Source organism: Geotrypetes seraphini, chromosome 1, assembly GCF_902459505.1.
Source record: "Geotrypetes seraphini chromosome 1, aGeoSer1.1, whole genome shotgun sequence".
Classification (NCBI taxonomy): domain Eukaryota; kingdom Metazoa; phylum Chordata; class Amphibia; order Gymnophiona; family Dermophiidae; genus Geotrypetes; species Geotrypetes seraphini.
In genome coordinates this window covers 44,274,529-44,851,244 of record NC_047084.1, presented here as the reverse complement: position 1 = coordinate 44,851,244, position 576,716 = coordinate 44,274,529, and the positions used below count along the sequence as shown (strand labels likewise).

The following is a 576,716-nucleotide window of genomic DNA, read 5'->3' as shown; positions in this document are numbered from 1 at the left end:
CTCCCTGCCTGTCTTTCTCTCCCTGTACCCCCCAAGCCATAGCGCTGATTTCTCCACTTCCCCAATTCTCTCTCCCTGCAACCCCCCTCCCCAAGCCACCACGCCGATTTCTCCCTGCTTCCCTGAGCTAGGCCTGGCACGTACAAGCACTGGGTCCACAAGCCTTCCCCACCCCTCCCTGACATCAGAGAGGAAGTTCCAGGCCAGCTAGGCGATTGGCTGGCCCAAAACTTCCTTTCTGATGCCAGAATTGACGTCGGAGGTAAAGGCTTGTGGGTCCAGCACTTATACGCGCCTGGCCTGGCTTGGGGAGGAAGGAAAAACAAGATCGACTCGCGTTGCCTTTGCAATCTACTGGCCGATTACAATCGACAATTTGGGCACCCCTGAGCTATGTACTAGGGTTCCACCAAGAAAGTTATTTTAAGATCATGAGCTATTCCAGATGTTTCTTTCATACCCTAAGAAAGCCATCATCTTGCATGTGGCACATTCATCTGACATGGAGTTTACTGATCATAAATGAACTGGGAAATTTGAAGGGAAGCTACCAGATGTGTGTTGTCTGCAAGAAGTTAAAATCAGTAAACTCTGTGAGATGAATGTGCCACATGCCAGAAGATGGCTTCCTAAGGCACAAGATCATCATCTGGAATAGATCATGATCTTAAAAGAACTTTCTTAGCAGAACCCTGGTACATAACTCATTTTTTGTTTTGTGTCAATAGCCAAGACATTGATTCATACTGGACTCTTGATGAAGGCAACTTCCAAAACACTGTCAATGTTGGGTCTTTTTTGCTTTACTATAATAAAGAGCTAAATATTTCATATCCCATTCATATGCTTGATTTGTTCCCAGCTGTATTCTGCTGCTATCACCTTGGTGCTACCAAGGATACCACCTTGGGAAAATCTCTCCTTAAAGGCAGTTAATAAGTCCCAATACATAAGACCATCTACAGAAGGAAAGTTCAAACTTCAGCATTGTCTATTTTCAACATTTTGTCTCCATCAAGATACAAAACAATAAGGGAGTAATTCTACACCTGGGCAAACAGTAGGAGCATATTCTATAAGGGCACCTGGGTACCCTGATTAAAAAAAGAACACTAACGTAACCTGGTATCAGTGTGCTTAATATTTAAGTGCCAGCAGTTAAATCAACCACAGATCTAGGGTACGTGCGAGTGCCTAAATGTGGCAGGGACATGCACAACTTATATTACCGTGTTTCCCGAGAAATAAGACCTACCCTGAAAATAAGACCTACCCTGAAAATAAGCCCAGCTTCCCTTCCCTCCCTCCCATCACTTGTGCAGCAGAATCCTTGAACGAGCACCCCCCCCATAAGCCCCTGCCGCTCTGCCGAAACCCCATCCTTCCCTCCCATCGGAACCCCGCCGTGAGCCCTACATACCTCCCTAAGCTGTTTTGGGCCAGCAGCACTCTAAACAGACTGCTTCGGCCTTCTGCCATGTTACTGATCAGCAACGCAGCAGAGTGAATTCATGGGTGCTCGTTCAAGGATTCTGCTGCACAAGTGATGGGAGGAAGGGAAGGGAAGCTGGGCAAGGGTCCTGCTGCACAAGGGATGGGAGGGAAGCTGAGCAAGGGTCCTGCTGTATGAGGGAGGGAGGGGAGGAAAGATGCTGCACATGTGGGGGAGAGAAAAGAAAGAGGAAGAATTGAGGTGAAGGAGAGGAAGGGAGAGATGATCATGTACATACCCCAAAAATAAGACATAGTGTGTTTTTGGAGCCTAAAATTAATATAAGACACCATCTTATTTTCGGGGAAACACATTATTAAGAACACAACTGAGAATCTGCCATGCCCCAGCCCCTGCATTTATGTGCTATGTAAGTTATATGTGCCATTACAGAATATAGTTTAGGTGACCTGCTGGCACTTATGTGGGTAATGTACACTTATGCATTCTGTACATTAACATAAGCAAAGGGCATGTAAATATGGGCACCTTTTAAGGATTCAGTAGCCAAATATATGGATGTAGAATGCACCATTCAAAACAAGCAACAGTTGACTTTATACTGGTTTAAATTTCAGATATGCGTCTATGAGGTCTATTTTGTTTTTTTAAGGCATTTAGAATATCATCTCATTTCCTTTATGTTTTATGTCTATATATTACCTTTAAAAGTTGACTAGCACGGCTACCACTCCATTTTACTCAAAAATACATAAGAAACTAATTCATACAACTCAAGTAATTTTACTATTTGTTTAAAAGCCTTTACTAAAGCATTCCACCACCAAACTGAACTGCTAAGCAGAAATCATGATTGTTTTTAACATTCACTTTATAGAATAATCATCAAATCAGCAGCAAAGCTCAAAATTAATAAAAGCAAAGATAATTCCAGATTGATAATTATGCTCAAGCAGGGCAGAATCAATAAATAGAAGCTGATTCTTATTTAAGAAGCCATGTATTGTATGGGACTAAATTTCAAGGCAAATCCACAGTGGTCAGTACACTTATTGCTGCCAAAACTGCCGACTAGAGGATCTGAATATAAAACTGCCGACTAGAGGATCTGAATATAAAACAATCAATGCAAGCATTTGCACATGCTATAAAAAGAATCAATTCAGTCTTCTTGGGCAGTTAGAAAGAACTGGCAGATAGATAATAGATCCTGCCACCATTTTTGTTTTCTAGAAGCTGACAATTACCCTGAATGGATTCTTCATCTTCCTTCAAGGAAACCAAAGACATAAATCCTGGACAGTATGCATCATTACAGGATTGGCAGTTAGAAAGCAGAGCATCATGGGTTGGCATGGAGATTTCATGGAGTGTGGGCAAGTAATGTACAGACTGTGATCTGTTCTGCTTTCCTACAGAAGTATATCTCATGTGTTCTTGTTCAAATGCAAAATTATCTACCGAAGCAAAATGGGGGAAAAGATGTTTTTTTTCCAGTTTACCAACATCAGGCAGAGCTTCTAAGGAAGAAAGGCGATAAGTGGAGACCCAAGGATTGAGAAACTCATCTCTAAATCCCCTGAGATTTTGAAGACTACCACCATGATATATGTTATCTTCTGAGAATAGAACTGAAGCTTTCCGCATATTAAATGATGCACATTGCTGAAGAGAAGGCTGATAAATTGAATGCTTGTTACTCTGTTCTTGGTTAAAATAAGGAATGAATTGAGTAGAATTTGAGGACAAAAAATATTGTGAAATGGTTGTCAGGTCTCTCTCATCTCGTGTTTTCATGCAATTCATATCCAAATCTGATCTTTCTAACAGTTTGGGAATGACATCAGGATAGTCTGGTTTTCTTTGTTTCCTGCTCAAGCTCAGCATCAGGCTTTCAATTGACATTGAAGAACTAAGCACCAAATTTCTCTTCTCATTTTCACTGGAGTGCTGCTGTATATGAAGAGGAAATTGTTGAGAGTTTTCCTTTTGTGCAGATTGAACAGGCAATGAAACAAACCCTGACAATGCTGCATTATGATGGAAAAAATAACACCAACAACAACAAAAAAAAGAAGAAAAATTAGAAACCTATTTAAGTTACACATACATAGAAAAGATTAAGGTGGGAAGTAACCAAAGTGGGCTACTTTTATTTTACTGTTAACTTGGATTTTAATAACTAGGTCTCACTGCATAAAATGGGACCTGTGCTAATACAGCATGAGTTAGTGGTAAAATAATGTCTTAACAGTAGCCCACGCTGATAACTAAACCCCTAATGACCAGGTGGTTCAAAGAAAAAAAAAAGTCAGTGTAATTAAGATATGTAGCATTCATGAGAAAAAATACTTTAAGAAAAATATCAAAAAGTTATGAGAATTTTATTAATAATTGCTCTGATAATGTTTATATTAGAATACAAATATATTGAAACACTCAGAACATGGTTGCCTCAGAATTTCAGACACTTAAACCTCTCCCCTCATACCTCATCACTATCACTGGTTCTGTAACATCTGTATAGGATATCAACATCTGTATAGGATATCAACAAGAGAGGAAAATGGGGACACTCCCCGACAAGTAAGTGTATTCTGCTCACAATTAGAAATGCAAAACAAGTAAACATAATAACAGTGCTTAAGTAGAAACAGCATGCACTGACAGAAGGGGGCACCCTAACTAGGGACCCCCCCCCCAAACTGAGTGCTAAACCCAATCAGATGGCACTTTACAAAGACTGGTCAGAAAATAGAAATCCAGCTTACCAGTACTTGAAAGGCAGACAAAATCGGCAAATCAAGAAAATACAGAGCAGATTCCCGGAATAAAATGTGGATTTACAAGAAAGAACCTAATCTTTCATTCTTGTACAATCCCAATTTATTCTGGGACCAGTGGGACATAACAGAGCAGTTCTGGAGAATCAGGGTGGTACTGAGCCAACTGCAAAACAGAGGCACCAAAAGCATCATCCTGCTTGGTTGCCAAATCGATCCTGTAAAACTTGGTGAATGGATGCAAAGAAGACCAGGTAGTGGTCCTGCAAATCTCATCCAGAGGAACTGCCGATGACTCTGCCCAAAAATACGAAACACCTCTGTCTGGTAGAATGAGCCCACATCGCAAGGGGGGGTGGGAGGCTTCTTTCTGGCTGCCACAAAAGTTGCAGAATCGGCCATACAGATCCACCTGGAAATATTGGCCTTAGAAGTAGGCCTACCCTTGCAGGCAGGATCCACTAGAACAAACAGGTGGTCAAATAAGAGAAATTCAATGGTGACTTCTAGATACCGCAACAAAAACCTGTGTACATCAAAGGACCGCAACACCCAGTCCTGCTCCCTTGAACCAGAGGAAGCAAAAGCAGAAAGTTGGACTTCCCAATTCACATGAAAAGTGGAAACCACTTTCGGAAGAAAGAAAGTAACAGCGAGCATCACCACACTAAATCTGCAATATGCATAAAAGGATCTCGGCAGGAGAGAGCCTGAAGCTCCAAATTTCTACGGGCTGAGATAATAGCCACCAGGAAGATTGCCTTGATCATAAGATCCATAAAGGTCGCCTGCTCCAAAGGCTCATATGGCAGACGAGGCAAAGGGCAGAGAACCTGAGTAAGATTCCATGTAGGACAGGGAAGGCACAATGGAGGCCTAAGTCGCAGAGCACCTCACAGGAAACAAGCCACATCCTGATGAGCTGTCAATGAACCCTGCAAAGGAGGGCCCATACACAAAAGAAGCAATCTGCACCTGGAGTAAAGCTACCAGTAGGCCCTTCATCAGACTATTCTGCAGAAACTCCAGGACAAGAGGAATCAATGGAACAAGACGGGTCCACCTTACTCGGGGTGCACTAGGCAAGGCAACAACTCCAAGTCTTCACATAGGCTGCCCCTGTGGGCTTCCATTTGCTGTGAAGCAATGTGTCAACCACAGCTGAAGAATAGCCCTGGCTAGTCAAGACTGCACACTCAGAGATCTGGATCCTGCATTGCAATCGAACCCTCTGTGAGAAGGTGAGAATGACAAGGTACTGGAGCCTCAGATTCTGCTGGAGCTGAACCGAGTTGGCATACCATGGATGCCTTAGCCAATCGGGTGCAACCAGAATCACCGGACCATAGTGGGCCACTATCTGCCTCAACAGACATCTTATCATGGGCTACAGAGGCAAGACATAGAGGAGACCTTCCTGTGGCCAGGGCTGAACCAGAGCGTCCAGGCCTTCGCAGTCAGCCTCTCAACTGAAGAATCGATTATCTTTCTTGTTGGCCACAGTCACCATTAGGTCAAATGTGAGGCACCCCCACTGAGCTACTATGCTATCAAACGCTCTTTGCGATAGGGACCACTCTCTGGTGTCAGACTGATAAAATCTGCTTGAATGTTGTCCATTCCTGCTACATGTGCCGCTGACAGCGCCACAAGGGTCTCTCCATCCACTAGAAGAGAAGCTGAGCCTCCACACTCAGGAAGGGACTCCTCATGCCCTCCCTACCGATTGATGTAAGCCACTGCTATAGCATTGTCCAAGAAGAAATAGACGGCTCAATGACAGGGACGACCCTTGAAGTGGATAAGAGCCAGATGAATCGCCCGAAGCTCCAGGCGATTAGGGCACCCACTGATCCTAAACAGGGACGGTTATATACATTGCTCCCCAGCCTTTGAGACTCGAATCCGCAGACAGAATTACTCAATCCAAGATCCAGAGGGGAAGGACCCTGGAAAGCGAGAGGGGTCATAACCACCATGCAAGACTTTTCCGTGCCAGAGTTATCCAGGCCAGGGGTGCATATAATGGGTCCCACTAGGGATTCCAGCGTGAAGGCAGAGCATCCTGCAGCAGACACGGATGAGTTCTGGCTTAAGGGACCACATCATAGAAACATAGAAACATAGAAGATGACGGCAGAAAAGGGCCACAGCCCATCAAGTCTGCCCACTCCAACAACCCTACCCCCTTGAATTTACATCGGTCGTTGATATCATGGTCCACAGCTGTCGAAGCTTCTCCTGAAGGGACATAGGCAGGAACACTTTGTTCTGTTCCATGTGAAATTGAACTCCCAAATCCTGCGTTAGCTCAAGGTGACCCTTCCTGAAGTTGATCACCTAGCCCAAGCACCATAACAACTGTACTACCTTATGCCCCACAGACAGTGAGGGAACTCTGATCAGTCAGTCATTCAGATACAGATGAACCAGGACACCCAGGGTGCGAAGATGGACTGCCACTACCGCAAACTGGAAATATTGCCCCAAGATGTGGAACCGCAGATACTTCCAGTGGCCTGGGAAAATGGGAATGTGGAGATACACCTTCGTCAGATCCAGGGAGGCTAGAAACTCCCCTGGCGCCACTAATGCTATCACTGAGCGCAACATCTCCATGCGGAAGTGAGGCACTTTCAGCGATGCATTGTCTTCCTTGAGGTCCAGAATCTGTCTCCAATTGTTGGATCCTTCTTTTGTAACGATGAAGCATATTGAGTATCTCTCAGAGCTTGGGTCTCACTCTGGTACAGGTTCTATGGCTGCAATATCCAGAAGTCTGTGGATTGTGGCCTACACTCAAACCACCTTTTTGGGGTGGCCCACAGGTGAATGCAGAAAGCACTCAGTCAGAGGACTGAGAAACTCCAATTTGAAACTATCCATAAGAACCTTCAGGACCCAGCGGTCGGAGGTAATGGCCTGCTATTTTGCCAAAAAAGCCAACAATCACCCCCCAATGCGCAGGGGAGGAAATACTGGTCTGGCGATAGAACTATTTCTTTTGCCTAAACCTCTGGACAACTCCCCGTGGACAGCTGACGTCGAGACCCACCAAAGCACAGTCTGGCAGACAAAGAACCGTTGTCCTGTGGAAGAGCCCGAGTACAGACAAGAGTGCCAGAAAGAATGAAAATTAGGATGCCCCAAACGCCTGGAAAGGCAGGATCTATTCAAAGGCAGCAACTTGGGCCTGCAATCCTGCACATGGCCATAAGGTCATCCAGACCCTAGATGAACAGCAGCTGTCCCTTAAAGGGCAACCGGCTCATGGTCGCTTTAGAAGAAGGATCACCAGACCACTGCCAGATCCAGAGCATCCTGAGAGCTGAAATGGAATAGGTGGAAAGCTTAGCAAACACTTTCAAAATGCCATACAAGGCATCAGCCATATAATCCACTCCTGAAATTATAAAATCCAAGTTACGAATAACATGCTTGAGCCACAAAGTAGAACACCAGTGGCCGCCAAATCAAACAGACGCTTAAAGGGCAAACCCTTTATTCCAGACACCCTACTGCTCAGATCTCTCTCTAACACCTAACACCTAACTTTTCAACTTTACTTCTACCTTACCCCTCAGAGGCACATAGTCTATACTATCTCCCATACTATCTCTTATACTTTCAACTTTACTTCAACCTTACCCCCTCAGAGGTCTTAACCTCACATACTCTTATACTACCTCTCATACTATCTCTCATACTCTTACATTTACTCTCTCTCATTTACTCTCTCCCTTTTTGTTATGGCAGGGCGGACGAGGAGTGTGAAGACTACAAGCAAGGTTGGCATCTCCTGCACTGAGGTGATCCGGGAGATGAACTCGGCCTACGCACAGACAGAGGAGAACACAGCCCCGGGAAAGGACGTCTCCACGCAGACCGAGGCCATCCAACAGCAGTATATCACGGCCTCTACACAGACAGAGGAGGTCGGTCAGCGGGATGAAGACATCATGCAGGAACTAAGAAGCCTTAGGGAGGAGGTGAAACGTCTGAGAGGCATTAGAGAGGATGAGGCCTACATCGATGGGATAGTGCAGGAACTATCCCAAATCACAGAACGGGCCCGTGACGGATCACCCATGATGACTCCAGGGCCGCCGATAAAGAAACCAACTGTTGCAGTTCAAGAGATGGATGGAGACACTGACTCCTGGCAGTTAGTGACCTCCTCCACAGGTAAACGTAGGAACCCCTCCCCCCCCCATTTACAATCTCCTCACCTTCTCACTCTTTCTCTCACCAGGGCAGCTCCACATCGACTCCACAGCTGAGCCTGAAGAACAGATTCCAGGTCTTGCAGGAAGAGACTACCGACGTGGACCAGGATCAACACACTTCTCCATCTCTGGGGACGATGGATCGACACCCCCACAAGAAGCGTAGAGTGATAGCCATTGGGGACTCCATGTTGAGGGGCACCGAGGGACCAATATGCAGACCGGATATGCAGTCGAGGGAAGTCTGCTGTCTGCCCGGAGTCAGAATAAGAGATGTGACCACCTGTCTTGATAGACTTCTCAGGCCCCAGGACCACTTCCCCATGCTACTCATCCATGTCGGAACAAATGACACTGCCAAGAACACCCTGGAGGACATAGCTAGAGACTTCGGAGCTCTGGGAAAGAGGCTGAAGCAGATAGGAGCACAGGTAGTATTCTCTTCCATTCTTCCTGTTAGGGGCAGAGGAAGGGACAGGGAAGAACACATCCTGAAGACGAATGAGTGGCTACAACGATGGTGCCAGGAGATGAACTTCGGATTCCTGAATCACGGAGAGACACTACAGGGACTACAGGGACCAGACGGACTACACCTGACCAACAGAGGTAAGAATGTCTTCGGACACAGACTAGCCCGCCTACTTCGAAGGGCTTTAAGTTGGGGGTGGGTACCCACTTTTACACCGAAGCAGTAAGTAACAATCCAGATGTAGCGAACCAAAATTACGCTTCTAGGTCTGAGGTAAGTACCCTTACTGCAAACGAATCGCTAGGAGACAATTTGACTCAAAAGGGTGGCTCACAACAGGAGCTTAGCAAACAGAAAGAGTGGAGAGCTATGTATGTTAACGCACACAGCCTAGGGAATAAATTTCTAGAACTAGAAACAGAAATAGTTAATGCAGACCTAGACAGTAGCAATATCCGAAACATGGTTCACAGACTCTCTTGGGTGGGATATAACCATACCAGGATACAACCTGATTAGACAAGATAGAGAGGGTAAGTTAGGTGGTGGGGTAGCACTTTATATCAAAGGGAACATTAAGACAACCAGGAACACAGATGTCAAGTATACCGGGGAATCCATCTGGGTAAACTTGGCCAGAGGTGGAGAAAAATGCCTGTACCTTGGTGTGGTATACAGACCTCCGAGACAATCGGAGGATAAGGATGCAGAATTAATTGAAGACATTGAGAATATCACCTTACGGGGGGAGGCTGTTCTGTTAGGAGACTTCAACATGCCTGATGTAGACTGGAACACATTATCAGCGACAACTTGTGATAGCAGGAGGATATTGACATCCATGAAGGGAGTTCGGCTCAAACAAATGGTACTAGAGCCCACTAGGGCCCAGGCCATCCTGGACCTGGTACTTACGAATGGGGAAAGCGTCTCGGTGGGAGAGACGCTAGCCACCAGTGACCATAACATGGTATGGTTTAACCTTAAGAAAGGCTTCCCTAGATCACAAACAAAAACAAGGGTACTCAATTTCAGGGGCACTGACTTCGCACGCATGGGAGATTTCGTCTACCAGACGCTGCAGGTTCAAGAAGTAACTGATAATGTGGAAGCTATGTGGTCAACCTTGAAATCGATCCTTCATGAGGCAACTATCCGCTACATAAAATGGGTAACCAAACAACAAAGAAAAAGGAAACCTCAATGGTTCACAGATGAGGTATCATACCTCGTCAAGGAGAAGAAAAGAGCATTTCTCTCATTAAAACGCATGGGGGAAAAAGAAGCAAACATTGAATACAGGGCAAAGTCTGCAGCGGTCAAAACAGCAGTCAGGGAGGCCAAACTTCATATGGAAGAAACTCTAGCGAAGAACATCAAGAAAGGGGACAAATCCTTCTTCAGGTACATTAGCGACAGGAAAAAAAACACAAACGGGATAGTACGCCTTAGAACGCCAGACGGGAATTATGTGGAAACTGACTCCGATAAAGCCAAACTACTGAACGATTACTTCTGTTCAGTCTTTACCTGCGAGGCACCAGGGCACGGGCCTCGGCTGGATGCAAAGCAATGCATGGACGACCCATTTCAAAAGTTTGAGTTCACACCAGCTGATGTTTATAGAGAACTGTCAAGACTCAAGGTGAACAAAGCCATGGGACCGGACAATCTGCACCCAAGAGTGCTCAGAGTGCTATGCGATGTCTTGGCGGAACCGTTAACCATGCCCTTCAATCTCTCCCTAAGTATGGGGAGAGTCCCCCTGGACTGGAAAACTGCCAACATTGTTCCTCTGCACAAAAAGGGTTGCAGAGTGGAGGCTGCAAATTACAGACCAGTAAGTCTCACATCAATAGTGTGTAAACTCATGGAAACTCTACTTAAAGGGAAATTAGACACGATATTGGATGAGGGAAATCTGAGGGATCCCTGTCAACATGGACAGGGGCAGGTCATGCCAATCCAATCTTATCAGCTTCTTTGACTGGGTGACAGGAAAGCTAGACTCGGGAGAGTCTCTGGACATAGTGTACTTGGATTTCAGTAAAGCGTTTGATAGTGTCCCACACCGTAGACTATTAAATAAGATGAAAGCGATGGGGTTAGGTGAGAAGCTAACGGCATGGGTCAATGATTGGTTGAGTGGAAGACTTCAGAGGGTGGTGGTCAATGGCACCCTCTCTAAGACATCGGAGGTGACTAGCGGAGTGCCGCAGGGCTCAGTCCTGGGACCATCCCTTTTTAACATATTCATAAGGGACTTGACCCGAGGGCTTCAGAGAAAAGTAGCGCTGTTTGCCGACGACGCCAAACTGTGTAATATAGTAGGTGAAAGCGATCTCAGGGATGGTATGGCGCAGGATCTGATCAAGTTGGAAAATTGGTCCTCAACATGGCAGCTGGGCTTCAACGCAAAGAAGTGTAAGGTGATGCATCTCGGCAGCAGAAATCCATGCAGAACATACACCTTGAATGGAGAAACACTAGCTACGACTTCAGAAGAACGGGACTTGGGAGTAATCATCAGTGCAGACATGAAGGCTGCCAAACAGGTAGAGAAGGCCTCATCCAAGGCAAGGCGAATGATGGGATGTATCAATAGAAGCTTCGTCAGCCGTAAACCTGAAGTCATAATGCCGCTGTACAGAACCATGGTGAGACCTCATCTGGAGTACTGTGTGCAATTCTGGAGGCCACATTACCGTAAAGATGTACTTCGAGTTGAGTCGGTCCAGCGAATGGCCACTAGGATGGTCTCCAGACTCAAGGGTCTCTCATACGAGGAAAGTCTGGGCAAATTGCAGCTCTACTCTCTAGAGGAACGCAGGGAGAGGGGTGACATGATTGAGACATTTAAGTACGTCACAGGTCGTGTCGAGGTGGAAAACGACATATTCTTTCCTAAGGGACCTTCAGTCACAAGGGGGCACCCGCTCAAACTCAGAGGAGGGAGATTTGGTGGTGACACCAGGAAGTATTTCTTTACAGAAAGGGTGGTGGATCATTGGAACAAACTACCGGTGCAGGTGATCAAGGCCACTAGCGTGCTCGACTTTAAGAATAAATGGGACATCCACGTGGGATCTCTACGTGGGTCGAGCAGCACTCTGACTTAATGGGGTGGGACAGTAGAGTGGGCAGACTTGATGGGCTATAGCCCTTTTCTGCCGTCATCTTTCTATGTTTCTATGTTTCTTAAAGACAAAATCCATACTGATTTGTGCCTGGTGACCTGCACTACCGAGGAATCCACCTTCGGGGAAGCAAAGCACTTGTTATAGGCATCTGCCAGGGAATAAAGCTGCTCCATGGCATGAGCACAGCGCAAGGGACCCTCAGGAGTCTCTTCAATGTCCGTATGAATCCAAACAAGGTTAGGATGATCAGGAAGAGGCGGATTGTGGCCTTCGGTCACTCATGAGGAAACATTCTGCAGTGACAGGCAGCTCAGATGCAGCTTTAATGTCTGTACAGATTCAGAGATCAAATCCACAATAAGCATGTGCTTGAAAAATCTGTGCACGGTGGAATCCTACCCCAAATTAGGGACTACACAGTGATCCGGATCCTAGAGAACCGCCAGATTTGCCACAGCTGAAGCCCTCATGCGAAATCAGAGATATGGAGAGTGAATTTGGCGCAACCGCAGGCACTATCTGTATACCTGCCGGCATCCCCTAGGGGAGGCAAGAGAAAAGATCCTGGACCACAGTTGCAGGGGTCCCTGTGCCTTATATTGAGGCCGGCAGAAGGGAGACAGGCAGAGACTGCCCCCCCTCAATTATGCCTGATAAAGCATATCAACAAAATCCAGGGAAAACCCATCCTCCGCAGTGGGAGCTGACCCCTGCGCTCCAGTTGGGGACTGTTTGGAGGATTCACCAGGTTCATCCCCCAAGATGCGCTTCAGTTTCATTGTAGCTTCACCTGGGAACTCACCAGCCCCCACCTCCCCGGACACTATTTTCATAGGAGTTGGGACAGAAGGCACTAGAAGACCCTCCACAGAGGTCGAAGACACCGAATCCGGGCAAGTCTCTCACCCCTCATGGGCTGCAGCGCACATGGAATACGGCTGCGCAACTGACAGCTATCCACCGCAAATGAGGCATGAATCCATGACATCCTACTCTGGGGAGGTCATCTATGTGGTTTTCTTTCAAAAATGAAGCTAGTAAGTATAAAAAATAACTTTAAAATCAAATCTGGAAAAATTCAAGATGGACGATGAAGGCCTATTTTGACAAAAAAATAGCCTGGGAAACCAGAGAACCCTCAAAAATAGAGATTTTAGGGGTGGGGGTATGCAGGGAAACTACCTAAAACCTCCTTTTGAAAGACCCCCCCAAATCTCTGATTCAAGCTATTAGTTGGTACTCACAGAAACATGTGCTGACAGGGAAAAACTGCAGATGGAGCTAAAACAGCTCACAAAGAGATCTCTCTGCCTCAACTTGCTAGAAAGCTGAACTTTGAATCTTGACTGCCCCACCAGCCTGACTTCCTGGGCCGGTCACCTCCGCCACCCTCTGACACGCCGCGCAGCACACCTGGCAGAGGAATGCAGTCTGGTTCCGATCCCGGACACGCTTTCATTGAACCACGCAGCCTGCGCTCACCCCCCTATCAGACAAAGCTGGGATGAGCTAGCTCCCAAGGGAACAGTCCCTGAGCCCCGATCTGATGTGCAGGCTGTCCAGAGGGCTTATTAACAAGCAGGGAACCCTCCAGAAACAAACTTTTCCCAAAGGTCTGCGATCTCCTGCTGTTGGAGCGGTCCCTGCAGGGAACCTCTGCAGCATGAGGGTAAAAGCTGTGAACACAGACTGAAATTACATGAAATAAAACACAAAAGGCAAGCTCCTACAGCCTGGCTTGTAGGAAGAAAGACTGATGTTTATAGAACCAGTGACAGTAATGAGGTATGAGGGGGAGGGGTTTAAGTCTCTGAAACTTGAGGCTTCCTACGAAGTGCTGGTGGGTAGACAGAAATAGCCCACTGGTCCCAGAATAAAGTGGGATAGTACAAGAACTTGGATATTGCACACACACACATTCCTCTATACAAGTATATTCCTTTTTGTAAAATGGGCCACAACTATACAGTATTTATTCATTTCTTTTTATTTTACAGATATTGAATAAGTAAAATACAGTACTGAACGATAAGTAAAAGCAAAACGATGTAATTGATACAAAAACTTCACACAGATGTTATTCATGACACCGGTAAAAATAAAAAGAAATAATGAATAAATATTGCATACCTACTTTTAGCCCACCCTGTACTTGTAGATTTTAGTTTGAGTCAAGTTCCATCAAAATCACATCCTCCTAAAATTTCTACATGGTGTTGGTCTCTTTATAAATTATGACTTTCTAAAATTGCTGTTTTCATGTATGTGATATACACTCCTGCCCCGTGCAGAGCTATAAATAAAAATGGCTGTTATGAGTTCCTGTGGTCTTCTAATTGCCTAATAGCTAGATTTTATCTCCGCTCCCATCTCCCATGCTTACCTCTAGTAAATACCATATCTACCTATCTCTCAGCCACTTTCTAGTCCATATTGTTATCCTCTGTACTCATCCGCTCTCCAGCTTCATTTACTTCTACCTCTCATCCCATCACTAACTCCAGTTCCTTCCCTTTGACTCATCCCCTCTTACCCCTTTATTTAGGCTTCCATTTCCCCCTTCTCTCACCTCCCTAAAAATCTATCCCCTTCCTTGCTTTCTTCTTTTCCATTTCCCTATTTCTCATATATCCCTAGAATCCATTCTCTGCCTCTTCTCCAGCATGTCTTCATACCTATTCATTTGCTCTTCCCAAACATCCATTCCTATGTTCTTCCATGTCCAACTTCCCCTTTATATGCTCTTGTTTCTCGCCCCCCCCCAATACTATTATTGTCCTCTTCCTTCTCATTCTTCCTCCTCCCCATATCAGCACCCTTCTTTAACTGCCATCAAATCCTTCTAAAAAAAATCAGCCCCAATCTTCCAATGGAACTCTCAGTCACATCCTTCCCTCATCAACACTGTCTCCAGTTAGCTCCCTTCTCGCATTACCAAGGCTTTCTAGCCCCAGGATCAGATCCTTCTTTTAAGGCAATATCCCCTTCTTCAACCCTACCACTTGCCAATAAAAGCTTCCTTGTCTCTCACTCACTTCCAAGCCAGCTTCTCATATGTCTCCTATTTCCTCCTCTGTGCCAAACATCTCCTTTTTCTTTTCCCAGTTCTTTCCTACCCTGCACCTCCTAGTCCCACTTTAAGAACATAAGAGTTGCCATACTGGGACAGACCGAAGGTCCATCAAGCCCAGTATCCGGTTTCCAACAGTGGCCAACCTAAGTCACAAGTAGAGGTCTGGACGGGGATGGGGATCCCCGCCCTCGAGTTCAGCGGAACTCCCACAGGAACCCCTCCCAGGCCTACGGGACTCCCATGGGGATGGACCCGGGATTCCTATCCCAAGACCTACCTAATTTCTGGTCCGAATCCGGCACCATGCTGAGCTCCCGACAAATCAGCATCAACAGATTCTGTCACGTAGGAAGTGAGCTCAGCACATAGGCAGCCTATGTGCCTATGTGCTGAGCTCACTGCCTACGTGACAGAGACTATTGCTGCTGATTCATCGGGAGGTGTCACATGCAGGTTAGAGGAGCCTGCATAATGCTAGAGCGGGAGGACAGAGTCCTCCTCCTCCCCCTGGAACAAACCCTAACTAATAGGCATCCAATATTACGATCCTCCATTGAAGATTTGAATTTAAATGCATTTGAGTATGAACATGGCAATTGTCCTCGTGTTTCTACCAGCAACTGACAAGAGGCTTCAAGCTGCAGTTTTAGATGGCTCATAGCCTTTTTGCATGACAACTGAAGCACTTAGAGGTAACTGTCCTTAGAAAGATATTTGAAAACACATTTATTTGCACAGATTTTTTACTTTGAATGCATAGTCAGATAGTTTGTGCGGTACTGTGAGCTGTTGCGAGAGGTCGTGGCTGTGCTCCTGCCCCCAAAGACCCCTGCTTGACCATCAGGTATGTGGGTTGGTCTGAGGGGGGGGCTACCTACAAATTAGGAGGTAGTAACCAGATTGAGAGGTCTTTAATTACAGCAGGGGTGCAAAGGGGATAGGTAGTGAACTGCTGCATGAACAGAAAGCATCAGCACCTGACTGCTCAATCAGAGCACAAGCTCCGCCAAAGTAAGTCTATTATTAGTAGGAGTAGTATTGTTTATTGCCTGTTTTCATCTTAACCCCCGACCCCCACCCCCTGATTTGTATACTGTAAATACACGGAAGCTTTTCAGAGCCTCTTCTGTTTGCCTAAGGCTTGATGGTTCCCTGGGGAGAGCAGTGCAGTGCACTTTCTCTCCTATGAATTTTTGCAGTGATTTGCAAACCTTTTTTTTTTTTTTTCAACCATGAAATTTGCTTCAGTTAGTTCTAACTAGAAATTTTAAGTCATAGGCTGAGAGGAGAACAGCATCTGATCTGTAGTGTATCTGTGTTCTGTATGAAAAGGACTTTTCTTTTAGCGTTGACTGTGCAGGATCGATCTGTATTAATCTGGCTTCAGTTTAACAATGGGTATACAGTGGAACCTTGGTTTACGAGCATAATTTGTTCCAGAAGCATGCTTGTAAACCAAAATACTCGTATATCAAAGCGAGTTTCCCCATAGGAAATAATGGAAACTCGCTTGATACGTTCCCACCCCCCTCCCCTGAGGCCAGCGGCACTGCTCCCCCCCCTCGCAAAGCCCCCCCTGCGCAAACCGTCACCCACCCTGCCTGAACAACTTGAAACTTACCCCCCATCTGGCACCGGCATGCAGCCCACAGGACGTGCCAGTGCCGCTTGAAGAACTTCCTGCCTCTGCTCACTCGGTTTGCGAGACAAGTTTTGCGAGAATGTTTTGCTCGTCTTGCAAAACACTCGCAAACCGGGTTACTCGCAAACCGGGTTACTCGCAAACCGAGGTTTGACTGTATTGGTGTTATAATGCTCACTGCAGTGTTTGTGATGCTGCCTTTTCCTAGGTGCACCCTTGCTGTGTGACTCATGGATTATTACTAAAATTATTTTTTTTATAGAGAGGAGGGGGGTGTTAAAAAAATGATTGTATTTTATTGTTGGGTTTTTTGGTGGGTTGTTTTTTTTTTTTAAATAAATTTTTATTCATTTTTACAACTTACAAGTGTGTCAGGAAAAAACATTTGGACTCGAAATCATCACTTGATTTTCTATTACAGTCATCTTAATTTAGTAAAATTTCCCCCCCCCTCCCCAATCCTACCAATTCATATGCATTCACTTATATTATATAATATATTCTTTTCCATTAATCCAAATATTTAATACAGAATCAGAAATCCCCCATCCCTACCCCCTTATTTTTAATTGTATTATTAAGGGAAAAATGATATCTACTCATTACAATAATCTGTCAATGGCCCCCAAACATCCTGAAATTTATTAAAATGTCCTTTCTGTGTGGCTATTATTCTTTCCATTTTATATATATGGCACAAAGAATTCCACCAGAAATTGTAATTCAATCTGCTCCAATTCTTCCAATTAAATGTAATTTGTTGACTGGCAACTCCAGTCATAATTAGCAAGAGCTTGTTATTATTTGAGGATAATTGACTCTGCCCTCATTGACATGCCAAATAAAATAGTATTATATGATAAGGCCACCGGATTCTCTAATAGACAATTTATTTGGCCCCATATTGATTTCCATATTTTATTGTTGGTTTAAATAAACTAAGACTTAAAAAAAATCAAAACTTTCTGAAGTAATTGCTGCTTTTTATGGGGACAGATAACTTTTATGGGGGAGACAGGTGGGGACGGAGGGGATTCCTTGCTGGGATGGACGGGGACGGAGGGGGATTTCTATCCCTGTGCAACTCTCTAGTTGGCAAGATCCCAGGGAGAAAAAATGATTTTATGCTGCATATCCTAGGAATAAGCAGTGGATTTCCCCAAGCCATCTTAATACTGGCTTAGGGACTTCTCTTTTAATGAAATTAAAACCCCTTTTTAAACCCTGCTAAGCCAACTGCTTTCACTACATTTTCCAGCAATGAATTCCAGAGTTTCCTGTTGAGTGAAGAAATATTTTCTGTGGTTTGTTTTAAATCTACTACTTAGTAGTTTCATTGCATGCTTCCTAGTATTTTTAGAAAGAGTAAACAAGCGATTCACCATCTACTCGTTCCACTGCACACAATATTCTATAATCCTCTTTCATATATCCCCTGAGCTGTCTCTCAGACATTCTTTGCTCCCATTGCAGTTGAGCGGTTAGAGGAGAAAATGGGTCATGGATCCTCATACACAAGTGCTTTACTAGTCCCACCCACTCTGATGTACATTTTCTGCTGCTTTGAAGGTAGAATTGGTACAGCTCTGCAGAGTGCTTATGTGCAAGGCTCTTAGTCAATTCTTTTTTTTACTGCTGACAGTTGAGCCATGATGGCATAAAGAAGGCCTGAGTGAAGGAATAGACTGGAGACAGAAGAGTGTTTTATGTTTGTGTTTCATGATGTCCCCCTTTACTTTCCCCAATCTGTGTTATTTTATTTTTTCTATGGCATTTCTTTTTTTTTTTTTTTTAATTCTTTATTCAGTTTTAACTCTTGCAACAAGTGTACAAAATTCAATCAGATAATGCGTACAAATCACTTGACATTCTAACAATTATTGTCAAAAAAGACCTCTCCCCCACCCATCCCATTCATCAGGAATAAACCCATTAAATCACATAACATACCTCCCCATCCCCACATTAAATATAGTCCTATGTAATAAAAAGGCATTTCTTCGTTTGATAGCTGAAGTGTGGGAGTTGGTTAGTGATAAAGAGGGTGCTACCATCTTTTGAAGGTGAAACTGGGTAGCCAAGTGTATACCCTGTTAAACATGTATGCTCCCAATACTGATCACAGAGCCTTTTTTGCCCATCCTATTAAGAAATAAGGCGGAGGAGAAAATGATTGTGGGAGGACTTTAGTTTATTGTTCTATATTTTATGCTATTTTATTTAATGATTTTTGACCACTTTAGATGGCCAGCAATGGAATCTGGGAGGAGAGTAAAGCACAATTACTTACCGTAACAGGTGTTATCCAGGGGCAGCAGGCAGCTATTCTCACATATGGGTGACATCATCAACGGAGCCCCGATACGGAAACCTCGCAAGCAGACTTGCTTGTAGAAACTAGAAGTTTTGAGTCAGCTGCACCATGCATGCGCGAGTGCCTTCCCGCCCAGCACAGGGCACGTCTCCTCAGTTCAGATAGCTAGCAGAGAAGCCAACCCAGGGGAGGTGGGTGGGATGTGAGAATAGCTGCCTGCTGTCCCTGGATAACAACTGTTACGGTAAGTAACTGTGCTTTATCCCAGGACAAGCAGGCAGGTATTCTCACTAATGGGTGACCTCCAAGCTAACCAGAATGGGATGGTGGGAATGTTGGCAACTTAGGAGAATAAATTTTGTAATACTCTCTGGCCAAAATGGCCATCCTGTCTGGAGAAAGTATCAAGACAATAGTGAGAAGTGAAAGTATGAACCGAGGACCAAGTAGCAGCCTTGCAAATTTCCTCAATAGGTGTAAATCTGAGGAAAGCTACTAAAGCTGCCATTGCTCTGACCTAATGGGCTATGACTCTACTCTGTAGGGGTAATCCAGCCTCGGCATAGCAGAAGGAAATACAAGTAGCCATCCAGTTGGAGATGGTACGCTTAGAGATAGGAAATCTCAACTTATTTGGATCAAAGGAGACAAAAAGTTGAGGCGCAGTTCTGTGTAGTTTGGTACGTTCCAAATAGAAGGCCAAAGCACGTTTACAGTCCAGAGTATGAAGAGCTGATTCTCCAGAATGAGAATGAGGCTTTGGAAAGAACACTGAAGTACAATGGATTGATTGAGATGAAATTCTGAAACCACTTTAGGTAAGAATTTAGGATGAGTACGGAGGACCACCTTGCCATGATGGAACATAGTGAAAGGTGGATCAGCAACTAAAGCTTGCAGCTCACTGACTCTTCGAGCAGAAGTGAGGGCAATGAGAAACACCACTTTCCAAGTGAGATACTTCATATGAGCCGTAGACATTGGTTCAAATGGAGGCTTCATCAATTGAGTAAGAACAACATTGAGGTCCCAAACCACTGGAAGTAGTTTGAGAGGAGGTTTGACATTGAAAAGTCCTTTCATGAATCTGGAAACCACCGGATGAGCAGAAAGAGGTTTTCCTTCAATAGACTGATGGAAAGCAGCAATTGCACTGAGATGGACTCAGATCGATGTAGACTTGAGGCCAGAGGTGGATAATGCAAAAGGTAGTCTAAAACAGAAGATAAGGAGAAATGTTGAGGCTCCTTATCGTGAGAAAAACACCACGTAGAAAATCTAGTCCATTTTTGGCGATAGCATTGTCTAGTGGTAGGCTTCCTAGAAGCCTCTAAAATGTCTCTTACAGATTGAGAAAACTGAAGAGGAGTTATGTTGAGCAGTACCAAACTGTCAGGTGTAGAGACTGCAGGTTGGGATGAAGCAGAGATCCCTGACTCTGTATAAGCAGAGATGGAAAAACTGGAAGAAGGTATGGCTCCCTGCTGCTAAATTGAAGGAGAAGGGAGTACCAAGGTTGTCTCGGCCACCGAGGAGCAATCAGAATCATGGTGGCATGGTCGTTCTTTAACTTGACAAGAGTCTTGAGAATGAGAATGGAGGGAATGCATACAGGAAGAGATTCATCCATTCCAAAAAAGAAGCATCTGCTTCGAGGCGATGAGAAGAATAGAACCTGGAGCAGAACTAAGGCAGTTTGTGGTTGTGGGGAGCTGCAAAGAGATCTATCTGAGGCATTCCCTACTGTGAAAAAATGTGATGAAGAGGCGAGGAATGGAGTGTCAATTCGTGAGGTTGCAGAAAACGACTCAAATTGTCCGCCAAGCAATTTTTTGCCCCTTGGATGTAGACAGCTTTGAGGAAGGTGTTGTGGCGGATTGCCCAGTCCCAAATCTTCAGAGCTTCTTGACAAAGGGAGGAAGATCCCATCCCTCCCTGTTTATTGTGACCAGCCAGGCATTGTGCCTGCCAAGGTCCCAGAGAAAGCTAGAAGGAAGGATAGGAAATCCCGAAAGGAAATGCCCAGGACCCAGTCTAGTCACTATATGGATTTCCCCGGGCCTACTAACCAGTCAGAGTCAGGGGCTAAGAAAACTTGGCACACACCTCAGGAACTCAGCAGAACCAGAAACTCACAGGGAAAACAGTATCTGGGTCACCACTGGGGGCACCCAAGAGAGGTTAGGATCCCTGCTGAATCAGGCAGAGCAGGGCGTGTCCCTTTACTAGAAAAGCCAGCAGTTTGGAACAAGCAGGCAGGCAGGTTAGGGAAGAAGCTGAGGTGATCCTCACTGAGAATCTGCCTGGCTTAAGTAGAGGTAATGGCTGTGACCCGATGGAGATTGAGGAAGCAGGAATGTCCTCAGATTTGCCAGTAGCTGAAGAAGAGGCTGCCATGGAGGTACAAATGGAGCTTCCTCCTGGAGAAGTATGTGAAGCCATGGAAGTGGGAATAACAGTTCGTGCAGCCTGTGCTGAGTCGCTGTGAGTTTTGTTTTCCTTATTTTTGTGGCTAGGTTCTTTTCTGCTCCTAGTCACTGGCAAAGACTTTTCAGGACTGTACAATTATTGTTTGAAACTAAGAGTGAGCGGGGAGAAGCTTGCCAAGACCTGGGAGGGAAGTTTGAAAGCGATTTTGTATGCTTTTGATGGCAAGCTTAATAGTCTCCTCTTTGCCCAGCCCTGTTACAGATTTCAAGCTGGAGGCTTTATTTTTGTGTATGTTTGACCAGAGAGTGGGAGTGAATAAGATTATCTCTGGGAATCATTGAACACTATGAACTTACCTGAGTGCTGCTGAGGAGCAGATTTTTTGGAAAAAGAAAGTTGTAAAATAAAGCTGCTCTGTGAAAGTGCAGGTCACAGAGAGAATTGTTTGTTTGGAAGAATACAAATCCTGAAGGCTGTCAAGAGTTTTCTTCTGAATTGATTTTGTTTCCAGTTGGGACATTGTAATGTAATGTAATGTAATTTATTTCTTATATACCGCTACATCCGTTAGGTTCTAAGCGGTTTACAGAAAATATACATTAAGATTAGAAATAAGAAAGGTACTTGAAAAATTCCCTTACTGTCCCGAAGGCTCACTTGTTTATTTTGAACTGTATGCCATTCTTTTAAAAAAAAAATAAAAAAAAATCTTTATTCGTTTTCATATCGTACAAGTGGGTAATAGTCAATCAAAAATAAATTTATGTATGCCATTCTTGACTTTTTAATTTTGAAAAAGTAAAAGTTTTCACTTTCGCCTTACTACCCACTGTGTCTGAATCATTGATTAAGTTTTGTGGAAAACCTGCAGGGTGACTCTAGCCTGGGTCACACGCTATTGTACTTTCGTCGGTAACCTCAGAGGGTGCTGCTGAGCCCCGGTCTAGGGCAGCAGTGTGGTTACATTGTTGACATAATACATTGCGACTTGGTTGTCCGTCCGAATGAGGACTACCTGATCTTGAAGATGTTGAAAAGCTTTGAGAGCCTTGAAAATCGCTCTGAGTTCCAACAGATTGATGCGACACTGATGATCTGTACTGGTCCAGTGGCCCTGAGTACAAAGACCAGCGAGATGAGCGCCCCAAGTGTAAGTCAAGGAATCTGTTGTGAGGACATCTGATGAGGGGGCATTTGAAACATCAAGCCTCTGGAGAGATTGGAAGAAAACATCCACCAGCGGAGAGACTGTCTCAATGAAGGTGTGACTGCAATGTGTCGAGAAAGTGGTTCGCAAACCTACGTCCACTGAGATGCCAGGGTCCACTGAGGAATTCTGAGGTGAAGTCTGGCAAAAGGAGTCACATGTACTGTGGAGGCCAAGTGACCCAGGAGTACCATCATGTGTCTCGCTGATATGGAGGAGCAGGAAGACACTGTATGATAGAGTTGAAGGAGGACTTCCAGACGTTGTTGCGGAAGGAATGCTCTGAGTTGGATAGTATCCAGAACAGCTCCGATGAATTGTAGATTCTGAGAGGGTTGAAGTTGGGATTTGGGAAAGTTGATTTAAAATCCCAAACTCTGTAGGAACCACGTAGTCCATTGGGTCGCTACAATAACCCCTTGAGATGTTGAATCTTTGATGAGTCAATCATCCAGGTAGGGAAATACCTGAAGACCATGGTTTCTGAGAGCTGCAGCTACCAGGCACTTGGTGAACACTCTGGGAGCTAAAGCCAGGCCAAAGGGCAGAATCTTTATTGATAATGCAGATTCCCCACCCAAAATCTGAGATATTGGCGATAGGCAGGATGAATGGGAATATGAGTTAAAGCCTCCTTGAGTTCCAGAAAGCATAACCAGTCGTTCTGATCTAGGATGGTATAAAGGGATGCCAGGGATAACGTGAAATTTTTCTTTGACTAAAAATTTGTTGAGAACCCTGAGATCCAGAATGGGCCGCAGATCGCCTGTCTTCAGAACAAGGAAGTAACGGAGTAAAAAAAACCCTGTTATGCTGTTCCAAAGGAACTGGTTCGATGGCACGGAGACGAAGCAGAGCTTGAGCTTCCTGAAGAAGAAGGGCAGTCTGGGACGGACTGGAAGGATACTCTCTTGGAGGAAGCTCTGGTGGAACCTGAGTGAAATGAAGAGAGTATCCTTCCCTGATGATTGACAGCACCCAGAGGTCGGATGTGATTGTCTCCCATCGGTGATAAAAATAATGAAGACGACCTCCAATAGGGGGAAGATAGTTCAGAGACAGAACAGTGGAGGTTATGCTCTGTTTTAAACAATCAAAAAGGCTGCGTAGCCTTAGGTGCAGCAGAAGGTTGAGATTTCTATTGCTTCTGATTCTGCTGTTTCTTGGGAGGAGGGCGAGTGTAATGAGCTGCTCTCGGAGCAAAACGCCTCTGGTAAATAGGAGGAGGGTGTGCAGGCTTGGCAGGAGCTGGCTTTGGCTTAGATCTGATAATAGAAGGAAAGGATTTTTCATATTCAGACAATTTCTTGGTGGCTGCCTCAATAGATTCATCGAAGAGGTCATTGCCTGCACATGGAATATTAGCCAAGCATTCCTGAAGATTAGGATCCATGTCAATGGTATGAAGCCAGGCAAGGTGGCACATTGCTACAGAACAAGCAACCGCCCTGGCAGACAACTCAAAGGCATCGTAAGAAGACTGAAGTAGATGTAATCTGAGTTGTGATAGAGAAGCTATGACTTCTTGAAATTCAAAGTGCTTTTAAGTATCTAAATAACTGAGAAATTTAGGCAAAGGAGCAATGAGGAACTCAAAATAAGTGATAAAATGGAAATTGTAATTAAGAACTTTAGAGGACATCATGGCATTTTGATAGATGCAACGTCTGAAGTTGTCCATAATTTTCCCTTCCCTTCCAGGAGGAACAGTAGCATAAACCTTGGAAGGATGGGACCTTTTCAAGGATGACTCCACAAGTAGGGATTGGGGAGATAACTTTGAATTCTCAAATCCTTTGCAATGGAGAGTTTTATATCTGGAGTCTAAGTTGCCTGGAACAGCTGGAATTGCATAAGGAGTCTCCATGCATCTGGTAAAAGTCTGAGACAAAAGCTTGTGAAGAGGAAGCTTAAGTGACTCTGCTGGAGGTTGAGGAAGATGCATGACTTCGAGATACTCCTTAGAGTATTTGGAACCAGCATCCAATTGAAGGTCCAAGTCAATAGCCATCTGACAAAGAAAAGAGAAGAAAGATAGCTGATACGCCAATGCCTTGCCTCGAGAAGGACTCAATGTCATCAAGGCAGCCTGGGTTGAAGATGAAGCTTTGGCAGGAAAAAAGGTATCAAAAGAATAGGGAGACTTGGACAAAGCAATCGAAACCTGAGTCCTCGAGGTGTGGAAGTAGAGACCTTGATCAAGGAGTCAGTGGTCTAGTAGAACTGGAAGGTGTAGATCGAGGCTTAGTTGAAGAAGGACGCTCTTTGGAAGAAGAGCTATGCCTGGAAGTATGTCTCGAGGAAGGCCTTGATCGTCAGTGAGAATGGTGCTTGGAAGCAGATCTCGAAGATTGAAGAGACTTCGCCTCAGAGATGGAAGCAGTCGATGCCATCAAGGAATGGATAGGGCTGGAAGCTGTGGATCAAAGCTCCAGAGGCTTGATGGAGGAACCTCAATGCACTCCCAAAGACTCTGCTCCTTCTATGGAGTGTAAGGATTCCTGTCGAGGCACTTGCAAAGAATCTGCTCCTTGCTTCACGTGCATAGATGCCAGACCAGACACTCGCAGAGACTCTGCTCCCTGCATAGAGTGTGTAGGCTCAGACTGAGGCATAGGAAGATGGAGTCTGCAGAATGCCCAGTCTGGAGTAGAGTAACAAGCTTCGGTCCCATATTAGTGAGGAACTGAATGAATTGCTTCTCTAACATGGTCTGGAAAGAAGCCGGCAAGGATGGATCCGCGTCTGAAACCGGACCACCTGCTTTGGCTGGAGGTTCCACAGAGGCAGTGGAAATGTGCTTCGATTTGGAATCTTAGGCACCTTAAGCAACACCACTGGAACTTTCTGCTGAGCTATCTGACCTGAGGATATAAGGGAAGATAAAGCAGACGTCGTCGAGGAAAGAGCTGCTGTAAACGAAGAAGATCTGATGAGGCTCGAGGTCGAAGCAGTGGAGGCAGGAGGACTCTCGGTCGAAGGTGAGACCGATGTCGGCTTCGGAGTCGAGGAAATGATCGAATCCATCCCGAAGAGCTTCTCCACTGAAAGTAGATGACGTTTAAGGGCTCGAGGTTGAAGAATAGCACAGCGCTCAAACGACTTCGGCTAATGGTCTGGCCCAAGGTACTTGAGGCACCTACTGTGTGGGTCCATGAGAGAAATCGCACATTGACACTAGCTACACTTCTTGAAGCCTGTTGCTGGCCGGACATAGGAGGAAAAACAGCCGCCGCAAAGTTGAAACCCCTGGGCTGTGGCCGTGCGACTTGCCCCGGCAGCCGAATGGAAGAAATAAAAAAAATTTTTAAACTAGAAATAAAAGAAATACAGTGATTCGTGAAAAAAAAGAACACAAACCGCGGTGAGAGAAGGCATGAAGTATAGTAAGTTGAACGCAGAGAGTCAAAGATGGACTTCTCGGCTTTGCGGAAAACTGAGAACTGAGGAGATGCGCCCTGTGCTGGGCGGGAAGGCACTCGTGCATTTGCGGTGCAGCTGACTCGAAACTTCTAGTTTCTACAAGCAAGTCTGCTTGCGAGGCTTCCGCATCGGGGCTCTGTTGATGACATCACCCATATGTGAGAATAGGCTGCCTGCTTGTCCTGGGATAATAAATATTTTAATAAAATCAATTACTAGGACAGTTATATTTAAAATATTCATCTGGCATAAAAGCTGGCTCAGAATGAAAATGAATATAGAAGTAAATTGTCTGAATTTAAATTTGTCCTAAGATTAAATTGAACTAATGGGAAAGCAACATAAGCCGTTTTATCTGTGGAATCATTGGGTGGATTTTCATTGCAAAGCAATTTAAGCAGCATAAAGTCTTTTAATATTGACATTATGAGAGTAATTGTTAGTTAAATTGCCATAATGGAAAATTAGGTTCTTACCTTGATAATCTTCTTTCTATTAGAAGAAATAGGAGAATTACCTCTGGTTGCAAGTTGCTTGTTAAACACATCTTTCAGCATCTCCCCCTTCACCAGTAGAGTATAGCACCCACTTCAGTTTGTAACAAAGCAGTCCAGTTCCATTATGAAAAAAGATATCAGAAGGAGGGGCACAGGGAACTTCCCACAATACATTTCTGTTCTACTCTGTAAGTCATGAAAGAAGAATAATTAGAATGAACTTACAACATTTATGTACCAACGAACCAACCTGCTGTGTGCAACTAGCCCTAACACAGAAAGGGTGCAAAACTCAACAAATTCATTACTTTATTTGCAATTTATTTGTACATGTTCATCCAACTAACATGAGAAAAACTCCAGTTTTGGACTAGAGATTTGTCTGAGGCAGAAAGCAGGCACATTGAAAAACTGACAGAACGGGTTCATACAGACTCCTATCTCTTCTAATAGAAAGAAGATTATCAAGGTAAGAACCTAATCTTCCATTCTGTTGCAAAGACATAGGAGTCTGTACTCTAGGTGACATACCAAAGCAGTGCCAGATGTCTAGGGTGGGACAAGTGAGCCTGCAAAACCGAAGACCCATAAGAATCATTCTCCTGTGCTGCCACGTCCACTCTGTAGAACTTTGTAAAAGTATGAAGAAAAGACCAAGTAGCTGCTCTACAAATCTCCTCAGATTGATCTGCCTGAGCCTTTGCCCATGAAGATGCCACACTTCTGGTCGAATGAACTTTGATAGAGATAGGCAGCTGTTTGCCACAGCCTATGTATGGCAACAAGATTACCAGGCAAATCCATCTGGCAATAGATGCCTTGGAATCTGGTTTGCCTCATCTTGACTGACTGATTAAAACAAACAGATGATTGGAAAGGCGAAAGTCATTGGTCCTTTTCAGGCAATGAAGTAAAATTTTTCGCACATCCATCCTTTGCAATATCCTATCTTGCTTAGGTGTTCCCCACAGACTGAATAGTGGGTAAAAGAACCTCTTGGTTGACCTGGAAGGCTGAAACAATCTTTGGCAGAAAGGAAAGGACCATATGCAAGGAAATTCCAGCATCTATGATCCTGAGGTATGGTTCGCTTCATGAAAGAACCTGTAATTCCAAGATCCTTCTCATGAGACTACTGCTATGAGAAATACTGTCTTCACTGTAAAGTCCAAGAGGGATGCCTCTTGCAGGGGGGCTCATATGGAGGCTAAGACCCTTCATGATGATATTAAGATTACATGAATGAAAGAGTTGGTGTATTAGAGGCTGCAACCTGAACACCCCTCTCAAAAATCTGGTTACATTTGGATGAGATGCTAGCGGTACCTTCCCCTCTAACTCAGAAGCATGAGAGACCAGCCACTTGATCTTTGAGAGATGCTACTGCCAGGCTTTTTTAAAATCTACATGATCTTTGACACACCAGAACTGGAAAGTCTTCCAGATCTTTGCATAGGCCACCACTGTTGAAGGGTTATTAGCCCGGAGAAGAATAGCAATTACTTCCGAATAACCTTTGCATGCCAAGGCTGTGCGCTCAAGAGCCATGTCGTAAGACCAAAGTGATCTGGGTTTTCCATGGGAAACAGACTCTGACTGAGAAGCACCGTGTGAACTGGAAGCTTGAGGCATCTGCCTTGTTGAAGACCTGATGTTTTCAGGATTTCTTGATTGCACTTTTTCAGAACAGGTTCAAGGCGATTCACAAGATGAGAGGCCCATGCAGTATCATGGGGAAATATCTACAGTTTAAATGTGGAAGAGGGTAACATTCTTACAGAAGGAAAAAAGTTTACATCACAATAAGGAGGGGAGATACACTGTTGCAGAAGAGGAGCAGCCACACTACACTGTGGAGGACAGCAGTATTACAGGGAGAGAGCTGGGACATTACATTGAAAGAAATTTGTCAAACAGGTAAGTTTTCAATTTGCTTCCTGAAGGTGAGGTGGTGTAATTCAATTCTTGTGGATGTTGGAAGGGCATTCCAGGTTATTGTAGTAATGTATGTGAAGAGGATGTTGAATATTTGCTTGTACTTTACTCCCCTGAAGAGGAGATGATGAGCTGATGGGTGTTATGAATCCTGAGGTGAAGAGGGAAGACGAGAATGGGTGGGTTATTTCTTCTGGTATGTTGGTGCCTAGCGCATGGTGTACAATGCATGACACTTTAAACAGGATGTGGGCATTTATAGGCAGCCAATGGAGTATGTGGTAGTATGCAGTGAAATGGTCATACTTTAAGCCAAAGATCAGCCGGATTACAGTGTTCTGGATCAATTGGGGTTTGTGCATTTGGGAGGAGGATAAGCCTGCATATAGGGAGTTGCAATAGTTAAATTAAGTTAGGACACTCATTTGTACCAGAATAGCAAAGTTGTTGCAGTGAGATTAAGATTTGATCAATCTCAGTTGTCTTAAACTGTAGAACCTTTTATTTCCTGAGGTTGGAAAGTTGGGGTTTGTAGGAAAGCATGGAATCAAGCAGGAGGTCTTCTCAATGTTCAATGTCTCGCCAGTGGATAGGGTCAGGACCGTGGGTGTTGTCTGTGCAGTGGTGTGGAACCAAAAAAGCTTGATTTTGGTGGTATTTAGTTTTAGTTTGTTCAAGACTGTCCCGAAGTAGATATTTTCAGTGCTGTTGGAAACTTTTTTGCAGGACTCCCTAGTGTTGGAATAAAGCGGGATTAGTAGGAATATATCGTCTGCACAGGATAGCAGAGATAGCACAGGATAGCAGAGATCAGCAAAAGCGAGAGTACTCAGGGTGCTCATAAACATTGCAAAGTACTGGTGAGAGCAGAGACCCCTGAGGTACCCCACAGACATACTAGATCCGCATACCAAAGCTGGTGAGGCCAGTCTGGGGCTACAAGAATCATAAGGCCCTGTTGAGACGTGATTCTGTGGATAATCTGGCCTTCTATGAGCCACAGTGGTACATAAAATGGCCTTTTTTCCAGTCAGGGCTGAGCCAACGCATCCAACCCTGTGCTGCCTGGTTCATCTCTTCGGCTATAGAAGCAGTTTGCTTTCACGTTTTTGGCTGAAGTCATCAAATCTATCGTCGGCCTTCCTCAATGTCGCATTATAAAACGCTCTTTGTGACATAAACCATTCTCCCGGGTCTATAGTCTGCTGGCTGAGAAAGTCAGCCTGCACCATTTCTACTCCCACTACATGAGATGTGGAGATCGCCTGAAGTCAGCTTCCGCCCACTTGAACATCTGAGCCTCCAGTCATAATGGAACACTCTGGGTGCCTCCTTGTCTGATCACATAAGCCACCACAGTAGCATTGCCTGAGAACACTAACTGCCTTGCCTTCCAGGCAGGTCTCCAACATCCTTAAGGCAATAGCCTTAATGACTCAAATGACTTGCAGCTTCAAACAATTTAAGGACCATTGGCCCTGTATCGGATGATCATCACAATGGGCTCCTCAGCTGAATAAGCTGGCATCAGTCTTTAGGATCACCCAAGAGGAGATTCTGAGAGATATGTCCTTCAACAGAGTCCTCTCTAAACCACCAGCTCAAGCTGTTCCTCGCTTCCCATTGCTTGATCCAGAGCATTCAGCAGGCAGAAACAGCATATGCTGACACCTTGCTCATGACTCTGATGTCATATAGACCGTCCGCCAGATAATCCACCCCCTCTAGCACTAGCTGGGGGCACACGTCCATGTCCCCTGAAACCTGGTGTGGCAGGAAAGTGCTTACAAATGAAGCTGCCACTGAAGCCTTGATTCCCAAAGCTAGACCATCAAATAGTAATTTAATGGACCACGTCTACCTAACGATCTTGTGCATCTTTTTTAACATCATGCCACCCTCACAAGGGAGGGATATATGTTTGGTTACTTCAGCCATGGAGGAATCAATCTTCAGCTGACTAAACAGCTGCTGAAACTCAGAAGCCACAGAGAAAAGTCTGGACATAGTTTTGGCCACCCTTAGGGAGCCCTCCAGAGACTCCCAGTGGTTTGTGACGTGCAAGGTGATATCTGAATGCACGGGGAAAAAAGGTGGTCTGAGCATCTGAGCTGCTCATGACTATGCACTGAGATATCAATGGCTGTTGAGGTTTCAGCTTCAACTCCCTGAGCACATCCGTTACATGTGTAACAGAAGCAGACTTAAAGAGCCAGAACACAGATGGATCTTCTCCCTGGTCAAGAGCCGCTATCGCCTCCTGACTCCTAGTCCCTGCAAGGGAACTGGAATCCCCCAAGAGAAAGCTGTGCCTTGTGACAGTAAAGGCATGGAGTCTGACCTCCAATCCTCCCAGTCCTGTTTGTTTGGGTCACCTAGGCTAGTAGCTGGATCCCTTAGCTGCAGGGAGGTTTATTGGGGCAGGATCACTCCCCAGTCCACAGCTGTTGCACTCGCAGGCAGTACAGCGCATTCTGGAGCTATACAATAAGTTTTCCATATGAGATTAACATAAAACAGGGGTAAACCCCTGGACTGGCAGCCTCTGTAGGTCCTTGGATTGGCTTCTTTTGGGCTCCGTAGCACCACGCACTCACAATTTGTGCCATCACTGAAAATGGGCTCTAAGAAAGGATTTTGTCCCTGAAAATTGGGTTCCCTATGGTTCCTCAGCCCTAAAGGACTCAGAGGAGGCTAACTCCATGGCTCTTGCCTCTCCCTCACATGCTCTGAGGCACACAGACACTCCTCGGCCAACCATCCAGCACAAAACTGGCATGATACAGGGGTAGAACAGCCTGAAGAGTTCATTCCAGTCAATTTTGAATCAAATTGAGGGGTTTTCTGGCAGCTAGAAACTTTAGAAAAAAAAATTGTTTAAAATCCAAAATAGCTGTCACCAGTGATTTTGCATCAAAAATGGACTGTGGGGATTCCCCTCAAGTTAAAAAAATTCAAGGAAGGGGGTTTTGGAGGAGAAGGACTCTATCTCTGGCCCCAGAAACCCTGAAAAAAGCAACTTTCAGACCCTCTCACCCCTATTTTTCCTATAGGGAATAATGGGCTGTACTCACTGTGCTGTGCTGGTGCCTACCTATGTCAACTCTGTAGCCTTTCTGAAAGGAGAAGACTTTATGCCTCAAAACTGTTCCAGAAAAAATCCAGAACTGGAGATCTTCGGGCCGCCAGTCAGTCTGGCACCAACTGTGAGCTCAACCCCCACGAATCCTCAAGGCACAATGCAGGGAGATTAAAATGCAGCCGACTTCCTGAAACACCAAGGGATTAACACAGGGGCCCCATAGCCTATGCTCATGCCTCTAAGGCAATCTAGTTCCCAGTGGAATGGATCCCAAGCTTCAAGCATACACAAAGCAGGCTGGCTCAGCAGGTGTTCCCAGGGGTTGCCCCTGCGGAGTCTGCATCCTCTTCCAGGTAGAGTTGCCCCACATGGGGGACCTCTGGGCACCAAAGCCTCACAAATTGGATGAAAAAAACCTGAAAATAAGAAAATACAAACAGAGCAGATCAGAACACACTTTCTCAACTCCCTTTCAGAAGGAAAAACTAAAGAGGGCACTATACTCCACTAGTAAAGGAGGAGGAGCTGAAAGATGTGATTAACATTCTTCTGCAAGCAAATCGTGGCCAGAGGTAATTCACCTATGAGTATAGGCTCCTATGACTTTGCAACAGAATTATTCATGACATAGCATTATTTGAATAGCATTTTAATAAATACATTAATTATAAGTAGCAATATACCTTGAAAACCCATTGGAGGTCCAATCCAACATAAAATGAAAAACTCTCACAGCATGCATTTTCACACAGAATGTACTTCACACTTTATGGCACTTACCCAAAACATTTACAAAAGCATCAAAAAGTTGGTATGTAAGAAGAGGTTCTTTCAAATAGCTATGGTAATCTGCTACGGTCTTAAAGACATCCTTTTCAAAACCCACATACATTGGCTGCTTCAAATCTGAGCAATTAGGCCCTGAAAAAGGAAAACCCACAATACTTAAACAATTATCTCTGTATTAGGCAACTTAGTTTTGGTTCACACAAAAATAACATGGAAAGTTGCTAATTGCTTAAAAAAAAAGAAGCATACTTGAGTGCTGTATAACAGATGTACCGTATATATTAAAATATAAACCAAGATTTTTGAGCCCAAAAATGGCCCAAAATGGGTGCTCGATTTATATTCAGGTCAGCGCCCACCCAACTTCCTTCATCCTGGACCTGTTTGCAGGCCTCCACTGGGTCTGCCGTAAGACCTGATAGTCCAGCGGTGAAACAGGACAGGAAGGATCTCTCCTACCTCCTGTCTCGTTGACTTACGGCAGCCATTCATATAGTAGCTCTGCATGGGGCAGGAGAGTAGGAAGATCGCTCCTGTTCCAGTTCACCACTGGACTACCAGGGATTTTAAAGGTATGCTTTTTTACTAATTGGGGAGGCGGGATGGAGATGAGAGTTGTTAAGGGTCGGCTGGGACAGGAGGCGGAGGAATCCCTCCTGCCTCGGCCCATCGCTAGACCAGCAGGGCTTACGGTAGGCTCAGTGGAGGCCTGTTAAGGACCGGGAGAGAGGGGGTACAGGGTGCAGAGCCTGACAGGGCAGGGAGGCAATGAGGGAGAAGGCTGGGTGCAGGGACTGGCAGGGCAGGGCACTTGAATATAAACTAGAGAATGACAATGGGAAAAATTTTATCATGGTTCCCGCCCCATCCCTGCGAGCTCAGTCTCCGTCCCCGCGAGCTCAGTTCCCGTCCCTGTCCCATCCCCACCTCCACCCCACAAATTGTTAGATCCCACCCGCACAAGCCTTGAACAGTTATGATTTTATAATGAGCTTATTTTATTAAAGTATAAAAAGAGACTATTCTGTACAACTGTCATTTTATAAACACAAACAATACAGAGCAAGGATCAACAAAACCCCTGTCTCCCCTCCCTTTCACAAATATCTCCTCCACTATTATGAAAACTGAACAAACCAAATTACTACATAATTGCTACATAGAATGCTACATAGAAAAATCAAGCTAATAGAATACTTCAGTCACACGTGGCAGGAATAGTGTTAGGGAAGAGCAACTAGGGCAACTACCCCCCTGGTCAGAGAGAGAGCCCTTAGCCAGCTAGAAGCTAAAGAAGCTTTACAGTTCCCAGTTATGTCTAATACCAAACTCTAGCAGGATACATATTTCAAATCTAAAATATTCTAATCACAAAATATAAAATACATTTTTTTTTCTACTTTTGTTGTCTGGTAATTTTATTCTTCACATCACATTGGTCTCAGGCTTTGGTTTTGGGTTCCTTCTGTCTTCATTGTGGCTCCTGAAGGTAAAATAGGCCCAAGAGGAGCTGGGGAGGAAATGCTGAGTTTGACACGGGCGCAATTTTTTTTACCACAGGAGCAAGACTTTTCACCGCTTCTACAGGGCGGTGAAAGGTCTTGTCCCCATTACTGTGGATTTACTGCGGTGACCACAGTTTACCGCGGTACACGGTCCCCATGTCATTCTCTAATATAAACCCTTATATTCAAGTCAACCTTTTATCCTCCTTTTGGTGGGGGGGGGAAGGGAAGAAAGGTTACCTTGGTTTATATTAGGGTTGTATTATATTTGAGCGTATACGGTACATTTCCTTATTGAACCCATTAAAATGGGCTCTTGCAGTGCTGGCCCATCCACAAGGCAGATGCCTAGAACTCCATTTAAGGGAGTGGCATTGGAAATAGGTCTCCAGATTCCCTCTCCATTTTAACTCCCTCTGTCTACCCTAAAGTGTTCAGGGCTTACCTACCCTCCTCTGGGGCAATGAAAAAGCAGCTTCAGAAAATGCATGGTGACTGGTGCATGGTCTTGAGTACTGGCACATGCTTAACACCTGATGGTTCCCAACCTCTCTGAAACAAGAAGTTCAGAGGGAGTGGGGAGGGGGAAGCTAGCAGGCCTTGTGCATATATTGAAGCTTAAGTTCCCACATTGGATATGATGCAACTCCTGCAACTGCTAACAGCTGCATTGCTGCCATGGAGAAAAGGAGACAAGCCCTGAACTCCACATATTGAAGGAGTGGGAGAGCTGGAAGGAGGGATGCTAGAAACTGAGATATAAGGGGTGGGGGCCTTGAATTAGCCCTGGGTTCATGACTGTCGATACAACATTTTTGAATAAAAAGATCATCAAATATTTCAATAAAGTCCTACCTTCCTGAGTCTTCATGAACAAACATTATCAAAATTTAAATTTTGGTAAAAAGCATCATATCAAATAGAACAGGTAAGGGAGATACAGGGTATTCCGCATTCAGATAGAGAATATAAATTATCAGCATATGCGGATGATATTTTACTTTATTTGAGAAATCCGGAAACAACTATTCCAAATTTGCTTGAATTAATTGAAAAATTTGGAAAATTTTCAGGTTATAAAATAAACTGGAATAAATCAGAAGTGCTTCCACTCAATGTACATTGTACAAAAAGTTTATTTGACTCATTTTCTTTTATTTGGAAAGAAGAAGGATTAAAATACTTAGGAATTTGGATTACAAAAACTGTGGATGAGACTATGAAAATTAATGAAAAAAATTTATTACAAAAAGTGTCAGAAATGTGTGAACAATGGAATCCTTTATGCATATCTTGGTGGGGGAGAGTGCAAACTGTAAAAATGATGATATTACCAGTAGTTTGTTACAAATGGGTATGATACCAATTTTTTTTCAGGGGTCTTTTTACAAAAAATTGGATAAGATGTTAACAAAATTTATTTGGCTTGGAAAAACCCCCAGAATTGCTCTAGTATCTTTACAAAGACCAATTGCGGAGGGAGGGGTAAATTTTCCAAATTTTTATAGGTACCATCAAGCCTATATTATGCGTCAGGGTATGTATTGGATCCTCCCAGAGCCCATTGAACATATACCAGATTGGTTCTGGTTAGAATGGAGATTAATGTTTCCTTTACGTCTGAGTCATGTAATCAGTATTCAAATGCCAAGGTTATATAAGGCTGAGTGGGGCTGAGTCCCCACATTGAGTTCTTGATTTCCATCTTGGAATCTGAGCACCACCGGTTTAAAGATTTTTTGAAGTAGTTGTACTGTTCCTTTATTAGTTTGGTTCTTGTTATGAACATTTAGGAACATTCTTTATTTTTGAATTTACCCAGTCGTTTATATAAGGTTATATAAGGATCACAAAATATTTGTTGATACTTGGAAAACTATAAGATATATAAGTAATCTAACTCCTATTCCAATAACTAAATCAACGACTCAACCAATATGGCTCAATCCAAAGATCAAAGTTGGCGGTTTTAAAATTATCTGGAAACATTGGATGATTGCTGGAATTCATATTTTAGAGGATGTAATGAATAAAGGTAAACTGCTTGAGTTTTCACAATTGCAAAATAAATTCGGTTTGAATAAATCACAATATTTCAGATGGATGCAATTGAAGCAGGCCATTCAGGTAGGGTTCCCTGAATGGAAAAATCTTAATAACTATCATAGTATGGAATTCTTATGTTTTCAGATAGACTCCATGGGTCACCAGGCCGCAATGTGGTATAAATTAATATCTGGATTCGTACATAAAAAGAAAAAAAATGGTCTTAGAGATATTTGGAGCATTGAGATTAAGCATCAGATTAATGCATCTCAATGGCCACGACTTTGGTCTTGGAGGTTAAAATGCACATTGTCAGCTTCTATGAGACAAACTTGGTTTTTTATTTTACATAGAGCTTTATGGACCCCCACACGTTTACATAGAATAGATAGCTCTAAGTCTAATAGATGCTGGCATTGTCATCTTGAAGCAGGGACATTAGATCATCTTTTATTCTATTGTTCATTCATATTAATATTTTGGAAATCAATTTGGCCTCAAATTAATAGGATGTTAGAAAATCCGGTAGCCTTGACATATGATACGATTCTGTTTGGTACTGCAATGAGAGCTCGAAGTCAAATTTCATCAAATAACAATAAACTTTTATTTATATTGACTGGAGTAGCAGTACAGCAAATTACACATAATTGGAAAAATTATGACAGATTGAACTATAATTTTTGGTGGAACTCAGTTTGCCATTTATATAATATGGAGCGTACATTTGCAACACAAAAAGGATATATGGATAAGTTCAAGAAAATTTGGGGACCATTAACAGATTTTTGCAATGACTGATTTTAATTTTTTCCCATAATAAGATAATGGTTAAAGAAGGGAGGGAGGGAAGGGGTAAAGAATTTATTCTCTTTATTATACATTATAAAAAATATATCATAATGAATGAATGATAGTCCTATGAGAAATTAATGTGATAAAGGGAGAGAAAAGGGTTCATAATTAAATAATAATTGATAAAATCATTACAATATATATGTTATATAAATTCATAAGAAAAATAATATAAAATATGGTTTATATAAAATACATTATAGAGATATCAAGTGTATTGTTAAGATAAATGTATGGAAAATTTATAACACTTGTTGATATGTGAAAAAATCAATAAAAAACTTAAAACAGAAAAAAAAAATAAAAATTTTTTATTTCAATATGTAAGAAAATTTTATTTTTTTTCTTGAATAATAAGTACAGAAAATGGCTATCATTTCCCTCAAACTTTGCTTTTCTGACCAGGACATTCATATTTTGAAATTTACCTTTTTTGCAAAACATTCCAGACTAATTCCAAGCTAAGTAAATTCAGGGGACCTTTTGACATCTAGGCTCAAGCAGTGGAACTTTTTGGATGAAAATGTGCAAGTCACAGATCAGAGAAAGCATCGCCAAGCTTTTTCTACCTTCTTCACCCATCAAGATGGGTTCTGCTTTTGCCATTTTGTAACCAGTCTGTTTGTGGCGATTGGAATCACTTGTAACCCGAAGAATGGTGTCTCTTCATTGACAGCTCATCCAGGAGCATCAAAGTCATGCTGCTCCATAACAGGAACAGGTACTCATCTGGTCTTCAGGACATTTGGAGCATTGAGATTAAGCATCAAATTACTGCGTCTCAATGGCCACGAATTTGGACTTTGAGGATGAGATGTACAGTGTCTGCATCTATGAGACAAACTTATTTTTTTTCTGTTATATAGAGTATTTTGGACCCCAGTTCGTTTACAGAAGTTGGATAGCTCTAGATCTAATAGATTCTGGCAATGTCATCTTGAAGTAGGGACTTTAGATCATTTGTTATTCTACTGTCCATTGATTTTGGCTTTTTGGAAATCAATATGGGGGTCAAATAAATTGTTTATTGGAAAATCCGGTGGCATTATCATATGATACTGTATTGTTTGGCATGTCAATGAGGGCTAAAAGTCAAATATCTTCTAGCAATAATAAGCTTTTACTTATTATGACAGGAGTTGTCATACAACATATTATGAATAATTGGAATAGATTGAATTATAGTTTCTGGTGGAATTCTTTGTGTCATATATATAAAATGGAAAGGGTAATAGCCACACAGAGGGGTATTTAAGAAAATTTCAGGATGTTTGGGAGCCTATATCAAATTATTGTAACGAATGAATACTATTTTTCCCCTTAAATATGCATGTCTAAGGTGGGGGGGAGGGTAGGTCGATTTTGGTTTTTGTATAAATGTATGGAATGTAAGGATGGGGACTATAATATGTTTTTATGTGTTCAAAGATTATTATTGATTAAGGGGGAGGGGTGGAGATAAATTCTAAATTGATTTTTTGCAGATTATTAAGTGTTGTATTTAAGTTAAAAATTTTATATGCTTATACACTTATTGTAAGTTTGAAAAATGAATAAAGAATTAAAAAAAAAGAAAAAGGTCTATTTTTTTTTCCAGTTTCTATATATATGTCCAGGATCAAATCAGTAAGACCAAGTGCTTTAAAGGGCAATGGAGAATTATATTATTGAAGTTATGATACTCACAATTTGCTAAACACTTCATTGCTGACAGCACCCAATGAGGGAGTTCCTCTGTGCAAAAGTAGAAAAGAAAGAAATAAAAGAAATAATAATAAAAATTATTTCAGTAAGAATAAAATCATGTTCACGTTTACCAGTTTAATTTAAACATTCAGAGGAAAAGTACCCTGGGATGTACATGGAGAGACCTAAGGCCCTGATTGGCTCAGATGCCTAAGGTCTCTCCCAAAAAGGGAGGAGCGTTGGGCATCTAAGCCAAATGTGGCAATAGGCCCCTTCCTGTGTACCCAGGATGCACCCAGGAAGGAGAAGGCAAGCAGGAGTTACTTTACTTCTAAGTGAATATGTACAATAGAATTCTACATCTGTGTAGGAGGAGAGATACTGTAACTTTTCCCCTATGTACCGGGGCAGGGGGGTCCAAGTCCAGATTGGCTCAGATGCTCCATGGGAGGGGCCCTTAAGCATTTGAGCCAATCAAAGCTTAGACCCATATCCCTGTTCATCCTGGGAAACACAGGGAGGACCTAAGGCCTCAAAAACCTAGAAGTCCAGAGACAGGTTGGAGAGGACCTGGTAGTGACCTGAGAAGTGTCTGGAGGGGCCTGGTCATGTGTATGTGAGTGAAGTGTGTTTTTAACAGTGGTGTTGTTTTCGCAGAGTCTGATGTTGAAGGAGAAGAAAGAAGACCAGAAGTGCCTGGGAGTGACGAAGTGATGGGTGGTGACCACTCAGCCGATCACCCCACCCTACCGACTTCCCAGCTTTTCTTGCACTTCCCCATCTGAGGCCCATATTACCTTGGAGCACCGAGAAGAATAGGTTTTTGATATTTTTCATCTTCAAAGTGTTTTTTTCTATTTATTTCTCTTTGTTGATCTACTCAGAATGGGGAAACTTAAAGCAAAAACTAGAGTTTCTACTCCAGTGACAGCAAGTCCTATGGACTGGCATGTAAATTCTACTGGTTTGTTGAATTTTGGTAAAGATCAGGAGTTTTTGCCATTGGAAGGCTCTTTAAGGCCTCCAGAACATATTCCTCCAACCCCCCACCCCCACCCCAGGACTTTGCAAGAAGGGATCCCCAATGGCAGGTCAATCGTCAGAGATGGGAGACTGGAATGAATCACAAAATGGTTTAAAGGTGCCACAAGTTGTTTCATTGGTGGACTCCCAACCGGTGGTGTCTGAATCTGATACTTAAGAGTACCTTAAAAGATTTATGGAACATAAATCAACAGATGGAGATGTTAAGAACTATTGTTTTTCAGAAATCAGGCTTTTTCACAGAGAATAACTGATAAATTTGTGAATGTGGACTTAAATATCTAACTTTGACTTAAATATCTTACTATTGGACAAACATCTTAATGTGGTAGGCTTTCTGAGCCTCAGCAATTAAAGATTCTTATAAAATTCATTTTAAAATGAAATTGCTTGATATGCAAATAAGAGCTAGGAATCATATATTTACTTTCACCTGAGATCCTTTTGAGGAAACACCTCAAAGAGTTTCTAGTTATGAAAAACACTGCACAATTTCTTTTTGAAGTGTTACATGCTCTCAAAAAAAAAAAAAAGCTCCCAGGTGAACGAGCAGTAGACCATTTGGTATCATCCGAGGTTGATTTTACTGCTTTCCTAGAAGATTCCCAGGATGTAATAGACAAGGTCTACTCTCTTTGTAACTTGTCTTAATGAGGGAGATAAATCCTTGATAACGAGTTTTCTGTAGAGCTAAGATAATGATGATATTTCCCGATGTAGCATGGGAACTCAGTTAAAACGGAAGGCTTTTTTTTTAGCTCTGAAGTCTAGAGTTGTGGCCCTAAATACTACAATTTTTCTTCAATTTCCTTGTAAATGTTTGCTTACCTATCAGAATAGGGATTATATATTTAGGGACCCATTCCAATTAAAACACTTTCCTAAAGGTAATGAGAACAAACAGCCTTTATAGGAATGCTCAGCTTTTTGTCTCCAATATTGTTTAATGTTATGGGTAAGGCACTTGAAAACCATAATGTATTCAGTTACATTTATGAAGATGACATCAGTATTCTCTTGCCTTTTAATAATGATTCCAATTGGTCTGCATTAAAGTTAGTTCTTGATATTGCAGGGAAATGGGTTACAATTCATAAGTTAAAGATAAATATAGACAAAACTAAGGGCTCCTTTTACAAAGAAATACTAGGGCAGGAGTAGGGAACTCCGGTCCTCAAGAGCCGTATTCCAGTCGGGTTTTCAGGCTTTCCCCAATGAATATGCATTGAAAGCAGTGCATGCAAATAGATCTCATGCATATTCATTGGGGAAATCCTGAAAACCTGACTGGAACACGGCTCTCGAGGACCGGAGTTCCCTACCCCTGTGTGCTAGGGCCTTAACGCGCGGAATAGCACGTGCTAAATTTCCACGTGCACTAGCCACTACCACCTCCTTTTGAACAGGCAGTAGATTCTCGGCTAGTGTGCACTAATTTGGTGCATGCGTTAAAAACGCTAGCACACCTTTGTAAAAGGAGCCCTAAGTTTCTTTGGCTAAGACCACAGGATCAGGCTAGATTGGATCTTTTACCACACTTTGACCAAAGTATTTACACTTTTGATGTGCAAACTAGAGTTGTAGGCATTCAATTAGATAATTTATTGAGCTTAAAGCATCAAGTTAATCTGGTTAGTAAAAAATCATTTTTTCTTTTAAGGAAATTACAGGTAGTTCAATCGCTTATTCTTTCCCAGATGAGACTACTTTAATATTGTTTATTCAGGATGTGCCAAAGGATTATTGACAAGATTACAAACTGTGAAGAATACTGTGGCAAGGATAATTTTTTCCATCTCTAAAGAATTATACCATATTTCATTATATTACATTGGTTGCCAGTAAATGCAAGGATTTATTTTAAGCTTTGTATTATGGTTTAAAATATTCTATATGGCCAGGTGCCATATTATTTAGTGGAATTGATTTCATTACTAGCAGGAAGACAAGGTCATATTGTATGGAAGCAATTCTATCTTCAAGTTCCCTCATCAAAGACTATTAGTTCATTTGTTCAATGAAGGCATCCTTCTTTTACCAGGCTTCTTTAATTTGGAATGAGCTCCCTATTTTAATAAGATCAGTAGGTCAATATACTGTTTTTAGAAAACTTTTAAAGACAGTCTTGTTTAAAAAATTTTTATCTTGAAATTTATCATCTTCTATTGTTAATGTTCTATTTGAATATTTGTCATTGTGTTGTTTAATTGGGTTTGCTCCCAGTAAAAGAAATATATTGTCATCCGCCATGAACTCATAAGGGCTTTGGTGGAATATAAGTTAGAATGTAATGTAATGTTTAGTACTTCTTTCCATACCACATGATGTCTAACCAATGGGCTCCAGTTATCTTTGTATCACTGTCCATCCCTTTCCTATCTTTCATTCACTTCAGCTCTGTTCTCCCTTTTACATTTTATGTCTTCCCTCAGCCTCTCTTCCCCTAACAACCCCTTACCCACACTGCAGCTTTTCTGATTTCACTGCTGTTAGTGCATTCCTCAGACATTCTTTAGGCAGCCAATAAGCTTCAGAGGAAACAGGACCAATATGCTGAGATATCAACCTTAAGTCCTGCTCTTTCCTGCAGCCTATTGGCTGCCTAAGCTTCCTTAGGAATGTCTGACAAATGGGCTGCAGGGAGAGGCGGGAGTAGTAGCTACAGTCACTGCCTTTTGGGAAAATCCCCTGGGTAACCCCCAAAATGAATTTTGCTGAACTCCAGACCAAGCTAAATCAGTTTCTCGCACCTGAAAACATTAGTTCACCTTATTTCATTAAAATCCTTAGGGCCATTTTCCTCATCCAAGTCAGCAACAAACATACAATTATTGTTCTCCTTATACGTAGGATAGAATAAATATCCTTGTTTTTTTCTGTTAGGTTTTTTTTTTCCCCCTGTACAGTACCCCCTCTGAATCCATGGTTTCAGTACCCACAGATTTGGTTATTCGCAATTTTTTATTTTAAAGAAACGCTGCATCCCGAACCTTTCCCAGATGTTACCTGGTGGTCTAGCAGCGACACGGGGTAGGATCGATCGTCCTACGCTCCTACCATCATCAAAATGGCTGCCGTGAGTTCCCATTGTGACTACAATGGGAGCTCATGGCAGCCATTTTGATGACAGCTCTGCACGGGGCTGGAGCGTAGGACGATCGATCCTGCCCCGCGTCACCGCAAGACTACCAAGTAAGGTCTGGGGAAGGTCCAGGACACGGGGGTAGGTCAGAGCCGACTCTGAAAGTTATCCGCAATATTTCAATATTCGCGGGCCGGCTCTGCCCCCAACCCCCGCGAATATTGAGGGTCTGCTGTATTTTTTATGTAAAAGCTTCTCTCTTAATAAGGGCCTGACAGATTGCTTGAATTGTTGTTACATTGTCTATATTTGTTATAGTGATTTTCACTTTCCTTTAATTTCTTATGGAATTGTGTATGCAACTGAAAAAAAAAAATTATTCAGAAAGAAGTAAAACTTTAAAAATAAACATGGAAATTACAGTAATTTTTGGAGTAGAGAGTTTTAACTAAAAGTTGTAAAGCACTTACCCGACTTATCTTCCAAGATTACAACTCCCTGCTTATTGGTGCTATACACACTATGCATTATATGCTTGGGATTTACAAGCTTTGCATCTAATACATCATTCAGCGAGTCCAGTCCAAGGATCTTCTGCAAACTAATTGAGAAATTCTTATATTATATATGCTATGTATACTGTGCAAGTAGTAAAGTACCTGCCTTATATAGTAATTAATACATCAACACCAACTGTATGTAAATTACAGAATTTGTGGCACAATTCTGGAAGCAGCTATCTATGTTCAAGCATGAGCAAAAAATCAGTTCACACCTGAAAGCACAGAACAAATTAAAGAGTGATACAATTTGATGACTGTTGCAAACATGGCTACACACAAATAGACTGCTTAGAAGAGTGTTTCCTCTGTAGTTTAGGACTGTTTTCATTGTGTTACCGTTCCCATCACTTTCATGTTTTCTGTTGAACAGTCATAACACATCCATATCAAGGCATTCTCTGTCCCTACTGTTGTACCGCTGCTGAAATCTGTGATTAATATTATTATTATTCTTTTAGCCGCATTTCTGTGTTTTTATCAGGTTTCTGTATATCATATGCTGCAGCCTATTACCCAGACCTAATATTCTACCCTTTTATTATCATGTGTTTCAACTCCTACACCCATTGAGTTATCCATTACTATTATTTATTTAAAAATGTATATACCGCATACAACTATGTGGTTTCCATATCACATACATAAAATCTTGTTTCTCTGTGATTTCCACATATAACATAGACATGTCTGGACAACATCATAAACATACCCCCAATATAAAGTGTCAGTATATCAAGGCATAACAAAATTCACCAATAAAAAAAACCAAAAGACGTCAGATCAAATGATCAATTCCAAAGTAGATAGCCAAACCAATTCACATTTGCATGCAAAGCAACTCAAATTCCAACATGCTTTAAATCATACATTACTGTCAGGGAAATCTAGATATGGATGTGTTATGACTGTGTTCAATGGAAAACATGAAAGTGATGGCAACGGTAACACAATGGTACAAGTTAACAATTGGGGAGTAATAAAATGAAGGGTTACACCAGGCTGTGAATGAATAAGCATAATGAATGCATGAATTGAGGAGCGGATGAGATAGCTCCGATTTGAATGGCCATTTTGTGAGCTGCCGATTCAAGTGAGTGGTTATTTTATGGGTGGAAAAAATGATTTGAATAAATAAAGAATTAAAAACTTATTTCTTATCCCACTAGATTATTCACTATATGTCCCATACCCTGATGAAGCTGAAGCGAAATGCGGGCTTGCCTTCGTCAGCAGTGGACAGTTATCATCATTGAACATTCAGCGTTCTTAAAAAGAAACAAGCTAAGTACTTGAAAAGAATGATTTAAATGCTAAGATATATATTTATTAATGTATAAGAAAAAAAAGTTAAATTAAACAATAAGTATCAATAGGGATTGGTGGTTTTTTAACCAATGAGGATTCTTCCTTCTAAGTTTGCTGGCAAAGTTTGTTACTGGCGGCAAACGGAGATCAGAGTTTTACCTCACAGGCTTTATCCTATTTCGAGATGACATTGAATGCTTGAGTGTTTGGAATGCCATTGCTAGATGACTACATCAAAGTGTGCGTGTTTAGCTATTAGCGAAGTATGGTAGATTTCTGTTATTTTCCACAAAAAAGTGCAGCTATTGAAGACTGATTTAATAAAATACTACTAGATTTTTTTGTATAATAACATAAGAATAGCCTTACTGGGTCAGACCAATGGTCTACCTAGCCCAGTATCCTATCTTCACGGAGGCCAATCCAAGTCTCAAGTGTATCTGGCAAAAACCCAAATGTATCATTACTGAGTGTGAAAAACATAAGTTATACCAATAAATTTGCTCAATTAAGCAAAAAGAATAGGAAATTTTAAAGAAAAACAGAGCTTTGTATAATCAGTGGCTTTTAGTGACCCTAGGATGTGCATTAAAAATGTTTTAAAAATTATTTTCTGATCAAGCATAATCAAATTTATGGGAAAAACATCAATTCATACAGTTTTTCTGGACAAACTTTACTGTGCAAACACTGGCTGAGAAAACTTACTTTGCAAACACTGGCTGAGAAAACTTACTTTGCAAACACTGGCTGAGAAAACTTACTGTGCAAACACTGGCTGAGAAAACAGCAGGGAGAGCTCTCGCCCACGGAGCTGAAATGTGGGCTTTCAAAATGGTCACAAGTGCCAGAGACTGAGTTATAAGTTTGATAGTTTGGGGTTACCTATCCAAGAATATGTGAACAGCAATAAGGATTGAATGTTGAGGTTGAATGCTTATGTATGTATGTATGGAAGCTGAAATCATTTATGATAGGGCTCAGTTTAACGCTCTCTATCTCCACCTGCTGGTAGATGGTAATAACAGATTGAAGGAGAAAAAGATGGCTTCGCGGAAGACCAATGAGAAGCAAGTTGCACTATTAGCACAGGCAAGAAATGATGTGCGTGTGGATGAGAGTCTTGGCTTAGAAAAGAAAGGCTGGATTTTAGCAAAGCTGTAAAGAAAGAAATGATAGGCTTTGTCAGTCTGTTAGATATGTGATGAGAAGGAAAGATATCAGTCAAAGATGACCCAGAGGACGAGCTGACAAGTTGGGGAGGATGAGAGAGTTATCCAAAGTGAGGGAATCTGTGGGACCGCTGGATGATCAAGGTGCGCTCAGGGAGGATAAGACCATAGACTGAATGAATTCTTCGTTTGGTCTTTACAGAAGAAGATGTAAGATCTACCTGAAACAGAAGTGGTTTTCAAGGTTAATGTGGAGGAAAAGAAATCTTGGTGAATCTGGAAGATGTACTAAGCCAAATCGACAAGTTAAAAAGTGATAATCACCTGGTCCGGATGGTATACATCCCAGGGTACTAAAATAACTCAAACATGAAACTTCTGACCTGCTGTCCATCAAATCCAGTAGCCCGTTCTCGCAGTGGCCAATCAAGGTCACTAGTACCTGGCCAAAACCCAAAGAATAGCAACATTCCATGTTACCAATCCAGGGCAAGCAGAAGCTTCCCCCATGTCTTAATAACAGACTATGGACTTTGCCACCAGGAATTTGTCAAAACCTCTCTTAAAACCAGCTACGCTATCCACTTTTACCACAACCTCTAGCAACACGTTCCCAATCTTAAATATTCTCTGAGTGAAAAAATATTTCCACTTATTGGTTTTTAAAGTATTTCTCTACAGTTTCATTGCGTGCCCCCTAGTCTTTGTAATTTTTGACGGAGTGAAAAATCAGTCCACTTGAACCCATTCTACTCCACTCAGGATTTTGTAGACTTCAATAATATCTTCCCTCAGCCTTCTCTTTTCCAAGCTGAAGAGCCCTAAGCTTTTTAGTCTTTCCTCAAACGAGATGTGTTCCATCCGCTTTATCATCTTGGTCGCTCTTCTTTGATCCTTTTCTAGTGCAGCTATATCTTTCTTGAAATAAGAAGACCAGAACTGAACGCAATACTCCAGGTGAGGTTGCACCATGGAGCAATACAGAGGCATTATAATATCTTTAGTCTTGTTAACCATCCCTTTTTAATAATTCCTAGCATCTTGTTTGCTTTTTTGGCTGCCCCCACACATTGGGCAGAAGGTTTAATCATATTGTCTACAATGACACCCAGATCCCTTTCTTGGGTGCTAACCCCCAAGGTGGACCCTAGCATCCAGTAATTGTGATTTGGGTTATTCTTTCCAATATACATCACTTTGCATTTGTCCACATTAAGGGCTCCTTTTACTAAGGTGCGCTAGCATTTTTAGCGCTACGCTTCTAGAACTAACGCCAGCTCAATGCTGGTGTTAAGGTCTAGCATGTGCGGCAATTCAGCACGCACTATTCCGCGCGTTAAAGCCCTAATGCACCTTTGTAAAAGGAGCCCTAAATTTCATCTGCCACTTGGACACCCAGTCTTCCAATTTCCTAAAGTCTGCCTGCAATGTTTCACAATCCAAATGTGTTTTAACATTACATTATATTACAATGTACTTGTTAATAGCATTACCAAAAGTTCTATGTGGTTTACAAAAAATTATTAATTATAACATATTACATAGAAAGAATGGATTAATTAGTCAAATATTTAAGGAAAAATAGGTTTTCAACTTCTTCCTGAAATGTTTGTAAGAATCAGCGGAAAGCAGCAATGAATGAAATTCCTTTTCATGAGAAGCTGCCTGGAATGCTAGGACATGATCAAGGAATTTCTTACTTTTACAACATTTTACGGGAGGGAAATTGAACAAAGTATGTGTTGGGGGCGTGGCTTGGAAGCGCATCAGCACGGTCGGGTAAATGGTGAGCTCCATCCCGATAGACCTTTCAAAAGATAAATAGGTTACAAAATTTGTTTTTATCCGGCTCAAAAAGGAGGATTTATTAACCTATGGCGACTAGAAAGCAAATAAAGGCTGATTCAGCTTTCGCAGCAACAGGAAGTGCTAAAAGAGTGATACCCGAGCCAGCGACCCCTTCGAAAAATCTAACAACAAAAGACAAATTGGATAATAACGAGATCCTTTTTGAGCTCCGTGCAATTAGAGAAATTGTATCGGATAACTCAAAGAAAATTCAAGAGGTGAAGGAAGAGATTTCTATTCTTAATAAAAAAATGGAGTTAGCTGAAAACAAAATGGAGAACCTGGAGAAAAGTATGGAGACAGTTGAAACAGAAGTAATTCAAATGAAGCCTCTTCATAAGAAAATTGAGATACTTACACAGATGCTGGAAGATTGCTGTAATAGGGAGAGAAGGAGTAATTTGAGATTATTAGGGCTTCCGGAAGGGGCAGAGAAAAACAATATGACTTCCTTCTTAGAGAACCTACTCCCTAAAATCCTGCCAATTAAAATGAAGTATCCCTTAGAAATAGAAAGAGCCCATAGGATACCTTCAAAAAGGATTGACAGCCAAAAGGGACCGTGTCCAGTAATCTTCAAGCTTTTAAGGTACCAACAAGCGTGGCTTAACGCGAACACAGGATGGAGGTGTGATCGAAACGCTCCTCTTCAAACAGGCAATGATTTAAAGATAATTAATCCCTTTACTGCTGGAAAAGAAAAAAAAAACCAAATCTAATGAAAATTGAAAATGTGGTAACTGAAATTGACATTCTCGACTGAAATCGGTGCAGATTCTGAGAGGAGAGAGCCGAAGTGAGTTTGCCGGTTTTTTTTTTTTCTCAGTGTTAGATTGGCACAGCATCGGGCTAATAACTGACAGGAAAAAAAAAAAATCTAATAACGGAAAATCTACATAGTATTGAGAGTGACAAGCAGTGAGAAGTATTTGAGAACTGACAGATTTGATTTTTCATTCTTCGAAGTTGTGAGAAGACCCGTGAAAGTGAAATCAAAGAAAAAAAAAAATTTGTCGGATTTCTCAATACTGAAACGGCAAGGCACCGGGGGTGAGTAACTGACAGAACCGAGAGAATTGATCTGAAAGAGATTTGTGTTGCCGTGATTGAACTTAAGTGAAGAGAATAAAGGATTGCAAGTTGTCTTCCTACACTGAGGCTGAGAGCGTGTTTGTAGAGGAAAAAAAAAAAACAGAGACAAAGATTGCTGATTTCTTTCTTTGGTACTGAAACGACGAGGCACTAAAAAAGATAACTGACATTAAGAAGAAGAGGGGCTAAGGAAATATAAATTGCTGAATAAGATTGACTCCTGATGTATGGACGTTGTCAGTAGAATTCTTAAATGTGACGGTTTGAGGCAGCCATTTCCAGTTCGGTGAAGAGACTGAGCCCTGAGTGATTGATTGATCTTTTGTCTGAGGCCAATATACTTGTTTGTTTTCCCTTAGTGCTGGATCGGCATTGAGGTGGATGACAAAAAAAAAAAAAGGAGGATTCATTTATCAATTGAGACAATTTAAAATAACTCAAAATTAATTGAAATAATTGATTACTTGAGTGAATTTCGCTCTCCTCTTTCACAGCTGCGATTGGGCTTGTGAGAGGGGAGCTGCAGGAGGATTGTGAGGCTGCTGACGGTTGATTGTGAAACTGCGACAGTTTAATACAGCCTTATCCTGCCAGCGCTGAAAAAGGCTGATAAAAAATTTTTTCCCTCTGTGCTAAAACGAATAGATATTGGGAGAGAGTAAAGCTGAACGGAACTAGAGGGGAAAAGAGCTGACAATATATGTGAAAGCCCTTCGGTGACGACGCTGAAAAGGGGGATTGATTGAAGAAAACTGAGTGAAAGGAATACAGGCGTTTTCTCTCAGTGATTGAACACTGAGACGCTGAAGACAGAGAAAGAATATAAACTTACTAAATAAACAAAAAACTGAATTGAAATTGCTTTTCCATTATAAAGCTGCGATTGGGCTTGTATGAGAGGAGACAGAGGAAGGGGATAAAGGAACTTTTGGAAAAAAGCTGATGTGGCAAGACATTGAGGCAGTTGAGAGACGCTCGTTGAATTAAATCTGTGGAAGAACCCGACAAGTCTGCGAAAAATTTAAGGAAGGAAATTCTGTTGGATTGAATATCCCCCTCTTTCATTGAAACAGTGAAGGGGCTTAAAAGAAACCTTTTTACCAATATTAAAGAGATAAAGACACTAAAAAAGGAGTATATAAGATTGAGACAGATAACTGAGAAAGAGAAAAGGAAAGGGAAAAAAAGGCAAAAAAGGAAAAGAAAATTTTTACTTTAAAAGATAAAAATAAATTTGGAAGAAAAGGGATTAAAAAACAACAATATGGCAAGCACAAGACAAAACAAAAATGAGGCTGGAACATCTGCAAAAAGACAGAAACAAGATCAAATAACACCTAGCAAGATACCACTTCCTATTGATGAACCAGACATATTAAGCAAAGCTGAAGTCATGGAAGAATTAAAACAAATCAAACAAATGCTTAAAGAAACTATCACTAATATGTCTGAAATGAAAGAAGAAATTTTAAATATACATAGACAAATGGAAGTTAACAACAAAAGAACAACTGAACTAGAATCAAAAATGGAAACTATAGAATGTGAATCAAAAAGATGTAAAGACGACAGCCTGGAATTAAATAAATTAAAAGATCAACTGGAGGATTACGAGAATAGAGGAAGAAGAAAGAACATCAAACTCTTTGGAATACAAGAAAATCTAGAGGGAAAAAATACTATCCTTTTCCTTGAAAATTTAATTCCAAAAATTCTACAATTAGACTTGAAACAACCAATTGAAATTGAAAGGGCGCATAGAATCCCAATTAAAAATTTAGAAAATAAAAACAGACCAAGACCAATCATTTTCAAAATGTTGAGATACCAACAAGCACTAGAGATACTAAATGCCGCAAAAAAAGATAAAAACTTAAATTATAAAGGATCAAGATTATGGTTTTTACCAGACTTCGCCAAAAACACAGCAACTAAAAGGAAAAGACTTCTAGACATGAGACCTCTACTTAAAGAAAAAGGATTTAAATATGGTCTATACTACCCGGCGAAAATGAGAGTGTCATCTGGAGACAAGTCATTATATTTTGAGGATCCCGAAAAACTAAAAGAGTTTCTCTCTAAACCAGAACCTATGATATATTAACATAATATACTAAGATGGTTTTGAAGAATTTATGAAAAAACAGAAAATATAACATATCGAAATATTTGAAGAAATGGAAGAAAACAATACAAAGAAAAGACAATAATAATTATATGAAAGAAAGAACAGAATACAGGAAAATTATTAAATAATACAATGCATATATGTTTAAAATAAATATATGTTGAAATCATAATACTAAGGAAATACAAATTAATATATTGTTAAATGGAAAATGATACATTGATAAAATGTTATGGAAAATATTTAAATAAATATAAAAGATCAATATAGATAGATAGAAGGGAAATTTGTTTAAACAATTGAATATTGATTGCCTGGAATGGGGAGATTGTTGGGATTACAACTCCAATGTGTATCCTTAAGCAGCCAATGTATTGGGTGGGAAAGGGAGGGATAAGTAGAATATTTATTAGAATAATTAAGGGAGATACATTAGGGTTAAATATGTGTGTCATGAAGAAAATTTTTTGGATATTAAATATGAAGGAGGAAGGGAGGAATAAGATAATGAAAAGTATTAAAATATATAATGTCTCTTAAAATATATTCTATTAATGTCAATGGCCTGAATCACGTAATTAAAAGGGAAAAAATATTAACATTTTTAAAAAAACAAAAAGCAGATATTTACTGTCTGCAAGAGACCCATCTTAATAAGAAGGAATCACAGAAATTATCAGGTGGATGGATAAAAGAATGTTTTTTTGCTCCAGCAGTGGGTAAAAAAGCAGGGGTTGCAATCCTTATAAATAAAAAATGTATGGCCAATATAAAAGTAAAAAATTCAGATCCACATGGAAGATGGATACATATCGATATAGGTATGGGAAATGATACCCTGACGTTATTTAATATATATGCCCCTAATTCGAATCAATCAGAATTTTTCAAAAAGCTACAAAATATGTTATTACCACTGGCTGCCTCTAATTTAGTGGTGGCTGGAGATTTTAATGCTGTAATGGATCCATTATTGGATAAAAAACCAGGTAAAAATATTAAATCTTTAGGTCTAGATAATTTGGTTCAATCATGTGATTTGAAAGATATATGGCGTATTCTTCATTTTAATGATCGGGAATATTCATTTTGTTCACAGGTTCATAAATCATTTTCAAGAATAGATTATATTTTTGTTTCAACAAATAAAGTGCAACAAGTGATTAAAGCCTCCATTGATCCTATTATCATTTCGGATCATGCGGGAATATGGATAGAATTACAATTAGATCAATTAGAAAATAATAGACCTCTTTGGAGATTTGATAATGCATTGCTTGTGGATGACAAATTTTTAGAAAATTTTAAAACACAAATTAATGAATTTTTTCAAATAAATTTAGTGGAAGATACATCTATAGAGAATGTATGGGATGCATTTAAAGCAACTATGAGGGGTAATATCATATCATATTCAGCTTTTATTAGGAAACAAATTAAAAAACAATATATAGAATTAGAAAAAGAAATAAAAATATTAGAAGCTAAATTGATAAGTAAATGGGAATATGAAGTTTTGCAAGCTCTTTTGAAAGTAAAAGGTAAATATAATGAATTAACTTCAAAAATGATAAGAAAAGATTTGTTTTCCAAACAAACGGTGTATTATGGAAATTCTAATAAGGCGGGAAAATTATTAGCAAATTATCTTAAGGCAAAAAAAAGAAGAACTAATATTAATGGAATAAAAGATGATAATGGTATAATAACAAATCAAACAAATATAATATTAAAACAATTTTTAAATTTTTATAAGGATCTATATTCTTCCGAACCTTATTTGGGGAAACAAAAAGATGGAAAAAAATTTTTAGATTTAATAAATGGACCTAAAATTCCTGATCATATAAAACGAAGTTTAGAAGAACCTATATCATTAAAAGAATTAGAAACAGCATTGAGATCTCTTAGAGTTGGATCCGCTCCAGGTGGTGATGGTTACACAGTAGAATTTTATAAAACATTTCAAAATATCCTCTCCCCACATTTATTAAAATTATATCAGACACAACTTATAAAAGGTAATATAAAAGGTACTATGGCTGAATCAATAATAATTGTTTTACCTAAGCCAAATAAAGATCCTACTTTGGTTTCAAACTACAGGCCTATATCTTTGATAAACGTTGATAATAAACTTTTGGCGAAAATTTTGGCTTTGAGATTAGCCAAAGCTCTCCCACATATTATAGATATGCATCAAACGGGTTTCGTTGCTAAAAGACATTCCTCCAATAACTCTAGACTATTATTTCACATGCTAAACTTATCAAAAAAAATGGATGAACCGGCATTTACAGTTTCTTTAGATGCCGAGAAAGCATTTGATAGGGTAGAATGGAACTTTATGTATCAGGCTTTAGAATGGTTTGGTATAGGTTCTGGATTTATACAAATGGTAAAAACATTGTATAGCTTCCCGATTGCAAGATTAAATATTAATAATAAGATATCTGATGGTTTTCAATTGCAGAGGGGAGTTAGACAAGGTTGTCCTTTATCTCCTTTGTTATTTGATGTTGTATTAGAACCCTTATTGTTAGCAATACAGCAAACGAGGGAGATACAAGGAATTCCATATTCAGATATGGAATATAAAATTTCGGCTTATGCTGATGATATTTTACTTTATTTGAGAAATCCAGAGTCTACCTTATCTTCTTTATTGGAATTAATTGATAAGTTTGGCAAATTTTCAGGTTATAAAATTAATTGGAATAAATCTGAAATTATACCCTTGAATGTTTACTGTGTAAAAGGATTATTTGATACTTTTCCATTCATATGGAAAGAAGAAGGATTTAAATATCTAGGCATTCAAGTTAAAAAAACAATTGAAGATACTGTAAAAGAAAATGAAAAATATGTATTAAAAAAAGTAACGGAGTTATGTGAACAATGGAACCCATTACATATATCTTGGTGGGGCAGAGTTCAAACTATTAAAATGATGATGTTGCCTGTGGTTTGCTACCAAATGAGTATGATACCTATTTATTTTCAGGGGTCCTTTTATAAGAAACTTAATAAAATTTTAACAAAATTTCTTTGGCTTGGTAAAACACCTAGAATAGCTTTAGTAACCTTACAAAAATCAATTAAGGAGGGAGGGGTAAATTTTCCAAATTTCTATAGGTACCATCAAGCCTATATTCTACGTCAGGGTATGTATTGGATCCTCCCAGAACTTATAGATAATGCACCAGATTGGTTATATTTGGAATGGCGCCTTATGTTTCCCCTAAATTTAGTTCATTTACCAAGTATTAATATACCTAAAAGATACAGAGAAAATAAAATAATAATGGATACTTGGAAAACATTGAGATTTATTGATAAATTAACATCCATCCCAATATATAAATCAACTAATCAATCCATATGGATAAACTCCAAGATCAAAGTAGGCGGAGCCCAAATCCTTTGGAAGAACTGGATTAATGCAGGAATTAGATCTCTAGATGATATTATTTCAGAAGGTAAACTACTGGATTTTTCACAATTGCAACATAGATTTGGTCTTAATAAAACACAAAGTTTTAAATGGTTGCAATTGAAGCAGGCCATTCAGGTTGGGTTCCCTGAATGGAAATCATTAAACAATCAATATAGTTTAAAGTTCTTATGCTTTAAAGCAGACTTCCTAGGACATCAAGCCGCATTGTGGTATAAATTAATATCTGGATATTTAATTAAAAAACCAAAAAATGGTCTAAGAGACATTTGGAGCATTGAGATTGGACATCAAATTAATGCATCTCAATGGCCACTAATTTGGTCTTGGAGAATGGGATGTACAGTGTCAGCATCTATGAGACAAACATGGTTCTTTTTATTACATAGAGCTTTTTGGACCCCTACTCGTTTACAAAAACTAGACAGTTCTAAGTCTAATAGATGCTGGCACTGTAATTTAGAACCAGGAACATTAGATCATTTATTATACTACTGTCCTTATATTAAAATATTTTGGAATTCAATTTGGCCACAAATTAATAAATTAATGGAAAATCATATTGCAATATCATATGATACAATTTTATTTGGAACAATGATGAGAAAAAAAAGTCAAATTTCACCAGAAAATAATAAACTTTTATTAATTATGACAGGGGTTGCCATTCAACATATAACTAATAATTGGAAAAATTATAACAACCTAAACTACACATTTTGGTGGAATACAATATGCCATGTTTTTAAAATGGAAAGAACAATATCAATACAAAAGGGGACATATAATAATTTTATAAAAATATGGGGGCCATTGACAAAATACTGTAATGATTAAATAATAGAATACTTTTTCTTCCTTTCTTCTTTTAGAGATTTTCTTATGACACACATATAGGGGGGGTAAGGAAAACAATTTATATATAATATATTATAATATATGATACAAAATGTAACAAATGATTAAGAGATAATAGAAGGGTGGGGGGAGGGAAAATGAATAAAATTTATCCAGAATATATTATTTTAGATATAAATATGTTATTGAATAATTATCAATTGTATCCTAATATGTTATATACTTTTATAAAATTTGAAAATATTATATTAAAGTGGTGAAGGGGTGGGGGGAGGGTGTAGGGGAAAATCAAATTCAGACATACATTGTATTAGATATAAAAGTGATACCATGCATATATCAAATGTATTTTATTATTCTGTACACTTTTTATGAAATTTGAAAATAAAAATATAATGGGAAAAAAAAAAAAAGGTACCAACAAGCATTAGAATTATGTCGCCTTGCAAAAGAGAATAAAAATTTAAAATTTCAGGATTCCCGTATTCACATCGCGCCAGACTTCAGCTAAAAGGAAGAGTTTTCTGGATTTAAGGCCGCAACTGAAAAACATCGGAGCAAAATACAGCTTGATTTACCCCGCAATTATGAGGATGACATACAGAAATAAAACTAATTTCAAAGAACCAGGAGATTTGCAAGAATTTTTAAAACAACTGGAAGAACCAATGACTTTATAAATACTTTTATTATGATATATGTTACCTAGGAAAATGAGTTAGGTCATATAACTTATTTTAGGTGGTAATAGTACACATTAGACATTAAATTTATAACAGTTTTAATCTAAAGGTTTAACGGATCATCAAAGGAATGTTGATAATAGAATGTTGGTATCTGCATGTGTAAGGAAACGTTACCGTGACAAAGGATTTCAAAAACGGAAGCAGAGAAAATTTGATATGAGGTATTAGGATAAAAAATACAATGGAAGACACAATGAAAGAGAATGAAAAATTTTTATTAAAAAAAGTAACAGAAATGTATGAGCAATGGAATCCTTTACATCTCTCTTGGTGGGGGAGAATCCAAACTATTAAAATGATGATATTGCCTGTGGTTTGTTATCAAATGAGTATGATACCAGTTTTTTTTAAGGGTCCTTTTATAAAAAGCTAAATGGTATTCTTACAAAATTTGTTTGGTTGGGTAAAATGTTTAGAATTGCTTTAGTATCTTTACCAAAAACCAATTGCGGAGGGTGGGGTAAATTTTCCAAACTTTTATAGGTATCATCAAGCCTATATTTTATGCCAGGGTATGTATTGGGTCCTCCCAGAGCTCATAGAAAATACTCCGGATTGGTTGTATTTGGAATGGCGACTTGTTTCCTCAAAATTTATCTCATATTCTCAGTATCAATATGCCTAGAAAATATAAAGAGAACAGAATATTGATGGATACATGGAAAACATTGCGATATGTCAGTAATTTAACACCTAAACCAATAAATAAATCAACAAATCAATCTTTATGGATAAACTCCAAGATTCAAATTGGCGGATTTAAAATCGTATGGAAGCATTGGATTAATGCAGGTACACGGACTTTAGATGATGTTATTTCAAATGGTAAACTGCTTGATTTTTCACAGTTGCAACATAAATATGGTCTTAATAAATCACAAAGTTTTAAATGGTTACAACTGAAGCAGGCTATTCAGAAGGGGTTCCCTGAATGGAAAAATCTCAATAATCAGTATAGTCTGGAGATCTTATTAGAGGTCTGCACGGGAACGGGGATCGCGGGGATCCCGCGGGTTCCCCCCCTGGCCCACGGGACTCCCACGGGGACGCCCCCTGGCCCACGGGACTCCCACGGGGATGCCCCCCCTGACCCACGGGACTCCCACGGGGATGCCCCCTGACCCACGGGACTCCCACGGGGATGAAAACAGCCTACCTAAATTCTGGCGATGCAGGCATGCAGCTTACAAGTCCGGCGTCGCGGCGGGAAATAGTCATGCTGAGCAGTGAGCTCAGCACGTACACAGATGAAAGCCTTGCTTGCTGATTGGTCCGGCGGCCCCGCCCCGCCGTGCCGCCGGACCAATCAGCAAGCAAGGCTTTCATCTGTGTACGTGCTGAGCTCACTGCTCAGCATGGCTATTTCCCGCGGTGACGGCGGACTTGTAAGCTGCATGCCTGCATCGCCAGAATTTAGGTAGGCTGTTTTCATCCCCGTGGGAGTCTCTCTCGTGCGCTATGGCTCTAAGTCAGGGGTGCCCAACACGTCGATCACGATCAACCGGTAGTTCAGGAAGGCAACATGAGTCGATCGCAGAGCCCATCCCGGGCTCCGTGATAGACTCGTGTTGCCGTCCCGATCTACCGGGCCTATCAGCCTTCCTCTCCCCGACGTCAAAGACGCCGACGCGGGCATTAGGCTGTTTTTGTCATTTCGGGTGAGGGGTGGCAGCGGCAGCAGCAGCCTAAAAAAGAAATCATCCTGGCTGGGGTCGGTGTCATGCTCCGGAGCTTCTACAGCCTTCCTGTCTCCCTTCTACCTGATTACGGCCACACCATCTGCTCCGCAGCTCTCTTCGGCAACTCAGCAGCAGCGATCGACACAAGCTTCTGACGTCGGGGCCTACCCTCTGCGAGTCCCGCTTGTTTCAACTTCCTTTTTCCACAAAGGCGGGACTCGTAGAGGGAAGGCCTCGATGTCGGCAGCTTGTCTTGATCACCGCTGCTGACGAGTTGCTGAAGAGAGCCGTGGAGCAGGGGGGTGTTGCCAGGTGCAGGTAGAAGGGAGAGGGCCAGATGCAGGACTCGTGGGTGAGGGAGGAGAAGAGAGAGAGAAAGAGAGAGGGGAGGGAAACAAAAGGAAATATTTCATACTGGGCTGGGCCAGAGTGGAGGAAGGGTGGAAAGATTCTGGCTACCGGGTGCAGTAACAAAGGAAAAGGGGGGAAAGCTGAAAATGGAGATAGTGACACAAAGAAGAGAAAGAGTAAGCAGGATCTACTGAATAAGGATAGAGATACAGAGGGGACATGAAGAGGAGGTGAAATAGAGACATAGAAGTAATGCTGAAAAAGTGGTGGGGGGGGAGATAAAGACATTGAAAGGGCAAATGGTGAACATGGGGTAAAGACAAGGACAGAGACAAATGAAGATTCTGAAAAAGTGGTGAGATAGGGATATAGGTGAGATGGACACAAAGAAGGGTGATGCTGGAAAATAGGTGGAATGGTAATTCTGACAAACACAGAAGGGAAATGCTGGATCAAGGAGAGATGGGGCTCAGCCTGGATGGAATGAGGAGAAATGCCTTGTTGGCCCGGAACTTTCTCTCCTACGTCAGAATTGACGTCAGGGAGCGGAATGCTGGTCAGCGCGACGCTTCTGCAGGGAAAGCTTGGGACAGCGGTGGCTTGGGGGCTATTCCCCGATGGCGGTGGCAGCAAACCGAGTGGCTTGGGGGAGGGCACGGAGAAAGAAAGAAAGGGGGCAGACAGGGAGACAGAAAGAAGGGGGAACAGGGAGACAGAAAGAAAAAGTTGGGGGAGAGAATGAGGTCTGGAGGAGAGGAAACATACAGGAGGCTGAAAGAAAGGAAGAAAGATTGGATGCACAGTCAGAAGAAGAAAGTGCAACCAGAGACTCATGAAATCACCAAACAGCAAAGGTAGGAAAAATGATTTTATTTTCAATTTAGTGATCAAAATGTGTCTGTTTTCAGAATTTATATCTGCTGTCTATATTTTGCACTATGGCTCCCTTTTACTAAACCGCAATATCATTTTTTAGCGCAGGGAGCCTATGAGCATTGAGAGCAGTGCGAGGCATTCAGCATAACTCCCTGTGCTAAAACCTACTATTGTGGTTTAGTAAAAAGGGAGGGGGTGTATTTGTCTATTTTTGTATTTTGTTACCGAGGTGGCATTGCATAGAGTCATCTGCCTTGGGAAATGTATATGGCAGATATCTTTGTTTTGTGTTCAAAAGAAAAGGAAATGCATTTCTGGTTTTATTTCTACAGTGTTGAAGTACTTGTTGGCCCTTGCTGTGACTGGTGGGGATCCCCAAGCACCGCCAGAAGAGGACCTCCTCTAGAGATGGTCAGAACTCCCCTCCACCAAGCGCAGCAGTCGCTGGCAGCATCCATGAGCCACTGAGGTGCCAGCATCTGTGACTCAGGGACGCTACTGCTGCCTGCCAAGCTTGGCAAAAGGGACCCCAGGCCAACTGCAAAGGAAGTCCTCAGCTGACAGTTTGTGGGTTCTCATCAGCTGAATATTTATATTTTATATTTACATTAGAGGTTCTGGTAGAAACCCATTTACAAAGTATGTATTCTTCCTAATTAATATTTCCAAATTAATAAAGTCTCTTTGCTTATTTGTAAATGGGTCTCTACCAGAGCCTTTAATTCAGTAGCATAATTAAATAAAATAACTATTTCTGAAGTTTATAGGGAAGGATGGTGACGGAGGGGATTCCTCGCGGGGACGGGTGGGGACGGAGGGGATTCCTCGCGGGGACGGAGGGGATTCCTCGCGGGGACGGGTGGGGACGGAGGGATTCCTTGTGGGGACGGAGGGATTCCTCACGGGGACGGGTGGGGACGGAGGGATTCCTCACGGGGATGGGTGGGATTTTGGCGGGGACGGGTGGGATTTCTGTCCCCGCGCAACTCTCTAGATCTTATGCTTTCAGGTGGATTTTTTGGGACACCAAGCCGCACAATGGTATAAATTGATATCTGGATTTATGAATAAAAAAATCAAAGAATGGTCTTAGAGACATTTGGAACATTGAGATTAAGCATCAAATTTCTGCATCTCAATGGCCATGAATTTGGTTTTGGAGAATGAGATGTACAGTGTCCACATCTATGAGACAAACTTGGTTCTTTTTGTTACATAGAGCATTTTGGACCCCAGTTCGATTACAAAAGTTAGATAGTTCTAATAGATGCTGGCATTGCAATCTGGAAGCAGGGACCCTAGATCATTTAATATTTTTTTGTCCCTGTATCATGGCCTTTTGGAAATCAATTTGGTCTCAAATAAATTGTTTATTAGAAAACCATGTAGCATTATCATATGATACAATTCTGTTTGGTATGTCAATGAGAACAAAAAGTCAAATTTCATCAAGCAATAACAAACTTCTATTGATTATGACAGGAGTCGCCATGCATATTGCCTGGTAATAATTGCATGGTAATTGCATGGTAATATTCACATCGTGCCAGACTTCACGCCAGCAACTTCAGCTAAAAGGAAGAGTTTTCTGGATTTAAGGCCATGCATATTATCAGTAATTGGAAAAATTACAATAATCTTAGCTATACATTCTGGTGGAATTCGTTGTGCCACATTTACAAAATGGAAAGAATAATTGCTTTGCAGAAAGGGAATTATAATAATTTTAAAAAGATCTGGGGGCCATTGGCAAATTATTGTAATGATTAGACATCATTTTCCACTGACAATATATTTATATATAGGGGGGAAGGGGGATGGTATAAAGTTCTATTTAAAGGTTAGTCAATAGATAAGATTAAATATTTATATGATATTTTTGATTGAAATATTTGAGGGAAGGGTGGGTGGGGAGGGAATAAATTTATGTATTTACGATGACAATAGAAAGAAATTCAAATGATGTGTAAAAGTTTTAAATGATTTAATATTGTGTACTTGTTGTAAGATGAAAAAATGAATAAAGAATTTAGAAAAAAAAGAACAAAGTATGTGTTTTCCTACTATTGTTATGTGTAGCTATAATGAAGCCCAAAGTTGTGAAAAATATGTTACAAAGTTAACTTTATAATTTCAATGCCTAAGTGAAGGAAAAGATCTTAGAATACCACCCCAAGGATCATATTGCTATTCTCCTTTGGTTATTCGATGGCAGAGAGTATCGTTCATCAATCAAAGAATAACAATTTGGTCAGCAGATCTTCTAATAGCAGCAGTTTAGGGAATTTTTTTTAGCCCAAAGTAACAATCAAGGCAAAAGAGGAAATATAAGAAACAGATGGAACCAGAGAGGTCGTCCACAGACAAGATCACAATATCAACAGTAGTAAATCAATTGGTGGTTGTAAATTTATCACGGAGGATGTTAAATGTACATGAAGAACAACTTTTGAATTATTGTCTTTCTTTTGTTCCATCAAGAAATTCTGACATTTTTCAATTTAACATTGATTTAGAAAAGTCTATGAGAAAGCTTTAAATTAAAATGAATTGATATCCACCCAGTCCGATGGACAACATTTTGACAATTTTTAAACAAAGAGTGCTTAAAGAAATTGAAGCTAAACATATTGAAGATCAAAAGGGTTTCAATAATTTGAACAAAGATATGGGGAAACCATTACAAGATCTGGCGAATGATGACAATATTGTTATAAGAAAAGTGGACAAAGGGGGTGCTGTGGTCGTCTTAAATAAAGTGGACTATCTTGAGCAGCTGTCTCAAACTCAAACCCTTTGCAGAGCCACATTTTGAATTTGTAGGTACTTGGAGGGCCACAGAAAAAATAGTTAAGGTCTTATTAGGTCTGAGCTGAGAGAAGTGTTCAGTACTGGTGTTGTGCAATGATATCACCCCCCACTTGACGGATCCAGTCTTCCTTGTCAACAGAGAAAGCAATATTGGTTAACCAAGTTTAACTCTAACAGAACATACTGCAATAATGTCGTGGATTTCCATATTTCTTCTATGTCCGCATTCAACAATTCTCTGCGATGAATCAGTCTACATGCAGGAACTTCTCCAATTGCAATACTGTGTCGTTTGTACCACAAATCAGAATTCTATAAATCAAAAATTTTAACAGAGTATTAAAACTTGTTCATTCAATTAAAAATGTAAATACTTTAATCTGAAATAGATGAGCTAAACTAAAATCAAATCCATACTGAACAAGAAGTGAAAAATTGTATTTTAACTTGAGAGAAGTAGAGATAGACCAAATGACTTCAAGCAAGCAGGCATGAATATATCAAAAGTTTATTTCCAAAGCACTGAAAATTGAAAAAAACCCAACAAGGGACCATGTTTCGGCAGTGAACTGCCTGCTTCAGGGGTCTAGATGCTCTGTAAAATTGTAAAAAATGCTGAGGAAACACATAGCTACAGTGTGGTAGGTCACAAAGGAATACTAGAAAATGCAACTGCTATTCATTTGTGGCCATCCAGATTGCTTGAAGTTCCAAGCGATGGATGGACCAACTGTTGTCCAGCACTGTCCACCAACCCTGCGCCGGCACAGTTCTGTAAACTGCCCTCCCCCCAACCGGACAGGCTTGCGTCCACTGTCAGGGTCACCTAGTCCAGGACCTGCAGAGGAAGCCCTCTGTCCAGCGGCACAGAATTCAGCCACCACTGCATGCTGCCGCCAACCAAGGCAGTTTCACACCCAGCGAATCCTGTTGGGGGTTCTATCGAGCCAGGAGAAACAACCGAAGAGGACAATGTTGTGTTCTGGCCCACGGAGTCACAGCTATGGTCGAGACCATGAGACCCAGGACTAGCAGGTACTGCCAGGCCGTTAGCGCCTGAACTTGCAACAGGGCCCGAATGGCACTCTGCAGCTTGAGCTTCCTGGAGTGCAGCAGAAACACCTGGTTCTTGCCCTTTGGTAGCCGGACTCCCAGATATTCTAATTCCTGTGATGGTTCTAGATGGCTCTTTATGGTGAAAGTCTCGGCTGGGTGACCAACAATTGCAATACCTGTGAACCGTCCGGCAGCCCTCCTTCATTGAGGGGGCCCTGATCAACCAGTCATCTAGGTATGGATAGACTACCACTCCCTGCAAGCGCAGGTGGCCAGCCACCACTACCATGATTTTTGTGAAGGATTGTGGCGCTGTTGCCAGCCTGAAAGGTAGAGCTGCGAATTGAAAGTGCTGACGGAGAACATGAAATCATAGAAACCTCCTGTGCTCCTGAAAAATTGGGATGTGGAGGTACGCTTCCATGAGATCCAGGGAAGCCAAGAATTCCTTTGGCGCTATTGCCGCCAGAGCTAAACGCACCTTTCCATCTGGAACTCGGAGAAAGGCATTCATGGACACCAGGTCCAGAATAGGCCTCCAATCTTTGGAAGCTTTTTTTTGGAAAGATGAAGTAAATCGAATATCTCCCTGAACCCAAGTCTTCATCCTGAACTGGTTCTATTGCTGTTAGATCCAGCAACCTTCAAACCATGGCCCGCACGCATCGGGCAGGTTCCAGAGCTCCCGTGGGCGAGGTCAGGAAGAAATCCGATGGGGGTCGTAAAAACTGCAGTCGGAGACCCTCTGAGCACTTTCAGTATCCCATCAGTCCAAAGTCACCCTCTGCCACTCTGGTAGGTAAGCCGAAAGTCGCACCCGACCAAGGGAGAGGCGCCAGAAGCCAAGCGTCAGAACTGCTTCTTAGAGGGGACAGGAGGATGTAAATTGGCGTGCTGGACCGCCAAATCGAGGGCTGGATGTGGCACCGAAAAGTCAGCCTGTTGCCGGGGTCTAATTGCTGACGAGGGCACCAACAGGGATGAAAAATCTTTTGGCCCGAACTTTGGGCTGAGTGAGGCTTAGAACTAGGTAGCACTCTCGGCTCATGGTTCTGAACACAGGTCATGAGGTCATCCAGACCCTGACCAGACAAGAGTAAACTTTTGCAAAGCATCCTGTGTAGCGGACCCTTAGAGAAAAATTACAGGACCACTGACTGATCTGCAAAATTCATTGTGCAGACACTGAATAAGCTTCAACCCCGCAAAATACTTTCATCATGTCATAGAGGGCATCCGCCCAACAATTCACCCCCGAAAACCAGGAGATCTGGTCCTGAAGGACAACCTCCTCGGGATCTTGGTGCAAGGAGGTGAAACACACCCAGTCAACAAAGAAGGTGGCTGCGGTATATCTCACTGCTGCCACTGCAGAAATGCAAAAGGTGCTTGAGGATGAAATCTACTCACCAGTCCTCAACATCCTTTACGACATCTGAGGGAAAGAAAGGGCGCTGAGCGACATGTGCCATAGACGAAAACACCGTTGGTAGAGCCAGGGAAGTGAATTCCCGGTCCCTGGAAAACAAATGCGCCAAGCCTCTAGCACCTGTAAGGGGTCCCAGACCTGAGAGAATCCGAGCCAAATCCAGATTGTCCGGAAAGGAATCGGACAACAGACGCTGATCTCTCATGAAGTGGTCTGAAAACAGGTTCAGGAACCATAGGATTCAGAAATAAGGTCAGGACTGCACACAGTCAGGGCAGGACCAAGGACCGTGAACCCTCTGGCAGAGGAATCCCGAAGATCCACTAGAGTAGCCACATCTGCAGATACTGCCGAGGAAACAACCCTGATGAGTTAGTAGTGGGGTAGGAGTGATCGCTGGATGCTACTGCACTATTATTAAGCAAATGGGGGTGGGGGGGAATTTTTTTTTCCTACAACCAGAATACTCAATAGACTAAAAGTTTATTTGAATGAAAAATGAGAAAGAAAATCATACCATTGAGATGGGCTCCATTGGAATATACTCTCTGGAAATTTCTGGTTCATTATCCCCCCAGCCTGGGAATTTAGGTGGGTCAGATCTATACATGGGCTTCTTTGGATACGATTTCAGTGGTGAGGAAGGAGGAAACCTTTATTTTAAAAGACAGCAGTTAGACTTATGAGAAAATAGTGTTTCTTTATTTTTATTAATGCCCAATACTAATATACAGACTAACATTCTAAAGACAGAATTATAAACTTACATCTACAACTCATGACTTTCCAAAACTAGGTTAAAGTGAAATGCAGTCTTACCAGCTAATTTCCTTACTCTGAGTCTTGCTAGACCAGTCCAGACTAGTGGGTTGTGCACCCCGACTTGAAGATACAGACATTAACTTTCAGAGACACCAAGGGCATGATTCTCTAAAAGTGCGTCCCAATTTTAGGCAGCTGTAGGCGTCCTACAGCTGTCTAATCAGCCAATCGGGATGCACGTTTTTTTAAAAAAATGCTCCCCAGGCAGGCCGCCTATATTGAAGGCGAGGCCCGCAAGACACCTAGGCCCTGATTCTGAATAGGACGCCCGGGAGAGGCGTCCTATTCAGAATCGGCCTAAACTAAACCCTGATTCTGTAACCGGCGTCCATGTTACAGACGCGGGTTAGAGAAACGGGTTAGATTAGAAACAGCCCGCTACACTTATCGCGGCAAGGGATCTCTCTGCCGCTATAAGTATAGCGGGCCGCAGCCCCCTGACCAGGAGGGTGCCCAAACCCTCTGCCTGGAGATGCAACCCCCCCCCCGACACTACCGACCGCCCCCCCCCCCGACATTACCGATCCCCCCTCCCCCCCAGACAATATCGATAGCTGGCAGGAGGGTGCCCAATCCCTCCTGCCCGAAGACGCACCCCCCCGGCGCTAACCCCCCCAAACCTCCACTCCACCAAACCTGTTCTTAGAAGGGTCTTGCACGTCTTGAGCCGGCAGGCACGCTTCATTGAAATGAAGTGGGCCCGCCCCTTCCCGCCGAAGCCTAAGGCCTGATTGGCCCAGGCTCTAGAAGACTGGACCAATCAGGCCTTAGGCATAGCGGGTCCGCCCATTCCCACTAAGTCTAAGGTCTGATTGGCCAATAATGCAATCCGAGCCGGCCTAGCAAAAACCCTGAGGCTGCCCAGCCTAGCGGATGCTGGACAGGGGGAGCAGGGAAGGGGTGCTTCTGGATGGGGGGAGGTAAAAGGAAGGGAGATGGGCTACTGCTGGACAGGGAGAGCAGGGAAGGGTGCTGCTGGACAGGGAGGAGGTAAAAAGAAGGGAGAGAAACAGAAAGAAAGGTAAAAGGGAGAAAGAAAGAAAGCCAAGCCCAAATCTACACATCTATTCTAGCACCTGTTAATGTAACGGGCTAAAAAATTAGTTTTTAATAAATTGTTATTGCCCTAAAGGTTGATGTGTATAGTCCCTTCCCCACTTGTTTTTTGCTCTGTTCTGCTTTGCATGGGGTTGAGTTTTCCTGTCTCTTGTGGAGTGTGTTGGTATATAGTCCTCATTTTGCAAGTTACCCATGACCTAATTAATATTCTTGAGCTCTATGCAACAATGGACACACTTCAGCAGCCTTAGTCTTTTGGGATTTACATTTGTCTAGCAGTACTCAAGGAAAGAAAACTAAAATTTCATCTTTCTTACCCTGCTAGATCAGTTGAGACAAGTGGGGTATACCCAAGAGTTACTTACCTAGCTAGGAAGACACAGCACCCTCCAGAACTGTCTATCAGAGGAAGGATCTCTACAGGAGAATGCCTGAAACTCTTGAGATGAGCAAGGCTGAGGTAATGGCCACCAGAAACACTGGCTTCAAAGTAAGATCTTTCAGGGAAGCCTTGAGAAAGGCTCAAAAGGAGGCTTCTGCAACACATTGAGCACTAAATGGAGATGCCATCTTCTGGACAAACAGCCTTCAGAGGAAGGTTCAAATGATTGACCCCTTTAAGGAACCAGATGACATTCAAGTGAGTTGTCAAAGAGGAATTCTGCAGAGGACTCTGGAAACAAGTGAACACCACCACCTGCACCTTAAATGAATTAGGTGCCAATCCCTTTTTAAATCCATCTTGCAAAAGGATAGAATCTGGGCCAGGGAAGAACAAAATGGGAAATGTCCTGCTCCTCGAACCAGTGTCCAAAGATTCACCACACATTAGCATATGCCATAAATGTTGACCATTTGTGTGTTTGAAGAAGGAGTAGTAAGCACTTCCTTGAAATAACCCCTTCTCCTCAACTCTGACCTCTCAAGAGCCAGGCAGTAATACTATAGCAAAGAGGGATCTTCTACTAAAATTGGACCCTGAGCCAGAAGGTCCCACTAAGGTGGAAGATGAAACAGAGGTTCCAAATGGAGCCATACCAAGTTCTCATACCAGGGACTCCTAGGCCAGTCCAGAACCACTGGACACTGGGAATGAGCAATGCAGTGGAGCTGCCTGGCCCACCATAGGTCACAGTGGAACACATACAGCACACCATTTGTCGGCCACACCTGAAGAGCCTCCAACTCCTCCAACCTGTCATCCCTGTAATGGCTGAAAAAACGGGAAACCTCAGCATTGCTCCTGGTCACCATGAAGTCCAGGATTAGTAATCCCCCATCTCAAGGCAATGAACTGAAAACCTCCAATAATAGCTGCCATTCCCCAGATCAAGTCTGCCTGGGTGTTCAAGGCCCAGCAGAAGAGGAGGACGATCTTCGGGCACCAGCATCAAGCACAGGACATGCCGGTGCCCAGATGACTGTAAGAAGCGGTGGGGGGGTGCCCGATTGCGTTGGGGGGTGCGCCGGATCGCGGAGGGAGGGTGCTGGATCGCTGGGGGGAGAGTGCTGGATCGCGGGGGGGGGGGGGTCCCTCGTAAATCGAACCACGCTCTGTTTCCGAGGCGCCGATTTTGCAAATGTTTTGCTCGTCTTGCAAAACACTCGCAAACCGGTGCACTTGTAAACCGAGGTACCACTGTATATTAGTTGTGTTGATAAAAATTTATAAACAAAGCCCTTCCAGCTGAACATCTCTTTTTCTAGTTCAGCAGCCAGAACTTTGATTTATAAGGAAGGAATAGCTAAATATTGTAGTACTAAGGCTTATATGGATGCTGCGGGGACGGTGACGGGGCGGTGAATGGGATGGCAGTGACGGGGCGGTGAAGGGGATGGTAGTGACGGTGAAGGGGATGGAGGTGAAGGGGACGGTGGGCTGGGAACGGGGCAGTGATTTTTTTCCCGTGTCATTCTCTAATTATGTTATCAAGCAGCCCCAGCACCATTATCTCCCTCACCAATTCATGCTCTCCACTAAGAACTAGATCGAGAATAGCTTCACCTCTTGTTGGTTAATGAACAAGCTGCTCCATAAAGCAGTCCTTCATTTCATCAAGGAATTTTATCTCCCTAGCACGCCCAGTCAATATCAGGATATTTGAAATCACCCATTATTACTGTATTACCTAGTTTGTTAGCCTCCTTAATTTCTGATAACATTTCAGCATCTGTTCGTTCATCTTGGTTAGGCAGATGGTAGTAAACTCCTACTACTATCCTTTTCCCCCTTAAACAAAGAATTTCTACCCATAGGGATTCCAAAGGTCTTTCAGTTAACAATAGTGCCTGATTAGACTCCAGAACCTTCCACTGCACCAAAATGATCTACTGCATATAGAAGGACCTGCGAGGCTTCCTAGTCCCAGACATAATAGAAGTAAAGGACAGAAGAGTCTGAACTGAAAGTATGGAAATATTCAAATCCTCCAAAGCTTTACTGCTAAGTGCAGAAAGATCCTCCCTGTAAAAAAGCCTGGCTGCATTGGCCAACACCTCTGCCACTGTGTAGCCCAACAAAGAATGACCAGACATCCCAGACAAGGCAGATACTGGAGGTATGGCCTGAAACAAGAGAAACCTCATCCATGTCCCTCATTTGCTCCTTTACAGACTGAGAACCCCCCCATGAGGTAGGCCTGTCTGTTCCTTGCCCTAATGGAAGGGCCTCAGAGTGCTAGAAAGAAACAAGGGAAGAATCAGAGTTTGGCTCTGCCCAAGGAGCTATCTTGTATGCTGCCCTCCCACCACTCCCAAAGCAACCGCAGACACACAATCCTGATCCACAGGAGAGGAACCCACCAAAACTTTTTCCAAAGTGGCGACTTCCTGGACCCATTTGGGACAGTCAAACCTCCGTGGAATTGTCCAGTGATTTGGCCTCCCCCTCTCTAAGAGTACATAATACATTTCCCTCAAACTGAGTGGTGTCTCCCACTCTGATAACAACATTTAGCCGACTCTACTGCCATGACCCCAAAGGTTCTACACACCCAACTCACTCAGAGCTGCAGGGAAGCTGCATAGCTCCCAGGCACTAGAAACCAGCAGTAAGTCAGCAGTTCAATGCCAAACAAGAAACCTTAACGGCAGAAGCTACTACATCTACTATCATTTCTGTAGCACTACTAGGCATACGCAGCACTATACACATTATATGCAGGTACTATCTATGTCCCTAGCAGGCTCACAATCTAAGTTTTGTACCTGAGGCAATGGAGTGCCAAGTGGCCTGCCCAGAGTCACAAGGATGCTATGGTGGGTGCTTTAGGATGAGGGGGTTATGAGTTAAAAGCAATTTGAAAAGTTCTCGGGGATGGGGTGGGGTCTCGCATATCGAGTCAATGCTCGGTTTGCGAGAAAGTTTGAAGGAGTGTTTTGCTCGTCTTGCAAAACACTCGCAAACCGCGTTACTCGCAATCCAAGGTTTGACTGTACTTCAGTTACACATTCATTTATTTATTTATTCAATTATCTATACCATTCTCCCAGGAGAGCTCAAATGGTTTACATGAATACAAGCATACAATCTATCTAAAGCAGTGTTCTTCAACCGCCGGTCCGCAGAAAATTCCTACTGGTCCGCACAGGGCCGGCGAGATCGGTGCACAAAATTCTTGCAGGTCTGTCCACGGCCGGCGAGGGCCTCCGACAGTAGTTTCCTCCCCTCCACTCCCCTCCCAGCGGCTCTCAGTACTTGCCTGCAGCAGCGATTCACTTCGGCAGGCTTGGGGCTTTTGCTGAGTCGCGGCCTACCTCTGATAATGCAGCGCGAGCCTCAGAGGCAGCGCAACCCATGAAAGGACCCAAGGCTGCCTAAGTGAATCACTGCTGCAGGCAAGTACTGAGAGCTGCTGGGAGTGGAGGGGAAGGGAGGAAGCCACTGTTGGAGGCTGGGAAGCTGCTGGATAAAGGAAGAGCTGGTACTGGACCTGGAGGAAGGGAGATGCTGCTGGGAGGGGAGGAGGGAAAGGGAAGAGAAGAGAGTTACTGTTGGATAGGGGGAGGCAGGAAGGGAGAAGGAAAAAAGGAAGGAAATAGCTGGCAGGGAGATTAAAGGAGGCGAAGGGGTCTGGGTGGAATGGAGAGATCAGATGAAGGAAAGGGGAGAGACATAGCAATAAGAGAGAGATTGATGCTGGAAAGGGGGTCAGCAGAGAAATAAGGAGAGAGGGACAAAAATGCTAGATCTGGTATAGGAGAGATAAAAATGAAGAGAGCAGTGAAGCTGGAATGAATCATGTAAAAAGGAGAGAGGGGGTGCAGGCTGGAAGGAAAGAAGAGAGGGCATAGAAAGAAGGCAGATACTATATGGAAGGGGGAGAGGGCAGACAATGGATGGAAGGGGTAGATGCTGGATTAAAGAGATAGAGAGGGCAGACTCTAGAAGGAAGAGAGTGAAAAGAAGATGAAAGCAGAAACCAGAGATGACAAAAGGTAGAAAAAAATAATTTTATTTCTATTTTGTGATTAGAATATATCAGATTGAAATATGCATTCTGCTATAGCTGGTGTTAGACATAACTGGGGACTGCAAAGCCCAGTCAGTGCTTTTTTAGCTTCCAGCTGGCTTATGGCTCTCTGACCAGGGGGTAGTTGCCCTAGTTGCACTCCTCTAACACTGTTCCTGTCATGTGTGACTGCGGTATTCTGTTAGCAAGATATTTCTGTGTAGCATTCTGTAATAATTTGGCTTATTCAGTTTTCTTGATAGTAGAGGGGATATATGTGAAGAGGAGGGGGAGACAGGGGTTTTGTTGATCCTTGCTCTATATTATTTGTATTTATAAAATGACAATTGTACAGAATATTGTTTCTTTTTTATACTTTAATAAAATGTGTTCAATATAAAATCATAACTTGAGGTTTGTGCGGATAGGTTCAGATGCTTTGCAGGGACCGAGCTCGCAGGGACGGGGTGGAAATGTTTTTTTTTTTATTTCCATCTTAGTAGTCTGCCGGTCCACAAAATAATTATTTTATTTCCGCTGGTCCATAGGTGTAAAAAGGTTGAAGAACACTGTATCTGGGGCAATGGGGGTATTAAGTGACTTACCCAGGGTCACAAGGAGCAGCTGTGGTTATCATTAGTTCTTATGCTTCGATTACAGCTAAATCATCACAGCTTTCAAAAAGCTGCCATCCCAGGCAACCACTTAATCTAACGTTTAGCTGGTCCTGTTCCCGATAGAAAATCATAGAAAAATGAAGGCAGATAACGACCATATGGCTTACCTAGTCTGCCTATTGTCTGGCCAACACTATACCCCCAGGTGTTCCACCATGAGCATAGCCTTGAAAAACACATCTTCCCTTCTAGATAATTTCCCTCTCACCCATTATGTGGTGCTATAAAAAAGTAGTGCCACTTAGTGAAAGGTTTATACCATTCACTCAAATTTTGCCTAGTTAATACACTTTAAACCCCATAACACACAGGATAATTTTAATACAGTAAAGTGCAGGACTCACCCCTTTTTTAAAATTACATAGCATAGATTCACTTACAATGCTGCCAAGTATCTTGGGCCCCAATGCCTACATTATACTGCACGGGGAAAAAAATCTGTCCCCGTCACCGCCCCGTCCCAGGCTCACCGTCCCCTTCACCGCCATTCCCTTCACCGCCCGTCACCGTCATCCCCTTCACCGCCCCGTCAAAGTCACTGCCATCCCATTCACCACCCTGTCACCATCCCCGCAGCATCCATATAAGCCTCAGTACTGCGAAACACCATGAAGACAGAAGAGAGTCCTGCCACTACTACTGCACTGAGAATCTGTTTCAGTGCCTCTGCCCTGTAGTAAAAACAGAACATAAATCAATTGACTTGTCCTCCCTTGCAATGACATGTCCCCCATGTTCACCTATAGCTCGAATCAGGTCAATTGTGCACACAAAAATGCCCACTTGTGCACATAATCATGCAGATGCTGCAGTACAATAAGCAACAGGAGGATCTGGAATGTGAGCGCAGGCAGGCAATGATACAAAAACAGCAGACACCCGACCGATTGCAGCGTTCCGCCATCTCCCTCCCTCCACCTCACCTTAGATGTAGAGTATGCCGGCTTTCTTTTTTGCCCAGCCGCACGCACGGCTGCTCATTTGTTCAATATTCTCCTCTGACGCAACCGGAAACAGGAAGTTACAGGAAAGGAGAAGATTGATCAACTCGAGCAGCCGCGCGTGCAGCTGGGCGAAAAAGAAAGCCGGCATACTCTACATCAGTGGTTTTCAACCTTTTTACACCTGTGGACTGGCAGAAATAAAAGAATTATTTTGTGGACCAGCAAACTACTAGGACTAAAATTTAAAAACCCTGTTTCCGCCCCATCTCCGCAAGCTCGGTCACCTCAGTAACTATAGAAAAATAGACAAATATAGTGCAAAATATAGACAACCGATATAAATTTTCAAAACTGACATGTTTTGATCACTAAATTGAAAATAAAATCATTTTTCCTACCTTTGCTGTCTGGTGATTGATTTCATGAGTCTCTGGTTGCGTTTCCTTCTGTCTGTGTATCCTTTCTTTCATTTCTTTCTTTTTGCACTCAGGCCCAAGAATTGTCCCTTTCTATTCCCTCCCCCTTTCCTTTCTATGTCCTTAGTGCCCCCGTGCCTCCTTCCCATGTCTTTAGTGCCCCCAGTGCCTCCTTCCCATGTCTTTAGTGCCCCTTGCTGTTTTTAGTGCCCCCAGTGCCTCCTTCCCATGTCCTTAGTGCCCCTTCCTGTCTTTAGTGCCCCCAGTGCATCCTTCCCATGTCTTTAGTGCCCCCAGTGCCTCCTTCCCATGTCTTTAGTGCCCCTTGCTGTTTTTAGTGCCCCCAGTGCCTCCTTCCCATGTCCTTAGTGCCCCTTCCTGTCTTTAGTGCCCCCAGTGCATCCTTCCCATGTCTTTAGTGCCCCTAGTGCCTCCTTCCTATGTCCCTCTCACTGCCTTCCACACTTTGTCCCACCCCCACCCCCGAAGCCTGCCTATCTACCTCTGACCCTCCCTCCCTAACCAAAGCCAGCCTGCTGCCTCCCTGCCGCTCAAAAAAAAAAAAAAAAGCCTCCTTCCTTTTCCTCTGCTCTTACCGCCATGCTGCAGCTACTAAAGCCGACAGGAAGTCTTTCCGACGTCAATTCTGAAGTCGGAGAGGATGTTCTGGGCCAGCCAGGCAGCAAATGGCTGGCCCAGAACATCCTCTCCGACGTCAAAATTGACGTCGGAAAGACTTCCTGTCGGCTTTAGTAGCTGCAGCATGGCGGTAAGAGCAGGGGAAAAGGAAGGAGGCTTTTTTTTTTTTTTCGCCTGTCCATCTTGCCGGCCCTGCTCTACATCAAAGGTGAGGTAGAGGGAGGGAAATGGCGGAATGCTGCGATCGGGCGGGTGGGGACCGCGTGATCCTTGAAAGCCTCACTGCGGAGACAAGTCCATTCACCGCTCCACAGGGCGGTGAATGGCCTTGTCCCTGTCCCCGCAGAGACCACTATTTTTTCTTCCCCGTTTCGGCGGGTTACCCGCAGCTACTCGCGGCTAGCCGCGGGTAACAACCACCGTGTCATTCTCTAATTTAGGGCTCCTTTAACTAAGCTGCGATAGCGGTTTTAGCGCACGCTTAGCGCGTGCTGAATTGCCACGCGCACTAGACCTTAACGCCAGCATTGAGCTGGAGTTAGTTCAAGCCACGTAGCACAGGTTTAGTGTGCGCTAAAATTCTGCTTGCACTAAAAACGCTATCTCAGCTTAGTAAAAGGATACCTAAGTGACTTGACCAGGGTCACAAGGAGCAGCATGGGATTTGAACCCACAACCTCAGCTTGCTGAGTCTATAGCTCTAGCCACTGTGACACACAGTCCCCATATTATATTTTTTAATTTAGTAGAAGTTGAATTGACATATAAATAAGAGAGAGTGATCCTTGCATAGATTCTCTCATCTCAATAATCACCCCTCCCCAAAAAATCTTTTGCCTCCTGCTTTCACATCTTCTCTCTTTTCTCACATCTCAGTTAATAACAAAGACTTCATTTGGAGAAGGAGCAATATCTTATAAATGGATAAACTGTAGAAACTGAGATATCTCCTTGCTGCTTGAACAGCAATAACTGATCAGAGCAGGCAAGCTAATCTATAGCCATCTACTATTTTATCATTAGCTCCCACTTCCCTTTCAACCCTACCTTTTCTTTCCTCTTCTTCATTAAGCATATTTCCTGAAGCACAATGCCTCTCAGAACACATACTCTAAGCCAGGGATGCCTAAATGGTTGATCGCGATCGACCAGTAGATCACAAAGGCAACGCGAGTCAATCGCATTGCCTTTGCGATCTTGTTTTTCCTGCCTCCCCGAGCCAGGCCAGATGTGTTCAAGCGCCGGACCCACAAGCCTTCACCTCCGACGTCAAGTCTGACGTCGGAGAGGAAGTTCTGGGCCAGCCGATCGCTGCCTGGCTGGCCTGGAACTTCCTCTCCGACGTCAGAAATGACATCGGGATTGGGGGGGGAAGGATTGTGGGCCTGGTTCAGGGAAGTAGGGAGAAATCGGCATGGTGGCTTGGGAGGGGAGCAGGGAGAGAGAAAGAATCAGGGAAGTGGAGAAATCGGTGCGATGGCTTGGGGAGGCAGGGGGAGAGAGAAAGAGAGACAGAAATAAAGAGAGAGGCAAGGGGAGAGATAAATAAAGAGGGGGCAGGGGAAGAGAGAGACAGAAATAAAGAGGGGGCAAGGGGAGTGAGAAAGAAAGGGGGTGTGCAAAAATAAATAAATATTGGATTTACAATCAGAAGAAGAAAGTGCAACTAGAGACAAATTAAATCACCAGACAACAAAAGTAGGAAAAATGATTTCATTTTCAATTTAGTGATCAAAATGTGTCCGTTTTGAGAATTTATATCTCCTGTCTATATTTTGCACTATGGCCCCCATTTACTAAACCGCAATAGTGGTTTTTATTGCAGGGAGCCTATGAGCATCGGGAGCAGCGCAGGGCATTCAGCGCATCTTCCTGCACTAAAAACCACTATTGCGGTTTAGTAAAAGGGAAGGGGGTATATTTGTCTATTTTTGTATAGTTGTTACTGAGGTGACATTGCATATTTTAAAGTCATCTGCCTTGACCTCTGAAAAAACCCACAAATACAAATGCTAATTAACATTTTCTCTGCGTACAGTGTGCTTTGTGTTTTTTAAAATTTTATTGTTGGTAGATCATTTTGACTTGGTCATTTTAAAAGTAACTCACAAGCCAAAAAAGTATGGGCACCCCTGCTCTAGGCTATAGTTTCACATGACAATTTTTAAGTTGCTTGACAAGTTTAGACTGGTATAAATTTTTTAAAACAGTTCAATATCCAGTTAATAAAATTATGTGAAGTTCGTTTAAAAAAATTGTCTGAATAAATTTAGGGTTCCTTTTACAAAGCCGCGTTAGCAGCTGCTGCTGCTGCGGTAATCACTCTGACATCCATAGGGATTTAATGGGCATCAGAGAATTTTCTGTGTGGCAGCTGCTACCGTGGCTTTGTTAAAGGAGGGATTAGTGCCAAAGCACTCTAACAATATTTCAAGTAGAACCATATTGAACTCTTACCTATATAAGCATCCATTGTCTTCAAAATCTTCTGTACCCCATCTTCCTTTCACATCTTCAATTACATGATTTTTCAGAAATTTTTTTAGAAGCTGGATTGTCTGACTGTGAGATACATCAGGTCCAAAATTTTGGTTGCATCGCAGCAAATCATGCAGGTATTCTATTGCTTCAGATGCAGAAAAGCATTTATCATAACTTCTGAAATGAACACGGTGCTTCCGCAGTGACATACCAGCTCGAAACAGCTCAATAATTTCATTCCACTGTTGAATTAAAATATTATTTACTATGCAAGATGATTTAATATGCAATATGGAAAATGGTATGTGTATGAACAAAGAATTAGAGATAAAGAGAGTCAACAGGTGCTTGTAAAACAATATGCATAGATATTGCCTTGAAGACAATGAAGTTAAGCAGAAGAGTCTGCACAAACAGCAGATACAGCTGACCCTTAATATTCGTGGGGATTAGGGGCAGAGCCGGCCTGCGAAAAGGGAAAATTGCGAATAATTTTGGGGCCCAGCTCTGACTCACCCCGCCTCCCTCCTGCATCCCCGACCTTACCTGGTAGTCTAGTGGCGGCACGGGGCAGGAGCGATCTTCCTATGCTCCTGCCCTGTGCAGAGCCGTCAACATGGCTGCCGTGAGTTCCCATTGTAGTCGAGACTACAACGTAAGTTAGCCTGCACATTTTCCACTCCTAGTATGTGTGCGGCCAAGAGAGCTTGCAAGTGAGCTTCTGCCCACCGGAAGAGGAGTTGAGCTACTAGGCACAATGGGGTGCTTCTGGCGCCTCCTTGCCTGTTGACATATGCTACTGCTGTTGCAACGTCCAAGAAGACTAACTGCCTTGCCTTCCAAAGATTTCTCCAGTGCCTGAAGCACTAGACGACTAGCTCAAAGTTCCAGACAATTTATGGACAAGTGCCGCTGAGCTGGAGTCCAATGCCCCTGGACTGGGTGTCCATTGCAGTGACCCCTCACCAACTATAAAGGCTGGCATCAGTTGTTAGTATAAGAACATAAGAATTGCCGCTGCTGGGTCCATCATGCCCAGCAGTCCCTCACGCGGTGGCCCTCTGGTCAAAGACCACCACCCTAACCAAGACTAGCCCTACCAGCGCACGTTCTTGTTCAGCAGGAACTTGTCTAACTTTGTCTTGAATCCCTGGAGGGTGTTTTCCCCTATAACAGCCTCCGGAAGAGCATTCCAGCTTCCTACCACTCTTTGGGTGAAGAAGAACTTTTTACGTTTGTACAGAATCTATCCCCTTTCAACTTCAGAGAGTGCCCTCTCGTTCTCCCTACCTTGGAGAGGGTGAACAACTTGTCCTTATCTACTAAGTCTATCCCCTTCAGTACCTTGAATGTTTCGATTGTGTCCCCTCTCAATCCCCTCTGTTCGAGGGAGAAGAGGCCTAGTTTCTCTAATCTTTCGCTGTACGGCAGCTCCTCCAATCCCTTAACCATCTTAGTCACTCTTCTCTGGACCCTTTCGGGTAGTACCGTATCCTTCTTCATATATAGTGACCAGTGCTGGACGCAGTACTCCAAGTGTGGGCGCACCATGGCCCGGTACAGCCGCATGATAACCTTCTCTGATCTGTTCGTGATCCCCTTCTTTATCATTCCTAGCATTCTGTTTGCCCTTTTTGTCGCCACCGCATATTACGTGGACGGCTTCATCAACTTGTCAATCAGAACTCCCAAGTCCCTTTCCTGGGAGGTCTCTCCAAGTACCGCCCCAGACATCCTGTATTCGTGCATGAGATTTTTGTTACCGACATGCATCACTTTACACTTATCCACGTTGAACCTCATCTGCCATGTCGATGCCCATTCCTCGAGCCTGGTTATGTCACATTGTAGATCTTCGCAATCCCCCTGCATCTTCACTACTCTGAATAACTTCGTGTCGTCCGCAAATTTAATCACCTCGCTCGTCATACCTATGTCCAGATAATTTATAAAGATGTTAAAGAGCACGGGTCCAAGTACCGAGCCCTGTGGCACCCCACTGGTGACTCTCTTCCAGTCCGAGTATTGTCCATTTACCCTCACTCTCTGTTTCCTATGCTCCAGCCAGTTTTTAATCCACGTGAGTATTTTACCCTCGATTCCATGGCTTGCAATTTTCCAAAGTAGTCGTTTATGCGGAATCTTGTTCAACACCTTCTGAAAATCCAGATATACAATGTCGACCAGATCGCCCTTGTCTATCTGTCTGTTTACTCTCTCAAAGAAGTGCAGCAAGTTCGTCAAACACGATCTGCCTTTGCTAAAACCGTGCTGACTGGTCCTCATCAGCCTGTGTCCGTCAAGGTGATCAATGATGCTGTCCTTTATCAGTGACTCTACCATCTTTCCCGGTACCAAGGTCAGACTCACAGGTCTGTAGTTTCCCGGATCTCCCCTCGAACCTTTCTTGAAGATCGGCGTAACATTCACCATCTTCCAGTCTTCCGGAATCTTTCCCAATTTGATCGACAGATTAACTATTAGTTGAAGCAGTTCAGCTATGGTCCCTTTCAGTTTCTTGAAGACCTTCGGACGGATGCCATCCGGTCCCGGGGATTTATCGCTCTTAAGCCTATCAATCTGCCTACACACCTCCTCTAGACTGACCGTCAATCCTGTCAGCTTTCCGTCTTCGTTTCCAGCATATAGCCTGATGGGTTCCGGTATGCTGTGTACATCTTCTTTGGTAAATACAGACGCAAAAAATGTGTTCAGTTTATTGGCAATTGCTTTGTCCTCTTTTAGCACTCCCTTTATTCCATGGTCATCCAACAGTCCCACCGCTTCCTTCGCAGGTCGTTTCCCCTTAATATATCAAAAGAACGGCTTGAAGTTCTTTGCCTCCTTAGCTATTTTTCCCTCGTAGTCTCTTTTGGCCCCTTTTACCGCCTTATGGAACCTGCGTTGATGTATCTCCCAGGAGCATCCGCAATTCACCCCAGAGAGGAGCTTTTAGGGATCTTCCCTATCTGTCTGGTCTAAGGCCCGAGACAGGCGAGTGCAATAAGCACGTGCCACAAAAGGAGACAGGGCTGCCGCCTTAATCTAAAAAAACAAAGCTTCAAATTGTTACTTGAGAAGTAAGTCCACGTTACGATCCTGAGTATTCTTTAACATCACCCCTTCTTAATTAGGCAGGGAGTTTTGTTTAGTGACCTGCGCCACCAGCGAATCCACTTTCAGCTGAACTGCTGCTGGAAATCTGGTGCCATCGGATACGGCTAGGCCATAGTTTTAGCCAGGGCTGTGGAGTCGGTAGATAAATGTTCCGACTCCGACTCCTCAGTTTTTTGTACTTCAGACTCCGACTCCAGGTACCCGAAATTTTCTCCGACTCCGACTCCACAGCACTGGTTAATTTTCAGATCGTTAAAATGGAATGTCAAGTTGAGAGAAATGAGCATTTTCGACACCACCTTCTTTTTGCTTTTAATCAAGGTTCTAAGGCCACAGAAGCTGCTCGCAACATTTGTGCTGTGTATATAGTGGGTGCTATAGCTGAAAGAATCGCTCGTGATTGGTATGCCAAGTTCAAAAATGGAGTCGGTAGATAAATGTTCCGACTCCGACGCCTCAGTTTTTTGTACTTCTGACTGACTCCAGGTACCCAAAATTTCCTCCGATTCCTCGACTCCGACTCCACAGCCCTGGTTTTAGCCACTCGAAGAGGTCCCTCTGGCAACTCCCAGTAGTGAGTAACCAGCTTAGTGATGTCCGGATACGAGGGAGAAAACGTAGTTGGAGCCACAGAACTACTCATAATTGAGCACTGAGAAGAAACTGGTAGGACTTCCAACTTTAACTCTTACAGTATTTGGTTTTATATCCCATCCTCCCAGGAAAGCTCAGAAAGGGTTAAAAGTTTACATACATATTAAAGTGTATTTATACAAAGTGATGACAAACATGGCATGGCAAGACATTGACTGACAAAGACAGCAAAACATAGTTAAAGCATAGTAAAATGTAACATGACAAAAACATGGTATGGTGAGACACAGCATGATGGGCATAGTACGGCAAAACACAGCAAGGCAAACATAGTATTACAAGCATGGCTGACCTAGTATGACAGGACGGTATGACACGTAACATGACAGAATCTAGTGCGATAGATATAGGATGGCAAACATCATATGGTAGACATAGCATGAGAATTTGTAGCATGGTAGACACAGTATGGTAGATATAGTAGGAAAGATATGAAAAATAGTATAGTACTGTGTGTCCCTAAAAATAAGACACTGTCTTATATTAATTTTGGGCCCACAAAAGGCACTAGGTCTTATTTTCGGGGTAGGTCTTCTTTTTTTCATGTACAATGATCATCTCTCCCTTCCTCTCCTCCACCCCAATTCTTCCTATTCCTTTCTCTCCCCCACATGTGCAGCATCTTTCCTCCCCTCTCACCCATCCCCTTGTGCAGTCTTTCTATCCCTCCCTCCCATCCCCCTGTGCAGCAGAACCTTTGCAGCTTGTATCCCTCCCTCCCCTGCCCCCCGCTGCGCACCCCCCTCTCCCCGCCGACCCTTCCATCTCTCCCACCGACTGCGAGACCGAAATACTGTACCTTGTAACAAATGACAGCATCGCAGCAATGTAGACAGGCTGCTTCACGGCCTTCTCCAACCCTGGGCGTTCCTCTGCCACATCATTTACGGTGGGATCTTGCACATTGGCGGCTATACATTATACCACCGAAGGTGATTAGGTAGGGTGGAACATTATATGATGGGCAATATAAAAGTGCAACGGGATATATCACTTTTTCTCTGGTGTTGCTTTGTGGCTTCTTAGGGATTCAATTTATTATTTTTCTACGTGTGTCTATTTTTCATTTGTGGTTAGTTATTCTATAATGTATGAGGGTCTGAATTTTGCACATATGAAAGAGACAGCTTTCTGTTAGCATTAACTATTCAGGATGGATCTGTACTGATCTAGCTTCTTTAGTTTTCCACGAGGTTTACTGATATTCTAGGTATGAACTACAGTGTTTGGTGCTGTGTTTTCTTAAGTAGTGTTATGTGACTTGTAGATGCAGGGCAGGATTAACCAATAGGCCAAGTAGGCATGTGCCTAGGGCCTGAAATGGTCAGGGGCCCAATGAAGGAGGGCATCAACATTGTTTTTTTCAAACGGCGATGGACCCCTCCAGCATCGATCGGCAACACGCCCCCCCCCCCAGGGGCCCTCAATGAATTAATCCTGCCCTGTGTGGATGTTACTGCTATTATGGTATGGTAGAATAATAATAAAAACAGTTTATATACCGCAGGACCGTGAAGTTCTATGCGGTTTACAAAGATTAAAAGATGGTACAAATTGATTGAACTTAACAGGGTGAAAGCTAGTGATTAAAGAATAGCTCTGGGTGATATTTATTGCGTTCTATATTACTTCACAGTATGCCCGTTACTGGATTTTGGATTTAGATCACACCTGTCTCAGTAATAGCTTAAGGCAAGTGTCATTCAGGTACAGTAGGTATTTCATCATCCTGGAGGGCTTACAATTTAAGTTTTGTACCCGATTCAATGGATGGTTGAGTGACTTGTCCAAGATTTCAAGGAGCAACTAGCAGAGCTGAAGGCTGTGGCCATTTGGCAACCTACCAAAAATACTAAGGTTTATGGTTGCTAGTTACCTCAAGATTTTTGGTTAGTACTGCTGAAATATCACCATTTACATGGCCACCAGGAAGATACTGGGCTGGCAAGATAAGTATTAAAATACCCCCATATATTTCCAGAATACTGCAATTATTCTTCTGTTCAATGTTGTTTTTCTGCACATTGTTTTGATTTATTTTTTGATACATAATTCCCTGGATTGCATAAAACAATCAGTAACAGAAGTTTTTAAAGAGTGGTGCTCAAACAGGGGTGAGCAGTATTCTTTATAAGCTGCACTAAACATCCAGTATCTGAATTTTATTCAGAGTAGCTATAAACTTCATGCGAATAGGTAGGGAAAGCGTGCATTCTTCCCAACTTCCCTGCGAGTGTTTATATAGATATATATAGGCTTCAAATGTTTATTTGCACTAAAGCCTGTAGTATAAACTTATCTTTAATAAGGCTGAGAAGGAAAAAGGAGCGCCTTCCCACCGACTCAGAGAACAAGTGCGAGCCACTAAAATCATTACGATACGACCACCAGATCCTCAGGATGAGACGAAGCTTAAACACCGGGGCATAAAGAAAGGAATTTAGCCAATATACTCACCAATTTCGTAGCCCGGTAAGGCCCGGGACCAATTATTTTGTGCTCCATTGAATCTGATCGCCAACCTACAGCCAAAATCCCATCTCGGTTCAAGCCCTGCTCCCCACCACAAAAGGAGTGGGGGGGGGGAAGAATCACTATACGAATCACCTAGGAAACACGCGACTCCTTCGAACTTCCTTCTGTAGTTTGAATTGCTCGCCCTGCCAACACTCAGCTTTGATTGGAGAATGGAAGCTCGACGTATGCGGAACACCAACCCGTGTGTGTAACCTGCCGCGGGACAAACAGGCAGGTGAGGACTGTTAACGGAAGTCGCGTGTTCGTAGGTATACTCTGAGAATCGGCTTTGTTAGAAGGACAGCTAAGAAGTGGCTTGGTTTACTTTGCGGAGTGGGGGAATGTAAAAGTGGGTACGGAACAGGAAGGTTTAATGGGGGAAAGGGATTTAAAGTGTACGAGTGAAAGGAAGGGGACAATGGGTATGAGAAAGCTGGGATGTCCTACCGGTAGCTGAAATGACTGATAGTTACATAAGAGCCTCAGTCCATAGCTGGGTATAAATATAATTTTAATAGTTTATATCCTAAATAAAATCCTTGAATTGACTTTAACTTATTTGTGAAATGATCTGGTTTGGCTGAGAGAAAAAAACAACTGCAGAAGCAAAGTCATGCAAAATGTCCAAGATAATTCATAGAAATCGCATTATGAACTCTTCTCCTGTTCCCTTTGTTCCTGCCTGTAGAAACGTACATATTCCCATACTTAATGCAACACCTAGGAGTACTCTCTCTTTTATTCATCATTTTGATATATTGTAATTCAAATACAACGCGAGGTCCGTCAGGTCCGCATTTTACCCCTTCCCTTGAGCCAGCTTTTTCGGAGGAGGGCCCCCACCCCACGTCACACCAGAACACGCACACACAAAAAAGGAGTACTGATTGATGAGATTTTCTTTAATGATTTTGCTCAGTGTAACACACAGTCCTGCACATGAACTTAGGCATAGGCCAGGGCTCGCTGTGGTAAGGCAGAGGATGGGCATTTCCAGGGGTTTCACTTCACCCACTCGAACTATCTGCTGAAGTGACAATCCAAACTGTTAATGAACCAAAACTGAAACTATTGAATTAGATTGTAGAACAGCCTTTATTTACAATGATCTCAGCATGAAGGCAAACACTATGGAAATGTAGTACAAGGTCATTAATATTAAAACAGTAGAATAAAGGTCATTAATAAATAAGCTCCCCTGGAGAGTCTCCCTTTACTTGAAATAGGGGTTGATATTTACCTTGCAGGATCTGAGCTGTCATAGCCTTATTTTCTTGTCAGTACCTGAACGCAGGAAAATAAAACAGCCCAGACCCCCTGCAGAGCCCAAAAACAAGTCTGGTGGTCTAGTGCCCTCCCCCATCCCATCCTTTCAGAGGGGCCTTAGGTGCACTCTGGATACACCAAAGGCCTCTCCCAAGGAAGGCCTGCACCAGGAAGGAGATGGCATGCCATTTTGAAGAGGCAGGCAGGGACTTGCTGCTGCCAGTCTTCTAAAAAGGGGGAGGGGCAGGCTGGTCCACTAGACCACCAGAGTTTCTTCTTGGAGGGCTTGGGATGGTAGGAGGTTGGCATGGGAGGGTATGCCCTCCAACCCTGCAGCAGGAGGTAGTGGGCTTCACTCCTACTGATCTTTGGGGGGAAAAAAGTACCCCAATGTCAGGGATGTGGGAGGCTTCCAGCTCTTGTGTATATAGTGTGCATGCACAACAGCTGCCCCCATTAAAAAAAGCAGCTCCTGTTCTCCCTTCTTGCCAGCTTAGGCAGGGGCTGGGTTTTTGGGTTTTTTTGGGGGGGCAGGCAGGTGAAGCTATGCTAGCAATTGCTCTTCTGAGCAGGCACTAGACAGTTTCTCTCCTCTTGTACCAGTGATTCTCTGAACAAATATCATGCATATAATTTGCATTCTATTGTGCTAAGAAACATCAGTAAAACAAAAATTGCTCTTACCATGGTGTTTGAGCTTAAAAAATCTTGCCCTGAGTTTCTCCCGATCACTCTCCCCTGCCTCCCACCTACCTAGCACCAAAATTTAATCTTTGGGCTCACCAGCAGCAGGATCATTCTCCCGAGAAAGCTTCTGGAGCAGGCCAACGGCAGCAGGCTCACCTTACTGCTGCGGGCCAAGAGGCTGCAAGAAATGTACTTGATGTAATCAAACTAGTTCAGCATCTAGATCCTTACCATTGTGGCTTTTGTTATGACCACTTTCTGCATATGCACAGCCCAATAACTTCAGTGGAGGGAATGAGGGAAAGATGTGGAAGAGGGAACAGAAAGGGATTAATTGCTGGGCATGAGTGTCTGCATGAGAGGGAAAGAGATAGTGCACATGGGGAAATGAAGAAAGAGGATTATTGTTGGGCATAGGGAGGGAGAGAATTATTGGATATGGTGATGTGAGAGGGGTGAGGTAGAGATGGATGGGGAAGAGATGAAAGGGAGAAATGTTGGATGTGGTGGAGAGGGAACAGTGGGACATATGGAAAGGGATGCAAGAGGGGCCTCGAGAACATGGGAAGAATACTAGGATCAGACTGGGAGGGAAAAAAACATTTTCTACTACTCTATGTTCAGAGGGAAGGCTTCTGAATCAGCCGGGGGCCTCATGTAGGAAACGCTGCTCGCAAGCTTTATCACCCTATCACTACCTAACTTAATTGTTTTAATTGGTGTTAACCTGCGCAGTAATTGAATACATCATTTAAATGTAGGAACCCACAAACACCTCCAAAAAAAAGGATGCTGTAATCATGTTTACAGAGGCATCTAACCGCCAAAAGTCAAAGTAGGTGCAGATTATGCCAGAAATTACCTTAAACTGTAAACGTTATTTTTGTCAAACAGGCACCGTGCTTACAAAACCCTGGCCTACATTACCAGTATATGTGTTAAGACGTAAGACGCGATTCTCTTAATGTCACCTATGTGTGACCGACACAAGGCTGGTGCTGTTTTTGGAGGTGCCGGCCTATGTAGGCACCATTACTAGAATCCAACCCAAGGTGTATTATGTAGGAACACTACATAAATCCCATTAGCAGCATGTACGTTTTTTGATATAATGTTCTTTAGCGTTGGGACATTGACATAGGGGTCCTTTTATCAAACTGCGGTAGGGGTTTAATGCGCATAATACTGCATGTTAAACCGCCTGCCACACTAGCCACTAACGCCTGCATTGAGCAGGCGTTAGTTTTTTAGCCAGCCGCGGGGGTTAGTGCGTGATGAAATGTCCGACGCACTAACACTGCTAGCGCGGCTTGATAAAAGGACCCCATAGTGATTTGGATTATGTTCAGCACAATAGGAAATGCATTTTTTTTTTTATTTCTCCCAGTGTTATAATATATGCCAAGTCTGACTTCTTGAGGTTCCCAGTTCAATTATTGGCTTCATATTTCTATTTTGTGAACCTTTGTTCTGTATTTGGTGAGGGTGTTTCTGTGTTTTGCATGTGACTCAGGTGTGTTCTGTTTGTATGTAGTTAATGTGTAGAGATCTGTAGTAATCCCATGTGTTCTGTTTTACTTGTAGTAGGTATGTTGGTATTAGGGCCCAATGTAATATTTCTAGTGCTGCCTATTCATAGTTTTTTTGGTTCTAATCCTATGATTTATGTATGTTTGCTAGATGTACAAGTTGAGTTAGGATTTTTTTTTCAGGTTTTGTATTTCATAATGTGCCTGCCAAGGAAAAGATATACAGTATTTGCTACTGATGACTTCCATGGAGAAAGATCTTGCTTCTGCTCCTGTTGTGGGAGAGATGCAGAGGTTGGATTTTTGTGGATATAGAAAACGTTTATGTTTAACTCATAAGAACTGCTGTTATGTGTCAGACCTAAAGGTCTGTGAGATCTTCTACTCAGTGTGTCACATGGGCAAGCATTATCTGTCTAGTGCAGTGTATCGCAAACTGTGTGCCATGGCACACTAGTGTGCCATGGTAGATTCCAAGTGTGCAGCGAGGCACCGGCTGACTGCTTACTGGACATGCCTCTCACAGCGAGAGGTACGTCCTATAGGCTGTCAGCCGGCACCGACTCCTTTCCTCCACCAGCAAAGTGACAGGTTCAGGGTCGGGCCGGAGGGCCTCCGCGAATGCATTGTGATGACATCTTGCTTGCGCGTGATGTCATTACATCAACATCCGCGCACTTCCAGGTGCCTTCCGGCTGCGATACCAGGTTTAGTGTGCCTCAGTGCCGAAAGGTTTGTGGGACACTGCTCTAGTGTGTCTTAACTGAAGAAAAATTGAGAACTATTGTACTAGAACCTCAACAGCATTTAGGGGCTGATTCTATAAATGGCGCCAGCCATATGTCAATCACACTTATGTAAAAACAGACGCTTAAAATGTAGGCGAGGGTTTTAACGGCTTACATTTCAGGCATCTAAGATTTTGGAGAATCGTGCTTAGCCAAATCAAGTCATGCTCTGCCCATAGAAACACCCACTCAGGCGTTAGGCACTGCTAAGCACTATGTGATAGGTGCCTAAAACACAATTATCGCATTTTCCCATGTGTAGGCTGTGGCTTATATATCGATTTTGCAAACTGGCCTAGTAGGTGCAGCTTGCTTAAATGGGGCAGCCTATCTTACAATCATCATCCTCTCCCCTTGAATACCTCCCTTGCCGGATGGCTGCCAGCTTCCTCCTCCAATCACACTGTGCCGGGCAGGAGCAATGTTTTCAATCTCAAGTCTTGCCCTGCGCCGCTGCCTGAATGGCTGCCGTCATTAGAACTAACGGCAACCATTCAGGCAGTGGTGCAGGGTGAGGCTGAGATTGAAAACCGCTGCAGAAACTGGCAAACTCGCTACACCGCTCGTCTGATGCTATGCAGATGGGGAGCAAAAACATAAATGAATACATTATAAATCTTGCTTTTCCTTGGTAGGAAAGACGACTATCAAGACAGAATGAAAAATAAAGCCTTTAGATAAAATCACGCTGTGCACATACAAATCGATGTGCAGGGCAGGAGCGATGTTTTCAATCTCAAGCCTCGCCCGGATGGCAGCAATTCAGGAAGCTGCACGGGGCAAGGCTTGAGATTGAAAACATCACTCCTGCCTTGCACAGTGTGATTGGAGGAGGCAGCCAGCAGCTATCCAGCGAGGGAGGTATTGACTGGCAAGGGAGTTATTTATGATTTCAAAAAAGTACAGCTACTCCAGTAACACCACGGCTTATCTAATGGGGTTTAAAATGTAAATCGGCATTTTCTACTGCCTATACAATGGGGCAGCCTATACATGGGGAAATACAGTAATTTTTTTTTAGTGATTGAGGCTATTAATGGTATTTTGCCAATTAAGTTACTGGTAGGTGCCTAACTTTAGGTAACCTTTATAGAATAAGCCTTTTAGTGTACCTGAATATAACTCATATTGAGCTACTACATAGAGTCACTGCCTCTCTTCCTCTCCCTCTTAAAATGTACAAAGATACTTTAAAGGCTGCGTCCCTCCTTCCTATTTTTTAAAAAATGTTTCCCATGGACACCACCCTCCCTCTTTTCATATTTTAAAATATATAAAACTACCCCTTACTTATTGCATAAATATGAAGGGGGTGTGGCAGGGAGGACACAAAGAAGTGGTGCTGACTGCAGTAATTGCTGGTCTAAATTGGATGCACTTGAGAATGAATATAGAATGCATCTCTCTGATGCCAATGTTTATGGCAGTTATATTTAAATAATTTTAAGAGATTAGAATACCTACTACTGTCATTCAAACATTCTGTTTGGTAATTCAAAAATTACTTTGCTGTTTCTTGGAGAAATTTTTCCCTGTGCCCAAGCATTAAACTGAAAGCTTTACACCCATCTTATATTACACCTCAAGATCTAAACACTGATCCTTTTCAGTATGTAGAAGTTCCCACGTCCCAAGCAATATATAAAAAAAGGATAATTAAAACAAACAAAGCCATTTAAATATAAAGAAGCCTTTTGCGATAAAGTTTTATCTTTCAATTATTTTAATATGAAATTCTAAAGCATTGGTTCATAACCCAGTCCTCAGAACACAACCAGCGAATCAGGTTTTCAGGATACCTATAATGATTATGCATATGAGAGATTTGCATTCAGAGGAGATAGTGTATATTCATTGTGGATATCTTGAAAACCTGATTGTCCAGGTGTGTCCCTAAGACTGGGTTGAGCACATCTGGTCTAAACTGAGACTTTACAGTAAGAAAATTGTGTGTAAATTAGTAATGCCATTAATCCCAAAAACCATATCAAGTGCCTACCAACCTCATCCATGCAAACTGGCAACAAAGCTAGGCAACCAGTTCTTATGGGTATTAATTTTACTTTTAATAGTAAATTCTGAGGCTTTATCACAATCATCATGTCTTTAAGGAAGGCAACAAAAACTATGAGGGTCATACTGAAATTATCCCCCTTTTACAAAGCTGTAGCACAGTTTATAGCGCCGGCCGCATCAGTAACGGCTCCGACACTCAGAATTCCTATGAGCATCAGAGCTGTTACCGCCACGGCCAGTGCTAAAAATCACGTAACAGTTTTGTAAAAATAAAGGTGTGGGGGTTAATGGGTAACCATTTTTAAAAAATTAGAATTTATTAATAAACAAGTACATCTTAAGGTACAGACTTTTCTTCAGTTTTCAGCATAGTTGCCATTTCTCTGCACACATTTTTCCCATTTTTCTGCAAGCTTGAAAATTCCCTTGCGGTAAAACTCCGTTCCAGCTGCCTGAAGACACAGACGAACTGCTTTCTGGACGTCCTCCACTGTCTTGTAATGTTGGCCTTGCATTTGTTCCTTCACAAAACTGAAAAGATGATAGAGTGCGCCAAGTTGGGACTGTAACCAGGGTGCGGAAAATCATCTCCTTCATTTCGATATCTCTGAAGAAGGTTTTGAGCGATGATTTTTCTCTGAACTTTGTGGTTTTCAGTCAAGAAATGTGGGACTCAGCGGGCACAAACTTTTCAGTAGCCTAAGATTTCAATCATTTCCTGCACTGTGTCCTATTCAAAGTTTTGCTGTGATTTCATTCACAGTCATGACTGTCTTCTTTAATGATGTCATCAACCCTATCCTTGTTGCGTTCAGTGTAGGCAGGGCGAGGACAACCGCTATGAGGCTGATCTTTGAAATGTTTCACCCATCTTCTAACACTGCTAGTGCTCACATCCAACTCCATATGCACGCTGAAGTCTTTGGAAAATTTCTGCAGCAGGGTTTCCTCTAACAAGGAATTCAATGACAGCACATTAATGAAACATCAGTGTCGGCCATTTTGTGACTACTGCCTGTGGTCATGTGATAGAAGCTAATGATGTCACAATACCTCAATGCGTAGTGTAAAGTCTGTACATTAAGATGATGTACTTGTTTTTCCTACAGTAATAAATTCAGATTTTTATATGAATTTCAGTATGGCACTCGTATATAATTTGAGAAAAGGCCCTTCTGGGGCTGTAGCCACTAACTTCTCAAAGTGGAGAAAAAAAAAAAAAGACAGACACATCAGCTCCCTCCTATTACTTCTGTAATTCAAAAGCAGGGGCCAGAATACCATCATTCATCAGAAAAAGGAAGGAAATCATGCTTCCATTTACCAAGCTTCTATTTGTAACCTGCAAGCTCAGCAGCTCCATGCATTAATTTGCCTAGTCTACAGTATATTTCTCATAGTGCTCAAAGTATATATTCAAAGTATATGTACATACTTATCATATGCATCTAAGAGTTAAGTGGCTTGTTGCTTATCAGTACTTCATGTGTTGGGGGAAGGAATTTACACAGTACAAATAGGTGATCAAGTCTTACATGTATGACAAATAGCTTACAGAACCCACAACTATTTGTATCAGTACATTCTCCTATCTTTAAAACCCCCAATAACTTATGGTAAAAATACATGGTCTTTGTTTTGAAAAAAAAAAAGTACAAATATACGGTGTATTATAGTTCTAAATATTTTGATTGTCAAGTAGTCCAAGGTACCAGTGTGTATTTCTTACAAATAGCCTTCATAGTAAAGTCAATGACTTTTGGTCTTGTTGAATTCACTTTTTCCATTCTTTGGGAGTCGCTGCCCTTTGGTATAAGCATGATACCAAAAGTTGAGAAAAAGGATTAAAAATTGTAATGAATATGCCCAAATAACATACAGGAAGACTGGAAACTGGTACTGGCAATTTTCCATAAAAAAGAACTGGGCAATATGAGTGGTAACCATCACAAACTGGATCTGAAAAAAACAAACAAGACAAAACTGTTAAGCACCTAGATTTTACCATTAAGAAATTTATAGATTTATTTCAGTTACATAAAGTAAAGTGTGTTCTACAAGAAAATTTATTCCCATGACGATCACATATGTGACTAGATGAAATTAGGTACATCATATAGCCTATACACACAGTCTATATTGATTTATGTGAGTTCTCTTTACATAATACAGTATTCATCCAATGCATTAAATAAAACAAAATCCCTTGGCAGGAAAGACTGAGACAGCTATTGTCCGATTTATTACTCATTTCTTCCATCTAGTGGCCACTATTCCCTTTGAAATTCCATTAATTTCTCATGCAGTATGAAATGTCTCATAGGAAAGAGGATTGCATTTGTGTGTTAATATAAAGGTACTGTTAGAGATCAGGGAAGAAATAAAATGACTGAAGACATTCTCTGCTGGCTAGTAAATCTAATATAATAAAAGGCTAAGCCGCGCATGCGCACTCCCATCGCGTGTTCTGTTTTCCGTGCGCTGTAGGGCACCTCAGGTAGGAGTGCGCATGCGCGCAAAACACTCTCTCTCCTCCCCCGAGGAGAATGTCAGACGCGGCGGCTGTCGGCCATGCTGTTCTTCGGTGTGCCCTACTCCTGCGAAGAGGCACCGCCGCCGCGTCTTTCAACTAAGGTAAGGAGCTGGGTAGACCGATCCAGGGGAGCTTTTAAAATCTTCAGGTGCGAGCAGCGGCTTGCCGCACGCGCCCCGATCTCCAAACCCCCCTGCCGCCATCTATTTTTCCCCCTCTTCCCTCTCGACTACTCACAGTGTTAACCACTGGCCTCACTCTCTTCTCTCCACTGCGGCCCGCCCTCTCACAACTTCCTGTTTCCGCTAGGGTTGGCCGCAGTGTAGAGAAGACACCGAGGCCAGCAACAGCGCGGTGCAGCGCTTTTCTTTGCACAGGGGGAGCAGATGCACAGGGGGAGCTGATGGACGGGGGAAGGGAACAGGGGGAGCAGGCAAGGGGTGAGTGCACAGGGAAGGGGGGAATGCTGCTGCTACACAGGGAAAGGGGGCAATGTTGCTGCTCAGGGAAGGAGAGAATGCTGCTTCTGTACAGGGAAGTGTGGGGGAATGCTGCTGTACTGGGAAGGGGGAATGCTGCTGCACAGGGAAGGGGGGAATGCTGCTGTTGCTGCACAGGGAAGTGGGGGGGGAAAGGGAAAGGGGGCCAGGGAGCAATCTTGGTTTGCTTTGGGGGGAGGGAGACAAAAGAGGGCCAGGCAGGCAGCGCGCACGAGAATGAAAGACACCAGGCAGGAAGAGAGACAGAAAGAAATAAACACAGACAGACAAAGGGGGCCAGGGAGAGAGACAGACAGAAAGACAGACAGACAGACAGACAGTGGGAGGGAGAGAGACAAAGAAAGGAAGAAAGAGACAAGGGCAGAGAGAGACATAGAAAGAAAGAAAGACAGATAGACATTCTAGCACCCGTTAATGTAACGGGCTTAATGACTAGTCTTAAATAATAAAATGCTAGCCGCGCATGCGCATTTGCCTCGCGTGTTCCCTGATCCCTTTTCTGTCGGGATGTGGCAAGACAAGTGCGCATGCGCGCTTATTACGTCACTGAGAGCAGCGAATACAGGAAGCGGAGTAAAAAAAAAAACAACCAAGCGAGCTAGGCCGCTGAGAAAGCGCGGGAGGCCTGGCCCGGGCTGCAGACGTGTAAACAGCTGGGGCAGTGAGCCTTCCCTGCGGCTGAAATGGAGCCTGGCCACCCTCCGCGACAGATCACAGGAGTCTGAGTCCTTTTCCGCTCACCCCCCTTCCCGCGGACCTGACTACCTTGGCGATTCAAGCAGCGTGTGCACCAGTCTTCACACGCTGCTTCGGGCCCTTCTACTTTCCTGATTTGCTCTGCCGCGTCTCTGATGATGTCATCAGGGACGTGCCAGAGTAAATCAGGGCAGTAGAAGGACCCAAAGCAGCGTGTGAAGACTGGTGCACACGCTGCTTGAATCGCCGGGTAGGTAGTCAGGTCCGTGGGAAGGGAAGGGGGGGGCGCAAGGACTCTGGGGAGAATGGCAGACACCGGCCCTGTACTAACTCCCGTGGACAGGGGGAGCAGGAAGGGTTGCTGATGGACAGGGGTGGGGGAAATGAAGGGAGGCCTATTGCTGGACAGAGGGAGCAGGAAAAGGTGATGATGGACAGGGGGGAAAGGAAGGGAGGCTTATTGCTTGACAGGGGGAACAGGAAGAGGTGCTGATGGACAGGGGGGAAAAATGAAGGGAGGCCTACTGCTGGACAGGGGGAGCAGGAAGAGGTGCCGATGGACAGGGGGGGAAATGAAGGGAGGCCTACTGCTGGACAGGGGGAGCAAGAAGAGGTGCTGATGGACAGGGGGGGAAATGAAGGGAGGCCTACTGCTGGACAGGGGGAGCAAGAAGAGGTGCTGATGGACAGGGGGGGAAATGAAGGGAGGCCTATTGTTGGACAGGGGGAGCAGGAAGAGGTGCTGATGGACACGGGGGGGGGGAAATGGAGGCCTACTGCTGGACATGGGGAGCAGGAAGAGGTGCTGATGGACAGGGGGGAAATGAAGGAGGCCTACTGCTGGACAGAGGGAGCAGGAAGAGGTGATGATGGACGGGGGGGAAAGGAATGGAGGCCTATTGTTGGACAGGGGGAGCAGGAAGAGGTACTGATGGACACGGGGGGGGGAAATGAAGGGAGGCCTACTGCTGGACATGGGGAGCAGGAAGAGGTGCTAATGGACAGGGGGGAAATGAAGTGAGACCTACTGCTGGACAGAGGGAGCAGGAAGAGGTGCTGATGGACACGGGGGGGGGGAATGAAGGGAGGCCTACTGCTGGACAGAGGGAGCAGGAAGAGGTGATGATGGACACGGGGGAAAAATGAAGGGAGGCTTACTGCTGGACCGAGGGAGCAGGAAGAGGTGCTGATGGACAGGGGGGAGGTAAAACAAAGGGAGAAGGGCTGCTGCTGGATAAGGGGAGCAGTGAAGGGGTGGTGGTGGACACAGGGGAGGTAAATAAGGGAGAATGGACAGGAAAAAGCGGCTAAGGAGACAGAGAGAGAAAGAAATAAAAACAAACACACATATATTCTAGCACCTGTTAATGTAACGGGCTATAAAGCTAGTATACAATAAAGCTCTACTATCCATGGATTTGGAGTGGAGGAGTAGCCTAATTGTTAGTGCAGCACCTTGAGTAGAGGCTGACTGAATTTCAGTTTCAGTGCCAAAACTGGCCCCAAATCCTTTTTCTGCCTGGTTTCAGGTTCAGCCAAAAGGTTGTAGCCATGGTTTCAATTTCAGCCAGAACTGACTGTTTCTGTGGAAGCTGAAAGTTTGTGCTTTGTCCCATTTGTCTTCCTCCCTCTGGACAGGAGTTGCTTTTCCCCTCTGCTCACCTGTAGGTGTCCCCTCCCCCAGGCCTATTTTACAATCCCTGGCAATCTAGGGATATAGTGAGAGCAGGATTGATCCCCAGTTGCTCCTGCCCATGTTGGCTCTGATTTCAAAATGGCTACCATGACCTCTAGTGGCCATCTCACATGATTACTGCAAAAAGGTCACACCAGCCATTTTGACAGTAGAGGTGACATGGGAAAGAGCGATTAGCGATAACTTCTGCCCTGACTACTCCACTAGAGCACATGGAATTGTAAAGAAGTCTTGGTGGGGTGGGGGGGGGAGAGCTACTGTATGTGTAATGCAGTTCTGATCTTGCATTGTAGTTTATATGTTAAATAGAATACTCTAAATTAATGCTTTTGATACAAACATTTAGCAGGAATTTAAGATAGTAGAGGTTTTTAGTGTGGGTCGGCAAGGTAAATGCTCCGACGCTCATAGGAATTCTATGAGCGTCAGAGCATTTACCTCACCAGCCCACACTAAAAACCTCTAGTACCGTTTAGTAAATGGAGCCTTAAATTATTATTATTATATTCCGACTTGGATATGATTTGAGTGATTCCAAATAATTTCCAGGCTTTTTGTGATGAAGCATTTTAATCAATCAATCTTGTGGCATGCAGAAGCTAGATTCTATGAGAAAGGATTCTGCAGTGATTTTTTCAAGCACAAGTACGGGCCAGCTTATAGTATTAGTAAGGAAATAATATCAGAATGAAAAGGAATTTATACAGTTACACGATCCTTTATCCAAAATTCTACAAACCAAAAGCTCCAAAAACCAAAATTTATATTTCTAATGTTGTTACACTACTAATTTGTACAAAAAAGCTTACTTTTAGCATCAAAATTGAAACCTAGCATCAAAAGTGAAACCTGGCCTCAATGTCACCTTAGATTTTTCATCTTACCTCACACTGGTGTACCTTCGAGGTGTTGATGGTAGCCAACGTGATTCATATTTGTTGCCTGCTACAGCCCCACATGCTTCTCTCTGTTGCAGCCAGGAAGGAAAGAGGAAGTGATGTCAGCAAGGCAGGAGGCAGAAGAGAGAAGCCTGCAAGACTGTAGCAGTTGCTGAACATGAATCGCTATGGTCACTGGTGATACCTTTCCCAAAACTGAAAAATTCTAAAATCCAAAATGTCTCTGGTTCCAAGCATTTTAGATAAAGGATCACGAACCTGTATTTGAAAACTTGTGAAATGTATTTATTTATTTTAAAAATTTATAGACTGCATAGGTCTAAGTGGTTTATATTAAAAACACAATGTTAAAACACATGACATATAGCTCAGATATTACAGGAGAAACACATGACATATAGCTCAGATATTACAGGACAGTAATAAAGCGATGCAATAAAGCATGCAATAAAGTAACAATATCAAATTTAAATTTCTCCCTTCCTTTACATCTCTCAATCACAGAATCTCACTATTATCATATCAATCTTGACATCCTCTCATCATGTATTAAATGAAGGCTTCCACAAACAGTTGAGTTAACATTTTCTTAAAAGTCAAACGAACCGGACATAATCTTAAAATTCCAGGTAGCATTCCAAAGTTTAACTCCTGCTATTGCTTTTGATTTTTCTGAGCATAAAAATATAAAAGCATGACAGCAGATAAAGGCCAAACGTCCTATCCAGTTTGCCACCCATAGCATCCATCATCTCCTCCTCTCCCTAAGAGATCCCACATGCCTGTCCCACACTTTCTTGAATTCAGATAGATTTGTAGAATAGTCTCCTGGTAGAAGTGTTGGAGACAGACTATCACCCAGTCTGTAAAAAAGTATTTTCTTAGATTACTCATGAACCTGTCACTTAACTTCATTCTATACCTGCTCCATCTGGAGTTTTCCTTCATTTGAAAAAGACCCCCCTCCTGTACATTAATGCAACAGAGATATTTAAACTATAATTTCCCGTCTTTCTTACAGAGTATACATATTAAAAGGTCTCAATTATTTCTAGAGTGCTACCAGACATACACAGCGCTGTACAGAGTTATGAATGAGACTGTCCCTGCTCTAAACATACAAGACAAACAGGGTGGGGGATACAGTTAGGGGATGGTTAATCTGCTGGCTAGAGTGGTAAGCAGTGGGGAGTAGGGTTATGGATTTAAGGCTATATCAAAAAGGTGGGTTTTCAGACTACTTTTAAACAAGGTATGTGAAGGGGCATGACAGATGAATTCAGGTAGTTTATTCCAGGCATATGGGGCAGTTAGAAGTCTGGAATTGGCAGTGGAGAAGGGTACAGATAAAGCACAGTTAGTACTGTAATAGCTGTTATCCAGGGACAGCAGGCAGATATTCTCACATGTGGGCGATATCATACATGGAACCTGGTACTGACAGTAAAAAGTTTACTGTCACTTTAAATTTCAACGTAGCTTCACAACTGCCCACACCACGCATGCACAAGTGCCTTCCCGTCTAATGTTAGTTCACGGTACCTCGGTTCTGTAAACCAGCTAAGAAACCAACCAGGGTGGAAAGGAGAGAATATCTGCCTGCTGTCTCTGGATAATACCTGTTACGGTAAGTAACTGTGCTTTATCCTAGGACAAGCAGGCAGCATATTCTCACATGTGGGACTCCCTAGTTTAACTGAAATGGGATGGAGGGAGTGTTGGCCTTTAAGAAGAAAATAAATTCTGAAGTACTGCTTGGCTGGAATAGGTTTCCAGACAATAGTGAGATGTGAAGGTACAAATTGAGGATCAAGTAGCTGCTTTACAAATATCTTCAATGAAAGTGAAACGCAAAAAAAACCCCACCGATGGTTCCATAGCTCAAACCTTGTGTGCTGTTAACACGTCCCTGAAGCTGCAGCCCAGACTGAGCATAGCAAAAGGAAATGCAGGCCACTAACCATGTAGAAATAGTTTGTTTGGTCACAGGCAGTCCTAATCTGTCAGAGTCAAAAGAGATGAACAGTTGAGCTGAAGACCTGTGTGGCTTAGTCCTCTGTATATAGATAGTAAGCTGAGGCACGTTTACAGTCCAATGTGTGAAGAACCATTTCTCTAGGATGAGTATGAGGCTTTGGAAAGAAAACGGGTACCACAATGGATTAAGTTGAAATTCTATGACTACTTCTGGAAGGAATTTAGATTGAGTTCTTAGAACTACCTTGTCGTGATGAAAAACTGCATATGATGGGTCACAAACCAGCGCTTGAAGTTCACTCACTCAACGAGCAGAAGTGATACAGATCAAGAAAACCACTTTCTAAGTGAGAAACTTAAGATGAGTAGTTGCAAGAGGTTCAAATGGAGACTTCATGAGAACAGTAAGAGCTACATTGAGAGCCCAATAAATGGAGGCAGTTTTAGCAGAGGTTTTGAAGTTAAAGAGTCCTTTCATAAACCAGGAAACAAGTAGATAAGTAGAAAAAAGTTTATTATTTAAAAGGAGCAAAGAAAGCTTTAATAGCACTGAGATGCACTCTGACAGAACTGGTTCTAAGTCCAGATTTGGATAAATGGAGAAAGTAGTCCAACACTGAAGGGACAGAGGATGTGGAAGGATCCAGGTGATAGAGATTGCACCATGAAGTAAAGCATGTCCACTTGAATCAATAGAATTGCTGAGTAGAAGGGTTTCTGGAAGCAGCTATAAAGGCCCATACTGTGGCAGAGAGATTAAAATCTGCTGAAGTCGGGTTGAGAGGTACCAAGCTGTTAGGTGCAGAGATTGCAGATTGGAATGTAAGAGAGAACCTTGACTCTGAGTGAGTAGAGATGGAAAGATCTGTAATGGAATTGGATCCTTGGCATTCAGCTGAAGTAGAAGGGAGAACCAAGGTTGTCTGGGCCACTGAGGAGCTATGAGAATCATGATGGCTGATTCTTGTTTGAGTTTGACCAGTGTCTTCAGAACTAGAGGGATTGGCGAAAATGCATACAGGAACTTATGTGATCAATCCAGAAGAAATGCATCTGCTTCCAGATGATGAGAAGAGCACTGTGTGGAGCAGAATTGAGGGCATTTGTTGCTGTGGGGAGACACAAACAGGTTTATCTGAGGAGTCATCCAAAGTGAGAAGATATAGTGCAAGACTTTTGGAGTTGAGAGTCCACTCATGCATCTGAAGAAATCTGCTGCATTCTGCTTCCCTTGTATATATATATATATCGCCTTGAGAAATATATTTTGAGAAATTGCCCAGTTCCAAATGTGAAGGGCTTCAGTCTGTTCTGAGAAGGAGGACTAGGTAGATAAGACGATCCTGAAACATTTTCAGGGCATTTTGAATTGACCAAAGCTCTCGAGTAGACCACAGACCCTGAGTTCAGAGACCATCTAGGTGAACTCCCCACATGGATGCATCCATCGTGAGTACTTTCTGATGTGGAGGGATGTGAAAGGCAAACCTCTGGATAGATTTGCCGGTTGCAACCACCATTGGAGAGATTGACGGAAAGGTGGGGAGACTTTGATCCAGTGGGATAAAGGATCCGTGACCTGAAACCACTGAGATGCTAGCTTCCATTGAGCTTATCCAAGATGAGGTTGGGCGAAGGAGTTACATGAACTGTGGATGCCATGTGACCCATGAGAAGGCTCATTTGTCTTGCTGAAATGTCCCACAGAGTAGATACATAATTGCAAAACTGAAGCAAGGAGTTTTCTCTCTGCTTGAGCAATAAAGCTCACAAAAGATTGGTGTTGAGCACAGCTCCTATGAACATCAATATTTGAGACAACTGAAGATGAGACTTTGGACAATTGAGTTTGAATCCCAGAAGTTCCAGAAGAGAGATAATTGCCCGTGTAGCTGACTGGATTGCTCGAGGCAAAGTAGCTTTTCTCAACCATTCGTCCAGATAAGGAAACACTTGAAACCTGTGTGTATGAAGGGTTGCCGCAAGCATCACTAGGTATTTTGTGAACACTCCGAGAGGAAGCAAGGCCAAATGGCAGAACTTTGTATTGAAAATGATGGTGACCCACATGAAAACAAAGGAACTTTTGATTTGGATGTATAGGAATGTGTATAGGCCTATAAAGTACCACCAATCGTTTCATTCTGGAAGTGGGTATAGAGTCCCCAGGGATAGCATGCAAAACTTCTCTGACTAAATATTTGTTGAGAGCTCAGAGGTCGAGCATAGAATGAAGACCTCCCGTCCTCTGTGGAATCAATAAATATTTTGAGTTGAAAATTGAAAGAGGACTCTCTTGTAGAGTTGTTTGGGGAAATTAAAATGAAATGAATAACCCTTCCGTATTACTTTCAAGACCCAAACATCTGTTGTGACGAGAGTTCAAGGCTGATAGAAAAGTCTTGAGGGCATTGCAGATCACCCAAAGTTTAAGTAAAGTAATGTGTAGAGTCCGCCGTCGAGTGGACAGTCTTGAAGTCTGTTACTGAAGATGACCCCCGATAGGTTGTGGAGGGGTTAAACTGGGAAAGACTGAGCCCATGCTCTCCAGAAGCACGTCAAAAAGACTGAGTTGGATTTTTGAGGAGCAGATGGATGAGCCTTTTGAAGTGTCTTAGAAAAGGAAGAAGTCACGGGAGAACATCTCTTGGGTGGACAAGATGGTCTGTGGTAAGTCTTAGAAGATTGAGACTTGGAATACTTGGTAGTAGAAAAAGTAGTCATACTCTGCTCATGGAGTTAGTTTTTGAGTAGCTTCTTCTACTTTGCCTCCAAAAAGTTCCACACCCAAGCACACCGATATCGGCATCAGAGACTCAGAGCCAGGTTAATCATCTCATGGTGATGGACATGGCTGATGCCCTGGATGTTACATCAAATGTATCAAACACAGAACGGGCCATGAACTTCCTGGTTTGGAGTAGATTAAGAGTTGTTTCCTGAAATTCTGTAAAACGATCTGAAGGGATATACTGCTCATAAACAGCAAGGTGTTTTATCAGTTGTTTAAAGTAGAATGTAAAACAAAATCTTTTCCAGAGAAAGGAAAATGGTAAAACCAGAGGGCATAATTTGAGGCTGAGGGGTGGTAGACTCAAGAGCAATGTAAGGAACTTCTTTACGGAGAGGATGGTGGATGCCTGGAACGCGCTTCTGAGAGAGATGGTGGAGAGGAAAACGGTGACTGAGTTCAAAAAAGCGTGGGATGAAAATTCATCCAAATATCTTAACCCCTCCTCTTTTACCTCCAGAAGATTCACCTACCTTCAGATAACCTTCCCCCAAATTACCCACCTTAACACCTTCCAATTAAACAAATACCATAAATAGATTGTAACCTACCCTCTCTAACTGCATTCCATATGTATTTTTCATACAGTTCTTCACTGTCAGTTTAATTTCCATCCTATAAGTTCACATAGAATTTTTCTTTTTTCAACCATCTTTATTTTCTCTTCTTTATTAATTTCCAGGTACTTTAGTTAGATTGTGAGCCTTCGGGACAGTAAGGGAATTTTTTAAGTACCTTCTTACTTCTCATTTATAATCTTAATGTATATTTTCTTCAAACCGCTTAGAACCTAACGGATGTAGCGGTATATAAGAAATAAATTACATTACATTACAGAGGATCTAGAATCAGAAAAATAATAGTAAATATTGAAGAACTAAGGCCAGTACTAAGGCAGACTTGCACGGTCTGTGTCTGTATATGGCCACTTGGTTGAGGATGGGCTGGGGAGGGCTTCAATCGCTGGGATGGTGTAGATGGGTTGGAGTGAGCTTTGACAGAGACTTCAGTAGTCAGAACCTAAGCACAGTACTGGGCAGAGCTATGGATTCTTGCCCAGAAATAGCTAAGAAAAAGAAAAAAAATTTAAATTGAATCAGGTTGGGCAGACTGGATGGACCATTCGGGTCTTTATCTGCCGTCATCTACTATGTCATGAAATAAGTATAACAGAACTCAACTTGCGAGCATGGAATTTTGAAATAGACTACATCCAAAGTTATCCAATGTGCAACTTTCTCTGCCCGGTGGCACACTTGCATAAACATGTGTACTGGAAAACTTATTGAGAATCGACTCAACCAGCAGAGAGTGGTGCTTACATTGTGGCCTATCAAAGCCTGGGCATGAGTGTACTCAGTATAGAGTCAATTCAACTGGGAGCCTTAGATAGTGCAAGAGGAGTCTCCCAGTTTTTGAACACGATTTCCTTTAATAGATGGTGAAAAGGAAACAAGTCCTTGGGTACCTCATCAAAGTTTAAAGCCTGCAGGAGTTCCGCCCTTGGCTCAGAATCTGCCTCCAGTTTGACTGACAAGGTTTTTCCCATTTGTTTATGAATTTTGTGAATGACAAACCTTTGGGTAGTGACCTATGCCTGTGACGCTTGCTGGGAAGAAGTTGACTTCTTAGCCAGTTTACCCAATGCCAGTACTGACTCCAATGTTGAAGGAGGCGTTGATGCCGGTACCACTGGTGTTGATGTCTTGTCCTCCAGTGATATGGATGTAAACGGTTCCCCAAAATGTTTCTCCTGCTGAAGGCATTGAGCTTTAAGGGACCGTGTCTGCAATGTAAGGCATTGGGTACAAGAGTTCACTCGATGCTCCAGCCCAAAACACTGAATGCACCACTTGTGCTGATCAGTGAGAGAAATGACCCGGTTGCAACAAGTGCACTTCTTGAACCCGCTAGAAAGCTTCAACATCAGAGGAAATATTTCAGAAGCAAATCAATTGACTCAATGGCTGCGCCATTGAAAAGGGGAGAGAAAATCCGTCGAAGTCGACACCCAAAGGCCAGCCTGGGACAAAAGGCCTGAACTGAAGGAAAAATTTTAAAAAGTACCGAAGTTGAAGCAAGGTACACTTAAAGCAACAAGAAGAGAGGACCCCCCCTCCACCCCCCCACCACCACCACCAAAGGGAAATAGAAAAAAATAAAAGCAACTCTTATGGACGAAGTCCAAAACAGTTTCTTTGTAAAGAATGAAGAATCAAGGTACTGTGAAGCTAACATCGGGCGGGAAGGCACTCATGTATGCATGGTGTGGGCAGTCACAAAGCTTCGTTGAAACTTAAAGTGACAGTACACTTTTCAGGAGACACCTGAAGTACTTAGGCAGCTGATTTGTACAATCTCTCCCACAATAACTGATATCTAGAGCTGTTAGTCACTAGTTTTTAACTTGTTAGTTCTACTCAATTTGAAGTATTATTAATCACTGTAAACCACATAGAACTTCACAGTCCTGCAGTATATAAACTATTATTATTATTATTACAGTATTATTATTATTTTCACTGTCCATACCAGGCTCTCTGGATGACACCACTCATATATGAATATGCTGCCTGCTTGTCTTAGGATAAAAGCAGCTAGCTGAAGAACAGAGTTCCTGGGGAGGCGTATAAGGAGAGATAAGAGAGGAGAGATACTGAGTGGCTGTGACATGAACACACTGGTAGGTTAGGAATAGGAGTTTGAACTGTATGTGGAGGCAGATAGGGAGCCAGTGAAGTGTTTTGAGGAGAGGAGAGGGGTAAGGTGAGTGTAGCGAGGTTGGCAGAAGATAAGTTGTGCAGCTGAGTTTTGCACTGATTGCAGGGGGGGGGGGAGATGGATCAGCGAGAGATCTGTTAGAAGTAAATTACAGTAGTCTAGGCGCGAGGTTACTAATGTGTGGACAAGGGTCCGGATAGTGTGCTCAGACAGAGAGGAAGGAGCGACAGGCTTTAGCAGTCTGTCGGATGTGCATAGAAAATAAGTCGAAGATGACTCCAAGGTTGCGAGCAGAGGAGACTGGAACAATAATATTATTTACAGAGATAGAACATGTTGACGATGCATAAGAAAATTGCAGAATTGTTCTTGATGACCAAATTGACATCTCCAGGTCTTTATAATACATTTAATCACTTTGTCATACATTTATTGTACTCAACAAGATCCCTCATTCTACATATGGTGATACCACCCTGTGTTAATATTTCCAGGCCTAACATGGTCCAAGCCAAACATATCAACTTAATCTAGATGTGAAAAAATTGATGCAGATAAAATTGTTTCTCCCTCATGTTAATTGTCCAAGAACTGACAGATAAATAGCAGCCACCAAAAACACATAGAATCCATTAATAGAAGCAGATGGGTGTTTTAAAAGGAGTGATTGGAAGCTACTTACAAGCTGCATAGATGTCAAATGTTTTTTCCACCATAGGTATTTCTGATAGGCCGGTCCCAGGGCAGACAGTCCATAATAGGTATACATGATTATATGTACTAGACAGTTTATTAAAGCATGGAATGTACCCAAACCACCTAAGGAGCAGAAAAAAACCTGTCAGATTTAGAGAAATATTTCAATTGTAATAGCTAAACAGAAGGTTGGGGTTTTTTTGGATTTTTTTTTTTTTTTAATTCTTTGCTTTGCAGACCTATCCCTTTTATTTTGAGTTGATGCAATTCTGTATATCACAATATTTCTCCCCCCTTTATGAAGTCGCTTTAGGCTTTTCTCCCAAGCCATGGAGATATTAGCTCTGACGCTCATAGAATTCCCATGAGCGCCAGAATTAATACTGCCACGGCCAGCGATATAAAAGCCTAACATGGCTTTATAAAAGGGGGGAGTGGGTTATGCATAAATCTGGAAATAAAGTTATTATAAGCCGTTTTTGTGAACTCAAAGGTTATGCTGCCCTGAGCCAACTTTTTGCATACCCATTTTGTGATCATATACAGTATGTAGTAGAAAATGTGCAGATTTTGGTTTTGATCCTGTGAGAACAGCCTCACGCCAGGAGGTACCTTATTTTATTTTTCCAGTTGGCTAGGTCTGGTCTCTGCCACTTCTTCATGTTAGTTTTTCCTATGCCCTTTTCCATGATTTAATTTCCATTTTCTGTTTCTTCCCTCCCCCTGCCTTCTTCCTCTATACCTAATGTGACCATTATTTTTTTCATCAAAACAGGACATTATTAATATTCAGTCCCGCCCCCCAATCCTGCCCTAGCCCCACCCCCGCCCCCAATTTCTTCCATTCATTTTCATGTACACACAATATCTTATTAATTCATAATGGTAAACATAAAATATTTTAAAAACCACAAAGCACACTGTACGCAGAGAAAATGTTAATTATCATTTACGAGTTTTAGGGTTTTTTCAAAGATGTCAAGGCAGATTACTTTAAAATATGCAATGTCACCTCAGTAACTATAGAAAAATAGACAAATATAATGCAAAATATAGACACATTTTGATCACTAAATTGATAAAATCATTTTTCCTACCTTTGTTGTCTGGAGATTTCATGAGTCTCTGGTTACACTTCCTTCTGACTGTGCATTCAACATTTCTTTCAGAATCCAGCCCCATCCCCTTTGGGTCCAGGTCTCTCTCTCTTTTCCCTCTGTTACCCTCCCCAGATTCAGTGTCAGTTCTCCTTTCTACCTTTGTTCCAGGTTTCCCTCTCTCTCCCCCTCTGTTTGAACCTCCCATAGTCCTGCATCTGCCTCCTGTCTTTCCACTTTCGTCCAAGCCTTTTTCTCTGTAGTCTTTCTAATGTGCTTACAACCCCCCCCCTTTCTCTGCCTCTTTCTCTCCTTCTTTCCTTCCTCCCTCCTTCCCTCCCAGCAGATTTTAGCATATCTCTCTCCTCCTTTTTTCCCCTCAGATCTAATATCTGTCTCCTTCCTCTTTTCCTCATCCCAAGTCTGATCTGTCTCCTCTCCTTCCCCCCTGTTCTGGCATCTCTCTCTCTCCGCTCCCTTCCTCCTGTTCTTCCCTGGTCTTCCTTCTCAATTTATTTTCTGCCTCAGTCTAAATTCTTTTTTACTATTCAGTCCTCAATTTCCCTCTTTCACAATGTCTACCTATAGCTTGCCACCTCTTTCCCTTACTCTTTCCAGTAACTAACTCTATCCTCTTCCCTGAATCCTGCATGTGCCCTTTTTTTCTTTCTCCTCCCCACTTCCTTCCAGCATCTGCTCCCCTTTCCCTCACACTTCCATTCAGCAGCTGTCCCTCCTCTCCCCCACACTTCCATTCAGTGTCTGTTTCCCTATCTCTACCCCTTCCATCTACTATTCACCCTCTATCTCGCCCCTTCCATTCACTGCCCTCTGTGCTCTTTCCATCCAGTGTCCACCCTCTCTCTCTCTCTTCTATATGGCATCTTCCCTCTTTCTATGCTCCTTCCATAAACTATCTATCCCGTGCCCCTTCTCTCCTTTGTACATGATTGATTTCAGCTCTGTCACCTCTCCGTTTTTCTCTCTCTGTCACCACCCCCTCCCCTATGCTCTGGCATCTCTCTCTTCTCCTTTCTTTCCTTCTCACCCCACGGTCTGGTATCATCCCTTCCCTAATTCCCGGCATCTCTCCTTTCCTTTTCTTCCATCTCTCCCTCCCCCTCCATGCTCCAACATTTCCTCCTTCCTTTCCCTTGGTCTGGCATACCTTCCTCCTTCCCTCCATGCCCTGGTGTCTCTTCTTCCCTCCAAGCCCTGGCATCTCCTTTCATTCCCTCTCTCATCTTCCTTTTCCCTCCAGTTGGGTACAGCAACACTTTCCCCAATTCTCTCCTCCTCTGCTCCCTTTCCTCCTTCTGTCACCCAAGGCCTGGTGTCCTGAACTTCATCGGGCAGCAGCAGCATTCACAATTCACTGCTATTGATGGCTTCAGGCCAGCCTCTCTGTCTGGTCCTGTCTTCATGAAAACAGGAAGTAGGTAGGACCCGGCAGAGAGGAAGGCCTGAAGCCGGCAACAGCAGCGAATTGTAAACGCTGCTGCTGCCCGAAGAAGGTAATGGCGCTAGGACTTGGAGCACCCGAGGCAGACCGCTTCTCCCCCCCCTCCCAGCCGAACTTCCGCTGACCCTCCTATCTCTCCCTCCCAAGCGAACCCTTCCGCTCAAAGGTTCCGCTCCACTGAGCTGGCCTGAGGGATTTTGACAGGGAGTAAGTTGATCTTAAGGATGTATAAAGACAGGATGCGTGAAAATCCTGTCAGTCAATGAATCAAAAGAGAGAAGATATGTATATCAGATCAATTGATAGCCCTATTGGAACAGAATAAATGAATGGGGTTCTAGATTCCTTTAAAGGTACCGCTCCACTAAGCTGGGAAGAGGGATTTTGGCAGGGAGTGAGTTGATTGCAGGGATCTTTAAGCTGGGTTGGGTGAAAACCCTGCCTGTCAATGAATCAAAAGAGAGATGAAGTGTATATTAGATCAAATGATAGCCCTACTGAAACAGAATGAATGAATGGGGCTACATAAACCTTTAAAGGTACTGCTCCACTGAGCTGGGATTAGTGATTTTGGCAGGAAGTGAGTTGATCGCAGGGATGTTTAAGCCAGGTTCGGTGAAAATCCTGTCAGTCAATGAATCAAAAGAGACAAGATGTGTATATTTGATGAATTGAAAGCCCTACTGAAACAGAATATATGAATGGGGCTATATAAACCTTTAAAGGTACCACTCCACTGAGCTGAAAGGAGGTATTTTGGCAGGAAGTGAGTTGATCTCAGGGATGTGTAAAGCCGGGTTGGGTGAAAACCCTGTCAGTCAATGAATCAAAGGATGTGTATATTAGATCAAATGAAAGCCCTACTGAAACAGAATGAATGAATGGGGTTCTAGAAACCTTTAAAGGTACTGCTCCACTAAGCTGTGAAGAGGGATTTTGGCAGGGAGTGAGTTGATTTTAAGAATGTGTAAAGGAGAGGATGGGTGAAAATCCTGTCAGTTAATGAATCAAAAAAGACAAGATGTGTATATAGATGAATTGAATGCCGTACTGAAACAGAATGAATGAATGGGGCTTAATAAACCTTTAAAGGTATCGCTTCGCTAAGCTGGGAGCAGGGATTTTGGCAGGAAGTGAGTTGATTGCAGTGATCTGTAAAGCCCGGATGGGTGAAAATCCCATCAGTCAACGAATCTGTGGAGACAGGGCTGGTGAGGAAAGAAGAGAGAGAGGCCTTTAATAATACAGCATTATGAGAAATAGTCAAAATTCCAAATACTATTTAAAAAGTACAAAAACACTTTTACATGAAAGAGAGAGAATTACAATTCAATGAGGCACAGAGTATATTACCAAAAAAAGACAAAGATGTGTATATAGATGAAATGAAAGCCCTACTGAAACAGAATGGATGAATGGGGCTATATAAACCTTTAAAGGTACTGCTCCACTGAGCTGGGAAGAGGGATTATGGCAGGAAGTTGAGTTAATTGCAGGGATGTTTAAAACGGGTTGGGTGAAAACCCTGTCAGTCAATGAATCAAAAGAGAGAAGATTTGTATATTAGATCAAATGATATTAATTCAATGTAGAGAAATGTAAAGTATTGCATGTGGGAAGCAGAAACCCGAGGTACAGCTATACGATGGGAGGGATGTTATTGACGGAGAGTACCCAAGAAAGGGACTTGGGGGTAATAGTTGACAAGACAATGAAGCCGTCGGCACAGTGCACAGTGGCCGCTAAGAGAGCAAATAGAATGCTAGGTATAATCAAGAAGGGTATTACAACCAGAACTAAAGAAGTTATCCTGCCGTTATATTGGGCGATGGTGCGTCCGCATCTGGAGTACTGCGTCCAATATTGGTCTCCGTACCTTAAGAAGGATATAGCGATACTCGAGAGGGTTCAGAGGAGAGCGACGTGTTTGATAAAAGGTATGGAAAACCTTTCATACACTGAGAGACTGGAGAAACTGGGGCTCTTTTCCCTAGAGAAGAGGAGGATTAGAGGGGATATGATAAAAACATAGAAAGATGACGGCAGATAAGGGCTACAGCCCATCAAGTCTGCCCACACCATTGACCCACCCTTTAAAGTCTACTGGCCCCCTTAAGTCAGATCATACTGCCACTCTACTGACCCGCTCTATTAAGTCTATCCCTATTCATTGGTATGACCTTCGCAGGGATCCCACATAGGTATCCCATTTATTCTTGAAGTCTGGGATGCTGCGGGCCTCGATCACCTATACTGGAAGCTTGTTCCAATGCTCTATCACTCTTTCCGTGAAGAAGTACTTCCTGACGTCTCCACAAAACTTCCCTCCCCTGAGTTTGAGCGGATGTCCTCTTGTGTTCGAGGGTCCTCTGAGAAGAAAGATATCATCTTCCACCTCGACCCGTCCCGTGATGTACTTAAATGTCTCAATCATGTCTCCCCTCTCCCTACGCTCCTCGAGAGTGTAGAGCTGCAATTTGTTCAGTCTTTCTTCATACGAGAGACCCTTTAGCCCCGAGACCATCCTGGTGGCCATCCGCTGAACCGACTCAATTCTGAGCACATCTTTACATTAATGTGGCCTCCAGAATTGCACACAGTAATCCAGATGAGGTCTCGCCATGGCTCTGTACAATGGCATCATGACTTCAGGCTTCCTGTTGACGAAACTTCTCTTGATACAACCCATCATCTGCCGTGCCTTAGATGAAGCCTTCTCCACTTGAGTGGCAGTTTTCATGTCTGCACTGATGATCACTCCCAAGTCTCGTTCTGCCGTAGTCCTGGTTAAAGTTTCTCCATTCAAGGTGTAAGGTCTGCATGGATTTCCATTTCCGAGATGCATGACCTTACATTTCTTCGCGTTGAAGCCCAGCTGCCAGATAGAGGACCAACTTTCTAAAGTACGGAGGTCCTGTTCCATAGTATCCTGTAGATTGTAGCCATTTACTATATTGCATAGTTTGGCGTCATCAGCGAATAAGGTTACCTTACCTTGAAGCCCTTGAGTCAAATCCCTAATGAATATGTTGAAGAGGAGTGGACCCAGGACTGAGCCCTGCGGCACTCCGCTGGTCACCTCCGACGTTTTAGAGAGGGTACCGTTAACCATCACCCTCTGAAGTCTGCCACTTAGCCATTCTTTAACCCATGCAGTTAGTGTTACTCCTAACCCCATCGATTCCATCTTGTTCAGCAGTCTGCGGTGTGGGACGCTGTCAAAAGCCTTGCTGAAGTCTAGGTATACGACGTCCAAGGACTCTCCCAAATCCAGCCTTCTTGTTACCCAGTCAAAGAAGCTGATAAGATTGGACTGGCAGGACCTACCCTTGGTGAATCCATGCTGACTGGGGTCCCGGAGATTCCCCTCAGTCAAGATCGTATTTAATTTATGCTTAATTAGTGTTTCCATGAGTTTACACACTATTGAAGTGAGACTCACCGGTCTATAGTTCGCAGCCTCAGCCTTGCAACCCTTTTTATGCAGAGGAACGACGTTGGCTGTTTTCCAGTCCAACGGAACTTTCCCCGTACTTAGTGAGAGATTGAAGAGCACGGCCAATGGTTCCGCCAGAACATCTCTCAATTCTCTAAGAACCCTGGGGTGTAAATTGTCCGGTCCCATGGCCTTGTTCTCCTTGAGCTTTGTCAGCTCGCTGTAGACGTCTTCAGGTGTGAACTCAAAATTCCGAAACGGGTCTTCCGCAATTTGTTTTGCCTTCAACTGTGGTCCGTGTCCCGGTGCCTCACAGGTGAAGACTGAGCAGAAATATTCATTTAGTATTTCGGCTTTTTCGGAATCTGCCACCGCGTAGTTTCCGTCCGGTCTTCTAAGGCGTACTATACCGTCTGTGTTCCTTTTCCTATCACTAATATACCTGAAGAAAGATTTGTCCCCTTTTTTAATATTTTTTGCCAAAGTTTCTTCCACTCGAAGTTTTGCCTCCCTAACTGCTGTTTTGACCGCTGCAGATCTGGTCTTATATTCTACTTTAGTTTCTCTTCTCTGCGTACGTTTGTAGGAAAGAAATGCTTTTTTCTTCTCCTTAATGAGATGCGATATCTCCTCAGTGAACCATTGGGGTTTATTGTTTCTTTGCCGTTTGTCTACCGATTTTATGTAGCGATTAGTAGCTTCATGTATGGATGATTTCAGGTATGACCACATAGCTTCCACATTACCGGTCTCTGCTTGGTCCTGCAGCGTCTGATGGACAAAATCTCCCATGCGTGTGAAGTCGGTGCCCCGGAAATTAAGTACCTTCGTTTTTGTGACTGATTTAGGGCATAGAGAAAGTGTAAAGGGACAGATTCTTCAAACTTTTGAAAAATACAAGAACAAGAGGGCATTCGGAAAAGCTGAAAGGGGACAGATTCAAAACCAATGCTAGGAAGTTTTTCTTCACCCAGCGGGTGGTAGACACCTGGAATGAGCTTCCAGAGGGTGTGATAGGACAGAGTACGGTATTAGGGTTCAAGAAGGGATTGGACAATATTCTGAAGGAAAAGGGGATAGAGGGGTATAGATAGAGGACTACTACTACACAGGTCCTGGACCTGTTGGGCCGCCGCACGAGTGGACTGCTCGGCACGATGGACCTCTGGTCTGATCCAGCAGAGGCACTTGTTATGTTATGTTATGACCCTCCCAGCGAGATGACTAAGCAGCAAACCTCCCTCCAGTAGCATCGGCAGCCGCAGCATGAACAGGCTGCTTTGCAGCTTTCTCCTGCATCAGTGACGCTTTCTCCTTTCATCAGTGACGCTTCACCGGTAGGAGAAAGCCACGAAGCAGCCTGTTTAGCGTGCTGTGGCTCCTGACGCTACTGGAGGGAGGTGCGCTGGGAGGGTCGAAAGGGTTCGCTTGGGGGGAGAGATAGGAGGGTCAGCAGGGCCTGACCGATGATGATGCTGCTGCCGAATCTAGGCTGCGATCCCCTGTCCCGTTGTCCCCACTCACATCTTCGGGACGCCCTCTCTGAAAACGGGACATTTCGGCATCCCGAAGCTGTGAGTGGGGACAACGGGATAGGGGATCTGAAAAAGGGACTGTCCCATTCAAAACGGGACGTATGGTCACCTTATCTATACCTGTCTCCAATTTTGAATCTTCCATTTTTCTCATTTGCCTTTCATCCTTAGCTCCTCCGCCCCTTCCTCCCTTAATACATATCACCTTTTTTTTCCATTCTTACTTTCATTCCTTCCCCAGCTGTCTCCTCCTTTCTAGTCTCCCATTTATATCCTAATCTCCTCCCTAGCCTCCTCTGCTTTTCATCCCCTTATCTACCCCATGCCTTTCCTCAAAAACAATCAAAATGGTTTACATAAAATCAATACTAAAAAGAAAAAGGTAAACAGAAAGTAACCCAGAAACCTTTTGCAGGTGCCATTTCTCCCCCCTCCCTACATCAGTTATCATAAGGAAATGAAATGTTTTAACACCAGTGTTAAATTTTGAAAACACCGTCTTGTTCTTAAGGTATTAAAGCAGTGAAGTCCACAGAGCCAGTGCTAAATGATAGAATCTAGGTTGATGGGTACAATCCAACCATGCCCTACAAATGCGCTCCCGAAAGAGGTGGTGGAGAGGAAAACGGTGACTGTGTTCAAAAAAGCGTGGGATAAAGACAGAGGATCTAGAATCAGAAAATAATAGTAAATATTGAAGAACTAAGGACAGTTCTGGGCAGACTTGGATGGATGAAATTACTATCTATTTTGCTCTTGAGAACATAGGGTTCCCCCCAGAAGATAAGATGTCAACAGATCAGACAAGTATATTGGTAGGTCAGTATATTACACATTGAGGGGCATTTTCAATATGATATCTAAGTCTGAATTGTGATTTTTGATGAAAACATATATAAAAAAAGGTCTAGATCACAGCCATAATCAAACCAGAAAAATGTCTAAATTTCTGGTTCAATTATGGCTTTGAGTTTAGACATTTTCATGCTCAACATGTCCATCTGTAAGGGGATCCATAAGTTTTGTTCCTAAAAATTTCATCTCCCCCTCCCCAGTACATTTTACCTCCATACCTTTCACCCCTGGGTATTTTTTGCTCCAGTAAATTTTAACCCAGTTATAGTAAAACCAGAGTGAAATTTTCATTTTCATTAAAAAAGTCCAAAAATCACAATTAAAAACAGAACGATCAAATAAAGTCAAAAAAAGACAAGCATAAAAATCACCACACGACGCAACTAGAACTAAAAATTTATTTATTTTATTTATTCAATTTTCTATACCGTTCTCCCCAGGGAGATTAGAACAGTTTACATGAATTTATTCAGGTACTCAAAGCATTTTTCCCTGTCAGGACTTTTAATGTACTGAAAATAAGGAGCAAAAATTTCTGAGGTTTCTTTTTCTCCACTTTTTTTGAATTGTGTAAATCTATATGTGCAGGGTTCTTTCTGCTATAGATGTCTGATGCTACTATAATAATGTATACATATATGTCCAAGTTTATTATATAATTTGATTAATCGCCTATTCCAAGTTCTAGGCGATGTACAATTGCTAAAATAGCCAAATATGGATAAAAAATCACAGAGACATTAATCCAAACAAATTAAAATGACAAATACAAACATTCCTGTACAAAGTTTCAATCAATTAAATTAAGTAACTGATACATACAATACCAAAATAAGAGGGAAAATAATTAAGGGATTACAATCAGTGTTAAATTCAATATATTTAGGGTAAAAACATTAGGAGGGGAAACAAATATTAGATAAAAAGAAACAAAAGCATTATGTTTATTCATTAAAAGCATCTTTAAAGAGAAAACTTTTAAGTTTGGTCTTAAATTTGTCCAAATTCTTTTCCTCTCTTATATATAATGGGAGGTCATTCCAGGACTGAGGAGCGGTTATAGAAAAAATAGTGTGACGCCTCGTGTTAATAACTTTTAATGAGGGGATGGCCAGTAAGTGTTGGTCTTGTGATCTCAGAGATCTAGAGACAGAGTAAGGAATTAAGACTCTAAAAATAAAAGCAGGGGTTTTGAATAATAGGGATTTAAAAGTAAGCAAGCATAGTTTAAATAAAATACGATGTGCAACTGGGAGCCAATGTGCCTTTTTAAGTAATGGAGAGACATGATCAAATTTTTTGGCTTTGTAAATAATTTTAATAGAGGCGTTCTGAATAATTTGAAGACGTCTAATTTCTTTTTGTGGTAAACCTTTTAACAAGGCATTACAATAATCGATTTTAGAGATTACTAGAGAATGAATTAATATATTCAAGGACTTTGCACATAAAAATTTGGCCACAGAACGAATTTGGCGAAGTCTATAAAAAGTAGATTTGACCACCTGGCTTATATGATCGTGGTAAGATAGTTTGTTATCAAATATTATTCCGAGGATCCTAATATTTTGAGCCGTCTGCAATGGAATGCCTTTAATAGAGATGGGAGAAAGAAGTCTATAGTAGTCCTTCCATGGAAAGAGCATGACGTTTGTTTTATTAATATTCAAAGCATATATATTGAGACATAGAAACATAGAATATGACGGCAGACAAGAATATGTAGTCAGTTTACACACAGGTGGTGGAAGCATAAGCTGTGGGGCATCGCTGCTTCTTTCTGGGCCTCCTTAACCTAGCTCCGATTTGGCCTTTCATACTTCTTGGGCCATGTCCTCATGGCTTCACCCCTCCTGTGTCATTTCCCCCTTGGGCTGAACTAGGGTTTCAAAGTGGCTCTCATACTGTACGAGAGTATTTGTAAGGGGAAATGGCAGCATCCAATAGACTCCCTCACACTATGATTATTGTATTTAATTATTTTAAGTAAATTATAGATCACAAAATTTGATAAAGGCAAATTGTGCTCAAAAAGCTCCAGACCAATAATGAACCCAAGGTGCCCTTGAACCAAGCTATGAGCTTTGGGCACAGGGACATTTGAGGTCCTTCCCCTCCATTTCTGATATCCATCAATTTGATTTTGTGTTCATACTTTTAAGCCACCTAAACAGTCTCTAATTGGTGGTATATCAAGCTATAAATAAACTTGAACAACAAATCTTTAATATGGCACATTTCTCAAAGAAGAGATGCAACTATTATTCACAGTTAGTCCTTATGCCATATGCATCAATTTATGCAACATAAGAAAAGTTGTGCTGAGTCAGACCTAGGTCCACTGAGTCCAGCATCCTGTTTCAGATGATGGCAAGTCTAGGTCACAAGTATCCAACCAATACTAAAATGTAGATCTCTTTATAGCTCATTTCCAGGGAGAAGCAACTCCAAGTATATCCTCCCCTTTTACAAAACCACGATAGCAGTTTTTAGTGCAGGCTGGCGCGCTGAATGCTATGTGCTGCTCCCGACCCTCATAGAGTTCCTGTAAGCTTCAGGAGCAGTGTAGAGCATTCAGTGTGCTGGCCTGTGCTAAAAACTGCTATTGTGGTTTTGTAAAAGGGGGAATATTTAGCTATTGTTTTAAGGATTTTTCCACCAGAACTTGTCTAAACCTCTTTCTGCTAGTCACCGTTCACATTCCCTAGCATCAGCACTGCATACATTTAGTTGCACTATAGAAATGATAAATAGTAGTAGTAACAACAGATTCCACATCCTAATTATGTACTGCATGAAAAAATATTTTCTATAATTATTTTGGTCTCCTGTTCATTAGACTCATGGAGTACCATATATACTCAAATATAAAACGACCCGATTATAAACAAAGGTACCGTATTTTCACGCAAATAACACGCACCCGTATAAAACGCGCACACGTGTATAGCGCGCAGAAATCACGATAAGCACAAAAACTTTGGTATAACGCGCTCACGATTATACCGCGCATGCTGCCCGACTCTCCGTTCACCCCCCTGACTTCCGTGCACTGCCCCGCCTCTCCGTGCGCTGTCCCGACTCTCCGTTCACCCCCCCTGACTTCCGTGCACTGCCCCGACTTTCCGTGCGCTGTCCCGACTCTCCGTTCACCCCCCCCTGACTTCCGTGCACTGCCCCGACTTTCCGTGCGCTGTCCCGACTCTCCGTTCACCCCCCCTGACTTCCGTGCACTGTCCCCCCTTGAAGGTCTGTCCCCATCCTGAAAGCCTGATGCCCCCCCCCGACGTCCGATACATCCCTCCCCCCGAAGGACCGCCGATTCCCCAACAATATCGGGCCAGGAGGGAGCCCAAATCCTCCTGGCCACGGCGACCCCCTAACCCCACCCCGCACTACATTACGGGCAGGAGGGATCCCAGGCCCTCCTGCCCTCGATGCAAACCCCCCTCCCCCCAACGACCGCCCCCCCAGCCGACCCGCGACCACCCTGGCGACCCCCACACCCCCCTTCCCCGTACCTTTGGTAGTTGGGCCAGAAGGGAGCCCAAACCCTCCTGGCCACGGCGACCCCCTAACCCCACCCCGCACTACATTACGGGCAGGAGGGATCCCAGGCCCTCCTGCCCTCGACGCAAACCCCCCTCCCCCCCCACGCCCGCCCCCCCCCAAGAACCTCCGACCGCCCCCCCAGCCGACCCGCGACCCCCCTGGCGACCCCCACGACCCCCCCACCCCCCTGCCCCGTACCTTTGGTAGTTGGCCGGACAGACGGGAGCCAAACCCGCCTGTCCGGCAGGCAGCCAACGAAGGAATGAGGCCGGATTGGCCCATCCATCCTAAAGCTCCGCCTACTGGTGGGGCCTAAGGCGCGTGGGCCAATCAGAATAGGCCCTGGAGCCTTAGGTCCCACCTGGGGGCGCGGCCTGAGGCACATGGTCGGGTTGGGCCCATGTGCCTCAGGCCGCGCCCCCAGGTGGGACCTAAGGCTCCAGGGCCTATTCTGATTGGCCCACGCGCCTTAGGCCCCACCAGTAGGCGGAGCTTTAGGATGGATGGGCCAATCCGGCCTCATTCCTTCGTTGGCTGCCTGCCGGACAGGCGGGTTTGGCTCCCGTCTGTCCGGCCAACTACCAAAGGTACGGGGAAGGGGGGTGGGGGGGTCGTGGGGGTCGCCAGGGGGATCGCGGGTCGGCTGGGGGGCGGTCGGAGGTTCTTGGGGGGGGACGGTCGTTGGGGGGGAGGGGGGTTTGCGTCGAGGGCAGGAGGGCCTGGGATCCCTCCTGCCCGTAATGTAGTGCGGGGTGGGGTTAGGGGGTCGCCGTGGCCAGGAGGGTTTGGGCTCCCTTCTGGCCCGATATTGTCGGGAAGTCGGCGGTCCTTCGGGGTGGGGGTGCGAGTGGTCCTGCCGGGGGGGGGGGGGATGTATCGGACGTCGGGGAGTCGGCCGGGCAAGAGGGCTTGGGCTCCCTCTTGCTCCGATCGTGGATGCGGGTGCGGGTGGGAGCGCGTGCGAGCGGTCGTTCGGGGTGGGGGTGCGAGTGGTCCTGCCGGGGGGGGGGGGATGTATCGGACGTCGGGGAGTCGGCCGGGCAAGAGGGCTTGGGCTCCCTCTTGCTCCGATCGTGGATGCGGGTGCGGGTGGGAGCGCGTGCGAGCGGTCGTTCGGGGTGGGGGTGCGAGTGGTCCTGCCGGGGGGGGGGGATGTATCGGACGTCGGGGAGTCGGCCGGGCAAGAGGGCTTGGGCTCCCTCTTGCTCCGATCGTGGATGCGGGTGCGGGTGGGAGCGCGTGCGAGTGGTCGTTCGGGGTGGGGGTGCGAGTGGTCCTGCTGGGAGGGTGAATCGGGCGTCGGGCGGGGTGGGAACTATGTTTTAAAACTTTTGTATACCGCGCTCACGCATATAACGCGCGAGGGGTATGCGCGGTAGGTAAAAACGCGTATAACGCGCGCGTTTTATGCGTGAAAATACGGTAATCTTTTTTCCTCCCCCAAAAAAGGAGGAAAAAAGGTTGACTCAAATATAGACCGGTGCTTTGCTGTGCCCGGCTCTGCACCCTGTTCCCCCCTTTCTCGCTACTCTGCCAGGCTCTGCATCCAGCCCCACTCCCTCCCTGCCAGGTTCTGTAAACTGTTGTCCCCCACCCTCCCTCCCAATAAGTTGCAGGCCTCCACCGGGCCTGCTGTGAGACCTGGTGGTCTAGCGGTGGCCAGGACAGGAGGGATCCCTCCCACCTCCTGTCCAGCTGATTCTAAGAATTTTTACCTCCTACCCTCCCACCTCCCCTACGTACCTTTAGTATCCCTGGTGGTCCAGCAGTGAATCATGGCAGGAACGACCTTCCTTTGCTCCTGCCCATGCAGAGCCACTAGCTGATTGGCAACCACAAGAATTCTGTCCCTGTCACCACTGGACCACCAGCCCCCTCTATTACTAAGGTGCGCTAACTGATTAGCGCGCGCTAAACGCCAATGTGTCCATAGACTAACAGGCACACGTTAGCGTTTACAGCACGCTAATTGGTTAGCGCACCTTAGTAAAAGAGGGCCTAAGTCTCACGGTAGGCCTGGCAAAGGCCTGCAACAGGTAAAGGAGGGAATACAAACTGACCCCAATTTTTTGTCCCAAAAATCTTGGTTTATATTTAGAGTATATACAGTAGTACTGCCCGATTCGAATCGATTCACTTTGGGAGAATCAATTTGAATCAATTTACTAAAAAAAAAAAAAAAAATCAGCCTCCCGATTTGGTGGCTGAACTTCCCCCATCGCCTTCTAAAGCTCAAAGGATGCACAATATAATAATATCCTTCGATGGTGATCACAGAAATAGTGAGACTCAAGGTGCAGCTGAAACAAACTCCCAAGTAGAGCTGACAGAATTCATCCCCGATTTCCACCTTGCAGAAGACCATAGAGCTGGCCACCATCCAAGTTCCCAGGGGCATGACAGTGAGAGTGGCCAGAGTGTCGACAAGGCACATATGCACCACAAACACAAACTTCCTAAGCTGAGGGGTCTTCACGATCACTACAGTGACAGCCACGTTGCCCATGATCCAGGAGCAGCATCAGGAGCACATCCAGGAGCAGCATGAGGAAAAGCCCCATGGCTTCACGCACGATCTCTGGGTCCCTCGGGGCTCCACTCCCGGCACTTGAGGCAGTGCCAAGGCTGGAGCGCGGGCAGATGAAGGAGCAGCTGCTGCTGCCATTCCAGAGTTTGGTAGTGGTTTGAAAACCGCTCATGCTGTAGGGGCGAGAGGGGGAGGGTCAGTCAGGAACAGCCATTCGGGGGGTGCAGGTCTTCAGAGGGTGCAGGCCTTCAGGGGAGGGAGGCCCTGGTGTAGAAGTACATGGAGGGAGGGGGAAAGGGGTGTTCAAAGAGACATGCATATGCCAGATTTTTTTTTTTGGGGGGGGGAGAAATAATGGGTCTAAACACAGAGCAGAGGGAGAGATGGTGGACAATGGGATTTAGGGAGGGAAGGAACAGAAAGGGAGACAATTTAGACACAAGGGATGGTATAAAGGGGAGGATAGATATACTGGATAGGAGGGTAGTTGGGAAGAGAATGGGAGAGATGGTGAACCCTGGGGTGGTGGGGAAGAGGGAAAGATGCAGGATGAAAGGGTAGTTAAGAAAAGGAGAGATGGTGGATCTGGGGATGGTGGGGTCCATCGCTGCAGCTGCGGGGATGGAGACAAAAAAATGGAAATATGTCATACCTCTGGGGAGGGGAAGGGAAGGGAAGGGGAGGAAAGAGATAGATGGTTAGCATGGAGAAAGAAGCAGACCCTGATCAGAAGACAACCAGAGCCTGGGACCAACATGGTTTGAACAATGACCAGACAACAAAAGGTAGAAAAAATAATTTTGTTTACACCACAGCACCAGTGTGGGTAGGAGAGGCTATAAAAGGGGTGAAGAGGCTGTAAAATAAACCCACCAAGATGTTTGAAAAAAAAAAACACCCAATTGGGCAGGAAAATCGAATCAAAAAAATCGATTCAATAGGCTGAATCGAATTGAAATGTTTTTTTCCTGAATCGGGCAGCACTACCAGTAATATACAGTATCTTCTGATTTTAATGTGTTTGAAAGAAAAAGCAACCATTCCCTATTTAACCATTTTGCCCACTAATGATTTTATAAATTTCTGCTATATCCCATATCTGCTGCTTTACTTCAAGCTGAAGAGCTCTAACCTGTTTATTCTTTTTTCATAAGGGAGGTGATTTCTTGCCCTTTATCATTTTTGTTACTCCTTCTCTGAACTTTTTCTAGTTATGCTATATCCTTTTCGAGACAGGGTGACTAGAACCATACACACAATACTTAAGGTGAGGTAGCACCATAGACTTATATAGAAACTGATTATCAATTTAGTCTACAAACCTTTATGAATAATCTCTAAATAAATATTCTATTTGCCTTATTGGCAGATACTACATACTGGGCTGAAATTCCAACATTTTACTCATAATGTCTACAATCTTTTTCATAGGTAGGGCATTTTGTACTTGTAGTTGGAATTATTTTTCCCACATGCATCACTTTGCATTTGCCAAAATTAAAAATTTCACCTGTCACTCCCAAGATCCTTTTGTAAATACTTACAATTCTCTGTCATTTTAACAGCTGTTGAATAATTTTGCCTCAACTTCAGATATGATTACCTCAATCATTACCTCCAGATCATTTATGAATATAACTAGCACAAGTTCCAGTGCAGACTTGGAGCATTCCACTACTGACACTTTTCCAAGCCGCTAATTGACCAGTCTTACTCTGTGTCCTGTGTTTTAGCCAGTTTAGAAGCCACAAGACTACTGCCTTCCTATTGCATAACTAATTTTCTAAAGCAGTTCCTTATGAGGGACTTTGTCAAAATGCCTACTGAAGATTAAAATATATTATATCAATCAGTTCACCTTTATCCACATGTAAACAAGACTTATGTTTGCTGAAACCATATTGGTTTGTTACCATTACCATAGGAGCCATTTCTGTGAGTGCTTGAGTAAATTGTGTCCAGGGCAGGGTGATTTCCAATAGGTTTAGCACCCCTAATCCTTTGAAAAAGATGGCTCTTAAGCCAAATAAGCCATGTTTATCTATTATGGTCCATAGTTATGGTTTTGTTTTTTTAATTGTAGCTTCAATCATTTTATCAAATACAGCATCAGGCTGGTTGGTGTATAGTCTCCCAGAGTCCTTTATAAAAACTGGTGTTACAATGGCCACTGTCCAAGTCTTTGGATATTGTGGCCATTTTAATTTATAAACTCAATATAACTAACAGGTTAGCAATTTCATGTTGGAGCTCTTTCAGGACTATGAGGTGAAAACCATCTTTTTCTAGAGATCTTTTGCTCCTGGGTTTGTCAATTCGGTCTATTATATTTAATACAGTGATGCCACAAATCACCAATGACATTTTCCAATATGGCTGTGATCCTTTGCAATTTTTCTGAAGCCCTTTTCTGGGATTTTTTCCATTTTCTGTTCTCTTTTTCCTTATCTTCTTCACTTCCTCCTCTTCCTTTTATATCTTTTCTTCCCATTTCTCTCCCCTACCTCTGTACCCTCCCTTAGGTAAATTTTACTTCTCATCTTCTCTTGCCATCTAGTTCTCAGTTCAGCTTTCTAAACCCCACTTTCTGGTTCACTCATTACCCCTGTCTCTTATACCTCCTCCAGTATTCTATTCTTTTCTTTCACCTACTATCAAGCCTCTGACTGCTACTTATCCACCAGCCTTCATCTTCCTTATCTTGTCTCTCTTCTCCTTATCTGCTTTGGTTAGCTCTGTCAGTCATTCTCTCCCCGCCATCAGCCTCTTTTCTGTCTCTAATCTCCTACCATCCCATTCATTCCCTTTTTACCTTCTGCATTACCACCCTCTTTATTCCCCCCAAAGGCCCATTCTCTGCCTCACTTCTCTCCACAGTCCCCTACCATTTTCTACTGCCTTTCAACCCCTCCCCCTACAAACCCTCAAGGTTTTGCATACTCTCTCCATTTTTAAAGTCCCATACCTTCACAGTCCCATACCACAGAACACATTTAATATACCTCTAGTCATACTTTTCCTACTCTAATAACAGTCCTCACCTTCTCCTTAAGTCTCCACATTCCTGTGCTATTCATCTAAACCCAGAGTCCCCATATTCTATTCAATCCCAATCTCACATCCTGCTCTTCTCTCTCTCATTTTCTGCATACCTACCTCTAATCCCTGCTCTCCCAACACCACATGAGTAATGTTAAGAAATTATTTTTCACAGAAAGGAAGATTGATACCTGGAATTCCCTCCCAAGGGAGATGGTGGAAGGGAAAATGGTGACAGAATTCAAAAAAGCATGGGATGAACACAATGAATCGCTAGTAAATGAATTGCATTAATTGAAGAAAAAGGGCCTGTACTAAGCAGACTTGCACAGTCTGTGTCCCTTATATGGCAATTTGGTTTAAGATGAACTCTCCAATAATTCAGAACATGAGGAAGGTGCTGGGTGGATTTATACGATCTGTATCCTGCAAATGTGATGGTTTGAATAGGTTGGAATGAGCTTCGATGGCAGCTCCAGTAGTTGGAACCCAAGCTATCAAGCTTTAACAGTAACTCCAGTAGTTCCAGGCAGACTTCTATAGCCTAGCACCCAGTAAAATAAAAAAAAAAGATGATTCAATTTAAACAAAAATTTTTATAATGAGTGTAACTGTTGGGCAGACTGATGGACCATTCAGGTCTTTATGTGCCATCATTTACTATGTTACAATGTTCATCACTTGAAAACCATTGTCCATGGGGAGATTTCTTCAAAACTCAGAATAGGAAATAATCCAAGGGAGCCAAGATCAGAACGGTAGGGTGGATGGTTTAGTTGCTGAAACCACATTCTCATATGGCAGCCTGTAATTGTTGTGAAGAAGCAGCACACCTGCTATGAATTTTCCTAATCTTTTCTCCTCGATTAACTCCTGCAAAGCAATCGTTGTTTTGGCATAACTCTCCCCGGTTATGGTTGTCTTGTGTAGCAAGAACTCCAGAAGCAAAATCCATCATCCCAAAAGACAATTGCCATAACTTTGCAGATTATTTTGTCGAACATTTTTGGGGTGGAGGATGACTTGTGCTTCCACTGCATTTTAGACTCGGGTCAATTACTGAGATCCTAAGTCTCATCTCCAGCCATCAAATGATGAAAACAATTAACTAGGTCTTCACAAAGCTTCTCCACTGGAGTATCAGCACCGGAGCCTCCTGTCCTTCTGACATGGTGTAAGCATTCTTGAAACCCATTTTACACTAACCTTGGACATGTCCAACTTTTCATGAATTATTTTCCAAACTGTACCTACCAAGATGCCCATTCCTTCAGCTATTCAGGAAACTTTAATTTGTCTCACAAAATTAAATCCTCAGCTTCCTTCCTGTGTGAGGGTAATCTTCAATGGACTTGCTACCCCACTTAAACTGCTTGCTCCAAAATTTTACTTTTTAGGATGATAGGGCAGACTCACCATAAACTGCCCTTGGGGGGTAGCCTAAGGGATCTGGCTAATCGGAATTTTAGGCCACTCCCAATGCATCCCAGAATGCACTGTGAATTGGGCCTAAGATTCTGGTTGGCCCAGGTGCCTAAGGCCCCTCCTACTTAAGCACCTGGGCCAATCAAGGCCTAAGGCCCCTCCCCAGTGCATCCCACAATGCACCGAGAAGGGGTAGGCCCGCCATTCTTGAGAAGGCGGGCCAACCGGCTGGAGGCAGGAAGGATGCCTCCCACCGGCCAATGATTTAAGATAGGAGGGTCTGGGGGGTGGAGAGGGTTCCGGCAGGAGGAACTGGGCATCCCTCCTGCCGGTGATGTACTGGGGGCATGGGTGGTTGCTAAACTTATCGTGGCAGGAAGATCCCTTGTCGTGATAAGCTTAATGGCAACCCGATTCTCTAACCAGCACCTATAACATGGACATCGGTTAGAGAATCAGGTTATTAGGCAGGCTTAGGTGCGATTCTCTATAGGATGCCCATGTGGGATTCTCAAAAGTCACTTAGGTGGCTTGTGAGACTGGGCATCCTATACAGAATCTGGGCTATAGTGAATAACAAAATAAAGATCATCATGGGCTTAGCTGCCTTTTTCCACTCCCTTCCCTGTGCCCTTGGATTATCACTTAGGTTTAGAAGACTCCAGTAGTATAGAAGATCATTAATGAATTTTAACTCTCAGTTTGACTACCTGGAGCAAACTTGACTCCAAACCACCAGGTCCATGGCATAACAGAGTGATGGTACACATGCAGGAATGTTATCTGGCTGTTCTTCTTACGCAGAACAAAAAATATCTAAAACACATTAAAAAAAACATTTTACATTATATAGCACCATATATTTTTCCAAGACATGCTATTTCTAGGTTGCTTCAATCTTTTCTGAAACTTTGTATGGCCACCTTTCCATTTTAAGTGAAATAACAATATTGGTCTAATATTCAGCTGGTGGCAGGCAGTGCTTTGACTGCTCACTGCCAGCATTCAGTCCAGATATCCGATGTTGGGCTGTTTCCGGCAACTAGTGGCATTGAATATCCAGTTTCACTTTTGTCCATGCATGGCAACTTAACCGGTTAAGTGCTTAGCAGTTAAAGATAAGACTGTGTAAATAGTAGGCCTAACTACTAAACATAGCCAGTTTGGCACCAAGTATCCATGCCTAATAAGCTATATTATATGATATAGCTGTTTAGTGATTAACTGCAAATAACTTCCCAGTCAATTTACAGACTATGCTCGTTGTGTATACAGTTTTTATTACATTGTTTCGCATTTTTAAACTTGTGGCTCATAGTAAGACCGGACCCCGGAAGAAGGTCATTGTTACGACAAACACAGCCCATGTCGGGTTTATGCCACATTTGTACAGTGTTTTTTTATGCTATTGTACATTTTATTGTATATACTTCTGCACCATTTACAAATAAATTATATTATAAGATCATCAGTTCCACTTTTTTTTGTCTTTTGCCACCACTGCCATCTGGTAACAGGCCCCAAAGCCGCCACCGCCCCAAGCTCTCCCTGCTTCCCTGCGTCAGGCCGACCAGCATTCCTCTTCCCGACTTCAATTCTGCCGTCGGAGAGAAAGTTCCAGCCCAGCCAGGCAGCGTTTGGCTAACCCGAACTTCCTCTCCGAAGGCAGAATTGACGGGGAGAGGAAGTCTGATCGGCCTGGTAGATCGCCAAGGCAAAGTGAGTCTATCATGGAGCCCGGTATGGGCTCACTTTGCCTTGGCGATCTACCAGTCGATCGCGATCGACCTATTGGGCACCCCTGGTCTATTTTTCTATAGTTGTTATTGAGGTGACATTGCATATTTTAAAGTCATCTGCCTTGACTTCTTTGAAAAAAAAAAAAAAAAAAAAAGAATACAAGTGATAGTTAACATTTTCACTGCATACAGTGTGATTTGTGGGGTTTTTTTAAATTTTGTGGTTATCATTATGTATTAATGAGATTATATTGTGTGTATATAAAAAATGAATGGAAGAAATTGCATTACAATTAGTACTATTATGGGGTGGGGTCAGGGGAGGAGCTTGGGCAGGGGTACTTGGTTGATATATGTTAGACTTAAGAGGGTACTTGACTTAAAGAAGTTGAGAAACACTGCCTTATAGAAGCATGATGGCAGATAAAGGACAAATGTCCCATCCAATCTGCCCATCCACTGTAATCATTATCTATTTCTCTCTCCAAGAGATCCCACATGCCTAACTCAGGCCCTCTTGAATTCAGACACAGTCTCTGTTTCCACCACCTCTTCTGGGAGACTGTTCCATGCATCTACCACCCTTTCTGTAAAAATGTATTTCCTCAGATTACGCCGGAGCCTATCACCTCTTAACTTCATCCTATGCCCTCGCATTGCAGTTTCCTTTCAAATGAAAGAGACTTGACTCATGCACATTTATATTACGTAGATATTTAAACATCTCTATCATATCTCCCCTCTCCCGCATTTCCTCCAAATTATACAGATTGAGATCTTTAAGTCTGTCCTCATACGCCTTATCACGAAAGCCACTCACCATTTTAGTAGCCTTCCTCTGGACCGACTCCATCCTTTTCATATCTTTTTGCGGCCTCCAGAATTATACACAATATTCTAAATGAGGTCTTACCAGAGTCTTATACAGAGGCATCAATACCTCCTTTTTCCTACTGGCCATACCTCTCCCTATGCAACCTAGCATCCTTTTCAGCCTGTTTGGCCATCTTAAGATCATCACATACAATTATACCCAAGTCCCGCTCTTCCATCGTGCACATAAGTTCTTCACCCCCTAAACTGTTCCCTCGGGTTTTTGCAGCCCAAATGCATGACTCCACCAGGTCTTTTTTCATGTTATTCACACCATCCGGCATGTCTACTCTATTACAGACTTTGGTATCATCCGCAAAGAAGCAAATTTTACCTGACAACCCTTCAGCAATATCATTTATAAAAATGTTAAAAAGAACAGACCCAAGAACAGAACCTTGAGGTACACCACTGATAACATCCCTTTCCTCAGAGCGATTGCCATTGATCACTACCCTCTGTCACCTTCCATTCAACCAGTTCCTGACCTAGCCCATTACTTTAGGGCCCATCCCAAGGGCACTCAGTTTATTTATTAGATGTCTGTGTGGAATACTGTCAAAGGTTTTGCTAAAATCCAAATACACTACATCTAGCGCACATCCTCTATCCAATTCTCTGGTCACCCAGTCAAAGAAATTGATCAGATTTGTCTGACAAAACCTACCTCTAGTGAATCCATGTTGCCTCTGGTCCTGTAATCCATAGGATTCCAGAAACTTGACCATTCTCTGTTTTAAAAGCATTTCCATTAATTTGCTTACCACAGAAGTCAGACTTACCGATCTGTAATTCCCTACTTCTTCCTTACTTCCACTTTTGTGGAGAGGGATCACATCCGCCCTTCTCCAGTCCTCCAGTACCACTCCTGACCCTAGAGACTTGGTGAACACTCTGGGAGATGACGCCAGGCCAAAGTGTAGCACTCTGTATTGATAATGTAGATTCCCCACCCGAAATCTGAGATATTGATGGGAGGCTGGATGAATGGGAATATGAGTATAAGCTTCCTTGAGATCCAGAGAGCATAACTAGTGGTTCTGAGCTAGAAGGGAATAAAGTGACGCCAGGGACAACACGCAAAATTTTTCTTTGACGAAAAATTTGTTGTGTATTTTATTTGAAATTATAAATAAATAATAATAAAAAAATTTGAGAGCCCTGAAATCCAGAATGGGTCGCAGATCGCCTGCTTTCTTTGGAACAAGAAAGTAATGGGAGTAAAACTCCCTGTTCTGCTGTTCCAAAGGAAATGGTTCGATGGCAGGGGACGAAGCAGAGCTTGAGCTTCCTGAAGAAGAAGGGCGGTCTGGGATGGACTGGAAGGATACTCTCTTGGAGGAAGCTCTGGTGGAACCTGAGTGAAATGAAGAGACTATCCTTCTCTGATGATTGACAGCACCCAGAGGTCAGATGTAATTATCTCCCATCAATGATAAAAATGATGGAGACAACCTTCAATGGGGGGAAGAGAAGGCAGAGACAGAACGGTGAAGGTTATGCTCTGTTTTAAACAGTCAAAAAGGCTGCGCAGCTTTAGGTGCAGCAGAAGGCTGAGGTTTCTGTTGCTTCTGATTCTGCTGTTTTTTGAGAGGCGGACGAATGTAAGGAGCCGCTCTCGGAGCAAAATGCCTCTGTAAGATTGGAGGAGGTCGTGCAGGCTTGGCAGGAGCTGGCTTAGGCTTTGGTCTGACAATAGATGCAAAAGATTTTTCATGTTCAGATAATTTCTTGGTGGCAGCCTCGATAGATTCATCGAAGAGGTCATTGCCTGCACAAGGAATATTAGCTAAGCGGTCCTGAAGATTAGGGTCCATATCTATGGTGCGAAGCCAGGCTAGGCGGTGCATTGCTAATGAACAAGCAGTCGCCCTGGCAGACAACTCAAAGGCATCGTACGAAGACTGGAGAAGATATAATCTGAGTTGTGACAGAGTAGCTATGACTTCTTGAAATTTGAAGTGCTTTTGTGTATCTAAATAGCTGAGAAATTTAGGAAGGAGATCAATGAGGAACTTGAAATAAGTGGCAAATGAAAATTATAATTGAGGACTTTAGAGGGCACCATGGCATTTTGGTAAAGGCGACGTCCAAACTTGTCCATGGTTTTCCCTTCCCTTCCAGGAGGAACAGTAGCATATACTCTGGAAGGATGGAATCTCTTCAAGGAGGACACCACAAGCAGGGACTGATGAGACAACTGCGAATTCTCAAATCCTTTGCAAAGGAGAGTTTTATACCTGGAGTCCAACTTGCCTGGAACAGCGGGAATTGCATAAGGAGCCTCAAGGCATCGTGTAAAAGTCTGAGGCAAAAACTTATGAAGGGGAAGCTTAAGTGACTCTGCAGAAGGTTGAGGAAGATGTATGACTTCAAAGTACTCCTTAGAGTATTTAGAACCATAATCTAACTGAAGGTCCAAGTTAACAGCCATCTGACAAAGACAAGAAGAGAAAGATAGCCGATTCGCTGATGCTTTGCCTTGAGAGGGACTCGAGGACTTCGAGGCAGCCTGGGTCGAAGAGGAAGCTTCGGCAGGAAAATAGTCATCAAAAGAATAAGGTGTTTTGGACGAAGCAATAGAAGCTGCTGAGTCCTCGAGGTCTGGAAGCGGAGACCTCGATCGAGGAGTTGGAAGTCCAGTAGAGCTGGAAAGTGTCAATCGAGGTTTAGTTGAAGAAAGACGCTCCTTAGAAGAAGAGCTATGCCTGCAGATATGCCTCGAGAAAGGCTTCGATCGACGACGAGAGTGGTGCCTGGAAGCAGGTCTCGAGGATCGAGGAGACTTGGCTTCGGAGATGGAAGCAGATGTTGCCACCAAGGAATGGATGGGGCTAGAAGCTGCCATCTCTGGTCCATCAAGTCCGGCAAGCCGCCCACGTGGAGGCCCAGCCAGGTGTAACCTGGCGAATCCTTAGTCACCCGTATCTTTCTATGCATCTTGCGAGGAGATGTGCATCTAACCTGCCCTTAAATCCTAGAACGGTGGGTTCCGCAGCAACCTCCACCAGGAGAGCATTCCAGGTGTCCATCACTTGCTGTGTGAAGCAGAACTTCCTGGCATTTGTCCTTGGCTTGTCTTCCCCTCAGCTTCAGTCCATGATCTCTTGCCCTATTTACATTTGACATCGTAAATAATTTTTTTTCCTGCTCTATTTTGTCGATTCCTTTTAGCATTTTGAAAGTCTCAATCAGATCCCCTCGCAGTCTCCTCTTCTTAAGGGAGAACAGTCCCAGTTTTCTAAGTCGTTCTTTGTAGCTCAAGTTCTCCATACCTTTTACTAGCTTCGTTGCTCGCCACTGCACCCTCTCCAGCAGTTTTATATCCTTCTTTAGGTAGGGAGACCAGTGTTAGACACAATATTCCAAGTGTGGTCTGACCATTGCTCTATAGAGCGGCATTATAACCTGCTCTCATCTACTCGTGATTCCCTTCTTTATCATGCCCAACATCCTGTTTGCTTTATTTGCTGCCGCCGCACATTGTGCCAATGGTTTCAGGGTCCTATCAATCAGTACACCCAGGTCCTTTTCTTGTTCGCTCTTACCCAGTGTTACACCTGACATTCTATACTCGTCCGCCTTGTTCTTTCTGCCCAAATGCATTACTTTATATTTTTCCACATTAAACTTCATCTGCCATTTCTCTGCCCATCTCACTAACTGGCTCAATTCTCTCTGGAGTTCCTCGCTGACCTTTTGTGATCTGATCGCCCGACATAACTTAGTGTCATCTGCAAACTTGATGATTTCACTGGACGTTCCTTCTTCTAGGTCGTTGATGAAAATATTAAATAAGATGGGCCCAAGAACCGAGCCCTGGAGCACACCGCTAGTTACTTTCTCCCAATCCGAGAGCTTCCCATTTACACCCACCCTCTGCATTCTGTTTTCCAGCCATTTGCCTATCCACCTTAGAATGTCTCCCTCTATTCCATGGCTTTGTAATTTCCTGAGAAGCCTTTCGTGTGGAACTTTGTCGAACACTTTCTGGAAGTCCAAGTATATTATATCCACTGGTTCTCCGCTATCAGTTTGTTTGTTCAATGTCTCAAAGAACTGAAGTAAATTTGTCAAACATGACTTCCCTTTCCTGAAGCCATGTTGACTGGCTCTCATCAGGTCATGAGTATCCAAGTGCCGGACTATGCTATCTTTAATCAGTGCTTCAACCATCTTTCAGGGACAGATAGACTCACAGGTCTATAGTTGCTCAGTTCTCCTCTTGATCCTTTTTTGAAAATTGGGGTGATGTTCGCTATCTTCCAGTTGTCTGGTATCTGTCCGGTTTTAATTGACAGGTTAGCAAGGTTTTGCAGTAGTTCTCCGATTTCTACCTTTAGTTCCTTTAATACTCTCGGGTGAATTCCATCTGGTCCAGGGGATTTGTCACTTAAGTTTGTCGATCTGGTAGTATATCTGGTCCAAATCCACTTCTACTGTGACGAGGATGTCCTCTATTTCTCCCTTGAACACTTTCACTGTTTCAGGTATTGATGCAATGTCCTCTTTGGTAAAGAGGGACGCAAAGAAGGAATTTAGTCTGTCTACAATTTGTTTGTCTTCTTTGATGTACCCTTTTCTTCCTTGGTCGTCTAGCGGACCCACTACCTCTTTTGCAGGTTTTTCCCTTTTACGTATCTAAAAAAGGGCTTGAAGTTTTTGGCCTCTTGTGCTATTTTCTCCTCATAGATCTTTTTGGCATCCCTCACCGCCTTGTGACATTTCTTCTGATCATCTTTGTGGCTGCTCCAAGCTTCGGTTGTTTCCTTGCATTTCCATTTTTTAAAGGAGTTCTTTTTTTCTCTTACGGCATCCTTCACCTCTTTAGTAAGCCATGCTGGTTCTCCTTTGCTTTTATTTTTCCATCCTTTGGATATCTGTGGAATGTAGAAATTTTGTGCTTCCGTGATAGTATTTTTCAGTAGAAACCATGCCTGATCTACCATTTTAATTTTGTCTACCCTTTTTTTAAGCCGCTTTTTTACTATGGCTCTCATGCTGTCATATCTTCCTTTTTTAAAGTTGAGGGTCGTGGTTAAAGTTTTGGTATGTTTCCCCTTCCCGATGTCAAGTTTAAAGTTGATCATGTTGTGATCGCTCATCCCCAGCGGGACCGTGATTTCTACTTCTTTTGTCTGACCGGTAATGCCATTTAGGACCAAGTCTAAGGTGGCATTCACTCTTGTCGGCTCTCCCACCATTTGTTCTAGAAAGCAGTCCCCTATCATTTCCAGGAACTTTGTCTCTTTGCCGCAGTTTGAGGTTCCCAGGTTCCAGTCTATCCCCGGGAAGTTGAAGTCTCCCATGATCATTACATTGCCTGTCATACATCCTTGTTTGATTTCCTCTATCATTTCTGAGTCTGGCTCCTCCGTCTGTCCCGGGGGTAAAGGCCTATCTGTACCGTTGTGTCTAGGAATCTTGATCCGGAGGGATTCCAGCTTCTCTTTCCCCTCCGTCTTCACCTCTCTAACAGATTCTACTCGTTCCTGAACATATAGGGCAATACCTCCCCCATTTCTGCCCTGTTCTGACCCTTCTATATAGCTTGTATCCCTGCAGTATTGTATCCCATTCATTTTCATCATTCCACCATGTTTCTGTTATGCCAATGATTTCAAGTTCATCGCGTCTTACTATTGTCTCTAACTCTCCCATTTTGTTTCTCAAGCTACTAGCATCCGTATACATACATTTAAGTTCCCTTTGTGATCCCTTCTTGGACTTTCTAGGCTTTGCAGCCCCTACTGTGTCTTTTGTGGTAGCTGTCTGTGTTCCAACATTGTCTCTCTCATTTGCTTTGTGCTATTCTCCCCCTATGTCTGAGTGGTTGTCTGTAGTTCCTTCTTCGGGGCCTTCTGTCGCCCGGGCCATCAACTGGTTTTTAAGGGGGAGCCCGGGCGCTGACACTGCCTCTGACACAGTGGGGGTGGGTGGAGCTCCCTCTCGCCGCTACCCCAAGCTGCCTGCCTTCAGCTTCCTCCCTTCTGCCTCTCCTTCTCCCTTTCTCCTGCTCGCACATGGCTTCTTGCTGCTGTAGATCGAAGCTCAGGAGGCTTGGTGGAGGAATCTCGAGGCACTCCCAAAGACTTTGCTCCTTGTATGGAATGTGAGGATTCCTGTCAAGGCACTTGCAAAGAATCTACTCCTTGCTTCGAGTACATAGATGCCAGACCAGACACTCGCAGAGACTCTGCTCCCTGCATAGAGTGTGTAGCTTCAGTCGGAGGCATAGGAAGAGGCTTGACCTCGCGGGAGTCTGCAGAATGCCCAGGCTGGATTAGAGAAGTTAGCTTCAGTCCCATATTAGTTAGGAACTGAATGAACTGCTTCTCTAACATGATCTGGAAAAAAGCCGGCAAGGATGGATCCGCGTCTGAAACCGGACCACCTGCTTTGACTGGAGGTTCCAAAGTGGTAGTGGAAATGTGCTTCGACTTGGAAGTCTTAGCAACCTTGATGACCACCGCTGGAACTTTCTGTTGAGCTATCTGACCTGAGGAACCAGGGGAAGATACAGCAGATGTACTCGAAGCAAAAGCCGCCACAAACGAGGAAGGCTTGATGATGCCCGAGGTCAGAGTCGTGGAGGCAGGAGTACCCTTGGTAGAAGGTGGACCCGAGGCCACTTTCGAAGATGAGAGTGTGAAAAGCTTCTTCACTAAAATTTGCCGACGTTTACGAGCACGAGATTGAAGAGTAGCACAGCGCTCGCATGCCTTCGGTTGATGACTCGGCCCAAGGCAGTTGAGGCACCGATGGTGTGGATCCGTGACACGCTGACACTGGCTACACTTCTTGAAGCCCGTTGCTGGCCGGGATATAGAGGGAAAAATAGCCGCCGCAAAGTCAAAGCTCCTGCGCTGCGGCCGGGTGGCTTGCCCCTCAAGTTGACCGGAAGAAATTAAATTTTTTTTTTTTAAACTAGAAATAAAAGAAACAAAAACACACAGCGATTCATAAAGAAAATTAACACAAACCGAGGTGAGAGAAGGCACAAAGTAAGAAAGTTAAATGCAGAGAGTCAAAGAGAGACTTCTTGGCTCTGTGAAAAACTGAGGAGACTTGCCCTGCACTGGGCGGGAAGGCACTCGCGCATGCGCGGTGCGGCTGTCTCAAAACTTCTGAGTTTCTACAAGCAAGTCTGCTTGCAAGGCTTCCGCATCTGGGCTCCGTTGATGACATCACCCATACGTGAGAATAGGCTCCCTGCTTGTCCTGGGATAACACCTGTTACACCTTTATCCCAGTACAAGCAGGCAGCATATTCTCACGTATGGGTGACCTCCAAGCTAACAGAAATGGGATGGTGGGAGAGCTGGCCTTTAGGAAAATAATTTTTTTAATACAGATTGACCGAAGTGACCATCCCATCTGGAGAATGACTCCAGACAGTAGTGAGAAGTGAAGGTATGAACTGAGGACCAGGTGGCAGCTTTACAGATTTCCTCAATGGGAGTAGATCTGAGGAAAGCAACAGAAACTGCCATAGCTCTAATTTTGTGGACTGTGATGACTCTCCAGTGCCAGTCCAATCTGAGCATAACAGAAAGAGATACAGGCCGCCAGCCAATTGGAAATCGTTCTCTTGGAAACAGCATGCCCCAACTTGTTTGGATTGAACGAGATAAACAGCTGGGGAGATGTTCGGTGAGGTTTTGTCCAGTCAATGTAATAGGCCAAAGCCCATTTACAATCAAGTTTCAAGTTTCATTCAAGTTTATTCATATTATTTGATTGAACGCTTTACCAAATTACAAAGCGTTGTACAAAAAGTAAAAATATGATTTTAGAAAAATCACATATACATAATTCGTTAACAGACCTACTTGGGTATTTGCTTTTTAAAGCCACGGGAAACAGTAGGAAAGAGGGGAGGAAATACAATTTTAAAGAAAAAGTACATAAAAGGGAAGTACATAAGGAGGATAGGAAGAAGAGGATTGCTGGCGGAGGTGGGGTCGAATAAGAGAACTATTAAAAATCTTGATTTGGAGATGGCTGAAATCGTAAAGTATTACATCTTGGTTGGACATTGTATTTTCAGTTAAAGGCTTCTTTAAAAAGAAGGCTCTTTAAACTACTCTTAAATTTCTGCAAATCTTGTTTGAGTCTACAGAGCGGTTTCTCCAGCATGAGAATGAGGCTTAGGAAAAAATACTGGCAGAACAATCGATTGATTGAGATGAAATTTAGTGACAACTTTTGGAAGAAACTTTGGATGTGTACGTAGAACCACCTTGTCATGATGAAAAACTGTGAAGGGTGGATCTGCTACTAAGGCTTGTAGCTCACTGACCCTCCTGGCAGAGGTGAGAGCAATACAAAAGACCACTTTCCAGGTGAGAAACTTGAGATGAGCTATGGCCATTGGTTCAAATGGTGGTTTCATCAAACTGGAAAGAACCACATTAAGGTCCAAGATGACAGGTGGAGGCTTGAGAGGTGGTTTGACATTGAAAAGTCTTTTCATGAACCTGGAGACCAAAGGATGAGTAGTAAGAGGCTTTCCTTCTACTGATACATGATAAGCAATAATAGCACTGAGATGGACTCTAATGGGTGTAGATTTAAGTCCAGAGTCAGATAGAGAAAGTAAATAAACCAACACCAACTCCACTGCCAAGGAAGTTGGATCGTGATGATGAAGAAGACACCAGGAAGAAAACCTAGTCCACTTTTGTTGGTAACATTGTTATGTGGCTGGTTTCCTGGAGGCATCGATAATGTGACATACAGACAGAGAGACATAATTCAGAAGAACTCAGCCCGAGAGAAACCAAGCTGTCAGGTGTAAAGATTGCAGGTTGGGATGTAGAAGTGATTCCTGATTCTTAGTAAGTAGAGTAAGAAATATTGGAAGAGGTATGGGCTCCCTGGAGCTGAGCTGAAGTAGAAGGGAGAACCAATGTTGACAGGGCCACCATGGAGCAATGAGAATCACAGTGGCTGCTTCTCTCTTGAACAGAGTTCTCAACATGAGAGGAATTGGAGGGAATGAATATAGAAACAGGCCCGTTCAATCCAGGAGAAAGTCATTTGCTTCCAGACTGAGAGGAGAGTAAAGACAGGAGCAAAACTGGGGCAACTGGTGATTGTGATGTGCCACAAACAAGTCTACTTGTGGAGTGCCCCATTGAGCAAGATGGACTGGAGAGTTACAGAGTTGAGAGTCCATTCGTGAGGCTGAAGAATTCTGCTGAGGTTGTCTGCTAGGAAATTCTTCTCCCCTTGAATATAGACAGCCTTTAAGAACAGGTTGCGAGCCATTGCTCAAGTCCAGATATTTTTGGGCTTCCTGGCATAATAGGTGAGAGCCCATGCCCCCTTCCTTGTTTATGTAGTACATTGCTACTTGATTGTGTGAAGGAGGAGGACTTGAGGGCAGAGTAGATGATGAAAAGTCTTTAGGGCATAAAACATCAGTCTGGGTAATTAGGAAATTGATGTGAAATTTTCATTCCCTGGTGGTCTAAAGACCCCGAGTCTGAAGATCATCCATATGAGCCCCCTAGGAATAAAGGGATGCATCTGTCATGATGACCTTGTGATGAGGAGATAAATGGAAAAGGAGACCATCGAAGTGACTGCAGAAGAGATAATGTCACAGATATGTTGTGGGAGACGATCTGTCACTTGAGACCACTGAGAAGCAAGGGTCCACTGAGGAGTGTGAAGATGTAGCCTTGCCAGTGGTGTCACATGAACAGTGGAAGCCATATGGCCTAGAAGAACGATCATGTGTCTGGCAGAGATGGATTGAAGAGGAAGCAGTTGCTGACACAGACTTTGAGAGCATGAAGGCGATCTGGAGGAAGAGGGTGGTGTCTAGGATGACCCCCAATAAACTGCAGACATTGAGTCAGAATGAGATGTGATTTGGGAAGTTGACTTCGAATCCTAGAACCTGAAGAAAAGAGATGGTCTGAGATGTTGCTTGGACCACTTCCTGAGATGACACAGCCTTGATTAACCAGTCGTCCAGATAAGGAAAGACTTGAAGGCCATGTGAATGGAGAGATACGGCCACCACAATCAGGCACTTTGTGAAAACTCTGGGAGAAGATGCCAGGCCGAAAGGAAGAACCTTGTACTGGTAATGACACTGATTGATTTGAAACCGGAGGTACTTCCTGGAAGCCGGATGAATTGGAATGTGTGTGTAGGCTTCCTTAAGGTCCAGAGAACATAGCCAGTCGTTCTGATTGAGGAGAGGATAAAGCAGGGCGAGAGACAACATCCTGAATTTCTCTTTGACTAGAAATTTGTTGAGAGCTCTGAGATCCAGGATGGGTCTCAGTTCTGCGGTCTTCTTTGGAACTAAGAAGTAACGGGAGTAGAATCCCCGCTGCTGCTGAGAAAGGGGAACTTCCTCGATGGCATTCAGCAGAAGGGATTGAACCTCCTGCAGAAGAAGGGAGAACTGTGCAGGGTCCAAAGCAGACTCTCTTGGAGGATGGTCTGGTGGTAGGGTGTGGAAATTGAGAGTGTAACCCTGACGAATGATGTTGAGGACCCAGAGGTCTGATGTTATGAGCTCCCAGTGAGCTATGTAAAATTGAAGATGGCCTCCAATGGGCTAAGGCAAAATCTGTAGAATGGTGGCATTTGCTATGTTCTGAAGAAACACGTCAAAAAGGCTGAGTAGTCTTTTGAGGAGCAGCCTGTAGTTTTTGCTGCTGCTGACGTGGTTGTTGCTGTCTCTGTCTCTTTGGTTGAGATGGAACAGAAGCTGTGGACTTTGCATCAAACCTTCTACGATAGGAAGATTGTGGTCTGAAAGGACGAGAAGGAGGAGGTTTCTTTTTGGGCTTCACCAGAATGTCCTACTGGGTTTCATATGTAGACGATTTCTGGGTAGTGGCATCAGTGGAAGCACCAAAAAGCTCGTCCTCCAGACAAGGAGCATTGGCCAACCTGTCCTGATGATCGACGTCCAGCTCAGAGACTCGAAGCCAGGCCAGATGTCTCATGGCAATTGACATTGCTGCAGCCCGGGAAGTGAATTCAAAAGTGTCATAAATGGAACAAACCATATACTTACGAAGCTGTAGCAAGTCAGCCATGAAAAGTTGAAAAGCAGGAAGCTTACGTTCTGGAAGGTATTTATGGAACTTGGCAACTTGCTTGACCAGATGTTTCATGTAGAGAGAGAAATGAAAAGTGTAGTTACCAGACCGGTAGGCTAACATAGAATTTTGGAATAGCATCTTGCCAAACTGGTCCATGGTTAGACAAGTTCCTACTGAACCAGAACGTATGCAGGTAAGGCTAGTCTCAGTCAGGGCACTTGTCTTTGGCCTAAGGACCGCCACGTAAGCGGACTGCTGGGCACGATGGACCACTGGCCTAACCCAGCAGCGGCAATTCTTATGTTCTTATGGTTTTGCCCTCTCTGCCAGGAGGGACAGAGGCGTACACACTAGACCCCCGAGGATTTCTTTAAGATATATTCTACCAGGAGAGACTCAAGAGGAAGTTGGGCTTTATCAAATCCTGGAATTGGGACTACCTTATACAAAGAGTCCAACTTACGAGGAGCCACTGGAATGGTAAGTGGTGTTTCCAAATTTTTGTAAATGGTCTCCCGTTCCTTAGGTGGCTGATCATAATCTAAAGCATCCAGAAACTCTTTAAGATTATTTAGAATCAGCTTGAAGGGGAATAGACATTGTCTTAGACATTTCTCGTAAAAATTTGGAGAAGGAAGATTTCTCAGTCAAAAAAGGAATCTCTTGAGAAGGCTGGTGAATAGAACCCTCCTCTAAAGAACCGTCATACTCAGATAGAACAGATTCTTGATCTGAATCCTCAAAAAGGTCTGAATCTTGCGTTGTCAGAAGTTGGTGTCGAGTAACCGGTACTGAGGGTTTAAGGTGTTTCAACTTCTGCAATACTTTTCCAGACCTCACCAGCGTCGAGTCAGGTGATGTCTGAGTTGAAAAAGACCAGTGCCGGTGACTTGTAAGTGTCGGTTCCTTCACAAGAAGTGGCGGCACCGATGGAGTGGATGAACAGGCCCCACCGGGCCGAACCCGCAAAAGGGAAAACACAAAAATTTTAATTTTAATTTTTTTTTTGCTTAAACTAAATTAAAGAAAGAAAATAAAGACAAAACTGACTAAAAAGTAAGAAATCTGCAAGAGCAGGAAGGCAGCAGAGAAAAAGATTTCAACAGCCGTTGAAAAGCACAACTTCTTAACTCCACGGAAACTAAGAAACTGAAGGACCGCGCAACCACGTCGGGCGGGAAGGCACTCGCGCATGTGCAGTTCGGGCTATCGCAAACTTTCTAAAGACTTAAAGTGGCGATACACTTTTAAAGTGGTCCGTACTGGGGCTCCATTGGTGACATCTCCCATACGTGAGAATATGCTGCCTGCTTGTCCTGGGATAACAGATTATAGCCTGGTATAACTACATCCCAGTCATGGTTCTCCGTAAACCATGTCTCCGTGATCGTCACTATATCCAACTCCTCTTCTTCCATCACAGCTTCTAGAGCCAGGTATGTTGGAGATCACCACAAAAGTAGAGCTAGGAAGTGAAAGATGGCCACTTGTTTTTCCTTGGCATATGCATGCAATACAAGATTAAAACCACATACATCTTTTTGGTGTGATCTAGTGTCCATATGTTTGGCCATTCTCTGCTCAGGATTTTTGCATACTGAAACCACAATTTCCATCTGGAAGCCATGAGAGTGAGCAAGGTGTCAAAGCTTATGGTTTCAGGTTTGTTCCTGGAAGGCAGGATCCACACAGCATGGCACTCAATAGTTCAAGCAGAAATGGCCTGAGCTGCATAATCAGTATCGTACCTGCACTTGATCTGTGCGACTGGGATTTCTAGTATAGTGAAACCCATACTATAAAACGTAAATATAATAGAGTCTCAGTTAACTGGGACTCTCACACAACCAGCAAAAAATAAATATATATATATATATATATATATATATATATATATATATATATATATATATATATATATATATATTGCCAGTGGGGGGGGGAGTGTACCCCAAAGCACCAGCAGCAGTGGTCCTGCGTCCCAAACTCCCTTCCCTCCCTCAAGCCCCAAAAAACTACAAACGGCGGCAGTCCTGAGTTGTGAACCCCACCTCCTGACCCGAAGCACCAGAGTGGCAGTGAACTGAGCTGCAAATCCTCCCTTCATAGAAACATAGAAGATGACAGCAGAAAAGGGCTACAGCCCATCAAGTCTGCCCACTCTGCTTATCCACCCCCTGTCTATGCCCTAATGACCAAGTTTACTTATCTTGACCCTCATAGGGATCCCACATGGGTATCCCATTTATTCTTAAAGTCTGGCACGCTGTCTGCCTCGATCACCTGCACTGGAAGCTTGTTCCAATGATCAACCACTCTCTCTGTGAAGAAATACTTTCTGGTGTCGCCATGAAATTTTCCGCCCCTGAGTTTGAGCGGGTGCCCTCTTATGGCCGAGGGTCCCTTGAGAAAGAAAATATCATCTTCCACTTCGACACGTCCCGTGAGGTACTTAAATGTTTCAATCATGTCTCCCCTCTCCCTACGTTCCTCGAGAGTGTAGAGCTGCAATTTGTTCAGTCTCTCTTCATACGAGAGACCCTTGAGCCCCGAGATCTTCCTGGTGGCCTTCCGCTGAACCGATTCAATTCTGCGCACATCTTTACTGTAATGTGGCCTCCAGAATTGCACACAGTACTCCAGATGAGGTCTCACCATGGCCCTGTACAACGGCATTATGGCTTTCGGCTGACGAAACTTCTATTGATACAACCCATATCTGCCTTGCCTTAGATGAAGCCTTCTCCACTTGATTGGCAGTTTTCATGTCTGCACTGATGATTACTCCTAAATCTCGTTCTGCTGAAGTCCTAGTTAAAGTTTCTCCGTTCAAGAAGTACGTCCTGCATGGATTTCTGCTTCCGAGGTGCATGACCTTACATTTCTTAGCATTGAAGCCTAGCTGCCAGGTTGAGGACCAACTTTCCAATGTAAGCAGGTCCTGCGCCATATAATTCTGTAAACTGCATTCACTTACTATATTACATAGTTTGGCGTCATCGGCGAATAGTGTTATTTTACCTTGAAGCCCTTGAGTCAGATCCCCTATGAATATGTTGAAAAGGAGTGGACCCAGGACCGAGCCCTGCGGCACTCCACTGGTCACCTCCGATGTTTTAGAGAGGGTACCATTAACCACCACCCTCTGAAGTCTGCCACTCAGCCAATCATTGACCCATGCAGTTAGTGTCTCTCCTAACCCCATCAATTCCATCTTGCTTAGCAGCCTGCGGTGTGGGACACTGTCAAAAGCTTTACTGAAGTCCAGGTACACGACATCCAAAGACTCTCCCAAGTCCAACTTTCTTGTTACCCAGTCAAAGAAGCTGATGAGATTGGATTGGCAGGACCTACCCTTGGTGAATCCATGCTGACTGGGATCCCGAAGATTCTCTTCATTCAAGATCGTGTCCAATTTGCTTTTAATTAGTGTTTCCATGAGTTTGCACACTATTGATGCGAGACTCACCGGTCTATAATTCGCAGCCTCATGTCCCAAGCCACTATGACCCCCCCCCCCCCCGAAGCACCAGCACGGCAGCGGTCCTAAGTCACAAAGCCCTCCTCCCCCCCTCAAGACCCTAAGTGGCAGAAGCAGGCGGCAGTCCTGAGCTGCAAACTTCCTCCCTCCCTCTCTCTGTCTTCCTTACCCGAATCACAGTGGTCAGAATGAGGCAGAGCTTCGAGTAAGGAAGAGTGAGAGCATGAGGGAGAGTGACTCAGAACCACTACCTGCTTCTGCCACTTTGGGGCTTGAGGGAGGGAGGAGGGCTTTGTGGTTCAGGACCGCTGCTGTGCTGGTGCTTCAGGGCGGGGAATCGCATGTGTGTTAAACAAGGTTTCTAACACACACTCTAACTAAAAAAACCAGTTATCTGGTTTCCACCAATTCCTGTGTGTATATTTTTAAAAATTTAAATGACATGACAGAATTATGTTTTAGTCCACTTTTGGGTGTCTCTTATTTGTAGGGTTACCAGACATCCAGATTTCCCTGGACATGTCCTCCTTTTCGAGGACATGTCCGTGGGCCAGGATGGCTTTTCTAAACCGGGCATTTTGTCCAGGTTTCGAAAAGCTTCCAACTAGCAGCGACATCGGGACAGCATCTGCGCAGACGCAATGCAGTGATGTCACGTGCATACGTACATGCCTGACGTCATCACATCACACCAGCGCATGCGCAGATGCCCTCCCAACAAGCAAACAGGTTGAGGGGGGGGGGCTGGGGCAGACTAGGGCGGGCCTGGGGGCAGGGTTCAAATCCCACACTGCTCCTTGTGACCCTGGGCAAGTCACTTATTCCCCCATTGCCCCAGGTACATAAGATAGAGTGTAAGCCTGCCAGGACAGATAGGGGAAAATGCCCGAGAACCTGAATATATACCACAGGTTATAAGTGTTAAAAATAAATGAATTGGGAGGGCCATGTGTTTGGATTTTCATTCTGGAAAATCTGCTAATCCTCCTTACTTGTATGTACGCTGCATTATTGATGCAAACAAGTTAGTGATTTTTATCCATCATGTGGTGGATATACCAAATGTAAGAAATAAATACCCAGTTACTTACGGTGTCTAATAATTCAATAAACTTGGAGAAGAAAAACAGCCAGCAGGTCCATGCCATCTAAATGGGGGAAAACACATTGAAACAACTACTTTACTTCCTCATTTGCTTCACAAGTTGTCTATGAATGCAGCAAAGGCAGCATTCACTGTCCCACAATCCTTCCCTCTCCCCCTCTACCGCTGTGGGGGAGCGGAAGAGTCTGTTATCACTCAAGACAGCAATACCTAGTAGCCAGATTCAAGGCCTAAAACTTCTAAAAGTACCACTTTTTTATTGATAATTCTAGGATTGAAAGTAACTTGTTTTGCAAGACAAGCAAAACATTTTATTAAATTTTAACTTGATAAACAAGCAATGTCTTGCAATACAAGTACATAAAGTATACACACATCACATCACAATTGAGCCAATGGTTCTTCTCTCTCTCTGACACTGCAATATAGTGACTGTTCTAAACAAGTTAAGGTCTTGCAATATGAGTACATATAGTATACATGTGTCACATCAGCACAACTGAGCTGATGGTTCTCTCTCTGATGCTGCAGGAGTGTAGCGACTGTTCTAAATGAGCGAGGTTGTGCAATACAAGTACAAACAGTATTTTGTATAAAAGTTTTTGGGTTGTGGAACGAATTGCCTGATTTTCCATTATTTTTTATGGGGAAATTTGCTTTGATATACGAGTGTTTTGGATTACAAGCATGGTTTCAGAACGAATTATGCTCGCAAACCAAGGTTTTAATGTACATTGTGGAAAGAAATAGGGATGATAAAAAAAAGGTGTTGGGGGGGTGAAGAATCCTTAGGTAATACAATTGGAGGCTTGAGTCCAGAATTCCAGATGTTGTAACCCAGAATGCCAGATGTTGTAACTGAGCTGGAAGTATGAGGGAAGCAGGAGAAAACTTCCATGACTGGGGAGAGACATGAGTTCTACATCTTTAACTTAAAATCACTTAAGTTCAAATTAAAAACAAACAAACATCCAGTTATTAACAAAAAATAATTATTTGTCATTTTGTCATGTTTTTAAATATGACAAAAAGGACAGGATAGTGGCAGAAGATGCATATTAGAGAATGACACGGTGACGGTTTACCCGCGGCCACCGCATTTAAGCCGCGGGTCACCGCCGAAAACGGGGAAGAAAACTAGCAGTCGCTGCGGTGACGGGGACAAGGCCATTCACCGACCGCGGAAACGGTGAACAGGTTTGTCCCCGCGGGCCAATGTACCCCCTTCTAGGAACCGCTATTTACCGCCCGACGCCCGATTCACCCCCCCAGCAGGACCGCTCGCACCCCCACCCCGAACGACCGCTCGCACGCGCTCCCACCCGCACCCGCGATCGGAGCAAGAGGGAGCCCAAGCCCTCTTGCCCGGCCGACTCCCCGACGTCCGATACATCCCCCCCCCCGGCAGGACCACTCGCACCCCCACCCCGAAGGACCGCCGACTTCCCGACAATATCGGGCCAGAAGGGAGCCCAAACCCTCCTGGCCACGGCGACCCCCTAACCCCACCCCGCACTACATTACGGGCAGGAGGGATCCCAGGCCCTCCTGCCCTCGACGCAAACCCCCCTCCCCCCAACGACCGCCCCCCCCAAGAACCTCCGACCGCCCCCCCAGCCGACCCGCGATCCCCCTGGCGACCCCCACGACCCCCCCACCCCCCTTCCCCGTACCTTTGGTAGTTGGCCGGACAGACGGGAGCCAAACCCGCCTGTCCGGCAGGCAGCCAACGAAGGAATGAGGCCGGATTGGCCCATCCATCCTAAAGCTCCGCCTACTGGTGGGGCCTAAGGCGCGTGGGCCAATCAGAATAGGCCCTGGAGCCTTAGGTCCCACCTGGGGGCGCGGCCTGAGGCACATGGGCCCAACCCGACCATGTGCCTCAGGCCGCGCCCCCAGGTGGGACCTAAGGCTCCAGGGCCTATTCTGATTGGCCCACGCGCCTTAGGCCCCACCAGTAGGCGGAGCTTTAGGATGGATGGGCCAATCCGGCCTCATTCCTTCGTTGGCTGCCTGCCGGACAGGCGGTTTTGGCTCCCGTCTGTCCGGCCAACTACCAAAGGTACGGGGAAGGGGGGTGGGGGGGTCGTGGGGGTCGCCAGGGGGGTCGCGGGTCGGCTGGGGGGGCGGTCGTTGGGGGGAGGGGGGTTTGCGTCGAGGGCAGGAGGGCCTGGGATCCCTCCTGCCCGTAATGTAGTGCGGGGTGGGGTTAGGGGGTCGCCGTGGCCAGGAGGATTTGGGCTCCCTCCTGGCCCGATATTGTTGGGGAGTCGGCGGTCCTTCGGGGGGAGGGATGTATCGGACGTCGGGGGGGGGCATCAGGCTTTCAGGATGGGGACAGACCTTCAAGGGGGGACAGTGCAGGGAAGTCAGGGAATTTATATTAATTAATTTTTTCTCTGCGTGTTTTGTTTTTGTATAGTTATTAACTAATATTTAACTAAGTTTTAAAGTTTTAAAGAATGTTTCCTTTATACGTAAATAAAGAAAAGTGAATGGGATTGCAGTGGCGGTGACGGGGCGGTGAATGGGGTGGCAGTGGCGGTGACGGGGCGGTGAAGAGGATGGTGAGACGGGGACGGGGCGGTGACGGGGATGGTGAGACGGGGACGGGGCGGTGACGGGGATGGTGAGACGGGGACGGGGCGGTGACGGGGACCAATTTTTTCACCGTGTCATTCTCTAATGCATATTCAGGGCTCAATAAAACATAATTAAGAATCTTTCTTCGAGATAGAACTTCATTCATGAAAGGTACACTAATTTAAGGCTACTCAATTCTGATCCTTGAGGTTTACAAGCAGGCCAGATTTTCAGGATATCCACAATGAATATGCATGAGAGAGATTTGCATGCACTGCCTCCTTGGTATGAAAACCTGGCATAGGCATAAAAGTGAGATTTTTTTAAAAACGCTCTTACTTAAAGCTCTAAAGCGTATAAAACTAGGTTTCCTGAAATGACCTTGTCCTCTTTTACCTGTAATGATGCTGTTGTCATTGATTAACGCACTCGCATTAAGTGTGCTGAAGGTGAAGCACATCCATGATCTAAAGCATTAGCAGGAAGGCCATGAAATCAATCAATCTAGCATAAAAATTAGCATCAGTGAAATTACTTACTCTCATAGCCTGAGGTGATCTGGAGTAGTCAACAATGTCACATTGGAATGAATAACCTGTGGCCCAGCCTGACATAAGGAACTTGAAGGACCAAGAAAAGAAAATACAAAAATCAATTAGAGCTGCAGGCTGGCTGAATAAGTGTGTCAATGATTATAAGAGCATGGAATTAATTGAATCCCTCTAATTATTCTTTTGATTAAAAACTTTTGAGATTTTGATTTTGAAATCCAAGCAGATCTTTGCAAATTTATATATACACACATTTTTCTCTTTCAAAATGTTAATACTAAACAGCAAATAGTAAATAGTTCAGTCCAGAGAGAAAATTTCAAAGATTTTTGGTATATTGGAGCATCTTTTATTAGACCAGAAAAAGCTAAAGAGAGCTCTGTAGTTTCATTAATGTAGAATAGGCACTTGATTATGGTGGCAGAATTGTGAGGGTGGGAAGGAACAGCACATTTCAAGCTGCTGCGAGTATGGCACGGAGCTTTCAGCACAGGCTTCATACCACACAATGCTTACTATATCCAGCCCCCTCCAACAGGAATTTGAAGTTCCTGTGCTGTGCCAACTTTCTTTTTATTGAGCATTGGGTGCAGAAAAGGAAATTGAAAGATGCTGGATATGGGAAAGGGAAGGAGATACTGAACTATATGGTGCGGGGGGAGTCCAGAAGTGGTATGAGCCACTACTTGGCTAAAGATATATGCTTAGAGCATCAAATGCCCTTGGTTCTGCCCTATATATGGCTTCAAAACCTTGATTTGAAAAAGATTAATGTTGGCCCAATAAAAGGATAACAGCCTGGAATTAATTAATTAATTAATTAATTAATTAAAATCAGGAGTTGATATTTAAAATGTTCAACCAAGCAGGAAAGACTCCTCCCCAGTTAAGTCATGCTGGGTAGCCTAGGAACCACTAATAAGATTGTGCCACAGCACTTGCTGTTTATTGCTGGAGCTGTCCAGGGGTGGAGTTGAGTGTGGGCACTGGTGATAATTCAGTGCCAATTCCCACAAAGCTAACTAGGCATAGAAGACTAAACTTTGCCCAGTTCACTATTTGGGTGTGTACTGAATACTGGCTTTACCCACAGCATTTCTGGGAAACAAAGACCTGGATGAATATTGACTTGTTGATTTTCTGCAACATTGATATGAGTGATGTTGCTCTACTCCAGGGATGCCCACACTTTTTGGGCTTGCAAGTACTTTTAAAATGACCAAGTCAAAATGATCTACCAAGAATACAATTTTATAAAACACAAAGCACACTACACAGAGAAAATGTTAATCATCATTTATATTCTGGGGGGTTTTCAAAGAGGTCAAGGCAGATGACTTTATGCAATGTAACCACAGTAACAACTATACTAAACTGTGATATCGGGTTTTAGCGCAGGGAGCTGCACTGAATGCCCCACGCTGCTCTCAACTCTCATAGGCTCCCATGCGTTATAAACCACTATTGCAGTTTAGTAATAGGGGGCCATAATGCAAAATATAGATAGCAGATATAAATTCTCAAAACGGACACATTTTGATCACTAAATTGAAAATAAAATCATTTTTCCTACCTTTGTTGTCTGGTGATTTCATGAGTCTCTGGTTGCACTTTCTTCTGACTGTGCATTCAATATTTCTTCCCTTCTTTCAGCCTCCTGTATGCTTCTTCTCGTCCAGACCACATTTCCTCCCCCAACTTTTTCTTTCTGTCTCCCTGTCCCCCTTTTCTTTCTCCCTTCTGTCTGTCTTTCTTTCCGTCTCGCTGCCCACCTTTTGTCTTTCTCTCTCCATGCCCCCTTTCTTTCTTGCTTCCGTTTCCCTTCTTTGTCTTTCTGTCTCCTTGCCCCCTTTCTTTGTCTCCCTGCCCCCTTTTCTTTCTGTCTCTCTCCCTGTCCCCCCCTTTCTATTTCCCTTCTGACTTTCTTTCTGACTCCCTGCCCCTCCTTTCTTTCTTTCTCCCTGTCTGCCCCCTTTATTTCTTTCTCCCTGCCCTCCCCCAAGCCACCACCGCCTCCGTCAGGGAACAGGCCCCCAAGCCACCGCCACCAAGCCCTGAGCTCTCCCTGCTTCCCATCGCGGTAAACAGAACGCAGAAGCACCGGGCCGACCAGCCTTCCTCCTCCTGATGTCAATTCTGACGTCAGAGAGGAAATTCTGGATCAGCCAGGCAGCGATTGGCTGGCCCGGAACTTCCTCTCCGACATCAGAATTGATGTCAGGAGGAGGAAGGCTGGTCGGCCCGTCGCTTCTGTGTTCTGTTTACCGTGTCAGGAAGCAGGTGGAACGCGAAGGGAACGTGAGTCTATCACGGAGCCCGGGATGGGCTCTGCGATCGACTCGCTTTGCCTTCGTGATCGACTGGTCGATCATGATCGACCTTTTGGGCACCCCCTGTTCTACTCTGTATTAGGGTTCTAGCGCTCATATTGATATTGCAGAAAATTGACAGGTCAATATCCAGCTGGCTGCAGTCTATTTTCTATAACTGCTGAATCCCCAACTAATTTAGACTGCATATTTGTCATTATATACAATGCACCATCTCCTATATTCTAAGTACATAAGAAAAGCCATCTTGAGTGAAATCAAGGTTCATCTTGCGCTATGGCTAGTCTAGATTATAAGCACCTGACATAACTATCGTGACCATTAATTTTTTTTCTACAAAACTGGACAGGCCAACCCCCCCCTCCCTTTTTTTAATGCCTCCTGTCCTAATGTCTTCCGTCAGTGTGGCACACAAGGCAGGCACGAGCTTTTCGCGTGCCTGCCTGGTCCTGCGCTGCTCACTGAACGGCTGCCATCAGTTCTCGCGGGACTCATGAGAACTGACAGCAGCCATTGTGACAAACCCACAGTGGGCTCTGACTTTGTCCCAGGGATTAGGGAAAGTAAAGCAAGGCCCCTGGTCAGAAGAGCTGACCAAGTGAACAATAAGGAATTAGATTGGGCTGACTATCCTTCAAAACCTGAGTCAATAAATGAAAGGCAGAAGTATAATGTTCCACAGCACTAATGTGCCTCCAAGGTTTAAAAGCAGTAGAAAACCTGGTAGGGTTTATTATGACAGGAATTGGAGACATGCTCCTTTAAGGAGATTTCAGCCCTAGTTACTCAGTAGGAGTAATCAATCTCAGTACCCGGATGAGCTGGAGCCAAGCTTCTTTCCTGGGACAGAAGGGCAGGGGTTGGGTCCATTTAAGCTTAGTGCTCAGAGAAGGGAGAACTGGCAAGACAGACAGCAGGAGTGCAGACCTGAAAAAAGGGCAGAAGTCAAGCAGGAGGTGGAAGGGAGGAGTCATTCCTCTCATACAGGCAGTGGCCAGGATGTAGAAATGACTGAGGAACTTGCCAGGCTTGAGCTCAGTCCCTGTTCCTATTTCCATAGAGGAATTAATGGATACCTCTAACCCTTTTGGGGAAATACATGCTGATTCAGGTATGGATACCAGTCCTTAATTCAGTAGTGTCTATGAGCTATCAAGTGAAGCTTTGCCTTGCTAGCAATACATTTGTTTTCCTGCGTGGAGGGAACTGTGTGCAGGTGACTAATTAAGGAGCAAAAGGGAGATAAGAGTTTCTCTATCAGAAACTTCAAGAGGTTTGCCTAGCTAAAGACTGAAAACTATTCTCAGGTACAAATGACCTACTGCTTCTATAAATGTGTACCTAATCAAGACTCCCTGCTGTGTTATTTGCTTAAAAGTTTATGATAAAGCCCTTGAACAAAAGCTGGGCTGAGCAGTGTCACTGAGCTCACAAGTTCTGAAGCTGAGGATTAAGGGATAGATTCACTAAGCAAACCGATCGGTTTGTGAGCCCTTTGCGACACAATTTCCTCCAACACGATTCACTAACCTGTGTAGCGACCCTCTTCCGATCCGTGCATGTAAATGAGGGGAACTGCATGCAAAATAGGCAGGGACACTATTCACTAACCATTTTTTCAAATCTGACTGGGCTCAGAAAAAGCGACTGCTGAGGACCAGTCGCAAACATCTTTCCTACTCTCCTGCTCCATAGAAGCCCAGCTTACAGCCCTGCTCTCTGCTGCCCTGAATCTCTCCTGCCTGCCAACCTGATGTTCTTCCCCAGATCTTTTCCTGAATCACCGCCCTGCTCTCCCCACATCTCTCCTGCCTGCTTGTCCCGACTCTCTCGCTCTCTACCGCCCTTCCCCGCAGTGCAAGCCCATGGTTTTAAAGCGGACCTGCACTGCAGGGAATGGCAGCAGAAAGCATGAGAGTAGGAGGAGCCAGAGAGTCAGGGCTGGCAGAGAGCAGGAGAGTCTACAGTAGCTCACCCACCAGCCCGACAAACCTCCCCCCCCCCCCCGGGATCAACCCCAACGAGTCCACCGGCCCCATCGCCTAACCCACGACAGCCCACCCCTGGTCTAGCCAGGTGGCTGGGCCCTGCCCACCCCCTCAGTGTACCTAACAAATCGTTGGGTGCAGGAGGGGTGCCCGGTCCCTCCTGCTCCTTAGGCCTCCCCGATCCACATCTTCGGGAGAAGGAGGAAGTGCAAATTCCTCCTGCTGCTCCACCGGCCGCTACGCCATAGCGGCCTTAGGCCACACCTGAAGACCCTAGGCCTTCAGAGATAAACCACTCAACTCTCCTTATGCTGGTTCAAATAATATGAATTTAATAATCAAATATCAATAGCTTACAGGAACAAATCACACAGCATACAGAGTGATAGAGCATACACCAGACAGGCCAGGCTGATGGAGAACCTCCGATGAGTTCTGAAACCATGGTTCAGGGAGCTTTCTTTTATATGATTCTGACAGCTCTGGCCAACGTTGGTGCATGTTACATTTCACACTTTCATTGGTTAATTATATTCATTATCTCATATATTAAGCTATGGATTGGTTAACATAAATTGAGTGATTCTGTGTCACGCCTCTTTCCATTTGCTCCTCTCTTACTTCCCCCTTAATGTCCTGTTAATATACCAAGTTCCTCTTTTGAGCACCTGGGCCTAACGGTTTTTCAGCTCCGTGGTTAGCCTTCTTGTATACTTATGTCCGTGGTTCTTCTTTCCTCTGGTGAAAGTTACTAATTATACTTTCCACCTTGAATCTCATGTACTGACATAATGTATCTTTATTGTAACCCACCTGCACCCCATGTACTGACAAAACGTATCTTTATTGTAACCCATGTACCGACTAAATGTATCTTTATTGTAACCCAACTGTATCCCATGCACTGACAAAACGTATCTTTATTGTAACCCAACTGTATCCCATACACTGACAAAATGCACCTTGATAGTAAACCATTTGTATTGTAACCCACTTGCATCCCATGTACTGACAAAATATATCTTTACTGTAACCCACTTGTATCCCATGTACTGACAAAATGAATCTTTAATGTAAACCACTTGCATTCCATGTACTGTCTAAATGTATCTTTATTGTAAACCGTTTCTATCCCATGTACTGTCAAATGTATCTTTATTGTAAACCGCTTCAAACTTCACGGTATAGCAGTATATAAGAAATAAATTATTGTTATTATTAAATTATTATCATGTTGCTTGTCTTTTCTCTGGTGAAAGTTATCATGTTGCTTATGTTTTTCATCAGAACTGTTTGTCTCTATAACTACACTCGCTGTTTCTAGGAAAAAGCAGAAGTGTCTTTCACGGTTCACAGCTGCTCTCAAGAGTTGACAATTTTCTAGTCAGAGAGTCCATTTGCTTTTTCAGCAACCATTTTAGGTCGTAGCTGTACTGGCCTTACTTTGGCCTGCTATTGCTGTGACAGGGAAATTCTCGGGTGTCTTCACCTGAGCTTACAGTACTTTCCCCTCCCCCTCCTCACACCCTAGCGCATCATCTGATGCACAGGGAGGGGCCTAAGGCCCTGATTAGCTGAGGCACCTCAGGCTCCTCCCTTGGGAGGGGCCTGGGGCATCTCAGCCAATCAGGGACTTCCTTAGGGAGGAGTCCTTAGGGAAGTCACTGATCTGAGTGGTCTAGATGTCTGCTAAATATACAAATATTTGGTATATTGAATCTTAATGGTATGGCAACATGAGTGGTCAGGGACTATTATCCTTAAGTATCCCTAAGAGGGGGCACTGAAGGAGGAGAAAAGGATGGATGCAAATGTAAACACTGGCCCCAGGTGCTAGAGTTATATAGTATATTACTGTCCAGTCTGCCTAGCTGCCCCCACCCACGGAACTAGCACATTTGATACTTCCTGCTCTTTTTAATAGTCCCCTACCACCACCCAGTCATTAGCCATAGAAGTTGCATCACCTGCAAGAAGGTCACAGCTTAATCAAGGAGTGGGTAACCACAGTTCAAGGGCCACAAAATCTGTTTTACTCTTGGAATCCTACAAGGTGGTACCCGTGGTGACCATATTTTTACATCCCCGTCTCGACGGGTTACCCGCGGCTAGACACAGGTAACAGTCACTATGTCGAGGAACACAGAGAGAGGGAAGACATGATCGAGACGTTCAAATATGTCACAGGCCATATCGAGGTGGAAGAGGATCTTTTTTTCCTTAAACGACCCATGGCAACAAGAGGGCATCCGTTGAAAATCAGGGGTGGGAAATTTCATGGCGACACCAGAAAATATTTCTTCATCGAAAGGGTGGTTGATCGCTGGAATAATCTTCCACAACAGGTAATTGAGGCAAGCAGCATGCCAGATTTTAAGAAAAGATGGGATTGGCATGTGGGATCTCTTCATGGAGGTAGTTAGGGGATGGGCCATTAGTGTGGGCAGACTAGATGGACCGTGGCTCTTTTCTCCCGTCATGTTCTATGTTTCTATGTCATTCTCTAGACAAGAGTAATAATATATAAGTAGTATAATTTATATAGGTTTTACTGTTTATATACAACTTATAACCTAAGTAGTGTACATTCAGGAACTCAAGCATAATAGGTATATCTCATGTCAAACTGATTGACAGGAGAGATAAAATAAGGATTATCTAATCAGCATTCACTTCTGGGTTAAACCATGCCTACACCATATCTATGCCCCATTCATACCATGTCTACTCTCCACCCATGCTCTGCCCATGTCACACCCCTCCCATAGGAGTAAATGGTGATAGCTCTGCCCAGCCCCACCCACTGCCTGCCCCCAGAATAACACCCCTTGTTTTTGTCACTGGAAATATACTCCGATTTATTTAAAAATTATTTGTTACCTGCCTATCTACAAATCTAGGCGAGGAACAGTCAGAACAAACAAAATCATTAAACAACAAACAAACATTCAATAACAAAAAAGTAATAAAACATAATAAAAACACTTAAGCATCTATCTATACACAGTCATTCAGAATGATGATGTCATAAGAAATAATCCCAGATGCTTTTTGATGACATCAGCGGAAACAGAGGGTTAACTGATGTGCCGGAAATGCATATTCTGATGACATCAGCTGAAAGAGTAACTGATGTGCTAGAAATACACTTGCTGATGTTAGCGGAACAGTTTTTGTCTAACCCCAGAAATGATGTGACCGGTAGCAAATAAAACATCTAAGAGGAAAAAATGTGGCTATTTTTTGTCAGCCTTTTAGTTAAAAAACAGAGGTTTTAATATTATTAGTTATGTGAACCTGAGAAAAGCAGTGTCCATGTTAGGATTTTATTTTTTTACAGCTCACAAACCACATAACCATTCAGTTACAAATGTCTTAAAAAAAAAAAAAAAAAAAAAGGCACATCAGAAGTCTTGGTTAAGCCCTGGTTAATGTTTGTGGGGGTAGCAGCCCTGTTGTCATAGTGATAACATAACAGTTGATAAGATAGAGAGGGTAGTTAATCATAAATTTTGGTTTTAAACATGGAAAGAACAGTCTGAACAAGTACCTGGTGACTGTTTGGGGTGTTGTCATGGTAAGGACTTAAAGAAAATGATGTGGGTAGATACAGGTGACATGGGACAACCACTAGATGATCTTTAACAAACTAACAGACAGCAGAAATAAGAAATTCTTGCACAGAAAAATATGAATCTCTAACAGAGAGAGCAGAAAAAAAGACTTCCAAGAGGGTTCATAGAATGAGTTACTTTCTTAAAGATCGTGATGCAGAAAAAGCCGATTGAATCACCGAGTTCGATAGATATTGGGGAACAAATATGCAAATTAACAGACTTTGAAATTCTAGAACTCCCAGATACATAAAAGTTGTACAATTCAGACAAAGAAAACATGGATCCCTTTAACAGACAAGCAGGAAAAAAAGGTCTTCCAAGAGGGTTCATACAATAAGTTACTTTCTTAAAGACCTTGATGCAGAGAAAGAGGGTTACCCACTGTCAGAAAATCTGATTGAATAATAGAGGAGTCTGACAGATATTGGGAATTGACAGATTCTGAAATTCAAGAGCTCCCAGATTCACAAAAGGTGTACAATTCAGACACAGAAAATGAAGATGCAACCTTTGAACTACCACATGGCCATGCCATGGAGGCATTTGATAAGGAATTATATCAAGCGGTGGTGTTCGAAGCAGCATTTTTGTTGGAAAATCCAGGCTCTTCTTGAAACAAACAAAACTCCAACCATAACAAATTTAGTAATAAACTCAATCACATACCCCACTCAATCCACCCTAAGACTTCTGGGAGTGATGATAGACAGAAGCTGTACCATGAAACCACTAATCAACAAAATACAGAAGTCATTCGTGGTCATAAGAAACTTAAGGCAAATCCAAAAAGTCTCTGACAGAAAACAATTCCAGCTCATGGTCCAATCCCTAGTCCTAAGACATCTAGACTACTGCAACATCTTCTATCTCCCCTGCCCTGAAGTCATGATAAAACAACTACAAACAGTACAAAACACAGCCCTGAGACTTATTTATTCACTGAAGAAATACGACCACATCACCGCCACATACCTCGACTCACACTGGCTCCCAATAACAAGCAAAAATACAATTCAAATTTTACTGTCTACTATTTGAAGCAATCAATGGAGACAACCCAGCCTACTTGAACAACCGCCTTATCCAAACTGACACAACCAGGCAAAGGAGAACCCAAACACCATTCACGCACCCCCCCAATCAGAGGCGTCAAATGCAAAAAAATGTACAATGGCCTATTGGCCACACAGGCAACGAAACTTCTGACCACCAATTATCCAATCTACTGATGACGACACCAGAATACAAAACCTTCAGAAAAGAGATTAAAACCCTTATATTCAAGAAATCCATCAAGACAAACTAACTCCACAGGAAGTTAATCCCCCAAAGTAAACCTCTCAACTATGTAATCTACTCTGGAATTGTCCAGATAACATCTAATGTAATCTGCCTTGACCCGCAAGGTAATGGCGGAATAAAAGTCACTAATGTAATTTAATGTAAGAAAGGCACTTTTCATTGTCATGGGCAGATTGGGAGTTTTATGAAGTTGAATGTGCTCATGTGTTTTAAAAAAGTGTTGTGGAAGAGGTAAATTTATTTCTGTGGGGTTTTTTTTTTTAATGTAGGGAAATGGTGGATCTTCACATCCACTGGAATCCGAGGACATGGTGTGCATACCGGTACTTTTTCTGCTCGTTTCAAAGAGAACCAACGGGGGTTGAGCATAACCTAAGAATATTAAGGCCTGAAGATTTTAGTTGGTGAACTGACATAGGACATTTAGATTAGTTATAAGGGTAATTGTATACTGCATTATTTAAATTTTTTAAAAAAGCCTTCATGGCGTGTAGGAGGAAGACTGGCTTGTTTAATACAGGTACCTTGGCAAAAATATCATGATTGCATGATATGGGGTTATAAGGGTAACTGTATACTGCATTTAAAAAAAAAAAATGCCTTCATAGTGTGAAGGAGGAAGACTGTGAGGCTTATTTAATACAGGCACCTGGGCAAAAATCACAATTGCATGATGTGGGGGCAAAAAGATATACAACAGAAACTCAGGAAGACTTGTGACATGCTGTATCTGAAACATGTGGTAAAATGTAGTCACGTTAGTAGGTTATAAGATGGAAATACTGCTGCTTTGTAATGAAAGCATTAATATAATAATTAATTTCATCAGAGATATTAAGACATCTATAAAAGTGGCAAAACTACTCAATGGTTTAGTCAGCTTCGTAAGAGATAACTATATAGAGATATGGATGGTTTAATCTGGGTCATCAATTAGAAATCATTCTTCAAAAGAAATTATTTTTAAAATATATGTTTTTATTCTCAGGGTTGGGGAAATATAGATTGATGTGTGTTTGATTTTTTATTTTTTTTTACAAAGTTTTAAACATGTAACTTGCAACTAAAATATTACAAGCTGGTGTGTTTTAGGAATGTGTCTGGTGTATTTTAGGAATTGCTAATAACGTGAATTAACACCCCAAACTAAAACAATAAAATACCCCAAACTAAAATAAAACAATGCTGTAAACTCGTAGGAGTCAATTTGATATCTAAAATGACTAAGACAAACAAGAGCTACATGGATCTTTAGCATGGGCCACAGACATACAATAAAGCCTCTATAAATAGATAACCCACCAAAGAATTCTGTAGAAAGTTAAGTGTAGAAAAATATAGCTAACAAGACCAGCCAGTGTGCTGGTTTTGTGGAAGTTACATTGGACCCCCCACCCGGATACTTCAACCACCAACATGGTGAGTAGAAGTGGATTTTTCTTTAATGGATAATCATTTTTTTCTGTCTTTAAATCTATAATTGTGTTTAAAAATAGGAGCAGGATTCTGATTGTAGAAATACTGTCTTACCAGAAGGAGAAAACAGAGATTGTTAAAAAGTAAATAATGGTTGTATTTTCCAAAATGTATGCTGTTTAAACATCAAGGAGTTCTAATCATCAGCCAGTTCCTTACCAGAAGCCAAAAGAAACAAAATAGTAAGTATTCTGGTTTTATAAGGATTTTAAGACTAGTATAAAAAAAGAAAGAGTCTATTCCTTTTTTTTTTTAAATTGTAGATCAAGAAAATGTTAGAAAGGTACAGACAGAGCCAGCAATCTTGTCAGAAAAGTCTAAGAGGGAAAGGGCACATAGCGAAAGTCTCTCAGACGGTGAACCAGAACCCAAAGGTGCTTACTGGAAACCAAAAGATAAGCGAAATAATAAGTATTCTGGTTTTGTAAGGTTTTTAAGACTAGTATAAAAAAAAGTCTATAGTTTTGTAATTATAGATCAAGAAAATGTTAGGCACAGGCAGACCCCCCCAGGCCCCCCAAAGAAATGTGTATTAATGGCTATACTTTTTTTTTTGTAAATTGTAGATCAAGAAAATGTTAGAAAAGCACAGACAGAGCCAGAGATTTTGCCAGAAAAGTCTAACAGGAAAGGGGCACATAAGAAAAGCTTCTCAGATGGTGAACCGGAGCCTGCCTGAGGAGAAGATGGAGAGCGCAATGAAGTTGATATTCCGATACCAACAGCGTATCAGAGGACAGGACAAATACTGGTGCATTAGGCCCTTCTGAAGATTCAGAACCCGTTAGCCATGTCCAGTTTGTGAAAAGATGGGAACAAACTGGACGAGTTTCATGGTGTATTTTATTCAGAAGCATTTCACTTCATTCATTTAGACAGAATAACTTAATTACCTGAGGCTCAAAATACCATTTAGCAAGGCATTCAACATATCCTGAATGAAGTTAGCGACAAGAGTTCAGTTGGTGATTACGTACAGCTGCATCTACATTCATCGCTTTTTCACAACTCCTTGTATTCTGGTAAATTAAATCCTGAAGCACTAAATGCTGACTTCTTAGACTAGGGGCTAAATTCACTAAAGTCAGTGATCGTCGCTAAACCTGTAACGATCGCTGTTAACCAACCCGATTCACAAAATGGGCTCACCATGTGTTTTTCTCCTCAATCGCCCATTTTCCAATCTGGCCATACAAATTAGTAAAACCCCATGCAAAATAGCCAAGCAATTGATTCACACATTGCTTGGCTATTTAGTATCGGATTTTACTAATCCTAAAACCCGATTTCTGTAAACCTGCCGGTAACTGTTACCGACAGATGTGCCTGGGTTTTTTTTTTCCATGGCACAGATATTTTGTATGTATTACACAAGCAAAATATCTGCTCATTAAAAAAAATTTGAAAAAAAATACCCCACCGCTGCCATGGCCCTCCCCCAATGACCTCCAATAATCATGGTAACCCTAAAACAAATGGCAGGAAGGATGCCCACTCCTTCCTATCACGAAGGTGCTCACTCCCTCCTCCTCCCCATGAAAAAGACAGCAGGATGGATGCCCACTCTCTCCTGCCCAGAAAGACCTCCCCCTCCCCGAAAAAAAAGGCAGGAGGGATAGCCACTCCCCTCCCCCGTACCTTGAAGTTGGGAGCAGGAGGTATTGATAACACCTCCTGCTCCTCCCGTGATGACACTGAGCATTAGGCCCCTTCCCGGTGCATCACTGTGATACACAGGGAGGGGCCTAAGGCCCTGATTGGCTCTGATGCCTCGGGTATCTGAGCCAATCAGGGACTTAGGCTCCTCCCCATGCATCACATGATGCACCGAGGCAGGGCCTAAAGCCCAGTGTCGTCATGGGAGGAGCAGGAGGTGTTTTCAGTACCTCCTGCTTACAACTTCAAGGTACGAGGAGGGGTGCCAGAAGGAGAAGGGGGCAACCGGTGGCAGGAGGGAGTGGGCATCTCTCCTGTCTTTTTCTTTGGGGGGAGGGGAGGGCAGATCTTTCCAGGCAGGAGGGAGTAGGCATCCCTCCTGCCATGTTTTTGGAGTTCGGGGGGGGGGGGGGGGGGAACAGGGTGGCTTGGGAGTGCTAGCGCGGGGGGGGGGGGCTTTTTTAATGGGACAGATGGCACTTAGAACATCTGTTCCATTTTTTTTAAAAAAAGCATAAGCCCTGACAGCAGTGACCGGAGGCTGCTTCCCTTGTCACTAATGTTAGGGTTCTGCATTGTGTCAATCACTCACTGAGCAATTGAGTCAATGGGTTTGCATGCAAATGATTTGCACGCAACCTTTTTAGTGAATCAATTGCTGTTGGAAAAAAATCAGCTAGAGAATCAGCCAACAGCGATTGAGTCGCTATCTTTAGTGAATCTAGCCCTAGGTCACTAAACTCCTTCAAAGTCACAGAGAAATATAGGTCTGTGATATAGTCCGTGTTGCGTTTGTAATAAGAAACAAGGGTGGTGTGGCCCTCAGGGTCTTAAAGTCTAAACCAGTGGTTCTCAACCCTGTCCTGGAGGACCACTAGGCCAGTCGGGTTTTCAGGATAGCCCTAATGAATATGCATGGAGCAGATTTGCATGCCTGGCACCTCCATTATATGTAGATCTCTCTCATGCATATTCATTAGGGCTATCCTGAAAACCCGACTGGCCTGGTGGTCCTCCAGGAGAGAATTGGGAACCACTGGTCTAAACTGTTTAGCCAAATTTTGCACATAAAAATAGCCAATATCATCCAAAATGTAACAACCACCATAGGCAATAATCTCTGTTTTGCTGGTAGTCTTACAGCACTCGTATCTCTGGTAAAACTCACAGAAGCTGAGCTGTTAACAGGTGCTGAAAAGCTACAAAACAATTTGGGGTGGTCAATACATAACAAAGTTGTGCTCACTGATATAGCAACAATTGAACATTTAAAGATAAACATATGAGTTGTGTTTTATACAAACTTATGGTGTTGCTTTAAAACATCAGATCAACCCATTTTCTTGTTGCTACAAGATGACCATTTGTATGGTATAACCAATGTCAAAAAATTCTACGGGGAACCTAACTTCTATACTTTTTGCCAGAAACCTTATAGTCATGTCCACTCTTGTACATTATGATATCATCTTTGTTTGACGAAGACATGAGTGAACAATGCTGGTGTACAACAGAGATTGTCTAAATCAGTGGTCTCAAACTCGTGGCCTGGGGGCCATGTACTATTTTGTGGCCTGCAGTGTGTACTAGTGCTGTCTGCTCTTTGCAGCGTCCTCCGAAGCCGGCCCCCCCTGGCCTCCTGCTCTTACCTTCAGATAATTACCGCAGCTTGCAGAGAGGATTGCCGGTGCTATAGTGATCCATGCAGGCTGCCGTCGTCCTCAGAAGCACGTTCTCTCTGTCGCGTTCCTGCCCTTGATGTCAGAGGAGGGGCGGGACCACGGGAGAGGGAACGTGCTGTGGAGGCCGATGGCAGCCTGCAAGGAACAATACAGCACCGGCGATCCTCTCCAAGGTGCCCAGAACCAAAAGATAAGAAAATCACAAATTGGGGACACGCCCCTGTAAGTAAGTGTTTTCAGTAGTCTATCATTGCACCATCTTCAATCGGTAGAACGGTTTTAACTGTGTCTGAATAAATATTTGGAAAGTGTTCATTTCTTTATGAAAAAAGCAGACTCCAATAAGTTAAAGTACAAGTTGTTTTGAAAAAAAACAGCTTGAAATGAAGGTAAGGTAGTTAGGAAGTTGTCTCACTGCAGCGGGTCCTGACGCGTTCACCAGTGGCTTCCTCAGAGAACCCCCTCACGCTGGCTGTAACAAGTGAGTTAAACTCCTTCCTTACTCTTCGCCCATAATTACATCACTTCCTGTTGACACCTCTTTTCATAAAGAAATGAACACTTTCCAAATATTTATTCAGACACAGTTAAAATCTTTCTACGATTGAAGATGGTGCAATGATAGTCTACTGAAAACACTTACAGGGGTGTGTCCCCAATTTGTGATTTTCTTACCATCTTTTGGTTCTGAGCACCTTCTCAGTTCTAAGGATTTATACCTATTATAGCCCCCCTTTTTTGGTTTGTTGATTTGTTCAGAACTTTGGGGACATTTGTCGTCAAACTCTTACCCAGTAGTGTGATTGGGAGCCCACTTCATCTTAGCCATATTTTCAAAGTCTCAAGGTTAAAATGGTTGCAGTTGAAGCAGGCCATTCAAAAAGGGTTCCCTGACTGGCGCAACTTAAAAAATCAGTACAGATTGCTGGGTCTATGTTTCCAGACAGATTTTCAAGGACATCAGGCTGCCAAGTGGTATAAATTAATAACTGAATATTTGGTGAAAAAAACCTAAAACAAGCTTAAGAGACATTTGGAGTATAGAAACAAAGCAGCATATTTCTGCTACGCAATGGCCACGGATTTGGACTTGGAGAATAACATGTACAGCATCAGCATCTACGAGACAAACTTGGTTCTATTTGTTATATAGAATATTTTGGACCCCAGTTCGTTTACAAAAGTTGGATAATTTAAAGTCTAATAGATGCTGGCACTGTCAACTTGAAGTAGGGACATTGGACCATCTGCTATTTTATTGTCCATTGATACTTAATTTTTGTAAGTCAATTTGGGCCAAAATTTTCGGGACATTGTTGAAACTTAATAGTCCAATTGACAAACATCAAAACAGACTTCTTCTTATGACTAGGGTGGCCATACAATTAATAACTAGAAATTGGAAAAATTGGGATAGGTTGAAGGCCGCAAAGCAGCCTGTCTAGATTGCTGCCGGTTTGTTATAAGGTATTTATTTCGGTCTCGCAGTTCGGATGGGAGAGAGAGATGGATCGAGTGGGGGGGGAAGCGCTGCTGCCGCCGCTGGCAACTAGGGCTTTTTGGGGGAGTAGGGCTTATATTAAGACCTACCCCGAAAATCATGCTAGGGCTTATTTTCGGGGAAACACAGTATTACTTTATCCTAAAGCAAAGTCTGGTTTCTGATTTTCTCAGCACCACTCTCTCTCCCCCCTCCCATCCAGTGTTTGCTCCCCTTTCTATCCTTCCCACTTTCTTCTAGCATCTGCTCCCTCTCTCTCTACTTTCAGCATCTGTTCCTCTCTCCCCTTCCAACCAGCATCTGCTCCCTCCTCCCTCCACTTCCCTTCAGCACCACTCTCTCTCTTCCCTCTCATCCGTGCACTTCCCTTTCTATCCTCCCCACTTCCTTCTAGCATCTGCTCCCTCTCTCTCTACTTTCAGCATCTGTTCCCCTCTCTCACTCTCCCCTTCCAACCAGCATCTGCTCCCCCCTCTCCCGTTCACCGCCACTCTCTTCTTTCCCATCCAGCGTGCTACCCTTTCTTTCCTCCTAGCGTCTGCTCCCTCCCTCTCCACTTTCAGTGTCTGTTCCCCTCTCTCACTCTCCCCTTCCAACAGCATCTGCTCCCCTCTCCCACCATCAGCGCCACTCTCTCTCTTCCTTCCCATCCAGCTTGTGCTCCCCTTTCTTTCCGCCGCACTTCCTTCTAGCATCTGCTCCCTCTCTCTCCACTTTCATCGTCTGTTCCACTCTCACTCTTCCCTTCCAACCAGCATCTGCTCCCCCCTCTCCCACCACTTCCCTTAAGCGCCACTCACCTCTTCTCTTCATTGGGTCACCTTCCTCCTTTCCCCTCACTTTCGTGGGCACTCTTAAGACATTTTTCTTTCTGGGTGTCTGAATGTGGTAATGTTCTCACAAGTCCCACGTGACTGTCCCAAAGCTTCTCTGACGCAAACAGGAAGTGAGCCAGAGGAGAAGCTTTGGGGCAGTCAAGCGCAGGACTTGTAAGAATGGTTTACCATGTCTGGACACCTCAGAAAGAAAAGAAAATTCTGAACAGCACCGGGAAGGTGAGGGGATGGGAGGGAGGTGGCTGGATTAAAGGAAGAGATGCCCGAAAGGGCTTTTTTTGCCACTGCGAGAGGGAGCAAGTAAGCAATCGTGATGAGGGCTGGGAAGGGAAGCAACGCGGCAGATACTTTAGTGTGGAGGACAAGGCCATTCACCGGTCCACGGGGCGGTGAATGGCCTTGTCCCCATACTTGCAGCAACCAGTTTTTTTTCTCCCCGTTCTTGCGAGTTACCCGCAGGTAACAATCACTGTGTCATTCTGTAGCGTAGACTTCCTGGCTGGAGCAGCATTACTGCAACCCTTGGTCCCACAAGATGTTCTTTTTGGGGGTAGAACAAATGCTGTTTGTCTATACTACAATTCAAAACCTGGGAAAAAATACACTACTATGATTTTACCAGTCTATACCCTTTTGTCAATAAAACAAAGGAATACCCAACAGGCCATCTGCAAATCATTTATGACAAATTTGGTCCTCCCACAAGTTACTTTGGCTTTATAAAAGCAAAAGTATACCCTCCGTAAAAGCTCTTTTTCCCAGTATTACTCATAAGGGTAAGTGGTAAGCTTATGTTTCCTTTGTGTCGTACATATGCGGACATATGGCAACAGGAAATGTGTGCCCATACAGGTGAGGAGAAAGCTTTTGTGGGGACTTGGTATACTGTGGAGATGGGCATAGCCATTGCAAAAGGGTATGTGGTTGCTGAAATCTGGCATGTTGAGCAAAAATCTGATGGTCTCTTTCCTGAATACATCAAAATGCACTTCTATCAAAAACAAGAGGCTTCTGACTACCCCCGGTGGTGCAATGATAACAGAAAAACAAAACTTGTACATATCTGATTTCTAAAGAAAAGAGAGTGTACTTTTGTGTGCGGACCAGATTAAGCTAAACACTGCTAAATATCAAATAGCAAAACTTTTCTTAAATTCTCTGTGGGGGAAATTTGGTTAAAGGACAAACTTGCCTGGCACTAGCATTGTCAGAGAACCCAATGGTCTCTTAAAAAACCCATTTTCCCCTGAATTTGAGGTTTTCATCATGCGACTATCGATCATGAAACAGCCTGCCGAGAGTTTGAGTATCTTTCAAAGAATGAAATTAAAGTTGCAATCTGCTTTTGCATGGTACGAAATTAAATCCCTTTAAATCCAATTTTCCTGTGTTACATGTTTCAGGAAAAAATACAAAGCTTACTGTCAGTTTCATTCAACAATGGATTTAGAATGAGCCAAATGCACCATTATCAAGCACAAATGATTTTAGCAAGTAGGCACACATCGCCACATTCAAGCATTACTGTCCAGTGAAAAATAATTAGTTGCTTGTTGAAATCTTAAACAGTAGAAGCTTAGAATCTAGGAATTCATTCCTTACATATTTTTTTTTTTTTTTTTTTAAAGCTCGTTGGCGTGGAAGTAGAATAATTAAGCACAGTATTGCAGAGTCCTAAAACGGGTTATGTTTTATTCTTACTGAATATTTTTTCTAAAAATGAACTGAGGGGGGAAAAAAACCCTTAAACTTTGCAAAGTAATGCATTTGATACATTTTAACACAAAAGGGCAGTTCAAATTGCGGTACACTGTCTACATTAAGGCCTTGATTCTGTATAGGACGCCCGGGAGAGGTGTCCTATTCAGAATCGGGCCTACACTAAACCCCGATTCTGTAACCGGCATCCATGTTACAGACGCTGGTTAGAGAATCGGGTTAGATTAGACACAGCCCGCTACACTTATTGCAGCAAGGGTTCTCTCTGCCGCTATAAGTATAGCGGGCCGCAGCTGCCTGTCTGATTGCCGGCAGGAGGGTGCCCATACCCTCCTGCCAGAAAATGCCCCCCCCCCCCCGACACTACCGACCGCCCCCCCCCCCGACACTACCAATCGCTGGCAGGAGGGTGCCCAAACTCTCCTGCCAGAAGATGCCCCCCCACCGACACTACCGATCACTGGCAGGAGGGTGCCCAATCCCTCCTGCCCGAAGACGCACCCCCCTCCGCACCCTCCCGCCCTGCGCTAACAGCCCTCAAACCTCCACCCCACAAAACTAACCTTTTCTTTTGGCCAGACGGGTCTTACCCATCCAGCCGGCAGGCCCGCCTCATCGAAATGGAGCGGGCCCGCCCCTTCCTGGCCCATCCCGCAGAAGCCTAAGGCCTGATTGGCCCAGGCTCTAGAATTCTAGACCAATCAGGCCTTAAGCATAGCAGGTCCGCCCATCCCCACTTAATCTAAGGCCTGATTAATCTAAGGCGCCTGATTAATCTAAGGCGCCTAGAGCCTGGGCCAATCAGGCCTTAGATTAAGTGGGGATGGGCGGACCCGCTATGCCTTAGGCCTGATTGGTCTAGGCTTCTAGAGCCTGGGCCAATCAGGCCTTAGGCTTCGGCAGGATGGGCCGGGAAGGGGCGGGCCCGCCTCATTTCGACGAGGTGGGCCTGCCGGCTGGACGGGTAAGACCCGTCTGGCCAAAAAGGTTAGTTTGGTGGGGTGGAGGTTTGGGGGCTGTTAGCGCAGAGGGGGGAGGGTGCGGAGGGGGTGCGTCTTCGGGCAGGAGGGATTGGGCACCCTCCTGCCAGCGATCGGTAGTGTCGGTGGGGGGGGGGCATCTTCTGGCAGGAGAGTTTGGGCACCCTCCTGCCAGCGATCGGTAGTGTCGGGGGGGGGGGCGGTCGGTAGTGTCGGGGGGGGCATCTTCTGGCAGGAGGGTTTGGGCACCCTCCTGCTGGCAATCGGACAGGCAGCCGCGGCCCGCTATACTTATAGCGGCAGAGAGATCCCTTGCTGTATTTTGAGGTCATTTATTCATCATCATGAAATATACACTTCCCCCTCCGTATTCACGGGGGTTAGGGGCAGAACCAGCACGTGAATATTAAAAAACCGTGAATAATATTCAGGCTAGTTCTGCCCCTAACCCCTGCTTCCCTTGGCTATTTTAAGCCATGTAAGCCCCCCCCCCCCTTAAGTCTTACTTGGTCGTCTAGCGAGTTTTCAGGCAGGAGCGATCTTCCCATGCTCTTGCCCCGTGCAGATCACTCACTGGAAATGGCTGCCTTTAGCGCCCATAGTCTCTCGAGCCATTTCCTGTGAGCGATCTGCACGGGGCAGGAGTGTGGGAAGATCGTTCCTACCCCGAAAACTCGCTAGACCACCAGGTAAGGCTTAAAGGGGGAGGGGGGGGCTTACAGGGCTTAAAATAGCCTGAAAAATGAAAATAAATTTTGTGGTTTAAAACCATGAATAGGGGGTCACGTGATGACGTTGAGCTGAGCGGTGGCTCCCTGCTCGTGCTCCGACCCTCTCATGCTATAATCTTCGCTTTTTTCAGCCATCCTGCTTTGCCTTTCTTCTTTCGTGGGCTTCTGGTGGAGCGGAATGCTTTGGCTTGCTAGCGGCTGCTTCGGCGGCTCTCTACAGCGGCTTTCAGGCGAGTTATGCCCATAAAAACCCTGCAGCCAACTCGGGCTCAGCGCGTGCACGGGGCTCTCAAGATGGCGTCCGGATCTGCGACCCCGCTGAGAGTGCTGCTTCAGGATGACGCGGTCAAGGAGTTAACATGGACCATTTCCGCGGCGATTGATGAAAGACTCACTAAGCTCCAGGCAACTGTGGAGGATGTTCGGGATTGCCTGGAGCGTCATGGTCAGCGTCTCCAGACCGCGGAGTCCCGCATAGCTACCCAGGAGGATCGTACTGGGACGCTGGAGACGCAAATTCAGGCCCTGCAGGCTCAGTGTACGACTCTCCACGAGCGGCTTGAAGATCAGGAGAACCGCGGCCGCCGCAACAATATACGTCTGGTGGGCCTGGCGGAAACCATCCGAGACGCTGAGCTGCGTGAGCTGGTGGAGATGTGGCTGCCTGGAGCGGTGGGCTTTACCCCGGAAGGGTCGCGCACCTTGGTGGAGAGGGTGCATCGTCTGGGTCCACATCGGGAGGGCGCGGGCAGGCCACGACCTGTTATAGCCAGATATATGAACTTTGCTGACAAGGCACAGGTCATGGCTCTGTACAGGAAAAAGGGCGCGCTGGAGCATGCGGGCACTAAGATCCTGCTTTTCAATGATTACTCCGCTGAAGTGGCTGCTCGCCGGCGCGCCCTGGCGCCTTATTGCACCGAGCTCCGCAACAGAGGCCTCCGTTTTGTGGTGCAATATCCTGCACGGGTCCGGGTCTTTGAGGCCGGGGGACCGAAGACCTGCGAGGACGTGGAGGCGCTGCAGGCATATATAGGATCTCTGGCGCCTGTACCTCCGGTGCCCTAGAACGATTTGCTTAGGGTTCCTTAAGACTCTCTTCAGATTTTGTCTCCCTAGAGCCCATGGGGCTGGACCGGGGGCTGGACAGTTTTGAGCCTTTGCCCTTTGCTTCAAATGTTGTGGGGTCTTTAGGGCTCTGGGGCCAGACTTGATTTTTTGTCAGTTTTATGGCTGCCCTGATTGCTGTTTTTGGGGGATGCATATGCTTGGTCCTGGGATCTGGGCTGCCTCCTTGTCTGCCGGGCTGTTGTTCCTGGCCCTTTTTGGGGGGGAGTTTACAGGTGTAGGTATTGTGTTGTGCCTGCTGCTCTTTCCGCTTTGACACCTGCACAGGACCTTTCTATTCGGGTCCCTGGACTATGATGCTGTTTTCTTTTTTGATCTCAGGGTTCCTGAATTTTGGGAGTCTGATGTTTTGACCTCTGCCCCTTTGTTTGTTTGTTTTTTATTTTTTTCTGGACAAATGCCGATTCTGTTGCCCTTGGGCGTGTTTATGCTGGGAGGTTTGCTGCTGGGGGCGGGGTGGTGTTTGAGGCTTTCTGGGTCTTTTTGCGTGAGGGGGTTGGGGGGGCTTTCAGTACTATGTTTTTACTGTGGGTAGGGAGGGGATGGATGGGATGCTGGTTGGGTATGGGAGGGAGGAGTAGGAGGCTGTACGGGTGGGGTAGGGTATGTCTGGTGGGCTGTGGTTTGACTGTGTGGGGTGTGCATGGGTGTGGATGCTTGTGTGGTGTTGCTCTGGGGCGGGGAGGGGGGTATGGCTGCGGGGGGGTGGTTCTCTAGTTCAGTAGAGGGATAGGGGCTCTATTGAATGTTCTTGGGGGTCCGGCTGGGAGACCCTCAGGGATTGTGTGATGTTTCGTTGGGACCGGGAATTGGTGCTGGGTACTTCCCATGGCTATGGCTGACTTGGTGTGTCTCATGTTGAACGTGGCAGGCATCAACTCTCCTGTGAAGCGCACCAAGGTCCTGTCGTTCTTGAAGAAGGAAAAAGCCTCTGTAGCTTTTTTACAGGAGACTCACCTCACGGCCTGTGAACATCAGAAGTTGCAGCGTGACTGGGTGGGGGAAGTGGTGGCGTCCTCTTATTCATCTAGGCAGAGGGGGGTGGCTATTCTCATCCATAAAGCGGTTGTAACGGTCACCCACAGGGTTATCCGGGATCCTCAGGGCCGCTTTGTTATCTGGGCGGGGACTTTGACTGATAGACCTGTGGTGCTCTGTAATGTTTACGCTCCTAATGTCTACACTCCCTCTTTCTTCTCTACTCTCTTGGCCCACTTGATAGCATTACCGAATTATGAACTCCTGGTGGGTGTGGATTTTAATATCACTAGCGACCCTTCCATTGATTGCAAGCCCCCGAGACCAGTGGCGGCGGATAATGAGCGTAGGGGGGTGAATTTCCTGATGGGAGAGTTGGACCTTCAGGATGTGTGGAGGGTTTACCACCCTGGGGAGGTGGATTTCACCTTTTTTTCAGGGGTTCATCACTGTCACTCCCGTCTGGATTATTTTTTACTCCCCTCTCGTTCTATTGGACGGACGGTCTGTACCCACATATTGGATGTTCCTTTTAGTGATCATGCTGCTGTGACATTATCTCTCAAGTGGGGGAGCAGTTCTCTCGTTGATCGTATCTGGCGCTTTAATCCCTCCCTGTATTTAGACGAGGAATTCTCACACCTATCTCATCGAGGAATGGGATAAGTATAAGCAGACGACTGAAGGGACCGAGGTCTCGGATACCGTGTTTTGGGAAGCAGCGAAGGCTTATCTCCGTGGTTGTATTATAGCCTACTCTATTCGCAAGCGTAAGCTGCGGGATGCTGAACTTACGTCGCTGGCGAAACAACTGAGGGAATGCCGGTTATATCATCTGCGGCACAGCTCTGAGGAAGCTCGACAGTCGTATCTCCGTTTGCGTAAACAAATTGACGCCCTTCTCTCTGGCGGGCTTTAACTCAACTTGATGTTTACAAGTTTCAACTTTATAGGTGGGGCAATCGCGCGGGGAAGCTCCTGGCAAACCTGGTTCGACTATTCCGCCGCGCAGCGTGCATTTCCCATATCCGGGATTCCTCTAATGTGTCGCATCAGACGGAGGAGGATATCCAGTCCCAATTCATACGTTTTTATAGCGACCTGTACAGCGCGGGCGCGTATGACACTGAGGCTCGGGACCTTTTCTTTTGAGACTTGAATCTCCCACATGTCTCTGAGGCACACCGCGAATTACTCAATGCCCCTATTACTTGTCAGGAGATTTCTACGGCTATCGGACGTTTGAAACTTGCTAAGGCTGCAGGACCGGACGGCATGGGGCCTGAGTTTTATAAGATCTTACAACATCATGTGGGCCCTGCCTTATGCGCTATGTTTGGCGATATGCAGGCCTCGGATAGAATTCTCCCGGAGCAGAACCATGCTCACGTTGTGGTGCTTCCTAAACCGAGCAAGGATCCCACATTGGTGGGCTCTTACAGGCCCATATCCTTGCTTAACCAAGACATGAAACTTCTTACGGCTATTTTGGCTAAGCGTCTGGCTCAGGTTGTCCCTTTGCTCGTACACCCTAATCAGGTGGGTTTTGTGCCTGGTCGTTTTTCTTCGGCTAACATTCTCAAGGCACTGGTGGCTCTGAGGGAGGGCAGGGTACGCCCTGGGGACGACTTATTGGCTAGTTTAGACGCCGAAAAAGCCTTCGATAAGGTTGTTTGGCCTTATCTTTTCTGGGTCTTGCGGCGCTTTGGCATTACCGGCTCGTTCCTTGACTGGGTGGTCCGTTTATATACGGCTCCTACCGTTCAACTCCTTATTAATCGACAGCGCACGGCCCCTTTTCCGTTGAGGAGAGGGACCCGGCAGGGGTGTCCTTTGTCACCGTTATTTATCCTTTCGCTTGAACCGCTGGCGGCTAAGATCCGAGGCGCCCCGGGAATAGAGGGCATCCAAGTGGGGGCGGAGCTCTGTAAGATCACCATGTTTGCGGATGATATGCTGCTCTTTGTCGGCAATGCCCGGGTTTCTATCCCTTGCATAACTTCCTTTATTGACTCCTTTGGGGCTTTTTCCGGACTGTGTATCAATTTCAGTAAGTCTGAGGCGCTCCCTGTCACTTCGCCTTGTGCATCGCGAGCTCTGCCCGCTCTCCCTTTTAGATGGGCGGTGGGGGAGCTTAAATACCTAGGGATCTTCCTTAGCGCTGACTGGACTGTGGTTTATCGGAGCAACATTGTGAATCGCCTTGCTCAGCTTCAGGATGCTTGTCATCGATGGGGAGACCTCCCTTTGTCACTCTTTGGTCGTATTGCCTTAGTGAAAATGGTTCTGCTGCCCAAGATTCTTTATCCTTTACAGATGATTCCTCTGTGGCTGCGGGTGACGGAGGAGAGGGCCTACAGATCCTTTGTTGGTTCTTTTATCTGGCGGAACCGGAGGGCTCGCGTTGGGTTTTGGAGACTTACACAGAGTAGAGATCGAGGTGGTTTAGCGCTTCCGGATCTCCGGTTATATAATGTGGCGGCCCTGATGCGCTGGGTGCATGAACTTTACACGCTAGGTCATTGATTTGCCCCTCCGGGCCTGTTTGATTCTTGGGTGGCTCCTCATAGCGCGCTGGCTTGTCTTGACGTCCCTTGGTGGCGGCGCCCCAGGACGGGCTGTAATTCTCTTTGGGTGGATCCGCTGCGGCGTGCGCTGCTTTGGTGGCGCCGCTGCTCGCACATTCCTGGATATTCAATGCCAGTACCCAGATATGGAATTCAAAGATAGAGAAACGGATCTTTCTAATCAAAATCCAACCCAAAAATGAATTAATTACAAAGACTATCCTTTAACCCTAGTCTTTGCAAGTACCCAGATATGGCCCAGTGTTTAGTATTCAGGCATACCAACAGCAACAGCCAAAAAACTGCTGACCACTGCCTACTGCAGAATCCCACCTGCAGTAAACCCCTTGGTGTTTACTAAAGTCACATATGAGTGACTTTAGAAAACACCAAGGGCTTTAGAAAAGGGCTGGTTTTAAAGCACTGAGTGTATTACAGAACATATTTTGCACAGTATTAGATGGCACTAACTTTTTGCTCTGTTTTCTGACAGTCCCTTTCATTACCATTTCTCATTTGATGATATAAATTGTTATCACATAAAATCAGGCTATGGCTAAACAACAAGCATTTTTCTTTCCTTCCATGATGCAAAATCTTTTGCGTCCTCAAGCTCAGAAATAGAAAATTATCTTTTCTGTGGAGAGATTCGACAGACCACTTAATCATTCTTGTGACCCAGCTATCAGAAAACATTATGATTAAACCTCAGCTTTGAAAAGCTCTCTTTTGACCAGGAACCCAAAATATTACTGCTGAATTTTTCATACTATTAGAATCAGCAGCTTATTGAAGCAAAAGTATCAACAATGCTTAGATTTCATCATCTTTGAGTTAAGTTCAAAATACTTTTCCTCTATTTTCTTTCAATTTTGGGTCAATGTTAATTTCACTAGTCATAATGAATGCATCTATAACACTTTTAGAAGAATTTATTTTATTGAAGATTCTAAATTGAACAGCTACATCAAAGTTACATACTACAGTTCTACAAAGCTTCACTGTGTGAAGAACTACTCATTTCAAATCTACTAGAATAATTTTGTACCCTGTTTTAGGATATTATGAATAATCAGCTTCAAAGGACATAGTTAATGCTTTATGCTTATGCTTATTAGTCATTTGTTACACCACCCTTCAATATATCAGCAGAGCCGTTTACATACTAATTGTTGTAATGGACCCTCTATTTCTGTTACGTTTCAGAGAGGGGTTTTATGAGGGGGGTGCTGAAAAGTTCTCAGCTCAATTAACTTCCTAAATGCTAAGTTTTATTTTGCCACTGTAGCTGAAGAGAACATTATTTTATTTTGCAAAATGCCAATTTGCAGAATCGTACTGCTATGTTTTGACATTTATTTATTGAACCTTGTCAAAGAAAAGTGTGGAATTTAAGTGTGGAACGCCAAACCATTATGAAGTTCCTATTCCTGCAGAAGAGAACTCCAAAAGAAATCCATGAATATATGATGCAAACATTGAGTGGCAAATGCCCATCATACTCCCCAGTGAAGAAGTGGTGTGCAAACTGCCAGCATGGCGATTTCGAGACTGAAGATACAGCAAGGTAAGAGAGGCCACAAATAACATCAACTCCTGAAATTGTTGACCATGTCCATGACCTGATTTGGCAGATTGGCGAATATCAGCTAAAATAATTGCTGAGACACTACAGATATCCAGGGTATATAATCCACGAGCAGGTGGATATGCAGTAATGCTGCCCAATTCATCGATTTACTTCAATAGGGCAGAAAGTGAAGGATTCAATGATCCAATATCCCCCCACCCCCGATGAGATCTAATATACTTCCGGGCCTCTAAAACAGCAGTGACGGTGGCCGGCCGACAGAGGCAGCGCTCTGAACAGGAAGCTTGCAACCTGCCCTGCCGGGGCCTTCCGCCTTCCGCGGTACTAATGACATGATAGAGGGAAGTCCTGGTAGGGCAGACCGCAAGCTGCCTGTTCACAGTGCTGCCTTTGCCAGCCATTCACCGCCACTTTAGGAGGCCTGGAGATATATCAGATTTCACGGGGATGGGAGGGAACACTACTGCACAGGGGGATGGGTGGGAGGAATTGTTGGACATAGGGTAGAGGGCAGGGAAAGATGGTATATGGGGAGAAAGAAATGTTGCAGGTGATAATGGAGGGGAGGAAGGGAGAGATGTTGCATGGAGGGGAACAGAGAAGTTTGACCCAGGGCACAAGGGGGGGGAGGGAGAGCGAGAGAGAGATGGTCGATGGTGAGAAAAACAGAAATGTTGGATATGGCAGAGGAAGGTAGAAATTTGAAATGTATCCTGTCAGAGCTAGTGTTAGCAAGCATAAACTAGGACTTATCAGAGAGGAAAAGTCTTTTTGGTTTATTTTGTTTGCACTACAGCGCCAGCGTAGGGTTAGAGAGGGTGAGGTGGGTGAAGAGGCTACAAAATAAACCCGCAAAGACGTTTGGAAAGAAAATTAATGCATGCTTGGGTGGGGAAAGTGAATCGAAATTTAAGAAAAATTGATTTTAATAGGCTAAATGGAAAAATTTTTTCCCTGAATCGGGCAGCACTAGTATGTAGAAGCTATGTGGCATAAATGTGCATGAGTCGAGTCTCTTTCATTTGAAATGAAGCTCTGAAATGAAAGGGCATAGTATGAAGTTAAGAGGTGATAGGCTCAGGAGTAATCTAAGGAAATTTTTTTTTTTTTTACAGAAAGGGTGGTACATACATGGAACAGTCTCCCGGAAGAGATGGTGGAGACAAGAGACTGTGTCTGAATTCAAGAAAGTATGGAATAGGCACGTGGGATCTCAATGTTAATTGAGGAAGAAATATGGTTACTGCGGATGGGCAGACTGGATAGGCCATATGGCCTTTATCTGCCATCATGTTTCTATGCGACACTCAGTTCAAAAGACTGGATAGCCCCCATCTTGCTGCTGGACTGCTGCCTGCATCTTAATATTGGTGATTTCTTTTTTAAGTTGTTATGGGAGCTGGAATATGTACACTAAAGTTCCCCTAAGATTGCTTAATTATATATTAGGCTATGGCAGGGGTAGGCAATTCCAGTCCTCAAGAACCACAGGCAGGTCAGGTTTTCAGGATATCCACAATAAAAATACATGAGATAGATTTGCACCACATACATTGTGGATAAGTAAGATCGGCAATGCGGTGCTCAACACAAAGCTTCCCCTCCGACGCGAACTGCCCGGATGGAATCTTACTTGTTGCTGATACCGGGGAGCCCATTGCCGATCTTATAAGTGTCGCTGATGCTGGAGTGGGGGGAAGCGTAGCTCATCATAAGTGGGGAGGAGGGCCCCTAGCCGATCTTAACTGCTTGAGGGGGGGCCTTAGCTGTTTACAAAAAAAAGGCGAGGTGAAGGGAGACGGTAGGGCAGCTGCTCTCTGCCCTATTAAGTGCCGTTGATGCCGGAGGGATGGGGGCATTGCTGCTCTTAGGGGGGGGGGGTGTATTTCTGATCTTACTTGTCCCCGTTTGAAAAAAAAAAAGCGGAAACATAGGTGAGTGGTGACCTGCAAAGGGGAGGGGAAGGGAGGGAGATGGGCCTGGGGTAGAGGGAGAGAGAGAAGGGGGCAGACAGATATCAGTTCAGAGGAGACAGCAAATGCTGAATGGAAGTGGAGAAAACACATTCTAGATGGAAGGATGGGATAAAGAAAAAGGGCATATACTGGATGGGGGAAGAAGAGAGTTAGTGAGATAGTGGCAGGGTGAAGGAAAGGGGTGGCAATCTATGGGTAGACACAATTAAAAAAGGGAAACTGAGGACTGAATAATAAGAGAGAATTTAATTTAGACAGATGCAGAAAATAGAGAAGAGAGAGATGCCAGAGCATGGGGAGAAAGGGGGAGGGAGACAGAAATATCAGATCTGAGTGGAGGAAATGAGAAGAGAGGGGGAAGGAAGGAAAGATGGAAGGAGAGCGATGCCAGACCATAAGGGGAACAGAGGGAAGAAAATGGATGCCAGACCAAGGGGGCAGGGGGAGGGCAGGAGGAGAAATGGAAAGACGAAAGGAGGTTGGCGGACAGTTTCTGGAAGGCGCAGACAGTGGATGAAGGAAGAAAATGACAAGATGAAGAAAGCAGAAACTGGGAGACAAAGGTTGTTAGGTCCCATCAACTTGTGCTCGAGTCCTAGTCCAATATTAGATGAATATTGGAGAAGAGCAAAGAATACCAAAACTCCCATACCTTTGCTTCATTGACTACATCAAAGCTTTTCACTGTGTGGATTATAATAAACGATGGAGAACGCTAGTGCAAATGGGAAGACCCAAACACATAATTCAGCTGAAAATCAAGACAACAAAAGGTAGAAAAAATTTCTATTTTTTAATTTTTTTGCTATAGGATAAATAGCTGTGTTGATAAATGTTGATAAATAGAAAATGCAAATACAGCGATTGTTTTATTGGACTAATTTTAATAAATTTTTGACTAACTTTTAGAGACCAAATTCTCCTTCCTCAGGTCAGGTCAGATCAGGATACTGTAATACTTTACTGACATAAGGAAAGAGGGTTTGACCTCTGAAAGCTAATTAAAAAATGTATTAGTCCAATAAAATGGTATGATCTTATTTTCCATTTTTTGTTTTAGTTTTATTTGTTAATTTGTAAAGTGATTTGTTATTTCTCTTTTTTCAAATTTACATCTGCTATCTTTATATTTTATTCAATATTGGGGGATATGCATCACTGTTTCTTCACCCCCTAAACTGTACAGTTCCTTCGGTTTGTAGCACAAGCCAGCATGCTGAATGCTCTGCACTATTCCGATGGTCACAGAATTCCTATGAACGTCAGAACAGCGCAGAACATTCAGCCCACCAGCGCTAAAAACCTCTTCCGTGCTTTTGTAAAAAAAAAAAAAAAAAAAAAAAGGGGGGGGAGGAGGGTATTCTGTGATTACTTATTCCATACTGGATGAGGGTGGTTCTGTGTCCTGTGTGTATGAAAGACATGGTTTTCTGTTAGCATTGACCAGCTTTGTTTGGCGAAATGCATCAGGCATGGCTCCTGGGATCACCTTGAATAAACTTGATTTCAATCTCCTTATTGTCTGCTGATCTTTTGTTCCACGTTGGATTCTTTGATAGATCATTTGCCTTGTTGTTTTGTTACAAATTACCATACATGGAGTGGAACATACCAGAGAAGTTACAGATTTGGTTGTTTATACATACATATGGATTAAAGTTGGACAACATAGAGTGAGGCAGTTGAGAGGAGTTGCAAACTTGGTGATTAATACAGACTTATGTTTTGGATAGTATTATTGCTTTACAATGCATTTGAACACTTTTGTATACGTATGGAAAGGGTTCAGAGTTAAAGTCCTGGGCAATAGGTGGGAAGGAAGGGGGGATTTGTTCAAAGATGTTTGGGGCTTGCATAGAACTAAAACTGTACACTGGCACTGGTATGGTAATCTTTGTTGTTTTGAATTTTATAATAAAAGAATAAAGAAATACAAGTGGAAAAAAGAAGTAAATAAGAAAACAGGTAATTAAATGAGGGCGGGGCATAGGCAGGTAGAGGTGGGATGTGGGCGGGGCAGGGCTGGGGGGCCTAGTGCACTTGTATGCCTAGGGGCCCTCGAAGAATTAATACTAGCGAATGAAATTAAAATAGTGAAGCACCACTCCCCACTGGCAGCAATACAGTTGGAGAGCTGCTCAGCTTAGAGCAGTGGTCTCAAACTCAAACCCTAACCCTTTGCAAGGCCACATTTTGGATTTGTAGGTACTTGGAGGGCCTCAGAAAAAATAGTTAATGTCTTATTAAAGAAATGACAATTTTGTATGAGGTAAAACTCTTTATACTTTATAAATCTTTCCTTTTGGCTAAGTCTTAATAATAATATTGTAATTTATAGCTAAAGAGACATATGATCAAGAAACTGTTTTATTTTACTTTTGTGATTATGATAAACATACCGAGAGCCTCAAATTAGTACCTGGCGGGCCACATGTGGTTCCCGGGCCACGCATTTGAGACCACTGGCTTAGAGGGAACAGTAACCCCCCCAACACTACCTCTCCTGAGATAGTGGGAACTTGGGGAGGGGGAGATGTCCTTAAACAAACCCTGCAAAAGCGCAAACATACTGTACCTGTCACAGTAATAGACACTAAAATGCAAAATATTGGATATGCACATTTCCCAAAGCTGACATAATAATTTATAAAGTCAAACAAAAAATACTTTTTTTTTTTTTTTTCTTTAAACCTTTGAGCATTTCTTTAGTCCCAGTGTATTTTTCTCTATTGTCTCTAGGGTCTCTTGTACTATTGACACTACTTCTCTATGTTCATTATCCATCTTTCCTCAGCAGCCCTATCCATTCTGTCCAGCCTCTGTGTCACTATCCCTAACCTCCCTCATGTTCAGGAACTCTTTTCTGTATCCCTATCTTACTCTGTCTAGCATCCCCATCTGTGTCACTATCCCTCCCCCTTATATCCAGCATCGTCCATATGTCCCTGTTTCTATGGCCAGCAACTTATGTCAGTAAAATGCGGGAGCAGTATATCAAAAATCTTAATAAACAAACATCTCTTCAGTCTCCTTGTCCCTCCCCATGCACAGTTTCTCTCCATTTCCTCCTGCACCTCCCACCCCATGATCCAGCATTTCTCCCCCATTCCCTCCTTGGTCCAGGATGTCTGCCTCTCTCTATACCCCCTCCTTCTTTGTCTAGGATGTTTGTCTCTCTCTATCTCCCCTTCTCCCTACTCTTTCCCTTTGCTTCCCCTCACCCCTGGTGAGCAGATCCAGCATTCTCTGCCTCTCTGATGCAATTTCTCATGGGTGGGACAATGCCAGCCAGAGAGGCAGCTTTCTGTGTTGTTTCTGCTGCAACCCACAGCAGCATTTGGAGAACCATTGGATAGTTGAGGATCTGGAAAGATGTTGGATCCAGGACGGAGAGAGAAAGGGAGGGTTCAGCTGCAGATGGACCCCTGCCATTGGCTTGTTCAATGGTAGCTATAGCCCTGACTAATGTCATGCCTCCCTTAAATTTATACAGGTAGCTCCTGGACAATTAAATGTATTTCAAATATTATATTATGAGCTACATGTTTTAAAATAACTTACCTCATAAAAAATATAGGAGGAGAAAAATACTATGCTGAAGTTATAAAACACCATTGTTTTCTTGAGATCAAAAGGTTTCCTGTTTTCCATGAGCTTTGGCCCTAGAGATGTCACAAAGTAAATGTAGGCTCCAATGATAATGGTCTGTGACAGAGGAGAGGACATGAATAGCCAATCTTCTACTCTGGGATCTGGAAGAAAAACAGCAGCTACTTAACCTGAGCCAACACTACTATGTTACAAAAATGTTTAGTGTTCCACGTAAATTCATAAATTTATATTTGTCTAGCCTGTGCATCATCAAAAGTATCCTTCTGTACGTGTTAGGGAATGGTTTGGCAGAAATAGGGTCTCCACTTTTACAAGCGCCCTTTCTTTCTGCCATCTAACCTCTGTACTCTGCATTGTTAATTCATTACAGATAATATTCAACTTTATTAGTATGTGTTTTAACTTTTTCTGATTTTATCATCATGGTTTTCTTAGACTTAATGTTTTGCTTTTATATATTTTAAATTTCATATATAGTGCTATATTTTTAAGTGGTTTTGTGTACCACTGAATGGTCTTAAACAGTGGTCTCAAACTCAAACCCTTTGTGGGGCCACATTTTGGATTTGCAGGTACTTGGAGAGACACAGAAAAAATAGTTAATGTCTTATTAAAGAAATGACAATTTTGCATGAGGTAAAACTCTTTATAGTTTATAAAAAAACTTTCCTTTAACAGTTAAAGGAAAGATAGATAAACGATAAAGAGTTTTACCTTACGCAAAATTGTCATTTCTTTAATAAGACTTTAAATATTTTTTCTGTGGCCCTCCAAGTACTCTATTTTTTCTGCAGCCCTCACATTTAAAGTTTAATAACTTTTCTTTCTCAAAACTGACACATTTCAATCACTATATTGAAAATAAAATCATTTTCCCTACCTTTATTGGCTAGTGACTTTATTTTTCTGTGCTTTTAACTATGTTTCCAGGGCCTTCTTGTCCTTTGACTGTTTTTCTCTCCATCTTCACTTTCTGCCTCGCATCCATCTTTGGCATTAACTTAATATTAAATTTTTCTGCCTTCTTTTCAAAATCTACGTTTCCATGTCTTCCCTTCCTTTCCTATCTCTCTCTTCTTCCGTCCTATTTCCATGGTCTGACATCTCTTTCCTTCCTTTCTCTCCCTCCCTCCTTCCTTCCTTTCCCCTGGTCTGGCATCTGTCTCCTTCCCTCCCCCATGCCCTAGCATGTCCCCCTCCATGGTCTGGTATCTCCTTTCCTTCCCTCCCTTGAACTTGGCTTCTCTTGTTACTCTCCTCTCCCTTCTCCTTCCTTCCCTCTCTTTCCCCAATTGGATGCAGCAGCAACAGAAGCAGCATTTCCCTTTCCCCTTTCCTGTGCATCAGAAGCCTTTCTCTTCCCCTTTCCCTCCTCCTCCCTTTCCCTGTGCAGCAGCAGAAACAGCATTTCCCTTCCCCCTTTCCTGTGCAGCAGAGGCATTTCTCTTCCCCCTTCCCTCCCTCCCCTTTCCCTGTGCAGCAGCGGCAGCAGCATTTCCCTAGGGTCCCCCTTTCCTATGTAGCAGAAGCATTTCTCTTTCTTCTCCCCTTCCGTTCCCTTCCTTGTGGAGCAGCAGCGTGTCTGGCTGGCTCCCTTGCTCAGTCGATCGGTCCGTTCAAAGCCGCGGGTGGCGGCTCCTCGCGAGATCCGCGCCTGCATCTGAAGCCTCTCTGATGTTGAGACGTCAGAAAGGCTTCCAATGCAGGAGTGGATAGCGCGAGGAGCCGCAACCCGCGGCTTTGAATGGAACGATCGACTGAACAAGGGAGCCAGCCAGACATGCTGCTGCTCCACAAGAAAGGGAAGGGGGAAGAGAAATGCTGGTGTGGATGGCGCGAGGAGCCGCCGCCGGCCGCAGCTATGACCAGAACAATCAACTGCAGCAAGGGAGCAGTTGATCATCGCTTTCAGACCGCGGGCCGCAAAATAGCACCTGGAGGGCCACAAGTTTGAGACCGCTGGTCTTAAGTAAGGTAGAGAGAACGAGAGGGCACTCTCTAAAGTTGAAAGGGGATAGATTCCGTACAAACGTAAGGAAGTTCTTCTTCACCGAGAGAGTGGTAGAAATCTGGAACGCTTTTTCAGAGGCTGTTATAAGGGAAAACACCCTCCAGGGATTCAAGACAAAGTTAGATAAGTTCCTGCTGAACCAGAACATATGCAGGTAAGGTTAGACTCAGTTAGGGCACTGGTCTTTGACCTAATGGCCGCCGCATGAGCGGACTGCTGGGCACAATGGACCACTGGTCTGACCCAGCAGCGGCAATTCTTAAAAAGCAGCAGTCCCAGCACTGACACTTGGTGAACCCAACAATTTAAAATAATACAAAAAAGAGAAAGATTAACCACAAATAACTAGATCCACAAAAGGTTAATCAACTGAGAAAAGACCCTTATTAAGATAGGATTTACTTATACATATAAATGAAGGAAAGAATCTCAGAATTGCCACCCCAAGGATCATAATAATATCATCCATATAAGGAATCGTGGCATGGGTATCTTTCATTGATCCAAAACCTTCATAAGTAACCGTAACGTAATCTTATCACTATTTAACTAATAAATGCCTTCACTACTCAATGAGTTTAACATGTATCTGACCTATTAAATTTATTTAAATTTTTTCTTTATATCCTTTTTCTTTTTTTCTATTCACTATTTAAAAAACTTAGTCACTATATTTGAAGAACAGAACTGTGCAAATAGCAAATCATAGAACTGTGCAAAATAGCATGTCTAAAGTGCAAAAATGCAAATAAGCAGAATAAATTATTTGTGGCTTAAATATAATATCAGTCAAAGCTTTAATTTGCTTATTTGCACAGTTATTGCATTTTTGCACTTTAGACATGCTATTTTGCACAGTTCTGTGATTTGCTATTTGCACAGTTCTGTTATTAAAATATAGTGACTAAGTTTTTTAAATAGTGAATAGAAAAAAAGAAAAAGGATATAAAGAAAAAATTTAAATAAGTTTAATAGGTCAGATACATGTTAAACTCATTGAGTAGTGAAGGCATTTATTAGTTAAATAGTGATAAGATTATGTTACGGTTATTTATGAAGGTTTTGGATCAATGAAAGATACCCATGCCACGATTCCTTATATGGATGATATTATTATGATCCTTGGGGTGGCAATTCTGAGATTCTTTCCTTCATTTATATGTTATAAGTAAATCCTAGCTATCTTAATAAGGGCCTTTTCTCAGTTGATTAACCTTTTGTGAACCCAACAATTTACCCTTCTCCATCAAGAATATTGACCATTTAAACCTGCTCTCTGTTTTTCAACCAATTCTTAATCCATAATAGGACATTACCTCCTATCCCATGACACTCTAATTTCCTCAGAAATCTTTCAGACATACTTTTGTCAAATGCCTTTTTGAAAATCCAAATACTTGATATCAAACCTGGCTCACTTTTATCCACATGTTCATTCATCCCTTCAAAAGAAATACAGAAGATTGGTGAGGCAAGATTTCCCTTGATTAAATCCATGTTGGCTTTCTCTCATTAATCCATGCTTATGTATATGTTCTGTTATTTTGTTCTTTATAATAGTCTCTACCATTTTGCCCGGCACCAACATCAGACTCACCAGTCTTAACTTTGCTCAATTTCTTGTAGTCAGGTATCTCTGTATCTATCGCCGATACATTAGCAGCTCTCCTGGGCTAGACATCTCTTGGTCCTTTTATATAATTTCATCTTTATTTGAAGCATCTGTGTCTGCCTTCTTGCTTTGACTACAATTTCTTATATGGCTTCCCTAATTAACCCATAACTTTCTGTACTTCACTATGCTTAAAACATTGTTGCTCAATTACAATGAAATATACAATAATGATACTCTTCTCCCCCCTCCCCCCCGAGATCACAGACTGTTTTCTCTTTTTGGATCCAGCATAAAATAAACTAATCTTGTATTCCAGTACTCACCAGCATCTTTAAACCATTCATCATAAAGTATTACTGCTCTTGATGTCAGATCTTTGAAGGCCATTATCTCTGGAATTTCTTGTAACTATGGTTTTATTCTGCCCTAAAAATAAAAAAAAAGACCAAGATCGTTATCTATTAAACAAAGAAATATTTAAAAGTATATTAAACAATCCTTAGTGTTATGGAATTGTTTAAACAGAGAATAAAACTTCTTAAGACTTGTCGAAGCACCACAGTTTTTAGCAGTATTGACCTCCCAAGCTTTATTAGGGGTGTCCAACCTGCGGCCCGAGGGCTACATGCAGCCCAGTGAAGTATTTTGTGCGGCCCTGTTTGAGGACGATGCAGTGTTTTCCTCTTCTGCCCCGGGTGTTTACTGTCTTGCCAGCTCCCTCCTCTGTCTTGCTGTAGAGTTTGCACGTTTGTGCAGCCCCAGAAACATTTTTTTCGACCAATGCGGCCCAGTGAAGCCAAAAGGTTGGACATCCTTGCTTTAGATTATATAGGGGTCCTTTTACTAAGGCGCGCTAGCCATTTTAGCTTGCGCTAAATGCTAACACGTCCATAGACTATAATGAATACGTTAGCATGTAGCATGCGCTAAAACAGTAGCGCGCCTTAGTAAAAGGACCCCGTTGTGATTTGCCAAAACAGATATAATGGCCATGTCACTGTTTTCTTTTGACCGAGTCCCTCCCAGTGCGGCAAACCTAAGGATCTCAGAAACATACAGGGTAGAAGCAAGAAAAATTATAAAACAGTCTAATACTTGATCTTGGAAATAGAAACCCAAATCAGCTTCTCAATGATTCTGAATATTACTGCCCACTTCTCCTCTCCTAGTATATAAATCTTGACTTGCTCAACATTAAGTATGTTCTTGCATGATAAATCTCAAAATTGTAATCTTCACCGAGCTGCTTCTGGATTACCTTTTATTCTTCATTTTATTTTTTTTTATATTTTAGGAATCTTATTGCTTTCACGTTCTTTGTATATTGCCTAGAGCTACTTGGGAATTTAGGCAATTAATAAGTAGAATAAATAAATACAATCTACTAGAGAACAGGAATTACTGCTGATGGCATGATTTTCAAACATTTAAAATGTACCACCGATTTAATGCGTTTACAAACACCGTTGATAAACTATTTTAGCATAAACCATACAAGTGACTTGTTAGAAGCTAGACAAGTAAATCATAGGCACGGAACAGAAATGATTAACCCAAGTATCTACTTACAAACATAGGGGGAAGATTCTCAAAACTAAAATGTGCCTTTAACATGCTCACTTTCCGCCGTCATCGCCCAACTCCAACCCACACACACAACTCCTCTTGTGCTCCCCAAAGACCCCCACCTACCTTATTCAGCAAGTCTAGCCAGAGAGATGCCTACCTGCTCCAGAAGCGGCCTTAAGCCACTTGGGCCAATCAGAGCCTTAGGACCCTCCCCGGCGCATTCGAAGATGCACCGGGAAGGGGAAGGCCCGCCAGAGCAGATAGGCATCCTCTATCCGTACTTCCTAAATAAGGTAGAGAGGAGGGTCGGGCAATGGCGGGAAAGAGTGAGCATCTTTCCTGCTGCTTGGGGGGGGGGGGGGGGTTGGGCGATGGCGGGAGAGAGTAGGTATGTCTTCTGCTGCCAGGGGTGGGTGTTGGGAGGTTGTGTAACGCAGTGGGAGAGAGTGAGCATTTCTCTCAATGCCAGAGGGTGTTGGGTGGTTGTGCAACACAGCAGGAGAGTGGGCATCTCTTCTGCCGATCTTTGGTGGGTTTTTTTTATGTGGGTGTATTATGCACCTGTCATGATGTTACCACCAGTGACTCATCTCAAGTAAATTTAGCAAACCTATGCTCCGCGAACCTCATTTGCATGCGCTGGTTTTGGAGCATGACTAGCCTTAAAATCATTACAAGAATGGCTTGGACAGCAGCCCGTTTTGTTGGTTTTTTTTTTAAACCAGGAAGCTTTGATAATCTTCCCCATAGTGTTTCCAACAGTCAATTTTACAGCTTAGTCTTGTGGTTCACATGCCAGTGTAGTGATCTTAATTTGAGATTGAAGGGTGGGAAACTCAAGAGCAATGTAAGGAAATTATTTACGGAGAGGGTGGTAGAAGCCTGGAATGCGCTCCCGAGAGAGGTGGTGGAGAGGAAAACTTTGACGGAGTTCAAGAAAGCATGGGATGAACACAGAGGATCTAGAATCAGAAAATAATAGTAAATATTGAAGAACTAAGGCAGACTTGCACGGTCTGTGTCTGTATATGGCTGTTTGGGGGGAGGATGGGCTGGGGAGGGCTTCAATGGCTGAGAGGGTGTAGATGGACTGGAGTGAGCTGTGACGGAGACTTCAGTAGTTGGAACCTAAAAACAGTACCGGGCAGAGCTTCAGATTTTTGCCCAGAAATAGCTAAGGAGAAGAAGAAGAAAAAAAACCAACAAATTTTTGGATTGAATCAGATTGGGCAAACTAGATGGACCTTTCGGGTCTTTATCTGTCATCATCTACTATGTTACTATGTCTCTGGCTCAAATCCCACACTGGGATTTCTACTCCCCAGATTGGATGGTGCTGAGAAAGCAGCATTCCCAGCCTTTGGGAGTGACTGGGACAACTAAGCATGGCACAAAAGGAGCCAGGAACCAAAGTTCTGTGAACTGCAAACGTAGCATGCTACATGGCTCCTAGCACAGAGTGGTGATTGCAATGATCCAATTAAGTATGCTTTGGAGGAGAAGAGAATATTAAAAATGGGAAAATTTGACAAGATAATGCAAAGGGAGGCAGCAGCAGAAAATTGTTGGATCAAATAGTACAGCAAGTAGAACAGTACATAAGAACATTAAAAAAAAGCCTTACTGGGTCAGACCAATCTAGACCAGTAGCCTGTCTTCACGGTGACCAATTCAGGTCACTAGTATCTGGCAAAAACCCAAAGAGAGTAGTAGTGTTCCATGCTACTGATACAGGGCAAGCAGTGGCTTCCCCCATAACCATCTCAATAACAGACTATGGACTTTTCCAAACCTTTCTTAAAACCAGCTATGCTATCCGCTCTTACCACAACCTCTGGCAATGCGTTTCAGAGCTTAACACTTTTCCTGAGTGAAAAAATATTTCCTCCTATTGGTTTTAAAAATATTTCCCTGTAACTTCATTGAGTGTTCCCTAGTCTTTGTAATTTTTGACAAGAGTGAAAAATCAATTCACTTGTACCCATTCTACTCCACTCAGGATTTTGTAGACTTCAATCATATCTCCCCTCAGCCTTCTTTTCCAGGCTGAAGAGCCTGGATCTAGAAGCTGTAACAGAAGATGAGTTGGATATAGTGGCAATCACAGAGACATGGTTCACGGAGAACGATGACTAGGATATATTTATTTTATTTATTTAATCATTTATATACCACTTATATCCTAAGTGGTTTACATTCAGGTACTTTATCATATTTCTCTATCTGTCCCGGCAGGCTCAAACTCTATCTAGTGTTCCTGGAGCAATGAGGGAATTAAGTGACTTGCCAAGGGTCACAAGGAGCAGCGAGGGATCTGAACCCATAACCTCAGGGTTCTAAGGCTGTAGTTCTAACCACTACGCCACACACTCCCCACACACTGGGCTATAATCTGTTCAGGAAAAACAGGATACATAATAAATTGCCATACTGGGACAGACCAAAGGTCTAACAAGCCCAGTATCCTGTTTTCAATAGGGGCCAATCCAGATCACAAAAATCTGGTAAGATCCCAAGGGGTAAAACAGATTTTATGCTGCTTATCCTGGAAATAAGGAGTCGATTTCCCCCAAGCCATTTCAATAATTGCTTATGAACTTTTGTTTTAGGAAATAATCCAAACCATTTATAAACCCTGCTAAGCTTTGACCACATTCTCTGTCAACAAATTGCAGGATATGCAGGTAAGGAAGAGGCACTGTGGATCAGTTTGGAAAGAGGAAATGGTAAATATATTTACATTGGTGTGATATACAAACCTCCTTCACAGATGGAAGAAGTGGACAGAGATTTAACAGTAGACTTCCAGAATATACAGTATCTAAAAAAAGGGGAAGTTTTACTCATAGGTGATTTTAACATGCCAGATGTTGATTGGGGTATCCCTATTGTGGGGTCTTCTAGAAGTAGGGATATCCTGGATTTTCTACAAGGAGAGCTGTTCTACCAGTTGGTAATGGAACTCACGCAAGAAAAAAGCATTTGTTTCCTACAAACAATCAGGAAGAGGAGCAGTCAAAGAAGACTATCTGGCCAGGTCCAAAGCTGTCAAAATGACAGTCAGAGAGGCCAAGCTTCGAATAGAAGAGAATCTAGCAAAGGACATTAAGAAAGGGGATAAATCCTTCTTCAGGTACATCAGTGATAGGAAAAGAAACAAATGGGATAGCACGCCTTAGGAAAGCAGACGGGACTTATGCAGAATCAGATTCCGAGAAAGCCGAACTACTAAACGAATACTTCTGCTCAGTCTTTACCTGCGAGGCGCCAGGGTCCGGTCCACAATTGCAAGCAAGGCAAAGCTCAGAAGACCCGTTCTGGAATTTTGAGATTACACCCAGCAGCGTCTACTGCGAACTATCAAGACTCAAAGTGAACAAAGCCATGGGACCGGACAATCTACACCCCAGGGTGCTTAAGAGAGCTGTGTGATGTCCTGGCGGAGCCATTGTCTGTGCTCTTCAATCTTTCCTTGAGGGCGGGAAGAGTCCCCTTGGACTGGAAAACAGCCAATGTAATCCCACTCCACAAAAAGGGCTGCAGGACAGAGGCTGAGAATTACAGACCGGTGAGTCTCACATCCATAGTGAGTAAACTCATGGAAACACTAATTAAGCATAAATTAGATACGATCCTGGACGAGAAGAATCTACGGGATCCCCGCCAACATGGATTTACCAAGGGCAGGTCCTGCCAATCCAATCTAATTAGTTTCTTTGACTGGATAACAAGGAAACTAGATGTGGGTGAGTCCCTAGACGTCGTTTACTTGGACTTTAGTAAAGCTATTGATAACGTCCCGCACCGCAGACTATTGAACAAGATGAAATCAATGGGACTGGGAGAGACATTAACTACATGGGTCAGTGATTGGCTAAACGGTAGACTTCAGAGAGTGGTGGTGAATGGTGCCCCTTCAAAAACGTCAGAGGTGATCAGTGGAGTGCCGCAGGGCTCGGTCTTGGGCCCGATCCTCTTCAACATATTTGTGGGAGATCTGACTCAGGGGCTTCAGGGTAAAATCACATTATTTGCCGATGACGCCAAACTATGCAACATTGTAAGTGAAAACACTTTACCAGATAGTATGACGCAGGACCTACTTCTATTGGAACACTGGTCCTCAACTTGGCAGCTAAACTTTAATGCTAGAAAATGTAAGGTCATGCACCTCGGCAGCAGGAATCCATGCAAAACTTATACACTTAATGGTGAAACCTTAGCTAGGACCAAGGCGGAACGTGATTTGGGGGTGATCATTAGCGAAGACATGAAGACTGCCAATCAAGTGGAGAAGGCTTCATCAAAGGCAAGACAAATGATGGGTTGTATCCGAAGAAGCTTTATCAGCCGGAAGCCCGAAGTTATTATGCCGTTGTACAGATCCATGGTGAGGCCTCATCTGGAATATTGTATACAATTCTGGAGGCCACATTACCAAAAAGATGTACTGAGAGTTGAGTCGGTTCAAAGAATGGCCACCAGGATGGTCTCGGGACTCAAAGACCTCCCGTATGAGGAAAGGCTGAATAAATTGCAGCTATACTCACTCGAAGAACGTAGAGAGAGAGGAGACATGATAGAGACGTTTAAATATATCACCGGCCGTATTGAGGCGGAGGATGATATCTTCTTTTTTAAAGGTCCCTCGGCCACAAGAGGACATCCGCTGAAAATCAGGGGTGGGAAATTTCATGGCGACACCGAAAGAGTGGTCGATCGTTGGAATGAACTTCCGCTTCAGGTGATTCAGGCCAGCAGCGCGCCGGATTTTAAAAGGAAATGGGATACACATGTGGGATCTCTAGGGAGGTAAAAAATGTAGAGGGGATACACATGTGGTATCTCTAGGGGGGTAAATTCAAGGGGGTGGGGTTGTTAGAGTGGGCAGAATAGATGGGCTATAGCCCTTTTCTGCCGTCATCTTCTATGTTTCTATGTTTCTATACTGGACTTAGCGCTTACAAATGGGGAAAGTGTTTCTGATGTTACAGTGGGTGATCTGGCATCCAGTGATCACTGCATAGTACAGTTTAATATTGAGATGGGTTTAAAGAGGGCTCATTCAAAAGAAAAGATTCTAGACCAGGTGTGCCCAAAAGGTCGACCACAATTGACCTTTTGGGCAAAGTCAACGTGAATCGATCACGATACTCGCATTACCTTTGCGTTCTGTTCTCCCTGCTTCCCCGACATCAGGCCAGGCGTATACAAGCGCCAGGCCCACAGCCTTCCCACCCCAACATCAATTCTGATGTCAGAGTGGAAGTTCCAAGTCAGCCAATCGTTGCCTGGCTGGCCCGGAACTTCCTCTCCAACATCAGAATTGACATCGGGGTGGGAAGGCTGTGGGCCTGGCACTTGTACGCGCCTGGCCTGGAGGCGGAGAAAGAAGGAAAGAAAGGGGAGGGGCAGGGAGAGAGGAAGGAAAAGTTGGACTCATGGAGGAACAAAGATGTTGGTTGGGGAATGGAACGAGGTCTGGTATTTACAGTCAGAAGAAGGAAGTGCAAACCAGAGACTCATGAAATCACCAGACAGCAAAGGTGGAAAAAATGATTTTATTTTAAATTTAGTGATCAAAATGTGTCCGAATTTATATCTGCTGTCTATATTTTGCACTATGGCCCCCCTTTTTTTAAAAAACAAAACAAAAAAAACCACAAAACTTATCTTTATTACATTTCAATTATTTATATGCTCACAAACATCATTCCAAATAAGCAGCGTCTTAAATCTTTACAAAAAAGAAAAGAACTTCCAAACAAACATTGCTCAATTGTTAGTCCATAATATGTAGGGGAGATAGCTTAAAAAGTTGGATAAATCATAATTATTATCAAATCTTCATAAGAAAACTGAATAGCGTTCCTGATAGCTAATCTAGTTCTAAATTTTTGAGCCTTCCTCCTGAGATTTTGCGGGGGTACTTGCAGAAATCACATATTTACCCATTATAAACCTTGAAAGCTCCGATGACTCAAAAAATAATAATATATATATATATTTTTTTTTTTTTTTTTAACTCCTTGGAACTTACAACATTTACATGGAAACCTAAGTATAAAAGTACCAAGACCTGAGGCCTTAAAAGGAGAAATTGTTTCATCTTTTTGGGGGTAACTCTGGAAACATCCGGATACATTCTAACTTTCTGATCTAGGAATAGTTTATCTTTATACTTAAAAAAGATTTTCAAAAGCCAATCTCTGTCCGAGTCCAGTGCTAACTGGACAAAAAGTATAGCAACTCTCATCTGCTCAGAGTCTGAACTCTCCAAAATATTTGTTAAATTTAACGTCCATTTCTGGGGCTTGTTGATCTTCAGGTGTTTTCTTCTTCCCTTCCAGGAGATAGTAAATTTTTGAAACTGGGGTATACGCATTTTGAGGAATCTTCAAGTTCTCTGTAAGATACCTCTTGAACATATCAAGCGCGGATATAGTTATTAATTTTGGAAAATTAATTAGTCTCAAGTTATTTCTTCTTAATGCGTTCTCCAATATTTTTAATTTAAAGTTAATATAGTCAAACCTCGGTTTCCGAGTGTACCGGTTTGCGAGTGTTTTGCAAAACATTCATAAAATCGGTGCCTCGGAAAGCAAATTTGACTCGATTTATGAGTGCCACACCCCGCGATCCGGCATTCCCCCCAGCGATCCGGCATCCCATCCCCCCGTGATCTTACATGCTTCCCCGAGCACCAAAACAATATCCCTTACCCCGATTGGGCACCGGCACCAGCACCAACGCACAGGACATGCCAGTGCCCGAAGATCCTCCCTCTTCTGTGCTGGGCTGGGTGGTGCATCGGCGATCCTTCCTCTTGCGTGTGCTGGGCCGGAGTGGGCCTTGAGCATTTGCGCATGCTCAAGGCCTTCTGGTCTCGCTCTCTCCGAGATTCTGAATCTGAGAATCTCGGAGAGAGCGAGACCAGAAGGCTTTGAGCATGCGCAAATGCTCAAAGCCCACTCCATCCCAGCACAAGCAAGAGGAAGGATTGCCAATGCACCGCCCAGCCCAGCACAGAAGAGAGAGGATCTTCGGGCACTGGCATGTCCTGTGCGTTGGTGCTGGTGCCGGTGCCCAATCGGGGTAAGAGATATCGTTTTGGTGCTTGGGGGAGCATGTAAGATCGCGGGGGACACACAACTTGAGGGGGGATGCTGGATTGCAGGGGGGGTATGGAGCATCGGCCATGGCCTCAAGGGGGGGGGGGATTGGAGCAGCGCCGGTAGCCTTGGGTGGGGGGGGGAGTTGGTGGAACGAATCAAAGCGAGTTTCCATTCATTCCTATGGGGAAACTCGCTTTGATATACGAGCAATTTGGTTTACGAGCATACTTCTGGAACGAATTATGCTCATAAACCAAGGTTCCACTGTATTTCCATTATCTTTCATCAATAATTGATTCTGTATCCCCATAGATTCCACTTTTTGTTTAGCTAAATTTATTTCAATTTTTTCAATTCTTTGCTGAGTATTCCACGATTCTAATAGTATTCCAGAACAGTAAGTAGTTAAACTCTTCATCTGAGTTCCCAATAAGGATTGTAATTCAGAAATCGCTTCCCAAATAGAATTCAGGTCTACCATTGGAAGTTTCTTTAAAGGAGCTATCACAAAATTTACCACAGTCAATTTAGAGTTCACAGTACCTGCTGAGGAAACTACTGAAGATAAGTTCTGCAATTCCTCCGCCAATTCCAGGAGTTCACGCGGTGAAACTTGTTCTTGGAAAACAGCTGATGCTCATTGTACAGCAAGTTCTGCTACCTCTCTGCTGTCTGTCGACATTACTGTCTTACTTGCCGTGCTTAACACCATCTGCTGGGGGTGTGGCTGCATTAGCACTCCTCACTCCTCCGGAGAGAGGCTGACTGCCTCGAAGGAAGCCTGGGAGTCCTCTAACTGATTCTTGCCTCGAGCCGAGGACTTTTTCTCATCTGGTTCCACTCTAGGCTACCTCTCAACGAAAGCATCCATCGGACCTGATTGATGAGGTATTTGCCCGGGTTCAGAAGAAAAAACCTGGGTCTTAGATTTCCTTTTGACCATTGGTTTAGGAAAAGATTCTACAGTGTTTCACTAAGATCATTCAGGACACCATCTTAGCTAGGCTCCTCCCCGACTTCCACTATGGCCCCCTTTTATTAAACCACGATAGCAGTTTTTAGCATCGGGAGCAGCGCGGGGCATTCAGCGCAGCTCCCTGTGCTAAAAACCGCTATCACGGTTTAGTAAAAGGGGAGGGGTATATTTGTCTGTTTTTGTATCGTTGTTACTGAGGTGACATGCATATTTTAAAGTCATCTGCCTTGACCTCTTTGAACCCCCCCCCCCCCCAATATAAATAATTAACATTTTCTCTGCATACAGTGTGCTTTGTGTTATTTAAAATTTTATTATTGGTAGATCATTTTGACTTGGTCATTTTAAAAGTAGCTCGCAAGCCAAGAAAGTGTGGGCACCCCTATTCTAAACTTTTAAAAAATGAATTTGTTTGGTTGGGGAATTATGTCAAGGATGGGAACATCTGGAAGGAGTAGAAATGCAATGGGCAAAACTGAAAGGAACTATTATTAAGGTTGAAAGACCTTTTGTGAGACAAGTAAGTAAGAGGAAACGAAGGCCGCTTTGATTCTCAAAAGTAGTAGCTGAGAAGGTAAGGAATAAGAAGTTAGCTTTCATAAGCTACAAAAGATTGCAGAAAGAGGAAGACAGGGAAAAATATCTGAAAAAGTTGAGAGAGGCTGGTCGAGTAGTCAGGAAAGCAAAGATACAAATGGAAGAAAAAATAGCTGACACGGTAAAACGGGGAAACAAGATATATCAATGATAGGAAGAAGTACAAAAGTGGCATTGTGCGATTCAAAAGTGAAGGGGAGAAATATGTAGAAGCTGATAAAGAAAAGGCTGAATTGCTTAACAAATATTTCTGTTCTGTGTTCACGGCTGAAGCACCAGGAGGAGGCCCACAGAAGACAAACACAAATAGGGATGGAGTAGTGGTAGAACCTGATCGATTTTCAGAGGATTCTGTTTATGAGGAGCTAGCTAAATTAAAGGTAGACAAAGCAATGGAGCCAGATGGTGTACATCTGAGGGTGCTAAAGGAACTTAGGAAAGTTCTGGTGGCTCCGTTGACTGACCTTTTCAATGCTTCTCTAAAGTCAGGAGTGGTACTGGAAGACTAAAGAAGGGTAGATGTGGTCCCTCTACAAAAAAGTGGGAGGAAGAAGTAGGACATTACAGGCCATTCATTTGCTTACCACAGAAGTCAGACTTAACAGAAACATTTTTAAAACAGAGAATGGTGAAGTTTCTGAAATCCAGTGGATTACAGGACCGAAGGCAACATGGATTCATTAGAGGTAGGTCTTGTCAGACAGTTTTGATCAATTTCTTTGACTGGTTGACCAGATAATTAGATAGAGGGAGTGTGCTAAATGTGGTGTATTTAGATTTTAGCAAAGCCTTTGACAGTGTTCCACACAGATGTCTAATAAATGAGTGTCCTCGGGATGGGCCCCAAAGTGACGGGCTGGGTCAGAAACTGGTTGAGTGGAAGATGACAGAGGGTAATGGTCAATGGAGATCACTCTGAGGAAGGGATGTTACCAGTGGTGTGCCTCAAGGTTCTGTTCTTGGGTCTGTCCTTTTGAACATTTTTATAAGTGATATTGCTGAAGGGCTGTTAGGTAAGATTTGACTCTTTGCGGATGATACCAAAATCTGCAATAGAGTAGACATCCTGGATGGTATGAATAGCATGAAGACAGACCTAGCAAAGCCTGAAGAATGGTCTGAAATGTGGCAGCCAAAATTTAATGCTAAGAAATGGAAGGTCATGCTTTTGGATTGCAAAAAGCCGAAGGGGGTGAAAAAGTTATGTGCACAACAGAAGAGTGGGACTTGGGTGTGATTGTATGTGATGTGGCATTTTATCTTGTGTTGCATGGTCATATTTGTATTTTTATATATTTCGGTAAATGTTTTATAATATACAGCAAATATTTTTTATATGTATAATTTCTCTATCATTGCTGTATACTTCTGCTGCATTTTGTAGATGGTGCTTTGTAATCATTGGGTTGTTAAGATTTTGACATTTGTTATTTTTTAATATTTTTATATCTTGAATTGTATTTGATTGCAGTTTTTTTTCTATAATTTTGGTTGTCTGTTTATTTATAATACCCCTGATGCAGGCGTTGTTCACGCTGAAACACAGTGCTGTGTTGGGTTTGGATTTGAATAAACGGGTTTGATCATGTTTGACTTGACGGTTGTGGTCTGGTTCTTCGAACATTGTGATCCGAGTTGAAAGTCCATTGTCCTATCCCACTTTTTTTTCTCTCTGATTGTATTGTCATGGGTTTGTATCCTGCTGGACTCTTTGCAGTTTCTTTGCCATTTCCCTGCCATCTGATATTTTATTTAGGGCTCCTTTTACAAAGGCGGGCTGGCAGTTTAAACGCATGTAATACCGCGCGCTAAACTGCCAGCCACGCTAGCCGCTACCGCCTCCTCTTGAGCAGGCGGTAGTTTTAGGCCATCACGGGGGTTAATGCGTGATGAAGTCATGCACATTAACCCCGCTAGCGCAGCTTGATAAAAGGAGTCCTTAATTTCCTTTTTTTTTTTTTAATGCCACCATACAATTGCTTTGCATCTCTAATCATTAGTGGTGTAGAACAAATAAAACAAAAAAGAATTACTAGCCATTTCAAATATTACTCTGGAATGCTCCATGAAAGCAACTGGAAAACAAATTTACAGAAATTAGGATTGTATTTTAAAGTGAAATTTTGTATAGGTGATCTAAATGGAAAAGGGATCTGCAAATCAGGATGTTTCATTATTTGCAGCAAGTTTTACAAAAAGCTTACTTAATTCAGAGTCTGCTAAAAAAAAATAAAAATAAAAAAATGTGCAAGGCCATGGGAAAAATATGGAAAATTGTTATGTAAACCACTGTGATCCATGTAGACCAGGGGTGTCAAAGTCCCTCCTCGAGGGCCTTTCACACCCCTGATGTAGACTAAGACGACAGTAAATTTTAATAAACCATTTGGCTGAGCATAAAAAAGGAGGAGGAGTTATTTACCAAAAAGCACAGTTACTTACCGTAACAGGTGTTATCCAGGGACAGCAGGCAGCTATTTTCACATATGGGTGACGTCATCGACGGAGCCCGGATGCGGACGCCTCACAAGCAGACTTGCTTGAAGAAACTCGAAGTTTCGAGTCGCCCGCACCGCGAATGCGCGAGTGCCTTCCCGCCCAGCGCAGGGGGCGTCTCCTCAGTTCAGATAGCTAGCAGAGAAGCCAACCAGGGGAGGTGGGTGGGTGGGTGAGAATAGCTGCCTGCTGTCCCTGGATAACACCTGTTACGGTAACTGTGCTTTATCCCAGGACAAGCAGGCAGGTATTCTCACATATGGGTGACCTCCAAGCTAACCAGAATGGGATGGTGGGAGTGCTGGCAATTTAAGAGAATAAATTTTGTAATACTGTTTGGCAAAAATGTTCATCCCATCTGGAGAAAGTATCCAGACAATAGTGAGAAGTGAAGGTATGAACCGAGGACCAAGTAGCAGCTCTACAAATTTCCTCAATAGGTATAGATCTGAGGAAAGCTACTGAACCTGCCATAGCTCTGACTTTATGGGCTGTGTCTTTATTGTGAAGGGGTAATCCAGCCTGGGCATAGCTGAATGAGATACAAGCCACCATCCAGTTGGAGATGGTACGCTTAGAAATAGGATGTCCCAACTTATTGGGATCGAAGGAGACAAAAAGTTGAGGAGCAGTTCTGAGTGGTTTGGTGCGTTCCAAATAGAAGGCCAAAGCATGTTTACAGTCCAGAGTATGAAGATCAACTTCTCCAGGATAAGAATGAGGCTTTGGAAAAAACACTGGATAAACAATGGATTGGTTGAGATGAAATTCCGAGACCACTTTAGGGAGGAATTTAGGATGAGTATGAAGAACCACCTTGTCATGATGGAACACGGTGAATGGTGGGTCAGCAACTAAAGCTTGCAGCTCACTGACTCGTCGAGCAGAAGTGAGGGCTATGAGAAACACCACTTTCCAAGTGAGATACTTCAGATGAGCCTTATCAATTGGTTCAAATGGAGGCTTCATCAGTTGAGTAAGAACAACATTGAGGTCCCAAACCACAGGAGGCAGTTTGAGAGGATTTATAAAAGGATAGTCCTTTCATAAATCTGGAAACCACCAGGTGAGCAGAGAGGGGTTTTCCTTCAAAAGGCTGATAGAAAGCCGCAATTGCACTGAGATGGACTCGTATAGATGTAGACTTGAGGCCAGAATTAGATAAGTGCAAAAGGTAGTCCAAAACAGAAGATAAGGAGGAATGTTGAGGCTCCTTATGATGAGAAAAACACCACGTAGAAAATCTAGTCCACTTTTGGTGATAGCATTGTCTAGTGGTAGACTTCCTAGAAGCGTCTAAAACATCTCTTACAGATTGAGAAAACTGAAGAGGGGTTATGTTGAGAGGTACCAAGCTGTCAGGTGTAGAGACTGCAGGTTGGGATGAAGCAGAGATCCTTGACTCTGTGTAAGCAGAGAAGGGAAAACTGGTAGAAAGGTATGGCTCCCTGCTGCTGAGTTGAAATAGAAGGGAGTACCAAGGTTGTCTTGGCCACCAAGGAGCTATTAGAATCATGGTGGCATGATCGTTCTTCAACTTGACCAGAGTCTTGAGAATGAGAGGAAATGGAGGGAATGTATAAAGGAAGAGATTCGTCCATTCCAGAAGAAAAGCATCTGCCTCGAGGCAATGAGGAGAGTATATCCTGGAGCAGAATTGAGGCAGTTTGTAGTTGTGGGGAGCTGCAAAGAGGTGTTCTCCACTGTGAAAAAATGTGATGAAGAGGGGAGGAATGGAGTGTCCATTCTTGAGGCTGCAGTAGATGACTCAAGTTGTCCGCCAAGCAATTCTTCACCCCTTGAATGTAGACAGCTTTGAGGAAGGTGTTGTGGTGGATTGCCCAGTCCCAAACCTTCAGAGCTTCTTCACAAAGGGAGGCAGACCCCGTCCCTCATTGTTTGTTGACATAATACATGGCGACTTGGTTGTCCGTCCGAATGAGGACTACTTGGTTGTGAAGCAGATGTTGAAAAGCATTGAGAGCTTTGAGGATCGCTCCGAGTTCCAACAGATTGATATGATACTGACGATCCGTACTGGTCCAGAGGCCTTGAGTATGGAGACCATTGAGATGAGCGCCCCAAGCGTAGGTTGAAGAGTCTGTCATGAGGACCTTCTGATGAGGGGGGGGGGAGGGTTTGAAAAAGCAAGCCTCTGGAAAGATTGGAAGAGAGCATTCACCAATGAAGAGACTGCTTCAATGAAGGAGTGACTGAGATGTGTCGAGAAAGAGGGTCGCTAACTTGCGTCCATTGAGATGCCAGGGTTCACTGAGGAATTCTGAGGTGAAGTCTGTCAAAAGGAGTCACGTGTACTGTGGAGGCCATGTGACCCAGAAATACCATCATGTGTCTCGCTGAGATGGAAGAGCAGGAAGACACTGTATGACAGTTGAAGAAGAGCTTCCATTCGTTGTTGTGGAAGGAATGCTCTGAGTTGGACAGTGTCTAGAACAGCTCCAATGAATTGTAGATTCTGAGACGGCTGAAGTTGAGATTTGGGAAAGTTGATTTCGAATCCCAAACTTTGTAGGAACCAGGTAGTCCGTTGGGTCACTACAATAACCCCTTGAGATATGGAAGCTTTGATGAGCCAGTCGTCGAGATAGGGAAATACCTGAAGACCATGATTCCTTAGAGCTGCTGCTACCACTACCAGGCACTTGGTGAACATTCTGGGAGACGAGGCCAGGCCGAAGGGTAGTACTCTGGATTGATAATGCAGATTCACCACCTAAAATCTGAGTTATTTACGGGAAGCCGGATGAATTGGGATATGAGTGTAGGCCTCCTTGAGATCCAGAGAGCATAACTAGTCGTTCTGCTCGAGAAGAGGATAAAGGGATGCCAGGGACAACATTCAAAACTTTTCTTTGACTAGAAATTTGTTGAGAGCCCTGAGATCCAGAATGGGCCGCAGATCGCCCGTCTTCTTCAGAACGAGGAAGTAATGGGAGTAAAACCCCCTGTTCTGCTGTTCCAAGGGAACTTGTTCGATGGCATGGAGACGAAGCAGAGCTTGAGCTTCCTGAAGAAGAAGGGCGGTCTGGGATGGATTGGAAGGATACTCTCTTGGAGGAAGCTCTGGTGGAATCTGAGAGAAATGAAGAGATTATCCTTCCCTGATGATGGAAAGTGCACAGAGGTCGGATGTAATTGTTGTCCATCGATGGAGATGACCTCCTATAGGGGGAAAATAAGACAGTCAGAACGGTGGAGGTTATGCTCTGTTTTAAACAGTCAAAAAGGCTGAGTAGCCTTAGGTGCAGCAGAAGGTTGAGGTTTCTGTTGCTTCTGAGGCTGCTATTTCTTTAGAGGATGGCGATTATAAGGAGCCAACCTCAGAGCAAAACGCCACTGATATATAGGAGCAGGTCGTGCAGGTTTGGCAGGAGCTGGCTTTAGCTTGGGTCTAACAATAGAAGCAAAGAATTTTTCATGGTCAGACAATTTCTTGGTGGCTGCCTTGATAGATTCATCGAAGAGATCATTGCCTTCACAAGGGATATTAGCCAAGCGGTCTTGAAGATTAGGGTCCATGTCAATGGTACGAAGCCAGGCAAGACGACGCATAGCTACAGAGCAAGCAGCTGCTCGGGCAGACAACTCGAAGGCATCATAAGATGACTGTAGGAGAGTAATTTGAGTTGAGATAAAGAAGCAAGGACTTCTTGAAATTCAAAGTGCTTTTGAGTATCCAAATAAGTCAAGAACTTTGGTAATAGAGAAATGAGGAATTCAAAATAAGTAATAAACTGAAAATTATAATTGAGGACTTTAGAGGACATCATGGCATTTTGATAGATGCGACGTCCGAATTTGTCCGTAGTTTTCCCTTCCCTTCCAGGAGGAACTGTGGCATAAACCTTGGAAGGATGGGACCTCTTCAAGAAGGATTCGACAAGCAGGGACTGATGAGATAACTGTGAGTTGTCAAACCCTTTGCGATGCACAATTTTATACCTAGAGTCCAATTTTCCTGGAACAGCTGATATGGAAAAAGGTGTTTCCATGCATCGACCAAAAGTCTGATTCAAAAGCTTATGAAGAGGAAGCTTAAGAGACTCTGCCGGAGGTTGAGGAAGATGCATGACTGCTAGATACTCCTTAGAGTATGTGGAGCCAGTATCTAATTGAAGATCCAAGTCCACAGCCATCTGATGAAGAAAAGATGAGAAAGATAGCTGATCTGCCAATGCTTTGCCTCGAGAAGGATTCAAGGATGTCGAGACAGCCTGGGTCGAAGATGAAGCTTCGGCAGGAAAAAAGGCATCACAGGAATATGGTGACTTTGACGAGGCAATCGAAACCGGGACATCCTCAAGGTCCGGCATTGGAGACCTCGAACGAGGAGTCGGTGGTCTAGTCGAAGCTGGAGTAGATCGAGGCTTAGTGGAAGAAGGTCTTTCTTTAGAAGAATAACTATGCCTGGAAGGATGCCTCGAAGAAGGCCTCAATCATCGAGAACAGTGCCTGGAAGCAGATCTCGAAGATCGAGGAGACTTCGCCTTGGAGATGGAAGCAGCCGAGGGTATCAAAGAATGTATAGGACTTGAGGCTATAGATCAAAGCTCCAGAGGCTTGGTGGAGGAACCTCGATGCACTCCCAAAGACTCTGCTCCTTGTATAGAGTGTGAGGATTCCTTCCGAGGCACTTGCAAAGAATCTGCTCCTTGCTGTACATGCTTTGATGCCAGACCAGACACTTGCAGAGACTCTGCTCCCTGCAAAAAGTGTGTAAGGGGCTCGACCTCGCGGGAGTCTGCTAAATGCCCAGGCTGGATAAGAGGAAAAAGCTTTGGTCCCATATTAGTAAGGAACTGAATGAACTGCTTCTCCAACATGGTCTGGAAAGAAGCTGGCAAGGATAGATCCGCATCTGAAACCAGACCACCTGTTTTGGCTAGAGGTTCCTTCGAGGTAGTGTGTGTGTGCTTCGATTTGGAAGTCTTAGGCACTTTAATCACTACCGTTGGAACTGACTGCTGAGCTATCTGATCTGAGGAAACAGGGGAAGATACAGCAGATGTCGAAGAAAGAGCCGCTGCAAACGATGAAGGTCTGATGAGGCTCGAGGTGGAAGCAGTAGAAGCAGGAGGAACCTCGGTAGGAATCGAGGCAGAGGTCGCCTTTGAAGTCGAGGGATCGGAAGAAGATTCCATCTGAAGAGCTTGTCCACCAAAATGCAACGACGATTGAAGGCTCGAGGCTGAAGCGTAGCACAGCGCAGGCACGACTTCGGATGATGTTTCGGCCCAAGGTGTGAATCTGTAAGAGAAATCGCGCGCTGGCACTTGCTACACTTCTTGAAGCCCGTGACATAGAAGACACTGCTACACTTCTTGAAGCCGGGACATAGAAGTAAAAATAGGTGCCGCAAGATCGAAGCCCTCGGGCTGCGGCCGAGCGGCCTGTCCCGGAAACGGATGGAAGAGGAAAATTTTTTTATTTTTTAACTGAAAATTAAAGAAAAAAAATAAGAGCAGTGATTTGTGAGGAAAAAAATACAAACCGTGGTTCAGAGAAATGCAGAGAGTCAAAGACGGACTTCTTGACTCCGCGGAAAACTGAGAAGACACGCTCTGCACTGGGCGGGAAGGCACTCGCGCATGCACGGTGCGGGCGACTCTAAACTTCGAGTTTCTTCAAGCAAGTCTGCTTGTGAGGCATCCACATCTGGGCTCCGTCGATGACATCACCCATATGTGAGAATACCTGCCTGCTTGTCCTGGGATAATAAAAGTTTTCTAGGCACCGCTTGGGCTTTTCTTCTTGTGACAGAACTTACATGCCCTAAGCAACAGATTTTGCTGCCTACACCAAGTTCTGGATTTGGCACAGCTACGTGTCTAAAAGGTAAACTCAAACAGTAAACAATTGAGTTTGTTTTAATACTGGAGAGGTAAACACATGTCCCCTTCCCAATCACTCTTGCAAACCTCATGTTCAAACAAGCAGCTAGTTAACAGAATGTACTAGTGGGGAAGTACTTTGAAGTATGTTTTTCAAAGTAGGGAACACATGTAAACTTATAGGACCATCTAGGAACACATTCCTTTCAAATCTGTGCATGCCTCACATATACATGTATAAGCAGCAACTAAAGTCACTGTGTATGAGATTTATACTTGTAAGTTTTCCAAATTTACTTCTTCTATCTACCATAATTCATAGAAATGAAGAATCAAAAAGGTACTGGAAATTTTAAACTAAACTAAACTAAACCTTAAGCTTATTTACCGCATCGTCTCTATAAGGATAGAGCTCGACCGGGTTTACAAGAGTTTAAGAAAGGAAAATATAATAAGAATTAGTGGTTATATAGAGAGCAGCAGAAATTACATTTTTTAAAATAGCCACGTTTTCAGATGTTTTCGAAATAATAGGAAAGAACCCAAATTATGCAGCTGGACAGGGAAGTTATTCCAAAGCTCAGTCATTTTAAAGTAGAGAGATTTCCCTAATTTTTCAATATACATAACGCCTTTTAACGAGGGGAAAGATAATTTAAGCTTTTGGATAGATCTGGTAATATCAAGTCTCACAGAGTTCCAGGATAGATGAATTAAAGGGGAAAGAGTGCCATGCAAGATCTTAAATGTTAGGCAAGCACATTTAAAGTAAACCCTAGAGATTACTGGGAGCCAGTGAAGTTTTAACAAAAGCGGGGAAACATGAACATATTTGTTTTTTGCATAGATCAACCTAGCTGTAGTATTCTGGATCTGTTGAAGTCTTTGAAGACTTTTCTTGGTTAGACTTAGATAGACTGAATTACAATAATCCAATCTCGAAAGAATGATTGTATGAGGACAACAAAATGTTGGTGGAAGCAGGATCTCACTTTCCTCAGCATATGGAGACTAAAGAAGCATTTTTTTTTACCAGAGAATTAAGATGGTCATTGAATGAAAGTGTCGAGTCTATAATGACACCCAGAACTTTACTTGAGTTCAATCTACAGTGAATATCCAGATGGCAATGAAATGGATGAAGGTAGTTGATCTATTTTAGGGCTAAGCCACAGTAATTTGGTTTTGGACTCATTCAGCTTTATTTGCACAGTAAGGGCCCAAGATTGAAGTTTCATTACGCATGCTATTATATTTTCAGCAAGGTTTGTGAGATTCAAATCTATCTCAAGAAGGACCAATTTTATTAGAGTAACTCAGTACACCGACAATCCAGTGCCGACAATTCGGCGGAAGACAGAAGTGCGCGGGGAAAAAAATAATTTTTAAAGAGCTCCGACTGGGAGTTTGGGGTGGCAACCTCCCCACTTTATTGGTTAGTGTTCGCGCTGCCGTTGTGGGGGGGGGGGAGATGTGAGGGGTGAAACCCCCCACATTATAGAGAAAACAGAACTTTTCCCAAAAAAAAATCAGAAAAAGTTCCGTTTTCGCTATAATGGAGGTTTCCAAACCCCCGAACCCCCCCTCTAGCAGCAGCACGAACACTAACCAATAAAGTGTGGGGGGGGGGGGTTGCCACCCCAAACTCCCACTCGGAGCTCTTTAAAAATTATATTTTCCCCAGCTGGATTGTCAGCATGCCAACGTCTTGCGCTCCACTGTCTATGAACCCCTGTTAATAGCTTGAGAACTATCCTCCCTCTTCTACCTCAGTAAAATAGTGCAGTTACACTGCTCATGTCCTAGCTGACTAATATTCTTCAGCCCGACTATGCTGTTTCATCAGATTTGATGAACTATAAGCACTTCAAAGCTACTCGGTTGTACTGAGTTAATTCAATAAAACTTATCACCTACCACTTGCTTTTTTGACCCTTTTATCTTCCTAAACAAAAATGTGAGTAGTGCAACATTTAACTCTGCACATAACCTGGAATTTGATAGCTGAAAAACTATTAATACAAACGAATTTTAAGAGAGAGATTGACAAATTCAGTATGACATTATTAACAACATCTATTAGTTAGCTGTGTTTCAGGAACACACCTTGCTGATAGTAATTTCTTAAATTTCCAGATAAAGCTAATTGCAGAGCACATATTCAAGACGGAATATACACACATAACCTAGTCAAGACCCAGGTACTGTTTCTTCAGTTGCTGCCACTGCAGATGCTATAAAAGCAGCAAATAATGAAAACACACTGATCAGGAAAGAAAGCAGAAAGCTAAAGACAGACTGAATAGAGAGGATTGTGCCACCGAGGTTGCTAAAGTATTTTCAGTATATAGAAAACTATATAGCACTAAGAATGTAAGAAATGTTACACTGAGCCAAATGAATGGCCTATTGATTTCAGACTCTAGTTCACTTGGAAAATTTCCCCGACAGATCCTAATGGGCAATGTAATCCTTGTTAAATACCAAGTTTTTACAGAGTGGTGGGAGAGATGGGAGGGAAAGATAGTTCTGATGTTCATCAGCATCTTAATAGAAAATAGAGCTATGGATGGACTGTGCACAGGCACATTTTCTATTTATATATATATATTATTTTTTTTTTTGGCTTTTTACCTAACTTCAGCTTGATGTGTCACACATTTAAAACATCACATACAAATCAATTGTACCTGTATTAATTTAAAAAACCCTCACTCCTTTTACAAAACCATAGTATGGTTTTTAACACCAGCCGTGGCGTTAACAGTTCTGATGCTCATAGGAATTCTGAGCGTCGGAGCTGTTACCCCCCCCTTTTTTTTTTTTCTTTTTACATAAAAACTGTAGTGTGGTTTTCAGCAGCAGTAAATGTTGAACAATTTTGCTTCCACCAGTAATGCTTAGAAAAAGATATTCTTGGAAGACCATGTAGCTGCCCGACAAATCTCAGCCCATGACGTTGCCACCGCTCGGGTCAAATGAGCACGGAAATCCTCCCGCAACTGTTTGCCTGCCAGCAAATAAGCTGAAGAAATTGCCTCTCTGACCCATCAAGCGATTGAAGCTCTGGACGCCTCCAAACCCTTATTGAATCCCGCAAACAGAAAGAGGATGATCTGAACACCTAAAGTCATTAGTAACCTGCAGATAGTACATAAGTATCCTACGTACATCGAGCAAAGGAATGAAACCGCGAACCAGTCCTTCTCCCTGAAGACCGGAAGAAAGAGACTGGTTGACATGAACGGACAAGACCACTTTAGGAAGAAATGACAGAATTGTCCGAACCGTGACTCCGGAATCCGTAAACCTCATTAAAAAGGATCCCGGCAGGATAACACTTGCAATCTTGAATACTCGCCGAGCCAAAGCCATGGCCACCAGAAATATAATTTTCAGTGTTACATCCTTCAGCATTGCCTTGGCCAAAGGCTCGAATGGGGTCTTTTGTAACCCCCTAAGCACCAACTTAAGACTCCAGTCCAGACAAGGCAGCTTAACATGTGGACAAATGTGTTGAACCCCTTTGAGGAACCGAACCACATCAGGCTGTGAAGCCAGGGAAGAGCGAGAGCCTGCCCCTGTAACAAGCAATGGCCGCCACTTGAACTTTAAGGGAATTATACCCCAATCCCTTGGCTACTCCATCCTGCAAAAAAGAAAGAATGCGAGACAGAGAAGCCTAGAAGGGCAAAATACCCTGAGCACCACACCAAGAATCAAATACCCTCCAGACTCTAGCATAAGACACAGACATAGATCTCTTTTTTGTCTGGAGAAGAGTTGAGATAACCTGCTCCTAATATATCCCTTATGCCTCAGCCACGACCTTTCAAAAGCCAGGCCGTAAGACCAAAGTGGGACGGATTTTCCATGTTAATGGGACCCTGGGTGAGCAAATCTGGTGTCACCGGGAACCACGGCGACTCGTCCATTGAATACCCATTAGATTTGCATACCACGAATGACATGGCCAATCTTTAACTACCAGGATCACCTTGCCCTGAAAGCAAGCTACACAATGCAACACTCAACCGATCATTGGCCAGGGGGAAACACAAAGACGACACGGAGGTCACTGAAGAGCCAGCGCATCCACCCACTCTGACCCTTGATCCCGGTGCCTGCTGAAGAACCGTGGAAGCTTCACATTTTGCGCCGACATCATGAGATCTATTTCTGGAAGACTCCCACCTTCGCACAATGAGCTCGAATGCCTCGTGGGATAGTTCTCACGCCCCGGGATCTAAAAGATAGTCAGCCCCTGTAATGCTTTTGAAATAAAAGAAGCTAATTCCTCTCTATGGAATAGCCGTAATGCAGTGAGTTCATCCACTTCCCTAACCAGGGAATCATCCATCTCCAAATCCTAAACTTGCCCCTCCTTCAGGGAACCCTGAAGAGGAATGGAATCAGAATGAGGGTCCCCTCCATCCGAGGGTATCACTCTACGCTGCTTAGCCGCTTGTGCACCCACCTGAGGCTGACCTATAACTGCTTGAGCAAGTACAGCTCCCCCACCACTTGCCCCTTGCTGTGCAGGCTGAGAGCTCTGCAACAAAAAGGCCTTGTGTAAAACAACAACAAACTCGGGAGAAAATGGCATGGCCTGCCCTCCTGCCTGCACTACCAACAGACTGCCCATCCTAGACTCCACCCCCGCTAACGAGGAAAGCCCAATGATGCCATCTGGGCTTCCTCCAACCTCAGATGCGCACTGTGCTGCATCCGACAACGCCGAGATCATAGAATAGCGGGGCTGCACGTCTTTCGTGCGGGAAATGCCTGTGTCCTCCAGTGCCGTATTGGCTTCCTCCCCTGCAAGTTCTGTACAACCAGCTGGTGTTCTGTGCTTCCTACAGCGCAAACACCTTTTAATTGCCTCTGCCGCCATAATTAGCAACCCAGACCCAAACAGCCTGATGCAAACAGCTAAAGAAAAAGACTTCAATACAAAACTCTCAGACCCGATTAAAATCAACACTGTTTACCCGACAGTAGAAACCACTGGCAGGAGTGGTAGTTGCAGTCTGTATACTGAAAGTATATCAGTGCTACTTACAAGTCAATCTCTGGGGGTTTTGGTTTTTTTTTTAATGGGAAAAAAAAAACAGAGATGTAGTCACACCTCACTTCCTCTGAGGGGGAGGGTGGGGCAGGGACCCGAGGAGGCCCAGGTGTAACCCCCCCAAAGTCATCACCACTCAGCCAGACACTCCTATCTCACTGAAGAAGAATCTCAACAGGAGAAAAACTGGGCGAAACACAGCAAAATTCAGGAGCCAGTGGAACAGCCACCATCCACTTGCTGGAGATACAGAATACTAAGTGGACAGGAGTCGTTACATCCAAAAGGGGCACCTGTAAGTCAGTGTCTATATCTCCACTTGCTGGTAGATATGTGCTATGGATTCATCTGTGGATGTTAAGGAAAATGATGGTTTCATGATTATGTAGTAGTTAAGTGTACTGAATGCAAATATTCAATTTAAACTAAACCTTAGTTTTATACACCGGGTCATCAACCAATTTGGAGCTCAACTCGGTTAACATTAAGAATAGAGTAATACAAAAGAACAGAACAAAAGAAATCTAATTTGGAAAAAGTAAAATAATTAATTTCCAAAATGTTTGGCGAAGACTGTCTTCAGAGCCTTCCTGAAAGATAAGGGGCCTAATCTACAGAAATACTTTTTTACAGAAAGGGTGGTAGATGTGTGGAACAGTCTCCTGGAAGAGGAGGTAGAGACAGAGATTGTGTCTGAATTCAAGAAAGCCTGGGATAAGCACGTGGGATCTCTTAGTGAGAGGAAGAGATGATGGTTACTGCAGATGGGCAGACTGGATGGACCATTTGGCCTTTATATGCCATCATTTTTCTATCATATCATATCATATATCAAATCACTGTTTATTAAAGCATAATAAAGTGTTGGTGATGGGAGGGGGGATGTCTCCAAATGGGTTAATTTTGTACATATAAAGGAAAGATCACTCAATACAGTAATAAATACAATATTTTAACAACATTAAGACGTGATCACCGAAACCCAATAGTGGTACAGTATGTGGGAAATTGTGCTGCTGATATATTAACAAAGGTGGAGAAGGGAGTAAAAGGGGCGCTCAGGGAGGATAAGGCCAAAGCGGAAAGACTGAATGAATTCTTTGCTTCGGTCTTTACGAAAGAAGATGCAAGAGATCTACCTGAACCCGAAAGGGTTTTCAAGGATGATGATGCGGAGAAACTGAAAGAAATCTCGGTTAATCTGAGCCAAATCGACAAGTTAAACAGTGATAAATCGCCAGGACCAGATGGTATACATCCCATGGTATTAAAAGAACTCAAAAATGAAATTGCTGACCTGATGTTAGTGATCTGCAACCTGTCGCTAAAATCGTCCGTAGTACCTGAAGATTGGAGGGTGGCCAATGTTACGCCAATTTTTAAAAATGGGATCCAGGGGAGATCTGGAAAATTACAGACTAGTAAGCCTCACTTCGGTGCTGGGCAAAATGGTAGAAACTATTATAAAAAATAAAATTGTGGAACATGTAGACAAACATGATTTAATGAGACGGAGTCAGCATGGGTTCAGCCGAGGGAGATCTTGCCTCATAAATTTGCTTGACTTCTTTGAAGGTGTGAATAAATATGTGGATAAAGGTGAGCCGGTCGATATATTATATCAAGATTTTCAGAAAGCTTTTGATAAAGTTCCTCAAAAGAGGCTCCTGAGAAAACTAAAGTGTCATGGGATAGGTGGCAAAGTGCAGTTGTGGATTAGGAAATGGTTATCGGATAGAAAACAGAGGGTAGGGTTAAATGGTCATTTTTCTCAATGGAGGAGAGTAAACGGTGGAGTGCCGCAGGAGTCTGTACTGGAACCGGTGCTATTTAACTTATTTATAAATGATCTGGAAATTGGAATGACGAGTGAGGTGATTAAATTTGCAGATGACACTAAACTGTTCAAAGTTTTTAACACATGCAGATTGTGAAAAATTGCAGGTGGAACTTTAGAAAATTGGAAGACTGGGAATCCAAATGGCAGATGAAATTTATTGTGGACAAATGCAAAGTGATACACATTGGGAAGAATAACCTGAATCACAGTTACCGGATGCTAGGGTTCACCTAGGGGATTAGCGCCCAAGAAAAGGATCTGGGTGTCATCATAAACAATATGATGAATAACCTGAATCACAGTTACCGGATGCTAGGGTTCACCTAGGGGATTAGCGCCCAAGAAAAGGATCTGGGTGTCATCATAAACAATATGATGAAATCTTCTGCCCAATGTGTGGCGGCGGCCAAAAAAGCAAATAGGATGCTAGTAATTATTATAAACAGGGATGGTTAACAAGACTAAGAATGTTATAATGCCCCTGTATTGCTCCATAGTGCGACTTCATCTGGAGTATTGCGTTCAATTCTGATCTCCTTATCTCAAGAAAGTTATAATGGTGCTAGAAAAGGTTCAAAGAAGAGCGACCAAGATGGTAAAGGGATGGAACTCCTCTCATATGAGGAAAGACTTAAATGGTTAGGGCTCTTCAGCTTGGAAAAGAAACAGCTGAGGAGAGATATGATTGAAGTCTACAAAATCCTGAGTGGAGTAGAACGGGTTCAAATGGTTCAATTTTTCACTCCCTCAAAAATTACAAAGACTAGGGGAAACTTGAAGTTACAGGGAACTACTTTTAAAACCAATTGGAGGAAAAAAAATTCACTCTGAGAATAGTTAAGCTCTGGAACACGTTGCCAGAGGATGTGGTAAAAGCGGATAGCGTAGCTGGTTTTAAGAAAGGTTTGGACAAGTTCCTGGAGGAAAAGTCCATAGTCTGTTATTGAGGAAGGCAGAGGAAGCCACTGGATATGAAAGAATAGTTTCAAGACCAGCCCTGGATAGCATGGAATATTGCTACACCTTGGGTTCTGGCCAGGTACTAGTGACCTGGATTGGCCACCGTGAGAATGGGCCATTAGTCTGACCCAGTAAGGCTATTCAAATGTTCTTATAAAAGCCTCAAAACTTAATATAGAATGATATTAAGCTGTCATGAATCATAGGGTAAAAAACCAAAAAGCTCCACTTCAGACTTCAGCCAGCCCTCCACACTGACCCACAAATCCCTTAAAGGATATGTACCAGGATATGCACCAGGAAGTAAAGTCACACTTATCAGCACTAGATTGAATTTGGCTGTCATCCCTTGAAGTAGCCACATTAACTGGCAAAACAGAGATCTGTGTTAGGATTGGAATTAAACCCTTATGTTGTAATTTAATATTTTGACTATTTGGTTTGAGGTGAAGCAGTGTGACAGAGTACATTAAAGAACATGTTTAGCAGATAAGTGTGAGTTGTTTCCTGGTGCATATCTCTTAAGGATTTGTGGGTCAATGTGGAGGGCTGACTGAATTTTGAGTTGGAGGTTTGGGTTTTTTTGCCCCGTGATAAGATTCATGACAACTTAATAAATTTATCAAGTAGCTGTTACTTAAGTTCTGAGGCTTTTTTATCTACTTTTGTCAATGTCTCAGAAGCACTCTCCCAGCATACATAATAGGATTTAGCTGATCACATCTTACAATATTTGAGTTAGTTTTTAACATACCATGACAGCAATGGACATCACTGCTAAACCAGATCATATGACCGATTCACCATTGTATTGCAGAGTACTTCCTTTTGCAGTTCATAACATTAAATGTGTACACACAACTTATCCAAGTGAGTTTGAAAATTCCTTATCAAGACTGTGGTACAGGTACAAGATCCTTTATCCTTGGGATCAGATTATTTAAGTTTTTGGAATTTTTTTGGTTTTCGGAATGGTAATGTTAAGGCAGAAAGAGACTTACCTTAAGACCATAAAATTGCCACCAAACTTTTTATCTCAAAATAAGGCAAACATTAAACACTTCAAACACAATCTTGCCTGCATAGGCAGACATGTTCCTACCTCAAATTTTTATGTAGGACAAATATAAAATATAGGAGTGCATATCCCAACAATATTCCCAACATTGACAATAGCTGATGAACGAGCACCATGTTGTTTATGGAAAAGTGTGCGCACAACTGAGGAGTCACACTATTCACAAAGGCAAAGGGCCCCTTTTACAAAAGTCACTGCCACAGCTTTGTAAAAGGGGCCAAAAAAAGAGTGCACATTGGGGAAAGAGTTGCAAACATTAAGTACTTCAAACACAAACTTGTTCCAATCATCTTTAGTCACAGAGTCTCTCTTAACAAAAAACGTCTAACACGCATCATCTTTTGTCTGTATTTGGCTATCTGACAATGGTGCAGGAACAGTGGCAGTCTTGTTAAAGACTTTTTCTGGTGTTATCTGTTTAATTAACAAAGGTTTCTGTTTCAGTAGTCCCTCTTTGATTAAGAAGACTGCCACTGATAAATGCATATCGTTCCATGCCAGCAATTACCTGGTCACTTATTTTCACAATATCATCTACAGAGATTTTTTTTCTCCAGTGTTCACAAGGTCTTCATCATCACTACTATCCTCAAGTTTTTCTTTATTTAACACCAGTTCAGCAATCTTGCCATCACTGAAGGAATACACAACATGTGCATATTTGTCAGTATTCAGCACTTCATTAATATCAGCTGCCTCTAACCTATTAACATTTTCAGATGATAGATTTCTGGCATATGCAATGAAGTTTAATATTATCAGTGTTTCATCACTGACTTGGAAGCTTTCAAAAGTCTTCCTCTACAGGTTCATTTTCATTGAAAATTGTTGATGACCAAAGTTTTTGCCAAGCATGTTGCAATGCTGGATTTAGTTATACTGTACATTTCAAGGCATTGGCAAGTGCATAAATGGAATCCCAAGACTGAACTCCTTGTGAAAGTCTTGAATTCTTATGCCTCTGTTAATTATAACAAGCATGCAATTTACAAAACTGTCTTTATACTGGATGTCACACTGAGTGGGAGGTAAATGTCAAACATTTTTCACAAGAAGTTTTTGAGGTGGATATACAGAGCAATTGTCTAGAACTAGTAAAACTTCACAGTTCTCTTCCAGTCCAGCTTCTCTACAATGAGCTCTTGCTGCTAAGAACACAAGAGCCGCCATACTGGGACAGCCTAAAGGTCCATCAAGCCCAGTATCCCGTTTCCAACAATGACCAACTCAAGTCCCTAGCCAGATCCCAAAGTGGTAATGGAATTAATCACCAAAAGGTTTCTCTGGTTACTCATGCTTTCTTGTTAGCATAATAGTCTACAGGTAGATGACATATACCCTTGAACCATCATGGATGTTGTTTTTTTCCAATCACTGTCAACTTTAGTTTGTGTGTGCCTGCAGCATTGGTACATGCAAAAACAGTTACCCTGTCCTTTAACAACAGATGGTGCTCGTTCATTAGGTGTTGTCAGCGTTTTTCTAGGAACATAATGCCAGTAGAGAGCCGTTTCATCGGCATTATAAATTTGTTCAGGACCAAGGATTCCATCAGATTTCCTCTTAACAAAATTTATCAATATAACTTTCAGCTGCCTCAATAAGCAGAAACTTTCACCACAGATTTTTATTTTTTTTTTTTAAATCTTTATTAATTTTCAAACTTTGTCAGTGTCATGCAATTAATTTAGACAAACACTACGAATGCACTTTAAATACACAATTAATACATAAAAAAATCATTTCTCCCCCTCCCAAACTAATAGATGAAGACATATTATGGAATTAAAATATTATAATTAAGTAATTTTAGTAATCAGAATACCTTTCCCTCCCCCCACCCACCCACCCTCCCTGGATGTGCAAGGAAATCTAATACAAGAAGAGATACATGATGGTTAGTGCGATTCAACAAATGCAGTCAATGGGCACCACACCTTATTAAATGTATTACTAAACTCCAAACACTCCGCATTCATTCTCTCATACTTATAAGTGGTACAAACATTTGCCCACCAAAATGTGTAATTAAGTCTGTCGTAATTCTTCCAGTTTTGTGTGAGCATTTGGATAGCTATTCCCGTCATAATCAAGAAAAGACGGCTTTTATATTTATCCAAAGAAGGCTTAAGATGTAATATCGTACCACAAATTATGGCTTCATAAGTTAACGGAATTGTTGATTCAAGAATAAGATAAATTTGTCCCCAAATTGACTTCCAGAAATTAAGTATCAATGGACAAAAATGTAACAGATGATCCAAAGTCCCTATATCACTATGACAATGCCAGCATTTATTAGACTTAGAACTGTCTAGGTTTTTTAAACGAACTGGGGGTCCAAAAAATCCTATGTAATAAAAATAACCAAGTTTGTCTCATAGATGCTGATGCTGTACATTTCAGCCTCCAAGTCCAAATTCGTGGCCAACGAGATATAGAAATATACTGTTTTATCTCGATGCTCCAAATATCTCTAAGATTATTTTTTGGCTTCTTATTCAAAAATTAATTTGTACCACTGGGCAGCCTGATGTCCTACTAAATCTGTCTGGTAGCAAAGGATCTGCAAGTTATAATAAGTTTTTAAGTTTTTCCATTCAGGGAACCCACTGAATAGCCTGCTTCAACTGCAACCAACTATAATGTTGAGACTTTAAAATATCAAATGATTGCTGCAGCCGTGAAAAATAGATACAACATCATCCATGTCCAAATACCTGCCTGCATCCCATTCTTCTAGGAGATCCCAGCACCGCCTACTTGAATCTTGGAGTTTAACCATAAGGACTGAAAAGTAGATTTCATTATAGGAATATCTGTTAATTTATCAATAAATTTAATTGGTTTTCATGTGTCCAATATTATAATACTAGTGTTTAAGCCCATTACATTAACGGGTGCTAGAAAGCAGTCCCCCTTCCCATTCCCTCTCCCCCTCCAGTTCCTCCCTGACTGTCCCTCCATGGCCCCCATTCTGTCTTTCCCCCCCTAAGCAAAATGATCTGCCTCCCAGCACACCCCTCCTCCCGAAGCAGCCCCCTTTCCCTCTACCCCTCCAATTCCTCCCTGACTGTCTCTCCGTGGCCCCCCATTCTGTCTCCCCCCAAGCAAAACTATCTACCTCCCAGCACACCCCTCCCCCCAAAGCAGGCCCCTTTCCCTCTGCCCCTCCAGTTCCTCCCTGACTGTCTCTCCGTGGGCCCCTTTCTGTCTCCCCCCCCAAGCAAAGCTGTCTGCCTCCCAGCACACCCCTCCCCCCCGAAGCAGCCCCCTTTCCCCTCCTGTGAAAATTTTTACCTGCATGGTCCATTTGCAGCACCCTCCAGCCGTTCCTCTGAGCTGAAACTCCTTCACGCGCCTCCCGCCTACACACTGTTGAAGATGCGCGCCATCCCCGCGGTCTGGCCAGCTCCCTTAGTCCCTTGCCGCTGCCACACCCTTCCCTTCCCGCGGTTGAGAAACCTCCTGGCTCCAGCAGCGGCCGCAGCACTGTAAACACGATGCTTCGCGGCCTCTACTGCCCTGATTTGCTCTTCCGTGTCCCTGATGACATCATCAGACACGCGACAGAGCAAATCAGGGCAATAGAGGCCGCGAAGCATCGTATTTACAGTGCTGCAGCCGCTGCTGGAGCCAGGAGGTTTCTCGACTGCGGGAAGGGAAGGGGGTAGCGGCGGCGGCAAGGGACTAAGGGAGCCGGCCAGACCGCGAGAAGGGAAAGTCGGATGGGAGGGTCAGACCGTGGTGGAAGGCTCAACGGGGATTCGGGTGTTGGGGGGGGGGGGGGCGAAGACGACGACAAAGACGAACTGAAAAGAACTCTAGGCGCGCATGCGCACTACTCCTGTGGCCACAGACCTACATCTCACAGATCAGGGAAAACGGAAGCACGCAAGTAGGAGTGCACATGTGCAGCTAGCGTTTTATTATATAGGATTGTCCTTAGTATATCTAGGTTGTCTGATACTTAATACATGAGATAGTTGCATAGGGGACATAATTTTCCATTCTAGGTGTAGCCAATCTGGGAGATGCTCCATGAGCTCGGGGAGGATCCAATACATTCCCTGGCGCATTATATAGGTCCGATGGTACCTATAAAAGTTGTGGAAATTTACCCCACCCTCTGCATTTGGCTTTTGCAAAGATACTAAAGCAATTCTAGCATTTTTACCCAGCCAAATAAATTTAGTAAGAATACTATTCAGTTTCTTATATAAATGACCCCTGAAAATAAACCGGTAACATGCCCATTTGGTAACAAACCATAGGCAAAAACATCATTTTTACCATCTGAACTCTCCCCCACCAATGGGTTCCAATGCTCACCCATTTCTGAGACCTTCAGTAATGTAGGGGTGTTTCCTTATTTGCACCTGAAGGTTAGGCCTCTCTGACATCATCAAGCCTGAACCATTATTTGCAAGAAATAATGTGTTCTTTCCAGCCAGTTCTTTCAGGCTGGAAAGAACACATCTTTGCTGTTTCTGCCTGATGCATTCTGGGTATGTACCAGAATGCTATTCTAGTCAAGGACAACCATCTATGCCTTCATGCTTAGACTGTGAATCTTGGGGGAGTTATACTCCTATGCTGTACTTATCTCTCGAACGGTGCCTGTGTCTCCTAGCCTGTACAAGACTTTATACAGAAAGGCTATTCATCTAAGTTCTGTTTCTGGATTCTGTTTCATCTGTCCGAGGAAGTCATCCGATGTGACCCAAGTGAAAAGGATAATTATAATTAGTCTGTGCCGGGATGGAAGTGAACTGACATCTCATCACAGGTGTTCTGCACGCATTTTTTTCATAATAATTAAGACCTGAACAATTACCTTGTGTGACTCTCTGCCTGAGAGTTGGACTTTAAACAGATCTGAATTCCATCACTTCAAGGAAACTTTTGCTGCCAATAAATTATAGCTGCACCAGTGGCGGACGAACACTTGTTCCTGTAACCAAAGGATTTCTACATCTGCTAAGCTGAGGAGAAACATCTTCCATTTCACCTTATTTTGTGCCAAGGCCTAATTGGATGGTGAGGATACGGAATACTATTATCTTTTAGCTGGGGTTAGATAAGTGCATCCGATTGTGATATAGGATAAGGCTTGTAAAGCTACTTGGTAATACTGTAATAGATTGCTGCTGATCAGGAAATTATTATTATAAGGAATTGTTTAGTGTGTGTAAATTAGTTTTACTTAATTATCTAGCAAATGTATTGTGATAATTATGTACTGAGTTTCATATATGTAATCATATATTTTGTGAACAATATTTAGATATTGCTGCTGGCTTGTGAATTATATTTTTCTATTTTCATAATAAAAGTATTTCTCATTAGCCTGGGTCTGTTTATGTAAGTAGGCTAAGAAAGTTGAACCTGGATGACATTTTATGGTCTTCCCTAGAACTAACAGGCACGTATTTGTTTATGTAACTGATTAGTAGACCATAAATCTTTCTACAGTAATAAGGATTTTTCGTTTACTTGCATTGTCTCTTCCAACGTCTTCTTAATCCAAATGCCTAAATATTTTATACCTCCTTCCTTCCAAAGGAAAGGGAACACGTCAAATAATCCTTTGGAACAGTGTACGTTTAGTGGAAGAACCTCTGATTTACTCCAATTTATCTTATATCCTGAAAATTTCCCAAATCTATCCATCAAACCAAGTAAATGTGGAATGGTTGTTTTCAAGATTCCTCAAATGAAGCAAAATATCATCTGCGTAAGCAGAGACTTTATATTCCCAACCTGCGTAAGGAATACCCTGAATCTCCTCTGCCTGTTGAATAGCTAACAACAAGGGTTCCAGAACAATATCAAACAGCAAAGGAGATAATGGACATCCTTGTCTAACCCCCTCTCCAAACGAAGACGCTCTGAAAAAATATTATTAATATATAATCTGGCATACGGGAGCTATACAAGGTTTGAATCATTTGTATAAATCCGGAACCAATACCAAACCAATCCATTGCTTGATACATGAAGGTCCATTCCACACGATTAAAGGCCTTCTCTGCATCCAAGGATACAGAGAAGGCCGGATCTTCCATGGCTTTTGTTAAGTTTAACATGTGAAAAGCCTGCCTAGTATTATTTGAAGAATGTCTGTGAGCAACAAACCCCGTTTACCAAGCTTAAAGCCAATAATTTACCATCTACATTAATCAAGGAAATAGGCCTGTAATTTGAAACCAACATAGGCTCTTTATTTGGCTTTGGCAAAACAAAAGTTAAAGATTCCGCCATAGTACTTGATATGCAACCTTTAGTTAGTTGAGCCTGATATAATTTTAAAAGATGAGGTAATAGGGTAATTTGGAATGATTTGTAAAACTCTACAGTGAAACCATCACCACCTGGAGTGGATCCAACTCTAAGGGACTTCAACACTGTCTATAATTCTTTCAGTGATACAGGCGCATCAAGACTTCCTCTTATATTGGAAAATTCTCTGGTTACAAAATAAACTGGAGTAAATCAGAAATTATTCCATTGAATGTACATTGTACGAAAGGATTATTTGATGAATTTCCTTTTATTTGGAAGGAGGATGGTATTAAATACTTAGGCATATGGATTAAAAATACATTGGAAGGAATGATGAAAATAAATGAAAAATCATTATTAAAGGTCACGGAGATGTGTGAGCAATGGAACCCTTTACACTTGTCTTGGTGGAGGAGAGTTCAAATGGTCAAAATGATGATCTTGCCAGTAATTTGTTACCAACTGGGTATGTTACCAATTTATTTTCAAGGGTCCTTTTACAAAAAGTTAAATATTATATTGACAACATTTATTTGGCTAGGGAAGAAAGCAAGAATTGCTTTAGAATCTCTACAAAACCAATTGCAGAGGGTGGGGTAAATTTTCCCAATTTTTATAGGTATCATCAAGCCTATATAATGCGTCAAGGTATGTATTGGATCCTCCCTGAGTTCTTAGAACATTACCCAGACTGGCTATATCCCTGATGAGACTGTCTCATATATTAAGTATTAAAATACCTAGGTACGCTAAGGATAATGTGATTTTATTGGACACATGGAAAACAATTAAAATTTATTGATAAGTTAACAGATGTTCCCATAATAAAGTCTACTTTGCAGTCCTTATGGTTAAACTCCAAGATTCAAATAGGCGGTGCTGGGATCGCTTGGAAGAATTGGATGCAGGCAGGTATTCAGACATTAGATGATGTTATGTCTAATGGAAATCTGCTTGATTTTTCACAATTGCAACAGTCATTTGGAATTTTAAAATCTCAACAATATAGGTGGTTGCAGTTGAAGCAGGCTATTCAGAGTGGGTTCCCTGAATGGAAAAATTTTAAAACATATTTTAGCCTGCAAATCCTTTACTACCAAACTGATTTAGTAGGTCATCAGGCTGCTCAGTGGTACAAATTGATTTCTGGATTTTTGAATAAAAAGCCAAAAAAATAGTTTTAGAGACATCTGGAGCATCGAGATAAAACAGTATATTTCTGTGTCTCGTTGGCCACAAATTTGGACTTGGAGATTGAAATGTACAGCGTCAGCATCTGAGACAAACATGGTTATTTTTGTTACATAGGATTTTCTGGACCCCAGTTTGATTAAATAAAATAGATAGTTCTAAGTCTAATAGATGCTGGCATTGTCATACTGGTATAGGGACTTTGGATCATCTGTTGTATTTTTGTCCGTTTATATTAATATATTGGAAGTCAATTTGGGGACAAATAAATTTAGTACTAGATTCAAATGTTCCAATGTCATATGAGGCTATAATTTGTGGAACAATTTTACATGTGAAACCCACTCTAGATAAATATAAGAGTCGTCTATTTATGATCCTAACAGGTATAGCCATTCAATTGATTACAAGTAATTGGAAAAACCATGATAGAATTAATTATACATTTTGGTGGGTGAATGTGTGTACTACATACAGATACGAACGAATTAACGCAGAATGTAGGGGTTTTAGTGAGGTATTTAATAAAATTTGGAGCCCATTGACTAAATTTGTAAAAACATAATAATGTATTTTCATCATCTCTCTTCTCTTCTTTGGTTTATTTATCTTTACACATCCAGGGGGGTGGGGGGTTGGAGGGAGGGGAATAAATATTGATAGTGATATTTGGATAACTTTATTCTTTATTTGTATTGTATATTAGGATATATTATATTATAATAGTGGAATATGTGGAATATCTTTTGTTCTTTCATTTGTATGACACTGTTTTTGATTAAAAATCAATAAAGAATTTAAAAAAAAGAAAAAGACTTCCTCTTATATGCTCAGGAATTTTAGGTCCCTTAATTAACTTTAAGAACTCTAAACCTTCAATTTCAATTACATAGACACCGTGGCAAAATTAAAGTGTGCCGACGCCATTACAGGCAGAAGTTCCCATGGTCTCTACGTAGTACAAGCCCTAGTGAAGACTACTGCACATTGACACTGGTTAAATCTGAACTTTCTGCCAATCGGTCACTGGATATAAAATGTGGTTGGAACATGTTTAGTTATAATTGATCTTTCTGATCTCCTGATGAAGCCAAGGGCAAAACGGGCCCCGTTGAGATGATTGTGAAGTTTCATTGCTGTTACAGAATATTTATAATATTTATTGTTTTAATTAGACAAAATATCATATTATGATTGCAGGTGGTGATTGACCCATGATTGAGAATAAATCCCCTGAATGGATCAGCTTAGGCTGCCCTATGAGTTGGGGAATGAATTTCTGAGGTCTCACCACAAATGAGTTTCATATTTTGAACACAAGTTCAGTCATACCATTTTTCTTAACATTGAAGAATTAATGATTTATGATTTTTGATATTAATTGTTTCACCCCACATTTTTGTAGTTCATCATTTTTGATTTTGTAGTGGGGTTTGTGTCGTTTTTTGATTTGGTGCCTATCTTTGCAAGAGGATCCAGAAATAGTGCAGTTTGCCATCAGCTGATTGCAGTAGTGGAATCCCTGATCAGCCGAGCCAGCAGGACTCTCTGAAACCATGGCTTACGGAGTTCTGCCATCAGCCGATTGCAGTAGTGGAATCCCTGATCAGCCGAGCCAGCAGGACTCTCCGAAACCGTGGCTTACGCAGTTCTGCCAACTCAGCTGATTAGGGATTCTCCTGCTGTGATTAGCTGAACTAGCAGGGAGATCCCCATTTCCTCCCTCCCTCTGATGGCCCCAACTCCTCCAAAGAGAGCCTCCCATCCCACAAATATCTCTGAACCCCCCAACCCCCTCTAGTACCTTTGGATGAAACATTGGCAGAAAAGATGCCCACTCCATCCTGCCAATAGGGCTGTCTCTTCAAAATGGTGGCCCATCCCACTCCTAGTGCATCTTGGGATGCACTGGGAGGGGCCAAATGCCCTAAGTTTCAGGTATATTGAGATTTTGATTTAAACGCAATATCAAATATTTTCAATGCGTATAACAAAGATAAATTTGGGGAAATAAATAAAACCATTTAAACAATAAACATACAAACATATCCATAGATGATTAAAGATACATAAGGAGTACAAGGATAAACTACATCTGTTTAAAAATTTAAAAAAAAAGAAAAGAAAAACATTTAGGGAAAAACGACATTAGGAGGACAATCAGGGAGGCTTTGGGGAGTCCTACTGGCTCAGCTTATTGAAGATTCCCCTGCCACGATCAGCTGATGGCAAGCCCTGGACTATTTAGATTTTTGAGACATGATTCTCTAACAAGTGCCATTGTATGATTGACATAGGATCGGTGGTCTCCGACTTCTGCACCAGTAAGAAAATCCAGGCATAAATGTTATAGTGCCCTCTGTAATAATTTCAGTCACACATGATTTAAAGTACAAACAGTTTTATTTCTTGCATTTTCTTTTAAAAATCTTAAGATATATTAAATCCAATAAATATTTAAAAACAGTATTTAAATTCCCAATTGGATCCAGTTTCATACAATCCTACTAGTACTGTTAAACTGATCACCAGCTCAGAATCTGATAAATTTCCATACAGGCATCTATAAATAAACTGAGTATCTTTGGTATGGGCCCCAAGGTGACAGATCGGGTCAGCAACTAGATTAGTGGAAGGCAACAGAGGGTACTAGTCAATGGAGGATATTGCTCTGAGGAAAGGGTGTGCCTCAAGGTTTGGCTCCTGGGCCTATTCTTTTTAACATTTTTATAAGCAATATTGCTGACGGGCTGTCAGCTAAAATTTGCCTCTTTGCGGATGATACAAAAATCTGAAATAGAGTCGATACCCTAATGGCGTGAACATGAGGAAGAACCTAGCAAAGCTTGAAGAATGGTCTTAAATTTAGCAGCTAAGATTTAATGCTAAGAAATGCAAGGTCATACATTTGGCCTGCATAAAAATGAGGGAACAGCACAGTTTAGAGCAGTGTATCACAAACTGTGTGCCAGCGTTGGCTGACTACCTACAGGATGTGCCTCTCACGATGAGGCACATCCTGTAGGCAATCAGCCAGCGCCAGTGCCTCTCCTTTCCACATGTCTTCCCTTCCAGCAGATCATAAGAGAACATAAGAACATAAGAAGTTGCCACCACTGGGTCAGACCATTGGTCCATCGCGCCCAGCGGTCCGCTCCCGCGGCGGCCCGTCAGGTCCATGACCTGTAATGTGGTTCCTGTCCATTTCTGTAGCCTACCTCTTCTTTTATCTGTAACCCTCAATCCCCCTTATCTTTTAGGAACTTATCTAAACCTTCCTTGAAACCCTGCAATGTGCTCTGGGCTATCACAACCTCCGGAAGCGTGTTCCATGTGTCCACCACCCTCTGGGTAAAAAAGAACCTCCTAGCATTTGTTCTAAACCTGTCCCCTCTCAATTTCTCCAAGTGACCCCTTGTGCTAGTGGTTCCCCACAGTCTGAAAAATCTGTCCCTGTCCACTTTCTCTATGCCCCTCAGGATTTTGAAGGTTTCTATCATGTCTCCTCTAAGTCTCCGCTTTTCCAGGGAGAAGAGCCCCAGCATCTTCAACCTGTCAGCATACGAAAAGTTTTCCATACCTTTTATCATTTTAGTTGCTCTCCTCTGGACCCCCTCAAGTACTGCCATGTCCTTCTTGAGGTACGGCGACCAGTACTGGACACAGTACTCCAGATGTGGGCGCACCATTGCACGATACAGCGTCATGATTACTTCCTTCGTCCTGGTCGTGATACCCTTTTTAATGATACCCAACATTCTGTTCGCTTTCTTTGAGGCCGTCGCGCACTGTGTTGATGCTTTCAATGTTGTGTCCACCATCACCCCCAGGTCTCTTTCAAGGTTGCTCACCCCTAGCAGTGATCCCCCCATTTTGTAGCTGAACATCGGGTTCCTTTTCCCTATATGCATGACCTTACATTTCTCTATATTAAAACTCATTTGCCACTTTTTTGCCCACTCTTCCAGTCTTGTTAGGTCTCTTTGCAGGACCTCACAGTCTTCCGTGTTTCTAACCCTGCTGCAAAGCTTGGTGTCATCAGCAAATTTGATGACCTCACATGTTGTCCCCGTCTCCAGGTCATTGATAAATATATTGAATAGGAGCGGTCCCAGCACCGACCCCTGTGGAACTCCACTCGTGACCCATTGCCAGTCTGAATAATGGCCCTTTACGCAACCCTCTGCTTCCTGCCTGCTAGCCAGTGTTTGATCCATCGGTGGATATCCCCCTGCACCCCGTGGCTCCACAGCTTCTTAAGTAGTCTTTCGTGAGGTACCTTATCGAAGGCTTTCTGGAAGTTGAGGTAAATGATGTCTATGGGTTCCCCTTTATCCACCTGGCTGTTTATTCCCTCAAAGAAATACAGTAAGTTTGTGAGGCACAACCTTCCCTTGCAGAAACCGTGCTGGCTCGCCTTCAGTTGTCCATTGCCTTCTATGTATTCGTAGATTGCGTCCTTGACTAATGCTTCCATCATCTTTCCCGGAACCGAGGTCAAGCTCACCGGCCTGTAGTTTCCCGGGTCACCCCTTGATCCCTTCTTAAAGATGGGCGTGACATTGGCTATTTTCCAGTCCTCTGGGATCTCCCCAGTTTTTAAGGATAGGTTACATATTTGGTGTAGTGTATCCGCTATTTCGTTTCTCAGTTCTTTTAATACCCTTGGGTGGATGCCGTCCGGACCTGGTGATTTGTCGCTCTTCAGTCTGTCTATCTGTCTGAGAACTTCCTCTTTGCTTACCTCTAGTTGGACTAGCTTCTCATCAGGGTCTCCGTTTATGTGCTCCTCGGGTTCTGGGATATTGGATGTGTCCTCTCTCATGAAGACTGAGGAGAAGAACTTGTTTAACCTGTCCGCTATCTCTTTTTCCTCCTTTACCACTCCCTTCCTGTCTCCATCGTCCAATGGTCCCACTTCCTCCCTTGCTGGTTGTTTCCCCTTCACATACTTGAAGAATGGTTTGAAGTTTCTTGCTTCCCCCGCCAGCCTCTCCTCATATTCTCTTTTTGCTTTCCTAACCACTCGGTGACAGTCCTTTTGGTGCCTTTTGTGCTCCTTCTGGTTGTCCTTTGTTTGCAAAGAGACGGCAAAAGATATACCTTCCTACAGCCGCTGGCAAATCATATAACATCAGGTACGGTTATCAACCTTTCTCTCAACTCTATAAATTCTGTAAGTTGTTTAGGCTCAAAGAACAAAATATTTTTATTCTGATAGGTAACAAAACATTTTGCTGGATACTTAACAAGAAATGTTGCTCCCAGAGCAAGAGCTTTAGGCCTCAAGGCCAAGAGTTCTTTCCTACGTCTCTGGGTTTTTTTTAGATAAATCTGGAAAAATTCTAACATTTGAGCCTAAAAACTGGTCATTCATATGACGGAAATATAGACGAAAAACAAATTTCCTGTCACTTTCCAAAGCAAAAAAAGTCACAAGCATAGTAGTTCTATCGGTAACTACTTCTAAAGAAGTTTCTAAAAATGAAGATAAAATTCATATCTGCCTGTCTATCTACAGGCAGTTCAGCTGGAGTAGATTCCTATTGAGGATTCCTAATATTGAAGTAATAAGCTCTCACAATAGGGGGCAAATTTTCCAACGGTATGGCCAAAGTCTCTTGAAAAAATTTCCTAACCATCTCCACTGGTGAGATGATAAGACATTTAGGAAAGTTTAAAAGTCTTAAATTATTCTCTCTCTGTTGATTTTCAAAATTTTCCATTTTTCGTGAGATATATGATCTTTCTTTAACCATTTCTACTTCAACCGCTTTCATTTCATTAATCTTAACTTCTTGCTTCTCCACTTTTTCCTTTTAAAGTAGATAGCAATACCCCCTGTTGCTCCATCTTGGAATGGACAGTCCCATAATCAGTTTTAATAGCTAAAAGAGTCAATTTTAGATTGGAATCCATAACCGATATGGCTTGCCAGAGCGCTTCTAAATCAACCCTCTCTGACTTTCAACTCCCCAAAACTGATGGCATTCTCACCTGAAGCGGTTCCTAGATCTTCTTTAGCAGTGCTAGGAGAATACAGATGAAAATGACCTGCTCCTTCCTCCAATGACGGTGAAGGCATCCCTCATACTGGAATCCTTACTTCCCTCTTGAGGTAACTGGACACCAGCTGCTCTTTGCACTGCAACGCTTCCGGGTTGGGGAGGAACCAGTCTCTGCTCCGGGCTTAGTGATGCCTGGCTCGGTGATGCGCTGAGGTTCACAGTTGAACCTGGATGAACCTCCGAGGTAGGTCTGTGATCTTCGCCCAAACGGGCTAACACGCTGAGTATAGTCGGCTGTGTCATTCGCTGGGAGGTTCCAGCCACCGGAGGGTTAGGGCGAGTAGTCCCTTTCCTCTTCCCCATATTAAAAACGGGAGAGAGTCACACCACGCGCTGAACTCAGCCGATATTCAGCGCTGTCTGCTCAGACATCCGCTCCCGATGCCATCTTGATCCCTGCCATCAATTTTGTTTTTTATAATTTGAACTGTTCAGGAAGAAATGCATTCTTTGTATTTCATTTGTGGTGTACTATGTGCAGAGTCTAGTATATTAGGATTTCATTTGTGCACAATAGTACCATATATAGTAACATAGTAGATGACGACAGATAAAGACCCAAATGGTCTGCCCAACCTTACCCTCTCTTTAAAATTACTGATTTAATTTAAAAAATTTTCCTTCTTATCCCTGGTACTATGCTTAGGTCCCATCTACTGAATTCTCCATCAAGGCTCATTCCAACCCATCTAAGCCATCCCAGCTGTCGAAGCTCCCCAGCCTATCCTCAACCTGGGGCAGTGGAGGATTAGGTAACTTGCACAGGGTCATAAGGAGCAGTGCGGAGTTTGAACCCACAACCTCAGGGTGCTGAGATTGTAGCTTTAACCACTTTACCACACCCTCCTCCTGGAAGAGAAGGGTATAGCTAATAGCAGCTAATCTGAGGAACGGAGTTCTCTGGAAGGTGTATAAGGAGAGAGAAGAGAGGAGAGATATTGAGAGGCAGCAGAAATGATCCCACTTGTAGGTAAGCAATAGAAGCTTGAACTGTATATGAAGGCGGATAGGGAACCAGTGAAGTGATCTAAGGAGAGGGGTGACATGTATAGTGAGGTTGAAGATGAGTCATGCAACAGAGTTTTGCACAGATTGCAGGGGTGGGGGGAGAGAAGAGGCGGCACTGCGGGAGACCAGTTAGAAATAGATTGCAGTAATCTAAGCATGAGGTTACGAGAGCGTAGACAAGGGTCCGGGTAGTGTGCCCAGAGAGGAAGGTGTGAATTTTGGTGATGTTGTAGAGATAGAAGCAACAGGCCTTAGCAGTTTGTTGGATGTGCATAAAAAATGAGAAGTCAGAATCGAAGGTGACTCCAAGGTTGTGAGCAGAGGAGACTGGAATGGAGGAGGAGGAAGAGGAGCAGAGGGTTTAGGAGGAAAGAGGAACAGCTCAGTCTTTTGATATATTTAGCTTAAGATGACGGCAGGACATCCAGGCAGCAATGTCAATCAGACAGAGAAATTTTGGGTGTAGAGAGGTAGATTTGAGAGTATCAGCATATAGGTGATATTGGAAGCCATGGAAGGAGATCAGGGCACAGAGGGCAGAGGTATAGAGAAAGAAGAGAAGAGGTCCTAAGACAGGGATGCGGTAGACCGCCAAGGCAAAGTGAGTCGATCGCAGAGCCCATCCCTACTAGTGAGATAGTAGCAGAAGAGGATCCACCAACACATACACTATAAGGTGTGATGGGAGAAGTAGGGAGAAAACCAAGAGGACAGATTGCGGAATCCAAGTGAGGACAGCGTATCAATGAGTAAGCTATGATTAACAGTACCAAAGACAGCAGACAGGTCAAGAAGGCTGAGGATCGAGTAAAGGCCCTTAGATCTGGCCATAAACAAGTCACTGCAGACTTTGGTGAGGGAAGTTTCTGTGAGTGTTGGGGGTGAAAGCCAGATTGTAGAGGATCAAGAATCTGTCAAGTTGAAAGGAAGGCCAGGCAGCACGCCAGAGTAGCTTGGATATGAACAGAAGAAGGGAGACAGGGCGATAGTTGGACAGGCAGGTGGTGTCCGGCAATGATTTTTTGAGAAGTGGCTTAACCACCACATGTTTGAAGGCAGCAGGGACAGTTGCAGTGGAAATGGACAGGTTGAGAATATGGCAGATTGGAGGATATGGCAGGTGAGAATAGGGTCTGAGGGGCATGTAGTAGGCTTGGCTGAAGACAGAAGTTGTGCAGTTTCTTCCTCTGTGATTTCAGAGAAGGAAGAAAAGACAGCGGTAATTGACATAGGGATGAGAGGGTGGGACCAGGCAAGAGGAACTTCCTGAGTTGTTTGGGTGAAGAATGAAATGTTGGCGTGAGTTTTGAAGTTCAGAAGAGTGGATGGTGGGTAGGGGAGAAGGATGTGACTTTGTAGTGAATTAAAAGGCGATCTTGTGGACCTTGTCATGGAAGTAATCAGCCATAGTCTGGGGAAAGAGAGAAGGAGGGGTTGAAGCTGAGGGTGCTTTGAGGAGGGAGTTCAGCATGGCAAAGACAATGGGGGTTGGAAGAAAGGGAATTAGTTAGTTGGATGTAGTAGTCTTGCTTGACCCGTATAAGCGCAGAATTAAGTCAGTCAGCATAAATTTAAAGTGAAGTCAGCATGTGTACGAGATTTGAGCTAAAGGCGCTTGGCACAGCAGGTACAAGAACGTAAGTAACATATACTGGGAGTGAGCCAAGGTTGAGGTTTGGTAAGCTTGACAGAGCAGGGAACAGGGGGAGCAAGAGTGTCCAGAGCAGAGGAGAGAATAGAGTTGTGCGACAAGATAGCCTCGTGGACAGACTTAGTGGAAGCAAGGAGAGGTGAAACAGTGGTTGAGAGTAGTGCTGCCCAATTCAGGAAAAAAAATTTCAATTTAATTCAGCCTATTGAATTGATTTTACGATTCGATTTAATTCCTTTTCTTGCCCAATTGGGCATTTTTTATTTATTTATTTATATTTTTTTTTTTCAAACGTCCAAGCAGGTTTATTTTGTAATCTTTCCACCCACCCTTCTTTGCCATCTCCAACCCCATGCTGGCACTATGATGTAAACAAAATTTTTTTTTTTTTTTTTAAACCTCTCTCTCAAAATAAAAAATAAAAAAAAAACAACACTTTTTCACGCTCACTGTAACACCAGCTCTAGCAAGATACACCTTTCAAATCTTACATATTGTAATTACAAAATAGAAAAAAAAAATTCTACCTTCCGCTGTCATATCCAACATTTGCTTCTTTCCTACTGTCTACCATCTCTCTCCCTGCCATATGCCTTGGGTCAAACCTCTTTATTCCCCTCCAAGCAGCATCTCTCCTTTCCTCCCCTCCATCATCATGTGCAACATTTCTTTCTCTCCCCCCAGTTCCCAGTTATAGATCTCCTCCTGATGTATCTCTCCCTACCCTAACATTTCTCCCTCCTCTCCACTATATGAAGGATTTCTCTCTCCCACCCCTTTCTACCTCCGTTTCATCTCCCTTCTTATCCTAGACCATGAGGCATTGGTCAGGTGAGCTGGAGGGAGAGCAATGGAGATACTGAGCCATGGGACTATAGGAGAGAAAAATAGCACAAAAGGAGAGTGGGAACAATGTTGGAGAATGAGGGACATGATAAGACTGTGGGAGGAGGGACAGGAGGAAAGAGGAGAGACAGGAAGATGGCAGATGAAAAAAAGCAGGGAGATTTTAGGCCATGATGGGGAGAGAGAGAGAGAGGAGATGTTGGGCTACAAGAATGGAGGGAGGGGATATAATGGAAATTGTGGCATCATATAGGAGAGACTTACCAGACAGCTGATGGGGGTGTAAGGGGTGGGGCAGTGACCCTGAGCTCAAAGTGGGTGGGCACCAAATTTTCTCCCTACCCTTCCCCATGCCCCCTGTCCAAATGCAAAATACCTAAGCTGTTGAGGATTCCAAAGCCCTGCCAACTAAAGACCTCTTCCTCTAGTCCCACGGTCAGAACTCTCCAAGCTCTGCAGCTGGTGGCACCTCGGGGACATTTCCACTAGCTTCAGAACTTGGTGATTTCTGGCTGCAGACCAGAGGAGGTGGTTTCAGCTGGCAGGGAGGTGGCTAATTATTATTAATTTTTTTTTTTTGGGGGGGGGAGGAGGACTGGGCCTGGGATCCCTGCGTGTTCAATATAAAAAGTAGCGTAGTGTATCTGGTTTTATTTCTCCAGTGTTTTAGTACTTGCTGAATGAACTGAATTTAATTTCTTGAGTTCAACTTCTATTTCTATTTGTGATCCCTTGTTTTGCCTTTGGTAAAGTTCTTTCTGCCTGTGCTTTCAATGGATCTAATATACACATCTCGTCTCTTGATTCACTGGCAGACAGGATTTCACCCAACCCGGCTTTACACATTCTTATGATTAACTCACTTCCTGTCAAAATCCCTCCTCCAGCTCAGTGGAGCAGTACCTTTCAAGGTTTATATAACCACATTCATTCATTCTTTTTATATATATATATATATATATATATATATATATATATATATATATACTAGCTGATGCCCCGGCGTTGCACGGGTATTTACCGTATTTTCACGCAAATAACACGCACCCGTATAAAACGCGCACACGGATATAGCGCGCAGAAATCACGATGATTTGCACAAAAACTTTGATATACCGCGCTCACGGGTATACCGCGCATGCTGCCCGACGCTCCTTTCGCCCGCCCTGACTTTCCGTGCGCTGTCCCGACTCTCCGTTCACCCCCGCTGACTTCCGTGCACTGTCCCCCCTTGAAGGTCTGTCCCCATCCTGAAAGCCTGATGCCCCCCCCCGACGTCCGATACATCCCTCCCCCCCCCCCCCCGAAGGACCGCCGACTCCCCAACAATATCGGGCCAGGAGGGAGCCCAAATCCTCCTGGCCACGGCAACCCCCTAACCCCACCCCGCACTACATTACGGGCAGGAGGGATCCCAGGCCCTCCTGCCCTCGACGCAAACCCCCCTCCCCCCCAAGAACCTCCGACCGCCCCCCAGCCGACCCGCGATCCCCCTGGCGACCCCCACGACCCCCCGCCCCCCTTCCCCGTACCTTTGGTAGTTGGGCCAGAAGGGAGCCCAAACCCTCCTGGCCACGGCGACCCCCTAACCCCACCCCGCACTACATTACGGGCAGGAGGGATCCCAGGCCCTCCTGCCCTCGACGCAAACCCCCCTCCCCCCCAAGAACCTCCGACCGCCCCCCAGCCGACCCGCGATCCCCCTGGCGACCCCCACGACCCCCCCACCCCCCTTCCCCGTACCTTTGGTAGTTGGGCCAGAAGGGAGCCCAAACCCTCCTGGCCACGGCGACCCCCTAACCCCACCCCGCACTACATTACGGGCAGAAGGGATCCCAGGCCCTCCTACCCTCGACGCAAACCCCCCTCCCCCCCAAGAACCTCCGACCGCCCCCCAGCCGACCCGCGATCCCCCTGGCGACCCCCACGACCCCCCCCACCCCCCTTCCCCGTACCTTTAGTAGTTGGCCGGACAGACGGGAGCCAAACCCGCCTGTCCGGCAGGCAGCCAACGAAGGAATGAGGCCGGATTGGCCCATCCATCCTAAAGCTCCGCCTACTGGTGGGACCTAAGGCGCGTGGGCCAATCAGAATAGGCCCTGGAGCCTTAGGTCCCACCTGGGGGCGCGGCCTGAGGCACATGGTCGGGTTGGGCCCATGTGCCTCAGGCCGCGCCCCCAGGTGGGACCTAAGGCTCCAGGGCCTATTCTGATTGGCCCACGCGCCTTAGGCCCCACCAGTAGGCGGAGCTTTAGGATGGATGGGCCAATCCGGCCTCATTCCTTCGTTGGCTGCCTGCCGGACAGGCGGGTTTGGCTCCCGTCTGTCCGGCCAACTACTAAAGGTACGGGGAAGGGTGGTGGGGGGGTCGTGGGGGTCGCCAGGGGGATCGCGGGTCGGCTGGGGGGCGGTCGGAGGTTCTTGGGGGGGAGGGGGGTTTGCGTCGAGGGCAGGAGGGCCTGGGATCCCTCCTGCCCGTAATGTAGTGCGGGGTGGGGTTAGGGGGGCGCCGTGGCCAGGAGGGTTTGGGCTCCCTTCTGGCCCAACTACCAAAGGTACGGGGAAGGGGGGTGGGGGGGTCGTGGGGGTCGCCAGGGGGATCGCGGGTCGGCTGGGGGGCGGTCGGAGGTTCTTGGGGGGGAGGGGGGTTTGCGTCGAGGGCAGGAGGGCCTGGGATCCCTCCTGCCCGTAATGTAGTGCGGGGGTGGGGTTAGGGGGTCGCCGTGGCCAGGAGGGTTTGGGCTCCCTTCTGGCCCGATATTGTCGGGAAGTCGGCGGTCGTTCGGGGTGGGGGTGCGAGTGGTCCTGCCGGGGGGGGGGGGATGTATCGGACGTCGGGGAGTCGGCCGGGCAAGAGGGCTTGGGCTCCCTCTTGCTCCGATCGTGGATGCGGGTGTGGGTGGGATCGCGTGCGAGCGGTCGTTCGGGGTGGGGGTGCGAGTGGTCCTGCCGGGGGGGGGGATGTATCGGACGTCGGGGAGTCGGCCGGGCAAGAGGGCTTGGGCTCCCTCTTGCTCCGATCGTGGATGCGGGTGCGGATGGGAGCGCGTGCGAGCGGTCGTTCGGGGTGGGGGTGCGAGCGGTCCTGCTGGGGGGGGTGAATCGGGCGTCGGGCGGGGTGGGAACTATGTTTTAAAACTTTGGTATACCGCGCTCACGCATATAACGCGCGAGGGGTATGCGCGGTAGGTAAAAACGCGTATAACGCGCGCGTTATATGCGTGAAAATACGGTAATTATAGCAAAAACACTGTAAATGGATTCAAATAAAGATACTTTATAGTGGTGAATGAAATTATTTTTTAACAGCTTTATAAAAAGTACAATATTCAAATTATAATGTGAAATATTTGACAAAATGAATACAATACAACTAACACAAAACTTGATTATAAACAACATTTTTAGTTTCACCTCCAGGAGCAAGAACATATAAATTCTTGGGTGAACCCACCCTTGAGCAAGCAACATAGAGTTGTCCATGGGAAAAAACAGGGGGATCTTAAATCCACTCCACAGTATGTAATAGTCTGTCCCTGTGATTTGTTGATTGTGATAGAGAATGCAAGTCTCACTGGAATTTGCAATCTCTTAAACTGAAAAGGAAGATATGTTGGAATAAGTGGAATCCAAAAGTTTCAGTATTGATTTAAACAACTCAATATGTGGAAACTCAGGTTGAAAAGAAACTCCATGCAGTTTTTACCCGGTTCAGAATGGAACCTGTGTTCCTAGTTCAGCATATGTGAGTACTCATGTAATGTAATAACATTATGAACTGGGGTGCATGAAGGAAACAGTTACAAACACAGTTAGAACATACAAACTCTATATGTATGGTGTCCGTGGTAGAATAGAAACGATGTCCCTAGTGGTTATAGTGTCATAGAAAGTGTTTTATAGTTGGAATTACTGTGAGAATGGCAGCTTTTTACATCCTTTCCATTGACATGAATGGGTGAAATCTCATTTTCTGTTTGTAGCTCCGCCCACGTGTGCAGGTAGGCTGCGAGACCCCAGAACATATCACCCCAGGTAGTGAGGGATCAGCATACCAAGTTTCGTTCTAATCGGTCAAGCCGTTTTTGAATTACTGTGAGAATGGCAGCTTTTTACATTTTTTCCTTTGACATGAATGGGTGAAATCTGATGTTCTGTTTGTAGCTCCGCCCACGTGTGCAGGTGGGCCGCGAGACCCCCCCAGAACATATCACCCCAGGTAGTTGGAATTACTGTGAGAATGGCAGCTTTTTATAATTTTTCCATTGACATGAATGGGTGAAATCTGATTTTCTGTTTGTAGCTCCGCCCACATGTGCAGGTGGGCCGCGAGACCCCCAGAACATATCACCCCAGGTAGTGAGGGATCTGCATACCAAGTTTCGTTCAAATCGGTCAAGCCGTTTTTGAATTACTGTGAGAATGGCAGCTTTTTACATTTTTTCCATTGACATGAATGGGTGAAATCTGATTTTCTGTTTGTAGCTCCGCCCACGTGTGCAGGTGGGCCGCGAGACCCCCCCAGAACATATCACCCCAGGTAGTTGGAATTACTGTGAGAATGGCAGCTTTTTATAATTTTTCCATTGACATGAATGGGTGAAATCTGATTTTCTGTTTGTAGCTCCGCCCACATGTGCAGGTGGGCCGCGAGACCCCCAGAACATATCACCCCAGGTAGTGAGGGATCTGCATACCAAGTTTCGTTCAAATCGGTCAAGCCGTTTTTGAATTACTGTGAGAATGGCAGCTTTTTACATTTTTTCCATTGACATGAATGGGTGAAATCTGATTTTCTGTTTGTAGCTCCGCCCACGTGTGCAGGTGGGCCGCGAGACCCCCCCAGAACATATCACCCCAGGTAGTGAGGGATCTGCATACCAAGTTTTGTTCAAATCGGTCAAGCCGGTTTTGAATTACAGTGAGAATGGCAGGTTTTTTCCATTTTTTCCATTGACATGAATGGGTGAAATAAGATTTTCTGTTTGTAGCTCCGCCCATGTGTGCAGGTGGGCCGCGAGACCCCCAGAACATATCACCCCAGGTAGTGAGGGATCTGCATACCAAGTTTCGTTCAAATCGGTCAAGCCGTTTTTGAATTACTGTGAGAATGGCAGCTTTTTACATTTTTTCCTTTGACATGAATGGGTGAAATCTGATGTTCTGTTTGTAGCTCCGCCCACGTGTGCAGGTGGGCCGCGAGACCCCCCCAGAACATATCACCCCAGGTAGTTGGAATTACTGTGAGAATGGCAGCTTTTTATAATTTTTCCATTGACATGAATGGGTGAAATCTGATTTTCTGTTTGTAGCTCCGCCCACATGTGCAGGTGGGCCGCGAGACCCCCAGAACATATCACCCCAGGTAGTGAGGGATCTGCATACCAAGTTTCGTTCAAATCGGTCAAGCCGTTTTTGAATTACTGTAAGAATGGCAGCTTTTTACATTTTTTCCATTGACATGAATGGGTGAAATCTGATTTTCTGTTTGTAGCTCCGCCCACGTGTGCAGGTGGGCCGCGAGACCCCCCCAGAACATATCACCCCAGGTAGTGAGGGATCTGCATACCAAGTTTTGTTCAAATCGGTCAAGCCGGTTTTGAATTACAGTGAGAATGGCAGGTTTTTCCATTTTTTCCATTGACATGAATGGGTGAAATAAGATTTTCTGTTTGTAGCTCCGCCCATGTGTGCAGGTGGGCCGCGAGACCCCCAGAACATATCACCCCAGGTAGTGAGGGATCTGCATACCAAGTTTCGTTCAAATCGGTCAAGCCGTTTTTGAATTACTGTGAGAATGGCAGCTTTTTACATTTTTTTCCTTTGACATGAATGGGTGAAATCTGATGTTCTGTTTGTAGCTCCGCCCACGTGTGCAGGTGGGCCGCGAGACCCCAGAACATATCATCCCAGGTAGTGAGGGATCAGCATACCAAGTTTCGTTCAAATCGGTCAAGCCGTTTTTGCGTGATCGCGGCACATACATACATACACACATACATACCTCCTATTTTATATATATAGAGATATATATATATAGATATATATATATATATCTACTTCACTTATCTACTTCACTTATATGCACTTCACTTATCTCCCCCTATGTTCCTCCCCGTGATCTCCGTTCATCGGGCAAGCCCCTCTTATCTGTACCCTTCTCTTCCACTGCCAACTCCAGACTCCGTCCCTTCTTTCTTGCAGCACCATATGCCTGGCTGTCTGAATCAATGCGTTGTGCTCCCTCCCTAGCAGCGTTCAAATCCAAACTAAAAGCCCACTTTTTTGAATCTGTTTTCAACTCTTAACTCCCACTTACTGCTGTCAGATACCTATACCCACTGTATCATTTCCTTTACCATAATCTCCGCAACCCCGAAATGTCTTGTTAAGATTGTAAGCTCTTCTGAGTAGGGACCGTCTATTGTATGTTAAAATGTTCAGTGCTGCGTACACCTTTTAGCGCTTTAGAAATAATAAATAGTAGTCGTAGTAATGTTTGTGAAGAAGTAAATTGTTTAATGTGTGGTACTAATGGCAAGGGGAGATCAAGGTGGGGCAGGGAGGAGAGAGGATCAGTGCCCCACTACTTAAATGTCTGCCCTGAGCCCCAGCATTTCTAAAACTGGTCCTGCTCATACATGGTTATCAGCAACACTTGGTACTGAAATCAGAGCTGTGTACAACTGTACATATATAACAAGATCAAAATTCTACAAATATAATGGACATGCATTGCCAGCCCCACTCAGTATACATAAAGCAATCAAATCCTGTTTAAACAATGAACATGCCTAGCAAGCCTAGTCCAGCCAATTCTTTCAAGCCTTTTCCCCTAGAACTCCACAACAGTAACAAATAAAAGGTGCCAGTATTCAAACCATTCTTTATAAGTGGGGTGATCACTGAAGGACCCACTCCACAATAACCAGGCATCCATCAACCAACTAATCTATGAAAAGGCAGCACCAAAAATTTTCTAAACCTGCTGAACTCTTTGTTTCCATCCCACCCTCCCCAGGAAGCTCATTATACCATTGCAAGAGCCATATAAAAAAAAAAAAAAAATTCACACTTTTGTAATCTTGTGTTTTTCAATTTGGTACCTGTAAAATAGGGTTGGAACCCAACCTCAATGCTTGAATTAAATAAGGGTTCTTGTTTAGTGGCTGTAGTAAATGCCAACAATTAAACCAGTACTTCCCAACATCCTCCAAACTGACCTGGTTTTCAAAGTAAAGCAAAAAAAAAAAAAAAAAAAAAAAAAACCAAGAAAAAACACCCCAACAAAAAAACACATTTCTGCTGCCTCCTCCAACCATCCCAACTGTGCAGACCAGTTTGGGGGCCCTCAGCACCATACCATTAACTACTCAGCAGACTACTGTCATTCACAGTAGGCTACATAATGTACACTGTGCTGAAATGTAGCACCGAGACAGCCTTCAAGTCATTAATTACCACTCTTATCATTTAATAAGATTTATTTGCAGATTGATTTCATTTAAAGAACATAATATTTGGATGGTGAAACTTACATATTAAAAAAAAAAAAAGAAAATAGCTGTGTTCTTGAATAGTTCAAGTGAGGTCATTCCTCTAGAAACCAGTATTTGCCTATACAAAACAAAATCGGCCATCCTTGGAGTAGAATCAAGTTGCCAAACAGGTTTTACAAGAACCCTATCCCACAATATTTCACAAAAGCGTATTCCCTACTAAGATGAAAGTAAAAACCTCAAACTCAATCACTACTTCACACTCCATGAACAATCCCCAATATTGACACCCTGCCATTGCCTATGGCACATTCCACCTTCCCATCTTTCTAACAAAGTAAGAAAAACTCATTTCTTCCTAAACTGATCTAAAACCTATACTTTTGTTTTTCACTGCTTAAACAAAAGGTTCAAACAACTTCTTTATGGCTTAGTGTTTGCTGCAGTGGCCTGGAAATTAGAAAATTTAAAATGTAGGGTTCAAATCCTGCCCTCCCATTGAAAAAATCCTTGCAATTGGGGGAAATTTGTTAAGTCATCATTTAAGCTACATAGCTTTTATCATATATTGCACAATTAAGAAAAAAAACAAAAAAAACATATCGGTCCTTTTATAAAGGACCGCTAGCCATTTTAGCACACACTAAATGCTAATGCATCCATTATAGTCTATGGACGCATTAGCATTTCATGCGTGCTAAAACGGCCCCATAAGCAGATTACAAATGTTTTGAAGAAATCTAAAGTCACTGGATTAGCCACTCCTTTACATACAACAACAAAAATAAGCATCTTTGACAATTTGTCCATACACTGTCCATGTAAATTAATACAGAAGGCTAAAGTGTGCTCCATAAATACCGATTTAAAATTGTGTCAAAAAGTTTACAGGCCAAACTTTTTGCTAAAAAAATAAACCCCAAAACCAAAACACACAATACACTGCCATACTGCTTACCAAGTCTCCCACAATCCCATGCATAGCCTTTTGATTTTTCGTGACCTAAATATTAATTCTCATCTATTTGGCCATCTTTAAAAAGAATCCTACTGCTGTCGTCAGTGCATACATTGCAGTAGTGTCTATATTTTATTTTTTTGAATTGTACCCCAGTGTTATATCTTCCCAGATGGGGTCATAAAACCAGCTTTTGGGGTTACAACCTAGGTTGGCTCTCAATAGGTATGAGGGGCTTTCAATAATTTAGCTACCTCAATAGGAAAGAAAAGTTTTTTTTTAAAATTATTTTTTTTAACTCTTTTCTATAGTCCCGTGATAACTCCTTACACTTCATCCACGTTTCCTGCAATGACTTAACCCCTTTGAAAATAATTCTTCAGTTTGACTTTCAAACCAGGACCTCACAGCTTCTGTGATGTCTTCATCACTTGAAAACTACTGTCCACGGAGAGGTTTCTTCATAACTCGGAACAGGAAATAATCTGAGGGAGACAGCCTAGGACTGTAGGGTGGATGGATCCGCTGCTGAAACCCACATTCTTGGATGACAGCCTGTGATTATCATGACATGTGCACCGGCACATTGCCGTGAAGAAGCAGCATGCCTGCTGTTTCCCTTATCTTTTCTCCTTGATTGACTTCCGCAAAGTGATCATTGTGTTGGCACAAATCTCCTTAGTTATGGTCGTCTTGTGTGGCATGAACTCCAGAAGCAAAAGTCCATCATCCCAGAAGACAGTTGCCATGACACTGACTGCAGAATTTTCTGTCTTGAATTTTTGGGGGGTGGAAGATAACTTGTGCTTCTACTGCATTGTCTCCATTTTGGATTAAGGATCTCTAGACCTGTATCATCATCAGTCACCCAACAACAAAAAAATTCACTTGGTCTTCACAGAGCATCTCAAAGTTCTCCTGACAGCACTGGAGCCTCATGGCCTTCCGACTTGGCGTCAGCGTTCTTGGAACCCATCTTGCACTAACCTTGGATATGCCCAACTTTTTATGAATTATTTTCCAAACTGTACCTCCCGAGATGCCCATTTCTTTAGCTAATCGGGAAACCTTAATTTGTGCGCCTGAGAAAATTAAATCCTTGAGTTTCTTGCATTTTGCTTCCACGGCCTTCCAGTGTGAGGGTCATCTTTAATGAGGACAGAGCTTGCAGGAATGGGGCAGGGACAGGAAAATGAATTCCCCCGGGATGGGGAAAAGTTTGTCCCCATGTCATTCTCTACTGTTGTCCTCTAATGCACTTATTTCTTCTACTACTATTTATCATTTCTATATTTATTTATTTATGCATGCATTTAATTTTCTATCTCAAAAGATTACTAATTATAATAACAATTTAACTTCAAAATGTGACCAAAAATGTTATTAGCCAGATGGTGGGAATAGCAAATGAAAAAACCATTTATAATCAGTGGAGAAAAAGCCTCAACCATCAACTATATATGGACGGCAACCCAATGAGTTTTTTGGCCAGTCCTGGTCTGTATCATAGGCAAAAACTCCACTACTTTTTCAAATGCAGTTTTTCAAAATAGGTAAAAGCCACCACTGTGCACAGGGAACAGAAAAAAAAAACCAAAAATATAGTTCATTTATCTTCATAGATGTTCATTATACACTCAACGAAGCGATCTTCCTGCTATAGCAATTCTAACGCTGAGCTGAAGACTCCGGAACTAGCTGTTACTATACCATTCTCCCAGGGGAACTCAGAATGGTTTACATGAGTTTATTCAGGTACTCAAAGCATTTTTCCCCGTCAGTCCTGGTAGGCTCACAATCTATCTAACATACCCAGGGCAATGGGGAGATTTAAGTGACTTGCCCAGGGTCACAATGAGAAGCTGTGGTTATCAGTACTTCTTAGGCTTTGATTGCAGCTAAATTGTCACAGCCTTCAAAAAAAAAAACTGCCATCCTATGCAACCATTTAGTCTAATGTTTAAGCTGGTCCTGTTCCCAAAAATTAAGGCAGAAAAAGACCATATGGTCTACTTAGTCTACCTATTGTCTGGCCAACACTATACCTGCCAGGTGTTTCACCATGAGCATATCCTTGAAAAACACATCTTCCCTTCTCCCCTATTATGTGGTGCTACAAAAAGTAGTGCCACTTAGTGATAGGTATATTGCTGTTGTATTTACTGTTGCTTAATAAAATAGATTTGAACATAAAAAGCCATTTGCTCAAACTTTGCCTAGTTAATACACTTTAGACCCCTTAACACACAGGATAATTTTAATATAGTGCTGAAAGGCATACACAGCACTGTATATTTAACATGCAATAGACAAGATGGTCCCTGCACAGAAGAGCTTACAATTTAATTTGGACAGACAGGATATAAAGGGATTGGGGAGTTTTTTTGCAGAGAGAATAAGATGGACATAGGTAATTTTATGGTGAGTGGGAATTAGGAGTTGAAAGCAGCCTTGAGAAAATGGGATTTTAGCTTGGATTTACATTACATTACATTAGTGACTTCTATTCCGCCAGTACCTTGCAGTTCTAGGCGGATTACAAAAGAAGTTAACTGGACATTTCCAGGAAAATTACAATTTAGGGTGCTGTTTACTTGGTTGAGTCTTTGGAGTGAAAATTACAAGAGTTGTAGAGACTTTGGAGGGAAATTTACAAGAAAGGGGAAGGACAAGGGGATGAGACTTGATATCTAGATACATTTTTTGAATAGCAGGGTTTTGATTTTTTTTCGAAATGATTTGAAGTCGTTCGCTGTTGTCAGCATGATGGAGATGGAGTGGTCAAGTTTCGCTGCTTGCGTCGCTAGTAGGTTGTCATACATCTTCTTGCGCTGAGTACCTTTGAGTGGAGGTTAGGTAAATGGGGTCTCCTTTGTCTAGTTATGTTGTTCCAGTTTAGGCGATTGTTTAGATATGTGGGGGCCGTGCCATTTATTGCTTTGAATAATAGACAGTATACAGTGGTACCTTGGTTTACGAGTGCACTGGTTTGCGAGTGTTTTGCAAAACGAGCAAAACATTTGCAAACTTGGTGCCTCGTAAAACGAGCGCCCCCACCCCCTGTGATCCGGCATCCCCCCCCCCCACTCACGTTGCCCCCCCCTACACCGCGATCCTACTTCACCCCCCCCCCCCGAGCACGTCAATGACACTAACTTTACCCCATCTTGGCACCAGTGCCGATGCCCGAAGATCCTCCCTCTTCTGACGCGGCCTGGGCTGGGCGGTGCGTCAGAGATCCTCCCTCTTCTGGTCTGGGCTGGATGGCTTTGAGCATTTGCACATGCTCAAAGCCTTCTGGTCACGCTCTCAATCTCGGAGAGAGCGAGACCAGAAGGCTTTGAGCATGTGCAAATGCTCAAAGCCAGTCCAACCCAGCCCAGACCAGAAGATGGAGGATCTCCGACGCACCGCCCAGCCCAGGCCACGCCATAAGAGGGAGGATCTTCGGGCACCGGCACTGGTGCCAAGTTGGGTAAAGGAAGTGTCATTGACATGCTCGGGGGGGGGGAGGGAAGTAGGATCACGGTGGAGGGGGGGCAACGCGAGTGGGGGGAGGATGCCGGATCGCGGGGAAGGGTTTGGAACAGCGTCAAATTCCTCAAGGGGGGAGAATGGAGCAGCGCCGGTAGCCCCGGGGGGGGGGGGAGGAGGTGGAACCAATCAAAGCAGTTTCCCTTACTTCCTATGGGGAAACCTGCTTTGATATACGAGCAATTTGGTTTACAAGCATGCTTCTGGAACGAATTATGCTCGTAAACCAAGGTTCCACTGTAGTTTGAATTGAATTTGCGCTTGTATAGGTAGCCAGTGAGAGTCTAGGTAGGCAGTGGTGATGTGGTCATATTTGCTTAGTGAACAGCTGTGTTTTGTATAGTCTGTAATTGTTTTATCATATTTGTGGGACATGGTAGGTAGAGGATGTTGCAATAGTCCACTAGACCTAGGACTAGGAATTGGACTACGAGCCTATATTGCTCTTTGTCGAAAAATTTTCTTATTTTTCGCAGATTGTGCATGATTAAAAAGGCTTTCTGGGTGGTCTTGTTGATTTGGACCTGCATGGTGCAGCATCTATCTATCATCACTCCTAGGAGTTTAAGAGCGGACTGTATAGGATATTTGGTGGAGTTTATTTCTAATTCTGTAATGGATGGGGTTTTGTCATTTTCAAGCAGTAGAAATTTTGTTTTGCCCGAGTTCAGCTTCAATTTGTGGTCCGTCATACATTTTTCCACTGCTTCTAGTGTTTTTTTCAGTTTTTCTGTAGTAGTGGGGGCTGATGAGTCGAAGAGGAGGAGAATGGTGATATTGTCAGTGTAGCTGAATGATGTTACGTCTAGGTTATCTAGAGTAGACCCGAGGGAGGATATAAAGAGGTTGAAGAGCATTGGCGACAGTGATGATCCTTGTGGTACTCCACAGGGGTTAGACCAGGGGTCTGAGTTAATATCATTTGATTTTACTCTGTATGTTCTTGATTTAAGGAATCCTTGGAACCAGGTGTATACCTGCCTGAGATCCCTATGGCTTCTAGTATCTGTAGTAGTATGGTGTTGTCTACCAATGCATCAGAGAGATCAAGTTGAATTATCAACATCCTTCTGCCTTTGCTAAGGTCATGGTGCCTTTGAGTGTGTCATCGGATAATTGGCAGGCGAGAAGATCCATGTGGTGAGTAGAGTATTTGTCTAAAACTTTTATGTTAAGGTTGTTTTTGACTAGGATGGCCAGTCCTCCTCGCTTTTTCTCTCGGCAGATCACCTCTAGTTTGTATCCCCTTGGACAGAATTCTCTTAAGCAGGGGTCTGAGTCGGACGTTAGCCAGGTTTCGGCTAGGAACAGGAAGCCTAGCTGTTCTTTAACTATCCAGTCCTTTATTAGGTCTGCCTTTGGGCCAATTGATCTTATGTTCATGTAAGCACAGGCTATTGAGGTGTACTTTGTGTGGAGGTTGGTGGTACTTATTGGGGGGAGGATGTTTCTTGGTTGTGGGTAGGGGTTATGAGCTGTCGTCCTTGGTCTAGGAGGTGGTCTTTTTCCCCCCATGGGGGGATGCTTTTATGGGTGTATGTTGAGCAGTCTATCAGATTTCTGGGTGAGTGGGGTTTCCTGGATGGTAGGTGAGGTCTGAAGGTTTCAGTTACAACTGAGATTGGAGATATGTAATATCCTGCTGCTTTCCAATTAGTTAAGAGCAGGGAGAACAGTAAGAGGATGTACGCGAGTTTTGTTGCATGGGGTGTTATTGTGTTGTTGTTTGAGGGGGTAGATCAGCAGTAGCCTAAGCGCTGGCCGTGAGGTGGAGACTTCGGAGAAGGCGGCTTGGGTGGAAGGTTAGAGTGATATTAGGGGGGGTGATTGGAGTGGGTTGGAGGAACCTTGGTATAAGAAGAGAGGGTTGTCAGTTGTGAGGTTGTTGGGTCTGATTGAATCGGCTGAGTTGGGGGCCTGAGGTGGCTTCTGGAGGCAGAGTCTGGAGGGGAGGAGGGAAGATGGCGGCTCCCTTCCTCTCTACCCTGCTGGGCTGGGACTGCAGCTGTGCTCCCTTGGAGGCTGCAACTATGCTCCCTTGGGGGCTCTTTGCAGGGCTGTTGAGTCGGCTGCTAGAGTAGTCCACGTGTTTTATTTTTTTTATGTTCAGCTTCCTCCGTCTCTTCGCGCTAGCCAGCATGCCGAACGGGAGTGCGCCGTTCCTGCCGCTTGATTTTTTGAACATTCTCTCCCGGCTGGCTGAGGGGGGCGGGGGCAGAGCAATGCTCACACGCCCGGCAGGCTCAATGGCTTCCTGGGCTCAATGAATATGCATTGAAAGCAGTGCATGCAAATAGATCTTATGCATATTCATTGGGGAAATCCTGAAAACCTGACTGGAATACGGCTCTCGAGGACCGGAGTTCCCTACCCCTGCCCTATAACAACCTCTGGGAGAGCATTCCAGTTTTCTACCACTCTCTGGGTGAAGAAGAATTTCCTTACGTTTGTACTAGAGAAAGACACGGGGACCATTTAACACAGTAAACCGTGGTCACCGCAGTAAATCCGCAGGAATGGAGACATTTGCAACTGGTTTACTGCAGGAATGGGGACAAGACCTTTTAGCACCCCATGGGAGTGGTGAAAAGTCTTGCTCCTGTGGTTAAAAAAAAAAAAAATTGTGCCCGTGTCAGACTTGGCATCTCCTCCCCAGCTCCTCTTGTGCCTATTTTACCTTCAGGAGCCAGCCATGCCATGATGAAGACAGAAGGAACCCAAAACCAAAGCCCGAGACCAATGTGATTTGAAGAATAAAATTACCAGACAACAAAATGTAGAAAAAATTTTTTATATTTTGTGATTAGAATATATCAGATTTGAAATATGTATCCTGCTAGAGATGGTATTAGACATAACTGGGGACTGCAAAGCCCAGGCTGTGCTTCTTTAGCTTCCAGCTGGCTTAGGACTCTCTCTCTGACCAGAGGGCAGTTGCCCTCCCGACACTATTTCTGCCATGTGTGAGTGAAGTATTCTGTTAGCTTGATTGTTCTATGTAGCATCCTGTAGTAATTTGACTTGTTCAGTTTTCACAATAGTGGAGGGAATATTTGTGAAACGGAAGGAAGACAGGGGTTTTGTTGATCCTTGCTCTATATTATTTGTGTTTATAAAATGACAATTTTACAGAATATTGTCTCTTTTTATACTTTAATAAAATAAGTTCAGAATAAAATCATAACTATTTGAGGCTTGTGTGGATGGGATCTGACAGTTTGCAGGGTGGAGACGGGAAATGAGCTCGCGGGAACGGGGAAAAGCTCATGAAGACAGGGCTGGAACGGTGATAAATTTTTTTCCCGTGTCATTCTCTAGTTTGTACGGAATCTATCCCCATTTAACTTTAGAGAGATTGCCCTCTCGTTCTTTCTACCTTGGAGAGGGTGAACAACCAGTCTTTATCTACTAAGTCTATTCCCTTCATTATCTTGAATGTTTTGATCATGTCCCCTCTCAGTCTCCTCTTTTCAAGGGAGAAGAGGCCCAGTTTCTCTAATCTCTCACTGTATGGCAACTCTTCCAGCCACTTAACCATTTTAGTCACTCTTCTCTGAACCCTTTCAAATAGCACTATGTCCTTTTTCATGTACGGCGACTAGTGCTGGATGCAGTATTCCAGGTGAGGGCGTACCATGGCCCGGTACAGCGGCATGATAACCTTTTCCGATCTGTTTGTGATCCCCTTCTTAATCATTCAGAGCATTCTGTTTGCCCTTTTCACCGCCGCCACGCATTGCGCGGATGACTTCATCGACTTGTCGACCAGTACTCCAAGTCTCTTTCCTGGGGGGTCTCTCCAAGTACCACACCGGACATCCTGTATTAGTGTATAAGGTTTTTGTTACCGACATGCATCACCTTACACTTATCCACATTAAACCTCATTTGCCATGTCATGGCCCATTTCTCGAGCGTGTTTATGTCACGTTGCAGGTCCTCGCAATCCTCCTGCATCTTCACTACTCTGAATAACTTCGTATCATCTGCAAATTTAATCACCTCACTCGTCGTACCAATTTCCAGGTCGTTTATAAATATGTTGAAGAGCATGGGTCCAAGCATCGAACCCTACGGCACTCCACTCGTGGCGCTTTCCAGTCCAAGTATTGTCCATTAACCCCCACTCTCTGTTTCCTATCCGCCAGCCAATTTTTAATCCACAGGAGTACATCACCCTCGATTCCATGGCTCGCAATTTTTTGAAGTAGACGTTCATGCGGAACCTTGTCGAACGCCTTCTGAAAATCCAGATATACAATGTCGACCATCTGCCTGTTTAATCCGCTGAAGAAGTGCAGCAAGCTCATCAAGCAAGATTTTCCTTTGCTGAAGCTGTGCTGGCTGGTCCTCATCAGATCATGTCCGTTAAGGTGATCAATGATATGGTTCTTTATCAGCGCCTCTACCATCTTCCCGGTACCGAAGTCAGAGACTCACTGGTCTGTAGTTTGCCAATCTCCCCTCGAACCTTTCTTGAAGATCAGCATAACATTCTCTACCTTCTAGTCTTCCGGAATCCTTCCTGATTTGATCGACAGATTGGCCATTAGTTGAAGCAATTCAGCTATAGCCCCTTTCAGTTCTTTGATTACCCTCAGATGGATGCCATCTGGTCCTGGGGATTTATCGTTTTTAAGCTTATCACTCTGCCTGCATACCTCTTCTAGACTGCCTGTCAACCCTGTCAGTTTCTTGTCTTCGTTCCCTGCATATAGCCTGTTGGCTTCCGGTATGTTGTGTATATCCTCTTCGGTAAATACAGACGCAAAAAATGTGTTCAGTTTGTCGGCGATGGCTTTGTCCTCCTTTAGGACTCCCTTTATTCCATGGTCATCCAATGGCCCCACCACTTCTTTCGCGGATCAATTCCTCTTAATATATCGAAAAGAATGGCTTGAAGTTTTTTGTCTCCTTGACTATTTTTTCCTCGTAGTCTCTTTGGGCCCTTCTTACCGCCTTATGGCACCTGCTTTGATGTTTGTGCTTTTTCCAGTTTTCATCCATTTTTGTCCATTTCCATTCCTTAAACGAAGTCTTCTCGTCTCTGATCGCTTCCTTCACCGCTACAGTGAGCCACGCCTGTTCCTTGTTCTTTTTCCTCTTGGATCCCTTGTTGATATGTGGTTTATATAGATTTTGTGTCTCGGTGACTGAGTCTTTGAAAAGGGACCATGCTTGCTCTAGCGTTTTTACAGTGATCCTCTTCTTAATCTTCTTCCCCACCATGAGTCTCATCCCTTCGTAATTCTCTTTTCGGAAGTTCAGTGCCATGGCCGTCGATCCCGGTAGCACAGTGTCCCAGACATTTTCCTCATTCCACCATGTTTCCGTGATGCCGATGATGTCAAGGTTATCTTTTTTGTGCCATAGTTTCCAATTCCCCTATCTTATTCCTTAGGCTCCTTGTGTTCATGTACATACACTTGAGTTTGCAGCCCGTTACTTCCTTGCATTTCTTTCCCTCTTGTATCCCTTTCGATCCGTCTGGATTTCTGTCTTGCCTACGATCCGGTGAGTGTTCTCTGCTATCTTCCTGCACGGTATCCTCTGGGTATACCGGTTCCTGAACCATCAACTTTGGTCGACTGTCGGCTTTCCCCTTCTTCCTAGTTTAAAAACTTCTCAATTTCTCTCCTGATGTTGCTTGCAAGTAGCCTCGTTCCGTCTCCGCTGAGGTGGAGTCCATCCTTCCTGAATAGCTTGCTTTTCCCCGAGAACGTCGTCCAGTTGCGCATGAAATGGAATCGTTCTTCCTCACACCAGCACCTCATCCACACGTTGACTGCTTGCATCTCCATCTGCCTTTTCTCATCGGCCCTGGGTACTGGCAGGATCTCCGAGAACGCTATCCTCAGCGTTCTGGTCTTCTCCTTCCTTCCTAGCATCCGGAACTGGTCCTTCAGTACTTCCCTGCTGTAGTTCCTATTGCTCACATTGCTTATCCCTACATGGATCACCACCGCCGCATCTTCCTCTTCCACGCTGTCGATGATTCTGTCGATGCGGCTCACTATATCTCCTATCTTGGCTCCCAGTAGGCAGGTCACCAGCTGATCCTGTCTTCCTCCCACTATGTGGCTATCAACTTGTCTGATGATGGAGTCCCCACGACGATCGCTGTCCTCTCTGCCTTCTCTTGTTTCTCCAGCTGCAGGTCCATGTCCCCGGTGTATGTCCATCTTCCAGCCGTAGGTCTGTGTCCTCTGTGCACTTCTATCTTCCCTCAACCTGGTGTTGGCTTGCACCGGACTTGTCTTCCTGTGGGTTCCCTCCGCTGTTTCCAGGTGTCGCTGCTTTGTCACCCATTTCTTCCTTGTGGTTGTCCGCCAGGTGGTTCTTACTCGCTGTGGGTGTATCTTGACAGTTTCACTGTTGCTGGTGATTTTCTACGGCCTCCCTGTATGCCTCCTCAATGAACTTCTCTAACTTACAGACTTCTTCCTCAATGGTTTCCTCTGTCTTGAAGTTTTCTGCCTCTCTGACCTCCTCCTCCACTGCTCGAAGTGCTTCTAGTTCCAGTATTCTGTCTTCCAGGAGTCTAACTTGTTTCTTCAGGCCCTCCAGTTCCTTGCATCGAGTACATACATAAGACCGCCTCCCAGAGGGGAGGTAGTCATACATATGGCAAACGTTGCAGAAGACTGGGAACCCAACATCCTGCTTCTGTATGCTGCTTCCGTATGCTGCTTCCATTGCTGTCCGCTTGCTGGTCTGCTGTCTGAAGTGGCTTCTCCCTGGTTCCTTGGTGTTACTGCGAGGTCCCTCGCCTGATTTTAAGCCTGCTATCCTTTCTTGCCTGTTGCTTGTGTGTCCTCTGTGTCTGCTGTGGTTGCCCTCTGCTCTTCTTTGCAGTGACTCGTCCCTCCTTAAGGCCCTTTGCAAAGGCGCTCTCGCTAAGGCGAGCGTCTTTAACGCTCGCTTTTAATGCACGCCGAATGGCTGAGCTGTTGGCCCCTCCCCTTTTAAGGGGGGAGCTCTAATGGATGACATTGGGGGTGGGCAGAACTAACTCTCACCACTGCCCCTCACTCTCTCCTGCCTTCTGTTCCCGCTTTCCTTCTCTCCTGCTTCTCCCTCTGTTCCTCTCCTGTGTCTGTGCTTCTGTGCAAAGCCTTTAACTCGGCACCATTGGTCCCTCCCCTTTTAAGGGGGAGCTCTGATGGATGACGTCAGGGGGTGGGCAGAGCTAACTCACCGCTACCCCTCGCTCTCTCTTGCCTTCTGTTCCTGTTTCCCTTTTCTTCTGCTTGCCCTCTGTTCCTCTCCTGTGTCTCCTAGCTTCTGTGCAACCCATACAGCAAAATAATAAAATAATAAGTGGTTGCTCAACAATGTCAGAATAGGTACAGCATACAAAACAATGATAGTACCAAATACAAAGTACAAAATGCATAACAATATATAGCAATGGAGCCAAACAATGCATAGATGGGGAACACAGGTTGGGAAACAATACAATACAAGCAATTCCCAGGCAGTAAGCATACTGGAGCACAAAAGTTCTGGAGAAGCTGAGAAAGTGGAAGCAGCATAAGGAAGTAGCCAACATAATGCAAAACTGCACTCCAAGCTCAAGTGGCGCCAGAGGCAGAGAGCGAGAGCCAATGTTGCCAAAAGCACAATACTTCTGCTAGTGCAACTGTCGCTTCTTGGCATAGGAGTCCATTTCAAAGTGAGCTTGTAGATGCATTTTAAAGACCCACTGAGGATACGTAAGTGCTTGTTCAGGAGACCAAACCTGCAAGACAGCCTTTTTACCCAACAGAACATCATGAAATACAAATTTTTGAGTCGAGGTGCTCAAGCTCTGCTGGACCAAATATTGAACAGCTCCCAAAAGCAAAGCAGTAACATTCCAGTCCACATCCCGCTGCAATACCCTGACAACACAAGCCAAGATATCGGACCAGAATGTCAGTGCTGAACATTTAAAGAAAGTGAAACAGGGTGCTAGCATGCACCTTACATTTGACACAAATATCATCAGTCCATAATCACATCCTGGCACCTTGCACCCGTGTGAGATACACCCTATGCAGAATTGAGTCTCCTGGAGGAGCACCTCCTTCACAAAAGTGTAAACATTCTGAAAAAAGCCCTGCAAATCGAGATTGGAAACTGGCAGTCCCAACTCCAGAGCCCAATCCCTAATCAACGATGTAAGGCAGCCCCCCCCCCCCCATCTCTACCAAGCCTATATCAAGTGGAAATCTTATTCAAGTGAGGTGGGATAAGGAGTAATTCCTGGTCTAGCAGCCCATACTTCCATCTCTCGGCATGAGTATGTATGAGGGATTGGTAATAGTGATGAATTTGTAGGTAAGTATACAAGCCATAAGGGGACACATACTACTGCTCCCTAAATTGGGAAAAGGAAGGGAATTGTTATCGTCCCCTTGTCCAATACATCCCCAAGTGTAAAGAGTCTCTCCTCCAAACCCTGTAGTCCCTGTAGGAAGCTCATACCAGGCATAAAGCTCGAATTATGAAGAACGGAGAGAAAAGGGGAGGCAGAGACAGCTTTATCCTGCTTAGTTCTCCACCAATGCCAGGCTTTATGAAAAGGTAACAAGAACTCCAAAGAAGTAGGCCTCCGCCCCTCTCCCAGCATCCGTAAGCCATGAATGAAAGAAATGAAAGACATGGGGGAACAGCAGCCCCTCAGGGGAATAATGACATTGTAGGAGAACACATTCCACTATCCAGCGCATCAAAGAAGCAATATTATATAAGCGTAAATCGGGCAAGTTCAAACCTCCCAGGTGTTTAGCTCAGGACAGTTTTTGAGAGCCGAGACACACCAGCCTAGAGTTCCAAATAAAGGAGCGTATTATAGACCAATACTGATGCTCGTCAGCCCTGGTAACCCACATTGGCATAGTTTGCAATGGATATAAAAGTTTTGGAAAGAGGATCATTTTAATTAAGGCAACTCTACCCATCATCAATAAGGGAAGAGAGCGCCACCTAGTACACAGATCTTTAATCTTTGATATACCTGCAGTGATATTAGCCTCATAAAGCTTCCTGGGATCACGACACAGCACTATGTCCAAGTATTTCAATCTCTCTGAAATGATACATACCCCCAACCTCTTATGCCTAAGATCGGGACCAGATCTCGTAATAAGGCCTCAGTTTTGTCATAGTTGATCTTCAAACCAGAAAACGTACCAAAAGTATTAATAGTAGTCATCAAATGGGGAAGATGAACATCGGCATGTTTGACATACAAAAGCATGTCGTCCACGAATAAACTAATACGAAACTCCCAAGTACCCACGCCCAACCCCTCCATGAGAGAATTTTGATGAATAGAAGTGGCCAGAGGCGACAAGGGACACTCCTGTCGCATTCCCCAGGCAAGCGGAAAAGACTCTGAGACTCCTCCATTAATCAACAATTGGGAAGAAGGGTTATGGTATAAAGCCGTCACCCAATCCACAAAATCCCCTGATATACCGTAGCGGCCCAGCGTCGAGAACAAATGCTGCCACAAAATCATATTAACAGCTTTTTCTGACATCGAGACTTGCTATCAATGCTCTAACAGAAACTGCGTGAGGGGCCATACCATAAGAACTTTTAGTAAGCCAGGAGAAGCATACCGACCAGGCACAAAGCCCACTTGGTCTTCATGAATTAAAAGGGGAAGTAGTTTGTTAAGACGCATGGCCAGAATGGCTGCCAGTAACTTGACATCTTGGTTTAACAGCGAAATCGGTCTATAAGAGCCCAGTTGGTCAGAGGGGCAGACGGGTTTTCGTAATACTATTACAAACACTTTGTTATGATTGTCTCTAGGGGGAGTGCCCAGACGTAAGGCCGTAAACATTGCTTGCAATGGGCCCATGACTGCAGGATTTAGAATCTTATAAAACTTCCGGCCTAGCCCATCAGGTCCTGGTGTTTTTGCGAGCTTCAAATTTTTAAAGGCCCTCTGAATTTCTGGTCCAGCAATCTGCTCATTAAGCATCTTCCTCTGGTCTAAGGTTAACCGAGGGAGATTTAAAGTGGAAAAAAAACTGATCTTGCTCACTCTCGTCACACCCCTGAGCCGCATACAAGGACGTGTAAAAATCGACAAACATCAGAGAAGGGGCGGGACCATGGCAGAGAGAAAAGAGTTCCGAAGCCAAACGGCAGCTTGCAAAGATCGCTAGTGCCAGTGATCTTATTGCAGGCTGCTGAAATTAGGAAAATGAATTCTGGGAGGCCAGTGGGGAAGACGGACAGCACAGGGGGGGGGGTGCAGTCCTTCGGGGAGGGGTGCGGACTTCCAGGGGGCTGTAGCCTTCTGGGGCGGAGGGTACAGGCCTTCAGAGGAGACAGGCAGGCCTTCAGGGGAGGGACATGCAGGACTTCAAGGGGGGGACAGGCTTTCAGGGGGAGGTGCAGGCCTTCAGGTGGGACAGGCAGGAAGGCCTTTGGGGGGTATGCAGGCCTTCAAGGGGAGGGGGAGGCCTTCAGGGATGGTGGCACAGGCCTTCAGGGGGGACAGGCAGGCCTTTAGGGGTGGGGTGCAGGCCTTTAGGGGGGGGCCCTGGTGTAGAAGTACACGGAGGGAGGGAAGGGGGGTTCAAAGATACGTGCATATGCCGGACTTTGGGGGGGAAGAAATAATGGGTCTGAAAATAGAGAGGAAGAGGGATGATGGAAAATGGGATTTAGGGAGGGAAGGAACAGAAAGGGAGAGAAGTTGGACACAAGGGATGGTGTGGAGGGGGGGATAGAGATACTGGATAGGAGGGTAGTTGGGAAAAGAAAGGGAGAGATGGTGGACCCTGGGGTGGTGGGGAAGGAGGGAGAGATGCTGGATGAAAGGGTAGTTAAGAAAAGGTGGATCTGTGGAGGGAGACAAAAAAAAGGAAAGATGCCAGACCTCCTGGGGAAGGAAGGGAAATGGAAGGAGAAGACAGAGATGGCAGATGGATGGTTAGCACGGAGAAAGAAAGAAGGAGACCCTGGCAAGTAAGTTATCAGAAGACAACCAGAGCCTGGGACCAACAAGATTTGAATAATGACCAGACAACAAAAGGCAGAAAAACGAATTTTATTTTCTGTTTTCTGATTACAATATGTCAGATTTGAAACGTGTTTCCTGCCAGAGCTGGTGTTAGACCGCAGACGTGAGCTAGGATTTAACAGAGAGAGGAAAAGTCTTTTGTTTGTTTATTCTGTTTACACCACAGCGCCAGTGTGGTTAGGAGAAGGATAAGGCGGTGAAGAGGCTATAAAATAAACCCACCAGGATGTTTGAAAAAAAAAAAAAAAAAAAAAACACACTCAATTGGGCAGGAAAATCGAATCGAATCAAAAAAAACAATTCAATAGGCTGAATCGAATCAAAATTTTTTTTCCTGAATCGGGCAGCACTAGTGAGCAGGGTAGTACACACAAGGCCCAAAGGCTCAAAAAAACCCCGCCAAAAAAAAAAAAAAAAAAAAAGAAACAGGGGAGCAGAATGCACTATAGTTGGATCCCATCCGGCAAGGACATCTTAACTGACTCCCAGAACTCCGTCCAATATCAGGTGTAGACGCAGCCACAGGCGGAGGAAGCCTGCTGACAAAAGCCTCCAATTCCTTTGGGGTATCCATATAAAGGATCTTATTGTTATAAGCCACTCATGCCCGTACCGGATAGAACCGCAAGGCACAGGCGGAATAGAAATCCCTAATGTAATGTAATGTAATATAACAAGGAAATATGGATGTGGCGCTTGAACAACTCATTGCAATAGGGAGCCATGGCATGCCGCCGAGAAGAGACTTGGGGTGAAAAATCTTGAAAGAGGAGAACGGTATGATCCTCAAAGCGCAAGTCCTTGTGTCGTCGGTAATGGTAAAGAACCTTCTCCTTGACCACATAATTCAAAAATCGGGCAAGGACCAGGCGAGATCGGTTGTCATTCTCTCATCGCATGCCCACTCGGTGTGCTTGCTCCAGAAGTATTGACTCCTTACCCGCAAGGAGCTTGAGGGCCGATGGGAGCCATGACTCCAGGCAGGAGCAAAGGTCCACATCACGGACCAAATTCGGAATGCCAATAAAACGGAGGTTATTACGCCCTCCTCTCTTTTCTTGGTCCTCAAGCCGCTCAGCCAGTGTTTTATTCGCAGATTCCAAAGTTCCGAGACGCTCCTCAAAATCATCCGCTTTCTGCTCTTTGTAAGCGATTGGCTTGAGAGTCCAAACTTTCTTTTATTTCCTCCATAAATGTGTATATTTTTAACAACTTGTCTTCCATAACCACCGTTTAACAGTTTGTTGAATCTCTGGGGAGGAGGAGAAAGAGGAGTCAAAGATGACCAGAGGTTGCAAGCTGAGGAGACAGGGAGGAGAGGGTTGTCTATAGACTTAAGAGAATGTGGGGGGGGGGGGGGATTTCTGAAAAGCTTTTCAAAATTAAGAATGTTGTTTTAAGTTTTGCCAACTAATTTGTGTTGCCATTTCTTTAGCTATTATTATTACCTCAAGCATTGTTTTTAAAAACATGCGTCTCACCTGCAATGCCTTTCCACCCCACCCAGCAGTCCCCAACAGTCACTTTCCCCTGCAAACCCTCTATTTGTATTTAAATGCTCAAATGAACATCCTTAAGTATCAAAGCATTTGATTAAATCTCTATTCTCCAGTACAGCCAACTAGCCTCTTTCATACTACACAGAAAAATTAGGCTCCAATTACAATACACCTAAACAAGAAGTAACCTGAACAAGTAACCTTGGGCATTCACCTCCCACTCACTTCTGGGAGGATAAAAAGGAAGGGCAAAAGGACTTACTGCAAATTAGTCCAGGAAAGCAAAGTAGGTATAATAAACTCATTACAGGTTTCAAACTAGTCTGATTTTTTAATAAACTCACAATCACCCCCTGTGATTAAAACAATAAGACACAGTGCCTGCCATTTTCAAGCTCCTCTCCTTTTCCCCCTCAGAAAAGGTATGGCTTTTGGTTTTTTATGGATCATTCACCTCAAAGAAATTGCTTCCCAAGAGGAAATAAAATCTTTAAACACCAGACTCTAGATTGTTCCTTTCCATGCATGCAGTTTAACCAGTCTAAATATTCTCTTAAGGTTAAGAACATAAGAATTGCCATACTGGGATAGATCGAAGTGCCCAGTGCCCTGTTTCTAACAGTGGCCAGCTCAGGTCTCAATTACCTAGCTTGGTTTTATGCTACTTATCCTAAGAATAAGCTGTGGAATTCCCTAAGCCAATAACGGTCTATGGACTAATCTTTTAGGAAGTTATCCAAATCTTTTTTTTTTTTTTAATTCTTCTAAGAAGTTACGTCCAATAAGAAGGAAAAGTAATGTGTTTTATCACCGCCACCAAAAATGACTTCACTATATGCAACATTTCCTCCCTTCAACCCAGGTGAAACAAGTGTACAAAGAAACGCCGGTGCGAGAGATCTAGACTAGATTAGACTAGAAACTAGCTAATTTTCTTCCAATATCAAAACCAGAGGTAAATAAAGCAAGACGCCCTTGAAAGCAGAAACCCCCAAAGACCAACCCCCCCCCCCCCCCCCAGGTTATAACCGCTTTTCTTCTTACTTACAACAGCTAGCTCCCGGGCAAACTTCCACTGTACCGTGGCGAGCAAGATAAAAGAAGCAAATCGGGCGGGCAAGTTCATTAAAGGCAGCGCCCACAGAGAGGCGGTACATTGAGGTTAGACCCCGCCCCGCGGCTACTTGCTGGACAGGACCAGCACTGCCCCTCTTGCGTCATCTGACCTTCCTAGAGTCTTCTGCAAACACATCTGTTTCAAGGAGGTAAAAGAAAAAAAAAAAAAAAACTAACCTCGGTCACCCTAGTTAGTATTAAAAAAAAAAAAAAAACACGGAACGAGCATGGTAATTTGAAGTAGTAGAAACTAAGGGAGTCTGTAAGGAGAAATAAATAGGATCAATGCACCAGCACTTTTCTTGATCATCTCTGTTTATAACTGTGGAGGTGCTCTGGTCACGTCCCGCTTGAGTTCGCAGAGGTTCTGTTCATAACTTTCGGTACAGCTAAATGGGCTTGTTTTGAAGGCTAATGCCTTGCATCCCTAGGCGGTATGTGACAAAGATGTTTGGGGAGGCTAAAGTGGGACGAGGGCTAGGGCAGGATAAATTTAAATCCATGGGGTTAGTGTGTGTGTGTATGTGTCTTCCTCTATCTCCAGCTATAAAGCAACTTCTCTCTCTATGTGTGTCTCCCTCTCCCCCAAGCAGAGAGGGAATCAAAGTACAAACCAAAGAACAAAAAAAACAAAGAACCAAGGACCTTCAAGTTGGAGAAGGCAGGCAAAACACTGCCCCAACTTGATGGCCCTTGGTGCTTTTTTATTGCTGTTCTCCCACAAACCATACAGCATTTCCTCTGTTACATTGTCCCCTAGACCAGTGTTCTTCAACCTTTTTACACCCGTGGACCGACAGAAATAAAATATTTTTTTTGTGGACCGGCAAACTACTAAGATCGAAATAAAAAACCACATTTCCGCCCCGTCTCCGCAAGCTCAATCCCCACAAACCATCTGATCCCATCTGCACAAGCCTCAGTTATGATTTTATATTGAACGTATTTTATTAAAGTATAAAAAGAACCAATATTCGATACAATTGTCATTTTATAAATATAAATATTCAGAGCAAGGACCAACAAAACCCCTGTCTCCCCTCCCCTTCACATATATCCCCTCTACTATCAAGAAAACTGAACAAGCCAAATTATTACAGAATGCTACACAGAAATATCATGCTAACAGAATACTGTAGTCACACATGACAGGAATACTGTTAGGCTTTGCAGTCCCCAGTTATGTCTCTAGCAGGATATATATTTCAAATCTGATATATTGTAATGACAAAATAGAAATAAAATGATTTTTGTCTACCTTTTGTGGTCTCTGCTTTCATCTTCTTTCCACTCTTTTCCTTCCAGCATCTGCCCGTTCCATCCACTGTCTGGCCTCTCCCCCTTCCATATGTATCTGACTTCTTTCTATGCCCCTCTCCCCTTTCCAACCAGCCTGTGCCTCCTCTCTCCTTTTTACATCATTCATTTCAGCTTCACTGCTTTCTTCATTTTTATCTCTTTATCTTTAGCATCTTTATCCCATCTTTATCTCTGCTGACCCCCTTTCCAGCATCAATCTCTCTGTACTTTCTCATTCCTGTCTCTCCCCTTTCCCTCCTCTAATCTCCCTGCCAGCTGTTTCCTTCCTTTTTTCCTTCTCCCTTCCCTCCTCCCCCCTATCCAACAGTAGCTCTCTTCCCATCCCTTTCCCTCTTCCCCTCCCAGCAGCATCTCTCCTTCTACCTCCCTCCAGGTGCAGTAGCAGCTCTCCCTTTATCCAGCAGCTTCCCAGCCTCCAACAGTGGTTTCCTCTCCTTCCAGCAGCTCTCAGTACTTGCCTGCAGCAGTGATTTCCTTAGGCAGCCTTGGGTCCGTTGCACCTCTGAGGAAAGGGGAAGTTGCCGAAGTGAATCACTGCCCTGGTAAGTACAGAGCTGCTAGGAGAGGAGACAGCCACTGTTGAAGGCTCCCCAGGATCTTACTCCTGCTGTGCCCTGCACATTCGCGACCCCCCCCCTCCCAAGCCGGCAAAAACAGCTTTACACCACAGGCCCTGCCGCCCAAGACGAGCTGGAGGCCCCTACCCACCGCATCCTGCACGTGGGCAGACTCTCAGCACAGACGCTGCTGATGGCCCCAATCCACACGCTGACCATCTCCCTTCTACTTGCAGCTTCCCCGCGGCCCTCTTCGGTGACTCAGCAGGTGCAGCGATCAAGACAGGCTGCCAACGTCGGGACTTTCCCTATCTGAGTCCCGCCTATTTTGTTCCAACTTCCTGTTTCTGCATAGGCGAGACTCACAGAGGGAATGCCCGACGTCGGCAGCCTGTCTTGATCGCCCAAGGCTGGGAGGAACAGAAGATTTCCGGGGCAGGAAATTTAACGGCGTCCATCTCACTGGCCATGCGCGGACTGGCAGGAATTTTCTGCGGACCGGCACCGGTCCACGGACCAGCAGTTGAAGAACTGTGCCCTAGACCATGCAGTGTCTCCTCTCTATGTGTATATATGTCTCCCACTCTGAGAGAGAAAGAGATAATGATTACTGCGGATGGGCAGACTAGATCGGCCATTTGACTTTTATCTGCCATCATGTTTCTATGTTTCTTCTTCAGCCATAAAGCATATCCTTTGTGCATGTGTCTTTCCCCCCCCCCCCCCCCCCTTCCTCTAGTCATTCAGGATCTCATCTTTCTCCCTTACTCACCTCCCCACCCCACCATCCAACCTGATCTTTCTCTGTCTCCTCCTACTGTGCAGCATCTTTTCTCTCTCCCCCACTCCCACACATCCAGGATCTCTTCTCTGTCTCCTCCCTGTCTAAGGTTGCCCCTGTAGCTCTCTCTTTCACCTATCATCCAGTACTGCCCATATCTCTCCCTCCTCCTCCAATTCTGTCTCTCTCTCTCTCTCTATTTTTCCTCCTCCATTCTCCTCTGCCTGGCCATAGCAAGAAAAACAAACTGGGAGCTTCCCCTTCCGACCTGATTGACCTGGCGGCAAATAAACAAGAAACTATGTGAAGGGCTATAAAGCTCTGTGAACCATTGCTGATCCTCCCAGAACAAGAAGTTACATCATAAGGGGCATGGCCGGTAGCGGTGTGCAATATATCCCTGCTCCCCCCCCCCATTGAAGGGTTAGCTATGCCTCTGCTTTTGCACTTTGTTGCTGGCACAGTGGCAATTTTAAAAGCCAAAAAAACAATTTCCTGTTTCTAACTAAAGTCAGGAAAAGCTTGTTGCCTTTTGAAAATTGCCGCAGTGCGGTCTATGGATGATAATAGCATCAGGGTGCTAAGGAACACACCATGACCCCTGCCTCAGTGTACATATAAATCTGAGTGGGGGGCCTGGGAGTGGAAATGGGCTGACAAGGGTGTGGAAGTGTCTGGTTTGGAAGGGAACTAATGTTAGGGCTGGGACTGGAAATGGGTTCCTACCAGGCTGCAACTGGAAGTGGATGATGGTAGGAGGGTTGAACTGGAAACAAGCAGATGTAGGAAAGGAGGTAGGACTGTTAGGGGGGGGGGGTTGCTGAAAATAGATTAAAACTGGAACTGATGCTGGGGGGAATGGGGAGAGGGGGCGTCTAGGACCAGAAGATGATTGGGGCTGAAAAGGAATTATGCTGATGCTGGGGCTAAAATTGAAAAAAGTTTGATGCTGGAGTCAGAGCTGGAAAAATGGGCTGATGCTGGGAGGGCTGGAACTGATGCTGGGGAGAGGACCAGAACTGGAAGGGAGTTGATGTTGGAGATCTGAGTTTGAAAAAGAAGCAGTTGCTAGGGAGAATGAAAAGGGAGAGAGACATGATAATTGTAGAGGGAAAAGAAACCAGGGTATTTATAGGGAGAGGTTGAGAGGGAAAGAATAATAGTGAATAAAGAAAATGGGCAGATGCACCAGGGAGGGGCCTGAGGCTCTGATTGGCCCAGGTTGTTTAAGGCCCTTCTTTAAACAACCTGGGCCAATCAGAGCCTCAGGCCCTTCCTCGATGCATCCTAGGATGGCCCGCCATTTTGAAGTGATGGGCCTGCTAGCCAGAGGGAGTAGGCATCCCTTCAGCCAGCCATCGTAAGTAAGGTAAGGGGGATGGGGAGGAGGCAGGGGGATCTTCGGAGGCACAGGTAGGGGTGCGTTGCTTGGAAGCAGCAGGGAGTGGGCATCTCTCCCACTGCTGGAAGGGAAGTCACTTGACGTTGGAGGTGGGAGGAAGTGGGCAGCTTTCCCACTGCCTGGGGGGGTTGGGTGAGGGGTCACTTAACTTTGGCGGCTCGATTTGTTTTTTGTTTGGGGTTTTATGCATTCATTCGGTGCATGTGCCCATCACTATCACCAGAGATGGGCACATGCAAATTTAGTGAACCTTTGCTACTCTCCACCAACCTCATTTGCATGAGCATTGTTTGGAGAATGACTCGTTTTTTAAAAATCACTACAATAATGACTGCAAGAGCCCATCTGTTTTGAGAATCTAGTCCTCAGTGAAATAGCAAGGTGGAATATGGGGAAAGGTCTTGTGGGGAGGGGGTACTAGTAGAGACTAAGGGCTAGATTCTCAAATCTTTAACACCATTGCTAAACTGGTAGCCTGCATGCATTTTAGCGGTGGATTATCAAAACAGATTATCTTAGTCTTTAGCGAGTTTTCTAGCAGCCTCCGACACTGACATGCAAATGGGCTTTCAACATTGAAATTAACACTCCAGTGGATTCTTACAAATCACTGAGCCATTCTCCAAGAGCAGTGTCAGCTTTTGGTAACAAAAATCGGCTCCGGGGGTGCCAGTACAGTGACGGCAAAGTTAAAAGTGCATCTTGTGGCGTGTGTTTTACTGTGCATTATAGCCCCCTTTGGCAGTGGGAGAGATGCTGTCTCTTCTGCCACCAAGCAACACACATCATCATCAGCGGGAAAGATACTGTCTTTCCCGCCAATAACCAACACCTTCCCCCCCCCCAGCAGCAAGAGAGATGCCCTGTGTCTCCCGCTGCCAGCCAACACTCCCCACCAACTCCCCTTAGCAGCAGGAGATGCTCAATCTCTCCCGCCCAACCAACACCCCCACCCCGCAGTAGGAGAGATGCCCAATCTCTCCCACCCAGCCGATACCCCCAACTCCCCTCGGCAGTGGGAAAGTTGCCCAAGCTCTCCCACTGCCATGCAATCCCCTCCCTGTGTTTCCAACAACCTCCCACCCCTTACCTTATTTTCAGATGGCTGGCCAGAGGTATACCTACTTCCTCCGGCCAGCTGGCCCCCCTCTTCAAAATGGCGGGCCTTTGGAGGGGTCTGAGACTCTGATTGGCCCAGGTTGTTTAAGGCCCCTTCTATGAATGGGGCCTTATGTGTTTGGGCCAATCAGAGCCTTAGGCCCTAATCCCACAGCACAGCTGCTAAAAAATACCACAAAGCTAATAAAAAGCTTTACCACTACAAAGCTAATAAAAAGCTTTAACAAATAAATATGTTTTCAATTGTTTTTTAAAAGACATCTTATCTTTACACAATCTCAAATATCCTGGCAATGCATTCCACAAATGTGGACCTGCTACTGAAATAGCTGTTTCTGTTTTCTTATAGTGTTTCATCAAGTGCTTCAATTGATAATCTCATTGCAGACTGAGACCTCAGTGATCTAAAAGGTATATAGTTTTTCAACAGCTGCCTTAAATACCAAGGTGTCGCCCCGTAAATTGCCTGGTGTACAATTGTCAGAACATTATATTCAGTCCTTGCTTGAATTGGTAATCACTGTAGATGTTTCAATACTGGCGTAATATGATCATCTTGTAATCATTTTCGCTGCAGTATTTGACATATTATTAAAATGCACATATTAAAATGCCATGTAAACCAATAGAGCAATTGATGCTCTAACATTGCTTTCCGATGCACTAAAAAATGTGATCACTTTTAGTGCTCCAAAAAATGTGACTGGTCAAGACTAGTTGTGTAACCTGTTTAGCCCTGTTTTTTTAATGGGTACAGATGCTGTGCATGTTATACATGCACAATATCTGCCCCATTAGAAAAAAAAGCACTCCTCCCCTCAGCCGATGATGGCCTTCCCCATGCACTGGCACCATGAACTGACACCCTCCCCTCCCCCGCACACAGCAGCAATAATGGCAGGAGGAATGCCCACTTCCTTCTGCCATCCGAACCCCACTCCCCACCTTTGCAAAAGAAAATTGTCAGGAGGGAAGCTTACTCCCTCCTTTCAATGGAGCCCCCCAACCATCCCCTATCCTCCCCCCTCCCCCCTACCTAAAAAAAGGCAGGAGGAATGCCCACTCCCTCCTGCCACCGGATACTCCCCAGAATACACCCCCCCTCTAGTACATGTGTCCGTTGGAAGAAGGAGGGAAGCACAGTCCCTCCTTCTTCAAGGCTCACTGATGCTAAATGGCGGGCTTTTCCTCCTCGGTGCATTATGTGATGCGTGGGGAGGGACCCAAGCCCAGATTGGCTCAGATGCCTAGGTGTCTGAGACAATTATGGCCTTGGGCTCCAAGGGACCTTAGGTGTCTGAGGCAATCAGGGCCTTGGGCCCCTCCCCATGAATCACATGATGCACCAAGGAGGGAAGGTCTGCCATTTAGGACTGGCGGGTCTTGATGGAGGAGGGACCATGCTTCCCTGCTCCTAATGGACAAAGGTACGGGAGGGGGGATTCGAGGGAGCATCTGCTAGCAGGAGGGGATGGCATCCCTCCTGCTAGTTTTCTTTCATGAGGGAATGGGGTCCAGATGGCAAAAGGAAGTGGGTATCCCTCCTTCCGTTTTCGCTGCTGGGGGGGGGTGTTGGTTTGCGGTGCTAGTGCGTCGGGGAAGGCTGTCATCAGCAGGGGTGGTGCTTTTTTTTTCTAATGAGGCAGATATTGTGCATGTGTAATTCTAAAATTATCACATAACAAAGCTAGAAGTAAATTTTATTGTTAATTTTAGAGAATGAAATATGTCAGCATTGAAATGAGCATTTCTTGTAATGCATTAGCTATAGGAGGAAATGTATTTCTGTTTCTTCAGTGTTCCACAGCTCGTAGAGTCTGATTTTTTGGGATTTTCCATTTAGTTTTTGTCTGCTATTTGTTTCTAATTTGTAATTTTTTATTCTTTACTGGGTGATTGTTCTGTTTTCCATGTGCAGCAGGCCTGGGGTTTCTTTTAACGTACAGATTCTGTTTGAGTAGGAATTTGCAGTAGTTTAGCTTATTCTCTTTTCCCAGCAGGTGGTATTCTAAAATATTTACAGTGCTGACTTTTTATAGGTAAGGTTGGTGCATTTTGAATTCTTGGATTTGGTGCTGACCTAGTATGGTAAGTTTCTGAGTCCATTAGCAGGGTTTCATATTATTCCACACAGAGTCTGGCAGTGTAAGGAGCTTGTGTTGCTGTTACTGATGTGATACTAGAATTTGAATAGACTCTTTGTATGTGTTGAATTATAAAGAGAAACATACTGCTGCTGCTCTGTACTTGTTATTGGAAGAGGGGTGTTTTTGGGTTTTTTTTTTTCATTTGGGAATGTTCTTTGTGAATGAATAATTATACTCTCAGACTGATATTCAAAGGCAGTTATGCATTCACTAGTGAATACATAATGAGTCTATCTATATTTTCCAAATAAATATGCAGATAATGTTGGGCTGTTTTAAATTGTTAAATGGTAAGAGCTCTTCCAGTGCAATAGATGTGTCATTCTAGACAAGTGGGTTATCTACCCATGGCCGCAAGCCATCTGCAGAAGGAATCCACTATAGATTATTTGTCTGTCCCTCCTACTTCACTGTGAGCTCTACTGCCACCTGCAGTTTTTCCCTTCTGCACATGAGCCAGAAGGAGTGTTCTTGCTCTGCTCTCTCTTTTTCTTATTTTATTTGGTGTTTTGACCTTTATTTGATGTTTTCTGTGCTCGGAGCTTTCACCTTGGTCAAAGCTCTGCCTGTAAAGAGAAGAATCAGACTCTAGTCTTGTCACCAATCGACCCCAAACAGTAAGGTCTAAGAGCTGGCCGTTGGCAATATGGATAAGCCCTTCTTGACTGAAGAGGCTGCTGGTGGTTTCTTGAGAACAAATTTCAGTTTAAAAGAAAAACTCACTGACACCCTTGAGCACTGGTGGCTTTTTCAAAAACACTGGTTTTTTTTTATTCTCAACCCTTTTCAAAAATAGTGTCAGAATGCTCTCCAAACATTTATAGCTCCCAAAAATACTGAGTCCAGAGCAGTCCTTTCTTTGCACCTTGCAAACGGCTGAAACGCTGCGCACACCACCCTTAGGTAGTGTCCAGGAGCGCTTAGCTCCCAAACAAAACAAATACTCCAAATGAAATAGTTCAAAGTTCACTGGCTCAGTCCATGAGAGTCCTACAGCTCTCCAGTGCTGCCTTTTAGGATCTTATTGTTTCTCTTGTACACAATTTAAAAACTTTACCAAACAGTATCTGATAGCTTTTAATTAACTGGGCTATTGCCTTGCGCTCAGGCACCAAGGAAGAGTTCTTGGGTCTGCTAGAAAAAGGTTGTAAGGCAAATCCCACAGGCCCACCCACATACACAGACCCTCCTACAACTCCTGTGCTGTGGTGTTCTAGCAGAAAGGTAAGTGATCAGTGAATTCCAAAAAGAACCCCCCCACCCACAAACAGTTCCAACAGTCCCTTCAACTGGTAGAACAAACAGTGTCAAATGGCAGCTATATCAATACCTTCAAGTTTGAAAAATAAACAATCCCAAAACAGGTGCAGTACTTTCTTCAAACCAAAACAAACACAGTCTCAAGAAAAATTGTAGCAGCTGCTTAGCATAGCACACAGTGAACAAAACTCTCACTTGCCTCTCTCTCGCGCAGGAAACTTCCATGCTCTCAGGTTGAGCATTCTGGAAATCTCTTTCCACTCCTACTTTCATGGGCTCCTCTGAGCTGGACTCCTGCTTAGGGTTCAAACTCTCTGGGTAACTGCATTCCATTTCTTCTATTTCCATTTCTCTTAGTACCTTGAAGTCTGAGTGCTTCTCCCCACTTCACTCTAACAAATCTACCCACTTCTAGGCTGAGGGAACACCTGCTGTGCTTTAGGGCTCTCTATCTGGCCACTGGGTTTAAGGCTTCTGTTTACACTAAGATATTTCTCTTCCTGGTTCAATGTCTTCCCCTCCCCCTTATATGCCTAAGAGAGGTAAAGGGAGAAAGGTCTTTATGCATGTAACAATAGTGAACTTTCCTAGGTGTGTTTGGCTTTACAGCCCTTCTCTGGAATATCTCAGCACTGTTGCAGGGCAACAGGGTTGTCTGGCATGGTCGATGGGTGACATACCCTTCTACCTAAGGGCTGACTATCCTTGCTTTTCTGTAGAGCTTGGAAAACTTCACCTATGCATGAGAGAGCATTCACATTGCAGTATAGCCTCCCTAGTCTTACCTTAAAGCAGTAAGTCTGCATGGCTAAGTACCAGTGGGTAAGGTGTGCATTATTATTCCATAAGGTGTCTAACCACCGGAGGGGAGCATGATCAGTGACTAGGGTAAATTACCGTCCCTCTAGGTCAGGGCTGCCCAAGTCCGGTCCTAGAGATCTACTAGCAGGCCAGGTTTTCAGGATATCCACAATAAACATGCATGAGAGAGATTTGCATACCAAAAAGGCAGTGCAGGCACGGTTTACAGGAATTGATATAGAAAGGAACTCCAAAGAAAAGTAGAAGATCTTGGTATAGAGAAGTTTAGAGAGACTTAGTATATCGAAGAGGGAGAGGTCGTTACATTTTAGAGAAAAGCCATGTTTTTAAATGTTTTCGGAAGAGTTAGAGGGAGGTCAGACTCCGAAGCGGGATAGTAAAGCTGTTCCAGAGTTCGGTGATCCTGAAGAAGAGGGATGTCCCTAATTTTCCTGCATGGGATATGCCTTTTAAAGAGGGGAAGGATAGTTTAAATTTTTGAGTAGATCTTGTGGTGTTGGGATTTGAGGAGTTCCAAGATAATGGAAAAAGGGGAGGAAGGATGCCGTGTAGAGACTTGAAGGTTAGGCAGGCGCATTTGTAGTGAACTCTAAGGATTACTGGGAGCCAGTGAAGCTTAGACAGAAGTGGGGAGATGTGGTCGAATTTGCTTTTTGCAAAGATTAGTTTAGCCGCGGTGATCTGAATCTGCTGGAGTCTAAGAAGGCTTTTCTTTGTTAGGCTTAGGTAGATGGAGTTACAGTAATCCAGTCTGGAAAGAATGATGGATTGAACGAGGACAGCAAAGTGTTGTTGATGGAAACAGGATCTCACTTTTCTTAACATGTGAAGATTGAAAAAGCATTTTTTTACTAGGGAGTTAAGGTGGTCGTTAAAGGACAGTGTAGAATCAATGGTGATGCCCAGAACTTTGCTTGAGTGTTCAAGCTGCAAAGTGGTGCCAGAGGAAAGTGGGATGAGGGTGGTTAGCTGATCTAATTTTGGGCCGAGCCATAGTAGTTTTGTTTTGGTCTCGTTTAGTTTCATTTGTACGGTGAGGGCCAAGGATTGGAGGTTTGATATACATGAAGTGATGTTCTCAGAGAGATTGGTGAGGAGGACAAGGATGTCATCGGCGTAAGTGTAAAGTGTTTCCAAGGGGGATAGTTGGAGGAGTTTCAGGGAGGACATATAAACATTGAAAAGAATCGGAGATAGAGGTGAACCCTGGGGAACTCCACAAATCGGTTTCCGAGGGAGGGATGAGGAGCCATTCATGTTAACGAAGTAGGTAGTGAGAGCATAAGAATTTTGAGAACCAATCTAGGACTGTTGAGTTTATGCCAATTTCAGAAAGTTGGAGAATTAGTATATCATGATGGACAATATCGAAAGCCGCAGAAAGGTCGAATTGAAGAAGAACAGCGAACTTGTTGCAAGAGTGAAGTTGTTGGACCTTTGAGATTAATGAGGCCAGTAGGGATTCGGTGCTAAAGTTGGGTCTGAAGCCGTGTTGGTAGGATAGGAGAATGGAGAATCTCTCCCAAGATAGGATGAGAGTTGGGTGGATATGATGGACTCCAGCATCTTGGTCAGGAGAGGAATATTTGCTATTGGGCGATAGCTGGCTGGTGTGGAGGGGTCTAGATCCACTTTTCTCAGAAGTGGGAATAAGGCAATGTGTCCCATTTCTGCAGAAAATAGACCTGAAAGTAGGGCTTGGGCTCCCTCCTGCCCCGAACGTAATCGGGGGCTCAGGGGGACTGCGGGGCAGGAGAACTTGGGCTCCCTCCTGCCCCAAATGTAATCGGGAGGGCCGCGGGGCAGGAGGGCTTGGGCTCCCTCCTGCCCCGATGTTGTGTGTGTGTGGGGGGGGGAGGGGGTGGATTCTGTAACCGGTGTTGTTTTTGACAGACACTGGTTACAGAATCCAGCTTTGAGGCGAAGGACTGGCTCCTCCTTCGCCTAAAAGCCTTTGTTTTGGACATTTGGGGCTTAGGCTTCTTTTAGGTTGATTATAGGGTATAAGTTTAGACGTAGTGGTAGTCTGGGCGTTTAAACAGCTGAACGTAGAGGCAGGCCACTATCAAAAAAGACCTCCTTTTGGACGTTTTTTTGATAATGGACATTTTCCCTGCTTCTACTTTCAACGTTTAAGGCCTTAGGCCAAAAGGGGACTTAGATTTTTTTTTTTTTATTATGCCCCTCCATGTGTTTCTTATGTTAAAGTGAGTGATCATCTGATATCCAATGATTACTGCATGGTACGGTTTAATATTGAGATGGGTATATAGAGGGCTCATTCAAAAGTAAAGGTTCTAGACTTTATAAAATGAACTTTGTTCGAATGGGGGATTACATGACGGAATAGTCTGGATGGGAAGATCTGGAAAGAGTAGAAATGCAGTGGACAAAACTGAAAGGAATTATTCAGAACAGCAACAGACCTTTTATGAGGCAAGTAAGTAAGAGGAAAAGAAGGCCGCTTTGGTTCTCAAAAGTAGTAGCTGAGAAAGTAAGGAATAAGGGGTTAGCTTTCATAAATTACTAAAGATCGCAGAAAGAGGAAGACAGGCAAAAATATCTGGAAAAGTTAAGAGAGGCTAGTCAAGTAGTAAGGAAAGCAAATATTCAAATGGAAGAAAAAAATAGTTGATACGGTAAAACGGGGAGACAAAACATTTTTTAGATATATCAGTGATAGGAAGAAGTGCAAAATTGGCATTGTGAGACTCAAAAGTGAAGGAGAGAAATATGTAGAAGCTGATAAAGAAAAGGCTGAATTGCTTAACAAATATTTCTGTTCTGTGTTCACAGCTGAAGCACTGAGAGTGGGACCTCATAAGACAAAAATGAATAGGGATGGCATAGTGGTAGAACCTGATCGATTTTCAGAGGATTGTGTTTGTGAGGAGCTAGCTAAATTAAAGGTAGATAAAGCAATGGAGCCGGATGGTGTACATCCGAGGGTGCTGAAGGTACTTAGGGAAGTTCTGGTGGCTCCGCTGACTGACCTTTTCAATGCTTCTCTAGAGTCAGAAGTGGTATCGGAGGACTGGAGAAGAGCAGACGTGGTCCCTGTACATAAAAGTGGAAGTAAGGAAGAAGTAGGGAATTACAGGTCAGTAAGTCTGACTTCTGTGGTAAGCAAATTAATGGAAATTTTTTTTAAAAAAATCTTTATTAAGTTTTCAAAGCTAACAATAACTGCAAAACAATATACCGTATTTGCCGGCGTATAAGACGACTTTTCAGTACCTTAAAATCCTCCCCAAAGTCGGGGGTCGTCTTATACGCCGGGTACTGTTTACATGCCCTTACTTTACATTAGAGAGCTGCACGGGGACGCCCCTAGGGTCGCGGGGATCCCGTGGGGACGCCCCCTAGGGTCGCGGGGATCCCATGGGGACGCCTCCGAGGGTCGCGGGGCTGGATGTACTCAGTCTTCTGGATGTACGCGGCTCTTCTTCTCCCTACCTTCTCTGCTTGCAGCACAGAGCCGAACGGAAGGCTTCCCGACGTCAGCGCTGACGTCGGAGGGGAGGGAGGGCTTAAACAAAGCTTAAACAAAGCCCTCCCTCCCTCCGACGTCAGCGCTGACGTCGGGAAGACTTCCGTTCGGCTCTGTGCTGCAGGCAGGGCAGATAAGGAAAAGGAGAGTAGCCTCGCGGTTCGAGTGGCTACCAAGGGAGAAGGGCGGCCCGGCCCGCCCCGCCCCGGTTGCAGCACAGCCGGCCAGGTTCCCTTACTTTTGTGGCACTTCCCCGACCGACCGATAACAGCCCGGGTCCGACAATCCTCCCTGCCCTGTAGCCGCGAATCTAAATTACCTTCTTACAGCAGCTGTAAGAAGGTAATTTAGATTCGCGGTTAAGGGCAGGGAGGTTTGTCGGACCGGGGCTGTTGTCGGTCGGTCGGGGAAGTGCCACAAAAGTAAGGGGACCTGGCCGGCTGTGCTGCACCCGGGGCGGTAGAGAAGGTGTGCGGAAGAAGGGGTAGTCTTATACGGCGAGTATATAACAAACTCTATATTTTAACTGTAAAAGTTGGGGGGGTCGTCTTATACGCCCAGTCGTCTTATACGCCGGCAAATACGGTAGATACTGAGCAGTCAGGTTTGCTCATAGGTGGGTAAAGTGTATATGAATGATGGCAAATGACGCAAAAGGTTCAAAAAAATGTATTAAGTTTATTTATTTCCATAACAATTCATCAAAAGATTATTTGCGTCAACGGAAAATCTTTATAGTCACCAAACGCTGGCATTTCTGGCAAAGATCTCAATCCCTTAATTGTCGTTCACCAATATATACCTTACATGACCAGCAAGACATCATTACTTGTAAGCTAATCAATTGACAGAGGCTGTCCTTAAGTTTGAACAAAGAACTTCCTTTTGACATTGAAATAAAAGTTTCAGAAATCATATTTTTGTTTACATTCATTTCTGAATATGCATAAACATATTATAACATACCCAATACCCTTTTTGTCATTCTCACAAAGGTGCAATCAAACAGCTTGTTTGTGTCAAACAAAAAACTTGCTTTGGAAAACTGACAGTTTCAAGTTTCATTGACACACATTCCCAAAACGGCTACAAGTACCCTCCTTTCCTATGCTGGAGGTCAAACTAGTCTCTCAAGGACTGGTAAAGTGTTTCTGATTCTAAATATTGCCAGATGTTGTTCTCAGGATTTTTCCTTAACGTTTCTTGCATCTTATCTTATATATATATAAAACATTTGAAATTAAGTACAAATCATTCTCTTACATATTCATACCACATATCACACACATTCGTTCAGGGCCCCTTTCACACACAACACGGTATATTGCATTCATACGAGACATATAACTATCTGTATTCAACAATGTGAAACCCTATATCTTCCACAAGCCAGGCTGAGAGGTCTGGTATTAATTAGAACCATGAGGCTTAAGGCGGGAAACTGAACAAAGGCACAGAGAGGACAAAGAAAAGCAGAAAATCAAGATGGAGTTCTTAATCCCTCTAGAAGTATGTTACGCATTACCTGATTTCCTCTATGATTCTGCCCCACCTAACACCTCACACAAATAGTGAATTCCCCTTTTCCTATGCTATATATCGGTTTCCTGGTCTTTTGTTTATCATCCTGACTTTTTCAAAGTTTTAAATGTGTTTGCATGTATATAAGACCCTCTGATCAGGACTAGGAAGGTCTCTGTCATGCCCTGCTAACGCTTCTGCGCCGTGTGTGCCAAACCTCTTCAAGGCCTCTTCAATACAGTGGTACCTTGGATTACGAGCATAATCCGTTCCAGGAGCATGCTCGTAATCCAAAATGCTCGTTTATCAAAGCGAGTTTCCCCATAGGAAATAATGGAAACTCGCTTTGATGCATTCCCCCCCCCCTGAGAACCGGCATTGCTCCCCTTGAAGGCCCCCCCCCCGCGATCAGGCACCCCCCTCTGCGATCCGGCACCCCCCTGCCTCGAACCGGCACCCCCGCCACGATCCGCCCCCCCCCCGACACGATTGGGCACCCCCCGCCATGATCCGACCCCCCCGATACGATTTGGCACCCCCCCCCCGACACGATCCGACATCCCCCCCCCGACACAATTGGGCACCCCCCGCCGCTTCTTACCCTCATCTGGGCACTCTTGAAAATCGGCTTCCTCCTCTGCTGGGCCTTGAGCATCTGAGCATGCTCAAGGCCTGCGAGTTCACGTTCAAACATAGAATATGACGGTGATTGTTTTTCGCACAGGCTAAAGTTTGATTTTTTTTTTTTGCGGTTTCAATTGATACTTTATCAACCTGGGACCCCTGATGAAGGCATGTTAACTGAAACATGGACCGTGTCGGGTCCTTTGGTTTGTCTTAAGATGATAATGTTAACCGCACTGAATTATTTGATATAGTAAATTTAGCCTGTATCATTGTACGTTTGTCTGCAGTTTTTCTTTGTTTTGTTTTTATTCATATAAGACCACTAATAATGAAAAAGAAAGAAAAAAGAAAAATGGAGAGGTTTTTAGATCAATGAAAGACTGGAACTCAATCACATGCAAAACTTATTCTGAATGGAGCATTTGCAGGGTTTCTGAGATCTCCATTTATTGTATTAGTTTTGGACTATTTTTGAGGTCTCAATAGCATTTGTTCAGTGAAAGCTTTCCATGTGCACAGTGTGAGATTAACATTTTTGTAAGTGGAGTTTTTTTATGCCCATGAAAAGTAAATGAGCAGCTTAAAATCAGTGTGATTGCTACCTTGTAACAGTATTTTGAGCCTTTTTCTCTACGATTTGCAATAAATGTGCCTCTCTCTGAGGTAAACCCACTGCTGGCAAGTAACATTGTTGCTTTTTGTGGTTAATTTGTTAATATTTCAATTATTTACATAGAAACATAGAAACATAGAAAAATGACGGCAGATAAGGGCCATATAGCCCATCAAGTCTGCCCACACTATTTACCCACCCTCTTAGGTCTTCTGACCTCTTAAGTATAATTGTAATTATACTGTCACTCTACTGACCTGCTCATTGTAATTATACCGTCACTCTACTGACCCGCTCATTCAAGTCCTAGTGACCCTATCCTTGGCATGACCTCGTAGGGATCCCACATGGGTATCCCATTTGTTCTTGAAGTCTGGGATGCTGCGTGCCTCGACCACCTGCACTGGAAGCTTGTTCCAATGCTCGATCACTCTCTCCGTGAAGAAGTACTTCCTGACGTCTCCACGAAACTTCCCTCCTCTGAGTTTGAGCGGATGTCCTCTTGTGGTCGAGGGTCCCCTGAGAAGAAAGATATCGTCTTCCACCTCGACCCGTCCTGTGATGTACTTAAATGTCTCAATCATGTCTCCCCTCTCCCTACGCTCTTCAAGAGTGTAGAGCTGCAATTTGCTCAGTCTTTCCTCGTACGGGAGACCCTTTAGCCCCGAGACCATCCTGGTGGCCATCCGCTGAACCGATTCAATTCTGAGCACATCCTTACGGTAATGTGGCCTCCAGAATTGCACACAGTACTCCAGATGAGGTCTCACCATGGCTCTATACAATGGCATCATGACTTCAGGTTTCCTGTTGACGAAGCTTCTCTTGATACAACCTATCATCTGCCGTGCTTTAGATGAAGCCTTCTCCACTTGAGTGGCTGCTTTCATGTCAGCACTGATGATTACTCCCAAGTCTCGTTCTGCCGTAGTTCTGGTTAAAGTTTCTCCATTCAAGGTGTAAGTTTTACAAGGATTTCCGTTACCGAGATGCATGACCTTACATTTCTTGGCGTTAAAGCCCAGCTGCCATGTCAAGGACCAATTTTCTAAAGTACGCAGGTCTTGTTCCATAGCATCCTGTAGTTTATATCCGTTTACTATATTGCATAGTTTGGCGTCATCAGCGAATAAGGTTACTTTGCCTTGAAGCCCTTGAGTCAGATCCCCAATGAATATGTTGAAGAGGAGTGGGCCCAGGACCGAACCCTGTGGTACTCCGCTAGTCACCTCCGACATTTTAGAGAGGGTACCGTTAACTACCACCCTCTGAAGTCTGCCATTAAGCCAATCTTTAACCCATGCAGCTAGAGTCTCTCCTAATCCCATCGATTTCATCTTGTTCAGCAGCCTGCGGTGTGGGACACTGTCGAACGCTTTGCTGAAGTCTAGGTACACGACGTCCAAAGACTCTCCTGAGTCCAGTCTTCTTGTTACCCAGTCAAAGAAGTTGATTAGATTTGACTGGCATGACCTACCCTTGGTGAATCCATGTTGGTTGGGATCCCGGAGATTTCCCTCGTTCAGGATCGTATCTAATTTATACTTAATTAGTGTTTCCATGAGTTTACACACAATTGAGGTGAGGCTTACCGGTCTATAGTTTGCAGCCTTAGCCTTGCAGCCCTTTTTATGTAGAGGAACGACGTTGGCTGTTTTCCAGTCTAACGGAACTTTCCCCGTACTTAGTGAGAGATTGAAGAGCACTGCCAACGGTTCTGCCAGAACGTCTCTCAATTCTCTGAGCACTCTTGGGTGTAAATTGTCCGGTCCCATGGCCTTGTTTACCTTTAGCCTTGCCAGTTCGTTGTAAACGTCCCCAGGTGTGAACTCAAAATTCTGAAACAGGTCATCCACGTCTTGTTTTATCATCAACTGTGGTCCGTGTCCCGGTGCTTCGCAGGTGAAGACTGAGCAGAAATATTCATTTAGTAGTTCTGCTTTTTCTGAATCCGCCACCGTGTAGTTTCCGTCCGGTTGTCTAAGGCGTACTATACCGTCTGTGTTCCTTTTCCTATCACTGATATACCTAAAGAAGGATTTGTCCCCTTTTTTAATGTTCTTTGCCAGAGTTTCTTCCACTCGAAGTTTGGCCTCCCTAACTGCTCTTTTGACCATTGCAGATCTGGTCTTATATTCTACTTTAGTTTCTCTTCTCTGCGTATGTTTGTAGGAAAGAAATGCTTTTTTCTTCTCTTTAATGAGGTGCGAGATCTCTTCAGTGAACCATTGGGGTTTGTTGTTTCTTTGTTGTTTATCTACTGATTTTATGTAGCGATTAGTTGCTTCGTGTATGGATGATTTCAGATACGACCACATGGTTTCCACATTGCCGGTCTCTGCTTGGTCCTGTAGCTTCTGATGAACGAAATCGCCCATGCGTGCGAAGTCGGTGCCCCGGAATTGGAGCACCTTTGTTTTTGTAATTGATTTAGGGGATCCTTTCCCAAGGTTGAACCATACCATGTTATGGTCGCTGGAGGCTAGCGTATCTCCTACCGAGACCTCTGAGACGCTTTCCCCGTTGGTGAGTACTAGGTCTAGGATTGCCTGGGCTCTAGTGGGTTCCGTTACCATCTGTCTGAGATGTACTCCTTTTATGGAGGTCAAAAGCCTCCTGCTGCTGCTGGTTGTTGCTGAAAATGTGTTCCAGTCTGCATCAGGTATGTTGAAGTCCCCTAGCAGTACAGTTTCGCCCCGTAGAGTTATATTCTCTATGTCTTCAATTAATTCTGCGTCCATGTCTTCCGGTTGTCTTGGAGGTCTGTATACCACTCCAAGATACAGGCATTTTTTGCCACCTCTTGCCAGGTTTACCCAGAGGGATTCCCCGGTATACTTGACATCAGTGATCCTGGTGGTCTTGATGTCCTCTTTAATGTATAGTGCTACCCCTCCTCCTAACCTGCCCTCTCTGTCCTGACAAAGTAAATTGTACCCCGGTATAGCCATATCCCACCCATGTGCGTCCGTGAACCAAGTCTCGGATATTGCCACTACGTCCAGGTTGGCATCCCTTATTTCAGTTTCCAGTTCTAGAATTTTATTGCCTAAACTGTGTGCATTAACATACATGGCCCTCCACACTTTGTGTTTGCTGAGTCCCTGTAAGGCTATTCCTGACTCAGTCTGTGTGGCTCCTAGAGAACTGTTTGCATATTGGGTCCTTACCTCGGAAACAGAGTGTCGACTCGTCCCATCAGGATAGTTCCTTTCCACACCAGTATATGAGTAGGTCCCCTCCCCCAACTTACCTAGTTTAAAGCCCTGCGAAGCAGGCGGGCTAGTCGGTGTCCGAAGACGTTCTTACCTCTGCTGGTCAAATGGAGTCCGTCTGGTCCCTGTAGTCCCTGCAGCGCCTCTCTATGATCCAGGAATCCGAAGTTCATATCTCGACACCATCCTTGTAGCCATTCGTTTGTTCTCCGGATGCATTCATCTCTGGCTCTTCCCTTGCCTCTAACTGGGAGGATTGATGAGAAGACTACCTGCGCACTTGTCTGCTTCAGCCTCTCTCCCAAGGCTCCGAAGTCTCTGGTGATGGTCTCTGGGGTGTTCCTGGCAGTGTCATTCGTACCTATATGGATAAGAAGCATAGGAAAATGGTCATGAGGTGTAAGTAGTTTACCCAGGCTGGTGGTGACGTCCCGTATTTTGGCTGCAGGCAGACAGCAAACCTCTCTAGTAGTATGGTGTCTAATAATACATTTCTGGCTACCAGCTGCAAAGTTCACATGAGAGTAGGACCCAATGGTAGTTCAGACATCATGGGAGTTGAGCTATGCAGTACCTCTCAGGGACTTCCTTTTAATTTGAGCCCAATGCCCATTTGGGCTATAAAAGTAGAACACACTTTAATGTGTATTTGGAATAATAGACAATCCAGAAGTCCCTGCTAAAGAAAGGAAATGTGATATAAATAAATTACTGGTTTTTGCACTCTGATCATGGGTAGGACTATTTTCAAAGTCTTTTCATGGGTAAATCATCAATCTGAAAACCACCTTCCTCTGTGCAGTTGAGGATACATCTTTTTTTTTTTTTTTTTTTTGCTGCCTTTAGAGGACACATTCTCTCCTGGGCATGTTTGGGGAGATAAATAATAGACTGCATTTTTTTAATACATTATTTTCATGGGAAAAAAAGAACCTACCTATGAAGGCGATGCAAAATCTGTATTTATGAGAGTACACATTTAGTTTCTCTTTGAAAATTGGTTTAAAAATCTGTGAATAAAAAGCACCAGTAGATGTCAGAAAGTGAACAGTTTTTGAAAATTGCTTCCCTATTGCATGCTTGAAAAATGAATAGGAAGTTGAAGGAATGAACTTACCTAAACCGTAGATTATAGTATGGATACCTCCAGCAGAATATTTTACATTAAAAGGCTTGCAAAATGCTATTAAATCAGGTGTTAGAGTAGAACAAATTAACAGATTGTAATAGGAATTAATTGTTGGGCAGGAAATATCTCTGTATGATAAACCAGCATAACTCAATGTGGTGCCATACCAACAGAAACAATGTTGCTATACCCTGGAACCCTCTACTTAACATACATTCAAAATAAAGTACAACAAAATGTGATTGTCTTTACATACGTGCATCTAATACAATTTACTTTGCATTACAATAAATGAACTACAAAGAAAGAATGCAGAGACATCTGAACTAATGTGGTCTGCAGAGAAGCTGCCACCTGAGTCCTTTTAACCCTGGACAGAAACAACATTCATTAGCTCCTTCTGTGGCACTGTCTCTTATCTGGCAGTGAAGAGCTATTCACTGAGGCCAGGATTTTCAAAACCCGTGTTAAAAAGCGACTGTCTGCTAATGCAGCCGTTTAGATACCGCACAAATCCCTGCTGCGACCTGACTCAACCCAACTCCCCCTGCAGTGGGGGAGATACCCACTGTCCACTGCTGGCAAATAAACCACCCCCTGTGCTGTCTTGTACCCCCCTCCAGCAGGGGAGATGCCCACTGTCTGCACCTGGCAAGAAACCACCCCCCGCGCCATCTTGCACCCCCCCCAGGAGGGGAAATGCCCACTGTCTGCTGCTGGCAAGTAAACAACCCCCCCCCTCTTCCAGCAGGGGAGATGCCCACTCTCCCCCGCTGACAAGTAAACCACCCCTATTCCCCTTACCTCAAAATCAAAGAGCCAGAGGGATGCGGATCCACTCTTTCCAGCTGCCTGCATTGACTAAATTGGAATACCCCTCCCCGGTGCATCTTGGGATACATCCTTTGCAGAGGTCAGAACTACTCAACCTTTCCCCCATCAATAAAAAATAGACACCTAAGAATAGTAATTTCTGATGACCTCAATGTGCAAAGTAGTCTGTCAGAAAGCAGCTGAGCAAGCTATAACTATATAATACTAGCTGATAACCCGGCGTTGCCCGGATATTTATTTATCCCAAAATGTCCAACCCCCTACATGTCCCACCCCCCTATGTCCCACATGTCCCACCCCCCACGTTACCCCCCCCCCCCACATGTCCCATATGCCCCACCCCCATGTCCCAACCCCCTACCCTCCACATGTCCCAAAGGAATGTCCCTCTCTATGGGGCTGAACTTAGACTTAAACGGCATCGGGAGTGTCGGTATTCATGTCTGCGAGCCCGAAAACTATGGGTTGGACATTAATATCTGTCGCTTTTGATAATTTTAACATATCACCCCCCTTCCCACCCCCACAGTATTTTACCCCATCCCACCTGCAAAATATTTTTCCCCAGATAGTAAGTCATATGTGTACCAAGTTTGGTTGAAATCTCTCCATGCGTTTCAGAGTTATGCTGAGTATTCATGTGTGAGCCCGAAAACACTATGGGGTAGATACTAAAATCTGTCATTTTCAATCATTTTTACATATCCCCCCATTCCCACCCCCACAGTGTTTGTCCTCAGATAGTAAGTAATGTGTATGTCAAGTTTGGTTGAAATCTGTCCATGCATTGAAGAGTTATGCTGGAACATACATACATACACACACACATATATATTCAAATTATAATGTGAAATATTTGACAAAATGAATACAATACAACTAACGCAAAACTTGATTATAAACAACAATTTTAGTTTCACCTCCAGGAGCAAGAACATATAAATTCTTGGGTGAACCCACCCTTGAGCAAGCAACATAGAGTTGTGGGCCGCGAGACCCCCAGAACATATCACCCCAGGTAGTGAGGGATCTGCATAGCAAGTTTCGTTCAAATCGGTCAAGCCGTTTGTGAATTACTGTGAGAATGGCAGCTTTTTACATTTTTTCCATTGACATGAATGGGTGAAATCTGATTTTCAGTTTGTAGCTCCGCCCACGTGTGCAGGTGGGCCGCGAGACCCCCAGAACATATCACCCCGGGTAGTGAGGGATCTGCATACCAAGTTTCGTCCAAATTGGTCACAGTGAGAATGGCAGCTTTTTACATTTTTTCCATTGACATGAATGGGTGAAATCTGATTTTCTGTTTGTAGCTCCGCCCACATGTGCAGGAGGGCCGCGAGACCCCCAGAACATATCACCCCAGGTAGTGAGGGATCTGCATACCAAGTTTCGTTCAAATCGGTCAAGCCGTTTGTGAATTACTGTGAGAATGGCAGCTTTTTACATTTTTTCCATTGACATGAATGGGTGAAATCCGATTTTCTGTTTGTAGCTCCGCCCACGTGTGCAGGGGGGTCGCGAGACCCCAAGAACATATCACCCCAGGTAGTGAGGGATCTGCATACCAAGTTTCGTTCAAATTGGTCAAGACGTTTTTGATTTACTGTGAGAATGGCAGCTTTTTACATTTTTTCCATTGACATGAATGGGTGAAATGTGATTTTCTGTTTGTAGCTCCGCCCACGTGTGTAGGAGGGCCGCGAGACCCCCAGAACATATCACCCCAGGTAGTGAGGGATCTGTATACCAAGTTTCGTTCAAATCGGTCAAGCCGTTTGTGAATTACTGTGAGAATGGCAGCTTTTTACATTTTTTTCCATTGACATGAATGGGTGAAATCCGATTTTCTGTTTGTAGCTCCGCCCACGTGTGCAGGTGGGCCGCGAGACCCCCAGAACATATCACCCCAGGTAGTTGGAATTACTGTGAGAATGGCAGTTTTTTACATTTTTTCCATTGACATGAATGGGTGAAATCTGATTTTCTGTTTGTAGCTCCGCCCATGTGTGCAGGTGGGCCGCGAGACCCCCAGAACATATCACCCCAGGTAGTGAGGGATCAGCATACCAAGTTTAGTTCAAATCGGTCCCACAGCTTTTTACATTTTTCCCATTGACTTGAATGGGTGAAATCTGAAGTTCAGTTTGTAGCTCCGCCCACGTGTGCAGTTGGGCCGCGAGACCCCCAGAACATATCATCCCGGGTAGTGAGGGATCCGCATACCAAGTTTCATTCAAATCGGGCAAGCCGGTTTTGCGGAGGCAGTTTTTACATTTTTTCCATTGACATGAATGGGTGAAATCTGATTTTCTGTTTGTAGCTCCGCCCACATGTGCAGGTGGGCCGTGAGACCCCCCAGAACATATCACCCCAGGTAGTGAGGGATCCGCATACCAAGTTTCGTTCAAATCGGGCAAGCCGGTTATGCGGAGGCAGTTTTTACATTTTTTCCATTGACATGAATGGGTGAAATCTGATTTTATGTTTGTAGCTCCGCTTAGGTGTGCAGGTTGGCCACGATACCCCCAGAACATATCACCCCAGGTAGTGAGGGATCTGCATACCAAGTTTCGTTCAAATCGGGCAAGCCGTTTTTGCGTTGGCAGCTGTTTTACATTTTTTCCATTGACATGAATGGGTGAAATCTGATTTTATGTTTGTAGCTCCGCCCACATGTGCAGGTGGGCCGTGAGACCCCCAGAACATATCACCCCAGGTAGTGAGGGATCGGCATACCAAGTTTCATTCAAATCGGGCAAGCCATTTTTGCGTTGGCAGCTCTTTACATTTTTTCCATTGACATGAATGGGTGAAATCCGATTATCTGTTTGTAGCTCCGCCCACGTATGCAGGTGGGCCTCGAGACCCCCAGAACATATCATCCCGGGTAGTGAGGGATCTGCATACCAAGTTTCGTTCAAATCGGTCAAGCCGTTTTTGCGTGATCGCGGCACATACATACATACATCCGATTTTATATATATAGATTGGGGGGTGAGTTCTAATCAGGATGTGCATCACCGCTAGAGAGGGAGGACTCTAGCTAGAGCGGAGCAGCCGGTATACAAGCAAGATCAAAAAGCCACCAGGGGGAAGGGGGTGAGATACCAGAGAATGTGGGCAGCAGGAGACAAAAGGTTGGCGAAGCGGAAGTGAGAGAGAACACCTAAAGGAAAGCCCAGGGCAGTGGGAGGAGAGGAGGAAAAGGAGAGTGAGCAGCTCGATGCAATTAACACAAGTTAAAATTTTTAACACGTTAAATCTGCAGCTCTACTTAGTACAGATATTTTCACGTAAAAGAATGTTGTGTAATATAGGAGATCACATGATGCAGTGAGCCAGGGAAGCAGTGTTTTCTTTGAGCTCTGTTGTCTTCCCTAGCAGTAAGCCCTTCAGTGGTCAAATTTCTAGCGATACAGTTCTGAGAAAGGTCTATTATTGCGGGAGAATAGTGTATGGACAAGTTTCTCCACAGCATCTTTCCCTTCAGATGCCACTCCCCTGAGCAGGACCAGCTCACAGCAGTCTGAGCTGGTGGCTTCAGAGGAAGGCTCTCCACCAGGGCAGGCTTCTTTGGATATCAGAATAGATGACTCTCATGATAGATCCCAGCCTGTCGAGTTGGGGTGCTCACCGCGGGGACCGTTACATTCAGGAGGGCAGTGGACTCATCAGAAACGTTGGTCGATCAATCGTCTGGAATTCAGTGTGATTCGGCTGGTGTTGCTTACTCTCCAGCCTATTCTGATAAGAAAAGAGGTGCAAGTCTTCTCTGACAATGCCACAGCGGTGGCATATGTAAATCGTCAAAGGGGCACAAGAAGCGCTTCCTTGTGCCAGGAGTCTTACATACTGTTTTGTTGGGCAGAAGCTCATCTTCTGTCGCTCTCAGTGGCCCACGTGGCCAGCATTGACAACGTTCAGGTAGATTCCCTCAGCCAACAGATCCTGGACTCAGGAGAATGATACCTCTTGCAGAAGGCTTTCCATCTGATTGTACAGCACTGAGGTCTGCCACAGGTGGACTTGATGGCTTCAGCAGAAAATTCAAAAGCCAGGTGCTTTTTCAGTCGAAGAACCTAGCGCAGAATCCTAAGACTGGAAGCCTAGGACTTGGTTCAGCCCTGGCCGGTTCACGAGCTCCTGTATGTGTTCCCTTTGTGGCCTCTGGCTGGTTGGGTCATCCACCAGATAGCAATGTATCCTGGCCTGGTGATTCTAGTAGTTCTGGATTGGTCTCACTTCCTGTGGTATGTGGATCTCGTACGTCTTCAGTGGCACAAGAAGCTCTGGCTCCCTCTTCATCGATACCTTCTCTGTCAGGAGCCAGTGCCCATGGAGAACCTATGGCACTTTGGTCTTAAGGCATGGTTCTTGAGCACTCAGCCTTGATGAAATGCAGTTATTCGGAGGTAGTTATTTTGACTCTTTTAAGTTCAAAGAAACTCTCTACTATGGCTTTTTATACCAAAGCCTGGAAGGCTTTCCAACAGTGGTGTGCTAGGGATCAGGTGGATCCTGTTTCAGTAGTCCTGGTTTTCCTTCAGGATGGTTTAGACCAGGGGTGAGCAACTCCGGTCCTCGAGGGTTGGAATCCAGTTGGGTTTTCAGGATTTCCCCAATGAATATGCATTGAAAGCAGTACATGCAAATAGATCTCATGCATATTCATTGGGGAAATCCTGAAAACCCAACTGGATTCCAGCCCTCAAGGACCGGAGTTGCACACCCCTGGTTTAGACAAAGGTCTGGCAGTGGCCTCCTTGAAAGTTCAGGTTGCAGGCCTTTCATGTTTTTGAGTGCGAAGAGGCGCTAGTTCGCTTACTGCTCATCCAGATGTGACCAGATTTATGAGGGGGGTGCTTCGTCTACATCCTTCCTTGCATCTTCCTTTTCCTTCATGAAATCTTAACATCGTATTGCAGGGCCTTGGAGAGGCCCCTTTTGAACCACTGAAAGATGCTTCTCTTCTGGATCTCACGATCAAGACTGTCTTTCTGATTACCATTGTCTCAGCATGGCGTATTTCGGAGCTTCAGGTTCTTTCATGCAGGGAACCCTTTCTCTGTATTATGGACGCGGGTGTTTTCTCCGTACTGTACCTTCCTTCTTGCCAAAAGTGGTCTCAGCCTTCCATGTCAACCAGGAGGTTCAGTTGCCTGCATTTCATCCAACAGGTTTGGAGCGCAATGATCAGATATTACACAAACTGGATGTTTGGACAGTCTTGCTCCACTATTTGGAAAGGACTAATGATTTCAGGCTGCTGATCACCATTTTGTTCTGACTGCTGCATCTCGCTGTGGTAGGCCAGCATCCAAATCCTCGATCACTTGATGGATTTGCATGGCCATTTCTGCAACTTGCATCGCCCATGGCACGCAGCCGATTTACTTAAAGCACACTCGAGAGGTGTGGAATCTCGCGTGATTCACCCTGATGAAATTTGCAAGGCGGCTACTTGGTCCTCTCTTCATACTTTTACTTGGTTTTACTGAGTGGATGTGGCAATGCATTCTGATGCCACTTTTGGAACCTTAGTTTTGAGGGCAGGCTCTTCTGTCCCTCCCTAGCTACCATTGCTTTGGTACATCACCTAGTATATGGAATCCAGAAGGGACATAATAGATTGGAAGATTAGATTTATACCTTCAATAATTTTCTTTCTTTCTGCTTCAGGCTTGAAGATTTTCCAGCCAATTGCCAGATCCTATGGTGAGTTTCTGTTGAGTATGCGCTTTACTGAAGGCTTTTTCATAAGGTGCTTATTGCACACAGCAGGTGAGCTCTACATTGTTTCTCAATGTTTTTCTCTGTTGCCTTTGTGCCTGTTTATCACTTGTTAATATTTTGAAGAGCAAGCCAGATCATGAATTACTTACATTGATGGGAATCCTTCCCTGTACCCCCTTGTCATGGATTTGTTCAGGTATGTTGCTTGGCTTTGGGACTTAACTTGATATGTTTACTAGATCTCAGGCTAAGGGGGGTGGAACATGTGCTCAGAAAAGTTTGTGGATTTCTGCAACTCCCGGATTGCGGGTTGTGATTGAACACCTAGCATATGGAATTCTACAGGGACTAACAGAAAGAAGATTTATGTATAAACCTAATCTTCCATTAGATGAAATGCTTTTGCTGCTGCCTTAAGATATAGAGACAGAGTGAGGGTGCTTATGTATGGTGTATAAGGTGGAGCAAGTTTCCGCCAGAAGGAAAAGCAAGTGAACAGCAAGGATGAGATTTTATTATTGAGTTTTGTAGGAATTTCCTAGGGCCAGTCGCCTAGAACAGTGTTCTTCAACCTTTTTACACCCATGGACCGGCAAAAAAAAAAAATTATTTTGTGGACCGGCAAACTACTAGGACTAAAATTTAAAAACCCCGTTTCCGCCCCATCTCCGCGAGTCGGTCCCCACAAATCATCTGATCCCATCCACACAAGCCTCAGTTATGATTTTATATTGAATGTATTTTATTAAAGTATAAAAAGAAATAATATTCTGTACAATTGTCATTTTATAAATACAAATAATTCAGAGCAAGGATCAACAAAACCCCTGTCTCCCCTCCCCTTCACATATATCCCCTCTATTATCAAGAAAACTGAACAAGCCAAATTATTACAGAATGCTACACAGAAATATCATAACAGAATACTGCAGTCACACATGACAGGAATAGTTTTAGGAGAGTGCAACTAGAGCAACTGCCCCCTGGTCAGAGAGCGCCCTAAGCCAGCTGGAAGCTAAAGAAGCACTGCGTGGGCTTTGCAGTCCCCAGTTATGTCTAACACCAGCTCTAGCAGGATATATATTTCAAATCTGATATATTCTAATCACAAAATAGAAATAAAATTATTTTTTTCTACCTTTTGTCGTCTCTGGTTTCTTCTTTCAATCTTCTTTTCACTCTCTTCCTTCCAGCGTCTGCCCTCTCTGTCTCTTCAATCCAGCATCTGCCCCTTCCATCCACTGTCTGTCCTCTCCCCCATCCATATGGTATCTGTCTTCTTTCTATGCCCCTCTCCCCTTTCCATCCAGCTTGTGCCCCCTCTCTCCTTTTTACATGATTCATTCCAGCTTCACTGCTCTCTTCATTTTTATCTCTCCTACACCAGATCTATCATCGTTGTCCCTCTCTGCTTATTTTTCTGCTTACCCCTTCCTATCATCAATCTCTTTACTTTATCATGCCTGTCTCCCCTTCCCCTCCTCTAATCTCTCTGCCAGCTGTTTCCTTCCTTTTTTCATTCTCCCTTCCCTCCCCCTCCTGTCCAGCAGTAATTCTCTTCCCTCCCCTCCCAGCAGCATATCTCCTTCTCCCTCTCCAGTAGCAGCTGTCCCTTTTTTTCCTTGCCCAGCTGCTTCCCAGATACCTTTCCCTCCTCCCCTCCCAGAAGCATCTCTCCTTCTCCCTCTCCAGTAGCAGCTGTCCCTTTTTTTCCTTGCCCAGCAGCTTCCCAGATTCCTTTCCCTCCTCCCCTCCCAGAAGCATCTCTCCTTCTCCCTCTCCAGTAGCAGCTGTCTCTCTTTTTCCTTGCCCAGCAGCTTCCCAGATTCCTTTCCCTCCTCCTCTCCCAGAAGCATCTCTTCTTCTCCCTCTCCAGTAGCAGCTGTCCCTTTTTTTCCTTGCCCAGCAGCTTCCCAGATTCCTTTCCCTCCTCCCCTCCTAGAAGCATCTCTCCTTCTCCCTCTCCAGTAGCAGCTGTCCCTTTTTTTCCTTGCCCAGCAGCTTCCCAGATTCCTTTCCCTCCTCCCCTCCCAGAAGCATCTCTCTTTCTCCCTCTCCAGTAGCAGCTGTCCCTTTTTTTCCTTGCCCAGCAGCTTCCCAGATTCCTTTCCCTCCTCCCCTCCCAGAAGCATCTCTCCTTCTCCCTCTCCAGTAGCAGCTGTCCCTTTTTTCCTTGCCCAGCAGCTTCCCAGATTCCTTTCCCTCCTCCCCTCCCAGAAGCATCTCTCCTTCTCCCTCTCCAGTAGCAGCTGTCCCTTTTTTTCCTTGCCCAGCAGCTTCCGATTCCTTTTCCTCCTCCCCTCCCAGAAGCATCTCTCCTTCTCCCTCTCCAGTAGCAGCTGTCCCTTTTTTTCCTTGCCCAGCAGCTTCCCAGATTCCTTTCCCTCCTCCCCTCCCAGAAGCATCTCTCCTTCTCCCTCTCCAGTAGCAGCTGTCCCTTTTATCCCTTGCACAGCAGCTTCCCAGATTCCTTTCCCTCCTCCCCTCCCAGAAGCATCTCTCCTTCTCCCTCTCCAGTAGCAGCTGTCCCTTTTTATCCTTGCCCAGTAGCTTCCCAGATTCCTTTCCCTCCTCTCCTCCCAGCAGCATCTCTCCTTCTCCCGTAGCAGCTGTCCCTTTTTTTCCTTGCCCATCAGCTTCCCAGATTCCTTTCCCTCCTCCACTCCCAGCAGCATCTCTTCTTCTCCCTCTCCAGTAGCAGCTGTCCCTTTTTCCCCCTGCCCAGCAGCTTCCCAGACTCTGATATTGGTTTTCTCCCCTCCCAGCAGCTCTTCTTACTTCCCAGAGCAGCGATTCACGAAGGCAGCCTCGGGTCCTTTGTTGGGTCGCGCCGCCTCTGAGGAAAGAGGAAGTTGCATCATCAGAAGCAGCCGCGACTCAGCAAAAGCCCCGAGGCTGCCTTCGTTAATCGCTGCGCTGGGAAGTAAAGGAGAGCTGTAGAGAGGGGAGAAAGCCACTGTCGGAGGCTCCCCAAGATCTCTCCGGCCCAGTGCACGCTTCACATGTTGATCTTGCCGGCCCTGCGCAGACCGGCAGGAAGTTGAAGTAAGTCAATCTTGCCGGCCCTGCGTGGACCGGCAAAAATTTCCTGCGGACCGACACCGGTCCGCGGACCGGCGGTTGAAGAACTGTGTACTACCAGGCCAATCGGGTTTTCAGGATAGCCTTTATGAATATGCAAGGAGCAGATTTGCGTGCCTGTCACTTCCATTATATGCAAATCTCTCTCATGCATATTTATTAGGGCTAGCCTGAAAACCCAACTGGCCTGGTGGTCCTCCAGGACAGGGTTGGGTACCACTGGCCTAGAACACATAGAATGGGTGGTTAATTTAACTTATGTAAAAGAATAGCTCAAGATAGAGGGTTTCCGATTCACCGTTCTTTCAGGTTGTATGCTACTTCCTAAAACCAAAACAAAAGGGTATAAAGAGGATGTCTATAAAAAATGTTCCTCATTTATGCCTGTTAAAAGGCAGCATATTGGTTTGTGTCTTATCATATAATCCCCCATGATAATGCTCTTTATTATGGAGTGTTGCTGCTATTTGGGACTCTGCCAGGTATTGTGACCTGGATTGGCCACTGTTGGAAACATGATACTAGGCAAGATGGACATTGGTCTGACCCAATATAGCTATTCTTATGTTTTTATGCACAAATGCTCTTATGCAAGGAGCCACAGATCAGATGTGGCTGCCTTGCTAATCCTATGCAAGAGAATCATGAACTGAAGAAAATCAGCATCATGAAACCAGAAAATGCTATAGCGGCACTTGACAAAATCATTGCTACACTATGGAAATTACTGCTACACTTCTTTCTAATTTTGTTCTGTTTAACCATGCCTCAGAGCTCTGTATCTGAAAAACACTTCATGAAGTAGCAATCTTCCCCTCCCCCCCCTCGAGTCTTCCAGTTGTGAATGAACACGCATGGATTCATTTTTGTAGTTTTGTACTATGTGATCTTCATTCACAGGTTTGAAGCACATTTTTACCAGGTAGCATGACTCAGCCTGTTCCTCCTTAGTTACCATTGCCAGGGGAAACCACTTGCTAATGACAATGTGCACTGTTCTCTATGCTGGTTGCTTTCCAAGTAGTAGCTATCTTGTTGTGATCAAGGGCAGATCTTGAGGAAGAAAAATATATTCAGCTAAAGTTCTACTGCAAACAATCTTGTATAAAAATATTGCTTGGCTCCAACGGACTTTATGATCTTTAGGAGGGGTGGGGGAGCACATGTCTGAACAGGACTTTACTCTGTAATCTTTTATAATGAGATCATAATATTTCTGCTCCTTAAAAACAAATGTTTATTTTGGGTGAGTTGTGAATAGAAAGGCTCTGTGTCCTGTTTACCTTTAAACATCCATTGTGATTTAAATCACATGCAATGAAATATAAACTCATTCAATTGCATCACAAGAACAGGCAGTTTTTATTCTAAAAAAAAAGAAACCAAAAACCTGTTCTGGATTGGAAGAGTAGTTTGTTAATGCAGTGGGCTATGATTAGGGAACTGGATTCAGATTCTTACTGCAGTTCTTTATGACTCTGGGAAAGTCACTTAACCCTCCATTGTCTCAAGTACTAAAACTTGATTGTGAGCCCACTAAAGACAGAGAAAGTGCATGTGTATAATGTAAACTGCTTTGTTTGTACTATAGAAAGATGGTATATCAAATCCATGACCCTATACTGGAGGCGGTAGCAATTAACAGAGCTACCCTGCTGACGGCCATCTCTGACAACTTCCTGGTTCTGCTGGGGCAGGAGAGAAGATGCCAGGACTAGCACTAGGGTAGCTCTATGAATCGCTAGCGCCGGGGCAACTTTTATAACAAATTGAAGGTAGGGGGGGAATGGGAAAAATGTTGATATGGGGGGAGAAGGGTGAAAGCATTAAATGCTGGGAAGGGGAGCAGCAGAGAGATCCAACCAGCAGGTAGGCTGGCTGACAGCAAGATGCTGCTCCCTCAACAGTGCCACTGCCTCAGTTGACCTCATTGTAGGGCCACCCCTGACTCAGGGTTAATTCTGCGAACATTAGGAAGGTTCTGGCATGCACTTTGCAGGCTCTGCTTGCACCTACATATATACCTCGACACAGATCCATGTGACCATATAGGGCGCAAGGGCTCCAAAATTGTGTCCTGTTCATTGCCTTCCCTGCTTGACTATGATGCAGTGGGCAGAGAGGAGCTCTAGGGGGGGGGGGGGGGGGAATGTCACATGGGGTGCATTTCTGACTTAGACAGTACTGCCTCTACAATGGAAACTATCCATCAACCTCTGCAAGCTATTCTTTAGTGGTTTCTAGGAGCACAGATCCTTACATAACTCAGGAGTCACATACAGTTCTTAGAAATTTACTATGGACAAAATGCTAAAAAAAAAATTGTAGGATTACTGTGCAGTCTCTTACACAGAGGTAATAACTTGAAAAGTTTATTGACAAATGGTGAGAAACAGTGAGGAAGAAAATTAAGATTTAATTCTGTAAACAACCAATAGCAAGGATTCTTATCATTATCGAGGTAAATTTCATTGTATTTAGCCAGTACCTGAGAAGGTTCAGCATAGCCTGTCCTCGTGACTAGGGTTTGTGGAACAAGCAGGGCCTTGGAACAATCATGATTCTTTTTTTTATAAATCTTTATTCATTTTTAAAACTTTCAACAAGTGTAACATAAGATACAATCATTTTATACCTTAACATCACTTAATATACCATCAAATTCTAACTAACAACAAATATCCCCCCTCCTTTATACCCAACAATTGTTCTTAAGTATAATAATTCAGAAAATATTACCTCCCCCCCCCCTCCCTGGATGTATATGAACAAAGGGAAAAAAGTAATATTCATTCTGTACAAAATTTTGCTAATGGCTCCCAAACATCCCTAAATTTCTTAAAATGTCCCTGTTGTATGGCTATTACCCATTTCATTTTAAAGATTTGGCCTAACGAATTCCACCAAAAATTATAATTCAGCCAATCCCAATTTTCCTAATTTTTCCTAATTTGCTGTATGGCAACCCCTGTCATGATGAGCAATAGTTCATTATTATTATAAGATATTTGACTCTTGGCTCTCATGGAAGTACCAAATAACACAGTGTCATATGATAATGCCACCGGATTTTCCAGTAGATTATTCACTTGGCCCCAAATGGATTTCCAAAAACTAAGTATCAATGGACAATAGAATAGTAAATGATCTAATGTTCCAGCTTTGAGATGACAATGCCAGTATCTATTAGACTTAGAGCTATCTAATTTCTGTAAATGAACTGGGGTCCAAACTGCTCTATGTAACAAAAAAACAAAAAAAAAAGTTTGTCTCATAGATGCCGACGCCTTACATCTCATCCTCAAAGCCCAAATACGTGGCCATTGAGACGCAGTAATTTGATGCTTTATCTCAATGCTCCAAATGTCACGCAGACCAGTCTTTGGTTTCTTATTAAAAAATCCAGATATTAATTTATACCACTGAGCAGCCTGGTGTCCCAGGAAGTCCACCTGAAAACATAAGAGCGGCAGACTATGCTGATTAGTTAGATTTTTCCATTCAGGGAACCCCTCCTGAATGGCCTGCTTCAACTGCAACCATCTATAATTTTGTAAGACCAAATTTGTGTTGCAATCGTGAAAAGTCAAGCAGCTTACCATCTGATATATCATCATCCAAAGTCCGTATACCTGCCTTTATCCAGTGTTTCCAGATGACTTTAAACCCGCCAATTTGAATCTTGGAGTTCAGCCAGAGGGTCTAACACATGGATTTATGGATTGGAATACGTGTTAAATTATTCAATAAATTTTAAAGTTTGCCACGTGTCTAATAAAATTCTATTGTCCTTATACAGCCTAGGCATCTTGATACTTAGAATGTGACCTAATCGCAGGGGCAACATGAGTTACCATTCCAACCAATAACCAATCTGGGAGATTTTCTATGAACTCAGGGAGGATCCAGATCCCTGACGCATAATATAGGCTACCTATAAAAGTTGGGAAAATTTACCCCACTCTCCACAATTGGCTTTTGTAAAGATACTAAGGCAATTCTTGCTGCTTTCCCCAGCCAAATAAATTTTGTCAGAATACTATTTAATTTCTTGTAAAAAGACCCCTGAAAAAACACTGTCAACATACACATTTGGTAACAGACTACAGGTAGAATCATCATCGTAACTGTTTGGACTCTCCCCCACCAAGACAGATGTAATGGATTCCAATGCTCACACATTTCTGTGACCTTCAGCAATAATGATTTTTCATTTATTTCTTAGTTTCTTCCAGTGTACCTTTTATCCAAATACTTAAATATTTTATACCCTCTTCCTTCCACAGAAAAGGGAATGTATCAAATAATCCTTTTGTACAATTTACATTTAGTGGAAGAACCTCTGATTTACTCCAGTTTATTTTATAACCAGAGAATTTTCCAAATCTATCAATCAGATCCAATAAATGTGGAATGGTGGTTTCAGGATTCCTCAAATGAAGCAATATGTCATCTGCATAAGCAGAGACTTTGTATTCCCGACCTGCGTAAGGAATACCCTGTATCTTCTCTGCCTGCTGAATAGCCAGTAACAAAGGTTCCAATACAATGTCAAAAAGCAAAGGAGATAACGGACATCCTTGTCTAACTCCCCTTCTAAGACAAAAACCTTCAGAAAAATTATTATTAATGCATAATCTTGCATAAGGGGAACTATACAAGGTTTGAATCATTTGTATAAACCCAGAACCAATACTATACCAATCCATTGCTTGATACATGAAGGTCCATTCCACGCGATCAAAGGCCTTCTCTGTATCCAAGGATACAGAGAAAGCCAGATCTTCCATAGTTTTTGTTAGATTTAACATGTGAAAAGCCAGTCTGGTGTTGATTGATGAATGTCTCTGAGCAACGAAACCTGTTTGGTGCATACCAATAATATAAGAGAGAGCCTTGGCCAAGCGTAAAGCCAATAACTTAGCCAGAAGTTTTCCATCTACATTAATCAAAGAAATAGGCCTGTAATTTGAAACCAACATAGGATCTTTATTTGGCTTTGGCAGAACTACAGTTAAAGATTCTGCCATAGTACCTGTAATGCAACCTTTAGTCAGTTGAGCCTGATATAAATTTAATAGATGAGGTAACATGGTAATTTGAAATGATTTGTAAAACTCTACAGTGAACCCATCACCACCTGGAGCGGATCCAACTCTAAGGGACTTCAACGCTACTTGTAGTTCTTTCATTGATATAGGCGCATCAAGAGTTCCTTTTATATGCTCGGGAATTTTGGCCCCTTAATTAACTTCAAGAACTCTAAACCCTCAAGTTCTTTATTTGAATAAAGCTCAGGAGAATATAAAGCTTTATAATATTTCAAAAATTGTTTTAAGATATTTCCAATTTGAGAGTGAGTGTCCCCATTCTCATCTGTGATAGCCACAATTTTTACTTTCCTATTTTTGGCTTTAAGATAATTAGCTAATACTCTTCCTGCTTTATTCGAGTTTCCATAATACAGAGCCTATTGAGAAAACAACTCTTTCCTAGCCATTTGAGAGGAAATCTCATTACATAGTAACATAGTAGATGACGGCAGATAAAGACCCAAATGGTCCATCCAGTCTGCCCAACCTGATTCAATTTAAATTTTTTTTCTTAGCTATTTCTGGGCAAGAATCCAAAGCTCTACCCAGTACTGTGCTTGGATTCCAACTGCCAAAATCTCCGTTAAAACCTACTTCAGCCCATCTACACCCGCTTTTAAGAGGGCCTGCAAAGTATTTTGTTCCCATTTTAAGGCCAATTGTGACTCAAAGTCCTTAATATTTTGTTCCAAATTAGAGAATTCCAATTTAAGTTGTTTCCTAACATGCGCCGAATATGAGATAATTTGCCCTCTCATGGTAGCTTTGAAAGCATCCCATAGTGTTTCTAAAGAGATTTTCTCTGAGGCATTAATTTGAAAATATTCATTCATTTTTAATTGAAATTCTTCAATAAAGTTAGAATCTGCAAGTAATATATTATTGAACCTCCACACAGGTCTATTACAATCTTGTTCCTCAAATGTTAATTCAATCCAAACTCCAGCATGATCTGATAAAACAATTGAATCTATGCCAGCTTTGGTTACCTGTTGAACTAATTGATCTGATACAAATACATAATCTATTCTTGAAAATGATTTATGAACCTGGGAGCAAAAGGAAAACTCCCGAGCATTAAAATGGAGAATTCGCCAGATATCTTTTAACTCACAGGAATGAACTAAATTATCCAATCCCATTGATTTCAAAATCCTACTGGGTTGTTTATCCAACAATGGATCCATAACAGCATTAAGGTCCCCAGCTACCACTAGATTAGAGGCAGCCAGTGGCAGAAGTACCTGTTGAAGAGTCTTAAAAAATTCTGCTTGAGTTGAATTAGGGGCATAGACACAGAACAGCGTCAGAACATGTTTCCACAAGGTCATCTTTACCTGAATCCACCTTCCTGAAGGATCTGCAGAAATAATATTAAATACAGCTGAACATTTCTTATGGACTAAAATTGCCACCCCCGCTTTTTTTCCCATAGCCGGCGCAAAAAAACACTACTTGTCCCACCCTCCTTCTAGTTTCATAGATTCCCCCACAGTCAAATGAGTTTCTTGTATCATACATATATCCACATTTTGCAGCTTTAAAAAATTGAGTGTTTTCTTTTTCTTAACAGGATGATTGAGGCCATTAACATTTAAAGAAAATAATTTAAAATTAATTGCAAAATTTCAAAGAAGAGAACCCAAAATAATATACCAAATACATCACGCAAATACACCCTATATTCAATACACATCCTAAACCCCTTAAAAAAACCCTTTCCTCCCCCAATTCCCTACCCCCCTTATCATACGATTGCTTGAAGACATATATTTAGACTAGCAGCCATATCCCTCCCCCAGGCAACCTAACTCATTACCTCTCCTTATACAATTACAATTAATCAACCCCTATAAACTAAAAATTTCATGAATACTGAAATAAATAGATAAATATTTTCTAAGAAGTGGACAAATAATTAATAGAATATAACATAAATACATTCCCTACCTATGTGGAAATTGCTCAAACAAATATATTTAAATAATATATCTAATGAATATCCTTTAAGTTCCCCCAAATCATATCAAATCCCCTCTATTAAACTACTAAATAAACTTACAGCAGTGAGACCTGACCCCTGAAATTCTAAAAACATATATTAGGAAATAGATATAAGGTCCCATAGTAGTAAACAAAAAACTGTGGATTTCACCGATGAAAACAAAAACAAAAAACTGTGGATTGTTTTCACAGTGGATCATTGGGTCTCCCCATTTTTCTTTGTTGTGCCGCAACCCATGGTAGTAAAGTAATTAATCTATAAATGTGCTAGTCTATGAAGGATGTCGTGGTAACCAGACAGGCTAGTGGTGGTTCTCGTCTCTTGTGTGGTTGGTCTCCAGCAGCACTTGGTGACCCTAAAGCTGGAGCAGGGCAGTTAGTGTTGTGATGCCTACAAGCTCTGGTGTCTGTTGTGCCCGAGAGGCCTCCTGATGGACAGTATAGTCCTTAGAAACATGCAAATAGGCACGCATGGATCATAAAAAGAAAATAATTAACTTTTGTTTTTAATCTTTCCTTTTCTATTTTTAATGGAGTTCTTTTCTTGATGAATATGAATTGTGTATTGTAAACCGCTTAGATCCTTTTAGGCTGTTATAAAACATTAAAAAAAAATAATAAACTTTTAAACTTCATAAAAGAAATACTGCAATACCCTAAAAACCCTTTTTTCTTTCCCCATAAAATTAAAATTAATCAACCCTTAACTACTAAATATTTCATAAATACCTGAATGAATGAATAAATAAATAAATACTCAGAAAGAATGAACAATTAAGTACTAGAATATAGTAACAAGATAAAGTAAATTCTCTATATATGTGGAAAATCATTAAAGTAATAAAATTACATAAACGGATGTATTTAATAAAACCAATAAGTGCTCTTTATGTTGCCTCAAATCATTCCAAATAATCCCTTTTATTAATTTATTATTAAATTTTTATCTCCCCCACTATATACTTCCACAACAAAGTGACAAGAGTCTGTGTTTCTGGCAGTAGCAGTGAAGCCCAGTTTTCCAGCTCCTTCCTATCATCATCCTCTTCCTCTTCTTTCTTCTTGGCTGATTTGGCAGGTAGTGACACAGAAGGGACATTTGGGCTTTAGCAGCAAAATCCCATGTTCTTCAGCACTCTGGTGTTTGTATGTCAGTGGTTTTTTATATTATTATTGGTCTAATAGCAATAGAAAGTTAAGGCATCCTAAGTTCTTTTTCTGCTGGTGAAGGAAATATGTCACTCATTCTACTGCTGTCCAAAGACATATGTCAAGCATTTCAAATCCGTTTTCAGACAGTAAAACAGGAGAAGCAAATTAGAAGAAAAACTCCTGCAGTTCTCTTCTGCACCTATTTCAATTGATGAATTCTTCATTCTTCCATTGATTACATTATACTGCCTTATTCTTTGCTTTCACCATGGTTACTGGGTTTGCCTTGGAATCTTCAGCTTTCCTTCCTAGAGAGGTAAAAAGTAGTGTGGATGTCTTGCCTACATTATTTGTCCGAAAGTTATTGTTGCTGTTCTGATTACCACTCAAAGACTCCATAATATATCAAAAAGTGCCGAATGGTCTGTTAAGCTGTTCCCCTGCATCTCTACTGTTTGGCTGAACTTGCTGCATAGCTTTACTACTAACATCTTTGCTCTTTTCTTGGCTTAGTTCAGGCTCAGCCTGTTCCACCTGTACCACAGGTTCCTCAAAGGTGACTCGAAGCTTTGTTTTGAGAAATCCTGCGCTTTGATGACGGGGACTTAAGGGCACTCCTGGGGCTTGTAGCAGCCGCCACCACACACCTTCTCGAACATGGACATGTCAATGGCGGTGGGGGACAATCATGGAGCACAAACGCCTTCAAGGCAATGGCCGCCCTCGCTCCAACCACTCACTCGCTATTTTTCCAAAGGAAGCACAGACAACGTTGGCATGCAGCACTTTTCAAACGCTGCAGTCTGACCCCATTTCCGTTCTATCCGCCTCCTTTTGCCCAGCCATTCACAAGTCTCCTTGCATCATTCTGAAGCAGAGACCAGGTACAATGAAGAAGGAAAAAAAAAACCCAACGGCGGCAGGAAGGCCAAGCCAGCACAACTCAAGACCCGAGGCATCCTCGCAGAACCCCAAAGGAATGAAGGTGAGTGAAAGGGGCATTCAAAAATCATTCTCTGCTACTGGAGGCCACGTTACCAGCTCTGCCCACCTCCCCCACAGTCACCAACCCTCCTTTTACGTCAGTCACACACCTAGTGGGCTGGAACTTCCTTCCTATATATAATTTTCCTATCAGAAGGCTTATTTGAATGAGAAGGAAAAATCAAAACAAACAAATCTATGGTTCCATTTGTCCTCAACCTGGCAGCTAGGCTTCAATGCTAAGAAATGTAAGGTCATGCACCTCGGAAGCGGAAATCCATGCAGGACGTACTTCTTGAATGGAGAAACTTTAATTAGGACTTCAGCAGAACGAGATTTAGGAGTAATCATTAGTGCAGACATGAAAAATGCCAATCAAGTGGAGAAGGCTTCATCTAAGGCAAGGCAGATAATGGGTTGTATCAATAGAAGTTTCGTCAGCCAAAAGCCTGAAGTCATAATGCCGTTGTTCAGGGCCATGGTGAGACCTCATCTGGAATACTGTGTGCAATTCTGGAGGCTACATTACTGTAAAGATGTGCGCAGAATTGAATCGGTTCAGCGGACGGCCATCAGGATGATCTCGGGGCTCAAGGGTCTCTCGTACGAAGAGAGACTGAACAAATTGCAGCTCTACACTCTCGAAGAACGTAGGGAGAGGGGAGACATGATTGAAACATTTAAGTACATCAAGGGACGTGTTAAGGTAGAAGATGATATTTTCCTTCTCAAAGGACCCTTGGCCACAAGAGGGCACCCACTCAAACTCAGGGGCGGAAAATTTCATGGCGACACCAGAAAGTATTTCTTCACAGAGAGAGTGGTTGATTAATTAGGATTAGGATTTTATATACCGCCTATCAAGGTTATCTAAGCGGTTTTTACAATCAGGTACTCAAACATTTTTCCCTGGTTGATCATTGGAACAAGCTTCCAGTGTAGGTGATCGAGACAAACAGCGTGCCAGACTTTAAGAATAAATGGGATACCTATGTGGGATTCCAACGAGGGTCAAGTTAAGGAAATTGGGTCATTAGGGCATAGACAGGGGGTGGGTCATTAGAGTGGGCAGACTTGATTAGCTATAGCCCTTTTCTGCTGTCATCTTCTATGTTTCTATGTTTCTATGAAACGTCCATTCCATATAGTTAAATAGTTTAAAAACATTAAACATCAAAATTCTTCTTTAAATCTCCAATATCCAGAGAAAAATAGTTAATAAAAATTAAATTACAGCTGACAGGATTATCCATTTAGTCCATTGGTGTTTCTTGTTGGGACAAAAACTCCTTTAGCTTTTCAGGGTCTTCAAACTGGTAAAATTTATCTTTATGAGTAACCCTCATTACAGCAGGGTAGTAAAGTCCATATTTTGCCCCTATATCCTTCAATTGTTGTCTCATTTGCAGAAATTGTTTGTGAAGCTGCACTGTTTCATGTGCAAAGTCTGGGACAAACATAATGTTGGAATCCTTATAAGATAGATATTTTTTCTCTTTTGCCACCCTTAAAATTTCTAAAACTGTGCTAGAAATGCAGCAGGTGCAAAATTATTGGTCTGGGTCTCACCTGGCCATGAGGTCTCTTCCCTGGGATCCTATGTGCCCTTTCTATTTCTAGTGGCACTTTGAGATTAAGGGGAAGTATTTTTGGAATAACTTCCTCTAGAAAAGATAATATATTTTTTTCCTTCTGTCCCCTCTTTTAAACCCAGGATCCTTACATTATTTCTTCTCACCCAGTTTTCATAGTCTGTCATCCATTTTCCCATTTCTTGAATGATCTTATGATCCTATTTGCAGTGCTGCTGCTCCTGCTCCACTTTCTCCACTCGGGTCTCCATTTGATCCATATCCATTTTGTTTCCCAAATTTGCCACCTGTTCTGTGACTTCTTTCAAAGCCAATCTAATATTTCTTAGCTCCTCTAACAACTCAGTCATATCTAATGTGTCCACAGGCAGAGGAGTCTTAACAGGGGTGGGTGGATCTTCTTTTAGTCTTCCCTCCTAATTTTGGAGCAATCTCAGGCTTAGATTGTTTGTTAGAAGCCATTGGTTGAAAAATTTCCAAACTTTCTGCCTTTAAAGAGAAAAGTTGTACAGCTGAAAACCAACAAAAGAGTGCCCAGGGACAGGAGCTCAACAGCTACACAGCCATTTTCTATGTCTCAAAGTTCTGGAATGGCACAATCATGATTCATAAGAACATAAAAGGTGCCATACTGGGACAGGCCAAAGATTCATCAAGCCCAGCATTTTGCTTCCAACAGTAGCCAACCCAGGTCACCAGTATCTGGCAAGATCCCACGGAGAAAACCAGATTTTATACTATACTCTCATCTTTTGAAAACTCACTAGCTAACCAAAAAAATACAAGATATCTTTTGGACAATATAAATCTGGATGAAGGACCACAAACTAAAACTAAACACAGAAAATACATGGTTCCTATTAATGGAGAATGATAAGTAATCTATAGCAGCCAACATAAAAATTAACTCCCTCACTTATCCACTAGAACCCGCACTAAAAGTATTAGAGGTCACTATAAACAGACGTGGCTCTCTTCAATTACAGATCAACAATGCCATCTGAAAATCCTTTATAACCATGCATAACCTAAGAAACGTATGCACATTTTTTGAAGAGCCACAATTTCATCTCCTAGTACTATCCCTAATCTTGGGAATGCTGGATTATTGTAACATCTTGTACCTCAACAATGCTAAATCTATGTGGTTGAGAAGTAATACAAACTAAATAACAAAAAACCACAGTCTTTAGAAAAAAAAAGCTGTATGGCTATCACATTAAAGCTAATATTTCATGCTGTGGAGACAATGGAGCATTTTACCCAATTCAGGGTTTTTTTGTGTAATGACTTACACACTCCTGTATACTTCATAGGTTGCCAACCATCTACCTATTTTCATTTATTTTAAAAAAATTATTTTATTATAATAAAGTACTTAAAACTCTATACTTAAACGGTAACAAGTGCCAAACTATTTCTACTCGTGATTCCTTTCTTTATCATGCCTAATATTCTATTTGCTTTCTTTGCCACTGCCGCGCATTGGACCCTTAAGCCGTCAGCACAATGCGTGGCAGCGGCAAAGAAAGCAAATAGAATGTTAGGCATGATAAAGAAAGGAATCACGAGTAGATCGGAGAAAGTTATAATGCCGCTTTATAGAGCAATGGTCAGACCACACTTGGAATACTGTGTCCCAACCTAAAGAAGGATATAAAACTGCTGGAGAGTGCAGAGATGAGCAACGAAGCTAATAAAAGGTATGGGGAACTTGGAATACGAGGAACGACTTAAGAGACTGGGATTGTTCTCCCTTGAAAAAAGGAGACTGCGAGGGGATATGATCGAGACTTTCAAAATACTGAAAGGAATCGACAAAATAGGGCAGGAAAAAAAATTATTTGCAATGTCTAATGTGACACGGACAAGAGGACATGTACTGAAGCTAAGGGGGGATAAGTCCAGGACAAATATGAGGAAGTTCTGCTTCACGCAATGAGTGGTGGACACCTGGAATGCACTCCCAGAGGAGGTTATTGCGGAATCCACCTTTCTGGGATTTAAAAGCAAAGTAGATACACATCTCCTTACAAGAGGCATAGAGAGATATGGGTGACTAAAATTACACCACCTGGCTGGGCCTCCGCGTATGCTGATCGCCGGACCTGATGGACCGAAGGTCTGATCCGGATATGGCAGTACTTATGTTCTTATGTCACACAGGCTTTTCTTAAAGGAAATTGGCAAGCTGGGGCAAAGTAAATCATACTTTTTTCAAAGGCTCATGAAGGCTCATAAACTTTAGTTGAATATATCATTTAAATGGCAGTATTTATCTTGCAAACTCTGCCTATTATTAAGGCTTAGAGTCGTTGCTGGAATGTATTTTAGTTAAGTCTGACACGGCCTGCATTTCACGGGGTTAACAAATTACCTGCTGCGTCAGGGCTTCAAATGCAACGGTGACTAAAAAACAGGAAAATGCTTGTTACTATTTTCTTTTATAACATGTATCACTTGAAATAGTATTCTAAAATTTTTTTTACCTTAGCAGCAGTGCACCACTCGTTTGCCGATTCCAAGCAAATCCAAAATGTGGCCCTTCAAAGTTTGAGTTTGAGACCACTGATGTAGAAGAAAGTGGGATTGGACATACGTCTTTCCAAACAACTAGGAGCCAAAAGACAAATGCAATGAATTTTATTAAGGATCCATAGAAGTTATGATCCAATATAGCACCATGTTTCGGCGTATCAAACACCTGCTTTAGGGGTCGGAAGATACTGCTGCCTTATTGGTCAGACTAGATTCACCATGCAGGTCTTTATCTAAACTAAACTAAACTAAATCTTGGGTTTATATACCGCATCATCTCCACAGGTGGAGCTCGACACGGTTTACATGGTTAGGAAAGCAACGGAACTCCAGTGGATATATAGAAGTAAGTAAGAGAGAGGTTAGGTGTGATAATAATAGGGAGGGGACGGGTTACGTATTTTATCTATTTTCATATACTATGTTACGCACTGTTGCAGATTTTTTCCTATATGTGTATCTGCAGAGCTTACTCTGATTCTTGAAAAGGCGGCAGAGGAGGCCAGAAGGAACATCTGCAATTTGCATTACTGTTTTGTTTGAACAGTGAACTTTATTGTTTGGAAAAAGCTAAACTGTGGAAATGTTTCTTTGCGTGACTATGTGTGACCCTTTTTGGTTTTGTAGTTCTTGCTATGCCTCCTGCCCCTTTGAAGAATTCAGAGTTGCAAGCAGTTTTTCCTCTACGCTGCAGAATGTGAAGGTCACTTATTCCCTTCTACAGGAAATGCCCTAAGAAAAGATGATACCTATAGTTTACAAGTGATTAATCTTATTACCACCGCTACAGCTGCAAATCTAAAACAGGTAAGAGGTAGTCATATTAATGATTTGAAAGACCTCTAAAAGCTTTTAGTATGCAATCTGTTTTGCACCAGCACATGCTCCAGTGCATAGTTGTAATAAATATTTATTCTACAGTTTATTCTTTAGACTGAGAGAAATACCAAGGGTGCATTAAACAGTTACAAAATAGGCCTTTTACACAGTACCTGCTCATATTTCTCTGCATAAATGACTAACTAGCTTTTGCAGATTACAGTAGCTGATTCATTGTTCCCAGGCCTGTAATTGACAGTTTCTGTCTGGTAAGCGTGTAGAGTCTGCAACCTGTCACAAGTGAGGCTGCCAACAGCAACATACAAATTACCATTTTAAATTTCAGAGGCACACCGTAATACCTTGTTCTTCAGGACTCAGAAGCTGTATTTAACTTTTCATTTCCAAGGTTTGCAACTGTTACTTAGAGTCCACAGGCATTCAGTGATTAAGCTTATGTTTCAGGTGACAATAATTTGGAGTAACACAATGGCCAGAGCATCTGTTGAAAGCAGAACACACCAATCTCAATGTTTATCACTTAGATGTTGCCTTTTCTATTGTTGATCAAACTTTGTGACCTTGGGCAAATCACTCAATCCTCCATTGCCCCAGGTACGTTAGATACTAATTGTAAGCCCACCGGAACAGATAGGGACAATGCTTGAGTACCTGATTGCAAACTGCTTAGATAACTTTGATAGGTGGTATATAAATACCTAAATAAAAATAATATGCCATTCATTAGACAGTATATTTTTCTGATCCAATAAATAATATTAAATCAAATGCATTGTTTGCATTCTTCCTCTCTTTCTGTGGAATTGTTATTGGAAAAAAGTAATCAAATCATCATTTTAAAAAGAGGTACAGTCTTGATGATATTTAACTACAGTTGTAAGCATTTAAGCAAAACACCAGCAGCCACCGGAAAGCTGAAATCGGATAGTCAACACTAGTATCTGGAAACTGGCTGATATTGAATATTAATTTTTAATGTTGACCCAGAAAAGTGTGTGGCGCAGTAGTTGAAGCTACAGCCGCAGCACCCTGGGGTTGTGGGTTAAAGCCCTGTACTGCTCCTTGTGACCCTGGGCAAGTCACTCAGTACTCTATAGCCCCCGGTACATTAGATAGATTGTGAGCCCACCGGGACAGATAGGGAAAATGCTTGAGTACCTGATTGTAAAAAGCGCTTAGATAACCTTGATAGGCGGTATATAAAAACCTAATAAACTTGAAACTTGAAGAGCTATCTGGTTAGCACTGATATTCAGACCACAAAATGGCTAGCTAACCTGATAAAGTTAGGAGTCTTTTGCTGTCCTAGCTTTATCCAGTTTGTTATCTGGCAAGTGGTCAGAATATGGCCAGATAACCCAGTCTCCACTCATGAATTGTCTAGATCAGTGTCCCGCAAAGTTTTTGTAGTCGCAGAACACTAAACTTGGGGCTGCAGCTGCAGGGCAACTGGAAAAGTGCGGACGTTGATGTGATGACATCACATGCATATGCGATGTCATCACATCGACGTCCACACATGTGGAGGCACGTTATCACTACACTAGTGGGGGTTGCTGAAAGAAGAAAGGTGCCGGCAAGGAGGCGAGACACTGGCACAGGCTGACTGCTTACAGGATGTGCCTCTTGTGCCGACAGGCATGTCCTGTAGTCAGTCAGCCGGGGCCTGCGCCTCTCTTCCTCGCCAGCGTCTTGCAGCACACCTGGAATCTTGCTGCCACACAGTTTGCGATACACTGGTGTAGATGGTGCTGAGGAATTAGTCAATGGCACGATCTGATTAGTGCTATTGAATATCCCTCTTGCTGGCACTTATATGATTAGCACCAAAACAAAACCAGGAACAAAGACCAATATGTTCCACAAAAATACAAGAAGAGAACAAATTCTGTGGAACTGATGATCTGGATGAACACAGATTTATTGAAAACTAAAATAATCCAAGAAATAAGTTTTAATAATTCCAAATGAGTAAGGTTGGTATAGTCCAAGAGGGACCCAACATGGTCTGTGTTTCGGCAATTCTATGCCTTCCTCAGGGGTCCTTCACAAGAGCACCAAAAAAGGTATATTCATTTGGAAAATATCTTAGAGAACTAACAGAGGTAGCCCAAAATGCCATTGTTCTGCAACGTTACTCCAGCACAACAGTGGTTTTGCAATGCCAACTGGGATGGCACCTGTCAGAAAACATTTTGGAAAAAAAGAACATAGCATCAGTAATTTTATGGTGAGAATACTAAAGGTTTAAGCGGATTAGAAATTTTTAAATAAATAATAATAAATAACAAGGACATTTTAAGACAATCCAGGAAATGATAAAATACTTTGACACCCATTAGACAAATCCTTGGTGCATGCACCAATGATCTATATACAGAGGCGTGGAGGGGAATAATCAAAAGAATTGTCTAAGTCATCTTTTGGCCTAAGTCCCTAGGCGCAGAAAGTAGGCATCAGGGAAATGTCCTTTCTCAAAAAAAAAAAAAACATCCAAAATGAGTTTTTAAAAAAATAGAATGGCCTACATCTACGTTCAGCAGTTTAATCACCCAGACCACCACAATGTCTAACCTTAAAACACATTCCCAACCAATAATCGCCCAAGTCCCAAACGCCCAAAACAAGACCTTTTAGGCAAAGGAGGGGCTAGTCCTTCTCCTAAAAGCAGGATTCTCTAACCGGTGTCTGTCATAAACAATGCCGGTTACAGATTCCTGGAACCGTCCCCCCCCCTTCCCGCAATGATCGCAGCAGGAGAGATGCCTAATCTCCCCCCCGGACAACTCCCCCATGAACCCCCTTCCCCCTGACCGCGCACCTGCCAGACTCCCACTCCACCGGACCCTCCCCTGAACTCCCCCATCTAACCTTAATAGATGGCCGGCTGGACAGGTCCTCCGTCCATCTGGCAGGCCTGCCTTCCTCTGAATGGCGAGCCAGCCCCTTCTTGGTGCATAGGTGGGGCATTAGGGAACTGACCCAATTCCGGTTGGCCCAGGTGCCTAAGGCCCTGCCCATAGGAGGGGCATTAGGGAACTGACCCAATTCCGGTTGGCCCAGGTGCCTAAGGCCCCTTCTTGGTAGCAAGATTTCAATCTTTTCTGATGTCTCAAGCTGGACACAAGCTAGGAGAAAAACTTTTCTATTTTGACAGACAATTGTGGACATGGATGGGTACTAAGTTTCATTAGATAGCCATGTAAATGTGTTGTTGTTGGGGGGTTTTGGGTATTGTGTTTTGTTTTTTAAATAAGGGTCTTACAAGATTAGAGCCTTGAGATTTTTTTTCCTCTTTGCCTTTCAGCTGGCTGAAGAACTGTGCATACTGTGACAAGGACACCCGGCTAACTCTTCCCAGGCTGGCTGGAGCCCTGTCCGGCCGAGTAGTTTGGTGTGTGACTTTAATTATGCAGCTTATGATTCAGTGCCTCCCATGCACACTGCTGGACCTGGCTTTACTTGGAGAGGTTTCACAAACACCACACAGTCTTTAAAAGGTGAAAAATAAAGGTTTCAGCTTTTATTTTCAGGCTTGACTTAAAGCCACTTATTTTTAACTGGTCAGGAATAGAATTCACTAGTCAGGATTACAGTTCATTTCCCCTCCACGAGGGTAGCAATAGCAGAGCTCAAAACAAAACTCTCAGCAGAATATTGCAGCTCATTCCAAAACAATAATGCAGAACCAATGAATCAAAAGCCCTTTTCTTCCTGGGAGCAGGAGAGCTTTGACTTCTCTGCCTATCCCCTCCCCCATGCCTGTGGCACAAAAAAAACCCTCAAAAGGCAAAAATCCTTTTCCTGCACTCCCAGCAGGGAAAAGAAAACAACTTTAATACTGGCTTAACCCAGAATGCTAGGCCCTTGCTATTCCAAGCAGCATCGGACCTGGATGCCACTAGCCAGGACTGGGTAGGCTGAATTCCAATTCTTTAAAAAAAACAAAAAAACAAAACACCTTCCCAATAATTATGCAGGGTGTATTTTGCACGGTTCATAGACAGTAACGCGGAAGACAAAGGCGCGCGCCGACAACTGAGCGCAAGATGGAGGTGCGCGCCGAAGAAAAAGACTGTTTTTAGGGGCTGCGATGGGGGGTTTTGTTGGGGAGCCCCCCCACTTTACTTAATACATATCGCGGCGGCATTGTGGGGGGTTTGGGGGGTTGTAACCCCCCACATTTTAGTGAAAACGTAACTTTTTCCCTAAAAACAGGGAAAAAGTTAACTTCTATCCATATACCACCATGATCAGATATTACTATTGGTTCTATGTCAGCTTTTATAACTTGCTGTATCATCTGATCTGAAACAAAAATATAATCAATTCTTGAGAACGATTGATGAACATGTGAACAAAATGTAAATTCCCGATCATTAAAATGAAGAATACGCCATATATCTTTTAAATTACATACTTGTACCAAATTATCTAATCCCATTGATTTCATTATTCTACTAGGCTTTTTATCCATTATTGGATCTATAACAGCATTGAAATCCCCAGCCACCACTAAATTAGTAGTAGCCAGTGGTAAAACTAATTGTTGTAGAGATTTAAAGAATTCACTTTGATTCGAATTTGGTGCATATATATTTAGTAACGCCATTGTATTACTGCCCATGCTCATGCCAACAAGTAACCACCTTCCTTGAGGATCTGCCTTAACCATATTAAATGTTGCTGGACATTTTTTATTAATCAATATTGCAACTCCTGCCTTCTTTTTTACCGCTGGTGCAAATAAACATTGTTTTATCCACTTATCTGTCAGCTTCATAGACTCTGTTCCAGACAAATGTGTCTCTTGCAAGAAACATATATCTATATTTTGTTGTTTAATATATTCCAATACCTTTTTCCTTTTTATAGGGTGATTAAGGCCATTTACATTCAAAGAAAAAATTTTAAAACCCATTTTACAAATAAAATATAAAATACATATATAATCCACTCAAACATAAAATATACATTTTTTCTTTTTCCTTAAACCAATATGAGTCTCCCCCTCCCCTCTTTCCCCATCCCCCCTATTCCCATCCCCCACCCTCCCCTCCCCTAACACAAATGCAAACTTCGAAACACACATATTACTGAGCAAAAATAAACTCCCCACAGGCAATAACATACTCATTTTTCTTTCTCTAATCTTTCAAACAACCAACACTAAATTCTCCTGCAGTCAATCCATTCTTCAATACCCTAAATACCCATATTTACTATAATTCTTTATTATATACTTCCCCTCTCATTCAAATTTCCAAACATTCTTCCATCCTATACCTCTAATATATTTATAAAAGTATATACCCAATATTTCGGAAACCATTTCTTACAATATATACCCCCCCAAGATTAATATTATTATTTTATTTTATTTTTTTGTATAACCTAAGTTTCTCACAACTTCAATGGAACATACATCACTCCATCCTATAATATTCATTTTTTTTTTATCCTTACATCAAAAGAAGGATCAAACATTTCAACCAAGCAGACCTCATATTTTTTAAAACTCTCATTAATTTTCATTGCATCTTCAATCTATTACAGTCTATTCTCCATTCTGCACAACTGTAACACTTGTACATCTTCATCCTGCTGTTTCAGTCTCTTATTCCATCTTCTTGCAGATTGCTATTTCATCTTTCTCCAATAAAGTATTTTTGCAACATCATCCTTATATCTCAGTCAATTTCAGATGCAAATTGTAAATCTAAATAATGCTCAAGTCATTTCCATCAATCTATCTTCACATCTTCTTCTCTTTACATCAATAGTCTTTTGTATTTTTCATCTTATTATATTCTAAGTTCCCACATTTCTCCAATGCAGCATTTATGTGTCCTCATATTATTATCTCAGTCACGCTCAAATGCAAATTATAAACTCACATTAAGAAACCATCCAAATCTTATAATTGTTCCTCATATTTTTTTCACTTCCTATATGCTCCATCCCTCTTCTTACCTTGTCAAAATCTTCTTTTCTTCTTGTCTCTTTAAAATTTTCATTTCTATTCTTTAAATCTTGTTTGAAATGTTGATCCCCCTTTAATCTAACCTCAACAATTTTCTAGAAAATATTTTTCTCCTTTTCTATTTTTTTTTTTCACTTTTTCCTTCTTTATAAAATATCTTTCAATTTTCACTCAAAAATATAAACCAAAAATAATCTAAGTATATTATTTATTACATTTTCTAAATACTTTCATGAAACCATAGGCAAATTATATTGATCTAGAAATTCCTGTAATTTGCCTGCTTCTTCAAAATTATAAGTTTTATTCTCATAAGTTACCCTCATAATAGCAGGGTATATCAATCCATATCTTGGTCCCATTGCTCTCAGTTTAGGTCTTAAATCCAAAAGCTGTTTTCTTCTGTAGGCAGTAGCTTTTGCAAAGTCAGGTACTATAAAGATCTTAGAATCCTGGCATTTAAGATCCTTATTTGTTTTAGCCAGCTTTATAATCTCTACCACCTGCTGATGTCTTAGCAGCTTAAAGATTATTGGACGGGGACCCTTCTGACTATTTGATCTTTTCATCGGTATCCGATGTGCTCTTTCTATCTCCAAAGGAAAAGAACTTTTAAATGGCAAGATCTTTGGGATAAAATTAGTCACAAATTGAATAGGATCATTCTGCTCAATCCCCTCAGGTATCCCAATCAGACGCCAATTATTCCTTCTTTCACGATTTGATAAGTCTTCAAAATCCTTTTTCAACGCCTCTATTTCTCTGTGATCTTTTTTACACACCAGCATCTCTGCCTCAGATTTCTCAGCATGCTTTTCTAACTGCTCAATTTTGAAGTCAACTGCCTGCATTCTATTTGTCAGACTCTCTATTTCCTTCTTCACATCTTTTATATTTTTAGCGTTATCACTTACTATTTCTTTAATTTTCTGAAGTTCATTCATCAAATCACTGTTATCAATTTCTTCCTGAGGCAACGGGACCGCTGTCGGGTCAATTTTTGTTCTTTTTTTACTTCCTGCTCCTGAATTCACCGGATTACTTTTACTAGTTTTACCCGAAGCCATTTCTTACTTCAATTCTCTCTTTTCCTTCACTTTTCTTTAATTTTAACTGCCAAAATCTTAATAAAATTTGCCTGTCACAACAGAGCTAATCCTCTACCCAGCCATCTTCGTGCGCTGCAAAGTTCTAGAATCCTCAAATATGTATTAAAGAATTGCAGCACAAATGACGCTGATCAGTAAGGGCAAAAAAACACCACTTTTCCGGGTATGACGCCTAAATGGAACAGATTACTTACAGTCATATATCCATTAGTACAGTGCTTAGAATGAAGATTATTAGCGTGTGAGAAAAATGGAGCTCCACCTCACATGTATTCAAGCACACTTGGGAATATGGGTTTGGGGCTCAGTGAAAGCAGCGCTTTTAACCATTGAGCTACCACTCTTTTGTCTCAGCCTACTATGACATTATAGCTAAACTCCTTTTCCCTTAGCACTTCACTAAGATATGATATGACAAGGGAGCCAGAGACATTGGAACAAAAGTTGCTGTAGCTCAGTGAGGAAAGGCACTCTACCAATCCTCCGGGCTTTGAGGGTTCAAATCCCAGCCTGTATTTTACTTGTGACATATCTGCCTTCCAGGTGCACCTTGATGATGCTTTCCACTTCTTATAGGAGTTGAATATAACATTACTGTACAACTTTGCTGTGTAGCAGAAAAATAAACTTTTCCCCCTTCCATGCTAAGAATTTGAGTTCAACTCATCTTATATTTCTCCTTTTAAACATGGCATACTTTGTTAGTTTTTATCATGGTAAAGTATACATTTCTGAAATGGTGAAGAAACAATAATATACAACTGCAGTGTTTTGTCTCCTAGCAGAATTAACTGCCTATAAGAAGCGGTATAAGCAAATCCAAACTGCTATATGCACAAGAAAGCATTTCTAGGTCAACACGGTAATGCTCCTGTTCTGAGCTCTGACCTCTGAAACTCCCCGGTTCGACTCCCACCTTTGCTCATTTTAATAAGGTCCTAGTTTTTTCCTATTAGCTCTTATAACAGGGTCTACATGGTGGACTTTGCCATTTGTAAGGTGCACATTTCCCTTTCCAGGCAAACCTATTTTCAACTTACCATGGCTCGGACATCCTAAGCAGTGATGAGAGCACATTAACCAGGCGATCCACAAATGTCATCTTGCTGTCAGAGGCTCCCTTGTCATATCATATCTTAGTGAAGTGCTAAGGGAAAAGGAGTTTAGCTATAATGTCATAGTAGGCTGAGACAAAAGAGTGGTAGCTCAATGGTTAAAAGCGCTGCTTTCACTGAGCCCCAAACCCATATTCCCAAGTGTGCTTGAATACATGTGAGGTGGAGCTCCATTTTTCTCACACGCTAATCTTCATTCTAAGCACTGTACTAATGGATATATGACTGTAAGTAATCTGTTCCGTTTAGGCGTCATACCCGGAAAAGTGGTGTTTTTTTGCCCTTACCGATCAACGTCATTTGTGCTGCAATTCTTTAATACATATTTGATATTTGTTTTCTACTTGAAAACCTTCCAAATCTTTAGGCATTCCTTTGCTTAAACTTATTTGAGTTCATCCTGATATGATAGCTAATGAGCATAGACAGCTCAGTCAAGTATGATATGAAAGGGTGGTGAGATGAACCTAAGTAGAAGCAGCTGTAGCTCTATGTGTTAGGAGCCAGCCTGTGCTCCTAACATCCAGAGGTTGTGAGTTCTACACCCAGCACATCTTTTAATTGTGGCATACTACTTTGAAGGTGCAGATTGATGAGGTCACAATGAGGTCAGTTTTGTGCAACTGAAGATCTCCATTTTGCAATGAGGGAAGCTGAATGTTAAAGTGTGTATCTGTTTATTCTCTTTTTAAGTGCTGATAATGTGTGCTGATTTTTCTTTGCTTTCAAAAGAGAGCCGATTGCAATGCTGTTTGTTGTTCACTTTTGTTTCCTTGCATCCTAACAGTTCTCAGAAGTGGTGGAATTTGCTGTTTCTCCTCAGCATTCTGCAGCCACAGGTGCATGAGATACTTTCATTTACTCCTAACTACAAGCCATTCTAGTAGGAATGTGTTTCTTTTGATGCAATATAGGCATTGGCCAACAGCTATGAGTTAAATCAAACTTCAGAGGGCTTGGACAGGTGTTGAAGAATGATCCACACCCTTCCATACCACCCTGACCCCCTTTCTCACCCTTCACCATGTTTCCATAACACCTTGACCCCCCTTTCTCACCTTCCACACCCTTCCATACCACCCTGACCCCCTTTCTCACCCTTCACCATGTTTCCATAACACCTTGACCCCCCTTTCTCACCCTCCACACACCTTGTTTCCATACCACCCTGACCCCCTTTCTCACTCTTCACCATGTTTCCATACCACCCTGACTCCCTTTCTCACCCTTCACCATGTTTCCATACCATCCTGACCCCCTTTCTCACCCTCCACACCCTCCCTTAACACCCTGACCTCCTTTCTCTCCCTTCACCCCCCTACTATGCTCCTTTCTTTCTTTCTCCAACCCAAATCAGCAAGGTCCTGCGATGACTGCTTCTGCTCCAGATGGAAGAGGTAAGTGATGTCAGAGGGGACTGGGCCGGCAGACGCAGGGAGTCACGGCAAGATCCCACGATGACTGCGGCTGCCGGTCCACGCCCTCTGATGTCACTTACCTCTTCCTGTACAGAGGTGGTAGACGGCGCAGTCATCGTGGGACCTTCGTTCACTTCAGCGCAACTGCTGACTCTGCTCTGTTATAAGTACGGCAGCAACGTTGAGGTGCCGTTTGGAGCAGCGTGGGAGGTTCCGGATCCAGACGGCTGTGCACCCCCTTGGAGCGTGCACCTGGGGCAGTCCACCCCCCCCCCCTTGGTACGCCATTGCTCCTAGATATTCCAACTACTGTGAGAGTGTCAGGCTGCTTTTCTCAAAGTTGGTCACTCAGCCCAGGGACTGGACCATCTGAAACACAGTCAGTGTCATGGTCTGGCTCTCTTGAAAGGAAGAGGCTCGAATCAGCCAGACATCCAGATAAGGATGAACTCGAATCCCCTGGTGACACAGAAAGGCCACCACTACCACCATAAGACCAAATAGCATGGCCTTCAATTAGTAATGGTGTCCCAAGACCACAAACCTCAGGAGTTGCTGGCGAGGGGTTGAACAGGAATGTGGAAGTACACCTCCTTGAGATCTAGGGCTGTGAGAAGCTTCTCCAGATGAATCGATGATCAATGACGGATTGCAGGGTCTCCATGCAAAAACTTAACACCTTTAGGCAGCAACTGAGACCCTTGAGGTCCAAAACCAGTCGAAATGAACTCTTCTTCTTGGGCACCACAAAACAGATTAAGTAAAGACCCATGCCGTGCTCCTCTGGCGGAACTGGAGCTACAGCCTGTAAAGCTAGAAAGGACTGCACTGTGTCCTGAATGGTAGCTCTTTTTATACCTCCCCAAGCTCCATGAGGAGAACAACAACTGGGTAGGAGAACTTCAGCTGGTACCCATCTCTGTGAATTTCTTAGACCCGCTAGTCTGACTTAGTTGCAGTCCATTCCTTCATAAAATGATGCAACCAACCTCCTTGCGGAAGAGAAGAGGCATGAACCAGCCTCATATCATTGTGAACTGTGGGTCAGGGAAGCAGACATTGCCTCCCCCTCCCGCCTTTTGTCAGCTCGAAAGGAGCTCTGTTTACTTGGGAAACAGGACTGCAGACTGGACTGCTGCCAATTGGATCTATAGCACTTACTATCTTGGAAGTGTACCCTAGAGAAAGAAGAGCTCAAATGTGTCAAGCTTTTTGGTCTATCTTCTGGAAAATACTGCAGTTTGGTTTTCTACATCTCCTTGACCAGAATTGTGAAGCCATCTCCAAAAAGAAACCTACCCTAAAAGGCTAACCGCACCAGCCACTACTTAAAGGCAGCATCTGCCACCCAGTTCTGCAACCAAAGTTGTCTGTATATCACCACGGTCAAAAATAGTCCCCCTGGAGAAGACCTGGAGCATGTCGTAAATCCCATCTGCCAGACAGACCACACCAGCCTCCATCTGTGAAGAGAAATGCAAATCAGCACCTTAGGCCTGCTGTAGGCATTGCAAGCATGCTCTTGCCACAAAGGAAGAGCACTCAGAGGCCTGAAGATCTAACGTTGCCACCTCGAAGGCCTGCTTAAGGGCTGCTCAATCTTCCTTGAAAGCAATACCAGCAGGGTAGTTCTCTTCATTATGGCCACTACCAAGGGATACATCCTCAGCACCTGGAACCCCTCTTTAACCTCCGGCATCAGGGGATAGATCTGAGCCACAGCCCTACCCACCTTCAGGGCCCATATGCGGAATCTTATTAACAACACATAATGGTTAACCACATAATTAAACTACACAAAGCACACTGTATGCTTCTCAACATTCATTCCTAACAAAACACAGATAACCCCTATGCAAATGCGGGACCAAAAACTAAAAGTACTAATATATACAAAGCAAACCCTAAGATTCAAGACTGTGCATGCAGTACAACATAAGAACATAAGATTTGTCGCTGCTGGGTCAGACCAGTGGTCCATAATGTCCAGCAGTCCTCTCACACGACAGCCCTTGATAAAAGACCAGTGCCCTCCTTGAGTCTAGCCTTACCTGCGTATGTTCTGGTCCAGAAGGAACTTATCTAACCTTTTTTTGAATCCCTAAAGGGTGCTTTCCCCTATAACAGCCCAGAGAAAAAGAAACAAAAGCATTTCTTCCTGAACAATGCAAAATACAGACAGCAGATGTAAATTCTCAAAATTGATACAATTCAGTCACTAAATTCAAAATAAAATCATTCCCCCTACCTTTGTTGTCTCCCTCCCTCCATGCTGTGCCCCAACTAGATGCCTTCCTCCAGCGAGTATCTTACTTTCTGGCTGGCTCCCACCTGAATGTTTTATGCAGCCCGCAGAGCGATGCCCCTGGTGTTATCTTCTGGCCGGCTTCTTCCTCCTCACTGCTGCAGTGTGCACAAAGCCGCAAGTGGCAGCTACTCGCACGTCCTGTGCCTGAACCGGAAGCCTTCTCTCTGACGTTGCAATGTCAGAGGGAATGCTTCCGGATGAAGTGCAGGACACGCGAGAAACCGCCACCCTTGGCTTGGTGTACATTGCGGCAGTGAGGAGGAGAGAACCGGCCAGAAGATAACACCTGGGGCATCGCACCACGAGCCACATAAAATGGCCAGGCAGGCCGGATTCAGCCCACGGGCCTTGAGTTTGACACCTGTGCCCTGGAGGGTCACTCGCTGATGCTTAGAGGCCAGGGGCATCCCTTGAGACACAAATAGGCCAGAAGCAGGAGAAACTGAAGGCCCTGCCAGGTTAGCAGGCACCACCTGCACCCCAGTAGGATAAGAGGGCATGGAAACCAAAGCCCCTGCCTGTGCCTGCTTCATAAGAAAGACCTGATACAAAATTAAACAAATTCAGGCAAAGACATGGACCATTGAAGCTGATTCATACCCAAGGGGCCCAAGGATAAAGGTCCCAGGAGATCTGAGGGATCTCCAAGAACAGGGGTCACCAAATTCTCTGAGCCGTGTGGTACCAAAATGGCCACCATTCTCGTGTTGCGCTGCACAGAAACAGCCACCACTGGTTCACCAAACTGGATCGAGAATGCTATAGGAGCTGCCCACTATCTGCAACTGCAGCATCCCCAGGTTCTTCAGTGAGTGGGTGCCCCTTTCTCACCTTTCACGTGCACTTCCCCAAGGTCTCCTGATATGCACCGCAGCACGAGCACCTTTTGACTGACTCCACTAGAGCCAACATCCAGAGTCATAAAGCCCTACTTACCTCCCTGAAGTTGAAGCTGCTGACTGAGGATACCCTCTCACCGGCCAAGGGATTCCCCGGCCTGACTCAGCACAGCCGGAAGCAGAGCTGGGAGCTCAGTATTCGATTCCCAATCAGCCTTAAAGAAACAGTGCCTTTTTTTTCTTTAAGAAACAGCACTCAAATACTACTGCTGTTTTTAATTGTAGGGGTTCTCTTGCTGAGGTATGGTATAGATGTTGTACAACAAAGTTGCCATTTGAAGGTACTTAGCAAGACCTGACAAAAGCAATGTATTCTCTCCCCTCTGGAGATACAAAGAAATTCATCAGCCTTTCTGCTGAATTTTATATTCCATTCTCTGCAGACCTATTTCCTCTGGATTACTGGAGTTTACCCCTATCCTCTGCCTATATACTATAAAAAACCAAAACATATCAGATTTACTTTACTAGCACAGCTGCTTTAAGTATAGGAAACAGAAAGAATGGCTTTAATCTCTTCGATTATAGTTGCTTTTATAGTGAAAGGCAGATAAAACATACCAGCTGATATTCAAAGCCGCTGACTGGTTAAATACCTTGGATGGGGCTAGATGCTAATTTTCAGTGGCACTTAACTAGCAAAGTGCTCCCGGAATTCACAGCACCCAACTCTAAGTTATGTTCAAGGTGTTCTGGGGATGGAATCAGCATTTGTTCACTTAAGCAGCCAGATTTAGGGCATAAATAGTACTGCATAAAAGTCTGTCCAGTCTTTATGTGCTAATCCATGGCCTCTTAAGGGCTAAAGGTTGACGTCAGCGACTATGTGTTAGCAGGATTACCAGACATTCAGGAAAACCCAAACATATCCTCTGGAAGGACTTTCCAAAACCCAGCAGTTTGTCCGGGTTTTGGAAAACCCTGACTAGCTCCGGTTGAATCTGGAAGGCATCTGAACATGCATGGATTATATCACACACATCTGCACATGCTCCGGGTCCTCCAGATAAGGCTGGAGCTTTTCGGGGAAGAAGAGAGGAGGTTTGTTGGGTCGGAGCTGGGATGGAATAAGGCGGAGCTGGGCAGAATGAGCTGGGGCATGTGTCCGGATTTTTGCCACCCAAAAAATTGTAACCCTATGTGTTAGCAGACTCAAAAATAACTGGATATTCAAAGCTGAAGCCTGGACAGGGCCTGGCTTTGAATATTCACAAATAACTCGGTCAGTGGTGAGCAAAATGCTCACTGCTACTGGATGAATATTGACCCTATAATTTTCTAAAAAGGGGCCCTTTTACTAAGCTGTGCTATAAAGTGGTCAGTGCAGCAAGGTGGTAAAATGGCCCTATTTTCCATTTTTCCTATTAATGGCTATTCCTCATTAGTTTCTGAGCACTGGCATAGTAAGGGGAGCAGTCCGCCATGGGCACCGTATTGGTGGGGGCACTGGCATCTGTCCTCCTCTCCGCCCCCCCTGCTCCTTCCCACTTCTCCCCCACCACACTTCCCTCCCACCATACCTCTAGCTTTATACCAGCGTGAGCAACTCCAACCTGCTGCTCACACCAAAGTCGCCTTTCCTTCTGACATCACTTCCAGGTCCCATGCCTATGAAGTGACGGCAGAAGGAGAGCTGACACCGACGCAGGCAGCAAGTTTATAATCCTGCTTGCACCAGGAAAGTTAGAGATATGGGCACAGGGAAGGGGGGAGTGCAGCAGGGGGAGGGGAAGGAGGAGGGGTGCCACCATACCAGGTACCTCTCACCCTTTCTATGCCACTGCTTATGAACACTTACACCTATTTTCTAGATGGTAAGGGCTCACATGCTAATCATGCACTAATCAGTTAATGTGCAGTGATGCAGCTATGCTGATTAGTGCATAACATGCCTACTCTCTGCTCCTAGTGCTAAAAAATAAAATGTATTTTTCTATTACATGAGGAACGTGTTGATCCCAAAACCACTTAAGGGGGCAGGGGGATGGATCACCCTGGGCACCACCTTGGCAGGGGTGCTGGCACCTCTCCTCTTTCCCCCAACTTATGTACCCTTCCTCTTCAAATTTTCACTAGCTGCGAGAATCTTTTACCTGCTGCTCATGCTGGTCTTATCCCTCTCTCTGAAATCACTTCCTGTTTGCAGTAACCAGGAAGTAATGTCAGAGGGAAGGATGAGGCTGGCGCAAGTAGAGGGTATTAGATGTTGCTCGTGGCTGGTAAAGATTTGAAGAAGTACTGGGTGAGGATGAGGGTGCAGGGGAAAGGTGCATTGGGTATGCAAGGCACAGCAGGGTTTGGGGGTGCAGGGACACATAGTGTGGCAATGCTGGGTGCTTCTGCCTTGGGTGCAAGCTTCCCTCACTATGCTACTACCTGAAACTACTGTAGGATGCCTGAGTGTGCCCCACAGTAGTGAGTTATAACCTATGTTAAGCAAGTGTTAGTGTAAGCGCCCCATAGTCTGTTAATATCATACTAAGAAGCTCCTGTAGCTCTATGGGTTAAAAATATCATACTGTATGTCAGAATTCACTATTGGTACTTATCTAAATACAGCATTTCTTTCAATGTTTGCTTTTTTTAAACTGGGGGATTGAAGGGGAGTGGGAAGGATGGGATGGGATCATAGGAGACAACTTTTCAAAATTATTGAGAATGCAAAACCTAAAGGAAATTACCTCTTTCTAGTCAGTCAAGGAGTTTGTTCAATACTGGAGGTGCTGAAGCACCCATAGACCTGGCTCCTTTGGATGGGATCAATATGTTTTAGTATATTTACTCTTAAAACATATAATTTCCACCAGACATATCAATAATTGTCTTATTGTATTTTATTACAGGCCATCAGAAGCGGCGCTCAAAACATAAAAACTTTCAATTGAGCTCTTTGCCGCTAAGCTTTCTCATCGGCCGTTTTGTATATTTTATGTATTTTCAGTAATTCATTAGGATCATTCAAATCTGTTCATTTAATTTCAAATAGACTTATCTTTGTTCCAGTCAAATGTTTTATGTATCTTCAAAAAAAGCTGATGCCGACATGTATGTTTCGCATTATTCTGCTTTCATTCTAGTTCAAGGCTGAAAAGATCAAGGCCACTAGGGGGAGCCCGGATATTCTGAAGAGGCAGGCCTACTGGTGGGACGGAGTGAGCATTTCTCTTGCCGGTCTTCTAAAAAGGTATTGAGGGGGCTTGGAGGGGGGGATGGCACACTAGACTGCCAGGCTTAGTGTGGTAGGGGGTTGTCAGCTTGGTATGGTGGGCATTAAAAAAAATAGCAGGCAGGGAGAGAAGCTGCTTTTTTTTGTTTGCTGGCAGTCAGGAGGAGTTGTGCTAGCGATTGCTCTTCTGACTGGCTATAAGCAGTCTTACATGCATGGCAAACTTTTGTGCATCGGGGCCTCAGCTTCTTTAATATTTGCAGCCTCTCCTTTTTGCTTTTCCTAAGGTGAGGCTCTTCCAGAAGTAGCCTTGGGAGTCAGTAAACATCCCTACGCATCTCCATAGGCACGAGACAGATGCTTTAAATGTATGCCTGTAAAATGCTGGCCTAAATTTAAGGCGTCTGTTTGGAGAATTGTGGCTAGTTTTCCTAAGGATGCCGATGTGTGATTCATACTTGATTGGTGGACGATTCTTAAGTGACAGCCAAGATTGGCATCCTATATAGCAGTGTTCTTCAACCGCTGGTCCGCAGAAAATTCCTGCCGGTCCGTGCAGGGCTGGCGAGATCGGATTGGGGCCATCACCGTCTGGGCTGCAACGGCGATGGATGGCAATGGCATCGGGCTCCCCCGCGACGCAACTCGAGATCGGCAATGGGCCCCCCCGACACTCAAGATTAGCAACGGGCCTCCTCCCCCCCCCCCCCGGGGCAATGTTCCAGATCAATAGTAATATACCGAGGACCTCAAAATAGTACCTGGTGGGCCGCAAGTTTGAGACCACTGCTTTATAGTAACTAACTTTTCAAAATGGTTGGGGGTGCCCAAGCTCTGCCCTAGACCCCACCCAAGTTCCACCCCGGACCCCGCCTCATAATAATAGTACTAATTGTAATGCCATTTTTTTCATTAATTTTTCATATATACACACTATATAATCTTATTAACAATAAAGGCCCTGGTGATAACACATAAAAGAATCTATGCTACCACCCCAGCATACATAGGATCCAAGCTAACCCTGTAAACCCCCGCCTGCCTCCTCCGCTCTGAAATGGATAAATGCCTATGCATCCCCCAGGAAGGTCTCTCCCGTCATAAACCGCCCGCAAATGCTCCTACAGCCACTTTCATGCCCCATCTCTGAAACCAACTCCCCTCACAAATCAGACTACAGACCTCTCTGAAGACCTTCCGGAAAGCAGTAAAGATCCTCCTCTTCAACTGAAATTCTAACTGCAAACTATCCCTTAACCCCTTATATTCCCTCTCCTTTCTGCACTTTCCTGTACTTAAGTTGCTGTATAGTCTTTGAACTGTCCAAAATATTTTCCATTGTGAATGTTGGCTTGTAACCCATTCTGAGCTACTGAGGATGGGATAGAAATCGAAATAAATACATAATGGTTAACCACAAAATTAAACTACACAAAGCACACTGTATGGTGCTTCTCAACATTCATTGACCTAGGTCACACATGCAGAACACAAATGCAAATATAAATACAGGACCACATGCAAAATATGCAAATACAGGAAAACTAAAAGTTGGAATATACACAAATGAAACCCTAAGATGCCAGACTCTGTATGCAATACACCACCAGAGAAATAGAAACAAATGCATTTTTTCCTGAACAGTGTAAAATATAGACAGCTGATATAAATTCTCCAAAAATAAAATAATTTTTCCTACCTTTGTCTACTGATTTTATTTTTCTAATCATCTTTTTGCAGTCTCTGGTTGAACTTCATTCTGTCTGTGCTCTTATCTGTGTTTCCAGGACCTTCTTATCCATATTGTTTTTCTCTCCTTCACTTTCTAACCTACATCCATCTTTGGCATTAACTTTTAATATTCAACTTTCTTCCATTTTTCTGCTTCTTTCTCAAATCTATCTACTGTTCCATGTCTTCCCTTCCCATTTATCCACGTATACTATCTCCTTCCTCTCTCTGCCCTTCCCATCCCCTCCACCCATGTGTATTATCTTCTCCCTCTCTCTTCTCCCTTATTCCCAACTTTTCTTAAATAGCATTTCTTGCATCTCTCTTCCCATCCCTGTGCACCAACTTCCTCCTCTCTTTCTCCCTTTCCTCTCCATCCCTGTGCAGCATCTCCTCCCTCTCTCTCCCCCCCTCTGGTCGCCATACATGAAGAAGGACACGGTACTACTTGAAAGGGTCCAGAGAAGAGTGACTAAAATGGTTAAAGGGATGGAGGAGTTGCCATAGAGAGAGAGATTGGAGAAGCTGGGCCTCTTCTCCCTTGAAAAGAGGTGATTGCGAGGTGACATGATCAAAACATTCAAAATACTGAAGGGAATAAACTTAGTAGAGAAAGACAGACTGTTCACCCTCTCCAAGGTAAGGAGAATGAGAGGACATTCTCTAAAGTTGAAAGGGCATAGATTCCGTACAAATGTAAGGAAATTCTTCTTCACCCAGAGAGTGGTAGAAAACTGGAACGCTCTTCTGGAGTCTGTTAAAGGGGAAAACACAGTTGGTGAGACTGGACTCATTTGGAGCACTGGTCTTGACCTAGGGGCTGCTGCGTGTGTGAGTGGACTGCTGGGCAGGATGGACCAGCAGTGGCAATTCTTATGTTCTCCTCTTCGTCCCAAAGTCTGGCATCTCTTTCCCCTCCTTCCCCTTTTTGGTTTCACATCTCTCTGTCCTCTTCTCCCTCTCACCTGTCTCTCTCTCCAGAAAGAACTCTCTCTCAAATGAATCTGATTAAAATCAAACTGAGAAATAAGATTTTGCGAGGCATACTGGAAGCTTTATTACACATTTGAAACTAAATAAAATGCAAAGGAATCTATCCTAACAGCAGCAATACTACTACTATTTATCATTTCTATAGCACTGAAAGGCATCCAAAGCGCTGTACATTTAATATTCAATAGATGGTCCCTGCTCAGAAGAGCTTACAATCTAATTTGACAGACAGGATATCCCAGGGTTAGGGAGTTTCTGGCAGAAGGAATGATACAATGGGTATAGGGTATCTGACACTGAGTGGGAGTTAGAGTGGAAAGCAGCTTCAAAGAAGTGGGCTTTTAGCTTGGATGCTGAGTAAATTAAAATTCCAGCATTTATTTGATGATGATCATGATGTTGACATTCTACCTGAAGAATACTTTGCAGATTATTAATAAGGTTTGTTATGACTTTAATTAAAGCTCATTATGTGATTTTTATGTTATGTATGCTTTGGAATGTGAATAAATACATTGGGCTGTTTTTTCAAGGTAAATCGGAGGGATTTTTTTTTTTTTTTTTTTAAAGTATCTGGCAGCACTGCTTATGACAGAAAAGGGGTTAGTGGATTGGGGAAAAACTAGATGCTGGAAGGTAAATGCGTGAAGAATGGGTTTGGAAAATCCTTTGAGGATACAACCCAATGAAATATTTGAAGATGGACTAAATATCATTGAAATATCAAAAAGCCTGAAAATGTCTGTCTCTAAATATCATTGACACATGCTGATCGACAGTGTCATGACGCTGCACAGGAATTTATTTGGCGCTCACCTTCAGCTTGTCTGGATCCTTAGTGGCCCCGACTTTAAAATGAATGAAGACCACTGCTTTTTAGAGCAATCTCGGGACCTCGCTCCTGCACTTTTATTACCAAAGAGGCAGGTTAGTATTAAAGAACTCTACTGTCATCCGCATTCCGCACAAATGATATAGAACTAGGAGTGACGAGTCCCAAACGATTTTACACTTTCCAGTTCTCAAATTCCCTTCTAACGCACATTAAAACCACATACACTGCACTACTCAAACTACAATATCAAAACTAAACTAGCGCAGAAAACGAATAATCCTCCCCTCCGTAGACATAAGCGTCTCAGGCGTAGCAGTTGATTGGCTGCCTACGACACATTCCCCACCGATAACGTAGAGCGTCAAGCGATTTTGGCTGGTAACCATAGACACAAACACCATCCCGGCTAGGCCAGGGGCGGGGCGTTGTAAGTCTAACGCGCAGGCTCAAGCGACGGCGCAGTTCTTTGCGTCATTGGCCTAGTGCATTGAACGGCCGCTGCAAGTAAGGCCGAATCAGCTTTTTGACCATACCCAATAACTATGGGCTGGCTCCGCGTTTTCCTCCAGAGGACCTTTGGGGTCGTCAAGCACCATATGGGCACCGATCAGTTTGGCAACAAGTATTATTACATCCCTGAGCAGCGAACCTGGACAGGTAACTTGCACGTGCCCAAAGCGTGTGCATCAATCAGGAAGAGCCACCTCGTACGTCGTGGCGTCACTGAAAGGCGGGGTTGTGTGGCGTGTAGTATTCTGCTGCTAGTATAAAGCAGGGCGTTTTGGGGTTTGGGTGTTCTGTTTCTTCTTCTCTGATTTTAGTTAATCAAATTTGTATATACGTTCATTGATATACCACCTTTTTGTGATGGAGGACAAAAGTGATTAATGATTTTATTACGTGGGCTCGCAATCTAAAGTATTTGTACCTAGGGCTGTAGATGGTGAAATGAAAGGCAGAATCACAAGGAACTGCAGTGGGAATTGAACCCTGTTCTCGTTCTAGCGCACTAACCCCATAAGGCTACAATTCCTTTACCACAATTTTATAACAAAAGAAAATTACCATTCAAAATTTAAACAATGCACTGACTCTTAACAGTCCTCATTAGGAAAAGACAATTCACATATCAGAGAGAGAGTAAACTACTTTGAAAACAATCAAAGAGAAAGAAATATACTTAATATATTGTAGTGTTAGATCTTCCATTTATTCAAAAACCTTATATTCAGAGTCAATCACTTAAGCTATGCGTCAGAAGGGGCGGTCATTACTACTCTTTTTCCTTCAAGAAAGTATCTTAGTTGGGAGGGTTCATAGAAAATATAAGATGTTTGATCAAAATAGATCATACATTTGCATGGGTATCTTAATTGAAATTTAGCTCCCCAAACAATCACAAATTGTCTCATTTCTAAAAACCGTTTCCTCCTGGTTTGAGTTATTTTTGAGACATCTGGAGACATAGAAATATTGCTATTCAAAAAAAATCACCTCCTTCAGCCTTAAAAAGAGCCTAAGGAGTGGTTCTTTATCCTGGTGAAAAACAAAAGTATATATCTTAAAACTACAAGGGAACTCACTTATCCAAGGTGATAACTTATATCAAACTCTTTCAATGATCACCTTGTTTCTTTATATGAAACAATATTTACTTACATCAACTGTCAGCTGATGTTGTTTAGTGAACACTCAGACCCACAGCTAAGGTCCCAGTGAAAAAATCACGGAGCAGCTGTATGAGAGACCATCATTGTTGTTCACAGTCTCACCCACCATGCAAATACTAAATAACAAAATGAAGTAAAACAAAAAACCCAACTTAGCTTTGAAAGATGTGGGTAATTAACACAACTGCTCCGGGCTCCTCCTTTATTCATATTACTGCATGCACATACACTGCCGACCCCCCAACCTAGGTTTCACCCGCTGGCTTCTTCAGGAAGGGTGCTAGAAATACAAAATAACTAGAATCAACACTAAGCACATCAGCTTACACTACCTCCTAAATATACTTTTAAACTCTTCAAGTACACATTACAAACATTCACTCTACGACTTACCGGAACAGGCACTCCATACTGCACACAGACACGCTAATGGCAACAGATTGCACACCAGCATGCCACGCCTTATATACACACCACCTTCTGAGTCGTCACTAACAACGTCAAAGCGGGGAGGCACTCCCCCTACAGTTGGAACCAATCAATTTCGTTGTTTAACCCTCCGGGGGCCAAGGTATGCCACTGAAAAATGAACTTCTGCTCCAAATACAGTAGATACTAAGTAACATTTCCTGTTTCTCTGTAGGCACGCACTAATACAGTGTACTTCAAATCCTCTATCAAGTGCTGCTGCTCGAGCCAATGGCTCACCAGAGGAGCCGACACCCGTTTACATCTGATGTTACTTAAATGCTCGGCGTTGCGAAATTTAACTGCCCGCCGAGTGTGCCCTATATAATATAGCCCACAAGGGCATATAATACAGTACACTACTGCTTGAGATAGACAATTAGTGCCAGTTCTCAAATAAAATTTCCTACCTCCCGATTGAGGAATTAACACTTGGTCAGTGTTGAGGACATGGGAGCAATATAACACATTGATGGCAACATACATGAGGACCCCCTCTAACCTGCTGGGAAGGATCACGATGTTTAAGAATTTGACCCAAATTACGGCCCCAAGTGTAAGCAAACAAGGGAATTTCCTTCATGCTCTCATGAACCTGCAACCCTGACCAATGCTTTAAAATAATTTGTCTAATCTGTTGACTTCGACTGGAGTAAGGAAGTACGCATACCAAGGCCCCACCTCTCTCATTTTCTTGAGGATGGAATAACCACTCCCGCCGACAGTTGCAGGCTCTTTTCCATGCCAATCTGACTATCCTAGAAGGATAGCCCCGCTCAATAAACTTTCTGTATAATAGCATGGCCTGCTGGTGGAAATCCAACTCATCAGAGTAGATCCTCCGCAATCTTAAAACTGCCCCACCGGTATACTGTCCCGGAGGGGTTTTGGGTGAAAGCTGTGGTAATGAAGGAGCGTGTTACGATCAGAGGGCTTCCTATATAAAGTGGTATCATAATGTACCTGAGAATTGATATTAGATTTTACTGCTTGGATATCCAAAAAGGATACCACATTACTGCTCACATCATAAGTGAGCGTTATGTTAGAATCTGCATGATTCAACTCCTTAAGGAATTCCTCCAATTCGTCACGCTCCCTATTCCACATAAAAACAATATCGTCAATATATGTGCATGCAGTAATATGAATAAAGGAGGAGCCCGGAGCAGTTGTGTTAATTACCCACATCATTCAAAGCTAAGTTGGGTTTTTTGTTTTACTTCATTTTATGTTATTTAGTATTTGCATGGTGGGTGAGACTGTGAACAACAATGATGGTCTCTCATACAGCTGCGCCGTGATTTTTTCACTGGGACCTTAGCTGTGGGTCTGAGTGTTCACTAAACAACAGCTGACAGTTGATTTAAGTAAATATTGTTTCATATAAAGAAACAAGGTGATCATTGAAAGAGTTTGAGAAAAACAAAAGTAACCAGAAGTGTCGACCGACTTATAACTTCATCCCCAGAAGTTTCCAGGATTCCTGTTACATTCAGTGGACTTGAAGACTCAAGTTGAGCCTTGGGGACTGAAGCTACTTTTTTCTTTGAAATTGGTAGGAAATATATTTTTTGAAGAGGAGGAAGTCCAACTTCTGGGTACTTAAATACTTCTTTCAAAAATCTATAGAATGAGTCCTTAGGCGACATTGTCAGTAATTTTGGAAAGTTTAGGATCCTGAGATTTATATAATTATCAAAATTCTCCGCTTTCCTAACCAACAATAGTCTATCTTGCATTAAAGAGGATTGTAACCCTTGGACCTTTTGGTCTAGGTGTATAACTTTTTCCCCCGGGCTTTCAAATCTTCCTCAATTTTATCCAACCTTATTGTTTGAACTTGTACCAGGGGAAAGGTTCCAGCACATAATTTATGGAGGGAGTCTAATGCCGTCCAAATTGACTCTAAGGTAAATTCAGCAGGTCTTGCCAAAGGAGGAACTGATGGTATCTGTCCTGTGGCTGCTGAACCTTCCAAACTCTCCTCTCCTGGTCTTGGTGTAATCGCTGCGGTTGTTGGGGAAGCCGGCAAGCCCAATGCCATCGCAGCTGATGTGACTTCCTGTCTCTGCGAGGCATCCGAAGTTCCCCAATCTCACGACTGCAGGGGAGTGGCAGGTCTCGCGGGGCTTAGTGAAGCTTTGCTACTGAATGCCGACGTCTCTCTCACATTCGGCAAAGCCAGTTTGCCTCCTGGGAAAGATGTTAGAAAGCTGGTAATCATCCCCTGCCAGAGTAGGGTAGATTCGGGCTGCCAGCCACTACCCCATCTTTTAGGCATTTCAAACGAATCAGGACAACAATAAGTGCAGGAGCAATTTCCACAGCGTCCTCACTAAAGTGCCATCGTGTCTCTGGTTCCACAATTCCACTCTTAATTAAATGGCATGAAGTAAGATGGCGGCGGGTTAGGGGTCAGCTCTCTATCCTTCCTGCTTGATTCTCCCCTTTGCAGCGGTTGTGGATTCAACTGCAGGCTTTACAGATAATAATGCCACATACCAAAAGGAAAGGCTCTATCCGGCCAACTCCCTCATCATCCGGGCAGCTGAAGATGGAGCATTTTCTGGCCAGCTCACCATCAACTGCTGGAGAGGGGCTGTCTGCATTTTCTTCGGAGGAAGGAGCCTCAGGAGTTTTTGGACTAGAGACATCTTTGTCTCCTCCGTCTGCTATGCCCGTGCCTGATAAATAATAATAATTTTAAAAAATGGCATGTTGTGTTGCTGTTGAAAAGCATAGTGGTATAGTCATGACTATGGTGGCCTGTGCCCCCTCAGTTTGGATTTGAGTCCTACCCCCACTTTTAAGCACAACCTAATGTCTTGGCTGGTGGGGTCCCCAAGCCCCACCATTGGAAGCCCTCTTCCTTCAAAGCCTGTAGTTAATAGCACTTTTCCTGGGTCGCCACAGCCATTCTGGCCAACCCCCTGCTCTGTGCATGCTTGGTGTTTGGCTTCCTTTGCTTGTTTTTTTGTTTTTTATGTGTGTGTGAAACAACATGCACATCTATATGAGGGGAGGGGGGTGTTCAACCTGTACGGTTGCAGCAATCTAGGAAAAGTGCTGCTGACACTCAGCTTTGCGAAGAGGAGGGCCTTCTGCTGGTTTGGGATCTCCCCCCCCCCAAATATGAGGCATGGTTACTTGCCTGGAGGAGAGGCATGCATTGCTACTTTGAAGGTGGAAGCTTATCCTGCTTTCCACTCGGTGCTGGAGCCTAATTAACTTGAAAGTAATATTGCATAATTGGAAATGGCATAAAGAACAAGTCGCAGTTGGCATGATTTGAGGCCCCTAGTCAGAAAATAAACTAAATAGGCCCAGTGAACCAAGGCACCTTTCTATGCACGTACCTAATAAAAATTAAAAATAAATAGCACATAGTAATAATAATACAGAAGTGCAAACTGTTTTCAGAATATACAAGGAATACAACCATAGCCACATAAACTCAGTGTGGCCTGTTACCTCTTTTAGCATTCTGTGCTTAGAAAATTTAGACAGTATCAGCATGAGTTCTTATATTTCATGCTCATGTCTAAAGCCAGCTCTGGCAGATTTACATTCAAAACCCTGACATATTCTAATCATGAAAGGATTCAAAACACTGACATATTTTAATCATGAAAGGAAAATAGAATTACTTTTATTACCTTTGTTGCCTAGACATTTTTCTAATCACGTTGGCCCCAATCTCTGGTTTATGCTTTCCTTTGTCAAGTCCCTCTTCCTTTTTCTCTAAAACTCTGAAGATTTCCCCCCCCTGCACACAGACACAGAGCATCAATAAGAGGAGTTTGATAATCCCAACATAACAACATAGATTCTTATATACCGCAACAACCTCACAGTTCTGTGTGGTTTCAGATTAAAAAAATACTAGATCACATTGAATTAATTATGATATTTACTAAAGAGATATGTTTTTAACCTTTTTCTGAAAACTGAATAGGAGGTAGAAAATGATATACAAGTATCAATTTGTTTTTCTCACAAAGCTGCCCAATATGCCAACATTTTACCAAGGAATCATTTATAGACACAACCCTTTACTGATAGAAAATCAAAGAGGTATACTATATGTAGATGTTTCCTGTTTACAAATTTGAAACAGTCAAGAAAATAACTTGGCAGTAATCTGTTCAAAGCTTTAAAACATATACTGCCAAATTTGAAAATCACTCTAGGCTCCATTGTCAACCAATGTAATCCATGATAGTACTGCGAGACATGGTCAGTTCATTTCAATCCAAAAATTAACCTTGCGCAGTATTTTGAATGATAATAATAATAATAACTTTATTTTTCTGCAACCTTTTTATGTTTTGCTTAGAGATCGAAAGATAAAGAATATTACAGTAATCTGATAAACTCAGAATAAGAGACTGTACTAATAGTCTAAATGAAACAACACCAAAGTATGGCTTTATCGTTCTTAATTTCCATAAGAGGAAATAGGATTTTTTTTAACAAGAGTAGTAATGTGAAAGTTAAAGGATAATTTGTGATCAAGGTGGACTCCCAAAATTTTTGTAGTTGGCAAGATAGAATAAATGTGTGGTTTTTTTTAAAACTTTAAGTATTTTTATTGATTTCAATATATCAAGTGTAACTTGTACAGAAAGCAAATTTAACCAAAGCATATTAATCATTAAACAATAAATCCTTACTTAACAAAAGCTAAGTAAAATTACAAGAATAATTATTATGGTGAAATTAGCTCAAGTCCTCTTTAGATAGAATAAATGTTACCGTTCTCTCCACCAAGCCCCTCTTGCTGTTTCTCTGCAGCTGGGAGGCTTCCACCTCTAGAGAAAAAGGATGAAGGGCTCAGCAGACCCAGCATATTACCTTCCAACCTCAGAGAAATAGCGAGAGGAGCTTGCAGCCCCAACATATTGCCTCTCAACCCCAGAACAATAACAGCGGCCAAGCATTGCAGATTCATTGACCTGATTGATTTTGTTTCTAATTTCTGTTTTCTTTCTCTTGTTTAGCATTTATGTTGTATAATTGGTTCTTCCTTAATAATGGTGTTCCTTTCTTTTATGTTATTTTTATTGCAAACCACCCTGTAATATACACAGGAATGGCAGTATATGAAATTTTATATAAACCATGAACAGAAGGTGCTTGACAACTCAATCACATTACCTCTCAGTGGGAGTTTACAGGTTGGGGCCAATCCACTCGCTGTTTCTCTGATGGCAAGAGGATTTTCCCCAGAGACACAGGAAAAAATACTCAACAGCCCCAGTGTCAAAAAACAAGAGGCATTTACTCTATGATGACACCTGCCTACCCCTCACATTTCTTTCTGTCTGCCCTATCATGCCTTCTCTGTTGTGTTCTCTTGTTTTCCAATCTTCCTTCACACTATATCCTTAACTTTTTTCTCTCTCTCTTCCTGTCCCTTTCTATAAATGCATACTCATTTTCCTCTCTTTTCACATCCTGCCTCTTCCCAAAATCTCCCCTCTGTACCGCCCTCCTTTCCTCAACATCATTACTACTATTACTGAAAGGCATACGCAGTGCTGTACATTTTGACATTTATAGACGGTCCCTGCTAGAAAGAGCTTACAATCTAACTTCGACAGACAGACATGATATAGGATTGGGGATGCAGAACCCAAGGTGAGAGGAGTTAGGAGTCGAAAGCACTTTCAAAGAGGTGGGCTTTTAACTGGGCCTTGAACACCCTTGTTTTTCTCTTGCTATACTCATTCATTCCAGCCCTACAGTAAAGTTTTTCTTTTCCTTACCCAACAAGTTCTGGGCCAAGGAACCAGAGCAAGACTACAGCTGTGATATAGTAGGGTCTGCTGACTTAACACTTACAGCCTGGGGTTCAGAAGAGGCCAGAAGAAGGTGCTACTTTCTGTTGGTGGGTCAGCATGGAGCAGAGCTCAAGCAATGGCAGGCCAAGAAGCTAGGCTGCAGTCATGAGAAAATGGGACTTCCTACAACCCCTGGATTCAGAAGAGGCAAGAGAAAGGTGCAGCTTTATGGCAGTGGAGAATCTGAATCAAATCACTGCACAGATGCTATAGCCTCGAGGCATGCTGCACATTGCACCAATAGAGCTCCTCCACACGTGCCTGGTATATCTTTATACCTGCTCAAATTCAAGTGCTGGCACTGAAGAACTATGCAAAAGAGGGAAGGAGCAAGAGGGATCAGTTTTCTTCCTGCCACATACCTCCTGAGGATGTCTCACCACAGAAAGCTCTTCTGCATTTGCCACATGTAGCTTCTGGACCTGGTCCAAATTGAACTGCCAGCACTGAAGGAAACACAAAGAGGAAGGGATGGGCAGACTGGATCAGCCATTTGGCCTTTATCTGTCAACATGTTTCTGTGTTTCTATGAATGAGAAGGATTAGGGGTTGTTTTTTTCTTTGTCAGTTGCTGTATATACCCTGTGGGTGTCTTATGTACTCCTTGAGGTACATGTATCACGTGTTGGGAAACATTGGTCTAAATCATGTTGTTGGCTCTATTATTAAAGTAATATTAATGCACTTCAGTCCTTTGTTTTTCCTTAAATATCCTTTAAAACTAGTTCAGATAAGTTATAGGCATGTCCTGGCTGAAATAAATGCTTTCTTACCTGTGTTCTAGTATAATAAAATGTTGGGTTATTTCGTTTAACACATGGGTCTTATGTTTATATGGAATTGCAGATTTCACTTAAAGGTGTACAGTAAAAGAGGCCCTTATCATATATTAATGTTGGGAGTCTTCTGCTAAAGATTTGCACATGTTACTGCCACAGGACTCATTTTATTTCTATGACCCTGCTGCTGATAATGTGTAATATTTATTAAAAGGCTTCCCCCTTTTTATTTTTAGTTCAGGTCCTATTTTATTCTATGGGTAGGGTAACTCTTTGGTGTGCCCTAGGCCAGCAACAATGTTTATTTTATAACAGAGTCCAAATACATTTTAAAACACCCACAACTAGGGCATTACATAGCTCAGACCATGGAGGAGGAAGCAATATGCAAAAAGTGTTAACAGACAAGAAGTACCGTAATCAGATTAGACTGAGTTTGTGGGTAGCCGTGGCTCTATGTTTACCTTTTCTACCAGCTGCGGACTTGCCAGAAACAAATTTCTTTGGAGGGATCACGTGATGATGCAGAGCTAAGCAGAAGCTCCTTGCCTAAGCTCCGACCACTGTCCATCCAATAACTTAAAATTCTCTACACCCTAACTGTGTGTTAAAATTATACTGAATTTATCTCATGGTATGCTGGTAAGAAGGAGCACTGCGTAACCAACTTTTATGGTGGGGCAATAGAGGAATGCCCATAAAGACTTCCTGGCAAGTCAGAGCGCAGCGACGGGCCTGTATAGAAAACATGGCATCGGTGCCTTCTTCATCACTGACTGTTATGCTTCAGGATGCAGCAGTAAAGGAGCTTACCAAAAATTTGTCGGTAGTAATTGATGACCGGCTATCTAAGTTGCAAGCCACTATTGAGGACATCAGGGACAGTTTGGAAAGGAAAGAACAACACCTTCAAATTGCAGAGCAGCGGATATCACACCACAAGGATAGAGCATCTACTGTGAAGGCGCAGGTTCGAGACCTTGAAACCTGTTGCAAAATGCTGCACGCACAGCTAGAGGATCAAGAGTATAGGGACCGAAAAAATAACATCTGCATTATGGGTCTCGTAGAGACTGTGAAAGATGCAGAACTCTGGTCGGTCACAGAAAAATGTGGGCCTTGCATCAGTGGGCACATGCATCAAAGTGGAGCATGTCCATCTGCTGGGCCCCTGTAAAGAGGGAGAACGACCTCAGCCTTTAATGGCCCACATTCTAAATTTTGCTGACAAAGATCATTTGATGGCCCTGTATAGAAAAAAAAGGATCTTTGGATTATCACTGCAGCACATCACAGAGCACTGGGGCCAAATTGCTCTAAATTGTGTAACAAAGGAGTTCATGATGTGTGACACTTTGGAGAACCTCAAGAAATATGTGCAGAGCCTACCATGATATGTAGAGTCACTGCATGTTGTTTATCGTTGGCCTGAGGTAGATTCCTGTTTGTGCTGCAGGGCCTTCATTCCTCTTTTTCTGGTATGAGGAGGCCTACTCTTTGTTGACTGTTTCACTCTGTTGGTGTTTTTTTGAACATTGGCCACTACTTTATATAGGTAACTGGGAGCAGTGCTTACAGGAGTGGGTGAGCATGCCAAAATTAGTTGGAAGCTAACAGCTTGTTATCATTTGTGGTATTAGGGACTAAATTGGACTGAGTCATGCATCGTTTATTCTGTCTATTCTCCTTTTCAGTTGTCAATTTTGCCTGCTTCTGCGAGTGAGATAATACGGGGGGGGGGGGGAGTGATGGGCTTTTTCTATTGCTTAAGAAATTCGTCCTGCAGTCATGAGAGCCTGTTTTTGTAATATAGTGGAAGATGATATTTTCTTTCTCAAGGGACCCTCGGCCACAAGAGGGCACCCGCTCAAACTCAGGGGCGGAAAATTTCATGGCGACACCAGAAAGTATTTCTTCACAGAGAGAGTGGTTGATCGAGGCAGACAGCGTGCCAGACTTTAAAAATAAATGGGATACCCATGTAGGATCCCTACGAGGGTCAAGATAAGGAAATTGGGTCATTAGGGCATAGACAGGGGGTGGGTAAGCAGAGTGGGCAGACTTGATGGGCATCTTCTATGTTTCTATGACTATCAATTATCTAGCACCCATGGGAATTGGTGGATGCCGGATAACTGTAGTTTCTAGTTGCTTGAGAGTTACGGTACTGTAAAAATAGTTTTGTCTCCATTTCCACCTCATTCTATCATCCCCCCATTCCCACTTGTAGGTCCAGCATCTGTTCTTTCTTGGTGACTTTCTCTCCACCCTTCTCTTCCACTTTCTGTTTCCCCCCCTCACTCCATCACTCCCATACTAGAAGCAGTAGAGCTGGTCCTGACAATCCTCCCTTCCTCTGTTCCCCAAAGCAGCAGTGCCATTGGAGAACCCCTCCCTCAGTTCCCCGAAGCAGCAGAGTTAGTCTGACAAACTCTCCCCTTCCTCCCTCATCCACTCAGCCAGTAAGCGGAGGAAGCACTGATAAATGGGCATCGTACGGCAGAAGAAAGGCCCTGCTGGGACTGGCTGCACTACGCCTGTTTACCAGCACTTCCTCTGCTCACTGGCTGCCGCTACTGCTTTGGGTGGTTGAAGGAGGGAGGGTGGGAGTTGTCATACCGGCTCTGCTGCTTTGAGGAGCAAAGGGAGGGGGGGATGTTGTCAAACCAGCTCTGCTGCTTCGGAGATGGAGGGGGGTCAGACCAGAATGGAGGGAGGGGGGAGTGTCGTGACCGGCTGCCTGCTGCTTCAGGAAGGAAGGGAGGCAGGAAGATTTGTGGCTGCCACTGATGCCTCTGGGGCTGGAGGGAGGGCAGAAGACTTTTATTTTTCCAATCTGTTGAGAGTGTTGGTTTGTTGAATGCTGGTTAACTGAGATTCTACTGTATATAACAGTGAGAATAACAAAATTTCAGACAGCCTTTTTGCTATTTGTTCCTTATTGTGTTTAACATCTGCGAGAGTTCCATTGGAGGGGGGATAGTCGAACAGTTGTTTTTCTTTTGCTATTGTAAAATGAACCCCGTTTGTTTCTATGATTATTACCCGTTTTCTCTGATTTGCATTGTATGTTGGTGTTTCTCATTTGCAGTTGCCTGAATTGCCTTTTTTCAAGCATGTTCAATAAAAATATAAATCTCAAATTAAATTTTGAAATTTCAAAAAACAAACAAACAACCGACCTCCTTTAGAGGTCATTGGATTAGCACAAATGAGAGGGCTCCTCATAAAATTTAGGCCCTGTCTGTGGGAGTCCCACAGTGGACCTAGTCATAAATAGAGCCTATTTTCAACAAGGGTGGGAATAAAATGTTTTTTGTTTTCTTTCATTGAGCTTAAATGTAGAAGTAGAGTTCTGAGTATGGTACTTTCATTAGACCGTGTTATTACATCATTAGATATGCTACTTGAACTTTTGACCTTTTTCAGCTCTCCGTGTTTATTCATGTTTAATTTGGCAAATTACACATTAGGTTCATCAGATTACAAGACTTAAGCTCACTTAATAATAGAACTACTAAGAGACACTTAACAACACTGAAATTCAAACAGCAGAGATATAATGCAGTGTTGGCATACTTATGAAATTACTACTACCTACTATTCATTATTTCTATAGCGCTACCAGATGCATGCAGTATTGTACATTAAACACTTAAGAGACAGTCCATGCTTGAAAGAGCTTATAATCTGATTATGATAGACACACAGGATACAGGGTGGATCAATTTATGCTGCTCATGAGGGGAAATACAAAGGGTTGAAGAGGAAGCAAGTGTAGGAGCTACAGAGGGAATGAGAAACAGATATCATGTATTACAAGTTGGAAGTGTTAGGGCCTAAACTCATCTGTAGAGCCTCACCTAACAGCCTAGGACTTGGCCTAGCAGAATTAGTATTGCATAGTTTTCATAAGCAGTCATAAGTTGACCAGTGCTTTAGTTGACTCACTGCCAGAGAAGCTCTTATCATTAGGGCCTGTGAAACCTGTTAGTGCCTGCTGGGAACTGAATTCTTAACAATGAAGCTCTCAAAGCTAGCATATTTATTACTCAGATAAAGCATCTGCCTGGCTGAAATGTGAACTTTCACACTTTGATAACAGCAAGTAGATGATGTATCATCCTCATACTCTGGGAAACTGTCTTGTGTGTTTGAAGGGTAAACATTGCATGTGAATGCTACTATTTAGGGAAGCCCTCACTGCAGTCAGATGTAGCTCTTCTGTGGGCCCCAAAAGCCCCTTCTGTGGAAAAGAGCTCCCTGCCTGACCGTAATGGGCTGCCTGGTTTGTGAGAAGCTAGAGGATGCAGTTTCTACCCACGGTGATACAGAGCTTATCCTAGTATGGCAATTCTTATGTTATTTTTTTAACTAATAAATGTTATATGTAGTTTTAACAGAAGTCAGTGTGAGTGCTATTCTATTTTCATTTACAGCAGTCATACAGTGTTGGCCTGTTTTGTGCTAGCCTGTTGTAATGTAATGTAATGTAACTTATTTCTTATATACCGCTAAACTCCGTTAGGATTCTAAGCGGTTTATAGAAAATAGACAATAGTGTGCATTAAAATTATAAGTAATATAGGTTTACGAGAAATATACATTAAAGGATACAATAAAAATAAGATAAATAAATAAAGAATAGGTACTTAGAAATTCCCTTACTGTCCCGAAGGCTCACAATCTAACTGAAGTACCTAGAAAAATAACAATTAGTTGAGTAATAAAAGTAAGAAATAGAAATAGAAGAAAAAATAAGAAAATAAACATTCTAACAAGACTACATTGATCTAAGGACTTTGAAAGGTAGAAAAGAAGAGAGATAGGAATAGCTGCAGAAAGGAGGAACCGTTGAGCAATAGAATTTTGGAGAAATTTAAATGTTAAAATAAAACAAAACAAGGGGCAAATCAATGAATGAAATTAACAATAAAACATAAACTGGAAAAAAAAGTGAAAATAAAATCAGAGCAGTCGGATTAAAGTCCAGATTGAGATGACTTCACTGCTAGGCCGCCAAATTTCACCAGGTATCATCCGATCCTTGCCAACACACCGGAAGCCCCAGATCCAGTGTCTCTGCTTTTCGAACTCAACCAAGATGTTCACATCCTCCTCCTGCATGCCAAACCTGATGAACTTGTCTCTTTTTGGACAGGTATTGTGCCATTTTGACCGTGCGCGGCTCCTCGGCGACCATGCCATCCGGGCTAACCATGGCCTCCCCTTCGCGGTGGCGGCGGTGGCTGTGGGGGACGCTCCTCTCCATGGCCGAAACTAGTGGTTGCAGTGCCTTCGCCGGGTTAACACTGCTCAGCAGGGTCGGCTGGAGTCTGGGCCAGGCGCCGCAGCGGCGGGGCGAGCATCGGCTCAGCGGCCGGCTTCTCCCCGGTGACTGGGGTGATGGTGATGATGGGGTTGAGGAGCTGGGTGTGTGTCTGCGCCGAGGGCTTCTCCTAGCCCATATCCCTCAGCTCCACCTCGGCCAATTTCGCCGACGTGACTTGCCCTAACAGTGCTTGACAAAAATACCACAAAATGCCATGCTGATCATTGCAGTACTCGCAGGGCAATGACGGTTGGGTGCTGCTTTCCCTTTGGTGGAGTCTGCACCGCTGGGATCTCCGGCACTGACAAGTCTTCTCCCCTCTCCACTGCCAAACTCGGCCTGCCGTGCTGTATATCCCGGACCTCACGGGTTGTCCTTGCTGGATCCACTGCGAGCACCCCAATGCCAACCCCCGATCCTGACTACTGGAGAAGGTCACCAACACTGCTGCATACGGGCCAAACCGCCAAGAAAAGATAGTAGGCTCCAAATTTAAAACAAAAAGGTCAATGTAAATGAGAAAAAAGTAAAAAAAATATTACATGAGAGTAAAAGTAGATAATAAAACCAAATTAGCCGTATTAAACAATTAAGAAGTATTTTGGTACAACTCAGTGGAGCTGCTGAAGGTATGGCTAGGCAAAACAGCAACTTTGAAAAAATGGGCTTTGGGCTTAGATTTGAATACTGCCAGAGATGGAGCCTGGCATACTGATTCAGACATGTTGTTCCAGGCATATGACACAGCAAGGCAGAAGGAGCGGAGTCGGGAGTTGGCAGTAGAGGAGAAGGGTACAGACAAGTGACTTACCTGAAGAAAGGAGTTCTTGGGGTAGGGTGGGGTGGGGTGGGATGTAGTGAGAGATATTGAGGAGCCCACAGAGTGAGTATACTTGTAGGTCAGTAAGAGGAGTTTGAACTGTATGCAAAAGTGGGACAGGGAGCCAATGAAGCAACTTGAGGACGAGGAGTAACATGAGCATAATGACCTTAATGGAATTTGTGGCATCCAGAAGAAATAATTCTGAACAGATTGAAGGGGGAATAGATGGGTTAGTGGAATACCTGTGAGAAGCACATTGCAGTAATCCAGATGAGAGGTGACGAGGGCATGGATAATGGTCTTGCTCAGAAAGGAAACACCTAATAAGCACACATTAGAACATTCAAATAACAGATATATCATGCTAATGCTTTTCTAAAATACTGTTTATTATATAGCTGAGGGAGCAAATGCAGATATTAGATGGGGACAAGATGGGTAATACAGAGTCCGTTGGGATAAACAAATGGGTGGTTAAATTTGAGGCAAGTTGTTTTTATAGTTAGATCAGTTCCTTATATCTTGTTTAAGTTACAACGTGTGTGTCAAGCTAGTCCTGGTTCAGATTGAGTGTATAGTCAGTCACCCTATATATTAAAGGTTTGGGAGAAGAGCAATATGTTTGATTTTTGGAAATTTAAAGAATTGCCTTTCCATTAGGTGCAACCAAAGTGGTTTATGTATGTTATATGCTGGTACTTTTTCTGGCCCTAGTGGGCTTACAATCTGCCTCAGGTACAAACTTAATGAAGTTATGATATCAGCTGACACTCAGTGTGTGGTACAAAGTCAGCCACTATGAAAGCACTATGATTTTTAGTATGTTTTCATTAGCGATCCATGAGTGTGGAAGCTTTTTTAATTGAAAATAAAAATGTGGTCTTATATTCTGGCTTGGATACTTTGGGTTTAGCAGAGGGATGAAGATTGCAAGCTCTGACAATTTTCATTAGCCCTCACTGATTCACATTTACACCACCAAACTTGAGCTTTTGGTTTTGGCCAAAACTAGGCAATGAACTTCAGCTGGAGTTTCGGTTTTAGCTGAAAGTAATGTGATGTGAGAGGGATGCTTAAGACACTTTCATCATTCTGACCTGCAGATGGAGGCAGAGAACACTAATAATTCGATGATGACATCACCAGTATAAGAACTGGTGCAGTCCTGGAACTTACCAGTATTTTTCTGCTTCCAGCAGATGGTATAATTTGGTGCAGCAGGATTCTAAGGCAAGCCTAACTCACAAAGGCACAGTCTTTTGGCTGTGGTTAGCACCCAAGGATCAGTCCACAGATCCTCCCCTGGTAGAACTGAAGGGTTCCATACTTTCCATCGCCCTGAGCCTTAGCCTGGGAGCTCTCATTCAGTGGGGTGTACTGGCAGAGGTCTGTCAGCTTTCTTACGTTGGGCTATGTTAATCAGGTTTTCTATTCCACCTTTGCCTATAATTTATTTTTTTTTTTAATTTATTCTTTTTTTTTTTTTAAATTCTTTATTGATTTTCAATTCAAATAAAAGTACAAAAATTTATACAAACAAGTAATACAATGAACAGCACTTACATCCAATCAAAACAGCACTTACATACAATACAAAACTTATTCACACCCTCCCTGGATGTGTGCAAAAACAAATAGGAACTAAAACCTTATACAATTAATCTGATTTGATAAATTCCGCTAATGGACCCCATGTTTTAAATATTTTATTATGTCCCAATATTTCCGAGTTCATTTTTTCATATCTAAAACATTGACACAAAGGTTCCCACCAAAAGGAAAAATTTAGCCTGTCCCAGGCCTTCCAATTCCTGGTGATCATTTGCATGGCTATCCCTGTCATAATTATAAAAAGTCTGCTTTTATACCTATCTAATGGATTTTTAGCTTTCAACAATGTCCCACAAATGATTATATCGTAGGACAGCGAAATCGATGTTTCCAGTATTATATTTTTAAATTTAAAAAAATCTTTATTAAATTTTTAAGGCTAATACAAAGTGCATAATATTATACATACATTAATAATCAGAATCAGCACTTACAATCCATCAGTAACAATACAAAATGAATTCCTCCCCTTCCAGTACATTCGATCAAGGAATAAAACAAAGGAGATAACCCCCACCCTTCCCTGGTTGTGTGTATAAATCTAAAGGAAATTAAAGGTAAAAGACAACTATACAGAAGTAACAAAAGTCATTAATGGATCCCAAACTAATCTGAATAAATTATTATGCCCCAACATGTCAGCATTCATTTTCTCATACTTATAACACAAACATAAATTCGCCCACCAAAAGGTAAAATTAAGCTGATCCCAATTTTTCCAATTGTGGGTAACCATTTGCATGGCAATCCCAGTCATGATAATGAAAAGCCGGCATTTATACCGGTCCAATGGGGGTTTAATATGCAATAACATAGGTTAATGGAATCAATGATTCCAATATGTTATTGATATGTCCCCATATCAACTTCCAAAAATTGAGTATCAAAGGACAATAGAACAACAGATGATCCAGTGTCCCTATTTCAAGATGACAGTGCCAGCATCTATTAGATTTAGAACTATCCAACTTTTGCAAATGAATTGGGGTCCAAAAAATTCTATGTAACAAAAAAACCCCAGGTTTGTCTCATAGATGCTGACGCTGTACATCTCATCCTCCAAGTCCAAATTTGTGGCCATTGAGTTGCAGAAATCTGCTCCTTTATCTCAATGCCCCAAATGTCTTTTAGGCTCGTTTTAGGTTTTTTATTCACATATTCAGATATTAATTTATACCACTTGGTGGCCTGATGCCCTAGCAAATCTGTCTGGAAACATAGGCCCGGCAGGCTATACTGATTCACCTTTGCCTATTCTTTGAAGTGTGAATAAAGTGGATAAAGGAGAACCAGTTGACGTAGTGTATCTATAATTTCAGAAAGCTTTCTACAAAGTTCCTCATGAGAGGCTCCTGAGAAAATTAAAGAGTCATGGGATAGGATGCAATATTTTATTGTTGATTTGGAATTGATTATTGGACAGAAAACAGAGGATAGGGTTAAAGTCCATTTTTCTCAGTGGAGGGGGATAAGTAATGGTGTGCAGCAGGGATCTATACTGGGACTGGTGCTATTTAACTTATTTATAAATGATCTGGTAAGGGTAAGGGTAAGCTAGATGCACATCTCCCTATGAGAAGCTTAGAATGTTATGGGGACTAAAACTATTCCAGGGTACACCTGGCGGGGCCTCCGCGTGTGCGGATCACCGGACTTGATGGACCTAGGGTCTGTCTGGAGATGGCACTTCTTATGTTCTTATGTTGGAACTACAAGTGAGATGATTACATTTGCAGATGACACTAAAATGTACAAAGTTGTTAAAACGCATGCAGACTGTGAAAAATTGCAGGCAGACCTTAGGAAATTGGAAGACTGGACTTCCAAATGGCAGATGAAATTTAATATGGACAAAAGCAAAGTGATGCAAATTGGAAAAAATAATCAGTTACTAGATGCTAAGGTCCATCTTGGAGGTCAGCGTCCAAGAAAAAGATCTAGATGTCACACCAAAATTTTTTGTCCAGTGTGTGGTGGCTGCCAAAACAACAAACAAAATGCTAGGAATTATTAGAAAAAGGATGGTAAATAAGACTACAAGACTCGTAAGACTCATAAGAATAAGACTCAAGAATATTGTAATACCTCTGTATCACTCCATGGTGAGACCTCACATTGAGGATTACGTTCAATATTGGTTGCCATATCTCAAAAAAGATATGGCAGTATTGGAAAAGGGTCAAAGTAGAGTGAAAAAAAATGATAAAGGGGATGAAACTCCTTTCTTATGAGGAAAAACAAAAGAGGTTAGGGTTCTTCAGTTTGGAAAAGAGACAGCCGAGGGGAGATATGATTGAAGTCTACAAAAATGAGTATGAGTGAATCAATAATGTTCCATGTGGGTGGTGAATGCCTTTCCTTACCCTATGAGCATTGAAATAGGGAAGTCCCAAACAGGGATCCAGGAAGGCTGGAAGAAAGCTTTGGTTTATATGACTCGTGGATAACTGAGAGTGAAACCAGGAGGAAATTTGTATATGGACTAATTTGCATATGTGATAGTTTTTGCAACACCAAAAATGCTATTAAATCTAGGTCTGTCGAATTGAAAATTGAATGGTTGGACTTGAGTATCGCATGGGATGACCATTTATCATTTGGACCTATTAAGGCACTAATCAATTTCTCCCTCACCTTAATCCTTATAGTGCTGTTTGGAATTGACCTCTGGAGTTTTGAAGCATTTTACGTGAGAGACAATCCAGTGGGAGGGTGGGAATGAGGGAATGCTGGCTGGGGCCTAACTTCTGGTAAGCCTTTCCAAAGTACTAGGACTGTTGTGAGTTGAAAAAGCCCAACGGACATGAGAAATCTCAGGACCTTGATAGGTCAGAAGTGTTCAATCTCGTTTGTCTGGAGGATCAAACAGGAGGCGTAACAATGTTGTAAAGGCCTCTTTATTCTTGTAAATGGGCTTTAAAGAAAATTAACCTGGAGTTATATGCATAAAACTTTTTGCCTGGTAACAGGAAGTCATATACTTTTGCATAACCTATGTGGAGGCATATTATGGGACAGTCACAGATAAACTGTGTATTTATGTACTTTATCCATAAACATTTATATTTCTCCTGAGCAGGGGTAAATATCTGCTGCTTTACTCTGCCTACAATTTCCACCAAATTATCTCTGTAAAGACACATGGGCGCCAATGTGTCTTTATAAAAGAGGCCTCACAAATAAGTTATCTGTTATAAAATTACTCCCTTTGAGTGTGTATGATATTTGATAAATCTATGGTGTTTGTAATCTGCATCTAATGTGGATTTATTTCTTTGGATAGTGGAATATGGCTTAAATGTGTGATGGGTTGCCATGTGGACAGCTTCCTTGAAATAAGTTAGGAGCCTGATTCCTCAAGAACCAGTGGATTTATTTGTATTTATTATTCCACTTTCTCCTACAGTTGTGCTCAATTGTTTGCTATCACAAACTGTAAAATATTCATTGATGTAGGATTCTGATGATGATTTACTGCTGTTGTACTACTAAGTAATATAGTGATTGGTGATTATACTTTTGCCTTGTCACTGTGTTATGCTAATACATAAAATTGCCAAAGAAATTGCTGCATTGGGTACACACTTTTTTTTTTTTTGTCCAAAAAAAGAGATTTAGATTGTAATCTGCATGCCCTGGATCGGTATCATGGAATGTTGCCACTCTTGGGTTTTGGCCAGGTACTAGAGACCTGGATTGGTCACCGTGAGAACAGGCTACTGGGCTTGATGGACAGTTGGTCTGACCCAGTAACGCTCATGATTGAAAAAATAAAAATTAATTGAGTGATAGGCGCCTATCTTCTTAGGTGCAATTCTACAAAAGATAGTTGTCTATCACATGGCATCTAGCAGTGTCTAACTCCCAAAGTAGGGTGGTGAAGAACTTAAGTGCCGCTAGGTGTGATTTTTCTACAGAACTTAGGCACCTATAATGTAGGCCTTTAAAATCCTGGCCTACATTACAGGGGCCTAAGATTTAAGTTTGGTGGGATTCTGTAATAGGCGCCCAAGTGTGATTGACAAGAGAGAGGCATGTCTGTCTTTTTATTTTTTATTATTTATTTATTCAACTTTTCAAATTTTAAACAAGCAAATCAATACTTGAATACAGATTTGTAATAACAATTCCAAAGAAAATAAAAACCTAACACCACTTACACCAGTAATGCAAGGAAGGAAATAATAATTCATTATTTAGTCCACAAAAATAAAGATCCAAGTACTAGAATTAAAATATAAAGAAATACTTATCAATTTTTAAGAACAGCCCGGGAGACAATGATAGAAAACTCCTGGCAGCCTGTACATTAAACTACAGGAAGAGCTATCGGACCAATCACCACTCTCCCCCCCCCTTCCTTGGCCAGAAATTATGGAAAGCAGTGTCTAGAATGCGTAAAGATAGTATTGCTGCTGTTTTATGTGTTTTGATTGCAGGGGTAAAGATAACGTATGGCGGTGTCAATTCCGTTTTTTTGTTCTCCATAATCTAGAAATGAGCAATGCAATCTCGAGACATCTGTTTTTGAATTTGTATATTTGTCTCTTGTTTTATTCTTCAACCAAATGTTTTTTCTCATCCACAAATTCTGAGCCCCGAGTTTGTGCGAATTGAGTCCCTTGATGATTTACCATGTCTTGAAGGTTGTTGGGGAGTTTGGATAAGCTGAGAAGGAAAATCTTTTATTGTTTTCTTTCTTTGGGCTAGATTCACTAAGCAAACCAATCGTGTACCGATCGGTTTGCGACCCCTTTGTGACCCGATTTTCCTCCGACCCGATTCACTAACCTCTCCTCTGATCTGTGCATGCAAATGAGGGGAAACGGCATGCAAAGTAGGAAAGATACGATTCACTAAACATTTTTCTGGCACACTGACTGGCTGGCTGATCCAAAAACAAGCAACTGGTGAGGACCAGTCGCTTGTGCAAAAACCCTGCTCTCAGCCCCCATTGTCCTGCCTTCGTGCCGCCCTCCTCTCAGCCCCCATTGTCCTGCCTTTGTGCCGCCCTGCTCTCAGCCCCGATTGTCCTGCCTTTGTGCCGCCCTGCTCTCAGCCCCAATTGTCCTGCCTTCATGCCGCCCTGCTCAGCCCCGACTCTCCTGCCTTTGCAGCTATTCTCCTGCTCTGCCTCCCTTCCCTGCAGCATGAGCCCATGGTTTTAACCCGCTTTAAACCGTGGGTTAAAACCACGGGCTTGTGAGTAAAAAGTAAATTAAAAAAACGTAAAAATAAAAAAGCACGGACAGCAAACGCATGCGCAGACCATCTACATGCAAAGAAGATGGTCTGTGCATGTGTCGGGATCGCCCAGTAACAATCTGTGCGGTTGGTGGAGGGGGGTATTCCTCCGATCGCCCCCATTTGAATATTGTCCCGTCGTGAATTGGTCGGCCCTGCACGGATCGGACACAGATTGGTCACGATCGGGCAGGTAAGTGAATCTAGCTCTTTGTTTCTTCTAGCCTACAGTTGTAAATTGTAGTGTGAACTAGAATTACATGTGAAAGAAGAGAGATGAAACCAGATGGCAGTGCATGAAAACGCACAATAAAATTGAACATATGATGTTGCAAAAAAAGAGGGTGTCAAAAATCTGGCAAGGCCAACTTTTAGGAATGAGAGATTGTAAAGACACTTTTTAGTAGTGGAAAAAGATAAGCAAGCAAAATAACCATTGGGGCATGATTTCAATTTGAGTCCTGAAATTAATATACTGTATAATTAAATGTTGACTTATTTGTTAGGTTAAGAACAAATAGTGATTTTTCACTGTAATATGATGATTAGTGGTGTTGTAGAATGCAGTGTTTTCTAGTTCTCAACATCTATTTCTCAGTAAAGATACTAGAAAGTGACATTTTTCCCTGTTGCTAAATGACATGCCATCACTGGGAGAATACAGATGCAGAGCCCAGAGATATGTGGAAAAATGGAGTCTTAACAGATTTTAAAGCTCCAAAATCATTTAACAAATGTCAAATCTGCCATTTCTTTGCCCTATCCCAAAAGGGCAAAGTCAGCAGGGTAGAGCTATTTAAAACTACCAGTAGCAAGTTATGATAAAAATACACAGCGTTTAGTTTTCTGCAAATATATCCATCAGAACCTTGTGGTTTTGGAAATGATTATAGTTTTAGCCAGGAGGGGGCAGCATTGTCTAAATATTACTTACTGAACTATTTAGTCTTAACACACACTGCTTCTGTGAAACCAATCTCTATTGCTAAATAAGCCTATTCCTTTTCTCATTTAAATCTTATGCAGCAATCACAAGTTGCCAGTATACTGAAGTAGGATTCTTGGAATGCTAGCTTTGCCATGCTGTGTGGGTATGGATTAAGTAATTACACTACAGTTTTTCTGTCTAAGCAACCCTATGTAAATGATGTAGTGGTTTTTTTTGTTTTTTTTTTTGGGGGGGGGGTTAATATATATAAGCAAGCTCTAAATCTGGCACCAGCACCAACTTGGGCTGGGCCTTGAGCATCTGCGCATGCTGAAGACCTTCTGGTTCTCGCTCTCTCTGAGATTCTCGGAGATCTTCAAAAATCTTGGAGAGAGCGAGAACCAGAAGGCCTTGAGCATGCGCAGATGCTCAAGGCCCTGCCCAGGCAAGAGGGAGGATCTTCGGGCACTAGCATGTCCTGTGCGTTGGTGCTGGTGCCAGATCGGGGTAAGGGATTGTGTTTGGGTGGGAGATGCCGGATCACGGGGGGGGAGGGGGGCGATGCTGGTTCTCAGTGGGGGAGGTGGAGCAGTGTTAGGGGAGGGAGGTGGAGGTGGCGTTAGGGGGGGGAACCATACTTCCTATGGGGAAACTTACTTGCTTTGATATACAAGCAATTTAGTTTACGAGCATGCTTCTAGAATGAATTATGCTCGTAAACCAAGGTTCCACTGTATATGGTAAATTTATCATTTTATACTTTATATATTTTTGTCCTGGATCTAAAATACTGGTAAATAAAAGCTATGTTCTGAAATTGTTAGAGATGTTGCCACAGACCCAAGTTGGTATTGAGAGGTGGTTCTCTGCTTTGAGAATAATTAAATTAGATTTCAGAGCATCTGTGAAGGAAGATCTCACTGAATTGATTCTTGAGGACAGATTCTTCAAAGATTTATTTAAAATATTACGTGCATAAGTGTATTGCATTTTTTTTTGTTCAGGTTTTTGTTCTGATATATTTTGTGATCTATCAGTTCTAATTTTGTACATAAAGCAGTATCTTATCCTTATGTTATTTAATCATGAGGTCCTTTTATTATGGTGCACTAGCCGATTTAGCGTGCGCTAAATGCTAACACATCCATAGAATATAATGGGCGCGTTAGCATTTAGCACACGCTAAATCGGCTAGCGCACCTTAGTAAAAGACCCAGCAAATTTCTCTTAGATTTATTATATATAGTAGAATTTGGATGGGGACAGTTGAAAAATAGAGGGGTCAAGTAAGAGTTGCAGATTTGGAGTACTGATTCCACAGCCCTGATTGATTGTAGAACGTGCATGATACTTTTTCTTCCTTAGCAATAGCAGCAGATGAATCCAGAGACCAATGGGATAGCACACATCTACCAGCAGGTGGAGATAGAGAAACTGATTAACAGGTGGTCCTATTGGTTGGAACACCTCCTGCATCTTCAGTATGCTCTATCTCCCAGTTGAGGTTTCTCTTCAGTGAGACAGGGGTGTCCGGCTGAACGGTGCTGGCTTTAGGGGTTATACCTGGGCCCCCCAGGATCCCTGCCTCATCCTCCCTCCAATGATAGAGGGTCTGACTGGGTCTCAATTTTTCTTCTTTCCCTTCACTGTAAAAAAAAAAAAAAAAAAAGAGAGACCACAGTGACTATTAAACAATTCTGCCCTCACAGTGCTGAGCAACCAGCATCTCCCAGCACTATCAACAAAGTTGTGAGTATATGTTTTATTTGAACTTCTTTTCTGGTTTCTGGTTGTGGTGGAGCTGCGGGTTCAGTGTGAGTCTACAGAAGGAATATATTTTTTATCAAACGCTATATTTTGTAGAGTTGTGGAAATGATTTAGTGACTGACAAGTAAATTTACATTTGTATGAAGTTTATTCAGTAAAGGGCTTCGGGTGTATGGATAGAGCTTCATTGACGGAACTAGTGCCTTCCCACGTGTTGTAGGTGCGCGCTTGTATTCATACTCTGGCAGCAGCGCCACAACGGTAGTGGGATTTCTCCCCGAGGCGGACTTTGCTTGGCAGTTCCCGCGGCCGGGTGGAGGTAAATATTTGGATGGCTCCGGGTGTGTTCTTCACATAGCCGGTTCCTGACTGAGCGCATAAGGCATGTGCTTATTTTCCTAAGCTGAGAACGAAGCAGCTTTCATTTATTTTTCTTCAATGTTTATTTTAAGCATTTTATACCATGACAGTGGGAAAAATATTTTAATGGTTGGCTCCTGGTAGGTTTTTTAATGCATTGTTGATAGAGCCAGCTCATTTAAGCATGAAACAGGCACACGCTTGGGACTCCGGCGCTAGCGGGAGCATCGCAGCGTTCACGGAGTTTATTTTGCAGTTGACTTAGGTCACTATCCTGCGGCTTCCTTGTTTTCAGGGATCTACGCGTCAGGAGTGTTTCAACAGCTTTTGCCACTGTTGCAGTGAAATACCTTGTGTGTGTGTTTCCCCACTCTCTCTGCTTGCAAAGACTTAACTACTTTAATTGCGACTGTACTGTTATGCCTCACGGTGCTTAAGAAAGAGATTCTGCCCTGTGCTCAGGCACCCAATCTCGGTTTTTTTGCCCTTATGGGTCGGCAGAAGGCAAATTACTGCACAGTGATGTCAGCGGCATGAGAGTCCCCTGTGTTTCATATGGGTATCTTGTCTCTCTCGGTGTTCCTGAAGGCTGAGTCTATGTAGGTTTAGAGGTTTTCTTATTTTTTGTGCCTCTGTGCGTGTCTGGTATCACTAAAGCGCTATGTTTGTCTGGTAGCACACAACGACTGGAAGCTAAAGAAACCTATTTGGCCAAATCCAGAAAAGTTAAAATGACAGTCAAAGTTAAAACGACAGTCAGTGAGACCAAACTCCGGATGGAAGAAAACATAGCTAGGCAGGTAAAGAAAGGGGAGAAATCCTTTTTCAAATATGATAGCGACAGGAAGAAGAACACAAGCGGTATTGGGCGCCTAAAGAAATCTGACGGCAACTTTACAGATTCGGACGCAGACAAAGCAGAACTACTCAACAACTACTTCTGCTCAGTCTTCACCTGCGAAGCACCAGGATCCAGTCCTCAGCTACAGACAAAGGGGAATCTGGAGGCCCCATTCCGGGACATGGAATTTACTGCGAGCGAAGTCTACCAAGAATTATCAAAATTAAAAGTAAACAAAGCTATGGGCCCGGACAATCTACACCCTAGAGTACTTCGAGAACTGAGTGATGTCCTGGCGGAGCCGTTAGCTGTGCTCTTCAATCTTTCCCTAAGCGAGGGAAAAGTTCCCCTGGACTGGAAAACTGCCAATGTTATCTCGCTCCACAAAAAGGGATGCAGGTCAGAGGCTGAAAATTATAGACCGGTGAGTCTCGCATCAATAGTGAGTAAACTCATGGAGAAATTGATCAAGAACAGATTGGACACATTTCTGGATGATGAAAGATTAAGGGATCCCCACCAGCATGGCTTTACAAAGGGAAGGTCTTGTCAATCCAACCTGTTAAGCTTCTTTGACTGGGTAACAAAAAAACTGGATGAGGGTGAGTCCTTGGATATTGTGTATTTAGACTTTAGCAAGGCTTTTGATAGTGTTCCACACCGTAGGTTATTGAACAAAATGAACTTGTTAGGACTAGGAAAAACACTGACAGCATGGGTACAAGATTGGCTTAGCGGCAGACTTCAAAGAGTAATGGTGAACGGTATTCCCTCAAAAACATCAAAAGTGACCAGCGGAGTGCCACAGGGTTCGGTCTTGGGCCCGATGCTATTTAATATCTTTGTTAGGGATCTAACTCAGGGACTTCGAGGCAAAATTACTTTATTTGCTGATGATGCTAAACTATGCAACATTGTGGGCAGGGCAACAGAACCTGATAGCGCAACCAGGCCCAGCACTATGGAGCAGGACCTGCTTTTATTGGAACAGTGGTCCAGTACTTGGCAACTAAACTTTAATGCCAAAAAATGTAAAGTAATGCACCTTGGGAGCAGAAACCAATGCAGAATATACACCCTGAACGGTGAAAACTTAGCAAGAACCACTGCAGAAAGGGACTTGGGAGTTCTCATCCGGGAAGATATGAAAGCTGCCAATCAGGTGGAGAAAACTTCAGCAAAGGCAAGACAAATGCTGGGTTGCATCAGAAGGAGCTTTATCAGCCGTAAGCCTGAAGTCATACTACCGTTATACAGATCCATGGTGAGACCTCACTTGGAGTACTGTGTCCAGTTTTGGAGGCCACATTATCAAAAGGATGCGAAGAAAATGGAGTCGATCCAGAGAATGGCCACTAGGATGGTCTCAGGACTTAAAGACATCCCATATGAAGAACGTCTGACCAGACTGTGCTTATATTCTCTCAAGGATCATAGAGAAAGGGGGGATATGATAGAAACATTCAAATACATTACATTACATTACATTAGGGACTTGCAGTTCAAGGCGGATTACAAAAGAGCTAACTGGACATTTCCAGTGAAGTTACAACAGTTTTGGGGTTTGTTTGTTTTTTGGTTACAAGGGAGGAGAGGTACCTGGATTAATTCCAGAAGAACTTGCAAATTGGATATTAAATTGACTGTACGTTACTGTGTGATATAACAAATAGATTACAGTTAGAATACAAATAAGATTATGTTACATTTCAGGGATCTGAATACTTGGTTGGTGTTTTGGGGAGGAAGAGATTATTTAAGTGGAGGTTTTGGGGGAGAATTTATCTAGGAGGAGGGGGAAGGGTTGGGTTAAGATATCTGGATAAATTTTTTGAAAAGTAGGGTTTTGATTTCTTTTCGAAAAGTTTTGAAGTCGCCTGTTGCCGTCAACAGGTTGGAGATGGAGTGGTTAAGTTTTGCTGCTTGCGTCGCCAGAAGGTTATCAAACATCTTTTTGCGCTGAATGCCCTTGAGTGGAGGGAAGGCAAAAGGGTTCGGAGTTCTTCTTTGTCTTGAGGTGAGGATCTGGTTTAGGCGGTTGTTTAGATGGGGGGGGGGGGGGGGGCGGAGCCATTTAATGCTTTGAATAATAGACAGTAGAATTTGAATTGAATTCGTGCTTGCATAGGTAGCCAGTGAGAGTCTAGGAAGGCAGTTGTAATATGATCATATTTTCTCAGGGAGTAGATCAGTCTGAGGGCAGTGTTTTGTAGTCTGAAGTTGTTTTATCATGTTGGCAGGACAAGGTAGATAGAGGGAATTGCAATAGTCCAGTAGACCTAAGATTAGGGATTGGACAATTAGCCTGAATTGTGCTGGGTCGAAGAATTTCCTTATTTTACATAGATTTCTCATAATTAAAAAAGCTTTCTGGGATGTTTTATTGATTTGGGACTGCATTGTGCAGCATCTGTCTATCGTTACTCCTAAGAGTTTGAGTTCGGGCTGTATTGGGTATTTGGTGTTTTTAATTTTCTGTTCTGTAATGGTGGGAGTTTTGGCCTTTTCGAGCAAAAGGAATTTTGTTTTATCTGAGTTTAGTTTCAGTTTGTGGTCTAGCATCCATTTTTCTACTGCATCTAGGGTTATTTCCAGCTTTGCTGTAGTGGTGGGCTCTGATGGGTCGAAGGGGAGGAGTATGGTGATGTCGTCTGCGTAGCTGAAGGATGTAACATTTAAGTTATTTAAAGTGGCTCCAAGGGAGGAAATAAAGAGGTTGAAGAGCGTAGTTGATAGAGGTGATCCTTGTGGAACTCCACATTGGTTGGACCATGGTTCTGATTTGATATTATTGGACTTTACCTTGTAGGTTCTTGATTTGAGGAATCCTTGGAACCAATTGTAGACCTTGCCTGAGATCCCAATGGCGTCAAGTATCTGTAGCAGTATAGAGTGGTCGACCAGGTCAAATGCTGCGGAGAGGTCAAGTTGAATTAGCATCATCTTTTTGCCTTTGCTAATTTGCTGTCGAGCTGTGTCTAGTAGTGTTACAAGTAGTGTTTCTGTGCTGTGGTTGGTTCGAAATCCTGATTGTGAGGGGTGAAGTAGGTTATTGTCTTCCAGGTAGTTGGTGAGGTATTGTGCAACTAGACCTTCTATTATTTTAACGTATATTGGTATTGAAGCGATTGGTCTGTAGTTGGAGGGGTTATCTATTGGGCCTTCGTGGTCTTTCATGATTGGGGTGATTATGATCTCTCCAAGGTCTTGAGGGAATTGACCTTCTGTTAATGTAGTTTGAATCCATAGCATGAGGTTGGCTCTGAATGTGGTGGAGGAGTTTGATAACAGGTAGGTGGGGCAGTTATTTAGGTTGCAAGAAGCTTGGCTGTATTTTTTGTAGAGTCGATTCATATCCGACCAATGTAATACGGGGAAGACTGTCCAGCTTCTGTCTGCGGCAATGGCTTCTCCTGTTGAAGGGTTTGTTATCTTGTCGAGGTGGGTGTGAGTATTGTTGAATGCGGTTCTGATCTTGGCGATCTTATTTTTGAAATGGTCTGCTAGTTGGATAGCTTTTGGTGGGTGGTTTCCTTGTGTAGCTAGGTGAGGTTTGGTGTCGGTGAGATTCTTTACTAGATTGAATAGCTTTTTTGTGTCTAGGGTTTCTATGCCTATACATCACGGGTCGCATTGAAGTGTAGGAAGAAATCTTTTTTTCTTACGGGTCCCACGGCGACAAGAGGGCATCCGCTAAAACTTAAGGGGGGGAAGATTTCATGGTGACACCAGGAAATACTTCTTCACCGAACGGATGATTGATCGATGGAATAAACTTCCACGCCAGGTGGTCGAGGCTAGTAGCGTGCTCGACTTCAAAAGTTGATGGGACAAAGAGGTGGGGGTGCTACAGAGTTATGCATAAAAGATGGGTACTCCAGGGAGGGAGGGTTCTTGAGTGGGCAGATTTGTTGGGCCACCGGCCCTCTTCTGCCGTCATAATCTATGTTTCTATGTTTATGTTTCTATAGAATTGATTCCTGAACTGTCTTTTCTATTTCTAGTGTGCCAGGGACTGCAAGTTTCAAAGCTTCTCGCACAGATTTCTCAGGTTGCCATCTTCTCATGGCACCTGCTAGTCAGTCCCTCAAACTGGCAGGAAGAGCTGTGTGGCTCCTTCTAACCAGGGACAAGTTATCTATTGTCCCAAACCCACAGAGTAGCAAATCCTATGTGGCTGTTGGAATCATCCCTGAAGATCTCTTTAGGGTTGTGAGCTTTATCTGATAACAATTAGGGTGCAGATTGTTTCCCATGGGGCGGTCAATGCAGCTTCTAGATTACATCTAGTATGTCTTCATTTTAAAGGCAGTAAGTTTTTGGCTAACATTACATGGAGTTAGCACTGTTTTCAGAATTCCAACATACTCCATCTTACATCGCAGAGCTGGATTTTTCTGGGAAAGTTCCTTTCTTCTTCCAGAATTTACAGCTCTTGTCCAGCCATTCCGCAACTGTCTGCTTTTCATTCTGAAGGGGTCTTCATTTCCTCTGGTAACTCTTTATGCTTTCTTGTGAGGGGGAGACACTATGATGTCAGGTCAGGGGGCTTTGGGCATTTTTCAGGATGCTTGCAACTTTGAATCTTCATCCCATTTCAGATTCTTTCTTAAAGTGACCATGTATTGAGCTTCCAAAGGTTACGTTCGTGTGAGACCCCTTTTAAGTGTTACTGGTACTCGGGGCAGTAGTTTTAATTCTTCTGGAACTAAGGGAAGTTGTTCCATTTACTTCATAGTGCCTAAGACGGGGGAATTGGTCAGACGGGGGCTGGAACTCATTCTGGTAAATTAGTTTCTCAGAGTTAGACATTTCTGGAGAAAAACTGTGAGAATATTTACAATTTCCCTATGGACACCGAATTTGCACTATCTTCGCTTAGCTCTCATCGAGCAGCGCTATCAGTTTTGGCAGATGCCATTTGGCTTAGCCACGACTCCATGAACATTTTTGAAAATGAGGGCAGAAGTGGTGTTTTGGCGCAAACAGGAGATTAAGATACTTTCTTTCTTAGATTACTGCTTGATTCGGATGTCTTCCAGTCAGGTCAATTTGTCAGACACAAACGGGTGATTTCTTCTATTTGAACTTCTTTTCTTCAATTCTTTGGATGTGAATCTTCAAATTTCCAAAGAGCTCTTTTCTACTGTACTAATTATTGGAATATCAGGGGATGTTGTTCATGTAGGAGAGGAATGTGTTTCTTCCCGGAGACTGGGGTAACTGGTTACAGTCTCAGGTTTGCCTTCTTCAGTCACCAAGAACAAGAGTATGGGATTCTGTACAGATTCTAGGATCTATGGTGGTGACTCCACTTCAGCTTGCTTTCATATGAGAATGCTACAGCAGTCGCTTTTGTTCCAGTGGTTCCCGGTATCTCAAGGCTCCAATTGTAGTATCTAGTAGGCTCCTCAAGCATTGCTAAATATAATTTGGTGGCTCAGTCACCAAACATCCCAGGCTGTCGGGTTGGGGGGCTCAGTGCCTTCAATCCTCAGAGCAAGGAATCTGGTATTAAGAGGAGACTCGGTACTTGTTCATTCTTCTGGACTGAAGCATGGTCAGGCTACTGTTTCAGGAGTTTCAGACCATTCTTCCGGAATGACGATAAAGGTCTTTTAGGAGAGTGTTATGACAGTGGTATTTCTCTACAGCCAGGAAAGTACATGATGTACTCAGTTGGCGAGTAAAGTAATGGTTCTACTTCAATGGGTGAAATCTCATCTTCCTTTTCTGTCAGCGCATTATTTTACAGGACAGGAAAGGGGTTTAGATAGACTTTCTCACCACAAAATCTGAGCATGGACTGTCTATTGTATGTTAAAATGTACAGCGCTGTGTACACCTTTCAGCGCTTTAGAAATAATAAATAGTAGTAGTAGTAGTTGTAAAATCTTCTACATCCTGGAAATTGAGAACTATTTGCTCAGGTGTTCCAGCTCTTTGTATAAAGGTGAGATCTCCTAGAACTAGGGGGGTCGCGGGTCGGCTGGGGGGGGCGGTTGGAGGTTCTTGGGGGGGGCGGTCGTTGGGGGGAAGGGGGTTTGCGTCGAGGGCAGGAGGGCCTGGGATCCCTCCTGCCCGTAATGTAGTGCGGGGTGGGGGTAGGGGGTCGCCGTGGCCAGGAAGGTTTGGGCTCCCTCCTGGCCCGAACAACTAGCGGGGGGGGGGGGGGGGGTCGCCAGGGCCAGGAGGACTTGGACTCCCTCCTGGCCTGATATTGTCGGGGAGTTGGGGAGTCGGCGGGGCAAGAGGGCTTGGGCTCCCTTTTGCCCCGATCGTGTCGGGGAGTCGGGGGGGCAAGAGGGCTTGAGCTCCCTCTTGCCCCGATCGTGTCGGGGGTGCAGCAGTTGGCTGGGGCAAGAGGGCTTTAGCTCCCTCTTGCCCCGATCGTGTCAGGTGTCGGGACCGCCAAGAGGAAGCAGCAGGACACCGGTAGGAGCTTCTACATGATGGGGGGGGTCGGGAGGCTGTGGGGGTGCGAGCGGTCCTTCAGGGTGGGGGTGTGGGTACGGGGGGGAGTACGTGCGAGCGGTCCTTCGGGGGGGGGATGCGGGTGCGGGCGAGCGGTCCTTCGGGGTGGGGGTGCGAGCGGTCCTGCGGGGGGGGTGAATCGGACGTCGGGGGGGGGGGGGAACTATGTAAAAAAATTTTTGTACAACGCGCTCACGCGTATAACGCGCAAGGGTGTGCGCGGTATGTAAAAACCACGTATAACGCGCGCGTTATATGCGAGAAAATACGGTATGTCTTTTTCTGAAGATCTTCTCCAGGTTTTCTTCTGTGAACACCAAACAGATGTATTTGATATTTTCACTTTTCTCTCATAGCTTTCTACACATTGGCGTGCAGAAAATTTGAGTCTTGCATTCTACTTTTGACTTTCTTCCTTTTCCCAGTACGAAATTCGTAAACCTGAAAAATGTCTTGCCACCTTGCTTTATATCTTTAGCTATATTTTTACTTCTGTCATCCTGATTTCTTTCTTTGACTCATTCAGCCTGTGAGGCATTCTTGTTTGTGTTCCTCTTTTTTGTGATCTTCAGTGATATGTGAATGTTACCATTCACAGTCTCTGTTTCTATCATCTCTTCCGGGAGACTGTTCCATGCATCTACCACACTTTCCGTAAAAAAGTATTTCCTCAGATGACTCAAAAGCCTATCACCTCTTAACTTCATCCTATGCCCTCTCATTGCAGAGTTTCCTTTCAAATGAAAGAGACTCTACTCATGCACATTTATATTACGTAGGTATTTAAACGTCTCTATCATATTTTCCCTCTCCCGCCTTTCCTCCAAAGTATACAGATTGAGATCTTTAAGTCTGTCCCCATACGCCTTATCACGAAGACCACACACCATTGTAGTAGCCTTCCTCTGGACCGACTCCATCCTTTTTATATCTTTTTGAAGGTGCGGCCTCCAGAATTGTACACAATATTCTAAATGAGGTCTCACCAAAATCTTATACAGGAGCATCAATGCCTCCTTTTTCCTACTGGCCATACTCTCCCTATGCAACCTAGCATCCTTCTAGCTTTCGCCGTCACCTTTTCAACCTGTTTGGCCACCTTAAGATCATCACATACAATCACACCCAAGTCTCGCTCTTCCATCGTGCACATAAACTAAACTGTACCGTTCCCTTGGGTTTTTGCAGTCCAAATGACTGACCTTGCTTTTCTTAGCATTAATTTTAGCTGACAAATTTCAGACCATTCTTCAAGCTTTGCCAGGTCTTTCTCCATGTTATTCACACCATCCGGCGTGCCTACTCTATTGCAGATTTTGATATAATCCTCAAAGAGGCAAATCTTAGCTGACAACCCTTCAGCAATATGATTTATAAAAATGTTAAAAAGAACAAGCCCAAGAACAGAACCTTGAGGCACACCACTGGTAACATCCCTTTCCTCAGAGCGATTGCCATTGATCACTACCCTTTGTCGCCTTCCACTTAGCCAGTTCCTGACCCAGCCTGTCACTTTGGCTTATCTAACTGAAGTTAAAAACTGATTTTGCCACAAAATGTAACTAAAGCTGGTGTTTAGTGTATTCTTTTCAAGCACTTTAATACATGTATGTGTATGAATATATATACACACACACACACAAACACACCAAGGTTTAGGAGTATGCTATAAAAGCGAACTCACTTATAGAAAGAATTCTGAAAAACTTCCAAAAAACTATTTTAAGAACCAATTCTGGTGAAATAAGTGTTAAGAAAGGATTTAAAACTTACAAAAAGAGTACAGTATAAAGCTTACAGCGTCCTGGGTTTGTGAGTATCAACCAAACTAACTTGCTCATAAATGCAAACCAATGTACCAGGAGTCTGGTAACACATATACTATTGGGTAAAAGTTAGTTGCAAACACTATAAAGACATTCTAATAAAATGCAGGATTTAAAAAGAGATTTAAAACTTACAGAAGATGTCAAACAAGAAGCTTATAGACTCCTGGGTTTGTGAGTGTGAAACAGGCTAACTTGCTCACACAGCCAAATTTATGTGTCAGAAGTTTGATGTCACACGTACTAATAGGTGAAAGTTAATTCAAATCATGTCAAAAACTGGCACAACCCTTAAAAAAAGGATTATGATATGATTAAAAATCAATAAGAGAAATGGAAAATTAAAAAAAAAAATCCAACAAAAAGATCAAAGGAAGTATCACCTAAAATGCAGATAAAGGTGTGTGGTTTCTGTAGAACTATGATAAATAAAAGCAACAAACTAAAAACAGAGGGCCTCTTTTATGGCACACTCCCTGGCCTTGGTGTGTATGAAAATATACAGTATATATACGTATATATGTGTATGTATATTTTTTTAATAGTTTGAAAAAACGTTCCCTGTACACAAGCTTTATTGGTGGCCAAAACAGTTTTTAACTTAGGTAAGCCATCTTCTGAATTGGTTCTTGATATGTTCCTTTTGAGGACTTAATGACAAGTATTTTTTGGTTGTATGTTGTATTTATGTTTAATCATTTAGTTATATGCCCCTGAAAAAGTTGCACAGGTGAAATTCATTGGACACTGCTCCTGGGAGCATATTCAATAAATTTATCCATTCTCATTTGGTCTACCTGTTGTTTTGTGCTCCATGTTGGATTCCTTAGTGGACCGTCTGCCTTTCTGTTTCCTCACACCTACTTAGTATACACAATTTGCATGTGCAGGACATTGTTAGAATGTTGGCATTACCATGAGCTAGCATAGCAGTTTGCACAAACAGGTGACCTCCTAGACCCACCCACTGGCAGCAACCACTGGGACACTACTCATTGGCAGCAAGCCCTCTCCCAGACATCCCCTGTTGGCGGTGGGCCTCCCCCTGGCACGTGCCTTCCTAGATACCCACCAGTGGTGGGCCCCCCTCCTGTGTCTACATTTTTGTTGGTGGGGTAGTGTTGACTGCTGTTGGAAGTTTTGGCATCCACTTTGAAGGAGGAGCCAGCCCTGCACAGGAGCAAGTGGAATGGGCCTCGTTTGGTTGGGGGGATGGGGTGGGCTGATGTCGGGTCATTTTCATTTTTTGGGTTCGGTTTTGGCTAAAACAGAGTGACCAATTTCGGTCCCACATTCAATTTTGGTCAGGCTTCACTGTCTACCTCAGTATGGTGATTCTTATGTACTTACCTCCCTTCCTCCTATGAGAGATTTTTGCCCTTTCCTTGCAAAATTATGCATGTAGGATATTGAATGCAGCTAGTTATAGGTATAACTTAATTGCCTAATTAGGTATGAATTGACACAATCAGTGTTTATTGGAGTTACTTGAACAAATAGGCCCTGATTTGCAGTTGTGCATGTAGCTACACCTAGGCGCTATTCTGTAATGGTATTCTGTAATAGTATGGAGGGGTGCAGGAGTGGCAGTGGCATGCCAAGCTGTTACATGCTAAGCTTTTAGAATACTATCAGGCATGTAACTGTCGTATTTAGCATAATTGCTCACACTTAAAGCTATGGTAGGCTTATGTTGGTCTTTTATAAAGACAATTAAGAATTTAGGCATGGTGCACACATTTTGGGTGCTCTGTGCAGAATTACTCCCTTAATGTATTAAAATCCTGCAATAAATGGCATGATTGATGCACAGTGGATAGCACTCCATACTCATTCTGTCCATTTTTTATATCTAAAGATCAGCTGAATACAAAATCTCAATAAAACAGTTAAGTAAACTCTATGATAGTCAGCAGAACCAAGTGAGTGAGCTCCCATCATTCAGAGAACAACTTTCATAATACAGTACCAGGAAGAAGCACAAGAAAAGAAAAATGTGTAGAACAAACAAAACGATTAAAACACTTTCTATGCAATCATTTCTGCACATTCCTAAATAGGGCAGGTTTAGAAAATTACTTAAGACACAGTTATTTGTAGATGCCTTTTTCTAGCTACTTCTAGTAAAGTTGATGAACTATCCATGATCTTTATTATCCAAATTATGGTATCTTTCTGAGGATTGTTGGCTTATTTTATCATATGCCTATTTTATCATGTATTTGTTTTATCATCTGTCTATTTTAAATATTATGTTTGTAAATTATGTAAACTGCTTCGTTTTAAACAGTATATAAATTTTTAAAATAATAAATAAATAAATAATGCGCCTGACAGTATTCTATTTTTATTGAATTCCATCAACAGGTACATATTTCCTGATATAAGCTCGGAAAATATGAGAGTATGATACAGAATGGACAAACATCCATGGCAAGAACATTACCGTTTTTTTGCTCCTGACCATAAGATGCTCTCTAGATTTAGAGGAGGAAAACAAGAAAAAAACATTCTGAACCAAATTCTCCCTGCCAGGCTCTGCACCTTGTCCTCCCCTCTGGTAGTTTAGTGGTAGACTGGGATAGGGCACAGAGCAGGCAGGCCTAGTGACGGGCAGGCAGGCTTAGTGGCTTAGTGACAGGCATGCAGACAGGCCTAGTGGCAAACAGGCAGGCCTCATACCCCCCACATGCCCCCATGTATCTTAAATCCTTCCCCCAAGTGCCCCCCAGTACCTTAAATCACCCATACCCCACATGCTCCCAGTACCTTAAATCATCCCCATGCCCCCATGTGCCTCCCAGTATCTTAAATCATCCCCCCATATAACCACGTGCCCCCAGTACCTTAAATTATCCCCCTATCCCCCATGTGCCCCCCAGTACCTTAAATCATCCCCACACATACCCCCAGTACCTTTTGTAATCATCCCCCCCTCAGTACCTTTTTAAATTCCTCCCTTCTTAGATGGCTCTCATTTTTTCCAGCCAGTGGCGCCACAGGCCAGAAGCGCAAAGATCAGGAGCAAGCCCTCCGTGCTCCTGCGCCGATCTCTGAATGGCTGCAGTCAGTTTTTTGCGAGTCCCGCGAGAGTTGACTGCAGCCATTTGGAGATCGGTGCGGGCCCAGGCAGGAGCACGGAGGGCTTGCTCCTGATCTGGCCTGCTCCTTCTTCTGGCCTGTGGCGTTGCTGGCTGGGAAATATGCTGGACCACCAGGTACGACAGCGGTGGGCGGGTGGGTTTTAAATATGCCACGGGGGAGGGGGTTTAAATATGCAGCGGTGGCAGGAGGGTTAAAAATGCGGTAGCGGGCTTAACAAATTTGTGACGGCAGCGGGTTTTTTTTTTTTAAAAAGATTCAGCAGCAGGCTTAACAAATTTGTATGTTTGCTTCATAAGATGCACTTACATTTCCACCCTCTTTTTGGGGGTGGATAAAGTGCGTCTTATGGAGCAAAAAATTCTGTAAGTCATGAAACAGTTTGTTAAAACTATCCTCCCCCTCAAGAAGTTTAATTTCCCCCTCTCCAACAACCTCCCATATTTGAATCTCAGGGGAAGGGAAAAACTATCCCAAAGAAATTTAATCCAGAAAGGCACAACACACCCAAGGGACTACACACCCAAGGCACAACACACCCAAGGGACTATCCCTATAAAAAGAATCAATAGGAATGCTTCCAAATAAATATTTCAGTGCTTTCTAATCTCACTATGATAATGGGCTAGATTCACTAACCTGGAGATCAGTGTCTGATCCGTGGGCGATTGGATGCAGGCCGACCAATTCACCAACCATCTTCATGCAAAGGGGGGTGATCGGAGGCACACCCCCATCTAATTACATGGGTCGCTAGGTAACAATCCCCACCCATGCGCAGGTCATCTACCGTATTTTTCGCTCCATAAGACGCACTTTTTTCCACCCAAAAGTGGGTGGAAATCTCGGTGCGACTTATGAAGCGAAGGTACCAATTTTGTTACCCTAGCTCCCCCCCCAATTTTGTTACCCTCCCCGCCACCACACCTCCTTTTTCAACCTTCCCACCCACTGCTGCTGCACCACCTTTTTTACCCCCCCCCCCTCCCGCTTTTATTCCCCCCCGGTCCGTCCGCCCGCCGTCGCTTCTGCTTTACCTGGTGGTGCAGTGTCCAGCCAGCTCCTCACTTCCCCAGCGGCGAAACAATCAGCAGCGCAGCCGTCAGGAGTAAGCTTTAAGCTCTCCTGCTCAGCCCCATGCTTCTTTCTGAATGGCTGCCATAAGTTCTCGTGCTCTCTGCCACCTTCCCTGCAGTGCAAGGCCGCGGGTTTTAAGCAGGCCTGCACTGTGGCGTGTTCTCGAACACGCCGTAGTGCAGCACCGCTTGAAACCTGCGGGCTCGCACTACAGGGAAGGTGGCAGAGATCCAGAGTCGGGGCAGCAGAGTTCAGTCTGGGCGGCAGAGAGCAGGGGGAAGTTTGGATTCCAGGGCTGTGGGGCGAGAGTAGGGTGGAGATTCAGGGCAGCGAGTTAGGGCAGAGAGCGGGGCGGTGAGAGGAGAGTTGAAGCGGTGGGGCTGAAAGGCAAGAGAAGTCGGCAGAGAACAGGAAAGGTCGTGAGCGATTGGTCCCCATCAGTCGCTTCTTTATGGATCAGCCAGCCCAGTTGGTGTTGCTGAAAAAGTTTAGTGAATCGCGTCCTTCCTGCTTTGCATAACACTTACCCTCATTTGCATGCGGGGATCGGGTCGGCCATGAGGTTAGTGAATCGGGTCAGGGTAGCAAAGGGAGTTGCAAACCAATCGGTTTGCTTAGTGAATCTATCCCAATGTATTTAAAAGTAAACTATGGGCTAGATTCACGAACCTGCCCGATCGGGCCCGATCCAGGCAGGTCTGATGAATTCTACAAACTATAATATGTAGATGGGGGCGATCGGAGGAACGCCGCCATCTGCCAGCATGGATTGCTGGTGTGAGATCCCAACGCTTGCGCAGACCATCTACTTTCCCTGCAGATGGTTTGTGCATGCAGATGGTTGTTTTTTATTGCTGGTTTTATTTTTTGATGCGCACCAACTCTCCTGTTCTCCCCTTCCAGCCAAGCCCTGCTCTTGCCGCCCAGACTCTCCTGCTCTCTGCCGCCTTCCCTGGAGTGCGAACCTGCACTGCGGCGTGCAACCCCACTTTAAACCTGTAGGCTCGCACTGCAGGGAAGGCAGCAGAGCTGGAAGATCGGAACTGGACAGGCTTCCTTTTTTTTATTCTGAAACAGGCCCATAAGAGAAGTAAAGATTAGATTTGGGATCCAGAACCATTTCTACCACCTGTGAATAAATGTCCAGTGACCTGTTTCCAGAGGGAGTCCCATAATAAGGCAGTCCTGGTTTTCTGTCACCATACCCCGTCTTTTCTGATTCATTTTTGTGCGAGCAGCAGCATTGCAAGTGCCACTGTGTATTGGGATGTGAGTCTGACAAGATTCAGTGCAGGAACTGGCGGCTTTCACAAATGTTTGAAGGGAAATGAAATGCTTAGAAGGTGCTAGCTAGACCAACAAAAGCCATCTTTTCAAAAGTTCTATTGAAATTTCACTGCTCCATCCCTTATCTTCCTTCTGGCATTTGAGGGCACGCTTGATAGAGGTGGAAAATAAACAAGACCCTGTTCTTGCCCTCTGTGAATGTGTGCAGTAGTTTTCTGTGTCGCTTAGCTTCAAACCCCCCCCCCCCCCCCAAGACTGAAGATCGGGGTAGATTGCAGGGTGGCAGTGGAAGATCGGGGCAGAGTGCAGGGCAGCAATGGAGCAGGAGAGTTGGCAGAGACGTGTGCGACTGGTCCCCCCAGCAGTCACTTCTATTCTTGATCAGCCAGCCCAATCGGTGTACTAAATTTGTTTGGTGAATCACGTCCCTGCCTACTTTGAATGCACAGATTTGAAGCGGATCGCAGGAGAGGTTTGTGAATTGGGCCGGAGGGAAATCTGGTCGCTAAGCGGTCGCAAACCGATCGGTACACGATCGGTTTGCTTAGTGAATCTAGCCCTATGTCCTCTAGGAGGTAAAGAAGCAAAATAAGCATCCCAGGTAAGTAAGAAATGTTTACACCTGCCAGTGTGACCCTCCACCTCCCATGCCTCCCAAAATAGTATTCTAACAGCTTAACATGTAATAGCCCTGCTGCTCCTCTTGTCCTCCTCTCCCCTGGGTTACATACAATAGAATTTAAGTGCTAACATTATAGAATAATGCCTAGGTGTAGTTACATGCATAACTGCAAATTAGAGCCAATTAGTTCATTTAACTCCAAATAATTACTGTTAGTGTCAGGTCACAACTAATTAGGCAATTAAGTTACACACACAACTGCCAGTATTCTATAACCTGCATGCATAATTGTATTGGAATGCACTTAGGGCTAGATTCACTAAAACTGATTCTGTCTCCGATCCGATTGCATGCAAATGGGGACATTCATTGACACCCCCCCACTCCCCACCTACGGCCAGGATCGCTAGAGAGTGATCCTGGAGCATGCGCAGACCCTGACAGTACTGACAGGAGAAGCAGCCTCCAGTTACTGCTGTCAGGGCTTCTGCTGGTTTTTTTTAAAAAAATTTATTTTAATCGGACAGATATTTTGCATGTATTACACACTCAAAATAACTTCTCTGTTGAAATAAAAAATAAAAAGCCCCCTCCCGAAGTGCCTCCTCCCTCTCTCCCCAAACCCCTAAAAAATGCCCCACACGCCGATGCCCCGCTGAACACAAGGCAAGAGGGATGTCAACTCCCTCCTGCCATCTCAAATGCCACTCAGCCCTGTAGTACGCCGTCCGGCTGGCTGGGCCGACCCATCCCCCTCCCCGTACCTTTAGAATCGTTGGGAGCAGGAGGGGTGCCCAGTCTCTCCTGCTCTTCAAGCCTCCCGTCATCTTCTGGAGCAGGAGGAAGCCCAAAGTCCTCCTGCTCCTGCTGCGATACTGGCCTTAGGCCACACCTTGATGCATCATCAGATGGAGCCTAAGGCACTGATTGGCTGAGGCACTTCGGGCTCCTCCCTTGGGAAAGGCCTGGGGTGCCTCAGCCAATCAGGGACTTCCTTAGGGAGGAGTCTAAGGAAGTCCCTGATTGTCCAAAAACAAGGGAGGAGCCTGAGACGCCTTAGCCAATCAGTGCCTTAGGCCCCTCCCTGTGCATCTGATGATGCATCGGGGCATGGCCTAAGGCCAATATCGTGGCAGGAGGACTTTGGGTTTCCTCCTGCTCCCGAAGATCACGGGAGGCCTGAGGAGCAGGAGGGACTGGGCACCCCTCATGCTCCCAACGATTCTAAAGGTATGGGGAGGAGGTGGGCCCGGCCCGGCCAGCCTACTACAGGGAGGGAGGTGCCAAGTTGCATTTGAGATAGCAGGAGGGAGTTGGCGTCCTTCCTGCTTTGTGTTCTGCGGTGCATCGGCGCGGGGGGGGGGGGCATTGGCGCTGTGAGGGGGCGGATTAAAACCACGGCCTGGCAGTTTTTTATAGAATATTTAAAAAAGGAAGATTTCCTTTTTTATGTATTCTGCAAAAGCGCATTGCCAGCCCATTGTTTTAAAGGGCAGAAGAGCTGGTAAGAAGTGAAGTGACTAGTCCTCAGCAGTCGCTTCACTTCTAATCGACAAGCCCAATCAGTCTTCCTTTTTCTGTTTAGTGAATCGCGACCCTGCCTACTTTGTTTGCTGTTTCCTCTAATTTGCACGCATGGATTGGAAGCGGGTCGCAGGAGAGGTTAGTGAATCAGGCTGGAGGGAAATAGGGACGTAAAGGGATTGCAAACCGATCGGTACATGATTGGTTTGCTTTGTGAATCTAGCCCTGTGGCAGGGGAAAGCGATATCTGTCAAGAAGTATACTCCACAGTGGAACTACAGAGGTCCTGCTGCCTGGAGTTGCATGAGGACAGAAATTTCACCTGTCTTCGCCCATACCCACCCATAAAATCCATTCCATCCCCACAATTAATCTCCTGCATCCCCACCTGTATCAGCTCACAGCCCTCTGATTCCTCCCAACTGTAGCAGCCTTCCTTGGTTTTGTGGATGGTATTCACTATTCAACCAATGAGTGTTTCAAGCCTCAGTGGTATTCCAGCTGCTTCTCTGGGCATTCCAAGCCTCTTTCTGGTGTTCCAGCTGCCTCTCTTACTGCATTGCAAGCCATATTCTAGAGGAGTCAGAGATTTTGACTACACTCCTGCAGGAATTCCACTGCATAAGAACATAAGAATAGCCTTATTGGGTCAGACTAATGGTCCATCAAGCCCAGTAGCCCGTTCTCACGGTGGCCAATCCAGGTCACTAGTACCTGGCCAAAACCCAAGGTGTAGCAATATTTCATCCTACCAATGCAGGGCAAGAAGTGGCTTTCCCATGTCTGTCTCAATAACAGACTATGGACTTATCCTCCAGGAACATGTCCAAACCTTTCTTAAAACCAGCTACGCTATCCGCTCTTACCGCATCCTCTGGCATCGCGTTCCAGAACTTAACTAGTCTCTTATTGGTTTTAAAAGTATTTCCCTGTAACTTCATCTTTGTAATTTTTGACGAGTGAAAAATTGATCCACTTGTACCCATTCTGCTCCACTCAGGATTTTGTAGACTTCAATCATATCTCCCCCCTAAGCCGTCTCTTTGCCAAGCTGAAGAGCCCTAACCGTTTTAGTCTTTCCTCATACGAACATAAGTCTTTCCTCGTAAAAACATAAGATTTGCCGCTGCTGGGTCAGACCAGTGGTCCATCGTGCCCAGCAGTCCGCTCACACGGCGGCCCTTAGGTCAAAGACCAGTGCCCTATATTTAAGTCTAGCCTTACTTGCTTATGTTCTGTTCCAGTAGGAACTTATCCAACCTTGTCTTGAATCCCTGAAGGATGCTTTCCCCTATAACAGCCTCCGGAAGAGTGTTCCAGATTTCTACCACTCTCTGGGTGAAGAAGAACTTCCTTACATTTGTACGGAATCTTTTCCCTTCTAATTTTAGAGAGTGCCCTCTCGTTCTCTTCACCTTGGAAAGGGTGAACAATCTTTCTTTACATTACATTAGTGACTTCTATTCCGCTTGTACCTTGCAGTTCTAGGCGGATTACAAAGAAGCTAACTGGACATTTCCAGGAAAATTACAGTTTAGGAATTAGGATTACAATGAAGATAACTGGACATTTCCAGGAGATTTTCAATTTAGGGAGCTGTATACATGGATGATACTTTGGAGAGAGAAGGAAGCTAACTGGACATTTCCAGGAATTAGGGTTACAAAGAAGCTAACTGGACATTTCCAGCGGATTTGCAATTTAGGGAGCTGTATACATGGTTGATACTTTGGAGAGAGAAAAAATTACAAGAGAGGGTGAGACTTTGAGGGGGGGATTTACAAGGGAGGGGAAAGGACAAGGGGCAGAGTTAAGATATCTGGATATATTTTTTGAATAGCAGGTTTTTTTGATTCCTTTTCGAAATGATTTGAAGTCGCTCGTTGTCAGCAAGTCGGAGATGGAATGGTCAAGTTTCGCTGCCTGCGTCGCTAGTAGGTTGTCAAACATCTTCTTGTGCCGAGTACCTTTGAATGGGGGGTAACTAAATGGGGTCTGAGTTCTTCTTTGTCTAGTAGTAAGGTTCAGATTTAGACGGTTGTTTAGGTAAGTGGGGGCAGTGCCATTTAAAGCTTTGAATAATATACAGTATAGTTTGAATTGAATTCGTGCTTGTATTGGTAACCAGTGTGAGTCTAGGTAGGCAGTGGTGATGTGGTCATATTTACTTAGCGAGAAGATCAGTCTGAGAGCTGTGTTTTGTACAGTCTGTAGTTGTTTTATCATGTATGCAGGGTAAGGTAGATAGAGGATGTTGCAATAGTCCACTAGACATAGGACTAGGGACTGGACTATGAGCCTATATTGCTCTAAGTTGAAGAATTTTCTTATTTTTCGTAGATTTCTCATGGTTAAAAATGCTTTCTGGGTAGTCTTGTTAATTTGGATCTGCATTGTGCAGCATCTAACTATCATCACTCCTAGGACTTTAAGATCGGACTGTATAGGGTATTTGTTGGCATTAATTTCTAATTCTGAAATGGAAGGGGTTTTGGCCTTTTTGAGCAAAAGAAATTTTGTTTTTTCTGAGTTTAGTTTCAGTTTGTGGTCTGTCATCCATTTTTCCACTGCTTCTAGTGTTTTTTCAGTTTTTCTGTTGAGGTGGGATCTGGAGAATCAAAGGGGAGGAGTATGGTGATGTCGTCTGCGTATCTGAAAGATGTTACATTTAGGTTGTCTAGAGTGGTCCCAAGGGAGGATATAAAGAGGTTGAAGAACGTAGGCGACAGTGGTGACCCTTGTGGGATTCCACAGGGGTTAGACCATGGCTCTGATTTAAGATCGTTTGATTTTACTCTGTAAGTTCTTGATTTAAGAAATCCTTGGAACCAGTTGTATACCCTGCCTGAGATCCCTATGGCTTCAAGTATCTGTAATAGTATGGAGTGGTCAACCAGGTTGAATGCAGCAGAGAGATCAAGTTGAATTAGCAGCATCCTTCTGCCTTTGCTTAGGTGCTGTCAGGCTGTGTCTAGTAGGGTTGCTGCTATGGTTGGATCTGAACCCTGATTGTGAGGGATGAAGTAGGTTATGATCTTCCAGATAGTTAGTGAGGTATTGAGCAACTAGTCCTTCTATTAGTTTAACATAGATTGGTATTGAAGCGATGGGTCTGTAGTTAGAGGGGATATCTATTAGGCCTTTATGATCTTTAACAATTGGGGTGATTATGATCTCTCCTAGGTCCTGTGGGAATAGACCTTCCGTGAGCGTGGTTTGTATCCATTGCATGAGGCTAGCTCTAAATTTGGGGGAGGCATTTGTTATCAGATATGTGGGACAGTTCAGGTCGCATGATGCTTGACTGTATTTTTTGTAGAATCGGTTCATGTCAGACCAATGTACTACTGGGAAGTCGGTCCAGTTTCTGTCATCTGTTATGGCTTCTCCTATTGTAGGGTTTGTTATTATCTCGTCGAGGTGGGTGCGTGTGTTGATGAAGTTAATTCCCTTGAATATCTTGAATGTTTCGATCATGTCCCCTCTCAGGTTTCTCTTTTCAAGGGAGAAAAGGCCCTGTTTCTCTAGCCTCTCATTGTACGGCAACTCCCCCAGTCCCTTAACCATTTTTGTCGCTCTTCTCTGGACCCTTTCGAGTAGTACTATGTCCTTTTTTATGTACGGCGACTAGTGTTGGATGCAGTATTCCAGGTGGAGGCATACCATGGCCTGGTATAACGGCATGATAACCTTTTCAGATCTGTTTTTGATCCCCTTCTTAATCATTCCTAGCATTCTGTTTGCCCTTTTGGCCGCCAACGCATATTGTGCGGACAGTTTCATTGACTTGTCTACAAGTACTCTCCGAGTATAGCACCAAACATCCTGTATTTGTGCATATGATTTTTGTTACCGACATGCATCACCTTGCACTTATCCACATTGAACCTCATTTGCCATTTCGCAGCCCATTCCTTGAGTGTATTTATGTCTTTTTGTAGGTCTTCGCAATCCTGTGTCCTCACTTCTCTGAATAACTTTGTATCATCCGCAAATTTAATCACCTAACTCGTCATGCCAATTTCTAGGTCGTTTATAAATATGTTGACGAGCACAGGCCCAAGCACCGAACCCTGCAGCACTCTACTCATGACGCTTTTCCATTCCGAGTATTGTCCATTCACCCCCACTCTCTGTTTCCTATCCGCCAACCAGTTTTTAATCCATGTGAGTATATCACCCTCGATTCCATGGCTCGCAATTTTTCAAAGTAGAAGTTCATGCAGAACCTTGTCGAAAGCCTTCTGAAGATCTAGATATACGAAGTTGACTGGGTCATCCTTGTCTGTCTGCCCATTTACTCCTTCAAAGAAGTGCAGATCTTCCTTTGCTGAAGCCGTGCTGGCTGGTCCTCATCAGTTTGTGTTTGTCAAGGTGATTGATGATGCGGTCCTTTATCGGTGCCTCTACCATCTTTCCCGGTACTGAAGTCAGACTCACTGGTCTGTAGTATCCCGGATCTTCCTTCGAACCTTTCTTGAAGATCGGCATAACATTCGCCACTTTCCGGTCTTCGGATGAAAACTGGAAAAAGCACAAACATCAAAGCAGGTGCCATAATGCGGTAAGAAGGGCCAAAAGAGACTATGAGGAAAAAATAGCCAAGGAGGCAAAAATCTTCAAGCCGTTCTTTCAATATATTAAGGGGAAACAACCCGCGAAGGAAGCGGTGGGGCCGTTGGATGACCATGGAATAAAGGGAGGACAAAGACATCGCCGACAAACTGAGGCCATTTTTTGCGTCTGTATTTACCAAAGAGGATATATACAATATACCAGAAGCCAACAGGCTATACGCAGGAAATGAAGACAGGAAACTGAAAGGGTTGACAGTCAGTCTAGAAGAGGTATGCAGGCAGATTGATAGGCTTAAAAACGATAAATCCCCGGGACCAGACGGAATCCATCCGAGGGTAAGGAACTGAAAGGGGTTATAGCTGAACTTCTCCAACTAATAGCCAATTTGTCGATCAAATCAGGAAGGATTCCATAAGACTGGAAAGTGGTGAATGTTGCGCCGATCTTCAAGAAAGGTTCGAAGGGAGATCCAGGAAACTACAGACTGGTGAGTCTGACTATGGTACCGGGAAAGATGGTAGAGGCGCTGATAAAGGACCACATCATTGATCACCTTGATGGACATAATCTGATAAGGACCAGTCAGCATGGCTTCAGCAAAGGAAGATCTTGCTTGATGAATTTACTGCACTTCTTTGAGGGAGTAAACAGGGCAGATAAACAAGGGTGACCCGGTCGACATTGTATATCTGGATTTTCAGAAGGCGTTCGACAAGGTCCCGCACAAACGTATGGAAGTTCTTCTTCACTCAGAGAGTGGTAGAAATCTGGAACGCTCTTCTGGAGGCTGTTATAGGGGAAAACACCCTTAGAAATTCAAGACAAAGTTAGACAAGTTCCTGCTAAACCAGAACGTACACAGGTAAGGCTAGATTCAATTAGGGCACTAGCCTTTGTCCTAAGGGCTGCCGTGTGAGTGGACTGCTGGGCACAATGGACCATCGGTATGACCCAGCAGCGGCAATTCTTATGTTCCTGATTTGATCGACAGATTGGCTATTAGTTGGAGCAGTTCAGCTATAACCCCCACGATCTCCATTCCTATGCAGCTCACTACTTGAGAGCAGGGTGCATGGGTCAGTTCCTGCAGGAGCAAGGGCAGAGCTAGAGTTAGGAGCAGAATTGGGAGGGGCGGGGTGGGGGGCTAGGTGCAGTACCTTAACCTTCCATTCAGAGTAGTTGTCAGCAATGCACTAGGGTTAGTATACAATTCAATTGCCATTCCATGGGCAGGAAGTGGTAGGGAATTAAAGCAGCTGTGGGTTATGAAGACACACTGGAAAGAAAATGGTCTCAGAGGAAGCCCACAGCCTCAGAAATGGAAACAGCATGAAGGGGAGTAGGGGGGGAGAGTTCCTGGTCTGGATTGGTGAGAGAGCTGAGCTCAGGAGTATAAAAAGAAGTGTAAGTGAGTACATGTGAGTGGATGGAGAAAAAGAAAGTATGATAATTCCATCCCTCCCAGATACTCCATATTGATCTGAGTGGGGTGGAGCAAAGGTTTGCATCTATTTTCCTCTTCCTCTGCACTGGTCTAATCTCTGTCCCTCCCCCCCCCAATTAGGTATTCAAACTTTGCCTATGGGGGAAGCCACTGCTTGCCCTGGATCGGTAGCATGGAATATTGCTACTCCTTGGTTTTGGCCAGGTACTAATGACCTGGATTGGCCACCGTGAGAATGGAGTACTGGGCTTGATGGACCATTGGTCTCACCCAGTAAGGCTATTCTTATGTTCTTACAAAGAGGAGAGGCAAATATATTGGAACAGGCAAGTTTAAATGAGAGAAGGTGGTGAAAAACATTGGAGTGAAAGAAGGGACGCAATTTGCTGATAAACGTCACTGAGAGCTAGTCATGTACATAATTTTGTTCATATATTTTTATTGAATACACAAAAATATTTAATAATTTGAATAGAACATCTACATGTCTGGGATGATATTGCCACCATAGTTCAACATAGATTTGTATCTGTTGATTGTTAATAATAAAATATGAACTTGCTCAAATTTCTCCAGCTGAGTTTTTCCAAAATAAGCTATGAACTGTAAAATTACCCTTGAAAAACATTTGACCTTGAGAATTGCATTGAGAAGGCTTGTAAAAGGATTTTGTTCAGTTTTTCTAAAGATCTTAGGGGTCCTTTTATTATTAATCTTTAATTAATTAATTATTAATTGTTAGCGCACCTTAATAAAAGGACCCATTAATTCCTTCCAAAGAGTCTGAAAATAGCACTATAATACTATAAAATATATTGGCAGTAGACCTCAAGAAACAAATTTTCTCCTGCTTCTGCTTGTTTATTCTCCACTCTCATTTGTTCCAAGCAGGTTTCGGCATTTTTCCTTCCCTCTCTGTATAGAACTTTCCTTTCATTTAATCTAATTCATTTGTTTAAGTGTGGTATACACACATGAACCATCTCCCATACTTACATTTCCCAAATTGGGCATAATGCCATTGTTGCTTGTAGAGCAGACTCCCACTAATGGGAATTATTTTAGAAGCATATTGAAAGTAGAAACTGGGACAGCCCATTTTTGGACAGGAAGTTGAAGAGGAAATCTACAATCAAAATATTATTCTGCATTTAATCATGGTGAATGAGGCGCCAATTAAAAAAAAAAAAAAAAGGAAATACAAAACCAGTATATGAGGGCGAATAACAGAAGAAGGTGCTACACCAGGCTTTTGGCATAAGCAGAACACAGGGAAGCTCATACTTGGATCTTTACCCGGATCTTTAACTTACATGGTTCAGATTTAAGAATTTTTGAAGAATATTAACAAAACATGGAAGTTAGAGCAATGTGATAGAGATTGCAATAAAGACAAAAATAAGTCAGGAGCCTTTAAGGGGAGAAATTATTCCTGTCAACTGCTAAGCAGCCTGTATACAGTAACAAAACAAAGCTCAAAACAACCAAACCACACTTTAAAATGTCTGTATACAAATGTTTGAAGCTTAAAAGATAAGATGAAAGTGTTAGATTATTATAATCACCTCAGAGACCTGATGGAAGGTAGATAATCAATTGGACACAGTGCTACCAGGGTACATATATTGCAATGAAAGCATGGGTCAAATTGGAGGAAGTTGGCACAAAATATTAAAGGGAAATGAGTCTAACAGACTGGAAATTCAGCAGGAATCAACAATGTGGGATCCATGGTTAGACATTTCATGTGTGAAGGGAAATAATACTGGTAGGACTTTACTACCATCTGCCCAGCTAGAATAAACAGACAGATGATAAAATGTTAACAGAAATTAAGGAAGCTAGCAAATTTGACAACACTATAATAATGGGTAGTTTCAATTACCAAATAATAAGGCAACAAGAGATTAAACCCAAATAACAATCTGAAGGCACCAAAGCTTCTCCTGCTTTTGTGTTAAAAAATGCAGCAAAATAATGTATTACAAAAGAGTGCAAGGACCCCAGTGCTAAATGCCTTCCACAGGAAACTAATTCCAACCATGGTGGCTACAGTTATTTTAATCATGGGACCAAAACCTTCTACAATATAGGAAAACATATTTATGTAAAAAAAAAAAAAATCTCCATCCTTAAGGTCCACAATATGGAGGAATAAGACTATATAGCAAAAAAAAAAAAAAATCCACAGCATATATCAACCCAGTGCAGAGTGCATAAAAAAATGTTGTCATGGTCTTCCACTAATGTATCTTACATCTATATCTCCAAATATTCATCATAAATTGATATACAGAAATAATTCCACTTATCTGTAATCATTTTACATTTGATGAAAAGATGCACCTAATCTGTCCAATTTTAACACAAGGGCCTCATGTGTTACCAGAGCTGCTTTAGGGTTCTACTCTTTCAAATCATGAAACCGGTGAAAGTTCAACATGGTGCTCTGTAAATAAAAGATGCCATCAGAAATGTTGACTGATTATGTAAAGAACTACACCAGCTATTAAAAATACAGTATGAATAAATATCTGAGCAGCACAAATCTCTGATCAAAAAATGCATTCCTTTGCAAATGGGAGCTTAGACAAAAAGGTTTTAATTTAAAAAAAACCACTGTTCTGCATTTATGTAAATCAAAGGGGATTTGATCAATGACCGTATAATTCAAGCCATAAAAAGAGTGATGATGAGACTGGCAATGTAATGCTGACAGTTCATTTTCCTTGCCATGAGAGACACAATGATGGTGTTCAATCATTCTTACCTTAAAAATCCTTGAAGTTTGTCCCACATACAGTAGCAGACATGAACCTTGAATAAGGTAATCAACTTGCATTTGAAGTGTATGTAATGGAATGTTTCAGTTTAAACATCTGACCTGACTAGATGTTTCATCAAATATGGAACATTTACAGATAAATTGATATGCAGCAATAATTCCATTTATGATATTTGGAGATATCAATGCATGAAGTAGAAAACCATGACTTTTCTATGCACTCAGCTCTGGGTTGATATATGTTTTGGAATTTTTTTGCTACATAGCTTCTTTTTTTCACATTCTGGGCATTAATGCTGGGTTTTACTAAACTGCAGAAGACTGATGAGGTAAATGCTCTTATGCTCATAGGAATGGAATAAGCATTGGAGCATTTACCTCTCTGGCTTGCGTTAAGAAGCTAGTAAAAGGAGCCCTAATGTTGGAGTGTGGGTTTTTTTTGTTGTTGTTGTTTTTTTGCTATGTATATTTTTGGACCTATGATTAAGAAAGCTGTAGCCACCAGTTTACAATTAGTTTTCTGTTGGAGGTGTTATAGCATTGAGGTCCTTGCACTCTTTTGTAATATATTGCTCTGCAACATTTTTTTGGTGACAGTCCGTACTAAGAGCAAAAGAATAGTAAAGACTTTGGTTTCAAATACACCAGTGTTGACTGGATAAATGCCACTTCAGGAAATACTAGGGAGGTATAATTCATAGATGAAATAAATGACTGCTTAATGAAGCAGCAGATTCAGGAACGTAGGATGAGGAAATATTTTAGATCTAATCCTTGGGGGAATGTAGGATTTGGTGCAAGAGGTAATGGTGTTCCAGTCTCTTGTAAGCAGTGATAACATGATCAGATTTGGGTTAATAATTGGAGTGAAGACGCTAAGGAAATCTAATACGTAAGCATTTAACTTTCAAAAGGGCAACCACAATAAAATGAGACAAATGGTTTAAAAAAGGTGTAAGGAACAGCTACAAAGGTTATATGGCTTATTTTTATTTTTTAAACATAGACGTCCGAAAGATGGCATAAACCGGCACTTGGATGTCCTACTAGTCAAAACGTCCAAATGGGCATTTTTGAAACTGACTTTTTAGACATCTTTCTGTTTCTTTTCTTTCCAGTGCATCTAAATCTTAAGAGGGGTTGTGTTAAGAGGCATCTTGTGGGTGGGCTTAGCACTTGGATGTTTTACACCGATAATAAAACATTTTAAAAAAGTCCAGGACCTATTTTGGACTAGACCCGTTTTTAAAACGCATAAAGGCCAAAAAGGTGCCCAAACTAACCAGGTAACTATTGGAGGACTGAAAATATGCCCCCCCCCCCAATATACTTCTTCAGTAGTCACTGACTTCCTCCCATCCCCCAAATATCTGCATGAAAGAGTACATACAGCTGTAGATACTATGGCTAGTCCTAGTAGAGCTGCAAGTGGGTCTCTGGAGTAGTCTGGTGGGCAGTGCAGTGGACTGCAGAAAAGGGGGCCCAGGCTCATATGCTACCCTAATTAGTACACTTCTAGTGGAATGTGTGAGCCCATCAAATCCCACCAATACCCCACTGTACTGCCATATAGGTGACACCTGCAGGAATAAGGGCTATTGGGGTGGTAGACAGGTGGGTACAGTAGGTTTTGTGGGAGTTTGGGAGGACTTACCATATAATGTATAGGAGTTATGGTGAGATGTGTACCTGGCACCCTTAATGTGAAGTTCACAGCAGTGCCCCACTGCTCTGCTGGCTTGTCTCTGTGGCCAGTCCATTAAAAATGCTGGACCATCCTATATGCAAATGGATTGTTTTAGCCTTTTTTTTAATAACAGTAAGTAAAAAGATATCTAGCTGGGCTATTTTTGAAAAAAAAAAGATAGACGTCTTATGGGTTCGAAAATGGATATTTTCTCCACTCGATTTTTGGATGTTTTTCTCAAAATGTCCAAAGTTGGACTTGGATATTCTATTAAAAATGCCTCTCTATGTGTTTAAGATCAGGCCTGGACATTGTTTAAAAAATAAAGTATTAAAGGCCCAGACCTTTACTGTATCAAAAGAAGGAAGGCAGGCCAAATGATGGATCAGAGCAATGTCTACCTAGCCCAGTATCTTGTTTCCACAGTGGCCAATCCAGGTCACAGGTAGCAATAGATGGAATGTTTAAAAGGTGAGGTGAAAGAGCCAAAGAATATCTTTCAAAAATGAAAAAAAGGATACAAAGGAAGTAAGTAGAATAAGCACTGATTGGTTGGATACAAAACTTAGTTAAATGATATAGCTACACATATAAGTAATATTTTTACATGAACTTGGTTTATAGTGCAAGTGCTGGTTCTAGGCCCGGGTTGCCCACACTTTTTTGGCTTGCGAGCTACTTTTAAAATGACCAAGTCAAAATGATCTACCAACAATAAAATTTAAAAAATCACAAAGTACACTGTACGCAGATAAAATGTTAATTATCATTTGTATTTGGGGGTTTTATCAGAGGTCAAGGCAGATGACTTTAAAATATGCAATGTCACCTCAGTAACAACTATACAAAAATAGACAAATATACCCCTTCCCCTTTTACTAAACCACGATAGCAGTTTCTAGTGCAGGGAGCTGTGCACTAGAAATTGCTCATAGGTTCCCTGCACTAAAAACCACTATTGCGGTTTAGTAAAAGGGGGCCATAGTGCAAAATATAGACACCAGATATAAATTCTCAAAATGGACACATTTTGATCACTAAATTGAAAAAATCATTTTTCCTACCTTTTTGTATGGTGATTTCATGAGTCTCTGGTTGCACTTCTTCTGTAAAGCCAATATTTATTTCTTTCTGCCTTTCTTTCTCTCTCCCCTCTTTCTTTCTGCCTTTCTTTTTTGAAGAAGGATCAAAGGTCAATTTGCAGGGGTCTAGGGCACAAATGAAATTGGCAAACAGGACTAACAGAGAACAACGGAATCCAAAAGGACAACCAAAAATGGGGAAACAGGCTGAGGACGAAACAGACACACCACAGGAGGAGGATGACCGAGACGAGGCGTGGGGACTGGCAACTCACAAGGGGGTCACCAGAAGCGCCAAACCACGAGGGGAACCAGCAAGAGAGGCAAACAACCGGGACTTACATTGCATATACACAAATGCTAGGAGCCTAAGGGCTAAAATGGGAGAGTTGGAAGTCTTAGCTAACAAAAAGGGCCTAGACATAATCGGAGTCACAGAAACGTGGTGGGCTGATGACAATAAATGGGATGTGGCTTTACCAGGGTTCAAACTCTACAGGAGAGATAGGCCACACAAAAAAGGTGGAGGAATAGCGCTATATATAAAGGATTCCATACATTCAACCAGGATGGAAACAACAGCAAGGGCGGACGATTTGGAATCACTATGGGTTAAGCTATCCGGAGGAACTGGAGCAGACATAAAATTGGGTCTGTACTATCGCCCACCGGGACAAACGGAAGAAATCGACCAGGATCTGGAGGCTGAACTGGGGCAGGTATGCAAAAGCGGAAGTGTGGTGGTGATGGGGGACTTCAACTACCCGGGAATAGACTGGAGTATAGGGCACTCAAACTGCATAAGGGAGACCAAATTCCTGGAGGTATCGAGGGACTGTTTCATGGAACAACTGGTCACGGAACCAACACGGGGAGATGCCACTCTTGATCTAATCTTCACCGGACATGGGGGACCCGCTAAAGAGGTGGTGGTACTAGCCCCACTAGGAAACAGCGATCATAACACAATCCAGTACAGGCTAGAAATTGGATCATCAAAGGTGAAAAGAACTACAACAACAGCACTGAACTTCAAAAAAGGGAATTATGATGCCATGAGGAAAATGGTGGGAAAGAAACTCAACGACACCGCAAGGGAAGATGGAGTCCGTAGAAAAAGCCTGGACCTTACTCAAGGGCACGGTGCACGAAGCACAAAACCTGTGCGTCCCCAAGTTCAGGAAAGGGTGCAAAAAAAAATAGAACAAAAAAACCAACAAATGCAGTAAAACAAATGCAATAACAAATGCAGTAAAAAGGGCGATAAGTGACAAGAAAGCATCATTCAAAAAATGGAAAAAGGACAAATCAGAGGACAACCAAAAGGAGCACAAAAAACACCAAAAGGAGTGTCACTGAGTGGTTAGGAAAGCAAAAAGAGAATATGAAGAGAGACTGGTGGGGGAAGCAACAAACTTCAAATCATTTTTCAGGTACGTCAAGGGGAAGCAACCAGCAAGGGAGGAAATGGGACCCTTGGATGATGGAGACAGAAAGGGAGTGGTAAAAGAGGAAAAGGAGATAGCTTACAGGTTAAATGAGTTCTTCAGTCTTCACGAGGGAGGACACAACCAACATTCCGGAACCCGAGGAGATCGTAAAAGGAGATCAGGATGAAAATCTGGTTCAACTAGAGGTAAGCCGAGAGGATGTCCTCAAGCAGATAGACAGACTAAAGAGTGACAAATCGCCAGGTCCGGACGGCATTCACCCAAGGGTACTCAAGGAACTAAGGAACGAAATAGCTGAGCCACTTAGACAAATATGCAACCTATCCTTAAAAACTGGAGAGATTCCGGAAGACTGGAAAATAGCAAATGTCACGCCCATCTTCAAGAAAGGTTCAAGGGGGGACCCGGGAAACTACAGGCCGGTGAGCTTGACCTCGGTCCCGGGAAAGATGATGGAAGCGCTGATTAAGGACAGCATCTGTGAACACATACAAAACAATGGACAGCTAAATCCGAGCCAGCACGGCTTCTGCAAGGGTAGGTCATGCCTCACAAACTTATTGTACTTCTTCGAGGGGGTAAACAGCCAGGTGGATAAAGGGGAATCCATCGACATCATTTACCTTGACTTTCAAAAAGCCTTCGACTAGGTACCACACGAAAGGCTGCTTAAAAAGCTGTGGAAACATGGAGTGCAAGGGGAGGTCCACCGATGGATCAAAAACTGGCTGGCAGGCAGGAAACAGAGGGTTGGAGTAAAGGGCCATTACTCAGACTGGCAATGGGTCACGAGCGGAGTTCCGCAGGGGTCGGTGCTGGGACTGCTCCTGTTCAATGTATTTATTGATGACCTGGAGGCGGGAACAAATTGCGAGGTTGTTAAATTTGCAGATGACACCAAACTCTACCGCAGAGTAGAAACCATGGAAGACTGCGAAGATCTGCAAAGGGACCTAACGACACTAGAAGAATGGGCCAAAAAGTGGCAAATGAGCTTTAACGTAGGGAAATGCAAGGTCATGCATGTAGGGAAAAAGAACCCGATGTTCAGCTACAAAATGGGGGGATCACTGCTAGGGGTAAGTAACCTTGAAAGAGACCTGGGAGTGATGGTAGACACAACCTTGAAGGCGTCGGCGCAGTGCGCTACAGCCTCAAGAAAAGCAAACAAAATGTTGGGTATCATTAAGAAGGGTATCACGACCAGGACGAAGGAGGTCATCCTGCCACTGTATCGTGCAATGGTGCGCCCGCATCTGGAATACTGTGTCCAGTCCTGGTCGCCGTACCTCAAGAAGGACATGGCGGTACTTGAGGGGAGTCCAGAGAAGAGCAACTAAACTGATAAAGGGTATGGAAAACCTCCCATATACTTACAGACTGAAAAAGCTGGGACTGTTCTCCCTGGAAAAGCGGAGACTTAGAGGAGACATGATAGAAACCTTCAAGATCCTGAAGGGTATAGAAAAGGTAGACAGGGACAGATTTTTCAGATTATGGGAAACCACAAGTACAAGGGGGCACTCGGATAAATTAAAAGGGGACAGGTTTAGAACAAATACCAGAAAGTTCTTTTTCACCCAGAGGATAGTGGATACATGGAATGCGCTTCCGGAGGCTGTGATAGGCCGGAGCACATTACAAGGCTTCAAAGAAGGTTTGGATAGGTTCCTGGAGGATAAAGGAATTGAGGGGTACAGAAAGGAGTAGAGGTAGGTTAAGGGATAGTCTGAGACCACTGCTCAGGCAATGGGCCTGATGGGCTGCCGCGGGAGCGGACCGCTGGGCGAGATGGACCTCTGGTCTGCCTCAGCGGAGGCAATTTCTTATGTTCTTATGTTCTTTCTTTATCAATGTTTTACATCTAACTTGCCAGTGCTTATTATTGTATAGCCTTCTTTATCAATGTTTTGCATCTAACTTGCCAGTGCTTATTTTCTTCATTGGGATACTTTTTCCATTGTTTAAAGGATGTTTTCTAGGCTGTAATAGCTTCTTTCACTTCACATTTTAACCATGCTGGCTCTCATTTTCTCTTCTTTCCACCTTTTTTAATATGTGGAATACATCTAGTCTGGGCTTCCACGATGGCATTTTTAAACAACACCCATGCCTGGTTCACACTTCTGATCTTTGCTACAGATCCTTTTAGCTTCTTTTTTACCATTTTCCTCATTTTATTGTAGTTACTCTTGCAAAAATTAAATGCAGCTATAGTAGATTTCTTTAGCGACCTTAATGTATGGCAAGAGACAGCATAGTTGTTGCAGATGTTAGAGACAGCTCCTGAAAGTTGCTTGTATTTGATGGATCAGTGTGTTGAGTCAAGTTGTACCCCAAAGTTTTTGACCTGTGATTTAAGGTAGAGTTCATAGCTCCCAAAAGATTTTAATGTCGAGTATCTGACCACAGGAGCTCTGTTTTATTTAGGTTTAGACAAAGTTTATTTAGCCCAGGCAGTCATAGAAATATGGGCAAATGAAGGCAGATAACGACCATATAGCCTATCTAATCTGACCAACCATGTCATCTCTCCCTTAGAGATCCAACATACGTGTCCCAAGGTGTCTTGAATTCAGTTACACTCTTCATCTCCACCATCTCTACTGGGAGGCCGTTCCAAGCATTTACCAACCTTTCCATGAAAAAGTATTTTCTGAGGTTACTTTTTCACTTTCATCCTATAACCCCTCATTCCAGAGCTTTCTTTTGATTGAAAGACTCACTTCATGCACATTTATGCCAGTAGATATTTGAATATCTCTATCATAAGAACATAAGCATCGCCTCTGCCAAGTCAGACCATAGGTCCATCGCGCCCAGCAGTCCACTCCCGTGGCGGCCCCCCAGGTCAGGGACCTGTAAGTGATCCTTTACTTAAGACATTTTGTCCTGTATAGTACCCCTCTAACTATACTCTTCAATCCCCTTTTCCTTCAGGAACTTATCCAACCCCTTTTTGAAACCCAAAATCGTACTCTGCTCTACCACCTCCTCTGGAAGCGCATTCCAGATATCCACCACCCTCTGAGTGAAGAACTTCCTAACATTTGTTCTGAATCTGTCTCCCTTCAATTTTCTTGAGTGCCCTCTTGTTCTTGTTTCCCCCACCAGTCTGAAGAATCTGTCCCTCTCTACCTTCTCTATACCCATTATGATCTTGTAGGTTTCTATCATGTCCCCTCTAAGTCTCCGTTTTTCCAGGAAAAAGAGCCCCAGTTTCTCCAGCCTCTCATCATATGGCAAGTTTTCCATGCCCTTTATCATCTTCGTTTCTCTTCTCTGGACTCTCTCGAGTGTCACCATATCCTTCTTAAGGTATGGCGACCAGTATTGAACGCAGTATTCCAGATGCGGGTGCACCATCGCCCGATATAGCGGCAGGATAACTTCTTGTGGTTCTGGTAGTGATTCCTTTTTTGATAATGCCCAACATTCTATTCAACTTCTTTGAAGCCACTGTGCTCCTCTCTCCTGCTTTGCCTTCAAAGTATATATATTGAGATCCTGTCTGTACACTTTATGCTGAAAACCACTGACCTTCTTAATAGCCTTCCTCTGGACCAGCTCCATCCTGTTTATATCTTTTTGAAAGTGTGGTCTCAAGAATTGTACACAATATTCTGACTGAGATCTCACCAGAGTCTTGAACAGGGGAATCAATATCTCCTTTGTCCTACTGGCTATTACTCTCCCTATGCATCCAAGCATCCTTCTAGCTTTTGCTGTTGACTTTTCAACCTGTTTTTGGCCACTTTAAGATCGTCACACACTATCACACCAAAGTCCTGCTTCTCTTTTGTGCACAAAAGTTCTTCACCTCCTAAACTGTACCTTTCCCTCTGGTTTTTGCAGCCTAAGTTCATGACCTGGAATTTCTTTAGCATTAAATCTTAGTTGTCAAATTTCGGACCATTCCTCAAGATACTATCAGAGAGGGGTGTCTGCTCTATTACATATTTTGGTATCATCTGCAAAGAGGCAAATCATGCCAGATAGCCCTTCAGCAATATCACTTAAAAAAATGTAAAAACAAACAAAAAACCACCCAACAAAAAAAACAAAACAAAAAGAACCACACCTAGTCTGGTCTGCAGATGGACGCTTCTGTATCCCTCAGAAGGGAATCACCAACTACCACTATCTCTCGTGAGTCTAGTTCAGTGGGTATGAGTAGCTGCACATCTGTATAGATGAAGAATTTGAGCATCCATTGACCAAATCAGCATAGATAGTAGCTTGAGATAGATATTAAACAAAATAGGTGATAGTTTCAGTCTTTTTGGAACCCTGCAGATCAGCATCAAAAGGTAGCAATGAGGTGCTGCTGAGTAGTATGGTCTGTTGCCTATCTGATAAGATTTGAACCAGGCAAGTACTTTGCCACTAACATGACTGGTAGAAAATAGTCATGTGGTCCAAAGTGCCTAATATTGCCAAGAAATCAGCAGTACTAACACTAAAGTGAATTCCCTGTTTCAGTTTTTGTAAAAATCTAGTATGGATACGAAGACCATCTGTGTTCCATAACCAGGACTGAATCCAGACTGACATGGATCTAGTTAGTTTCTCTTGTAGCTAGGAAGTTACGAAGTGTCAAAGCATTCCTTTATAGAAACAAACATAGCTAAACTCTCTAAAACAAAGCACTTTTTGACTTAAATCCCAAAGTTTGGAGAAAAACAAAGCGGCATGTCAAGAAAATACAGTACAGTTCATATCATTGTATGTTTATTGGGCTTGTTAGGATGAGGTGAATAGTGGAGAAGCAGGATGTTTGGATCTGCAAATAGTCATTGGATGTTTGAACTACAGCTTAGGGTTTGATTGTATAAAGAATGTCTCAAACCTTTTATAAGTCATGTTCTATGCATTGTGTTTAGAATGGTATATAGTACTGTTTGATATAGTCAAAGCTAGGCTATTGTGTTTCCACATTCAAATTCTTCATGTGCTTGCCAAAACATACACTGTAGAAACTGGCTACACTTATTATTGGGTTTGGGGTTTTTTGTATTTTTTTGCTATTTAAAACATGCCAGGCAGTCATGTAAAACCCATCTTAGCAGTACAAACTCTGCACCCAGAGTAATTCATTGATTGGTTAATGTATGAAAATGATCACTGCATACTAGTAAAATTTATATTCCAAAGCAATAGGTGTGTCATTTTGGACAAATGGGTTATCTCCCCATGAGAGACAGCAAATATGCAGTGAAGTCAATAGGTTCTAAGAGTGGTATCTTGGACAAAAGTGTGTGAACCGGGTAAAGCACCCTGAACTAATGTACACCAAACCCAAAATAATAATATTATGAAACGGGATATCCTCAGTGTGAGGTAATAGCGAGGGGAGGAGAGCCTCCAGCGCTAAACACAAAGGCAGCGGCGGGAAGCCCCTACCTGCACACCATCACTGGATATCTCCCGTGTGCCTAACACAATAGTGAGTAATAGTGCAGTGAGTAATAAATGAAATAATTAATAATTAATACGTAAATCAATCATACACAAAAAGAGGGCCAAGATACCACTCTAAGAACCCTCCAGCCAACTCCAGAAAAAGTAAAACTTAGCTTGAATTGACGAATGAATGAAGTCCTTTCGGTAACAACACGTCCAGAAACAAATTCAATGACTTATTCATCAAGCTGGGTTCAACCAAGCCCGGTTTCGGTGACAAGGTGTCCCTTCATCAGGAACCCATTAAAGTTGAAATACTGGAGACATTAGAAACGTGAAGGACAGCAGTCCAAGCTGGCTGAAAGGAAGGCGGAGCCTATGCAGAAGGAATCCACTCTGGATTTTTTCTATAACCCTCTTACTTCCCTGTTTGTGGGTCCAGCTCTGCCTGCATGGAGAGGAAGCAGATAGTGGTCTGCAGATGATAGACCAATCCCTTGTGGTACCTGTTGGCCAGCCTGCAGAAGCATTTTTGGAGCTCGGGGCCAATCCTCAATTAGCATTGCTCAACTATTGCTTGGCAGGGTTTTGAGCGCAGGCCGTCATGCATCTGTAGGAGGCTCAGTGGTGTCTCGCAGGATGCCGGCTGCTATTTTCACCTCTTCCCTTCTAGTTGCGCATCCGTCAGTTTGCGGGGGTGGGTGCTCAGTCAGACGCTGTGTCTGACTGACAGCCTAAAGATTTTCATTGGAGGAGACATTCTGAATGAGGAATTGATTTCTTCTTCCTTTCCAACTACTTTTCTGAGCTGAGGCAGGTACATTGCCAGCACAGGTCACAGTGAGTAAGGCTGTTACAGCCTGTGAGGTGAATTGGTGGTGGTGGGGGGGGGGAGGGGTTCAGAAAATCCAGTTTACACTGTTTTGTGCTTGTTTCCCCTCCTAAAAAAACATCCTAAATTCTGTAGTTTTTGACTTTTATTTAATGTCTTTTTTTAGTGATTTTTGGCACCAAAATCTTGATGGGTGGCCATCTTGGATTTTAGCTCTTTTTTCCAAAAACTTTCCTTCAGCTCCAAATCTTACTTTTTTGCCTCAAAACTGGTTGGGTGGAGTCCTTGGGCTCTTTTACACCCTTAATCCGTGCCATTAATGTGCTAATTGTGCGCCTCAGGAGTGTCCGTGTGCTACGTACCATGCTGCACATGAAGGAGAGATGGGAGCATCTGGTTTAGCCTCTCCCTTGCACTCTTGGGCTGAAGAAATGGCTGCTAGCCCAGTGGTTTGGGCATTTTTCTTTTCTGGACCTCGGAATGGTGACTGTCTTGTGCAAAAGAGCATGGCAGCCACAGAGCCCAAGATACACAAATTGGAGTCATCCTCAGGTGTCTCTTTGCTTTTTCTCCTGAATTTGTTATTTAATGAGGAAAGCTCTCCTTCAAAGGTAAAGGCAGGCTGCGCTTTGGACCCTGCTCATGAAGGCTCGGCCCCTCTGGGTGCATTTGCCTCATGGTCTACCACTGACCAGGGCTTGGATGATCCCTTTGATGGGGCCACAGATGATGAGTCTCTTACTGTTCTCTAATGCTCTCAAGATGTGCCTCCCGTATAAGGGGAGGCAGGCCAGCTCTGGTGCTATGGATCCTGCTCTGACTTTAGATCCCGGGGATGATCCCACAGTCGTATGTTTCTTTAAGCCCACAGCTCTGCAGGATTTCATTTCTGAGTCTTGCATGAGCTGAACTTAGACACTCAGCCAGCTCCTTCTGCTTCTTCCTCCCTTATGGGTGGAGTGAGGGTTCAGGCTTCTACTTTTCCCTGGCATCCGGACATTAATGTCTTAGTCACTGAGCAGTGGGATTCTCCTGAAGGGTCCTCCTGTGGGGTCCTCAAGGTTGCAAAAGCCATGTCTCAGCTGTATTCAGATGGCACAGGAGTGCCATTGACTTTTACCAAGCCTAAAGTGAATTCCTTGGTTGTGCAGGTTCCCAAGCACATTTCTGTTCCGAGTGAGGATGTTGTAGTGCTTAAATGCATCATATATAGGATCGCTGTGTGGATGTGGTTCTCAAGAGATTTTTTGAGGCATTGGCTTTGGGAGTCAAAGTGGCCTCAGCAGTGTCCTTTATGACATGTGCCTGTCTTTCCAAGCTACATATACTGGAGAGCAAAGAGCCCGTACTTCAGAACCTTTTGTCGGTAGTAGATTATGTAGCGGATGCTTTCTATGACATTATTCATGTCATGAGCAAAGCGTCAGTTTATTCAACTCAGTCTCTGCACGCAGAATGCACTGGATCAGACAGTGGGCTGGAAATTCCACTTCTAAAGCTACTCTCAGCAGGCTCCCTTTTAATGGGCAGTTGTTTATTCGGAAAGGGTCTGGATGATCTTATATCTTGTGTGGTGGACCGTCGGTCCAAGACTCTGCCTGACAGCAGGCCCAGTACCTATAGAGGATCAGGTCACTCTACTTGTCATGACTCCAGGAGATCTTGGCAATATTCCAGGCAACTCCACTTCAGAGATTCTCCCAGAATTACAGGTAACAGTTTTCCAGACCCAGAAGCAACCAGTCTTCAACACCCCATGCTGTCTTCTCTGCCAATAAGTCACAATGACACAAGGGGGCAGCCTCTCTCAGGATAGGGAGCAGACTCTCAGACATTCTATGGTCCTGGGTTCAGATTTTGTCTGACTGCTGGGTTCTGGACATCATATGGAGTGGCTACAAGCTGGAATTTGCCCGGCCCCTAATGGATTGGTTAGTGGACCTGCTCGTGTGGCACCTGGAGAAAGCGGTCTGAGTGCAACCCACTGTGAGATGGTTGCTCGACCGTCAGGCCATAGAACCGGTTTCACCTGAAGGCTCGGGCAGTTACTCCTTATACTTTATCATGCCAAAGAAAGGCTCCGAAGATTGGAGACCCATTCTGGACCTTACGTAAATGCAGAACTCAGGGTCCCCTGCTTTTGCATGGAGACGGTTCAATCTGTCAAAATGGTGATTTCAGGAGGGGTTCTGGCCTTTCTAGATCTGACGGAGGCCTACTTGCATATCCCCATTTTCCCAGACCATAGAAAGTTCTTAAGGTTTCATGTCCTGGAACAGTATTACCAGTTATCAGTTCCACCCTTTGGCTTGGCTACAGCTCCCTGCACATTTACCAAGGTGATAGTGGTAGTGGCAACTCACCTTTGAAAGATGGAGCTGCAAGTGCATCCTTACCTGGAAGACTGGCTCCAGCCCACCTCATTTCCAAGGATCGACACATGATAGATCAGGTGATTCAAGTCCTGTAGGGTCTGGATTGGATTGTGAATTACCAAAAAAGCCATTTGTCTCCGCAATCCCTGGAGTACTTGGGTATCTTGTTTAACACAGCTGCAGGCAGTGTCTATCTTCCAGAGGCACACATACTGAAGCTTTGCTCTCAGATCACATGCCTCCTAACCAAATCAACTCCATCAGCATGGGACTAACTTCAAGTCTTAGGTTCAATGATGGCCACAATAGACATTGTGCCTTGAGCGAGAATCCACATGTGTCCTCTCCAGCATATGATACTCATGTGTTGGTTTCCGCAGACACTTGCAGAAGTCTTTGTCTTAACGCTGGAGGCCAGGTCCAGCATGGATTGATGGTTCAGCCCTTACCAAGAGCATGTTCCTTCGGAGAGCTTCTTGGGTGGTCATGATGGCGGATACTAGTCTCCTCGGCTTGGGAGCTCATTGCAACAAGTGACCCATTCATGGACATTGTTGCCCACTCAGAGGAAATGGTTGATCAACTGGAACTCCGAGCTATTCGGTTGGCTCTGGTGAGGCTACAGAAGATTCTGGAAGGCCAGGTGGTCTTTTTGGACAATGCTACAGAAGTGGCCTATGTCAGTCACCAGGTGGGCACGAAGAGTGGCCATCTGTGTCTGGAGGCCTGCTTGCGCTTCATCTGGGTAGAACGTCATTTGCAGGCCTCTTGGCAGCGCATGTAGCAGGAGTGGACAATGTCCACGCTGACTTCCTCAGCAGACAGACCTTGGATCTAGGCAAGTGGACGCTGTCAGGACAGCATTTCAAGCCATTATTTGCCACTGGGGTCGACCATAATTTGGCCTCATGGCTACAGCAAAGAACAAAAAGGTGGACCAGTTCTTCAGTCGAAGATATAAGCCTGGAAGCATGGGCCTGGATGTTCTGGTCCAGCCATGGCTGCAGAGCATGCTTTTGTATGTCTTTCCTCCGTGGCCCATGATTGACCAAATCCTTCAAAGGATTGCAAGTCATCGGGGCACGGTCTTTCTCGCAGCTCGGAACTGGCCACACAGACCCTGGTACATGGATCTGGTACGTCTTTGGATGGGTTCTGGTCTCAGGCTTCAGGTTCATCCAGATCTTTTTTCCCAAGATCCAGTGTGCCTAAAAGATCTGGATTGCTTTGCTGTCACGGCATGTAAGGGGTACTCAGACGTAGTTATTACAACTCTTCTCAAGTCTAAGAAGCCAACAACGGTATCGGCCTATGCTAAGGCATGGCATATTTTCCAGCAGTGGTGTACCCAGGAAAAGTTGGAGCCATTTTCAGCTCCAGTTTTGGTGGTGTTGACTTTCCTCCAAGCCGGCCTTGACAAGGTACTTATGATGGCTTCCCTTAAGGTCCAAGTTGCTGGGCTTTCTTGTTTCAGGGCTCGAGACAGCACATCTGTGCTGGCATCTCATCCAGACATAGCCAGATTTTTGACAGGTGCACTGTGTATCAGATCTCTGGTCAAAGTCCTGTTCTCTTTGTGGGATCTTAATGTGGTTCTGTGGGGTCTCAGCCAATTTCCGTTTGATCCACTGAAGGAGGCGACACTTATGGATTTGATGCTCAAGACAGTTTTTCTGGTGGCTGTGACCTCAACGAGACACGTCTCGGAACTCCAGGCTCTTTCTCGAAGGGAGCCTGACACTGGAGTCTCTTTACATACCATTCCTTCTTTCCTGCCAAAAATGGTTTTTTGCCATTTCTTGTCAATCAGAAAGTTTGATTGCCAGCATTCCAGTCCACAGGTTCCAATAAACAGGACTGGATTTTAAAGAAGTTCGCTTTTAAAGAAGTTTGATATCTGGAGGTAACAAACGAGTTTAGGCTCTCTACCATCTTTTTGTGCTGACTAATCCAGCTAAGTGAGGTGCGCCAACTTCCAAGGCCACAATTTTCAGGTGGATCCGAAGGACTATTTCATCAGCATACATTGTTTGTGGGAAACAATCCCCTGTTTCTGTGAAGGAACATTTTACCAGAAGTGTAGCTTTGTCATGGGCTGAAGCTAGGGCAGTTTCTCCAGCGGAGATTTGTAGGGCGGATATGGCAGAAAGGGAGGACTCTGCCTTTGGGTCCTCAGTACAACATGCTGGTGCAGACATCCTGCCATAGATTTCTGGGACTGCATTTGCTTGTCCAGAATGATACATCTATTGCACTGGAAAAAGAGATTAGGTTCTTACCTTGCTAATATTTTTTTCCAGTAGATAGGTATGTCATTCTGGACCCCCATCCCGTCTTTCTTTCCTGCACCTGTCTACTGTCTCATGAAGAATGTTATTCTCCAAGTCTGTTTCTTGGAGGTCAGTTTGCCCTTTGGGGCCATGAAATGTAATTTATTACTGGTGTATTTTAGGGTACTATTTGAGCTCCTTTCATGATTTTGCTGACATGTTTGTTACTCTGTTTGATTGTTCTTAGTTCTTATGTTACTTGGTTTGAGCAGAACAGACTAATTAGTTGGAAGATTTTCCCATCTTCCTACTTTACCTGATTACAGAAGAGCTCTTGTTTGCTTGAGAACTAACTGTAGAGGGCAATAGAGCTCTTAGTGAAATAGGAGGGTTATAGAAAAAAATCCAGAGTGGATTCCTTCTGCGCAGGCTCGTGGCCATGAAGAGCTAACTTGTTTGTCCAGAATGACACACCTATCTACTGAAAAAGATATTAGCAAGGTAAGAACCTAATCTGTTTATGTAAGCTAGATTATAATAAAGATGCCCTGAACAGAGGGGGTGGAATCAAATATTGATGCCTTTTGCCAAATAAAAGATTTGGGTTACATATTTAAAAAGAATATGTCATGAACTTAAAGTTCCTGCTCTATGAAGTAATCGGCTAATTTGGTATGCTTTTATTTTCCAAGTAAAAGGCGCGAAAGTGAAGAATTAAATAACTGCTTTCTGTAAAAAAAAATAAAATAAACAAAAAGCCCACCAAAACCCCCAAAGATTACTGCCAGTTGAAAAGCTTCACTGTCGTATTGAGAGTTTGTTCCTGCAGCTTTCACTGCTCACTCAGACTCCCTTTTCCTTTTGAGGTTATATACAGTAAGTGAACTCTGTCCCAGTGCAGTGCATCTCACTAATCAGGACAGCAAAATCAGTACTAATGACTGCCATTAGGAAAGCTGACAGAGGTAGGCAGCTAGCAATTATGAGAGATTAAGTGATTTTCTATAATGATTTTATGAGCTGATTTAAAAAAACCTCAGTACTCACCGAGATTGAGTACAGAAGTCCAATCAACAGTTCCTTTATTCTGTGAGTATATTATTTTCTAGTTCAAACACTTAAAAAAGTAGTCAAGGGGGTATATGATTGCATAAAGAGAGATTGTAATTAAGCCGGTGATACCCAGGAGACCTGAGCAGGCTGTTATTAATTTTAAGGACTGTATTACTGGGGCTTGTTGTATTTCTGAATCATTGCTTCAGTCTGCATGAAAAGTGTTTCTTGGTAGGTAAGAAATGAGTTATCTGAGGGCAAAATAAATAATTGAATATACTGAAATAGAGCTGAACAGAAATAATCTATTGGGTAAAAATAAAAATTAAATTTATAATAATGTGCTGTATACCAGTGTTCTTCAACCTTTTTACACCCGTGGACCGGCAGAAAAAAAAGAATTATTTTGTGGACCGGCAAACTACTAGAACTAAAATTTAAAAACCCCGTTTCCGCCCCATCTCCACGAGCTCGGTCCCCACAAATCATCTGATCCCATCCACACAAGCCTCAGTTATGATTTTATATTGAATGTATTTTATTAAAGTATAAAAAGAAACAATATTCTGTACAATTGTCATTTTATAAATACAAATAATTCAGAGCAAGGATCAACAAAACCCCTGTCTCCCCTCCCCTTCACATATATCCCCTCTACTATCAAGAAAACTGAACAAGCCAAATTATTACAGAATGCTACACAGAAATATCATGCTAACAGAATACTGCAGTCACTCATGACAGGAATAGTTTTAGGGGAGTGCAACTAGGGCAACTGCCCCCTGGTCAGAGAGCGCCCTAAGCCAGCTGGAAGCTAAAGAAGCACTTCCTGGGTTTTGCAGTCCCCAGTTATGTCTAACACCAGCTCTAGCAGGATATATATTTCAAATCTGATATATTCTAATCACAAAATAGAAATAAAATTATTTTTTTCTACCTTTTGTCGTCTCTGGTTTCTGCTTTCAATCTTCTTTTCACTCTCTTCCTTTCAGCGTCTGCCCTCTCTGTCTCTTCAATCCAGCATCTGCCCCTTCCATATGGTATCTGTCTTCTTTCTATGCCCCTCTCCCCTTTCCTTCCAGCTTGTACCCCTCTCTCCTTTTTACATGATTCATTCCAGCTTCATCGCTCTCTTCATTTTTATCTCTCCTACATCAGATCTATCATCGTTGTCCCTCTCTGCTTATTTTTCTGCTGACCCCTTCCTATCATCAATATCTCTACTTTCTCATGCCTGTGTCTCCCCTTCCCCTCCTCTAATCTCTCTGCCAGCTGTTTCCTTCTTTTTTTCATTTTCCCTTCCCTCCTCCTCCTGTCCAGCAGTAACTCTCTTCCCTTCCTCCCCTCCCAGCAGCATCTCTCCTTCTCCTTCCCTCCAGGTCCAGTAGCAGCTGAACCTTTTTTTCCCTTGCCCAGCAGCTTCCCAGATTCCTTTCCCTCCTCCCCTCCCAGAAGCATCTCTCCTTCTCCTTCTCCAGTAGCAGCCCTTTTTTTCCCTTGTCCAGCAGCTTCTGATAGTGGCTTTCTCTCCTCCCAGCAGCTCTTCTTACTTCCCAGCACAGCGATTCAGGAAGGCAGCCTCAGGTCCTTTGTTGGGTTGCGCCGCTTCTGAGGAAAGAGGAAGTTGTATCATCAGAGGCAGCCGCGACTCAGCAAAAGCCCCGAGGCTGCCTTCGTGAATCGCTGCGCTGAGAAGTAAAGGAGAGCTGCAGAGAGGGGAGAAAGCCACTGTCTGAGGCTCCCCAAGATCTATCCGGCCCAGCGCAGACTAGAGAGTTGCACGGGGACAGAAATCCCACCCGTCCCCGTGAGGAATCCCCTCCGTCCCCACCCGTCCCTATAAACTTCAAAAATAGTTATTTCATTTAATTATGCTACTGAATTAAAGGCTCTGGTAGAAACCCATTTACAAATAAGCAAAAAGACTTTATTAATTTGGAAATATTAATTGGGAAGAATACATACTTTGTAAATGGGTTTCTACCAGAGCCTCTAATGTTTATAAATTTTTATCAACACAACTAATATACTACTTTATCCTGAAGCAAAAAAAAAAGAAAAAAAAGAAATAGAATTCTTTTCCTACCTTTGTTGCCTGGTTTCTGCTTTCCTCATGTTCTCATTCAATTCCTTCTGTCCACTGTCTCTCTTCCCTCTGCGTCTTCCATTTACTCTGTTACTGTGCCTCTCTCTTTCTCCCCCCTTCCAAATTGGTCTGGCATCCATCTTCTTCCCTCCGTCCCCCCATAGTCTGGCATCTCTGTCTTCTTCCCTGCCAGCATCTTCTCCCCACTCTCTTCCCCATTTCCTTTCAGCATCCTTCTCCATCCCTTTGTCTTCCCCATGTCCTTTCAGCATCCTTCTCCCCCCATGTCTTCCCCCCCATGTCCTTTCAGCGTCCTTCTCCCCCTCTGTCTTCCCCCCATGTCCTTTCAGGGTCCTTCTCCCCCCTCTGTCTTCCCCATGTGCTTTCAGCGTCCTTCTCCCCCCTCAGTTTTACCCATTTCCCTTAAACGTCTTTTCTTCTCCATTCCACCTTTCCTCCCTTTCTCCCTCACCTTTGTGGTGGTTCCCCACCCAACCGACAACAGAACAGGCCCGGTCGGACAAACCTCCCTGCCCTGTATCCGCGGATGTAAATTACCTTCTTACAGCTGCTGTAAGAAGGTAATTTAGATTCGTGGCTACAGGGCAGGGAGGTTTGTGGGACTGGGGCTGTTGTCGGTCGGGGAAGCGCCATAAAAGTAAGGGGACCTGGCTGGCTGTGCTGCAACTGGGGCGGACCGCCCCCTTCCTTGGTACGCCACTCGAGCCGCGAGACTACTCTTCTTCTCCTTTCCTGCCCTGTCTGCAGCACCAAGCTGAACGGAAGTCTTCCCGACGCCAGCGCTGACGTCGGAGGGATGGAGGGAGGGCTTTGTTTAAGCCCTCCCTCCCCTCCGACGTTAGCGCTGACGTGGGAAGACTTCCGTTCAACTCTGTGCTGCAAGCAGAGCAGGTAGGGAGAAGAACCGCGCGACTGAGTACATCCAGCCCCGCAGGAACCCTGCGACCCTCGGAGGCGTCCCCACGGGATTCCCGTCGTCCTCGTGCAGCTCTCTAGCGCAGACTTCAGATGTTGATCTTGCCAGCCCTGCGCAGACGGGCAAAAATTTCCTGCGGACCGACACCGGTCCGCGGACCGGCGGTTGAAGAACTGTGCTGTATACCATCAAAGCATTGAATGTGGATCAGCTTATCTTTTTTCAAAGAAGTTCTTTATTATGAATGCCAAGTTAGAGCAATAGAGTGAGGTGAAATGACCAGAACATTAAAAAAAAAAACCAAAACAACAAAAACCCCAGAAGAATAATGAGTAAGATTCAGACCATATACAAAGCAGAAATTTGTAAACAGGCCAAAAGTACCAATGAACATGGTATTGCTTCCATTTTTAAGTTTGTAATAAAACCTCTAAATAGAAAGCCAAATAGAGATGAAAACGTGAGGAAAGAAAAATAAAATCCATCCCTCCAACCCACAAATCAAAACAGAGAGGGGAGGAGATTAAACAAACTAAGATAAAATCTTATCTTTAAGTGGGCCCTCAAATCAGCATATCTGTCCAGACATTGGGTCCTAATCATAGTATGCAAGAAAAAGCCTTTCCACTATTATTTAATATTTTTAAGCTTTTCTTTTTATTAAGTTCAGACACATTATACTAGTACACACCTGGGATGCAAGGTATGAAGAAAATGTAAAATAGAAGAAAATATTGTGCCTTGTTTTCTTTATATTACATTAAACAAGCAGATGGAAGTGTTACCAAGAACCATCCCAGGGAAAGTGGGGTGAGGGATGGAGACACGCATGCTTTATGGAAAAGAAAAAACTAGAAGATTTTTAATAACTAAACTTCCCCCTCCCCCCCAAACAACAGCACATTACATGCCCTTTAACCCTCTGTCCTCTGTGAAATAGCAGCAATCCTCTTGCTATATCAGATTTTGAATTTTAAAAGTATTAACTGTAATGGCTCAAAAGCTAGATACCTAACATTTTGTAGTCTAAATAAATGTTTTACTAAACTAAATCTTGGATTTATATACCGCATCATCTCCACAAAGTGGAGCTCGACACGGTTTACAGGGGTTGGGATAGAATGGAACTCCAATGGAATTATAGAAGTAAATATGAAGAGAGGTTAGGACTTAGAGTACCAGAGAGGGGAAGTGGTTACATTTTGGAGAAGAGCCAAGTTTTCAGATGCTTGCGGAATAGTTGAAGGGAGCTCAAGTTACGAAGAGGGGAAGTGAGACTATTCCAGAGCTGAGTGATTCTGAAGGGGAGGGAGGACCCTAGTTTACCAACGTGGGAGATGCCTTTTAAGGAGGAGAAGGATAATTTTAGTTTTTGCGTGGATCTAGTAGAAATTGGATTTGAGGAATTCCAGGATAGAGGAATAAGAGGAGGAAGGATGCCGTGAAGGATCTTGAAGGTTAGGCAGGCACATTTAAAGTGGACCCTGGAGATAACAGGAAGCCAGTGGAGCTTGGACAGGAGTGGTGAGACATGGTCTTATTTACTTTTTGAGAAGATAAGCTTAGCCGCGGTGTTCTGGATTAGTTGGAGTCTATGGAGGCTTTTCTTTGTTAAGCTGAGGTAAATAGAATTGCAATAATCCAATCTGGAGAGGATGATGGATTGTACGAGGACGGCAAAGTGTTTTTGTTGGAAGCAGGACCTCACTTTCCTCAGCATGTGAAGGCTACAAAAGCATTTTTTTATCAGGGAGTTGAGGTGGTCGTTGAAGGATAGTGAGGAGTCAATGGTGATGCCCAGAACTTTGCTAGAGAACTCCAACTGAAGAGAGGAGCCTATGGACAATGGGATGGAGGTGGGTAGTTGGTCTAGTTTAGGGCCGAGCCAAAGTAGTTTCGTTTTGGACTCATTCAGTTTCATTTGTACAGTGAGGGCCCAGGATTGAAGATTAGTTATGCATGAGGAGATGTTCGCTGCGAGATTAGTCAGATTCGCGTCGGTCTCGAGGAGGACCAGGATATCGTCGGCATAAATGTAAAGTATTTCTAGGGGGGATAGGTGGAGGAGATTCAGGGAAGACATATAAATGTTGAAGAGGATAGGAGATAGGGGGGAACCTTGTGGGACTCCGCATGTCGGTTTCCATGGGGAGGATGAGATGCCATTCTTGGTAACGGTGTAAATGCTATAGTAGCACAAAACATGCCCCTTGGGTAAAGTCTCTTGGCGCATCTGTACCAATTGATCCCAGCGCTGCTCCTTATGACCCTGGGCAAGTCACTAAATCCTCCATTGCCTCCATTGTATACTGCCACTTTGAATGTGTAACCACAAAGAGGCAGTATACAAATATTATCCCCTTTCCCCCTTCTTTCTCCAGACTTTTGTATCTCTACTAAAGTCTGGAAATATCCATATTTAGCTTATCTGTTTCTAAAGGCTTAACTAGAAAACATGATCCTGATCCTGCAGAAAGATCAGAATCACAAACAGCATCCTTTTCTGGCTCTTCCACAGTAGACCTTACGGAGATGGGGGTAGGGAGTGGGATGAAGAAAGACATTCTGTCTATAGAATGCTCTAGGGCTATAGGCAGGGCAGGATTAATTCGTCAAGGGCCCCTAGGCACACAAGTCCACTGGGCCTCCTACCCCTCCCCCATTTATTTACCCTCTTTTTTATTACTTGATTTCCATTTGATTTCTCTTTTTCTTTTATTTTAAAATTCAAAATAACAAAGAATGCCAATGTACAGTTTTTCTTCTATGTAACCTCCAAACATCTCCGAACAAATCCCCCCTTCCTTCCTAGAGGAAGATATCTTCAGCTGGCAGGGCTTTGGGAAGTCCACCAATTTATATTTTGCATTTGAGTAGGAGGCATGGGGCATTTCGGGAAGAAAATTTAGTACCCACCATTTTATTGGACTAATACATTTCTCAATTAGATTTCAGAGGTTACATCTTTCTTGGTGGGAGATGATTGCTCCTGTAATTTGTTATCAGATGAGTATGATACCGATTTATTTTCAAATGTCTTTTTTTTAAATTAAACTTTATGGATTTTTTTAACAAAAACAGTATCATACAATTAAAAGAACATTAGGTATTACATACATTACACTAATATCTGTATAGGTAACATTCAAGATTTCTAATTATCCATATATAATAGTAACATAATATAACATAATATATAGTAAAAATGCAGAATAAAGTTACCCAAATGTCACCATCAATAATATTCCCCTCCCTCCCTCCATCCCCCCTCCCCCCATGGATGTGTATAGTTAAATGAATAAAAGGAAAGATAAGATAAATATACATTATTATACTTTCACAAATTTAGTCAATGGGCTCCAAATTTTATTAAATACATCACTAAATCCTCTACATTCTGCATTTATTCTTTCAAATCTGGTGGGCAGACATTTAACCACCAGAAAGTGTAACTTATTCTGTCATGGTTTTTCCAATTACTTCTTATCAGTTGAATGACTATACCTGTCATGATCATAAATAGATGACTCTTATATTTATCTATAGTGGGTTTCACATATAATATTGTTCCACAAATTATAGCCTCATACGATAGTAGAATATTTGGATCCAAAATCAGATTTATTTGTCCCCAGATTGACTTCCAAAATATAAATATAAAAGTGGAGGAGCCAACGCTGCACAGTTTCAGAATATCCAGCTTGCTAGCTTGCCTGAGTTCGGGGCAGGCAGGTGAAGTTGGGCAGAAAAGGGAGAGAGGAGAAAATCCACCGAAGAAGGCAAGAGGGAGCAGAGAGAAGGCAGAGGGTGAGGGGCTGAGGCGAGAGGTAGCTCCGCTCACTCCCTGACATCACCCGAAGCAGACTCGAAGCTCCCCCTTAAAAGGGGAGGAGCCAACACTGCACAGCTTCAGAAGATCCAGCTTGCCTGAGTTCGGGGCAGGCAGGTGAAATCAGGCAGAGGAGGGAGAGAGGAGAAAATCCACCGAAGAAGGCACGAGGGAGCAGAGAGAAGGCAGAGGGTGAGGGGCTGAGGTGAGAGGTAGCTCCGCCCACTCCCTGACATCACCCGAAGCAGACTCGAAGCTCCCCCTTAAAAGGGGAGGAGCCAACGCACAGCTTCAGAAGTTCCAGCTTGCCTGAGTTTGGGGCAGGCAGGTGAAGTTGAGCAGAGGAGGGAGAGAGGAGAAAATCCACCGAAGAAGGCACGAGGGAGCAGAGAGAAGGCAGAGGGTGAGGGGCTGAGGTGAAAGGTAGCTCCGCCCACTCCCTGACATCACCCAAAGCAGACTCAAAGCTCCCCCTTAAAAGGGGAGGAGCCAACAGCGCGCGGCTGTTAGGCGAGCAGCAAAGGCGCTTGCCTTAGCGAGAGCGCTTTTGCGAAGGGCCTCAAGAAGGGCCAAGTCACTACACCCAAGGACAGCAGGGAAGGACAGCAAGCAGGCAGAGAGGGATAGAGAGAGGACACGAGCAGCAGGCAGAGAGAGAGAGAGAGAGAGGACACCAGCAGCAGGCAGAGAGAGAGGACACCAGCAGCAGGCAGAGAGAGAGAGAGAGAGGATACCAGCAGCAGGCAGAGAGAGAGAGAGAGGACACCAGCAGCAGGCAGAGAGAGAGAGAGGACACCAGCAGCAGGCAGAGAGAGAGAGAACGACAATGGAAGCAGAGGGAAACCAGAAGATGAGTTTTCCAGTGTTCTGCACAGACTGTCATATGTATGACTACCTCCCCTCGGGGAGACAGTCATATATATGCGGTCGGTGCCAGGAGCTGGAAAGCTTGAAGAAGGAAGTAAAGCAACTAGAGGACAAGATATAGGAGCTAGAAGGACTTCACACTACAGAGGACCCAATCAGGACAGCTATAGACTTCATGAATGAGAGACATTGAGGAGCAGGTCAGGGAACTCGAGAAATTTATTGAGGAAGCCTACAGGAGGAGAGTGGAAAAAAAACGAACTTCAGATGAACGATGAAGTTACACCAACACCAATATGGAAGGGAGAACAAGAAGCAGATGACCTCATAGAAGACACCCACAGAGGAACATCGCACGAGGGGGAGAAAATGGCTAGTCGATGCCCAGGAGAAGAAGTAGCGAAGCACACCGAGGACATTGACCTGAGACCGGTGAAACCTAAAGAAGGGAAAATCAGCGATCCTAGTGGGAGACTCGATCCTGAGACATGTGGACAGCCACATAGCAGGAGGGAGAGAGGATTGACTGGTGACCTGTCTCCCAGGAGCGAGAACCAAGGACATCGTGGACAAAATTGGAAAGATCCTGGAAGGAGCGGAGACGGAAGAGACCACAGTAATGATCCACATCGGGAAGAACGATGTCAGCAGGAGAGACTACAGAAGAAGCACGCTGATAGAACAGTTCAAGATTCTGGGAAGGAAGCTGAAGATGACCCAGAAGATAGCGTTCTCAGAGATCCTACCAGTACCGAGGGCAGATGTGAAAAGGCAGGAGGAACTACAATCAATAAATGCGTGGATGAGGAGATGGTGTAAGGAAGAAGGGTTCCACTTCGTGAGGAACTGGACGTTCTGGGGCAAGAGCAAGCTCTACAGGAGAGATGGACTGCATCTGAGCGCGGCGGGAAAAAGACTTCTAGCAAACAATGTCAGGAGAGGAATAGAACAGGCTTTAAACTAAGAAGAAGGGGAAAGCCGACAGTCGACCAAGCGTCGACGATTCGGAAGAAGGTATCCCGTGAAGATACCGAGGGGAAAAAAGGCTGGGAAGAAACAATGGACAAATTACAGGAGTCGACTAACCCAGAAGAGGAGGTTAGAAGGATTGTAACAAAAGAGAAGAAACTAAAGACCAAAGCACTGGGAAAGGAAATGAAGACAAGAAAATACCAGAATCTAAATTGCATATATACTAATGCAAGGAGCCTAAGAAACAAAATGGGGGAATTAGAAGCCATGGCCAATGCAGAGGACATAGACATCATTGGAGTCTCTGAAACGTGATGGAATGAAGAAAACAAATGGGAAACAGCATTGCCGGGTACAAGCTCTATCGCCAGGACAGGTCAGACAGAAAGGTGGAATAGCCCTATACATAAAAGAAAGCATACATTCGACAAAAATGGACACAGCAGAGACGACCAACAAGCTGGAATCGCTATGGGTTAAAATACAGGGAAGGAAAGGGCCTGAAATAAAGATGGGCCTATACTATCGTCCACCCGGGCAAACCGGAGATATCAATGAAGAAATGGAAGCCAAGATGAAGCGAGAATGTAAAAGCGGTAACACGGTTATTATGGGAGACTTCAACTATCCCGGGATAGACTGGAGTCTTGGAAGCTCAAAATGCGCTAGGGAGACAGAATTCCTGGAGGCTATACAAGATTGTTTCATGGAGCAGCTTGTTAGAGAACCAATGAGAGGACATGCCACTCTGGATCTAATCCTAAATGGGTTAAGGGGACCTGCAAAGGAAGTAGAGGTAGTGGGACCGTTGGGAAACAGCGATCATAACATGATCAAGTTCAAGGTTGAGGTAGGAATACCGAAAGGAAAGAGAACCATAGCGACAACTTTCAACTTCAGGAAAGGAAACTACGAAGCAATAAGGGAAATGGTAAGGAAGAAACTTAGGAACACTTCCAAAAAATGGCAAACGGTAGAACATGCCTGGTCTTTTCTCAAGAACACGGTGAGCGAGGCGCAAATTCTGTATATCCCCAGATTCAGAAAGGGGTGCAAGAGTCGAACAAAAGACCCGGCGTGGATAACTAAAATTGTGAAGGAAGCGATAGGCAATAAGAAAAATTCATTCAGGAAATGAAAAAAGGACAAAACTGAGGGGAACTGGAAAGAGCACAGGAAGTATCAAAAAGAATGTCACCGAGTGGTTCGAAAAGCCAAAAGAGAGTATGAAGAAAGGCTAGCCAGGGAAGCATGAAATTTCAAACCGTTCTTTAGATATGTTAAAGGGAAGCAACCGGCTGGACGACGGAGACAGGAAGGGAGTGGTGAAGGAGGAGAAAGAAGTGGCAGAACGACTTAACATGTTCTTTTCGTCTGTGTTTGCAAACGAAGACACATCCAACATACCGGAACTTGAGCAATTCTTCAATGGAAATCAAGCAGAAAAATTAACATCCATGGAAGTGAGCCTTGAAGATGTACGCAGGCAAATAGAAAAACTAAAAACTGACAAATCCCCTGGTCCGGATGGAATCCATCCAAAGGTTCTGAAGGAATTAAAGGAGGAGATAGCGGAACTACTGCAGCAAATTTGCAATCTATCCCTGAAAACAGGCATGATCCCGGAGGACTAGAAGATAGCCAACGTTACACCAATCTTTAAAAAGGGATCAAGAGGTGACCTGGGAAACTACAGACTGGTGAGTCTGACCTCGGTTCCGGGGAAAATGGCGGAAGCACTGATAAAAGAAAACATCAATGAACATTTTGAAAGAAACGAACTTCTGATAACCAGCCAACATGGTTTCTGCAAGGGGAGATCGTGCTTAACGAACTTATTGCACTTCTTCGAAGGAATTAACAAACGGATGGACAAAGGAGACCCCATAGACATCATATATCTAGATTTCCAAAAAGCCTTTGACAAGGTGCCCCATGAACGCCTACTCCGGAAACTGAAGAACCATAGGGTGGAAGGAGATGTACATAGATGGATCAGAAACTGGTTGGCGGGTAGGAAACAGAGGGTAAGAGTGAAGGGCCACTACTCGGACTGGAGGAGAGTCACGAGTGGAGTCCCGCAGGGCTCGGTGCTCGGGCCGCTGCTATTTAATATATTCATAAATGATCTAGAAACAGGGACGAAGTGTGAGATAATAAAATTTGCGGACAACACCAAACTAGTTAGTGGAGCTCGGACTAAAGAGGACTGCGAAGAATTGCAAAGGGACTTGAACAAACTAGGGGAATGGGCGACGAGATGGCAGATGAAGTTCAACGTTGAGAAATGTAAAGTATTACATGTGGGAAACCCGAGGTACAACTATACGATGGGAGGGATGTTATTAAATGAGAGTACCCAAGAAAGGGACTTGGGGGTAATGGTGGACATGACAATGAAGCTGACAGCACAGTGTGCAGCGGCCGCTAAGAAGGCAAACAGAATGCTAAGCATAATCAAGAATGGTGTTACAACCAGAACGAAAGAAGTTATCCTGCCATTGTATCGGGCGATGGTGTGTCCGCATCTGGAGTACTGCGTCCAATATTGGTCGCCGTACCTTAAGAAGGACATGGCGTTACTCGAGAGGGTTCAGAGGAGAGTGATGCGTCTGATAAAGGGGATGGAAAACCTTTCATATGCTGAGAGATTGGAGAAACTTGGTCTCTTTTCCCTGGAGAAGAGGAGACTTAGAGGGAATATGATAGAGACTTACAAGATCATGAAGGGCATAGAGAGAGTAGAGAGGGACAGATTCTTCAAACTTTCGAATAATAAAAGAACAAGAGGGTATTGAGAAAAGTTGAAAGGGGACATATTCAAAACAAATGCTAGGGAAGTTCTTCTTTACCCATGGTGGACACCTGGAATGTGCTTCCAGAGGGCGTAATAGGGCACAGTACGGTACTGGGGTTCAAGAAAGGATTGGACAATTTCCTGCTGGAAAAGGGGATAGAGGTGTATAGATAGAGGATTACTGCACAGGTCCTGGACCCGTTGAGCCGCCGCGTGAGCGGATTGCTGGGCATGATGGACCTCAGGTCTGACCCAGCAGAGGCATTGCTTATGTTCTTATGTTCCAAACCTTCACCATATGGTAAAGAAAATCTCTTGGACTCCTTGCTTTCTTCAGAAAATATTTACCCTTATTGTGCAGTTCGCACTCCATTTATCAAAAGGCCAGTGTAGACATAAAACAAAGCAAAGAGAGAGATTAAAGCTAGTCAAAATTTATCCTTATTTATTTGTAGTCTCCTTAGTATAATTGCTATCACAAAAATTTGTAGCCAAGAATTTTAAAGCTCAGCTCAGTTATCATAGTAGGGCAGCAAATGAAGAGATTTTTTTTTTTTAAATTGTAATTAACTATCAAAAGAGTACTGTGGCAAGCACATCTGCTTATGAGGTTAGAAATGGAGGAGGAAGAAGCTGCAAGATCTGAAATGCTGTGAAAGATACAGCAGCTAGAGGAGATTTAATGATGAGATCCTAGCTTTTAGAGCCCTAGCTCAGGACAAGCTGGACAAACTTTCCTGGGCAACCGATAAGTGTCCCTTCAAGTAGAAAAACCTCAGAATAGAAGATTGAGAATTGCATGGAGACAATGCGTGAGATGGCTTCCCAGGCAGAGGATCTCTGGAGTTCTTGAAAGTTGCCAGATGATAGGAATGAAAATAAAGTTCCACCTTGGTTGGATAGGTATTTGGCACTATGCCATGCCCATTGAATTGTGAAGGAGGGGGAGATTTCCCAGGGCTCAGAGCCAAAGAGCCTGAACTGTTCATAAAAAGAAAATATTTTTGTTTTGATAATGAGTGGCTGGAGATGGCTGGACATGTTGAAAACAACTATGGGGATGACACTGGAGGACCTTATCGGACTAGCACAAAACCAATCTCTTTTTAGATCTGCAATTCATCAAGTTCTAGGACTCAAGCATGAGTCAATAGCATCTAGCTAATGAATGGAACTTGTGGATTAAAAAAAATTGGGAAGTAACTTACTGGCTATAATTGAGGACAGGATAGGTAGAATTGTGCAAGGCTGCTTGTTCATCTCTAATTGTCTATTTGGTAGGAGCAACAGGACAGGTAACCAGCCTTAAAGAGACAATACCTTGGGTTCCAACTCTTTCTTTCCGGTCTTAGAGAAACTGAGCTTTACTGGTCCTGAAAAATCTCCAGTCTAATTGTTGTAATGTTTTGTAGAAAAACTGAACTAGTCCAGAGAAGAATAAGCAGAAGGAATTCTATAGCAACTCTTCCAGACAAGTTTTGGGTGTAAATTCAACTGCCCATGACAGTATGAACTTCATTAAATTCAACCTATGCAGATGTCCAGAAAATTAAGAAAATGTTATGTATTTTAACTTTTAAAAGATTAAGAAACTTTTTTTAATTTAATAAAATTTCCCTTATTCAGGATAGCATCGCTTTCAATATCCTTAAAAAAAAATCATTCCAAAAAGCAGCTGCAGCCAGCTAGAATCAAGCCCAGTAAATTATTAGAGGGAGCACACGGCAATCTTGCTCTTATCTTTGATGAGGATTCTTCAACACCTTTTAGAAGCACATTCATATTCTCACCATGCCTTTTAAAGTATCTTGACTCCTTTTTTAAGAATTGTGCAGTATTACTGTTCATTCCCCTGACTCAGGCATTTACCAAAAAGGTCAACTATAATGTAAAGGATGTTACTTAACTTAATGGTGGTTCCCCTGGCTTTTTTTCCTTCCAGCAGGCTGTACCTGCTGTTTGAGACGGTGTTTATTTTTATGGTGATGTCAATACTGATGCCCAGCAGGATAAGGGAAGGTTTTTCTTTTGATTTAATAAGCTTGTTTCACGTTATGTGTTTTGCTATGCATGTTGTTGAATTTAAAAGGATTATTTTTTATTTTAAATTGAATGCATAAAAGTATAGATTTTTTTCAATAAGCATTTGATTGGAATTTCAGTGGCAAAGAACATATTTTTTTATCAGTTGCCCTTTATCTCCCCACCCCTTTTATGAAACCACGTTAAGCCTTTTTAGTGCCGGCCATGGCGGTAAAACCTCTGATGCTCATAGAATTCCTATGAGTGTTGGAGCGAATACTGCCACAGCTGGTGATAAAAAAAGCCTAACACGGCTTCATAAAAGGGGGCCTTTATGATCTCTTAGCTGAGCTTTTTAAAATTATTGAATTAAAATGTTTGAAAAGATAATTGTATGATATTTTTTTTTAAGAAACTATAAAAAAACAAGTATAGGTTTGACTATTTCTTGATTACTATTTATTGGATTTATTTGTATGTGTGTTTTGCTTCATTGCTATTATAAAAGATATAAGATGCAGACAGGTAAAAACTATGGGCTCCTTTTACAAAGGCGAGCTGGTGGTTTAACACGTGTAATACCGCACGTTAGCCGCTACCACCTCCTCTTGAGCAGGCGGTAGTTTTTAGGCCAGTGGAGTGGTTAATGCATGATGAAAAGTCATAGAAACATAGAAATAGACGACAGATAAGGGCCATGGCCCATCTAGTCTGCCCACCCCAATGACCCTCCCCTACCTTTCTCTGTGAATAGATCCCACGTGTCTATCCCATTTGGCCTTAAAATCAGGCACACTGTTGGCCTCAATAACCTGAAGTGGAAGACTATTCCAGCGATCAGCCACCCTTTCAGTGAAAAAGAATTTCCTGGTGTCTCCGTGCAGTTTCCCGCCCCTGATTTTCCACGGATGCCCCCTTGTTGCCTCGGGACCCTTGAAAAAGAAGATATCTTCTTCCACCTCGATGCGGCCCGTGAGATACTTAAATGTCTCGATCATGTCACCCCTCTCTCTGCGTTCCTCGAGAGAGTGCAGCTGCAACTTATCCAGCCGTTCCTCGTACGGGAGATCCACCATCCGGGTGGCCATTCTCTGGACCGACTCCAGTCTCAGCACATCCTTACGGTAATGCGGCCTCCAGAATTGCACACAGTATTCCAGGTGGGGCCTCACCATGGATCTATACAATGACATAATGACTTCAGGCTTATGGCTGACGAAACTCCTGCGTATGCAACCTATGATTTGCCTTGCCTTGGATGAAGCTTGCTCCACTTGATTGGCAGTCTTCTTGTTCTCACTGACGATCACCCCTAAGTCTCGTTCTGCTTCAGTTCTTGTTAGGATCTCGCCATTATGGGTGTAAGTCTTGCATGGATTTTGGCAGCCCAGGTGCATGACTTTGCATTGAAGCTGAGTTGCCAGGACCTAGACCAGCGCTCCAGTAAGAGTAGGTCATGCATCATGATGTCGGACATTGAATTTATGTCTGTTGTGCTTTTGCCCACTACATTGCTTAGTTTGGCGTCATCGGCGAATAATGTTATTTTACCTCGCAGCCCTTCTGCCAAGTCTCTTATAAAGATGTTGAATAGGATTGGGCCCAGGACTGAGCCCTGTGGCACTCCACTGATTACCTCTGTCATTTTGGAGGAGGTGCCGTTCACCACTACCCTCTGAAGCCTACCTCCAAGCCAGTTCCCAACCCATTTCGTCAATGTGTCGCCCAATCCTATAAAACTCATCTTGCTCAGCAACCTGCGGTGTGGTACGCTATCGAATGCTTTACTGAAGTCCAGGTTTACGATGTCCAGGGACTCCCCAACATCCAGCTTCCTCGTCACCCAGTCAAAGAAGCTGATCAGGTTGGATTGGCAGGATCTCCCCTTAGTAAATCCATGTTGACGGGGATCCCATAGATTCTCCTCGTTCAGGATCGTATCCAATTGGCGTTTGATTAGAGTTTCCATTAGTTTGCACATTATTGATGTGAGACTCACCGGTCTGTAGTTTGCTGTCTCCATCTTGGAGCCTTTCTTGTGGAGTGGAATGACGTTAGCCATCTTCCAGTCCAACGGGACGTTACCTGTACTAAGGGAGAGATTGAAGAGCGCGGATAGCGGTTCCGTCAAGACATCACACAACTCCCTGAGCACCCTGGGGTGTAGGTTGTCAGGCCCCATTGCCTTGTTAACCTTAAGCTTTGACAGCTCACAGTAGACACCGCTGGGTGTAAACTCAAAATTACTAAATGGGTCATCTGTGTCAACCCTTGTCTGTAGCTGAGTGCCGAGTCCTGGCGCCTCGCAGGTGAAGAATGAGCAGAAGTATTCATTTAACAGTTGGGCTTTTTCCGAGTCCATTTCTACATAGTCTTCATCTGGTTTCCTAAGATGTACTATCCCGCCTGAGTTCTTATTTCTGTTACTGATATACCTGAAGAAGGATTTATCTCCTTTCTGGATGTTCTTCGCTAGAGACTCCTCCATGCGGAATTTGGCCTCCCTAACTGCTGTTTTGACGGCTTTTGTCTTGGCCAGATAGACTTCCCTAGAGTCCTGTTTCCCTGATTCTTTGTAAGAGATGAATGCTTTTTTCTTCTCCTTGATGAGGTCCGAAATCTCCGCAGAGAACCACTGTGGCTTATTGTTCCTTCGCCGTTTACTTACTGATTTAACATAGCGGTTTGTTGCTTCTTGTATGGTGGCTTTCAAAGTCGACCACATTTCTTCCACGTTATCGGTTTCTGCTTGGCTTTGTAGCGCCTGATGAACGAAGTCTCCCATTTCTTTGAAGTTTGTGTCCTTGAATTTGAGGACCTTGGTCAGTGTAGTAGATTTAGTGAAACCTTTCCTGAGATTGAACCATACCATGTTGTGGTCACTGGAGGCCAATGTGTCGCCCACCGAGACCTCTGTGACACTTTCTCCATTGGTAAGTATCAGGTCCAGTATTGCCTGATCCCTTGTTGGTTCCAACACCAGTTGCCTGAGTCTTGCTCCCTTCATAGAGTTTAATAGCCTCCTGCTGGTGCCGGAAGCAGAGGAAAGCGTGTCCCAATCCACATCAGGCATGTTGAAGTCACCTAACAATACTGTGTCCCCACGCAAGGTGATATTCTCTATATCTCCGATTAATTCCATATCTAGGTCATCCTGTTGTCTTGGGGGTCTGTATATTATGCCAAGATACAGGCATTTGTCCTTCCCTCTGGCCAAATTTACCCAAAGGGATTCCCCAGTGTAGTGGACATCTGTGATTCTGGTGACCTTAATGTCATCTTTAGTATATAATGCTACACCTCCTCCCATTTTGCCCTCCCTGTCCCGGCGAAGCAAGTTGTAACCCGGTATGACCATGTCCCACCCGTGGAAGTCTGTGAGCCAGGTCTCAGATATCACCACCACATCCAGGTCGGCATTCCTCATTTCTGTTTCTAATTCCAGGATCTTGTTTCCCAAACTGTGGGCGTTTACATACATAGCCCTCCATGTTGTATGTTTGTTACGTCTCAGTGGGGATGTTCCCGCTTGAGCTACTTGGACACCTTTAGCATTATTCGCATGTTTTGTACTTTCCCTAAACCCAGAGTTACAACGTGCACTTATCCCGGACTCCCCAGACCCAGAACTATAGTGTGTTCCTATCCCAGATTCGGAAATGTGTGTACCCTGTTGGGGTATTCCCACTTGGGCTACTTGAACTCCTTTAGTACAATTTGCAATGTGTGTTCTCTTGCTGGACCCAGAATTACAATGTGTACTCCCTCTAGACCCAGAATTACAATGCCCCTAGACCCAGAATTACAATGTGTACTCCTCTTAGACCCAGAATTACAATGTGTGCTCCCCTTAGACCCAGAATTATAATGTGAGCCAACCCCAGACTCGAAAGTGTGTATACTCTCCCCTGACCCAGATCGATGTTTACTTACCTTAGTCTCAAAAAAGTATTGGCAGCTTAGCTCGCCAGGTAGGTTGTTTGTGCCCGTATCCTCCCCCCAACTTACCTAGTTTAAAGCCCTGTGTAGTAGGCGGGCTAGAAGGTGTCCAAAGACGTTCTTCCCTCTTCTGGTCAGGTGTAACCCTTCTGGTCCCTGTAGTCCTTGCAATGCCACTCCATGGTGCAAGAACCCAAAGTTCATCTCCTTGCACCATCCCTGTAGCCAGTCATTTGCCCTCTGGATGCGATCCTCCCTGGCACTGCCCTTGCCCCTTACTGGGAGGATCGAGGAGAAGACCACCTGTGCATCCATCCTCCTCAGCTTCTCACCCAGGGCTCTGAAGTCTTCAGGTATGCTCTCCGGGGTGCTCCTGGTGGTGTCGGTACCGACGTGGATGAGAATCATGGGGAAGTGGTCACGGGGCTTGATGAGTCTGTCCAAGCAAGCGGTTACATCCCGGATCCTGGCCCCTGGCATACAGCAGACCTCTCTTGATTGCTGGTCTGATCTACAAATTGGACCCTCAGTGCTCCTCAGCAGCGAATCCCCGATGACCACCACTCTGCGCTTCTTAGGGGTGGGCCGATCTGTTGACTCCGGAACTGGAACCGTCTGCTGAACAACTTCCTGTTCCTCGTTGTCAGGACCTTCCTGTAGCAGCTGGTATCTGTTCCTCAGGGTGATTTGTGGTGTCGATGTAGAGCCGCCCTGTATGTGAGAGAAAGAGACAGAATAATGTCTTCTGCGTTTTCCTGTGGAGGAAGTCACCAGCTGCCAGGAATCAGCGTCCCCATCCACTTCCTGTATTCCGACGGTTGGTCTCAAGTTTGAAGGTTTGGATGCTTTGGGTGTCTCTAGGATGGTCTTGTCAGGTTCCTGTTCGGCGATCTGAGACAGCTCCTGGATGACTCCGTCGATGAAGGTCTCGTCGTCTCGGATACATCTTAAGCACGGCTTGATTAAAAGAGCCCTATGTTGTGACAAACCCATGGCCAGCTTTGTCCCTGTAATGGATAAAAGCAGAGCACGGTCCCTGGTCAGGAGAACTGACCAGGTTAAAAGTAAGGATATTGAAATGGCTGACTACCCCTCAGACAGTGAGGTAGAGCAAGAAGGGTTTAAACCTAAGCTTATTCAACACAGCATGCCATATCAGAATAAATACACCAGAAATCCTGTTAGGACTTTTACTAAGAAGTGGAGACCTAGTCTTGCAAGGTATTCACAGTTCTAGTCTAGGAGAAGCCTGAGTTATTTCCCTAGGGATTTCCAGCCCAACCCCCTCCCCCAGCTCCTAGGAGAGAGGGGTGGGGCTATGACACACATAAAAGCAGAGCCTTGAATCACAGAGAGGCAGGCAGGGATGGAGGTGAAGCAGGGGAATTCAGGCAAAGGCACGAGCAGCCCAGCAAGCAGGAAGGTGAGGGGAGGAGTCTCTCCTCAGCCCTACAGCAGTGAGGAGTGGATATGACAGAGGACTTCCCAAGCCTGAGCTCAACTGCTGAGAAAGCTGAGGCAATGGACACTACTGAATTGTGTCTGGAAGCTGACTATAACCCAGAGGGAATGGAGGTTAGTCCATGAGGTGAAATGAAGCCAGGAAACTGTCTTTCTAAGCTGCGTTTGTGTGCTGGCTCTCTGTAACCTGAGACCAGCTGGCCTTGATTAGGGAGAGAAGGAAACCTCTCCGTTTTTGCTCAGCTCAGAGGTTTTGTTTGCTAAAGAAGCTGTATCTCTTATCTTATGAAGCCACTGTGATAGAGCCCAGGTAGAACTAACAACTTATCTAAAGCCCTGCTGTGCTTCTGGCTGAAAGCCCAGCTGATGCTGATAAGCCACATTGAATGCCTGAGCTCTGAATGGAGTTAGAGCTGGGTACTGAACACGTTACTTTACAAGATCAGCTGGGGAGCTGGGAACTGTATTTCCAAAGTTTGCTATTCTTTTCTACTGGCTAAGTTTGTGCAGTTTACTTGCATTGATTTGGAATTTGTTTTCATGGCATTTCTGTTTATTTAAACCCTGGTGAAGAGGACTATCTTTTAAAGCAGAGAAAGTCCAGGGAATTGCAACTGTATGCCATACTTGGTTCTCAAGCCATTCTGACAACTGTATATTTTTGCTTGGTGCTTAATTGATGCATTTCTTGAGGGTGGTTTATAGTGTCCAGACCCCCTATCAAATAAAACCTGAGAATGAGATTTTGAGCATACCTGCATTGTGTCTCCCTTTGTTGGCAAACGTATCTCAGTGTGGCCTGGGCAGACTAGGCAGGAGCCTAGGTCTGTTTTACCTGAAAAGTCTTCCTCCTTCCTGGGGAATCCATGCCGACAGGTCAGAATATAGCACAGCTAAACTGCCTGCTGGCCAGAGCAGGGGATAATTGTGAGACAATGTGTGTTTGAAATGACATGGAAAATGTCAATATCTTTTCCTATATCATTTTTTTCTTTCTTCCTGAAAGAGAACCCCTTCCCCCAAATTTTGTATGCTTTTTCCCCCCCCATATATTTGTATGCTTTTTCCCCCCCATATATCATTAATAGTGAGTACTCTGCTGAAAGGATACACACTTTTTCTGAAGAGTATGCACTATTTTCTAAGATGACCCACTCTTTCCTGATAGCGCATGCAGGCACTATTAGTAGAGAATATGCCTTCTTTGCAAAAAGTGTACTCTCTTTATGATATTGCTCTTGCAATTAAAAAAAAAAAAAAAAAAAAAGGGGTGGAGTCACAAAATGAAAACTCCTAGAAATTACATGGGAAATGATATGATACAACATGTTTTAGGTGTAGATAATATAATTAAACCTTCCTCCCACTGTGCGGCAGTGGCCAAAAAAGCAAACAGGATGCTAGGAATTATTTTTTAAAAAAGGGATGGTTAATTATAATGCCTCTGTATCGTTCCATGGTGTGACCTCATCTGGAGTATTGCGTTTAATTCTGGACTCCTTATCTCAAGGAAGATATAGCAGCACTAGAAAAGGTTCAAAGAAAAGCAACCAAGATGATAAAGGGGATGGAACTCCTCTCATATGAGGAAAGACTAAAAAGGTTAGGGCTCTTCAGCTTGGAGAAGAGATAGCTGAGGGGAGGTACAATTGAAGTCTATAAAATCCTGAGTGGAGTAGAACGGGTACAAGTGGATCGATTTTTCACTCTGTCAAAAATTATAAAGACTAGGGGAGACTCGATGAAGTTACAGGGAAATACAGTAAAACCTTGGTTTGCGAGCATAATTTGTTCCAGAAGCAAGCTTGTAATCCAAAGCACTTGTATATCAAAGCAAATTTTCCCATAGGAAATAATGGAAACTCAGATGATTTGTTCCACAACCCAAAAACTTTAATACAAAATACTATATGTATTGCAAAATTTTGCTTGTTTAGAACAGCTATTACACTCCCGCAGTGTCAGAGAGAGAAGAACCATTGGCTCAGTTCTGATGATGTGACGCGTGTATACTATATGTACTCATACGTACTTGTATTGCAAGACATTGCTTGTATATCAAGTTAAAATTTAATCAAATGTTTTGCTTGTCTTGCAAAACACTTGCAAACGAAGTTACTTGCAATCCAAGGTTTTACTGTACTTTTAAAATCAATAGGAAGAAATATTTTTTCACTCAGGGAATAGTTAAGCTCTGGAATGCATTATCAGAGGTTGTGGTAAGTGTAGATAACTTTAGCTGGTTTTAAGAATGGTTTGGACAATTTCTTGGACGAAAAATCCATGGTCTGTTATTGAGAAAGACACGAAGGAAGCAAAGCCACTGTTTGCCCTGTATTGGTAGCATGGAATGTTGCTACTCTTTGGGTTTTTACCAGGTACTAGTGACTTGGATTGGCCATCATGAGGATGGTCTACAGGGCTTAATGGACCATTGGTCTGACCCAGTAAGGCTATTCTTATGTTCTTATTCAATAATTACATGCAAAAATTCTAGGAATGCCCCTAATTCACCCTTGACCCTGCAATTTCCATGCTCCCTTTTTAGATTTGTGATTAGAATTTAATTAAATCTAATTAGCATTAATTGCTTGTTAAGATGCCAATTATCACTGCTGATTGGCTTGTTATTTAAGTTGCATATGCAAATTGGGTATGTGCAAGTATTTGGCATGAGCATCTGACTGGATCAAGTGCAGTTTGAATTGTGGATGTGAAACACTTGCTACAATCAAATCATCCTTAACTTCAAGTGGACCAATGCACTTAATGATTCCATTCATTAGAGCAGGGGTCCCCAACCCCCGGTCCGTGGCACACTAGCAGGCCGCGGCCGTCTGACATCCGGGCTACAAGAGATCCCCTTGTGCAACATATATCCATCCCTCCTTCCCATCCTGCACAGCAGAACCCTGCCGACTGCGAGGCCGACATACCTCCATTCTGAAAAACAGCGGCGGCAGCAGCACTGAACAGGCTGCTTCGCTGCCTTTCCCGGGGCCTTCCCTCTGCCACCGCGTCACTAATGACATCATTAGTGACGTGGCGGCAGAGGGAAGACCCTGGCGGAGATGGCAGTGAAGCAGCCTGTTCAGTGTTGCCACTGCTACTGCTTTTCAGAGCGGGGGTATATCGGGGCCTTGCGGTCGGAGGGTCATCGGGGTTCTGCATGTGGGGTCTGGGAGAGATGGAAAGGCACTGCGCAGGGAGATAGGTTGGCAGGGTCATTGGGGTTCTGCACGTGGAGGATGGTTGGGAGAGATGGAAAGGCGTTGCACAGGGAGATGGGTTGGTGGGGTCATCGGATTTCTGCAAGCTCAGGGCTCCCACTGATTCTGCATTATGGTAATTTGTATAATTTCTATTATGATATTATAACTTAATAATAATAGAAATGTAATGTACAGTGGTACCTTTGGATTACGAGCATAATCTGTTCCAGGAGCATGCTCGTAATCCAAAATGCTCGTTTATCAAAGCGAGTTTCTCCATAGAAAATAATGGAAACTCGCTTTGATACATTCCCCCCCCCCCCCCCCCGATAACCGGCATCGCTCCTCCCCGCTCGCAAAGGCCCCCCGCTCCAACCGGTACCCCCCCCTTGTGCGAACCGGCCCCCACGCCCGAACAACTTAAACTTACACCCCCCACCCCCTGTCTGGCACCGGCACGCAGGCACAGATCGTGCCGGTGCCTAGAAGTTCTTCCGCCTTCTGCCTGCCTTGAGCATGCATCTGCGCATGCTCAAGGACTTCTAATTCTCCCTCTCTAATTCTCCCTCTTTGCTCGTCTTGCAAAACACTCGCAAACCGGTTACTCGCAAACCGAGGTTTGACTGTATATTGTGTATAAAATTGCCCTATGAACTTGCCCCACCCCCCTTACCGGTCCCTGGAAAAATTTGCTTCTATGAAAGCGGTCCTTGGTGTCAAAAATGTTAGGGACCATTGCATTAGAGCATCAACAAGCGGGCTGGAAAATTTGAGGATAGGCCTGATGGAGATAAGATGTGCACGAAGGGAAGAATCATTGGCAGAAGAACTCCATGAAACACTGGTCTTTAGCCTGCAGTGTATCCAGTGCCATAGCACTCTGTCATGAAAGCAATTTCATTTGAGCAGAAAGCTGTTGGAGAAAACTTTTCACAGATGTCATTGAGCAGTTTTAGGACCTCTTCCCTCAGTGCCCTGATCTCCTGTGGCTTCCAGTATCACCTTTATGCTGATGCCTCCCAGCTCTCGACACCTAAAATTTCACTTAAAGTCCAAGAAAAAGTCTCTGCTTGTTTGGCTGACATTGCTGCCTGGATGTCCTGCCATCATCTGAAACTAAATATGTCCAAGAATGAGCTGCTCCTCTTTCCTCCTAAACCCTATGCTTTTCGTCTTCCTTTCTCCATCTCTGTAAATAATACTGTCATTGTTCAGTCTCCTCTGCGTGCAACCTTGGAGTCGTCTTCGATTCTGACCTTTCATTTTCATCCAACAAGCTGCTAAGACCTGTCGCTTCTATCTCTTCAATATCACAAAAATTCACCCCTTCCTCTGAGCACACTAGCAGGACCCTTGTCCAAGCTCTCGTAACCTCACGCTTAGAAACTGCAATCTATTTCTTTTTTTAAAAAATTCTTTATTTAAACACTGCGCCCAAGTAAACAACAACATGGTAAAAACATAAAAGCAGTAAAACAGTGTACACGTTATACAAGAAAACAGAACCCCTCCCTCCAAGAAAGAACCTCCCAAACCCCATCCCCTACCCAGGCCCAACCCCCCCCAGGGAACCAGCAGAATTGCCCCTATCCCCAAATGACAGCACAAATCCCCTCCCCTCCCCCCCCTGTTAGAAAAAGCACAAGAAAAGAATAGGAAAAGGGACAATAGTCAAAAGCATAATGGAATCCCCAATGTAATATTAATCCTTCGGGGAGGCCAAGGCAGGTAATGCAGACTTACCCTCCACCTCCAAAAACCTACCCCAGAGATCCTCAAACTGTCGCCTCTGGCGGGTGAGTAAAGCGGAAAGCCTAAATTTCTCACAAACCCAACCCAATTTCACTCGCATCATCTCCACCGTGGGTATCGTGGGGCTCTTCCAGTGTGCAGCCAGCACCAACCTAGCAGCTGTAAAAGCCAGACGCGCCAACTTGTCTTGCGTAGCCTCCACTTCCCCCGGGAGTATCCCCAACAGAGCAGCTTCCGCTCTATATGTCAGTTGGCATTGAAGAAGTTGCCCCACATAGCTAAACACCGGAGTCCAATAGCCCAAAAGATGAGGACACTCCCACCACATATGAAAGAACATTCCCTGGAGACCACACCCTCTCCAGCACTCCCCTGCACACGAGGTATACATCTTGTTAAGTACTACAGGAGTAACATACCATCGCACTAATAGCTTAAGAGCATTCTCCACCAACTGCGGAGCCACCGCCACATGGTGTATTCGCAATGCAATTTGTTCCCATTCCTCTGCCTTATAGGTGAGCCCCAAATCCTTCTCCCAGGCCCGCATATAAGAAGTCTTCTGATCAGGTTCAGCATGCAATAAACGATACGTCGAGATGCAGCCCCGTCGCACCGGATCCCCCAACAGCAGCTCAAAGCGCGAGCCCCGAAAAGCGTTACCGTCCCCCGCTCTAATACGCATAACATAGTCCTTCACCTGTAAGAAGGGGAATAAATCTCGCTGCTCTAGGTGAAAAGAAGCTTGGACCTCAGGAAACCCTTTGATGTACTCCCCCTCCAATAACTGGCCAAAGCACCGCAGCCCGCCACGTTCCCACCTACGAAAGACCCCCCCCTCCCTACCCGGAAGGAAATCCTCCGCATACCGAATAGGAAGGAAATGTATTCCCCTCAACTTACCCAGCAACTTCCGCGTGGCCTCCACCCATACCCGCAACGTCCATCGTATAAATGGATTAGAAATGGTAACAATCTCCTCTCTCGTAGACCCACCCATGGTAAATAAGACAAAACATCTATGCCCCTGGGACCCCCCAGGAGACCCTGTTCCACCTGAACCCACAATTTAACCGGATCCGCATGCCAATCCACAACCGCCTGAATTTGTGCAGCCTGATAATACAGTTCCAAATTGGGTATCCCCAAGCCCCCCTCCTCCTTGAATTTGAACATGGCAAATCTCGCAACCCTGGGACGCCTACCCCCCCATATAAAGCGCAAAAGATTCCTGTGCCAACGTAAAAAATACACTCTGGGAATTTCAACAGGAAGGACTTGAAAGAGATAAAGAAACCTGGGAAGGATCATCATGCGCACCACCTCCATTCTGCCCATCCAGGAAAGGTACAAGGGATCCCATCTAGCAAGATCCTGCCGCAAAGCCGAAACCAGAGGTAGAAACATAGAAACATAGAAAGATGACGGCAGATAAGGGCCATAGCCCATCAAGTCTGCCCACACCATTTACCCACCCTCTTAAGTCTACTGACCCCTAAAGTACAATAATTGTACTGTCATTCTACTGACCCGCCAATTCAAGTCCTAGTGACCCTATCCCTTGGCATGACCTCGTAGGGATCCCACATAGGTATCCCATTTGTTCTTGAAGTCTGGGATGCTGCGTGCCTCGACCACCTGCACTGGAAGCTTGTTCCAATGCTCAATCACTCTCTCCGTGAAGAAGTACTTCCTGGCGTCTCCACTAAACTTCCCTCCCTTGAGTTTGAGCGGATGTCCTCTTGTGGTCGAGGGTCCCTTGAGAAAAAAGATATCCTCTTCCACCTCGACCCGTCCTGTGATGTACTTAAAAGTCTCAATCATGTCTCCCCTCTCCCTACGCTCTTCGAGAGTGTAGAGCTGCAATTTGCTCAATCTTTCTTCGTACGGGAGACCCTTTAGCCCCGAGACCAACCTGGTGGCCATCCGCTGAACCGATTCAATTCTGAGCACATCCTTACGGTAATGTGGCCTCCAGAATTGCACACAGTATTCCAGATGAGGTCTCACCATGGCTCTGTACAATGGCATCATGACTTCAGGTTTCCTGTTGACGAAGCTTCTCTTGATACAACCTATCATCTGCCGTGCTTTAGATGAAGCCTTCTCCACCTGAGTGGCTGCCTTCATGTCAGCACTGATGATCACTCCCAAGTCTCGTTCTTCTGTAGTCCTTGTTAAAGTTTCTCCATTCAGGGTGTAGGTTCTGCAAGGATTTCTGTTACCGAGATGCATGACCTTACATTTCTTGGCGTTGAAGCCAAGCTGCCAGATCAAGGACCATTTTTCTAAAGTACGCAGGTCTTGCTCCATAGCATCCTGTAGATTATAGCCGTTTACTATATTGCATAGTTTGGCGTCATCAGCGAATAAGGTTACCTTGCCTTGAAGCCCTTGAGTTAGATCCCCAATGAATATGTTGAAGAGGAGTGGGCCCAGGACTGAACCCTGTGGCACTCCGCTAGTCACCTCTGACATTTTAGAGAAGGTACCGTTAACCACCACCCTTAAGTTAAGTCGGAACAAATTAGACCACTCCACCCCCAACTGGATCCCCAAATATCGAATAGGGCCCGACACCCAACGAAAAGGGACCTGACTTTGCAATTCCCGAGCCGCCTCATCCGGCACCGAAATGTTCAAAATCTCCGTTTTAGCCAAATTAGCCTTAAAGCCAGAAATCCGCCCATAATCCCGCATCAAATCTTGTAGAGCCAGAAGTGACTGCTCCGAACCTTCCACTATGGCCAAAATGTCATCCGCAAAAAGGGACAGTTTATGCTCAACCCCCTGCACCTGAACACCCCGTACAAGCCTAGACTGGCGAATTCGTTGTGCCAAAGGTTCAATCACCAAAGCAAACAACAAGGGAGAGAGCGGGCACCCCTGTCTCGTACCCCTATGAAGCTCAAAGGGCTTCGTGTATACCCCATTAACTTTGACACAAGCCATTGGAGTATGGTAGAGAGTAACAATCCAGGAAATAAAGCGCGAACCAAACCCCATCTGGCGCAAGACAGCTTCCATAAACATCCAATCCACCCTATCAAATGCCTTTTCGGCATCCACCGCTACAGCCACCCAGGGTGACCCCGATCTCCGTGCCTCCCACACCAAATTCAACACGCGCCGAATACCATCTGCCGCCTGGCGTTCCCCAATGAACCCCACTTGGTCAGGATGAATAAGTACTGGCATATGAGCAGTCATCCTATCTGCCAAAATACGGGCCAAGATTTTGGTGTCAATACCCAGCAAAGAAATAGGGCGATAACTCCCACAGATGGACGCATCTTTCCCCGGTTTAGGGAGTATCGTAATCCCTGCCAATCTCATATAGAAAGGCAAACGCTCTCCCTCTTTCAGCGAGTTGAATAGCCTAGTCAGCAATGGCGCAACCAAGGGGGAAAGTTTCTTGTAAAATAGCCCCGTAAACCCAGGGGATTTTCCCGGCTTCAAATGCCGGATAACGTGTAGTACCTCCTCCACAGTAATATCCCCCTCCAGCCCCTGAGCGTCAGGGCCAGACAGCGTAGGCAGCCCCAAATCCAGCAAGTAATCATGGCTCTCAGCAACCGAGCCCGCAACCTCTGGTGTATAGAGCTCCTGGTAAAATTCCCGATACCTCTGTTGTATCCCGGCTTCGTCAGTCACCACCCTGCCATCACGAGCCTTAATAGACATGATATTACCTAGAGTTTGCTTCAATTTGACCCTGTGAACCAATAATTTACTTGCCCGATTCAAAAAATTTGAGCTTCAACTTATCTAGATTAAATTTAATCGTCTCATCTTCTAATTTTCCCAGAGCCATACGGGTTTCCTGAAGCCGAAGCTGAAGCTGCGGTCCCCCTTGCCCCCTCTTATGTTGATCTACCAGAGTACGAAGTGTTTCCCGCAACTGCAATTCCTCCTGTTGTCGGTTCTTTTTCTTACAGGCTGCCATAGAGATCAATTCCCCCCTTAACACCACCTTTAAACTTTCCCAAATCGTCACGGGAGAAAACTGATCTATGCTATTATGATCTAGGAAATCATAAATCCCCTTTTCCAACCATTGCACGATCTGTGGATCCCCCAATAGGGTATCATTCAACTTCCAATAGGTATCCCCAACCCTAGGGCCTCCCCATCGCAGGTCCATCCATAACGGAGCATGGTCAGACCACCCAATAGTATCAATTTTCGTGTCTAATAATTCCCCCCCCCCCCTTTATCGACACAGAGCAAATCAATGCGAGTGTATACCTCATGTACAGGAGAATAGAAGGTGTAATCCCTGCCCATCCAGTGTTGCACCCGCCACCCATCAACAACATTAAGGACATCCAGAAACCTCTTCAAGCATTTCCTGTCGCATTTAAGTCTATCCCCTCCCTTGCCCGTAGAGTCCCAGGCCGGATTAAGCACCAGATTGAAATCCCCACCAACCACCAAATGCCCAACCTTTACCGATAGAATTTTGGACATAAGAGCGTCAAAAAATTTGCCTTGTTGAGAATTAGGTGCATACAGATTTACCAACGTCACCTGAATCCCATTAACAGTGCCCGTCCAAATAAGCCACCTCCCCCCCTCATCCCTCCATTCCTGAGCAGGAACCACCCTCAACCTATGAGAAAACAAAATTCCCACCCCAGCCTTCTTCCGCTCCACCCGATTAGAAGCCCAAGTCCTCACAGGATAATCCCGGAACTGTACAAGTTTTTCCCCTACTTTCACAAAATGAGTTTCTTGAACAAAACAAATATCAAAACTTAGGCGCTTAACTTCTTTCAACAACAATTGCCGTTTACGCGGCATGTTAAGCCCCTTAACATTCAAACTGCCCACTCTGAGTACATTAGCCCCCCCATCCTCAACTAGAGACAGCACACCCATCACCCACTCCCCTCCCCCCACCATCTCCCTCTGTAACCCTTTCACCCCCCACCCAAGCCCACCACCCCCCATCCTCAACCCTCCTCCCCAATCTTCCCCACCCCCCTCCCCACCTGACCCACACTCCCTCTCTCCCCACTCCCTCCAGGACTTCAAGTGACTTCACCACCCCCCATGTCACCTTCAATATACCTCCCGTCCCCACATCCAAACCTCCCACACACCATATCCCCCCACCAAGCACTCCCCAGACCCTCAACCATAGACTCTCAGACACACTCCCAAAGTCAACACTGGATCAGCACCAAGGTCCAGAACCCTGCAGCGGATGGACACTACCACCCTCAGCCAACCACTCAGGTGTCAGGGGCTGCGGCTGCGCTCAGCTCGGTCGCCTCCCCCTCAGGTCGAGAGCTCTGCCGTCCTCTCCGCCTCTGGGGCACCGCTTTCCACTGATAACGCTCCAACTTCTGCGCCGATAACTTGCTCAAGACAGAATCTCCCATCTTCACCAGGCCCTCCTTCAGAAGTAACGCCTGCAGCTCCGCCACGGTCGTCACACGCTTATGCACCCCATTAAAAGTTACCAACAGGCCGAATGGAAAAAGCCAGTGATAGCGTAAGTTGTTCTGCTTCAGCACCTCCAGCAACGGTCGAAACTCCCTCCTTTTCTGCAAAGTGATGGTCGAGAGATCCTGAAATATCTCCACTTTCAAATTCTTCCAAGATATAACACCCAAGTCTCTAGCTTTCTTCACCAGACGATCCTTATCTGGGAAGTGGTGGATGCAAGCTATAATATCTCTCGGGTAATCCCCATTCTTCGGACCCAGTGTGCGGTGCGCCCTATCCACTCTCAGGCCCCCGGGAGTATTTCAGATGCCCCATCATCAGCCAGCAGAAACCGGCTAAGCTCCTGCACCACAGCCGCAGCATCCCCATACTCAGCTGTATCCGGAACTCCCCGAATCCGGACATTGTTCCGTCGGGACCTATTCTCCAGATCTTCCACTTGAGCTCAACAGTCCAGAAGATCTTTTTGGACCGCCTTCATCTGGGTAGTGATTCCTTGTATAGTTTCCTCTTGCTCCCCCAGTCTCTTTTCTGTATCTTCCACTCTAAGGACAGCGAGGTAACATCAATTAGAATTGGGGAGGGATAGAAAGACAGTTATGAGATGAGGTGGCATAGGGTAGGAGGTAGGTGTTGCGCAGATTTGGAGGATCAGGTGAATTTGTCAAATAGGTGGGTTTTTAGTGATTTTCTGAAAGAATGGTATGTTAAAGAGTTCAGGATTAGGCCACTTAAGGTGTTGTTCCAGACCCCTGCTTGAAAGGAGAGTGTTCTGTTGAGAAATCGTTTGAATTTGCATCCTTTGGGGGAAGGGAATGCGAACATCTGTGTGAGAGCGGAGTTTGTCCTGCAGGGTGAGGTGTTTTAGGAGGTAGGTAGGTGCCAGGTGGATGTTTTGCAGGTGCTTCTTAAGATTTGCTTTAGTATTAATTGTACAGCTATAGGTCTGCTTAGAAGCTGGTGGACACAGTTTTTTTTGTCACTGCCTCTTTTTTATCTCAGGGTGAGAATATCTTATGTCCACAGTAGTCCTTCTTGGGGGCTTCCTTTTGGAAGGGGGGGCTCCCTTTCTGGGGTTCTCTCCCCAGTGTTTAGGGCCTCTTAGCAACTTCAGAGACCCCTTTTTATTACTAATAACTACATGCAAATGAGGTTGCAAATGAGTTCCTTTAAACATGCAAACATAGTCCAGCCCAATATGAAGCAAGTCTTTCAGTTCAGTAGATCCTGTTTGGCTGGCTGTCACCATGTATAGCCGGTATATGGGCGAGGAAAGCGAAATGAGATGAATTGGAGGCTTAATGAGTAAAGTAGCACGAATGGAAATTGGTCGTCAGTTGTTCTACATTCTATGTAAATAGTAACGCAAAAGTAACTTATAAATTTGGTTGTTACTAAAATAAAGTAACTAGTTACTTAATTTAGTCAATCTTATCAGAAAGTAACTAGTTACATTGATACCTAAAAATGTAACTAATTACAGTAACTAGCATTACTGTAACTAGTTACTACCCAGCACTGGTGCTGACCAAGCAGAGACTTAATTTCCATTATCTCCTCTCTGCTCAGAAAGCAAACATGAGAAGAAAGAGCTGTTCTTATTTAAATTGCAGTCTTTAATTAATAACACTTTTGCAAGGCATAAAGTTGAAGGGGATTTATATACTGTCTTTGTAGTTATACAAGTTACACTTTACCTGGGGCAATGGAGGATTAAGTGACTTGCCCAGGGTCACAAAGAGGTTAGAATTATGAGTTTCAGCCTTCTCCAGAGTCAGCAGTCAAATGCTGATCATAAAATCAGCCATGTGTTATCCCTATATGTCCTTTCTTTACTATAATTTTTATAGTTCATCCCCTCTTCCTTTCTGTACCAGTCCTTGGTTTGTATGTTAGTCTGATATTGTGTCTATGTATTGTACTGTTCTCCCCATTTTAGAATTGTAATATGCTTTGAGATTATTTGACAATGCGTATACATCAAATTTTAAATAAAAACTTGAAACTTAAACGTGAAACTTGATAAAGGCAATTCCTGCCAAAATACTCTCAAGTGTTGTCAACTATTACAATTATCAATAAAGTTTCTTCTGATTGACCCACACTTGAGCTGATGACATCTCTCCCTCACAACTCCTGTGTTTGTTCGGCAAAAACAATACCTGCATCAGGAGTCCAACCTCAGAATAAGTACCAGAGAAGCACTTAATTCTGATGGGTGGTTCATCAAATCAAGTTCTAGTTAGAAGCTACAAAACAAACTAACATCTTTACTCAAAGAATAAGCTGCTTCAGAAAAGCCCACAAGGATTTAGAAAAACAATATGGTGTCATAATCAAGCTACAGTTATAAAATTTAGGTTGGACACATAAACTTTGATGTGATAAAAGTATTACTACTTCTAGTTCATTTGCTGTACATTAAAACAGTATTTCTCAACCTTTTCAAGCCAAGTACCCCCTAAGCCAGGGGTGTCCAACCTGCAACCCGAGGGCCGCAAGCGGCCCGTGAAGTATTTTATGCAGCCTCGGTTGAGGACGATGCAGTGTTTTCCTCTGCTGCCCCCGGGTGTTTACCGTTTTGACAGCTCCCTCCTCTGTCTTGCTGCAGCATTTGTGCGGCCCCAGAAAATTTTTTTTCGGCCCAGGGAAGCCAAAAGGTTGGACACACCTGCCCTAAGCCTAACAAATACCAACCGAGTTCCGCCCCAGACCCGCCCAAACTCCACCCCTGACTCTACCCCCATAATAATAGTACTAATTGTAATGCAATTTCTTTCATCCATTTTTCCTTTACACACAATATAACCTTATTAATATATAATGGTAACCACAAAATTTAAAAAACACAAAGCATACTGTATGCGGAGAAAATGTTAATTATCATTTATATTTTCAAAGACGTCAAGGCAGATGACTTTAAAATATGCAATGTCACCTCAGTAACAACTATACAAAAATAGACAAATACAGTGCAAAATATAGACAGCAGATATAAATTCTCAAAACTGACACATTTTGATAACTAAATTGAAAATAAAATCATTTTTCCTACCTTTTTGTTGTCCGGTGATTTCATGAGTCTCTGGTTGTACTTCCTTCTGACTGTACATTCTTTCTTTCTTTCTTTCTCTCTCTCTCTCCCCCTTCCCCCTTCTTTCTTTCTTTTTCTTTCTCTCTCTCTGCCCCCTTCTTTCTTTCTGTCTTTCTTTCAATCTCCCTGGCCCCCAAACCACCGCCGCTGATTTCTCCCTACTTCCCTGATGCCGCAAAAGCCAGGCCTGCGCTAGGCCCACAAATCTTCCCCCCCTGACGTCAATTCTGACGTCAGAGAAGAAGTTCCGGGCCAGCCAGGCAGCGATTACCGAGGGTAACCTGCCGAAACAGTGACAAAAAAAAAGGTCACTTCAAGTACGGGGATAAGGCCATTCACCGCCCCATAGAGCAGTGAATGGCCTTGTGCAGTTAAGAGAGTGAGCACGCGCGGTGAACGAGCGCGCGGTCCGGCAGCCCCCTCCCGCAATCCATCCAGGCATCTCCCTCCCTTCCCCTTACCTTCCCTTCGTGGTGATTTTCTTCAAGGATATGCATTCTATTTCAGCCAGAGCCTTAAAATCGCGTCGCGTGTGGCTGCTGGAAAGGTCTCCTCTGATGCAACTTCCTGTTTTCGGTTGCATCAGAGTAGAGAAAGACACGGTGGCTGTTACCCGCAGCTAGCTGCAGGTAACCCGCCAAAATGGTTACCGCAGGTATGGGGAGAAGGCCATTCACCGCTCCGTGGAGCAGTAAATGGCCTTGTCTCCGCAGTTAAGAGAGGGAATGCGCGCGGTCACCGATCGTGCGCTGCCCCCTCTCTCCTTCCTAAAGATCGCTGCTGCTGCCATCAGTCCGGGTATCTCCCTCCCTCTCTTCCCCTTATCTTCAGGCAATTTTTAATTGGTTTTCTACAAGCAGCGGAAAGTCCTCTGACGCAACTTCCGGTTGCGTCAGAGGAGGACTTTCCGGCAGCCACGCGCAGCTCAGGCTGCTTGTAGAAAAAAATTTAAAAATCGCCTGGAGGTAAGGGAAGAGAGGGAGGGAGATGCGTAGAAGTAAAGGCTGATAAGTTCAAAAAACAAAAGGTGAAACCAACACACGTTTCCTCCGGTTAGAGACAAAAGCGGAGAGCAAAGACAGGGGAGGTAGACAGGCGATTGAAGTGATAGGCAATAGAATTTTATGGCTTTTGATGAGTTGGAAATTTTTCATCTTAAAATCTTTGTTGTTTCAAATAACTTATTAATTTTACCTTCAATCTCTTTATGTTCTTGGATTGTTTTCACCTTTCCTTTGATTATTCCAATCATAGGGTCATTGATGCAATCCTGAAAACTGCTCCCCTGTGGGAGTACCCCTATGACCCATCTGTGCTTCAGAGAGACTTTGCTCTATACGAGTCGATTTTTTGTTTTTAACAGCTGGCTTTGCTCCCTCTTTTCTTCAAGGAGTATGCAATATCTAGATAGCTGGGGAAATTCATGCCAGGCATGGAGGTCATGCATAAAGGCTCCATGTTCCTGATCCGTGGGGTTGTGTTGAGTGAGGGAAAGGGGTGAGGGATGGGTGAACCCTCAAGGCTTGGTAGGAGCCGTCTTCCTCCTCCGTTGTACCAGTCCTTTTCCCCAAAGTGCAATCTGGATCAGGCCTTGACTGAAAAAATCAATTTGCTGCATTCTCCAGGAAAAAACAAAACATAATCTGTCAGAACGAGGGGAGTAGGTTAAATCGCCTTTATCTTCACTGACTTTGGATACCAGGCAACTCTTCCTGTTTTTTCTGGTTCCTGTACAGTGTGTCACCTACAGGGACAAGGGAGAGGTCATTGCCCAGTATGCTTTCCTCATGTTGGATTTTGTATATTAGTTGTGTTGATAAACATTTATAAACAAAGCCCTGCCAGCTGAATATCTCTCTAGTTCAGCAGCCAGAACTTTGATTTATAAAGAAGGAATAAGCTAAATATTGCAGTACTGAGGCTTGTATGGATGCTGTTGGGACAGTGGTCGCAGGGACAGTGGTTATGGGGATGGAGTGGGGACAATGGTCGCAGGGATGGGGCGGGGACGGGGCAATGACACATTTTTTTCCCTGTGTCATTCTCTACGTCAGAGGAGACCTTTCAAGCAATCACACGCGACGTGACCTCAAGGCTCCGGCTGCAATAGAATGCATAGCCTTGTAGAAATCGCCACAAAGGGAAGGGAGGGAGGGAGATGCAGGAACGTTCAGTGGGAGGGAGCTACTGGACCATGCAGAGGCTTCTGGGGGTGTGTGGAGAGGAGAAGACGCTGGGAACTAGGGAAGAGAGTGGGGAGAAGATGCTGGGAAAGAGGCTAGATTAAGAATATTTGTTTTTTGTAAGAAAGGTCACTCTGCTTCAGTGCATCCAGTACATAGATTTCAATAGTCATATGGTTCATAATTTTCTTTGGTTCCTCCACCTTTTTTGTCCATCTCTTCCAACCAAGCACAGCATGGCTACCTTGATTCTTCCCCACCCCCATCCCCACGATACAAGAGTACTGCATTACATATTCCAGTCAGCAAACTGAAAATAAAGTGCCTTTTTTACTGTTGTTGTTCAGGAGGTTTTAAAAATCTAGTCATACTGATCATTTTTCTTCTCTCTTCTTGTCTGTCTGTTATCTAAAAATAAATTTATTAATCCATTAATCCATTTGAAAGAAGTTTGGACCATTGTTCTTGAATCATGATTAGTGAGCAACTGTTCATGTCCTTGAAATTTGTCACAGATGGCATTTTGATGGGCATTGTCAACAGAGAGGTCCAACTGATTGAGCATAATAATTGAATTATTTTCTCAGTCCCCATATATCAAGGATTTCAAAATCCCTCCTTGAGGGCCGCAATCCAATCAGGTTTTCAGGATTTCCCCAATGAATATGCATTGAAAGTTTCAAGTTTCAAGTTTATTATTTTTCTTGATTAATCGCTTAATCAAATTCGAAGCGATGAACATGTTAAATATAGTCTAATAAGGACAATACAATACAAAACAAACTTTAAATAATAACATTGGGTAAAAACTAATACATAATATTTTATACTTATAACATAGGGTAAGATAAGGGTTAGAAATACAATTGATAAAGAAAAGTAAAACAAAGGAAAAATACATTAGGGGAATCAATTAACACATAGCATAACACAGTAAAATAACATCACCAAATTAAGAACTATTTAATTAAATATTAAAAGCATCTTTAAAAAGAAATGTTTTCAAATTGCTTTTAAATTTTCCTAAATCCTGCTCATTCCGCAGGTAAATGGGGAGATCGTTCCAAGTTTGAGGAGCAGTTACAGAAAAAATAAATTGACGTCTAGTGTTAATAATTTTAAGTGATGGAATGGTTAATAAGTTTTGCTCATTAGACCTCAAAGTTCTATTTGCATGATAAGGAATTAAATGTTTAAATATGAATGCTGGGGTCTTATGAAGAAGAGATTTAAAAACAAGCAGACAGAGTTTGTACGTTATCCGATAATTAACTGGAAGCCAATGTGCATCTATCAAAAGGGGTGTAACATGGTCATATTTTCTAGACTTAGTGATGAGTTTAATGGATATGTTCTGAATAATTTGAAGTCGCTTAATTTCGTTTAGCGATATCCCCTTAAATAGGGCATTACAATAGTCCAATTTTGAAATCACTAAAGAATGGATAAGAATGTTTATTGATTTAGGACATAGGAATTTTGCAATAGATCGTATCCTACGTAATCTGTAAAATGTAGATTTAATTATAGTGCTAATATGATCATGGAAATTAAGTTTTGAATCAAAAGTTACCCCTAAGATTTTTATATTGTTAACTATTTGCAATGGTGTGTTTTTTATTGTAATGGGAGCAATAAGAGTAGGATTGTCTTTCCAAGGAAAGAGCATCACGTTGGTTTTTTTAATATTAAGAGAAAGTTTATTTCTATTTAACCAGTGGTGAATTTGGTCGAGTTTTTCACTAATTTCTTGAATATCTGTTGTTTTGTTTAAATCCATTGGATGCAGAAGCTGAATGTCGTTTGCGTAAGCGAACACCTGAAAACCCACGGACTGACATAGAGTGATCAGAGGAGCCAGGAAGATATTAAATAGTAACGGAGAGAGGATAGATCCTTGGGGAATCCCATAAATAGTTGATAAAGAGGTAGATATTGAGTCATTGAAGAAAACAGTAGAAGTGCGGTTAGTTAAATATGACACGAACCAGGAAAGAATTTGGTTAGTAATACCGATAGAATGAAGTCTGTTAAGAAGAAGCTGATGGTCAATCGTGTCAAAAGCCGCAGAAAGGTCAAGAGAAATTAACAAAGTCGTTTGATGGTGATCCAGATAATATTGAATTGAGGTGGTCAGACCTATCAATGAGAGTTCGGTATTATGATGTTGCCTAAAACCAGTTTGGTTGGGATGCAGAACATTGGTCTTTTCCACAAAATCAGAGAGTTGGTTGAAAACTATTTTTTCTGTTAATTTTGCCAAAAAAGGAATATTGGCTATTGGTCTATAATTTGATGGATCTATGGAACTTGCATTTTTATCTTTAATGATGGGACGGATAATTGATTTTTTCCACATAGTTGGAACAGTACTTTGGTTTAAACTCTCGGAAATTAAAGTGTGAATAAATGGTCCAAAAATATGAAAATAATGCTTTAAAAGAAAAGGAGGAAATGGATCAGCTTTTGAGCCTCTAATATTAATGGGTTTTATAATAAGTTCAATATCTTTTTGAGTTGGTAATTTAAATCTTGAACACTTTGAGATTAAAGATTCCAAGTTTATTTGATCATAATCATTTATTATTTGTTGGGATATAGTGAAAGTTTTCCTAATGTTATTAATTTTCTCAGTAAAGTAATCTGCAAATTTTTGAGCTGAGAGAGTATTTCCAATTTCATCTATTGTTTCTTTGCAATTTGTTATTGTTATTCTATTTAATATTTTATATAGTATGGATGAGTTTTTAGCTTTGAGTATTTTATCAGAGTAGTATTTCATTTTTACTTGATTTATTTTTGTTTTATAATATGTAGATTGTTCATTAAATAATACTAGATTAGTTTGAGTTTTGTTTTTTCTCCATTTACGCTCTAAAGATCTTACTTGTTGTTTAATGAGAGAAAGTTCGGCCGTAAACCATAGATTTCGAATTTTTTGAGCGGATATTACCTTGGATTGTACGGGTGCTATTTCGTCTAAGAATGATTTTAAAGCCATATTCCATAAATCAGATAATTCATCTAGAGAGTTAGTACTAGATTTAGAAAAATCTAGTTTAAATGAAGAAAGAATTGAATCGACAGAGATATTATCATAGTTTCGAAAATTAATTGTTTGTTGTTTTTTGTGATTTGAATTATGTGCAGATAAATATGTTAAGGAAATTAGAAAATGATCAGACCACGGAACTGGTAAGCAGTGATTTAATAGTAAATTTTTCTTTATAGTAGATGTTATTAGGGCCATATCTATAGTATGGCCCGCCTGATGAGTTGGAAGGGTTATGAATGGACATAAGTCTAGTTGCTTTATGTATGAAAGAAAATTTTTTGTATAATTATTACTCAGATCTTCAAAGTGAATATTGAAATCACCTAGAATTAGGGGATTTAAAGTAGAGCTACCAAAGTCAAAAATTAAAGAATGTAATTGTGTAATAATATCAGAGGAAATTGGTGGAGGTATATATATCATGAGTATATCGGTTTTCGGTTTGGTTAATAATGAAAATTGCAGAAATTCAATAGGAAAGTTTGATGAAGAGTTATCAGTATGTATTAATAGAGATTCTCGGAAAATCACAGCTAATCCGCCTCCTCTCTTATTAGTACGGTGGTTATAGAAATATGAAAATCCTTGAGGACAAATGTAGGAAAGATAGGCCTCTTCACCATTAGAAAGCCATGTTTCAGATAAACATAAGATATCAAATGATTGTTGAATAATTACATCTTTAATTAAATGATATTTAGATTTAATAGAGCGAGCATTAATGAGTCCTATGTTAATATGAGTATTTGAAGAAGCATGAGATGTCGGTAAGGGTTTAATATTCAATCGTTCAGAGGAGCGCAAAAAATTATGGTTATAATCAGATTTGGGTGGCCTATTTCCCCATATAACCGAAATAGGTGAAGAAGAGTTGTCCATAATTAAAGAATGATCAATTGAAATAAGTATTGAGTTTAAACTGAATTTAACTGATGTGGTATCATTCAAAAAGAATAATAAGCAAAAAGAGATAACTTTGATATGATAGGATTTTAAACCCTTGTAATAACTGGATATCGATATTTTAAAAACGCACTGCAGGATCGCACAAAGGAGCGCATTAAGGAGCAGGACATGCTCCTTAAGTGCGCTCCTTTGGCGCGTGCGCCGCAAAGTGCCCAACTTTAAATAGCATGTACCGGATGGGGTGGAGCCTTGAACATGCCGCCGCTGTGCGGCGGCAGAGAAGACCGGGGTAAGAGCAGCGGATGGGGCGGAGCCTTGAACGTGCCGCTGGAAACAGAAAGAGCAGCTGGAAACAGAAAAAGCAAATCAAAAATAAAACTAACTGAAACTTCTAATAGCTGTAAAACAATTTAAAACAATTAAAAACAGGTAGAATGGTTAAAACTAAAGTGCCATGCAAACAACAAGATACTGTGAAAGCAGTGCATGCACATAGGTCTCATGCATATTCATTGGGGAAATCCTGAAAACCCGATTGGATTGCGGTCCTCAAGGAGGGACTTTGAGACCCCTGCTATAGATGGTCTGTTCCGTAGACAATTGAGCCACATTTGTGAGACTGTTTAGGAAAGCTAGTAGTAAAAATCCTGTAGCTTTTCTTGATATGGACTGTCTTTGTGAGACCTCATTTACAATATTGTGTACAATTCTTGAGACCGCGCCTTCAATAAGATATAAAAAGGATGGAGTCGGTCCAGAGGAAGGCTACTAAAATGGTATGTTGGCTTCATTATAAGTCGTATGGGACAGACTTAAAGATCTCAATATGTGTACTTTGGAAGAAAGGCAGAAGAGGGGAGATACGAAAGAGACTTTTAAATACCTACATGGTGTAAATGTGCATGAGTTGAGTCTCTTTCATTTGAAAGGAAGCTCTGGAATGAGAGGGCATAGGATAAAGTTAAGAGGTGATAGGCTCTGGAGTAATCTAAGGAAATACATTTTTTATAGAAAGGATAGTAGATGCATGGAATAGTCTCCTGGTAGAGGTGGTGAATACAGAGACTGTCCGAATTCAAGAAAGCATGAGATAATCACATGGGATCTCTTAGAGAGAGAATGAGATAATGGTACTGTGGATGGGTCATTTGGCCTTTTATCATAAGAACATAAGAATAGCCTTACTTTGTCAGACCGATGGTCCATCAAGCCCAGTAGCCCATTCTACGGCAGCCAATCCAGGTCACTGGTACCTGGCCAAAACCCAAGGAGTAGCAATATTCCATGCTACCAATCCAGGGCAAGCAGTAGCTTCCCCCATGTCTTTCTCAATAACAGACTATGGACTTTTCCTCCAGGAAATTGTCCAAACCTTTCTTAAAGCCAGCTATGCTATCCGCTCTTACCACAATCTCTGGCAATGTATTCCAGAGCTTAACTATTCTCTGAGTGAAAAAAAATTTCCTCCTATTGGTTTACAAAGTATTTCCCTGTAACTTCATCGAGTGTCCCCTAGTCTTTGTAATTTTTGATGTAGTAAAAAATCGATCCACTTGTACCCGTTCTACTCCACTCAAGATTTTGTAGACTTCAATCATATCTCCCCTCAGCCGTCTCTTTTCCAAGTTGAAGAGCCCTAATCTTTTTAGTTTTCCTCATACTAGAGGCTTTCCGTCCTCTTTAGCATCTTGGTCGCTCTTCTTTGAACCTTTTCTAGCGTTGCTATATCTTTCTTGAGATAAGGAGACCAGAATTGAATGCAATACTCCAAATGAGGTTGCACTATGGAGCGATACAGGGGCATTATAGCATTCTTAGTCTTGTTAAACATCCTTTTTTAATAATTCCTAGCATCCTGTTTTCTTTTTGGCCACTGCAGCACATTGGACGGAAGGTTTCATCATATTGTCTATGGTGACACCCAGATCCTTTTCTTGGGCACTAACCCCCAAAGTGGACCCTAGTATCCTGCATCACTTTGCATTTGTCCACATTAAATTACATCTGCCACTTGGATGCTTAGTCTTCCAATTTCCTAAGGTCTGCAGGCAATTTTTCACAATCCGCATTCGTTTTAACAACTTTGAACAGCTTACTGTCATCTGCAAATTTAATCACCTCACTCATCATTCCAATTTCCAGATCATATATAAATAAGTTAAATAGCACCGGTCCTAGTACAGACCCCTGAGACCCTCCACAGTTTACTCTCCTCCATTGAGAATAATGACTAATTAATCCTATCCTCTAGTTTCTATCCAATAACCAATTCTTAATCCACAACTGAACTTTGCCACCTATCCCATAACTCTTTAATTTTCTCAGAAGCCTCTCATGAAGAACTTTATCAAAAGCTTTCTGAAAATCTAGATACATTATATCAACCTGCTCACCTTGATCCACATGTTTATTCACACCTTCAAAGAAGTCAAGCAAATTAGTTAGGCAAGATCTCCCTCAGCTGAACTCATGCTGACTCCGTCTCTTTAAATCATGTTTGTCTATTTGTTCCATAATTTTATTTTTTGTAATTGTTTCTACCATTTTGCTTGGCACAGAAGTGAGTCTTAACGGTTTGTAATTTCCCGGATCTCCCCTGGAGCCCTTTTAAAAAATTGGCATAACATTGGCCACCCTCCAATCTTCATGTACTAGAGACGATTTTAGCGACAGGTTACAGATCACTAACAGCAGGTCAGCAATTTCATATTTGAGTTTTTAGTACCCTGGGATGTATACCATCTGATCCAGGTGATTTATCACTTTTTAACTTGTCGATTTGGCTTAGTACATCTTCCAAAGTCACCGAGATTTTTCAGTTCCTCTGTATCATCACCCTTTAAAACCATTTCCAGTTCAGGTAGATCTTGAAGTAAAGGCTGCTTTGTTTACCTCATTGGAATAACTACAAGACGGCATTGTATCTTCCAAAACAGACAATATTCGTTTATTGTTAGTATAAAAGCTTACAGTATTACAGCAGCAGAGACATATCAGAAAAATGTATTGTCAGTTCAGAATATGCAATGGAGAGAAGAACTTGCACCCATATGCTTAGCAGGGGGCTAGCAGATCCCCGTAGCATAAGTAAGTGAATCTCTCTGGCTTTACCTAGAATGCACGTGTTTTTTATACAGAGAAATTCTTCCTTTGTTCCAAAAAGTACATTCCCGAATTCTGGTTATGTAATTCCCTATTGGTACATAAAATAATGTATACCTAACTCTTCCTCTCAGTCCACGCCTCTCTCACCTCCACCCCCCTCCCCAGTAGGGGGGCCTTGCAGAAACAGAGAACTCTTGGTGAACTTTCTTTCTCCAGCGCTGAGATCACTTTGTAGATGTTAATTAGTGGTTTTACAATTCTGTGCATCTTCGGGATAGTGTCCTTGTATGCTGAAAGTTAGCAAAGGTGACCTTTCAACAATCCAGCTGCTTGGTTCCCATAACTTGGTTCAGAGACAGGGAGCGAATGTTTTGGTACCAAGTTCTTTCATCTCGCTACACCCACATCGTCCTGCAGGGATTCTTGCTCATTATAAAAGTTTTATGGCTTTCCAGGGTGCCTGGCATATGAAGTCATACAGCACTGATAACAGTTCAGCAGAACCTTGGAGAAATATCCTCCCAGCAGGGAATGGAGACAAAAACGTTGTAGTAGCGGTCAGCTGGGTTAGCATTGCAAAGGCTGCAGGTGTTTACAGACAGCAAGGTACAGGCTGGGCCTGGCTATGGGAAAATATAGGTCTGTAGTGTCCAGCATACACAAGTGAGGCCAGTATGTCCAGTTGAATCATCTGTATGTCCAGGTTATCCATGTCAATCTCTTACATCTTCTTCCATAAAGACTGAAGCAAAGAATTTATTCAGTCTCTCCGCTATGGCCTTATCTTCCCTGAGCACCCCTTTTGCTCCTTGATCATCCAGTGGTCCCACAGAGTCCCTCACAGGTTTTCTTCTGATGTACTTAAAAAAGTTTTTATGAATTTTTGCCTCTTTTGCAAGTTTCTCTTCATATTCTTTGCATTTAACTTGTCAGTGCTTGTGTTTCTTCTTATTTTCTTCATTAGAATCTTTTTTCCATTTTTTTAAAGGATTTGTTTTGGCTCCAATAGCCTCTTCCATTTCATCTTTTAACCATGCCAGTTCTCGTTTCCTCTTTCCACCTTTGCTGATATGTGGAATACATCTAGTTTGGGCTTCCACTATGGTATTTTTAAATAACATCTACGCCTGGTTTACAGTCTTAATCATAGCTTCTTTTAAACCATTTTCCTCATTTTATCATAGTTGCCCTTTTGAAAATTAAATGCCTCTAGAGTAGATTTCTTTTGCAACATCACTCCAGATATCAGCTCAAATTTGATCACATTATGATCACTGTTTCCCAGCAGACCCAACACAGTTAAATCCTGTACTATGCCTTGCATTCTACTAAGGACCAAATCTAAAATAGTACCCCCTCTTGTCGGTTCCTGGACCAGTTGCTCCAAGAAGCAATCATTTACGACATTTAGGAATTTAACCTCCCTAGCAATCTCCGATGTAACATTTAACCAGCCAATGTTGGGATAATTGAAATCACCCATTATTATACTGTCGCTTTGCCTATCAAGTTAATGCAGCACACTAAGCCATACAGAGTGGTGTCTGTATTCTAAGATGAATCAATATCCACCTCTTCTGAAGCTGGGAAAAGCTTGTGTTCATCTCTAGGGATAGGGTGGGGAGGGGGGCAAATCAGACAGGGATATAGTGTGTGGGAGAGTGTGGTGCAGTGGTTAAAGCTACAGCCTCAGCACCCTGAGGTTGTGGGTTCAATCCTACGCTGCTCCTTGTGACACTGGGCAAGTCACTTAATCCCCCCATTGCCCCAGGTACATTAGATAGATTGTGAGCCCATCGGGACAGACAGGGAAAAATGCTTGAGTACCTGAATAAATGCATGTAAACCGTTCTGAGCTCCCCTGGGAGAACGGTATAGAAAATTGAATAAATAAATAAATATAGCTTTCCCCATATATATGGGAAAATACTTCTTCCTTGCCCTCGCCCCAGAATCCCTTCCCTTCCTTTGATGCAACAAGCATTGGGATTGAGGGAGGAGGGTTTGATGGATTTTTTAATGAGGATATAGGAGGGATATATGAGGCCTATTGGTTTTAGGCAACAACAAAAAAGAGGCCACGCAGTATACAATTAAGAACAGGGGAAAAACGTTTACCTACTAGAACTGCATACAATACTCAAGGTGAGGTTGCCCTATGGAACAATGCAAAGGCATTATAATAGTCTTGGTTTATATCCTATCCCTTTCCTTCCTTGCTTTCTGTTTGCTTTTTTGGCTGTAGCCTGGGCTTAATATTGTCTAAGTTGCTGGTGGAACATGATCAGTGAGTCTATCAAATCCTAAATCACTTTTTTTTAATTTGTGCAATTAAGATATTGAACATACAAGTAGAAACTTCAATAGGGGAAAAAAAAAGAACTAGATGCATGAAACTCTTCTAATTTATCAAAAATAAATGAAAAGAAGAAAAGTATCTACAGTAGCTCAAATGCATTAGGTCCTCAGTTTAAGGGATCGGGGCCTATAAATTTGAGAGAGAGAACTAAAATAAGTAAATTACTGAAAATAAGCAAATTTGCCATATCATCATATCTAAAACTTGGTGATTTAGCCTCCAGATTCTATATATAGGTCCACTCCTCTATTTCCCAGGCCTGCTAGAGGGAGCAAATCAATTTACCTTCTATTGACATGACTTCAGGTGTTGACTGTGCAAACTATGAAACACATATATGGTAGAAGAAGCCTCTGAGGGACAAGTTAAGGAGGTTATGGATAGATTGGAAAGACTGTCAGAAGATCGTTTGGTGGGAGAGGCCTTTAGGGACCAGTGGAAGTAGTCCTGTAGGGATCAGTAGGTTTCAGAGGGATTAGGGGTACTAGCAAGAGGCTCCAAATGGATTAATACTGCAGCTGTTGCCACAACTACTACAATTTATAATTTCTATAGTGCTGAAAGGCGTATACAGTGCTGTACATTTAACATTTAATAGACGGTCCATACTCAGAAGAGCTTCACTCTAATTTGGACAGACAGACAGGACATCAGGTTTGGGGAGTTTCTGGTAGAAGGAATGATACAACGGGTAAATGTGTCTGACAGTGAGTGAGAGTTAAAAGTTTAAAGCAGCTTCAAAAAAGTGGACATTTAGCTTGGATTTGAATACTGCTAGAGACTGAGCTTAACGTATTGACACTGGCAAGAAAGAAGGGATGGAATCTGGAGTTGGTGGTGGAGGAGAAGGGTACAGTTAAGAGGGACTTACCGGATGAACAGAATTCATGTGGGTGGGGGGGGAGCATAGGGTGAAATAAGTGAGAAATATTGAGGGGCTACAGAGTGAATGCACTTGTAAGTCAGTAAGAGGAGTTTGAACTGTATTTGGAAACAGATGGGGAGCCAATGAAGTGACTTGTGGAGAGCGGTAATATGAACATGGTGGCTCTCATGGAACATGAGTTGTGTGGCAGCATTTTGAACGGATTGAAGGAGTGAGAAATGGATGAGCAGGAGACCTGAGAGAAGTACGTTGCAGTAATCTAAGTGTGAGGTGATGAGAGCATGGATAACGGTTTTGGTACTGTGCTCAGAAAGGAGTGGTCGAATTTTGATAGTAAAATAGAGGAGGAAGCAACAGGTTTTAGTGGTTTGTTGGATATGAGCAGAGAAGGAGAGAGAGGCATCATCACCCCAAGGTTGTAAGCTGACGAGACAGAGAGGAGAAAGTGTTATCCACAGAAATAGAGAACGGCGGGAAAGGGAAGGTGAGTTTAGGTGGAAAGATAAGGAGTTCTGTTTTAGCCATATTTGGTTTGAGATGACAAGACATCTAAGCGGCAATGTCAGATAGGCAGGCTGAAATTCGGGCCTGAATTCCTGTAGAGATACCTGGTATGAAGAGGTAGATCTGGGAGTGATCAGCATAGAGGTGATATTGACAACCATGGGAGGAGATCAGTATACTGAGAGAGAAGGTATATATGGAGAAGAGGAGAGGGCCCAAGTCTTGAGGTATACCAATAGACAGTGGGATGGCAGCAGAGGAAGATCCACTGTAACATACACTGAAAGTACGATGGGAAAGGTAGGTGGAAAACCAGGAGAGAACAGAACCCTGGAATCCCAGCAAGGACAGCGTGTTGAGAAGTAGGTAGTGATCAACAATATCAAAGGCAAATCGAGAAGGATGAGGATAGAGTAGAGGCCATTGGATTTTGCCAGGAACAGGTAGTTAGAGACTATAATAAGGGCAGTTTCTGTAAAATGGAGAAGGTGAAACCTCAACTGAAATGGGTCAAGAATATCATGAAAAGAAAGGAAATCCAGGCAACGGTGGCGAACAGAGCTCCTTGTTTGAGTACCGTATTTTCACGCATATAACGCGCGCGTTATACGCGTTTTTACCTACCGCGCATACCCCTCGCGCGTTATACGCGTGAGCGCGGTATACAAAAGTTTTTCTACATAGTTCCCACCCCGCCCGACGCCCGATTCACACCCCCCCCAGCAGGACCGCTCGCACCCCCACCTCGAACGACCGCTCGCACGCGCTCCCACCCGCACCCGCGATCGGAGCAAGAGGGAGCCCAAACCCTCTTGCCCGGCCGACTCCCTGACAATATCGGGCCAGGAGGGAGCCCAAACCCTCCTGGCCACGGCGACCCCCTACCCCCACCCCGCACTACATTACGGGCAGGAGGGATCCCAGGCCCTCCTGCCCTCGACGTAAACCCCCCTCCCTCCCTCCAACGACCGCCCCCCCAAGAACCTCCGACCGCCCCCCCAGCCGACCCGCGACCCCCCTGGCCGACCCCCACGACACCCCCACCCCCCTTCCCCGTACCTTTGCTAGTTGGCCGGACAGACGGGAGCCAAACCCGCCTGTCCGGCAGGCAGCCAACGACGGAATGAGGCCGGATTGGCCCATCCGTCCCAAAGCTCCGCCTACTGGTGGGGCCTAAGGCGCGTGGGCCAATCAGAATAGGCCCTGGAGCCTTAGGTCCCACCTGGGGGCGTGGCCTGAGGCACATGGGCCCAACCCGACCATGTGCCTCAGGCCGCGCCCCCAGGTGGGACCTAAGGCTCCAGGGCCTATTCTGATTGGCCCACGCGCCTTAGGCCCCACCAGTAGGCGGAGCTTTGGGACGGATGGGCCAATCCGGCCTCATTCCGTCGTTGGCTGCCTGCCGGACAGGCGGGTTTGGCTCCCGTCTGTCCGGCCAACTAGCAAAGGTACGGGGAAGGGGGGTGGGGGTGTCGTGGGGGTCGGCCAGGGGGGTCGCGGGTCGGCTGGGGGGGCGGTCGGAGGTTCTTGGGGGGGGCGGTCGTTGGAGGGAGGGAGGGGGGTTTGCGTCGAGGGCAGGAGGGCCTGGGATCCCTCCTGCCCGTAATGTAGTGCGGGGTGGGGGTAGGGGGTCGCCGTGGCCAGGAGGGTTTGGGCTCCCTCCTGGCCCGATATTGTCGGGGAGTCGGCCGGGCAAGAGGGCTTGGGCTCCCTCTTGCTCCGATCGCGGGTGCGGGTGGGAGCGCGTGCGAGCGGTCGTTCGGGGTGGGGGTGCGAGCGGTCCTGCTGGGGGGGTGAATCGGGCGTCGGGCGGGGTGGGAACTATGTAGAAAAACTTTTGTATCTCGTGGGCTCTTATTAGACTCTCTGCTGTGTCTTCCAGAAGGGAGGATATTTAGTGGGCAAGCCATAAGCTTCTAATAAAAGCATTTATGAGGGGGCGGTCGGAGGTTCTTGGGGGGGGGGCGGTCGTTGGAGGGAGGGGGGTTTGCGTCGAGGGCAGGAGGGCCTGGGATCCCTCCTGCCCGTAATGTAGTGCGGGGTGGGGGTAGGGGGTCGCCGTGGCCAGGAGGGTTTGGGCTCCCTTCTGGCCCGATATTGTCGGGGAGTCGGCGGTCCTTCGGGGTTGGGGTGCGAGTGGTCCTGCCGGGGGGGGGGGGGCGGGGCAGGGCAGGTAAACGGAGAGTCGGGACAGCGCACGGAGAGTCGGGGAGGGCGAAAGGAGAGTCGGGGTGGCCAGAGGAGAGTCGGGGCGGGCGAAAGGACAGTCGGGCAGCATGCGCGTTATACCCGTGAGCGCGGTATACAAAAGTTTTTATACATAATATTGTGGTTTCTGCGCGCTATACCCGTGTGCGCGTTATACACGGGTGCGCGTTATCTGCGTGAAAATACGGTAGTTTGGTTAGAAACATAGAAACATAGAAGATGATGGCAGATAAGGGCCATAGCCCATTAGGTCTGCCCACTCTACTGACCCACCCCCAAGTCTACTATCCTAGGGATCCCACTCCTGGTGACAGGTTCCCTTGGCTTAACCTTCTAAGGGATCCCACATGGGCATCCCATTTGCTCTTAAATTCATGCACACTGTTTGCCTCGATCACCTGCACCAGGAGCTCGTTCCAAGGATCAACCACTCTCCCGGTGAAGAAATATTTCCTGGTGTCGCCATGAAATTTCCCGCTCCTGAGTTTGAGCAGATGCCCTCTTGTGGCTGAGGGTCCTTTGAGAAAGAGAATCTCTTCTTCCATCTTGATACGGCCGGTAATATACTTAAACATCTCGATCATGTCTCCTCTCTCCCTACATTCCTCGAGTGAGTACAGCTGCAAATTTTTCAGCCTTTCCTCGTACGATAGGTCCTTGAGCCCCGAGACCATACTGGTGGCCATCCGTTGCACCGACTCTACTCTCAGCACATCTTTTCAGTAGTGTAGGAAGGGGAGGAGGGAGATGGGGCAATATTTGGAGGGGGATGTGAGGTCTAGTGAGAGCTTTTTCAAGAGAGGTGTAACTGCGGTATGCTTGAAGACAACAATAAAATTGCAAGAGACTGGGGGCCTTGATTAGTAATAAATGTCATAAGGGAGTAAACAAAAGATTGTTGGAAAAGTATCTGCACGTCTGGCAGTTTGGGAAAAATGACACTTGAAGCCCCTCTGTAGGGTGTTAATGAAGAGTATGCAGAGTTTGGTTTGCATTTGATCTTATGTCTGTTCTTTTTTTTCATGCTTCTACTTGTGAGATAATCATTTCTGGCAAATTTGTTTCTTTATTTGGCAATCTGCACTGCTGATGCACTTTAATTATTTGCTACAAAAGCTGGCATTGCCTAGATGTTCTTAGTTTGAACTTCTGTTGCAAATTATGCTGTGTGTGATCCTTTTCAGTGTGTTTTTTTCTGGTTATTGTTTTGGGGTTGTTGGTTTTATTTTTTTAATTAAACTTTTGCTAACTAGAGGTAACTTAGTCTTTCCTTCCCCTAGTTGTTTCTGCTTTTCTGCATCACTGCTGGACGTGATGGTTTTGAAAGCTAGATTAATAGTGCCATCTGTCACTCCTTGTGTTTTTATCTCAAATCTGTGACAAGTTGTGAAGCAGAATGTGCAGAAATGTACAAATCTGGCAAAGGCTATAAAGTGAATGCTTTCTGCTATGGCCTCTGAAGTTGTATTAAAATCATCAGCTCTTTCCATATAGACTTATCATTTTAGGTCTGTACTGATCTGAGCTGAATTGGAACCAGTGATCTGGAAGTATGTAATCTTTCCCAATCTGGGGCTGTCCTCATAGATTTTTGTATGTTGTTTGGCAGACTGGAGGCACCTTTCAGGGCTGTAACACTGACTTGCAGGGTTATGCTCGCTGAATACAGTACTTTTGGTTCAGGTTGAGGCTAGTATAAGTTGGGGGTGGGGGGCTTTGGCGAATTAATATATGTTCATCAAAATTGTTGCTAAAAGAACAATTCTATAACTAGGCATTTTCGGTTACCTTTGAGCACATAAATGCATAGAATATAAGCATGTATGCACATAAGCATGCACGCTTATAGAATGCTGCTTATGTGCAAGGAATCATGTGTAACATAGTAAACAATGGAAGACCTGTTTAGTCCTTCTATTCTACCCAACAGTCATATACATTATCAATTTGTTATTAAACTAACAATCCAATAGTAGTATTGCAGCATTTTACTCACCAAGTTCCACTTTATTTCCTCTCCTTTATTGAAATATACAGCACCTACTCTATGAATGTGGGAAAGGTGGCTTGGGACTTATATACCGCCTTTTTGTAGTTATACAACCACTCAAAGCAGTTTACATTCCCTAGCTATCTCTGTGGTTTTACTATCTATCTATGAGCTGGGGCAGTGGAATATTAAGTGATTTGCCCAGTGTCACAGGCAGCAGCGCAGGGTTTGAACCCACAACCTCAGGGTGCTGAGGCTGTAGCACTAATCACACACTCCTTCATTCTTGATCCTGATCTGTCCCTGCCGTTTCCAGGACTCAGACTATAAAAGTTTGCCTGGCACTGGCCCTACTTTCTAACTACTGGAGTTGCCACCGAAACTCACTCCTGTCAATCCTGTCTTGTTATATTTAGCGGCCAGGTACAGCTTCTGGCTGGCTAAATAGCATCAAGCTGGCTAACCACCGATATTCAGTGAGAGATAGCTAGCTAAGTAGTGCAACATAGCTGGTCAGTGCCAGTATTCATTGGCTGACCGGCTAAGTTTAGCGGCCAAATAGACCTTCTAAATAGCAAATCTATCTTTGGCTGCTATGACTTAGCTGGCCAGCTGCTGAATATTGGCTTGAGCCATCTACCAAATAATTATGACTCACAACTCAATTCACCAGAGATACCAATCGCAACTGTCCACTCAGTGCAAGCTGTTCTTATCAAATGGGAAGTGTTGTTGCTGAATTCCCATTTGATAAGAACAGCTTGCACTGAGTGGATAGTTGTGAATATTGGCTTGGCCAGCTATGGCAAATGTGGTTGAACTTGCACTGGAAATTCAATGCTGGTGGCCCTAACATTAAATATCTGGGTTTACTGCTGATCTCAGGAGGTGGCTGGGCTGCCTCCTGCAGTCTAAATATCGGGCCCTTCCCCCAAATTCTATAAAGTACACCTAGCCAATGTAGGTGCCTAACTTAATGGTTAATAGGCACGTAACCCCTCATAATGGAAATAGGAGATGCAATGTATGATTAGTTTGTCTCATATTTTCAGGATCGATCGATGAGAGTGCAGCCCTGTTGGCCTTACTTTTCAATCTTTATTTGACCTCTCTTGGCACTATCTTTTGGCAATTGAATGTTAGTTATTGATTCTACGCTGATGATATTCTTTTTTCCTTGGAGAATTGAACTGAATACAAAACTATCGATGTGTTCGAAAGCTATGGATAATTGGATGACAGATCACAAGTTAGTTCTGAATCTTACCAAGACGGATGTGATGCTGCTTGGAAGGAAGGAAGACCCCTTATGGCCTCAAAATGTTGTAGTGAATAACATGAAACTTTAATACATAGGCAGTTGAAGATTTTGGGGGCCTGGTTAGATTCGGCACTAAGTATGAAAGACCAGGTGATGGCGGTGATATTAAGGCAGCATTTTTTCAAATGTGCTCATTGAGTAAAGATCTTGTACTAATTTAAAAAAAAAAAAAAAATATCCAAGACACTTTCTAGTGAAAGTATATTTGCAAATGGGTGAGGAGGGTGGCTTATAGTTTACTGTGGGTTTAATCAAAAGAAAAATAATATTTATATTGTATATTTTTGATTAAATGTTAAAGGAAGAGGGGGTGGGATGTTATATTAGAAAGAAATTCAAGTGATGCATTTAATTTCAAATGTTTTATTATTTGTGCACTTGTTGTAAGATTAAAAAATGTATAAAGAATTAAAAAAAAAAAAAAGTTATTCACGGTAAGATCCCTTGCTACTTGACAAACTGGAAAATATTTATTCACTCAACGTGTAATTAACCCTGGAATTTGTTGCCAGAGATTGTGGTTCAAACAATTAGCAGGGTATAAAAAGGTTTGGTTAAATCCGTAAAAGAAAAGTCCATAAACCATTAAGATGGTTATTCATGGTAAGATCCCTTCCTACTTGACAAACTGGAAAATATTTCTTCATCCATGAAATTTTTTGCCAGAGATTGTGGTAAAAACAATTAGCAGGGTATAAAAAGGTTTGGATAATTCACTAAAAGAAAAGTCCATAAGCCATTAAGATGGACTTAGGAATATCCACTGCTTATTCCTAGGATAAGCAGTACAAAATTCTGTTTTACTCTTTGGGATCTTGCCAGGTACCACAGGTTAGCTGCTGTTGGAAACAGGATACTGGACTGGATGGACCTTCGAACATAAGAACATAAGAAGTTGCCTCCGCTGAGGCAGACCAGAGGTCCATCTTGCCCAGTGGTCCGCTCCCGCGGCGGCCCATCAGGCCTATTGCCTGAGCAGTGGTCCCTGCCTATTTCTATAACTTACCTCTTACTCCTATCTGTACCCCTCAATCCCTTTGTCCTCTAGGAACCTATCCAAACCTTTTTCTAAGTTCTGGCCTAGACTGATTTTTATTGGTGAAAAGTAGAATATTGAGTGAATTACTGTGCCTAATTAGCTTCCCAACCCTTAACTTACAAACTCTTAAATTAACTAAAAGTAATCTGCCCTGATGCTCACCTGGCAAACAGCGATTACATATAAAATCATCCTATTGCTTTTTTTGAGCAATTTTTTCCCCAAAATGTTGATGCATATCTGCCTTTCTGGATGCTTTCTTTTTTGGATCTGCATTTTCCTCTTGCTTATTTGGGATTCCTCTTGAGTAGAAACTTTTTCTTCTGGGGTTACAGATGCATAAATTCTGCAGGTGCCCAGGGCTTCCACCTGTTTGTAATACCCTTCTTGTCTCAACCATTACAGTAATATGTGTTCTTGGGGGGGGGGTTCCATTAGCAACCACAGACTGCAGCTTTTTCAAGACCCTAGTATTTATGGATCCTCAGTCTTATCACCTAAGTGTTGCTGCTGTGTGATGATTAGGACTCCTTATTTACTAGGGGCTGTCATCATTGGCTCTTGAACATATAAACCCCAACAAGGCTGAGAAGCAGAAGCCAGAAACAAGAATTGAACCCAGATTTGCAGCATGACAGTATGTTGCACCATTATTGAATCAGTGGGCTGGCCTTTTCCTCATTCTTATAGACTTTTTTTTCCTTAGCAGTAGGGACATGTTTGCTACCCCTGCCAGAATGAGATTGTTGCTTGATGATGAGTGTGGTTCAATAAGAATGGTCACTGGGAAACTGCATCATGCTATGTATGATAAGATACTAGAGAACATCAATGTGAATGATGTTGGAGTATTGCATTCAATTCTGATCTCCTTATCTCAAGAAAGATGTAGCAGCACTGGAAAAGGTTCAAAGAAGAGCAACCAAGCTAATAAAGGGGATGGAACTTCTCTCGTATGAGGAAAGACTAAAAAGGTTAGGGCTCTTCAGTTTGGAAAAGAGAAGGCTGAGGAGAAATATGATTGAAGTCTACAAAATCCTGAGTGAAGTAGAATGGGTAGAAGTGGATCGATTTTTCACTCTGTCAGAAATTACAAAGATTAGGGGACACTTTATGACACTGCAGGGAAATCGGCTAGAACGCCTTAGTAAAAGACCTCCTAAGTTATTTCTAAAATGTAGACTAGGATAAAAAATATTTATTTGTATTGATCTTTTATTAACAGGAAGGAATTGATGCATTTTGATCCTGTTGACCAATATATAGTATTTCTGTTTGAAATAACCATATGAAACCCAAGAAAATATTAATTAATGGAATGGTTAACTCCTCTTGTGTTCAGTTTGTGTATCTTACTGTGGCCCTCTTCTATGCTTTGAACTGATGGTGTTTTGGGACTCTTTTCACATGGATACATCATCATAGACAGAAAAGGGGAGTAAGTTCTTAAAGAACAGGCAATTTTTATTTTGTATTTATGCAAATTACACTATGTAACCAAGAATTAGCTTGAACAGCAAAACTAAAAGGAAAAAAAAAAAAAGAGAGAGAGAAAAGAAGGGAGTTTGCAACCCCCAGATTTCAAATAATGAAAAATCTTAGCAATATTTAGCTTCAGTCCGCCAAATAAACAGGTGATTTCATCAATTTACACTAAGGGGTCCTTTTACTAGGGCGCTCAAATGGATTTAGTGCACCCTGCATTAAGTGCCATGTAGCCCATAGATATAAAATGGGCTGTGTAGCATTTAGCCAAGTCTCTTCCCTGAAGAAGCCCTTTCTGGAAACGTCAATCGCTCCTCCTAAACTTACTTGCTCCACTTCATCACGCTTCTATTCTTTTCTCTCCTCTCTTCTACCTTCCAAAGTATTTAGATCAATGCTGTCTTGTTAAAATGTTTATTTTATTTTTATTTTTCCTCTAACTCTACTTTTCAATTCTCTATTACCCTCCAGGTACTTTAGTTAGATTGTGAGCCTTCGGGACAGTAAGGGAATTTTTCAAGTACCTTTCTTATTTCTAATCTTAATGTATATTTTCTGTAAACCGCTTAGAACCTAACGGATGTAGCGGTATATAAGAAATAAATTACATTACATTAATTGTTAGCATGCACTAAATTCATAAGCACATCTTAGTAAAAGTACCCCTAAGTTTGTATTTCATCTCCATCTTATCTACCAATATTTAATTTATTTATTTTTTTTAATTTCTTTATTGATATTTTGAACTTGACAATGTATACATTTGAAAAATCGAAAAAAAAAAAAAACTATATGAAAATACACTATTAACATCAGAAATATTACAATAAAAATTTTAAATCCCTTCTTAACCTATAACAGTAATGATATTATATTATACTCATCAATATTATAGAATATTATGAAATTTATACCTCTAAATAAATAATACACCCCCCCACCCAGCAGCAGCATCCATTTTGTTTATAGAACATACTTATTCATTACGTTGACTATTCGAGTATCAGATACTGTGTTCCGTTTAGAAAGTGGCGTTACTGATTAGAGCTGTGCTGAATGCGAAGAAGCCCATTCAGTTCCCATTGGTTTCTTCATATTCAGCATACACTAATCAATAGCGCTGCTTTGTAAAAGGAGCCCACAGTGTTTAATGATGATAAACTTTGATTTGGGTACCAAAAACAGTGAGGTACTAATAGTTGTCTTAAGCTGGAACAGAAGCTTAATCTGGCTTTCCACTATTTCAATACTGCAGCTGAATCCCCATATTGGGGGAAATTGCAGAAATTTACAATTCAATGTGTGTTTCATCAGGGAGAAATTCAGAGATTGTTTTGACGCTCATATTAGAAATTCAGCATGAAGATGGATGTTTCATAAATCTTGCTGCTACTGATTGGATTTATATTTCCATAAAGACCATCAACAATAGTAGTATGTGAAAGCAAAAGAATAAAAATAAAAAAGTAAAAATTATGAGGCTAGCATTTTCCTCTAGTTGCAGACTACTTCTAATAAGGGCTTTACACTGACCTGGAACAAAGAAAAATGCAGACAAGCAGAAGTATCTGATTATTCAATTTAATTGATTTTCAGTATAATGTGTAAAGTTGCTATCCAAGTGTATTATGTTCTGTCATGTGAAATATTACCTGAAACATATATTGAATAAGAATACATATCTTGCAGCTGCCATGCTGTATTATTTCTTAGGCAGAAGGTTTATGATGACATTAAGAAATAAAATTGTATGGGTTATCATATTCTACTGGTAATACAGCTCCATGAGATCTTTTTCAGAATTAGAAACCTCAATTGCAAGAGAAGTCCATTCACCAGTTGGCCCTGGAAGGAGTTAAGAACATAAGAATGCCAAAGACCGAAGGTCCATCAAGCCCAGTATCCTGTTTCCAACAGTGGCCAATCCAGGTCACAGGTACCTGGCAAGATCCCAAGGAGTAAAACAGATTTTATGCTGCTTATCCTAGGATTAAGCAGTGGATTTCCTCAAGCTATCTCAATAATAGCCTATGGACTTCTCTTTTAGGAAATTATCCAAACCATTTTTTAAACCCTGCTATGTTAACTGATTTCACCACATTCTCTGGCAATGAATTCCAGAGTTTAATTATTACATGTTAAATAATGAAATATTTTCTCCAGTTTTTTTTTTAATCTACTACTTATTAGCTTCATCATATGCCCCCTAGTCCTAGTATTTTTGGAAATAGTAAATAAGCAATCCACATCTACCCTTTCCACTCCATTCAGTGTTTTATAGAACTCTGTCATATCTCCCCTGAGCTGTCTCTTCTCCAAGCTGAAGAGCCCTAGTCGTTTTAGCCTTTCCTCATAGGGAAGTTGTCCCTTTTATAATTTTTATCATCCTCTGTATTTTTTCTAATTTCGCTGTATCTTTTTTGAGATAGAGCAACCAGAATTGCACACAATATTCAGGGTGTGGCTGTACCATAGAGCGATATAAAGGCATTATAACTTTTTCATCTTTGTTTTCCATTCCTTTCCTGATAATTCCTAACATTTTATTTGCTTTCTTAGCCGCCGCCGCCCACTGAGCTGAGGGTTTCAGTATATCCTCAATGATAACACTTAGGTCCTTTTCCTGGGCAATGACTTCTAATGTGGACCCCTTGCATCATATAGCTATAGTTCGGGTTTCTCTTTACCACACGCATCACTTTGCACTTGCTCACATTAAACGTCATTTGTCATGTTTATGCCCAGGCTCACAAGGTTCTCTTGCAATTTTTCACAATCTTCTTGTGATTTAACAACTTTGTGTCATCAGCAAATTTAATTATCTCACTAATTATTCCCATTTCTAGATAATTTCAAAATATGTTAAAAAAGCAATGGTCCCAGCACTGACCCCTGAAGAACCCCACTAGTTACCCTTCTCAATTGACAATATTTAAACCTACTCTGCTTTCTATCTTTCAACCAGTTCTTAATCCATAATAGGACATTACCTCCTATCCCATGACTTTATGATTTCATCAGAAGTCTTTCAAGAGGTACTTTGTCAAATGTTTTTATGAAAATCCAAATACACAATATCAACCGGTTCACCTTTATCCACATATTCATTCACCCCTTCAAAGAAATACAGTAGATTGGTGAGGCAGTTAAGTCAAATAGAATGATTGATCTTTAAATTGAATTCTATAGCCCCAAATGGATTAAACATGGCTGTAGAAAGGAAGATATTTTTAAAATAATAATGTGAATTTGATTACATCATGATGTTAGAATTTAAATGCTGGCATTGAAGCATATGACTGCCATATTGAATCGCTTTGATTATGTTTGATTCAGTTTGAATGCTCCTCTGAAGATACTTTGGCGAAATAGGTTACTTCTTGTGCTGGTTCTAAGGGGATGCCTAACGCCATCAACCCGGCTTCTGCCCAAGGTACAAGGACCAGTGCTTCCTGGAGGACCACTATGAAGTGACAACAGAGGAGAGAAAGAAAAAACTATCCACATAGTTCCAGACTTTATTGTCCAGTTCAAATTGTACTGGTTCTGGTTGCAGCCACACAGGCTTGCTCTGATTTTGGGGAAGTATTTAATTCAACACAGTTCACTTTTACAGCAACTTCTTTCAGTCAAAAAGGAAAAATAAAACCAAAAAATATTCCACTTTAAATAAGGTTTCTTTTCCACAATCCAGCTGCCATTTGTTGCTCAGTCACTGCAGCTTTCTGGTTCTAAGAACCTATATCCAGGAGCCTTTGAGGCCCAGGGCTGACCCTGGTGACATCCCTGCTCTAGCCCCCTCTCTTTCAGGCTTGGCACAGCTATTGTATTTTACCTTAGTTTTTGTTCAGGAAACTTTCCAACTGATTTCCTGAATTACAGATTCCCCACAGACCCGTTCTACACTCTGGACAGTGGGTCGGGGAACCAAACCACCCTTTGATCTGATGGTCTAACATCCCACCCAATTGTTCCCTCTAACAGGTGTATGGATTGTCAGGTCACTGAATTAATTTAAGGCTTCTTTCCTCTTTCATCTTTGTCAGTCCTAAGAAACAACTGTTCTACTTCTCCTGAGCTTCTGCTCTTCCATTTCATATCATCTTCAGTTCAGAAAACTTGGCTCAGAGGTAAAGTCCTGGTATTTGGTACAAAGGTCCAAGGTTCAAATCCCAGGTCACTTCTAGAAGTAGGTATGAAAGGAAGAAGGGGTCAGCCAGTAAAAAGTCAAAGTCCTTCTGGATACGAAAGAAAATATTATTTGTACTTACTAGAAGTCATCCGGTCATTCCAAAATTAGCTTTCTTTGGTGTTCAGTTCCTTCTTTATATAATAATCCTCCAATCACACTCAGATTCATGGTTGCTCTCTTCTTTGCGCCTTTCCTATCATATTTGCTTAACTAGGAAATGGTCCAATTTCTCTTCCCTAGTCCTCAGGATTCTAAACCCAGTTCTCCAACTCATTATCTTAGTAGAACCTGAGGACAGATGTTTTGCATACATTCACTTCCAATATTGTTTTTCAGCCATATTCCTCTCCCTGAGCTTCCTTTGCTTATTTCAGTAACAAGAGCATTCAGGGAATTCCATCCTCTGTTCACTTTTCTTCAGTAATTTCTGATCTCCAACTGTTCCAGCAGATATTTTAAGAAGTGCTGCTTCTGCTTGGTAATCCTCGAGCACTGGCTCTCTTCTCTTTATAAGACATACCAGAGCTCTCAAGCAGCCTCAGGGCTTCTACTGCTGACATATAGCCTTACCCCCAGTTAAAATACTATCCCAGTAGTGTGGCAAAAAGGAAATATTTTCCCAATAATATGGCATAAAGAAAATATTCTTGATATAACGTATGCGGGATATCAGATGGACCTTAAGAGTTAAACTAACTCATCGGGTCTGTCACTTCTTCATTCATCCCTGCTCAATTTATACTTAATCTTCTGTTTCTTTACATAGTAGATAATAAATAATTCGAATAATTTAAATAACTTAGCTTTTTTTGAAGTAATACTATTGCATAGTTCCCATGTGTTTCTCCAGCATTGCAAAAATGCTCCCCTGTGCCAACGCGTTTCGGAACTCTTTGTCAAGGCTGGGGATACTTAGGAAAAACACAAAAAAAACCCAAAGTTAACTTGAGAGTTATGGATTTTCTAAAATTAAATATGTAAAGATAACATACCTTAATAAGACTACATCACAATCTACTCTGCCATCGGCATCCAAAAGATGACCGTGGCGTGCTAACCACCCACTGAAATACTACACCCCTGACGTCATATTCGGCAACCCGGATTTCACAAAACAAATGACACCTCGGATTGGTTAGCGCAGGTTGATTTATAATTAAAATAATTCTCTCCGTACTTTTTTTGTAGCTTTGAGTGGAGTTGTTTTGTGGAATCCGGGTTGGCTGATATAACGTCAGGGATGTAGTATTTCATTGGGTGGTTAGCACGCCGCGGTCATCTTTTGGATGCCGGTGGCAGAGTAGAATGTGATGTAGTCTTATTCAAAATGGAGAGCCTTCCCCTTTCTGGTACATCCTAAGGCCCCTCCCAGTCCATCCCATGATGCAACAGGAAAAGGAAGGCCCACCATTTTCAAGAGGTGGGCCTGCTGGCAGGAGGGAGTAGTCATCCCTTCTGCCAGATTTTCATCTAAAAGGTACAGGGTTGTGTGGGGGGTATCAAAGGGTCCAGTGGGGAGGTCCTTCAGGCAGGAGGGAGTGGGCATTCCTCCTGCTGATTTGAGAAAAAAGGCACAGGGCTGTGGGGAGTTATCAGGGGTCCCAGGTCAGTGGGAGGCTTGGCAGGAGTGGGCAGCATTTTATTTTTCTAATGGGTGCAGCTGTTGTGCTCACACAACACATGTACCCATTTAAAAAAAAAAAAAAAAAAGCTGATTCAGCTGATGGCATCTTCAGAGTCCTGCTGGTTCAACTGATCTTAGATTCCCCTACTATGATCAGCTGAACTGGCAGCAGCAGCACAGCAAGCCTGACAGGAGGGATGTCAGTTGGGAGGGCGTGTGCCTAGTGAATGCTGTTCTGAGCAAGCACCAGGCACAATTCCTCCCCCCTTTTACTGGGGCTGCTCCACAAGAATAGCATGCTTATAATTTGCATGCTCTTTGTGCTGAGCATCACCTGGCATAGAAAAAATTGTTCCCACCATAGTAATTTTTACCGTAGCATTGTGCATTAGTGTCTCATTCTCCTCTCTCCTTTCCTCCAGGCAGTACACACCAGTTTCTCACTCCCCCCCCCTTCTCCAGACAGCCCCTACCAATCTTTCTCTTCCTCACAGGCAATCCCCACCAACCTTCATTTTTTTGGGGGGGTGTTTTGATTTTTTTCATTTCTGTAATGGTCTCGCAGAATCTCATTTCACAGTTTGGGAACCACTTGAAGTATACAACCTAATAAAGATGAGCAGGAAACACAGATAAAACATGAGTGATCTGCAAATATTCATAAACAAAAGCAGTACAATCTCTGCTCTGATTGTTGAAAATCACTAATATGCAAACTTTAGCCCTTACATAGGGCTCTGCAAACCACTTATAGAAAAATTAATCAGCAAAACAGAGCTCAGTTGCTTTCTGGATTCAGGTGAGGCAGGGAATGGCATCTTCTCTCACAGAAACCTTTTTTCAACCCAGCTTTAGATACCTATGAGCTTATCAGATAGGTGAGTCATATCTAATATTAATGCATCTTTTGTTATAGAATTGTTGCCTTGATCATAGTTAGAAAAAGGAGATGTAAATGTTTTAACAAAATACATGCTTGACCTGTAACTGTTTGTGGGAGTTAAAAAGTGTTATTCCACACAGATTTTTCTTTTCAGAAACATATGTGAGCCTATAAACACCCTGATAGTATCCAAGAAAAAAAATCCCATATTAATGTTAATCTATAACCACAGAAAATGCAATATTAGTACAGAGGCTTAATCTATTTTTTTTTGTTAAGCTTTCCTACTGTAACAGTAACTCTTCTATGTGTGACTTATTTTTTTATCTACATGTGACTATATTACTTTTTTTTTCTTTGCAGAAGATAAGGTCTATTGCCTTTTTTTCTTGCTTTCTGAATTCCCCTGATGTATTATAAATATGGATTTTTTTTATATAGCATTTTTGACAAATTTACAGAAAATATTCAACACTTATCCTTGGGTTTTGAATGTATTCATATTTTGACACTAATTGGTAGACAATCATTTCTCACAGTTGACAGGTATAAAAATATGAAGCAAGGACCAAGCTACCATATGCCTTAGTGTTTTGGATCCATCTGACATTCAAAGAAGTGGGATTTATTTTTACTGGTATAACAGGATGAAGATTGTAATAAATGAGTAATTTTATGATCTGTGTTGAATTTTTAAATATTTAGGCTATCATCCTGATAAATGCTTTTAAATGCATTTAATTACATTCATAAAATAGGTTGACCCTGTCTACTGTAGATTTGAGTAGACAGTTTTGAAAGATGCTGATTCAATGGCCAAGTATGGTTCCTTCCTCAGAGGTCACAAATAGACATCTGGAGGCCAATTCTGAATAAATCATTTGTAAAATAATTTGAAACTTCATAATCTCAAGTAATGATGCTGCCAAATTTACAGATAAACCTATACATATGTATATGATATATGTAGAACCACCAGTTATAAATGACAAATATTGAACCTTTCCTTAGCAACAGAAGCAGATGAATCCAGAGACCAATTGGATAGCCCACATCTACCAGCAGGCGGAGCTAGAGAAACTGATTAACAGGTGGTCCTATTGGCTGGCACTCCTCCTGTATCTCCAGTATGCTCTATCTCCCATCAGGTGATGGTCGCTATTCAACTAGCTCCTGGATTCTGGCTGTGACTGGAAACTTATTTCTCTTGTTGAGATTTTCTCTTCAGTGAGTTATCAGTGCTATTTCTCCTGTTGAGGTTTTCTCTTCAGTGAGACAGGGGTGTCCGGCTGAACGGTTACACCTGGCCCCCCCATGTCCCTGCCTCACCCATCCCTTCGATGATAGAGGGTTTGACTGAGTCCCTGTTTTTCTTCTTTCCCTTGATTAAAAAAAAAAAAGGGACTTCACAGTTTTTAATTGGCATTTCTGTCCTCATAGTGCTGAGCAACCGGCCTTTGCCGGCATCTACCATCACTTACAAGCCCTGACCACAGTTTGTGAGTATGCAACTTTTGGTTTGCGGGTGCTTCAGTTGCAGGTGTGTGTTTGTTAGGGACATTTTAGTGTCCTGTGTGGTGATATTTTTATTTGGCACGCTGTGGCTTTTGAGCTATCGCGGTTGTGTAGCTGTGTTCGGGTGCTGGTATCCTTCGAGCCCTTTTTGGAATGGGACTTAACAGTTGCTCGGGGCCCTCTGGGTGTGAGTTTATGCCAGAGGCACGCACTTTTGCCTTGGCGCTGGTGGCGGCACCTTTAAGTTAGCGAAAGCATGGCATTGGAGGAACTAGGCTACTTCGCGCCTGTTGCGACTTTCACATTGGCGCTGAAGAAACTGGAGTGTTCTGCTTGCAGAAGTCATGCGCGAGCGTGTTTTCTTCTACTAACCATGCAGCTCTGCCGTGGTTATGTTTTGTTATGGAAATGGTTAAGCGCCGGGTTTGTAATTTTCAAACTGTTGAGGGGCTCAGATTTTCCCGCGCGCAGGTGAAGCGCACTTGGGATCCTCCGTTGTCGGCAGTGCCACAGCGGGTCAGCTGTTTTTTCCCTAGGCTGATCTGAGTGGGTGCCGCGGCCTCCCTGTTGCATTTCCCGTGTGAGAACAGAGCACGCTTGCGATCCTCCATTGTCAGCAGTGCTGCAGCATGTAGGCTTTTATTTCACAAGGCCTCCCTTTTGTTTGAGTTCCACGCGTTGAAGGTTGTGCAGCCCCATTTTGCTTTGTTGCAGCACTTGGGAGCTTGGTGAGTGTTTGTTTATTTCATGCGCTTCTCGTAACTTGGAGATCATGCTTCTTAGGCCTGAGAGCGTATTGGAGGGAGACTTCAGTTTATGCTCCACTGACCAGTTCCGCTTTTCTCTGCACAGGGTAGCCAGAAGGTACATTGCTGCAGGTTGCTGTTAACAGCTAGAGATTACCCGATACTTGGTGCGGGTTTCTCTTTCTTTCTCTGAGGATCTCCCTAAAGCGAGCATAAATGTACTTGAATGTATTCTTTTCGGCTCTCTGTGCAGTGCTTTGTGTATGTGGTAGCGTTATAGAAATAATTTCCAGTTCTGGTGTTGTGATAAATCTATTGGGGCGCAGTTTGGGAGCACGGTGGCGTTTTACTTTTTCGTATGGGCAGGGTTATCTTTATTTCTGAGGCAGTGGAGCCTCTATGGTGCACAGCCTGTCGCACGAGATGTTACTACCGCCATTTTTTTTTTTTCATGGCAGGTGCTAGACAGCATTGGCAGACAGCGTTCTACAGCTACTTCTGGCCTGGGTGAGTCACTTACTTCTATAAGCCCGACTCCTTGTCTTCCTCAGTTAATGAAACAATGTGTTTCACTCACGTTGCATGGAGTTAGTACTGTTTTCATGGTTCCAGTATGCTCCTCTTTCCATGGCGCACCTTGATTTTTCATAGGAGAGTTTCTTTCTTCTTACAGATCCTATAGTGCTCCTCCTGCTGTTCCCTGACCTTCTGCACTTCGTTCTGAGGGGATCTTGACTTCTTCCAATGGCTCTTCAGGCTTTCTCTTGAGGGGGAAGATGCTATGTTGTCAGGTCAGGGGGCTTTGAACTTTTTTTTCAGGATGCTTGCAACTTTGCATCCTCCTCGGGTTTCCGGTTCGTTCTTGGAGTTTCTGTGTTTTGTGTTTCCCTTTTAAGTGATGCTGGTCCTCAGAGCAGTACTTGTAGTTCTTCAGGAACTAAGGGACATTGTTCCACTTACTGCATGGTGCCCAAGACGGGGGCATTGGGCAGACTGGGGCTGGATCCCATTCTGCTGAATTGGTTTCTCAGGGTTACACATTTCTACAGAAAAACTGGGAGACTATTTACATTTTCACTATGGACTCCGAATCGGCACTTGGTTTGCTTGCCTCTCTTGGAGCAGCTCTTTCGGTTTTGCCACATGCCTTTTCGCCTACCCCAGGCTTCATGGACATTTTAGAAAATGAGAGCAGTGGTACTATTTTGACACTACCAGGTGATTCACCTACTTTCTTCTTGACTGGCTGCTTGATTCGGACGGCGTCCAGTCGGGCCATTTGTCTGCCACGAAAGGGGTGGTTTCTTTTCCTCAGTTCTTTGGACGTGACTTTTCGAATTTGCACGGGTCTCTTTTCTCCTGTATTATTATAGGTATATCGGGAAGCTGTTTTTCTTCATATAGAAGAGAATGTGTTTCTTCTCTGAGACTAGGGCGATGGGTCACATTCTCAGGTTTTCATTCTTCTTCGGTCACCTTGTCCAAGAGTATGGGATTCTGTACAGGTTGCTGACTCCACTGGGAACTTCGGCTTGCTTTCCCATTGTAACGCTCCAGTGGTCGCTTTTGTTCCGGTGGTTCCCGGTATCTCAGGGCTCCCATTATTTGGTAGGCTCCTCAAGAGTTGCTCTGTATGCTTTGGTGGCTCAGCGTGATTTCTCTTTTCAAAGGCGTGCCACGGTCTTTGCTGGACTGGCTCCTGGTCACCAAACATCCCGAGCTGGCGGGTTGTGGGGCTTGGTGCCTTCCATCCTCAGATCCATGAGTCTGGTCTTAAGAGGCAACTCAGTGCTTGTTCATTCTTCTATTCTGGAGCATGGTCAGGCTACCATTTCTGGAGCTTCAGACCATTCTTCTGGTATGGTGCTGAAGGTCTTTTCAGTCAGTATTATGATGGTGGTATTTCTCTATAGCCTGGGCGGTAGGTGATGTACTCAATTGGCGGGTAATGTCATGGTTCTACTTCAGTGGGTGGACCCTCTTCTTCTTCTGTTGGCAGATCATTTTACGAGTCAGGAAAAGAGTTTGGATTGACTTTCTCTCCGTGAAATTTGAGCATGGCCCGTTTATTGTATGTGACGGTGTACAGAGCTGTGTATGCTCTAGACAGTGTAAAGGTACTAACCTTTACACTGTCTAGAGCATACACAGCTCTGTACACCGTCACATACAATAAACGGGCCATGCTCAAATTTCACGGAGAGAAAGTAGTAGTAGTATGAATATCTGTTGGCAGTAATATGAATTCTGTTGGCAGATCATTTTACGAGTCAGGAAAAGAGTTTGGATTGACTTTCTCTCCGTGAAATTTGAGCATGGCCCGTTTATTGTATGTGACGGTGTACAGAGCTGTGTATGCTCTAGACAGTGTAAAGGTACTAACCTTTACACTGTCTAGAGCATACACAGCTCTGTACACCGTCACATACAATAAACGGGCCATGCTCAAATTTCACGGAGAGAAAGTCAATCCAAACTCTTTTCCTGACTCGTAAAATGATCTGCCAACAGAAGAAGAAGAGGGTCCACCCACTGAAGTAGAACCATGACATTACCCGCCAATTGAGTACATCACCTACCGCCCAGGCTATAGAGAAATACCACCATCATAATACTGACTGAAAAGACCTTCAGCACCATACCAGAAGAATGGTCTGAAGCTCCAGAAATGGTAGCCTGACCATGCTCCAGAATAGAAGAATGAACAAGCACTGAGTTGCCTCTTAAGACCAGACTCATGGATCTGAGGATGGAAGGCATCATAGTGACATCTGCAACATCCTGGGTGTTGTGAATTTTGGCTCAGGCGTTCCAGCTCTTTGTATGGAAGTGAGATCTCCTGGAACTAGACCTCATGGCCTCGTCTCGAAATTTTCAGCTTCCTAGCTTCTTCAGCGAACACAGGGAGTGGGAGTCAGAGGGGGTTGCAGCATGGCTTCTTTCTCGCCTCTGGTTTCTCTTTTTTCAGTGTTTTCCCCTGGCTGATGCTGACTTGGATTGGCCATCTCCCGCTTGCTTCAGGGTGCAGTATGTGGAGAATCTCTGGTTTGGCTGCGCCATCCTTGCTATGCGCATCTGATGATTCTTTCGACAGCCGGACTATTGAGTTTCCTGGTTTCTCTGGATTTTCTCCCCTAGGGTCTGCTCAACATGGATATTCATACTACTTCTTCTTGGTTCTAACCATACACAGACTGTCTAGCCCATCTTTGTTGTACCTATCTTTTGCTCTGATTTACCATTTTCTCTGATTGTACCATTCACTGATTGTTCCTATTTTTGCTCTGATTGTACCATTTTCTCTGATTGTACCATTCACTGATTGTTCCTATTTTTGCTCTGATTGTACCATACCCTCTGATTGTACCATTCGCTGATTGTCCAGCCCTTCTTTGTTGTAAACCGCCTTGAACTACTATTGGCTTTGGCGGTATATAAGAAATAAATTATTATTATTATTACTTTGGTAGTTCGGCCTAGCTTTTGAAAGTCTTGGCTAACATGTAAGGATTATGTGATGCAGGTTGTTTCTTCTCTTATCCAGGCGATACAGACATCTTCAATTGTGGCTTCTGCTTCCTTTTGAAGGTTTTTCCTTTCTTGGGTACTTCTAAACAGTTGCACCCTTCCAGGGTTCTTTTTTGGCACAAGTGTATTGCCAGGGGCTTGGCATTCAATTCCCTTCAGCTTCAAGGGCCATTCTTAGCTTGTTACAAGGGCGAGATATCTTGCTCTTCGCTTCCTTCTCAGCTTCATGTCGTTTAGTTCCTAAACGGAGTATGGTATGTTCGTACACCTTTTGGAAAGCCCTATCCGGAGTATAGTCTTATGGTACTTCATCGTAGTTTACCGAAGGCTTCATTTCATCCTTTTCTTTGAGACGCTAAAGGGCTGTGCCATTGAACACGGGGTTTCTTGTGGACATGCTTCAGCTCGGTGGTTTTCTGAGTTGCAGGCCTTGTTCGGCGGGGCTTCCTATTTCTGATTTACGGTACCTCAATTTCTTTCTAAAGAGGTGTCATCCTTTCTTTTATGCTGCTCTCACTTTTCCTTCCTTCTTCCTGGGAGGAGAAATGGGGAGACGTGCTTTTATTCACTGCATTTTTTACAAGTGCATAGCGTTCTCCGCAAGCTAGGCTTCTAACGACTTGTGGTTGTTTAGATCACAGTTCTTCAACCGCCGGTCCGCGGACCGGTGCCGGTCCGCAGAAAATTCTTGCCGGTCCGCGCAGGGCCGGCGAGATGGACGCTGTTAAATTTCCTGCCCTGGTGGTGTTCGGGGAAATCTGTTCCGCCCAGCCTCGGGCGATCAAGACAGGCTGCTGACGTCGGGCATTCCCTCTGAGTCTCGCCTATGCGGAAACAGGAAGTTGAAAAAAATAGGCGGGACTCAGAGAGGGAAGGTCCCGACGTCGGAAGCCTGTCTTGATCGCTGCCCCTGCCGAGTCGCCGAAGAGGGCCGCGGGGAAGCGGCAAGTAGAAGGGAGATGCGCGGTGGTCAGCGTGCGCGGTGGGGGCAGCGTGTAGATTGGGGCCATCAGCAGCGTCTGTGCTGAGAGTCTGCCCACGTGCAGGATGCGGCGGATAGGGGCCTCCGGCTCGTCTTGGGCGGCAGGGCCTGCGGTGCAAAGTTTTTGCCGGCTTGGGGGGGGGGGGGGAGGGGGGTTGCGAATGTGCAGGGAGCCTTCAACAGTGGCTGTCTCCTCTCCTAGCAGCTCTATACTTACCAGGGCAGTGATTCACTTTGGCAACTTTACCTTCCTCAGAGGCAGCAACGACTTAAGGCTGCCTAAGGAAATCACTGCTGCAGGCAAGTACTGAGAGCTGCTGGATGGAGAGGAAGCCACTGTTGGAAGCTGGGAAGCTGCTGGATAAAGGGAGAGCTGCCACTGCACCTGGAGGTAGAAAGAGAGATGCTGCTGGGAGGGGAAGAGGGAAAGGGATGGTTAGAGAGTTACTGTTGGATAGGGGGGAGGAGGGAAGGGAGAAGGAAAAAAGGAAGGAAACAGCTGGCAGGGAGATTAGAGGAGGAAAAGGGGAGAGACAGGAATGAGAAAGTAGAGAGAGATTGATGCTGGAAAGGGGATCAGCAGAGAAATGAGAGAGGGATAAATATGCTAGATCTGGTGTAGGAGAGATAAAAATGAAGAAAGCAGTGAAGCTGGAATGAATGATGTAAAAAGGAGAGAGGAGGCACAGGCTGGATGGAAAGGAGAGAGGGGCATAGAAAGAAGTCAGATACATATGGAAGGAGGAGAGACCAGACAGTGGATGGAACGGGCAGACGCTGGAAGGAAGAGTGGAAAGAAGATGAAAGCAGAGACCACAAAAGGTAGAAAAAAATCATTTTATTTCTATTTTGTCATTACAATATATCAGATTTGAAATATATATCCTGCTACTGCTAGAGACATAACTGGGGACTGCAAAGCCTAACACTATTTCTATCATGTGTGACTGCAGTATTCTGTTAGCATGATATTTCTGTGTAGCATTCTGTAATAATTTGGCTTGTTCAGTTTTCTTGATAGTAGAGGGGATATATGTGAAGGGGAGGGGAGACAGGGGTTTTGTTGGTCCTTGCTCTGAATATTTATATTTATAAAATGACAATTGTACAGAATATTGTTTCTTTTTATACTTTAATAAAATACGTTCAATATAAAATCATAATTGAGGCTTGTGCAGATGGGATCAGATGGTTTGTGGGGACCGAGCTTGCGGAGACGGGCGAAAATGTGTTTTTTTATTTCGGTCTTAGTAGTTTGCCGGTCCACAAAATAATTCTTTTATTTCTGCCGGTCCACGGGTGTAAAAAGGTTGAAGAACACTGGTTTAGATCACCTTTTGGTATTCTTCAAGGGACGCCTCAAACGTATGGTGGCGTCCAAAGCTCGATGGGTCCAGGGCAGGGAAGCGGTTGGCAAAAGAACTTCATGACCTTTTCGCCATAGCGATGGCTACTTCATGGACTCGGTCCAGAGGTCTTTTCCTTGGAGGAGTTTTGTCTCGCGGCTACTTCGTCTTCCGAGAGTGCTTTATCTCAACATTACCGGTTGGATGTGGGGGCGCATGCGGTGGATGCGTTTAGTACTTCAGTTGTTGCGGAGGCGGCGTTTGCTTCCCACCCAGATTGAGGATTGCTTTGCTATATCCCATTGGTCTCTAGATTCATCTGCTGCTGTTGCTAAGGAAGGAAAAATTATGTTCTTACCTGTTAATTTTCTTTCCTTTAGACGCAGCAGATGAATCCAGAGCCCCACCCTTTCTGGATATTGTCTTTCGTTTTTTTCTTGTGCTACTTTTGAAGTTTGTTATTGTTGATGGTTGTATTCTGTATTATTGCCTTTTGAGGTTTGTTATGGGAAAGAAGTTTTTTACCTGCTATGCCTATTGATGGTTACGGATGCTTGGGTAAGGAGCTATACTGGAGATACAGGAGGAGTGCCAGCCAATAGGACCACCTGTTAATCTGTTTCTCTATCTCCGCCTGCTGGTAGTTGTGGGCTATCCCATCTGGATTCATCTGCTGCATCTAAAGGAAAGAAAATTAACAGGTAAGAACATAATTTTTCCATACTTACAAATTGCATTTGGCTCGGACGCCTTAAGCTATATACTGTATATAGTTGGCACTACTCTGTAATGTCCTAACCACATCTCCTCTGCTTTATCTTTGTTTATTCAGCACTTGTTATTTTGCCTTTCAAGAGGGAGAAATCAAAGTTCACATTACTAAAATAGAAAGATGAAAAGAACTACAAATCATAAATAGGATAGAGAAACAGTAACATAAACCAGAACTCTTTCACTTCCAATCCAAGTCTTCCCACATCTACCAGCAGGTGAAGATAGAGAGAATTAATTTGCAGGTGCTCCTCTTGGATGGAACTGTTCCTGGCCAATTAGTTTGTTCTATCTCCAGCAGGTGGATGGATTCCATTCTTCTAGCTCCTGACTTCACTGAAATAGCTCTTAACACCTGTTGTTTTGCTTCAGTTGAGTGTAGGGATGTCTGGCTGAGTGATGCTCACTTTAGGGATTACACCTGGGCCCCCCAGGTCCCTTTCCCACCCTCCCCCTGCAATTAAGGGGTTCTTTGGGTCTCTGCCTGAATTTCTTCTTTCCCATGTAAAAAAAAAAAAAAAGACATAACATAAATATTTATTTTTAGACCGCACAAGCCTTTCAAGTTCTAAGCGATTTACAGGATAAAAGCAAAGTGAGAAAAATTGAACAAAAATTTCATTTGGCAATTAAGGATTTAAAGATTAATAACAAGGAAGAATGAGGGTGAAATAGTGACTAGGAGAGATTTCTCAATAATAATAATAACTTTATTCTTTTATACCGCCATAACCAAAAGTTCTAAGCGGTTTACACTAAAAAGAGCTGGACATAGGGGATGTGTGAGTTATTTTAAACTAGATCATCCTATTTGAGAAGAGGAGAGTTTTTAAGAGCTTTCTAAATTGCATATAAGAAGCTGAAGTTCTGACTAATAGACTCCATTCTGAATCTTTAGAAGCTGCTTAGTAGGCTGAGCTTGGAGATGAATCTCTTGCGGATAAAATCTTTCATTGAGGGTAAGGTGAAAAATAATTGAGGTTTAGTAGTTTGTCCAAGTCTAGAGAAAGAGAATTGGTTGGTAAGGTAAAAGGGCACTAGTCTTTTAGTGCGTTATAGAAAAGGCAACCTAGTTTGAATAGAACTCAGTTCTCCATTTTCAGCCAGTGAAGTCTGTCCCAGTATGGCAATTCTTATGTTCTTATGTACCATTTTTTTCTGGGGTTATGGCACCATTTACCTTTTTGGACAAAGCTTTTATGAGCAGACAAATTGGTCAAAGCATACCATTAGTACAAGAAGCAAAGTGATGCACATTGGGAAGAATAACCCAAATCATAGTTACCAGATGCTAGGATCCACCTTGGGGGTTAGCGCCCAAGAAAAAGATCTGGGTGTCATTGTAGACAATACAACGAAACCTTCTGCCCAATGTGCGGTGGTGACCAAAAAAAGCAAGATGCTAGGAATTATTTAAAAAAGGGATGGTTAACAAGATTAAGAATGTTATAATGTCCCTGTATCACTCTATGACCCCACCTGGAGTATTGCATTCAATTCTGGTCTTATATAGCGGCACTAGAAAAGGTTCAAAGAAGAGCAACCAAGATGATAAAAGGGATGGAACTCCTCTCATATGAGGAAATACTAAAAAGGTTACGGCTCTTCAGCTTGGAAAAGAGAAGACTGAGGGGTAATATGATTGAAGTCAACAAAATCTTGAGTGGGGTAGAACGGGTACAAGTAGATCGATTTTTACATTTTGGGTTTGTTTGTTTTTTTTGTTTGTTTTTAACAGTTGCATATTTTCTTTTAGTTATTTCCAGTTGTTATCCATAAGGTTTCCTTGTATACGATACACTCTTGATATGTAATCATGACTCTTCATTTATTTTGTATTCATGCCTCTTCACTTCTTTTATGCCCTTTTTCATGTCATTCTTTGCACTGATTTTTCATATTTCCACATTTTCACAGTTTCTTGTTCTAGATGGCACCATGTTCCATGCCCAATTGCATAGGTTTCTATGGTTCTTCCTGTGTATTCAAACTTGTTATTTCACTCATTCACATGTCACCATTACACTCACATTTTCTTGCCCAGTAGATTCATTATCACACTTTAACATAGCACATGATGTTCTGACCACTATCACAAACAGGATTATCTTGTCACATATCTTCACTGACACCATTCTTACTCAATATACATACATTCATTCATACATATTTAATTGTTTATATTAGGACCCCTGAGGAAGGAGTGTTTCTTCGAAACATGGACTGTGTCGGGTCCTGGTTCACCAACCTTTGTGGATACAAACTGTTTTTTGATTATGTTTATGACCACCTTTGGTAAGGCAGTTGCTAAACTGTCATTTCCTGAACAATTGCAACTACCAGCGTTGACTGGAGCTGCATTCATCTGCTGGCAGACCGTGGCCGTGTAAGTGGCGTGTTTCCCTTTAAAAGTTTATTGCCATTGGAGGTTATTTTTAACCATGGTTTCATTTTTTGTGGTGTTTTTCATGGCAACTGAGGTGATTAAGCAGTGTTCCCACTGTGGAAAGTAGCAAAATCCATCCTGTGTGTATGCAGCCAGCTGCTCCAACATGCCTGCTGAGGATTCCATCATGGCATCAGAGGGCACTTCATTTTCCCACGCAGTTGAAGTGCGTTCATGTTCTCCTTCTCTGTCAGTGGCTCCCTTAACATCAGAGAATTTACTGCTAAATTTATTCTAATCAATTCAAAGGACCCAGATGTAGAACCGTCCATCATGTGGTAAGCATACAAGGCTACCCTACGGAGAGAACTTATCAAACTTTCAGCCTGGAAAAAAAACTCCCTACAAAAAGAGAAAGAACTAGAACAAACCATTAAAAAATTGGAGAAGAAACATATGGAGGACCCTTCCCAGCAATCTGATAAATATTTTCAAATTTTGATACTCAGATACGAATATAATACCGTTCTCTCCTATAAAGCTAGACAAGACCTATTTGTTCTTGCCATGGGTCACTATATGGGAGATAACATTATGGGAAAATAACTTGCAAAATATCTTAAAACAAAATGGAAAAAATTTAATATCACTTCTATTCAAACCAAAACAGGACAAATTGTGACGAATCAAGGCATGATTTTGTCTCATTGTGAACAATTTTATGCTAACCTTTACTACTCTGATTCTCAAGTAACGACTTCCGACATTGATTCTTATTTAGAACATATCTCACATCCCCAACTTCATGATCATCTTAAGCAAGATTTAGAATCCCGATAGTAATCTCAGAAATCATATCTGCCATATCCTCCTTAACAAATAATAAAGCCCCGGCCCAGAAAGTTTTAGCTCACAGATAGCTCTTCATCTTTTCACTTATTATAATTATATCCATCAGTGCCAAGAGAAGCAATACAGCTTTGCAGAAGCCACTATCATAGTCTTTCCAAAACCTGATAGGGATCAAACTTTCATCAAAAATTATAGACCTATTTCACTACTCAATTTGGATTATAAAATCATGGTGAAAATTCTATCCATATGATTGAATACAGTCATAAATTCATTGATACACAAATATCAGGTAGGCTGTATAAAAAATAGATATATAGGAGATAATTTAAGACTCTTTCATCATATTAATCATCTGGCCAAGAGTACTTCGGAACCTGTAGTGGGATTGACCATCGACACAGAAAAAGCATTTGATTGTGTAGAATGACCTTTCCTACTACGGGTTCTAAGGTGGTTTAATTTTGGAGACAACTTTATAAAATGGATAGAAACGTTTTACTTGCACCCTACATCGAGACTCCTAATTAATAGTTCATTATCAGAACCTTTTCTCTAATCAGAGGCACCCGACAGGGTTGTCCCCTTTCACTGCTATTTAGCCTCGCTTTAGAACCCTTTCTTCCATACGACAAAATCCCAAGATAAAAGGTATCTCTATAGGATCCAGGCAAGTAAAATTAACAGTGTTCGTGGACAATGTCCTCCTTTTATTCGTGACCCTCTTTATTCTTTACCTGTTTTTATTGATCAGGTGATGGCTTATTCCTCCCTTTTGGATTATTCTGTAAATTGAAATAAAACTGAGATTTTTCTACTGTATGATCTCATTTTGTCCTCAGATGTCTTCTACAGCCATCAGATACCTGGGTGTCCTAATACATAATGAATCTTCACAAATTATGGACCTTAATATTGCCAAAATCAAGAATTTAGTAACACAATCAACTGCTAGATGGTTTCCCTTTATACCTCTCTTGGTGGGGTAGAGTATCCACTATTAAAATGACTTTAGCCCCTCAAATCACATATACCTTAGCTATGCTTTCCTCCCTTTGTAATGTCTCAGTTTACCATTGGCTAGAAAAAAAACTTTCTGATTTTATTTGGAACAATAAAAAAATGAGAATTTCTCTATCCAAACTGAGAGCTGCCAAGGGAAATGGAGGAGTGAATCTACCTGATATTTATCACTATCATTTAGCCTCTTTGGTAAAATATGGAGCATACTGGACACTAAATCAATGTTTGTTAGATCAACCCACATGGCTGGAAGCCGAGAGATTTATTTGTTCTTCTCTACCACTGCAAGCCCTTGTTACTATGTACATCCCTAAATCACTTAAAATAATCACCTTGTTGAGTGCGACACAGCAGGCACTTCACTTTCTGAACAAATCAGCGGATGTTTCTATATATAACTTACCTTCTATGTCTCTTTGGTGCAACCCTGCTATTAATGGCAAAGACAAGCCCTTCTTATGGAAGAAGTGGCAAAAAGCTGGACTCTGGCAGGTACTACAACTATTCTCCAAAGATACCTTGATATCCTTTGCAACTTCAACAATATTATTCCCAATGGATGACCTAACTTCTATCATTAAGGACATTGGCTTAAAATTTGTTGTTACTGACTCATCGTCAACCATTGCTAAATAGTGTGGTTTGACCATTTTACAAGGGAAGGCTGTTTCTTCTATATATCAAATCTTGAGAGACACTCATTATAAGCTGACATCTGACTTCCTTCAACATTGGACAACTGATCTATCAACTGCTGATTATAACATTGACTGGGACAGATTTTGGATTAACACTAATCGTCCGACATTATCCTCACAGCTCTCACAATCTTTGCACTTCCTAATGTGATGAGCTAACTGGACCCCTTATCGCATGTGGAAAGTGAAATTAAGATTGAATGCCACTTGTTGGCACTGCAAGTCAAATGAGGGTTCTTTAGCTCATATGCTTTTTCAGTGCACCACTATTCAACTCTTTTGGATTCAAATTTGGAGAACTATCAAAGATATTACAAATTGTTCTGTAGATGTATCTTTTGACATGATAATTCTCTGTTCACAACATCCATGTTTTGCAGATTTGGACTGTCCATCAAAATTGATAGACTTTCTGATTGCTATTGGTATCCTACATGTTCTTAAAAATTGGAAGTCTGCTAAGTTTCTGAATTACACTTTTTGGTGAAATTCTATAAGAACTATGAACAAACTGCCAAAGGAAAAAGAGACAGCATCACACCATTATTATTCACCTTGGATTTACTTAGATTGATTTGTTCAGGAAAATTTCAGCCATGTTATACTGTATTATGTTATGTTTCTTATTGCTGGTTTATATAATTTTCAAAAATTCAATAAAAACATTATTAAAAAAAAAAAAAATGAATGGTATAAATTAAAGAACTAAGGCTGATACTGGGCAGGATTGCATGGTCTGTGTCCCAAATATGGTGATTTGGTGTACGATGGGCTGGGGAGGGCATCAGTGGGAACTCCAGTAACGTGGAACATGGGGACATTACTGACCAGACTTTATTGTAGGTATCCTGCAAATAACGGAATGGTTGGATAGGCTGGAGTGAGCTTGGACTGCAATTACAGCAGTTGGAACTTAGGACAGTACCAGGTATACTTTTTATGGTCTATAGCTCAGAAATATCAAAGGAAAAAAGGCAAGTTAATTTAATCTTGAATTTATAATGTGTATAACTAATGGGCAGACTGGATTGACCATTCAGAGCTTTATCTGCTATCATTTACTATGTTACATTTCCCATATTCCAAGGGAATTAGTTTCAAAAGAACATTCTTAATGGGGTTTTCATATTTAGCGTCTGCACTCTGGAATGCACTTCCTTATCAAATTAGAAAACTTCAGAATTATTTGTTATTTCATAAGATGCTAAAGACTTTTTACTTAAAAAAAATATTTGGTTGTTTTATTTGTGTTTTGGTTATGCAATTGTGATGATCTTCCCAGGGCATGCCTGGCACTTTTTGAATTCTGTGATCTGACTAGAACTTCATAGTATTGGTGGAATATAAGAATCTTTTGCAATGTAATGTAATGAAGTGTGGTGCTTTAGGGCCACAGGTACTGAATTTGGCTCTGATGGATTGGAATGGACTGGCTAAAGATCTGGTACTGCATGAGCAAATTGGAGGGCTCTGGACTGAGTGTGTGATGGGGTTTAAAAGTGGATGATTTGGTTGAGCTTCAGGGTTTATTTTGCTTATGTGTGTTTGTGTCTAAGTAAATGCTTCAATGGGAAAACAGAAATTTGTGCTAAGGATATCCGAAACACAGAGGATAAATAAATGGACAGTGGAGTGAGTAATGGCTGCTTGAATTTAATTAAGTAAAGGAATTACAAACTGAAAGGCATAGTTCTAATGGTTTTTTTTCTGGTTAAGGAGTTTGCAGGCTGCAAAAAGGTTTCTGCTAGTTGCTTCAGAGTGTGTGTGAGTGGTCAGAAATGGTTTATGCATAGGCAGAATTTATTGCTGTACCACAATGAGCAATTGGAAGGAACCTGGGAATAGAAGAGGACAGTACAGTGGTGCCTCGCATAACGGACGCCTCGCACAGCGAACGCTGCGCACAACGAACTTTATGTCTTGATTCGTACAACGAACTTCGTTTCACACAACGAAGTCGCCCGAGCTGCATCCTTCCGCGCAGGCACTGCGCTTAACTGCCCTCTCTCCGCCTGGCTCCCTCTTGCCCCCCCCCGACTCCCCGACACGATCGGGGCAAGAGGGAGCCCAAGCCCTCTTGCCCCCCCGACTCCCCGACACGATCGGGGCAAGAGGGAGCCCAAGCCCTCTTGCCCCCCCGACTCCCCGACACGATCGGGGCAAGAGGGAGCTCAAGCCCTCTTGCCCCCCCGACTCCCCGACACGATCGGGGCAAGAGGGAGCCCAAGCCCTCTTGCCCCCCCGACTCCCCGACACGATCGGGCCAGGAGGGAGCCCAAGTCCTCCTGGCCACGGCGACCCCCTAACCCCACCCTGCACTACATTACGGGCAGGAGGGATCCCAGGCCCTCCTGCCCTCGACGCAAACCCCCCCCCCCCCCAACGACCGCCCCCCCCCCCAAGAACCTCCGACCGCCCCCCAGCCGACCCGCGACCCCCCTGGCCGACCCCCACGACACCCCCAACCCCCTTCCCCGTACCTTTCTGTAGTTGGCCGGACAGACGGGAGCCAAGCCCGCCTGTCCGGCAGGCAGCCAACGACGGAATGAGGCTGGATTGGCCCATCCGTCCCAAAGCTCCGCCTACTGGTGGGGCCTAAGGCGCCTGGGCCAATCAGAATAGGCCCGGGAGCCTTAGGTCCCTCCTGGGGGCGGGGCCTGAGGCACATGGGCCCAACCCGACCATGTGCCTCAGGCCCTGCCCCCAGGAGGGACCTAAGGCTCCCGGGCCTATTCTGATTGGCCCAGGCGCCTTAGGCCCCACCAGTAGGCGGAGCTTTGGGACGGATGGGCCAATCCGGCCTCATTCCGTCGTTGGCTGCCTGCCGGACAGGCGGGTTTGGCTCCCGTCTGTCCGGCCAACTACAGAAAGGTACGGGGAAGGGGGTTGGGGGTGTCGTGGGGGTCGGCCAGGGGGGTCGCGGGTCGGCTGGGGGGGCGGTCGGAGGTTCTTGGGGGGGGCGGTCGTTGGGGGGAGGGGGAGTTTGCGTCGAGGGCAGGAGGGCCTGGGATCCCTCCTGCCCGTAATGTAGTGCAGGGTGGGGTTAGGGGGTCGCCGTGGCCAGGAGGACTTGGGCTCCCTCCTGGCCCGATATTGTCGGGGAGTTGGGGAATCGGCGGGGCAAGAGGGCTTGGGCTCCCTCTTGCCCCGATCGTGTCGGGGAGTCGGGGGGGCAAGAGGGCTTGGGCTCCCTCTTGCCCCGATCGTGTCGGGGAGTCGGGGGGCAAGAGGGCTTGGGCTCCCTCTTGCCCCGATCGTGTCGGGGAGTCGGGGGGGCAAGAGGGCTTGAGCTCCCTCTTGCCCCGATCGTGTCGGGGGTGCCAGGGACCACACGGAGTCACCCACCGTACCACCCGATTCGGGTAAGCGCAGGTATCGGTGGGTGGCTTATTTGCGGGGGGGTGCCTTATTTTAAATTTTTTTCTAAAAAGGGGGGGCTGTCTTATTTGATGGCCCTGCCTTATCATCGGGGAAACACGGTAGAAAAAAAAAAAAAATGAACAGTTAAGTCCCAGTTTTTGCCGCTGAGACTCTGCCCTCTCTCACTGTAAAATTAGACTCTACTTAGTCTGTCTTTAAATTTAAAAAATGTGTGTTGTTTTAAAAAACAATTATGTTTTTAGATGTATCTAAATAAAAATAATAACCAAAAATTTATCTTTTTTTATGTCATCTTAGCATATTTTATGCTGCAGAACGAATTATTTTTTTTTACATGTATTCTTATGGGAAAACGCGTTTCACATAACGAACGTTTCGCATAACAAACTTGCTCCTGGAACCAATTAAGTTCGTTGTGTGAGGCACCACTGTAGTTTGTTAGAAGCTCTCTTTATGAAAAAAAAAAAACACCAGAGTTTTGAGCTAGAAATTATGGAAAACAAATGAAACAGAAAAAATTGAATACTGAGTAATATTGATTTTGTTTGTTTGATTGTGTGTGTGTGTGTGTGTGTGTGAGCTAAAGCTAAAGTAAAAATATAGTGCCAGGCATATTTTAGGGCAGTGGTCTCAAACCCACGGCCCGGGGGCCACATGCGGCCCGCCAGATACTGTTTTGAGGCCCTCTGTATGTTTATCATAATCACAAAAGTAAAATAAAAGTTTCTTGATCATATGTCTCTAGCTATAAATTATAATATTATTATTAAGACTTAGCCAAAAGGAAAGATTTAAAAACTATAAAGAGTTTTACCTCATGCAAAATTGTCATTTCTGTAATAAGACATTAACTATTTTTTTTTTCTTAGGCCCTCTAAGTACCTACAAATCCAAAATGTGGCCCTGCAAAGGGTTTGAGTTTGAGACCACTGTTGTAGGGTAATAGAAAACTCTAGAAATGTGACTAGGTGCCTGTAGTCATACAACAAGGGTCTACCTAGGAAAAGATAGTACTGTAGTACTAGAACATCAATATTGTTTAGTTTTTTTTCCACTAACTATCTGGATTAGTACAGAACAATCATACATACCTAGTCATTCAATAGTAACCAAACACCTAGTCTCTTTCATAGATGCAGAACATAGACAGATTCTCACCAAGTATAATAAGTAACATAAACTAGAAATAAACATATGTAGACAAAAATTTAAACTAGACTCCCAAGAAGCTAGACTCTCCATACAATGCAACGCCAAAGAAAGTGAACAGAGATTTAATAGAAGACATTCAAAATATAGCTGTAAAAGGTGAAGTATTACTAATAGGTGATTTTACTCATTTTACTATCTCCGTTAGCCTCGGAAAATCTGATCTTACCTCTCAAAATCGGACATCGCGCAGCTCCTCTATGCCGTCATCCTTTCCTGTATGAATTACTGCAACATACTGTTTAATGGCCTGTCCACAAAAATCTACACCGTCTGCAATGAGTGCAAAATGCTGCATCCATCTCCTAAAGAACTTCAACATTTATGACCCAATCGCTCCAGCCCTACTTTCAGCCCACTGACTGCCCATCAACAAATGCTGTTTCTTGTAGTGTGGCCGGCCCTCGGGACTAGCGGTAACTGGCAAACGCTTACAATATTGACTCAGCGTGCTTCCCCAAGAGGGAAGAAGACCCTGTTGTGGATAACTTATCCTGTGTATAAAAACAGAATGGCTTCACACAGGTGAGTTATAAAATAAAGAAATCAAATTTATTCATCCCTCAGTGAGGGTCAAAATCAAAAAATGCATAAAGTCCAATAGCAATCCTAATAATGGAAAAATAACTTTGCACATACCAGCCTGGTCTGGTTATATTCTCAAAACACATATCTTATGTCCCAGGAAAGTCTTATTTCATCCAGAGAGTAATGGCATAGTACTCAACTCAGTCTCTAAAAGTCCTCTGCAAACAAACAAGAAAAACACAGCACACTGCAATGGTATAGCACTTCCCTTCCGAGTGTAATGGCAGAAGGTTGGCGGATTTGCCAAATCGGCTCTTTGATAAGTCAAAGAACAAAATAACCCTCAATCCCTCCACTAAGATGTTGAGCAGATCCTGCCCTAGCCTTCAGGGTATTCCCACACTATGAGAGATACTGCTGTAGTTGCTTCACTGCAGCTAAGTCATAGCTTGCTGTAGCCATCTTGGCATCAAGAAAAAAAACCTTCCAAACAAATCAAAATAGTTTGCTAGCATGCCTCCCTTGGCTAGCTTGCTCAGAGAATGCACTTATTGTCCCAGTAGTAAGGAAAACATTCAAAACAAAACAAAAAGAAAAGTTCACTCAAAAGCAAGCTATGCCAAACACAAGTCCACAATTAAATCAACTCATATCCATTTCTTCAATCAGTCCCACCTCTGGTAAAGCACTCCAGTCCATTTCCTCATGTTCCGAGTTTACCAAGGTTGTTCCTTCAGGTTCTGTGTTCAGCATTTCCACATCATTCGGCTCTGGAGGAATTGGAGGCTTTTTCCACCTGAGAGCTTCCCTGGCTTCTCCCCTTCTCCTGGACAGCCAGCTCTCCAAATGCTCCAAGGCTGCTGTGCCCCGCCCAGTCCTACTCAGGGGCCGGGCTTCCTTCAGCTGAGGCTCCCTTCTGCCCTGTTTAGCCAGCTTTTTACAAAATGGAGGATTTAAAGGGGCCCTGACTGATTTTACCAGGCTATGTTCTAAGTCTTGTTCCAATACAGCAGGTACTTCCTGCTCCAATTCCTGTCTAACAGGGACATAGTGGTCAGCCCTGACTAATTTCACAGGTTGCTTTTTAAGGTTCTTCCCTAGCACAAGGCCGGCATTGGGATCGGGCTTGTGACAATCTTTAAGGGCCTAATACGAGCCTACAAGACCTTTCATCATAAGGTGCCAAGCTATATATCTTCTAAATTAAAACTTTATACACCTAGATGAACACTTCATTCTAAAAATGAGAAATGACTCAACATATCTCCAGGACGATCACTGCACCTGGAAACAGCATGTAAGTGTTCCTTCAACCACTTCCTTCCATAACTATGGTACCTATTACTCCCACACATCAGACCATTGGAAAGCCTGATGGATTTCAGGAAAGCAGCGAAAACCTTCCTCTTTGATGACACAACCAGAGCCCTTTTATTTTTATATATGGACTTGAATCAACTTCATTCGCACCCACAAAATCCTACTGAACCTGCAATCTATAAATTGTACAATCTGTAATTTGGCCACTCCTCTCCATTTCCTCACTCTATGTTGATAACTGCAACCTAGATTCTCAATGCTGTAACTTCTCTAGGACATATCTCTATTGATGTTAATTTACCAACCCTCTAGCTGCTCTCCCGTCCAACATATTCTGTTCCCCCCTAGTATGTTAACCTCTTCTCCCCCTCCATGCTGAGGCTATGTATCTTCCCTGATATTTTATGCTGTGCATGTTCACTTGTAACCCATTCTGAGCTTTTGGGAGGACAGGTTATAAAACTAACTTAACTAAAAATGTTAATTGGGGTATCCCTAGAAGTAAGGAGATCCTGGATTCTCTACAAGGAGAACTGTTCCAACAGTTGGTAATAGGACCCACATGGGATAGGGCCATACTGGACTTAGAGCCTGATTCTAGTAAAAGTGCTTTAAGTTAGGCAATGGTAGATACCCTACCACTGCCTAACTTAATTGTTTTAATTGGTGTTAATTGGCGCAGTATTGACTGCATCATTTAAAAACAGTTAAAAAGAAAAATGTAGGTGCCCATAGGCACCTACAAAAAAAGAGTAGGCATGGTTTACACTGGAAATGACCTTAGGTGCTGCTAGGTGCCTCTGTAGATGCAATTCTTATCAAACATAGGTGTCGTAATGTAGGCCTGCAAAACCGTGGCCTACATTACTGGCATCTATATTAGATATAAGCCATGATTCTCTTAACTATGCCTCAGCATAATTGACACATGTCAAGTGCCGTTTTTGGAGGCACCAGCCAATGTAGGCATTATTACTAGAATCAGATCCTTATGGCTATATTCTATAAATGGCACTCTACTTAGGCAGTGCCAGGCACCCTAATTGCAGCCGCCTTGCAATGCCTAAGTTCAGGATCCATGCTGACTATGCCAGATTTCAGCCAGTCAAAAAAAAACTTAATCACTTTAAAAATTTGGCGCCCAACACCACTTTAAGAAACGTCATCCAACACAAGGGACAGTACAGTTTAGGAGGTGAAGAACTTATGTGCACAACAGAAGAAAGGGGCTTGGGTGATATTGTATGTGATGATCTTAAGGTGTTCATATAATGATTCAAAATGTGTGATCGTGGCACCGAGGTACCCCCCTCTTCAAACCCAGCATGCACCCAAAAAGAGGGAGACAAAGCCTTAGACTAATGTAGTAGTATAGAACTAAAAGGTACAAATCAAACTGGCAAAAAACTCCCTCACAGAACAGCTCAGGTTTAGAAAAGGGCAAAGTCACCGGAGGCACGTTCAAGGACTTAGCTGACAAAAGACGACTTGAGCTCCAACGCTGTTACATCTTCTCCAATCTTCCCAAAAAACGACCTTGTTTCACCAATGTTTGACTCATCAGGGGAACAAACAATACAGCCTTGAAAAGTGTCCTATTTTGAGTATAGCTTTACCTGCGTACGTTCTGGTTCAGCAGGACCTTATCTAACCCTTTCTCGAATCCCTGGAGGGTGCTTTCCCCTATAACAGCCTCTGGAAGAGCGTTCCAGATTTCTACCACTCTCTGGGTGAAGAAGAACTTCCTTACATTTGTATGGAATCTATCCCCTTTTAACTTTAGAGAGTGGTGAACAATCTCTCTCTAAGTCAATTCCCTTCAATATCTTGAATGTTTCGATCATGTCCCCTCTCAGTCTCCTCTTTTCAAGGAAGAAGAGGTCCAGTTTCTCTATCCTCTCATTGTACGGCAACTCCTCTTGTCCCTTAACCATTTTTGTCGCTCTTCTCTGGACCTTTTTGAGTAGTACTATGTCCTTTTTCATGTACGGCGACCAGTGTTAGATGCAGTATTCCAGGTGGGGGCGCACCATAGCCCGATACAGTGGCATGATAACCTTCTCAGATCTGTTTGTGATCTGCTTTTTGGTCATTCCTAGCATTCTGTTCACCCTTTTCGTCGCTGCTACGCATTGCGCGGACAGCTTCAATGACTTGTCTATAAGCACTCCCAAGTCTCTTTCCTGGAGGCTCTCTCCAATTGCAGCACCGGACATCCTATATTCATGCATATGATTTTTGGTACCAACATGCATCACCTTGCACTTATCCATGTTGAACCTCATTTGCCATTTCATGGCCCATTCCTTGAGTGCGTTTATGTCTCGTTGTAGGTCTTCACAATTTTTCTGTGTCCTCACTATTCTGAATAACTTTGTATCGTCTGCAAATTTAATCACCTCACTCATCGTATCAATTTCCAAGTCATTTATAAATATGTTGAAGAGCACGGCCCGAGCACCGAACCCTGTGGCACTCCACTGGTGACGCTTTTCCAGTCCGAGTATTGTTCATTTACCCGCACTCTCTGTTTGTTTCCTATTCATCAACCAGTTTTTAATCTACGTGAGTATATCACTCTCAATTCTGTGGCTTGCAATTTTTTTGAAGTAGACGTTCATGCGGGACCTTGTCGAACGCCTTCTGAAATTCTAGATATACAATGTCGACCGGGTCACTCTTGTCTATCTGCCTGTTTACTCCCTCAAAGAAGTGCAGTAAGTTTGTCAAGCAAGATCTTTCTTTGCTAAAGCCGTGCTGGCTGGTCCTCATCAGAATGTGTCCGTCAAGGTGATCAATGATGTGGTCCTTTATCAGCGCCTCTACCATCTTTCCTGGTACCGAAATCAGACTCACTGGTCTGTAGTTTCCCGGATTTCCCCTCGAACCTTTCTTGAAGATCGGCGTAACATTCGCCATTTTCCAGTCTTCCGGAATCTTTCCTGATTTGATCAACAGATTGGCTATTAGTTGAAGCAATTCAGCTATAACCCCTTTCAGTTCCTTGATTACCCTCAGGTAGATGCCGTCCGGTCCCAGGAATTTATTGTTTTTAAGCCTATCAATCTGCCTGCATACCTCTTCTAGGCTGACTGTTGACCCTGTCAGTTTCATGTCTTCATTTCCTGTATATAGCATGTTGGCTTCTGGTATATTGAATATATCCTCTTCGGTAAATACAGATGCAAAAATGTCGGCAGTTTGTCGGCAATGGCTTTATCCTCCTTTAGTACTTCCTTTATTCCATGGTCATCTAACGGCCCCACTGCTTCCTTCGCAGGTCATGTCCACTTAATATATCGAAAGAACGGCTTAAAATTTTTTGCCTCCTTGGCTATATCCAAGTTTCCAAGTTTATTAATTTTTTTAATATCCCGACCATCAAATGAATATCTGGCCGGTTTACAAAATATAGTAAAAGTAAATAATAGTTAAATACAATGAAGTGAACGAAAATGACATTAACTAGACTAACTGGAAAGTGAGGATAGGAGGGGAAGGAAGGGAGAAGTTACATATAATAGTTAAGATAAGAAGGGTGGGGGAAGGGTTGAACAAGTGGGGTATGGTAGCGTTGTTGGAGCGATTACTTACTCATATTAAAAAGCGAAGTAAAAAAAGAGAGAAAGGGATCTAGGGGCGGTCATAAGCGTCTTGGAATAGGAAGGTCTTTAAGCCAGTCTTGAAATTATTTAGATTTTGTTCATCCCGAAGGTATTGTGGAAGAGAGTTCCATAGTGTAGGAGCGGTTACTGCAAAATTAGTTTTTCGGGTGTAGTAGGAATCTTTAAGAGAAGGAATGAAAAGGAGTTTTTGGTCAGTAGATCTAAGTGTGCGAGGGGAACATTGTGGAATCAGTAATTTATCGAGGAATAGTGGTTGATGGGAATGTTTAATTTTAAATGAGAGTAGAATGATTTTGTAGGTTATGCGGTGAGTGATAGGGAGCCAGTGGGCCTCTTTGAGTAGAGGAGTAACATGTTCAAATTTTCCTTTTTTGTATATTAGTTTTATAGCAGCGTTTTGTATTAATTGAAGACGTCGGAGCTCTTTTTGAGGAAGTCCGTTTAGAAGAGAATTGCAGTAGTCTAGGTGGGAAATGACTAGGGAATGTATCAGTATGTTAATTGAGTCAGTGTCTAGTAAAGGGCATAATGATCTAATGGTACGGAGTTTAAAAAAACAAGTCTTTACGACCGAACTTATATGGTCATGGAAAGTAAGTTCACTGTCAAGTATGACACCAAGGAGTTTTATTTTGTTTTCCATTTGGAGAGGTCGAGATTTGATTGATATTGTTCCTAAAAGTGATTCGGATCTTTTTATTGGTAGAAGAAGCCCGCAGGATTTTTCGACATTAAGTGAGAGTTTATTTGAATATAGCCAGTCACTTATAGTATTTAATTTATTATTTATTTGATTTATGTCTGAGATGTTGGAGGTATTGATAGGGTGAAGGAGCTGTATATCATCGGCATAGGCATATATTGTAAATCCTATAGACTGTGCCAAAGTAAGAAAAGGAGATAGAAATATGTTGAAAAGTAAGGGAGATAAAATAGAACCTTGTGGAATTCCAAATGTTTGTGGTGTGATTGGAGCGGTTTCGTTTTTTACTTTGACTTTGAAGAAGCGTTCATGAAAATAGGATGAAAACCAGGAAAGGGCACTGCCTGTGATACCACAGTCTTTTAATCTGGACAGAAGAAGAGGAGGGTCAATCGTATCAAAGGCTGAAGATAAGTCTAGAGAAATTAAAAGAACAGATTTCTGATGTTCATGATAGTAGTGTATAGTTGAAATAAGACCTAGTAAGGATAGTTCCGTGGAGTATGAAGAGCGAAATCCAGTTTGACAAGGATGAAGAGCGTGAGTTTTGTCGAAAAATTCTGTTAATTGAGAATGAATAATTTTTTCAGTAAGTTTAGAGATTAGGGGTAGATTGGCTATAGGGCGATAGTTTTTAGGTATATTTTCCTCATAGCCTCTTTTGGCCCCTCTCACCGCCTTATGGCACTTGCTTTGATGTTGTTTGTGCTTTTTCCAGTTTTCGTCCGTTTTTGTCCTTTTCCATTCCTTAAACGAAGTCTTCTTATCTCTGATTGCTTCCATCACTGCTACAGTGAGCCACGCCGGTTCTTTGTTCTATTTCCTCTTGGAACACCGTAGACAAGCTGAAGTAGCAAAAAAAAAATGTTCTTTTCTCACATTTAAAGACAATAGACTGTTTTCAGTCCAATTCTTTATATGTGAGTTTGCAAACCATTGGACCCCTGAGGAAGGCGTGTTCACTGAAACACGGACTGTGTAGGGTCCGGTTGGATTTTTATCACAGTATTTTTTTATCATTGTACTTTTTTAATTGAATTTTCATGGTTTTATATGTCAGTGTTTAATAAATTATCTCCAGAACATCTGTATCCACAGTTTTTGTTTTAGTTTTCATCGGTGAATATGCATTCTACAATATTATTTTCCATGATTATGGTTACTTAAGCAGTAGTGTGCCTTAGGCAGCTGTCTTTGTGAGTTGTTATCAGAAACAAAAGACAAGACAAAAATAATAATAAAAAAATCATAATGTACATTTCCAAGACCACATTTTAAATTACGAATCATTTAAAATGTGATTATTTATAGATTTTTTTTTTTTTTCGTTTGCCAGACCAGTAGCAAAATTCAGTAGGTTTCTACTGTCAGTTATTACACACTGTCACAGGTTGCCAATTGGCTGGTGCTAATTTTACCCTTTCTAATTGTAATTAATATGCTTACTAATGTGGGTGAATAATTGAAGTGCATTCCTCTGTTCTAATAAGCTGATGCCAATTTGTTTTAGCTTTATTCGCTTATATGCTGGTCTTAATCTATTTGTGCTGGCACCGTTCCTCTTGCTGAAAGGTTTAGTGGCTCTTGGAGAGCAGCTATGTAATAGTCCTGTTTTCAAATTTTATATACTGCTGGCCTGGTTTTATGACTTACTGCCATGTGAGAAGTCCAAAAAGACACACATTTTTATTCTATTTTCTAGAAGCCAAAACAGGTACATTGAGTACATTTTTATTGGTGGGAGGATATCTATATTTGATGTATCAGGGTGGACACAGATTAGGAGAAGAAATTCCTCCAATTGCATCCACAAGTTCTTGCTTTAGGTGCAAAATTCCACTTAAGGTATCCTTGCAAATGTGTGATATGGGTGATATGATAAAGGTCAGACGTGATATGATAGAGGTCTATAAAATGCTGAGTGTTCACTCTTTCCAAAAATACTAGGACTAGGCAGCATACGATGAAGCTACTAAGTAGAGTAGATTTAAAACAAACCGGAGAAAATATTTCTTCATACAATGTGTAATTAAACTCTGGAATTTTTTGCCAGAGAATGTGGTGAAATCAATTAGCTTAGCGGGGTTTAAAAAGGGCTTGGATAATTTTCTAAACGAGAAGTCCAAAGGCCATTATTGAGAAGGCTTGCGGAAATCCACTGCTTATTCCTAGGATAATCAGCATAAAATCTGTTTTACTACTTGGACTTTAGCTAGGTACTTGGGACCTGGGTTGGCCACTGTTGGAGACAGGATACTGGGCTTCATGAACCTTCAATCTGTCTCAGTACAGGCAGTCCCCGGGTTAAGAACGAGTTATGTTTTTAAAGATGTTCTTAAGTTGGATTTGTATGTAACTCAGAAATTGTAGATTTTAAGATTCTTGCTGCTTACCTCTGCATCCAGCTGGCGAAAGGGCCAACTGTCCCTACCAGTGTTCCCTCTAAGGTATAGCATGCACAGCCACACACTGTTCTTAATGTGGCTATGCATCATTCCTGAATCTGCTACAGGAGAAATATAGGAGTCTATGCCACTGGAAATACTGTTCAGTGAAATCAAATGAAGCATCAACTGCGTTCGTAAGTACGAGTTGTAGTTAAGTCAGGCATCTGTAACTCGGAGACTGCCTTTATAATAATTCTTATGTTCTTAATGGATCTGATTAGACTGTCTTTGCTGTAAAAAGCATATGTAAATGAGTAACATTCTGATGTCAGATTTAAACAAAACATTTTTTTTCCTTCTAGGACAGACCACTCGGGAAAGAAGAACAGTGGAACCAGTGAAGAAAAAGGAATATGAATATGAAGCAGGACACATTCCCTTGGAGTGGGAAGGTAACCCTCATATTTATTTTAGTTTGATTATCTGACTTTCCTCTCAGCCTCAAAAAGCGTCATAATAAATAAATATGGCAAAATAAAGCATCACAAAATTGGGTAACATACATTCAAATATAAAATGCATTGCTTATTAACACATTATAAAATACAATACTCAGCTTTCCAGCTCAGCTTCACTCAGACATAGCAAAATTAAAACGGTCCTATCACTGACCAAATATAGTGGTACCTCGGTTTACGAGTGCACCGGTTTGCGAGTGTTTTGCAAGACGAGCAAAACATTGGCAAAATCGGTGCCTCGGAAACCGAGCATGGCTCGATTTACGAGCACCCCCCCCCTGCGATCCGGCACCCCCCCTGCCTCGAACCAGCACCCTCCCGCCACGATCTGATCCCCCCCCCCGCCACGATTGGGCACCCCCCCGCCACGATCCGACCCCCCCGACACGATTGGGCACCCCCCGCCACAATCCGACCCCCCCCCCGACACAATTGGGCACCCCCCCCCCCGCCGCTTCTTAGCCTCATCTGGGCACTCTTGAAGATCGGCCCTCGTCTGCTGGGCCTTGAGCATCTGAGCATGCTCAAGGCCTGCGAGTTCACCTTCTGAACGTGAACATGAACTCGCAGGCCTTGAGCATGCTCAGATGCTCAAGGCCCAGCAGACCAGGAGTCCGATCTTCTAGAGTGCCCAGATGAGGGTAAGAAGCAGAGGGGGGGTGCCCAATTGTGTCGGGGGGGATGTCGGATTGTGTTGGGGGGGTGCCCAAACGTGTCAGGGGGGTGCCGGTTCGAGGCAGGGGGGGTGCCGGATCGCAGGGGGGGTGCCTGATCACAGGGGGGGGGGGCCTTCGAGGGGAGCAATGCCGGTTCTCGGGGGGGGGGGGGGAACGCATCAAAGCGAGTTTCCATTATTTCCTATGGGGAAACTCGCTTTGATAAATGAGCATTTTGGATTACGAGCATGCTCCTGGAACGGATTATGCTCGTAATCCAAGGTATTACTGTACCAGTATATATAGCTAGTTTTTTAAAATCATTTTCCAGAATAAGAGATCATTATTCTCAAGTCAGAAATATACTGTTACAGATTGTATGGCCAGAACAACTATGGGCTCCTTTTACGAAGGGTGCTAGGGGCTTAATGTGCGGAATAGCGTGTGCTAAATTGCCACATGCGCTAGCCACTACCGCCTCCTTTTGAGCAGGCAGTAGATTTTTTGCTAGCGCGCACTAATCCAGTGCGTTCGATAAAACCGCTAGTGCATCTTCGTAAAAGGAGCCCTATATTTACCATGCCTACTAATTGCCAATCTGGCATAGGGTGACTGCTTAAGTTGTGGTCATCAGAAATATGTTGATACCATGCATTTTGTCCTTTCTAGCTGAGACCCACCACTCTGCTTCAGCTTCATTCTCCCAATGTGCTTCAGCACCGAGCTGCATAGGCTCAGTGCCTTATGAAACATAGAAACATGATGGCAGATAAAGACCAAATGGCCCATCCAGTCTGCCCATCTGCAGTACCCATTATCTCTTTCTCTCTCTGAGAGATCCCACGTGCCTATCCCAGGCCCTTTTTAATTCAGACACAGTTTCTGTGTCTACCACCTCTTTTGAAAGACTGTTCCATGCACCTACCACCCTTTCTGTAAAAAAGTATTTCCTTAGATTACTCCAGAACTTAGCACCTCTTAAATTCATCCTATACCCTCTCATTGCAGAGTTTCCTTTCAAATGAAAGAGACTTGACTCTTGCGCATTTACATTACGTAGGTATTTAAATGTCTCTATCATATCTCTCCTCTCCCGCCTTTCCTCCAAGGTATACAGATTGAGATCTTTAAGTCTGTCCCCATACGCCTTATGATGAAGACCACATACCATTTTAGTAGCCTTCCTCTGGACTGACTCCATCCTTTTTATATCTTTTTGAAGGTGCGGCCTCCACTTATCCTTGAGCTAGCTCCCCCTGCTGCCCAAAGGTGCATGTGCATCACTGGTGAGGGAGGATCCCTGACCCCCTCACAGGGGGGGCAACTGCCTAACTAGTGTTTAGTGTGAAGGAAGCTCCTCACATCATAGTTTTCAGGTCAGCTCTTAGAGAAGTGGAGAGCAGTTGCTTTATTGGGCAGGGTTAATTTAATATGAATTATGATATTGCTCAAATGTCTATATTTGTTTCAAACTCTTCCCATTTGTTTGTTTAAAAAAGATGTTGTTAAATTGAATAGATTTGCCCATTTTTGTTGGGCATATAAGAAGTCAAAATTGGATTTTGGTTATATGATAGGAGGTTGGCAATGTGGGAGTTTGGGGGCCCAGACAAACAGAATTACAATTATGCGTGCTTACTGAGGCATGTGGATCATTGGGTACTGCTAACCCAATGCCTGATGGAACAGGCTTGCTATGCCTCTTATCATTTTTACTTTCTTCTGCATATGAAAAGTGCCTAGATTCCAGTGAGATTATATTGAGACTTTTATAGTGGATGGTTGGTTACATATTTGGGAGGGGATTCTGAGGGGCCATATTTTATTTCATTCAGGAAATGAGAATGTGGCCTTTATGTACTGGGAAAAGGAGGTTTTCTGGAGATTAGAACAGATATTGAAAGAAGATGGGACTTTGCAAGAGTTTTTAGACATTAAGAGAAGGGTGGGCATCAAATAGGGGAATAGATTTGCCTGCTGTCAGCTGAAACATTACTAGGCCACTGTAGACCGGGAACAACTGAGTAAACATATGGGCGAGTGTGATGGGGTGTATGTCCCATCATGTGAGAGAGTGCCGACCCAAGGGAAGGCTACATCAGAGTTGACCTCTCCCCAGAGTACTGCTCCTTCCAGTGACCCCGGGCCCAGCCTGGTCACCCAGGTCTTTACTAATGGGGGAAGGATATTCAGGAACTGTTCCAGGACTATTGCCTGCATTACTTCTGGTCCTGTTTGTTTTTCTGGCTCCAACCACTTGTATGCAAGGTCAGCCAGCGTTGATCCACTGCTCTTGGCCTTTCCCCTTTCTGAAAGGTCTGGCCTCTAAACTTCCTTTGCTAGTTCTAATTCGTGAGGCCTAGTCTGTCCTGTATGGTTGTCTTCACCGCTACATAGTCTAGGGCTTTTGTACTGTCCAAAGCCCTATAAGCGGCTTGAGCTTCCCCGGACAAAAATGGAGCAAGGCATATAGCCCACTGTTCTAGGGGCGAACCTGCAACTGTCAGCCACCTGCTCAAAAGTCACAAGAAAAGCCTCCGGATCATCTTCAGGTGCCAACTTTGTGAGGGCTAGCCCCTTCTGCCACTCGCCCCTTTTGGCCCCAACCCCATCATTGGTGAGTCCCCCTTCAAAGCTCCTTGGTACCTCTCTTTGTTGTAGTCCGGCTGCCAAGTTCCTGAACTCCTGTGTTTGTATTTCCACCAATTGCAATAGTGGTTGTTGCTGCAGGGCTTGTTGATCCAGGGCTTTGATGAGCTGTCTATCCGCTGCCTCCTACTGGGCAGTCAGTTGCTCCAACATCCACTTTATAAGACCTTCCGATGCCATGGTCCTGTGGAAAGAAACAAACAACAAGGAAAACCCAAGTGTGATTCCTCACAACTCCGGAGTTGCCCTGTTGCCCTGGTCAGCGGCACTAAAACCTACCCTATCCTCCACCAGCGAGCCCAGGCACCCTTTACCTGATGCACTGGTGAGTCTCAGCCTTGGGGTTTTAGTCTGTGGGCCTGCTCCACTCTGGACGCCTCCGCTCCACTGGCACCTCCTCACTCAATCACTGCTCTGTAAATCCTGGACTCTCTCTGCACTGGAAACTGTGTTGGGAGTTCCACCTGTCCGTTCCACCTGTGCCCACAAGGCCTCCGACTTCGGGATCTCCAGATCCTGGCTACCAAACATTAGGTTCCATAACCGGCTTTGAATCACCAGAACTTGTAATCCACCTTTGTCAGGTTCTGTCAGCAGTGTATTCCCAACAGCATCAAATCAATTTGTAATCCACCTGTATGGGGTGCTAGATCCCACCACTGCCACAACTTGTCACTTGATTCTTATGCAAATTAGGATGCAAATTAGTTATTCAAGTCCAATGGCAAGGTCATTCAGTCTTTACTATTGGGCAACAGATTACTCCAGAGCAATAGGTGTAGCTGGTTCCTAACACCAACCACCTTGTCTTCCACTGTGACTAGAACTACCCCATTAGGAACTAGTTGAACCCAGTTATTCCCTGTTTAACCCTGGGTACTCTGGGGAGAGATCAACTCTTATGTAGCCTTCCCTCGGGGCGGCACTCTCTCACGTGATGGGACATACTTCCCATCACAGCGAGAGAGTGTGTTCCTTTTTTGGGGACTGATACTGATGAAATGTTTACAATTTCTAGCTTGTATAAACAGCTTCTTTGCATATTCCCAGGCAAAGATATGAGCCCCTATCTTAAAGGGGGTGGGGGTGGGAAAAGTATTTGCATTTGTCATTATGAGGCTGGGATATGACAGTCCACTTGCGAGGCCTAGTTGCGCTGATCTGCAGTGCTACTGTGCAGGAGTGTTATTATAGAGAAACAACTTTATTATTGGGGGAGATATCTAGTTGGAAATGTTTGAATTATAGCCTTGCAGATGGGACACTAGGACATAGGTTTTGGTTATGTGAAAAAATACAAAGTTATTGGAAGGCTATTCTATGTTTTATGAGAAGGGTATTTGGGACTCCCATACAAGGCACAGTGGAACAAGTAGTGCGTCTGGTGAATAAAGAGTCCAGAATTCTGTGCCGTAAGATGGGGTTGGTGGCTAGGAAGTGTATCCTTCAACACTGGACTGCTACTGAGCCCCACAATATCTGGCAATGGTGAGTTGCCCTCCACACTTTGGCATGTTGGGAGGCCAGAGATGCTAAATGATCTCATAAGAGGAATACTGTCTTTTTGAAGCTATGGGACCCATACTTGAGGATATTGCACCATAAAAGATGTACCTTATTGTTAAATAAATTGGGACTGTTAGGGGGAGGGGTACAAGTGGACGGGACTTGTAGGGCTATGGACCATGTATGAAAGGGGGGTGGGAAGGGGTTTGGAATGGTGGTTTTTCATAAGGTTGGGTTATGGGGAATGTTTGTTCCAATAAAAATGAAAACATTCAGATGACATGATAGGAACCTGTTTTTTGTTATTATTGCTGTGCAGTTGTTTGGTTCTTCCTGTAATGCTTTCACAGAAATTATTATAATGGCAGACCAGAGTATGTATCCTTGTATATTATTGTTATATGAATGTACAGTCATCAATAAACTGTTGAAACATAAAAATAATAAGGTATGCCCATTAATGGACTAATAATAGATCTGCCTAATATGCTGGTGTAGCTTCTTATAAGTATATAAAACAATTGTCAGAACTTTAGATTTTATGAGATTCAAGTAGCTGCCATTGCAGCTCCTTCAGAGAAAGAGGGAAATACAGTTACAGGGAAATAGTTTTAAAAACCAATAGGAACGCATTGCCAGAGGTTGTGGTAAGAGTGGATAATGTAGCTGGTTTTAAGAAAGGTTTGGACAATTTCCTGGAGGAAAAGTCCATAGTCTGCTATTGAGAAGGACATGGAGGGAAGCCACTGCTTGCCTTGGATTGGTAACATGGAATGTTGCTACTCTTTGGTTTTTGGCCAGCTACTAGTGACCTGGATTGGCCACCGTGAGGACGGGCTACTGGGCTTGATGGACCATTGGTCTGACCCAGTAAGACTATTCTTTTGCACAGTACCAGGTAGAGCTTTGGATTCTTGCCCAGAAATAGCTAAGAAGAAAAAATAAAAAAAATTTACATTGAATCAGTTTGGGCAGACGGGCAGTCTGCCATCATCTACTATGTTACTATGTTATGCGTCTACTTTTAGCACCCATCAGTAACCTGGCAGAAGTATTGTGAAGAAGCCCTATCTGCTTAATATGTGCCAGTGGTATCCCCTGAAGCAAGAAGTGTAGGGGACTTAAATCTGGATCTAGGCATAGGCAATATAGGGTTCCAAATATTGAAAGTGGCAGGTACCCAGGCCAGAAAGGAACCTTCTGCCTCTTTCCATATGGCAGTCAAATCGAGCCACTTCAAAGAGGCACCACCATAGCACATTCCAGTCTCCAGGTAGGAGCTCCAAGGAAGGATCTCTAACTTTCACCTGCTTATGGACACTGAAATCTTAAATTTAGCTCTTGCAATGGGTGGGATATGACAGTGATTGTATCTTTTTCTTTAGGAAAAATAAATCAGATTTTCTGAAAATTGATTTTTTTTTAGTATGAGATGATTTACTTAAATGTCATTGGTTATTTTAAGCCTTGTCCATATCTACAGTACTTAGAAGAATGGCAGTGAATATAGATTGTCAGAAAGGAGAAATGATGAAATGTAAATATCATTATTTTAAGATGCAACAGAGGTTTCAAGCCTAGGTAAATATTTGGGAACCCTGCAGGAAAGGGAGGTAGGAAAGGTTAGTGAGCAGTTCTGAGTAGACAATTTGGAACATCTACCCAGATTTATAATAGAAATTGAGAAACCAGGGAGGTTATGAATCCACTGACCTGAAAAAGAATAGAAGAGCAAGTGTAGCTAATCTCAGTTTTATTAGCCACATTTGCATTCCTGGAGCCACCCTCATTCATCCTTGTAATTAAAATAATTTTTTTTCAGAGACTGCTGACATTGAATTGAAGCATTGTGTAATGAGGGAAGATAAAATGTTATGTTATTTTTAACTGAAAAGCCTTTTACGGAAATGGGAAAATTGATCTAATATCCCTTTTTTTTCTTGTGTATTTTGCAAGTGTTTTTCTTTTTACAGCTACAGAAACTCTGGTAAGACTCAATAAAAAATTTTTAATCACAGCTAGTTTATTCTACATGTCCTGTCTCTTGAAGTACTTGATATATTGTTTTAAAATCAAACATATAGCAAGTGTAACTGTTGAAGAAAGTCTCTCAAACTGAAGAACTTACAAATGGAACTCCCATATTCTCAACTTAAAGCTGTGTTTTTCATGTGCTGTGTTTCAGTTAATGGATCTTTTCCTCTAATTAGCAAACAGAATTGCTGTTTGTTCACAAAAATAGAAGGTTTTGCATGTGATATATCTGTTTTGATGTGCCCTGTTTATGTGGTGCATTATTAAATGTATTTTGAGCTTAATGAAGAAAAATAAAAACCCAGAGAGCTGTTTAGCAGATCACATTAAGGACGTCCAAACTGTGCCTAAGATCTGTCCATAGAACTCGGATCTATTTGAAGCCCAAACTAAGCTCAAAAGTAGACCTGGTTTTCAATCGCCTACAATGTAGGCATGATATGGGCGCCCTAGGTCGCTCATTGTTTTGCAAATGAATCAAAGGATGCCCATATTGAAACCATGCCCATTCCACACCCATGCCTATTCCATTAGACGCGGGTTTTTCCAATGGGCATCCCTGAAATTGTGGATACGCCTAGAAAGTGGCGTCCTTGAGAATTTCAGGTAGAGAATGACACGGGGAAGGGTAATCGTGGGTAGCTATGGTAAATTTGTGGTAAAGAAAAAGGAAAACAGAGCTTTTACCTAAGATGTGGGAGCAAAGCTTTTTACTGCCACATGGGAATGGTAAAAAGCCACAGGGGGAAAAAAAGCTTGTGCTTACCGCTCCTTGAGTCTTCTTTCCTCCCTCCTTCCCTACTGCCAATCTACTTTCCGGATCCAGCCGATTTGATACAGGCCTGCTTGTGCCTTCCCATTGCCGGGTCCTATCCTCATGATGCAACTTCTTGTTTTCACAAAGACAGGAAGTAAAGGGACCCAGTGGAGGAAAGGCCGTGAACAGCTGGCTTCAGAAGGTGGGCCAGAGGTAGGGGGGAAAGAGAACTCGTGGTAAGGCGAGAATGTGCTGCAGTCCAGTGCTGGATGTAGAAAACAGGCGTTGGACAGCAAGGAAGGCAGCTAGAGGTCATATATGCTAGAACCACAGGAAAGGGGGATAGAAAAGAAGAGAAGGCAATGCAAGGCAGAGATGGGCTGGGGCTGGAGGGAAGGGCACAGGAGGGGGGTTGGAACTGGAGAGGGGCTGGTGCTGGAGGGAAGGGAAGGGAAGGGAGAATGGTGCTGGAACTGAAGGAAAAGGAGGGAGCTGCAAGACCTGCAGAGGGGGACTGGAGTTGGACAGAAGGGAGAGATGTGCTGGACCCACAGGAGGGGGGAGGGGGCTGGAACTGAAGCAAAGGCAGAGAGATGCTAAAGCTGGAGGGAAGGAAGAGGGTGCTGGAGCAGTGTGTGTAGGGAGACTGGAGCTAAAGGGAAGGGAGAAAGGTGCTGCATCTGTGGGAGGGGGGCATGCTGGAGGAAAGATTCAGAGGTGCTTGACCTGTGGAAGGAAAGTGAGCGAGCTTCTCGAGCTGGCACCAGGTCCCGCGAGAACTGGTGGCAGCCATTCAGCGACTGGCGCAGGGCTGGGTGAAAACTTGTGAAACTTGCTCCTGTGGGCTGCAAGCCCCGAGCTCGGAAGGAGGTGCACTGCTGGACCACCAGGGATAATAGAAAAGGTACATGGGGGAGGAGGGTAACAATAAATTATTAGTAGTATGGGCTGGGATGGGAGACGTGAGGGATCTCTACTGTCCCAGCCTACCACTACACCACCAGGTGGAAGATGAGGTGGGACAGGTGCAGAGCAAGTAGTGAGGGAGACTGGCTGCATAGCCTGGTAGGCAGGGGGGGAAAGAGGGGTGGGTGCAGAGCTTTGCAGGGCAGGGAGGGAAGGGGGCTGGGTACAGAAACTAGCAGGGAGGGAGGCTGAGTGCAGAGCCTGGCATAGCAGGGCAAGAAGGAGAGGACACTGGGTGCAGATCCTGGCAGGGCATGACACTTGAATATAAGCTCCCGTCTTATATTCAGGTCAACTATTTTTCCTCCTGTTTTGGGGGAAAATAGGGGGGTTCGACTTATATTCGGATCAACTTATATTCGAGTATGAACAGTGCCTTAGGCGCTGACAGAGTGTCTAACGGCACCTAAGTTAATGTGTTGTTTAAAGAATATGGGCCTAAGTGTTTATCACTGCAGGCAAGTGCAGAACTCATTTGGATTATCAGACCCTGATAATCAAAATGTGTTGTCTTTAGTAACATAGTAGATGACGGCAGATAAAGACCCAAGTGGTCCATCCAGTCTGTCCAACCTGATTCAATTTAATTTCTTTTTCTCTTCTTAGCTTTTTCCGGGCAAGAATCCAAAGCTCTGCCCGGCACTGTGCTTAGGTTCCAGCTACTGAAGTCTCCATCAAAGCTCACTCCAGCCCATCTACACCATCCCAGCCATTGAAGCCCTCCCCAGCCCATCCTCAACCAAACGGCCATATACAATCACAGACCATGCAAGTCTGCCCAGTATTGGCCTTAGTTCTTCAATATTTATGAGACAAACATTTTTATTGTTCACCATTAGAACCTCTTGATAAATATTTTTCCAATGATCCTACGTTTGAAGAATATTTGTAAAAAAAAAAAGACCGATGATTATATTCTGAAGATGACAATTCTTATTTTTATTGTGAAGTTCTAGTAAATATTTATTTTCTAATCATTGTTAAGTCATTGAAATGTTATTTATCTGAGCTTTTTTGGATATGTGTTTTATAAATTGGCCTTCAGTTCTATTTTATATAAAAAATTGTGGGTTTTTTAAATCAATTTTTAATCATTTCTTATCCTTTATAAATCAGGCACAACATATGTATCGTAATAACACTAATGGCCTCTTTTAAAAAGCCGAGCTAGCGGCTGCCGTGCGGCAACAGCCCCGAAGCCCTTTAAATCTCTATGGGCTTCGGGGCCGTTAGCACAGTGCAGCCGCTAGCGCGGCTTTGTAAAAGAGCCCATAGGTACCCTATTATATATACACTCTAACTTAATACCCATATGAAAAAAAACTGTATTCACCTGTTATCCCAGGACAAGCAGGCAGCCCATTCTTACATATGAGTGACGTCATCCACGGAGCCCGGATGCGGACAGCCTCGCAAGCAGACTTGCTTGTAGAAACTTTAGAAGTTTCGAATCAGCCGCACCGCGCATGCGCGAGTGCCTTCCCACCCAGCGTTGGGCGAATCTCCTCAGTTTTCCGTGGAGCCGAGAACTCTGTCTTTGACTCTCTGCATTTAACTTTGTTACTTTGTGCCTTCTCTCACCGCAGTTTGTGTTTATTTTTTTCGCGAATCACTGTGTTACTTTCTTTCTTTATAGTTTAAAAAAAAAAAAAGACTTATTTAAAATTTCTTTTTCAGTGACTGACTGGTGGGCCAGGCCGCGCGACTGCAGCCTGCGGGCTTCAACTTCACAGCGGCTCTCTTCCCTCCTATGTCCCGGCCGGTCACGGCCACTGCCAGCGTGCAATTTCTTTCACGAATTGGACCTGCCTATAATCCGAAGTCGTGCGCGCACTGGGCTACTCTTCAACCTTGAGCCCTTAAACGTCATTGAGTTTTCATGGAGAAATTCTTCAGTATGAACTCCTCGGTGACACCCTCGACCTCGAGTGCTACCTTGGTCCCACCTTCCAGCGAGGATACTCCTGCTTCTACCGACCTCGAGCCTCATCAGACTTTCCTCGTTTGGATCGTCTTTAGCCTCGAGTACACCTGCTTTATCTTCCCCTGAGCTCCCCTCAGGTCAGATACCTCAGCAGAAGGTTCCTGCGTTGGTCCTCATCTCCACTGCCACCTTGGAGCCTTTAGCCTCAGCAAGTGGTCCGGTTTCAGATGCGGATCCACTTTTGCAGGCTTCTCTCCAGACCATGTTGGAGCAGCAATTTGTTCAGTTATTGAGCAAATAACTTCTGCCTCGACAATGCCTCCTGTAATCCAGCCTAGGCAATTAACAGCAGTCTCCCGCGAGTTCTAGTCCCTGCTTGTGCCTCGAGCTGAAGCTTCACACTCTATTCAAGGAGCAGATTCTTTGCGAGTGTCTCGATTGGAACCTTCACACTCTATGCAAGGAGCACAGTCTTTGCAAGTGTCTGGTCTGGCTACTACACACTTGATGCAAGGAATAGATTCTTTGCGAATGTCTCGATTGGAACCTTCACACTCTATGCAAGGAGTAGATTCTTTGTGAGTGTCTCGATAGGAATCCGCACACTCCATACAAGGAGCAGAGTCTTTGGGAGTGCTTCGAGATTTCTCGATCCAAACCACTGAGTTTCGATCTACAGCTTCGAGCCCTATCCATTCACCAGCAGTGTTGCCTGTTGCCATACATAGGGCGAAGTTTCCTCGATCCTCGAGACCTGCTTCCAAGCACCACTCTCGTTGCCGATCGAGGCATTCATCGAGACATCAATCGAGACGCAGATCTTTTAAACAGCAGCCTTTTTCGTCTGATCCTCATTCCAGACCTTACAGTTCTTCGAGGCCCTCAACTCCTCGCTCCAGGTCATTGCTTCTGGACCCTGAGGAATCAGCTGCTTTCATTACCTCCTCCAAGTCGCCATATTCTTTGGATTGTCACTTCTCCAGAGAGGCTTTACCTTCGTTCTCTGCTCCAGGCACCTCGAGGTCATCGAGCCCTTCTCGAGGCAAGGACTTGCCGGATCAGCTGATGATCTCGACATTTAGTTCAATGCTGGTTCTCAATACTCTAAGGCAGTGTTCTTCAACCACCGGTCCATGGACCAGTGCCGGTCCACAGAAATTTCCTGCCAGTCCACAGGGCCAGCACGTGCATCAGGCCCAAAACAGTGTTCTTCAACCGCCAGTTCATGGTGCGATCGATGCGGCGTTATCTTCGAGCCAGCTCCCTCTTCCTAACTGATTCAGTACACAAATCCACGGGCAGTGGCTCCTACGGGTATCCTGCGCCTGAACCAGAAGCCTTCTCTCTGACGTTGCAACGTCAGAGGGAAGGCTTCCAGATGAGGCACGGGACGTGCAAGGTGCAATTAGTACTATTATGGGGGCGGGATCTGGCCCACGACTTAGCCCAGTGTTCTTCACCCGCCGGTCCACAGAATAATTATTTTATTTCTGCCGGTCCATAGGTGTAAAAAGGTTGAAAAACACTGCTCTAAGGAGTATTTCGAAGTCACGCATATCCCTCAACCTCCTGCAGAGTCATTTAAGCTTCCTCTTAACAAGCTTTTATCTCAAGCTTTCAAACATTGTCTGGAGACTCCTTATGCTATACCTGCTGTTCCAGGCAAATTGATCTCGAGATATAGATCTCTGCATTGCAAAGGGTTTGAGAATTCACAATTATCTCTCCAATCCCTCCTTCTGGAGACCTTTTTGTAAGGAAGCCATCGTTCCAAGGTCTATGCTACTGTTCCTTCTGGAAGGGAGGGTAAGACTATGTACAAGTTTGGACGCCGTCTATATCAAGTTCCTTATTGCTCTTCTTCCAGGTTTTCTGAAGAACCTGGATTTACATAGGCATTTCGAGTTCTAAGACATCACTACTACTCTGTCACAACTCGGATTGCCTCGATGCCTTTGAACTGTCGACTAAGCCACTGTTTTTCTGTAGCACTATGCCGCTTGGCCTTGCTTCGCACCATTACCATGGATCCTAATCTTCAGGACCGTCTGGCTAACATTCCTTACCAGGGCAATGGCCTCTTTGATGAATCCATAGAGGCTGCCACTAAGCAGTTGTCAGAACACAAAAAATCTTTTGCTTCCATTGTCACCAGTTTTTCAGAGGCGTTAGGCTCCAAAGCGGCTCCTTACATTCGAGCCCCTTCCAAGGAACCGCACCATCAGAAGCAACAGAAATCTGAGCCTTCTGCTGCACCTCAGGCTTCGCAGCCTTTTTGACTGTCTAAACAGAGCATACCCCTGTCCTTCCAGTCCACAATAATCAGGGATGGACACTCTCTTCCTTTCACTCAGGTTCCATCAGAGCTTCCTTCAAGAGAGTATCCTTCTAAACCATTCCGGACCGCCCTTCTTCTTCAGGAACCTAAAGCTCTGCTTCGTCTCTGTGCCATCGAGGAAGTTCCCCTGGAACAGCAGAGCAGGGGGTTTTACTCCCGTTATTTCCTAGTTCCAACGAAGACAGGCGATCTGAGACCCATTTTCAATATAGAGCAGAACGATTGGTTATGTTCTCTGGATCTCAAGGAGGTTTCTACTCACATCCCCTCTCATCCAATCTCCCATCAGTATCTCAGATTTTGGGTGGGGAATCTGCATTATCAATACAGAGTGCTACCCTTTGGCTTGGATTCATCTCCTAGAGTATTCACCAGGTGCCTGGTGGTGGTAGCATCAGCTCTAAGGAACCATAGTCTCCAAGTGTTTTTCTATCTAGACAACTGGCTCATCTCGGATTCAACATCTCATGGGGGGTTTTAGCGACCCAACGGACTACGTGGTTCCTACAACGTTTGGGATTCAAAATCAACTTTCCCAAATCCCAACTTCAGCCCTTTCACAATCTTCAATTCATCGGAGCTGTTCTGGACACTATCAAACTCGGAGCATTCTTTCCGCAACAACGTCTGGAAGCTCTCCTTCAACTATGTCATGCAGTGTCTTCTCGCTTTTCAATCTCTGCGAGACACATGATGATACTAAAGGTCACATGGCCTCCACAGTACACGTGACTCCTTTTGCCAGACTTCACCTCAGCATTCCTCAATGGACGCGGGCTTGTGATCCACTCTCTCGACACTTTACAGTCACTCCTTTGTTGAAACAGTCTCTCTGCTGGTGAATGCTCTCTTCCAATTTCTCCAGAGGCTTGCTGTTTCAAACGCCCCCTCATCAGAAGATCTTTACAACAGATTCCTCAACCTACGCTTGGGGGGCTCCTCTTGATGGTCTCCGTACTCAAGGCCACTGGACCAGTATGGATCGTCAGTGTCACATCAATCTGTTGGAACTTGGAGCAATCCTCTATACTCTCACAGCTTTTCAACATCTTCTTAACGCCCAGGTAGTCCTCATTCGGACGGGCAACCAAGTTGCCATGTACTATGTCAACAAACAGGGCGGGACGGGATCTCCCTCCCTTTGTCAAGAAGCTCTGAAGGTTTGGGACTGGGCAATCCGCCACAACACCTTCCTCAAAGCTGTCTACATCCAAGGGGCGAAAAATTGCTTGGCGGACAACTTGAGTCGTCTTCTGCAACCTCACGAATGGACACTCAATTTCTCGCCTCTTCATCACATTTTTTCGCAGTGGGGAACGCCTCAGATAGATCTCTTTGCAGCTCCCCACAAAGTGCCCCAGTTCTGCTCCAGGATATATTCTCCCATCGCCTCAAGGCAGATGCTTTCTTACTGGAATGGACGAATCTCTTCCTGTATGCATTCCCTCCATTCCCTCTCATTCTCAAGTTGAAGAACGATCATGCCACCATGATTCTGATTGCTCCTCGGTGGCCGAGACAACCTTGGTACTCCCTTCTACTTCAACTCAGCAGCAGGGAGCCATATCTTCTACCAGTTTTTTCCATCTCTGCTTACACAGAGTCAGGGATCTCTGCTTTATCCCAACCTGCAGTCTCTACACCTGACAGCTTGGTACCTCTCAACATAACTCCTCTTCAGTTTTCTCAACCTGAAAGAGACATTTTACAATGCTACCACCAAAAATGGACTAGATTTTCTACGTGGTGCATTTCTCACAATAAGGAGCCTCAAGATTCCTCCTTATCTTCTGTTCTGGATTATCTTTTGCACTTATCCACCTCTGGTCTCAAGTCTACATCGATCCAAGTCCATCTTAGTGCAATTGCTGCTTTCCATCAGCCTATTGTAGGGAACCCCCTCTCTGCTCATCCGGTGGTTTCCAGATTCATGAAAGGACTTTTCAATGTCAAACATCCTCTCAAACCGCCTCCAGTGGTTTGGGATCTCAATGTTGTTCTTGCTCAATTGATGAAGCCTCCATTTGAACCAATGTCTACGGCTCATCTGAAGTATCTCACTTGGAAAGTGGTGTTTCTCATTGCCCTCACTTCTGCTACATGAGTCAGTGAGCTGCAAGCTTTAGTTGCTGATCCACCTTTCACTGTGTTCCATCATGACAAGGTGGTCCTTCGTACTCATCCTACCTTTCTACATAAAATGGTTTCAGAATTTCATCTCAACCAATCCATTGTACTTCCAGTGTTTTTTCCAAGACCTCATTCTCATTCTGGAGAATCAGCTCTTCATACTCTGGATTGTAAGCGTGCTTTGGCCTTCTACTTGGAATGCACCAAACCACACAGATCTGCTCCTCAACTTTTTGTCTCCCTCAATCCAACCAAGTTGGGACATCCAATCTCTAAGTGTCCCATCTCCAACTGGATAGCTGCTTGTATTTCTTTCGGCTATGCCCAGGCTGGACTACATCTACAGAGTTGAGTCACAGCTCATAAAGTCAGAGCAATGGCAGCTTCAGTAGCTTTCCTCAGATGTACACCTATTCAGGAAATTTGCACAGCTGCTAACTGGTCCTCGGTTCATACTTTCACCTCTCTCTATTGTCTGGCTGTTTTCTCCAGATGGGATGGTATTAAAAACTTTATTCTCCTAAGTTGCCAACACTCCCACCATCCCATTCTGGTTAGCTTGGAGGTCACCCATATGTGAGAATGGGCTGCCTGCTTGTCCTGGGATAAAGCACAGTTACTTACCGTAACAGGTGTTATCCAGGGACAGCAGGCAGCTATTCTCACAATCCACCCACCTCCCCTGTTTGGCTTCTCTGTTAGCTATCTGAACTGAAGAGACTCGCCCTACGCTGGGCGGGAAGGCACTCGCGCATGCACGGTGCGGTTGACTCAAAACTTCTAAAGTTTCTACAAGCAAGTCTGCTTGCGAGGCTGTCCGCTTCCGGGCTCCGTGGATGACGTCACCCATATGTGAGAATAGCTGCCTGCTGTCCCTGGATAACACCTGTTATGGTAAGTAACTGTGCTATATGCTCACTTAATAACATTTAGCAAAACTATAGGTATTTCTCAATTATACTTCAGATCGGACTGCAGCACCTCCCTTCAATTAGTTTATAAAAATACATTAAACACCAGATATGCACTGTAAGCAGTAATTTCTTAAGGAGGCAACATTAAAGCAAATGTACTGTCTATGAAGAATTAGAAGTTACTGTATGTTTAGATTATGAATTGGGGTAAACTTATTTATTTATTTAGTTGCTCATTTATTTAGCCTATCCTCCCAAAGGAGCGCAGAATGGGTTACAAGGTACATTCACAGTATGGTTGAGACAGGACAGAGAGGACATAAATTTACAATATAGACATGACAAAATAAAACATACTACTTTATGCAGCATCTGAGTGAGAGTAGGTGGCACAGTTACGTTGAACTCTGAATGGTGTTTCTGGGTGCATGTCATTAAGACGCTGGTTTGTAAAGAGGAAGGTTTTTACGGCCTTCCTGAAGCTCCATAGAGACACTGTTCCGGGCAGAAATGATGTCCAATTCTTCCTGCTGCCACCCCCACTCAACACTGTGCTCAGCAGGAGGGATGCCCACTCCCTCCTGCCACCACCCCGAAACCCCCCCCTGCCGACACTGTCCCTGGCAAGAGAGATGCTCAATTCCTCCTGCTGCCACCCCTGACACAACAGCCCCAACTGCAGTAGGCAGGAGGGATGCCCACTTCCCTGAACTCATGACTCCCCTCAATCTACAATCCTACTCCAGACTCAACCCCCCCAACTCAGCACCCCCCCAAGACCAAACCCTTCCACCCCAGCACCCAAAAACCCAAGCCAACCCCCCTTTACCATTTGTAATATGGCAGGCCTTAGGGATGCCTACTCCCTGCAGCCGCCAGGCCCGCCTCTTCACAGTGGTGGGTCTTCCCCTTCCCAGTGCATCCTGGGATGCACCGGGGAGCGGTCTAAAACTCCGATTGGCCAGATACCAAAGGCCATGAGAATGGCCTTTATACCAATCAGAGTCTTAGAACACGCCCAGTGCATCCCAGAATGCACTGGGAAGGAAACCTAAGACTCCAGTTGGCCCAGGTGTCTAAGGCCCCTCATATGGGAGGGGCCTTAGGCATCTGAGCCAATCAGAGCCTTATGCCCCTCCCCAGTGCATCTCGTCATGTGCGGAACACAGACTATACAAGTCTGTCTGGTATTGGTCTCCATTCTCTCATGCTGGATGTGGCTACATGTGAGACACAGACCATACAAGTCTGTCCAGCATCAGCCTCCATTCTCTCATAAGTTATACTGTCTCAGAAGGCTGAGATATCTTTTTGATGAAAAACAGTTTTCCACAAGCCTTGATACTCTTTAAATTGGACTTCTGTAACAGGTTGTATTGTCTTCTCTAGTAATTTTGTTTCTAGACTGCAATAAATTCAAAATACTGTTGCAAAAGTTATTTTTGGTTTAAAGAGATTTCATCATGTCTCATCTGTTCTAATAAGACTTCATTGGATGCCTATTAAGGCACACATTTTCAAATTGTTCTGTTGGATTTATAAATTCTACTTGTTCTAAATATATATGTTCCTTTGTTTTCGTTTTCTTTCTTACCAACAACTTCATGAGCTGGTGATACTCACGTGACCTACATCATTAGTTGTGATAAAATTTTAAAAGTCCTTTTCAGACTGTATCTGCTTGGAACTCCCTCCTGATAGAAGTGAGATTAAGTCCTTTACTTGCTGCTTCGTAAACATTTGAAAGCTTATTTGTTTAACAAATTTTTATTCTAGCTTTTATTCCTATTGTTGTGATTGGAACTTTCTTTTTTTTTTTTTACTTTATCTGCTTTGAACCTGTTTACGGGAGTTGGTAGAATACAAATACCTATACCTGTACCTGTACCATTATCATTCTATTCCTGTGTCAGAAATAGTGTGTGCTTTTTAGGAAGAGTGTACACTATTTCCAACATTGCCACCAAAATGGAAAAAAAAATAAATTCTACAAAAGAAAAATTCCTGTAAACAGCACAAGAAACTAAACAAAATTAAAATTTGGGGGGCTGCAAACCCCTAGTTCCTTCCGCTCCTGGGTGGGTTGGGTAGGGAAGAGGTGGCACATATGTGCGGGGATCGGATTTTAGACATACATTAGAGGGGTCAGATCAAGGGTAATTGGTAGAGTGATGGGGATCCTGACTGGTAGGGGATTGGATGTTGGAGAGAGATGTGTCCTGGGGAATTAGATGTGTATGAGGGTTGTCAGGATAGTGTCGGATATGCAAGGGGTGTCATGAGATTGGAAGGCAGTGAACCGATCTAGGGGGAAATGGAAGGCCAGGAGATATGAGGAGGAGTGGTGCATTGTTGGAGGAATGATTTCTTTTATTATGTTTTAGAGTGGCACTGTGATTCATGCAGTGTCTGATAACGCAGATGCTTCCTTCCTGGCACTGCATATGTGGCACGCATGCAGTTAAGTGTCTGCCTGGTGCAATAAATGAAAGGCAGATGCTTGGCATGCCCTCTGCATGTACTGCACAGGCTTTGCACTTGCCATGTGTTGGTTTTGGCAACTAACGCATGGTAACTGCAAAAACGTCCTGCATGTTCGTAAAAAGGCTCCATAGTTGCCGTTATTTTGGGGTTTGTATTTATTTTAAGACATCAAAGTTGGGGGGTGTTGAAGTGTTTTGTGGTGCACAGAGGAAATGGCTACTAAGTTGATTGATGTTGTGTTTGTTATTTGTGAAGTTGCTAATAATTTTCAGGAAAATAGATTTGAACATAAGACATCAAAGCTAACATTAATTTGTAGGCTCGTCCTTCAAATTTTTAAGTTCATAAAAAAAGCATATGTCCTCATGTGAAGCTGGTTTCGTGAGAAGATTGCTCTCTTACATTGCATGTATGATATTTGCATCCTATTTGAGGAACATGTTTCTCCAGTGCAGAATCTCTGTGATTTACTACCTCATAGAAGAGCTATTTCCAGTCTGCACTAATAGAATGTCTTTCTCACTGCCTCCACTCATGATACTTTGGAAAGAATATCAGTTATTCCCTGTGGCTATGGAGATTCAGGGTGCATGCTTCATGCAGAATTTTACAGCCTGCTGCCTCTGTCTTCTTTCACTTGTAACATTTAGTGATTAATGGGAGTCTTAATTTGCATGCTCACTTTTACGTTCATTACAGCGCATTATGTGCCAGTAGGAGTATTAAAGTTCATTGAAAATCTCATGCATACTAATGAGAATGCAAATAAGCACTGATGAAAGAATGCCAGGGTCTCAAGGTATAAAATGTCCAGTTATCTTTCTAAACTGCACTCAAGCAAAATGTAGCATCATAACAAGGGCTTGTAATAATTCTGAAAGTATCAGACAGATATAATTAGCAAGGGCAGCATAATTAGACTGTTTTTAACATACAGGAACACATTCATAGCCTCACCGTTTTGGGGGGCTTATATACTGTATGTATTAGCAATAATTCAAGCTACACTTCGTTGCCATCTTTGAAACATCCAGGGATCATAAAGCTTGGATAGGTTTAACAACTTTATAAAGAGAATAAAATTACATTTGGTGAATTTTGTGTTTGATATTTTGTATTTGACATGGTTTTCTTGTCCCTATTTTCTAGAGAAAACACACATTCCTGTTTCATATAGAATTATACCCAAATAATTTCAACCCCCAAAAGGCAATAGTTGTATTGGCATGGGGTTGATTCCTGGCACCTATTCGTAAAAAGGCTAAACGTACATTACCAGACCTATTTAGAATAATATAACTAGGGAGAAATTATAACTGTGAGCTACTGTTAAGTTAGATTATTTTAGCACAAGTTGGGTTGTTTTTTTTTAGCAGAGTCCTATTTTTATGTAGTGAAACCCTGGACTAAAATAGCCTTTGACATGGGTTACTGTTAAGCTGGGTTATCTATTCTCTATTAAGTGCAATGGACAAAACCAAGGGGTATCCTCTATTATATTAGCAAGAAATAAATATCACTACCCTTTCAAGAAACAATTTTTCTGTGATAAAAATAGTTGGCCCAATTTTTCGGCCAATGGCAGGCTTTAACCACACTGCCCATCACCGGCGCTAAACCTGGATATTCAGTGCCAGGCCATTTACAGCAATCAGCATTGAATATCCAGTTTCACTTTTGGCTGCCAACCAATAACCAATTAAACCAATATTCAGTGGTAACTGGCCAACGGCTAGTGCATAAAGATAGGACAGCTATTTATGCAGTCCTATTTATGCACTAACCTTGCCAGGTGAGCTCAGAATATCGGGTTCAAAGTGTGACCCAACCCCAGAACCCACCCAAGATAGCCAGTTCTTAGACCGTGAATATTCAGCTAGGATAATCAGTTATCTCCTGCTGAGTATTTGTGAATAGCCAGTTATGTGCAATTTAACTTGGTCTGCGATAGTTGCCAGCCAGTTAGATCACTTTGAATATTGGGCTCATTGAATATCTTGCCAGTGAAAATGGTCATGTCTAACAAATGAACTTCAAAAGTAAATTGGGTAAAATTCTAGAAAAGAATATTTTGGATCACTCTGATTGTATGGGGAAGCATTTGAACCTTGGGCCTCTGGGAGGCCTGTAAAAAAGCAAACTGAAGCAGCTTAACCAAAGAAACCCCGTTATTCAGTATATTAACTCAAACAAAAACAGACAGCAACAGCTGAGAAACAAAAAGCATCTTTATACATACAGAGTGGAGATATTACCTTAAGGGCTGCTTCTTCCTGTTTTGGGTCTCCCTGACTTTCTCCAGCTTGTATTTTTTATTTTTCTTGAGTGAGCTACACTCTTCTGGTTGAGTTTCCCAGCCCTGGCTCAGTTAAGGGGGAATGTGTTTGAGGAGGACCAGGGTTCTCTCCTTCAACTGAGGCAGGCTGGGGAGGGCATATACATAGTAACTATGTATGTTACTATGTATATGCCCTCCCCAGCCTGCCTCAGTTGAAGGACATATCTCAGGTAAGGTCATTTGCATGTGGTGATTTTTTTTCCTTTCCAGTGCCATACTTGACTGGAAGAGCTGAAAGCTGAAGAACCACCACATTATTTGGCCATTTGTTATGCTTTGACAGCCATTTTCAGGGGTTGGTGGTCAGTTATCAGAAGAATGAACCAGCATCCCAACAGGTAGTACTGGAATATCTTCCAAACCCATTTTACTGCCAGTGCCTCCTTTTTTCAAAAATCTGCGTAACTGCCTTTCCCACCAAAATTCAAATTGGTGACCAACAGATTTTCCTGCCTCATTCACCTCAAGCCCTTAACAATCGGGTTTGAGGACCTACTATATAAAGACAAACTGCAGACCTCACAGCATGATGGCTGAAATGTCGGTTTCTACCTAACGAGACACAGCAAGACCTGGAAACCTGCAAAAAGACAACTGGGTTAACTCATAAATTCAATACAAAGCTATTAGCATCTGTCAGTACTATACATAGGATGTAGAATCACTAATGCAGAAATTTTCAATAAACATTTCCAAACCCCCTAACCATTATTCCCTCCCATCCTGTTATCAGGGTTCATAGTCTTAAGCGCACAAGATTGACGCGCGCTGATGAACGAGCGCCGACAATTCAGCGCAGGACTTCATTGCGCCGAAGAAAAACCTTCTTTTAAAGGGTTCCGATGGGGCCTAATAGTGATTGTGCTGGCGGTGAGGGGAGGGGTTTGGGGGGGTTGTAACCCCACATTATACTATAAACTTAACTTTTTCTCTATTTTTGGGGAAAAAGTTACATTTTCAGTATAATGTGGGGGTTTACACTTCCCACGCCCCCCCAACGCCAGCACGATCCCTATTAAGTAGAGTGGGGGGGTTCACCCCCCACACCCCCTGTCGGAGCCCTTTAAAAGAAGGTTCTTCGGCGCGATGAAGTCCTGTGCTGAATTGTCAACGCTCGTTTGTCAGCGCGCGTCTGTCTCGCGCGCTTAAGACCCGTCACCGTTATTAGTGTAACAAAGGGTGAGAAAAGAAACCACTCATAGAAATCATCTGTTCAATAAGCCTACTGCCGCCTAACTTAAGGTGCATCATATAGAATTTGGGCCTCAGTGCCTACTGGGTAAAAAACCCACTGATGGTTTGGTTGTTTTTTTATTTGTGAAAGATATCTCGCATCTCTAAGTTTTATTTTTCAAAATACAAGAAAATTCCTATTTGCGACAAAGTAAAGGGAAGATTAGAGAGAAAATGTAGCCTATGGCAATATGAAAAACTAGACAGAATAGTTGGGCCTTAGGGATCTCCTTTGCTTTCATGTTTTATGTTTCATGTTTAAAGTCCTTTGGGTGCCAGTGAGTCTATTGTTTCTGCCACTGGTACTAAGGCATGGAGGAATTCCAACTTCCGGGAACAAGGGAATTATAAAGAGCTGATGGAACTAAAAGCAAATCACGCCGCACTGTGTTCTCTGCAGAAACTGAGGTAAGAAAATGGATGGGAATTTATCTATAGAGCCAGCAGGGAGTTGGGTCATGCCATCCTGTACCAAAAATTCTGCCTAAAAACAATAGTTTCCTTGCTGGCTGACTCAAAACACTACATATTGTTAGAAGCTGTGAAGGGAGCAATGCATTTCCCTCTTGGGCAGACGCTATTGCTTGGGATCCTGGTATGGACAGGAGGATAATATAATGGAAAGAACGTGTCTTGTTCCATAAAACTCACTTTACTTCTGAAAGTATACTGGTAAATAGAGTTCTGATCATGGAAATTGTATCTTGAAACCATCTTTAACAATGGGAATTTTCAGAAATAAACTATTTGTTAGATATTCTTAAGCATGCTTTCCATGCACACAAAAAATAAAAAGAATATTAATTATCTTTTCAATTTGTTTATTTTAGCTTGAAAGTATAGTCTGGCTCTGCTTCATTCCTTTAGTTTGCATTTATAACAAATTAGGTTTTTAGTGCAAGCCGGCATGGTAAATGCTCCGACGCTTATAGAATTCCTATGAGCGTCGCAGCACTTACTTCGCCAGCCTGCGCTAAAAACTTCTAGCGCAGCTTGATAAAAGGGAAGGGGTACTAATGTGTCAGGTTGCACCTAGTGAAAAGAGCAGATGAAACAATAAGGATGTATGAGCTAAACCCCCCAAAAAAAGTTCAGTTTGTGTTCATTTTAAACAAATTTTTCAGGTATTTGTTTTGTTCACTTTACACATATGTTTTCTATGTACACATTGTATGTGCACAAGACCTATTTTATGTCTGCAAATTGTTTGCACTTGAATACATAAGTACATGCAAGTCAATTGATTTGTGTGCACTTAAAATTTTAGCCATCCAAGTGAACCAAATGTGCACTCACAAATGCATGTCCTTGTTAGAGAAACCTATTGATGTCAATCAAGGATGTCCAGAGCTCTCAAACATTTCATCATAGCTATTGCTTTTTTCTTTACAGCTTGGATTAGACGAAAACGTGAGGACCCACCCACTATTGAGGTGAGAGGATAACTATACTTAAATCTGTATCATATTTGGGTCATCCTGACTCAAATGTTGAACGATATTTTAAAAAAATGAACCAGTGTCAGCTAGCTTGAAGAATGATTTTTCTGGAGTTAGCTCTAACTAAGGACCTCTTTTACAAAGCTGATTAGTGCAGGTCACTGTGGTAACTGCCCCGAAGCCCATAGGGATTTAAAAGGCTTTGGGGCTTTTGCCACATCGCATTCACTAGTGCAACTTTGTGAAGGAGGCCCTAAGGGCCCTTTTACTAAATATCTATAAAATTTACAGTTGCCACAGCTTAATACTATCAAATATCTCAAAAGATATTTTTATACCAAGCTCTTAATTTTTCATGAAATTAAAGATTGATTTGCTAGATTTCCCCACAACAAAGATATTTTATTTATAACAGTCTAATTTATTGGACTCCTGATGCAGACATTTCAGCTGAAAGACAGCCATGTTGAATCATGCGTTTCCAAGTTCATGTGTATGTTCAAACAACTGTTTTTTACCTTCATTAATAAACAGAAGTGAATATTTTTGCTCTGGGACTCTACTTTTTGGGGACCTCCCTCTATTCTTTGCTGGTTATAAATATTTTAATTAAATAATTTGACTTCTAGTTTAAAAGACATATGAGTCTTGAATCAGTGGGTTATTCACCCCTACTTACGAGTTTGTGTAGGAGGCATCATCTACATTTTTCAGCTCCGCTTCCTCCCGTGCTGTTTCTCCACAGTTTCTCCTTCTACTTGCGAGTTGAAAATGTCTTTCTAATCTGCTCTGATTTCAGTTTATTGTCAGATTTTTACCCTGATTTTGAGGCTTCTCAGTGCTTCAGAGCTCCCCAGTTTTCTTGGGCCAGCTCTGCTTGGGAGAAGACAGACTCTCCTGTCTAAAGTCTGTAGCTGGAAGAGCAACCCTTTTACAGGGCATCTACATAGCCATTCTGCACTAACACTTTTGGAAGGCTCTGAGACCGGTCCTCTAGTAACAAGGCTCGCTCCTGGTTGTTACTGGAGCTTGAGTGCAGGCTATGTGGCTCCATGTTGGTCCTGAGAACTTTATTGTATGCTAGCTGTCTTTCTCCCCCCCCCCTCCCCGATGCATGTGGAGCTATGAGGGTCTAAGTCTCAGACCAATTTATGGTCTGACTGGCAGCCCAAAGAGACAAGTATTTGGAATTTTTTACATGTTTGTTTGAGGCAGTAATCTCTACGTTCCAGCTGTTGTTTCAGCTGAAGTAGGCACAGCACCAACTAAACTGAGTACAGTCCATTGTAGTCTATGGGAGACAGTGGAAGGATTCTTTAATTGAATTTTTGGAGATTTATGGGCTTGGATTTGGGTCCCCTACCTCCAAAACCCCCTTTCCTGATTATTTTTGTACTTTTATTTAACTCTCCTAGGCCAAAACATTGCTGTGGTGACCATCTTGGATTTTTCGATCTGATTTTAAAAGCCTCAGTTTGCCTCAGAAACACCTCAATTTTAATTAAAATCATTAGAGATGGCCTCCTCAAGCTGTTTTACCCCTGATTCATATCAAATTTGTGCTGGATGTCTGGCTGAGGAATGTCTGTGTTCCATGTGCTGTGAGGGGTGGGCAGGGAGCTTTGAGCTTGGTCTCCTCTGCTCTCTCTAGGGCAGCGGTTCTCAACCTGTGGGTCGCGACCCCTTTGGGTCGCCTAAGACCATCGGAAAACACACATTTCCGGTAGGGGAAATGCTTTAATTTTTTATTTAGTGATTGATTTGTCTGTGTTTTTTTTTTTAATTTAGTGATTGATTTGTCTGTTCAAGAAGAAATGCATTTGTTTCTTTTCCTCTGGGGTTGTACTGCTTGCAGAGTCTTGCATCTTAGGGTTTGTTTGTAAATATTAGTACATTTAGTTTTTGGTCCTGCATTTGCATGGGGTTATCTGTTTTCTGGTAGGAATGAATGTTAAAAAACATACAGTGTGCTTTGTGTATTTTAATTTTGAGGTTAACCATTATGGGCTCCTTTTACAAAGGTGCGTTAGGGCTTTAACGCATGGAATAGCGCGTGCTAAATTGCTGCGTGCACTAGACCTTAACGCCAGCATTGAGCTGGTGTTCTAGAAGCGTAGCACGGGTTTAGCCTGCGCTAAAATCCTGCATGCGCTAAAAACGCTAGCGCACCTTAGTAAAAGGAGCCCTATGTGTTGTTAATAAAATTATATTGTATGTATATATGAAAAATGAATGGAAAAATGGTGTTACAATTAGTACTATCATGGGGGCGGGGTCTGGGGGCGGAAATTGGGTGGAGATGTGCACGACGTAGCCCAGTTTTTTCAACTGCCGGTCCACAAAATAATTATTTTATTTCCGCTGGTCCATAGGTGTCAAAAGGTTGAAGAACACTGGTCTTAGGAACCGAAATACCGCTCCTCTATCCGTCTTCAGGCAGGCCCGCCCACATGCACATACGCCCACATACATTTATTTGTAATCTATATATATAAAATCGGAGGTATGTATGTGTGTGTGTGTATGTGCCGCGATCACGCAAAAACGGCTTGACCGATTTGAACGAAACTTGGTATGCAGATCCCTCACTACCTGGGGTGATATGTTCTGGGGGTCTCGCGGCCCACCTGCACACGTGGGCGGAGCTACAAACAGAAATTCAGATTTCACCCATTCATGTCAATGGAAAAAATGTAAAAAGCTGCCAACGCAAAAACGGCTTACCCGATTTGAACGAAACTTGGTATGCAGATCCCTCACTACCTGGGGTGATATGTTCTGGGGGTCTCGCGGCCCACCTGCACACGTGGGCGGAGCTACAAACAGAAAATCAGATTTCACCCATTCATGTCAATGGAAAAAATGTAAAAAGCTGCCAACGCAAAAACGGCTTGCCCGATTTGAACGAAACTTGGTATGCAGATCCCTCACTACCTGGGGTGATATGTTCTGGGGGTCTCGCGGCCCACCTGCACACGTGGGCGGAGCTACAAACAAAAAATCAGATTTCACCCATTTATGTCAATGGAAAAAATGTAAAAAGCTGCCAACGCAAAAACGGCTTGCCCGATTTGAACGAAACTTGGTATGCAGATCCCTCACTACCTGGGGTGATATGTTCTGGGGGTCTCGCGGCCCACCTGCACACGTGGGCGGAGCTACAAACAGAAATTCAGATTTCACCCATTCATGTCAATGGAAAAAATGTAAAAAGCTGCCAACGCAAAAACGGCTTGCCCGATTTGAACGAAACTTGCAACACATCTTCCTTTTCAGTTTAAGAGATTGCAAATTCCAGTGAGACTTGCATTCTCTATCAAAATCAACAAATCACAGGGACAGACTATTACATACTGTGGAGTGGATTTAAGATCCCCCTGTTTTTCCCATGGACAACTCTATGTTGCTTGTTCAAGGGTGGGTTCACCCAAGAATTTATATGTTCTTGCTCCTGGAGGTGAAACTAAAAATGTTGTTTATAATCAAGTTTTGTGTTAGTTGTATTGTATTCATTTTGTCAAATATTTCACATTATAATTTGAATATTGTACTTTTTATAAAGCTGTAAAAAAATAATTTCATTCACCACTATAAAGTATCTTTATTTGTATCCATTTACAGTGTTATTGCTATAATTAAATACCCGTGCAACGCCGGGGCATCAGCTAGTTAGAAATAAATATTTCACAATATATAATTACATATTGTTTTTGTGATTAATCACCATGCTTTAATTATGTTCAATTTGTAACAGTGAAAATACATTCTGCATATCAGATATTTACATTACGATTCATAACAGTAGCAAAATTACAGTTATGAAGTAGCAATGAAAATAATTTTATGGTTGGGGGTCACCATAATATGAGGAACAGTGTTAAAGTGTCACGGCATTAGGAAGGTTGAGAACCACTGCTCTAGGGTGATGGAGTCACAGGTGGCCCATTTTTGGGGGTCAAAAATCCCTTCCTGAACCTTTGGATAGCGACATGGCGTCTTCAACAAATCCTAGATGCGTGGATTCCTCTGGGCCCATGAGGAGACAAGGAGAGTCCCTGCAGATGTCTTTGGGACATCCTTTTTAGGGCTTTGATCTTATGTTCTAAGCCTATTAGGTCTAGCTGCACCGTCTGGGGTCACGCCAACTGTTGCGTATGGGGGTTTGCCCTCACAAATCGCAGTACCACATATGAAGGTTCACCTACAGGAACCAGAGGTCCAGTCAGAAAAAGAATGGAATGGCTGGGGATCGGAATCAATGACTTTACTCCCTCAAAATCAATCTTCAGTTTAAGAGGACTCAGGGTCTCAGGCTGGGGTTAACAGGAATCTGTGGCATCCTGGACTAAGGGGAGGACCTGACGGTGTGCTGGCTTTTTAAGCTGGTGGCTTTGCTGGAGGTCATCACAGAATCCTTGTGGGTATTGAAGATTGAAACACCCCCCTTCCCCTGCAGACCTCTGCTGCTCAGTGTTCTGTCATGAGCAACTCTAAGCCTCAAACCATCTTTTTTTCCTTCACATCCTGACATTACAGTGATGATAACGGAGCACTGGGAGGCTCCAGAAGGTCCCTTATGGGTTGCCAGGACAATAGCAAAGTTGTACCCACTAGATCCTGATTTCCAATAGCTGTCTCACCTAAAATTCTTCCTAAAAACAATAGTTTCCTTGCTGGCTGACTCAAAACACTACGTATTTTGAGTCAGCCAGCACTATGTACAGATTTGCTTGTAGCACAGGTTACCAAATGAACTTCTCTGCCTAGTGAAAGTGGAGTGATTTCGAACAATGCATAAGACTGCAGGGTGGATTTAGTCTTCAAAAGACAATTTGAGGCCTTGGCTTTGGGCTTAAAGGCCACCGCAGCAGTTTCCTTGTTTTGCACACGCCTGTCATACTATATTGTGTCAGGCTCCATTAGAGAAGGAGAACTCTTGTCCCAATTGCTAATTTCAGAGATGCATTATGTAGCAGATGCTTTCTATGATGTGTTCAGGGTCATGAGCAAGGGTTCTGCTTGTCTCTGCCCGTAGAATACTGTGGATTAGGCAGTGGGCAGGAGATTCTGGTTCCAAAGCTACTTTGAGCAGGCTACTTTTCAAAGGCCAAATGCTCTTTGGCAAAGGGCTAGATGATCCTATGGCCAGTGTAGCAGATCATCACCCTAAGTCTTTGCCAGACAGTAGACCACATGCCCCTGGGAGGACAGGTCATGGTACTTTTTGTAGTTCTTGTCAGTCCTCAACAGGACCTCTGCTCAGAGAGATTTCACGGGGCTTGAAAAAGGTTTGGAGGCTCCAGGTGAGCTCAGTCCTCAGGTTCCTGGCCAGCCGCAGCCTCCAAGAAGTCCCAATAATGCCAGGCTAGTCGCAACTCCTGTGGATAGGAGAGAGGTTGTCAGCTCACTGGGAGACCTGGGCGAGGATTTGCGCAGACCACTGGGTGTTGGACATCATTTGACAGGGCTACGAGCTCGAATTCTTTCATCCTCAACTGGACTTATTTGTGGAATCTCTAGCCGGACAGCCAGAGAAAATGGCCAAAGTCTGAGCAATGGTGAAATGGTTCATGGATATCCAAGGGCAAAAATAGAAGGAAAAAAATCCTTTGCAGAACAACACAAAGTCACAGTAAAAAAATATATATTTTTTTTACTTACATATTTAAAATGTGAGGAAGGGAATAAAATGAAAAAAGAGCAATGTTACCTATAGGCTGACTTGATCGATAATCTTCAAAACAGCTTTGATTACAATTATGGGCTGATGTAAACTGAACAAACAAAAAGATATATAGATAAAAATTAAAAAAAACAATACTAAAGGTAATGTAAAAAGAATAAAAAATTAAAGACAAAGTAAAAAAAGTAAAACAAATGTTTAAAATAGTATTTAATTTTACATTAAAGTCACAGCATCCACCTTGCCAACTTTATGAAGTAAATTTGAGATCGGAGATGGGGTAATCTATTTTGTTGATTCATTCAGTACTGGATGGCATACTTTTCCTTATCTCTCTGGAATAAGGCATGTATGGCATTTGATCATGCTAATTGAAGATCAGGCTCTCCTTTTTATCAACAGATATCAGTGGGCTAATGACTGATTTCCAGTAGGACTAACACAAAAGTCTCCTGAACCCTAAACAAATGTAGCAAGAACAGAAGTTTAATAGTGCCATCCAGACATTGAGTTCTTACACCGACACTTGTTCCAGATCGTAAGACTTATTTTTTGGATGTAGGCAAATCTTTTTAGTAGTAACTCAAGCTGAATTATATTCATGTATACAAGACATTTCTTTGTCCCCAGTGTACCGGAAGCAATGAAGAGTTAACTGACTAGTCCAAGCTACATGATTTGAACCAGGCTTCAATGGTTGTCAGCCAAGTGCTCTAACCACTAGCCTAATCCTCCAGTCACAGAAACTTTTCTCTTTGCCCCTGTTTCAAAAACCAAAAGGGAGACAGCTCGCAAACCTCTTCCTGTGGTCAAATGGCTATTTATTTTCTGTACACAGCATAGATCCAACAATGCTTATATCCATCCTATAGGTCACTGTAGAAGATAGAGATAAATCTGGGGTTTTTTTTCCGATGACTAACTCCAGTAAAAATTTGTGGTCATGATCATATCATCAAGGTCTATAAAATCATGAATGGGGTAGAAGTGAACCATTTGTTTACTCTTTCCAAAGGACTAGGGGACAAGCAATAAAGCTAAGTAGTACATTTTTTAAAATGTGTAGTTAAGCTCTGGAATTCATTGTCAGAGAATATGGTAAAAACAGTTAGCATATGGGTTAAAAATGGTTTGGAGAAGTTCCGAATGAGAAATCCATAAACCATTATTAAAATAGACTTGAAATAATTTACTGCTTATTCCTGTAGTGAACAGCATAAAATCTGTTTTACTCTTTTAGGATCCTACCAGGTACTTGTAACCAGGATTAGTCATGGTTGGAAATGGGATACTGGGCTTGATGACCCTTCAGTCTGTCCCATTATGGCAATGCTTATGTCCTACAGTGAGCAATATATTTTCAGTAAGAGAGGCAAATTCTTAGTAAAATTTCCAAAGGGTTTACACTTAATATGATGTCTGATTTAGGGTCAGTGCGAACAGAATGCTAGGTATTATCAAGAAAGGTGTTACAACCAGAATGAAGGATGTTATCCTGCCGTTATATCGGGCGATGGTGCGCCCACATCTGGAGTACTGCGTCCAGTATTGGTCGCTGTACCTTAAGAAGGATATGGCAATACTCGAGAGGGTTCAGAAAAGAGTGACACGATTGATAAAAGATATGGAAAACCTTTCATATGCTGAAAGATTAGAGAAACTGGGGCTCTTTTCCCTGGAGAAGCGGAGGCTCAGAGGGGACATGATAGAGATGTACAAGATCATGAAGGGCATAGAGAAAGTGGATAGGGACAGATTCTTCAAACTCTCAAAAACTATAAGAACGAGAGGGCATTCGGAAAAATTAAGAGGGGACAGATTCAGAACCAATGCTAAGAAGTTCTTCTTCACCCAAAGGGTGGTAGACACCTGGAATGCGCTTCCAGAGGGTATGATAGGACAAATTACTCTATTGGGTTTCAAGAAAGGATTAGATGATTTCCTGAAGGAAAAGGGGATTGAAGGGTATAGATAGAGAATTACTGTACAGGTCTTAGACCTGATGGGCCGCCGTTTGAGCGGTATAGATAGAGAATTACTGTACAGGTCTTAGACCTGATGGGCCGCCGTTTGAGCGGACTGCTGGACGCGATGGACCTCTGGTCTGACCCAGCAAGAGGCATTTCTTATGTTCTTATGTCATGCTTTCTATAATGCTATTTCTTAAACATGTTTAGTATGTTTTATTCTAAATCTTTTAACATAGCATGCTTCTACTAGTTTGATTGGTATGTTTGCAGTATGTTTAGGCGTGCTATGTAAATGTGTCAATAATGAAATTATATATCATGTTTTTAAATCTAAGAATTGTTAGACTATGAGCTCAAATAGGCATGATTTGCCTCTCTGCTATCATTTATTTTAAGAAAGTCTTGGTGTTAGAATTTTAGAAAAATGATTTCCTTTGGTGTAAATATTTCATCTTCCAGGGAACAAACACTTTTGCTTTGTCTTCGGTTTAATAATCAGTGATCTCAATTAACATTTGTTTGTCATGCATGGTGGCATTTCCTAGCAACTAAGGTAGGCGACATCTTCTCTCCAGCATCATTGTAAGAAGGGGGGATATATTGAATTAAGGAGGGTGGGGGATGGGGAATTTACAAAGACATGAGATCTAATACATGAAGCTCAGTGTCTAAAAGAATTATATTACCTTCTTTTGGGGTGCTGTAGCGTTCTTACATTGGGATTAACATCTCACACTTTATCATAGCTGCATTTTGCAGTTTCTGGTGGTAGCTCTGAGCTTTATGGAGTTCTTACCATTGCACTTGGTGAAACATTACATGAACAATAAAATAGTCTGTTAAACCATCAGAACCTTAACTGTGTAGAAATGTATAATGCATCTACTGCTATTAATTATTTCTATAGCGCTACCAGACGCACGCAGCACTGCACATAGTCACAAAGAATAAGAAAACAGTCCCTGCTCGAAAGAGCTTACAATCTAAACAGGCAAGACAGAAAAACAGGATGTCATGGATACAGTTAAGGGGAACGATAATCAGCTGGCTGGGTTGGAGGGCAGAGGAATACGGTTAAGGATTGAAGGCTATATCAAAAAGGTGGGTTTTCAATCTGCTTTTAAACAAGGGAAGGGGCTTGACAGACAAACTCGGGTAATTTATTCCAGGCATAGGGGGCAGCTAGATGAAAGGAATGAAGTCTGGAATTGACAGTGGAGGAGAAGGGTGATGCTAAGAGTGACTTATCTGCATTTAACCTTCCCAGAAAACTGGTTCCTGCTGGCTTCAGGTTTATAACAAAACAAATTGTGATAACACATTGATTTTGAATTGGGTGAAAATGCATTTTTTTTACTGTACTGGTTTTGTATTTACACTTACTGAAATGAATAAAAAATACAAAGAAGCCTCCAGGGCATATTTCACCCAGACCATTTTTGGCCTCTTATGGGCTAATATCAGGAAATATCGGGGAAAAAGCTGAACAGCAATTGTTATGAAAGCAGATATTTGACCCAGTCTTCGCCACCATCACCACCCATAAATTTTTTCTCTAAGGAATGATTCACCCAAAAACAAATGAGCATTAATTACTGCTAAACCATCAGATCCAATTGTTAGGCAGGAATAGCATGAGCATGCCCTTCCTTCTGTTGCTGCAACCGTTTGATTTGGAGGTTTGTTTGTTTTTACCACTTTTGAAGTCTCTTTTTTGACGTATCACAGTTTGTAGTTGCACAACATTGGCCACTGTGATGACAGGCTACTGGATTAGATGGACCATTGGTCTGACTCAGTAAGGCTATTCTTATGTTCTTATGCCCTTCAGCCTCTACTCCTACTCCTTCTTCCTTCTTTATATCAACCTCCACTCCCTTTAAGTCCTCTTTCCTTCAACTTATCTCTCCAAAGCAGCCAGAAAGCTGCAAGGGGCAGCCGGTTGTGAGTAAATATAGGCCTAAATCAGTGTGCCCTCACAGGCTGCATGGTGGCCCCTCCTTATTTCATCTTCTTTTCTATGGCTTTGTCAGCTCCGCTCAGTTCGGTCATTGTTAAATTGGAATTCTTTACGAATCCTCCTACACTCACTGGTCATTTCTCGCTTGGATTATTGCAATTCATTCCTAGTTGGACTTCCACAGTACCAACTGCGTCGACTCCAACTAGTACAAAACGCTGCACTTCTTCTCTACCGTTGCTCAAAATTCGACCATATTACTCTGCTTCTCAAAACTGAGCACATGCTTCAGGATTCTTTATAAATATAACCTATTTACTTTTCAGATACTGGATTCTGGTTCTCCTCTATTTTTATTTTCTCATCTGATTCCATACTCCTAGAAGGGAGCTGCATTCCTCCAATCAATCTTTACTGACCATCCCATCAATTAGGCAGTTTTTTCTAGACATTTACAGAGATTCTAGTTTCTCTGTAGTGGCCCCAAAGCTCTGGAACTGCATACAGAAAAATCTCTTAAATCATTTAGGGGTCCTTAGGATAAAATGGATGCATTAGCACATGTTAGCATTTAGTGTGCGTTAATTTTTAGTGCACGCTAAGACGGACTGTCGCGCCTTAGTAAAAGGACCCCTTAAATCACATTTGAAAGCCTATTATTTTAAACTGGCATTTGACCCTAGTTCTTAACACTTCAGTTTACAGTAGTTCTTCCTTTGCTTTCTTCTTCTCGCATTTTTCCCCTATCCTCCTGTTTTTACCTTATTTGTTCTTACCTCTTGATATTGTAAACCTTTCCTGCCCTTGATTGTCATTTTGTATCTAGTATTGTTAATTGTACAGTATACATTTCCCTGTTGTACTGTTTTTTTAATTATTTCCCTTTGATTTTTATCTATTAACTGCTTTGATTTGACTTTTCTTTTTTTGTTAATATTGGTGGTATAACTGTAACTGTGAAGAGTCTGTTATCATAGATTTGCTCAGTTCCCGTTCTCACTTAGAACATGTAGTTGCCAGCATACCCAGAACAACCCCAAACCACTTCAAGAAAGGATAGCTTGGGATGGGAAGGGAGGAAGGAGGGCCCATAATTGTCTTTCTGCTTAGGGCCCTATATAGTGTAAATCTAACCCTGAAAATGAGAGAGGTTAGATAAAGAACCGACGTACATTACACAAGATAACACAGCAAAATAAATTAAATAAATCCTCACCACTTTTATCCAAGTAAGAACATAAGCAGTGCCTCTGTTGGGTCAGACCAGAGGTCCATCTTGCCCAGCAGTCCGCTCATGCGGCGACCCAGCAGGTCCAGGACCTGTATAGTGATCCTCTATCTATACCCTTCTTTTCTTCAGGAATTCATCCAATCCCTTCTTGAACCTGTCTTATCACACCCTCTGGAAGCGCATTCCAGGCATCCACCACCCTTTGGGTGAAGAAGAACTTCCTAGCATTGGTTCTGAATCTGTCCCCTCTAATTTTTCCGTATGTCCTCTCGTTCTTGTAGTTTCTGAAAGTTTGAAGAATCTGTCCCTCTCCACTTTCTCTATGCCCTTCATGATCTTGTAAGTCTATATCATGTCCTCTCTAAGTCTCTGCTTTTCCAGGGAAAAGAGCCCCAGTTTCTCCAATCTCTCAGCGTATGAAAGGTTTTCCATACCTTTTATCAATCGTGTCGCTCTTTTCTGAACCCTCTCGAGTATCGCCATATCCTTCTTAAGGTACGGCGACCAATATTGGACGCAGTACTCCAGATGCGGGCGCACCATTGTCTGATACAACAGCAGGATGACCTCTTTTGATCTGGTTGTAATGCTTTTCTTGATAATACCTAGCATTCTATTCGCCTTCTTAGAGGCCACTGCGCACTGTGTTTCCAAGTTTAGTTAAAATTTACTACTCCGCCCTAGGGAGAACTGTCAGGGTGGCTTACAATCTAAAATAAATTATAATAACAATAAAATCTACATAAAATATATGAAATTAAGGTTTGGGAAAAGAACTACAAAATCTGATAAAGTAAGGGAAGGGAAACACATTGGGAAAATTTTTTTTGTTTTTTATGATACCAACAGCACTGTCCATTAGAGTTGGGCATATGCATCAGAGAAGAGGTAAACTTTAAACTTATTTATAGAAGTTATTGATTTCAGCAGTAACGGTATGGAGTTCCACTACTATGGGCCATTAAGAGAGAAAATTGCATCTCTGACATGTTCATGAACGATTTCCTTGTAGGATGGAATTACAAGAAGTTGTTTGTTTGCAGATCTTAGATTTCTTACAGATGTATACGGACTCAGCAAACGAGCTAGATACGGTGGCTCATCTTTCATCAGTACTTTGTATGTAACTAAGGGCTCCTTTTACTAAGCTGCATTAGGGCATTAATGTATGGAATAGCACACGCTAGATGCTGGCATTAGTTCTAGCCGCGTAGCGTGAGTTTAGTGCGCGCTAAAATGTGTGAGCTAAAAACGCTATCGCAGCTTAGTAAAAGAAGCCCTAAGAGTAATTTATGTCCAATGCATGAGTTAAATTGCATTTTAATACCATCAGGAAAGGGGGATTGTTGAGATTATTTTGAATTTGCTCCAGAATGGTAGTTCTAAAGAAGGCAATTTTATAATAGGTCACCTTATTTGTATGACAGATATGTGCATAAGTTGTACAATACTAATTCTCAAAGGAAAAGTATCTTTTAAAAATTGCCTCCTTGGAAATACATGTACACCTTTTCACTTGGTCTGAGGAATGCACAAATCTGTCATGGGGGAAAGCCACTTCTTGCCCTGGATCGGTAGCATGAAATGTTGTTACTCTTTGGGTTTTTAGCTAGGCACTAATGGCCTGGATTGGCTACCTTGAGGATGGGCTACTGGGTTTAATGGACCATAGGTCTGACCCAGTAATGCGCGGCTGTACTTATTGTAGAGTTTGTTGAATTCGGCCCATTGTATATTAGGGAATTTAGACCAAGTTCTATCTGCAGCAGATGATTCTTTTTCTGTGGGAAGTATTGTGAATTCAATTAGGTGAGATGGGGTACAATTGAGGGTAGCGCTGGCATTTGTAATTTTATTCTTGAAGTGTTCAGCTAGGAGGGGTGGCTGAGGGGGTGGGTATTGTTAGTGGTCATATAGGGTTTAGTGTCAGTTAGATCTTTTAATATTTGGAATAGTGTTTTGGTGTCTTGGGTATCCATTCCTATTAGGTTGGTGTAGTGTACTTTTCTCTTTTCCTTTAATTGTAGTTTGTATTGTTTGTTAATTTTTTCCAGGCGTTTTTTGTGTGATCTCCATTTTTTGGTTTTTCTCCATTTTCTTTCTAATCGTCTGCATTGTTTTTTAAGTAGAAGTAATTTGTTGTCAAACCATTGGTCTGATCATCTGCTGGTTTTAGTTTTGGTTTGTAGTGGGGCTAGTTCATCAAGGGTGTTATTGTTCAATTTGCCCCAGTGTGAAATTAAGTCCTTTGGGTTACATTCCTGGATTGTTTCATCTATTTTTGACCAGAATTTGGTGGGCTCGATGTGTTTGTGTGAGGTATAAGTTACTTTTTTGGATTTTGGTGTGGTTTTGTTTTTGGTCCAGTTGATGATGAAGGTGTATGAGTAGTGGTCTGACCAGAGGGATGGGGACCAAGTTCCATTAAACGTTTGAATTTCTGAGGTAGATGGTTGATGGGCCATGAAAGCTGCAATGTCAAGTTGATGTCCTTTCTCATGAGTAGTTTGTGGGTTTAAAATTTGAAAGGATAAGTTTCAAGTTTCAAGTTTATTTATTCTTAATGAATCGCCTATTTTAAATCACTAAGCGATTTACAAAGCCTTAATACATACAGATTGAAACCTTAACACATGCAAATTAAATGTTATTGATAATATAAAATAAAATTTTCTTAAATATTAAACATACTTAGTTACAAACGTATATTAAAATGTTAGTTAGGGTATCGAGACATACTTGAATTGTGAGGATAAATAGGGAAGAAATTACAATAATTGGATAGGAAAGGAAGAGTAATAATAAAGGAAAAAACAAATAGGAAGGGGAAATAAATTTATAAATGAATAAAAAAGCATGACAAACTATTAAACATCATATGCATCTTTAAAAAGAAACGTTTTTAGTGTTTTTTTAAAAATGGATAAATCTTTTAATTCCCTAATGTGTTGCGGTAAGAGATTCCAAGACTGAGGGGCAATAACAGAGAACATGTCGTTACGCCTAGTTCCAATCACCTTCAATGAAGGGACCGACAAAAGGTTGGAAGAAGAGGAGCGAAGTGAACGAGACGTGTTATACGGAATTAACCATCTATTAATAAATTGTGGCTCGTTGAGAGTGATGGCTTTAAAAACTAAAAATAAAAGTTTAAACGTAATACGGTGTGTTACCGGTAACCAATGAGAACTGATAAGGCATTGAGAAATGATAGGAGGTTGTCTACTGGTTTGGATGATTGGTCTTTAAGATGTAGCATGAAAGTTCCAATTTTTTTCGCTGTACTTGTATCACAGCAATGTCACAATATTTCCATAATATCATTTGTACATGTATATCAGGCGGGAATGCTGAAACTAGGCCCATGTCAGGTCCATCAGTCAACAGAGTTTGACTGCCTGGAACTTGAAGGCACTTTATGCTTTTTTCGTTCTGCTCTTTGTTGGGCATTTTTCTGCCATAAACAAACATTCAAGAATGTGTCCAGGGAACAATTTAGACATCTGGGGCTAAACCTGTTTTAATAACAAGTGTCAAAAAGATGCCCAAACTGACCAGATGACCACTGCTGCTGCATTTTGTACTAACCGTAACGCCCTATTCTTCATTTTAGAAACACCGAGGTAAAGAATGTTACAATTAGCAACTGATTTGTCAGCTGTTACACATATGCAATTTTGTGTGCTAAGCGTAAATTTGGGTGCTGTGATAAGAAGACTATGCCTGCTAGGAGTGTCCCTAGTACAGGTCCCAGTGCAAATCCAGACACTGCCCATAGTCTGTCTTATTCCCCATTTTCTGCCTCAGACCGAATTTCCTTCTAGGGCCTGTGGAGGGAGTAAGAGAGCGGCAGTGCTAGGTTCCCATCCCCCTCTGGGTCACAAGGTGAATCACTGGAAATCCTTTCCACCTGAGGGTTGGGGGCGGGGCTGCAAACTGCTCTCCCTGAAGACTAGGCTCCTAGAAAATCAGAGGAGAGAGGAACAGCAAGAGGGAAGGTCACAAGGCTCAGGGCTGGGAGCTCCTGATAGCAGTCAAGCTCCTGAGGCCATGGAGTTTGTAGAAGCTGGAGAAGAATCACCTTCCAGTCTGAATGAGGAACCATGTGACATGGAATTGGAAACAAGCCCTGAAGCTAGGGTTGGGCTGACTCCTGAGAATGCTCCTATGGAGGTTTGCCTCATAAAAGCAAGTATTTGAATGTTGCTGAAGTTTATGGCAAGTTTGTTTTGGATTAACTTTTCTCAGACTGAATAATTTTAACTCATGTTAAAGAGTGGATTTTCACTATGCTGAATTAAGTAAGGACTTTTATTTTGAAGTTTTGTTTTTTCCATTTTTGAAAGCTTAATTGCGCTTTCCCTTTTTGAGTTAAGTGTACTATGGTATGCTAAGACAGTGGGGTTAGCCCCGTGTTATGTGGTGGGATAGCGGGCCTAATTTCTGGCAATTCAAGACCACTCGGTGCACACTGTCTTTCCAACCTTCAGTCACTGAAGAAGCCAGTATTTTTGCACTGATTTGTAGCTTTGTTTTGGTGGAAAAGTTTTTCCTTTCTTTTGGTAATGAACTCCACCTGGACTATGATTTAAATGAGAACTTACCTCTGAGGAAGAGAGTTTTGTTTAAGTTTGGACTCTTTTTGGTTTCTCAACCAGAGACTGTTTATTGAACATTGTGTTTGCCTTGTATGGGAAGCCCGTTGGCTTTGCCATTTCAATCCTGACAAACAAGTTACTGTTTTTCTTCTGTTTGAACAATTAAAATATAATCCTTTCTTTGACACTGAACCTATAGTTTTGGATGGTATCCCTTTCACTGAACGCTGAAAGAACATATCCTTGTGAAGTCCGCAGCGACTCACAAGAGTTTAATTGTGGTCAGTGATCCCAGGCCCTTGGCCTGAAGCTTGCCAACCACAGTGCGCGAGATTATAGAATGAGAGGTGGTAAGTGGACTAACAGTGGTGGACAAGGGCCGCAATCCAGTTGGGTTTTCAGGATATCCCCAATGAATATGCATGAGATCTTTTTGCTTACAATGGAGGCACTGTATGCAAATAGATCTCATGCATATTTATTGGGGAAATCCTAAAAACCTGACTGGATTGTGGCCCTCATTCTCCACCCCTGTGATGATTATAGATTTAAAAGCCAGTATCACCATTGACTCTTATCTGTACCACTGATTTTTTTAAAAGGCTTTAAGTCAGTCACAGCATTCGATCTTTGATTAATCTTTGTTTTGTTATGGGTTTGTTTTTGTTTGTTTTTTGGGGGGGGGTTAAATCTGTTTTTAGGAGGATGATGTCTCATGGCACAAACCTGCTTGCAGCTTTATGTACTTCAAAGTAAAAAATTAAAGCACAGACTGATTTGTTTGATTTTGTAAATTTATCACTTTTTATTGTGTGTACATTTCAGTAAAATCAAAGATCTCAGCATTAACATTTAAAATGCAAAAATGATTTTTTTAAATTTTGGATGGGGAATGAGAAGGAGGTCTTACTTTTTGCTGACCTACTGTAAACATATGTATTCTGCAGGAACAGCCATGTTGCCTATGACATTTTGTCTCAGCAAAGATTAATCTATGCTCTGCTGTTTATGCTTGATCGCTTGCACTAATGGAAAACTAAGTTGACTTTAACAGAGCAAAGATAAAAACAGTTTTATAATGTTGATATTCAGTCTTGATTCTTAGTAACCTCTATTTACAATATATAGATAAAGTACACAGTTTAGTTCTTTTCACAAAGAACAAACAGTGGAGCAACCATCACTTTTAGGCCAGTAAGGTGATGTTACAGTTTGGTTTGCATCCTTGGGACTTTAAAAAAACAAACAAACATAAAATTCCCAAATACTCTTCAGAATGTCACGTTTTGCACTGTGTGTGGTGCAGTGGCTAGAGCTGCATCCTCAGCACCCTGAGGTTGTGGGTTCAAATCCCACGCAGCTTCCTGTGATCCTGGGCAATTCACTTAATCCCCCACTGCCCCAGGTACATTAGATAGAGTGTGAGCCCACCGGGACAGACAGAGAAAAATGCTTGAGTATCTGCATGTAAACCACTTAGACCATTTTTCTTCAACCTTTTGACACCTATGGACCGGCGGAAATAAAATAATAATTTTGTGGACCGGCATCAGTCCACGGACCGGCAGTTGAAGAACACTGGGCTAAGTTGTGCCCATCTCCACCCAATCTCCGCCCCAGACCCCACCCCCCACCCCCATAATAGTACTAATTGTAACATCATTTTTTCCATTCATTTTTCATATACACACACACACGCACACATACACAATTAATCGTATTAACAACACATAATGGTTAACCACAAAATTTAAATACACAAAGCACACTGTATGCTTTTCAACATTCATTCCTACCAGAAAACAGATAACCCCCTGCAAATGCAGGACCAAAAACTAAAATTACTAATATTTACAAATAAACCCTAAGATGCAAGACTCTGCAAGCAGTACAACCCCAGAGGACAAGAAAGAAATGCATTTCTTCCTGAACAGACAGCAGGTGTAAATCAATCACTAAATAAAAAAATAAAAGCATTACCCCTACTGTTGTTGTCTCTCTCCCTCAATGCTGTGCCTTGCCTTCTGGCTGGCCTGCCCCCCCTCCCCCCCCCCGGTGTTATCTTCGGGCCGGTCCACGGAGTGATCAACGCGGCGTCTTCGGGCTGGCTCCCTGAGTGCTGCATTGCACAAAGCTGTGAGCAGTGGCTCCTCGCACACGTCCCGTGCCTCATCTGAAAGCCTTCTCTCTGACGTTGCAACGTCAGAGAGAAGGCTTCCGGTGTGTAGGAGCCTTTTCCCACGGCTTTGTGCACTTCAGCACTCGGGGAGCTGGCCCAAAGACGCCGTGTTGATCACACCGTGGACCAGCAGCTGAAGAACACAAGCGAAATAGCTCAGACATCTTTAAAGAAGTAGCAGGTTCCGACGTGCCACGTTTCGGTCCTTCGTCAGGGAACCGACAAGCAAACCACGCTTGGACGGCATAAGTTTATTGTACTTCAAGCTATATGAGCTTTCACCTCCAGTTTAACTGTGTTTGCTTGTCGGTTCCCTGACGAAGGACCGAAACGTGGCACGTCGGAATCTGCTACTTCTTTAAAGATAAGTCTGAACTATTTTGCTTGTACACTCTAGACTTGTATAAGAAGCCAAGCATAGCTATTGTAGCTAGCAAAATAACAGTTAAAGAGAATGTTTCAATCTGGAGTAAAATCGCTTTGAACGCTGCAATGATTGGATGGTGAGGCGGAACATATTGCCTTCATGTCTCTGAGCAGAGTTCTAATAGCTATATAAAATATTGACAACTGCTGAATTATTATTTACAAATATTTTTCATGTAATGACTTTTTTCGTATTTGAGCAATTCTATTTAGTCACTCAACAGTAACAATTTAGTTGCTGAGTTTGTTACCCCTTCAGTATTTTTTGGTCCTGTGGACCGGCAGAAAATGTCTGCGGACCGGCACCAGTCCACAGAACGACTGTTGAAGAACACTGACTTAGACCATAAGTGGTATATAAATATATAAAGAAAAATATCAAGCTTGGTAAAATGGCAAATTGGCGCAATATATTTGGAAACAGTTTATCAGCCATCAGTTTTCAATGGATCATTCTTTCTGCTGGTTCATATATCTTTGATGCTGTGTCACTGAAGAAAAAAGAGGCATAAATCAATGAGCTCATCTATGAAGTAATTTATAAGGAATTTTTCTAGTGCAATAGGCACTTCATTTCTGAACTCTTGGGTAGTCAATCCCTTCTCGTGAGATTTGTGTAGAGAGCCTCATTAGCATTTTCTTTGCTCTTCCTCCCATCTCTCTGGGCTGTCCTTTTACACCTCAGTTTCTCTTTCTACAAGTGAGATGGTAGGAGCCAGTCTGTTATGCTCGGATTTATTTTATCTGTATTTCTGGTGTGGGGGTCCAATTGTGAGGCTTTTTGGTGCTGTTGAGGTTCCCAGATTTGGAACAACTCTGGCTGCAAGAGAGCTCAGACTCTGGTCAGAAATCTGTAGCCGAGGGGCAGACCACTTTGCAGTTCATGAGCTCAGGGACAATTTCCTTTGGAACACGGCTCACCCCTGGTTCTGTCCACAGTGGGCTTGAGCACAGGCTGAGAGCTCCATGACGGTTTTCTACCAGGATTGGAATCAACTGTGTTTCCTCCCCTGTACTGCACACTTGGGATCCGATAAGGGTTGAGGGCTCTGGCCAGTCGGTGGGTCGGAGAGGCAGTCAGAAGAAGCAGGCAGTCCAGATTCCAGACTTGTTTGAGGCTAAAGTTCTCCCATTTCTCTGGCTGCAGTTTCAGCCGAGGCAGCTCCCACCACACGCATGACACAGTGAATACAAGGCTGACAGCCTCTGGGAGAAAATCGAGAGGAGTCTTAGAAACTGATTTTTTAGGGCGTGGGGGGTTGGGCTATAGAGAGGGTCCTCTACCTCTAAAATCCCCAAAGCACTAATTTTTGACCCCTAGTGTAGCGCCCACGGGCCATTTTTGATGCAAAAGTTGCTGGTTGGATTTCCTAATTTGCAAATAAAAGCCTCTATCTGCTTCAAAACACTTCAATTTAGCTTAAAATCAGGTGGGATGGACTTCTCAGGCCAGGATGCTCCAGATTCATGCCAGATATGCGCTGGATGGCAAGCTGAGATCCGTTAATGTTCCATAATAATAATGTCTGTATTTGATAGAGACCTATCTGCACATTCCCATTTACATCCTCTGGCAACGTGTTCCAGAGTTTAACTATTCTCTGAGTGAAAACATTTTTCCTCCTATTGGTTTTAAAAGTATTTCCCTGTAACTTCATCAAGTGTCCCCTAGTCTTTGTAAATGTAGTGAGAAATTGATCCACTTGTACCTGTTCTACTCCACTCAGGAGTTTATAGACTTCAATCATATCTCTCCTTAGCCGTCTCTTTTCCAAACTGAAGAGCCCTAACTGTTTTAGTCTTTCCTCATATGAGAGGAGTTGCATCCCCTTTACCATCTTGGTTGCTCTTCTTTGAACCTTTTCTAGTGCCACTATATCTTTCTTGAGATAAGGAGACCAGAATTGAACGCAATACTCCAGATGAGGTCGCACCATGGAGCGAATCAGGGGCATTATAACATTCTTAGTCTTGTTAACCATCCCATTTTTAATAATTCCTAACATCCTGTTTGCTTTTTTGGCCACCGCCGCACATTGGGCAGAAGGTTTCATCGTATTGTCTACGATGATACCCACCCAGATCCTTTTCTTGGGCGCTAATCCCCAAGGTGTCTGTGATTCAGGTTATTCTTCCCAATGTTCAGCACTTTGCATTTGTCCACATTAAATTTCATCTGCCATTTGGGCAAAGATGCACCTACTGGCTCTCTCAGCAGCACATGTAGGCAGAGTGGACAATGTGCAAGCAGATTTTCTCAGCCTGAAGACCCTAAATCTCAGAGAATGGGCTCTATCTCAGGAGGTATTCAATAGCATTGAGTCATTGGGGTGTTCAATGTTCGATTTGTTGACCTTGGCAGCCAACAAGAAAGCAGTGCGGTTCAGTCAAAAATACGAACCAAGAAGCAATGACTCAGATACCCTGGTACAACCACGGCCAAAGGCAGGGCTCCTCTGTCTCCCATCTGTGGCCCATGATAGGTAGAGTCCTACAAAGAATAGTGTCACACTTAGGGCTGGTAGTTCTAGTTGTACTAGACTGACCAAGGCATCTGAGTTATGCAGATCTTATCCTCCCGTGCCATCTGGGGTTGCTCACGCAGAACCCAGTTGCCTTTAAGGATATAGAGTGCTTTGGTCTTAAGGCATGGTTCTTGAGAGCACAACCTTAACGCGTATAGGCTATCTGGACAAGATAATTGCCACCCTCTTATGATCCAAGAAGAAATCAACGTTATCTGCCTAAGCAAAAGCATGGAAGTGTTTCTAGATCTGGTGTGCACAGAAGAATCAGGACCTGGTTTTGGCTCCAATCTCTTTGGTCCAGGAGGGACTTGAGAAAGGTCTGGGGCTGGGCTCCCTCAAGATTTAAGTAGCAGGCTTTTCATGTTTCAGACTTCAGGTGCACAGAAGTCCTTGGCTTTACACCCAGATGTGGCCAGGTTTCTGAAGGATGCTTTCCACCTGCATCCTCCAGTACAACACCCCTTTCCATCATGGTGTCATAATCTTGTCCTGCTTGCGCTGTTTAAAGCTCCATATGAGCTGCTGGAACAGGCATCATTGTTAGACCTCGTGGTTAAGCTGGTGTTTTTAGTGGCGATCACTTCAACTCGGCTGGTGTCGGAATCACAGGCCTTCATATGCAGAGAATCCTTTCTCAGAATTTCGGAATCTGGAATGATACTACATACTGTACTTTTTTTCTTACTGCAACTGGTTTCCAGTTTTCAAGTCAACTAAGAAGTATGGTTGCCTGCCTTCACTCCCTTGGGACCCAGGAAGGAGGACAAAGTCCTGAAATTACTGGATGTTCGCAGAGTGTTTCTTCATTATCTGGAAGTTATGAATGAATTTCAATTATCAGATCATCTCTTTGTGCTGGCATGTGCAGCCCATAAAAGTCATCCAACTTCTAAAGCGACCATTTCAAGGTGGGTTCATATAACCATTTTGTCAGCCTACGTCATGAGTGGGAAGCAACTAGGATAGCAGCATGCTCCTGAAGAGATTTGCAGAGCAGCTACATGGTCCCCTCTCCATACTGTCACATAACTTTACAGAGTGGATGTGGCAGCCAAATTGGACACCGTCTTTGAATCCTCTGTTCTTTCAGCAGGCTTATCTGTCCCACCCTAGATTCCAGACCTGCTTTGATACATCCTAGGAGTTCAGGAATAAGGTGCCTATTGCACTAGAAGGGAAGATTAAGTACTTGGTAATCTTCTTTCTACTAAATAGGCACCTCATTCCTGAAGCCTGCCCTGTCAGATTTTCATTAGCCTGCTTACTGCCTCAGATGAGCCGGAGATCCCGTTTTTCTTGTTTCTTTCCTTTATCAAATAAAGACAGAGATAGAGAAACACATTGCTACTTCATTGCATTAAGAAGGTATTCTTCAGAATCCTAAAACTGTTAGTGCAGATGTCACTTGGGTAGATGGCTAGTTTGTTTACCTCATTATGTGCTTAAATATTTATATGTCCAGTGGTTCATGTTTTCATTATTATGTGTTATGAGCAGAACAAACTTGTTTCACGGGGAATATCCCCATAGCCCTCCCTTTTCCATTTCCTCTCTAGGGCTGTCCATCTGCTTTGATATGAACACTTAGAGATGAATATTATTGATGCTTTCCAACCACTGCATTTTCAGGTATTCTTCCTACTTTTGCATTGAAGTCCTCCATAATGATCAGTAGATCTTGTTTTGGTGTTTGATTTAATTCATTTTGAAGTTATTTGTAGAACAACTAAACATCCTCATTTTCCATGTCTCTTATTGGAACATACCGAACTATATAAGAATAGAAAAAGATTTACATACATTTAAAAGATTTTTAAAAACTTTCTTATTTCAAGATGCATTTGAACACATATTATAACTCGCATAATTTTTAAACTTTTTAATATAAATATTGCATTTTCTAATTCCCCTTGTTCTCACTGTGTTTTCCCTTTTTGTAAATTTCAATATATAAAAATGATGTAACTTTCCCCTTCTTTCCTGCCTACTCATATCATTCCTTAACCCCAAATGTATTGTAAAGATCGTTCTCTAAAAACTGTTTAAAATTGTCTGTATTATGTCTAACCTGTCAAAAATATATGTGAAACCACTATCTGTGGCTTTTAGAGTGTACATCGCCTAGATATTTCGATAGGCGATCCAAAAAATGCTAATAAACTTGAAACTTGAAACATATACTTGGATCAAGGTGACATTGATTGGATTTCCCTGTAGACGGTTTGATATGACTCTATCACTGATAACTTTGTACTTTAGTACCGTCTTTGAAAACTTATTGTTGAGGATGAATGCCACGTCATTTTTCCTGTGTATATCATGACCAGAGTAGCAGATCCAATGCTTGTTGGATTGAAAATGGACCTGTCCTGTCCATTTGAGTTCACTGATCCCTATCAAATCATTTGGGTTTTTTCCATTTGATCTTTAACAGTTTCCAATTTTCCTTGATTTCAAGCTTCATATGTTCCATATTTCTATGTTAAGAAAATTTTAAAGCTTCTAATTTCCTCTTTTTGTCCAGCAACATCAGCATAAGGATGTCCTGGTGGCTTTGATCCATCAGCTTCACAAACACTGGGGATACTCTGGGTGACAATCAACTCTTCCCTAGTAGCATGATGAGTGCCTTCTGACCTAGGGGCCCATTTTCCAGCACTATATGTTGATTCTTTGTCTCATCAACATCATCACGTTTTCTTCGCAGAATACAGAAGTATATTTTATATTGCTGAGCCTTTCTTCTGTGCAGTATACCGTATTTTCTCGCATATAACGCGCGCGTTATACGTGTTTTTTACAAACCGCGCATACCCTTGCGCGTTATATGCGTGAGCGCGTTGTACAAAATTTTTTTTACATAGTTTCCCCCCTCCCGACGCCCGATTCATCACCCGGAAGAAGCGCTCGCACTCCCACCCCGAAGGACCGCTCGCACCCCCACCCGAAGGACCGCTCGCACCCCCACAGCCTCCCCCTCGCCCCCATGGAGAAGCTGTCTACCTTGTTTCCGGATGCCAGCCCAGCTGCTTCCTCTGCCGGTGGTCCTGCCCCTTCTCAGAGCCCTGTGCTGCGCTGCTTCCTCTTCAGGCGGTCCCGCCCTTTCTCTGATGTCAGAGAAAGGGTGGGACCGCCGGAAGAAAAAGCAGCGCAGCAGGGCTCAGAGAAGGGGCGGGATCGCCGGCAGAGAAAACAGCTGGACTCGCTGGCATCCAGAAACAAGGTAGACAGCTTCTCAATGGGGGAGGGGTGAGGCTGTGGGGGTGCGAGCGGTTCTTCGGGTGGGGGTGCGAGCGCTCCTTCGGGGTGGGGGTGCGAGCGGTCCTTCAGAGTGGGGGTGCGGGTGCGTGCGAGTGGTCCTTCGGGGTGGGGGTGCGAGCGGTCCTGCGGGGGGGGTGAATCGGACATCGGGGGGGGGCATCAGGCTTTCAGGGTAGGGACAGGACTTCAAGGAGGAAAGGAGAGTCGGGGCGGGCGAAAACAGAGTCGGGGTCTCCAGAGGAGAGTCGGGGCGGGCGAAAGGAGAGTCGGGCAGCATGCGTGGTATACGGGTGTGCGCGGTATATAAAAATTTATGTACATAAATATGTGTTTTTTGCGCGCTATACCCGTGTGCGCGTTTTACACGGGTGTGCGTTATCTATGTGAAAATACGGTAATTTCGATGTTGTCGCATCACACGTGATCTTCTGCCTCCAACACTGCCCATCTGCTGTTGCCCAGATGGGTGGTGCATCATTAGTCTGACGTCTCCATTGAAACCTGTCTACCTTGGGAGGCCTTACTGGTAGTGAAACTACCGACGGCATAGCTTTCAGCTTCCCAGATGTATGCAAGCCCCAGTGGCACAAGTCCATGTGCCATGACTGGCGTGTGATTGTAAAGGTCCATGTATAACTTCACAGATGGCTGAAGTACTGTGTTCTCACCCTGGTAAAATATCTTCAGTCACAATTAGGATTAAATATGCACAGCAGCATCTTTGTATCCCAGTACGATGATGTCAGTGTGTTTTCTGTTATAAAATTCCCAGTGGTTCTATTTGTGTCTGTTAAAGTCTTTTCCTTTGCCACATATGATTAGGAGACAATTTATGTTGTACAAGCAAATACCTCCTGTTAAAAAGAAAGTTAATAACTAATTTCAGCTCAGTAATTTAGTTGATTTTAGTGACATTTGGGAATTTAATAATTAATTTGGCAGTAACTCAGAGCTGAAAAAGCTTCAAGCCAAAAGCTTCAGCCAGTAAAGAAATATAAACAAAACAAGCAATTGTCCGCGAATAACAAGGCCTATTCAGATCAATTTGTTGTTGATAGAAATGTAATGAAAAAAAGCACAGGAAAAACAGGCTGAAAAAGCATGCCAGAATAACAAAATACAGTCCATGTTTTAATTATTGTAATTGATCAAAGAGTATTTGCATTGAAATTCTATCTGAATAAATTCATATTGTCATTGATTTGGCAACTGTTTGCTGCCCAGAACACATACAGAGCCTCACTTTGAAATTGAAACAGCATTTTGCTTGCTTCCATTGCCCTTCTGGATGTTTTGATTAAACCAAGGTTTGTCTTACTGCCCTTAGCCACTGGTACTGCATTACATTTGTTTTGATTGGTCATACCTTGCTCAGCACAGAGATGCTCATGTCAAGATGTTGAGCTCACAGTAGTCTATCCTGAGGGCATTCAATACCCATTAAGTGATAAGATGATTTTTCTTCCCTGCCTTGAAGCCTAATGCCCTATTTTGGGTTTATTTACAATTTTGACCTTATGATGCATACAATATTAGGATTCTGACCCATAGGCATATGTACAGAATTCTAATATGTATAACATTACTAGATAAGCATAAATCTTTAACATGAATCTTAACTGTGGTACCAAAAATTGTAGAAAGTTTATCCAAAAATGTGTTCTCACTGCAACAAGATTCAAACTCATTCTACTGTATATAAAGATGGACCCCTGTTCGGTTACAAAAATTGGATAGCTCTAAGTCTAATAAATGTTGGCACTGCAATCTCAAAGCAGGGACTTTAGATCATTTATTATTCTATTGTCCATTTATTATTGGGACCAAATTAATTGTTTATTAGACAACCCAATAGCATTATCATATGATACTGTGCTGTTTGGTATGGCAATGAGAACAAAAAGTCAGATTTCTACAAATAATAACAATATAACTATATAAATAAAAAATAAAAAAAATTAAAAAAAGCTTTATTACTGCCTTAACTTGATACCCTGATATCCTACAGCTTCAAACTTTCCCCCTGAGATTACATAGGTCCCCTGCTCATCCTGAGCTACCACCGCTAGGCCACCCCTCCAAGGACACGACTGAATTCATTGACTTCCTCACCTCCCTAGGTATCTCCCCTCCCACATCCACTCCTACCCATGAAAAGGGGCACACCCTAGACTTCATCCAGTTCCTCGACCTCACCGCTTATAAAACTTCTACCGAAGACACCCGTTGGGAACACGTCCCCTGATCAGACCATTTCCTAGGGGCCTTCTGCCTCCCCATCTTCATGTCTCATCTTGGATCCCCACCCCGCTCCCCTAATTCCATTACCTTCTGGAAAAAAATCTCGAGCGATCTGTTCTGGACCAAATTCCTTAACCATTTCCCCTCCATTCCCAAGCTTGCAGACTCTGAAAACAATTGGCACAACTGGATCGCCCTCTCTGAGTCTACCTACCACTCCCTCGCCCCTCAAACCACCAAATCCCTTACCTACCCCCACAAAGCCCCTTGGTACTTCCACTCCACAGAGACCTGAAACAAAATGTCGAGCTTTAGAGCGAAAATGGAAAAAATCCAAATCCCCATCTGACAGACAGGCCTGGAGAGTCAATATCAAGCTCTACAACTCAATATTAAAAAAAGCAAGGAAGAACTTCTATGCAGACAAGATCTCCAGATCCAACAACCAGAATAGCACACTGTTCAATATTTGGCGCTCCCTAACCACAAAAAAAGACCCCACCCTTCTCCCCTCATCTCCCTCAGCCGAGGTCCTGGCAAAATTCTTCAATGATAAGATCACTACTTTAAGACGCTCCTTCCCGCCCGTAGTCTCCTACAACTCTTTCTGGTGCCCCCCAAACCCAACCCTACTCTAGCTTCTTTCAACCCCATCCCTGCCGACAGATCCTGGACTGCCTTCGAGCTCATATCTGATTCTCAGATCCTTAAACTCTGCCTCAAGTTAAAATCTTGCAACTGCATCCTGGACCCATTCCCCTCCTACCTATTTGAGAAAATCCCCATACAGGCCATCACATCAATTACCAAACTCATAAATTCTGCCCTACTATCGGGCTTATTCTCCACTGAAATGGGACACATCGCACTTACCCCTCTACTGAAAAAAGCTGACCTGGACCCCTCCATACCATCCAGCTATCGTCCAATAGCAAATATCCCTCTCCTCACCAAGCTGCTTGAGTCTATCATATCTACCCAGCTCTCTTCCTACTTAGAAAGATTCTCTATCCTCCTACCTTACCAATATGGCTTCAGACCCAACTTCTGCACCGAATCCCTATTGGCCTCTCTAATCTCTAAGGTTCAGCAACTGCACTCTCGTAACAAGTTTGCTGTTCTTCTACAATTCGACCTCTCCGCAGCTTTTGACGTTGTCCACCATGACATTCTAATTTTCCAACTCTCCGAGATAGGCATTAGCTCCACAGTTCTTGATTGGTTCTCCAAATTCTTGCGCTCCTGCTCTTACACGGTTAACATGAGCGGCACCTCATCCTCTCCCTGGATCCCGACTTGTGGTGTCCCGCAAGGCTCACCCCTCTTCCCAATCCTTTTTAACATTCACATGTCCTCCCTGAAACTACTCCAACTATCCCCCCTTGAAACTCTTTACACTTACGCCAATGAAATCCTCGTCCTCCTTGAGACTGACTCGAACCTCACTAACCTCTCTACGAACATATCCTCATGCATAACGAACCTCCAATCCTGGGCATTCACAGTACAAATGAAACTGAACAAGTCCAAAACAAAACTCCTTTGGCTCGGCCCACAATTAGACCATCTACCCTCCTCCATCCCATTGTCCTCCGGCTCCTCACTACAGCTCGAGCTCTCAAGCAAAGTTCTGGGTGTCACCTTAGACTCTTCCCTATCCTTCAACGACCATCTCCAATCCTTGGTAAAAAAATACTTCTTCAGCCTTCACATGCTAAGGAAAGTCAGACCCTATTTTCACCAAAAACACTTCGCAGTCCTAGTACAATCCATCATCCTCTCCAGATTAGACTATTGCAATTCTATCTACCTCAGCCTGACCAAGAAAAGCCTCCACAGACTGCAGCGGATCCAGAACGCCACGGCTAAGCTTATTTTTGCGAAAAGCAAATTTGATCACGTCTCGCCACTCCTGTCTAAGCTCCATTGGCTCCCAATAATCTCCAGGATCCACTTCAAATGTGCGTGCCTAGCCTACAAGATCCTACATGGCATCCTTCCTGCCGTTATCCCACTATCCTGGAACTCCCCAACCCCTACCTCCTCCAGATCCTCCCAAACTCTTAAACTATCCTTCCCTTCCACAAAAGGTATTTCTCATGCAGGCAAACTTGGGTCATCCCTCCCCTTTAGAATCACTGAGATCTGGAATAACCTTACCTCCCCGCTCCGATCCTCAAGCTCCCTCCAACTTTTCCGTAAACACCTTAAAACCTGGCTATTCTCAAAACTGTAACATTTCCCCCCCTCTTAGGCCTCTCCCACCTTCCCCACCCTTTTACATCTAACTCTTAAACTCTCCATTGGAGTTCTCTCTCATCCTAATTCCTGTAAACCGTGCCGAGCTCTGCATTTACTGAGATGGTGCGGTATATAAACCCAAGGTTTAGTTTAGTTTAGTTTAGGGTTGCCATTCAACAAATTACATATAATTGGAAAAATTGGAGTAGATTATAATTTTTGGTGGAATTCCTTATGTCATGTTTATAAAATGGAGAGATTTATTGCAATACAGCAGGGATGTTTCAGGAAATTTCAAGATGTGTGGGAGCCATTAACAAAGTATTGTACTGATTAGATTACTTTTTTTTTCTTTTCCCCTTAATTTTACAAGTTCAATTGTGAGGGGGGGAGGGGGCAATTTTATTGTTACATATTGTATAAGGTATTGATTACATGATAGAAAGGGTGGGAAGGATGGGAGATAAGAGCATATTATTTGTACCATTGATGATTATTAAGTGATATTTTTATTGTTAATTTGTTTGGACATATTATCACACTTATTGTAAGTTTGAAAATGAATAAAGAATTATAAAATACAAAAACAAAATAAATGTAAGATGCAAATGAATACAATTATGCAATTCCCCCCTAAAAAAAATTAAACCCTAAAATACAGAAAAGAAAAATTGGCATTTATCTTAAATGAAAGTTCTTTCCATTCATCGTGACATTGTTAAGGTTAGTGACTGTGATGGCTGAACCAGTTGGAAAGGAAGGCTATACGAGGGTTTGCTGAAAAGTTCTCAACACAACCAAGAAGAGAATGATGTGGAGCCATGAAACTTACAAGTTATTCCACTCTTTTCTTGATGCGAAAATTGTCAAGAAAAGTGTGGAATAACTTATAAGTTTCATGGCTCCACATTATTGGTTGAGCTGAGAACTTCTCAGCAGCCCCCTTGTATGTGTCTTTGCTCAATCTGATTCTTTCTATGATGAGAATTAGTTGTGGAGCAGTATGAATTTCTGCATTGTATCTTATCCTACTGGACTAATCTTACCAAGCTCAGGTATCAGTTGCCACTGCTATGATTAGGTTAGATCAGGGATTCTCAACTTAGTTCATGGTTGTCCAGAAAAAAACTAATGTAGGAAAAACTCTTCAAATTGTAAAACAAATTTTAAAGCCCATTCTGGGGTTGCTCAAAGACACTGATTAAATAAAGCTCCGTTTTTTTTTAATTTGCTATTTTGCTTAATTGAGCAAATTTCTTGATATTATAGCTATAACATTTATGCTTTCACACTCAGCAAAGATGCATTAATATTAATAAAAAGATATTTTATGCAAAAAATCTAACAGTATTTTATTAAATGAACCTTAAATATCTGCACTTTATTGTGGAAAATAAGAAAAATTCAACATTTGGCATTCCAAACATTCAAGCATTCAGGGCCAGATTCTTCAAATGGTACCTAAATCGGTGGCCGCATACATGCAACGGCAATATTTGTAGAATCATAACTACCTGAAAGGTAGGCACCGGAAATGTAGACCAGGGTTTTAAAGGCCTATATTTCATGTGAATCATGTCTACAATAGTGCCTAAGGCCACTTCCAGTGTTAACCATGCCTACAGGGGCCACAGGCCCTGCAAGGTGTGCCTCCTTAGTTGAAAAAAAGGTGCCAGGGTGCCTCCATTTTTTTAAACAACATTTTGATTGATTTTTAATGGGTGTGTTCTTCACAGGATGCTTATAACTGACTCTGTATGTCAAGGGAAAGGGAATGGAACTTCTATATCGCCTTTTTGGGGCTACGCATACAAAGCGATTTACATGTATACAGGTACTTATTTTGTACCTGGGGCAATGGAGGATTAAGGGCTCCTTTTACAAAAGTGTGTTAGGGCTTTAACGCGCAAAATAGCATGCGCTAGACCTTAATGCCAGCATTGAGCTGGTGTTGGTTCTAAAAGCGTAGCGCACAGTAATTTCCTGCGTGTGCTAAAAACGCTAGCGCACCTTACTAAAAGGAGCCCAAGTGGCTTGGCCAGGGTCACAAGAAGCAGTGCTGGGATTTGATCCCACAAGCAGGAATACCTGCAATTACACGGAAGACTAGCTGCAGCACTGTATGAAAAGGCAGAGAAAAAGAGGGTTGTATTTTTAAATAGATGTTCTTTACAAAATCACAGCTTTTTAATATTGATTTACATTGGTTTTCATTTGTTTGGGAATTCCCTGTATTCCTCCTTTAAGGCAGTCTTCCTCAGCCTTCTCCTGGAAACATACCTTGCCAGTCAGATTTTCAGGATCACCACAATGAATAAGCATGAGATAAATTTGCATATAGCAAAGACCCATTATATGCAAAAGCTACCTCATGCATATTCATTATGGTAATTCTGAAAACCCAACTAAAATAGGCATGCCTCTTGGCGAGAGTTGAGTTGCACCACTTTAAGAAACAGTTGGAGGTTGATCCAGTGTGTAACTCCTGGAGAGAAAGCAAATTACACAGTACAGAAAGCAATAGATCAGAGGTGTCCAACCTGCGGCCCCATGAAGTATTTTGTGCGGCACCGGTCGAGGGCGATGCAGTATTTTCCTCTGCTGTCCCCGGGTGTTTATCGTCTTAACATAAGAACATAAGCCATGTCTCTGCTGGGTCAGACCAGAGGTCCATCATGCCAAGCAGTCCACTCACGTGGCGGCCCATCAGGTCCAGGACCTGTATAGTAGCCCTCTATCTATACCCTTCTATCCCCTTTGCCTTCAGAAAATTGTCCAATTCGTTCTTGAACTCCAATACCGTACTCTGCCCTATCACGCCCTCTGGAAGCGCGTTCCAGGTGTGCACCACCCTTTGGATGAAGAAGAACTTCCTAGCATTGGTTCTGAATCTGCCCCCTTTTAATTTTTCCAAATGCCCTCTCGTTCTTGTAGTTGTTGAAAGTTTGAAGAATCTGTCCCTCTCCACTTTCTCTATGCCCTTCGTGATCTTGTAAGTCTCTATCATATTCCCTCTAAGTCTCCGCTTCTCCAGCGAAAAAAGCCCCAGTCTCTCCAATCTTTCAGCGTATGAAAGGTTTTCCATACCTTTTATCAAATGCGTCGCTCTCTTCTGAACCCTCTCGAATATCGCCATATCCTTCTTTAGGTACGGCGACCAATATTGGATGCAGTACTCCAGATGTGGGCGCACCATCGCCCAATACAACGGCAGGATAACTTTTTTCATTCTGCTTGTAATACCCTTCTTGATTATTCCTAGCATTCTATTCACTTTCTTAGCGGCCGCCGCACATTGTGCCGACGGCTTCATTGTCATGTCAGCTATTACCCCCAAGTCCCTTTCTTGGGTACTCTAACTCAATAACAGCCCTCCCATCGTGTAGCTGTACCTCGGGTTTCTGTTTCCTATGTATAGGACTTTACATTTCTCTACATTGAACTTCATCTGCCATCTCGTCGCCCACTCTCCTAGTTTGTTCAGGTCCCTTTGTAAATCTTCGCAGTCCTCTTTAGTACTAGCCCCATTAAATAGCTTGGTGTCATCTGCAAATTTTATTACTTTGCTCTTCGTCCCTGTTTCTAAATCATTTATAAATACATTGAATAGCAACGGTCCAAGCACCGACCCCTGCGGAACACCACTCGTGACCTTCCTCCAGTCCGAGTAGTGGCCCTTCACTCCTACCCTCTGCTTCCTGCCTGCCAACCAATTCCTGATCCATCTGTGTACATCTCTTTCCACCCCATGGTTCTTCAGTTTCCGAAGTAGGCGTTCATGGGGTACCTTGTCAAAGACTTTTTGGAAGTCTAAGTATACAATGTCTATGGGGTCCCCTTTGTCCATCCGTTTGTTAATTCCTTCGAAGAAGTGCAATAAGTTCGTCAGGCACGATCTTCCCTTGCAGAAGCCATGTTGGCTTGTTATCATAAGTTTATGCCTCTCTAGATGCTCCTCGATGCTATCTTTTATCAGCGCTTCCGCCATTTTCCCCGGAACCGAGGTCAGACTTACTGGTCTGTTGTTCCCCGGATCACCTCTCGATCCCCTTTTAAAGATGGGCGTAACATTGGCTATCTTCCAATCCTCCAGGATCATGCTTGTTTTTAGGGATAGATTACAAACCTGCTGTAGTAGTTCCGCTATTTCCTCCTTTAGTTCCTTCAATACTCTACTCTAGGGTGGATTCCGTCCGGGCCCGGCGATTTGTCAGTTTTTAGTTTTTCTATCTGCCGGTGTACATCCTCAAGGCTTACTTCCATGGATGTTAATTTTTCTGCTTGGTCTCCTTTGAAGATTTGTTCAGGTTCTGGTATGTTGGATGTGTCTTCTTTTGTAAATACTGATGAAAAGAACATGTTTAGTCTTTCCGCCACTTCTTTCTACTCCTTCAACACTCCCTTCCTATCTCCGTCATCCAGCGGTCCCACCTCCTCCCTAGTCGGCTGCTTCCCTTTAACATATCTGAAGAACGGTTTGAAATTTCTTGCTTCCCTGGCTAGCCTCTCTTCATATTCTCTTTTGGCTTTTCTAACCATGAGGTGACATTCTTTTTGATACTTCCTGTGTTCTTTCCAGTTCTCCTCGGTTTTGCCCTTTTTCCTTTTCTTGAATGAATTCTTCTTATCACCTATCGCTTTCTTCACTTCTTGAATTATCCATGCTGGGTCTTTTGTTCGGCTCTTTTTGTACCCTTTTCTGAATCTGGGGATATACCGATTTTGCGCCTCGCTCACCGTGTCCTTGAATAGAGACCAGGCTTGCTCTACAGTCTGCCATTTCTTTGTGCTGTTCCTAAGTTTCTTCCTTACCATTACCCTCATTGCTTCATAGTTTCCTTTCTTGAAGTTAAAAGTTGTCGCTGTGGTTCTCTTTCCCTTCGGTATTCCTACTTTGAACTTTGAACTTGATCATGTTATGATCGCTGTTTCCCAACAGTCCCACTACTTCCACTTCCTTTGCAGGTCCTCTTAGCCCATTAAGGATTAGATCCTGAGTGGCATTTCCTCTCATTGGTTCTCTGACAAGCTGATCCATGAAGCAGTCCTGTATAGCCTTCAGGAATCCAGTCTCCCTAGTGCATTTTGAGTTTCCAAGACTCCAGTCTATCCCGGGATAGTTGAAGTCTCCCATAATGATCGTGTTACCGTTTTTGCATTCACGTTTCATCTCGGCTTTCATTTCTTCATCGGTAGTTTCTTTTTGCCCAGGTGGACGATAGTACAGGCCCATCTTTGTCTCGAGCCCTTTCCTTCACGGTATTTTAACCCATAGTGATTCCAATTTGTTGATCGTCACTGCTATGTCCACTCTGGTCGAGTGTATGCTTTCTTTTATGTATAGAGCTATTCCTCCTCCTTTCTGCCCTGACCTGTCCTCGCGATAGAGTTTGTACCCCGGCAGTGCTATGTCCTATTTGTTTTCTTCCATTCCACCATGTTTCAGAGACCCCAATGATGTCTAGGTTCTCAGTTTTGGCCATGACTTCTAGTTCCCCCATTTTGTTCCTTAGGCTCCTTGCATTAGTATATATGCAATTTAAGTGCTGGTAATATTTTGTCTTCATTTCCTTTCCCTGTGCTTCGATCTTTATTTTCTTCTCCTGTGCTACAATCCTCTTCTCCTCCTCCTCTGGCTCAGTCCACTCCCGTGTTTTGCGCGTTGTTTCTTCCCAGCATTTTTCCCACGTAGTATCTTCACGGGATACCTTTTCCCGAATCGTCGACACTTGGTCGACTGTCGGCTTTCCCCTTCTTCTTAGTTTAAAGCCTGTTCTATTCCTCTCCTGACGTTGTCTTGTTGGCTCCCTCCTCTGTCTTGCTGCAGCATTTGCGCGGCCCCAGAAAATTTTTTTTCGGCCAATGCGGCCCAGGGAAGCCAAAAGGTTGGACACCCCTGCAATAAATAATCTAAGGGCAGTGAGGACTCCTCACTCATGTGTTTCTGCAGTTTAGTTTGTTACAAGCTATCTCTTAGGGAGAGAAGAAGATAGTAGATACTGCAGACTGGGAGGGCCATTTAGCATTTTTCTGCCCCGTCATGTTTCTCTGTTGCTTCTCTCTGCTGCTTTGTTTATTAAAGACATTTTTATATGTGTAACCATGTAGCTTAGAAAAATGAAAAAAAAATCAAAAAACCACAAACTGCAGACTATGTACAAGATGCGGGCGTGGTTTATTAAACCAACAAAAATTGCAGTGAATTTACAACTTTATTGCCAACCAAGGGACCCGACATGGTCCGTGTTTCGGATAACACGCCTTCTTCAGGGGTCCATGGTGGTTAAGGTATGAAACAAAGCGCAAAAAAGATATCAAACAAACGCCTGTGTGTGCCAAACATTAAAGAATATATACACGTCGCGACGTATATATTCTTTAATGTTTGGCACACACAGGCATTTGATATCTTTTTTGCGCTTTGTTTCATACCTTAACCACCATGGACCTCTGAGGAAGGCGTGTTATCCAAAACACGGACCGTGTCGGGTCCCTTGGTTGGCAATAAGGTTGTATATTCACTGCAATTTTTTTTGGTTTAATAAACCACGCCCGCATCTTGTACATAGTCTGCAGTTTGTGTTTTGTTTTTTGCTCGCTGCTTAGTTTACTGCAGACCACGTTGGATTCTCGTTTTGTGCTTAGAAAAATGAACCCATTCTCTTACAAACTAGGTTGAAAGCAAACATTCTATACTGCACTTAAACCAAGAATAGAGTTTTGCATTTGTGAGGCAGCAGTATAAATGTGCATAAAGAACAAAACACACATTTAATTTAAGGACGTAAATACCTCAGAGGGATCACCTTTCTTAACTAAGAAAAATCGTACCAATTGCCCCAATTTGTCCATACAAAGTAATGATATAGCAATCCAATCCAAGTAAGGAGGGGCATTCCGCCCTGGGTGCCATCTTTGTCAGGGCTCAGGCACCCATTATCCTCTCCATCCCCCCTCCCTCACTGCCACGCGTGCACCACTTCCCTTTCCTCTAACATTCCTGGCTTGAGCAGCAACCCCCAAGCTGCTGTTGCCCAGCATTGGCTCTTCCTCTGATGTCACTTCCTGGACCCGCGTCTAGGAAGTAACATCAGGATGAGCTGATGCTGGCGCGACAGCAGCTTGGGGGGGTTGCTGCTCGTGCGAGGAATGTTAGAAGTACGGGGGAAGGGAAGTGGTGCGCGTGTGGCTGGAGGGGGTGGGGAAGGAGGTGAAGAAGAGGGCAGAGAAGGGGCACCATCGCCCCGGGCACCTTTCACCCTCGCTATGCCACTGGCTAAGATACAGGGTATTGCATTGCAAGCATACAGCTACGTGAAATGATTGTCTAGAAGATGGAAAATGAAATTGAGCAGTCACTTGGGATTCCTTGCTCTTTCCTTTCATTTTTCAAGACAGAGCTACTCCTACTCTTTATTTATTTCGATTTCTATCCCATTCTCCCAGAAGCTCAGAACGGGTTACAAGTAGACATTCACAATCGTTTGAAAACAGACTAGTCATGACAACAAATAGGTTACAATAGACAATAACAGAGCTTATTCTAGAGACCAGACTGGTCATAGCGAAGAGTACTAGGAGAAGTATATCGAGGAGGCAGTTTTTAATGGCCCGATTGGCGGAAGAGGAAGGTCTTTACTGCTCTGCAGAAGGTCATTAGTGAGTCTAACAACCTGATCTGTGTGGGTAGTCGGTTCCATAGCTGAGGTAGGAAATGGCTGTAGGATCTTTTGTACGCCGAACTCATTCGGAGGGATCTCCCTGCGGGAATGCTGAGTCTTTGTTCCGCTTTGGAGCAGAGGGGGCGGTTAGGGAGTGGATGCTATGTAGGCTGGGGTTTTTTGGTAGAATCTCTTGTGTGTCATGACCAGGGCTTTGAAGATGCATAGAGCGGTGGAGTAATGGTAATTGCAAATGTTCCTGAAGAGTTAGAGAACTCTACAGTGCCTTCAGCCAGGATCCTGGACCCCACCAGGTGCCAGCAATCATAAATTAGAAACAGCATGCCACAAGCTGTCATCTACTTCAGATAAAATGCTAATTGTGAAGAAAATGAGCTACAATGGACAATACACTTACTTAGCTTTATTTATATAATCTGCCTTTATCCAAGGCAGAGCACAAAAATAATATACACCATCATAAAAACAAATATAATACAATACATACTGAATTTATAAAAGCTTAATATTTTTTCCAGCAGAAAATGACAAATAGAAATGAAGCGTCATTAGTTTTTCTGATGATCTGAACTGCAAAATCTGTAACTGTACATTTAAATTAGATTTTTATCTGCATGGTTCTGGCAACAGGAGAAACTAATGCAAAACTGTAGTCTGGAGAGAACTGTAGCTGTTGTTTACATATCAATATCTCACTCTCTATAGTCTTTAAATTACAGGATCTGTTGCACAGTTCAACTTTATAATGAAGCAGTTATGTCAAAGAGGGGTATAAATCTCTTGACTGCTCTATCTTTCAGCAGTTGATTGTGCAGTAACTACAAAAGATATAGCTTTCTTTGTTTCTCTGTTATACTAGGGATGAGCCGTTCTATTTGCTATAATTTTAAATGCATTTTGGGAGCTGTGCATTATGTTGGAATTATGGAGGAAGTTTCTACCATCACTCAACAGTGACACTTAAGGGTGCCTGAGCTTATGAGGGACTTGTCACCTCTGCCCCATGTCGAAGGATTGTTATTGAAAAGACCAAACTAGACGGAAGGAATTAAAAGGTGTTGGGAGGAGGACCTAAGACTGTGAATAAACGTTATGAGGGGCATAATAAAAAAAAATGTCTAAGTCCTCTTTTGGCCTAAAGCCTTAAATGTTGAAAGTAGAAGCAGGGAAAATGTCCATTATCAAAAAAAAGTCCAAAAGGAGGTTTTTTTGATAATGGCCTGCCTCTACGTTCAGCTGTTTAAACGCCCAGACCACCACTACGTCTACACCAGTATTTTTCAACCTTTTTACACCCGTGGACCGGCAGAAATAAAATAATTATTTTGTGGACCGGCAAACTACTAAGACTGAAATTTTTAAAAAACCACATTTCCGCCCTGTCTCCGCAAGCTCGGTCCCCGCAAACCATCTGATTCCATCCGCACAAGCCTCAGTTATGATTTTATATTGAACGTATTTTATTAAAGTATAAAAAGAAACAATATTCTGTACAACTGTCATTTTATAAACATAAATATACAGAGCAAGGACCAACAAAACCCCTGTCTCCCCTCCCCTTCACATATATCCCCTCTACTCTCAAGAAAACTGAACAAGCCAAGTTATTACAGAACGCTACACAGAAATATCATGCTAACAGAATACTGCAGTCACACATGACAGGAATAGTGTTAGGGGAGTGCCCCCTGGTCAGAGAGAGCCCTAAGCCAGCTGGAAGCTAAAGAAGCACTGTCTGGGCTTTGCAGTTCCCAGTTATGTTTCTAGCAGGATATATATTTCAAATCTGATATATTCTAATGACAAAATAGAAATAAAATTATTTTTTTTTCTACCTTTTGTGGTCTCTGGTTTCTGCTTTCATCTTCTTTTCCTTCCAGCGTCTGCCCTTTCTCTTCAATCCAGCATCTGCCCTCTTCCCCTTCCATATGTATCTGACTTCTTTCTATGCCTCTATCCCCTTTCCATCCAGACTGTGCCTCCTCTCTCCTTTTTATATCTTTCATTCCAGCTTCACTGCTTTCTTCATTTTTATCTCTCCTACACCAGATCTAGCATCTTTATCCCTCTCTCATTTCTCTGCTGACCCCCTTTCCAGCATCAATCTCTCTCTACTTTCTCATTCCTCTGTCTTTCCCCTTTCCCTCATCTGATCTTTCCATTCCACTCTTACCCCTGATCCCCTTCCCCTCCTGTAATCTCCCTGCCAGCTGTTTCCTTCCTTTTTTACTTCTCCCTTCCCTCCTCCCCTATCCAACATGAACTCTCTTCCCATCCCTTTCCCTCCTCCCCTCCCAGCAGCATCTCTCCTTCTACCTCCCTCCAAGGCAAGTAGCAGCTCTCCCTTTATCCAGCAGCTTCCTAGCCTCCAACAGTGGCTTCCTCCCCTTCCAGCAGTACTTGCCTGCAGCAGTGATTTACTTAGGCAGCCTTGGGTTCATTGCCGCATCTGAGGAAAGAGGAAATTGCTGGTGAATCTCTGCCCTGGCAAGTACGAGAGCTGCTTGGAGGGGAGACGGCCACTGTCGAAGGCTCCCCAGGATCTTGCTCACACACATGCTGACCATCTCCCTCCACCTGCACCTGTACCTGTAGCTCTCTCCCTTCCACCTGCACCTTACCCGCGGCCCTCTTCAGCAACTCGGCAGGGACGGAGATCAAGACAGGCTGCCGACATCAGAACCTTCCCTCTCTGAGTCCTGTCTATTTTGTTTTAGCTTCCTGTTTCCGAACAGGCGAGACTCACAGAGGGAAGGCCCCGACGTAGGCAGCCTGTCTTGATCGCCCGAGGCTGGGCGGAACAGCAGCCTTCCAACACTACCACAGTCGGCAGGAAATTTAACCACCGACTCGATCTCACCAGCCCTGCGTGGACCGGCTGAAATTTTCTGCGGACCAACACCGGTCTGTGGACCGGTGGTTGAAGAACAGTGATCTACACTAACACCATATAATCAACCTAAAAAAAGCCTAATTCCCAAACGCACAAAACAAGAGCTTTTAGGCGAAGGAGGAGCCAGTCCTTCGCCTAAAATCTGGATTCTGTAACCAGTGTCTGTCAAAAACAACACGTTACAGAATTCCCCCCCCCCCCAAACGATCTGGGCAGGAGGGAGCCCAAGCCTTCCTGCCCTGCGGCACCTCCAACCCCCCCAACACGATCGGGGCAAGAGGGAGCCCAAGCCCTCCTGCCCCGCGGCACCCTCACCCTCCCCCCCCCCCCCACCGGCCGATTCCGATGGGGCCAGGAGGGAGCCCAAGCCCTCCTGGACCGGCAGCACCGTGACCCCCCCCCACCCACCCGACATGATCAGGGCCAGGAGGAAGCCCAAGTCCTGGCCTGGCAGCACCACAATCCCCCACCCGCCCGACACGATCGGGGCCAGGAGGGAGCCCAAGCCCTCCTGGCCCAGCGATCCCCAACCTCCCTCCCCCCTGCCGATTCCGATGGGGCCAGGAGGGAGCCCAAGCCCTCCTAGCCCGGTGACACCCCCTACCCCCCCACTAAAATACGAAACCCCCCGCTGACTCCACGACCCCCCAACCCCCTACCTTTAAATCGTTGGTCGGACAGATGGGTGCCAAGCCTGTTGAATGGCTGGCCTTAGGGCCTGATTGGCCCAGGCGGCTTAAATCCTGCCCACAGGCGGGGCCTGAGACACCTGGGCCAACCGGAATAGGCCCATTAGGCTTAGGCCCCTCCTGTGGGCTCCCTCTTGCCCGATTGTTATAGGGGGGAGGGCTCATCACTTCAGGAGAGATGCCCTGCCCCGATGCTCACCCCAAAGTGCCGCGGTTCGGAGGAGGGTGGGCGATCATCATTGCGGCAGAAGAGATGAGCTATCTCTCCTGCAGCTATAGGCAGGTTGCTGGGGCTGCTAAGCTGCAGCGATCAGCTCAGCGGCTCCTTTTTCAGCACTTATACCTGTTTTGACTTGGTCTAAGTCAAAGCGTATAAGTGCCGACTAGGCAATCTGTCAAAATCTTTGGTTATACCTGTTATATGCCTAGGTCTAGGTCGGCCCACCCCCCGCCCTTTCCCCTCCTCTAAAAACGCCTCTTTTCTCTCTGTGAGTTTAGAGGCAAGGTAAAGGTCTAAGCTGGTTTTAGATACGTCTAAAACCAGCTTTGATTATGGGTACTTGGACGATCAGGCTTTTTGATCGTCCAAGTACCCATTTAGGCCACATTTTAGATGTTTGTTTTTTTTATTATGAGCCACATACTGTATAATACATTAGTTCCACCAGGGTCCTGTTCAACTTCAATAGAAGGTCCATAGGATCAGAAACTACTTTGGGGCCTAAAAGCATTAATACCATAAACCAAACAGAGAAAGTCCACTCTGCACAAATCCCAGGGAATCCAAAGAAGAAGCAGAGCTAGCCAGGTCTTCAAATGAATAACAGATATACAGAATATCATATAAGCATACATTGGACTTGACTTGGGCCGTGTTTTGGCTAATGAGCCTACATCAGGAGTCCTAAAACATACATAATAAAATAAGTCTAGCTACGAACAAATTAAAAACATAACTTGGCAAATAACACAAAATACAATAAGTACCATACCAAAGTGTTAGTCAATGCTCATGGACTTTATTACATTACATTAGTGATTTCTATTCCGCCAATGCCTTGCGGTTCAAGGCGGATTACATCAGAGTTATGAAGAATTACATTAAAAGTTTGCAGGAATAGCATAAGCGATGTCATAATATTTACTTAAGTACCAAATAGGAATAGCATAAGCGATGTCATAATATTTACTTAAAAAGTACCAAAGAGTTGTCGAGATATTAAAGTGATAAATGTTGGATAATAAGAATTACCAGAGAGAAGTCGAGATCTTAAGGTGATAAGTGTTGGGTAAATTTGAAGCATTTTATACTTTGTTGGGTAGTTAGAAGCACATTAGAGTGTATTAAGGGTATAGAGAGGGTTGGAGGGGATTGGGTAGGGACTGGTCGTGCTAGATGGGTTTTATGTATTTTTTGAAGAGTATGGTTTTAATATCTTTCTTGAAGGTTTTGTAGTCTGGTTGATGATAACAGAATGGTGATTTGTCTGTTCAGTTTAGCTGCTTTGGAGGCTATTAGGTTGTCATATAGTTTTTTTCGTTTGACATTTTTTGGATGATGGGTGTGTGAATAGTGAGTGGGTTCTTCTGTTCCTGATTGAAGAGGATTTGAGTTAGTCGGTTATTCCAGTAGGTTGGACTTTCTCCGTTAATAGCCTTGAAAAAAGTAGGCAGTAGAATTTGAAGTGTACTCTTGCTTGTATTGGAAGCCAGTGTGAGTCATGGTATGCCTCTGTGATATGGTCATATTTTTTCAGTGAGTAGACTAGTCTCAGTGCTGTATTTTGTGTTTGTAATTGTTTTATCATGGTCGCTGGGCATGGGAGGTATAGTATATTGCAGTAGTCTATTAGTCCAAGGATAAGAGATTGTACCAAAAGTAGGAATTGCTTCCTATCGAAGAATTTTTGGATTTCTCATGATCACGAACGATGCTTTTATTATTTTGTTGATTTATGGTTGCATGGTACAGCCTCTGTCAATTATTACTCCCAGAAGTTTTAGTGTGGGTTGAATTGGATATGAGATCGAGTTTATTACTAGATTTGTTAAGGTTGGAGTTTAGTTGTTTTCTAGGAGGATGAAGTTTTTTTTTCAGGGTTAAATTTTAATTTGTGCTCTGTCATCCATGTTGCTACTGTTTCGAGTGTTCTGTGTATTGTGCTTGTCATGGTGGGTTCTGGGTGGTCGAAGGGGAGGAGAATAGTGATGTCATCTGCATAGCTGTATGAAGTTATGCCATGTTTGTCTAGGTAGGAGCTGAGGGAGGCTATGTTTATATTGAATAGTGTGGGTGATAGGGGGTGATCCTTGGGGAACTCCGCAGGGGTTGGACCATGGATCTGATTTTTCTTGCATTGTTTTAACCTTGTAGGTTCTGGATTGTAGGAAGCCTTTGAACCATGCAAGTACTTTGCCTGAGATTCCTATGGAGTCTAGAGTTTGTAGAAGAATGTCATGACCTACCAGGTCAAAGGCTGCAGAGAGGTCTACTTGTATGAACAGGATTTTCTTGCCTGTACAGAGGTATTGTCTTTCAGTGTCCATTAGTGTTCCTAGTAGGGTCTCCATGCTATAGTTGGCTCTGAAGCCCAACTGTGTGGGGTGGAGTAAGTTGTGATTATCTAGGTATGAGGCTAAAGTTTTGGCTACGAGGCCTTCCATCAGTTTGACGTACAGTGGGATTGAGGCTATGGGTCTGTAGTTGGATGGTTGGTCCGTTGCTCCTTTGGGGTCTTTTAATATCGGAGTTATGATGATTTTGCTGAGTTCTTGTTGGAAATGACCTTCTAGTAGTAAAGAGTATATCCATTGTAGAAGCAGGGAGCGGAATAATGTACTTGAGGTTTTCAGTAGATATGGGAGGCAATGGTTAAGGTCACAGGCTGCATGGCTGTATTTATTATAAAGAATGTTGAAGTCTGACCATTGTATGGGTGAGAAATGAGACCAGGTTCTATCTGCTGCGACTGGTTATTTTTCTGTAGGGGGAAATGATGTCTATGTGTGTGTGAGTTCCGTTGACTGAATGGTTGCGATCTTGTTTTTGAAGTAAGTGGCTAAGAGGGTGGCTGAAGGAGGGGGGGGGAGTTGTTGTTGGCTATGTAGGGTGTGGTCTGTGAGAACTTTTAGTAGCTGGAATAGCTTTTTTGTGTCTTGGGGTCCTTCTCCTATTTGTTTTGAGTAGTATGTCTTTCTTTTTCTTTCAGTTTTTGTTTGTATTTTCGGTTTGTTACTATCCATGCTGTTTTTGTGGATTGTTGGCTGCTTTTTCTCCATTTTCTTTCTAGTTGTCTGCATTGTCATTTGAGTTGGAGTAGTTCATTGTCGAACCACTTGTCTGATTTTCTGTGGGTTTTGGGTTTTTCTGGGGCTAGTTCATCCATGGTAGCAGTACTTAGATGGTTCCATTTTGAGATGAAGTCTTTGGGTGTGCAGTATTGGATTATGTTGTCTGTTTTTGTCTAGAATGTGGTGGGATCTATATGTTTGCGTGAGTTGTAGGTTGTCTATTGAGTAGTTGGAATGTTTTTGCTACTGGTCCAATTGATTTTGAAGGAGTAAGTGATCAGACCAAAGGGAACAGTTCCATTTACCATTTGATGTTTGGATCTCTGGTTGTGTGGTCTGTTGAGACATGTAGTTGGTGTCCTTTTTCGTGTGTGGTTTGAGAATCTAAGATTTTATATGTTAAGGCCTCGAGATATGCTAGTAAGGTTTCTACATTTATGCAGGATTGGTTTTCGAGGTGGAGGTTGAAGTCTCCTAGAAGGAGGTTGTAGGTTGTCGCTAGGGAGTTTCGATAAATAAATTCTTCAAATATTGGTTTAGCTATGCTCCACTTACTTGGGGTTATGTAGCATAGTATGCATGTTAGTGTTCCTTTAAGTGATGTGCTTGAAAGTTGACAGTATTCCATGTATTGGTCGGTTGTTTTGTCTTGTATTTTTATGTTTAATGTGTTTCTGGCTATGATGACAATTCCTCCTCCTCTTTTATTTTCTCTGCATACTAATGTTATTTTATGTTTTTTTGGGCAAACTTCAGTTATTCTGGGGTCCGTGTCAAATCATAAAGTATACTAAAAAAGGAGCATCAAGAAGTTACAACAAAACTAAGGGCTCCTTTTACAAAGCCGCACTAGGGCCTTAACACGCGGAATAGCATGTGCTAAATTGCCATGCATGCTAGCCACTACCGCCTCCTTTTGAGCAGGCGGTAGATTTTTGGCTAGCGTGCACTAATCCAGTGTGTGCGTTAAAAACGCTAGCGCACCTTTGTAAAAGGAGCCATAAGTATTATAACACATTTTTAAGAAATGTAAGTAATTATCACAATTGAAGAAAACACCATACAATTCTAAAAGTTCTCAATAAAGAAGAATATTAGGTCATACAAAAAATTGGAGATTCAAAACCGCTTCCAATACAACAAAATGTAAAAAATATAAATTATTATCACAATTGAAGAAAGCACTATACGATTGTAACGGTTCTCAGCAAAGACTATCCATATGTCCAAAACTGCTTCCAATAAAGAAACTAAAACCAAAGATCAGAAGAAAGCATACTATGAATAAAAATAAAAATAATGAAGTGAAGCTGTCAGGTGTTAAACTAAAAACAGATAAGTAAGAAAAAAAATTATATATATATATATCTCCTAAAAAGGACCGGGGTCAAAGTTGGCACATGTGAGGCGAAAACAGTTTAAGGCGCTGCGTTTTTCTTGTGTTGTAGAAGGAACGAGGAATCTTGATGCCCAATACGAGTCCTTTAGAATTATCTTTGTAGATTGCTTTATAGACCATGCAGGCAACCTTGATATGAATTCTATTTTTCATTGGCAGCCAGTGCAGTTTACACCTTAAAAGTTACAATTGTTTTTATACTTGGTAGAATCATCATTGTTTTTATCTTTTTTTGTCTAATTTAAATATTGTAGCCTTATATTTGCCAGAGGATACGATGAAAGCTAATGGTATAGCTAAATTTCAGTAAGGTTTCACAGGTTTCTGAAAGACAGGTTCATTAGCACTCAGTAGCTTAATAGACACAGCGATGACTACCTCCTACATTTGGGAATGAGCAATAAGGAAGTGATTGTCCAGCTATTTCCAAGTGGCCCAGATTGGTTAGATTCAGTAGACCAGTGTTTTTCAACCTTTTTTGGGCAAAGGCACACTTGTTTCATGAAAAAAATCACGAGGCACACCACCATTAGAAAATGTTAAAAAATTTAACTCTCTGCCTATATTGACTATATATAAAGTAATTCTCTTGAATATGAATCAAATAAACACAAAGAAAGTATTTTATAATTACTTTATTACGAAATAAAAATTATAAAAATTATAAAATACTTTATTCAGTGCGAAACCTGGGCCTGTTTGGCTGAACACAAAGCTGATATTCTGGCTGGAATCGAAGAAAGACACACACGTAGCTCTTCGTCAACAGCTCTCAGTCTCTCTCTGTATTTGGTTTTTATAGCATACAAAAATAGACAAATATACCCTCCATCCTTTTTATTAAACCACAATAGCAGTTTTTAGCGCAGGGAGCTGCGCTGAATGCCCAGCGCTGCTCTTGACGCTCATAGGCTCCCTGCGCTAAAAACCACTATTGCGGTTTAGTAAAAGGTGACCATATTGTAAAATATAGACAGCAGATATAAATTCAGAACTGTGCATAGTAAGTGAAGGGAAGTTTTCATCTCTGGGAATTTACCCAGTTAACTATTAAGTTATTTGGGCAAATTCCTTTGAAAACTGTGGTAATACTGCCTCCACTTTGCTAAATTTAAAATAAAATCATTTTTCCTACCTTGTCTTGTTATTTCTGGTTGCACTTTCTTCTTCTGACTGTGCATTCAATCTTTCTTCCCTTCTATCAGCCTGTATGCTTTCTCTCCTCCACACCTCATTTCCTCCCCCATCTTTTTCTTCCTCTCTCCCTGACCTTTCTTTCTTTTTTTCTGTTTCTCTTCTTTCCTTCTGTTTCCCTGCCTGCCCCCTTTCTTTCTTTCTCCCTGCCGTTCCCCAAGCCACTGCCACTGCCGCTGCCATCGGGGAACAGGACCCACCAATGGATAACAGGCCCCAAAGCCGACGCCGACGCATGCTCTCCCTGACGTCAATTGTGCAATCGGAGAGGAAGTTCCGCCCAGCCAGGCAGTGATTGGCTGGCCCGAACTTCCTCTCCGACTGCACAATTGACGTCGGGGAGAAGACTTATCGGCTCGATAGATTAGATCGCCAAGACAAAGTGAGTCCTGGGTGATCGACTCACTTTGCCTTGGCGAGCTACTGGCGCCCCTGCCTCGGGCCCCCTGTCAGCTCCGGGCCCTGCGGCACACCAGGCAACATCTCGCGGCACACTAGTGTGCCGCGGAACAGCGGTTGAAAAACACTGCAGTAGACAATTGGTCTGACTCAGCATGGCACATTTTATATGACAGGAATCCAAAAAAGCAAGAAGCTTTGGAATACAATGTTCATGATGTAATATTTATTAAAAATATATTAAAAAGACAAGTACATCTACCTTAAGAAGCTGTTGACCCAATAGATAGCAGTAGACCCAACTTGGTCCGTGTTTCGGATTATATAAGCCTTCCTCATGGGTCCAGATCAGTTTGTACTCAATGGAATTAAAAGGTGGATGCAAACGAAGGATAAAAAGACACCTTGCACGAAGAAGAACTATTTTCTTACAGCGGATGTACTTGTCTTTTTAATATATTTTTAATAAATATTACATCAAGAACATTGCATTCTACAGCTTCTTGCTTTTTGGGATTCCTCTCTACCACTGTGGAACTTTTGGGCTTTTGTTGTGTGGACATTTCATATGACACACAATTGTGGATAGCTCTATAAAATAACCAGTAACAATTGTAAATGTTTAAAATAATGGAATTTATATGCATATGTGCACACTTGCATGCATATATGTTAAAATTCTACCTAAGAACTATTTGGTAAATATGGACATAACTTATACTGGCCCCCAGATTGTATAAATGGCATGCAAAAGTGTGTACTACCTTGAAGTGTTTGCACAACTAAATTGTTAATTTGCATCTTGCTTTCTCGTGTAACAGAGAATTTTGTTATGTGTGTGTCTCTGGCATTTAGGCACAGTATTTGCACCAGCTCCATATCTGGTATAAGCATTCGCTGCTAAATTATAGACACATATTGAAATAGTTATGCTAGTATTTTATAAAGGAAAATATGCTTTAAAGATTCTACATCAATCGGGCACCCTGTTACAAAATTGCCCTCAATTTGGCTTAGTCGTTTTGGAGATAAAATTCTGTAAGCTGTAATTACTGTCCTCATGTTGGCTTTCATTCAGTGGTACAGACTGTAGAACAAAATGATAGATTTTAAAAAGAAAAATATTATCTTCTTTACCTGAAACATAAGTGCCTTTTATTTGATGACTTCGGCCCCCATTTATGAAGCTGCATTAAGCTTTTTTATCGCCAGCCACATCAGTATTAGTTCTGATGCTCATAGGAAGTGTATGAGCATCTGAACTTTTACCACTTCGGCTGGCTATAAAAAAAGCCTAACGTAGCTTCATAAAAGGGGGGGGGGTTATGCAGTGTTGAAGCAGCAATTATGATTATTCTGTTTATGATTGTAGTAATTTATTCCTAGAAGGCAAATAATAATTTTTTATGTTGCAGGAAATTTTAAACAATGAAAAATACAAAGAACTGGTAAAACTCAGAAGCAAAGAGTTATATGAAAAGGACAAGCTCCAACAGGCCAAGGAGTATGAGGAAGGACTTGTTGCTCTACCAGGTCATACCCAAATTAAAGGCCATGCATCTGCTCCTTTCTATGGAACAAATGAGCCTTCAGAGGACCCGACAAGCACAGCCAAGAGCTTTCAGCCAGGATCTTGGACTCCATCAGATACCAACAAACGTAATCCATAAACAAGCTGTCATCTACTTCATATAAAATGCTTATTGTGAAGAAATGGAGATATAAGATAAGTAGTATGTTTTTCTGTAAATGTGCAATAAACTGAATTATAAAAGCTTAATATTTTTCCAGTGGAAAAAACACATAGAAATGAGGTGTCAATTATTGTTGAGGATGATCTCAAATACAAAAGCTGAACCTTATGAGAGAGTTTGTTATCTACATGATTCTAGCAGTGGGAGAAATAAATAATTTGGCAGATAACGTCTTAAGATCCTGGGGAAGTTCTTTCTGATTTTTATCTAACTTCTTTGGCAATAATTCCCTTATCGGAATTCTTTTTAAGCCTCTCACATATTGAAATTATACACATCGGGCCAGATTCAGTAAATGGTACCCAAATTTTGTCTCTTGGAAAAATCATCACAGAGCGCTGTTCTATAAAGAATGTTTACAGCCTATTCCCGTGCCCAAATTTGGGTGCTGATATTTGCACGAGCTGAAACATGGTATAAATGCCAGCGCCACCTCTTGACAGTTGAGCACAGGAATGGCAGTATTATGTAAGTCTGCATGCAAATTTTTCAGCATGCCCCTCTTTTTGTTTACATACTATGGCAGTGGTCTCCAATGCTCAGTCCCCAAAGTCTTCCATTGTGACCCTCAAACAATTGGCTGAAATTTTCTTCAAATCCTGTAAATGCGTTAATTTCAGTCTTGCCCACTTGATATAGTAACTGGGTCCATCAAGACCAGTAGCCCGTTTTCATTGTGGCCAATCCAGGTCACTAGTACCTGGCCAAAGCCTAAAGAGTAGCAACATTCCATGCTACCATGCAAGGAATCTCTTGTGTTACTTAGGTGTCTCATTTATGGAATTTGCTACTGTTGCCAATCCAAAATAAAAGGTTTTAAAATACAGTGGTACCTTGGTTTATGAGCATAATTAGTTCCAGAAGCATGCTCGTAAACCAAAATACTCGTATATCAAAGCGAGTTTCTCCATAGGAACTAAGGGAAACTCGCTTGATACATTCCTACCCACCCCCAAACCCCGAGGCCAGTGGCGCTGCTCTACCCCCTCCCCCGAGAACTAGCATTGCTCCCTCCGAAGGCCCCCCCGCGTGATCCGCCACCGGGCTCCCGCCCACGATCCAGCATCCTCCCCCCGCGATCCGGCATCCCCCTGCTCGCGTCGCACCCCCCCCCCCCGATCTGAAATCCCCCAGCACCCACCCGAACACGCTGCTTACCCCAATATGGCCACCGGCACCAACGCACAGGACATGCCGGTGCCCGAAGATCTGTGTCCTCTTCTTTGCTGGGCCTTAAACAGGCGTAGATGCTCAAGGCCCAGCAAAGAAGAGGATGCAGATCTTCGGGCACCGGGGGTAAGCAGCATGTTTGGGTGGGTGCTGGGGGATTTCAGATCGCGGAGGGGGAGGGGGGGGTGCCGGATCGCGGGGGGCGCCGCTTGTAAATCGAGGCAAGCTCGGTTTCCGAGGCACCGATTTTGCGAATGTTTTGCTCGTCTTGTAAAACACTCGCAAACCAGTGCACTCGTAAACCGAGGTACCACTGTATCTTGTATCGTTAAAAGTATTATAGAATCAATATTAATGTTCATTTTCTGTACTGTTCTCCCAGGGGAGCTCAGAACGGTTTACATGAATTTATTCAGGTACTTGAGCAATTTTCCTGTCTGTCCTGGTGGGCTCACAATCTCTCTAATGTATCTGGGGCAATGGGGGATTAAGTGACTTGTCCAGGGTCACAATGAACAGTATGGGTTTAAACCCACAACCTAAGGTTGCTGAGGCTGTAGCTTTAACCACTGCGCCACACTCTCCTACCCAGTATGAACAAGCAGGTCAAGGTGATTTACAACCCCACCCCCTCTTTTACAAAGCTGCGCTAGCAACTACCGTTGCAGTAACTGCCCCAAATCCCATAGAGATTTAAAGGGCTTCAGGGCTTTTGCCGCATGGTTTTGTAAAAGGGGAAGAAATTAGTAGTATGTTTAAGTTTGAAATCTTTTGGTGGCCCTTAGAGCTTTTATGGTATTTCCACTGTGACTCTTTACATGGAAAAGTGGTGTGCTGTGGGATTTAGGTGCGCAGGATTATAGAATAGCATGCAGGAATATGCATGCATAAAATGTTGTTATTGCCAATTAACTGCAATAATTGTTAGCTAATTAATTTATGTGTACATCTTTGATCCACACACAAATGTTGGCATCCAAATGCGGAAGCTATACATAGAATACAGGCGACAGGCGATCATGTAACATGGGCTTATTGAAGGAACTTTGAAAAAAAATGGTGATGGGAATAGTTTTAGAAATAATTTCCTCATATAAAACAGTGGAAAACATGAAAAATTATCTGCAAAAGTTGGAAGAACAGTCTAATGTTGGCAACTAATATTCAGTGCAAATAAGTGTAGAGTGATGCATTAGGGAAGTAGAAAGCTGAGGGAGTAGGTTACCTTATGGCTCCAGAAAAAGGAGGATGTTTTTAATGTGTCTATCCTTCCTCATTACTTCCAATGCTTTCAGTGGAAGTAAAACCCAAATATCTCAATCTGTCCTCTTTTTTTTCTGGAGCTATATGGTAACCCTATGAAGCCGTATATGCTAGATGAGAGGTTAGACCACCAACTCTCCAATCTACTGATCACGACACCAGACTACAAAACTTTCAGAAAAGAAATAAAAACCCTGCTATTCAAGAAATCCATCAAGACAAGCTAACTCCGCAGGAAGCATTTCAATCCCCCCAAAGTAGCCGGCTCAACTCTGTAACTCTTCTGGAAATGTCCAGATAACCTCTTATGTAATCCGCCTTGAATCGCAAGGTAAGGGCGGAATAAAAGTCACTAATGTAATGATATGCACAGACGGGGAGAAGGGCCTCAGAGTGATAGTGTCTGAGGATCTGAAGGCAATGAAACACTTTGACAAGTCAGTGACTGTGGCCATAATGATGCTAGACTATATAGAGAGAGGCATAAGCAGCAGAAGAAAGGAGGTGCTGATGCCCCTGTAGAAGTCATTGGTGAGGCCCCACTTGGAGTATTGTGTTCAGTTTTGGAGGCCATAATCCAGCTAAGCATATAAGAAGACTTGAAGCAGTCCAGAGGAAGGTAATGAAAATAGGGGGTATTTGCCAAAATTTATAGAGAAGAGACTGGAAAACTTGAATATGTTTCTCAATTTGGTCCTGGAGTACTCCCTTGCCAGTCAGGTTTTCAGGAAAACCACAGTGCATATGCATGAAAGAAATGTGCATATAATAGAAGCAGTGTATGTAAATCAAGTTTATTCATATTCATTGTGGATATACCGAAAACCTGACTGGCCAGGTGGTCCCTGAGGACTGGGTTGAATACCACTACTCTAGAGCAGTGGTTCTCAACTCTGTCCTGGAGGACCACCAGCCACTCAAGTTTTCTGGATAGCCCTAATGAATATGCATGGGGCAGATTTGCATTATATGCAAATCTTTGTCATGCATATTCATTAGAGCTATCCTGAAAATCCAACTGGCTGGTAGTCCTCCAGGACAGGGTTGGGAACCACTGCTCTAGAGGATAGGAGGGGCAGGGGAGATATGAAACAGATATTTAAATAATTGAAAGGTATTAATATAGAACCAAATCTTTTCCAGCGAAGAGAAAATGGTAAAACTAGAGGGCATAAATTGAGGTTGCGAGTTGGTATATTTAGGAGTAATGTTACGAAATTCTCTCCCACACAGACCATGTTGGGCAGTGTGTTCCGTCATCCTTACAGAATTCCAGCTGTCCGAGAAAGACCTCCCTGCGTATGCAGGTCTTATCAGCTTTTCTCCATAATAGTGGGAGTAGTTAGGAGGTTTCTGGAATTTCCATGAAATAATGTCTAAAGAATATTTCTGGAGATGCTCAGGTCAAGAGGCCAAAACAGGAGGCATGGAAATCATCATCTTCCCAGATAGGAACAGAGTCCGAAAGACTATAAGAATGAACTCCCAAGAGGGCTCATGGTTCCTGGCAACCATTCTCTAAGGCAGAGGTTCTCAACACGCAGTAAGCATACCCCAAGGGTTATGTGACCCACCTAGGAGGGGGGGGCGAGGGTACACGGCACTTCATGGGTCTCCCACCTTCTTTCCTCTTTAACCTCTAGTGGAGCCACTACTGTAATTGCTGTCATTCCTGCAATTTTGCCTCCTGCGTTGGGAAGCAGGCTGAGCTCCTGTTATCCCTGCATCTTCCAACTGTTTTCTCTCTTGCTTCAATGGGTTAGTAGCAACCAGTAGACTAGAAAATCAAGAAAAAAGGAGGAGAAAAAAGAAATGAACTGAATGATATTCCTTGTTCTGTAGCTACAATCTGTACTTGCTAGATCAGTTTCTCATATTATAGTAAACTGAGTAGTAATACCATCTAGGAAAGAAGATTACAGAAAGATCTAGGAAGGAAGATTACATCTTCAATATAGAACAACTCTGATACTACTGTATAACATTTTTTGCAAAGTATGTGAGATAAAGCGACATAAAATCAAATGATTTTAAATTGGTTTATTTTTACAGCCTTTGGCCTTCCATTCACAAAGACAATAGAACAAAATATACAGTTAGGGCACTGGTATTTGACTTAAGGGCCACCACGGGAGCGGACTGCTGGGCACGATGGACCACTGGTCTGACCCAGCAGCAGCAATTCTTATGTTCTTTATTGTATAAGACCTTTAAAAAGTTATTAGGACAAGGCAGCACACAAAAATGCCATTTCTCAAAGCTTATTCAAGTGGAATAATGAAACAACTTCCATATTTCAGCTGCTAAGATTCTCACAGTCTTACATATATTAATGTTTGCATATTAAACCGTATGAGAGCTATTAGACTATGACTGCAACTAGTATTCTGGAAAAGGAAAAGTTCTCTTTGTAAAATGAGATGACTTAGAATTGCAATCAAAACAGTTAAAATCTATTGCATTTGTTCACTGTTTTGGATCTGACCCAGTGGGGCAATTCTTATGTTCTTCACACATAAACTATGTTTGAACCTAACACCAGCGCTAAAGGCAATTAGCACTGGTGTAAGGCTTTCCACAATGTCCAGAGGGCACCAACGCAGGGAACAGCATGGGTGCTGAAGATCAGCACAAATAGCATGCACAGTAGCTATATGTAAATGAGGTGCTTAGCTATTCTCTCCCAATGCTCAGAAACAACTCACAAATCAAAACCGGCCCTTACCGCTGGGAACCTAATAGCAGCTCGAAGCTGGCATTAGGATAGGATTTTCAGGGAACAGGGGACATCAGAGTTGCCTTGCTGGGGCTTTCACTCGGGGATCGAGCTTGGGAGAAGAGCTTTCAAAGAGCTTTCCAGCCATGTGCTAACAAAATTAATTGGGGAAAGTTCATTTTAACAGTGTGCTAACAGTACTTGAGCTTGTAAAACTTGACCTTATAGACTGGATGGAAGTTGACTGTTTAACCCTGAAGAGGGGCTTTCCATAGCCATTTGACAGTCCGATGAGTGCATTACAGGAGTGACTGTCCTCTTCCTGGCTCCTTGCTTCCCAGTTTGACTGGGCATATGCTCAAGAGCTTTGCTTACTGCACATGCATGCACATTCCTCTTCCTTACCGAAAAATAGCTTACCAATGCTCAGCATTACTGGTTCAGACCAATGGTCCATCAAGTCCAGTAGCCTGTTCTCACTGTGGCCAATCCAGGTCACTGGTACCTGGCCAAAACCCAAGGTGTGGCAATATTCCAAGCTACCGATTCAGGACAAGCAGTGGCTTCCCCCGTGTCTTTCTCAACAACAGACTATGGACTTTTTCTCCAGAAACTTGTCCAAACCTTTCTTAAAACCAGCTACACTATCTGTTCTTACCACATTCAATTGTTTTGGTTTTTTTTTAGTTCAAAATTTTTATTGAAGTTTCCAATAAAGACATAACAAAAGAGAATAAGAAGCATAAGAGACAATGAACATATAATCTAATATACATAAGTCGCCATATAAAATAGCTCAAGATATCAAGTCATAACCAAAGAGCGACAGAAAGATAAAAAAGATTAAAAAAAAAAAGGGAAGGTTAGGAAAAGAGAAAGTGCAGAAACTTCATCAAGTGTCTGTCATTTTTGACGGACATAACATAACATCATACATCTTGACCGCGTAACCATAAGTTCAACGCGGTTTACAAACGATTATAAACAACAAACAATTTAATAATGACAAGAAGAGTTATTTGACCAAGTATTTTGAAAAAATGATAGGTTTTCAATTAGGTTGAGAGAGACACTAAAGAGTGACATGGGATTGTTTCCCACAGCTGTTTGTGAGGATGGGGGTGGTGGTGGATTCTGTCACCGTGTCATTCGCTATTCTGTACTCATGTCTTCTCTCTTAGTGCCACTGCTTCTCATTTGTGAGTGGCAAAGCAATTTACAAAAGAACATCAATAAAACACTGTTGAGTATAACGCAGTGTCGGTTACAAGATTCGCCACCTGGATTTTGGCAGTGGCAAAACCAATTTCATAGCTTACTGTTATTTGAGGCTGCGGAGGCTTGATTGTCTGATGCATAGAAAAACCTTTTTTGCAATTGTGGGACCCCTATCTTTGTTCTTTACCACATAGAGCCAGAAGTTTGATACTCAATGATTTAGCATGAGCTTCTGATTGAGGGCACCCAGCAAACTCCAATCCAATGGGGGGAGGGGGGAAGGAAGAGTTGCCATGGGGAGCAGGTAGCGGCTTACTATATAAAGTTAAAATGACAGTCATGTCTCTTTGTCTTGCTTATGACTCTTCTTTAGACGTACATGAAGGGGGACATATGTGTCTGGTCCTCCTTCGTTTTAAGAAAGGTTTGGACAAGTTCCTGGAGGAAAAGTCCATAGTCTGTTATTGAGAAAGACATGGGGGAAGCCACTGCTTGCACTGGATCAGTAGCATGGAATGTTGCTACTCCTTGGGGTTCTGGAATCTTTTGTTACTTTTGGGATTCCAGAATCTTGCTATTTTAGGATTCTGAATGGAATGTTGGTACTCCTTGGGTTTTGGCCAGATACTAGGGACCTGGATTGGCCACCGTGAGAACGGGCTACTGGGCTTGATGGACCATTGGTCTGACCCAGTAAGGCTATTCTTATGTTATAAGAACAAGCTCCAAGTAGTAATGATCGAAATTCTCTATTGTGGGAAGCCGCTTGAAATGCTAGAGCATGATTGAGAAATTTCTTGCTTTTACAGCTCTGAACTGGTGGAAAAGTAAACAGGGCATGAGATCTTCTACTGTATTTGTGCAATGCTAAGGAAAATCTATTAGCCATGTAAAACAGAATACATAACCTTATAACAAAAACAACCTAATTTAAACAGAACTCGAGCCTCCATCGGAAGCTAATGCAACTCGCAATAAAATGGAGTTACATGGTCATACTTCTTGAGACCATAGATCAATATCACTGCTTTGTTTTGAATCAGTATAAGTCTGCCATGTCTTTCTTGGAAATTGTCAGATAAACAATGTTGCAATAGTCTAAAAGACTCAGCAACAAAGATTGAACCAAGAGTTTAAAAGCAAATTGCTCAAAGTACGATTTAACGGTACGTAGTTTCCATAGCGTGTAATAACCTTTATGTACCACAGCATCTTTCTCTTTTTTCATGGTCAGATGCTGGTCCAGAACGACTCCCAATATTTTAATTGTTGGTTGAATTGTATACAGTGCTGAATTTATATTGATCGAAGGCTCATGGGAGATTTTAGGCAGAGATACAGCAAAGAACTTCGTCTTATCAGGGTTGAGTGTAAGTTTAAATTCCTGCATCCAAGATTTCATCAGTTTCAATATGGACTCTATTTTATGAGAAATATGGGGCAGAACTGTGCTGCAAGGTATAACAATTGTAATGTCATCAGCGTAACTGAACAGTTCTATACCCAGGTTACTCAAGCAGAGGCCCAAAGAGGAAAGATATACATTAAATAATGTGGGAGAGAGTGGGGAATCCTGAGATACACCACTCGGTTTTTTCCAATTAAAGGAAAGCTGATTATTAAACCTGACCTGATTAGATCTGGATTCCAAAACCCCTTTAAACCACTGAAGAACATTGCCCTAAACTGCATCCAAGCAGGCTAATAATTTGGTGTGGTCTACCAAATCAAAGGCACTACTTAGATCGAATTGAAATACCAAAGCACTATTACCTTTACTGAGTAGACTATTTAGAGATGATCCAGCAGTGTGGCCCCAACACTGTTTCAGTACTGAAGTGGGTTCTGAAACCTGATTGCGAATCATGCAGTAAGGAATGTTGCTCTAAATATTTTGTTAACTGAATTTGAACTAGACCCTCCATGATTTTTACAAAAAGGGGAATGGAAGCGATGGGTCTATAGTTAGATGGTAATGAAATAGATTCTTTAGTATTTTTAATTATTTGAGTAATGATTATATTACCTTCCTCATATGGAAATATTCCTACTTCTAGAGAGTTTGATATTCATTCAAATAATTTCAATTTGAAACTTAAGGAGGTATAAGATTAGGGGTGCAGGAATCCAACAAACATTATGGTTTAGCATATCTACAGAATTTGGAAAAATCCCATTCTGGATTTTCATATGTAGAGTGAAAAATAGATCCACTTGTACCCGTTCTACTCCACTCAGAATTTTGTAGACTTCAATCATATCTCCCCTCAGCCGTCTCTTTTCCATGCTGAAGAGCCCTAACTGTTTTAGTCTTTCCTCATATGAGAGGAGTTCCATCCCCTTTACCATCTTGGTCGCTCTTCTTTGAACCTTTTCTACCACCACTATATCTTTCTTGAGATAAGGAGACTAGAATTGAACGTAATATTCCAGATGAGGTTGCACCATAGAGTGATACAGGGGCATTATAATATTTTTAGTCTTGTTAACCATCCCTTTTTAATAATTCCTAGCATCCTATTTGGCCGCCGCCACACATTGGGTGGAAGATTTCATCGTATTGTCTACGATGACACCCAGATCCTTTTCTTGGGCGCATATTATTAGTATTCAACATACTCTTAGTGTTCAACATTAGGAAGTTATTTTTCAGCATTATTCCTGTGGTATTTTGCACTGTAGAGAATAACTCAGGAGTTCTGAGCATTGGCCTAAGTCAGGCACACAAGTGGTTAATGGCATCTGATGGCATCAGGAAGGAACTCCTTTTCTATGACTCAGAATTTAATATAAAGTACTGAACATGCACATCTCTTTCCATGGACATTTTAATTTTTCTGCCATAAATTTTTCTAAATCACAATTTTCTTCAGTGCCCCCACCTGGAATACTACGTCCAGCACTGGTCGCCGTACATGAAAAAGGACATAGTACTACTCGAAAGGGTCCAGAGAAGAGCAACAAAAATGGTTCAGGGACTGGGAGAGTTGCCATACAACGAGAGGCTAAAGAAACTGGGCCTCTTCTCCCTTGAAAAGAGACCGAGAGGAGACATGATCAAAACATTCAAGATATTGAAGGGAATTGACTTAGTAGAGAAAGAGAGATTGTTCACCCTCTCCAAGGTGAAGAGAACAAGAGGGCACTCGCTAAAGTTGGAAGGGAAAAGATTCCGTACAAATGTAAGGAAGTTCTTCTTCACCCAGAGAGTGGTAGAAATCTGTAACGCTCTTCTGGAGGCTGTTATAGGGGAAAGCACCCTTCAGGGATTCAAGACAAGGTTGGATAAGTTCCTACTGGAACAGAACATACACAAGTAAGGCTAGACTCAAATAGGGCACTGGTCTTTGACCTAAGGGCCGCTGCATGAGTGGACTGCTGTTCTTATGACTTTTTGTTAAAAATGGCGGTATATCAAATAAAATAACTGTAACTGAATAGAAAGATCCAGAATTTCAACATTCATTCTGAGTGTCTCATATGCTTGGGTTCCAACCAACTGTTTTCCAGGTTTTGCCGCATCTGGGTAGGTGATTTCTTCAATGGAGATAAAGGGATCTCCATAAATAAAGCATGGCAACCACTCATCCAAAAGAAATTCAGTGCAAAAATAACTTGGGCCAAGGACAAACATCTTCTCCCTTCATCTAAAAGTTGCCACCCCCTTCTTTTGTCATTATTCAAAAAATGTGTCCACAGATTTCCCCACCAGAATTTTAAATTGGGTCCAATAGATGTTCCTGCAAAATTCAAATTTCCCTCCAGAATTCAAATCTTTGACCAACAAACTTTCCCTCACATTTCAAATTAGTGACCAATGAACATTCCCGCCAAAATTCAAATTAATGACCAACAGACCTCCCTGTTCTCAATCAGGTCAGTGAACCCACTATATATAAAGACAAATTGCAGACCTCACAGCATACCCTGAAGAAAGCCACAGGATGATGGCTGAAACATCAGTTCTGCCCACCCAGACGCAGTGAGACCTGGAAAACAGCAACAATCCATTGCACTAACTACTAGGCTGCACCTCTGCTCACAGAAATGTCTATGTGGCCATTCTATTAAGAATGCTATCCCTGTTTTTTTCCCACTCATATGTTGGATGTTCCAGTTTGTAAAATGCCTGTTCATGCTAGATGTCTCCAGCATATGGACATCCTTCTCACATATTTTCAAAAAAGACATCTTGACATATTTCTTGTTGGAAAGTACCTGTGAGATGGATGCTCATTTTGGACTTATGACCAGGATGTTCCTATTCTGACTTTGGACATCCTTTAAAAAACGCCCCTCAATCTCAGACTCCTCAATAGCTTCTTTCTCAAGGAAAAAATTCAGAATGTCATTGTCTCCTCCATTCTTCCTTTGCTCAACAAAGGAAGTTGGATATGTACTCTGGATCTCAAAGCTATATATAGAAGCTGTCCAGGTCCAAAGATGGGCAGGCTATAAGATTTTTTTTTTTTAACAAACAGATCAGACATCTGATCAGTACTGCAGCCAGACCTTGGGTTTTGGGGAGGGGAGGCACAAACTTTTGCCCTGTATCCCACCACTCTCTGCCTCCACTGCAAGTCCACATTCCTGGGCTGATGAGGCTTCCCAAGCCCCACCAGCAAGAAGCCCTCCTCCAACAATGTTTCTTTTTCTGAGCCTCCATGCCGTGAGCACTGCTGCTCCCCTCCACCCCATGCGTATGCTTGGTTTTAATGATATTGAGTATCTGCAAGGGAGGCCCATCCCTTGCACATACTCAGTTTTCATGCATGTGTGTCGGGGAAGGGGGGTGACCCTCCCTTATACATGCTCAATTTCACTAAAACTGAGCATATGCATGGGGGGGGTGGGAGAGGGGGGAGAAGCAAGGCAGATAGCGTGGCAGCTCAGAAAAAGAAACATAGCTAAAGGAGGGTGTCTCTTAGGGTGGCTTGGGAAGCTCTACCAGTCAAACAAGCAGGCAGCACATCAATTTGGAGGGATCTAAACCCAGGATCCAAGCCCTCCCCCCCCCCCCCCCATGGCTACACCACTGTTTTTCATGATCCATCTAGCACATCAATTAAGAGTCAATATTCAAATGGATTTAAGAGGCTCCTGCCCACCTACGCCCTGCTGAATGGACTGGTCGCTGTTATTCAGTGATACTTAATTGGCCATGTCAAAAGTGAACATTGGAAAGGGAGTCTAGGGGTCGAGCCAGGAGTATGTCATAGTTTCGTCTTGTAGTTTTCACTATTGAAATATTCTACTGCTTTTTGCTTTGTACCATCACTGGAATGTCCAATCCTCTTTATTCTGTGAACCGCCTAGAACTTTTTGGGTGTTGGCGGTATAGAAAAATAAAGTTGTTGTTGTTGTTATGTGGGTGCTGGCAGTATTCAACATGGTTGCAAGCATAGTTAAGCAACAAGATAGCATTGTGAATAGCTTGGGGAGAGCAGAAGTGAAGATGTGATGCACATGCAATTTTTATCAAAATGCAGGTATTAGTATAGAGTACATGGAGATATTTATTTTTTTCAGAACAAGTGTCAATTTTTGTGTGGGAATTTGTGTGCTCCTGGGGCACACTCCCAGAGCCTATGTGGTCTTTAAAAACTAGGCACTTTTTTGGAGTACTCACATAGATATCCTGTTATAAATGTTAATTTTCCAGTCTTTTATGTCTGGATAATTTCTTTTGGTTCCCCCCCCCCCTTTTCTCCATTTCAATTCTTCTTCCCTTTGTGGGGTTTTTTTTAAACTTTTTATTATTTTATTCTCCCACTTTCTTTCTATAGTATGTCTCCTTATTCATTGCCTTATTATCTCATGATATAAACTGTCTCTCCTTCCCAGAAAACTATTACTGTTGGGGGATTCCATCATCAAAGGCATTAACCTTGGAACACAAGGCGAGGAGACCAAAATAGTGAAATGACTTCCAGGATCCTCAGCTATCAGGAGTTCCAGGCAAATACAGACTTTAATTAAGGAAGAAACTAAGGATTTTAACACTGATGTTGTTATCCATCTGGGAACAAATGACCTGGCCAACAACTCCACACTTGCAGCACAGAAAGCTTTTCGGGAGCTTGGTGAGGGCGTGAAACCTTTTGTAAAGACTTTAGCTTTTTCTGAAATACTGCCTGCATATGGAAAGGGAGAGCAAAGAGCGAAAAACACAGAGGACTTTAATAGATGGCTCAGAGCCTGGTGTCATCAAGAAGGCTTCAGGTACATAGGAGGATGGGGAAATACATGGAAGGACAAGAAGCTATATTGCACTGATGGGCTACATATTACTACAGCAGGAAAAAGAAACCTTGCAGAGAAATTTAGACAATATTTTTCTAGGCATTTAAACTAGAAGGTGGGGGTGGTGTATGTACGAAGGACAATTATAGAGACCACCCCCGGCAAAAGAAAAGACGTGATAGTAGTAAAGGCTGCAACATAAGCAATATCAGCAAATCATTTCTTAGTATTGCAACGGAAAGTGAAACGACACAAAAATCCATACGAAAAAGGAGATTATCGCTGAAAAATAGCTGGAAAGCGATGACCACAAATGCTCACAGTCTAAGCAACAAAGTTCATGATCTGCAAGCCCTGATGTTAGAGGCAGATATAGATATTGTCACTATCACAGAGACAGGTTCAGTGAATCACATGGATGGGATGCAAACATACCGGGATATAATCTTTTTAGGAAGGACAGAGGTGGAGGAGTAGCTCTCTATGTAAAGATCAATATCCAAGCGACCAAAATGCAAGGGACCTGGGGAGAGGAAGAAATGATATGGATTGCTCTGAAAAGAGAAGATGGAACTTCTATCTACGTGGGTGTAGTCTACAGACCTCCGACTCAATCGCAGCAAATTGATAAGGATCTGATTGTGGATGTCCAAAAGTTTGGAAGGAAAGAGGAGATTTTGCTGTTGGAAGATTTCAACCTGCTGGATGCAGACTGGAATGTTCCGTCTGCGGAATCGGAAAGAAGTAGGGAGATTGTGGATGCCTTTCAAGAGGCTCTGCTCAGACAAATGGTGACGGAACCTACAAGGGAAAAAGCGATATTGGATCTGGTCCTCACAAATGGAGAGAGTATCTCTAATGTTCGAGTGGGTGCTTACCTGGGAAGTAGCGATCATCAAACGGTTTGGTTTGATATAACGGCTAAAGTGGAGAGCGGCCGCACGATACTTAAAGTCCTAGATTTCAAATGTACGGATTTTAATGCAATGGGAGTACCTGAAGAAAGAGCTGTTAGGATGGGAGGACATAAGAGAAGTGGAAAGACAGTGGTCTAAACTGAAAGGAGCGATAAAAATGGCTACGGACCTTTATGTGAAGAAAATCAATAATAACAAGAGAAAAAGGAAGCCGATATGGTTCTCCAACCTAGTGGCTGAGAAAATAAAGGTGAAAGAGTTGGTGTTCGTAAAATATAAAAAAAACCCAAGAAGAGGAGAGCAGAAAGGAATACAGGGTGAAAATTCTACTTTACGGAGAGGGTAGTAGATGCCTGGAATGCGCTCCCGAGAGAGGTGGTGGAGAGTAAAACTGTGAATGAGTTCAAAGAAGCATGGGATGAACACAGAGGATTTAGAATCAGAAAATAATATTAAATATTGAACTAAGGCCAGTACTGGGCAGACTTGCACGGTCTGGGTCTGTATATGGCTATTTGGTGGAGGATGGGCTAGGGAGGACTTCAATGGCTGGGAGGGTGTAGATGGGCTGAAGTAAGTCTTAACAGAGATTTCGGCAGTTGAACCCAAGCACAGTACTGAGTAAAGCTTTGGATTCTTGCCCAGAAATAGCTAAGAAGAAAAAATTTAAAAATTTAAATTGAATCAGGTTGGGCAGACTGGATGGACCATTCGGGTCTTTATCTGCCGTCATCTACTATGTTACTATGTTCCCATTTTGTAGTCTTATATTATTAGTATTATCATTCCTTACACTTGTAGTCTCTTCTGCAGTGGGGCTTTGTTTTCTAAACTGCATTAAAACACATGGCAGGATGGATAAAAGTAAATTTTATACCACTGACTAAACAGGAAATGAAAAGAACCTCTGTAGACTGATTTAATTTACATATCAATATTTGTGTGGGCCATCAGGTTTGAATAAATAAGCAGATTCATTATAAAAAAACAGCAGCAGAATGACACGGTTCAATAGCCTTGTTTCAGGCCTGCTCTTACCTGGGAGAGCATAGTTCTGCCTTCACACATCCAGAAGAAAAATCTAGCAAACTAAAACTGTCACTGCTTCTTGAGCAATCACGCTACATATCTTAGAGTACATCTACATATCCTAAAATACATGTACAATAACCAAACATCTTTCAATTATATCAAGTCAAACTTATTGGAGGTTTATAGCTCATCTTGAGACGTCTATGTTCTGTCTAATTACCACATTCTTAGCTGAACACAGTTGAATGTAATTGATTTTATAAACTGAAATGCATTATCTTTTTGTACTTTTATTCCCTTGCTTTTATCTTCCTTCATTTGACACTAGTGACATTTTATTATCTGTGTGTCTTCCATTTTTGGAATCTAAAAGAATTTATAGCATGTCATAGTTGTCACTAAATCATTATTTATTGGGTGCACATATGCTTATTGAACTGTAATATCATTCTGCTGCCTCAGTGTCAAAAGACAGAGTTCTTCAGCATTCCTCCCCCTCTCCCTATCGCCACTCAGCACCAGCCTACTCCCAGTCCCTCTGGTCGGTTACCATGGAGTTACATTCAACTAATTCCTTTCCTTCACCCCCTGCATCTGCTCCCTTGACACGATATAACCAAGCTCTCCATATTCCTCTTCTCATCTGCAGACAGAACCCTAGTTCCTCTCCTGATCATTTTTTGACTTGGATACTGAGGGGTCAATATTCAAAGCAATGTAACCTGCCAAATATGGCTCCTGGCCAGTTAAATTGCTTGTTTGGGGCTAGCCAATTATATTCAGCAGCACTTAACTGGTTAGTGCCACTGAAAATTTCCTGTTAGCACTCAACAGTGTATTTCATAGCAAGGGTCTTGCTACTGAAAAAGCAGAGGCCTTCGTGTTAGCACAGTGCACCTTCAACACTGAATCCAGTGGCAGATACATAAAATTCTCTGATCTCAATGCCCTATTTGGGTGATAGCCAGCTTCAGTAAGATGTTATCTCACTGATTTACCAAACTTCATTCTGTATGACTTAACAGTATTTTAAGGTCTTGAGCGGGCCACCACACACTCAAACCATCTCATTGTGTGGGGCTTTATGCTCCCATTCGTCCATTTATCGCCTTAATACGGTGGTCCCAAATGGACTTAACAATGAGCTGGAGTGGGCTTCACTAATATGAGGCTGGCTCTGGGGGTTCTTAGTTATTATCTTCCGCTAAATAGGGAAAGTATAAATAAAAAATAAGTGTTAATTCTGGTTACTGTAAGTTCTGACGTCAGACTCTGACGTCTCTGATCACCTGGGACATTGGCGTCTGGGTCACGTATAAATCAGCTGACTAAGAGCGTGACCGCCATTTTGTTTTAGACGCGATGGTGGGAGAAAATGGTTATGAACGGTAAGGGTTATTGTCTGCAATAAGTATAAACTGCATTAAGTAAATATATGCTTTACAATAGTATCGACACTTAGGTGTGTTTTTTATTCTGTTTAGGGAAAGGGAGCCTTGATAAAGCCCTTGAGTTGCATGGGCGAAACATGTTGGGTGATTGATGTTTCTACCCTCCCGATTAGCGTCGAATCCACAAGCTAAGTACTTTTAGCATATATATATTTATACAAAAATTTCTTTAAAATTAATATTTGCGACACATGCACAAAAAATATAGATGGGTCCAATGACGAATGGGAGTATAAAGCCCCACACAATGAGATGGTTTGAGTGTGTGGTGGCCCGCTGAGGACCTTAAAATACTGTTAAGTCATACAGAATGAAGTTTGGTAAATCAGTGAGATAACATCTTACTGAAGCTTGCTGTTACATGAGAATATTCTTCATTCAAATTGATTATATTTAGTGCCTAGCTTTTCACTATTTGGGTGATAAACACATACAGCTTTCTTAAAATAAAAAGATATACAGTACAAGAATATAAAGCCCGATGTATAATCAACAACACTTTGTATTGTACTCTATAATTCAAGGGTAACCAATAGTTTTAATACTCCATGTTATGCTCTCTATAGAGTACAGAAGCAAGCATTACTTTCCTAGCCTGTAAATGCAGATTCTTCCTCTTCTATTCCAATACTAATGGATGTACTACACTGAGTTCTTTCCTAGACTTCCCTTTGCCTGCATTAAATTCAAAATTTTAAATATTTGTTTCAAGGTATTGAATTTCTCTGTCCTTCATACTCAAAAGGTCTTCCCACCTTTACACATTTTTCACATTCAACTGTCTATAAACTATAATCCAAAATGCATTAATGTAGAAGTTGACCACACTGATCTATACAAAGGAAACACAAACAGGGGGATTGAATAATACAGCATCAAAAGGAACAATAAAAAGAATGATATTAGCCAAGGAGTAGGATAAAGGAAGCTGCTCTATTGGCATAATCTTAGAAAACCTGACATGAGCCATGTTTTTGCAAACTAAGAATATTATAATACTTCTGTTTTGCTCCATGGTGCAACCTCACCTTGAGTATTGCATTCAATTCTGGTCGGCGTATGTCAAAAAAGATACAACGGAATTAGAAAAGATTCAAAGAAGAGTGACCAAGATGATAAAGAGGATGGAACTCCTCTCGTATGAGGAAAGACTGAAGAAGTTAGGGCTCTTCAGCTTGGAAAAGAGATGGTTGAGGGGAGATATGATTGAAGTCTACAAAATCCTGAGTGGTGTGGAATGGGTCCAATTTTATATTCCATCAATGTAATTTACAAAGACTGTACATTACATTAATTAAGTTACAGGGTAATACTTTTAAAACCGATAGGAGGAAATATTGTTTCACTCAGAGAATAGTTAAGCTATGAAATGCATTGCCAGAGGATGTGGTAAGAGTGGTGTAATCTTATGTGTTTAAATGTGTGTGTTCGGCTAGTCTTTTCTGGGTGTATGAGAGGTACTGGGTTCAATTCCCTCAAAGAGCTGCAGCAAGAAGTAAATTAATGACAATAATAACCAAGAGTAGTTGCATAAAATGTATATTTTTTAGGAATAGATTTACTATTGCAGAGATGCAATGCTTAGAAGAAAGATACACCATACATATGCTTGTTACTAATGTACAGAAAGATATTTTTTTATAGAGTTGCTTCTGTGTGTGTGTGTGTATAGGGTGGAAAAAAAGAAAAAGCATGTAAAAAATGTGGCTATCCTGAAAACGCTGAGGAGAAGGGGTGTGTGTGCAGAAACTGAATATAGAAGATAGAAAGAAGGGGTGTGGAAAGAGCAGGCAGGAGGTTTTATCTAAATGATGTGTGTGTCTGAATGGGTGAAGGTGTCTGAGGTGTGAAAGGCTGAAGGAGAAAAAGAGAAAGAGAAACGGGGTGAAGCCTGTCCCTCATATACTTGAGTTTCTGGTATTTTCCAGCATCTTTCTGTCACAATTGGCTTCTATCTGTAACAATGGCTCTCAACTCACAATAACTACCTGTCTTTAAGAAAAGGCAGCTGGAACCATTCTTTACCTTAAGCATTGGACCATAGCACATCTAATGATACCAGCACTGTGCTAAAGGTTCTTTGTTAATTTCAAGTACTTGTATTTTACATAGAAACATGATGGCACATAAAGGCCAAATGGCCCATCTAGTCTGCCCATCCATAGTAACCATTATCTCTTCTTCTCTCCAAAGAGATCCCATGTGCCTATCCATGCCTTCTTGAATTCAGACAATCTTTGTCTCCACTACTTTTTCACGCATATACCACCCTGTCTGTAAAAAAGTATTTCCTTAGATTACTCCTGAGCCTATCACCTCTTAACTTCATCATATGCCTCTCATTCCATAGCTTTCTTTCAAATAAAAGAGACTCAACTCATGTGCATTTAATGGCTGAACGGTGGCATTCTAAGGCTAAATGATCAGGAGTCTTTGGTCTTTCTGCATTAACATTCCAGAGTCAGAATGTTTAATATAATATCCCAGAGACCTTTGCTGCCACTCTGGTTAGGCCAACAGTAAATGCTGATAGCTAGCATTTGGTAATTTAAGGCTGACAAGCGGTTAATGTGGCTGGTTTCAAAAAAAGTTTGGACAAATTCCTGGAGAAAGAGTCCATAGTCTTCTATTGAGACAGACATGGGGGAAAGTTACTGCTTACCCTGGATCGGAAGCATGGAATGTTGCTACCTGTGACCTGGATTGGCCACTGTGAAGACATGATACTGGGCTTGATGGACCATTGGTCTGACCCAGTATGGCTATTTGTATGTTTTTAGTTTTCAACAATTTTTTTTAAACAAGAAAGTATAACAAGAAAGAAAAGTAACGATATAAAGCATGTCATCCAGTTATATAAGTCACCTACTTCTCCCTCTCCTACTTTATGTACAAAATGTTTATTCAAGGCAAAAGGAACTGACAAGTCAAAAAATGCTGACAAACAGAATTTTCACATAAGAAATAGGCAAGGTAAACTAGCAAATAGACAAGCAAGTGGACAAAAGCAAAACCCAGGTCTTGGTTTTTATGACCCGGATTTTTGTACACAGGAGAATATCATATATATTCCCTAAAGACCCCACCCATCCAACCCCCTCCCTATCCACCCAACCACCTCCCTCCTCCCTCACCCCGCCCAATAAGCTGAAAATTGTGTGGAAACAGAACAAAATAAGAGAAAAAAAGAAGAGTAATGACCTAAAGCAGTGGTTCCCAACTCTGTCCTGGAGGACCACCAGGCCAATCGGGTTTTCAGGATAGCCTTAATAAATATGCATGAAGCAGATTTGCATGCCTGTCACTTCCATTATATGCAAATCTCTCTCATACATATTCATTAGAGCTAGCCTGAAAACACGATTGGCCTGGTGGTCCTCCAGGACAGGGTTGAGAATCACTGACCTAAAGAGTGACCCTCAAGGAGCTATAGGGAGTTCAACGTCTGGTGTTGAAGTTTATTTGGAAGGGACTGCAGATAGGGGTCCCATATGTCCAATAATTTCTTCTTACATTTGCGAGTACCCTTGGCGCCCCTTGCTTCCCAGCCCATCATTCCTGTATACTAATTCTCCAGCCCCAAAATGAGCAAGCCTGGTCAGATGTCCACTCCCTCAGGACGGCTTTGTGCCCCCAAAATATTTAACTTCTGAACCCAATGAAGGGGTCCCTGCCCCCCAATTCTAATAGAATCCATCAAGCCCAATAAAAATACTTGTGAGAATATCTGCCTACTGTCCTCAGATAACACTCATTATAGATAAGTGTGTTTTATCCCAGGACAAGAAGGCAGTATATTCTCACATATGGGATTCCAAAGCTGCCAGGATCATGCATCTGAGAAGAGGGTTATTGCCAACTACCATGAACCTGGTAAATTCAGGTGGGTTGGAGGGAAATTGGCTTCTAAGTGGAGAATAAATTTTGCAGGACAGCTTGTCTAAATTGACTATCCTGTTTGGAATAGCTCTCCAAACAATAATGGGATACAAAGGTATGAATGGAGGACCAGGTGGCCATCTTGCAAATGTCCTCAGTGGGAGTTGAGCATGAGCTATTGTAGTCACCATTGCTCAAATGGGCCTCAAGTGTTAGCCCAGACTGAATATATCAGCAGGAGATACAGTCCTCCAGTCCTGTTGAGATGGCTTAGTGACAGGAGCTCCCAGGCAGTTTGGATCAATTGACTGGAGGTCCTGTGAGGATTGGTGTGATCCTGGTAGTAGGTAAGAGCATGCTTGCAGTTCAAAGTATGGAGCACTGCTTCCCCAGGATGACAGTGAGTTTGGGAAAGAAGACTGGGAGTACAATGAACTGGTTCAGATGAACTCTGAGACGACTTTCGGTAGGGATTTGGGATGAATGTGAAGAACTACCCTATTGTAGTAAATCATTGTATAGGGAGGATTTGACAGAAGGGCTTGAAGTTCACTGACCCAAACTGCAGACATGAGAAATATAAGAAAGGCCAATTTGCAGCTGAAATACTTGAGAAATGAAATTGAGAGTAGTATGAAAAGAGGCTTCAGCAGCTCATAAAGAACTACATTGCGGTCCCAAGACACAGTGGGGGGCTTGATTGGCAGTCTGGTATTGAGCAGGCCTTTTATAAATTTTGAAATTAAAGTATGCATGGACAATGGCTTTCCATCCACTGAAATATGGAAAGTATTGATCGATCTCAGATGGACTCTGATTGAGGTTGTTTTCAGGCCAGAGTTGGACAGATGCAGGAAGTAGTTTAACACAGATTGAAGAAGAATCTAAGGAGCAGGTAGTTGATTGTGAATTCTAGGAGCTCCAACAGGCAGATTATTGCGCTCATAGCCTGGAGCGACTGATGAGCCATAGAGGCCTTGATCAACCAGTCATCTAAGTAAATAAACACCTGAAATCCGGAGGATTGCAGCAACAACTACCAGGCATTTGGTAAACACTCTTAGGGCTGAGGCCAGACCAAATGAGAACACTTTGTATTGGAAGTTGCGTGCACCCAATCAAAAACAGAGGTATTTCCTGTGAGCTGGTAAGATAGGGATATGGGGATACCGGTAAGTTTCTATGTGATCCAGAGAGCATAACCAGTTGTTCTGTTCCAAAAGTGGTAACAGCTCCCAGAATTTTTCCTTGACCAAGTATTTGTTGAGGGCTCAGAGGTCTAGGATTGGATGGATTCCTCTGGTCTTTTTCAGTATGATGAAATCCTTGGAGTGGACACTAGAGAGCTGCACGGGAACGGGGACGACGGGAATCCCGCGGGACCCGCGGGCATCCCGCGGGTTCCCCCTTCGGGTCACGGGGATCCCGTGGGGACGCCCCCTAGGGTCACGGGAATCCCATGGAGACGCCCCCTAGGGTCGCGGGGATCCCGTGGGGACGCCTCCGAGGGTCGCGGGGTTCCTGCGGGGCTGGATGTACTAAGTCGTGCGGCTTTTCTCCCTACCTGCTCTTCTTGCAGCACAGAGCCGAACGGAAGTCTTCCCGACGTCAGCGCTGACGTCGGGAAGACTTCCGTTCGGCTCTGTGCTGCAGGCAGGGTAGTTAAGGAGGAGTAGCCTCGCGGCTCGAGTGGCTACCAAGGGAGGGGGGCGGTCTGCCCCGCCCGCAGCACAGCCGGCCAGGTCCCCTTACTTTTGTGGCGCTTTCCCGACCGACCGACCGACAACAGCCCCGGTCTGACAAACCTCCCTGCCCTTAACCGCGAATCTAAATTACCTTCTTACAGCAGCTGTAAGAAGGAAATTTAGATTTGCGGTTAAGGGCAGGGAGGTTTGTCAGACCGGGGCTGTTGTCGGTCGGTCGGTTGGGAAAGCGCCACAAAAGTAAGGGGACCTGGCCGGCTGTGCTGCACTCGGGGCGGGAGAGAAGGAGGGGAGAAGGACGCTGAAAGCACTGGGGAAGACAAAGGGGTGGAGAAGGACGCTGAAAGGCCATGGGGAAGACCGGGGGAGGGGTGGAAGGACACTGAAAGCACTTGTGGAAAACAGAAGGGAGAGAAGGACGCTGAAAGGCCATGGGGAAGACGGGGGGAAGACACTGAAAGCATTTGTGGAAGACAGAAGGGGGAGAAGGACGCTGAAAGGACATGGGGAAGACAGGGGGAGAAGGACACTGAAAGGACATGGGGAAGATGGGGGGGGGAGAAGGACGCTGAAAGGAAATGGGAAAGAGAGAGTGGGGAGAAGACGCTGGCAGGGAAGAAGACAGAGATGCCAGACTATGGGGGGAGCGGAGGGAAGAAGATAGGTGCCAGACCAATTTGGAAGGGGGGAGAAAGGGAGAGGCACAGTAATAGAGCAAATAGAAGACGCAGAAGGAAGAGAGACAGTGGATGGAAGGAACTGAATGAGAACATGAGGAAAGCAGAAACCAGGCAACAAAGGTAGGAAAATAATTCTATTTCTTTTTTTTTTTTTTTTGCTTCAGGATAAAGTAGTATATTAGTTGTGCTGATAAAAATGTATAAACAAAAGAGGCTCTGGTAGAAATCCGTTTACAAAGTATGTATTCTTCCCAATTAATATTTCCAAATTAATAAATTATTTTTGCTTATTTGTAAATGGGTTTCTACCAGAGCCTTTAATTCAGTAGCATAATTAAATGAAATAACTATTTCTGAAGTTTATAGGGACAGGCGGGGACGGAGGGGATTCCTCACGGGGACGGGCGGGGACAGAGGGGATTCTTCACGGGGACGGGTGGGGATGGAGGGATTCCTCATGGGGACGGGTGGGGACGGGTGGGATTCCTCACGGGGAAGGGTGGGGACGGGTGAGACTTTGGCGGGGACGGGTGGGGACGGGTGGGATTTCTGTCCCCGCGCAACTCTCTAGTGGACACCTCTGTCCCTCTACTATAGAGGAACTTCTTCTATGGCATTGAGCTGGAGAAGGGCTAAGAGTTTCTGACAAAGAAGAATCCATTACTGAGAGTTGAAAAGAGACTCTTTTTTATTTTTTTTGGGGGGGGGGGCAGGTTGGAAGCTTTCTCTGTAGGCGAAGGGCATAACCCTGTGTCACCACTTAAAGGACCCAAATCTGAAGTTATGATCCTATGTTATTTGAACTTGTATCCTTACCTCTCATGTATGGTCTTCTACTTAACTCCTGTTAACCACATCGAACTTCACAGTGTATTGTGGTATACAAATAAAATTTTATGTTATGTTATCAGTGCCCAATGTTGATGGTAATGAGTGAAATGGACTCCCTATGGGCAGAGTTGGAGGAGAAGGAGAAGGAATCTTGGCCGTGCTCTATAAGAGGTAGTCAAAAGGACTGCTGCAGTTTGGACTGAGGAGGCATAGATATTTTCTGCTGTCTGTGATGTCTGGATTGTCTTTGAACTGTTAGATGAGTAGATGCAGAGGACTGGTGATATCAGTGTCTTAGATAATAATTTGAGCACCTGTAGGAGTTTGAATACCTTCTTGGATGTTGAGATTGATGAGACATTGAGGAGGACAAAGAAGTCATACGTTCAGTATGGTGTTTGATTTTCTGTGAGGCTTCCTCTTTGTGGTCTCCGAATAAGTCATTCCCTATACAGGATATGTTAGAGAGATAGTCTTGGACATTGGAGTCTAGATCTGAAATTCTTAGCCAGGCTTGCTTCTGCATAGCAATGGATACTGTAGAGGTCTGAGAGGTGATATCAAAGATGTCAAAAGTGGAACACGCCATGCATTTTCTGGTCTCCAGAAGGTCATCCATCAAATGCTGTATTATTGGAAGATGCTCTGATGGTATATACTGATCATAAAGAGGCAGTTTCTGGAGAAGAGATTTTAAATAGAAAGTCATGTAGAAGTTATAGTTTAAAATCCTGTTTGCCAACATGGATCCCTGGAACACTTTGTGCCCAAACTTATCCAGAGTCCTGTCTTCTCTACTGGGGGAAAGGGATTGGGGGACACTGGTATAAGTCCTGGTGCTATGTGCCTGCTTCACGGCAGACTCCACAATCAATTGCAATTGGTGTTGCAATTGTGATAGTGACCAACTCGCATGGTCCCATTGAGACATCCAGTGGAAATGCCCAATTTTTGAATAAGGCCTCTTTCATGAGGTTGTGGAGAGGAACCTTTATATACTCTTTGGTCCACTCCTTATAGTCAAGTGCATCCATGAACTCTGCCTGAGGCTGGGTTGTAGATTCCATATTTATAGGCAGTGTCTGTCCCACGTGTCTGATAAACCTTGAGAAGGACAGACTTTCTGGTGGTGACTTTCGACAAGGCATGCTGGAAGACTTCTCCACTTACAGGTCTGGGTAATAATAATAATAGATTTATTTATATCCTGTCATACCTTTTCAGTTCAAGACGGTGTAGAAGAGGCGATCTAAGGACAGCGAGGTGGCATTACATCAGTTAGAATTGGGAAGTAGAGAATGACACGGGGAAAAAATCTGTCCCCGTCACTGCACCGTCCCCGGCCCACCATCCTCTGCACCGCCCCGTCATCGCCGTTCCCTTCACCGCCCCGTCACCATCACCGCCATCCCTTTCACCGCCCCGTCACCGCCACTGCCATCCCATTCACCGCCCCGTCACCGCCACTGCCATCCCATTCACCGCCCCGTCACCGTCCCCGCAGTATCCATATAAGCCTTAGTACTGCAATATTTAGCTTATTCCTTTCTTATAAATCAAAGTTCCTGCTGCTGAACTAGAGAAAGAGATGTTCAGCTGGCAGGGCTTTGTTTATAAATTTTTATCAACACAACTAATATACTACTTTATCCTAAAGCAAAAAATAAATAAATAAATAGAATTTTTTTTTCTACCTTTGTTGTCTGGTTTCTGCTTTCCACATCTTCTCATTCAATTCCTTCCATCCACTGTGTGTCTTCTCTCTGTGTCTTCCATTTGCTGTTACTGTGCCTCTCCCTTCACCCCCTCCCACAATTGGTCTAGCACCCATCTTCTTCCCTCCGCTCCCCCATAGTCTGGCATCTGTCTTCTTCTTCCCTTCCAGCGTCTTCTCCCCACTCTGCCTTCCACATTTCCAAGGAAGAGAAACTTTTCCCTTTCACCCCCTCCTTCCTTGTGTGAGCCGGAACACGCGGTTCCCGCAGCCCCCACCCGCACGCCGGCTCGATCGTTTAACCAGCTTCCTCTCTCCAGCTCTCCTTAGTTTGCCGGCTTTCTTTTTCGGGGACTGGCACGCTTTCAAAGAGCCGCGCATGCGCGGCTGCTCAAAGTTCAATCTTCTGCTCTGCTGCAACTTCCTGTTTCCGGTTGGGTCAGAGCAGAAGATTGAATACTGAGCAGCCGCGCATGCGCGGCTCTTTTGAAAGCGTTCCGGTCACCGAAAAAGAAAGCAAGCAAACTAAGGTGAGGTGGAGAGAGGAAGCTGGTTAAACGATCGAGCCGGCGTGCGGGTGGGCGGGTGGGGGCTTCGGGGACCACACGATCCTTTATGCCTCACTGCGGTGACAAGACCATTCACTGCTCCACGGGGCGGTGATGGCCTTGTCCCCGTCCCCGCAGAGGCTGCTAATTTTCATTCCACGTTTTTGGCAGGTTACCCGCGGCTAAAAGCGGTAGCCGCGGGTAAACCGCCACCGTGTCATTCTCTATTGGGAAGGATATAATACGGTTGAGTGAAGGGGCAGAAGGAGGAAGGAACGTGTAAGATAAGGTAGGTGATGGGCAGAATTGAGGGATCAGATAAATTTGTCGAATAAGTGGGTTTTTAGTGATTTTCTGAATGAGTGGTATGTTAGTGCGTTTAGGATTAGGTCCACATCCCTGCTTGAAAGGAGAGTGTCCTGGTGAGAAATCACTGGAAGAGCGAAGAGATAAGTCAGAATCATACTCTTAGATGATAGGCCTTTGTGATGAAGGCAGTTAAGGGGTACATCAAGGTGAGCGCCGAGGGGAGTGTCAGAGAGAACGCTGAGATGATTGTTGACATTGAGAAGTGAAGGGTGCAGATAAAGTGCTGAATGCTGTGCAGCAACCTCCTCCATTTTCTTTTTAGGCTTAGCCATATTTGTAAAACATTTTTTCATTACCCTCCTGATGTTAATTTTTCCTTAACTTTCCTTAAAATTGTAGTTCACCCCTCTTCCCTCATGTATCGCTAATTATTTGTGTACATACATTGTATATTTACTTGTACAAATTGTTTTATTTTGTCTCCTAAATTTTTTATTGTCATACGCATTGAAGTATTTGATATTGTGTGTATAACAAACTTTTAATAAACTTGAAACATGAGGAACGTCAAGAGGAGCATTAAGAGATACAAGAACTATGTTATCTTAATGATAAAACAGGATGTCACTCCTTAGCCTTACGAGGTTTCCCCAATGGAGGCAGTACCAATGAAGCAGATGTCAATGTCAACGCCAGAGTTGAGGGATAGTGAGTGTCAGCTTTGGGGGTTCCCAGCATAGTTGATGTCCCTGAGAATAAAGTTTCTCACTGCAGCTTCCTGGCTGTGAACCTCTTGCTGGATAGATATCCAAGCCAAGAACGCATCAGAAAATGGGGGAAAAAAAACCCAACCCCAAACCCCTGCAAAGTCTGCAACAGGCTTCAGGGAAAAAAAAACCCCAATGCTCACAGCCTGAATAGGCTCATAAGCCTGATAAAAACTCATGAACTGAAACACTCAATAAGGAAAACAAAGAAACGTGAGAAAACACACAGAAAATAGATACACTGGTTAGTTATTTAGGTGCCATCAACTCATATTCGAGTCCTAGCGATTTGATGAATTACAGATCTAAAAAGAGATCAGTTTTGTGCTAGTCCAGTAAGGTCCTCCAAGGTCATCCCCATGGTTGTTTTCAACACATTATGTCTTAATAAGTCCAAGAATGACTTCTTTGCTCCACAAAAATGAAAAAACTGAGGGGCCTGCAGGCTAAGGGCAGCTATGAAGGCACTGACGCACATGCAGTGCAGACAATCTAAAGAATTATTAAGTGACAGTGCACTCTTTCACTGTCCACACCGGGGCTCCATGGATGATGTCACCCATATGTGAGAATATACTACCTTCTTGTCCTGGCTAACTTTCATGACCCTGCTTGCAAAGGACTCCCCTCATTAACTTCAATCCCTAATCTGGTTGCCTCCAGAGACTGTATTTCAAGTGCACTGTTACATTGTTATAGTGAAGCAGGACAAAACAGGCAACCATTTCTCTTTAGAAACACTTTTTTAATCTTTATTTTTAAATAGTGATATGTATGTACTCCTCTGTTTTTATTAACTGACACAATCTAGAAAGATCATTATATCTACATTAAAAAGAACACCAGGTATAAGCATTGTGTGCATTTGCAACTAACACTGAATCTGAAATGGCAAGCAGCTCCTACAGCTACAGGTCTCTTTCTATTTTGATGGATTACAAAAGAGCTTTTACCAGGATTGTCACTTGCTTGGTGACCTGATTATGCGTGACATGTTAAAAGCTCTACTCCTCATTTTTTAAAAACCTGTGTGTTCTGTTTGACATCCACTCACTGATTTCCAAGCAAATGACCTTAAGTCATTTTTATCTTACGACAAGGCACCTTTCCTTTGAGAGAACCAGGAAAGAAGAGCCTCCAGGAGTGCTTTCGAAGTTTGTTCTACTCATTAAAGTTTATTATTCTTTGAAACACAAACACAAAGGTCAACAAACTGAGTGACATTTTTATTGAGCTAAATAAAACATTTGTGGTTTTGCTCCCTTTATCTGGAGGCTGATGCTCAAAGGTTTGCAGTAGAGTCCCTACTCTACCATGAATGTAGTGCAAACCCCCCTCCCCCCCCCAAACCCTCCTCACAGCATATAAACCATCTATGCCTTCAACAGTAAGCTCTTCTATTAGATCATCAGATGTGCTTTCCAAATTTTGATTACTTTTAAGCAACGGAAATATGTGTACAGCTTAGGCAATGGTTTCATGAGTTTAATCGCTACTTAACACTCCTCATTGACCCAATTTTATGCATTTTATTCATGCACTTTGTTCTATGCTTTATTTATACGCTTTATTCATACGTTTTATTTATGCATTTTATTTATATGCTAAATAGTATCAAAAGTTTCAATTTTTAAATATGCTTAAAAAGCACATATCTGTGCAATCTGTTCTACTATGTCGGCTGGGGACTATGTTCACCTGCCATGTTTTGCCCAATGATTGTTTCAAGGTTGTCCACTGTGAACGCCATTCGATCTACTTCTCACCGCATTCAATGCAATTCAAATGCCTGTTTACTTGCCAATGTTGCTCTCGTTCAACATCATAGGGTCCTTTTACTAGCGCGCCTTAGTAAAAGGAACCCTAAGTTAGGTAAAGCAGCCATTTCACCATCTGCTAATTAAAGGGTTCAAGTGTAATCTACACTCATTTGAATAAAAATAAAAACTGTAAATGCAGATTTATTTTCAATAACATAAATATGAATGAACAGAATCTATATATTTAATACAATAACATACACTGACAGCGATAGATTTGTGAAAGCACATTGACAGTAAGCAGTGTAAAAAACATACAACTCTATTAGCTGGAAACAATGGGGACCGACATTCTTAGCTTCTTAAGATAACAGCCATAATATCCAGGAGGACAATCATTGTGTGATGAAATTTCTCAATTAAATTATGAAACACTTACTGCACTAGAAAGATGTCTCTCTCTTGGTAAAAATTTCTCCTCCATACAGGGGCCAGACGGGCTCCACCTGACCAGAAGAGGGAAGAATGTCTTCGGTAGAAGACTGGCTCGCCTGCTCAAAAGGGCTTTAAACTAGATGAGTTGGGGGAGGGTACCCACTCTCATCCTGGTGTGGTAAGTAACCATCCTGGTATGGTAAATAACCACTCCACTACTGAGTCTGATGTAAGTACTTTCGTTGCAGACCAGTGGCATACCTAGCATATGTGACACCCGTGGCCCATCATTTTTTGACCCCCCCCCCAATCTATATGAAAAATATGATTTTTAGTAACTATCTACATATCGCACAACATGAGTGTACCTAGGAAAAGGCAGCATCTTAAACACTGCAGTGAGCACTAGAACACCAACACATACATTGTAAAACTAAACAAACCAGATCCTGCACAGTCAATTGATCCTGTACAGTCGATGCTATCAGAAAGCCATGTCCCTTTCATACACACAGACAGATACACTCTCGCCCAATATGGAATAATCACAAACTAAAAATAGAAATATGTAGACAAAAGTTAAACTGAACTGCCAAGAAACCAGACTCTGCATACAATGCAACACCAGAACACCACAAAAACAGTAATACATGTCCTCTAATACTGTGCAAAAGGGGAAGGGAAATACCTGCTGCTGCTGCACAGGGAAATGGAGGGGGAGGGAAATGCTGTTGCAGCTGTACAGGAAAATGCACAGTCGCGAGATAGGTGCAGATTTAGGGAATAGTCACGTTTAAGTTTGTAGATGTGGGCGTAACATGGGCGTGGTTAAGGATAGGCACCACATAGATGCTAGTAAGGCGTCAGAGGATGTCTAAACAGTGTGGAAAATGTAGGCATAGGAAAAGCTGGTCTAAGTGTAATTTTTGCTTCATTTCAATGCAGTTTCAGCTTTCATAGCCGGAGACTTCCTATAGGCACAGATTAGGCGTGCTTTCAGCTTTCACAATATTTCCTATAGTGAGTTTGAATATGTTGTTTTTTTTTCTTCTTTCTCCCTCCTAATAGATTTAATAAGCCACCACATCAATATAAACATATTGCATGGAAAACATAGTACTTTTCTGCTCAAACAGTAATATGATTTAGTCATTACTCCACCTTTAGCTTTCCTGCTTAAAAAGAACCCCCTTTTTTCTCAACAAATAATGCTGCAAACAGCTCTTTCTTGAAAGCAAAGAAAGAACATGAAAAACATATCATTATTGCACACATTACTTCATTTCTCAGTGCTTAAAAAGAGAAAAAACAGATACAGACCTTAATATGCATTTTCCCTCATTGCAAAATGGAGCTCTTCAGCTTCACAAAGCTGACCTCATTGTGAGCTCATCAAGCTGCACCTTCAAGGTAGTATGCCACAATTAAAAGATGCACTGGGTGTTGAACTCACAACCTCTGTATGACAGCAAAAGACTTTAGCCCATAGAGCTACAGCTTCTACTCAAGTGGATCTCACTGCCCTTTCATATCATAGTTGACTGACCTGCCTATGTATCATCTGATTAGCTATCATATCACAATCACCACAAAGAAAGCATTTGTGGCTCATCAGGTTAATTTTCCTTATCCATCTTCTCAAGTACCCCGGTTCAAATCACACCTTCACTCATTTTAACAGCTTCCTATTAGCTGTCATAAAAGGGTCTAGATGGTGGACTTTGTCATTTTTAGCAGCACATTTCCTTTTCCAGGCAAACTTATTTTCTCTTTCCCATGGCTAGGACATCCTAAGCTGTCATGGGAGGAAACATCTCTTCTACCAGAAAGATACCATTTGTGGCTCACCAGGTTAATGTGCCTTTTTTGCACCATGTCTATCTTCTGAAGCTCCTGGGTTCAAATCCTACCCTCACCTTTACTCATTTTAACAGCATCCTAACAGCTCTCATAAGTGGTGGACTTTGCTGTTTTTCATCAGCATTCTGCAGATTGCAGGCACAGGTACATCAGATACATTCATCTTCTGTCTGCTACAAGCCATTGTGGTAGGAATGAATTTCCTTCTATGCAATATCTGCACAGGGCAACAGATAAAAGAGTTTACTAAAACTTCAGAGGGCTTGGACAGGTATTGAAGGAAGGTACATGTTTTTGAGATGTACCCTAGAGACATTCCTGTTGGTATATTCAGCTTGGCTGTTTGTGGTTTCATGCTTGAGGAGTGTGTGTTGGGGTGGGGGGAGGGAGGTTTAGGAGGAGAGAAAAGGCTGCTTTAGATATCTGAGAATTGCTGCAGATCATTTTAAAGATCAACTCAAATATGTTTAAGCAAAGGAATGGCCAAAGAGTTTGAAGGTTTTCTGGTAGAAAAATTAATATCAAATATTTGCTAACCGCACTCAAGACAGGTCATTGGTGAGGCCCCACTTGGAGTATTGTGTTCAGTTTTGGAGACCATATCTGGCGAAGGACGTAAGAAGACTTGTGGCGGTCCAGAGGAGGGCAACAAAAATGATAGGAGGCTTGCGCCAGAAGACGTATGAGGAGAGACTGGAGCCCTGAATATGTATATCCTAGAGGAAAAGAGAGAGACGGGAGAAATGATTCTGAAGGGTATTAACGTAGAACAAAATCTTTTCCAGAGAAAGGAAAATGGTAAAACCAGAGGACATAATTTGAGGTTGAGGGGTGGTAGATTCAGGGGCAATGTTAGGAAGTTCTACTTTACGGAGAGGGTAGTGGATGCCTGGAATGCGCTCCCGAGAGAGGTGGTGAAGAGTAAAACTGTGACTGAGTTCAAAGAAGCGTGGGATGAACACAGAAGATTTAGAATCAGAAAATAATATTAAATATTGAACTAAGGCCAGTACTGGGCAGACTTGCACAAGTTTCAAGTTTCAAGTTTATTAGTATATTTGATGAATCGCTTATTAAAATTACTAAGCGATGTACAAAATCAAAATAGAGAATAATATAAAGAAACTAACATTTTAAAAATATACTTTCATAGATTACAAACATGAGTCGGGAGGGAAAGAGTAACAGTTACAATTTTCGATATTTGGTAGAAAAGTGGAAAAAACAAGAGGGTAAGGGGTAGTTAATCCATAGCACGATTTGAAGCCACTTTAAAAAATTTAAATATTAAAAGCATCTTTAAACAGATAGGATTTTAAATTTTTTTTAAATTTTGTAACATCTTTTTCGTTTCTAATGTATTGTGGCAGGGCGTTCCATCATTGAGGTCCCATCACAGAGAACATGTCAGATCTTCTTGTTCCTATAATTTTTAAAGAAGGAACTGAGAGGAGATTTTGGCCAGATGAACGGAGTGGGCGTTGGGTACTGTGTGGTATTAATAATCTAGATATAAATTGAGGTTCATTGAATGCTAGAGTTTTAAAGATAAGCAACATTATTTTAAAAGTGATCCTATGACCGATTGGAAGCCAATGAGCGTCTATCAGCAACGGTGAGACATGGTCATATTTCCTAGCGTTGTAGATTAATTTGATTGCAGTGTTTTGTATTAACTGAAGTCTCCTTTTTTCTTTCTGAGTAATATTAAGGAGAAGTGCATTGCAGTAGTCAAGTTTTGCGATAATTAAAGAGTGAATTAATATCTTGATCGAATTTGAACACAGAAATTTGGCGATTGATCGGATCAGACGTAGTTTAAAAAAGCAATTTTTGACAGTAAGAGAAATGTGTTTGTGATAAAGCAGTTTATCATCAATTATTACTCCAAGAATTTTAACAGAGGAGACTAGGTTAAGTGGGGTATTGTTGAGAATGAATGAGTTTATCAGTGTTATATCTTTTTTCCAGGTAAATAGCATTGATTTAGTCTTGTTTATATTTAGTGCCAATTTGTTTGTATTGAGACAGTTTTGTATTGTTTCCAGTTTATGGTTAATGGATGTAATATCATTATTATTTTCTGGGTCCAAGGGGTGAATGAGTTGAATATCATCGGCATAAGAGAAAGGAGTGAAGCCTATGGACTGGCAGATGCTTAACAATGGAGAGGGAAAGATATTAAACAGGAGAGGGGACAAAATGGATCCTTGAGGGATTCCAAAAGAAGAGGAGTAAGCTGCGGACAGTTCGTTATTAAATCTAACAGTAGAGGTGCGATTAGAAAGATAAGAGGTGAACCAAGAAAGAACTTTCTCATTTATGCCTATTGATTCTAATCTATGTAGAAGTAAATCGTGGTCTATTGTATCGAAAGTGGCAGAAATATCTAATGAAAAAAGGATAACAGATTTATGATGGTCTAAAAAATATTGTATATTCGATGTTAGTCCTATTAAAGAGTATTCCGTATTGTGAAATTTTCGAAAGCCTGTTTGATTGGGGTGTAATGCATTAGTATTTTCTATAAAGTCAGAAAGTTGGTTAAATATCAGTTTTTCTGTTAATTTTGCCAAAAATGGTAAGTTAGCTATCGGGCGATAATTTGAGAGTTCGTTTATACTAATTTTATGGTTTTTAAGAATAGGAGTAATGATTGCAGTCTTCCAAAGGGATGGGACGGTAGCGGTGAGTAGACTCTTCTGAATAAGTGAGTGAATAAAAGGTCCAAAGTGAGAATAGTGTTCTTTTAAGTAAAAAGGTGGGATGATTTCAGAACGGGAACTTTTTAGGTTAGCTTGTTGAAAAAGAGATTCTATATCTTTAATTGAAGGAATTTTGAAATTGGAACATCTTGCTGTTGGTATGATTTTTGTTTGATTAATACTTATTGGGTTATTTGTTGTGTTTGAGGTAAAAGAATTACAAATATTGTTGATCTTTTGAGTAAAAGCATCAGCTAAGTCTTCTGCTTTTAATGTGGATTTTTGAATAGTATTATTTATTTTGTTTTTTGGGTCTATTGATTTTAAAATATTGTATGAGCCTGGTCTGGGTTTGACTCCCTCATTTCCTTCGGCTGACAAAATGCTCATTTTAATAAAAATTACAAGCTACAGACCAATCACATCTAATTTTCATCTCATACAGCACAAAGCTTGAGATATGCTGAACTGCAGCCGATTCTGCATTCATTGGGTGCCCAAAGGCTGCCTAAACAGCACAGTATAATCCAGTTAGAATTGCTATGATTTTATAGCCGATTCTGTAGCACACGGGTTAGAATGAAGGTTGGGGTATGAGCCTGGTCTGGGTTTGACTCCCTCATTTCCTTCGGCTGACAAAATGCTCATTTTAATAAAAATTACAAGCTACAGACCAATCACATCTAATTTTCATCTCATACAGCACAAAGCTTGAGATATGCTGAACTGCAGCCGATTCTGCATTCATTGGGTGCCCAAAGGCTGCCTAAACAGCACAGTATAATCCAGTTAGAATTGCTATGATTTTATGGCTGATTCTGTAGCACACGGGTTAGAATGAAGGTTGGGGTATGAGCCTGGTCTGGGTTTGACTCCCTCATGTCCTGCAGCTGACAAAATACTCATTTTAATAAAAATTACAAGCTACAGACCAATCACATCTTATTTTCATCTCAAACAGCACATTAGCAATACTAGAAACAATCTATTCCAAAAGTTGAGTTTGCATTTGATACAAAACAGCAGTATTTGAATCCACATCACATTTATTGAACCCAACTTGAGATTCTGGCTTTTGGGACAATGAAAGCAACACTTTAAGCCATTGAGCTACCAATCTTTTGTCTCGGCTAACTCTGAGATGAAAGCTAAGCAGATTTAACCTTAGCAGATCACTAAACTATGATATGACAGGGGAGTCAGAGAAACTGGAGTGGAAGGTGCTGTAGCTCAATGAGTAAAAGCACTATCCTGATCTTCCAGAGGTTGTGAGTTCAACTCCCAGCCTGTCTTTTACTTGTGCAGGTGCACTTTGATGATGTCACAATGAGGTCATCATTGTGCAGCTCCATACCTCCATTTGCAATGAATTAGAAGCCACATTCAGGTCTGTTCTGTGTTTTATTCTGTTTTTAAACTTGGCCAATTGAAGTTATGGGCTTTCTGTTTGCTTTGAAGAATGAGCTGATTGTAGCAATGTTTCATGACAAAGAGTGTTATTTAGAGCAAAGAGTTGCTTCTAAAAACCTCTCTCAAATAACGTCTGTGGGATGCCCAGAGAAAGCGGATTGGATAACCTAAATATCATATATTGTGCTAAAGTGTAGGAATGCCCCACAAAGGAAACACACACACGCAGTCTTAGAGTTGGGAGGAGGCGCTAGCAAGGGCTAGCTCCGAGTCCCTTTTTATTATGCTTCTAAGCTAATGACATCATAGTAACTCCCTCATTTACACATCTCATGATTGGTGGGTACAAAGCTACATGGTTTTACATTGGTGGATACAAAGATAGGTACATGTTTTTACCTCGTGATCACCCTCCCTTTACCTTGTGCTTTTTCCTTGTGATCATCCTCCAACTCAGCACTTAGACAAGGACCTGATTAACCCGTGGACAGAGCCTGAGTCTTTGCACATATGCAATGCCTGTGAGCTGATGTCCTTACCAAATAAGGACAGCTCAAATAAGATAAGCATGTGACAGTCCAAAGGTTATAATGCATGCTCCTTAGCCTTAAGCTGTAGGCAAAGTCTGATTGTTGCCCATATAAGGGATAAGGGTAAACCTGTATCAGGTTAATATGTGACAAAGGTCTTGTGATAAGATGCTAGCATTTTCCTTTACTTAGAATGGCGGCATGGCAAGAAGGGAAAGGGAATGGGAATAATTCAATTCTTTCACAGGGGCAGTGAAATCAGTGTGCCGATCTCATCGTTTCAGAATGGCATCCCTACACTAAAGCCTTTCTGGAGCTTAAACCACGTCTATTTGAAGCCTATGCGGAGCTCAAAATCCTATGCTTTACACTTCTTATAGGAGCTAATGATACCATTGCTATACAAATTTCTGCGTAGCACAGGAGTAAAACTTCCTCCCTTCCATGCTGATGTTCTCAGATCAACTCCCACTGAAACAAATATATTATAAATATCCTTTTAAACATGGTATACTGTGTATTTATTATCCTTTTAATGGTGGTATATTTTGGGCTAATTATGTTAAAGCTTACAATCCTGAAACAATAACAAATCAGTAAAAAGCACCTTTTTATATATAACACTAGTGTTTTAAGCCCGTTACATTAACGGGTGCTAGTAAAGCCTCCTTCCCTCACATGTCCCCTATTTTCAGCCCCAGCTCCAAACCCATTTTTACCCCCCCCCAGCCCCCTTCTCCCATCTGCTCCCTTTCAGCCCAAGCCCCCTTTTCTCACCAGCAGCATTTCCCTTCCCACTCCACTTCCCTGTCCAGCAGCACACCTCTTCCCTGCTCCCCCTGTCCCTCTTCATTGCTCCCCTGGCCCAGTAGCACCTCTTCCCTGCTCCCCCAGGTTTTGGGAACATGTGCCTAATAGACACCTAAGATACGCTTAGTGCATTAGAGACATCTATATGATGCCTAAATAGAACCTAAATAATGCTGATTATTTAGGTTGCGCCACAAGGACATCTAAAGCACGCCTAAAGTTAGGCACACTTTACAGAATCTAGGCCATAATGTATTGCAGGGCCCTTTCTCATTTCTTTGAAAGGGGTAAGATGACATGATAAAATGGCCAAGGGTCAGAAATGTTTTCATTGTTGAGAATAGCCAAACTCATTTCAGCAAAAATGAAAAACAATGCAAAACATACATTAAAATTTATTTTTTAATCACAATAAAGTTTTAGCTCATACTGCTGTAGAATAAGCGCCAACTCAACAAACCAGAAGTTTATCTAGCCTAAAGGACAGTGTTTCCAAATGTGCCTAAAATGATAAGAATGAATTTCACCCCTATGCCAGAGTATGGGGGATTGGCTTGATATACCATTTTTCTATGGTTAAAATCTAATCTTTTATGAATCATCACACTAGCCTTACATCGGTTCAAGATGATTTACAAGTATGGGAATCCTCGTTAAAGCAGAGACAGCACACAACTGAAGGACATATTATATTTTCAATAAACTTGTTATACAAGAGCTACTTTTAACAACTCCTATCTTTTCAGGCAGCTTCTTGTGATAAAGAGTTTGTAAATCGGTTAGGTAGTTCTGTCTCTTACCAGGTCAGGAAATTATTGAAACCCTACTTATTTAAGACATTTTTGTAATTTCTAGGTCATTTGTTTTTATTATCACTGTTTCAATTTTCTTTTGTAAACCACATAGAACTCCTAAAGTACTGCAGTATATAAATTTTATGTTACGAACAGGGATTTCAACTTAAATAAAGACAAATAGCAACAAACTTTTAAAATTTGACTTGATATTGGGCACCACTTAAATGGAACTGATAGCTTTGTTGTAGGCAAGTGATGAGAGATGGATTCTTAAGTCACTGGAGTTGCCCAGTAGGCATTGCCATGGGTGAGGTTCAAACATGTTGCGTTAGAGTTATGTTTTTAGGCTTCTTCTGAACAAAATGGCTGCTGTGAGCTCCCATCATAGTCTCAAGAGACTATGGGAGCTCATGGCAGCCATTTCCTATTGGTGATCTTCATGGGGCAGGAGCATAGGAAGATCGCTCCTACCCCGAAACCCGCTAGCCCACCAGGTAAGGCTAGCACAGGCTGCCCAGCCCAGAGAGGAAGATCTTCACTATGCCCAGTCCCCAACACTGAAGTGGGGAAAGAGGAGACCGAAGCATCTGCACTGGCCCCTGCAAACATGTACGGAAGGAGGCAGAGACCACCAAGTAAGGTCTGGGGGGGGGGGGGGGTCAGAGCCAGCACAAAGTTATTCACAATTTTTCACACTTCACGGTCTGGCTCTGCCCCTAACCCCCGCGAATACCAAGGGAGAAGTGTACATTTACGAGTATTACTGTGTACATGGCTGCCTAATACAACAAATTATCTATTCTGACTCCATCTTTGATTAATGGACATAATTCAGTGATCTGGACAAGTCTGATACACTTGAATACTTTGTGTAAGGGTTTTTAAGATACCACATTATCAAAACAGACACAATCAATTTTGAATCAAATAACATCATGGATTTTTTTTCAAAGAATATATAAACTTATATTCATATCAATGATTTTAGTTTGCTATAACAGGACAAACACACATTAAAAATTAGTTTTTCATGAACTGTAAAATTAGATACATAGTAGCCATGATGTAAAACATTCACTTTAGAGTAACTTCTGAATGGTCTGTAACATGGGGGCAAATTCTAGTAATTATTCACTTTGCTATAAACAGTAATTTAAATTTTTAAGCAACTACAGTATGTTTGTTTATTATAGCAAAATGTTTTATCATAATATAAGAAAATATGCACAGACTCTGCCTTCCCTAAGCATGCAGAAAGCATGCCAAAACGCATGTTGGTAAGAATACAGAACAGTGAAATGACTGTAACAAAGTGTTTTGGCAAAACATAAATCACTTTTTTTAGTATCAACAATTTCAAAATATAAAAAAATTGAAAAAAGAGAATTTCAAAGTCAACACATTTATGAATCAAGATTACATTATAACTATAAAAAAAATCATATTATAAAAACTACAGAGTCTCTAAGAAAACTGCAGCTTATTTACAAAGAAAAGTGTTAGTGTTTTTCATTAATCCTTCTTTGGTCGCTTGGCTCTTGCAATATTTTCTTGACGTTTCTGTTTCTTCTTTTGCTCTCGCTCTTTAGCCTCAATCATTTTTGCCAATTTCCATGACAGTACAGCACTTGCAAGGAACAGTGGAGTAAGAGCTAGAATCACTGTGGTAAGAAAACCATATGGGTCCTTTGCAGCCCATTCCACTATGTATTCTGCCCAGCCTCTTATATCAATCATCTTTTTAAAGATCCTCCTGGGACAACCCCTGCATAAGACAGAACAAAATATATTACAAACATAATATAGTAATATCTAAGATGACAGCACTTACATGCAGTATTAACAGTGTAAATAATTCTTAGACAAGTTCTCTCTATTACTACATTATTTAGAAATCCAAAATGTACAGAAATCAAGCTTTTTTTGCGATATATAAAGTTGACGGTTATCACTGCTTGAGAAGTTTTTACAGTAGCTATAAAGGGTCCACAGCAAAATAACTCATTCACAATAATTATGCTGGTATTTGTTCACAAAGCAATTCCCAAATTAGCAGTTAAATTAACCAAGTCCAAGTTTAAGGCCCAGATACACACTTGCACGTGAGCTTTTTAAAACACTTATCTAGTACTAAAGAATAAAGGGGGGGGGGTCAATCCAACACTAGATGTTTAGGTCTCCTTTATATGAATGGATTAAAATTATTTGCTATCGTGCTAAAATATATCTGGAAATATTCAAAAGATTATTCATATCCATAAGATCCTGAAAATACTATATTCAGAACATGCATAAATTGGCTCTGCAATATCCATTAACAGGCTTGGTCCACTTATAGATTCATCTACTCAAACATTTACTCCTCAAAAGCTAGAGAGTTAGTCCAAGTTGCCTCAGAGTCATTCCATGTGAATTCAAACACTGGTCCCCCACCTCACCATATTTTAGAATTTGATAATAATCTACCAGAATGGAGACCAATATACAAGATGTAAAACTGCAAAATTTCAGACTTCTATTTTCAATGGTTTTCAAGATATCAGCTTTATATTCAATGGGGGATGGGTGGGGAGGGGAGGAGAGAGTTACCACAGTTCATGGTTGACAAAGTCTGGGCACCTTTTAGGTCATAATAACTGAAATTAAGCATCCTACAGATAAAGCAAAGCCACATTTTCAGGGAAGCAACTTTATTTAAAAACCCAACACGACCTGTGTTTTGGTGAATGCCTGCATCAGGGGTCTGCATATATTAACAGACCTTTTTGTTAAATCTTTATTCATTTTAAAACCAGCACAAAGTGCAACATATTATCAATCAATTAACACAATAGACAGCACTCAATTCCTTCAA

At 43.2% G+C, this 576,716-nt stretch overlaps 4 protein-coding genes and 1 long non-coding RNA gene across 15 annotated transcripts in view; 1 reads left to right on the top strand and 4 right to left on the bottom strand.

Annotated features, from left to right (window-relative positions):
* Positions 1–82,103, bottom strand: part of DEPDC1B (DEP domain containing 1B) — a 130,455-nt gene extending 48,352 nt beyond the window's left edge. For 2 of the 6 annotated variants that reach the window (XM_033930645.1, XM_033930652.1), the window contains exons 1-7: positions 81,770–82,103; positions 75,518–75,783; positions 64,570–64,705; positions 61,752–61,879; positions 43,155–43,285; positions 38,559–38,606; positions 32,458–32,598 (exon numbers count right to left, since the gene is read on the bottom strand). In XM_033930645.1, the coding sequence (XP_033786536.1) occupies positions 32,458–32,598; positions 38,559–38,606; positions 43,155–43,285; positions 61,752–61,879; positions 64,570–64,705; positions 75,518–75,783; positions 81,770–81,817 (898 nt within the window). In that variant the 5' untranslated portion in view covers positions 81,818–82,103. Of the gene's footprint in view, positions 1–2,557; positions 3,484–32,457; positions 32,599–38,558; positions 38,607–43,154; positions 43,286–61,751; positions 61,880–64,569; positions 64,706–75,517; positions 75,784–81,769 lie in introns of those variants that run through there. The other 4 variants (XM_033930635.1, XM_033930670.1, XM_033930661.1 and 1 more) reach the window with 4 other exon arrangements.
* A 4,826-nt stretch (positions 82,104–86,929) lies between these two features.
* On the bottom strand, positions 86,930–248,549 carry ELOVL7 (ELOVL fatty acid elongase 7). Of its 2 annotated transcripts, none has more exons than XM_033930605.1 (8): positions 206,327–206,440; positions 178,579–178,681; positions 174,579–174,769; positions 142,948–143,028; positions 139,812–139,868; positions 122,263–122,368; positions 102,611–102,747; positions 86,930–90,074 (listed from the first exon to the last, which is right to left on the bottom strand). In XM_033930605.1, the coding sequence occupies exons 2-8, from the start codon at positions 178,640–178,642 to the stop codon at positions 89,865–89,867; spliced, it is 846 nt and encodes a 281-aa protein (XP_033786496.1). In that variant the 5' UTR covers positions 178,643–178,681; positions 206,327–206,440; the 3' UTR covers positions 86,930–89,864. The 2 variants fall into 2 exon arrangements, with proteins under 2 accessions (XP_033786496.1, XP_033786490.1); XM_033930599.1 differs by lacking the exon at positions 206,327–206,440 and adding an exon at positions 248,423–248,549 and having other exon boundaries at positions 86,931–90,074.
* Positions 248,550–294,250: 45,701 nt separating this feature from the next.
* Positions 294,251–314,005, bottom strand: LOC117353971. The gene is made up of 3 exons (XR_004538082.1): positions 313,968–314,005; positions 313,564–313,854; positions 294,251–294,527 (listed from the first exon to the last, which is right to left on the bottom strand). It is a non-coding gene; the product is annotated as an uncharacterized LOC117353971 (long non-coding RNA).
* Positions 312,306–537,140, top strand: NDUFAF2 (NADH:ubiquinone oxidoreductase complex assembly factor 2). Its single transcript, XM_033930616.1, has 4 exons — positions 312,306–312,561; positions 465,972–466,061; positions 489,449–489,489; positions 536,776–537,140. The coding sequence occupies exons 1-4, from the start codon at positions 312,447–312,449 to the stop codon at positions 537,028–537,030; spliced, it is 501 nt and encodes a 166-aa protein (XP_033786507.1). The 5' UTR covers positions 312,306–312,446; the 3' UTR covers positions 537,031–537,140.
* A 36,309-nt stretch (positions 537,141–573,449) lies between these two features.
* The window catches only part of SMIM15 (small integral membrane protein 15), an 18,120-nt gene continuing 14,853 nt past the window's right edge, over positions 573,450–576,716 (bottom strand). For 4 of the 5 annotated variants that reach the window (XM_033930565.1, XM_033930582.1, XM_033930574.1 and 1 more), the window contains one exon: positions 573,450–575,627. In XM_033930565.1, coding sequence (XP_033786456.1) covers positions 575,375–575,599 — 225 coding nt within the window. In that variant the 5' untranslated portion in view covers positions 575,600–575,627 and the 3' untranslated portion in view covers positions 573,450–575,374. The remainder of the gene's footprint in view (positions 575,628–576,716) is intronic. The other variant, XM_033930555.1, reaches the window with a different exon arrangement.

Coding starts and splice junctions, on each gene's coding strand:
- ELOVL7 (XM_033930599.1), bottom strand. CDS start 178,642: ATGGCCTTCAAAGATCTGACATCAAGAGCAGTAATACTTTATGATGAA. Junction 143,029..174,578: donor CCTCCTATATTTTTTATGAG/GTAAGTTATTTT, acceptor TGGTCCTTCAAG/TTCCTTATGTCAGGCTGGGC. Junction 90,075..102,610: donor ATTTGACATCTATGCAGCTT/GTAAGTAGCTTC, acceptor TGTTTTTTTCAG/ATCCAGTTTGTGATGGTTAC.
- NDUFAF2 (XM_033930616.1), top strand. CDS start 312,447: ATGGGCTGGCTCCGCGTTTTCCTCCAGAGGACCTTTGGGGTCGTCAAG. Junction 466,062..489,448: donor CATTCCCTTGGAGTGGGAAG/GTAACCCTCATA, acceptor TTTTCTTTACAG/CTTGGATTAGACGAAAACGT. Junction 489,490..536,775: donor AGGACCCACCCACTATTGAG/GTGAGAGGATAA, acceptor TTTATGTTGCAG/GAAATTTTAAACAATGAAAA.